The sequence below is a fragment of the Schistocerca serialis genome, chromosome 3 (genome assembly GCF_023864345.2).
Source record: "Schistocerca serialis cubense isolate TAMUIC-IGC-003099 chromosome 3, iqSchSeri2.2, whole genome shotgun sequence".
Classification (NCBI taxonomy): domain Eukaryota; kingdom Metazoa; phylum Arthropoda; class Insecta; order Orthoptera; family Acrididae; genus Schistocerca; species Schistocerca serialis.
This window is the reverse complement of record NC_064640.1, coordinates 160,993,898-161,570,613: the sequence shown is the minus strand read 5'-3', so window position 1 is coordinate 161,570,613 and position 576,716 is coordinate 160,993,898. Positions and strand designations below refer to the sequence as shown.

The 576,716-nt window shown below is 42.0% G+C and overlaps 3 protein-coding genes and 1 long non-coding RNA gene across 5 annotated transcripts; 2 read left to right on the top strand and 2 right to left on the bottom strand.

Annotated features, from left to right (window-relative positions):
- The first annotated feature begins 8,295 nt into the window (after positions 1-8,295).
- On the top strand, positions 8,296-102,054 carry LOC126469871 (CD82 antigen). Its single transcript, XM_050097188.1, has 5 exons — positions 8,296-8,528; positions 54,642-54,836; positions 71,308-71,487; positions 72,191-72,403; positions 97,839-102,054. Exons 1-5 carry the CDS (start codon positions 8,463-8,465, stop codon positions 97,989-97,991), a joined length of 807 nt encoding a protein of 268 aa, XP_049953145.1. The 5' UTR covers positions 8,296-8,462; the 3' UTR covers positions 97,992-102,054.
- A 45,882-nt stretch (positions 102,055-147,936) lies between these two features.
- LOC126469870 (uncharacterized) lies at positions 147,937-171,801 on the top strand. 2 transcript variants are annotated; one of them, XR_007586086.1, is made up of 5 exons: positions 147,937-148,450; positions 148,521-148,643; positions 163,036-163,195; positions 170,491-170,546; positions 171,463-171,801. It is a non-coding gene; the product is annotated as an uncharacterized LOC126469870 (long non-coding RNA). The 2 variants fall into 2 exon arrangements; XR_007586085.1 differs by lacking the exon at positions 170,491-170,546 and having other exon boundaries at positions 147,942-148,450.
- Positions 171,802-220,598: 48,797 nt separating this feature from the next.
- LOC126471554 (uncharacterized) lies at positions 220,599-251,982 on the bottom strand. The gene is made up of 5 exons (XM_050099781.1): positions 251,917-251,982; positions 250,867-251,407; positions 250,744-250,784; positions 250,207-250,354; positions 220,599-221,187 (listed from the first exon to the last, which is right to left on the bottom strand). Exons 1-5 carry the CDS (start codon positions 251,980-251,982, stop codon positions 220,682-220,684), a joined length of 1,302 nt encoding a protein of 433 aa, XP_049955738.1. The 3' UTR covers positions 220,599-220,681.
- An 18,154-nt stretch (positions 251,983-270,136) lies between these two features.
- LOC126470727 (protein ovarian tumor locus-like) lies at positions 270,137-528,081 on the bottom strand. Its single transcript, XM_050098731.1, has 10 exons — positions 527,987-528,081; positions 423,458-423,586; positions 342,033-342,116; positions 341,819-341,916; positions 314,585-314,739; positions 314,376-314,505; positions 313,700-313,878; positions 305,181-305,334; positions 289,951-290,081; positions 270,137-270,267 (listed from the first exon to the last, which is right to left on the bottom strand). The coding sequence occupies exons 1-10, from the start codon at positions 527,996-527,998 to the stop codon at positions 270,137-270,139; spliced, it is 1,203 nt and encodes a 400-aa protein (XP_049954688.1). The 5' UTR covers positions 527,999-528,081.
- Positions 528,082-576,716: the final 48,635 nt, after the last annotated feature.

Sequence of the window (576,716 nt, the reverse complement as noted above, 5' to 3'; positions counted from 1 at the left end):
TGCGACTAGACCGTGTACTTTTATATGTCCTTACTTTGATAAAATTTTGAATGACAGTAGTTTGTCGAGTGAATATGATGCTCTGGATGCCACTTTTATCCTCGCTTCTATTTCTTGTTTCTCATCCTTTCTTTTAGATACGCCAACCCCGAGATATTTAAATTCTTCTTCTTCTTGAAACACATTGTCATCAATCAGTATGGTTTCCTGCCTTCTTGTGTTTGTAATTTTTTTCTGCCACCATTAACTGCTATAGATATCTGGCATGATCTTTACTTTCTCTACTGTAGCTTTTTATGGTGATTTCGAATATGTAAACCGTTTTGCTCTATCACGATAGGTTTTGAAGGTATCAGCAAAAATCAATTATCAGACAAAAATGTTCACCATTGTTTTCTACCTCCAGTTTTTTGTAATTTTTATGCAATTCCATACAATATTTTTGACATCTGTGAAAATATTAAAGATAATATGTCAAAACATTTTCTATATGCCATTACTTATCTTCATCTGTTTCTTTTGTAAGAGCATAGATGTAGGATACTCGAACATTCACCTCCCAGTGCTGTACACTTGTTCCCACATCTGATGATTCTGGATACATGGGTCGTTGGCCACAGATACATCTTGGCATGCAGAATGAATGTGGGACTTTTGTGTCAGTTGGAGGTTGTGTCATCATAAGTTGCAGTACATCTGTGCTGGGTTATTGGCAGTAGGTCACCAGGGCACTGACCACTAGAGTGTATGTATATACTGTTTACCTCCTCGCCCTGATGACCCCATACCTCGCCATCACTCATCCTGGACTAGATACCTTAAAACGTATTGTCAGCAGTAAAAATGCAAGTGATAAGAAGCAGAGAGAACGCTACAAAGCTATATTGAGGTTAGATTTCCTGACAGCTAACCATGATCAGATCATTGTTGTAGGAAGATAAATCTGGTTCGGTTATAACGATTATGACTACATTGGGAACTCTAGAGGTCAGACTTAAGGGAATGTTAGCGCCACTAAGGTAATATGCATGCTGAGTAGTGGCGCAATTACGCCATTCGAAGTCGATGTATATTATATTAGAACAAATAAGCCCTCGGTCACAAATATTAAGTCAAAATTGACCAGGGTTCGACGCTACTATGAGCGTCGTCTTCAGAATTAAACTAACTGTTCTAAAACATAATAGTATATAAGACATTAATAACTAAAGTGTGTACTGACTGGAAAGAGATGCAGTACTTACAAGTCACATTCTAAAAAAAATCTAAGCCGGAAAGGCGACGTCATGAACAGTTGCAAATAAGATAAGATGGCGAGGCGCTAAGGGCTGCTCGTACCTGAGTGAACACGGGTTGCAACAAATATTTAACTGAATGCGAGCACATCCCGCCAGGAACAGGAAAAACTATGTATATCTACGTGCTGATGCCAATGTACCAGGGGAGTAATTTGTTTTTAGAGCCAACAGCAAACGGTGGCTTGCTAGACCACAGACATTCCTATGTTGTGAGAACTGTCAGTGTCAGTAAAAAGAAACAAGTGGCAAATAGATAAACATCAGTAATGCAGAAGCAGAACTGCTGTGAGGAACTATTGTTGCAACAGTGTTGAACATAGCTCTACAAGATATGATAGAAGTACCCACCAAGAAGCAAGACGTGTGGGTAGTAAATTATTGTCCACCTAATGACAGTGTAAAGAAATCAACTGACGAAGCACTCGAACCAATCGAACAAGAGCTGCTCACTAAATTAAATCATTTTTCACTGGAGGGTCTGGAAATAACTTCACCAGTTTTACCCAGCTATTTTCATATTTTCCAAGAATGGGATATATTCGAGCAATCTCCCTAGTTCAACACAGAATACATTATAGAGAAACAGCATGTTGATCAATGACCATACAGAAATCCATATACAATTTCGAATAAAAACACCTTCAGCCACCTAAACTCCCAGTTGTTATTTCAGTTGAGCAACCAGTTTCAGTGCTGGATTTGCCATCATCAGACCCCCTGACGGACGTGTAGGAGGAATTCCACCTCTGGTGCAGTCAAAATAGGGGCCAGCATTCAATGACTGGTATCCATTGATTTCTTTTTAACACAGTGATCATTTCGATTATCACTTGCTGCCAAATACGAAAAACTCGTTAAAGTTGTCTCTAAAAACGAGATTATTTGCCACCACTGTTTACTGCAAAACGTTTTGCAGATGTTTTTTAAATCCCTGTAACTGAATATCATAACGACCAAGACTGGTGATGAAAGAGCCTCTGGATCAAATCTCCTTTACAAGGACTTCTCTTACCTTTATTTAAATTCTATATTTTTCTCAAGTGGAAATTAAATTAATACTGAATTACAGTTTCCTAACGAAAATAAAACCATTTTATTTTCCATTATGGGTCATATGAAACAAATTAAACTTTTATGCAGGTATGTGAAATGGTTTATATACATCAATGATAGTGCAGATGAATTTTCTTTCTGCAGCCTAGTGTGCATAGAAATGAAGTTTCCTCACAGATTAAAATCATATTAATCAGACAGGAAGCTTCGTTAGTAATACTAGTACTTTTCATGTGCTTGTTTCTCAATGGAATGAGGAAGAAGAAATTAGTGTACATTAGTAGAAAGAGTGGAGATATAGACTGAAATTCATTCTGCGGTGTTAATGATATATATAAGATTGCATCAAATTTTAATTTGTTTCATGTAACCCATAACAGAATATAAAATGATGTTATTTTCATTAGAAAATTATGATTCAGCCTTTCTTTATGATCATTTCCACTTGACAAAAATATGGAGTTTATATATAAAAAAAGAAAAGTGCAGAAGAGATTCAAACCTGAGTTTCTTTCATCACAAATCGTCGACCCTATGCATTCAAACATCTATGAAGCATGTGTAAAATATTTTGCACTTAAGAGTGGTTGGAAATCATTTCATTTTTAAAAACAACTTTTTAAGGTCATGCATTTCTTTAAATTTTGTTGCAATGCTTTAGGGAATTGATGTCTGGGCACAGACTATCAAATCCTAGAAATATGAGTAAAGGAAAGCGAACATAGCCCGTCCATAAGGTCCTCTTCTTAGATTAACGCTCCTGTATATGCTTACACGCGGAAAATTTATACTAACTTCTGTCTGCTCAGAGTGCAAAAGCATACAGAGCGCATAACACATCTGCCAATAACTCAAACAGAACGCAGGCATTTTCACAACTCTTGAAAAGTCCGACCAGACTTTTAAGAATGGAGGACTGATTGTGACCACTATCGGCAGTGCCACGAGCTTGGTAGCATGATGACATGAGTGATGATACCAGAAAGCTCAGGATTCAATGTCGAATCCGTAGTCACGATAATGCCGATATCTATCGGTGACTTTGAGAAAGTCAACAATATTATTATGACATTTATTGAAAATAAGCAAAAAGTCTAGGAAAACGTGCTTTGAACTTTGAAGGAGGTAACACATAGTGTACTTCAGGTTCTTTATCTTGACCATTACTATTTAGTCTATATGTAAATGGCATGCCAACAGCTGTAAATGAAATGGTGATCATATACACTGACGATACATCTCTACTAGTAACCACAAAATCTGCAAAGGATCTAGAAATGAGGACATGTTTAGAGATGGGTAGCGTATAAAATTATTTTGAAGGGTGCAATCTTTTTATGAATGAAGTAAAACCACTTTCATGAGAATGCATGCAAATAGGCAGTCAAAGCAGACAATCTTGCTATCAAGCCTGGGGATTCAAAATTACAGAAGTTCAGTAAGCAGGTTTCTGTGATTGATGGTGGACAGTTTTATGGCATGGGAAACTCATATAGATAAAATAGGTCCACAATTAGCACAATTTCTAGTGAGAAAAAGTCACGAACTGTTGGCTATGACACTTTACTAAAAATATATTAATGCTCAAATTTATCCACTCATCTCATATTGTCTACTTGTGAGGGGCAGCACAGCTAATATACGCAAATGTATGTTACTTAAATTGCAAGAGAAAGTGATTAGGTGCATTGGAAACCTGTCACCAAGGCAGACCTGCAGAAATAAATTCAAAGAATTATAAACAATGACAGCAACTGTTCTGTACCCATAGACAGTAATAATGTTCTTAAAAATAAACTACATTGCTTTGATGTACAAAAATATACATAACTGAAGCACTAGATGTAAAGAGAACTACTACATGTATGCAGAGTACCAACATTCCAAGGAGTATAAAGAAATTAAAAACATTGTCTGCTTTCAAACAATAACTAAAATGTCATTTTGTCTCAGCCTGTTGTTACATGGTAAATGTGTTCTTAGATGCAAGTATAACAGTGTAGAGGAGTTCTTAGATGCGCATATACAAAATTCTTAAATAAGTGATTCTTTAGCAAATACCATGTAAACAATAAAGACATTGTGCTGGCCACTCTGTATATACACAATTGTACATATTTTTCTTGACTCTGTCTGATACTATGTTCTGTAAGTATGTGTGAACCTCGGTTCTACGCTCTAGAATATCAATTTTACTCTGGAAGTCGAAGTGGATGTAGTGGTCCCCTTTCTTGATGTCCTAGTGAAAAGAAGAGCGGTCAGCACATTGGTCTACGGTGTGTACTGGAAGAAGACACACAATGACTTACACCTAGAAGTGTACAGCTACGACCTGGCAGGGAGGAATGGGGCACAGACAGCTCACACCCTCTCTGACAATAAAAGGCAGCCAAGAACTTGAACATCTGAGGATAGAGTTCTAGAGAAAGTGGTTACAAGGAGTGGAAATTTCGCAGAGCCCATAAATCCTACGCTAACTGTACAATCGGTGGAAACGGAAAAGGAACCTAAGGAAGATGCTGCGACTGCGTTTCTTCCTTTTTGTGGTGCGTCATCTGAAAAGATAGGACGAATTCTCCAGAAACACCAAATGAAGACACTCTTCTATACACAAGCTAAAACATAGCGACTGCTTGGAACAGTCGAAGACGAGCTCGGACTACAAGAATTTTTAAGTCCATCGGATACGCTGCCAATGAGGTAAGACATATGTAGTTCAGACGGTGTGCACTATCGAAGATCATTTCTGAGAACACCAACCACAAACCAAATTGCAGCAGTCTAACAACCCGGCAGTCTAGGAACATTGCCTATTGGAACTTCACGAAATGGATCAGAACTGTACTAAGGTTTTCATACAGATGCTTACCGTCTGGGACTGTGTCATTAATAAGTCTATCGAGATCTGGGGAATCACTGATCAATCATGTTGCTGGCTACATCCTTAGTAAGGCCTGGAAACCTGAAGTTAGTCTGATTAAGAAGTCGAAGGCAGTATCACACAACAAACTGACTTTAGGGGGAGGCGGAGGAACAACAGTGGTGTGGCCAGCACGCGTGCCTAGACGTGAACCGAGAACAGAGCAACATGTTGGCAGGAGGAGTGGGGAAGGAGATGTTGTGCACTGGCAGCAGATAGAGTAGTGGGTCAGAAGGAGGGGGAGGGGGGGGGGGGGAAGAAGTAGATAAAAACACTGTGCCAGTCCCTAATCATATGTGTGGTTCTTTTGGACATGTCTGAAATAACAGACACCATTTTCAACCCGCGGCCTCTGTGAATCAAGTCACAAAGAAATTAATGGCATTAGCTGCCAGTGGACATTAATTTAAACCAATGAGCGAAGAAAGAATGGCAACACTCATATAATTACGGCGAGGACGACCAATCGATCACCTTATAAGAGTCGGTGAAATGCTGCAAGTAATGAGGATAATGGCAAGGGGCACTACATCAGTAGTGTGTGTGGATAAGTTGAGAACTTGCATCTGGCGGGAGGTGTGCTAGGGGAGCCCATGCAGTTGTGTATCCGGATGGTGCAGTGGAGATTGCATCTGCCTTATAAGCAGGCGACCCATGTTCGAATCCAAGCTGGTACAAATTTTCAAATTTACGCATTCATTTAAATCAATGTCGACTGGCAGCTAATGTCATTAATTTCTTTGTGTCTTTAGTCCCAAAACAGTCAGTTCATCAGTGCACCTGATGGCAATTCGCCAAAATATTATTCCTGTTGGACACTGACATCTGGCAGTTCACCTGTGAACTATTTGATCAAGAAGTACACTGAGAGAAGATAAAACATTAAAATGTAATTTTCGTTTGTTATGTGGTGCTATATTTTGGGAGCAAAATGTAAAACGGTTTGATTTCTTACTACATACTACAGTTTGGCACAATAAAATAACTATATTGAAAATAAAATGCGCTGAATTTGATGATAGTGTTGTGAGCAATTTGTGGAGCAGCTTCTGTTATTCCACCCAATATTCAAGAAATGGTGTGTAGAAAACTGGAACTCGCAGTTTTAGAAGTTTTTTTTAGTAATGGTTGATTTCACTAGCCATCAATTGTAGATGGCACTAAATTCTGATTAGTATAGATTACTATTCCACTTTCACAAACGCAGAGTGTATACCATACATGTGACAAAATATGGTGTCTTCATAATAGGTGCCTAAATATATTGTCTACAGTGTTTCCATAACACTAACATTTATTTAATGATTTGTTCAGTATTTTATTTTACTCCAACATGATGCACTAAGCAAAATTTACCAATGACAGCAGATACTACTTTATTTAATATATAATTTATAGTATTACACACATTATTTACAAATAATCATGCTAGTGCCCAGTGCTCTGTTGCAATATTCATTCAAAATATTCAAAAGTCCCATCATTGTCACGATCTTTAGTGAGGTCTATTACTGGTAAAGAAAAGAAAAAATCTTGAGATAATGTGTTTAAATGCACGATCTTAATTCGAATGCAAATGAAAACAAATTTGTGAGCTCTTAAATTTCAATAGAAAAGGCATACTTGCAGTTAACACACTACTTGAAAATTGTGGATGTGCATAATCTCTCCATTTTCCCTACTCACTCAGTCTGCAGGAATATACATGCTTCATACTAGCAGAGAGATTGACAGGTAGAAGAAATTACAGGAAATGTCGGCTTATATGAAGTTATTTATCTCACTGATTTCCCATGCTGAACCCCTTCTCAACCACCCACAACAATAGCTGCTCTGCAGTGGTGTGAGCACTGAGTTCAAACTTCGTGGCAGTTTACAATTATGCGCCTGACCTGTAACTGAGACCTTTGCCTTTTGCAGGAAGGGCTCATGAGTTGTGCTTGGATAGCTCACCACGAGAGGCAACTGTCGCAGGTTTGAGCCTGGCTGTGGTGTATAGTTTTAATCTGCCTGGAAGTTTGAGAATAAGAACTGGTAACCCTGTGGCGTATAGCGTCCACTAGAGTGGACAGCTGTTAATGGTCGCTTCTTCGTCAATTTTCATCAGTCCTGAGGCTGCTAATGCACACAGTCCGCTGCAGTGAGCGCTCCCTACTGGTGTTATGCCCTGCATGCATTGCAGTCTTATGACTGACTGAAAACGCCAGAGAAGTGACCATTAAAAACTGTTCACTGCAGTGAAAATGGCACAGCACAGGGTAAAATTTAATATTTTGGAAAAATGTAAGATGTAACACCTACTAATTCTGAGAAACATATTGTGTATACACCTGTTATATTTGTGGAGTGTAGCACAGTTGGAAGGGTGTAAGGGACTAGATGCCAGATCAAAGAGTGCGCACTGTCCCCAAAATCTCGTTACGTGGATTGAAGACTTTGCTTGCTGTGGCAATTGTCTGCACAATTCTTCACATTCCACTTGAATGCATGTTCATTGTTTTTTTTTTTATGTACGTTACCTGCTTCTCCGGTGATTTTTAGCTTTTGGTATAGGGGTTAAATATGTTTCTTGGATAAGTATTAATTTTTCAGCGTTTTAATTAACATGAATGGTACAGATGCTTACGTCGTTCTGCATGAAATTCCAGTGTTAGTTAACACGTCATAGCAGTTGGAGAGCATTGCCTTTATTTCATGATGCTGCTTTCTACCATCTAGCCCTAAGGGAATGTTGCAGTTGTTAATTTTACAACACAAACGTGTGGACAGGTCTACAGTAGGTTTTAGTTGTCCCCTTTAAATTTTCCTTTATCACTTTGTACTATTTAAAATATGTGATCCATCTTTATTTACTATTTTAAGATGTATATTTACATTTTATAGATGAGGGAAGATCCTCTTAGGAAGGATGCAACGTATTTAGGTGAAATATAATCAGAAATATCGTGATATTCCTTGGTAATAGACAGTTTTCGTTTAGAAGTTGGTACTACAAGAGCGACAGTTTCTACGAATGTAGTGTAGGCAATTCCTAAATAGGAACTGTGAACAGAGTTGTGCGAAACGCAGAGATCTGAAGTGGGGGCGTAGTTATCAGAATTGATGCAGAGGCCTACTGTTTAGTAGAGCAGTTAAAGGAGACATTTTTGTGACTGTGTTTTGTGTAGGCAGTCCACGCACAACATTCAGAAATGGCGTTAACGGGATGTTACGCCGTTTTGAAGTTCCTTTTGTTTATCTTTAACTTCATATTCTGGGTGAGTTTAGTTTGTTGACATTCGAAAGTAAAGTAGTATTTATATGCAGTATGTGGTAACTCTCAAATTAAGCTTTTTTTATAATCGATTTTTGGTAATATATAGTACTTGGTATCTGGCAAGTAGGAACTATGCCTATAGGAAAAATTAAAATTTGGGGAGAATTGGAAAAAGGTAGCATGACAGACACCATTTTTAGACATACGTCATCCAGGATAGGTAGGCTAATAGCGTGGGAGGCAAAATCGGAGACTGTACGTATTTTATCTCGAGGACAACATTCAATTACAAAATACGGTATGTAAATAGCGTTCTACATGGTGCTGTTAACCACGTCTCTTGGATAATTGGTTACTTGTCATGTTAATGAACATAAATGATACAAATGCTTACGACGTTTGACATGTGCGGTAGTGATATTATTAAATCATAATAATAATAATTATTAATAATAATAATAGTTTTTGGTTTATGAATCATTACTTTAATGATATTATGTACATAATGATTACACTGGTTTTTTAAACAGAAATTGCTTAAAAATTTACCACAATAAAGAAGATAAAAAAAACGTTAATTACTAGAGTAATATGTTTGTACAGGTAAGCAGTAATAACCAGCATGGGAAGCAGACTGTACTGAAGTTATACATCAGTGGCGTACAGCAGAAACACTGAGACATAATTCATGTAAACAGAAATCACAGTTTTTAAACTGATGTAGCATTAACACACATCATCAGAAACAGTTTACTGTTAAAATTATGCATTCTCTCCTAAGCTGTCAGCATCAGTCTTGGTCTTCATTTCTACCCTAGGGATAAGATGGAAGTCATTTATACTTTAAAAGACACATTTTGTGGAGTGCCTTACAGAAGTATAGTACCATTGTTTAATAGGGGATGTCTGTGGCAGTTCTGTTTGTGTATAACTGTAACAGCCGTATATTGCAATGTATTCAAAGAAATTACTGCTATTAACGTAACTTCTTCACATGTTCCTGATATTACAAAGAGGGACTTCTAGTATGCTAAGTTTCAAGTTTTGTTGTTGTATTATTAACTCTCATGTTTTAGAGTTGTCATAGTTTTTCTGAAAAGGATAAAAGGTACTCTTTCCAGTGCCACTGAAGTTTATACATGTGTGTTTTCATTATATCACTACGTTTGGCTAGCAGTGTTACAAACAGATGTTTGGTGATTGTGACTATTAGTAGTACTTCTTTAAGGTGCTCCATCAGTGACATATTTGTGATTCTTCAATTTCTCCAGGAGTGTTTTATGATGAAATAAATCTCGGGTGAACAGCCTGGTGTGAGTGCATAGGACACAATATTTCAGCAATACAGTACATCAGCGCACCTGATAATGGCAACATGGTCGAGTGCCGAAATATTGTGTCCTATGCACACTCACACCAGGCTGTTCACCCGAGATTTATTTCGTCAGTGACATATTTGTTTCACAGTAGATTATCTGGACGTTTTGGGGTGCCGATGATAACAGAGAGAGTAAATGTGTCTTGGGGTGAATGAAGGCCTCTCTGTTACTAATTTGTACTCCATTCAGCTGTTTGTTTTTTAGTTATTTTGTATAGATTTCAAAACAACAGTGGCTTCATTCTCAGCAAGAACATTAACAGGATATACTGGTCATTGTACATTGCATTGTTCACTGAGCTAAAGTTTAAGATGAAGCCATAGTTGATTCAAAATTGTTAGCAAATAAATAAAGAAAAACATTAAATACATTAGCTCAATGTATTCGTAGAGGTGGATCACATTCATCACAGCTCTTGACTGCCTGAGTATGAATACGAATTAGAAAAGAAAAAAAAACCACAATTGAATGAAGAAACATTAGTGAGAGAATAGTCTGTACCCTACACAGAAAATTTGGTAAAATCTCTTTTAGACCTCCATGAGATAACTATTTATGAAATTCAACATTATAAACACTGCTTGAAGAAGACAGATAAAAGCAGTTAAGTTATAAAAGTTTTTTCACATGTGATGAGTCAGACAAACTGCCAAGTGGACTCCAGTCATATGGTGTGTACTAATTTGAACATAGGTACTTAAAATGTATCTTCTGATGATGATAGAGGCACAAGAAATTAACACACAACTTTTTTGCATATTTTTAGCATGCACCAAGGACAAATTGACATTATTAGTGCTTGAAACTCCTATGCCCACTTGCCTACAGGTAGACATAATTTCAGTTTAGGCCTACAGATAATGCTGTGGTGCAATTATGTTATTTCTACAAAAACAATTATCTATGCAAAGTATGAGCAGATGGTAGTGTTGACTGTGTTCATTATCTATTCACACATCACGATCACCACCAAGTCATAAACAGCAACAATTGCAGTACACAGTTTCAACCAAAATATGTGAAGCTGCTTACATTCCAGAGATCCACAACATTTTAAATTACTAGTCCGCAACATTTTAGATACCTTGAACTGGGTCAACTGAGACTACCAATAGCGGATGCCTGCTTCATCTTGTGATGTAATAATGATGTGGCATGTGGTGTCATACACATGATAATGGGAAGAAAACAGAGCACGGACTTTTTTGTGTATATTTTTTGTATTGTAGGTTGTGGCTAGACTGATTTGTAACATAACCCAAGTTATAGGTCAGGTTGGAGGTTGAAAATTTGGTTGAAAGTTGGAAAAGAAAATGAGTGTGAATATGAAATCTTAGGTGTGATGACATTTTGATTAGTGCTGTAGCTCAATGACATTCAAAGGGAACGGTTTGGGTATGAATTGGTGAAATGATATTGAAGGTATCTGTTAATCCTTGAAGGATGTCATGATGCTGTAACTAATTGAAATTGGTAGACTTGTTGCTCATGGATGAATAGTCAAGTACCGAAATATCCTGCAAAAAGGCAAAGACGGTGGAACTCTTGAATAATGCCATTGAAGAAGAAATGTTTTGAATAGAGAAAAGAACCATTGCAGATATTGTGTGGACTCATAGGGGGCCCTGCTTTGAAAGTTATCACTGCTAATTGATCATATGTGATAAGTACATAAATTTGCACCATCAGTTGAGCTTCTTGTATGTTGGATCACATTCATTCAATTTGTTGGCTGTATGCAACAAAAGTCTTGGAGTAAACTGCTCATCTGCTGCCATTGTGTCTATAGATTTTGATTAAACTTGTCACACATATGGACATAGTTGCAAATATGAGAAGTCTTCCACTAATACATCATGACAAATAGTTCTTTAGTAATGCAAGATATCGCATTTCATTTGTTTAGTCAGTATGACCCATTCTGATTAATAGTATGAAACTTGAGAGGAAGGTTAAGTAGAATTGTTTAGACACATCTTGTATTTAACACATTTACATAATTGTCTTGCCTTCAAAATAGTATCCGTAAGACCTAATACACCTCACACAATAGTGGCTTAGCATTCTCTATGTACTAGAAAATATTTCCATGTTAGTTTTTGTTCTGGTGAACACAAAGAGTCACGTTGGCCAGGTCTGGTGAATAGGATAGGTGTGAAACCATCCTCATTTTGTTTCTGGCTGTGAACTGCGTGACACTCCTTGCTTTGTACTGGGTTGAGAAATGGAATGTGATGTTGAAGTGATTGTGCACCATACTCTCATTTGGGAAGAGTGGAGTTCAAATCATGGTAGGTCTGTTCATTCCAATTTAGGTTCTTTGTAGTTTTCCCTAAACTGATAAAGATGAAACTGGGGAGGGTTCATTGGAAAAGAATGCATTCCATTTTCTTCCCCATCCATATCTTACAAAGGCTTTATTTTGTCTGATTGTCTTGTTGTTGCATTTAATCCCTCATTTTTCTTTCCGAAGAAGCTGTCAGAAAGACAACTTTACATGGTTTTCATGTTTATTCTCACCTGTTTTGCTTTCTCCAGTCATAGTGGTGAAGCCCAAGGTGCAACATTTCCTCCCTGTATGCCTCCCAAAGTAGTGTGGAGGTATCTGCTACAGATTATCCTGACAGTGAACAGAAATTGATTTTAGCATGTTGTTCTGTCATGTCAATGACAGCAGAATTGCTGAACACATGAATCAGTATTTATAAAATAAGCTTTCTATCTTAATTGATGCTTCCCTGTCTGTGATAGCTGGTCTGCTGACTTGAGTGTGTAGTGAATGTACTTGTACCACATATTCACTTTGCCTATTTAACCAACAAAAACATGTAGTAGCTTCTGGTAACATAACATCTATCAGTTATAAGAATGAAAACGGTACATTCATTTCCCCATGTTGCTACGAGCCTTGTTTGCCAAATGGTACTCCTTCTATTGGGTCAGAAACACTATTATAACAAAGTACCTTAAGAGTAGACTTAGACATGGTTGGGTACAGCTTGAGAAGTACCCTGTGTTATGTTTCTAAGGAGGTTTTTAAAAGCATTTTATCTGAACACAAAACAAACTTAGTTCTGTATACTGATGGGTGTCGTTGCGAAATACCTGTGCAGCAAGCAGTAAGTCTTCATCTGACTGGGAATTAATTACATGTGGTGTTCCTCAAGGTTCCATTTTGGGTCTATTGCTTTTTCTTGTGTATATTAATGACCTCTCATCTGTCAAATTGCCAGATGCTAAGTTTGTTTTGTTTTGTTTTGTTTGCTGATGATACAAACATTGCAATAAATAGCAAATCAAGTACAGATTTAGAAATAGCTGCTAATCAAATTTTCACTGTAATTAATAAGTGGTTTAAAGCTAATTCTTTGTCATTAAACTTTGAGAAGACCCACTATATGCAGTTCAGAACCTGTAAGAGATTTCCTTCCAGTGTGAGTATAATGTATGAAGACATGCAGATCGACGAGGTTGACAGTGTTAAATTTCTGGGATTACAACTCAATAGTAAATTCGGTTGGGAAGGGCATACAACAGAATTGCTAAAGCGCCTAAACAAGTCTGTACTTGCTGTGAGAATGATGTCAGATGTAGGAGATGTAAATATAAAAAAAAACTTGCATACTTTGCTTACTTTCATTCTGTTATGTCATATGGGATCATTATTCTGGAGCAACTCGTCAAACTGAGCTCAAGTTTTTAGGGTGCAAAAGCGTGTCATAAGAATCATTTGTGGTGTAAATTCTAGAACATCTTGTAGAAATCTGTTCAAGGAACTTTGTATTCTAACCACTGCTTCTCAGTATATTTATTACTTAATGAAATTTGTTGCAAGTAATACAACTGTTGTGAATTTTAAAATTTTCCCGGCAAATTGACTGTTCAAACAAATTTCGGGCTTGCAGCCGGTCGTCGTCCAATACTGGGCACCTGCCAGTCATCTTCAGGTGAACCGTCGCAAACTGGCGAAAACGTCCTCCATTCCACACTATAAAACGTACTGTAACTATTCTGCGCATGCATCGAAAACTTGATAGTTGAACCACACTATTGTGTGTATTGAACGATGACCGGCTGCAAGCCCGAAATTTGTTTGAACAATACATCTGTTTCCAACCAATAGCTCAGTACACATTATCAATAATAGGAATAAGAAGAATCTTCATAAAGGTCTAAAATCATGTACCTTGGTCCAAAAAGGTGTCCAATATTCAGGAACACACATTTTTAATAAATTGTCAGCAACCATTAAAAACTTGGTTTCAGATAGAGCACGGTTTAAACAGAGTTTGAAAGCCTTTTTGATAGGCAACTCCTTCTACTCCATAGATGAATATCTTAACAGAGACTGTTAAGTCAGCTTAAGTAAAAATATGTTAGATTTCAGTTTTGACAACACTTCGTCACAACAGTCAAGATTAGGTATTTTGCATGTGATAAATTTATTAATAGTGGATAACAGTGTTTCATTCTGTCTGTGTGTTAATTCTGTAAATATTAAGCTTATTTTAGACTATCTCCTGACAAATGATCAAGCTAATAAGTATTATATTCAAATGTTTTATGTTTTTCAGACTTTATGTTCCACGCCCACTAGAATGATCTCATTTTTTGGGTCTATGGAACGAAAACTTAATCTAATCTAAGGCAGGTTGTTCTGTTGTATTTCCCCCTCGTTTTATCATTAGAATTTGCTTACTGATCTGCCACTTGATGTATTTATGCTGAGCTGTGTGGGATCAAGAAAGCACTAGTCAGCGATAGCTCCAGATGGTAGGAAGTTCCTTTTCTGCAGCAATTCTTAAAGTGCCTTACAAGCAATCCAACCCATGTGTCTATGTATGTTCTTAAGTAGGGTAAAAAGGTCCTATTCTTATAGCAGTTTTGCTCAGGTTGTGCATTTTCTTCAGTTAAACTTTGTATTACTGTCAAAAGAAACAAAAAAAGAACCAAGTAATCCACTTTTGACCTACTGACCTCCTTGACCCTCGTGTGTGTCTTTATAATCAGTTTGTTGTTTGTCACACTCCACTGTCCGGTCACTTCCGCCATTGCCATATTGTACAGGATTGGTGACAGCCCTGCTCCTTATGTGACTTCTGCCTTGTTATCATCTTCAGTCTGATTAATATTCTTATGCAGCTCTCCATGCTAGTCTATCCTGTTCGAGCTACTTCATTTCTGCATAACTACAGCTGCCTATATCCATTTGAATTGGTCTGCTACACCCCAGCCTTTATCTGAGTCTCAAATTTTTATCCGCTAACTTACCTCTGTTACCAAGTAAACATTTTGTTGATGTTTGAGGCTGTGTCCTATAAACAGATTGCTTAATTTTGTCAAGATGTTCCATCACTATCTTTTCTCTCCCAGATCAGTTCCTTACTTTCTCATTAGTTGTATAATCTACCCATCTATTAAACTATGCTAATCAGTGTTCTTTTGTAGCACCACATTTCAAAAGCTTCAATTCTCTTCTTGTCTGAACTTCATGCCTTCCACATTTCAGTTGTGTTAAAGGCTGCAGTTAAATTTTTATTAGATGTTAAAATATTTTTCTCTTTCAGAAATGATTTTCTTGTTACTGCTAATCTGCATTTCATATCCTCTCCCCTTCAGATGTTGTCACTTATTTTGCTGCCCAAATAACAGAACTCGTTTACTACCTAGAGTGTCATTTCCTAATCTAATTCCCTCAGCATTGCCTGGTTTAATGTGACTAATTCCTCTACCCCTTCAATTTTTTAAAAAGAAATTGATATTCATGTTGTAACTGCTTTTGAAACACTGTCCATTCTGTTAAGTCCTTTACTGTCTCGGACAGAATTACAATGTTATCAGTAAACCTCAAAGTTTTTATTTCTTCTCCCTGGACTTCTAATTTCCTTTCCAAATTTCTTCTTGCTTTCTTCACAGCTTGCTCAGATGTCAGAGCCTCTAGCAGTTCAGCTCCCAGGAAGCTATTCAAGAGAAACCATCTCTAAGGATGTATTAAACACACTAAAAAATAACATGGAACTAACTAATACAGGGTGAGGTGGCACAGTGGTTAGCACACTGGACTTCCATTTTGGAGAACAATGGTTCAAACCTTTGTTTGGCCATACTGATTTAGGTTTTCCATGACTTCTCTAAATCCAACAAACTAACTAATAAAACCCAAGGAGATGATTCAATTAATGTAGAACAGTTTGTATATTCAAGCAAGTCATTTATAGACACATTACTAAACCACTTAGAAAGTGATTTGGCCAAGAAATGATACACCTGAGAGCTGGAATAAATCAATTGTTGGTCCTAGCTCCAAAAAAAGATGTATGCAAAATTGTAATAACAACCAAGGAATAAGCTTATTGAAGTCTGCATATAAAATTTTTGCCAACATCATCAAATTGTACAAGCAGGTGTTGTGATGACTATTTTTCGTTGAAATTGCTGATAGAAAAACTGAAAATTCAATCCAGAAACACACATTGCCTTTGTTGACGTCAGAGGATACTTTTGATAAAGTCGGTAAACAAATTATTGCAGATTCTGGCAGATGATCATGTAGCTCAGCAACTTATCAATGATATAAGCAGCAGTCAAATGAAGATGAGACGTGGGAAAAAGTAAACTGTTTATTACTTCAACAGTAATAATTGTAACTGTTAATATATTTATCACACTGTGAGACAAAAAGGTCAATGCCTTCATAACAAAATGTTTACAGTTGCCTACAGAACCACAATTGTACCCAGGCTTGCACCTCTTTGTCCTAAGCAAATTGATGGCACAGATATCTCTTTCAGGGCTTCAAATATATCGAAATCACACTGGGTGGTATTGGGGCTATGTGAAGGATGCATAAGGGCTTCCCAGTGAAACTTCTGCAGCATAGTCTAAGCAACCTTGGCAACATGCGGGTATGCCCACCCACAAGTTTGTTCACAGAGATGCCTTTACACTGTTACATTGACATGTTCTCCCAGAGGGCTTGCCACTCTTTGGAGGGTTCGTGCTTGGCTGCCACAGGGCCCCAGCCTTAGCAGCATCTTTTCCCTTCTGTACTGCATGTTGATCTTCTTGCTATTCTTTTTCCCCTCCCTTGGGGAACTTGTCTGTGGTGTTATTGGGAAGGTTTTGCATTGTCTGTCGTTGACATAAGAAAGGTCTCGCCACTGTTCTCGTTCCATTTTCCCTTCACCTCTCGTTCCTCTGCTTCGGCATTTGAGGTTCCCCTTTTTCTTCTTCCACCTTGTGCGCTCCTGTAGGTCGGCCCACGCATCTGATGCATAACAGGTGACTGGGTAGCGCAAAATTCCCAGCCCCAGGTTGACAGGTAGGGTTTGCACGTACCCCCTGGTACAGGCCAGGCCAGGCCCAGGAAGGGGCGACTGCCTGAGCTGCAACCTTCCCAAATTGCCGATTGGCCCTGTCAGGTGTTCAAGATGTGTGAACAATCACCTAAGGTGGGTGTGCCCCAGGGGCAGCTATAGCAGCGGGAAGTCAAGAAAAAAAAGGAATTAGAGCTCTCTTAGTTATAGCAGCTAAAACACTTAATACAGTAATAAACTTTATTCCAAAAGAACTTGAAATAAAGTCATAATAATAAATATAATTCCAACCACCAAAATTTAACATTTAAGCAATTGAAATTAAATTAGCAACATCACCAATCCAATTAGACAATGCAGTTAACATACCAGCACTACAGGGTTATTACAAATTATTGAAGCGATTTCACAGCTCTACAATAACTTTATTATTTGAGAATTTCACAATGCTTTGCACACACATACAAAAACTCAAAAAGTTTTTTTAGGCATTCACAAATGTTCGATATGTGCCCCTTTAGTGATTCGGCAGACATCAAGCCGATAATAAAGTTCCTCCCACACTCGGCGCAGCATGTCCCCATCAATGAGTTCGAAAGCATCGTTGATGCGAGCTCGCAGTTCTGGCACGTTTCTTGGTAGAGGAGGTTTAAACACTGAACCTTTCACATAACCCCACAGAAAGAAATTGAATGGGGTTAAGTCGGGAGAGCGTGGAGGCCATGACATGAATTGCTGATCATGATCTCCACCACGACCGATCCATCGGTTTTCCATTCTCCTGTTTAAGAAATGCCGAACATCATGATGGAAGTGCGGTGGAACACCATCCTGTTGAAAGATGAAGTCGGCGCTGTCGGTCTCCAGTTGTGGCATGAGCCAATTTTCCAGCATGTCCAGATACACGTGTCCTGTAACGTTTTTTTTCGCAGAAGAAAAAGGGGCCGTAAACTTTAAACCGTGAGATTGTACAAAACACGTTAACTTTTGGTGAATTGCGAATTTGCTGCGCGAATGCGTGAGAATTCTCTACCGCCCAGATTCGCACATTGTGTCTGTTCTCTTCACCATTAAGAAAAAATGTTGCTTCATCACTGAAAACAAGTTTCGCACTGAACGCATCCTCTTCCATGAGCTGTTGCAACCGCGCTGAAAATTCAAAGCGTTTGACTTTGTCATCGGGTGTCAGGGCTTGTAGCAATTGTAAACAGCAAGGCTTCTGCTTTAGCCTTTGCCGTAAGATTTTCCAAACCATCGGCTGTGGTATGTTTAGCTCCCTGCTTGCTTTATTCGTCGACTTCCGCGGGCTACGCGTGAAACTTTCCCGCACGCGTTCAACCGTTTCTTCGCTCACTGCAGTCTGACCCGTTGATTTCCCCTTGCAGAGGCATCCAGAAGCTTTAAACTGCGCATACCATCACCGAATGGAGTTAGCAGTTGGTGGATCTGTGTTGAACTTCGTCCTGAAGTGTCGTTGCACTGTTATGGCTGACTGATGTGAGTGCATTTCAAGCACGACATACGCTTTCTCGGCTCCTGTCGCCATTTTGTCTCACTGCCGCTCTGGTGGCAGAAACCTGAAGTGCGGCTTCAGCTGAACAAAACTTTGAGTTTTTCTACGTATCTGCAGTGTATCGTGACCATATGTCAATGAATGGAGCTACAGTGAATTTGTGAAATCGCTTCAATCATTTGTAATAGCCCTGTATAAGACTTTACATTTTGATAATAAATAACTAAACAATAAGAACCGTAAAGGTCCTGCCCCCCCCCCCCCCCCAATTGGAAGGAACGCGCCATTGGAAGTGCTCGCAATTACGGGGTATTTTCTTGCGATGAGCCAATTATCTTCCCAATCAGTGTCAACGAAATGTAAGCATAATGAGGCTAACGATTCAAATACCCTTCCTGCTGCACCGCAATTACTTGTGGTCTCACGTACTGAAGATGGTCAGTCCTTCACCACGGTAAATCCGTTTATTATTCAGAAAGGTGTTGATGCAATTGGTGGCCCTGTGAAATCCTGCTCTCATTTACGGAATGGCTCTTTCCTTTTGGAGACTACTTCCGATTCTCAAGCACAATAACTGCTTGCAGCCTTGCTTCTCCATGGCTACCCTGTTTGTGTTGAGGCCCATAGAACTCTGAATTCTTCCCGTGGTGTTATATACACTAGGCTTCTTGACAGTCTAACAGAGGCCGAAATCCTATCTTACCTCTCTGATCAGGGTGTCATTCCCATCCATTGGGTGATGGAAAAGGTAGATTCCTCCTTAGTGCCCACCTGCACTATTTTTATCACCTTTCATAGGCTGCTGCTTCCATCCAAGATCAAAGCAGGCTATGAAATTATCACAGTCCAACTGTACATTCCAAATCCGATGCGCTGCTACCAGTGTCATTGTTTCAATTACACTAGACTGTCTTGTTGACACCCAGCCAAACGTGTAACATGTGGTAGGGATGCACATGAGGGTGATTGTCTGCCTCCTACTCCACGCTGCATCAATTGCAAATGTGGCCATGTTGCATCTTCTCGGGATTGTCCCATGTATCTTGATGAGTGGGCTGTCAAAGAGATCCGGGTAAAGGAAAAATTGCCTTACCCAGTCAATCACAAGTTATTGGCTAGTCACAAATGCTGCGTTCTCCCATCTGGCACCTATACAACTGTTCTTCTTACACCGCACTCCATGAAGGACATATCACGCAGACATGCCACCTCAAATTCAGCTCTGAGGTTGTAAAATCGCCCAGTGTCAAGGTAGCATCACCATCCCCCTCCAGCTGTGCAACAAGCCATCAAACTCTTGCCTCAGAAGGTGAAACCACCAGCTACACAACCAGTAAACTGGCAAGGACAGGAAGAGTACTCTGGTGAAGACTTCATCTGTACCTCCAGCCGAACGACACCTAAGTCTTCCTCTGCTAACTGGAAAGACTCGAAGAAGTCCACTAAAGGCAAACGGTCTTCTCCTTCGCTAACTCGAAGATCCCCTTTGACGGTTTTGCCACATGATACCGTAACTCGGCTGGCCTCCATGTCGCCGGTGCGCACCACCAACTGTGTTTAAGTGTTGGGCTCGACAGACAGACAGACAGACAGCATGCACAAGCCGATGCTTCTATGGATCCCATGGAGCAGGATCCCCCTGCTTCTGTGCCCTGTAGCAGCGACTCGTCACAGGCTGTCACTCGGGAGCTGCTAAGATGACACCTCTTCATTTTTTCCTCATCATGACTCTCCTCCAATGGAATGTCCGTGGCCTTCAGTCCCAGAAAGAGGATTTATGGCTGCTTTTAGCATTGCAGCACCTCCTTGTACTCTGCCTGCAGGAAACAAAAATTCATCCTCACCACTGCTTTGAACTTTCACATTTTTTCCCAGTTCAGTTTGACCTTCCCCCTGAGGTCGGCATTCCATCTCAAGGGGGCATCATGCTGCTCATATGGGATGAGGTTTACAGTCAACGCATCTTCCTGACTATCCATCTTGAAGCTGTTGCAATTTGCCTTTTCCTTCCCCACCTGACTCTTTCCCTCTGTACCATTTATGTCCCTCCATCATTCAGTGTCAACATGGCAAACTTCCTTCAGCTTACTGGGCAGCAACCTCCCCCCATTTTTGCTACTTGGTGACTTTAATGCTCATCATCCCCTTTGGGGTTCTTCAAAGATCTGTCAGGGAAGGGCCCTCTTGGCTGATCTTCTTAACCAACTTAACCTCTTCTGCCTTAACACTGGCGCCCCTACATTCCTTTCCAACTCCTCGCAAACCTATTCCCATTTGGACCTATCCTTCTGCACTGCCCAGCTTGCCCATCATCTTGAGTGGTCAGTTCTTTGATACCTACACGAGTGACCATTTCTCGTGTGCTATCAGTTTGCTGACTCCTACCCCATCGACGTGCACACCCAAATGGCAGCTTACTAAGGCTGACTGGCAGCTTTACTCCTCCCTGGCGACCTTCGAAGAAAAAGATTTCCCCAGTTGTGATTACCAGGTGGAATATGTCACAAACATTATCCTTACTGCTGCAGAATGTTCCATTCTTCGCACCTCTTTACAATGTCATGTCCCAGTCCCTTGGTGGACTGAGGCATTCCACAGTGCAATTTGTGCCCGGAGATGTGCTCTGTGTGTTTTTAACTGTCCTCCTACAATGGCAAACTGCATTCATTATAAACAGATGCGTGCAAACTGTTTCCACATTCTTCGGGATAGCAGAACAGCTAGCTGAATTTCATTCACTATTTCTTTTAACAGTTCGACCTCTTCCTCTGTTGTGTGGGCAACCTCCAACTGCTCTCTAGCACCAAGATCCATTCACCAATTTCCAGCCTGGCAGTAGTGGACGATGTCATCGTGGACCCTATTACTATCTCCAACACCTTGGGCCGCCATTTTGTGGACATTTTGAGATCTTCCCACTATCACCCTGCCTTCCTCCATTGGAAACAAGCGGAGGAGGCTCGGGCGATACAGTTCTCTTCTCAGAATCGTAAGTGCTACAGTGCCGCCTTTACTATGAGGGAGCTAGATCGTGCTCTCAGTTCATCCCGATCCTCCACCAAGGGCCAGGCGCCATCCACATTCAGATGTTGCTGATTCTTTCTCTTGTGGGCGAGCACTTTCTGCTAACATGTACAACTACATCTGGACAGAGGACACATTTCCCGGACATCGGATGAAACCACCGTCATACCCATACCCAAGGCTGGTAAGGACCAAAAACTCTTCTAGCTATCGCCCCATCTATCTCACTAGCTGCCTTTGCAAGGTGATGAACATATGATTCACACCCAGCTGGTATGGTGGCTCGAGTCTCGCAATTCACTGACAAATGCACAGTGCGGATTCTGAGTGCGGCGTTCTGCAGTTGACCATCTCATTACTTTGTCAACTCATGTCATGAGTGGTTTTCTGTGAAAATCGCAGATTGTGGCCGCGTTTTTCGAATTGGAAAGGGCCTACGACACCTACTGGAGAACTGCTATCCCCCATACTCTGTACACGTGGGGCTTCTGTGGCTGCCTACAGTTTCCTTCAAGAATTTTTAAAAGACAGTTTTCAAAGTGCATGTGGGTTCTGCCTTGTTGGACATCATTATGCAGGAAAACAGTGCACCTCAGGATTCCGTCCTGAGTGTAATCATCTTTGGTATCGCCATTAACCGTATAATGGCCTGTCTTCCTCTGAGCATCTGCGGCTCCCTTTTTGTTGATGATTTTGTGATCTATTGCAGTTCTCCATGGACCTGTCTCCCTTCTGTTCCTTGGAACTATGAAATTTCTGGGGCTCATACTCGACCACCCTCCTCTGTTTGTACCAGTCTCTTGTCTGTTCGAAACTCGACTATGGGTGCTTTGTTCATGCGTCTGCATGTCCATCCCTCTTACGCTGTCTCAACACTATCCACCATCGTGGCATCCGTTTGGCCACTGGCGCCTTTTACACTAGCCCCGTTGAGTCTGTATGCTTAAGCTGTTGAACTACCACCGTCCTACTGCCATGACTTTCTTCTCAGCAGGTATGCATGCCATTTGTCTGCCATGCGTGGCCACCCATCCTGTGCCTTCTTCTTCGACAATTTCTTTGATCACCAGTATGGGGTGCGCCCCTCTTCTGTTACATCCTAGAGTCCACTTTTGGTATTTGCTACGGCGGCTTAACTTCACACTACCTCCAACTTTCCCAGTGGATGTGAACCCTTCACCACCTTGGCTTTGTGAAGCGACCCATGTTAACGTTGGCCTTCATTCGCTTCCTAAGGATACTATTCCAGCCTTGCTCTATCGCCTTCAGTTTCACAACCCTCGCATGGAACTTCGCGATAGTACCTTTATATACACTGATGACTCTCGCACTGACCGTGGGGTCAAATGTGCCTTCGTCATTGGCACCTGGCATTGGCTTCTGGCACACTGTTCGGTGCTTACAGCAGAGCTCTTCACCCTGTATCATGCCACAGAGTACATCTGGTGACATAGACTTTTTAATTGTGTCCTCTGCTCAGACTCACTCAGCACCCTTCAAAGTCTATGTGCACTGTACACTGCTCATCCCTTAGTGCAGCAGGTCCAGGAAAACTATCACTTGCTCACTCTTGGTGGAGCCAGTGTGATGTTTATGTGGTATCTTGGTCATGTCTGTCTGTCAGGAAATGAGGCTGCTGACGCTGCTGCTAAGGCTGCAGTCTTCATAGCTCAGCCCGTGAGTTCCTATATTCCCTCCGATGATCCCTGTGTTTCTGTCTGTCAGAAGGTGGTGTCCCTTTGGCATTGCCAATGGTCCTCCCTTCACGGGAATAAGCTTGGGCTTATTAAGCCTCTCCCAGCGGCTTGGACAACCTCTTCTCGGCCCTCCCATCTTACAGGAGAGCTTCTGTAAAGTTTGGAAGGTAGGAGACGAGGTACTGGTGGAAGTAAAGCTGTGAGCACAGGGCGTGAGTCGTGCTTTGGTAGCTCAGTTGGTAGAGCACTTGCCCGTGAAAGGCAAAGGTCCCGAGTTAGAGTCTTGATCCGGCACACAGTTTTAATCTGCCAGAAAGTTTCGTATCAGCGCACACTCCGCTGCAGAGTGAAAATCTCATTCTCTTCTTTGTTGGTGTTTGCCTCACCTTCTTTCTCAGCTGCGTACTTTCCCTGATTACTTTGCTTAACATCCTGCAGCAGTAATTTGACTTGTTCTTCACAACTTGCAGGCCTTTCATGGAAGATAACATCTCTGCTAAGAGTGACTTTATTTTCTTCTTTCACCCAAATTCTGTAATGCTGATCTCCATCATACCCCACGAGATGATCCTGGACAGCTTTCTCATCCATTCTGTCTTCTTTGAACTTGGACATGGGCATAGCATGTAGAGCCTATTATACGTAAAGGTTTTATTCTCTGCTTCTTACTGAACTCCAACTCAAAAGGACCGATTCCTTCCCAGATTATTATGCAGTTAGATATCGAATGTACACTGATGCTCCAACCAATTCTGCCCACATGGCTACTGGGATATAAGCTGCTTTGAGTTCTTGAAGGTTCTTGCCATTTCAACTATAGTTCACGTCTCACTCACTTCCACCATTTTACTGTGTTGTGTAGGGTGCTGTCAGTCTGTTGAGTAACACATTCTGTATGCAGTAAGGCCTGGACTCCTGTACTATGAAGTTCTCCACCACTGTCACTTAGTAGCTCTTTGACTGTTGAAGAACATATTTCAAAGCATCCTTGCCTTCAAATTTTTGCTGTATGCTGCAGCAATACCGAATTTTGTGTAACTGTCTTTGAAAGCAACCATATAGCTCTTTTTCTAGAAAGACGCATTGGGAGTTCTACAAGGTGTCAGCTGACATTAGTTCACCTGGTTTGGTTGTCTTTTCTCTCTGACCAAATGGGAAGTGATGTGCTTTGCCACAAATGCAGGGCTCACAAAATGCGTTTTCCATGGGAATGCTTATGCCTAATTCCCTTTCTGACATACCTTCTAACATTCATTTGGCATGGTGTTTATCCTGATGTCCCCATGTCACATGATACTGGTGCAGTAATGAAGTCTCTTCAGTGGCATTTACTACAGCAGTATCTTTGAGCAAAGTTGGTTGAATGTCTGCCTTGTATAAGGTTCCAAAGAGCTCGGCGGGTTCCATGAAACACACTTTGTCATCAATTTTAAGCCAACACTCTGTTGCTGATGAATTAAATTCACTATTAAGATTCTGGTCCTGAGCAGCTAACACTGAAAAAAAGTTCCTAGACAGCTGTGGAACATACTACACATCCAGCAGCATCATATTCTGCCCACCAGTCAAAGATGACAACTCAATATTACCTTTTCCTACTTCCATAAGTGTTCTTTCCTGCTGCCTTTACATCACGTAGTCTGTCAGATTTCAGAAAATCTGTGAAACGCTCTGAAAGATTAGTCACATCCGTTGTAGTTCTATTGTCCACCCACCAGAATGCTTAATCTACTTCCCCTGAATGGCCCTCTTCACAGACAGACATCAGCAGAAAACCTACAAGTGCACAATTTCCTGCCTTGTGGTGCGATTTTTATTTATTTTTCGATTGGAAATCCACTTTCTGCAGCCCTTCCCCTAAGTGGCCCATTTGTTTACAATAATTGTCACATTTTCTTGAATCATTCTTAACAAACTTGCCTTTACCATCTGGTTTTTGTTTACTAACATTTACCATTAATGCTTCCTTCGGCATTTTGTCACTTTTTGGATTCTTCGGGAGATTCCTTTCAAACATACATAATTGCACTGTCAGTTCATCAGATGTTCTTTTTCAGCCATTGTCAGCAACATCCATCTTGATTGAAAAGTTTCGAATTCACTTGGTAAAATATGCAAGGCTCTGCAGACTGGCATAAGATCTGGTAAAACACTTTTGTTTTTAGATTTCAGCATGTTGTTTAACTTGTTCCACAAACTTCTATGTTTCCCTATGTGGGTAGAAACATTTTCATCTTGGTTCCAGCTAAAGGACAAAAAGTCTGTACAGATTTTGAACAACTGATTCTTCAATGATTTTCAAACTGCTGCTTTAAGGTATCCCATGTATCACTAACTGTTTCCTTGTCCCTCACCTTCTGATATACTTAATCACTAGTTGTTATGCAGTTTACGTAACTGTTGGCCTTTCGATACAAATCGCTGTTGCGCTGTGTTCTAGTGGTTTGGGCTTCACTGATCTCCTCTCAATGACATTGAATACACCTTCGTGGTAATCCAGCCGATCTCGTATTTTCCTTTTCTAAATTTGCCAGTCCACTTCTCCAGTCAGTGGTTTAATATTCTTTGACATATCCATTTCTGCAGAACTCAGAACTTCATATGAGTGCAGTATGTGGCCTAAAGTTACGTACTGAATACAAATCTGTTAACCTTAAAACTCGGCTGTCATTGTTTCTAAACTCAACTCAGCTGGCTGTACTCTACTCGGAACTCAGTTGACGACACTTGGGAATGTGGGTCTCATGGGAGGCATGCCAGAGATAAGTCCCTGCAGTCGCACTATCATCTGTGTCCTCGGTGGCTCAGATGGATAGAGTGTCTGCCTTGTAAGCAGGAGATCCCGGGTTTGAGTCCCACTCAGGGCACACATTTTCAACTGTCCCCGTTAAATTATATCAACGCCTGTATGCAGCTAAGGGCATTCATTTCATTGTAATTTCACTTTAACCTCAAATTCTGACTGCTGTATTTGATGGTGGATATAAAATATCATTTTGATGCTTACTTGCACTAACACACCTCAGAGGAAGGCTTTATGACAACACTTTTTCAATTGAATCACATGTTGCCTTATTTTTACAAGCTTTTATTTACTGTTTCGAGCCGTTAATTCGCTGTAGACTCTTAAACAAAACTGGACTTGTAACCTGCTACATCTACTTGTTTTAGGATGAAGGCTGTAACTATTACACTGAATTTTTTTTTTTTCATATTGCGCAAATACACACTTCTATAAACAACTCAGTTACATTTATTGTCTCTCCAGAGACACCGCAGCACTAGTGCTGCCACTCTTGTTCGGAACTTACTCAATTAGAGACATATATAACTCGTACACTTCCTCCATTAGGTCCTGATATCTTCCTATGTGCTTCCTATATTTTTGAGCCCAGAAGAAAGCCATTCATGGCTGTTGATTTGCTTAGGACGAAGGGGTGTGCACCTGGGTACAATCATTGTTCTACAGGTAACTGCAAACATTTTTTCCATGTAGGCAGTGAGTGACTGTCTTGTCTTACAGTGGGATAAATGTATTAACAGTTCTGGCCATTACTTTTGAAATAATAAACAATGTACTTACTTTTTTCCATCTGTCTTGTCTTCAATTGACTTCCCCTTATATATACAAGTTTTACACAACCAATTTAATCTGTGTCAAAAAAGAGGGCAAATTACAGGAGTGGGATAGAATACATGCAGCAGTAAAATTGATGTGGCTTTTCATCACTCTTGTTTATTATTTATATGAATAAAGTAATCAAAGAGTAGAGACTAATGCCACATGGCTTCATTCAAATCAACCTAAACACAAAGCTAGATGCTTTATGTTCTGCAGATATTTATCTCTTCTCTTGTAGCAGCATTAGAGGATGACCTATAGTGATCCATTACAGATTATATCCGAAAAATACAGTTTGGACATAAGCACTGAAAAACAAAATATGGCCTTCTGTGGAAAATACTCAGTACAAAGTAATACCTGTTTGAAAAGTAAAATTCTTGAGAGTGGACACATTCACATATTTAGGTTATAAACTGTCCTTTCTGGCTGAAACAGACTTAGACGAGGAAGCCACCAGATATACAAAAGTAATGGGTGTCGTTAATAATGTAATGAAACCTTCCCTAGTCCAGAAACACACCAGAGTGTCTTTACAAGATGTTAGCAAGACCTTTAGTGTGCTGTGGTTGCAAAGCCTGGACAATAAAGACAGCCTATGGAATGAAATTCTTGAGATGAACAGCTGTGAACACCATATGGGACCACAAAAGGAATGCAGCTGTATTGAAGGAACTTGTATTCAGAACTGCCAAAACTTTTGGAGAATATGGTACAAATGCACACAAATATGTACTTTCTGTTGGCTTCCAATACACTTGGAATGTGGGAAATGAGAAGAGTTGTTTGTTTGACCACGATTGCCTGTACGAAACACATGGTAGCATAGTATAAAGTCCTATGGTATTCCATATCTACAGCCAGCTTGGTTACTAGGGAAAGGGGATATATGTGTAAAAATGAAAAATGGAAGAATGAGTAGCTGAAAATGATTAACTAGATAGTGTTTCAAAGTGATGGATTACCTTGAAGTATACCGTATCTCTCTCTCCAAAGGCAACAAAATTACATGAACCTGGTAATTTTAGAAAGTATGTTATGGGTTTTAAAATGTAAGTTCTCACTAATATGCACATGCAGAAAATGGAGATGGTACCTTTTTATGATCCCAGTTAGTGTGACACACCTTGGAGTTGTGTAATTTCTGCAGAAAGCCACTTGATAGCTTCAACAAAATACATGCAGTGTTCTTGAAGGCTTTTTCATTGACTGCAGAATAATACTTACGTTCTAAGAAGAGCAGTTATTTTTGCTTGCCATTTAAACTAAAATAGGTTGTTCATATATGTAGCAAGAAATGCAAAGCACCCTTGATCAGACCTTGTGTAATGTCCTTAGATTTTTTCCCAATTCATGAGAGTTGAAAAATAAACATTTTCAGTTTTACTCTTATGCAAAGAATACCAGTTTCATAATTCTTTCAGTAACTCTTAGAAAACTGCTTATCCTGTAACAGGGTGCACTGTTTTAATAACTTGGCAGATTTATTTTATTTTAACTTTGTGGCCTTGATACTTTCCTGTTATCAGTTGTCAGTTAAGGTAAGACAGTCAGGTGCGCCATCTGTCGGTTAAATTTGTAAATTTTGATCTCTGTGTAACTGTATTTTAATTGCCAGTGTATTAGGTTTTCTGAGGCAGAGATTGGGGATAAGCCCAGTATTTGCCTATCTGAACATAGAAAACTCCCTAAAATGACACTCAGGATTACTGGTGTACTATACCAATATTTGTTAACCCACTGCACAGATTTGATTCTGGGTCTGGCTCACCCTGTCTCCCCCCTGCGGGTTCGGGGGTAAGAATAGGCCCGCGGTATTCCTGCCTGTCGTAAGAGGCGACTAAAAGGAGTCTCAACTGTTTCGGCCTTTAATGTGATGGTCCCCTAAGGGGTTTCACCACTCCGTTTCTAAATTTTTCCGTTAGTGCGTACCATTTGGGGAAGGACACCTTACGTGGTGCATCTAAAAATCCATCTTGCCCTAAGATCTGGCACACCTGATTTTTCATGGAGTTGGACTTACATCGAGCTTCTGGACACATCCACTGCAGTGTGTTCCGGGTGGTATACATTCCCTCCAATGTGCACTTCCATCTTTGCCCTCATGATGTAGGTGGATATTTAGACACCCGACATCCAGCACGGTAGCCAGTCCGTTGTGGTGGGGTCGTCATGTACCCTCTTGGTGGTAGCCCCCTGACTACACAGGGATCGCACTGCTGATGCCTGAGCTGCTACCTCCCCACGTATGCCGAGGAGTAGATGCCTATCCCTCTGGGGCATCGGGACTCCCAGCAAAGGCCATCCTGCCACGTGGTCTTTGCTGTGGCTGGGTGGCGCCCGTGGGGAGAGCCCCTGGTCGGAGTGGGTGGCATCAGGGCGGATGACCCGCAATGAAGCGTGGTACATCATCTCTCGCTGGTGGGCCTCCACCAGCAGTCTCCAAGCGATCGAGGTCTAACCTCAATGGCAACCAATTCAATCCAAGATCATTTCCCTCCCTGGCCACTCCATGGGAGGAACGCATGGCTAAAGACAGCAGTGGAGATTATTCACCCCGGTACCTTGTCTGTACGCGGGTCGATGGTGAATCTTTTATGCAAACTAAGCCTCAGTTTTTTGTGGAGCATTTAAAGGACAAGTTCGGGGAGGTGGAGGGCTTGTCCAAAATGCGCTCTGGGTCGGTTCTCATCAAAACAGCATCCTCTGCCCAGTCACGGAGGTTGCTCACTTGTGACAAGTTGGGGGATGTTTCTGTCACCATCACTCCCCATAAAAGTTTAAACATGGTCCAGGGTATTATATTCCACGGGGATCTTCTTCTGCAGTCCGACGATGAACTACGCGCCAACCTCGAACGACGAGGTGTTCACTTCGTCCGGCGCGTCCATCGGGGTCCAAGGGATAATCAGGTAGCCACCAGTGCCTTCATCTTGGCCTTTGAGGGTGATGTCTTACCCGAAAAGGTTTAGGTGATGGTTTACCGTTGTGATGTGAAGCCATATATCCCCCCTCCGATGCAGTGTTTTAAATGCTGGAAGTTCGGGCACATGTCATCTCGCTGTACTTCCAGCATCACGTGTCGGGATTGTGGACGTCCTTCGCATCCTGATACTCCATGTGCCCCGCCTCCTATCTGTGTTAACTGCGGAGAACACCATTCCCCCTGCTCGCCGGACTGTAGGATTTTCCAGAAAGAAAGGAAGATAATGGAATATAAGACCCTGGACCGCCTGACCTACCCCGAGGCTAGATGGAAATACGAGCGGCTCCATCCTGTGGCAATGACGTCAACCTACGCCGCTGCTGCAACGACGGTTCTTCCATCTCCTGTGTCGTCCCATACGGTTGGTTCTATGATTGGTCAGCATCCAAAAGCCCCCTTGATTGTGGGGGGCACTTCACAACCTGTTGCTCCTGCTCCATCTTCTTCAGGAGCAACACCCTCCCAACCATCGGGGACATCAGCTCCCCCTTCCCAGCCGGAGAAGCGTAAGACTTCTTCGGCTACTCTCGCCAGGAAGGGTTCCCTTGGGGACCTCCCTTCACAAGTTCCGACCAGTGGAAAAGCGGACACCCGCAAGTGGTTGAAACAACCACCAGTCCCTGGTCGTAGGGCCTCACGGTCGTCGTCTGTCCCTGAGACTGACCCAGTGAAGCCCATGAAGCCTGAACCACCGAAGGCACAACGTGACAAGCAGAAAAAGAAGAAAGTCCCCCAGACCAACGCTACTGCGGTGGCACCCATCCCACCGCTTCCTACAAGCCCTGCCTCTGAGGACGAAGTGGAGAATCTGGCGTCCGCTGAGGACCTCGATCTCGCCGGTCTGTCGGACGCAATGGATAGCATTTGCACAGGTGCTCAATCAGAGGCAGCAGGTGACCCAGCGGCGTAATCTGCCATCCCAGTCCCGTCACGCCTTTCCCAGCCATGGCCAACACCATCCTCGAGTGGAACTGCAGCGGTTTCTTCCACCATCTAGCTGAGCTCCGCCAACTTGTCAGCCTTCACCCTTTCTTCTGCATTGCTCTTCAGGAAACTTGGTTTCCAGCAATGCGAACCCCCACCCTCCGTGGCTATCGGGGTTATTATAAGAACCGAGCAGCTTATGAAAGGGTGTCTGGTGGCGTCTGCATATATGTCCTTCACACTCTGCACAGCGAGTCTGTCCCTCTCCAAACACCTTTAGAGGCTGTTGCTGTTCGGGTGTGGACGCCACAGGCTGTTACCGTCTGCAGTCTTTACCTTCCACCGGATGGTGATGTCTCGCAGCATGTCCTGGCTGCACTGGTAGCCCAATTGCCGGCACCTTTTTTGCTATTGGGCGACTTCAACGCCCATAACCCTCTGTGGGGTGTGTCAGTGGCAACAGGTCGAGGCGCCATCGTTGAGCATTTATTGGCACAGCTCGATCTCTCGCTGTTAAATGATGGTGCCTTCACACACTTCAGTGTGGCGCAGGGCACATACTCCGCCATTGACCTTTCAATCTGTAGCCCTAGCCTCTTACCGTCTGTCCAATGGAGTGTGCATGACGACCTGTGCGGTAGTGACCACTTTCCGATCTTTCTGTCACTGCCACAGCGTCACTCTCCCGGGGGCCCAGCAGATGGGCTATGAATAAGGCTGACTGGGACTTGTTCTCCTCCACTGCCGCTATTGAGCCTCTCTCTACTGATGACATTGATGCAGTGGTTCAATCGGTCACCACCGGCATCGTTACTGCTGCCGAATCTGCCATTCCCCGTTCTTCTGGGTCCCCTCGGCGGAGGGCTGTGCCTTGGTGGTCGCCTGAGATCGCTGAAGCGATTAAAGATCGCCGGCGGGCGCTCCAGTGTCACAAGCGACATCCCTCCATAGACCACCTTATCGCCTTCAAACGGCTGCGTGCGCGGGCCCGCCTCCTTATCCGCCAAGGCAAGGAGTGCTGGGAGCGGTGTGTGCCCACCATTGGCCTCCATGTCACTCCATCGCAGGTCTGGGCCAAGATTCGATGCCTCTATGGCTATCGGACCCCTGTCAGCGTCCCTGCGCTCTCACTGAATGGAGCAGTTTGTACAGACTCCGACGAAATTGCCAACAGCTTGGCAGAGCATTTTGTTCTTAGTTCCGCTTCTTCCAATTACCCACTGGCCTTCCACTCCATTAAAGAGCGGATGGAACGTCGGAGTTTTCTTTTCGCACCCACCATTCTGAATCGTACAATGCCCCATTCAGTGAGTGGGAATTTCACAGTGCCCTTGCCGCTTGCCCTGATACTGCTCCTGGGCCAGATCGCATCCACTGCCAGATGCTGAAACACCTTTCAGTGGACTGCAAGTGACGCCTCCTCGACCTTTACAACCGTCTATGGGTCGAGGGTGAGTTTCCGTCGCAATGGCAGGAAAGTATTGTTATCCCCATTCTGAAACGTGGGAAGAACCCTTTGGAGGTGGACAGCTACCGTTCGATTAGCCTCACCAACGTTCTTTGCAAGTTGCTTGAACGGATGGTGAGCCAGCGGTTGACCTGGGTACTGGAGTCACGGGGCCTTCTGGCTCCATCTCAGGGTGGCTTCCGTAAAGGCCGCTCCGCCGCCGACAATCTGGTGAGTCTGGAGTCGGCCATCCGTACTGTCTTTGCCCGCCGTCAGCACCTGGTCGCTGCCTTTTTCGACATGCGGAAGGCGTACGATAAGACATGGCGCCATCACATCCTTTCTACGCTTCATGGATGGGGTGTTCGGGGCCCTCTGCCGATCTTTATCTGCAATTTTCGGTCGTATCGTACCTTCTGCGTGCAAGTCGCGGCCTCCCATAGTTCCTCCCGAGTCCAGGAGAACGGTGTGCCACAGGGATCTGTTTTAAGTGTCAGCCTGTTTTTAATAGCCATTAACGGGCTCGCTGCGGCGGTGGGGACGTCTGTCCAAGCGTCCCTGTATGCTGACGACTTCTGCCTTTACTACAGCTCTATTGGCATTGCAGCTGCTGAACGTCAGCTATCCGTAAGGCGCAGTTTTGGGCTGTAGCGCATGGGTTTCAGTTTTCGGCTGCCAAGACGCGCGTTATGCATTTCTGCCAGCGTCGAACAGTCCATCCTGAGCCGCGGCTTTATCTTGCCGATGAACTCCTTGCTGTGGTGGAGACACACAGGTTTTTGGGTGTAGTTTTTGATGCCTGGCTGACTTGGCTGCCTCATATTCGGCAGCTTAAACAGGCATGTTGGCGGCATCTAAATGCTCTGCGGTGCCTTAGCCACACCAGGTGGGGCGCCGACCGATGTACTCTCCTACGGCTCTACCAGGCGTTAATTCAGTCCCGTCTGGATTATGGGAGCCTGTCTTATGGCTCAGCATCCCCATCTGCGCTGCGGGTACTGGACCCAATCCTACACAGCGGCATACGGCTTGCCACTGGTGCTTTCCGCACCAGCCCTGTGGACAGCATGCTAGTGGAGGCAGGTGTCCCTCCCCTGCGGTTACGGCGCCAACGTTTGCTAGCCGCTTATGCTACCCATGTTTTAAGCTTGCCCGGGCATCCAAACTATCGTCTCCTGTTTCCGCGATCGGTCGTCCATCTGCCAGAACGTTGGCCCCGGTCTGGTTGTACAATCGCAGTCCGCGTCAAAGAGCTTCTCTCCGGGCTTAGGGTTTTCACTGTCCCACCTCCTTTCCGGGCCACTTTGCATACACCCCCATGGTGTGTTCCTCGCCCTTGCCTTCGGCTCGACTTGGCACAGGGCCTGAAGGACTCAGTCCCTCCAGAGGCCTTCTGCCGCCGCTTTTATTCCATCCTGGCCACGCATCAGGGCTCTGGCATTGTTTACACTGACGGTTCGATGGTTGCTGGTCGTGTCGGGTATGCGCTCACTCTAGGGGACCATTCCGAACAACGTTCCTTGCAGGATGGCTGCAGCGTTTACACTGCTGAGCTGGTCGCCATCTTTCGTGCCCTAGAGTATATCCGCTCCTGCTCAGGTGAGTCCTTCGTTATCTGTAGCGATTCCCTGAGCGGTTTACGAGCTCTCGACCAGTGTTTCCCTCGTTCTTGTCTGGTGATGGCTATCCAAGAGTCCCTGCATACTCTTGCCCGTTGCGGCCGCTCTGTGGTCTTTGTGTGGACCCCCGGTCATGTCGGTATCCCGGGTAATGAACATGTTGAGCGCCTGGCGAAAGAGGCCGCCAGTAAGCCATCTCTAGACGTTGGCCTCCCAGAGACTGATTTGCGGGCAGTCTTCCGCCGCAAAATTTTGGCGCTATGAGACGATGAATGGCGCGAACTGACAACGCGCAATAAACTCCGTGCTGTCAAGGAGACGACGGCTGTGTGGCGGTCATCCCTGCGAGCCACTCGCAGGGACTCGGTAGTTCTTTGCCGGCTTTGCATTGGCCACTCCCGGCTGACACACAGTTATTTACTGTGCCGGGAGGACCCTCCTCTATGTCGCTGTGGGGCGGCTTTGACAGTGGCCCACATTTTGATGGCCTGCCCCCTTTTAGCTGTGGTCAGGCAGACATTTGCGCTGCCTGATACGCCCCCTGCCCTTTTAACGGACGACTCCGCTATGGCTGACTTAGTTTTACGTTTTATTCGGGAAGGGGGATTTTATCATTTAATCTGAGTGTTTCTGTTTTATTTTATTGTTTTGTGTTGATTCTGGCCTTTGGCCTATGATTTTAAACTGATTTTTTAAATGTGTTTCTTAGTGGTTGGCTTTTCCTTTTTTTATTTCTATGGTCGGCCAACCACCGTCACACTCTGTGTGATTTTAGTTCGTTTTGTCTTGTCTTTGTCTAAGTTTCTCTTGTTCTGTATCGTCTGTGATCTATTCTGTTCCTCGTTTTTATTCTCTGTGGGTGTTCTTTGTATTTGGAAAAAGGGACCGATGACCGTAGCAGTCTGGTCCCTTTAATCCCCCAAACCAACCAACCAACCAACCAACCATCACCCTGTCTAGTGTGTTGTGCATTAAGCTATGCAAGCAGGTCTGTCACTTTTTGGTTATGGAAAAAAATGTAATTTTAAGCACATATTCAACAACACTGAGCATTTAATCTATTCTGATTGATACTTTGAAAAACTCTTGTCATGTTCACAATACAAAGAGTGCTCTACAGCAATGGCCCCCTACTTAGCTTGCATTGATAATGAATTTCTCACCCAGCACAAAGTCCCAAGTGTCTGGAAAAAAAGCACTGGTGACTCCTGTGCGTAAGAAAGGTAAAAGAACGAACCTGCAAAATTACAACCAATATCCCTAACTACTGTTTGCTGCAGAATCCTTGAACATATTATCAGTTTGAATGTAATAAACTTTCTTGCACAATGTACTGAGAACTGTGGACAAAGGGTAGCAGGCAGATTCCATATATCAAGATTTCTGGAAAGCACTTGACACTGTACCCCATTGCAGGCTGTTAATGTGTAGATATGAGCATATGGAATAAGTTCATAGGTATAAGAGTGGCTCGAAGACTTAGTAAGTAATAGAACTCAGTATGTTGTCCTTGACGGCGAGTGTTAATCAGACACAAGGAAATCATCAGGAGTGCCCCAGGGAAGTGAGATAGGACCGCTGATGTTATCTATGTACATACATGATTTGACAGACAGGGAGGGCAGCAATCTGGGGTTGTTTGCTGATGATGCCGTGGTGTTGAAATTGAGAGAGTGTAGGAAGATACAAGATGACCTAGACAAAATTTCTAGTTGGTGTGATGAATGGCTGCTAGCCTGAAATGTGGAAAAATGTAAATTAATGCGGATGAGTAGGGAGATCAAACCTGTAATATTGGGATACAGTATTACTAGTGTCCTGCTTGACACAGTAAAGTCTTTCATATATCTGGGTGTTACACAAAGCGATGTGAGGTGGAATGAGCATGTGAGAACTGTGATAGGGGAGGCGAGTGGTCAACTTTGTTTATTGGGATAATTTTAGGAAAGAGTGGTTCATCTGTAAAGGGGACTGCATATAGGACACTGGTGTGACTTATTCTTGAGATCCGTAGCAGGTCAGATTAAAGGAAGACATTGAAGCAGTTCAGAGGCAGACTGCTAGATTTCTTACTGGCAGGTTCGATCAGCACACAAGTGTTATAGAGATGCTTTGGGAACTCAAATGGGAATCCCTGGAGGGAGGCGACGTTCTTTTCGAGAAACACTATTGAGAAAATTTAGAACACCGGAATTTGAAGCTGACTGCTGAAAGATTCTACTGCTGCTGACATACATTGCACGTATGGGCCACAAAGATAAGAGAAGTTACAGCTCATACAGAGCCGTATAGATAGTCATTTTTTCCCTCGCTCTGTTTGAGAGTGGAACAGGAAAGGAGATGACTACTAGTGGTACAGGGTATCCTCCGCCATGCTCTGTACAGTGGCTTGCAGAGTGTCTATGTAGATGTAGCATCTTAAAACAGTTTGCAGGGCAGGTTGATCATTAATGTATGCATCATGTTCTTACTGTTGGCAATTACTGCGTGTCCCGACTTTATGGTGGATGATCAGCTCACCAAAGACCATAATTGATACCTGCAAAGACCTGGATTTAGAAGGTACCAGTGGCTTCCCACCAGTGAAGGTGAGGATGAGGTGGTGGTGGCAGCAGCAGCAACAGCAACTCTCATCAGCACAGTCAGACGTAGTTGGCAGTGGTATTGCGTATCATAGTTATCTCAGTAGACCATGGATGGAGTCATGGGTTCCATCGTGGTACTAAGTGGCTGCAACACTTGAGGTACAACTGAGAAATAAGCTTTGGAAGTCCGGTTATACACACTTCTTGGGCTACACTGCTAATGTTATCCTTCTGTGGGGATGACTAAATGTCTTAGTTTTGTGGGTTTGTTAGCACTTAAGACTGTTTCATGATGTTGCAATGTCACCTTTTAGATGCTCTTCTCGTACTGTATCAGTAACTGAAAGTTACTCTTTAATTTGAACAGAGTTCTCTTGTGACACTTTGCACAGTCACCTTTATGATGATATCCCTTTTTTTCCCATGTTATTTTGTTATGTTGCTTGCTTAAGATTGTAAATTTGTGGTAAGATCTTATGGGACCAAACTGCTTAGGTCATCAGCCCCTAGGCTTACATACTACCTAATCTATCTTATGATGTGGGCAAAAATGCGCGCGCGCGCACGCGCGCGCGCGCACACACACACACACACACACACACACACACACACACACACACACACACACACACGAGGGGGGGGGGGGGGTCGAACCTCCGACGGGGGAGCTTCGTGGACTGTGACAAGATGCCTCAGACTGCATGGTGGCTACCATGCGTGGCGCTTGCTTGAGGGGGTCCATCCGGGGTATTGGATGGGGTATTGGAATAACTTCCATGTTTGCTGCTATTCCATCAGTGATTCTCTCTTGCTGGGATTCTGCCTGACCATTGACCCTTTCTGCTCCGCCTCTGGCATTGCCCGGGAAGTACTTAAACAATTTTTAAAATCCACATGGAATATTGTTATGGGGTAAAACAATTTAGTGATGCAAATTTAACAGCAATAGTTATACAGTGTACAACTTAGTTTTTTCTCCTCCCTCATAGCTGAACCATAAGGCTCTTGTGTTGACTCTTAATCCTGTAACATTACAAGTTCAATCCATCGAATGCATCATCTTGATATTTCTCGATGTCACCACTTACAAGCTAACAGTGTCTTTCATGAGTTTAGAAGTTTAGTAGTAGTTTAAACATAATGTAAGGAAAAGACAGATTGCTACTTACCATACAGGTGATACGTTAAATTGCAAACACACACCATTACACTTACCATTAGCTTTTGGCCATAGTCATCGTCAGAAAAACATCATTTTCACAAGCGAGCACCTCTCATGAACGTATTACCACCAACTCGCTAGGTCAGACCAAAATGCCTTGAGCTACCAGAATTGACAGTTGTGTTGATGAGGTGTGCTTGCTTATGTGAATGAATGGTGTGCGTGTTTCTTTCTCTGATGAAGGCTGTGGCCGAAAGTTTATGTCTAAGTCATTTACTTTTACCTGTCTGCAACCTAACCTGTCTTATTTACGGTGAGTAATACTCTATCCTTTCCTTTCATTGTTGATCTTCCAGTCTGGAGTTTCCATTGTTTGACTTTAAATTAAACATATCACTTATTAATCCCTAGCTATATTAACAAACCTTCACTGGGTATCTTGTGAAAGGTAACTCTGAGTGGTGTACAGGCTCTCGTTTAAAGCAAAAGCAGATTACCCAAATCACAGTCGAAACCCCCTGCAACACTGTAAGGTGTAACAACTTTTAGCCTTAAAGTTGTGATGTTGTTTATCATGATATTCATGCACGTGCTGGAGCATTTGCATTACTGTGATTCATCCTTTTTCCCTCACTACAAGTTCAGTTCATCTAGCAAGCATATGTTGTCTGGGTTCACGATATTAGTCAGGGAGATTAGTTTCTGGGTTGACAGCACTTCCAGCAGCTTTTCTGGCCAATACAGCATAGGTTGTGTCCACTTGTGTATATTCGTACAGGTGACCGTAGCTGGATAGCTGGAAAATGGAGTGTTGTCCTGCAGTGTTAAGTCATACCAATTATCATTACTCTGCTGTCCCACGATTCTATTCTGGTCATGCCCTTTGGTTTCCCATTTTTGAACCAATTTATGATTATTATTTCTGGTGGAAAAAATGTGGTAGACCCAGTGTGTGTCGCTTTCTGGAATGGTTTGGCTTTTCACAACAACATTTGAACCTTGCATGCCTGTGCATTGCCAGTGTATACCATTCCACCTGGGGAAATCGTAATTCTTTCACTCTGAAATTCCTGTAATTCTTTGAATGATGTCGGAATGTAGGCTTCTCTCTGCACTATTATCTTTTATATCTGTACCTGTTGGTAAGCCACCTGAGAGAGAAGGAACATCTATTACTTACTATCCCTCCTCTGATAGGTCTAGCTACATGGAATGAGCAATTCAACCTCAACATGCAATTGATGTGCTCGAAGTGCCTAAGGCATCCTGTGTGCACTTTGCTTATTACTGGCTGGTCCTTTTCTTATTTTTTTTTTTTAGACTTTGCTTTCTGTACTACAAATGATGATACCACTTGGGGCAGAGCATCCACAGCTCCCTGAAACAGCTTAACATACCCCCATGTGAAGTGTGGAAGTTCCTGTCGGCATATGTATTGACAGGAGATGTCATTTTCACCATCTGGTATGTTCCATGGTATTGGGTTAGGAATTTCTTTGGTTTACCCTTAGGCATGTATGCCTTTCTTTACCAAACCCCATTGACCAACCCTGTAATGTCACAACTTCCCTACACATTGTCCTAGCCATTCCTGATGCTCTACAGCCTTCGTTTTGTGCACTCCACTTTTTGCCAAACATATTGCAGCCTTTTTTTTACTGGTTGATCATTGGTTTCAAGCTTTGGGTTTATCACTTTGAAAGACAAAGCCATTTTCCTGCCATATATTACTTGATATGATGAAAGGCCAGTTGCTGTGTGAACTTTAGAGTTGCATGTGGTGGCTATGTGCTGAAAGTAAACATCAGAGTTATGATGATTACTATTCACATAACAGCTTAATGTCTTAGAAATTGTGTGAATGTGAAGTAATAGATGAAACAGTTTCATAAGATCGGGCATAAAATTAGTGCCTATGAAGTGTGAGAAGTGGGTCTATTACGGTCGATGTGTATAGATTTACTGGTGTTCTTTAAGGTCCTAAAATATGCAGTCCTGTCATTTCAAATGGTTTTGACACTTCTTGTAGCCTTTGAAATGAAATGGAAGGTCAGACCATTTTGCATGAGGTATGCAGTTCCTAATGTATTGCTCAACATCCTGCTTCCTAGTCTTGCTTCAAAACTCCTCAGCTACACATTGGTCAGTTGCTCTGCAACTGCCATGATCTGCCAAGATTAGGTAATGTACTTGTTTCAAAACTTTGTCCCAGAATACTGTGGGTACCATCACATGTGTTTAACCCTAACACTTTGTTGTTGTTCACAGTAATCTATTTTGCATGTGGTTGTGACATGAATGCCTGACAGTCAACTAACTATGCCCTTTGCCACAAAGTAATGGTTGTGCCCAATGCTTGCAGAACTGCAGTTTTCCTGCTTAAACTATAGGTGCTAGTATGCTTTTTCTGTGGTTGGTGCACCGCCTCTTAATTGAATTTGCTTAACCTTAGTGCCCAAGTCTTTAACCTACTGGAAGCAACTATTAATCCTGACAACCACTTTAACATGCTTTGATCAGTCACCATTTAAATTTTTGGTCATAAAAGTAACAAAGGAAATAAGAAATACTGTAGATAACTGCTAACATTTCTTCCTTCGTAGTGGAGTGATTTTGCTTTGCTTTATTCAGTTATTTGGATGCGTATGGTACTGGATGTTCCTCGTTATTGATATTATGGCTGCAAAAGCATCCCACCACCAGATTGCTTGTATTGCAGGACAAAATGAATTTCTTTTCAAAGTTGGAAAATATTAAAATTGGATCTGACATCAGTGCCTGTTCTGAGGTATCAAATGCTGTGGGACATTCGGTAAACCATTCACATTTTGCTCCTTTCCTTGATAAGTGGTTCAAAGGCTCGGCAATCTCAACAAAATTGTTTAGAATTTTCTATAATAATTACAAAGGCCTATAAATTACAGCAGTCATTTCATTGCCTGTGGTGGTAAGAAATCACAAACTGACGACACTGTGAATCAGTTTGTACATCTTCCTGGTAGATCATGTGCCCGAGATAGTGTACTACTGTCACTGCAAAGTGACATTTATAAATAATCAATGTTAGATGTTTTGTTACAGCTCTTCCAGTCAATGTACATTTTTCTCCCTGTCCTCCAAAAACACTGTAATGTCGTCCAGATAGATCATCCATTGTTTTGATGTAAAGCCTTTAAGCAACCCATCTGACAGTCTTTGAAAATTAGCTGGTGTGTTCTTGGGTCCAAACGGCATTCAATGGTGTTGGAAATGGCGCCAGGGTACAGTGAAAACACTCTTCAGCTGGTCCTCCAGTGTTAATGAGATCCACTCTTCACACACATTGTCGAAAAATATTTGTACTGGCCCAAATTGTCCAGAGTCTCTGTTAGGTTCGATTTGGGATAAGCATCGGTGATAGTTCTTGCATCGAGGTAGCGGTAATCACAGAAGAATCTTTGTCTAAATGCCATCCAATGATTATAAGGCCAGGACAGTGGGTGCACCCCATGGGCTGTCACCGTGTTCAGTAAACCCATCAGCCAGTTATTGGTCAATAAAGTCTTTCATCAGTGGTTGCATACCTCTCAGAAGACTGTACAGTTTCCTATACGTCGGACAATTGTTTCTCCTCGGTATCCTGTACTGCATGACTGGTGTTTCTGCTAGTGATTAAATAATTGTCTCGCCCTCCTCCATAACATCTAAATTAGCAATTAGTAAACCCTTGACAGTCTCACTCCATCTATGACAAAATTATCAAGACTAACTGGAACCTTGACATAACCATCTATTTCATTGACTCGTACTACAGTTTTGCATACAGAACAGTGTGGCTTCTCCAGTTCTTTATTTCTTTCCAGTGGCTCTACAACACACACTATTTCCTTTAGTAAGTCTGTACCTCCACTAACTCAGACCAACTTCCCATTGCCTGTTGCGTGCTGTCGTGCAAACTTATTTGTGGTGCACATCAGCAGTTTATTTGCTTCCACCTACATGTTTGATGAACCTTGCGACATTGTAATATGTGCAGTTGTTGCCCCTAATGGAAACAATGTCCTATGGAGTTCAATTGCGTACTGCAAAAGGACAGTGTTTGTGTCATATTTATCAAGAAAGTAAAGTCGTAGGATCGCACAGTACCCCTCACCGTTTGACAACACTTCCGTAGCTCCTGAAAAATCTGTTCCTACACTAAACCAGAGCAGTGTTGTCCCCAGTGACATCACATCATTGTCACTTACCCCACATAACCTATGTCATGGAGACCTGTCACTTTCTGCTTAAGAGGTTGACTGATAACCAGTGTGAGGACTTGCATCCACCAAAAACTTGTTCCCTACCATTCACTGTTCCTAGCAGGTAACATGCCATATCTGCATATATTTTTGCTGTCCTCTGTTCTACTGAGAATGCTGTTCGATGGGCAAGGCACCCTATTTCTTGTTTAATGACCACTTACTTGGAAATCGTTTATCAAGTTTTTTGGTTCAGTGATAATGCACTTTAGATCTACTTCTTCACACTCATAACATTCTGGCTGCCATTATTGCTTTCTGGTGTGGTCTGTACAATCACACCTACAACAGTTTACCTCACAGGAGAAAACATTGTCACTCTAAGTAGCAATATTGATTTCTTTCAGTTGTGTGGCAATCCTAATAGCAACAGACAACTCATTTGGTCACTCCAGCCTGACTCTTCTTGACATGGCAGCAGAAAGACCCCCACAAATACATCTGAAGCCCTATTCTTCACCTCATATGTGATGATTCTTGTCAGTCTCTGCATTCTACGTCAGTTCGTAAGTTTGTGTGTGAATTTTCCTAATCTTGTCCGAGGAGGGCTCTACTGATTTGCCAAGTTTCTGCGATAATCTCCTGAGTTTTTACCTAAAAACCCTCATGCTAATTCGTTTATGATAGTGCTGGACAAGTGTGTTAGACAGCTCAGCAAATGTTTGCCCGTTACTCAGCCTCATGGTACATGATGTACATCTTGGCATTGCCCACTAATCATAACCTAGCCATATTTAAGGAATTTTAATCTGGCCAGTTTCATAGTTTAGTTGCATCCTTCAGAAACTAATAAATATGCATTGCATTCAAAGTTGTTTTCCCTGAAAAAGGTGTTATCTAGTTAGCTGCTGTGGGATCAGTGGAAGGCTCAGGTATGTTCAACCACCTTTTTGTTCACCCTGAGTCAGATTCTCCTTGCCCAACAATGATTTTAATGCTACTACTTTCGTTAGTAATGCTTCATTCAACTCTTTCTGTTAGGCTTTAGTTCCCAGCAAAACAGCTACCTGCCTGTCCAAGACTTCAACAGTATTGTGTGAAGTTGCCACACGTGTTTCTGGCAATTTGTGTAACCTCCATCTGATGTTATACAAGAAAAATAAGGAAACTGTACCCAAAATGCTTAAACAAGAGACAAACCATATTAATCATTGTGCCCAGTTGGATTCTGTGCACTGCTGCACCACTTGGTCAAACCTTATAAACATTTTACATATAGCTGACATAGTCAGAATACACGGCAACTTGTGTCTAGAGAAATTGCAGTATAGACACCTCACTGGCTGCAAGTAAATTTCCCTACAGCTTCCACATCACTGAGCCAGGTCTGCAGGCTTCTGCAGTTTAACAAATGACACTTTGAGTGCTGTGGATGCCCCTATGAGTCATTTCCAACAAAAGACAGTCAATGAATGAAAAGCCGCTCCAATTGCTTTTCTTTTTTATAACTTTATTAAGTTCATATGGCCAGTTTGGGCATTTATATTGGGCCATTATCAAGTGTATCCCAAAGCTATGCTGTAGAGAAACGTCAGGTTCTAAAAAAAAGTCACTCACTGCAAACTGTAGCATGTGAGCTGAAAGAGGAGCCAGACAGTTGACATTCGCTGCTAATGCAGTAGATGTGTGGGTGTGATACCTGGCGTAGATTTTCCCCACTGCTGGCAACCACTTTCTGACACCAAATATAGGGGACTGGGAATGTGGCGTCTACAATCATCAGGAAAGCATTATGCAGAAATCGGTGGCGTGGATTTGTCAAATACCCGAAGATGCTGGTGAGACATCATTAGAATACACATTTATTGATCAGAGGTACACAGTTGCCTTTTTATTTGAGGTTGCCAGCAGTGCAGTGGGCAGAAGGGGAGCAACCATGCTGGGATGGACTGACACAAGCGTGTCTTGCCACAGTGAAAGATCTGCCTACTCGGAGCCTCAAGACATCACAGTTAGCTAGCCACAGCATGGACAGTGTTGCCCGTACTCTGTTCTGCCAAGGCAGCCAACAGTTCTGCTCAAGGTGGCTGTAGTTGTGGAGAGTTAAGTCATGGCCTCCATGCAAGAGACCGTCTCACAGTGCTGAAGTTAGCTTGTAGCTGTGAGGTGGAGCAGCAATTACTGCACTTCCCCAAAACAATGGTGGTTAATCAACTTATCTAGGGCCATCAGTGAGGAGGCCTGCAGAGGCCTGGAGTTGGAAGGAGCCGAAGTCTTCACATCAGTGAAGGCAAGGGTGAGGCGGCGGGAGGAGCAGCCCTCTGCAGTAAAGTCCATCAGACATAGTTGGTGGTGGCATCATAGATCATAGTCATCTCAATATAAAGCTGATTGAGTGTCAAAAGTTCTGGATCAGTACTAGTTGACTGTAATGCTGAGCTAAAACTGAGAATTAAGATGTGAGAGTAAGGGTATATGTACTTGTCAAGCTACACCGATGACATTATCCTTCTGTGGGGCTGACTGAATGTGCCCTGGTTTTCTGATCTTTTCAGCGCACTTTGTCACTTCTGCATGTCACAGCTTCGCTTTTCAGTCACATTTTTTTGTGTCAGTAACTGATTAGTTATTCTTGCATTCGATCTGGGCTTTCTTTAGAGACTTTAGGGAGTCGCCATTATGGCTGTTGTCCTGTCGCCATGTTATTTTGCTACATTGCTTGCTGGAGTGCTTGGCCTGTCCAAGGCTTTGCAATAGCTTCTGTGTTTGCTGCTACACCATCAGCGCATTCTGCCTGGCTGTTTACCTACTCTGCTCTGTCTCTGGCATTGCCAGGGAAGAACTAAAAATTAGTTTAATAGCCACCTGGAATATTATCCTGGGCTGCAACAATATGCAAAGTGTACCAGCTTTTTTATTTTTTCTATATCTACATGTCTACTCTATGGTTCACACTGAAGTGCCTGACGGGGGTTCTTCTAACCACCTTCAGATTGTTTCTCTACTATCGCACTCCCTGACTTTGCATGAGATAAAATGAACAGTTAAAGGTTCCTTATGTGCCCTCATTTATCTTATTTTACTATGATGATCAATTCTATGTGTGTATGTTGGTGACAATAAAATTTTTCACATTCAGAGGAGAAATTTTTCTGGAAAGCTCTTATCGTAACAAAAAAACTCCTTCGTTTCAATGATTTCCCTTTCAACTCGCTGACCATATCCGTGGCATTCTCTTCCCTATTTTCTGATAATACAAAACAAACTGCCCTTTGAAATTTTTCGATATCCTCAGTCAGTCTTATCTGTTAAGAATCCTATACTGCACAACAGTACTCTAGCAGAGGATGGATAAGTACCATGTAGGCAGTCTCTTTCGTAGATATGTTGCATCTTCTAAGTGTTCTGGCAATAAAACATAATCTTCGGTTTGTCTTCCGCACAACATTATTACAATGTAAGTTGTTTGTAATTACTAGGTATTTAGTGAAACTAGTGGCCTTTAAATTTGTGTAACTTATTTTGTAACCAAAATTTAACTGATCTCTTTTTGTTCTCGTACAGATGACCTCGCACTTTTCCTTAGCGAGACAGTTGCCATTTTTTACACCATACTGATGTCCTGTCTGTCATTTCGCAATTGGTTGTGATCTTCTGATGACTTTGCAGATGATGCAGTCATTTACAATCTAGTAAACAGGCGAAGAGTGGTACTCAGATTGTGTCCTAAATCATTTATATAGATTAGGAACAGCAGAGGGCCTATAACACTTCCTTGGGGAATGCCAGATATCACTTTTGTTTTACTGGATAACTTTCCATCAGTTTGTATGAACTGTGACCTTTCTCACAGGAAATGACAAATCCAGTCTTATAACTGAAGCAATAATCCATAGGCATGCAATTTGATAAGAAATCTCTTGTGAGGAATGGTGTTAAAAGCCTGCTGGTAATCTAGAAATACGAAATCAATTTGAGGTCATTACTTCATGAGAACAAAGCGATAGTTGTGTTGCACACAAGCAATATTTTCTGAATCCATGTTGACTGTGTGTGTCAATACACTTACCTTTGAAGTAATTTATGTTTGAACACAGTATATGTTCCAGAATTGTACTGCAAATTGACAGTAGTGACATGGGTCTGTAAATCAACAAATTCCTCCTATTTATTTTCTTGAGTATTGGTGTGAACTGTTCAACTTAGTCTTTCCGTAAGAATCTTTCGTCAAGTGAGCAGTTCATATGACTGCTAAGTATGGGGCTACTGTATCTGCATACTCTGAAAGGGACCTTATTTGTATACTATGTTGACTGGAAGAGTTGCCTTTATTATGTGCTTTAAGCTGCTTTGCTACACAGAGCATATCTACTTTGAAGTTACTCATGTTGTTCTCGATTTGAATACTAGAATATTTACTTAATCCTCTTTGATGTCTGACAACATCGACTGCAAATAAGAGATTCGTTTAAGCACTCTTTCCACTCTCGAATGGCGCGTGGGAAAAAGGAACACCTAAATCTTTCCGTTAGAGCTCTGATTTCTCTTATTTTATTATGATGATCATTTCTCCCTAACTAGTTGGGTGTCAACAAAATATTTTCGCATTCAGAAGAGAAAGTTGGTGATTGAAATTTTGTAAATAGAGCTCGCCGCAAAGTAAACCGCCTTTGTTTCAGTGACTGCCACCCCAACTCAAGTATCATATTAGTGACACTCTCACCCCTATTGCAGGATAACATGAAATGAGCTGCCCTTCTTTGCACTTTTTCGATGTCCTCCATCAATGCTACCTGGTGAGGATCCCACACCACGCAGCAGTATTCCAGCAGAGGACGGCCAAGTGTAATGTAGGCTGTCTCTTTAGTGGGTTTGTCACATCTTCTAAGTGTTCTGCAAACAAAGTGCAGTCTTAGTTTCACCTTCCCCACAATATTATCTATGTGGTCTTTCCAATTTAAGTTGCTCATAATTGTAATTCCTAGGTATTTAGTTGAATTGACAGCCCTTAGATTTGTGCGATTTATCGTATACCCAAAATTTATCGGCTTTCTTTTAGTACCCATGTGGATGATCTCGCACTTTCCTTTGTTTAGTGCTAATTGCCACTTTTCGCACCATACAGAAATTCTCCCTAGATAATGTTGTAATTGGAATTGATCGTCTGATGATTTTACTAGAGGGTAAATTACAGCATCATCTGCAAACAGTCTAAGGGGGCTGCTCAGATTATCACCTAGATCATTTATATAAATCGGGAACAGCAGAGGGCTTATAACACTACCTTGCGGAACGCCAGATATCACTTCTGTTCTACTCGATGATTTACTGTCATATCACTATGAACTATGACCTCTTTGAGAGGAAATTACGAATCCAGTCACACAACTGAGACGATACTCCATATGCACGCAATTTGATTAATAGTAGTTTGTGAGGAATGGTATCACAAGCCTTCTGTAAATCTAGGAATATGGAACTGATCTGAGATCCCTTGTTGACACCACTCATTACTTCATGGGAATAAAGAGCTAGCTGTGTTGCACAAGAGTGATATTTTCTGAATCCATGTTGGTTATGTATCAAGGTGATGCATAATGTTAGAATACAGTATATGCTCTGGACTCATATTCGGGAGGACAACGGTTCAATCCCGCATCCGGCCGTCCTGATTTAGTTTTTCTGTGATTTCCCTAAATCACTCCAGGCAAATGCCAGGATGGTTCCTCTGAAAGGGCACGGCCGACTTCCTTCCCCATCCTTTCCTACTCCGATGAGACCGATAACCTCACTGTCTGGTCTCCTTCCCCAAAAAACAACAACAACAACAGTATATACTCCAAAATGCTACTGCAAATTGAGGTCAGCGATATGGGTCTGTAATTCAATGGGTTACTCGTATTTCCTTTCTTGAATATTGGTGTGACCTGTGCTACTTTCCAGTCTTTAGGAACAGACCTTTCGCCAAGTGAGCAGTTGTATACAATTGCTAAGAAAGGCGCTATTGTGTCAGCATACTCTGAAAGGAACCTGATTGGTATACCATCTGGACTGAAGACTTTTCTTTCTTAAGTGGTTTGAGTTGTTTCGCAACACCTAAGGTATCTACTTTTATGTCACTCATGCTAGCAGCTGTTCTGGTTTCAAATGCTGGGATATGTACTTCATCTTTCGTGAAGGAATTATGGAAAACTGTATATAGTAATTCCGCTTTAGTGGCACCATCATTGGTAACATTTCAATCGCTGTCACGCAATGATGGTATTGACTGTTTTTTGCCACTGGTGTACTTTACATACAACCAGAATCTCTTTGGGTTTTTCTACCATATTTTGAGACAATGTTTCATTGTGGAAACTATTAAAAGCATCTCGCATTGACGTCTGCAGTAGATTTCGAGCTTCCGTGAAAGTTAGCCGGTCTTGGGGATTTTGTGTTCTGAATTTGGCGTGCTTTTTTCGTTGTGTCTGCAACAGTGTTCAAATGTGTTTTACATACAATGGTGGATCAGTCCCCTCTCTTACTAACTTCTGCGGTATGAATCTATCTATTTCTGTCGATCTTGTATCTTTGAATTTGAGCCATATCTGGTCTACACTTCCATAATTAGCTTGTAAGGAATGGAGACACTCTTAGGAAGGCATCAAGTGAATCTTTATCTGCTGTTTTAAATAGATATATTTTGCATTTATTTTTAGTGATTTTGGTAAAGGTTTTGAGCCTCGCTACAATGACCTTGTGTTCACTAATCCCTGTATCTGTCATGACGATCTCTATTAGATCAGTATTATTTGTGGCTAAGAGGTCAAGTGTGTTTTCGCAACCGTTTACAATTTGTGTGGGCTGATGAACTAATCGTTCAAATTAATTCTCAGAGAAAGCATTTTGCACAACTTCGGAAAATGTTTTCTGTCTACCACCGGCTTTGATCATGTATTTTCGCCAACAAATTGAGGGTAGATTGGAGTCTCCACCAATTATAGCTGTATTAGTGGGGTACTTATTTGTAATGAGATTCAAGTTTTCTTTGAACCGTTCAGCTATTATATCATCTGAGTCAGGGGTGTCAGTAGAAGGAGCCAATTATTATTTTGGTACAGCTGTTGAGTATAACGTCTACCCATAGTAATTTGCAGGAACTATCTATTTCAACTTCACTACAAGATAAACTACTACCAACAGACACAAACACACTACCACTTACTTCATTTAATCTATTCTTTCTGAACACTGTTTCTACCTCTGTAAAAATTTCAGCAGAATTTATCTCCGGCTTTAGCCAGCTTTCTGTTCCTATAACGATTTCAGCTTCAGTGCTTTCTGCCAGTGCTTGAAGCCTTGGTACTTTTCCAACACAGCTACGACAATTTACAACTACAATATCAACTGTTGTTTGGTCGATTCTCGTCGTTTCTCTGCCCTGTACTGGAGCCCATTTTGATCTTTCCTGAGGCTGGCTAACCTAAAAAAACTGCCCAGTCCACGCCACACAGCCAATGCTACCCATGTAGCTGCCTCCTGTGTGTAGTGGTCACCTGATCTATTTATCGGAACCCGAAACCACACCACCCTATGGCAAAAGGCGAGGGAACTGCAGCCTGCACAGTCGCAGAACCGTCAGAGCCTCTGAGTCAGACCCTCCACTCAGCTCTGTACCAAAGGTCCGCAGTCGGTCCTGTCTACAATGCTGCAGATGGTTAGCTCTGCCTTCATCTCGCTAGCAAGACTGGCAGTCTTCACCAACTCAGATAGCCTCCGGAAACCAGAGAGAATCTCTTCTGATCCATAGCGACACACGTCGTTAGTGCAGACATGAGCCACCACCTGCCATTGGCTGCACCCTGTACCCTTCATGGCATGTGGAACGACCCTTCCCACATTTTGGATGACTCCCTCGGTATGCACACGGTGTGCACATTGGCTTTCTTCCCATCCTTAGCTGCCATATCCCTAAGGGACTCCATCACCTGTCTAACATAGGAGCTCCCAATGACAAGCCATCCCACCTTCTGTGCTTGTCTCAAACTCTCAGGAAGACTGGCCACTGCCGCAACAAGCGATGCCGCCCTTGCTGGCAGTATTTTCAGCAGTGGGCAGTACCTCAAACATGTTACGGAGGTGTAAGGGTACAGCCTTGCAGCTAGCACCAACTTTTGCCTTCCGCCCAGGGATTCGTGACCCCGCCATGGTTCGCCAATCACTGTCAGGCAAGTGTCGACTGGCAGGGACGTCCGAATCCGAGGGCGCAGTGGTAACAGAGATCCCACGCAATGCTACAGGTTCCATTGGCGCCAGAGTGCTCACCTCTGGAGGGAGGGAGGGAAAGCTGATAACTTAATGTGAACTGGAATGTTTGTGGGCACCTGTGAACTCCAAATATAAAAACAAACTGGAGGGAAATAAGTTGGCTTTAAAAAGTCATATGCGTGATGTGGAAAAGAAAAATGGTGTCTTTATTGACATCTTTTCACTGTGAACAACAAAGAGAAATGAACAAAACTGGGCATGACAATTGTCTGCTGCAGGTGCAGATCTCCTAAGAGATATTATCTTTGTAAATTTTAGGGCCTACACAATTCAATAATTATTAGAAATCTGTAGCTTTCATTGGAAAAAAAAAATTATGAAATAGCCCATATACCATTTCAGCTTTAAGGTCAGACATTAATTTTGTCCCACTATATTGCTCATAACTTTTTTTAAAAAAGAGAGCTCATCCACCAATGTCATTACCTCCTCATTTTCTTCTGATCATCATCTTCGTGCAGTAAAATAAATGCTTCACATGTGAAGACTGAGAAATCCTCTTCTTCCCTCGTAATGTCAGCCATTGAAATTGTAATTAAAATGCTATCTTATAACAATAATAATATGGGAGCAATGTTGGCAAGTTATCAGAGGTAATTGTGATTCCACATGGCTGAACCCCTTGGCCCCAAGCCTTTCGTTTGGTATGGATGAGAAGGAAAATGCCAATGCATTGGCATTCAGTGTTCAGCCAAATCCAGTCACAGTCCTTAGTTGGCCTTCATTGGCTTACAGTGTACGTGACCTTACACTACCTTGACTACAGTGGATTTTATATCTTGCTCATATTAATAGTTAACAATAGGATCTGCCTGTCATGGTCTGAGAGGTCATTGACTGTTATTTTCGTAATATAATTTTGTTCAATAGACCTTTCTACAAAGATATTATCAATGACTGTTTGTGAACAATTAGCTACCCTGGTTAATAAGTGTACAGCAGGACTTAAGTTGAATGGTAGTGTTACTGACTGTAATAAATTCTTACTGGAAGAATTTTTAAGAAAATGTACTTTAAAATCACAACCAGTATTTCTTTGTTTTTTGCCAAAGAAGCTTAAACGTCATTTATAAATAGATTTAAATTACCTGCACGTGCTTGGTGTATGCTTACTGTCATGAATGATGTATTACAAACTTTTATCGCATATGCTTCCACATGTTGTTCTCTGTTCTTAAATTCATGACAATTCCTGGAGAATGTGTGATATGCCCCTTACCTGTTAATGGACATGGGCACACGTATCCTGAAGTCTCATATCTTGAAGTTGTGAAATATGCTGGTAACTGGTTCTCTAAAGGATAGTGCCAAATGTAGATCTCATAAATGTGGATTTTAAAAATGGGTCCTCCTACTTTATTCACACTATTTTGTTGTTGATGGCCAGTTCTAGTTTTACAGATCACAGTTTAAACAGGTGAAGATATGCACATATCTTCCTCCATCAATATATTCAGAAGAGAAATTATTCAAGCATTAATCAGAGTTGCAGTATTTGTTGAACTTCACAGCACAATTAGTTTCATGTTCCACAAATCATTTTGCATTATAAATTGTAATGCTGTGAAAAGTCATATTCATATCCCAATTTAATTTATTAATATGGCTACATGCTGAAAATTTGTAAGTTTTTGCACTTCACATTATTAGAAATTCTTCTGCAGGATAGGAGTAGTTGTCAAGGAGACACTTTGAGTTTATACAGTAAAAGGCATTTAACAGCACACACAGTATAACTTGCATTACAGTCACCGAAATTAATGACACTGTTCAGTAAATATTAGTTATCAAGCATTAACACTTTGAGGTTATAGATACGAAATATAGATGTCACACAGATGTCAGAGCATGACTTTTCACACAAGATGTTGTATATTGGATAGCTCAACCAATAATTTCGCTCCAACCAACATAGTTGCTTCATGTTTGCTTGTCCAAGCCGACATAGAGATGTTACTTGGTACTTCGTCGGTTGCAGATTGGCTAGGGGAGGGATCACTATTGGAGAATGGTTTGATACAGTGATCACTGATAGTCAATCTGGTGCAAATATTTTCATATGTGCATAACTACTGCACCTTTCATCCATTTGAAGCTTGCTGAATTCATACCTGGGACACCTTCTGAAATATTTGCTGTTGACATTTCCTTCTATTACCAATTTAACTATTCCTTGATGTCACAGGATGTGTCATGAACACATCGCTCCTTTTAGTCAAGCTGTGCCATAAAGCTCTCTCTTTTCTCAATTTGAACCAATACTCCATTAGTTACTCAATCTACCTATCTAATTATTTGCATTCCTTTGAGATATTTGAAACAATTCTATTCTTCTAGTCTGTACTATTTATTGTCTAACTTTCATTTTCATATAATGAAGCACTCCAAACAAATACCTGTAGAAAAGACTTCCTAAAATATTTGTGTTCATTATTAACATAGTAAGAAAAATTTCTTGAAAAAGATTGTTTTCAATCTAAATTTTGTGTCCACTCTTCTTCTGCTATTGTCAGTTATCTTGCCGTTCAAATAACAAAAAGCAGCTATTACATTTGGTACTGATGTCCATCTTAGAACTTCTTTTCAAGACGTTATCCATTTTGTTCAATTGATCTTTGATGTCCTTTGCCATTTCTGACATGATTACAATGTCATTGGTTAACCTTAGTTTTATTTATTCTCCTGGAACTGGAATTCTTTCCAAATTTTTCCTTAGTTTATTATCATGTCTTTTGACTCTTGGATATACAGTCTGGTTTCCATACAAGTTGTAAATAACATTTTACTACTTGCCTTTTATCCCTGATAACTTGAGAATTGGAGAGTGTATTCAGCATTGTCAGATCTTTTTCTAAATCTACAAATGTTATAAATGAGAGTTTACTTTTCATCAACCTATTTTCTTCGATAAGTCAGTATTTCTTCCTGTGTTCTTAAATTTTTCTAGAACTCGGAGCAATCATCCCCTAGGTTGGCTAACACCAGTTGCTCCATACTTTTGTAGCCAGTTGTGTTGGTATTTTACAGCCATGACTTATTAACTGATAATTTAGTAATTCTCCTGCCTGTCAGCACTTGCCATAGGAGTATCAAAACATAACACTTTTGTGATGGAGCCTGGATCCCACTGACTCATAGCCAGTACGTGAGACAGACTCGGGCTGAGTTGCAAAAGTGTTAAAATATACTTACATGAAATCATTGTACTTGTTAATCTGTAGAATGAAAGAGTAAATTTAAAAGCAATAGAGTAAAGACAACACATCATAATGTCCTGTTACTTCTTACAACCACTAAAGTAAAAAAGAATGCTTTCTAGCAATTTACTCTTTTCTACGTGGTTAGGGCAGCATAAACCCTTAATAGATTCATAATAGATTCATTTACTACTCATGACTGCGAATTTTTATGAATTTTTTATACCAGAAAATTACATGAGGGAATGAATGTGTGGGGATGTCTGTTAGAACGCAACCTTAGCAAAGTTTTATTGTATACAGCTTTGATGCTTTTTTTCAAAAATTGTTGTGAATGATTGAAACGAATTTCTCATGAATGTATCTCATGACATTAGACTGGGAGCAATGTAATATTTGCCTACCACTTTCATGAAATGTCCGAACTTTTTACTGCAAGAATAGTGGCAGTCATCTTAGGAATGTGATAGTTGAGAGGCAGTGGATTAGAAATAATGTGCTGAAAAATCAAAGTATCCAAGTGAATATTTTAGGGGGAAGATATCACTAATAGCAGTACCATGTGCCAGAAATTTAGTCTTTATACTCCTACTTTGCAGTACATGGCAGAGTAGGCATAAGTGCAGCATTCTGGTGCTTCCTTTACTATTCGGACATCTGCTCTTTTATTAGAATTCCTGTCACCAAGAATGGTAGGATATGTTGAATTTTTTTCATATTTAATGACGCAGATGGGATTAGATTAGACCCTTTTAAGGAAACTTCTCTTCTTTTTATGCTCTAGTCATAGAAAAATAGTGTTACCTTTTTTAAATACTATTGAGAATGATAATCTGTTCTGTTAGTGAGCCAGAAAAATTATAAACTGAGAGTTTTTGAACCTCAGTATGTAGTAAAAAATTATATATAATGTAATATATTTTAATGCAATACAATATAATGTCGTAACAGACTTTTAGCTCAGTATGTTAACTGTGGGAAAAAGGTTCAGATTTTATAGAACTGTACGGAAAGGAAGCTGAGAGTTATCATTGTGCTAATGTAAAATAGTATGTACATTGTACTTATGAATGCCATTTTGTTATTGTAAGGAGTGTAATTTGATTTTGTTTCCAGTTGGTGGGACTGACAATTTTGGTTTTTACTATTTTACTGCTCACTGACAAGACATCATACCTGAGCATAACTGAAGATGATGGAAATTATTATACAGGCTTATACATTCTACTCGCAGCTGGTGCACTAATATTTATAGTTGCATTTTTGGGCTGTTGTGGAGCATACAGGGAGTCTCCTTGTATGCTTGTATCGGTAAGTTAGATCTGTTTTTGAGTATATCTCTGTCTCCTTTTCTGTTTCGCTATAATGTGATCTGCTGGATATACTCCCATAACAGTCACAGTTGATTATGCTAATATAATGAAATTGTAAAATAAAAACTAGTTTCTTGTTGGCTGCGTATATTAAACATCGCTATGATGCTCACATTGATAATAAAACAAATCTATAACAAATATACTTGTTAACGTATGTCTCCCCTTTGATAAGAGTTTGACAGGCAATGCTCAATAACTGGTTAGTACGGAATTTCCACGGCTTCATGCTAAGTCCTACTCATGGCTTTGGCCAGAATCCATTTACTATTAAACAATTTGTGATGTGTTACGTCGTAGATTAACTTGGAAACATTTATTGGTGGACCTGACTAATCCTCTGCTCTGCTACACTATTAAGTCAGTCTAAATAAGGGTTACCAACTTTGCTTCGACCCACGAGACTGGGTTAAAGGTGTCACTCCTACCGAATGCCCTGTAGCAGTCAAACTATTTTGAGACACTCTGCTCCGTCTGCCTAGTTTGGGAAACATACACTGCAAAGTAACTCTGTAATACACACAACTGACTTTATCAACTCAATAATATACTCCAAAAACAAAACAAGATAACAGTTCAAAAGTAAAAAATGCATAAGGACAAGCAAAAAGCCACACTTAAAGTATCCACAGAAACACTATCTTCAGCTACCTAACGGCTCTATGCTCTGCAGCGCATCCTCTTCCTACTGAGCACTTGCACGCCCACTAAACTGCAAGACGTGCCTGGAAAACTGGCAGATTAAGCAGAATTTCACACTCGCACAGAGGAATGTATTAGAACTTCTTGAAAGCTTTCCGTACTGGGAGAACAACTTTATTGATCACTCACAATGAACTTGATAAGCTCAACACTCTTGAAGCATCACTTGTTCCCCAAACAGCCCACTACTTGCTTCATTCATTCCCAACAGCTTTGCACCGACTCCTCAGTTTTGTGAGTTCACAGTAGTTCCACTAAATTCTTTTTAAAATGGAGCTTACGGCCTGAACTTTTGATAAGTTTATTTTCAATAGGTGCTGCAAAACATGCCATCATGAGAAATCTCTTAAGCTAGGAAAATAGGCAGTCACTACAATTTATTCAACAGGATTACAGAAAGAGCTATCCATTGTCTCCAGGTTTTACAAAGCCCCTTTCTCCCGGATAGCAGAGACTGGCTCTGATGCACACCGTAGCCAAGTGGACAAGTCTCCAGGTGCTGTGAAAGATGGTGGGATAGAAGTTGAGAATCTGACCTTCACCGATAAATTTAATTTCCTTGGCAATTTCCCAGTAGGTCTCATTCTGATATGACTTCCCCAGAATTGTATTTTTCAAATAATACAGAGTTAAACTGCTTTAGATAGACAACTGATTAAGAGTCATCAGAGGTAACTTGGTGACAGTGTATTTACATGCATCACATCATAGTTGGTTGTTTGATGAATCAGCTGCACACCAGCTAAGGATATTATGTTCCTCCAATCTGCTAGCCTTCAATTTCCTTTACAACCAAACTGTGTGGAGTAGTGGATGTCCTGAGTTTACTTATGAGGTAAAAATAAGAACCAAAGGTTAACAAGCAAATGTATTATGATGAAGCAGTGAAGATAATTATAGCAATATATTTCCACTTTTAGCTGCAGTGTTTTCCTCAGTCATGAATAAAGTTATTGTAAAGTTACATAGCCCAACAGAGATATGGTCCTGCTGCAGCAAATGCTGTCTGCACCTACACAGGTACCCACAAATTAACACATGCAGGTGCCAGACATAATTTTACAGACTGCCAGCAATGAAACCAAAGTCAAATGGCAAGTAAAATGTATAAGTTCAGGAGCCTCTGCAAAATGGGAATATTGCAGCAAAGGAAAAAGGATTTGTTGTTGTAAGTTATCATTTGGAGATAGTGGCAGAAGTTCCAGAGTTCATTTGATCTTTCCATTTCAACAACCACAACGCATGAGTCAACTGGATGGATCTTTGGCAAAGCCAGGTAACTGATGGTTACTGCTTTACCAAAGGGAGAGTGTTGTTTACCTATCCCAGTAAAGCAGCTCCGATAGTTGAGACCTTTGCTGACTAACATTTAGTGGTGCACAGGATTCCAGTTTCTGACATTGTACAAAAATCCTCAAAGAGAGTAATCTGAGTGTCCTTCAATTATCAGGAAAGATTTTTACTGCTTCAGTAAGTTACCACAGTGTAGCCTGATGTTGAATTGGAAATCTGGTTTGGTTTCTTGGAAGTAAGAGAGTAATCATCAGCTTCCAAAGTGAGTTCAGTAGGTACCCTTATAATCTAACTCCAGTAGAACCTGCATGACAGCTGTCTTTCCTGTAGGAGCAAAGTGTAAAGTAAGTCTTAATCAGGGGGGAGGAACAATACTGGTGTCAACTTGATTCTCAGAATAATTTGTTTACACAGATACTTAAAGTAATTATTTTGCTAGTGCTTATTTTAAATTAATTAACTGGAATACCATATCGTTGTCAAATTCTTTCTTTTAAACAGTTTGTAACCAGTGTGTTATAACTAGGAATAGCACAATAAATACATCACAGTTCTATGGTTTATTGACACAACTCTGATAAAAATAATTCTGTTAACAAGTGCCAAGTTATAGATGAACACTTTATGGAAAATTATATAAATTGATGGTGGTTATACAAATGTCCAGGAAGTGTTAAGTGAAATGCAGAATTCTGGCAGAAATAAGAAGTCTGTTGACATACTAAGCCAAGGGAATGTTGAAATGAAAGTTCCAGTATAGCACTTGGATTCAAAGTCCAGAGCACAGCTGAATCAACATCGAATAGCAGGTCCACTACAGAGTAGTGCTTCAGAGTTGTAGAGTAGAAACATAGCATGATGAGAACTGGCTTGTAGGCATCAGGAGCAGTGTTAAGTAAGGTTCCATAGTTAATGGAGCCGGCGGCTGAGGTCGCTGTATATCTTCGGTGGTGAGTCGCTGTGTTCTGAAGTGTGTGCACAAGAAGGCAGCCGGGGATGTTAGCAGCGGGCCGCGCACGGAAAAGTGCGGCGAACGATGTATTTCTCGGCCGCATGCAATGGAGTGTGCCACTGCTCGGTACAAAGATGTGATAGTGGTGGATATCACACCCCTTCCCCCTTGGGGAAGCATCTGCTGCGAATGAACGGCACATTAATAGGATCCTCCTCAGAGTCCTCAGCAGCGTTGGTGAGTTGGGGCACAGGAGCATACGGACAAAAATGCCCTGGTCGGGGCAAAGGTTGTACGGTGTGGGCCTTGACAGCGGAGCTGGTGGAGCAGGAGGAACCAGTGGCATGTCTTCATCTTCATCTGGAATTACTTGTGGTCCGGGAAGGGCAGCTTCTGGGGCAGGATGACATCTGGGGTAGTCGCTCTTGTTGGGGTGAGGTGTTGATCAGCTGGCTGTGGGCAAAATGCATGTATAAGTCTGGTGTTACTGTGGCTGTATGGGTTGGGATAGGTTAGGAACTAGGTGACTGGTAATGGTGGGGGACGGAAATGACTGTTGGGGAAACTAGTCAGGGACAAAGTTGATTAGCATGTCACAGAACCTCCTGGTCTGGAAACTGCACCCCGAAAACCTTCTAGCCCCGGTGCTGCATGATTGTTTGTGGAATCCAGGCTGGTCACTGGTGAAATCCTTTCCCCCAAACCAAGGTCCCAGGGCTGAACTTGGGTGCAGGCAGCAGTGATGCTGGCTGTGGTGTTGATATGAACAAACTGAAGATGGTCCGGGCTGAAATCCATGGAGAAGCACTGCAGGGCTATTGTCTCCGATGGGTGTGGACCTTTAATTGCTCAACATAAAAAAATAAAATAAAATAAAATTAATTAATTAATTAATTAATTAATTAATTAATGATGCATTGGTCGAGTGATCCTGGAGGTGTTTCTTCATCTGAGTTTTGAAAGTGCGAACCATTCTCTTGGCTTCTCCATTTGATTGTGGATGGAAGGGGGGTGTTGGAATGTGGCAAATGCCATGCTGGGTACAGAAACCACCATACTCCTTGCTGCAAAATAGTGGACCGTTGTCAGTTTCCCCTGCGGGCCTGGGGGTTAGAATAGGCCCAAGGTATTCGTGCCTGTCGTAAGAGGCGTCAAAAAGGAGTCTCGTACCTTTCGGCCTTTATGTGGTGGTCCCCTGTAGGGATTGACCTCCATTTTTCAAAATTTTCCTGAAGAGCAAGTCAATTGGAGAAGGATGCCTTACATGGTGCATTGTGTCCATCGTGCATTGAGATCTTTAGCCCACTTCTCGTCATGGCATTGCAGTCCCGCTCATCCTTCATCTCTTGAGCGAGGACATTTTCCTGGCTGTGTTTTCCTCCACCCACTATGCAGTGTCATTTTGTGTGCCTACGAGGACCATGGAATTCTTTGCACCTCATATCCAGCACGGTAGCCAGTCTGTTGTGGTGGGGCTGCCATGTACCCTGTTGGTTGTAGCCCCTGACCACACAGGGATCACTCTGCTGATGGCTGCGCGGCTAACTCCCCACGTATGCCATTGAGTGGATGCCCATCTCCCTGGGGCATCAGGACTCCCGGAAATGGCCATTGTGTCAGGTGGCCCTTGCTGAGGCTGGGTGGTTGGAGTGGGTGGCATCAGGGCGGATGACACGCCATGAAGCGTAGTACGTCATCTCTTGCTGGTGTTCTGCCGCCAGCAGTCTCTAAGCATGCAGTGTCCAACTTCAATGCTAAGAAATATGACCCCAAATCGTTACCATCGCAGGCCACACCATGGGAGGAATGCCAGGCTAAGGATGGCAGTGCAGCTTATTCGCCCTGGTACCTTGTACGTACGAGACTTGATGGGGAACCTTTCATGTCAATGAAGCCTCAGTTTTTTGTGGAGCATTTGGAAGACAAGTTTGGGAAGGTGGAGGCCTTGTCCGAAATGCAGTCTTGATCAAAACAGCATCCTCTGCCCAGTCAAGTGCATTACTCACTTGTGACAAGTTGAGGGATGTTTCTGTAACCATCACGCTCCCATAAGAGCCTAAATATGGTCCAGGGTATTACATTCCACAGGGACCTTCTTTTGCAGTCTGACGACGAGCTGCATGCCGATTTAGAGCAGTGAGGTGTTCATTTCGTCCAGTGCATCCATCGGGGTCTGAGGGATAATCAGGTTGCCACCAGTGCTTTCATCTTGGCGTTCGAGGATGACACAATGCCTGTGAAGGTCAAGGTGATGGTCTACTACTGTGATGTAAAGCCATATATCCCTACCCCGATTCGGTGCTTTAAGTGCTGGAAGTTGGGCCACATGTTTTCCTGCTGTACTTCCAGCGTCACATGTTGAGATTGTGGACATCCATCACATCCAAACACTCAGTGTTCCCCGTCTCCCATCTGTGTCAACTGCAAGGAGAGCATCATTCACCTTGCTCGCTAGACGGCAGGATTTTACATAAAGAGAGGAAAATCGTGGAATAAAAGATATTGCACCAATTGACCTACACTGAGGAACTTTGAGTGCCTTGGCTATGACATCCTCTTACGCCGCAACGGGAACAGTTGTTGCCCCATCAGTTCCCCACATTCCTGTTGCCTCTCAGAACCAGAAGACTACTTCTGTCCCCTTGACGGTGGGGGGCACTTCCCTCCCTGTTGCTCCCGCACCACCTACTTCGGTAGCACCCCCTCATCGCCCAACCCACCCCACCCCACCCCACCCCACCCCACCCCATCCCACCCCACCCAACCAACCATCGGGGATATCAGTCCCCACTTTTGAGCCAGAGAAGCGTAAGTCTTCTTTGGCTCCTCTCACTAGGAAGGGTTCCCTTGGGTCAACCCTTTCCCAGATTTCTGCTAGTGGGAAAGATGACACCCACCAGTGGCTGAAGAGCCCAAAAGCAGCTGGTTGTAGGGCTTCACGCTCATCCTCCGTCCTGGAGACTGAATCAGTGAAGTCCTCCCAGCCAAGGAAACACAAGGAGCAGTGAGAGAAATCCAGAAAGAAGGTCCCTAAGATCAAGGGAATTGCAGTGGCACCCACACCACCGCTACCTATAAGCTCTGAGTCTGCGGACAAGGTGGAGAGTCTGGTGTCTGCTGAGGACCTAGATCTCGCTAGACCCTCGGACACATTGGATATAGTCTGCTCAGGTAAAAAGTAGATGGCAACAGGTGACCCTGAGGAGTAAACTGCCTCATTGAATGTTCCATGCCTTCCCAGTCTCACGATGATGTCATCCTCCAGTGGAATTGGGGCAGTTTTTCCACCACCTGGCTGAGCTACGGCAACTGTTAAGATTTACACCATGCTTTCTGCATGGCCCTCTGTGGCCATAAGGTATACTACATGGACCATAGCAACTATAATTGACTGTCAGGTGGAGTTTGCGTTTTTGTCCTAAACTCAGTCTGTAATGAAACTGTGCCCCTTCAAACCCCTCTTGGAGCTGTGACTGTCAGAATAAGGATGTCACAAGAAATAACTGTCTGCAATGTATATCTTCCTCCAGCTGGAGCAGTATTCCTGAATGTATTAACTGCACTGATTGATCAACTCCCTAAACCTTTTGTACTTTCGGGAGGTTTTAATGCTCATAACCCCTTGAGGGGTGGCACCGTGCTTACTGGCCAGGGCAGAGATGTCGAAACTTTACTGTCTCAGTTCAACATCTGCCTCTTAAATACTGGGGCCGCTACACATTTCAGTGTCTCTCACGGTAGCTACTCACCCATTGATTTCTGAATTTGCAGCCCAGGACTTCGTCCATCTATCCACTGGAGAGCACATGATGACCTGTGTGGTAGTGACCACTTCCCCATCTTCCTGTCACTGCCCCGGCATCAGGCTCCCAGGCGCCTGACCAGATGGGCTTTAAACAAGGCGGACTGGGAAACTTTAACCTCTGCAGTTACCGTTGAATCTCCCCCACACGGTAACATCAACGTGATGGTTGGGCAGGTGACAACAACAATTGTTTGTGGCAGAAAACACAGTCCCTTGCTCTTTAGGGTGCCCCTGACAAAAGGCAGTCTCTTGGTGGTTGCCAAAAGTAGCTGAAGCAATTAAGGAGCATCGGTGATCTCTAAAGCGGCATAAGTGACACCCTTCCCTGGAGCAACTCGTAGCCTTTAAATGGCTCCATGCCTGCATTCGCCAACTTATGAAACAATGGAAGCAGGACTGTTGGGACAGATGTATGTCCGCCATTGGGTGCCAGATGTCACCTTTTCAAGTCTGGGCAGAGGTCAAACATGTGTTCGGGTACCAGACCCCCAACAGGTGATCCTGGTGTTAACATAAATCGCGTGTTATCAAGCAATGCAAACGTGATTCCTGAGCACTTTGCTGAGCACTATGCTTGACCCTCTGCATCGGAGAATTACCTCCCAGCCGTTTGCACTCTCAAATGGCGACTGCAAGGGACAGCCCTTCCATTTATTACACACCACAGTGAACCCTAAAATTCCCCATTTACAGAATGAGAGCTCCTCAGTGCCCTTGCGCATTGCTCCGACACAGTTCCTGGGCCAGATCGGATCCACAGTCTACAAGCCACATCTCCTAGTCACCTTCAACGGGATCTGTTATGATGGCATCTTTCCATCACAATGGCAGGAGAGCACCATCATTCCGGTGCTCAAACCTGGTAAAAACCCACTTGATGTGGATAGCTATTGGCCAATCAGCCTCACCAACATTCTTTGTAAGCTGCTGGAACGTGTGGTGTGTCAGCGGTTGGGTTGGGTCATGTCCTAGAGTCACGTGGCGTACTGGCTCAATGTCAGGCAAGCTTCCGCCAGCGTTGCTCTACCACTAATAATCTTGGGTCCCTCGAGTCTGCCATCTGTACAGCCTTTCCCAGACACAAACACCTTGCTGCCATCTTCTTTGATTTATGAAAAGTGTAAGACACCACCTGGCGACATAATATCTGTGCCACATTATACGAGTGGGGTCTGAGGCCTGCTCCCGATTTTTATCCAAAATTTCCCGATGCTTTGTACTTTCTGTGTCAAAGTTAGTGCCTCCCATAGTCCCTCCCTCCCCCCCCCCCCCCCCCCCCCCCCATATCCAGGAGAATGGGGTCCTGTAGGGCTGTGTATTGAGTCTCTCTCAATTTTTTTTTTTTAGTGGCCATTAATGGTCTAGCAGCAGCTGTTGCGCCATCCGTCTCACCTTCTGCGTAAGCAGACTACTTCTGCATTTTGAACTGCTCCACCAGTACTGGTGTTGCTGAGCAGCGCCTACAGGGAGCCGTCCCCAAGGTGCAGTCAAGGGCTCTATCCCACGGTTTCCGGTTTTTGGCTGCAAAGTCATGTGTTATGCACTTCTGTCGGTGTCGTACCATTGGCTTCTCTGCATCTGACCTGTGATCAGTACTACGCCGCAGGGTTTTGTGGCTTTGGGAGACGAAATGGCATAACCTTAGTACGCACAACAAACTGTGTGCCAGTAAGGAGACTACGAATGTGTTTCAGTCCTCCATGCGGGCCTCTTGCAGGGACTCTGTGGTTCTCTACCAGCTCCGCATTGGCCATGCTTGGGTGACACATGGCTACCTCCTGCGCCATGGTGATCCACCTCAGTTTCGGTGCCGCACCTGGCTGACAGTGTCCCATATCTTGGTGAACTGTCCTCCTTTGGCTGCCCTGCAACGGACTCTTCAGTTACCAGACTCATTGCCATTAATTTTAGCTGACAATGCCTCATCAGCTAATTTAGTTTTACCTTTTATACGTGATGGTGTGTTTTATCATTCTAGATAAGTTTTCACACATGTCCTTTGTGATTTTATGTTCTGCACTCTAATACTTTTTGGGTGGATGTTTTACTGTGTCGCAGAGTGGCTGGCTTTTCCCTATTTATTCTCGTGGTCGGCCAGCCATGGTCATCTGCTCTATTGTTTTTACCCATTCTACCTGTTTCTTGCTTCTCTCTGTGGTTTTCTTTTCCTGTTGTGACCATAGTAGTGTTGGTTGTCCTAGTGTCATTCTTCTGGTTCTTCATTTCTCCTGTTATTGTGCTGTATGTCTCCTTTCTTTTCTTCTTTTCCTGTTGTGAAATTGTTACCGGGAACAAGGGACTGATGACCTCACAGTTTGGTCGCCCCTCCCCCCCCCCCCTCCCCTCTAACCATCCATCCAACCAATCATTGTCAGTTAAAAGTACTTCTGGCTGACCTTCAATTACAATTATTTTCCCCCCAAGGCTGTGATGGTGGTTGATATGGCATTGCATTGGACAATGTTGAGAAATCAGGAGTAAGCATTGACCACTATCAAGAACATGGTGTTAAACACGGGCCCTGCAAAATCAGTGTGTACCCACTCCCAAGGGCGAGCACATGGTGACGAAGAAGCAAATGAGTGTCTTGGGGCTGCCTGCTGGTTTTGGCAGGATGGACATGTTTAGGTGAGTCGTTCAATCTCCTGGTTCATGCCCAGCCAGTAAGTGAAACTGCGAGCCAAGAGTTCAGTGACCTTGGTACGATAGTTGCAGGATGTGCTTACGTAAAGAATAAGGAATGGTTACTCGTGGGTGTTAGTCATTGGAAACGAGTAGAATGTAGAATTACTCCATCGATCAGCATGAGCTGATGGTGGGCCTTAAAAAGCTGATGGAAGCCTTGGGAGGTTGTTGTTAGGACCATCCATGAAGTGTGTGTGTCCGGGCTTGTTGGAGTACCTCATCAGTACTGGTTGTGTCTGCATCCCGGGAGCTGGTTATGAGAAAAGAATCTATGGCGGCATCTGCTTGTTCGATGTGAAAACACTGAATTTCTTCTTTGCCCAACTCTGGTTTGGGTCTCCATGGAAGGTGGGAGAAGGCATGAGTGTTGGCATGCTCAGTTGTGCTGTAGAAGTGAATCTCATACTGGTAGTGCGCCGAAAGTGAAGCCCAGCACTGGAGGTGGTTAGCAGTCCTGTCTGGAATCTTTATTGCTTGATTGAATAAGATCAGTGGCTTATGATCTGTGTTCAGGTAAAACTCGGTGCCATAAACAAACACATGGAATTTCTTTAATGGAAAGATGATAGCCAGTGCTTCTTTTTCTATTTGTGGCTATCTGTGTTGGGTGTCAGTCAATGCTTTCGATCCATAGGCTACAGGTTGCTCAGAGCCATCCACCTCCCTGTGTGCCAGGACTGCTCAGACACCTGTATCAGATGTGTCCGCTGCAATAACTGCTTTGTTGGATCAGAACATTCGAGCCATAGAGACGTCAACAACTAGGATTTCAACCTGTGGAAGGTGCGCTCGCAAGTTGGTGTGCTGGTGTCCACTGGAAAGGCACCCACTTTTTTCGTAACTGGGACAAGGGGGTGGTTTCTGTTGTTGCTGTGGGTTAGAACTTTCAGTAATGCAATATCTTCCCCAGAAAGGAATGAAGTTGCTTAAGCGTTGTTGGTCCAGCAAGTTTGAGTGTAGCTTTGACACGTTTATCCAGAGGATGAATGCCTGAGCTGGAAATGAGATGATTGAGGTACTCAGTCTCAGGCTGGAAAAAAACCTTTTTCTCTTCTGCATTTTAGGCCAGCCTCCCTTAAGACACTGGATAAAGATTTCAGAATATGAAGGTTCTCCCTGTTACAATGATGTTGTCTAAATAGTTAATACATCCATTCACTTTGAATAATAATTGTTGCAAATACCACTGAAAAATGGCGGGGGTACATGCTATAACAAACATTAGGCATTTCAAATGATAAAGCCTGTGCAGGATGTTAAGTGTTAAAAAACTGTGGAGATTCTGCATCAAGGGGAAGTTGGAGATACAAATCTGATGGGGTCTATTTTAGAGTAGTGGGTCCCACCTTTTAATTTTGACGATAATTCTTCTGGCTTCGAATAGGATATGTCTTAATCTCTGATTGGGTGTTGACAGTTACTTTAAAATTGCTGCACAGGTGGATCTTTTCCGATGGCTTTTGCAATATGACTAGTGGGGTAGCCCACTGACTAGAAGGAATAGGTTCTAGAACTGAAATTGCAATTAGATGGTCAAATTCTTCCTTTACTTGGTCTCTGACAGCAAACAAAATGGTGCGAGCTCGAAATTACTGAGGCCATGCATTACGTTTCAGTGTGTCGGGTGCCTCAAAATTGTTTACAGTGTCAAGTTCTGGGGTGAACAGGTTCTCATAATCCTGTCAGTGTCTTTAAGTCAGAGTATAGAACATCTTCGGCTAACAAATTCACATAATCATCTACTGAAATTCAAATTTCTGTAGAGAATCAGGTCCAAACAAGTTCTCAGCAGAATCACTGTTAACGACTAAGAAGGTAATGTGGCTGGTGAAATTATGATATGTCACTGGCAGTTTAACTTGATGACCACATACTGATGTGATTATCATAAGCCATTAGATGTCTCTTTGTTTCTTGCAAGTTTTAAATATGTACCGTAATTCAGAATGCTCATGGCTGTGCCGATGTCTACTTGTGATTGCACTGGTTTCTTTGTAATTAGCACTTCTACAAAAAGTGTATTGGAGGTCTGTAGTGGTTACTAGATAAAAATCCATCTGTTGGGTAGGAGGCTCTCTTGCCTGATAGGACTTATTACTTAAGGAAGCTAACTGGCCATTGACAGAACAGTTTTGACAGTTGGTTCATTTGTCAGGACAGTCTTCACATTGATGTTTTTTAAAATGATCCGGACATAACAACCACCATTTCGGCACCCAAGACTAGTTTGATCGGCTCGAGCAGGCTGGAGGACATGGTTGGTTAATGGTACAGTGTTCTGCCTGTACAGTTGCTACATCCAAATTGCCGTTAGTGTGGCATTGGCTGCTGGCTCAGATGTGTTTGCCTTAATGGCTGCTATGTTGATTCATGACTCCTGTTTCTTATCTGCTGCTCAGGTCACTTCAAAGCTTTGTGCTAAGTTTGAAACTTTGTCTAATGACAAGTCTTAGAGTTGGAGTGCCTCATGCTGGAAATCTGTCTGGAGTACCCCGGATGATCATGTCTCTGATCTTTCCTTCTGCATAATTCTGAGAGCCATTCGCTGAGTCTGGCTGTTTCTTGCATTGTTAAATTGCTACCGGGGACATAATAACAAAGGTAAGAAGCTCGTAATATTTAGCCAGCAATGACTGAATGTTTGAAAAGGTGAGCTCTGAAGAGTTAAATAAAGGGGCCAATTTGCACAGTAGATGGTAAATCTCGGATTTTGACCACAACAAAAACAAAGATTTCACGAGTCTGGCATTACCTGGAATGTGTGGGGAATGCTCCAGTATCTCGATTTGTAGGTTTCCCAGTCCTCTAAAGCCTTAGCAAAGGAAGGAAAAGCCGACACTTGCTGTGTTGCTTGCATCTGTAGTAAGCTTTGAAAAAGTGGTTGGAGAGTGTTCAGTTGCAGCATCTGGTTCTTGTCCTGCTGATGAATAAGTTGCATGAGTAGAGCTTACAGTGTAGATGGTTGATGGCTTGGCGGCATTTTCTTGTGTTATAACTAGAAATAAAAGAAAAAATAGGTCACCATTCTATGGTTTATTGACAAAACACTGATACAAATAATTCTGTTCCCAAGCGCCAAGTTGAAGATGAACACTTCATGGAAAATTATATAAATTGATGGTGGTTATACCAATATCTAGTAATTGCAAGTGTTGAAGTCCAAATTCCAGTACAGCCGAATCAACATCTAGCAGCAGGTCCACCGCAGCATGGAGTAGAAACATAGCGTGATGAGAACTGGCTTGTAGGGTCAGGAGCAGCATTAAATGAGGCTCCATAGTTAACAGAGCTGGTTAACGGAGCTGTATATTCTGCGCAGCCAATCGCTGAGTGTTACGGGTGGCCAATCACTGTTCTGAAGTGTGTGCGTGCAAAGGTGACCTGTGATGTTGGCAGTGGGCGGTGCGCGGAGAAGTTCAGCCAGTGATGCATTTCTTGGCCGCGCGTAATGGAGCGTGCTGTTGCTCGGTGCTGAGATTTAATAGTGGTGGATACTACACAGATACTTCAAAGTAATCCCCCTCAGATACAATACACTTGTGCCAATCCTTGGAGCACTTCTCATAAGCACTTTTTGGTACAGCCTGAGTACATCCAGAGATACAGTTTTTATTTCCTCAGTCTTTGAAAATCGTCTTCCTTTCATAGGTCTCCACAGTTTTGGGAACAGGAAAAAGTCACAGGGGGCCAAATCCGTTGAAAATGGTGGTTGGGGCATGATTTCATGTGTTTTTGGCCAAAAAATCTCACAGGCAAGGATGAATGAGCAGGTGCATTGTCAGGACGCAAAAGCCATGAATTGTTTTCCCACAATTCCGGACTTTTTTTCGTATTTCATATCTCAAATGGCGCATAACGTCAAGGTATTACGCCTTATAGCCCGTACAACCTTGAGGCAAAAATTCATTATGTACTATGCCACAATGATTGAAAAAAAAAAAAAAAAAACAGTGAGTAAAATGTAGTAACCACAACCAACTGCGGGAACGCCTTGGGCTGCGGATCGGAGCCGCCAGGCGGGGAAGCCGCTGGCGGTGGAGCACGCACCACCGGGTAAACACGAGGACGAGTTGGCCGACAGACCAACGACAACCAACAACCGACCACGACCGACTATGACTGACACAACAAGGAAGAGATAAACAACGGAGGTTTGTTGAAACCACAACACCGAACACCAACAGTAAATCCACTCGGAACCAGAGCCAGGCAAAAGTCAACAACGAGCAACAACGAGCAACGACAAGAACGCAGTACCGCCGAGATAGAAACTCAACCCAGAGCGAGTACCAGACTGACTGGACTAGGGCAGAGCAGGTCCCTATATACGAAACCGGAGGGAGTGGCTAATGGCCGCTGTCTGCGTGTGGCGGCGCCCTCGCCGCGCGGAGTAGCCGCCTTTGGGTTGACCACGTCCATTTGTTCTGGCGCGTGTTCGACTTCCGTGGCATGAGGTACTAGACAAAACTTTGACATTTGATCGAACTTATTGTGCTTTTTTTGGTCTTGGCTCTTCGGGATGCTTCCATTGGGATGACTGAGCTTTGGTTTCGACATCGTAACCGTAAACCCATGTTTCGTCACCAGTTATGACCCTTTTGAGCAAATCAGGATAATCATTGACACCACTCAAGAGCTCCTGAGTGGTGCTCATGTAACGGTTCTTTTGATCAAAATTGAGAAGTTTTGGAACAAACTTCACTGACACGTCCCATGCCCAGAACATCCGAAAAAATTGTAATACTCGAGCAGACAGATATTCCAACATCCTCAACAACTTCTCTTACTGTAATTCGATGATCTTCCAAAACAATTTTCTTCACAGTTTCAATGTTACCATTTGTTGTTGATGTGCTGGGGCATCCAGAGTGAGGCTCATCATTTTCATCTTCTCAGCCACTTTGTAACAACTTCTACTATTTCTAAATTTTCTTTTTTTTACTTAGAGCAGACTGGCCGTATGCCACTGTCAACATTTCGAGTGTTTTAGAACACTTGATTCCATTTTTCACACACAATTTGATGCAAATTCTTTGCTCCATTTTTTATAATACCGGGGTGGTCTAAAAATTTCTCAGAACGGAATAGGAAAAAAGTACTTACATCACTGAAACTTCTTTTATTTTTCAATGTAATCTCCTTTTAGATTAATGCACTTAGTCCAATGTTGTTCCAGCACCTTGATCCCATCTTGAAAATGAGTTTCCTCCAAGCCTGCAAAATAGTTGTCAACTCCAGCTATCAATTCTTCATTTGAAGTGAATCTTCGTCCACCAAGAAAATTTTTCAGTTTTGGGAAGAGATGGAAGTGTGACAGAGTCATATCAGGTGAATAAGGTGGGTGTGGCAACAATTCATACCATAGTTTGTGTAATTTTGCCATGACGACGGCACATGGGCGGGCACGCATTGACTTGATGGAAGATGACTTTCTTCCTTGCTAAACCTGGACTTTTTCTGCATATCTTTTGTTACAATTTGTCCCAGGAGGTGAGCATACTGTTTTAAAGTAATTGTTTGCCCAATGGGGAGATAATCTACAAACAGAATCACATTTGCATCCCAGAACATTGATGCCATGACCTTTTCCGCTGAAGGAATTCTCTTTGCTTTCTTTGGTGGCAGAGAATCAGCATGTTTCCACTGCTTTGACTGGCGTGTTGTCTCTTGGGGTATAGTAGTGCACCCAAGTTTCATCTGTGGTCACAAACCGGCGCAAACAATCTTGTTCATTTCTCCTAAAACGGGCCAAACATTGTTCAGATATGTCCATTCTCATGCATTTTTATCCAGCTTAGTCGTGACACCCATCTTACAGATAATTTTTTCGTTACTAATTCTTCAGTTAAAATGTGATATACCCTTTTAGATGACATCTGGCAAGTGTGAGCAATTTCACGCACTTTCAATTGGTGATCCTCCAAGACCATTTTGTGCACTTCTGCAATGATTTGTGGAGTAGTGGCACATCTTGGCCGACCACTGCATGGACCATCTAAGCTCTCTTGACCAAATTTAAATTCATCTGTCCACTTGTCAACAGTTTAACATGGAGGAGCAGAGTCTCCCAGCGTATTCTGGAAATCGGCACAAATGTCCTTTGCTTTCATACCTTTCTCTACGAAGTACTTAAATCACTGCTCGAATCTAGATATCCCCCCCCCCCCCCCCCCCCAAATCTTAGCAAATCACCATGCGGGAACAACAGAGCTATGTCACCACCGTGTTAACAGGCAACAGTTCAATGAATATGACGTGAACAACTTGTTGTGCTAGCACTGACCTCTGGTGGTGATTCCGAGAATTTTTCAAACCACCATCATAATAAAAAATTGCCGAGCACACTAAAACACATTTAAATTATCTATCTGTCAAGAACAAACTAAGTGTGCTGCATGCTTGAAACTGTGAACATGTGTTTGGTACATGTGTAACAACAAAAAGATCGATAATCGAATGTACATTGCTTGCAATTTGAAAAGTCACATTACTTTTTGAACAGCCCTCATACATCTGGTTTGTCATAGTCTGTCAGTATGTTTGTATTTTTCTTTCTTCTTCAATAATTTATTTTTACTGTACTGTGTGTGTGTGTGTGTGTGTGTGTGTGTGTGTGTGTGTGTGTGTGTGTGTCATTATTAAGCACTCATCAGTTATTATGCAGAGTTATCTTTCTGTTTTCAAACAGGTAGGTAGTCAAGTTGTGACACTCTTGTAAAGTTTTGTACTTGTTTGTGATTAAATTACTGTTTTTCACCATGGGAACAGGTACTTGCAAAATTATTACAGTTTTATTATACTTAGTCTCTCACCAAAATTCCCATTTTGTGATTTCAGTTTGTGTGTGTTGTGATGTTACATGCCAATATTCTTAATTACTTTACACTCCAGCATATTTTCTAATGACATACTTCTGTATTAGAAAGGATGGTTTAAGATCTTGTGAAGATGATAGTATGCATTCTTTTTCAGTTCTTCTGTTTCCTTCTCATAATATTGGTTGCGGAAATTGCTGCTGGAGCGTGGGCTTATAGCAATAGTGACCGCTTAAAGGAACTAGTCAGTCAGAGTGTTACTGCAACCGTACAAGCTGATTATGGAACATCAGGAGCTGATTCACGTACAGCTACATTTGATGCTATACAGTCTGGAGTAAGTTCTTTAAAGTAGTTTCTTTTTTACATTGTGTTCCAACAATTTTTTGCCTGTTTTCTGCAAAAGTGTGTGTGTGTGTGTGTGTGTGTGTGTGTGTGTGTGTGTGTGCGCGCAGGTAATTACATATGCACATTTCTTCGTTCAGATTGTATTTCTGTATTTTAAGATCACTTGGGACAAAGTGAGCAGACTTCAATCAAATCAAAATTTCTAGTAATCAGTTTCAAAACTGAAAATATGATAGCTGTCTGTGTGGATGGAATTTCTCGATTTGCTGCACATGTTGGTACATTGTCAATGAAATTAGCAATTTTTCAAAAAGGTTCTGTCATTAATTTATCAATGTTTTAATTTGGTTCAGGAAGTAATTGTCAGCTATTTACTTACTGCTGTCTTTGTGAAAAAAAGTATAATACCCATTTCAGAACACAGTGTTAATAGATCCCAAACTGGGGAACATACTTACTTTCTTTCCTTTGGAGCTCTTACATATGCATTTTCAAAACTTTGATGGTGTTCACATTTCTCAGTTCAGTGAAAAACAAATTTGAATATATACGTTCAAATTTTTTTAAACTGTGTATTTGACATCTGTTTCATAGGACAAGCAGGATATTTATAGATTGGAGCCTAATGTATATATGCTACACATGTGAATTTTTCATACTTCAAATAATGATTGTGATATTTCTGTCCACAGTTGAAATGCTGCGGGGCATCTGGTCCAGGTGATTGGGCTAATAGTAAATTCAATATGCGTGACAAAAATATAGTGGAAGTGACAATTAAGAAGGCTGTAAATGTTTACAACATTCCTGCTAGCTGCTGCATTGATGGAATTACGAAAAAGGAATGTGAAGAAGGGCGCACAGTGATATTAACTGCTGCTATAAACAGACAAATTTATTCTGAGGTAATATACAATGTACATCAGAGAAAAATCACCACGTAGCTTCTGCGTAGTATTGAACGTATTTTTGTATGATTCATATTGAACGTTTTTGCCTTCAGAGCAATTTTACTTTGCTGGTACAGTTGTACATATACAGTAACAAGTAATGAAAAGAGTCAAAGTAACCATTGACAATACAGTAATACATTGAGCAACACACACACACACACACACACACACACACACACACACACACACACACACACTTGACCACAGCCTCTGGCAGCTATGTGTGTATCTGTTGTCTATTTTTGGCAAAGGCCTTGTTGGCCAAAACCTGATCATGTGACAGCCGTTTTGTTGTGCCTATCTGCGACTCTATATGGTGATTAGCAGCTATCCTTCCCATAATATTGCTACATTCCATCCTGGATTTTCCATTGTGTGTCTATATATATTTTGACCTGGGTAAGGCATTGAGTGGGTGGAGCATGTTCGAACAAAAAGAAAGATGAGGAACGGATAAAGAGAAGTAACAGTAAGGGTTATGGAACAGAGGAGCAACAAGAGAACAGAATGAGGATCTGGCACCAGCAAAATGGTCCTGGTTGCAGGTAGGGGAAATTGAATGTGTGGTATACATTGAGGGGACGATGAGTGGAGGGAGTGGAGTTGAAGGTGGGTATTGGATAGAAGCTAGCAGAGCTTGAGGCCAGTGAGATTAAGGGTTCAAAGAATCTGTTGTAGAGACAGATCACATGTATGCAGCTTACAGAAGTTGATGTAGAGGGAGAGGATTGATCCAGAGATTGTGCAGCAGCCATTTAAGCAGGACATATTTTGCTCAGTGGCATGCACTGATGGAGGCTCGTCATTTGGTTGGATACCTGTTTTTTTTCCAAATAACACTGTAGAGGAGTTGACCTTGCTTCTTATAGGCTAGAGGTAGGTTGTGCCTGTCATGATACTAAGGGCCAAGTGTGTAAAGCAAATCTTTAGAGTAACACAGAAAATGACCTCAGATCAAGCTTAGCTCAGGCCAAGCTTAGCTCAGGCCAAGCTTAGCTCAGGCCAAGCTTAGCTCAGGCCAAGCTTAGCTCAGGCCAAGCTTAGCTCAGGCCAAGCTTAGCTCAGGCCAAGCTTAGCTCAGGCCAAGCTTAGCTCAGGCCAAGCTTAGCTCAGGCCAAGCGTAGCTCAGGCCAAGCGTAGCTCAGGCCAAGCGTAGCTCAGGCCAAGCTTAGCTCAGGCCAAGCTTAGCTCAGGCCAAGCTTAGCTCAGGCCAAGCGTAGCTCAGGCCAAGCGTAGCTCAGGCCAAGCGTAGCTCAGGCCAAGCGTAGCTCAGGCCAAGCGTAGCTCAGGCCAAGCGTAGCTCAGGCCAAGCGTAGCTCAGGCCAAGCGTAGCTCAGGCCAAGCGTAGCTCAGGCCAAGCGTAGCTCAGGCCAAGCGTAGCTCAGGCCAAGCGTAGCTCAGGCCAAGCTTAGCTCAGGCCAAGCTTAGCTCAGGCCAAGCTTAGCTCAGGCCAAGCTTAGCTCAGGCCAAGCTTAGCTCAGGCCAAGCTTAGCTCAGGCCAAGCTTAGCTCAGGCCAAGCTTAGCTCAGGCCAAGCTTAGCTCAGGCCAAGCTTAGCTCAGGCCAAGCTTAGCTCAGGCCAAGCTTAGCTCAGGCCAAGCTTAGCTCAGGCCAAGCTTAGCTCAGGCCAAGCTTAGCTCAGGCCAAGCTTAGCTCAGGCCAAGCTTAGCTCAGGCCAAGCTTAGCTCAGGCCAAGCTTAGCTCAGGCCAAGCTTAGCTCAGGCCAAGCTTAGCTCAGAAATCTGCATTGTATAAATGTTAATCCCAGATTATATTATGGTTAAGGGACTTACCAGCTATGTACGTAATCAATGTAGATTATAATTTCTCCCAATAATTTATGGAAGCATCTCACAATTTCCTTGATTACTTTTGAGGCATTTTATACACCCTCAGCAGCAAAGTACGAAAGGAAAATGCGAAATATTTGCCATGGACAATTACAGATGCACTAAGGATGCATCTGCCTTTTCATCAACTTTGACGGAAGCACCACTCTGTCCAACATAACAGACGGAGTGCATGTTGGCACTAAGGATGCATCTACCTTTTTCATCAACTGATGGAATGCAACGACACCCTGATCAGAGAGGTATGTTTGGATTTCTGCATCGGTCAGACCAGCTAGCAGCCTCAATTGCTGGCCCCGTGAAATCCTACTCACATTTATGCAATGGTACTTTGCGCCTGGAGACAACTTCTGATTCTCGAGCACAACTGCTTGCTGCTTCGCTCCTCCATGGCTATCCTGTTCATGTTGAGGTCTATCAAATGCTGAATTCTTCCTGTGGTGTTATTTATACTAGGCTGCTAGATGGTCTGGCCGATGCAGAAATCCAAACGTACTTCTCTGATCAGGGTGTTGTTGCAGTCCATCAGTTGATGAAAAAGGTAGAGGCATCCTTAGTGCCCACATGCACTCTGTTTCTTATGTCGGACAGAGTGGTGCTTCCGTCAAAGATCAAAGCATGCTATGAAGTTATCACAGTCAAACCATACAGTCTGAACTCTGTGCTGCTACACTTGAATGTCCTGTCGACAGCCACCAAAATGTGTAACCTGTGGTAGGGATGATCATGTGGGCAATTGTCCGCCTCCTCCTCCCTGCTGTATCAATTGCAATGGTGATCGTGCTGCCTCCTCCCAAGATTTTCCATGTAGCTTGATGAGTGGGCTGTCCCGGATATCCAGATGAAGGAAAAAGTGCCTTCCTTAACTGGTGGCTCACAAATTGTTGGCTAGTTGGAAACTTGGTGTTCTACCATCCGGCACTAACAGCACTATTCTTGCTACGTCTAATTCCATGAAGGACATGGCCATGCAGACATGCAACATCAAATTCACCACTGCAGTTGTAAAATGACCCAGTGTCATCGTAGTGCCGCTGTCTCTTACTCTACCTGTGCAACAGGCCATCAAACATTTGCCTCACAGGGCAGTCACTTGCTACATAACCAGCATGCCGGAAAGGACAGAAGGAATACTCCCGTGAAGACTTCTTGCATCCTTCCAGCCAACAAACATCTGAGTCTTCCTTTGGCAACCAGAAAGCCTCCAAGAAATAAAACAAAGGCAAATGATCTTTTCCTTCGCTGAGTCGGAGCTCCTCTTAAACGGTGTCTCCATATGATATACCCTCAACCTAGCCGACCTTCGTGTTACCAGTGCATGCAGTGAACCCTTTTTCTGCCTTGGACTCTGCAGACTCACAGAAGGAGAATGCTGAAGCCTCTGTTGATCTTGTGGAGCAGGATCCTCCAGCCTCTGCGCCCTGTAATAGTGAGTCTTCGAAGACTGGCTCTCGGCAGCCGCTGAGGTGACACCCCTTCATTTTTCCCATCCTCCACTTTCCTTGTCATGATTGTCCTCCAATGGAACATTCATGGCCTTCAATCCGACAAAGAGGACTCACAGCTGCTCTTGGAAGCACAGCATCTGCTTGTTATCTGCCTTCATAAAACAAAATTGCGTCCTCGTGACCCCTTTGGGCTCTCCCATTTCTTCCTGGTCCACCCCCCTGCGGGTCCGGGGGTTAGAATAAGCCCGAGGTCTTCCTGCCTGTCGTAAGAGGCAACTAAAAGGAGTCCATCCCCCTCAAGGGGGGTAGTTAGCACCTGCGTCTGGAGACGGACGGTCCCACGATCTATCTTTGTGGTCCTTTTGGTTTTTTACTTCTCGTTTCTTCCTTCTTTGGTTGGTTCCTTTCTTTGTTCTTCTCCATCTCACTGTCTTCCTTACTCTTTCCCTTGCCTTCTTTCCCTTGCCTTCTTCTCCTTGCCTTCTTCTCCTTGCCTTCTCTGGTCTCCGCTTCAGCGTTTGAGTCAGTCTGTCCTCTCTCTCTTCCTTTTCCTCTTCTTCCTTCCTCCCTGTGCACGTCTGAAGGCTGACCCACGCGTTCACACGCGTAGCCGGTGACGGGGTAACGTGTAATTCCCCGCCCTGGGTAGACAAGTAAGGCACGCACGTACCCCCTGGTAAAGGCCAGGCCCAGGGAGGGGTGATTGCCTGAGCTGATACCTTCTGACCATGCCGATTGGTCCCTCCGTCTGTTTCTCGGGAGGTGTGACCTGAGGTGTAAACATTCACCTAAGGCGGGAGTGCCCTCTGAGAGGGTCCCCATAAGGAAGGAGCGCGCCATCGGAGATGCTGGCAATCATGGGGGATTCCTCCGCAATGGATTTCTCTTCTTCTCTCTCGACTTCTGCCCACAAACGGAAACATGACCAGCCCCCAGTGACAAAAGTACTACCGCCTACCCCACAGTTCCTCGTCATTTCTCGATCTGAGGACGGAAAGGATTTTTCCTCGGTCAACCCTTTCATTATCCAGAAGGGCGTAGATGCCATAGCCGGTACTGTTAAGTCTTGTACGAGGTTGCGTAATGGTACCTTGTTACTCGAAACTGAGAACGCCTTTCAGGCACAGAAACTGCTTCGAGCCACACTCCTGTACATGTTCCCTGTCCGGGTGGAGGCTCACCGAACTTTGAATTCATCTCGTGGTGTGGTCTATACTAGATCCCTCGATGGATTGACTGACGAGGAGATTCAGTCTTTCCTCGCTGAGCAGGGCGTGACGGCTGTCCATAGGGTCATGAAAAAGGTCAACAATGACCTTGTACTGACCCGGACACTTTTCTTGACCTTTGATAGTGTTAAGCTGCCATCGCGCATCAAAGCGGGCTACGAGGTTATTTCTGTTCGCCCCTATGTCCCGACACCTACGCACTGCTACCAGTGTCAGCGTTTCAATCACACTCGACAGTCTTGTTCCAATGCGGCTAAATGTCACTTGTGGCAGGGATGCCCATGAGGGTGACTGTCCACCTCCGTCTCCTCATTGTGTGAACTGTCAGGGGGACCATGCAGCATCCTCCCGTGACTGTCCCGTCTATAAGGAAGAACACTGTATCCAAGAAATTCGGGTCAAAGAGAAAGTGTCCACCTCGGCTGCTCGCAAGCTATTGGCTAGTAGGAAGCCCACGCCGCTCCCAGCGGGGAAATACAGTACTGTCCTCGCCTTTCCTTGGACTACCAGGGAGGTGGCAACCCAGACATGCGATCTGACCTTCAGCACCACGGTCGTCTGTTCGGCCAGTGCTAAGATCGCGCGGTCGACGTCTCCTCTTCCTCCCATCACCCCACAGACACCAGCCCCTTCATCAGCTTCTGCTAAGACGAAGACCCAGAAGTCGGATGCACGGGCCTTCAAGAAGGAACCGTCCCGTGCAGACTTCCTACGTACCTCGACCTCCCAGCCATCGACCGGTACTTCAACCAAACGACCTTCCAAGAAGGCTCATAGGAAGCACAGTTCTCCTTCTCCGCCACGGCGCATTTCTTCTCCTGCACCACCCAGCGGTTGCCGCCCCAGGCCGTCATCCATTTCGCCTGGCCGCACCGCTGGTAGCCGAACATCTGGCCGTTCACCGGCGGAGGAAGCTCCCCCTCCCGGCCATCTTACCAAGATGGCCGATGAACCTATAGAACCGATGGACGATGACTGTCCGCCTACTGATAGCGGCGGCAGTGCTCGCTCGAAGCCAGGCCCTCAGCGGCCTTTGAGGTGACCCCTTCTTTCATCTTCCTTTTCTTCTTACGATGGCACTTATTCACTGGAATATTCGCAGCATTCGCTCCAACCGAGAGGACTTGAAGTTGCTGTTCCGCTTGCACCATCCGCTCGTCATAGCCCTCCAGGAAACTAAGCTACGCCCATGCGATCAAATTGCCTTGGCACACTACACCTCTGTGCGTTTTGACCTACCCTCTGTGGTAGGTATCCCGGCTCATGGAGGGGTTATGTTGCTGGTCCGGGATGATATTTACTACGATCCCATCACGTTGCACACCGCCCTGCAGGCAGTTGCCATCCGAATTACTCTCCCCACTTTTACATTTTCCATTTGTACCGTTTACACTCCATCGTCGTCTGCCGTTACCAGGGCAGACATGATGCAAATTATTGCTCAGCTACCTGCACCATTTTTGTTCACTGGAGACTTCAATGCCCACCATCCCCTTTGGGGCTCTCCAGCATCCTGCCCAAGGGGCTCCTTGTTAGCAGACCTTTTCAACCAGCTCCATCTTGTCTGCCTCAATACTGGCGACCCTACTTTTCTTTCGGTCACATCTCACACCCTACTCCCATTTAGACCTCTCTATATGTACTACCCAACTTGCACGCTGGTTTGAGTGGTATGCACTTTCTGATACATATTCGAGCGACCACTTCCCGTGTGTTATCCATCTCCTGCAGCATACCCCCTCTCTGTGCTCATCTAGTTTGACCATCTCCAAAGCAGACTGGGGGCTCTTCTCTTCCAGGGCGACCTTTCAGGATCAAACCTTCACAAGCTGCGATCGTCAGGTCGCACACCTCACGGAAGTCATTCTCACTGCTGCTGAATATTCCATCCCTCACCCTACTTCTTCTCCACGTCGCGTACTGGTCCCCTGGTGGACCACAGCATGTAGAGATGCTTTACGTGCTCGTCGACGTGCTTTACGCACCTTTAAACGCCACCCTACAGTGGCGAATTGTATCAATTATAAACTATTACGTGCACAGTGTCGTCGTATTATTAAAGAAAGCAAGAAAGCCAGCTGGGCTGCTTTCACAAGCACCTTCAACAGTTTTACTCCTTCTTCTGTTGTCTGGGGTAGCCTGCGCCGGCTATCTGGCACTAAGGTCCACTCACCAGTTTCTGGCTTGACGGTCGCGAATGACGTCCTTGTGGCCCCTGAGGATGTCTCCAATGCCTTCGGCCGCTTTTTCGCAGAGGTTTCGAGCTCCGCTCATTACCACCCTGCCTTCCTCCCCCGCAAACAGGCAGAGGAGGCTAGGCCACCTAACTTCTGCTCCTCGAATCGTGAAAGTTATAATGCCCCATTCACCATGCGGGAACTCGAAAACGCACTTGGCCGGTCACGGTCCTCCGCTCCAGGGCCTGATTCTATTCATATTCAGATGCTGAAGAACCTTTCTCCTGCGGGTAAAGGTTTTCTTCTTCATACTTACAATCGCATCTGGATTGAGGGACATGTTCCCGCATGCTGGCGCGAGTCTATTGTTGTCCCGATCCCTAAGCCGGGGAAGGACAAGCACTTGCCTTCCAGTTATCGACCCATCTCGCGTACCAGCTGTGTCTGTAAAGTGATGGAGCGAATGGTTAACTCTCATTTGGTTTGGCTGCTCGAGTCTAGACGCCTACTTACCAATGTACAATGTGGATTTCGTAGGCGCCGCTCTGCTGTTGACCATCTGGTTACCTTGTCGACCTTCATTATGAATAACTTGTTGCGGAAGCGCTCGACCGCGGCTGTGTTCTTTGATTTGGAGAAGGCGTACGACACCTGTTGGAGGGCGGGCGTTCTCCGCACCATGCATACATGGGGCCTTCGCGGTCGCCCTCCCTCTTTTTATTCGTTCCTTTTTAATGGATCGACAGTTCGGTGCAGGTGTGGGTTCTGTCCTATCAGACACCTTTCGCCAGGAGAATGGGGTGCCACAGGGCTCAGTTTTGAGCGTCGCTCTCTTTGCCATAGCGATCAATCCAAAAATGGATTGCCTCCCAGCTGATGTATCAGGCTCCCTTTTCGTGGACGATTTTACCATCTATTGCAGCGCACAGTGTACATGTTTCCTGGACCGCTGTCTTCAGCGTTCTCTTGACCATCTTTACTCCTGGAGTGTCGCCAATGGCTTCGTTTTTCTGCCGAGAAGACGGTCTGTATTAACTTCTGGCGCTACAAAGTGTTTCTCCCACCGTCCTTACGACTCGGTCCCGTTGCTCTCCCATTCGTGGAGACAACAAAATTTTTAGGTCTTACATTTGACAGGAAACTTAGCTGGTCTCCACATGTGTCATATTTGGCTGCCCGTTGTACCCGTTCTCTAAATGTCCTCTGTGTTCTCAGTGGTATGTCGTGGGGAGCGGATCGAACCGCCCTACTTCGCTTATATTGGTCGATCGTCCACTCCAAGCTGGATTATGGGAGCTTTGTATACTCCTCTGCACGCCGCCTCAACTCCATACAACATCGGGGTTTACGACTTGCGATCGGAGCATTTTATACTAGTCCCGTTGAGTCTTCATGCTGACGCTGGTGAATTGCCACTCACCTACCGGTGCGATATACTGCTTTGCCGGTATTCCTGTCGGCTACTGGCAATGCCCGACCACCCGTCTTATCGTTCCTTTTTTGACGACTCTCTCGACCGTCAATACGGGTTGTATGTCTCTGCCCTGCTACCCCCTGGAGTTCGCTTTCGTCGTCGCCTTCTTCAACACCTTAATTTTTCACTCCCTGCAACCTTTCGAGTGGGCGAGAGCCACACGCCACCTTGGCTCCTGGCTCAGGTTTGCGTTCACCTTGACCTCAGCTCGCTCCCAAAGGAGGTTACCCCCGTTTCGGTCTACCACTCCCGTTTTGTCGAACTTCGTTTGAAGTTCATTAATATGACCTTCATTTATACAGATGGCTCTAAGACCAATGAAGGGGTCGGGTGTTCTTTTATTGTCGGGGCACAAAGTTTCGAATACCGGCTCCGTGGCCATTGTTTGGTCTTCACAGCTGAGCTCTTTGCCCTCTACCAGGCTGTTCTTTACATCTGCCGCCACCGACATTCTGCTTATGTCATCTGCTCCGATTCCCTGAGCGCCATCCAGAGCCTCAGTGATCCGTACCCGGTTCACCCTTTCGTGCACCACATCCAACGCTCTCTTCAGCAGCTGTTGGACGTCGGTTCTCCGGTTAGCTTTATGTGGGTTCCTGGCCATGTCGGTATCCCTGGGAACGAAGCTGCAGATGCCGCGGCCAAGGCTGCGATCCTCCAGCCTCGGAGAGCTTCTTGTTGTGTCCCTTCGTCAGATTGTAGCAGGGTCATTTGTCGGCGCATTTTATCGCTGTGGCATGCTGAATGGGCTGCACTTACGGACAACAAGCTTCGGGCCTTGAAACCTCTTCCCGCGGCTTGGACGTCCTCCTCACGCCCTTCTCGGCGGGAGGAGGTAGTTTTGGCCCGGTTACGAATTGGACACTGCCGGTTCAGCCATCGCCATCTGCTGACGGCTGCGCTGGCGCCATTCTGCCCATGTGGGCAATTACTGACGGTCCGCCACATTTTAACATCCTGTCCGGATTTTAACACACTACGTCTTGATCTTGGCCTGCCATGTACTCTAGATGCCATTTTAGCGGGTGACCCACGAGCAGCTGCTTGCGTTCTTCATTTTATCAACTTGACAACCCTCTCTAAGGACATTTGATTATGCTGTTTTTTTAATCCTTTGCCTGTCAGTCTGTCTTTTATCGTGTTTTCTGTTTCGTTGCTGTTTTAAACTTGTGACTCGCGGTGCATTCCTAACATAGTCTGGCGCTAATGACCGTTGAAGTTGTGTGCCACAAAAAAAAAAAAAAAAAAAATATCTTCCTGGTCCACTTTGACCTCCACCCCTCCCCCCCTGCGAATGGCATTCCATCTCATGGGGAGTGATGCTGTTCATCCGGGAAAGTGATAACACTTTCTGCAGGTTAATGCTCAAGCACTTACAGTGCCAGCTGTTACGGATTTGTTTGACTGTTGGGCTGCTAAGTGCTATACCACCTACTGCACTCCCCTGACTTAAGCCCTCGTGAGTACAACTCTATTTCTAAACTGAAGGAAACACTTCACGGCATTCGCTTCAGAACGGCTACAAATTCATGGGGCAATAGATCGTGCCCCTTGAACTGTCAACACAACTGGCACTGCTAAGAGCATCCTACAACATCCATATCGCTGGCAACAGGTTATGCACAGTGCTGGTGACTACTTTGAAAGTGAAACATGTTTCTATTTTGTACGAGCGGTAAATAAATAGTTGTCACTATGGAAGTTCCAACCTTCGTATTACGGTAGAGGGTGGAGGTCAGCATCTGGGAAGGATGTTGTAGGACCAGGTGGAATAGATGGGAGAAATGAGAAGTGTGTCATGGTACCAGAGTCCAAATTGTGTAGATATTGTCAATGAACCTGAGACCAGAGAAGGGGTTGGATGGCATGAAAAGATACATCTAGTTGCCCCATAAATAGTTTGCCATATAAGGGTGCCATTTCAGTGCCCAAGGCCATGTTGAGGATTGATTCACACAGCTTCATCTCTTGGGAGTGGGGATATAGGAAGGAGACAGTGGTTTTTCAGTTAGCAGGTCATTGGGAGCGGTAGTGTTAGTAGTGTGAACATTGGCCAGTAGGATGCTGTTGTAGACATGTAGGAAGTTGTGTGGTAAACAATAAAGATGAGTGAGCAGCAAGTTGCTTGGGAGAGGAGGGAGGGGTTTTTTTTTTTTTTTTGGGGAGGGGGTTGTGTTCTGGGATAAACATGTGGGTTTGAGTTGGGAGTTTTTTTTTTTTTTTTTTTTTTGGGAGGCGAGAGGGGTGGGGGGGTTTGTTGGTATGTTTCACTTGGGGGGGGGGGGGGGGGGGGGGAGAGAATAGGAATGCTACGGCAAAGCTAGAGGGCGGAAGAAGTCAAATAGCAGAAATCTCATGTGAGGTAGCAACAGTGAATCATCAGTACAGTGGTGGAGCCTTCATCTGCAGGTGAACAGGTCAAGTGAATGTCATGCGGGTCTAGGGTCTAGTTCACAGATCTGACTCCACTTCAGTGCTTTGCATGTCCAGTTTGCTTCAACAATCAGCCTGTCATTTGGTCTAACAAGGATGACTGGACCATATTCCAGGTCTTCATCTGCATCTACGTGGATATTCTACAAATCCCACCCAAGTGCCTGGCAGAGGGTTCATTGAACAACCTTCACAATAATTCTATAATTTCACTTGTGAACAGCATGCGGAACAAACGAACACCCATATCTTTCCATGTGAGCTCTGATCTGCCTTATTTTATTATGATGATTGCTTCTCCCTGTGTAGACCAACATTAACAAAATGTTCTCACATTTGGAGGAGAAACCTGGTGATTGAAATTTCGTGCGAACATTCTGCCACAGCGAAAAACGCCTTTGTTTTAATGCTGTACATCCTAAATCCTGTATAAAGTCAGTGACACTCTGTCACCTATTTCGCGATAATACAAAACATGCTGCCGCCCCCCCCCCCCCCCACCCCCTCCTCCCTATCAGTGTACTCCGTTAATCCTATCTAGTAATGACCCCAGACTGCACACCAAAAGAGGACAGACAAGTGTAGTGTAGGCAGTCTCTTTAGTAGATCTGTTACAATTTCCAAGTGTTCCGGCAATAAAATGATCTTTGGTTTGCCTTCCCCACAACATTTTTTGCATGTTATTTCCAATTTAAGTTGATGGTGATTGTAATTCCTAGATACTTCGGTTAATTTAAGGCCTTTAGATTAGACATGATTTATTGTCTAATTGAAGTTTAACGGATTGCATTTAGCACTCACATGGATGACCTCATGCTTTTCATTATTTATTGTTGATTGCCAATTTTTGCACCATTCAGATATCTTTCCTGAATCTTAGTGTGAATATTTTTGCTCTTCTGATAGGTTTACTAGACAATAGATGATAGCATGAACTGCAAACTACCTAAGACGGTTACTCAGATTGTGTCTTAAATTGTTCCTATAGATAAGGAACAGGAGAGGGCCTATAACACTACCTTGGAGAACGCCAGAAATCACTTCCATTTTGCTCTGTCACTTTCCATGAGTTATTACGAACTGTGACCCCTCTGACAGGAAAGTGTGAATCCAGTGACATAACTGAGACGATATTCCACAAGCACTCAATTTCACTGCAAGCTGCATGTGTGGTACGGTGTCAAAAGCTTTTCGGAAATCTAAAAATCCGGAATCAATTTGAAATCCCTTGTCAGTACTACTCAACACTTCATGTGAGTAAAGAGGTAGTTGTCTTTCACAAGAACAGTGTTTTCTAAACCGTATTGACTGTGTTTCAATAGGCCATACTCTTCGAGGTAATTCATAATGTACAAACACAATATATGTTCCAAAATCCTGCTGCATATTGACAGTGATATGGGCCTGTAATTTAGTGGATTATTCCTACTACCTTTCTTGAATATTGGTGCAACCTGTGCAACTTTCCTATATTTGGCTACAGTTCTCTTGTTGAGTGAGCAGTTGTATGTGATTGTTAAGTATGGAGCTATTGCATCAACATACTCTGAAAGGAACCCAACTGGTATACTGTCTGGGCCTGAATGCTTGCTTTTATTAAGTGATTTAAGTTGCTTCACTACTCAGAGGGTATCTACTTCTAAGTTATGTTGGCAGTTGTTCTTGGTTCGAATTCTGGAATATTTGCTTAATCTTCGTTGGTGAAGGAATTTTGAGAGGCTATGTTTAGTAAATTTGCTTTCTCAACACTGTCGTCGATAGTATTCCTATTACCATTGAGCAGAGAAGGCATTGACTGTGTCTTGCCGCTAGCATACTTTACATACGACCAGTATATCTGTGGATTTTCTGCCAGGTTTCAACATAGTTTTGCTGTGGAAACCTTTATAAGCTTCTCACATTGATGTCCGCGCTAAATTTCAATCTTCTGTAAAAGGTCGCCAGTCTTGGAGACTTTGTGTTCATTTAAATTGGGCATACTTTTTCCATTGTATCTGCAACAGAGTTCTGACCCATTTTGTGTACCAAGGGGGATCAGCTCTATTGTTTGCTAGTCTGTTTGGTATAAATCTCTCAATTGCTGTCAACACTGTTTCTTTGAATTAAAACCAAATCTGGTCTTCACTTACTTTGTTAATTTGAAAGGAGTGCAGATTGTCTCTCAGGAATGCATCAAGTGAGTTTTTTCATCTGCTGTATTGAATAGGTATATTTTTCATTTATTTTTGGAGGATTTTGGGAATTACAATATTCAGTCTTGCTATGACAACCCTCTCTTCACTAATCCCTGTATCCATTTTGATGCTCATTATTAAGTTAGGATTATTTGTTGCTAAGAGATCAAATGTGTTTTCACAACCATTTACTATTTGCGCGGGATCTTAAACTAATTGCTCTAAATAATTTTCAGAGAATGTATTTAGCACTATTCTGGATTATGTCTTATGTGTACCCTGTGTTTAAAAATGTAATTTCGTGAACATATCGAGGGTAAATTAAAATCACCACCAACTATAATTGTATGAATCATGTATGTACTTGAAATTAAACTCAAGTTTTCTTTGAACCTTAGAGCAATTATATCACCTGAGTTGGGAGATCAGTAAAAGTGTCCAATTATTATTTTATTCCGGTTGCCAAAAATGATCTCTGCCCATGCTAACTGACAGAAACTGTCTACTTCAATTTCGCTACAAAATAACCTACGCCTAACAGCAATGAACATGCCACCGTAACTATGTTTAGCCTATCCTTTCGGAACGCTGTTAGGTTCTTTGCAAAAATTTCAGCTGAACTTCTCCGTCTTTAAGCAGATTTTAGTGCCTATAATAATTTGAGTATCTGTGCTTTCTGTTAGTGCTTGGAGCTCTGGTACTTTGCCAACACAGCAACAACAATTTAAAAATGTTATACCAATGGTTCTGTATCTGTTTTTCCTATGTTTGACCTGTACCCTTTGTGACTGAAGCCCTTCTTGTATTTCCCCGAGCCCCTCTAACGTAAAAACTGCCCAGTCCATGCCACAGGGCCCCTGCTACCCATGTAGCTGCCTCCTGCTTGTAGTGGACTCCTGATCCATTCAGCGGAACCTGAAACCCAACTACCCTATGGCACAACTCGAGGATCCTTTTCAAAATTGAACTTGGGACCTCTTTGTTAATAGCCCACAACACTAACCACAAGACGATATAGGTTATTTGTAGGGTCTGTTTTAAGATTGTGGATCAGTACTCTTTCTGCTGTTGCTGGGTTTGTGTGTTTTGGAATAAAGCTAGAAAAGGAAAGCGAGGTTGTGTCAGAGGAAAGGAAATCGTGGGAAGTAATCGGGCAGTGGTTGGACTGGGAATGGAGGAGTGCCACAGTTACATGAAGGCATAGTTTGAGAGAGGTTTTGTTCATTGTTTGTTTTTGGTTGGTTTTTAGTGGGAGAAAAGTGTTTTTACTGTAGGGAATTGGCGAAGGAGAGTAGATCCTTCTCAAGTACTGCATGATTGAATTTGGGCATAGGACTGAAGGTGATGGCTTTGGAATGGACTGAAGCTTTACAAGTTAAGGTACTTAGTGGTTATGTTAGCAGTCATGGTGCAGGTTTGTTTGGGTTCTGCATCTTGCAAGATGTTGACGGGTGAGTTTGAGGGAATGTGGCAAGACAGTCTGGGCCTTATAAGAGACTGATGTGAAGGTGAGGGAGTGCCTGTGAGAGTAGCATTGTCTTGTTGAATAGTGGTTTTCATCAGAGAGCAGGAGAACTAGGAAGACAATAGATTGGATGACTTCTTGAGGTGGTGTTTGAAATGCTCTTTCAGTTGTTGGACAGCCAGCAGGGACTTCTATTTGGGAGATGGAATGTAGGAAATTGGTACTGCATAGTAGGAGTAATTCAGGGAGGTAACGGAGGTAGTTCAGGGGTTCTGTACCATAGAAATTTCTCGAGTTCCTAAAGGATAGGGATTGACAGAAACTGAAGACTTGAAACACTTTGAGAGGGGGTGTTGCATTTGGCAATAACACTTTTTGTAGTTAAGCCATTGGAGATTATTCCATGGGCTGCTTAGATATGTCAGAGAATACAAGGCCTGCCAACAGCTGTGTGGCATCACGGTAGTGACCCACATAAACTACTGCATAGCAAGGCATGCTGACACTTGTTACTCAGTCCCAAAACATTGCAGGTGAATCACACCTAATCTCTGTGATTTTGTTCTTCATTAAACAGTGAAAAATTATACTTACTGATCCACCTTCTATTTGAACTTCGGTTTGTTAAAAAAAAAAATCAGTAGTGGGTTAGTTTACATGCATGCAGTTTTGTTTTTTGTGAAAAATACTGATAATACTCCACTGGTATTAGGTTCTAGCCATGTAATCTGAGAGGGGAAGAAAATATTAGCACTGAAAGATATACTGTTTTCTTATACAGCTAATTTATCTGTGAATCAGGATGCATCAATTACTTAAAACTGGCACCATACGTGTGGCAGTTATTCATAAAAACTCTGATGGTAAGTTGACATGGATTTTGAGTCTTGAAATAAGAGAAATTGTAGTTTATTTTGAGTATATCTCTAAGTGTGAGTATATGGTGTGCAGTAAGCAATGCTTATTAAGTATTTAAAATGGAAATTTGTCAGAAAGTGCACAAAAGGTTCAGATTTTTGTTTCTTAGCATTCAAGAGTGCTTCGTTTTCATTTTACACTAATCACAGAGTGCATTCCCCCCAGGGGACTAGTAACTAGTTTGTGAGTATGTGCTTGGCACACACAGGCCTCCTGCCCTTTGCGATGCCCTTGTTCTGTTCAAATTATCTTATTCTAATTAGGGTATAACAATTGCTTTGTTAACCATGTGTGGCAATTGGACTGTTAAATTACAGGAGACAGTCACATTCTGTAGATGATCAGCTGTGTAATGGCTGATCACTCTTTCTGTCTGAGTGTTTGCAATGTACCACACGATTTAGTTTAAATGATAATAAACAGATGTTAACAGCAAATGATCACAGAGGAAACAAAGTAATTTTAACATTAACTGCCTTAGAGGTGACGATTGTACAGGATGTTAATTAAACATTTAGCACTTAAATTCACAGGAATGCCTAATATTAATGCATCTGTATTCACACAAAGGTAATTATTTTAAATACCACAGCACATTTCATCAAAATTAACATAATTGACTTTTAATGAATAATCTGATAAGCATTGAAGATGTGTATCTACTGTGATGCTAAAATATTTAATGTTGATATTTTAAAAATATTTCAGATACGGTATGAAAAAGTTTGTCACTTAGCAATATGTAATGAAAAATTACATAATTTATTTCTGACTTTAATTAACAAGAGCTCAGACATCATCACATGACACTGGTTTCAATTTGCGAAGTACACATGCCAACACACTTCTCCAAAGAAAAGAAGTAGAAGTTTCACTTTACGTTGTGGTCCCTTCTTCTAGACAGCTACAGTGACACACAGCACCCATTACAAAATTTGGCTGGTTTATGATTTCTATATGAAATCTCAGTGAAAGTCAGAAAAAGATTTTGTATTCAAATAAATACCAGCTTTTATCTCTATAAAAATCTTTGGTTTAAACCACTGGAGCTATAAGGATGCTAATTTTTAAACACACAAACAAACATACGAGATAACCATTTGATTTATAAATAACCAGTATGTTATTGCTGAACTTGCAGTTCCAGTTACGTTGTAGCTCTTACACCTTTTGCTAATATGGCTTCCCTACTCAAAGTCCACTTTACGGTGTAGCACAGGTAAAATAAGACTGTTGCATGTTGCAACACAGACCAAATAGGATTGTTGCGTTTCATGTGATGATGAGCTATAACCAAGCCTCTTTAACAGTTGCTACTGAAATGTGAAATGGCTGCTTACTATCCCATTATTCATGACACAACTGGCTTTTTACTCCACAATAAGTTAGAGCAAACCTCTTAGTCCGTAACATACAATTTAGCTGCACTTTTTACAAAATAGCAGCATCATTCAGCAGTCATTCAAGGCTAATTTTACCATTGCTCAATTTTTAGCTCGCAAACACCATACACGTGCACTGTGCTCACACTACTACTGACTACTTAGGCAATTTTTGTTCGAGAACTCTCTCTTCTCAAAAAGGGTGACGTACCACTGCTCAGATTAATATGCAGGAATTCCTTTAACAATTATTACTTATTTCTAAAACCGTGACTGTTTATAATAAACAATACATAATTTTACAGTCATTTTAACACACTAATTGTTTTAACAAAATAAACAGAACATAATATATTTCATAATTAATTTATTAAATGTGTACTTAGGTTGTTTGCCATTTCCACCACTAGGTGGCAGCATGTTAATGGTGATTCATAACCCACCCGTTTTTACAACCAGATTGCGTCATTGCAACTGCAAGATGCCATGAGCATCTACATTAGGTGTGGCTCATACAGTGCCTGTTTGTGACAGCAGACTGCAACATGATTGAAATTTAGTAATTCTGCTAATAAAGATATTGTAGATATTGTTTATGTTGTAATGATACTTGTATCATTACACCTTGCAATACTCCTTCCTTTTCTGTGCTGCATGTCTGTCGTCCTACTACTCTTTCCCCTCCCATGGGGACCAGGTCTTATGTAAAATCGGTTAACCAAAACATGAAAGTATCATTTTTGTCACTCTCTCCTTTCTTGTTCTGACTTCTGCTGTTTTTCCTCTGCTTCACCATTTGAGGCCTCCCTTTTTGTCTGTCTTCCTCCCTGTGTGTGCTTGAAGGCCGGCTCGTGTTTGACATGTAAAGGGTCACTGTGTAATGCTCCCAGCACCCTACTTGACAGCAAGGGTTTGCATGTACATCTGGTAAAGGCCAGGCCCAGGGAGGGGTGATTACCTGATCTGTTACCTTCCCAGTCCAGTTGTCGATTGGTCCCTCTGTCTGGAGCTCGGGAAGTGTGACCTGAGGTGTGAACAATCACTTAACGCAGGTGGACTCCCCTCTGTGGAAGGCACTTGGAAGGAAGGAGTGCACCATCAGAGACACTGGCAATCACACGAGATTCACCTGCGATGAGTATACAATCTCCATCTAATAAACAGAAATCGAATGAGGCCAAGGACATGAAAATCTTCCAATTGCACTCCGCTGCTTTTTGGTGTCACGCACAGGAGGTAATAACTTTTTATCAGTGAAAAAATATGTCATTCAGAAAGGTGTGGACACAATTACAGTCCCACTAAAGTCCTGGACTCGCTTATGCAGTGGAGCTTAGCTTCTAGAGACAGACAGTGCTTTCAAGCCCAAAAATTGTTAAAAGCTATGCTCCTCCATGGATACCCTGTTTGAGTAGAGCTCATCAAACACTGAATGCTTCATGTGGTGTTATGTATGCTCAGCTGCTTGATGATACAACTGAGGGAGATATACAACATTATCTCTCTGATCAGGACGTAACTGCAATCTATTGGGTTATGAAGAGGGTTGATGCAGAATTCACACCTTTTTATGAACAATTGATAGTAAGAGTCTCCATTGAAGATAAAGGCGGGCTATAATGTTTCAGTGTTAGATCCTATGTACTTAACCCAATGTGTTGCTACCAACATCAGCATTGTAATCATACAAGTCCCCTAAAAACACAGCCAAGTTGTAACCTGTATCAGGGATGTTCATGTGGGAGATTGCCCACCTCATTATCCCCCTCCTTCAACTATAGTGGCAACCATACAACTTCATTATGTGAATACCGTGTGTACTTCGATGAGTGAGCTGTTCAGGGGATCGGGATCTAGGAAAAGGTGCCCCCTCAGAATTGCTTGCAAAATGTTAGCTAGCCGAAAGCCTTGCAAACCACTATCCGGCAGTTACAGTACCATTCTTGTATGTCTCAGCCCATGAAAAATATGGCCATGCAGACTTGTGACCTCTAGTTCAGTGCTACAGTTCTGAAATCACCTAGTGCTAAAGTGAGGTCCTCACCTGCGCCTGCTACAGTGCTCAACCCACCAAAAAACCTTCGCCCACAATGGTGAAGTCACGTGTGACACAACCCGAAGAATGGAAATTTAAAAAAGAATACTCTTGAAACAACTTTCTGCATTTGTCAAGTTAGGCAAATGTCTGGGTTCACATGTGACAAACGCAGAGGTAGTAGGATGTCAAACAAAGACAAAAGTTCTTCCCCGTCTCCAACTTGGAGACCCTCTACAACAGTGACACAATGCAGCGCCTCGGTCCAGTCGACCTCCATTTCGCCAGTGTGAAGTACAAACCAATTTTTCACCCTGGAATCAGCTGAACAACCCAGGGAGGCTGTTGGTACCTCGGAAGAAATAATGAAACAGGATCCTTCTGTCTCAGAACCCTGTAGCAGTACACAGCCAAAATCCGGTACTCAGCTGCCAACTAAGTAATTGCCCCTTATAAGAGAAATATCTCCTATCATCTAATATGGCTGTTCTCAAATGGAACAGTTATGGCATCAGATCACACAGGGCAGACTTGCAGCTGCAATTGCAGTGCCCATTTATTTTATGCCTCCAAGATGCGAAGTTATGCCCTTAAGACCACTTTGACCTCCTACACTTCACTCCAGTACGTTTCGAGCTTCCTTCCGAGAAAGGAACTCCAGCTCACAGGAGAGTCATGAAGCTCATTAAGAATGATATCCATAGCCAAACCATTTCATTGAACACGTCACTACACGCTGTCGCTTGCAGTATCTCTCTTCCCAGTTATGTCTCTTCTCTTTGTAATACCTACACCCGCCATCCTCTGATCTCACCAGGGCAGACATACTGCAGCATATTGCTGAACTTCCTCAACCCTTTCTGCTACTTGGCGACTTCAACACCCACCATCCCATTTGGGGCTCTCTCAGAACCTGCCCGAGAGGCTCTCTCCCGGCAGATACTCTCAACCAGGTTACTGTCATTTCATTTGGCACTGATGAACCCACATTTCTTTCAGATTCCACAAACACTTCTTCGCATCTGAATCCCTGCTTCTGTTCTACAGTTTACCCGCCATCTAGTGTGGTCCATCCTCTTGGACACATACGCGAGAGATCATTTCCCATGCATAATTGTCTTCTAACTTGTGTCCCATCTGTGCCCAAGACCACCTGGCAGCTATCTAAAGCTGACTGGAGGCTCTTCCATTCACTGGCAACTTCAATGAACAACATGTCCATAGTAGTGAAGATCAGGTAGAGTACCTTACGAATGTTATCCTTACTGCTGCAGTGTTCCAACCCCCAAACATCTTCCCTACTGCAACATGTCATAGTCCCGTGGTGGACTGAGGAATGCCATGATACAGTTCGTGCGCAATGTGCTCTCTGTGTCATTGAACACCATCCCACAAAGGAGATCTATATTTGTTATAAACAGTTTTTCACAAAGTGCCATCACATTATCAGAGGTAGCAAAAAACTAGTTGGATCTCTTTTATTAATGCATTTCGCTGTTTTACTCCCTCATACATTGTTTGGGGTAACCTACGTCAGTTTTCTGCAAACAAGGTATATCTCCTGATCCCTGGCCTGACCGAAGTGAATGATGTCATTGTGGACCCTATCGATATTTCCAATACGTTGGTCGATACTTGGGGTGAAGAGCCCTGGAGCACTGCCCATTACCATCTCTCATTTTTATGTCGGAAATGAGCAGAGGAGGCTTGGTAGATACCTTTCCTCTCTCAGAATCATGAATGATACAACATTGTATGTATTAGAAGCGAGCTCAAATGTGCTTCCACCTCATGATCCTCCATTCTAGGACTGGACAATACTCATATTCAGGTGTTGTAGCACATATCTCTTGACGGAAAGCACTTTCTCCTTCGTATGTATAATCGCATCTGGTTGGGTGGCGCGTTTCCCAGGCGTTGGTCTGAAGTCACTGAAATCCCCACACTAAGCCCTAAGCCTGGTAAGGTCAAACATCTTCCATCCAGCTACCACCCAATTTCCCTCACCAGCAGTGTCTGTAAGATGATGGAATGCATGATCACTGGTCAGCTGGTATGGTGGCTTGAGTCTTGGAATTTGCTAACAAATGCACAATGTGAATTTTGTGAGCACCACTCTGCAGTTGATCATCTTGTCATTCTGTCATCTGATATTATGAACAATTTGTTGTGGAAATAAGACTGTAGCTGCATTTTTTGATTTGGAGAAGGCTTTTGATACCTGTTGGAGTAAGTATCCTCCATGTAATGCACATGTGGGGCTTCCGAGGCCACTTGCCCCATTTTATTACGAAGTTTTTAAAAGACCGGGTCTTCGGGGTATGTATGGGTTCAGCTTTCTTGAATACTTTTATTCAGGAGAGCGGGGTGCCACAGGGCTCTGTGCTGATCGTAGACCTATTTGCCATAGCAATTAACCCTATCTTGGATTGTCTCCCACCAGGCATCTCGGGCTCTGTTTTTGTCAACGACTTTGTGATCTACTGCAGCCCTCAATGGACCTGTTTACTCAAGCGATGACTTCAGTGGTGTCTTGTCTCATGGACCATTTACAACAGCTTCCACTTTTCCATAGAAAAAGCTGTCTGAACTTCTGGCAAAATAAGGAGTTACTTCCACCATCCTTACATCTCTGTTCTATTGCTCTTATGTTTGTCGAAACCACAAAATCTGTGGCTTCACACTTGATAGGAAACTCTGTTGGTCTCCCACACATCTTATCTGGCAGCGTGCTGTACCTGTGTTTTAAACCTCATTTCATGGAGGAACGGATCAAAAAATCCTCCTCTGCGTAGAGCTGTCCTTTGTCCAATCAAAAATGGACTATGGTTGTCTTGTTTACTCATCTGCATGACCATCTGTTTTCTGCCTTCTCAACACAATTTTTTTTTTTTTTTTTCACAGCAATCAAGAGTGGGGAAAAACGGGCAGAAGAGAACTAAAACTATTGATGCCCGATTCCTGGTCGGCGCATAAAAATCGTAATCCTTTAGAACAAACGTTCCCTCCTGTAAAAGTGTACATTGCAGTTCATACCACAGAAACTGGATGTTCTCCCCCCCCCCCTCCCCACCCCCCACCACAACCCCCCGATCCTATAAAACATTACACTATCTGCAGGTATACCTTAAAGGATAGCCAGTTTCATGATGAGCTCCACAAAACAGAACAGACTGTTTCGTATTTGGTTGCATGCTGTCACATTCCATAAGTTCTCGTCACTTCGTTACACCAATATGATTCTTAAAAGCATTCTTTGAGTGTATACCTAGCTGATTGTCCAGTTTGGTACATAATGCCTAAGGAGTTTCTGATTTGATATTGATGGGTCGTACCTCTTTTATCACCGTGGCACACCATTTTTCATTTGGTGTTCATCATAAAGTTAATGGTTTGTTCTGAACATTTTTTGAATATCAGCGATTCAGTTTAGTGAAGTGTAACACACACACACACACACACACACACACACACACACACTCACACTCACACTCACACTCTACACTCACACTCTCACACACACACACACTCTCACACACACACACACTCTCACTCACACACACACTCTCACTCACACACACACACTCTCACTCACACACACACACTCTCTCTCACTCACACACACACACTCTCTCTCACTCACACACACACACTCTCTCTCACTCACACACACTCTCACACACACACACTCTCACACACACACACACTCTCACACACACACACTCTCACACACACACACTCTCACACTCTCACTCACACTCCATAGAAGGTTGATCTCGGCACCACCCGGACACTCATTTTCTGTTGCCCTCCTGGCGCACATGGTGAGTCATTAGCAGCTAATATTTTTCCTGTCATGACTGTTGATGTAACACTTCTAAATGATACTTGCTAAACATGAGACCTCACACTCAATGGGTTCCTTAAATAACATTTCACATGTTGTATACATGAAGCTTTGTCATGTAATGCAGAGGAAGGTTGAATAGTCAGAGCTATTTGACTTAAATTCTACAAATAATGTAAAACAAGTTTATATTGTTTAACAACTTGAGCAATGCAAGTAAATTGTCAGTCACTCTGGTTTGCTGTTTGTCGTGTGATAACATTTTTTTAATATCTTGAATTTTTGCTTCCAGCGATTCAGTATTCGATGAATAATTTTCTGCCAGTGGCAGTAACATTTATTTGTCCATAAAAGTTTCACATTTTGGTTTAAGCAGTGATTTCTTTAATTATTGCAGTTTTTGCAACAAGTCTCTCAAGTTCACTCTTAGTTATATGTAAAACTTTATAAAATGCTCAAGATTTGAAACTGGTTGATTGTACAGGTTCCAGGCTATATTTATTTGGCAAATCACAAACATATTCCCCAGTGTCTTTTTGGAAATTTAAAATTCTACAAAAAAGCAAGAAGTCTGCAGAAGTATCAGCACCTGTTTTTGTTGCCACATCTACACTTTCATTCCATTCAGTGAAACCAGAGTCTGAGCCACACTATTTGGGTGAAATGATCCCTTTGAGCATCTGAGTTGATTGCAGCAACGATCTTTGCTCAGATCGAAATCAGATAGATTTGCACTTTTCTAGCATATATGTGAAAAGGTATAAGTGAAAAATAAAAACAGTTTTACTTTGCATTAAATCATCCTGGTGGTTCTGCAGCTTGTTCTGAATTTCCTGCTTTGAATATTTACTGGGTTTTCAACAATAGCATCAGTTATCTTCTTCACAGCCAAACATGAAGCATACACTTAACTTTTTTAATTGCAATTTTCCAATTTTTTAAATTTGTGTATTAGTAAACATTTGATGCACTGCCAAAAAGCATGCCCCCCCCCCCCCCCCTGCTGCGCCATAAAAAAAATTGTAGCCAATTTGATTCCTTTACATGTTGTTACTATGACAATACTCAACTTATAGTTTATATAACTCGTATGGGGTTCCCTTCTTCAAAGAACTTGAACACCTGCACAAGCACCACTCATAACTGAAGTTACATCATAGGTGTGTGTGCAACAGTTTTTTTTTAAATTAACTCCACAGCAGCATCGAATTTGTTTTTGAAGCTTCAGAACTTAGAACCTTCTTGTGTGTCATCATCTAAACAGTATTGAACCATAGTTGATAGTTGCTCAGTTTTTGAACAATCTTTTTCACTCATCAATCAGTAGAGCAAAATAGTGGTCTTCTTTCACTGCATTGGAGATATATTATAGCATGATATTGCACATGGTGCTAAGATTTTTTTCCATATATTATGTTGTGTGTGTTTTTTCCCTTTTAAAGTTGTTTCCTAACACTTGGATCTTTTTCACACATAAGTTTCATTAACTCTAAAAAATATTCCCTTATTTACATTATCGTTAGATTCATTATGACCTTTTTCAACTATTCCTTGAAAAACTATGTATCAAAGTATATTGCCAGTCATTTGTATTTATTCTGTGTTTTCTTGAATTTCCAGAGCGTATGTTTCATGTAGTGGAGTAGCAACAGATGTGTTCTCACCAAACTTATTTTTCAAGTTTTTGAGAGACTCCAAGACAAATGTGGAGTTTGTGTGTGGAGCTGCTCTCACGATGATTAAAGTTGGAATTAGGTTCTGTTGCACTTTTCCAGTTAGTGGAACCACCACATACAAAACTAAGCAGTTGGCTTGTTATCACTTTAGTTGGGGACAAAAAAATCAGCAGACAAAACAGAATGTATAATCATTTGTAGTAGTATATTCTAGCCACGGATAAATGTTGTACCAACCTGAGTGGAAATTTTTCTTTGTCCCCAAACAAGCGAAAAGGAAAAGTCCTTAATACAGGTTGTTCAGATTCAACAGTCAGTTTCATAGATATATCACGAACTGAAGCAGATCGATTAGTACTGCTGGTGCTAGTGCTGAAAATAGAAAATAAATCTTCACCTTTATTTTCACCGAGATGTCATTTTCAGACTGTTTTAATTCTTTTCCTACTTCCGTTTCATCACCAACACCACCAAACACAATTTTTTCTACTTCACTTCCTGAATCATGGAAACTAACCTCTGCAGTTACAGACGGAGATGTAATGTACTCATTCATTTTAATAACTGTTTGCTGTGAACTGAAGAAATGTGAGATGCTGGGCAGTTTTGCCAAATTACTAAGTTCACTTTAAAGAAAATGTACAGTTCACTACAAAAGACCACAATGATAACAAATATTCTTTTATCGTTTAGCATCAATAGAAACAATAAAACACTTGCGAACACCCACAAGAAACTGGGGAAGAACTGTTCATTCAATAGATTGATAGACTGCTTCATTTGTTTGTTGTTCAACATGGGCAGATCAATGGATAAGTCAGTGTTAGCTTTGTAATAAAATCTATTTCAAATGTATTTGTTTGATTTTACAGTTTTAATATGAGACAATACAGAATTGTTTAACAAACTGACAGAGTGGTTTGCCATATGCCTATAACTGTAGATATTTTATTTCAATTTTATAAAATTAAATTTGACTTAGGACTTCGATTCTGAAATTGGTCCATCTTATTTGGGTGGGACATGGCCCAACCCCTGGCACCACCCCTTGTGACAGGAGTGCTCTATCTCAAACACAGCCACTCTAATTCAGTACACAGTTAGTGTATTTGTGTAACTTCCAAGCATTAGAGATAATTTAAGAATGAAATGCCACAGCTAGTATATTTTACTATTGTTTTACAGGTTTGCAGAATGGTGTTTTGTTTGAGCTGCTGTCAAACATTTTTAGAAATTGCTATGCATTCTGTGCAAATTGATTTGGGTTTATTTTGTTGCAGGGCTGTGTCGACAAACTGATTGAACTCCTTCAGCAGTATGCAAATATTTTGATGGGTGTTGGCCTGGCACTTGCCACAGTTGAAGTTCTGGGTCTTATATTCTCACTAATACTGTGCTGTGCTGTTCGTTCAGAGGACAGATACAAAGCTTAAATTTTTTCCTCTACGGCTATTTTATTTGTTAAATGAGATATAAAACGACTTCTTTCTCAATGCACACAATTAACATAAAGGACCATAATGCGCTTACATACTTCGTGGTACATTTATACAGAATATTTTTATGAAACTTATACTGTGCAAGAAGTTTGAATCTCTTAGCCTGCCTGTTTTTTGGCATGTTGTCTTATTTGTTAGATCTGAAGGTAGCATTGAATCATTTATAATTACTTCTCACTTCTGCTGTAAGATTTTTAAATCATTGTTTATAGAATTTCATAAACTTTTTATATGTGCAAATGCTCAGATTTTTTGTTATTTGCTTGAATAAGTCATGACAATCTAATTTATTTGTATGTTGTGATGGATTATTGTCATAGATTAATAGGCAAGTTCACCTTATACAAGTTTAAAGTTGATAGCTGGGTTGGGAATGTTCTTTTTGTTCCCAGAACAGTAGTATTTAGCTGTTACATGTTGTCTGTCAACTTCTTCTCTCCCTCACACGCACACACAGTATTTCTTATATGGGTTTAGTTTTCAACATTCATAAATATTTGAAGTCTTTATTTTTTTAAGGGTAGGCATAATTTTGTCTTTGGTTAATGTCTGAACCTGTTTCCTCCTAGCAGCTTGATATTTGTGGCCTGCAGTCTTCTTCCTGCAAAGATCTGTGGATTAGTAAAGTTTCATAACATATTTGCACTAGAAAAGAAAAAAATCTCTGTCAGTCATTAATGTACAGTAACTTGCATTTTAATTTCACACTGTTTTTAACAACTAATGCATTGTAGCATAGTTGATATGAGTCTATTTTTAATATTTTTGAAATGACTTATTGGTTGAAGCAAAATGTCTTAAAATTGTGGCACTTACAGGAAGAGGTCTCACTGCTTGTAACACTAGATAAAGTTGAGTTGTGTGGTTAGAATCAAAATCTGTTGTAGTGATGTACTATATTTAAGAATTTAAAGTATCTTGTAGTAAATGTGTAACTGTAGAAATTTTAAGTTTTAAACTTCTTCAGACTTTAAAATGTGGCACAAAACTTAAAAGCACTCAAGCAAGGAATTTGCTAGCAGTCAATGTCACAGGTTATCTGTAATTCAGTTTTCCACCCTATTCTCTGAGTTAGTAGGGAGGGATTAAAAAAAAAGGTAGCATAATGTGCTGATGTTAGTCATTTAATTTATACGTATCAGTTTAAATTGTTCAGTAGCAAGTCATTGAGAGACAAAAAAAATTGTAGATAAAGTGGAAGCCATTGTGAAAAATACAGCACAATTTTGTAATGGTAAAGTCTTGCCATAATTTGTTAGTACAACATTTTGTGTGTGATGAGTTGCAAATATAATTTTAAAGTTCATTGACATACAAAGCACGGGAAACTATATTTCTGTGTACGATGAGTGCTTGTTGGATGTTCAGCAACTTTCAACTTTGGAAAAAAAGGCTGTTTTAATAAAAGTTATTTTGTCTTTTATCATTTCATGTCTCTCTCTCTCTCTCTCTCTCTCTCTCTCTCTCTCTCTCTCTCTCTCTCTCTCTCTCTTACTCACTGTATGTTTCATTTGACATAAAATACTCAAAAGCTTTATTATATTTTTTTTCAAACAGTACTCAAAAATCTTCAGTTTATGAGAGTTACTGAAGTATGTGGGTGACAGTAATGTATACAGCTATGAATATGACTGCTTAAATATTATGACCAAATAAATTTGGTAAAAGTTTTATTCTCATAAGATGATTGTCATGATTATTTTATATTTTAAATTTTTTTTTTATTTCTTGGACGTATCCAGTATAAGTGCCATAAAGCACTCTAATACTTATCTGCATAAGTAACATAGTTTGTACAGTTTTGTAATTTATGGTCATTAGTTTAATCTTTATAATTTTCAAAGACTTGTGCACCACTGCAGTTTAACAGTTCTTTGTACTTGTGGAGTACCAAACAATGAAATTGCAGTTAGGGCTTGTCATGAGAAATTTTGCTATAATACTAATGCATTTTCATTAATATAAGTCATGACTTGTAATAGTGAATAAGTCATGACTTCCCTTAAAATTTTCAATGAGAACACTTAAAAGTGTAATGCCATATCTGTAATTCTTCATTCTTAGGGAGCTATTTTTTGTCACTCCTATTTCCAAAGAAAATTAATTTTGCGCAGTTTGGACTACTATGTTACGGCAAGTTACAAATTTGGCTTGGGACCAGTTTTTTCCAATATATTCTATTTTTATATGGTGGTGCTCTCATGTGCTGAACTTACAGGTACCTACTTTGAATACCCTTAAAATCAAAATTCTAGAAGTACTTAACTGTCAAACTGTGAAGGGTTTTTTGCTCTAGATACTCATAAGGTTATGCATGATATGCTCTCTTATGTTGACAATGGTAATCTCTTGACATTTATAAAATAAAGACTGTATCTAAAGCCAATTTGTTAAAATGAAGAGTAGCTTTGGATTCAATCATGATTGTATTTTTCCAACTGTAATTTTGTTTGTTACATCCTCACTCGATTAGTTCAATTATATTTGTTTAATTACAAATGTGAATGATATTTTTGTAAAAAATTTTCATAATTTATTGCTCCCTTGATTCACAAAGATGTGCCAAATATTTTCACTCGAATAGAAAACATCTTTTTAAAAAAAAAGAATTAAGTTGTACTCCATATTAAAGGAAACGGATGGAATACTGGAATGCTAATGGTTGTTACTTAAGTGAACATAAAGATTGGGAAGTAATCATTACATAAATGTTGAGTCTTATTTGTATTGCTAGTCAGTAATGCCCCTCTAATGTGTTCAGAAAACATCTTTCTATATGCAAATTAAGAATTTTACGTTTATACTTCTTAAAAGTATTCCAACCAAAATGCTTTTGCCAAACACTTTTTATGTTACGCAGAGATATGGGCGAAAATGCAATATCTAGTGCCCTGAAAATCCAGGAACATTGGAAGACTTTTGTTAGAGAAACTTCTAAGGAATGTACAGCATTATTAACGTATAAATGAGAAAATAGACAATAATGACATTAGAAATCCAGTCTACTGGCATAATTTCAATCATTGTGCAGCACACAAATCAGTGAAGGTTGTAATTTATTCTGTGTGTTTTAGTATATAAGAGAACAATCTGAATATAAATTCACTGTTATAACACACGTTTACAAATTTATCAGTTGTTGTAAGATTACAAATTAAAAACTTACGCTCAGAAAGTTTACTTTTAATTTGGAAATACTGAGTGACAGCTCTGCCTTGCCTGTGTGTTTGTATCACTGGTCATATTTCTTTGCAGTGTTGTTAAATACATGTATGTGCAGAGTATATGCCAATGAAAAACTATCTTAGACTGAAGTTAATAAATAAATTTATGCATTGTTAATATAGATTTTTTAGTATTACCATTTAGAATGAGATTGATTCATTCTTGTCTTTTGAAACCAGGGTTTAAGCTTTAATGGCACAGTTTTTGTTTTTTTCCTCATTTCGTGGTAACTGAAATGGAAGTATGTAAAACATAATGGTGGAATGATATACAGCTTACACAGATAATCTCCTCACAAGTTACCATTAAGCCAAATATTAGTGTTTTTTATGCTATTATGTATTGTAAGTTACTGTCGATGACATTTCATGTAACTATCTAGTCATAAAGCTGTCACATGCCGAAACTGTTGCTTGATCAACAGTTACTTTCATATTGACTTTGTAGCTTCTTGAACTACTTTAGATAAAGGAGTATGCTAAAAGTAACTGAAAGAAGGAATAACATCATATATTATCAGCATATTGTTAATTGTTTAGAGACACAAATGCAACACTGAGCATGATGTGAAGAGTAATTTTCTTTATTTGTATATTAAAACTCTCACGAATTCGCTTAAGCCCTGGTTTAACGTTAATGTCGCCATGTTGTAACAGTTACCAAATAACGTAGTAAAGATCAATTAGTAGTTAAGTGTAATTATTTAAAGAATGTATTAAAATGCTAATTCCTGTCATCCTTCTGACTTTTTTTAATAAAACATTTTAACTTACGTTGCTTATCATGTAACATCCTAAGCCCAAATGTAGGTCTTAAGCCGCCAGAAGGTGCAGTTATTAAGAACCCCCTTACAACATTTATACTAAGGAAACTGCAAAATTGTTACAGAGTTTATAGGAAGTTGGGTTGGATTGTTCTGTCAGCAGGCAGTATGACCAGAAGTCATGTTCTGTAGTTGTGGGCAAGATTTCTTTACCTTAAACTGTAAGATTCTAAATAGTAAAAGAAATAGGTTTGCGTGTCTGAAAATGGCGAAGAAGGAAAAGAGTGATACATCATTTAAAAGTGGAATTTTAAAATGGTGAATATTTCCCTTACCTGCACTGGAACAGTACGATTTGTCTTACTATCGAGCCATTCAGTGGTGAATTTTCTATGTCTGTTGGTTTTTCTTTAAGTAAACTAATTTGTTAGGAGATGCAGTGACAGTTGAATCTGCACAGAATGCTTTTCAGACCACATGTTTTCTTAGACAACCCAACATATACACACTTACAAACCTGGGACTAGTTAACTGAGTATCTCAAAGAGTGCTAAATTTTTCAGCTACATTATATATTTGCACAGTTTATAAAATCTTAATGATATAACAGATATAAAGAAACAGCTTTAGATTCTGACAAGTTTTAATAACTTATTAAAAGAAATTTTTCTTCTCAAGAGGCTACAAAAAAAAAAGGTTACAGAAATTGCAGAGCTTCTCTTGAGTAGAACCATATGAAAGTGCAACCCTTAGATGCAAACTTTGAGAGTGTACAATATGGTATATTTTTAAAGATGACAGGTTTTAGATATAGGTGCTTTTTTTTTAAAAAAAAAAAAAAATTCTGACGAAAGAGTATGAAACCTAATTTCTCAGTGAGAAGGTGGAATCCTGTGACCGTATGCCAAAAGATAAAAGCATGATTAAGAAAATAATTTGAAAGTCTTTTTGCACCAACTGCATGACTTACATGTTGCAAAAGAAAGTAATACTCTTTTAAAAAGACCACCGCAACTGCCGAAGAGGTGTTTTGGCAGTGTGAAAATAGGAGGATCTGAAGTAAAAGTAGTTTGATCACCCACACTCTTCACCAGATCGAGCTCAAACTTCCATTTACTCCAACATCTAAAGAAATTTCAGGTCTGAAAACTTTCTTCAGTGGACTGAAGATGTTATGTCGGATATAGTTCATAGAACTAAAATAATTATTTGTTGGAAAAAAATGTCGGCTGTTACCCTAAAACGATATTTCTCTACCAAGCTGAGAGCTTTTGATCTTGGCTTGATACTGTCCCGAGATATTTATGCTCAAACTTTATTTATTTTATTTTCATGCTGGACATGTTGTCGTAATCATTTATCAACATACTGACTGTTTATGTAATTTTCTTTTACATTAATCGCAAACACTCCTCTTTATGTACAGAGAATTTTTTAATATACATGGTGTTTGACTTTTATAGATGCAAATTGAAGGGGAAAGTAGAGGACAGTTAAACAAGCAAATAATCCTAGTAAACACAAGTCCAGAAACCAGTGGTTTCCCAAAACGATGTATGCACAAGTGCAGTCGTGTCAATGTTGGAGCACTGTTAATGTCTAAGGCTACAGTTACGCTGCAGCTTATGGTGAAAGGATGCATATATGGTATGTGCACGATGGCACTGGCATAATTTTGTGTGGCTGTTAAGAAATACCTTGTACAAATCTTTGACAACAACCATATGAGCTATTGCTTGCCAATACTGTGGTCTCCCAGAACCCCCCAACTTGCACCCAATGGATTTACTTTAATTTTATTTATTTTGCTATTATAAAAACTTTTGTGTATTCAATCCCTGTCAAAATTGTCAGTGGACACTGGGAACACATTGTGTGTAGTTCTCAATTCAGCCTAAAAATGTGTGGAATTTTTTAATGTGTGCAGGCGTTGTTAAGGAGACGTACTGAAGCCTGCCTTCGCATGAATAGTGGTCATGTGGCACTTGTAATGTTTTTTCCTTAAGCGCATTTCTGCCAATTGGATCCTTGTGAAATCTGGTAAAAGGTGTTCATGTACTCAGTCATAATACATCGCACTGTGAAAACTGTTGTTTTAAAGGCCTATTTGTTTGTTTCATTGACCTCTACTTGCACCTTTCTTTTGTACCTATCAGACACTGTGTGTATATGGGAGAGATATATGGTTAGCCTTGAGCCCTGAAATGAGATCCTCTCCCCTTAATATTCTCCCAACATCACCCAATTTTATCACCCTCATAACTTCTGCAACATTCTAGTCAAACCATATGACATTCCCAAACCATTATGCTTACCACGCTAGGTTGCTACCACCGCAATCATCCCTGTTGTACAACCACCTCCATGCACCCACCCAATGCCACCTGCTCCTGTAATAACACAGGAAGATTTGCCCTCTGTTTTAACTGATGATCAAACAGATGTGGTACAACTTAAGTTTTTGTAACATGGCAGACTTGTTCCCTATAATTTTAGGAAGATGTTTTCAATGAGTTATCAGGCTCCTCCATGTTTTTGTAGCTGATCAGCCAGTCACATTTCCCTGTGTCACTGTTTGTTTTCCTCATGTGTTGACTGCCAGTTTTAGGATATCTGATTGGTTTTATGCATCTTAAAGTATGAGAGATAGTTGCATTGTGGAGATATCCATGAGTGAGTGTCAGACTTACCCTTAATTGTTTTATAATACTTTAGACATTTTAAGCACATTCATTCATGCTAATTTTTTGTATGGGTGCTGATGAGTTCACCATTGAGTGCCTATAGACCACGCATGCACACTCATAGTATCACAGGCAGAGCAGAAAATGAACCAACATGTTGTATCTGAACAAACTTGTCCATTGTGTGGCATTTTATGTTAAAATAACCTCTGTATTGTCAGAGTGCATGAATGGAAATAGAACACTGTGCCATGTGGATCTCCAGTACCCAGTAGCTGAACATACTTTACAGTATGACTCTAGGGACTGGTGAGCCTGCCTCGAATTTATCTCCATTAAAAAACTCCGCTCTCATTTTTCATCAATATTTTTATACATGTATATTTTTTCCTCTTTTTCACTTAACTATTTTCTTCTTTGCTTTTACTTTTTCATTTTCATTCTCCTGCTTCTTCTCTTTTTCATTTTCTCCTCTCTTAGTTTTTAATTGCTGTATTTTTTCTTCCTGTCATCAATCTTTACTTCACAATATCCCACTGAACTGAAGCTAGCACAGTGCTTACCAATGTGCTATGTGATGTCCCACCCTTCATCTCTGTCTGGCCTTGTCATCACTACAGGTGATTCACTTTCATTCTGGTATCAGTGACATGCCCTCCTTTTTAATCTTCCTCAACCTATCTGTCTCTCCTACCAGAGAAAGAAACTATTAGTTCCAGAAACTAAGATAGTGTACTGTACTTTCATTTCTAGATGTATCGGCAGTAGTGACTGAAGGGTTGTTGTTGTTTTTGTTGTTGTTGTTGTTGTTGTTATTATTAAAAAAAAGAGCAGTTTCAAACACCAACAATGAAACTAATTTTCTTTTTCTCCTCCTCCAATTGGACATTCTGCAGTGGTTTGATGCAGGTAACATCAGATGTGGTTGGGCAATTACTTTGAAACTCAGCAAAGTCGGATTTCTAGCAAGTCTGTATAGAAAATTCCTGTGACAATGATATCAGTAAAAAACTAAACTCTTGTCTGAATACGCCTTGGAAGGGGTCACTGGATGCAGATATGGAGGGGCATGTGGTCAGCACACCACTCTCCCAGCCGTATGTCAGTTTACGAGACCGGAGCCTCTACTTCACAGTTGAGTAGCTTCTCAGTTTGCCTCACAAGGGCTGAGTGCACTTTGCTAGCCAACAGTGCTCGGCAGACCAGATGGTCACCCATCCAGGTGCTAGCCCAGCCCAACAGCGCTTAACTTTAGGGATCGTATGGGAACTGGTGTTACCACTGCAGCAAGGCCATTGGCAGTAAAAAAAGAATGGGCCATAAAATTTCTTTACAGAAATGATACAGAAGGTGTTAAGTGTTACCTTTTGGCTTCTCTCTTTCATGTTGAAAAACTACCATGCGATTTTCACTCGTCCAAAGTCTAACATTATGGAGATAAACTGTGCAAAAAAAAAAAAAAAAAAAAAGGTGGATTAATTTGAAAAAATTAATCATTCAGAATAGTTGTTCTCTAGAACTGCAGTGCAGAATTTGTACCTTTTGTGTGGTCATCAGGATAAGATGCTTGAAGGAACTGCAGTTTGTATGGCATCTGATTCAGATGGTTTTTCCATATCTGGCCATACCATAAGTTAATGGATTTTAAGTTCACTGCTTGCTTGTGTTGTGGATTCCCTAGGGCTCCTTGTGTGAGTTGCACATATACATTCAACATTTTCTGTTGTGAGTGGACAAACTATGCTTTTCCATTTGAAGGTGCAGCCACCTATGAATTTTTTATGCTACTCATAAATTTGCTTGTAAAAAGGGGGCTCTTTGTGGGATTCTCAACAAAATGTATGTTGCATGTTAACAATGGACTCAAATTTTACTAATTGCTGCACATAAAACATTCATTCCTATGGTATCATAGTTTTCCTACAAACAAACAGCAACACAGCTTTGAGTTGAAGTTATACATAAACCGTTCAAAACTTTCAACTTTGTAACAGGACACTGGAGTTGCAGGTGTGTCTTTTGTGGTTTATCAGATGTAAATTTTTGAAATCTGTTGCACCTTTTTAAATAACCTCATATCTCACCTCTGGAAGGCAAATTGATGAGCTTGGTTAGTACTTTCAGACGGATTGGCGTAATGATTATTTGGAATTTTTTCCCTCCTCTGTAACAGGGTAAATATGTAGGCGATGGTAGAATATTCTTAGATTCCACTATTGATGCTGGGGCTTGAAGCTTTGAAAGTAGCATTTTGCAGGTTAGTTGGTGTCAGTCTTCAGGGGCCTACCAGTTCACGTCTTTAAGGTTTTCCATGATGTCCTCCATTGAGACATGTGTCCATTATGCTGCCCTTCTTTGTATTCATTCAATGTACCCAGTTAATCCTCTCTAGTATGGATCCCACACTCTTTAGAAATATTATGGGATGGGTTGCAGCACTGTTTTGTGACCAATCTCATTTGTAACCCAACTTTATTTTCACATTATCCTACCAGTTAACAAAAGTTGATGGATTTTAGTTGTGACTTATTAATATACAGGGTTTCTCAAAAGTTTTGATACAAATTGAATGTGTTATAGCATCCAAACTAAATAAGATACTTGCACCATGTCTTAGCAGACACAGGGCATAATCTTGTTGGAAAAGACTGTCCTGGCAGTCAGCCAGTTGTGGTAACATAAACAGGTGGGAACATTGTGTTTGTTTACCTTACCACACACGTGGAATGTTGCTTTGTCAGAAAATGTTAGGTTATTTAGAAAATTCCCATCCTCCCTAAATGGTGAAAAACGTCTGCAGCAAAATGTATACATTGTGACTCGTCGTCTGGTTGCAATGTTGCAATTGGTACAGATTCATTTGTAAAGGTTTCCGACAGACCCAGTGCACGGCTGCCTCAGGGGTTCACAGCTCCTATGATGTCCTCCAGACTGACTTCTGTGGTGAATGTTGAAAAGCCAACCATATCGACTGTGTGTCAGCTTCACTTGTTCCAGGTCATCCAGCATGGATACATCACATTGATGTTTCTTGTCTACACAAAATTCCTGTACCACCTGCGCATCGACATCTGTACTGTTGTCTGGGAGTTCGTTTGAACCTGCATGTCCAATTTGGTCTGAACAAACCATTCCACACCCTGAGACCTTTCTTGAACCATTGCCATTACACTTCACTCAACAACAATCTGGAATGCACATAAAGAAAACTTTGTGAGTACGTCTGTCACACAAGCCAATTGTGATGTGAATATCTTGATTAGTTTGGATACTGTAATACATTGAAGTTGTAATATATCTTTTGAAACAATCTGTATTGTAGTCATACAACACTGTGTTTTTGCATTTTGTGATATGTGCAACTGTGTATTTCCATACAATTGAAGCAAGTTTCCAGTATTTGAATTACTGTAAAATCGTATCTAGATCTGACTGAATATTTGTGCAGCTTTCTTGAGACTGTACTTCAGTATACCTAACTACATCATCTCTTAAAAGTGTGATGTTATGTTACTATTAATATTGTCTGCCAGGTGATTGTTATACCTCAACACCCTGAGTCCCACTACACTTCCCTAAGCTACTGTGTACAAGTTACTTCTACATTTATCAATGATAAAGTTATCCATGTCTCCTTCTAATAGTTTTGGTTACAGTCAAACTGTTTCATTCCATACTGCCTCAAAAGTAAGTTATTAATTTGGTTTAACACAGGTTTGAATTCTGTTAAGTTTATATACCGGTGTGGTTATATAGTGTAGAAAGTTGTGACTGGTAGGATGTTTTTTTTGTGTATCTATAAGTATAAACACAACAGCAACAGGCCAATAATACATACAAACAGATACACCGATGAGTTAGAACGTTGTGACCACCTACTTAATAATGTGTCGGTCCATCTTCGGAATGCAATACTGTGTCGATTCTGCGTGGCATATTTTCGACAAGTCCATGGTAGGTTTTCAGAAGTACGTAGTACAAGATGTCTATGCGCAGATTGTGTAATCCCTGCAAATTACAAGTCAGTTCATGGGCTTGGAGTTGGCACCGGGTAGCACCTTGGATATGTTTCGTTGGGTTCAGATCGTGTATGTGTAATGTCAAAGACCTCAATCTGGTTTCACTATCATGCTTCTCAAATCACTGCAGCACGATTCTGGTCTCATGACAAGGACAATTATATTGCTGGAAGACTCCATAGCTGTGGGAACATAAGAGCATAAAGGGCTATAATAATGTGTTTTTTAGAGTTTTCTGTGCATTGAAGTCTTTTAGTAAACTTCGTGCTTTAGTTTTCAGCCAACATTTCTTATTGTTTCTCCTGAAATATTTCAGAAAATTTTCATTCGGTGTTTTAACTTCGTTGAGTGTTCCAGTGGCCGCTTGAATTTTTGCTTTTAGCTAATAATTTTGTGAAGTTTTGTTGGTATTGGTATTAGATGGGGTGTAGTAGTATTAAGACAAGTAGTTGCTTTCTTAGTAGACAGAGAATTTCGAGACTGCTATTGTCAGTTCTATAAATAGTTATACTGGTGTAACTGAACGTAGGTAGGGTAGATGTATAGTTTTTTTTTTCAGTAACTGTAAAATTTATCATGAGTGAGATGTGTGGGCTGTGTCATAGGTTTGTGAGTAGTGGCTTATGGTGTTGGATTTGTTCAAAGTATTTTCATTGGGGGGGGGGGGGGGGGTGCAGTTCAGTGGGGAAGCCAGTGGTCATTCTAGTGATATCTTCTCCTGGGAATGCAGAATCTGTAGTAGAAATAAGTTGATAGAGGAGCAGGAGCATAAGATCTGTGCCCTTCAGGTGCAGTTACGATGCACAAAGGAGGAATTAGATGGGTGGAGGAGGGTGAGTGGTGGTGGGGAATGGGAACTGGCAGTTGGCAAGAAGGCAGCTAGGAGGAGGAGGTATGCAGACAGTTACACTTGGCATATATGCAATAGATTTGACCAACTGTCAGAGGTGAGTGTAGAGGAGCCTCTTGTATCTGTAGATATAGGGAATGTGCAGCAGTCCTCAGCAGTTTGGAGGCCTAGGTCAGTTGCAAAGTCTAACAGAAAGGAGGTGGTTCTGCTGCTAGGTAGCTCGCACAGTAGAGGTGTGTGCCAGTAGTTGCAGGAAGTGTTGGGGAGTGAGTACCAGGTCACCAGCATTGTGAAGCCTAGTGCAGGGTTGGCTCAGGTGACTGGCAGCTTAGGGGAGTTATGTAGGAATTTTACAAAGGAGGATCAAGTAGTGATAGTGGCTGGAGCAGGGAACAGTCTTGATAGGGACAGGGAATATGATGTAGGCAGTGACCTGGTACCGAGCGAGGTGGCGCAGTGGTTAAACACTGGACTCGCATTCAGGAGGGCGACGGTTCAATCCCACGTCCGGCCATCCTGATTTAGGTTTACCGTGATTTCCCTAAATCGCTCCAGGCAAATGCCGGGACGGTTACTTTCAAAGGGCACAGCCGACTTCCTTCCCCGTCCTTCCCTAATCCGATGAGACCGATGACCTTGCTGTCTGGTCTCCTTCCCCAAAAAACAACAACAGCAGCAGTGACCTGGTAAAGATAGCTACTCAAACTGGTAGTACTAATGCGCATTTCGTGCAACTGTTTCAGCGTCATGATCGGCCTTGTCTTAATGCGGCTGTTAGGCATGTTAACATGGGGCTGGAGAAGGTACTGATGGCAGAGGGCATGGGTCACATTTGAGTGGTGCCAGTTGAGTCTATCAGTAGATCAGGTTTCACTAGGCATGGCCTGCACCTCAATAGGTATGGGAAGGGGAGGCTGGCAAAGCTTATAGGTGACAGTGTAGTGGGTGGTGGTGGGATCACTCATGGAAAAGTTCCTGTAGTAATTTGTGTCAGAGCTGCACCTTTTTTTAGATTGAAATCAGCTGATAGGTATACCTGATTAAAGGGAGTCCCTCTGAGTAAAGGCTTACATTCAGAGGAAGTCATGTTTCCAAGTAGAGAAGGAATTAGCATATTTCATCAAAATATAAGAGGTATTAGAGATAAAGTTGGTGAACTGCTTATAGATGTTGACTCTGAAATTATTGGAATATCGGAGCACCACTTAAGTAATTTGACAATTCAGAGGCTTCCTTTACCAGGGTACAGATTAGCTGGCTGTTTTTCAAGGAGTTCCTTGTGGGGTGGGGAGGGGCTATGTACATAAAAAAACAGTATTCCATTTGAGTCCATAGATGTATCACGGCACTGCACTGAACAGATATTTGAACGTTGTGCAGGGGCAGTTGGATTTGGTGAAACTAAACTTCTAATTGTTGTTGTTTATAGGTCCCCTAACTCTGACTTCAGAGCATTTCTGCTCAGGCTATAGAGGGTTCTTGATTCACTTTGTAGGAGTTACCAGAAATTATTTATATGTGGTGACTTCAATATAAATTTTGTATATGATGGTGCAATAAAAAGGATGTCGGTAGATCTCCTAAGTTCATATGATCTAATGCAGACTGTTTTTTTCCAATTAGGGTGCAGGGGTACAGTAGTACAGCCATAGACAATATTTTTATTCATTATTCATTACTAGATGGGAATTACATTAGTAAAAGGGTGAGTGGCCTTTCAGACCATGATGCACAAATTTTAATACTAAAAGGCTTTTGTACTCAAATAAATGTCACATGTAATTACAAACTATGTAGAAAAGTTAATCCAACAGCAATAGAGAGCTTTTTAAATCTTGTCAAGGAACAAGAGTGGCAGGATGTTTATAGTGTCGATAACATATATGATAAATACTTTCCTTAACACATTTCTTATGCTCTTTGAGAGTTGCTTTCCATTAGAACATTCTAAATGGGGTAGTAAGAATAAAAGGCAGCCTGTGTGGTTGACTAGTGGGATAAGCATATTGCGTAGAACAAAGTGGGAATTATATCAAAATGTTAATAGTAGGCACAATCGAGCTACAATAGCCCATACATACAGTATTGTAAGGTGCTTAAAATGTTATTAGGAAGGCAAAGAGCACGTGATATGCAAATAGAATAGCTAATTCACTGAATAAAATTAAAACCATAGGGTCAGTTGTGAAGGAAGTGTCTGGTCAGCAGCAAAAGGTCGACCATATAATGTCGGTTCGTAGTAAAAATATTTCTGTTACTGATAAATCAGATGTATGTACAGTATTAAATAATCATTTTCTGAGCATTTCTGGTGAATTAAATAAAAATTTTGTTTCTACAGGGAATCATATAACTCTCTTGACAAATGCCTTTCTAAGATTGATGTCTGAAATACTCCTCTGTGATGCAGACAAGGGGGAGATTCAGTCAATAATTAAATCACTGAAGGCTAAGGGCTCTCATGGATATGGTGGAGTGCCTAGAGGAATATTAAAGTACTCTGCTGCACATGTTAGCCCTGTATTTAGCCATATTCGTAATTTTTCCTTTAAGAATGGTCAGTTTCCTGAATGATTAAAGTACTTAGTAGTGAAGCCGCTTTAGAAAAAGGAAGAAAGGGATAATGTAGACAATTTTAGGCCTATTTCTATGCCATCAGTCTTTGCTAAAGTTACTGAAAAGGCTGTGTATGTAAATATAATTGATCATTTTATATCACACGATTTGCTATTAAATGTACAGTTCGGCTTTAGAAGTCGTTTAACAACTCACAATTCTATTTTCTCTTTTCTCTGTGAGGTACTGGATGGGTTACACAACAGGTTTCAAACACAAGGCATATTTTTTGATTTAACTAAGGCAATTGATTGTGTTGATCACAAAATATTGCTCTAGAAGTTGGACCATTATGGAATACAGGGAGTAGCTCACAATTGGTTCACCTCTTACTTTAGCAAAAGACAGCAAAAGGTCATTATTCACAATGTTGTGAATGGCTGTGATGTGGGGTCTCAGCGGGATACAGCCAAGTGGGGGATGGGGATCAGTTTTGGGGACACCCCTGTTCCTTATTTGGATAAAAGATATGCCCTCTAGTATTACTGGTAACTCTAAAATATTTCTGTTTGGTGATGACACTTGCTTGGTAGTAAAGGATGTTGTGTGCAACATTGGCTCAGTTTCAAACAGTGCAGTTAATCACCTAAGTCGATGGCTTGTAGAAAATAAACTAATGCTAAATCACAGTAAGACTCACTTTTCACAGTTCCCAACACACAATTCAATAAAACGGAATGGGCATATGATTGGTGAAACTGAACAGTTCAAATTTCTAGGTGTTCAGATAGATAGTAAACTGTCGTGGAAAACCCACGTTCAGGATCTTGTTCAAAGACTTAATGCTGCCATTTTTACTATTTGAACAATATCTGAAGTGAGTGGTCGTTCGAAATGAAAATTAGTCTACTTTGCTTATTTTCATTCACTTATGTTGTATGGTATTTTAACTCTTCCCATTCTAAAAGGATATTTTTTGCTCAGAAACGGCTGGTCGGGCAATAACTGGTGTAGGTTCACGAACCTCTTGTCAACCCCTGTTCACGAGCCTGGGTACTTTGACATTGGCCTCTCAATATATACATATTCCGTACATTCATTTCTTCCAGAATGAGATTTTCACTCTGCAGGGGGGAGTGCGCTGATATGAAACTTCCTGGCAGATTAAAACTGTGTGCCGGACCGAGACTCGAACTCTGATCTACCCAAACACAACTCATGCCTCATCCTCAGAGCTCTACTTCCACCAGTACCTCGTCTCTTACTTTCCAAACTTCACAGAAGCTCTCCTGCGAACCTTGCAGAACTAGCACTCCTGGAAGAAAGGATATTGCGGAGACATGGCTTAGCCACAGCCTGGGGGATGTTTCCAGAATGAGATTTTCACTCTGCAATGGAGTGTGCGCTGATATGAAACTTCCTGGCAGACTAGGGAGAGCTTCTGTGAAGTTTGGAAAGTAGGAGACGAGGTACTGGTGGAAGTAGAGCTGTGAGGACGGGACACGAGTCGTGCTTGGGTAGCTCAGATGGTAGAGCACTTGCCCGCGAAAGGCAAAGGTCCCGAGTTATAGTCTCGGTCCGGCACACAGTTTTAATCTGCCAGAAAGTTTCCCGTCATTTCTTGTTAACAATATTAGCTTATTCCCAAGAATAAGCCAGCTTTCACTCAGTTGATACTCGGCAGGAATCAAACCTGGATTTGGATCAGACTTCCTTAACTCTTGCGCAGAAAGGTGTGCAGTATACTGCTGCATACATTTTCAGTAATCTACCACTCAAATTCAAACATCTTAGCAGTAATCCACATGCTTTCAAATTAAAACTGAAGAGTTTCTTCATGGCTCACTCCTTCTATTCCATCGAGGAGTTCCTTGAAAAATTAAGCTGATTCTTGTTGTATTGTTGATTGCATTTACTTAAACTTATGGATTGACTCTTTTCAGGTTCATAAACACTTTATTTTTTATCTGTTATTACTTTCATGTTGTAATTTCATGTACTTACATGTTCCATGAATTTGGAGAGTTGCTCCTCAATTTGGTCCTAAGGAACTTGACTTGTAAGTAAATAGTCAACAGCTGTAATTATGTCTTTCATTACTACCATGGGTCCCATAAAAGTGCAAGTGAATGTTCCTATAGTATAATACTGCCCTTGGTAGACTGCACCCTTGGCGTGGTACATGTTTTGAGCAACCGTACACCTGGATGGCAGTGTATCTGGACATGGTCATTGATCTTGTGTAACAAGAAACATGATTCGTCTGACCATGTGACACATTTCCATGGAACAGTCTCAATGATTCGTGCACACTGCAATTACAGTTGTCAATACCAATCAGTCAACATGGGTACATGCACACATCATCCAGTGTGGAGGCCCCACATTCAGCAATGTGCGCTGATTATGTGCTCCCAAACACGTGTGCCTGGACCGGCATTGTGCTGTGTCATTAGCTCTGCCACAGATACTCACCTATCCTGCTTTACGGAAATCCAACACCGTGTTGCCAACTCAAGGTTTTACCATCCTTCGACCACGTTTCCAAAAGTGCCGATGACAGTAGCACTCAAACTAATGAGTCAGAGAATGTGGGTGGGGAGTGGAGTCAGGTTTTCTTGTGACTGATGATCAATTTGGCAGAAACAACTTTTATTTATTTCAATTTTTTTTTCCTCAACTCAAATTTATTGACAAGTAGTCTCCAATCTGATGCCATTGTGGAACACTCGACATTCTTAGAGTGAGCCTGGTGCCAGATGTGAGAACATGAACCACCCCAAACAGTGTGGCATCATAATGATGAGGGCGCAAACCCCGCAACTGCTGAGCCTGTAAGACAAATGGAAAGCATAACTGCCCTTGTTCTGAAACAAAGGTCTGAATAATTAATGTGGTCTCACTCCAGCTAATGTTACAACTGGCTTACAGTCACACTAAATAAACATTCAATCAAGGAATGTTCCCTCGAACAGGCTCATCGCTTTTCGTAACGTGAGCAGGCGCTTGGCGCACTTTGTACACATATAGTCGAAAGTTGTCATTATGCTACCAAGGGAAACGTGTATGACCTAAATCACACTTTAACTTTAGTTTATGTAAACAACAATACAATAAACTTATATTACATCACTAATTTACTATTCGATTACACAAATAAGAAACTTTCATATCATTCTGCTACCGTAGCTGACATATCAACCTGTTTCAACACTTTTAAGAACCTACTGAACAAAAACACTCCTTCATTGCAATATAAAAGAGCAAAGACTTTTTATATTGAAGAAGTATAAGTTACCACAAAGTTCCTTTCAGCTACACAGTTAATCCTCTTGCACATTTTCGGGAAATGCTTTACACTTCTCACATGTGTGCACTGTTTTTACATATCCTTTGCAAACAAAGCTATGGTATGAGTTACACCTTATGGTAGTAGATGTGTTTCTTACTTGTCCACATGTCACAAACCGACTTCTTTTCTTGGTGGTAGGCTCCTCAGTTCTTTCAACACATTGATCTTTGTATTTCTTGAGGAAAGTTGCAATGTCGGCAGGAAGTGAAGGAATATTAGCTCTTTCCCCTAGTTGAGGCTTCATAAGATAGAGTGCTAAATGTTTCAAGAAAATTCTTCTCTTCTTTATTGGATTTGCCTCATTTGTGTGAAAAGTTATTTGAGCATTGATTCCTGCTATATCCATCAGAGCATAAAATACAACCAATGACCATCTTCTTATCACCCTTGCGACGGAATACGCACCTCCCGATTGATTGACTGTGTCAACTCCTCCCTTTGCTATATTGTAATCCAAAACTATCTCTCGTTTCCCTGTAACTTTGTCAACGTTTCCAAATTGGGAATAGTTGAAAACAATGTAACTGCCTTGTTTTGTTTTGGCACATACGAAACTAGCATCATATCATTCTGAAAACCAAATAAACAGGAGTGGAAAGCCCTACATTTTCTAGGTAAAAATTCTTGTGGGATCTGGATTTTTGTTTCTTCTTCTCAACATGCCGATGCATGTTAGTAGCTTTTTCAAAAGGATGTTGGCTAAGGAATCGCTAGTGTACCAATTATCCATTGTAATGTTTCTTCCCGAGCCTTCAATGTGAGTAACTAGCCTTCCTACAATAGCACAGGGAGTATTAGAAACATGGTATTGTCCTTTCGGTTGTTTTCCACAATATACCTCATTATTACTAGTGAAGAATGTTTTAGCATCTGCTAAAACAAAATCTTTATCCTGTACTTCGCTGGTTTGTTCGCGATATACTGAACAAAAGAATAGCGACCCCAGAAAGCTTGCAACTTTTCGTCTACTGTCACAAATTGTCCTACACTACAAGTGTTCTTGCAGTTCACCACAAAGACATCCAAAATTTGCTTTATTGCAGCAAGTTTATCAGTTACTCTTCTTTCTTGCCTTGTACTCTTGTCGTCAAAACAGACACATTGTAAAAGGAACATAAATCTTCTGTAGCTGATCACAGGTCTTGTAATCTCCATACCAGTACCATCTGCTGTCCACAGTTCAATGACACTTGTGTGATTTGTTTTCTTAGTCTCGATGAGATACAGCAATCCCAACAATGCCATCATTTCACACCTTATAGCAGCAAGCTATTCAGATGATGAAGTAGAAGCATTTTATGAAGAAATAAAAAATGCACATAACAAAGGACAAGACTGCCGCTTTAAACTGGTAATTGGTGACTTATTTAAATACCAAGGATGGTATCAAAAAACAGGCTTACCATAGACTGGTAAGGGCAAAAACAAACATTAATATTCCATAGGAACAAAGAAAACTAGTAACACCAAGAAAATAAATTATAGGTATGGATAGATTAAACGAAAGAAGAAAGGATTTTCAATATGCCCTTCGAGTGAGATTAGAAGAGTCAACAGAAGAAAGTCATACAATATTACTCATGTATTGAATGAATACCCTCTTATGCTAATTGGCACAAGCCATATCTTAATCTAGGTTTTCAGTTTAGACTGGAGAGTGGGCCCCTTCACAACTAGATAGACACTAGCATGAAATTTTCACTCTACAGTGGAGTGTGCACCGATACGAAACTTCCTGGCAGATTAAAACTGTGTGCTGGACCGAGACTTGACCTCGGGATCTTTGCCTTTCGTGACCAAGTGCTCTACCACCTGTGCTACCCAAGCATGACTCTCAGCCCATCCTTACAGCCTTATTTCCAGCAATAACTCATCTCCTGCCTTCCAATCTTCACAGAAGCTCTCCTGCAAAACCTGCAGAACTAGCACTCCTGGAAGAAAGGATACTGCAGAGAGATGGCTTAGCCACAGTCTGGGCGATGTTTCCAGAATGCGCCCATGAAAGGCAAATGTCCTGAGTTTGATCTCGGTCCTGCACACAGTTTTAACCTGCCTGGAAGTTATTTAGACACTGGTCTGATAAACTCCTGGAAAAGGACACACAAATGGTGCCATAGCCTTGCTAGTAAATAGAACAGCTCTCACTGTAGGATTTTGCTGTTGAGAACTCAGGATACCCACTGAGCAAAGCAGGCAGCCTTGATAACGAATGCAGGTACACTGTTCCTTACAAGTAACACAAGGGAACCACTTAAATATCTGTCTGTGCATACAATAAACAGAGCCAAGATTAGATTTCAGCTGGATTCCACAAAATCAACAGTATCAAAACAGCATAACTAGTACAAAACACCAAACAGGTAAACTATTAGTGACTGATCCTCCACTTGGTTTGTGCTCAAAGGGGGGGGGGGGGGGGACCGGAATGTAACAGTTCCAAATAAACAACCACATGTCACTGTGGAAACACTCACGAGTAAGCCAAAACTAGCTTCCTAAGAGGTGATACGTGATTGACAGGGCATATGCACACTCGCAGCATAACTGCTCAGAGAACAGTTTGTCCATGCATTCAGCAGGAAATAAACTCAAACCTACTGGCAACAGAACATGACCGATGCTAGCCAGTACTTTCACAATTCGTACATCAGTTGCCAAACCATCTGGCAGCGGAGAGAAACAACTCAAAAATACTTCCACTTCCAGGAACTTACTGCACAGTGAATTCACTGCTAGTCAGTAAACTCAGTATTCGATTCCTGTAATCACTGATACACTACTGGCTATTAAAATTGCTACTCCAAGAAGAAATGCAGATGATAAACGGGTATTCATTGGACAAATACATTATACTAGAACTGACATGTGATTACATTTTCATGCAGTTTGGGTGCATAGATCCTGAGAAATCAGTACCCAGAACAACCACCTCTGGCGCATACAGGTACAGCTGCCCATGCAGCTTCAACACGATACCACAGTTCATCAAGAGTAGTGACTGGCGTATTGTGACGAGCCAGTTGCTCGGCCACCATTGACGAGGCGTTTTCAATTGGAGAGAGATCTGGAGAATGTGCTGGCCAGGGCAAAAGTCGAACATTTTCTGTATCCAGAAAGGCCCATACAGGACCTGCAACATGCGATCCTGCATTATCCTGCTGAAATGTAGGGTTTCGCAGGGATCGAATGAAGGGTAGAGCCACGGGTCGTAACACATCTGAAATATAATGTCACTGTTCAAAGTGCCGTCAATGCAAACAAGAGGTGACCGAGACGTGTAACCAATGGCATCCTATACCATCACGCCGGGTGATACGCGCAGTATGGCGATGACGAATATACGCTTCCAGTGTGCGTTCACCGCGATGTCGCCAAACACGGATGCGACCATGATGATGCTGTAAACAGAACCTGGATTCATCTGAAAAAATGACGTTTTGCCATTCGTGCACCCAGGTTCGTCGTTGAGTACAACTTCGCAGACGCTCCTGTCTGCGATGCAGCGTCAAGGGTAACCGCAGCCATGGTCTCCGAGCTGATAGTCCATGCTGCTGCAAATGTCGAACTGTTAGTGCATATGGTTGTTGTCTTGCAAACGTCCCCATCTGTTGACTCAGGGATCGAGACGTGGCTGCACGATCCGTTACAGCCATGCGGATAAGATGCCCGTCATCTCGACTGCTAGTGATACGAGGCCGTTGGCATCCAGAACGGCGTTCCGTATTACCCTCCTGAACCCACCGATTCCATATTCTGCTAACAATCATTGGATCTCGACCAACGCGACCAGCAATGTAGTGATAAGATAAACGGCAAACGCGATAGGCTACAATCAGACCTTTATCAAAGTCGGAAACCTGATGTTACGCATTTCTCCTCCTTACACGAGGCATCACAACAACGTCTCACCATGCAACGCCGGTCAACTGCTGTTTATGTATAAGAAATCGGTTGGAATCTTTTCTCATGTCAGCGCGTTGTAGGTGTCACCACCGGCGCCAACCTTGTGTCAATACTCTGAAACGCTAATCATTTGCATGTCACAGCATCTTCTTCCTGTCGGTTAAATTTCGCGACTGTAGCACGTCATCTTCGTGGTGTGGCAATTTTAATGGCCAGTAGTGTATGATGAGTGTCGCACAGACCAGTTCCGGAAGTGTCGATGTACTCAGTGTTATATTAGCAGAATTAAATATATTGGGCGATATGAATGTTAAAATGGGTGATATGAATGCTAAAATCAATGAACACCAAGCAATATTGGGTGATGTGAATGTTAAAATCAATGAACAGTAAGCGATATTAAATAGTAAATTTTCTGACGTAGATAAAAGGTTAACTGAACAACAAGCAAATTTAGAAACTAGATTATCTAACATAGATGCTAAGATAGTGCAGCAGCAAGCTGCTATTGAAGCCAATTTTAGGGAACAACTACAAATCTTTGAAAATAAATTTGCCGAACAGCAGGGTAATATAGCTAACAAAATTGAGGATGTAGAATCTAGACTAAGTAAACTGGAAAATGAGGAAGTAAAAATTATCGACCCTGTAAATAAAATACAGGAAAGTGTCGGTAATTTATCAGAGCAATTTGGAATAGTATCAGAAAGGGTTAATTCATTGGCAGAAACTAATAGTAATATTGCAGATCGTTTAAGTGAAATAAAGATTAACTCAGCTAAGAAGATAGATAATTACCTATTAGGTCAAAGCAAAAAGTTCGAAGAAGATCTCTCTGAGTGGATAGAGCTTAAGACTGTACAGATTGACAATAAGGTGCGATCCACACTTGGGACCGCACAGAAAGTAGTTGAAGAACAGGCCCAGAAGAGTAACGAATTAATAAATACTTTTTTTTAATGAATTTAAACAAACTAAAAATAAAACTTTTGAAGATTTTGTCCAGAGACGTAACTCATAAGGTAGTTTTGCTGAACATCCGAGCAACAATATGGTAGTGACTCTAAACCAGAAAATGAATATATATAGCCAGTCAAAATCTAACTGCGAGAGGAAATGTCCACGAATACAACGTAGCGTATATACCAGTGAACCGTGGGAAATAAAGACACAATGAATATAGAGAATGATCCCCGTGTCCAATGTACTCGTATTTCTTCATTATAGGTTGAACACAGTATTTTCAAGAGTAGACAATTCACAGTTTTCTCTAGTGAAAAGAGTAACATTAACCCAAAGGTATTTATCAGTTCTTTTAAGAGAATATTTCCGCGTAGTTGGACCGAGTTTGAAAAGATCCCATTCATAGTATCTAAAATTATAGGAGAAGCTGCATTGTGGGCCGCTGAAATAAGCGAAACCTGCAATACATGCTCCGAGTTTGAGAAACAATTCTTAGCAAAATATTGGTCATTAAGTCGACAAGGGCGTTTACCTAATGATGTTTATCAGCCTGAGTTTTACAATCCAAAGAAAGTGACCTTAAGATAATATTTTGAGGGTTATTTTAACAAGATAAGATGTTGGACTGAACCAATTTCGAGTCGTGAAGTCATTAGAATATTAAAAGTCAGATTACCGCTCAATATAAGAGAGAAACTTATTCACGTACCTGATAGTGATGTAGAGCAATTTCTATCCTTGATAGATTCAATTGATATGTTAATGGAGGATGCGAGACAATGGCAAAACAACAGCAATAATTATTATTCTAGGAATAATGGAGGTAACTGTCAATGGAGTCAGAATAAGCAGAATAACAATCACTCTCCAGAATTCAACCGCAATAACAATAATCCTCAAAACGGTGGTGGACAGATAGATCGCGTGCCAAAGAATAACCAGAATTGGAAGGTGAATTACAATTATTTTAAAAGGTCGTTCACAGAAAATAATAATCAAATGGCAGGACCAAGTGGTTTTCAAAGGGTGAATTTGGTATCAACGAATAGGAAAAGGAAGTTTGGGGGGTGGCAATAGCCAAACCATCAATGTTGTTACGATGGCTGAAGAAACAACTGTGCTCCCATCGAACCGTCAAATAAGTCCAGTAGGGGGACATGTGAAATGAATAACGTAGGTTGGACAAATACCAATACTACAGGCACGTCCTTTGAATCTAATAGACCTATACTATTAACGAATGGGAGAAGTGTGGTGATAGACAGTGCATATCCCCAAAAGGTAAATGAAATACATTCGGTACAAGTGCATGAACCACCCAGGAAACTGAATGACGGACTGTCAAATCAGAACCAGTCATTTTAAGCCTTCCTCAGATGACTGGTAATGAGGAGGGAGGCAAGCTTCGCGAGTCTGTAAACATCCTTAGGCATAACAATGAATCAGATATAAGAGAAGATTTAATGAATGAACCAAGGGCTGAATTAAATAAGAAAGGGTATACTTTACAAGCTATTGTGGTAGCAAAAATCAACAAAATACCGGTAAATGTACTAACTGATATGGGGTCAACGGTCAGTGTAATGACAATTAATTGCCTAAATGTGGTTAGTTGACAGCAGAAAATACCCACTTTGCCAGTATCATGATGCACAGTAACAGGGGCATTTAGCGCTAAGGGGCAAAGGATAACAAAGCAGTTGTGGGTAGCAGTAGAGCTACAAGGAGTCGAAATGGAATGTACTTTCTTGATAGTATTCAGAATTTCTACACCGTGCATGTGGGGGATGGATTTTTTGTATGATTATAGTGCAATCCTTGATATTAAAGAAGGTGTTTGTACTTTGATTGTTAAAGACAAACCATTGAAGGTAACATTAATGAAGAAAGGAGGTATGTAATGAAATATTGTCAGCATTTAATTGTTAATTGTTTTCTGGTAAATGCTCTACATTGTCTGAATAATGACCATGTTAAGCCAATTGATGCTGAGGCTGATATGTCGAGCATGGACGAGAAAGTCCGGGAATCGGAATATTTATCTACACAACAATTGTATTTACCAGTATTCAATAAAAAACCAGGTGTGATTAAAATCTTCGAGTATAATATCGAAACTTACCTGCATACCACATTTTGTAAAACTACGTATTCAATTCCATGATCAAAAAGGGAAGTGGTAACTAAGGAAATAAAAAAGATGTTGGACTGGGGAATTATCGAGACCTCGATGTCCTGATATTCTAACCCACTATTAGCAGTAACTAAGCCTAATGGTGATATACAATTAGTCTTATATGCTCGAGATATCCAAAAAATTATTAAGCCCATTAGGACTCGACCAGAAAATGCAGAGGAACTCGTCCAGAAATTTCAGGGGTGAAGTTCCTGACCTCCCTGGACCTCAGATGCTCGTATTCGCGAATGGTGACGAATGGCTTGGTAATTTACCATATATACGTAATAAGGAAAGGGATCACAATGAGGTTATACGTAAAGCTTATTTGCAGTTAAAACATAAGGCTAATACACGAAAAATCCAATTTGATAAGAAATTAGGTGTCGTAATTAGTTATAAAGTTGGTGAGTCTGTATTGTTAAAAAATCATCCAAAATCATCAAAGAAAAAGAAACTAAACCGAAAATGTTGTAGTCTATGTAATGGACCATACCGAGTTGTGAAAATACCACATGCTGGAAGTTACCTCCTAGAAGACGAACAACAGAAGAAAATAATAGGAGTCTATCCTCACATAGAATTAAAAAAGTATTTTAGTTAAGCCAGAATTCATATTTTTATACGACAGGATCCATTGTGAAGCAAGAGATGATTAACAATGTATCATCTTTCTATCTAGATTTAGTAAATAAGTGGTTAGTAATAATAATTATTTTGATAATTAAGTTAAATTGAGTCATCCAAGAAGATGATAGATTTTACAAAGGATCAACTAATTACTATGAGTTTTATTAAGCTGTTGCAAGAGCCATCAAGAATTGTTGGGTTTTGCTTAATTAATTAAGTATGTATTTATTATTGATTAATTATAAATGTTTGTTTATAATATTTTTGTTAATAAGCCTCCACATGTGATCTTATAAAAGAGGCATCACACTCATGTACACGCAAGCACACTAAAAAATATAATCAGAATCAGTTCAGGTAGAAAATTGATGTAAAAGAAAGATCACTTATTTTGGGGGAGAGCATGTGAAAACTGTAAAGAAGGGAGACAAAGAGACCGATGAGGGAAAAAGGGAGTGAGAAGCGTTTGAATGACAGGACATTAACAATAAAGTGATGATAGTGTTGAACAGTCTATGTGTTAATAAACTAATAAGACTAGTATCAAAGGTCAAATATTATTCAGACTAATAAATAATATTGTTAGATAAAAACAAAAACAAAGTTTTGGTAGGAACCAGTAAATGGATAGTGTCCTGTGAGTACACAAGAGGGAGAAGTGTGAACTAAGTGCTACAGATTCGCGACAGTGGTGATGCAAACCATCAGGCTGCAGATTGTAGTGAGTCCTTAGAACAGTCTACCAGGGGCGACACCACTTCACAACAAAGGTCAACAATCAACCGCAAATAATCGGATCGTAATCGCTTCTTGGTACGATCTCATGCTGTGGGAGCTTCGCCAGGGGTTCAGAGAAGAGAAAATGGGCTTCGAACTGGGCCATGTTTCGCTGCTCACATGGTCCAGTGCTGACACAGCGTCAGTGCGACGATGAGTCGACAACACAGTGCAATATGATGTGAATTATATAAGTGATGAACCTTAAGTTCATGTTATTGTATTGATCAATGTAATAATTCAATTTTGTATATGTAGGTGTATGAGTGGTATAATATTTCAATTTTGTACATGTATGTGTGTGAATGTGTGTGTGAAAATTAAAAACAGGGCCCTGACCTAGATAGGGACTTCGAAATGAGAAATAAAATACCCACTTCATCGTCCAGGGGGCATATGTAACACCCCAAAAAACCCGAAACCCCAAATAAGAATGTCATGATAATTTAAAGTAGGGAACAGTGTTATCCTGACAGGTACGACAACTTTGACAATAATATAACTCCTTAAAGTTTTAATGAACACCAATTTCAATAATTACTGAGTATGTCATGATATAAAGCTAGAAAGAAAGTAAGGTTATTTTTTATTAGCTCCTTTACAGGTGAACCACTATTTCCTAAAATTCTACCCATAAACCGAAGTCGACCATTCGAATTCTCTACCACAGTTTTTACATGCTCGTTCCACCTCATATCGCTTTGCAACGTTACGCCCAGATATTTAAACGACTTGACTGTGTCAAGTTGGACACTGGTAATACTAAATCCGAACGTTTCAGGTTTGTTCTGCCTATTCATTCGCATTAACTTACATTTTTCCACATTTAGAGCTAGTTGCTATTCATTACACCAACTGGAAATTTTGTCTATGTTGTCTTGTATCCTCCTACAGTCACTCAACTTTGACATCTTACCGTACACCGTGGCATCAATCAGCAAACAAACGCAGAATGCTGCCCACCCTGTCCGTCAAATCATTTATGTATATAGAAAACAACAGTGATCCTATCACACTTCACCTGGAGCACTCCTGACGATACCATTGTCTCTGATGAACACTCGCCGTCGAGGACAACATATTGGACTCTATTATTTAAGAAGTCTTCTAGCCACTTATAGATCTGTGAACGTATTCCATATGCTCGCACCTTTGTTAACAGCCTGCAATAGAGCACAACGTCAAATGCTTACCGGAAATCTAAAAATATGGAATCTAGCTGTCGCTCTTCATCCATAGTCCTCAGTATATCATGTGAGAAAAGGGCAAGCTGAGTTTCGCACGAGCAATGCTTTCTAAAACCATGCTGATTCGCGGACATAAGCTGCTTAGCCCCAAGAAGATTTATTATATTCGAGCTGAGAATGTGTTCAACGCTTCTGCAGCGAACAGAAGTTATGGATATTGTTCTGTAATTTTGCGGGTCCGTTATTTTACCTTTCTTATATATTGGAGGCACCTGCGCTTTTAACCAGTCACCTGGGACTTTGTGCCAGGCGAGATATTCACGATAGATGCAAGCTAGGTAAAGGGCCAATTCCGTACAGTACTCTTTGTAAAATCGAACTGGGATTCCATCTGGACCTCTACTAATCTTCGCTTGTCATCGTTTGAACGTAGAATGCCACAGCCTCTGCTTCCTCAGCATCTTCCGAATGTCGTTATTAAACTACGGTTCTTTCTTAACCTCTATCCACTAACTATGCACGTAACTCTCCAGACCACGACTTACAGTCTGCTTAAACTTAGTCCATAGTTCCTCTACATCCATCTTATTGGTACTAAGTGATGCCAGTTCACTGTCTAAGTAAGATGGTAATAACTTCTTATCTGCTCTATCTAGCGGAAACACTCTCCTAGCCTTTTTGACCGGTTTATTAACTTCCGCAATCATCGTATAATGACATCATGATCGCTAATTCCGGTTTGTATACTGACATTGCCAATAATGTCAGGCCTGTTTGTAGCTACAAAGTCCACGATATTTCCTTTGTGTGGGCTGCCGATCTACCTGCTCAAAACAATTTTCAGAAAATGAGTTCAAAAGGGTTTCGCATTACTGTCTGTACCCCTGCAATGAATCCATAGACATTCTAATCCAAATTTGGCGGGTTAAAATCGCCGCCAACTAGTATTCCATGATCTGAGTATTTACGTGTTATTGACCATCGACTTTCCTTGAACGACTCTAGAACTGTCACAGCGGAATTGAGTGCCTGGTAAAAACACCCAACAATTAAGTTAGTTTCCCCTACACCTGTTATACGTGACCCGACAACTTCACTGTCACTCTCAACTTCGACGTCAATAGAGACAGTATTTTTGTCAACTGCAATGAAAAGTCCCCCTCTTATGGCCTCTAAGCTGTCTTTCCGACAAACATTCCACGACTCTCTAAATATCTCAGGGCTTTTCAATTCGGGTTTCAGCCAGCTCTCAGTCCCAAGAATAATTTGAACCGGAGAACTTTCCTGGAGGGCAGTAAATTTGGGAACTTTATTACGAATACTTCGACAGTTTACTGATAAAATTGTGACAGTGGAAGTGTCTTTATTCTGAACACCGTTTGACTTCCCTTGCTGTGAATCGACTGGCAAGTGTTCATCAGAGCGCCTCAAACTACCACCTAGCCTAAAAAACCCTCATGTGCACTCGACAAGTACTGTGCTACCCGAGTAGCTGCTTCCTTTGTGTAGTGCACTACTGACCTATCAAGAGGAGTCCTACAAATCCCCACAAGATAAAGTAGGTTCAGAAATTTGCAGCCAATACCGTCAGAGAGTGGACGAAGCCTTTGGCTGACACCCTCCTCTCGGCTCCAAACCAAAGGACCCAGATCAACTCTGGGAACGATGCTGCAAATTGCGAGCCCTGCTTGCACCCTGAGGGCGAGGCCGGCAGTCTTCACTACGTCCGTCAGTCGCCTGTACGAACTGAGAATCGCCTCAGAACCCATGCGACAGGCATCGTAGGCGCCGACGTGAGAGCCTCAACTTGCAGACGACTGCACCTCGCGCACTCGATAGCCATCGGCAAGGCCACCCCCACATCTCAGATGAGGCTCCCCATCAGACATACTGAGTGCACATTGCCTTTCTTTCCAGCTGTGAACGTTGTCTGCCAAAGAGGCTACATAACGCACCTAACATTGGAGCTCTCAATAACCAGTAAACCCGTTCCTCCGTGTACCTGCTCGGACCCTGCTGAAGGAGCGGACACCTGTCCATTGATAGTGTGAATGGGCGGGTCCAGGCTGCCAGTATCCACATTGGCCCTCCGGCTCGAGCGACGACAACGCGTTACCACCCGCCACTCCCTTGCTGCTGTGAGGGCAGATCCACCGTGTCGTGTGCACTAGGAGGTGCCTTGGTAGCAGAGACCATGGGCAAAACAAGTGACACCTGAGGTGTCCCATGCGACACGCCAGATTCTCCGCCCCCGCTACACCTTGAGGCAGCAGCCTGAAGGTGATTGGCTGTAGCCAGTAGCACATTTAGCTGTTCACGAACTGTGGCCAGCTGCTCCTTCGTCCGTACACAACATGCACACATCCTACCTATCCTAACAAGACTAACTGAAAACTATAAAATCAGACGATCGTAGATATGTGACTTGCTACCCTCCTGATGTGTCACCATTGGATGCTGATGCATTAAAGAGTTACATAGCTTGCTGTTCAGTTAGTCACGTTGGGAATTACTGTCAGTTTTCCACAATATGTTTCGTTTGCTAGGCATTTAATTTTTCATTAATTTTATTCATCATTTCATCTGAATGTAGAAATTTGAAGTAAATTTGCCAAGAACTTTAACGTAAATCGTTCAGATATATACACTGGTGTTCAAAATTAAAGCAACAAACTGCTATTTCCCCATTCTGTGTCTCATGAACGATATAATCGTACAAACTCTCGACAGATGTGTATATGATCATGTTCTGCATGGAAGATGGCATTTGGGCTATGGGCAACCACACCAACAATGACGTCAGGGCACCTATCAAACAGGTTAGTGCTTGCCGATTAGTTCCATGTCCACAGTTGCTATGTACACAGTCACAGACAGTGATCATGACACAGAGAACACGCCTACCAGACTCTCTGCAATGGAGGGCCTAGGAAGAATGGAAGCAGGATAGTCACAAGCTGGTGTGGCCCACTGGCTTAATGTGAATCTTTCTGTTGTTTCTCAGGTGTGGCGCCAGTTTATAGAGACCGAGAAAGTATCTTGAAGACCAGGTCAGGACTAACCACGTGTAGTGCAGAAAGAGAGGACTGTTGCTTGGATGTAAAGGCAGCATGGTACCCCCTTAGTACTGCATAACAACTGGCATCTGACCTTGCAGCATTCACTGGAAACATTGTATCGAGGCAAGAAGTGTACAGAAGGCTTCAGCAGAGTGCCCTTCATTGTCAGAGACCTGCTGTATGTGTATCTCTGAGGCGTCCTCACAAAAGGAAACTTCTACTAGAGTGGAGCTGTCAACATGTCACGTGGATGGTCGAACAATGGGCCAATGTTCTTCTCATAGATGAGTGCCGATTTCGTTCGGAGAGTGATTCTCGATGAATTCGCGTCTGGAGGGAACATGGAACACGATTTCGGGATCCAAACATTATGGAAAGAAACCACTATCTTGGAGGATGCCTAACGGTGTTGGCTGGGATTGTGCTGACCACTCGAAAATCTCTTCTTGAAATTGTATGGCTGAGCTGGCAAGGTTTAACTGCTGTCACGTATCGTGAAGAGATCTTGGGACATCATGTGTGTTTGTAGCGAGGTGCTGTGGGTCCAGACTTTGTATCGATAGACTACAATGCTCGAACTCATAGAGCACAGGTGGTTGATGTTTTCTTGGGATGAAAGATATTGTACAGATGGCGTGTCCTGCTCGCACTTCCGATTTGAATCCGATAGGGCATATGTGGGATGCACTAGGGACGCGGATTACGAACACCAACCATTCTCCAAGTCTTGCTAGCAACTATGCAGGAAGAATGGGCGTTACTGAGTCAATATGAGACTGATCACATCATTCACCACATGCCCCGACGTTGTCAGACCTGTAATGCTGCCATAGGTGTTCACACCGTATACTGAGCACATTAACCAGTTGTCAGAATGTTTGTGCAAATCCGTTAAGCTGGAAAAAACGAAGAACATTTTTGTTTACCGTTGTGCATGCTGCAGTTGTTTATGTTATGTATTATTCACACTGTTTCTACTTTAATATCGACTATTTTATGATAAAATAAGTGCATCCTTGAAAAATTTCCGTTTGTTGCTTTAATCTTGGACACACACACACACACACACACACACACACACACACACACACACACACACACACATGCACAAATTACCTACATTACATGTTCATTTGGGCACCATACAGAAATTTGAAGTAAATCAGACATTACTTTTAGAGATTTTTTGTAACAACTGTTGCCATGTACGTATTGCATACATATATATGTTTCAAGTAACATAACAAAATCTTATGTAAACAGTGATCTTCTTCTTGTATTGAAGGTAAAGTGTGCAAAACTTCATCAAGATCGAATAAAACTGAAAATTTGTATGACCTGGAAACAAAGAAACAAAACAAATAAACAGACAATGACATGCTTCAAAATCAGGATTGATAGACTTAAAAGACTGAAGGATTACTATGAAATTAAATTAATGATTTTCAATTCACACTTTAATTATGCCAACCACGTTGAAGAACAGCATATGTTCTGCAACTGCACTTCACTTTCAACAGTGCCATCTTTAAAATCCAATGAAGATAACACACAATACCGACATTAATGACTGAATAGTGCCGCGCTACTTCTTTAATGACACATCCATTCGTTTCATTCATTTACATAACATTTATGACTTCCAATATAAGAATGTTCAAAGAAAAGATATCTCTTCCACCAGCTGCAGGTCACAAACTGCACACTTCGACACTACGAATAAAGCATTTTACCAACGTCAAAACAGTATTTTACAAATCTTTTACACACTCTTTTACACACGCTTTTACGCACAGGGATCATGAGAATAAAATTAGAGTTATTGCTGCATGCAAAGAGGCATTCAAAAAATCATTCTTCCTGTACTCCATACATGAATGGAACAGGAGGAAACCCTAAAACCGGTACAATGGGCTGTACCCTCTGCCATGCATCTCATGATGGTTTGCTAAGTATAGATGCAGATGTAGATGTAGACTTCCAACACTAAAAGGGAAGCACAATAAATCGAAGTCTACTACCCACTGAAACCATGTCTCAGCCTATGTGATCATTCCATTTCGTATATAAATGAGCCCCTCACTTTCAGACAAAAGCTTAAAACCTTTTTAGTAAGTAAAAGTTGTTATACTGTAAAAGAATATTTAACATAGATGTAGATTATTAGCAACATATGACATTATCACCAAAATATTATGTAATTATAAATATGTGTATAACTAGTTATAAAAACTACACAAAATATGAGAAACCTGTTTAATTGTAAATGTAAATGTGTGCTCATGTGTTGTAATCTGACGACATCCATACAATATTTATTGTTCCACGGATGAATAAATAAATAAATAAACAAATAAATAAATCCCTACACAGTGCTACACCCAGGTATTTGTATGAGTTGTCCAATTCCAACAGTGACTCATTGATATTGTAGTCATAGGATATTACGTTTTTCCGTTTTGTGAAGTACACAATTTTACATTTCTGAACATTTAAATCAAGTTTCCAATCTTTGCAACACTTTGAAATCTTATGAAGATCTAAATGAATATTTATACAACTTCTTTCAGATGGTACTTCATTATAAATAACTGCATCATCTGCAAAAAGCTTGATGTTACTATTAATATTGTCTGCAAGGTCATTAAGGGGTGTTAGAATGGAAAAAATATTTTTCACCCTTTCGGATTTTTATCTCATTATAAAATTTACAATTTTCCGAATAAATATAATTATAAACTCACATGGGAAGTATTTTATTTTATTTTCTTAAATATAGTCTACACCGGTTGAAAATAGTAAAATTTTTACGTGCATTATTTCAAGATCTAATAAAATCGGTAATTTTTTATACAGAAGGCTGTGGATTCCTGTGTTACAAAGGTTGACAGTATTGGTCATGTCCAGAAGAGGATGGGCATCAGGTTGAGGAAGCTGAAATAAAGTTTGAGAGATAAGAAACTTTCTGATGGTAAAACCATAAGAGGCAGGCTGACAGAAAGAATAATTGATGAACTACAGCAGATTTATGGGATGGCCATTAGAAATAATACTGAGGATTAGTTGAAAATGAAGCAGGCAGTATGGGCTTCCTTCTTCCACAGACTGTCAACTGATGAAAAACCAGTACACCACCTTTACCCTCCTGGACATGATTCATGGTGCCATTACTGCAATGCCCAGGCCGGCCGGAGTGGCCGTGCAGTTCTAGGCACTACAGTCTGGAACTGCGGGACTGCTACGGTCGCAGGTTCGAATCCTGCCTCGGGCATGGATGTGTGTGATGTTCTTAGGTTAGTTAGGTTTAAGTAGTTCTACGTTCTAGGGGACTTATGACCTCAGAAGTTGAGTCCCATAGTGCTCAGAGCCATTTGAACCATTTTTTGGCAATGCCCAGTACTCAAACAATTCATACAGCCATAAACATTCCATCCCAGCAGCAGTCATGGGTATCATAAAACCTATTTACAGAGGCCTAGCAAATCGTGAATTACTGAAGAAGTGTCTGCATAGTCAGACACAAGATCCCAATGAGTCATTCAATATCTTATATGGACTCGCTTACCAAAAAATGTTTTTGTTGGAATGAAGACACTAAAGTGGGGGGATCAGTGATGCTGTTATTTTTTTAATGATGGCAACATTGGTAGGGTGAAAGTGCTACAGCATATGGGAACTAATCCTGGAGCAAACTGCATCAGTGAACTTGAATGGATGATCAAGGTTTCTCATTCATAAAGCAAATTTGGCCACTAAGGAGTCCAGAAAGAAGAAAAAACTTGGAAAAAGATCAAGAAGACGATATACAGTATGGTGCCGGGTGCTTCTGAGTGACTAAAAATATAAAATTAAGCATATATTTATTGAGTTACAGTCTTATGAAACTTTAGAAGCCATTCGTGAAAATTTACATTTTCTGTTGTATTTTTCCCTAAATCTGAGTCTACTGAACTAAAAGAAGAACATAATGTTATGCGTAATTAAAATTATTTACGATAATGCACAAAAAAGTACACAAAATTTTAACTGTGTAATTAAAAAATTGTATTTCCGAAAGCGGTGGCTGAAATACAATTATTGTAGTTCAGTAGACTCAGAACACACGATTAAAAGTTTCATGTCAATGGCTTCAGTGGTTACTGAAATACAGGGAAGCCAAGTCACTAAATTTAACATTGTCGGGACAGGGCGTTCCAACTTCCTTCATATACAACATGATCAGCAAGGGTCCAGACACATTTCCTTATGGTACACCCAAAGTCACTTCTACATCTAATGATGAGTCTACAAGATAATATGCTGTGTCCTCCTACCAAAAAATCCAGTCACAAATTTTACTTAACGCCCCATATGATCCGACTTTTTACAATAAGTGTAGATGTGATACTGAGTAAAATCTAGCATCAGCGCTCCTTATATCAGCCATGTATGCTGATTATGAGCTGCCTCCACAAAGGTTATGTTCGACTATCAGTCGGAGACAAGGCAGTTCTTTGGTTCTGCTAATAACAGTGAAATTTAGGTTCTCTTCCTACACTCCCATCCCTCTGCAGATCACAACCAAATGAAGCTATTGACAAAGGATGACAGATGACATGGTGGTCAGTCAGCCCTGATAGGCCTGTCTGGGCCAGAACACAGAGTTTTGTTTTGCTTTGTTTGTAGAACCAGCCAGTTATATACTGCCTCATAGGCCATTCTAGTTTCGCCCATGTGTTAGTTCAGAATTTCACTCCACTGACGTACTGAGTATCACTCCATAATATTGGACTTCTATTCAAAGGAACCTATTGCGATATCCTGCTACCTGGATTTTGGTTCCCGGCACAACTGAAAGAAGCTTTGAATGGCATAATCGAATCATTATTGTTACTCATTCCGGACTGTAGATTCTCTCTCAGTGTACATATTGTTTTATCTGTTCTTTTGGATCTTAAAAAAACCATGGGATTGCTCGTGTCCTTGGATCAGCCGATGGCACAGGAGCAGCAACAATTCACACTATATCGAGTTGGTGTGGGAGGAGCCTTCAGCAGTACAAGCATATTACAGCACTCGACTAGCACGATATCTAACTCAACGTAACTGTGCCTACAATGACTTTGTGGCCTCCTTGCTACTCTGATACTGAGTGTGAGCTAGTACTGGTATTACACCCACAAGTATGAGTGTAGAACACATATAGCCATTCCAGCTGATCACAAGCATTGACCTAGCTCATGACGAATCTACCAACATAAAGTGTGAAGTTAATGACAACTTTAATTTTTCTGCTGTCGTGAATCACAGTTCTTTAATTAAAACTATTATTTTGTATTTAACTGATGAACTACTTACCTTTGTGACTGTTTCAAACAACAGTTCTTTATTGTTATGCTTATTTGTTCATTTGAAGCTGTTTTATTGCCAAGAGTTGTTTTTTACACTCTTTCTTTTCAGTCTAACTGAGTTTAATTACCTTGATAACGCAGTCACATAAATTTGGGTTAGAGCAATCATTCTTCAGGTGTTCATTGCATATGATTTGTTATTAATTTCTAACATGCCTTAGTGCATTGAGGAGCGTCACTTTTTTCAGTTTATCGTTTTATACTTCTGTTACTTAAGTCTATGTAATTTAATATGTTGTTAAAGTTGATGCTCGGAAAAATTTAGTGAAGTAGATGATTTGGTCCCTGCCACACATTAATATATTTTCAGTTTTACAATGTTTCATTCGTTTCTAAATACAGTCCTGGAAATTGAAATAAGAACACCGTGAATTCATTGTCCCAGGAAGGGGAAACTTTATTGACACATTCCTGGGGTCAGATACATCACATGATCACACTGACAGAACCACAGGCACATAGACACAGGCAACAGAGCATGCACAATGTCGGCACTAGTACAGTGTATATCCACCTTTCGCAGCAATGCAGGCTGCTATTCTCCCATGGAGACGATCGTAGAGATGCTGAATGTAGTCCTGTGGAACGGCTTGCCATGCCATTTCCACCTGGCGCCTCAGTTGGACCAGCGTTCGTGCTGGACGTGCAGACCGCGTGAGACGACGCTTCATCCAGTCCCAAACATGCTCAATGGGGGACAGATCTGGAGATCTTGCTAGCCAGGGTAGTTGACTTACACCTTCTAGAGCACGTTGGATGGCACGGGATACATGCGGACGTGCATTGTCCTGTTGGAACAGCAAGTTCCCTTGCCAGTCTAGGAATGGTAGAACGATGGGTCCGATGACGGTTTGGATGTACCGTGCACTATTCAGTGTCCCCTCGACGATCACCAGTGGTGTACGGCCAGTGTAGGAGATCGCTCCCCACACCATACTGCCGGGTGTTGGCCCTGTGTGCCTCGGTCGTATGCAGTCCTGATTGTGGCGCTCACCTGCACGGCGCCAAACACGCATACGACCATCATTGGCACCAAGGCAGAAGCGACTCTCATCGCTGAAGACGACACGTCTCCATTCGTCCCTCCATTCACGCCTGTCACGACACCACTGGAGGCGGGCTGCACGATGTTGGGGCGTGAGCGGAAGACGGCCTAACGGTGTGCGGGACCGTAGCCCAGCTTCATGGAGACGGCTGCGAATGGTCCTCGCCGATACCCCAGGAGCAACAGTGTCCCTAATTTGCTGGGAAGTGGCGGTGCGGTCCCCTACGGCACTGCGTAGGATCCTACGGTCTTGGCGTGCATCCGTGGTTCGCTGCGGTCCGGTCCCAGGTCGACGGGCACGTGCACCTTCCGCCGACCACTGGCGACAACATCGATGTACTGTGGAGACCTCACGCCCCACGTGTTGAGCAATTCGGCGGTACGTCCACCCGGCCTCCCGCATGCCCGCTATACGCCCTCGCTCAAAGTCCGTCAACTGCACATACGGTTCACGTCCACGCTGTCGCGGCATGCTACCAGTGTTAAAGACTGCGATGGAGCTCCGTATGCCACGGCAAACTGGCTGACACTGACGGCGGCGGTGCACAAATGCTGCGCAGCTAGCGCCATTCGACGGCCAACAACGCGGTTCCTGGTGTGTCCGCTGTGCCGTGCGTGTGATCATTGCTTGTACAGCCCTCTCGCAGTGTCCGGAGCAAGTATGGAGGGTCTGACACACCGGTGTCAATGTGTTCTTTTTTCCATTTCCAGGAGTGTAGTTACAACATTACTTAGAAGATGTAATCGGTGGTGCTTCCCCAGTTAAAACCATGTTTTGTGCTTCAAAATTATGTTCCGTGATTTCGATCTGACTTATGATCAGATTGGCATCCATATGGTGCCAGCCTGGTGATTATCCAGTCGCCTTAAGGACGTTGGATACCACAATCTCACAGGGAGATCTTACAAGTCATGCAGCCCCTATACTATTATGAATAACCCCAGTCTGTTACCTCTTTTAATAAAACCTCATTTATTGATCCTAAAAAACCGATCTGTAAATAAGAGTTGATTATTTTCATATTGTGTTCTGATCCTTTTCATACAAGAGTTTCAGTTTCTTGCAGTCCTTAAAACAATTTCTGAAATCAGCTGTGGCTATGCTTGTAAGGTTGCCACCATCAGCATGGTGATGTAACAATTGTATTCGCATTTCAAGATTTGCATTGTTAAATGAAAATAATATATTCTTATCCTTAGATTTAGGGCCTCACTGAGGTTATCGAATTAATCTATACTGAATGTTTTCAGGAAGAGGGGAGGATATGTGAAGCTCAATCATACCTGGGGCAATGGGATGCGTGGCCCCCTCCTAGTTCGTAGGGAAAGGAAAAAAAATAGTGAAGTCAGGTGTCTTTCTTTGAAGAAAATGATTAGAAAGTCGATATTATACAGGGTTTAATCAGGGTGGACCTAGAACTTTTTGTAGCTTTTCGTCCATCCACTTTTCACAGACATGACAACAATAGACTGGTTCATGCAGCAATAGCTAAATCGCGTCAGCAAAGCCGCCCTGCCAGTCAAATCACGCCCCAGGGTCACTTGACTTGTGAGACTGAGGGCTTTAGGAACAGCAGCTGCGAAAGTCTCTCTCTTCTGTTCCAAGCTTCTGCCATAGTAGGCGCTAAATGGCTTTGTCTTTATTACCTTTGCATTTCCCTTTCCCTTCTTCTCTGAGATAGTTCTGGGGCTACTGGAGCTACCTTCTCTCATCCCTCTGGCAGTTCTCACCATTAACCATTAACCCCCCCCCCTCCAAACTCGACACCCTTCTCTCTCTCTCTCTCTCTCTCTCTCTCTCTCCTTCTCTCTGACCAAATAAACTGATACGCTTTGTTTTCCTGAACATAAGTTCCACATATTAATTACAAGCACACACTGCTTTTCAATACTGACTACACCCAAAAATTCGTGTACATCAATGTTTATGTAAGTGATATCTTGACAAATAATGTTACCGTCATGCAGTCAGCTGCAAGATCAGTTAACAGATATGGAAGGATAGTGCAGCAACAATAAAATTAAACTCAGTCTGCAAAAATGCACTGTTTTCTATTGCAACGAGAAACGTTCCATGAATGGAACATGTCTCTAGCTAAATGCCCATCAAACAGGAGGACAGCCACGTAGCTTGGCTTAACTTTTGACATGAATCTTACTTTCTAACAGTGTGTCCAAGAGGATCATCAAATATCTACGGGCATGGCAAAAGCACAGCTATTATGTTTCCAAAGCCGAGTGTTACAGGTAAACACTAAAGTATGTTCTGCAAAGCGATAGTTCCACCCACGATCCTATATGGAAGCTCACTATCGGGATTAACCAATAACTACACATTACATCAGATCCAGATTGTGTAAAATAAATGCGTCTAGTGTATAGAACTAACACCCATGTTCACCAGGAATGATGACCTACATCGACAGCTGAAGGTACTGGACCAAATCAAGGCGAGATTATGGCAGACCATGAGAAAATAGACAGTATCCGTCATTTAACACACTATGTCAGGCACTACGATCCTACATCCAAGGCACCACTTCAATGTGCTGAGATCATTAATTGACTGAATTTTAAAAGCTTCCAATATTTTAAATTTTATCCTCACATAGATACATAAAGGTAGCTTACTATGTTAAGCTTAGGCAGAGCTAAAATACTGTCCCTCAAGCACCCTGTCAAGCGTTTAATTAAAAAAGTAAATCCTTAATCTTCAACTACACATTTAAGAAATAGAACCCCAACAGAGAGATGGGAACTTACCACGACACGTTAAAAAAAACCGTGAGATTTGTGGGAATTTTTTTGGATGCACAGGCATCTATGCAGACATATTATTTGGTGTGGACTGGCCTATCCACACTAGACGTAAATGGAACAACGTTAAATGGTGGTCTGTTCACATTTGACAGAATGTCACCACAATGTTACTTTGCTTAGACCAGTGTGGAACAGTGAAGTAAGTTTTAAAGATAGCATTCATATGCAAAAAGTCAGAATGTAGTATCAAAATTAATAAACTAGGAATTATAAAATTTAATTGCTGAGAAGTGAAACAACAGATAAAGTGTAAAAAACATTTCCAAACACTCACATTTATTTTCTCGCCGAAAAATTACACACAAATTCACCTGAGGAAATATTTATAAGATAATAAACAAAGCTTGTTTATATTACCCATTGTGTTTTCTTTCTTCTAAGTCTCAAATATATTTATTAAGGCCAGTTCACACTGTCTGTCATGGCACCATCACGCCATGCCACCACCACGTCAAGGTGTATTCACACTGTCCGTCACATCATGGCACATCAAGTCAATTCATGTCACATGATCTCAACTCGCTTTGCTCACCTTGGCTGCTATTTTTGCGGGAATTACGATTTTAGCGAGATGATTTTCAACTGTTTTTACATGCATTGTGCCCATACACAATGCGATAGTGTATATGCAGGGATGCTGTAGTCCACATTTGTACGAAAATGACATTTATTGGTCTCAAATGGTTTGCTGCTTGCAGGGATAACTTGTATATAAGAGGAGGGAGACAGATGTACAAAAAACCACAAATCTAATGTGTGGGCTGGAAAAATGTCTTTATGTGGTACAGGGGGAAATTTCACAGACTGTACAAGGAGCTTGAGGAACAGGAATCTGCATTTTATATTTAGGAAAGTAGAAGCATAAATTTTTTCATACGTTAAGTCAAAACACACCAATAATTACTAAAAGGAACACTGTGATACGGCTGCTATCACATCACATGAAAATTTGGTTTAATGTTAACTGTAGTTGTTAGTCCAGTCCAATTTTTTGTGAATTAGTCATATCTCCCTCAATACCATTCCCATCAAGATGTACAGGTTTTCTTCACATGTTGCATTTAACGTTTAATAGTTCAATTGCCTTATTTGTAAGGGGATTGGCTAGTGAAACCACATATATATTGACCACTGATGCTTGCAAAACCGTTTCACACACAGCTCAGAGAGCTGCTTAACAATAAATAGGCCTGCCACGAATACATGCTTAAACAAATAACTTGCAGTGTCTTAAGGTTTCAGTACATTTCTTTATGTAACACTAAAAATGCCTGACAACATTCAAATAAATTCCACCTACTTATCAATCTGATTTTATCCACAGTACTTTTTTCACTTCAAATTGCAGCCATGTTGCAATTTATTTCACTGTAAAATATTAAATGCACACTAGCACCCACAAAAATCCACTTTATAAATGTAGTAGAGGGCAAGTAATGTTAGTACACTGATGTTGTACACTTCAGACTGCTGTCTCACTGGTTCAGTTAACCTGTCGTCATTTGCAATATATTTTAACAAAAGAAATAAGGAAACAACACAATTTGTAGCAAGTAACGAACAAAGAACAACTGGTGTGGGCCACAAAAACCACGACAAAATGAAATGAGAGCTTTTCCCATGGCTGTGTATTAGGAGGAAATGAGCTCGAGAGTTACATGATCAGCAATGGCTGGATAACGTCAACCATCAAAACTTTCCTCCAGAGATGCTATGATGCAACGAGATGGGATGACCATTGTGGATGCTGCCATTTGAAATGCATTGCAGAATATTTTGATGGGACAGGATGGGAGGTGACCTGACGGCCAGTGTGAATGCTTTTCGTCAATTATACACAAATATTACGATAGATATGTGTTGCATACACGAAGCTTTGTAGATTCCTATATGCAAACTTTTTTTACATATGCAACATAATATACAATATACATATAATCCACTAAACGGGAACTAATATGTCAAAAAAGCTCAATTTTTCTGTTTCATTAGAGCTGACTTTTTCGACATTTAAAAAATATAATTCAATAAAAATTGCTTCATTAACGCCAATTCACACTGGAAATCATGTAACATCACAGCACCATCATGTCAGAGTGTATTCACACTCTCCATCACATCATGTCACGTCAGTTTGGTTAGCCTCATACCATACTGAAGGATGAAAGTTGGGTTACGAGACACCAGCCATGATACAAAATATCGAATTATAGCACCAGAACTGAGGAACTAACAATGATAAAGATTATACAGGATCAAAGTGAACATCATAACGTATGTTCTTGACCAGTTTTGTGTGGTATAGTGCTGAGAAGTGAAACAACATTTTAAAAGTTAGACATTTAATTGATAGCGAAAGTATATACAGTACATACAAGCACATCAAACAATATTTATAAGGGAATAAATAGAGACTGTTTACAGTTGCTGTTAGTAGGTATACATCCTTAGTCTTAAGAAATTTTTAAATTTAGATAAATAGGAGAGTGCAAAATTAATAGCATCTGTTGTATTACAGTTATACTTATCAACGTGTTTATGCAACTATAAGCACTGTCAATAATAATAATAACACTAATAATAGTAATAGTAATAACATGCATAGCTTGTCTGAAAAAAGAAAGAATTGTTTTTGTGAGATTATGTTGTTCTTTACACAATTAAGTACAGTTTATGGCCAGAACGAAATAATGTTTCAGCTTTCACTACTCTCTGATCCGCATTTTTGTGTAAGTGGAAGTTTACATGCTTTTTTATTTTTTCAGACAAATGAACAAGATTCCTAATTCATGAATTACACAAGTCAAAAAAAGCTTTGCATCACCCCGATTCGCAGAACGCCTGAAGATAGATGATGATTGTGAATACTGTATCACAGACACAGTCCCTTTGACTGTTCAGCGATATCACTAAGCCCGCCCAAAGATGTAAACAACAATGCATGAGCAGCGCCTATTAAGGCCGGTTCCCACTAGAGCGCAGCAGCGCGTCGTGCAGCAACGGCAGTGGCAAGCGTTTTCCGCTTTGTTGCGGCGGCTCGCGGAATTGGCGTTCATCATCTGGAAGCGGCAGACGCTAGTGGTAGCCAATGACGGACAGCCACTGAGGTACGCGGCGGGACCCACTGAAACGCCCGGTGCGTTTGATTAACTATATCTTACGCCTACTTGAAGGAAAGACGAAGTTGGGTGAAGACATACCAATTTTTTCATTTTCTGTACAATGTACTCTTTCACATATTTCATTATTCATGTTTTCTCATTTCACCATAAACAGATTTCATGACCACCGTTCATGATTGTTCACTATCTCCTAACACATTGAAACAATGTACGACAAAAGAGATTATTCAGATAGTTAAGCAAGACAAAAATTTAAAATGTGATAGTATTCTGATAATAATCATCTGTTGAAATGCTATTCTACTGTTTTATCTATTAATGTAAGCAGTGAATTTACTCTTCCATGTACTCCTCCACAAAACATTTAAACCAAAACTGAAATCAGCTGAACACCATATCTTTCAACCACTGTCTGACAATATTGCATTCACTTGCAACTTTCTATAACTATCACTGGCTAGCCACACACACATACAGATATAAGGAGAACAGAAATAAACAAACATTAGTTTTCAGCATATAATTCTTTAGGTTGCCAACATGTACACAATCAAACCATACAGGAAGGGACATGAGGTGAACACACTGTAGCCGGCTGCTGTGGCCGTGCGGTTCTGGCACTGCAGTCCGGAACCACGGGACAGCTACGGTCGCAGGTTCGAATCCTGCCTTGGGTATGGATGTGTGTGATGTCCTTAGGTTAGTTAGGTTTAAGTAGTTCTAAGTTCTAGGGGACTTATGACCTAAGATGTTGAGTCCCGTAGTGCTCAGAGCTATTTGAACCATTTTTTGAACACACTGTAGTTACGACTTCAAATCAGTGTTTTCGGTAAAATGTCTACATCTAGTGACAGAAGAAAAAAGAGCGAACATGAAAATGTGCTTATGTTCCATAATCTAAGTTTTAGTTCAACCTCCAGCATGTGACCAGGTGAGGGGAAACGCAGATGTCCACCAAAAACTCGATTCACTGTAAGTAATCAGTTATTCACGTAAAAAAAGATGTGAACTGTTTTATGATCTGCAAGTATCACATATCAAAACAATACTGAATCATTCTAGATTCCACCGAGATGCCTTAAAGTAAAGGCGAAACGGGTTTTGAACCAATAAAGTACACTGGATAAAGAAAAAAACGTTTGTTACTTACCAAAGGAAATAATCAATAGCTGTATATACTTAGCAAATTACATCTTATGATATACCAGCAAATTAGTCCCGGTTTAACTTCTCATTCCACATGCTATTAAATGCCGTTTAAAAAAATTCATCCATCCCTTCTGAAAAACTGTAGTTACAATCATATCTCGGTACATAAACAGATTTTGGATAGTTATCATACGACGAAATACATGACTTTTTACGAGTTATCCTCTGAAAAAAAAAAACGTTTCGATTTCCTGAACCGTTTACGAAATTTGCAGTTGATACAACCACATGGTTTACGACGATCAGGACGAAGTATCGGTGGCGTCGCGAGCGACCCGCGCGCGGTCACCGCACAGCCCTTCCGCCGACATATCATTCAATATCTCGAGAACGGTGATAGCTATAGTTCTGCTCTCAGCTTTAAAAACAATTTCGATATGTTGACTAAATTTCATACTCAATAATGTATTACCTAAAACGAACTGTACGCAAAGTCCACGCAATGCGTTTTTACCTCTGCACACTCATTAAAATTTCGTGTAAAGGTTTACGTAAATGCGATACAGCAAGTAACCACGAAGAATAACGGTCCTTTACCTAGAGAAGATATCAGGCTGTAACATGCCCAAGAATCAAATTTTTCTACCGAATAGTTTCCTTGGAATCGAATGATATGTATTTCATAGCTGCCGCCGCGTCCGCGCCAGCGATTCGGCGAAAGTTCGTGTGGCCCGGGATTCCGTACCTGACGTCACGCTCAGCGCGTTCTGTGATTGGCGGCGCGCACCTGGAGCGCGGCACGCGGCAGCGGAAGCGGTTCGACATGGGCAAACCGCGACGCAGAGCCCACCGCGCCCTGCCGCGGACTGCGTTTCCATAGCAACCACGCCGCTGACGCGCGGTTTTGACGCGCGGTTTTGACGCGCGGCAGTCCTAGTGGGAACCGGCCCTTAGACGGACGTGGTCCGACTACCGATCAGTTCCAGTCATTCCATCAGGAAGGAGGTACAGGGCTCGCGTTGTCTGTAGTTCAACCATGCCTAGACGGTCAATACCGCGGTTCGATCGCGTCCGCATTGTTACTGTGTGCCATTAAGGGCTCTCAACAAGGGAAGTGTCCAGGAGTCTCGGAGTGAACCAAAGCGATGTTGTTTGGACGTGGAGGAGATACAGAGAGACAGGAACTGTCGATGACATGCCTCGCTCAGGCCGCCCAAGGGCTATTACTGCAGTGGATGACCGTTACCTACGGATTATGGCTCAGAGGAACCCTGAAAACAACGCCATTATGTTGAATAATGGTTTTCGTGCAGCCACAGGAGGTCGTGTTATGACTCAAACTGGGCGTAATATGCTGTATGATGCGTAACTTCACTCCCGACATCCCCTGGGGAGGTCCATCTTTTCAACCACAACACCATACAATGCGGTGCAGATGGGCCCAACAGCATGCTAAATGGACCGCTCAGGATTGGCATCACATTCTCTTCACCGATGAGTGTCACATACACTCCTGGAAATTGAAATAAGAACATCGTGAATTCATTGTCCCAGGAAGGGGAAACTTTATTGACACATTCCTGGGGTCAGATACATCACATGATCACACTGACAGAACCACAGGCACATAGACACAGGCAACAGAGCATGCACAATGTCGGCACTAGTACAGTGTATATCCACCTTTCGCAGCAATGCAGGCTGCTATTCTCCCATGGAGACGATCGTAGAGATGCTGGATGTAGTCCTATGGAGCGGCTTGCCATGCCATTTCCACCTGGCGCCTCAGTTGGACCAGCGTTCGTGGTGGACGTGCAGACCGCGTGAGACGACGCTTCATCCAGTCCCAAACATGCTCAATGGGGGACAGATCCGGAGATCTTGCTGGCCAGGGTAGTTGACTTGCACCTTCTAGAGCACGTTGGGTGGCACGGGATACATGCGGACGTGCATTGTCCTGTTGGAACAGCAAGTTCCCTTGCCGGTCTAGGAATGGTAGAACGATGGGTTCGATGACGGTTTGGATGTACCGTGCACTATTCAGTGTCCCCTCGACGATCACCAGTGGTGTACGGCCAGTGTAGGAGATCGCTCCCCACACCATGATGCCGGGTGTTGGCCCTGTGTGCCTCGGTCGTATGCAGTCCTGATTGTGGCGCTCACCTGCACGGCGCCAAACACGCATACGACCATCATTGGCACCAAGGCAGAAGCGACTCTCATCGCTGAAGACGACACGTCTCCATTCGTCCCTCCATTCACGCCTGTCGCGACACCACTGGAGGCGGGCTGCACGATGTTGGGGCGTGAGCGGAAGACGGCCTAACGGTGTGCGGGACCGTAGCCCAGCTTCATGGAGACGGTTGCGAATGGTCCTCGCCGAAACCCCAGGAGCAACAGTGTCCCTAATTTGCTGGGAAGTGGCGGTGCGGTCCCCTACGGCACTGCGTAGGATCCTACGGTCTTGGCGTGCATCCGTGGTTCGCTGCGATCCGGTCCCAGGTCGACGGGCACGTGCACCTTCCGCCGACCACTGGCGACAACATCGATGTACTGTGGAGACCTCACGCCCCACGTGTTGAGCAATTCGGCGGTACGTCCACCCGGCCTCCCGCATGCCCACTATACGCCCTCGCTCAAAGTCCGTCAACTGCACATACGGTTCACGTCCACGCTGTCACGGCATGCTACCAGTGTTAAAGACTGCGATGGAGCTCCGTATGCCACGGCAAACTGGCTGACACTGACGGCGGCGGTGCACAAATGCTGCGCAGCTAGCGCCATTCGACGGCCAACACCGCGGTTCCTGGTGTGTCCGCTGTGCCGTGCGTGTGATCATTGCTTGTACAGCCCTCTCGCAGTGTCCGGAGCAAGTATGGTGGGTCTGACACACCGGTGTCAATGTGTTCTTTTTTCCATTTCCAGGAGTGTATGCCATCAACCAGACAATCGTTGGAGACGTGTTTGGGGGCAACCCAGTCAGGTTGAACGCCTTAGACACACTAACCAGCGAGTGCAGCAAGATGGAAGTTCCCCGATGTTATGGGGTGGCATTATGTGGGTCCAACGTACACCGCTGGTGGTCATGGAAGGCGCCATCACAGCTGTACGATACGTGAACGCCATCCTCTGTCCGATAGTACAACCATATCAGCAGCACATTGGTGAGGCATTCGTCTTCATGGACGAAAATTCACGCCCCCATCGTGCACATCTTGTAAATGGCTTCCTTCAGGATAACGACATCGCTCGACTAGAGTGGCCAGCGTATTCTCCAGACATGAACCCTATCGAACAAGCCTGGGATAGACTGAAAAGGGCTGTTTATGGACGACGTGACTCGCCAACCATTCTAAGGGATCTAGGCCGAATTGCCACTGAGGAATGGGACAATCTGGACCAACACTGCCTTAATGAACTTGTGGATAGTATGCCACAAGGAATACAGGCATTCATCAATGCAAGAGGACGTGCCACCGGGTGTTAGATATAACTGTGTGTACAGCAATCTGCACCACCACCTTTGAAGGTTTCGTTGTATGGTGGTACAACATACAATGTGCGGTTTTCATGAGCAATAAAAAGGACGGAAATGATGTTTATGTTGAGCTCTATTCCAATTTTCTGTATAGGTTCCGAAACTCTCGGAACGGAGGTGATGCATAACTTTTTTTGATGTGTGTAGTTAACAAATTAACTTCCAAGCTGAAAATGAGGCATTGTTATGTTGCACCCACACAACAACTTACGCTTATTATACACTTCTTTGTTAAATGTTCGCTTATAGTCCCGCTTATTTGATTTTGTCACTTTCTCAGATAATGGATCTTGTCTGGGAGGCCCTACTTCCTTTATGGCTAACTTTTCTTGGTAATTTTCTTTAAAACCTATTCCTGCACAGTAAACAACAAACTTCAAACACAAACTGCCGTCTAATAAAATTATTAAATTCGAGTATCACTATCGCCCAACAAGGTAGAACATGAATGAGGCCCAAAAGCACACTGTTTTCGTCCTCTGATATTTGAGTGACTATCATAGAAACTAGTGAGACATCTTTCCGTGAATGTTCAGATGTACATACAGTGTGGGCCTATAGTACAGATAAACCTGACTCACGATAAGATCAACAGATGTCATAAACATGGATATATGGTACAGTCTCACAATCGACGATAATGTACTTCATCGTTCTCAAGGCGTCAAATATATTACTGTATGATAAGATGCAAAACTTAATGTCCTATATCACATTCAGAATTCCAGAAAACAGGTTTTTCTATCGGTATAACTATAACATATACTAATGTCCGATCTAATGTCACTATGTAGTGAGTGAATTGGCTTGTCTGAGGAATATGCTACCACCTAGTGGAATTTATGTCAATCGAATGTGAATAAGTCTACTGCAGTGTGCTACCACCTGGTGGCATTGACTTAAAATTGAAATTGAGTGCGCTCCATGACCCATGCACATTGTTCATCAAATCCGTATGTATTTGGGCCGTAAGGCAATTACATCACGCTAGCTGCACATGTGCAGAAGCTCCTTAAAACGTGCACAAATGAAGACGAGCTTGCGACTCTGATGCCAACTTTCACCTAGTGTATAGGAGCAATGTAGCGCAGCGTCGTAGGTTCAGTGCCGTGTATTTCGGATTACTGCATCTACATACGTTTAACAGGATTCAAAGAAAAATAACCAATAAATCCGCAAGGTGTCAAAAATTAGGGTGTTCACATGCTCTTGTGCTCTTACACAACAGCCGCCACTGCCTGTTTGACTTATTCATTTTGTTTTCTTATGTAACTAAGAACATCTTTGTATTTTTCCCCTTCATTAGGGGTGACTTTTTTACTTAAAATGCTAGGCCTCTTTAATGAAAATTGCTTAATCAACTTATGTTATTAGTTACATTCTAAGGCAGAATGACCCATCATGGAGGAATTACACGGGAATCGGTAAATGTCATGTATATGTACAGACAAACAAATGATTACAATTTCAGGAAAAATTGAATGATTTATTCAATAGGAAGAGCTTCACAAACTGAACAAGTCAATAGCTCACTGGTCCGCCACTGGTCCTTTTGAAGCAGTTCTTCAGCTTGATATTGATTGAAAGAGTTGTTGGATATCCTCCTGAGACATAATGTGCCAAATTCTGTCGAATAGGTGCGTTATATCGTCAAACGCCATGGCTGTCCAAGATGTCTCCAGAACTGGTTATCAGGGCTCATTTCGAAGTGGGGCTTATCACTGAAGACAATTCTACTGCAGTTAATGAAATTCCACACTGAAGTGGTGTCTGGAGACTATCGGACAGCAGTGGGATACCAACCTGAATGTCGTCTGCCACACGGCTCGACAACCAGGACTACTGGTCTGGGATACCATTTCTTCTCATAGCTGGGTCTCTTTGGTTGTCATCTGCGGCACCCTTACAGCACAGCGGTAGGTCGACGATATTCTACCCCACTTTTTGTTGCCCTTCATGGTAATCCATCATAGGCTTATATTTCAGCAAGATAATGCCCACCAGGACAAGACTAGAGTTTCTACTGCTTGTTTTCATGCTTGTCAGACACTACCAATGTTTTCCAGCAAGGTCGCCGAGTCTCTCCGCAACTGAGAATGTCTGGAGCATTATATGCAGGTCCCTCCAACCAGTTCGGCATTTTGACTCGCCATTTGGACAGATATTGGCACAATATCCCTCAGGAGGACATCCAAAAACTCTGTCACTGAGTGCCAAGTCGAAGACCTGCTTGCATAAGGACCAGAGATGGACTAATAAGTTGCCGACTTGTTCAATTTGTGAAGCTCTTTCTCTTGAATAAGTCATTCAATTTGTCTGAAATTGTAATCATGTTTCTGCCTGTACATGTAAGTTGCATCTACCGATTTCCATCTCATTCGGATAATTTCTCCGTGGTATATCAATTTTTCTTTCCTTTTGTTTTTTTTTCTTAGAGTGTATATACATCGTGGCCATTAGGTCTGTTCTGTTATTGTAAAACCTAAATAATTTTTCGATTTCAGATATCTGACCCCACTTGTAGAAGAACACTCAATGGAAAAAATACGCAAGTCGCTATGGAACACTTTAGCAGTTGACGATAGCGTTCTTCTTCACCAACGTCATAGTCAAGCCTTTAATCCCGAGAAACCGTGATTTTGACTTTCCATTCTGTTCCGGCCCGCTTATGGCCTTTGTGAATGCCACCATTCGCAATACAATTATGAATTGTGGAATCAGGTTTGACGAACCGTTCCGTCATGTGAATCGACCTCTCTGTGGGCCATAATCGAGGATGGCCACTCATCGATTCTCATTCCAACTATCGTACTAACAATTATCACATAAGTGTTTATTTATTATTTATGCGATGCTTTAGATTTACCATCCTATGTGCAATACGTATAAAAGCCGTTCAGTAAATTGATATTGAATTTGCGATTGTGTTGAGAATTCCCTGCAATTCCGAACGGAGACATTAAGAGAAAAGAACACTTGCTGCTTTACGAAGTATATTTTATGCGTTCAGTCGAGTTGGGGTGCAGAAAACACACTGAAGGAACGAAGGTTCTGTCAGGAGGACGTGTTGCAACAATATACGACAGCTATATTACAACGATGAAATATTCTAACTATGTTAAATTTAGGTATCCAGTTCTGTTTGGGAGTTTTCTTTTATTCGCTATAACCGCATTTAATTACCGGTGAGCATATTTCTTGGGACAGTCACCGACTAATAGCATTAAGAGATGTTAATTATACTACCTATTCCAGACATTCATTGCTTGGAGATATGGAAGAAAGCCGTATTGTGATGCGGAAAGAAGATGAAGCCGGCAAGAAAGCTATCAGAGATTTCATAAGAGAGAAACGATCTACATGATTAAAAGATGGGAGGTGAGTTACATAATTGGATTTGCATTTGATATGCATGAATTATTTGTTTCAGGTACTGCATATGTTCGTTGAATTAAGTATTACAATTAATACATAAGCATCTCAATGAATTACACGTGAAATATCGCTCTTATACACCTAGTCAAATATTGATGAAGGCACTGTTTACAGATTAAGGATTTCAGTGACAAAGTGCAGTGTAGTACATTGCAATAATTTTATTCACCTCTGAACATTTTTGCAAGTAATAAAGATGATGCGCATACTATCATACAAAAACCTGTAGCTGCCCCTAAATGTCAGAAGATACCTGAACCCAGATTCCATTAAATAACTTCAACAGGTGTATGTGTCTTCTTCGTGTATCACCCCCGTGTGTGACACATAATTGTCTTATGTCACATACTATGGTACTGCTACAGTTTAAAAACGTTTCGAATTTAGTTATGTAAATAATGAGCCACCGAGCGAGGTGGCGCAGTGGTTGGCACACTGGACTCGCATTCGGGAGGACGGTTCAATCCCGTGTCCGGCCATCCTGATTTAGGTTTTCCGTGATTTCCCTAAATCGCTCCAGGCAAATGCCGGGATGGTTCCTTTGAAAGGGCACGGCTGACTTCCTTCCCCGCCCTTCCCTAATCCGATGAGACCGATGACCTCGCTGTTTGGTCTCTTCCCCCAAACAATCCAATCCAAATCCAATAATGAGCCGTCTTTTAGATACTCTGTTGACAGAGATAAAGCTAATATCTCTATAGACCCAAACTGTTAAGAATGTAAAAAATCGTTAGAGAGAGAGAGAGAGGGGGGGGCGGGGAGGGGGGGGGGTCATATGAAATATAAGATTTAAGATACTTTGGTGGTTTTTTGTTATTGTCATGGATTTTATTTTAATTTTTCAGTATTGTTTTAGAATGGTGACATTCTTACGGTATATTTAGTTTGTCCCTGCCCAAGACCATCTACTTTCTGCACCATTAGTTTCATTTTATTGCTGAAGTGAATATTTTATGGCTGTATTTAGTGACTTTGTTTGCCATATTGTATACACTGGGACTAAGAGTGTCTGCTACCTTGATAGCATCATGGGTCAAAGCAGACAGGCGGAATCAGACACTTCCATATTGCCCACAGCTTCTTAAAGGGCAGGTGGATCACATGACAGTTTGGTGCTCAGTTTGTTGTACAAGTATCCTAATGCAGTGTTTAGTCAATGTGAAAATGCAGAAGTTTGGCTGTTATAGTATCATTGCTGGAAACATACTGAAATCTGATATCATCAGTTTTTGTTCGTATATGTTGTTAACTTGCTTCAAATTAACTGGTACTGCTATCATGTTGCATCACAACTTGTCTAGGTTTTGCATCAAGTGCCATTAATGTTGTATTCTGTGTGTACAATAGTGTATTATGTGCCATAGTACATAAGTAAATGACTTCATTTATGTAAGAAAGAAACAGGGATTGTCAAAGGATTGAGTCTTCTGGAGTACTCTTTGTCCATTGAAGTAAATTTCATATTGAGTAATTTGCTGTCAGTTTACTACTGACAATGTGTGCAGTTGGGTAAAGTGCACCTTCTCTTACTCCCTAAACAGTGGTGCTTTCCAATAATGCTGTGTGGAAGATCATGTCAGAAGCTTTGCAGAGGTCCAGAGGTGTTACCCATGTCATTGATTAATTTTGAGAGCAGTCATCGACCTTTGTAATGATATTTTCAACTTCATTGACTGTAAAAACTCTTATTCTGAACTGTATGCTAAGCAGATTATTACTTTCAAAAAATGACTCAGCTTTTTGTCTATACGGTATTCGGATCTAGTGAACAATGTGAGCCACTGGAGTATTCTTTTGAGTGTGACATCATATGTTATATAATTGGCATCAGTGATGTTCCTGTTTTATCCTTTAGCTGTAGTGTGGTTGTGTTCTCTAACAATATGTTGTTTAGTTATTGATGATAGATAAGCTTGTGCTGTGTACGGACCCTATATAGTTCTGATTTAGATGGGAGGTGTATTGAAGATAGTGCTACTGCCATTTTGTTTCTCATCTTTATGGTGGTTGTGACTGTTGGTCTGTAGTGAGCCAGAGATCTAGGGTAACTTGGAAGATAAGAGACTTTCTTTTTAACATTACATGTTACATAGATACAATTAAGTCTTTACTGAAAATCTCTCATTTTGTGCTGTGGTGTGATATTGTCAAGTTTGTAATATGCATCAAAGTGTTAATAACATCCCCATCCAAAAATTGCTGTTCCTGTAGAGGACCCAGTGGGGGAGGAGAGAGACAATATACCAATAATGTTATTATTTCTTAATATTGAAGCATTATACCGGGTGATCAAAAAGTCAGTATAAATCTGAAAACTGAATAAATCATGGAATAATGTAGATAGAGAGGTACAAATTGTCTCACATGCTTGGAATGACATGGGGTTTTATTAGAACCAAAAAAATACAAACGTTCAAAAAATGTTCGACAGATGCTACTTCATCTGATCAGAATAGCAATGATTAGCATAACAAAGTAAGACAAAGCAAAGATGATGTTCTTTACAGGAAATGCGCAATATGTCCACCATCATTCCTCAACAATAGCTATAGTCGAGGAATAATGTTGTGAACAGCACTGTAAAGCATGTCGTGAGGCATTGGCGTCGGATGTTGTCTTTCAGCATCCCTAGAGATGTCGGTCGATCATGATACACTTGCGACTTCCGGTAACCCCAAAGCCAATAATCGCACGAACTGAGGTCTGGGGACCTACGAGGCCAAGCATGACGAAAGTGGCGGCTGAGCACATGATTGTCACCAAACGACGCGCGCAAGAGATCTTTCACGCATCTAGCAATATGGGGTGGAGCGCCACCCTGCATAAACATCGTATGTTCCAGCAGGTGTTTATCAGCCAGGCTAGGGATGTTGCGATTCTGTAACATATCGGCGTACCTCTCACCCGTCACAGTGGCAGTTTTGCTGTCCAGCACCATCTGTCGGACATTTTGCGAACTTACTTTTTATTTTTATTTTTTTGTTCTAATAAAATCCCATGTCATTCCAAGCATGTGTGTCAAGTTTTACCTCTCTGTCTACATTATTCCGTGGTTTATTAAGTTTTCAAATTTATACTGACCTTTTTGATCACCCTCTAGCTGCAGCCTCAAAATGTTCTTCTGTGCGAACTTTCCTTTCAAGTGATTCATACATTAAATTTGAACTATCCTTGACATAAATAGAACTTCCAACCTGTTTTACACTTGACCTGCAATCAACTGTCACCACATAATACAGGGCGTTTCATATGAGACAGTGCACTGTCTCTGGAATTCCGTGGGAAGCATCTGCATCTACATGGATACTCTTCAAATAACATTTAAGTGCCTGGCAGAGGGTTCATCGAACCACCTTCTCAGTTCTCTATTATTCCAATCTTGTATAGCACTCAGAAAGAATGGACACCTATATCTTTTGGTACGAGCTCTGATTTCCCTTATTTTATGGTGGTGATTGTTCCTCCTCCCTATGTAGGTCTCTGTTAACAAAATATTTTCACATTAGGAGGAGAAAGTTGGTGATAGAGTATTTCGTGAGAAGATTCCATTGCAAAGAAAAATGCCTTTCTTTTAATGATGTCAAGCCCAAATTCTGTATCATTTCTGTTACACACTCTCCCATATTTCACAATAATACAAAATGTGCTGCCTTTCTTTGAACTTTTTCGATGTCCTCCGTCAGTTCTATCTGATAAGGACCCCACACCGCGCAGCAGTATTCTAAAAGAGGACGGACAAGCGTTGTGTAGGCAGTCTCCTTAGTAGGTCTGTTATATTTTCTAAGTGTCCTGCCAATAAAACGCAGTCTTTGGTTAGCCTTTCCCACAACATTTTCTGTGTTCCTTCCAATTTAAGTTGTTCGTAATTGTAATACCTAGGTATATAGTTGAATTTACAGCTTTTAGATTAGACTGATTTATCGTGTAACCGGGTTTAACGAGTTCCTTTTAGCACTCGTGTGGATGACCTCACACTTTTCGTTATTTAGGGTCAACTGCCACTTTTCGCACCATTCAGATATCTTTTGTAAATCGTTTTGCAGTTTGTTTTGATCTTCTGATGACTTTATTAGTCGATAAATGACAGCATCACCTGCAAACAACCTAAGACAGCTGCTCAGATTGCTCTCATATCGTTCGCAACTCCCATGCAGAATGGCTCAGCTCACAGCATGGCTCCAATGGGCTGTTGCTTAGACAGTGGGACTGGCGGCATATTACATTCAACTGAGAAAAAATGGAAGTGTTAGGAGCAGCCTTGGAAACTGGAACCGAAACCTTACAAAGTAACAGTAATGCATCAACTTACTGTTTGGTTACTGTTAGACATCAGTAATGCAACTGATCATTGTAGTCTGTGCATGTTGATGGAGAAGTTGATCCTGAAATGATCTTTATTTCTGATGAAGCATGTATGGATTTATTGATTTAAGCTGGCATTGATAGTCCACATAAGTTAGGTGACGAGGATCTGCATTGTGTGAAAAAATAAGTTTTGGGTGCAGTTAGTGCAGTCATTTTCTACCAAACCCTTAACTTCTGAGATGTAAATTAATATTAATAATAATAATACTGTAACTTTTTTTGACAGAACTAACAGCGAACAGAAAGGTATATGGTTATTTCATGTTGACAATCCAAGAGCAAGAAATAAAATGTCTGTGACAGTATTGTGAAGTGTTGCTAATGATAGGATAGTTTACACACCAGTCTGAAATGCTGAATGGCACAAAATTGTTTCCAAGGCCACCTCTAATTCATCCAGTTTATGAGTATCACCAATAACCAACCTTCCAAACAATCTGAATGGGCTATTAGATTTCTAGTAATGTCAGAGACAGCACTTGCAGCATATGTGAAAGAACAGTTCCCTTTATGGTTCACTTAATTCTGATTAACCAGCCTTACATTTAGAGATTGTCTTTTAATATGTAAGTGAGTTATGACGGAGTGACTTATCTGACTTTCCACATTTTTCTATACACATGGCATTTGACGAACTGCACTTAGTGGGTCCCTGTACTTCATTTTTCGATGATAAATCAACTTTTTGCAATGCGGTAGTGTTACTGATTTTGTACATAATTTTTCTGTAATATAATTACACAAATCTGATATTATTTCTCCTCTTTGTTGATGGAGACCCTGTCTTGTATGGCTTATTGTGTTCATCTTATTTAAATCTGTAAGTGTTATATTCATATGTTTACCAAGTATTTTGGTTGTTGTTGTTGTGGTCTTCAGTCCGAGGACTGGTTGGTGCAGCTGTCCATATACCCTATCCTCTGCAACTCCCATCATCTCTGAATAACTACTTCATCTCTTAGTCTCCCTCTACAATTTTTACCCCTCGCACTTCCCTTTAATACTAAATCTGTGATCTCTTGATGTCTCAGAATGTGTCCTATCAACCAATCCCTCCTTGTATTCAGATTGTGCCACAAAATTCTTTTCTCCACAATTCTGTTCAGTGTCTCCTCATTAGTTACCTCATCTACCCATCTAATCTTCAGCATTTTCTGTAGCACCACATTTCAAAAGCTTCTATTCTCTTCTTGTCTAAGCTGTTCACTGTTAATGTTTCACTTCCATATGTGGCCACACTCCACATACATACTTTCAGGAAAGACTTCCTAACACACAAATCTATATTTGATGTTAACAAATTTTTCTTCTCCAAAAATGATTTTTGTGCCACTGTCAATCTAGATTTTATACTCGTACTGTGGCCATCATCAGTTATTTTGCTGCCCAAATAGCAAAGCTCTATTACTTTCAGTGTCTCATTTCGTACTCTAATTACCTCAGCATCACCTGATGTAATTTGACTACTACATTGCATTATCCATGCTTTGCTTTTGTAGATGTTCATCTGATATCTCCCCCCCCCCCCCCCCCCCCCCCCCTTCGAGGACCATTTATTCCATCTAAATGCTCATCCAAGTCCTTTGTTATTTCTGACACAATTACTGCGTCATTGGCAAACCTTATAGCTTTTATTTCTTCTCCCTGAACTTTAATCCCTACTCCAAAATTGTCTTTGGTTTCCTTTACTGCTTGCTCAGTAGACAGATTGAATAACACTGGGGATAGGTTATTCTGGTTTCTGTAAAAGTTGTGAATAGCCTTTTGCTCCCTGTACTTTACCTTTGCTATCTTAAGAATTTCAAAGAGTATGCCAGTCAGCAATGTCAAAAGCTTTCTCCAAGTCTACAAGTGTTATGAACATAGGTTTGCCTTTTCTTAACCTATCTCCTAAGAGAAGTCATAGGGTCACTATTACCTCATGCGTTCCTACATTTCTTCGGAATCCAAATTGATCTTTCCTGAGGTTGGCCTCTACCTGTTTTTCCATTCTTCTGTAAAGAATTGGTGTACATATTTTGCAACCATGATTTATTAAACCGATAGTTCGGTAATATTCACACCTGTCAGCACCTGCTTTCTTTGAAATTGGATTTCTCATATTCTTATTGAAGTCTGAGGTTATTTCTCCTGTCTCATACATCTTACGCACCAGATGGAAGAGATTAGCCATGGCTGGCTCTTCCATGGCTATCAGTAGTTCTGATGGAATGTTGTCTGCTCAAGGGGTCTTGTTTTGACTTTGGTCTTTCAATGCTCTGAGTGATTTTTCTAACAGTATAATGTCTCCCATCTCCTCTTCACCTAAATCCTCTTCCACTTCTATTATATTCCCTTCAAGTTCATCCCCTTTGTATACACCCTCTATACACTATTTCCATCTTTCAGTCTTCCCTTCTTTGCTTTGTACTGGTTTTCCATCTGAGCTTTTGATATTCATACAGCTGCTTCGCTTTTCTCCAAAAGTCTTCAATTTTCCTGTAGGTGGTATCTATTTTTCCACTTATGAAGTATGCTTCTAAATCCTTACATTTGTCCTATAGCAATTCCTGTTTAGGCATTTTGCATTTCCTCTCAATCTCATTTTTAGATGTTTCTATTCCCTTTTGCCTAGTTCCTTTGTTGAAATTTTATATTTTCTCCTTTCATCAGTTACATTCAGTGTATCTTGTGTTATCAAAGGGTTTCTACCAGGCTTTGTCTTTTTATCTATTTGATCCCCTGCTCCCTTCACTATTTCATCTCTTATAGCTACCCATTCGTCTTCTACTGTGTTCCTTTTCTCTGTTCTTGTCAACTATTGCGTAACAGTTCCTCTGAAACACTCAACTTCCTCCGGTTCTTGTAACTTATCCAGGTCTCCTTAATTTCCTACCTTTTCCCAGTTTCTTTTGTCTTGATCTACAAACATGATCAATACATTGTGGTCAGAGCTAACATCTGCACCTGAGAGTAGCTTAAAATTTAAAATCTGGTTCCTAAATCTCCGTGTTACCATTATAAAATAACTTTCCGCTGTATGCAGGTCTCTTCTATGTATACAACCTTCTTTCGTGATTCGTAAGCCAAGTGTTCACAAGGATTAATTTATGCTTTGTGTCCCCCTGTGGGTCTGGGGCTTAGAATAGGCCCAAAGTATTCCTGCCTGTCATAAGAGGCGACTAAAAGGAGTGTCTCACTTTTCGGTCCTGTGAGTTCAGGTCCCATTCTATGGTTTGACCTACCACTTTCAAAATTCGACAGAAGTAGGGGCCATATGGGGAAGGATGCCTTACATAGTGCACGAGTACCCTTACATTTGACCTTCTGAATCTCTTGTCATGGCTTTGCCTCTCCACCTGCGGTTCAACTATTTGGGCGAGGACACTTTCTGGGGTATGTCATCTTCTTCTGTTGTCTCCTGTCTTCATTTGCCCCCATGACAATATTGGATTTCTCTGCACCCAATATCCAGCACGGCAGCCAGTCCGTTATGGTGGGGCCGTCATGTACCCATTTGGTGGTAGCCCCCTGACAACACAGGGATCGCACTGCTGATGCCTGAGATGTAAACTCCCCATGCATGCGAAGGAGTAGATGCCTGTCTTCCTGGGGCATCAGGACTCCCAGCAATAGCCATCGTGCCAGTTGGCCTTTGCTGTGGCTGGATGGCGCCCGTGGGGAGAGCCCCTGATCAGAGTGAGTGGCATCAGGGCGGATGACCCTCAATGAAGCGGACTAAGTCATCTCTTGCTGGTGACTGTATGGCACCAGCAGTCTCTAAGAAGGGCAAGATAGAATACAATGCCGACAGGTGTGACCCTAAATCGTTTCCCTCCCTTGCTACACCACAGGAGAAAAGTAGAGCTACAGAGCGGAGAGAGCCATATTTGCCTCAGTTTTTAGTCTTTAGCAGAACCAATGGGGACTCTTTTCTACCTACAAAGCCTCCATTTTTCATTGAACACCTTGAGGATAAATTTGGAGAAGTGACAGCGCTGTCCAAGATGTGAAACAGCGAGGTCTTGATTCAGACAGCATTCCCAGCCCAATCCCGAGCGTTACTCACCTGTGACAAGCTAGGTGATATTCCTGTTTTCGTCACACCTCATAAAAGCCTCAACATCGTCCAGGGGATTATTTTCCATTGTGGCCTCCTCTTGCAGTCCGACTACGTGCTCTGCGCTAATTTATAACTGCAGGGTGTTCATTTCATCCTGCGCATGTATAGGGGACCCAAAGAAAACAGGGTTTCTACCAGTGGCTTCATCTTGGCCTTTGAGGGTTATTCATTGCCTGAAAAGGTCAAGGTGATTTTTTACTGCTGTGATGTTGAACCTTACGTCCTTCCCCGTATGTGGTGCTTTAAGTGCTGGAAGTTTGAGCACGTCTTCCCCCTGCACTTCCAGCACCACATGTCTAGACTGTGGACATCCACTGCATCCAGATACTCCATGTGCGCCACGTCCCACTTGCATCAACTGTGGAGAGCACCACTGCCTCTGCTCGCCAGACTGCCCAGCAGTCCAAAAGGAGCGGAAAATCGTGGAGTAAAAAACCCTGGACCGGTTGACTTACACAGAGGCTAAATGTAAATTCGAAAGATTACACCCCATTTGGTTGACATCAAAATACACTGCAGGTACATCACCATCCCAAGTGCCAGTGGTTCCTCACTCTGTACCACGAACAGTGGGCCCCATTGGTGATAGGGGGCAAATCTTCCTCTGTTGCTCCCAAAGGACCTACTTTGGGAGCAAGGTCACCCCAAACGCTGGGGACATTCGTCCCCTCCCCCTGCTGGAGAAGCAACAGCCTCCTCTGGCTCCTCTCATGCGGAAGGGGTCCCTTGGGGCCCTCTCTCCCAAGGTCTCTACTAACACCATGGCGGATACTCGCCAATGGCTCAAGGAGCCAAAAGCTGCTGGATGAAGAGCTTCATGGTCTTCCTCCATGCCTGAAGCTGCTTCAGAGAAATCTTCCCAGTAAGCCACCTAAAGAGAAGTGAGAGAGCAAGCAAACTAAGAAGAAGTCTGCTAAGAAACAGGACTCTCTGGTGGCCCCAACACCACCACTCCCTATCAATTCTGCATCTGAGGATGCAGTGGAGATCTTAGTGTCCCCTGTGGACCTGGCTCTCACTGATGCCTCATCCACCATAGAAATGGCTGCAAATATTCAGTTGGAAGCAGCAGGTGACCCTGAGATATAGCCTGCTTCCTTGCGTGCTTCATGCCTTCCCAGCCTCACGGTAACATCATCCTCCAGTGGAATTTTGGCGGTTTTTTCCACCACCTGGCTGAGCTATGGCAACTATTAAGATCTACACCTGCTTTCTTCATTGCCCTCCAGGAAACCTGGTTCCCGGCAATGTGGACCCCTGCCCTCCGTGGCTATAAGGGATATTACAGGAACCATAGCAACTATAATAGAGTGTCAGATGGAGTTTGCGTCTATGTCCTTAACTCAGTATGCAGCGAATGTGTGCCCCTTCAAAGCCCTTTTGAAGCTGTGGCTGTCAGGATAAGGATGACGCAGGCAATAACTGGCTGCAATGTATATCTTTCTCCAGATGGTGTAGTACCCCTGAACGCATTGGCTGGACTGATTAATCAACTCCCTAAACCTTTCCTACTTTTGGGAGATTTTAATGCTCATAACCCCTTGTGGGGTGGCACAGTTCTTACTGGCAGAGGCAGAGATGTCGAAAATTTACTGTCACAACTCGAACTCTGCCTCTTAAATACTGGGGCCACCACACATTTCAGTGTGGCACATGCACATATTCGGCCATTGATCTCTTGGTTTGCAGCCCTGTTCTTCTCCCATCTATCCACTGGAGAGCATATGACGACCTGGGTGGTAGTGACCACGTCCCCATCTTCCTGTCACTGCCCTGGCGTCAGGCCCACGGATGCCTGCCCAGATGGGCTTTAAACAAGGCAGACCAGGAAGCCTACACCTCTGCTGTCACCATTGAATCTCCCCCACATGGTAACGTTGATGTGTTGGTTGAGCAGGTAACTACAACAATCGTTTCTGTGGCGGAAAATGTGATCCCTTGTTCTTTAGGGTGCCCCTGGTGAAAGAAAGTCCCTTGGTGGGCACCGGAAGTTGCTGAGGCAATTAAGGAGCGTCAGCGAGCACTGCAGCAGCATAAGCGGCACACTCCCCTGGAGCACCTCATAGCCTTTAAATGGCTCCGTTCCGCGTTCATCAGCTTATCAAAATGCAGAAACAGGAGTGGTGGGAGAGGTACGTGTCGACCATTGGGTGCCATACGCCACCTTCCCAAGTCTGGGCAAAGGTCAAACGAGATTTTGGGTACCAGACCCCAACAGGTGTTACCATAAATGGCGTGTTATCTACCAACGCAAATGCGATTGCTGAGCACTATGCTTGCGCCTCTGCATCAGAGAATTACCTCCCAGCCTTTCACCCTATCAAACGGCAGATGGAAAGGAAAGTCCTCTCGTTCACTACACACCACAGTGAACCCTAAACGCCCCATTTACAGAGTGGGAGCCCCTCAGTGCCCTTGCACATTGGCCTGACACAGCTCCTGGGCCCGATCATATCCACATTCAGATGATTAAAGATCTCTCATCTGACTACAAGTGATATCTCCTCGTGATCTTCAACCGGATCTGGTGCGATGGCATCTTTCCATCGCACTGGTGGGACAGCACATTCATACCAGTGCTCAAACCTGGCAAAAACCCATTTGGTGTGGATAGCTATCAGGCCATCAGCCTCACCAATGTTCTGTGTAAGCTGCTGGAACGTATGGTGTGTCGGCGGTTGGGCTGGGTCCTGGAGTCACATGGCCTACTGGCTCCGTGACAGGGCAGCTTTTGCCTGGGTCGCTCTTCCACTGATAATCTTGTGTCCCTCAAGTCTGCCATCCGAACAGCCTTTTCGCGATGCCAACACCTTGTTGCCGCATTTTTGATTTACGAAAAGTGTATGACACGACCTGGCAACATCATATCCTTGCCACATTATACGAGTGGGGTATCTGAGGCCCACTCCCAATTTTTATCCAGAATTTCCTGTCGCTTCGTACTTTCCATGTCCAAGTTGGTGCCTCCCATAGTTCACCTCCCCCCCTCCCCATATGCAGGAGAATGGGGTCCCGCAGGACTCTGTATTGAGTGTATCTCTATTTTTAGTGGCCATTAATGGTCTAGCAGCAGCTGTAGGGCCATCCGTCTCACCATCTCTGTATGCAGACGACTTCTGCATTTCGTACTGCTCCACCAGTACTAGTGTTGCTGAGCAGCGCCTACAGGGAGCCATCCGCAGGGCGCAGTCATGGGCTCTAGCCCACGGCTTTTAGTTTTCGGCCGCAAAGTCGTGTGTTATGCACTTCTGTCGTCGTCGTACTATTCATCCAGAACCAGAACTTTACCTTACTGATGATTCCCTCACTGTATTGGAGATGTATTGATTTTTGGGACTAGTTTTCGGTGCCTGATTGGCTACGCTTCCTCACCTTCATCAGCTTAAGCAGAATTGCTGCCAGCACCTCAATGCCCTTCGTTGCCTGAGCAACACCAACTGTGGTGCAGATCGTTCTACACTACTGCAGCTATACAGAGCCCTTGTTCAATCCCGTCTTGACTGTGGGTGTCTGGTTTATGGTTCGGTGGTGCCCTCAGCATTGTGTTTACTCGATCCAGTGCACCACTGAGGCATTCAACTAGTTACAGAAGCTTTCAGGATGAGTCCGGTGACCAGTGTCCTTGCAGAGGTTGGAGTCCCTCCATTGCAGGACATGCGTGCACAGTTGCTGCCCAGTTACGTTGCACATGTTTGTAGTTCTCCTGGGCATCCGAATTACTGTCTCCTTTTCCCACCCACACTGTTCATCTCCTGCATCGGCGGCCCAGGTCAGGGCTTGCAATTGCAGTTCGCGTCCGATCTCTTCTATCTGAACTGGTGTCCTATCCTTTACTACCTTACTCGAGGTCCAATCACGTACACCTCCATGATGAACACTTAGGCCACGTCTTCGCCTGGACCTTTCACATGGCTATCCGCTGTCACGTCTTCTCAATTCTTGATATGTACCGAGGCCATGAACTGGTTTACACCGATGGCTGATGGTCACATCGGCATCGCATATGTCCATGGAGGACATATTGAACAGAATTCCTTGCCCGATGGCTGCAGTGTTTTCACTGGTGAGCTGGTGGCTATATCTCGTGCTCTTGAGCACATCCATTCATGCCCTGAGGATTCGTTTCTTCTGTGTACCATTTCCTTGAGCAGCCTACAAGCTATTGACCAGTGCTACCCTTGTAATCCTTTGGTAACGATCATCCAGGAGTCCATCTATGCCCTGGAACGGTCCAGTCATTCAGTGGTGTTTGTGTGGAGCCCGGGACATGTCGGAATCCCAGGCAATGAACTTGCTGACAGGTTGGCCAAACAGGCTACATGGAAACTGCTTATGGAGTTCGGCATTCCAATAACTGACCTGCATTCGTTTTTACGTTGCCAGGTTTTTCGGCTTTGGGAGACGGAATGGCATAGTCTCAGTATGCACAACAAACTGCGTGCCATTAAGGAGACTATGAATGTGTGGCAATCCTCCTTGCGGGCCTCTCGCAGGGACTCTGTGGCTCTCCGCTGGCTCTGGATTGGCCATGCTTGGGTGACCCACGGCTACCTCCTGTGCTGTGAAGACCCGCCTCAGTGTCGATACGGCGCCCGGTTGACAGTGGCCTATATTCTGCTGCACTGTCGCACTTTGACTGCCCTGCGACGAAATCTTTGGCTACCGGACTCGTTGCCGCTAATTTTATCTGACAACACCTCATCGGCTCATTTAGTTTTACGTTTTATTCGTGGGGTTGGGTTTTACCGTTTGATCTAAATTTTAGCGCATGTCCTTTGTCCCTCTGTCCCTTCTACCCTAGTGGAGGTATTAATGTGTTGCAGAGTGGCTGGCTTCTCATTTTTATTCTCATGATCAGCCAGCCATGGTAATTTGTTTTGTCATTTTAATCTCTTCTACATGTTTCGTGAGTTTCTGTGGTTTTCTTCTCCCCTTTTTCCCATTTAAGTGTTTGTTGCACTTCCGTTGTTCTTGTGGGTTTTCCTTTCTCTCCGTTTTGTGTTGTCAGTCTTGCTTGTTTTATTCTCACCCTTGCGGCATTGTGTTATTCGGAACAAGGGACTGATGACCTAGCAGTTTGGTCCCTTCCCCCCACTTTTAAACCAACCAACCAACCTTATGCTTTATGCCAAATTCTATTGAGCATCTTCCTCTTTCATTCCTCTCCCCTAGTGTATACTCGCCTACAGTTTTTTGTTCTCTTCCTATTCCTATCTTCAAATTCCAGTCCCCTGCCACTATTGAATTTACATCTCCCTTAAATATCTGAATAATTTCTTTTGTCTCATCATCCATTTTTTGATCTCATCATCAGTGGAGCTAGTTGACATATAAGCATGTACTACTGCTGTGGGTGTTGGCTATGTGCCTATCTTGGCTACAGTAATGCATACAGTATGCTGTTCATAGTAGCTTACCTTTATTGCCATTTTCTTACTCATTCTGAAGCCTACTCCTGCATTACCCTTATTTGATTTTGTATTGATGACCCTGTATTCACCTGACCAGAGGACCTGTTCCTCCTATCACCAAATTTCACTAATTCTCACTATATGTAACTAAGTCTATCCATTTCCATTTTTAAATGTTCTAACATACCAGCACAATTAATGGATCTAACCTGCCATGTCCTGGTCCATAGAACACCAATTGTGTTTCTCCCGATGATGATATCCTCCCGAGTAGTCACTGCCCAGAGATCAGAATTGGGGTACTGTTTTACCTCCAGAATATTTTATCTGAGAAAATGCCATCATCTAAGCATGCAGTAGAGCTGCATGCCCCCTGGAAAAATTACAGCTGTAGTTTCCCTTTGCTTTCAGCCATTTGCAGTACCAGCAAAGCAATGCCAATTGGTTTATGTTACAGGGCCAGATCAGTCAATCATGCAACTACTGGAAGGGCTGCTGCCCCCCTTCAGGAACCACATGTTTGTCTGGCCTCTCAAGACACACTCCTTCATTCTGGTTGCACCTGTGGTATGGCTATTTGTATTGCTGAAGCATGCAAGTTGCCCTGCAAAAGGAAGGTCCGTGGTCCGTGTGTCTGGGGGGATTTTGATTAAGTTGGTGTTAAATTTTGCTTTGTCATGTGCAGTGCATGGCAGAGTGTATTTCCCTTTATAGCACATATTAGTGTTTCTTGCTATTCTGTTTGTGTATGGAATGTGGGAAGAATGATTGCTTAAATGTCTCTGTGTATGCTATAATTAGTCTAATCGTGTCTTCTCAGTTTTTTCAGGAGCAATACTTGTGAGGTAGTAGTAGATTCCTCAATTAATGTGTGTTAGGAACATGAAAGATGATTGCATTCTTATGATGCAATGTGTTCTCAAGATTTTTCACAGCCACTTATTCTTGGTGCAGTAAAGATTGTTAGTGTAGTGTCCATTTGTATGAGGTGGATGAACACACTATAACTCATCAAACATTATAAAATGATTTTAAAAATGTAATTTTTTACAATTTATACAGTATTAAGCAAACAAAATTTTGTTCCCTTGAGTCTCTCTGCACTCTCTCTGTCCCACTAGTATTGGGTTACAATATTCGCTAGCAGTCAGAGTAGCAGTAGCGTCGTACTAGGTTCACTTTCTCTCAGTACACTGTCTTCTATAAGCTCTGCATGCTCTCAGAGTAATCTCTGACTGCAATGGCTTAAAAAGAAGCGTGGTCCAATCACAGTTGCAGCAGTGAGGTGCTGAGAATTTGGTGTCCTCTGGTCACGTGTGTGTGTTTTAAAAATCTCTTATTTCTGGCAATGTGAGCTGCATGTGATGCGCTATGTGCGGTTGACAAAGACACTGTCAACACCACATCTACTCCCTCATTGCCAAAGAAAAGGAGTGGGGCACCGTCACTCACGATGAGTGCAGGTGCTGATGGGCTGAAGTTTGTGCTGTGGTGCTGCTGATGGATTTGGCTGTGGCAGATGGTGTCAGTCACCCACATCCTAACATTTGTCTTGCGAACCCCCGGGAATATCTGTGAAAAAGCTGGAGGGGGACATCCACCCAAAGGTATAGGTGGGTGCAGCTTTGGTGCTGCCTTGGATGCTGAAGGCTCTATGGCTGATGAAGGCCCGATGTCTGTGTCTGACGTCACTGTGAAGAGATATGGATCCTGCATAGTAGTAGCAGCTTTGTAGGCAGGCAGGGGCCCGACCTCCATAGCAGAGTCATCAGACAGCCCATGCACCCAAACGTCAAGCCCCAGCATGAACTGCTTGGGGGCAGGAATATGACAGTCTGGGTTACAGGTAGCATCTCTGAAACATTAATATCTACAGCTTAGTCACAGAAATGTAGATGATTTTGGTACTGTTGGTGAGTGCCTGTCTTGCCATAAATGGTGTAATGAGCTTGGCTGATGCTGGAGTGATGATGCAGGATTCATAGCTGTGAGGCTCGTTAAAGACACAATAGAAAACTTTGTCCTTAGAGCAGAACTTTGTTATGAAGTTGGCGTCTGTAGCAGGCTGTCAAGGGTGATAGGCTGTGATAGGGGCTAAGAAGTGAGCTATTTCCCTTGAGCAAGAAGCACCAAATTTGGATATCTGAACCTTAAAAGTTCAAATGAAATGTTGGGCTCCACTGTTTGAGGAGAGATAGGTGCCATTCAGGTATGATGAATCCCATTTTGTTGAAGTTCCAACAAACAAAACTGAGGACTATTTTCCAAAACAATTGTTTATGATTTAATGGAATAAAACTGTATGAGAACTTGGTGCAGAAATTGGAGCCCAGAACAGTAATAAAACCACAGCAGGACACCCAGTCTCTGCCAATCAGAGCCATCACCACAACTCTGCAGTCACCAGTTCGTGAACCAATGACCACCATCTGTTGGCCCAACCTGGCCGACCAGGTGACACTCCGCCAGCTGCCCGCCCCTGCTCTCCAGTTGTCAATCCATGTGTCAACTCCAGCCAATGCCATTGCCATGCCACTGGGATGCCATGATCTGCTGTAAAGACTGAAGACATTGCTGGTGGCCACGTTCTTCACCATAGCCATATGAAGCCTCTTGCAGCATGTGCATCTGTCACTGAGTCAGTGCATGGGGGTCGATGCTTGACTGAGCAAGCAGCTTGCCTCTGCACAACAGGCCGTAACTACACCTACCACTCAGCATGGAATATTACGTGAAGAAGGAAATGCACTGCAGTGACTGTGCTAGTTGGGGGGGGTATTAAATGCTTGTTTGCATTTGTGGAGGAGTCAGGTTGAATGATTAAATAAAGGACCATGCGTGTCTACCACAGGTCTGTTTCTGCTTCCCAACATCTCCCAAACCATGCGTGTATGCCCAAAAAACCTTTGCATTGTAATTCAGAATGACACAAGCACTATCCACTGACACCGGAGAAGCGACTTTCAAGTACACTGTCCCAATATGGGAATATACCTGATTAATGTAAGAGTACAGGTTGCAGACACATGGTTGACGACGTACAGAAGTTTGGTTCATATTTGGATAGCCAAATGGTAAGGCGACCACTCACAATGAGTGGGAAATCCGCGTTCGAGTCCTAGTGTGGCACAAATTTTCATTGTCATCATTTCATTATACAGCTGATAGTTATCCGTATTCACAACTGCAAATACATTTAATGTATGGCTGTAGTCACTGCAGTGCCTGTTCCTTTGGGCATGCATGCCTGTCCAAAGGAAAATTGCGTCATGATTCAGAATAGCACAGGCACTGCAGTATCATAAATACAATTCATTCTTATGTGAATGGCATGTATACATATAAACTTAAAATCTTCTCACTGTCTACCAAGTAGTATCCACCCATTGGCTGGCTTCAATTTGATACAGAGGCACATAGTCAACACCTACTCTGTACCATGAAAAAGGCTGCTTATGTGCAATCCTTTGTAAAGTTTAGCCTTGACGATCATGAGTCAACTACTTTTTAATATTTTTGGTTACAACATTAAATGGAGCACCTGTGTGTGTCTACTATCAATAACGAATTTATAATGTTGACTTTCCCATAAAATAAGTAATAAAAGTAAATATGACTTGGAGGGGACATTAGCTCATTAAGAAATTTTGCACTGTCATAATGTTTGGAAATGTTACTTTGTGGGAAGTGTTTCCTTTGGATAAAGCTCACTGTTCATGTACCTCAAATAAAAGGTGCTGTTTAGTTGGGTTCCTTTTCTTGGATATACCTTCATAAATTAGATTTCCTTTAAACAACAACAGTATGTTCAAGTAAACACATGGTTAGGGTATTAAGGCCTACAGTGAATGTTGTGAAGTCAAATTTGCACAAATGCATCATTTCACTGCCATATGTAATTCTAATGGCTGCCTCTTTTGTCTGGAATGCAGTAAATTCTACTGTAGATTTTCTCTGGAATACAGTTTTGCAATTTAAAGGAGTCTGGTGGCCAGTATAACAAGTCTTCGTGGAGATTTCCACAATGTATAGAATTTCATAGCTCAGAAGACTTAACACTGAATTTAGATTAGCACTCTCATATTCAGTAAATAAACTGTGATGTGAACACACGTTTCATAACTTATTTTTCAAGCATTTTTCAGTTGTTTAACATGGATGGAGATTTTTGGGTTGGGTTGTTCCGAGAATTATAAAAACTCATTGGCACAGTCATTCTGCTGTTCATTATTATCATTTGCCCAACTAAAATGCGTATGGAACTTTGTAATGTGTATACTGTTCTTTGATGATGAAATGGAGATTATAAAAATTATTACAAAATTACCATAAAAACAATCCATACAACATCAAAGGTTTCCTTTATACTAAGTAAACTCTTACAACTTACAGCACCCACCAGTTATTCTGTGCTTCACTTTGTAATGCCCCATTTACTCATTTCATTTTGCTTTGTGATCTTACTTTACCATCCTATTCAAAATAATGATGAGCTTTCTACATAAGCTGTTGTACATGATAATCTTGCAGTTGGTAGATCACATTCATAGGTAGAGCTGTATCTACATTTATATAATTTTTGCAAACACCCTGTGTTGTAGGTTACCCATTTAAAAAGTACTCCTTAATAAGAAAATGTCAAATTTACTTTTGGGAATTTGTCAGCTTGTCAAATGCAGGAACAGGAAGGATGGCCGTATTATACTTGCAGGGATCTAAAAGAGAGAAATGAACTGCAGCTGGTCAAAGGAGTCAAATCTCTTCCTTGTAGTTTCATTGTCAAATATCTTGCTGTAGAGAACTGTAATTCAAATGTGGATACCTGTTTATGTTTACATTTATTTTTAGCAAAAGGACTGACTCAAAAATCATGAAATGCTTAAAGTTCTTTAAGAGTTCAGTCACACCAGCCCCTCAGGTTTAATATTGCCCCTTATTTCCTGAACCGATGATTTAAATGGCAGCAAAGACACAAGGGGTGCACCTGCAGCAGCAGTGGGCAGGCACTGGAAAGAACACACACACACACACACACACACACACACCACACACACCACTTTTCATTGTCTTTGCTAAAGAATTTACAACTCTATAGCTAGTATTCCTGCTGTCTTGTTCTTCTTCACTATCTCGTTGATGTATTTATGTAGTTCTGTAATGTAATGTATTGCTGTTATCAAATGTTATTTTCACTACTAGTTTTTTTGTCTTAAGTACCCCTATATGGTAACATTTTTTCTGTATAAAGTCTTTTCATCTGTTTTTGCGGATGACAGATTTTGCCTTGTTTCTTTCTTACACGGTTTCTTAATTTCCTTCCCTAGTGAGCTCTGTGTTGCTTCACTTATGTACGCCACACATCATAAACATTTTCAGTGCCTGACATGTATTTGTAGTTGAGAATATGGACAACCATCAACTATATAATGGAATGCCAACGATGACAATTTGTGCCAGACTGGGACTCAAACCTGGGTTTCCGCTTACCACAAGTAGTCACCTTACCAGTAGGCTCTCCGAGCACGTTCACAGCCAGGCTCGAACTTCTATATGTTGTTTACTGTGTGTCAACCACCCGTATACGTTGTCTACTATGTGTCAACAACCCGCACTCGTACATCCGTTCTGTATATTCACGTACAGGGGAAACATTTTAGTGGAAAGTTGCTTGCCCAGTGTCAGCAGATTAATACGGTATTGCAGTGTCTGTGCTGTTCAGAAGTACAATCCAATATTCCTTTGGTCATTATTGTATTTATCTGCCGAAACTGGTTACATGACGTTAAATTAAAATGTCTCTCCTGTATGGGAATATACATAATGGATGTACACAACTGGCCATTAAAATTGCTACACCACGAAGATGAAGTACTACAGACGCGAAATTTAACCAACAGGAAGAAGATGCTGTGATATGCAAATGATTAGCTTTTCAGAGCATTCACACAAGATTGGTGCTGACATGAGGAAAGTTTTCAACCGATTTCCCATACATAAACAGCAGTTGACCAGCGTTGCCTGGTGAAACGTTGTTGTGATGCCTCGTATAAGGAGGAGAAATGCGTACCATCACGTTTCCGACTTTGATAAAGGTCGGATCGTAGCCTATCGCAATTGCGGTTTATCGTATCGCGACATTGCTGCTCGCGTTGGTCAAGATCCAATGACTGTTAGCAGAATATGGAATCGGTGGGTTCAGGAGGGTAATACGGATCGCCGTGCTGGATGCCAACGGCCTCGTATCACTAGCATTCGAGATGACAGGCATCCTATCCGCATGGCTGTAACGGATCGTGCAGCCATGTCTCGATCCCTGAGTCAACAGATGGGGACGTTTGCAAGACAACAACCATATGCACTAACAGTTCGATGACGTTTGCAGCAGCATGGACTATCAGCTCGGAGACCATGGCTGCGGTTACCCTGGACGCTGCATCACAGACAGGATCGCCTGTGATGGTGTACTCAACAACAAACCGAGGTGCAAGAATGGCAAAACGTAATTTTTTCAGACGAATCCAGGTTCTGTTTACAGCATCATGATGGTCACATCTGTGTTTGGCGACATAGCGGTGAACACACATTGGAAGCGTGTATTCGTCATCGCCATACTGGTGTATCACCCGGCATGATGGTATGGGGTGCCATTGGTTACATGTCTCGGTCACCTCTTGTTCGCATTGACGGCACTTTGAACAGTGGACGTTACATTTCAGATGTGTTACGACCCGTGGCTCTACCCTTCATTCGATCCCTGCGAAACCCTACATTTCAGGAGGATAATGCACGACCGCATGTTGCAGGTCCTGTACGGGCCTTTCTGGATACAGAAAATGTTAGACTGCTGGCCTGGCCAGCACATTCTCCAGATCTCTCACCAACTGAAAACGTCTGGTCAATGGTCGCCGAGCAACTGGCTCGTCACAATACGCCAGTCACTACTCTTGATGAACTGTGGTATCGTGTTGAAGCTGCATGGGCAGCTGTACCTGTACGTGCCATCCGGGCTCTGTTTGACTCAATGCCCAGGCGTATCAAGGCCGTTATTACGGCCAGAGGTGGTTGTTCTGGGTACTGATTTCTCAGGATCTATGCACCCAAATTGCGTGAAAATGTAATCACATGTCAGTTCTAGTATAATATATTTGTCCAATGAATATCCGTTTATCATCTGCATTTCTTCTTGGTGTAGCAATTTTAATGGCCAGTTGTGTGTAAGTACAAGTCGTAGACACTCGGTTGACAACATGTGGAAGTTCGGGTCTGTCCATGAAATGGGCTCAGATAGCCTAATGCTAATGTGACCACACATGATAAGTGGAAAATCCTGATTAGCATCCTAGTCTGGCATAAATTTTCATTTTCATCATTCCATTCATTTATTTTATAATGGCTGTGGTTGTCAAAGGAACATTGCATCATACCTCTGAACAACACAGGCATTGTAATATTGTATTTTCATTGTCAGTCAAAACTGGTTTCAGTACTTTGATAACTGAGTGGGGTGCAAACACCTTCCCACATCACTTCCATCTTAATGCCATTGTTAAAATGAATGTAGGTTGCCAAAACAAATATATATCAGAAATATGGCCGTAGGGTGTGCTTACTGCTGTTGATTATCTATGCAACACTTGTATTCCTTGTTTTTGTATGTTTTATTTACTTCTGAACTATTTTCTTCTTCTGCAATGTTGGCTTCAAATGAAATTGTCCATTGTTGTGGCAAAGTGTTATTTCAGCATATTGTAAGTAGATTTCTAAGTAGTAGCTTGTGATGTCCCTCTTTTGCTGTTAGTTTGGAAAAAAGGGAAAGGGGCAATGCAAATGTCAAAGAACTGGATTCATTAAAGAAATTGACTAAACAAAATTGAAGGATTAAATAAAATTCTGGATTGTGACATTGTTTCAGAGCAATCAGAGAGTGAAGGTGATTTAGAAGTAACAGAAGGCGATGATGATGGACAGGTACATGATGAAAATGAAAATTCTTTTGCTTCTAGTGACAATGAACATACTAGTGCTACTAATCAAATAGGAAATAGTGACTGTAAAGAAAATAAGCCCTCTAATTTTTATTATTTGGGGATGAATGGTGAAAAGTGGCAGTTATTTCCATACCATGCCTATTGACGTAATGGTGTTTCTGTAATTTTGCCATTGTGGCTTCCTTATTTTGTTCTGATTCTTTCCCATCTGAACATGAATATACATGAATGTCTCTCTCTCTCTCTCTCTCTCTCTCTCTCTCTCTCTCTCTCTCTCGCCCCCCCCCCCTCCCCATTCCCCTCTCTGCTTCTCTCTGCCTGTCTCCCTCCCCCCCCCCCCCCCCTCCCCCCACACCACTCATCCCTTTCAACCCTTCCCACCAGAATGTTAGTCTGAATGATATTGATCCACAATGTGTTAGGTAGTAATATTCTGCAACTGGGCTTAACTGTCCATTATATAATTATACAGCTTCCGTATCTTAGGCCATATGATATTGTAGTGTAATTGGTTATCATAACAGAGTGCTGATTAGTTTGATGTAGGTATGTATCTGTAAAAGAAAATGTCAAACCTTTTTTTGTTCAGTCATCTAGTTTAAATTTCTTGCTATGTTTACTTCTTGATATAGTTTGTAAGTGTTTCATTGTAAGTGCAATGATATTTCCAAACTTTGCACTTTCTTTAGTCATGATTTTTGCCTTGATTCCTTCCAGTAATTTTCTGTGAGGAGCTGTTTCAAATTATTTTGTCTTTCATTTATCCTTCACACTCTCACATCATCAAAAATTGACTACTAAAAATACTTCTGTTACTAAATGTAATTATAATTTCATGTACCAGCAGACTTTTTTTGTGGTTTTCCACTTTAATAGTTGTTTTTTTTTTCCCCCAGCCCACAATGCAGCTGCTGAACCATCTGATCAAAAATGTGAACTAATGGGGCAAGAGAAATGTGTTAAAGCTTTTGAAAATGTGTTTGTGACCAGTTTTCACAGGACATTTGTTGCTGGTTTTTTAAAACTGGAAATAAAAGGCTGAAATGTTTGACTGAATCTGCTGAAATGGAGTAAGCGTGTTCCTAAAAGGCTACAGTAGTGGCAAGATTCAGCTGAGCCACATTTATTTTACAGAAAACAAAAGTCATAGTGCCTAATAAGCAATGTTTGATTAAATGTAGTGGAAATTTTTGTGATGATAATTGTGTGTTGCAATATAATGAAGAACAAAAATACTTTGTGTTGGTATTTACTTTCATAATTGTTACAGATCCTTCTGTTCCTTTCTTAGTATACTGTAATTTCTTTTTAAGTGAGTAAGGCACAAGCGATAGAAGAAAACAGATGGAGTCTAATCAGTGAGATTAAGAGGTGGTAGTGGTACTGCAGGAAGCATTAAAATTAACTAGGAGATAAAACGTGAAGAGAAGCAGTGGAATATATAAAAAAAGATTTGGATGAAGAATAACGAGCCATCACAAGTAGCTATGCATTGATTATTTTAATTTAGTGTATATCAGTTTTCTGAATCTTCAAAAATTAAATTTTACTTTCCTGGAAAGATTATCAGTTGCAAAATTGCTTAAGTATGTAGATAAACAAAGTTGCCACTTCTTTGGATGAGGATGGAGGACAATAAGTTTGCATTTTATATTGGCAGCAGTTTCAGTTTAAGTTGCAGCCATCGTTGTTTTCATTATTAAGCTTCAAGAACAGGACCTTATCTCTTGCCTAAGCTCCAGTGTTTAAAGAAAGGTAAGTATGTAGCTGATATACAAAAATAACTACAGGTATGAATATAGTTTCCACCCATGACAAGAAACATGAAAAAGTTTACACTCTAACTGAGCAATTATAGCAACGTGTTTATTTTAGGTTAAGATGGAGGAAAAACCAATAAAAACATCTAGTGGCCCATGAAGGAGTGTTTAATTCGTTAATTACCACATAGAAATATTAAAAATAATTGTGTTCTTCCATTACACTTTTTTGGATTATCACTAAAATCTAAACTATTATCACCATTTCTAAGTCATGTTGGTTTGTATAACCAGTGCCTCAATGTTTTTCATGAATATTGTCTTATTATCTATTAATAAAATTGGCAAAACATCATCAGCAGAGTGTATGAGAAAACTTCAAGAAAAATAGCAGGAACATGCCAAGAAGTACAACACCCATAAGAAAACAGAAAGAGAATGGGATAGAGGACATGGAAGTGAACGTAAAGGCATCCTCTTATGAACAAAAAGAGCTTTAATTGAACATAGCAAGAAGGAAGCTGAAAGGAAAAGTTCAGGCATCATGTAAAATTTGTACCGATGGAAGATGAGCTTGAGAACTGTGCTTCCCAGACAGCATTACATAACTGTCTACAGCACCTTGGCAAAGCTGTTTCTTAAGTAAGAAAAGGTGCTTCTTTCCAGCCCCTGAAAAAATCAGCAATTATGGAAAAAGCTTGTATAGAAAAGCCTGTCTGCATAGGTAGCAAAGTAGTTTTTTCTGTTGACAAGAGGAGGTCATTACGTAAACCTACAGATGATAATCTGCTTAAAATACAAAACTTTTTCACAAGTGATGAAATAAGCAGTCGAATGCCTGGTGTACAGAATGTCAAGTTTATTGTATCCCAAGCAACTGGGAGAACATGACAGTAAAGGAAGCTCTGTTTTATGCAAAAAAATCCAGATATTGAAATCAAGATTTCTAAATTTTATGAATTGCGACCTAAAAATATTGTTTTAACCTCGTAAATGCCTCACAGTGTATACCACTCTAACTTCAACTACCTCTTTGAGGCCATTTATCAAAAAATAAGTATTTTCTGTGCTAGTCACTTTGACCTTGTGAGTCTTGTTTGCTGTGATCTAGAAAGAGAAGTATATGTAAGAAGTGCATCATGAATTTGCACACATTAATTAATGGAGAGCTTGATGTCTATGAAATAGTTTCTTGGAAACAGTGAATTGGGCAAGAGTCTCACTCTAAACAGATTATTGCTAATGAAACTGCTGATGAACCTATCACTGAGCTTCAGTTAAAACTCAAGAAACTGAAATAGCAATTTGTCAAAAGTGATGCTTGGTGGCTGGGTCAGGATATGTGGCTTTCCGGAGATCTTCATAAGAAAAGCAGTGGATTTAAGAAGTTGAAGCACTGTATATTCTGGAATCGTGGGGTACAGTGAGCATGCCCTATGGTCAGCATATGAGCCGGCAGTCAATCTGAGGCACCATAGTGGCCACCAGTTTCGCAACGGAGTCAGAGAAATCAGGAGAGGGAGCACCTTTGATGAGGCACTTGGTATGTCAGGATACTTTCTGGAGCAAACTGCCTTTTCTACTGAGGGAATGCTTTGAGCTGGCACTTAGGCTGCAAGAGGAAGTACTGAACTACTAGCTGCAGAAATTTGTGTGTGAGAAATTTTTCAATTATCAATAAATTAACCCCAGTACCACCTCTACTGATGGTGGCTTGCTAAATCCTCCCACTTCCTTTGAAGAGATGACTAAGATTTTAAGAAAGCAGCTTCCATGGAGAGATGGGTTGCTGAATCAGGGGACTTACAAAACTACAGGCTGCAAATGCTCAAATCTTCCAGGTTGGACAACTGGATTTATAATAGTTAATACAAAAATTTTATCTAACAAAGGGGACCACATGGCAATCAGATTTTTATAATTTTTTTTATATTTATGGTATTTGAAGCTCAGAACACAAATATACCTCTCCCAAACAGTTTGACGCTACTGTCAAAAATTCTAAAGGGAGTAGACTATTTAATACCCTAAAATAAGGTGGCAATCTTTTGACAAGCAGTGTGGCTTGGTGGTAGTGCTAGCTTGCTGTGTGGTGGCCTCAGTTCGAGTCCTGGCGGAATCAAATTTTCTAACAAAGGTGCATGTTCTATGGGCATTTAAATGAAGAGCAAAATACAAAAAGACATTGGAAAGATTAATATGTGATGTTTTTTTAATGATACAATATCAAGTCTTTTATACAGGATCAGTAATTAAGGATTTTTGTTTGTAATGAAAACCGGACTTTTGTGTGCAATACATAGTTAGAAATAAGACAGCCTCCATTTTAATGAACATGACTAATAGGTGTGTTAAGCAGCACATATTTGACGAATTTTATATTTAATTGATGTAAGTATTCTAAATGAATGGAAAAAAGTAAAAACCGGATTGAGACTTGATCTAGCAGTCTTGTAAACCTTATATATTTTAGACTTCATGGAAATGCTCATAGAACATGCATTCTCTTTTCTTTTTTTTTTTTTTTTTAATTGATTCCACCTAGAATTGAACCCAGGTGCCCCACGCAGCAAGCAAGCACTCTGCCACAGAACCACACTGCATCTTGACAAATTTCTACTTTGTTTTAGCATATAATAGTAGTTGGAAAACTTAAACGTTGTTTTTCTCAGGAGTTTTTGAGCGCTGCATCGAACTGATTTGGGGAGGGTATATTTGAGTTCTGAACTTAATGTACCATAAGTATAAAAAATTGCAAAAATCCAATTGCCATGTGGTCCCCTTGTAAGATTGACGTGATTAGCCTGAATTGTTGTTGCTGAGATCCTAGGGGGTGGATCTCCGGGGAATGGCATGGCCATATGGTAAGGTGGCACTCCCCTCAGTGTCTCTGTAGCTGAAAAGGCAGGTACAAGCACTAGACTACAGCACTTGCATCACTAATATAAGCCTAGAGTCTTGGGGGAGGGGGGGGGGGAGGGGTGTCCTACACAATAGGAGCACCTTAAAGGCTAGGGGAAGGTTTGTAAAATCCTCTAATCAAAAGCTAATGAGTCAGATGAAACTTAAACTATGGTCTGTGTGACTCTAGTCAATGCCAGTCTGAGCCAACCATACATGAAATTAGAGGAGGATAAAATGTGCTTCAGTATACTTACAACTTTTTAGAAGTCAAAGACCTGCCTTTTCTACATGAGGCAGGGGTAAGTCCTACAGCACTTGTGTTTGTCCATGGACACCTGCAGATTGGGGCCACTAGTGACATACTTGGAACAAGTGGGTGGGGAAAGAAAGGTAAGGAGAGACAGCTAGCTTGCAGGGACTCTGCAGTATGATCATTGCACTGGGTGCATATGTTTCACCCTTTGCTGTCAATTATTTAAACTTCAATTATAGGCATTACAACTAATACATTGGTGTGCAAAATTTAAGATTGAAAGTAACTATCACATGATGTGTCACTTCCAAGTAATATAGTTCTACCTAACTTGGACCCTGTGTAGAGCTGTTCGATGGCAGTGCTGAAGGCAACTAGAAGAAAAACATGAGATGAATAGAAATGACACTTTCATTCAAAGAAAATAATTACAGTAAAGTCACTGTGATTTATGATGGTCCCCTGCTCAATACAAATGATGGGACATGACTCTCAATAAGATAAGTGATCACCACGGCAACATTACATCCCTCCACAACATAATCCCTGAACCACCAAAACAATCATGGTACACTGACTGGTTATGGTGACACTGTAGTCTTTCTCTATGGGCATCTTTTCAGGGGTGCATTTGGCCCTGAATACATTTTTATGGGTAGAACTGCACTATCACAGTGAATTGTGCTGTTGGAGGGGATCTTGAAATGAGAGGACATTTGGCAAAAGTACTGGCCTGCCCAGCCCCTCCAACTTAAATCACATCAAGCACATGTGGGAAATGCTGGGAGATGTACTGCAGCACATCCACATGCGTCAATGACCATTCAGCAGTTGTCACGTGTGCTGGGGGAGGAAAGGAACGTGCTACCACAAGAAGTCTTTATTAACCTAGTGGCCAGCATGCAGTAGAGCATGCATTGTCATCCATAGTGATCGCACACCCTATCAAGAACCATGTCCCACCATTTGTAATGTTCAGGGTACCATCATAAGTCCCAGTGACTTCAGTGTACTTATTCTCTTTGAATAAAAGTATCATTTCTTTCAGTTAACTTCTATGCTTTACTGAAACAGTACTGTGTATGGTCCAAGTTTCATTGAACTATGTTACTTGGCACTGACACATCATGTGAAAGCTACTTTTGTCCTTTTGCACACCAGTGCATATACCTGGTGCACATACACCAAAACTTATAGTCATGTGCCACTTTGTAACATTCCTGAGAACATTAGAAGAACCTTGACACCTTAACTTTCACTACAGAGACATTTAATTTGGCATTGCAATAGTGCAGAAAGTAAAATGATAAAAACAGAATACACCTATGGGTTAGTTAAAGTTCAACAGTAGGGGGGGTAGGTATATCAATGACTATAGTAATGCCCTTTATTATGAAGTCCTAACTTAATTTATGGAATAAATGAAGTTAGTTGTATTGGCTGCATTTCAGTGAGTTAATGAAACTGTGTAGTCTAGTGACAGTAGTAGGGAACTACACAGCAAAATGAATCAATATTAACACAGTTATTTATTTTGCGTAGCCAGAAGTTGTTAAGAGTGTACTTATTCAATATGAAAAGCCTTACGTCAGTAACATAAGTGTGTGAACTTATTCACTGGTCTCACATAGACTGTAGCTGATAATTTAAAATACAAAATTTAGAGAGCAACACAATAGATGATACACAAATAACACAGAATAAATGTAATGAAGATTGCCCTATGTCAGTAAGTAAATCATAACACACAAAATCCTATATCTCAAACAATCGAAAATCCAGGATGGAATGTAACAATATTATGAAAAGAGAAGTTGCTACTCACCATGTAGTGGAGACGCTGAGTCGCAGATAGGCACAACAAAAATAATTTGTTGTGCTTATCTGCGACTCAGCATCTCCGCTATATAGTGAGTAGCAACTTTCTTTTTCATAAAATGCTATATCTGTTAGTTAATGCAAATACAAACTTGCTCTCCTTTTTTCTTTCAAAGTTTGAGTTGAATACACCTTAACGGTTACAAAACTGTATTGTTTTGGATAAATCAGCAATTGCAAGGCAGACTTACATTGTATAAGAAGTTGTTACACAACACTTTTAAGTCTGACCATAATCTGCATCCCAGTATTTGCAATCAAGATGGGGAATAATACTGAAATACTCTGACTAGGACATTCTCAAAGAACAATCATGTTCCATACTAACTGAAGGTGGGTAGGTAGTGTTAACAGTTTTTACAAAAAAATTTACAAAATACAGTCTTTACTTCTTCAGCAAGAAAACTTTTAAATACAAATACATTTATAAGCAGTGTGCCATATGAACCAGGAGCAAGAACAAAATTAAACTTGATGCCTTATAAGATGGGGTATAGTACCTGTAGATCTGTATAACGTGAAAACCAAAATACAGTGCCGACTTGAGAGCATGTTTAATATCCTTGCTTGTATGCGAAGCCCACTATTGACTTTACCAGAAGTACGTTTAATTGTTGTGACAACAGGTCCCCTCGGCCGCATATGATAGTGATGTTGGGAAGGTGTAGCTTATGACATCACACCTGCTAACAGTGATGGCTGCTAGTGACATAGCTGGAACAAGTGGGTGGGAAAGAAAGGTAAGGAGAGACGGCTAGCTTGCAGGGACTCTGCAGTATGGCATGATCATTGCACTGGGTGCATATGTTTGGATGAGATGGGGAGGGGGCAAGGAAGAGGTTTCAGTGAGGCCAGGCTCTGCTATGCAAGATACTGCATCTGTTGTGTGTGTGTGTTTCCCCCCCCCCCCCCCCCCCCCCCTCCAGTACAGGGTTCAAGGTGCGCTCATACAAGCTCTATACTCTAACATGCTGTTCAAACATCATCTTAACACAATAGGAAATTTTCCTAACTTATCCTGCCTCAGTGAATAAAAACTAATTCACTTGAACAGTGATAGAACTGAAGATACAATATACATGGGTTTGTGAATATAGGAGATAGAGGTACATCAAGGGAAAGAGTTTTTAGGACAGAGTTGGGGAAGAGTGACCACCTGTTCAGATCACAGCAATTTTTTGGGTATCGAGAAGCACTTCACGCGTCTTCCAAGTTTCCATGCTTCACTGAGAGTGAAGATCAGGAGCCCAGAGAGGGTACTTGAATTCGCAGAATGGAATTCAGTCTCTTGACCACAGTGAATAAGGCCGTTATGGAGGGTAATGCGTGTCGATGTGGTGCTGGAAGCATGAGCTGCTTAAGTTTTTTAATGGTTTGGGCTTGTGGATCAACAGGAGATAACGACTGGTAGTGTCAAATGACTGCAGTATGGCTTCAGCCTATCAAAGTGCATAGCTGCAGTACAGGACAGCTGGATTTCTTGGTAAGACTGTCACCCTGTCGGTAAGTTGGCACTTTTATTGCCTCTCTCTATCTGATTAACTGTTGGCTAAACATTATTCTGCTGCACCTCTCTCCAGACAGTTTTAACTCTCTGGGCTAGACTTGTGACTTCGCCTGAACCAATACCCACTGGCAACTCATCTAGTTCAAAAGAACTCCTTATTTAGCCATATACGACTTCCTAAGGCGTGTGCACAGTTTGCTTGTGGGTCTTACTGTTACAACCGGATAAAATGTATGGTAAATATCTGCACCAATCATGCATTATGTGAACGTAATAACATCATTGTCATATAAAGACATTCAAATTTGCCATTTGCTTTAGGGTGAAATGGGGTGGTTCTCCACTTCGTAATTCTTAAAAATTTGCAAACTTGCATAACTAAAGTGAACATAAACTTTATCCTTTGTTCGGTAAGAATTGCTTCATGACTTCTGAAAGACAAAACTAAATTAATGACAAATGCTTCAGCTACCATTTCAGTTGTTATATCAGCAATCGGCACCAATAAGATTAGATGATGTGGCAAGTGATCAATATTGGTAATATATACTTGTTCTGTTGGTATGCTTATGGAAAGGGCCCTAAAATGTCTAAAGTTGCTTTCTCAGAAGGTCACAAAGTCTCAAGCAAAGTTTTCAGCTGAATTCAAGGTGTAGTCTGTTGCACTTTGTGTGCATGGAATGCAAGCATGAATTAGTTCTCAGTGTCATCTTGGTGGCCTTTCCACCATTATCATTTCACTACTTGCGTATCAGCAGATCTCTTCCCACACAGACTTTAAAGCTGTCGTGACACTGTGTGATGATATGACGCTGGAGCACTTTCAGTACCACTAATTTCCTTGTAGAGTTTTACAGTATAAGATGCAATCTTTGGACATGAAGTGCAGGAGAATAGCAAATTGCTCACACTCTGTCGTATTCCTGCAACTCTGCAATAAGTACCTCATCTCCTTAAAATACACAAACTTTTCCATTCAGTGTGTCAGCACTCTGATGCATTTTTCTTGGCTTGTGACCTACCTTGTAATCATATTCACTCAGCTTTAGAAGCCCATTATGTCAGTCAACTACTTGCATCTTTTAAATTTAAAAGCCACAACAGGGCAACATGATTGGTAATTAGCTGACTCACTGTGTCACATACACTGTTCAGTGGCCACTAGCAGCTTCAGAAATAGGCGGCCAGGGTGAGCATGATTGTTATGTCAACTGTCTGTAGAAGGAGCAGCCATTGGCAGCAGAATCTCCCACACGAATTAATTGGTGATCTATAAGTCAAGAAGATGGTCACTTTTACTCTGTAAAAAATTGTTTGGACAATATCTGAAAATTTCATCTTAACCCCTGTTTGTGAGTTAATTAAAACTTACTGATTATGTTTTTTTATTATTATTTTTAATTTGTATTCTTGATCTTTGCTTATTGTCTTGATGGAAACAAATGCAATAATGAATTAAATGTTTTGGCTCATTCCACATCCATGCATTACCATGCACAAATGGATCTATGGAATATGTATTGCAATAATTAAATAAATAAATAAACACTGCATGCAGCAGGTAGTTTGCCTGCATAAGTGGGAGCCATTGACAAGCTGCAAGTCTCCAATCATGAATGAGAAGTCACGAATAGGCCCCCAGTTGAAGAGCACCAGGTGCACAGCACTGTATTCTGCACAAATACAGTGCTGTGGTGAGCGGTGTGTAAGTTCACAGGAGAAGATGCACGAACCCCGGAACTCTTAGTGGATATGAAGACCACAGGCTGTCACAGGTCCCTCCTCGTAGCTGGATGCCGGCAGACTGAGATTCCTTTAGCTGAAAATGAGGACTATTTATACAATCCTGGCCAAAGCTTGTTTTGCTACGGCACTGGTTTCTTCCATTCAAGTCATAATAAAATGTAACTTCTTATTTAACTGTCTTGATCACAAAATTTTTAAACAAAATGTTATGTACATAATATAATGGAAGGAAACATTCCACGTGGGAAAAATTATATATAAAAACAAAGATGAGGTGACTTACCGAACAAAAGCGCTGGCAGGTCGATAGACACACAAACAAACACAAACATACACACAAAATTCAAGCTTTCGCAACAAACTGTTGCCTCATCAGGAAAGAGGGAAGGAGAGGGGAAGACGAAAGGAAGTGGGTTTTAAGGGAGAGGGTAAGGAGTCATTCCAATCCCGGGAGCGGAAAGACTTACCTTAGGGGGAAAAATTGGACAGGTATACACTTGCACACACGCACATATCCAACCACACATACAGACACAAGCAGACGTATTTTGGTCTTTAAATATGTCTGCTTGTGTCTGTATGTGTGGTTGGATATGTGCGTGTGTGCGAGTGTATACCTGTCCTATTTTTCCCCCTAAGGTAAGTCTTTCCGCTCCCGGGATTGGAATGACTCCTTACCCTCTCCCTTAAAACCCACTTCCTTTCGTCTTCCCCTCTCCTTCCCTCTTTCCTGATGAGGCAACAGTTTGTTGCGAAAGCTTGAATTTTGTGTGTATGTTTGTGTTTGTTTGTGTGTCTATCGACCTGCCAGCGCTTTTGTTCGGTAAGTCACCTCATCTTTGTTTTTATATATGTACATAATATGATAGTTCTCCAAAATGTCATTTTATGGCATATTCTATTCATAACAGAACCTCAGCCTGGACACAGGGTAATCAGGTGACATATGCCACACTCACTCTGTCTGTCTGCTACATCGGTACTTATATGTTTCAGTTCGTTCCGCTTGGGGACAATGTGATGTAACTGCCTCAGTGTCAGTACACAGTACTTGTCACATTAGCATGCAGTACCATGTAACCTGCTGTTTGCTTGACCTGCTTCTCTGACCTGTTGTGTCAGCCAAGGGTGACACTTTAATTTTCACAGATGTGCTGAGTATATCATTTTGTGATGCAACAATATCATCACCACTATCAATGCTCAACCTCAGGTCCTTTAGCCCTGTCTCAAAGCTATTTCTAAGCTCTTCTATCTACTCATGGTTTTCCTGATTTTTGCACTATATTGCAAACAGTTTACATTTATTCTCTTCAGTCTTTACCTGTATCTCTGACTTAATGGCTTACATGTATAACTTGATGTCAGTTGGTTGGTTTGTGGGATTGAAGGGACCAGACTGCTAGAGCCATCGGTCCTGATGTCAGTGGAATTATTTCTGACTTGAGATGACCAGTGCTATTGTTGATTGCTGACATTTTTTAATTGAACTATGTTCTGAAAACTGCATTGCTCATAATATCTGCCTTTCTGTTTTTTCCTTTGTACTGCTGCTTGACTGACTGAAGTTTGTGACCCTGAACCTCCTCCCCTCCTCGTGTAGGGTTGATCTAAATCAAATGTTTCTCTCTCAATATACACTGCTTAGTGACATGACTTTTTGCCTGTGAACACCAGTTTCAATTACTTTTATGACACACTAATATCTAGACAAAAATTGTGACTGTTATGTGCCAGGTGAAATGATAAATACTTTTTTAATTTTTTATAGAAGATTTACATGCAGTGCGATTTGTAAATTGTTCTTTGTGTTCCTTTATTTTTTCACATTTCCCAGTTAATGAATTTTGCTTTTGTCAAAAATTAGTTTTTGTTTCTTTTCTCTGTTTCGAATTTATTCAAGAACATGACATATGATTAGTATTTAAATCCCAGTTTAACAAAATTGCAGACCAAGCACACACATTCTGACAAATCTTCCCATCGATGGCTAAATATAATACTGTAAAGTGCCATTAACTATATACAATTATGGTAGTGCATAATTTTATGATGGGAGAAGTGTGTACACTTTCAAAATACTTAATTAGTCATTTAGTTTTTGTTGGGTTGAAGTCTAGGTACATTTACCATCTTAGCAATGAAATACCATCCTTTTTGTAATGTATAACTAGTACTGTCATAGTATCAAATATAGTGTAGGTTGATGTAAACTGAGTATTAAAACTGCACAAATCATCTCTGTCTTGCTGGCACTAGAAGTATTGTGTACATTGCATTATTCTTAAATACAGGGTGATTACAATTAAAGTTAAACTTTCAAAATGCTGTAGAAATAACACCACTGGTCAGAATAATGTCAAATTGCAACGGAATATTGTCAGAGAAGAGGGAAACAAACAGCAGAAGAAAAAAAGTAGTATGAAAATTGATCAGTAGATGTGTCAGATTACATAAATGAAAACACCTACACTCACGACCCATTGAAGGTGGTATAAACACACTGGTTACACGGCTTTTCCTCCTTTTGCATCTGCGACGTTTGCCATGACTGTCTCAATGCAGGATTGTGTTCTGTATGTAAAGCTGTATTACAAGAATGATGACTGTCTGCACATCGCTTTGCAGAACTTCCAGACACTGAAGGGTTTGAAAAAAGGCATTGGTCTGATGGCTGCCGTGGGTCTGGAGAAAATGATTTGGAAATTCAAAAAGATGGGTTCTTTTGGTGTGCATCCTGGTAGAGGGAGGAAACAAATTGATCCAACATCAGTGGAAGCAGTGGCCACAGCAATGCAGGAGGAAACAAGTGGTTGTGTGCAAATGTGTAGTGCACAGAGAATTGCCTGAACATTGGACATACCCTTGAGCACAGTGTGTAAAATTCTATGATCCTTCTTTCTATCCATTCAAAATTACCCTGGTGCACAAGTTGCTTCCTGTTTGACTTGCCAGCAAGAGAGACCTTTGCTTTAGAATTTCTTGCTCTCATGGAAGTGGACAATGATAGGCCATGGAAGATTTTGTGGACAGACAAAGCCCACTTCCATCTGACAATACACAGAATTGTTGGATATGGGCAACAGAAAATTGACATGCAAATCAACCAGTACCACTTCATTCTGAGAAGGTCACTTTGTGGTGTGAGTTTATGGCTTAATGTATCATAGGGCCATATTTTATTGAAGGGACAGGTGCTTCCGGTCCTGTTACCTGTACCATCACTGATAATTGCTATGAGTGTCTTTTGTGCAATCGCATCATTCCAGCTCTCCACCCATGTGGATGGGATCATTTTTATGCAAGATGGTGGACCTCTGCATATTGCAAATCCAGTTAAGCAGCTGCTGAAGCGCCATTTCGGAAATGCTAGAATTATCAGCCGCCATTTCCCTACAGCCTGGCCATACTGATCACCTGATCTTAATCCGTGTGACTTCTGGCCGTGGGACTATCTGAAATATTTTGTGTTCAGCGTTCAGTGCAAACCTAGCTGCATTGAAGGCACGCATTGAGCAACACATTCTGAACGTGACCCCGGAAACACTTTGATCAGTTGTGGAACATGCTGTTTCTCAATTTCAACTTGTTGCAGAAAATGGTAGACAGCATAGTGAACATGTTTTGCATCATCACTTGGAAATTAATAATCTGATTTGATCTTGATTGATACTTTTTATGCGGTTTTTGGCCTCAGGACAATTAAAAACCGATGTGATTGATGCTTTTTATGTGGTTTTTGCCCTCAGGACAATTAAAAACTGATGTGAGTAATTCTTTTTATGTGGTTTTTGGTCTCAGGACAATTAAAAACCAATTTTTCCCACCCGATATGATATGATCTTGCTGTGGTGGATGGCTTACGTAACTAACAGTATGACACCTGTACATCCATGCACACAGAGTAGTACAGTTAGTTTAACATCAAACGTACTCCTTAGGCATTGTTGTATGATTGATTTTTCATTTGTAGACAACCACTATTAAATAACGATTCTTACAGCACCATCTGTTGCTACATTTTGTAACTATTTATTTTTCTTCTGCCATACGTTTCCCCCCCTTCTCCAATAATATTCCATTGCAATTTGACATCATTCTGACCAGTGGTGTTATTTCTACAGCCGTTTGGAAGTTTTTGTATGTTTACAGATTTGCAGTGGAGAATTAAATGTCTATGAATTTTTAAGTGTGGCAGCACACGCCATTTAAATGAAGAAGGAATCTGAGGTAATACTTTTTGTTGTACATTAACTTTTTCACACAAAAAATTGTGATATTTTTTGTGTAAACAATGACTTTTGAAATCTCCAAATTGCAAACAAATATTCCAGTTACCTTCATTTACAAAAATTCCAATACTAAAGTACTATTAATTTAAAGATAGAGATTTTTTAAATTCACATTAAAGGTGGCAAATGTTTGAAATGTTCACATTTTGAATTATAAGCCATTATATTTTACGTTGTTTTGTGGAAATTTCTGCAATATAAATTTGCATATTTTATTTAAAACTGGTATTACATAAACAAACTTCTATTATCCTGGATTTGAAAATATAAATTGACTGGACTGAAAAATATGAACTGAAGTTTTTATCTGTATGAGTTTGTAACTTGTGTATGAAATGAGATGATGTTAAATTATTTTAAGTGATCTTAAGAAACATAATCACAAATGTAGGTCAGCATATTGTTCAACTGAAAACTGCATTTCCTACTCATATATGAATCTGGTATCAAATAATGAATAAAGTAAATTCTTCCACATGACAGTCACATCTAAAACATTTGTAGATTCAGATGATCTTTTTACAGTGTTCACTGGAATATTCTCATTGAAATTCTGAAGGTAGGAGGGATAAAACATAAGGAGCCAAAGATTATGTATAACTTGTACAGAAATTAGGTTGCTGTTATAAGAGTTGCAGGACTTGAAAGGGAAGCAAGGGACCACACAGTACACAAAACTTGTCCAATCTGGACTCTGGCATGTAGGGGGAAGGCTGGCTATGGGCTCAAGTTTGTTAAACCTCTTTTGTCATGGTTTCTGATAGTAAATCTGGTGTAGGTTCTCCAAGGTTGCATCACTTGTGTGTTAAATAGTGTACAATGGCTTACATTAGCAAAGTTCTTAAAGTCAGTGATACCGGGGCACCAGTGCACTCTGTAGCACCTTGCTTATGCTCCAGTATGTTGTTTATTGAAGGTTGGTATGTGCCATCTCAGCAGGGCAGAGTTGTACGCCCACCCCGGCAGCTTGTGGTGGTGTGTCACTTCAGTTTCACAGGCAGTTGTTACATAAAATATTCATGGGTAGTAAGTATCAATATTCCATTTTAGTAGGTGGCATCACCACCTATATTGATTTGCAGTACATGCAGGAGGCGTACATGGAACTCCTGTCAGAAAGATATTCAATCAATATTTAGTGATTTTGAAGTTGAAAATCAATATCATCAATGGCTTTGTAGGTCAAACACACGAAATCACTTCTGGAAGTTCAGAGTTTTAGTATGGAACTAATTTCATCTTTGTCTGATTGTGAAATTATGGTAGCTGGGAATAAGTATTGTCTTCATTGTAGCTTGAATAAGATTTCATCATAATCATAATTTTATTTGCAATGCTGCTAAGGGTCAACTATTTCAAGCATGCTTTAGAGATTTGTTTATCTTTCTATTAGTGGGTGAATCACGATGATGCACATAGTAGCAGGGCTCTTGCTCATATATGGACCTCCACTAATCACCTATGCCATGATGATAGATGAGCCAATCCAAGCCAGCTGAAGGGGTGGCAATCAGGTGTCATAGCAGGGTGCACAAAATTATGTTTAGTCAAGTAAATTGACCACACTGTTAGCTCCTGTGAATTAAACAGTGAAATGAAATTGCTTGTGGAACCGAACAAAATTTTTTCAAAGAGCCACAATTAGTGGACATTATTATGCAAAAGGCTTACAAGAAAGTCTTGAAAGGACACTGAATATTCTAGGAAACAAGCCATGACTAATTTGTTTGGTATATGACACTGCTACAGAGGTATTAATTTTGTGCCTATGTGTCAAAAATTAATCTAAATGTGTGATCAGTTCCTCATTAAATCTTCACATTTTACTGTTCCCTTTCCATTATTTTTGAAGAAGGACATTATGAAGTAACAGTAATGAGATCAAAATCATGTTGTACCTAGTGGATGGTAGTATTGAAAATGGGTGACAAGTTGAGTTGAAGGCTCCAGCACAGTTTGTTTTACTCATAGCAGCACATGTGTGAGCTTAGGGCATGGCCGAACAAAGACCCACACTGTTGATTGTGCTGGTATTAGCTACATTCTGCATGATATATACACTCTTCATAATGGCCGTCATGTGATGGAGAAGAGGAGAACCAACAGAATAAAAATTTGCACTTTGTATGATGTATCTGTGTGGTGCCCCTCTCAAAATTTATTGGTATTTTCAGTGTATAACTAGATTGCTGTGTCCTAATGGCAGAGCATTATGGCATTCTCTAAGTAAACCATGTGTGCATAGTGTGAATGTATCTGTCTTTTAATATTACTTGTGGTACAGTACTACATCTCACAGCAAAGAGTTTTCTTTTATTGCAAAGACATGGGTTACTGAGTGTGGAAAATATGATCAAGACTAATTTTTTGCAAAACAACCTGTTAAAGGAGTGTAAAATGGTTGGGAATTATGTTACACACTACAGAATTGGTTTCCCAAACAATTTGAACAAATGCAATTACTTTACATAGTATTAGTTGCTTTAGTGATTTTACTTCAATTCATTCAAGTCTTCCTAACTGACATTGCTATTTAAGATGTGGCTGTCAGCTTATTCCCACTTATTCAGTTAATGAAACATACCAGTTCAACAATGTAATCTTGTTTTTTGTGTTGTTATAGTGTGTCCAGTAGGTCATTGTTTAGCCGTGGAATAGAATGACTGAGAATGAATAGTTACCTCTGCGGTGGTAAAGTGCCAAGCTTGCTATATGTCAGTGAAACCAATGTGACAACTCGGCATCCTATCTTCCTGGATGGGTCTTATTCAGCCAGTTCATTATGATAAATCTGTTGAGTAGCACTGAGAATTGCATGAAAAGATAAAATTGGTAGACTTTCTACCAGGAAGTAATTCATATCCTTTGAGTGTACAAAGACATTTAAGTGAGGCTCATACAGAGCGTAAGAGTTGTTGTGAAATTAATTACTGGTGAGCATATGAGAGGCACTCCGTAATATTTGAGCAGCCAATCTGTTTTGCTTATATTTATCAACTCTATATAATATTTGTCTGTTGCATAATTGTATTGTGTTCAAGTCTGTCATTTAGACCAAATGTCAAAAATTCAGTAAAACTTGTAAAAACCTATCTTCCTTAGTACAGAGCTTTGCTACATACAATTTAGGTCATTCATAGCTTAACAGATTCTACCCATTTGTCTCAATAGCTAACGTTCTCATAGGACTAATAGTATCTTCACAATTTTCCTCAACTACTTACCATGGCTGTAACAGATTCTACTGTTCAGTAGATCATCACTTTACTCATTTTCTCCTTTAAAACAACACAGTTCTTTTTCCACTGCTCTAGTTGCCAATACTTAATGCTACAACTTATTGTACAGCATAGCACATTTACATGTGATAAAGTGTCATAAGCATCTTCTTCTATCATTTTGAGGTGCAACTTGTATCTCTGCTGCAATTAAATCTGTATAACATGTGTTTATATACACAGTTCAAATAACAAAGCAGACTGGTACTTCAGACTTCCTCATACCTGTACATAAATTATTCCTCACATTTTTATACTCTGCTATAAATCTGGCAATGTATTTTCTTAAAAGTTTACAGAACAAACTTAGATCTTAGACCATAGGCATGTAAATTTCTTAAGATGTAGTGACGCCATGTGGGCAGTGGCTTGATCTTCTTTTTCTTTACTTTTTTTGTAGTAATACTTTTGCTTGGAGCAGGGATAGGTGGTACATCTGGCATCAGCACAGCTGGGCCATGGTACAGCTTAAGCTGATCAAAATGCACTATCACAGTATGATCAGACAACTAAATATCCATGTTTAAGGGGGATGTCATCTGTAAAACATGTAAGGAATGTCATACTGAGGAGTAAACTTTTTAGTTCTTCCCTTTCTTACAACTAGATTTTGGAGCAGCACAAGATCACTGGGTTTATACTGCAGAAGCATAACCCCTTTGTTACTACATGCTGTAACTATCTTTGAGTAGTTTTGGCATTGTTCTGCTTAACTTGTTTCCAAATTGACTTAAGATGGTGGACAAATCCTTTTACTTTGCTCATATTTACTCCAGGTGGGAGTTTATCAAGTTCAAACAGGAAGTTCATGGGCCTTCCCTGGACTACCTCATATGGCATATACCCAGTTGATTCACGCATTTGGCTGTTATGCACTGAAGCAACATAATTGACATACTTATCCTAATCTGTTTGACTTATGGATGCATTTTAGATGGCTGTTAGCCTATGGATGAAAGGGTGTTGTGTGTCATTTCTTGATTCTTAACAGTTTACATACTTGTACAAATACAGCACACATGAAGTTGGAACCTTAATGGTTGGTTAATGCAGCATAGGGCTTTCAAATGGGAGAACCAAGCGATTGACAAAGATACAAGTGAGTGTTTCAGTGATCATATCCGTAAGTGGTACTAGAATTAAGAACCAAGAAAAGTGATCAAGAAGAGAAAAGATGTTCTTATTATTTTGGGCACTTTGTGGAGAGGGGCTGAGAATGTCTAACACGATGGTTTGAAATGGTTTTGTAGCTTCTGGGAGGATCTGTAAAGGGATTTTGTTCCCTGGAGGTGGCTCTCTCTCTGTGCACAAGGTAAACAATTATGAATATATTTCTGTACATCTGTTTGTCTGCCTTTCCACCAAAAGTGAAAGGCTATCCTGGCATTTGTGGCACGTCACCCATTATGGCAGTCCTGCAAACTGTCATGACATTGTGCCATAATATGCTACTGTAATTCTCTATGTATTACCACTCTGTTACCCAAGGGGGTCTTGCAATACAGAATAAAGTTTTCAGTGACAAACTCTAGGTGAGATGTGTCCTGGTGATATTCTACATCTCTCTCTTGTGCTTCATTTAACTCCTCTATTGAAATATCATCTGTCTGAACAATTCTGACTTTGCTGCTTAACGAGTCCTATTTTATGGAGATGGCCAGGCTTGTGATGTACTGTGTAATCATACTCTACCAGCTTGAATGCCCATAAAGTAAAGTGACTACTGGGGTCCTTTAAACTTAACATCCATACAAGTGCAGCGTGGTCAGTGATCACAATGAACTTGCATCCATATGTAACCTGAAACATTTACAGTTTTTGGGTTAGTTTCAGCACCACATGCTGGGAAGGAAGGATGAGAAACATGAAACCAGCACCTTTGATACAACTTAGCTACTGGCCAGTGCTGGGAAACTGTGTGCAAGGCTCACCGCAAATAAAATTGTAAAATCTAAGTTAAAATGTTTTGTGGGGAGAGAGAGAGAGAGAGAGAGAGATGAAAAGGCAGCACATATCTATTGTTATATGCAGACTCTTCAGCTGCCCTCAACAATACTTTCTGCCAATATGCAAACATGTAGTGTGTCATAAAACATGATTAAGTGGCTAGCATTCTGAATAAATGTTTTCCTCCTATACAGTCCTGTTGCAAAATCACCCACAGTTGTTGGCAAAACCTAGTTGTGAAAATTGGACTAATGACCAGCAAAAAATGAGTTTTATACTTCTGTAGTGACCTATTTTTTATTGACCCTAGCTTTATTTAAAGAACACCATTGCAAGACATTATCCTCAGACTCGTATGGCCTTAAGGCATCAATTATAGGTGTAGACACTGGGTATACTGTAACGCAATCAAGCCCATGACACATTAAGAATACTACAATACCAGTGCATATTGTTTGAAAAGGAAAAGTTCGTATAAAAACCATCTCTGTAAAAATTAATTATTTTATGCTTAAATATTTATATACCATATATTTAGAACTGCTGAAGTTTTAACATAGAATTTTGTAATTTCAATTACACTAAAGTCTCTGAGAAAAATGTAAACTTTTTTCTTTGTATCATATCTCTGTTCTTCTTCATTGTGTACAGACTTGGCAGGAAGTTGTGATGAATGGTGGGCAAGTCTCTGGGTGTGGGTGCAGAAAACAGACGTGTCATTACAATGTCTGAAAAGTTTCAGACTGCAAATATTTAAAAGTTCAGATACCACACTTTACTTCATTTGGAAATTTGAGAAGTACCAGATTTTCATAATCCTTACATTAGTTAATTTTCTACATACTGGCCCAGCCTGTGGCCATTATCATGCCTTGAAGAAGGATATGAAGCTAACATCAAGACACTCAACTAGGTAAATACTTTATATCTTAGTATGTGATATGCCTTTTAATGTATCATTGAGGAGGCATATCACAAGTAATTTCATCACCCAGGATATTTAGTAGGAGCAGCAGTAGTTTTTTTATATAGTACGAATAAATATTAATCCGATGTATTACTGTATCACAAGTAGATGTGGCACCCAGGGTATTTAGTAGTAGCATTAGCAGTTTTTGTTATAAATTTTTATATGGTATGAAAAAATATTAATCTGATGTATTTCCCAGATAACCTAAAAGTGAAAGAGAAAATTTACAAGGAATTCAAAAGTCAACAGAGTGGAGCTGAAATAGAAAAGATAAAAAGATAAGTGGACAACAGAGCTGGAGAACAAAGAGGACATAACCGGACACATAACAGCAGAAGTACATAATTTCAGCTTTCTTCTTTAGTTATCTCATTAGAGGAAGGATAGTGATAGAAAAATGATTACTTGCTACTCTAATTCTGCTCAGGACTTGTTTGAGGAAGATGATTGATGTTTAGGACTTCAGTGCCAGAGTATGGAAAATTCAGTAGGTTTAGGAAACAAACCATTGTTAGAATAATTTGTGAGAGAAATAACAACACCTATAAATGTTTTAACTAAAAACAGTGATGCTCTAGGCAAGTGGATTACTGAAAGCAGTGATGCCTTGAAAAATGAGTTAACACATGAATTAATGCAAAACACTGATGAAGCCTTAAAACTGAATTAACACAAAACACTGACACTTTGAAATTTGGGTTAGGAAACAGAATTTCTGAAAGTTGTGATGCTGTTAAATTGGAGCTAGGAAATCAGATTCTGGCTTTCCGAGAAGAACTAAGAAATCAAATTATTGCCATCACAAATAAATTAAGTGACGAAACTGAAACCACAAATTCTAAAATCACAGAAATAAGTGACACAGTCACAAACGCAGTATCCAGTTTGCAGAGTGTTGACCAAAAAGTGACTGATTTGTAAGGAAATTTATGAGGTGAAATTTTATAACTAAAATGTAATTGAAGTGATAAAGTTGTTTCTGTTAACAAATCTTGTGGAATAAAATTTTGTACTGTTGAAAAGATCATTTCAGAAAGGTACAGTGAATATAATAATAGTGTGTCATTTTCAGAGAATTATTTGCTTGATGTTCAGAAACAATATTATGTAGTTTAAATGATTGTGTGACTACAAATAACAGTTATAACACAGGTTGTAATGTTTTGTCCAATATAGTAATGAAGAGTCTTCATGGAGATGGCAGCTTGAATCCTTTTTCTTTCTTGTCACATAGTAAATACAATTTCATTCCAAATGTGACTGACAGTCTTAAAATGAAATTTGTGAAAGAACGTGCAAATGACGAGGCACTGTCATGGCCAAATCTGACTTATACAAAAGATTTATCATATCAGGATTTTCAGAAGAGTTTCCTTTATAAGTTTGGGTCAGAGTCAAAACAAGCACAGAGTACACAGAGGGGTATGAAGGAATTTTGTGAAAATCAATTAAAGAAACATGTTCATCTGAACTCACCTTTTGATGAACTAACACAAATTGATGTACTGAGAAGGTTACCTGAGAATATCATATAGGGGGGTTCATGTACGGGCCTGATGAACCAGCTGAACAGTTTCGCATATGTGTAGATAAGGTGGACAGAGTTCTTGAAAGAAATAATAAAATGTTTTGGTTGAAATCATTTCAGATGTGATCAGGGTTACAGTGTAAACTGGGGAGAAAATAATTGCCATTGGTGAAGGTAGTAATCACAGAAATCAAGAAATGGGACCACCGAGAGCATTTGATAACAGAGGGAGACAATGTAACAAGGAATATGAGTGGAACAATAGAAACTGGAAATCATAATCAATATCCATCTCAACATCAGTCAGGGTACTAAAATTGTTGGGCGTCCACAATGTAGGAGCAAAAAAGAATAATTTCAATACATGGACCAATAATGGTAATATATTTCCAATACAAGATGGTTACTACTACGGGAGGGAGGGAGGGAGGGGAGGTTAATACAAAAGAATACCAAGTTAATAAAATAAGAGTAGATCAAAAGTTTTTGGACCATTTTTGACAAGTTTTGGTTGAGGAACAGAATACAAGGGAAAGAAAAATCTAAATTTTAAGTTGCAGCAGAGTGATGCAGAAAATTTTTGTGATGTTAATGTGAGAAAATTTTTAAATGAGATCATTGATGATAACTTAAATATTTATGACATATTTTCTGAAAGTGAAGAAGTAGTGGAACATGAACAGATTGAGAAACATATGGTAGATGAAGATGTGACAAGTATTTGTCATGTAAATGGTATTATTGATGAGGAAAGTATTATGAATAATGAAAATGAAAATGGGGATTATTTTGTTGGATTAAAAGATGATTTTATGGGTGATGTTGAAGATGGTTCCACATTATTAATTAAATTGACAGAGGTAAGTAGAATGTGAATGAAGTGTCTGAATCTATTATATGTACAAATGCTAATGATGCCCATAACTTAGTCACTGAAAGTGTTCAGTACAAATCTGTGTGTGGGTTGCCTAATTAGTCTTCAGTTATAGATCCTGTGGTTAGTAATAAAAGTTATCTGTACAGTGTGGATAAATATTGGGGAAGAGCTATATATTAATTCACATTGAAAAAATAATAGCAGTCTTGGGCAATAGAGTTTTCTCTGATTGGTGGGAAGAAAACTGCAATGAAATTTATGAATAATGTAAAAGAAAGGTAGGGGCGAGTGACAATTTAACTATGTTTTTTGGTAACTTGTGTAATGACCACTATATTATGTTTCTGATGTAAATATTGATTGAATGAAGAATGCGATTGACTTAACTTGAAACAGGAGCAGGAGAATTCAAAATAGCAAGGATATGAAATATAGTGAAGTTGAAAAGGATTTATTAGAAGAAGACAGTGATATAAAGACAGGTAATGAATTAGGAAATCCTTATGGTTAAGAGGAAATATAAAATTGGGAAGAGAAAGCAAGGTAGCAGAATTTCTGGACTATCAGAAGCTTTAAGTAATGAAATTAGACAAAATAAGGACTATATTGAATAGTCAGTAATAGGAGTTGAGTTGGGATTAGAGGGACTACTACAGACACAGCAAGGTGGTAAGAAATCAAACTTTACTGACATTTGAAATTGAGGGTATAGAATTTGAACATAGTTGTTTGATAATTTCAGAACAAAGCAAAGGCTTTATTTTGTGAACAGACTGGTTACACAAAGTTATGGGGAAAGCATTACATTGACAGACAAAAAGAAAATATAATCCAAACAAAATTTATGAAGGACTTAGAGGAAGGTACTTTATGGGACAGTGGGTAGATAATCAAATTGTCCTTACTTTTGTTATGTCATTATGAAAAGACATGTAAATTGTCTTTCCATATTTTACACCTACCTTCACCATTTACAAGAGCCTGTGGTGCAAGGTACCCTCCGCCATGCAGCATATGGTGGCTTGCAGAGTATCGAGGTAGATGTATCCAGAATGAGATTTTCACTCTGCAGCGGAGTGTGCGCTGATATGAAACTTCCTGGCAGATTAAAACTGTGTGCCGGAAGGTTTGGAAGGTAGGAGACGAGGTACTGGCAGAAGTAAAGCTGTGAGGGCGGGGCGTGAGGCGTGCTTGGGTAGCTCAGTTGGTAGAGCACTTGCCCGCGAAAGGCAAAGGTCCCGAGTTTGAGTCTCGGTCCAGCACACAGTTTTAATCTGCCAGGAAGTTTCAAGGTAGATGCAGATAGAAAACTATCTTTGCTGTCTGCCAGAAAGTGATGGAGAACATACTAACCATAATTTCCAGTTCGCAAGTCCACATAATTCTTTGTGCTCACTGAAAGAAATCATTCCTACTTGCTATTTACGCAGTGGGATAAGGAAATATGACTATAATTAAAAGTTTTGAGTTTTAAGTGATTGATATATTCTTTAAAAGTTTATGTGCACAAAATATAATATCACTAATAATAATAATAATAATAATAAAAGAATAGGCCTCCAGTATGTTCTGCCAGTCGTAAAAGGTGACGAAAAGAACAAACCACTAATAGGGCTAACCCCTCTTTTAGTGTGATTAGTTGGTTCAAGACAGAACTAATGAAGCCTCAGACAAGCGCTGTCATGGTCGGGGACGACGTCATTAATGGTAATGACACTACTAGCCACACAGAAAATGATTTAAATCCAAATAGAGGTGTTTTGCAGGATATGCTTCCTGCAACCACTCTAGAAGGAAAACAAAGACAGAGGATGAGATGGTCAGATGAAGTTAACCAACACCTCATGTTCTGTTATTACCAAGCAACAAACTTAGGAAACAACACAACTGGATACAGATCACAAGTAAACACAACATTTATTACCAGATACCCAGAATTAAAATTTTTAACAGAACAACGACTAGCTGATCAGATCTGTGTAATAATCAAAAATAACAGGATACCCCAGTCAGCATTAGAAAACATCAAACAACAAGTACAACAAATACTGGAACAAAATAATGTGCAATCAGAAGAAGAAGAAGAAGAAGAAGAAAATACAGAAATGGACTCAAACATCCCAGAGCAAACAAACAAAGAACAACATGCATATATTAAACAATCAGAGGAAAACGAAATCTTAAGACAGCCACCAGAACAAGCACAAACAGAACACGAAGTGACACACATGTTAGATATAGAAGAAAAATGCCAGCTGACATATATAGAATACAAAGGCACAAATACAGACATTAGACCATTCTTGCATAGACCACCAAATAACCCACAAGTCGAAACAACAACAACAACAACTATCAACACAATCATACACAACAAAATAAATGAAAATACAACTATGGAAGAGTTACAACTACTGGTTTATATAGGAGCACTCAGTACACTAAATATACACACTAGGCAGAGATCAGAACCAACCAACCAACACACAGAAGAAACCCACAAAACCAGCATGGCAACACAGGATACAGATCAGAATAGAAAAACTGAGAAAAGACATCGGACAGCTAACACAATTTATAAGAAATGAAATATCAGACAAAAAACGAAAAAGGTTAGGTAAAATCCCACAACAAGAAGTGATAGAGCAATTAGACGAAAAGAAGCAGAAATTACAAGCATTGGCCAAACGACTTACAAGATACAAAAAAAGGGAAAATAGAAGGAAACAAAACCAAACATTCAACACAAACCAAAAGAAATTTTACCAGACAATAGATAACACACACACATTAAAATAGACAATCCACCAAACATAACAGACATGGAACACTTCTGGAGCAACATATGGTCAAACCCGGTACAACATAACAGACATGCACGGTGGATACAAAGAGAAATAGACACATACAAGATGATACCACAAATGCCTGAAGTGATAATTTTGCAACATGAAGTCACCCGAGCAATTAATTCTATGCACAATTGGAAAGCCCCTGGAAAAGATAAAATAGCAAATTTCTGGCTAAAGAAGTTCACCTCAACACATTCACATCTAACTAAATTATTTAACATATATCTAAAAACAAAGTCGATGTGACTTACCAAACGAAAGTGCTGGCAGGTCGGTAGACACACAAACAAACACAAACATACACACAAAATTCAAGCTTTCGCAACAAATGGTTGCTTCATCAGGAAAGAGGGAAGGAGAGGGAAAGACGAAAGGATGTGGGTTTTAAGGGAGAGGGTAAGGAGTCATTCCAATCCCGGGAGCGGAAAGACTTACCTTAGGGGGAAAAAAGGCCGCGCGCGCGCGCGCGCACGCGCACGCGCACACACACACACACACACACACACACAAGCTTTCGCAACAAATGGTTGCTTCATCAGGAAAGAGGGAAGGGAAAAATGTCTGCTTGTGTCTGTGTGTCTGTGGTCTGTGTATGTACGGATGGATATGTGTGTGTGTGTACGCGAGTGTGTACCTGTCCTTTTTTCCTCCTAAGGTAAGTCTTTCCGCTCCCGGGATTGGAATGACTCCTTACCCTCTCCCTTAAAACCCACATCCTTTCGTCTTTCCCCCTCCTTCCCTCTTTCCTGATGAAGCAACCGTTTGTTGTGAAAGCTTGAATTTTGTGTGTATGTTTGTGTTTGTTTGTGTGTCTATCGACCTGCCAGCACTTTTGTTTGGTAAGTCACATCAACTTTGTTTTTAAATATATTTTTCCCACGTGGAATGTTTCCCTCTATTATATTCATAAATTATTTAACAGTTACACTGCAGACCCATACACAGTCCCTGATACACTTACGCAAGGAATAACTTATCTGAAACCTAAAGATCAAGCAGACACAGCAAACCCAGCAAAATATCGCCCCATAACATGCCTACCAACAATATACAAAATATTAAAAATTGGAAAACCACACTTAATATCCAAACAAATTCAAATAATATCACATCACAGCCAATACAGATTAAGCGTGGAATATACCAAGGAGACTCATTAAGTCCCTTCTGGTTCTACCTTGCTCTGAACCCACTATCCAACATGCTAAATAATACAAATTACGGATATAATATTACTGGAACATACCAACACAAAATCACACATTTGCTACACATGGATGATCTAAAACTACTGGCAGCAACAAATAAACAAAAAAACTCAACCAATTACTAAAGATAACAGAAGTATTCAGCAGTGATAGAAATATGGCTTTTGGAACAGACAAATGTAAGAAAAATAGCATCGTCAAGGGAAAACACACTAAACAAGAAGATTACATATTGGATAACCACAGCAACTGCATAGAAGCGATGGAAAAACAGATGCCTATGAATATCTAGGATACAGACAAAAAATAGGAATAGATAATACAAATATTAAAGAAGAACTAAAAGAAAAATATAGACAAAGACTAACAAACATACTGAAAACAAAATCGACAGCAAGAAACAAGACAAAAGCTATAAATACTTATGCTATACCAATATTGACCTACTCATTTGGAGTACTGAAATGGAGTAACACAGACCTAGAAGCACTCAATACACTTACACGATCACAATGCCACAAATATAGAATACATCACATACATTCAGCAATTGAAAGATTCACATTAAGCAGAAAGGAAGGAGGAAGGGGATTTACCGACATTAAAAACCTACATTATGGACAGGTAGACAATTTAAGAAAATTCTTTATAGAACGAGCAGAAACTAGCAAAATTCATAGAGCAATCACTCATATAAATACATCAGCTACACCATTGCAATTTCATAACTGCTTCTACAACCCTTTAGATCACATAACATCAACAGATACGAAGAAAGTAAATTGGAAAGAGAAAACATTACATGGCAAGCACCCGTATCATCTAACACAGCCACACATCGATCAAGACGCATCCAACACATGGCTAAGAAAAGGCAATATATACAGTGAGACAGAAGGATTCATGATCACAATACAGGATCAAACAATAAACACCAGATATTACAGCAAGCATATTATTAAAGATCCCAATACCACAACAGATAAAGGCAGACTTTGCAAACAACAAATAGAAACAGTAGATCACATCACAAGCGGATGTACAATACTAGCAAATACAGAATACACCAGAAGACATGACAATGTAGCAAAAATAATACATCAACAGCTTGCCTTACAACATAAACTTATAAAACAACATGTTCCTACATACAAGTATGCACCACAAAATGTACTGGAGAATGATGAATACAAATTATACTGGAACAGAACCATTATAACAGATAAAACACCACCACATAACAAACCTGACATCATACTCACCAATAAAAGGAAGAAATTAACACAACTAATCGAAATATCCATACCCAATACAACAAATGTACAGAAGAAAACAGGAGAAAAAATTGAAAAATACATCCAACTGGCTGAGGAAGTCAAGGACATGTGGCATCAGGATAAAGTTGACATTATACCAATTATACTATCAATTACAGGAGTCATACCACACAATATCCACCAGTACATCAATGCAATACAGCTACGTCCAAACTTATATAGACAACTACAGAAATCTGTAATTATTGATACTTGTTCAATTACCCGAAAGTTCCTAAATGCAATGTAACATACACTGTACAATTAAAAGGAAGTCACGCTTGATCAAGGTCACTTTCCATTTTTAACCAGACATAATGTCTGAGAAAGGAAAGAAATAATAATAATAATATCCCTATCGGAAACAGCACTATTAACAGATCAGAGGCAGCCTCTACAGGAAGTTTCAAGTAAAATGGTCTATTACCCTGAATTTTATTCACCAAAAGTTAATTTCTCACCTTAACAGAGGAGAATAATCTCACCACTTGCTGTACCGTTTTATCAACATCATAGACAGACCACAAGCAGTTACTTCTGTGAAATCTAAGGAATTCAGGATGGTGTACAGTCCTCACAATTTCATTTGCTAATTTTACTGAAAACGCTTTCAAGTCTGCCTGGCTCTAATGTCATCTGACGCATTACGCATGCAGGCATTTGACTGATGCAAAGAGATTGATATCTTGGTGTGAGGTGTCTCTTTTCAACTGCCTCTCTGGCTGCATTTATATATGGCCACAGCAGATCACCAAGCCCTAGGCGCGGGTTACAGCATCTAAAAGGCCCCTTTCTTGGATACATATTAATTAATGGCTCTGTTGTTTAATAATTCACAATCTTCTTAATTTTTATATAAATAGTTAAGTTTGCTTTAGTTGCTGAAAAAGTTTTAGTTCAGCTGAATCTAAACTTAGCTGGTTAGAATTTTCAGAATGTAATGACAGAAGAACTTGACCTCTGAACTATCTCTTTAAGGTTTCTTGTATTTATTGTTATTATTTGCAAATAGTCTTGAAACTTGGTAAAGCTGTACTACTGTATGAATGTAATTGATTGCTGTAAGTAGAACTTTCTGTTACAAATGATACTCAATCTATCATGAATAAGGTCGTTTTTGTTCCGAATTTGGTTTTTAGTAAATAACTTGAAAAGTAATAGAGGTAGCGTATTGGCATCACATATACACTCCTGGAAATTGAAATAAGAACACCGTGAATTCATTGTCCCAGGAAGGGGAAACTTTATTGTCACATTCCTGGGGTCAGATACATCACATGATCACACTGACAGAACCACAGGCACATAGACACAGGCAACAGAGCATGCACAATGTCGGCACTAGTACAGTGTATATCCACCTTTCCCAGCAATGCAGGCTGCTATTCTCCCATGGAGACGATCGTAGAGATGCTGGATGTAGTCCTGTGGAACGGCTTGCCATCCCATTTCCACCTGGCGCCTCAGTTGGACCAGCGTTCATGCTGGACGTGCAGACCGCGTGAGACGACGCTTCATCCAGTCCCAAACATGCTCAATGGGGGACAGATCCGGAGATCTTGCTGGCCAGGGTAGTTGACTTACACCTTCTAGAGCACGTTGGGTGGCACGGGATACATGCGGACGTGCATTGTCCTGTTGGAACAGCAAGTTCCCTTGCCGGTCTAGGAATGGTAGAACGATGGGTTCGATGACGGTTTGGATGTACCGTGCACTATTCAGTGTCCCCTCGACGATCACCAGTGGTGTACGGCCAGTGTAGGAGATCGCTCCCCACACCATGATGCCGGGTGTTGGCCCTGTGTGCCTCGGTCGTATGCAGTCCTGATTGTGGCGCTCACCTGCACGGCTCCAAACACGCATACGACCATCATTGGCACCAAGGCAGAAGCGACTCTCATTGCTGAAGACGACACGTCTCCATTCGTCCCTCCATTCACGCCTGTCGCGACACCACTGGAGGCGGGCTGCACGATGTTGGGGCGTGAGCGGAAGACGGCCTAACGGTGTGCGGGACCGTAGCCCAGCTTCATGGAGACGGTTGCGAATGGTCCTCGCCGATACCCCAGGAGCAACAGTGTCCCTAATTTGCTGGGAAGTGGCGGTGCGGTCCCCTACGGCACTGCGTAGGATCCTACGGTCTTGGCGTGCATCCGTGCGTCGCTGCGGTCCGGTCCCAGGTCGACGGGCACGTGCACCTTCCGCCGACCACTGGCGACAACATCGATGTACTGTGGAGAAGTCCGTCAACTGCACATACGGTTCACGTCCACGCTGTCGCGGCATGCTACCAGTGTTAAAGACTGCGATGGAGCTCCGTATGCCACGGCAAACTGGCTGACACTGACGGCGGCGGTGCACAAATGCTGCGCAGCTAGCGCCATTCGACGGCCAACACCGCGGTCCCTGGTGTGTCCGCTGTGCCGTGCGTGTGATCATTGCTTGTACAGCCCTCTCGCAGTGTCCGGAGCAAGTATGGTGGGTCTGACACACCGGTGTCAATGTGTTCTTTTTTCCATTTCCAGGAGTGTATAATGTGTTTACATGTACAACATGTATTTGGAAAGTAAGGTCCAATTAGGTGTGAAATGGAGACCACTGTGAAAATCCAATGGAACTTTGCACAGATGTGTTGGATAGTGTCTTTAGTGTGCCTATCAATCACTTAACATTATTATTTTCAGTTCAGAGTGCAAAGTGATCACATAGTAATGCCTAAGACAACAGTGTACGCCGCCAAGTATGTGGATGTGGTGAGAGATTTCACATGAAGCTATGCAGCCCACATAACATAAATGTCATGCATTTCTTTCTTCAAGACAATTATCAGCCACATTCTGCAGGGGCAATGAAGATGCTCCTGCAGCATTTTCGATGGGAAGTGTTTGATCACCCACAATACAGCCCTTAATTGGCTCCCTCTGATGTTCATCTCTGCTCACATGAACTACTGGATATCAAGACAACATTTTGTCACAAACAATGAAAGGCAGACTAGCATAGAGAATTGGCAGAAAGCACAGTTGGCTACTTTCTGTGATGAGGGTACTGGAAAGTTTGTACAATGTCACAACAAATGTCTAAGAGCAGCAACTATTTATGGAGGTAGCTGGAAAGTGTGGCTAACTGTTGCAAATAAAAAACTTTTAATTTTCACTTTGGTTTTCATTTTATAACCGATCGGACCTTACGTTCCTAACAGCCTTCATAGCTGAGGTTACATACGAATTTTCATCTGTCTTAGTATAATATTTAGCACCTTCAATTTTCCATGAAAACATATTCATTTGATCAGTCTGAGACTTTACAGTGTTAAAATTAATATACATAAACATACGCTGACTGGGTTTGGAAAAGTTATTTTAATTTTTAATTTCACTCTTAGATTATGGTGCAATCCTTTGTATGTTAAGAACAGGCATGTTATGAGACATGATGCTGGTAGTAGTGAACTGGTGAAAGCTCCAGCACACTCGCTTGCCTCTGTACCTCTTACAATGATACAGTGCTTGTTTCACCTCAGCCTGTGAAAACATGAAAGAGGGAAGTCATACAGTAGAGGATAATTCAATACCGGAAATTGAAGAAGGTGGATTAATGAAAACAATTAAGCAAAAGGTATCGTAAACTGTGGGGCTGAATGGTGACCAGAAAATAAACTAAAAGGTTTGTAATGGGAATATGGTTATGCGTTCATTGATATATGAGGAAGTGTAAAGAAATTGGAATGTGTATTAAAATTGAAACCTCATAAGGCACATTTTTAAAAGAAAATAATGTACCAATTGCAAAGAGATCAGCCATTGAAAAGGAGTTGCAAATGATTCGAAATGTATGGCATAATCGAGAGAAGTAGCAGTGATTATAATAATCCTTTGGTTGTTGTAGCAAAACACCATGGAGTTGTTAGACTTGCTTTAGACTCCAGGCATCTAAACAAATTTCTGTATAAAGAAAAAAAAAATCACTCTGAGAATACAAATGAGTTATTACAAAAGTTTTTGTGTATTAAACTCATGAAAAGCTTAGATTTAACTTCCTGATTTCATCAGGTTCCACTTGCGCCAGAATATCAGAAATATACCACATTTTTGTACAATGGTAAATGTTAATTGTATCACATTGTACCCTTTGGTTTGAATGTTTCTGTAGCTAAATTCATCAGAGCTTTGGATAATGTTTTAGGTCAGGAATTGTCTTCTAAATTAACTATAGATCTTGTCGACAATTTGTTTTGCAGAGTTGGGATGAAAATTATTGTTACTAAAAAAAGTGTCTCACAAATCAAGATCAGGAGGGATGACATTAAAAATAGAAAAATCTAAATTTGCAGTCAATGAACTGAAATTTTTTTGGCAATGCATTACTGAGTAAGGTACATTGTCAGATTTTGACAAGATTAGCGCCCACATTCCAGTACAAAAAAATAAGAAGCAATTGAGATCCTTTTTCAGAATGTGTGAATATTATAAGAAGCATCTTATTAGTCAGAGTATGAATACACCATGTGTGTGTAATTTACTGAAAAAGAATCCCATTGTGTCTAGGACAAAGAACTTCAAGAAACTTTTGATACTAAAAAAATTCTCTGTGTAACTGCAACACTCTATGTAGACCAGACTTATGCTTCCTATTTTGTATATCATGTGATGCTAGTAATTATGGACTTGGTGCAACTTTTTTCAAATAAAAACTGTGAACAGGTAAGAAAAACAACAGACAATTCCATTTGTGAGTAGGACGCTCCGAAAACACGAAAGAACCTACACTGTAACCAAGAAACAACAGTTAATTGTACACAAGGCATTTACTAAAGTCAGAAACTACTTGTCATGACATAAGGCTAGTTAAAGCAGTGCAAGATATGTCACAGTAGGTGAATATGATGGACATGCCCTTAGTACAATCTGACAATGAAATTATCTGAGATTCAAGTTACAGATGCACAATCTTGGTTGTCAATTTGAGGGGATGAAAGTAATAATGAGGAGAAGAAAGACAGATGTCAGAATTATGTACCTGAAAGGGATTAAAGATGAGATGGTAATTAAGACCATCTGTAATGACATTTGCAGAAATCAAAATCATGATGCTAACTGAAAACTTGTGAAAAGTTTCTTGGGTAAAAAGATTCTGAGAAATATTACAAAATATACAAGGGAATTCTACTCAGAAGAAGAAATTTAGACTCAGACCATTGGAGATTGTATTGGTTAGAACAATACACTGACAAACTTTTCACATACACTAATGAAAGTTAATAGAATAGAATAGAATAGAATATTTTTATTAGCCTTTCAGTATGTATGGACATTATGGTGCTCAAAAATGCTTAAACAAACTGCAGGAGAATGTATACTTTTGCAGTATGGAAAATGGGTAAGAAAACAAATCTCAACTTGTGACAGATGCCAAGGAATGAAGTAACAAGACTTATCAGGATCATATGCAAAACATACTTCCAGAAAATCTATGAGCGTAGTCTCTGTCAATTTGTATGGTTCACTATCATGAACAAGAGGGGGGCTACTGTTTTGTATTTGTTATGGTAGAGATACCATATATTATTAGATAATATTATATTATTAGAAAAGCAACAAGTAAAGAATTGATTTTTTAAAAATAGACTAGGACTATTTTACACATCTAGGTTCATCTGAAGCAGTGGTGTCTGATAATGGATCACACTTTGTCTTAAAATCATGAAAGGCATTCACTGAGGGGTCAGAAATTTTAATATCTGCTTATTGCCCATCTAGTAACCCTATAGGAGATATTTGAGAGGAATCAGTAGGTTGTGCAAAAACATTAAACGGTACCATTTTTACCACTAGAACAGTTTCTGCAATAAGTGATAGTCCAGCAATAAAATTTGTGTACTTTGCTTATTTTCATTTGCTCATGACATGCAGTTTTATATTCTGAGGTAACTCTCACCATTAAAAATGGGCAGTTCAAGCAGCATGTGGTGTAAGTTTGCAAACTTCTTGTTGACGCTTGTTCAGGAAGTCTGGGAATTCTAACACTGTCCTCTCAATATACATTTTCTTTAATGTCATCTGTTCTTAACACTATGAGCTTATGCCAAAGAACTATCAGCTTTCACTCACACAATACTATGGAGAAATCCAATAATCCAAATTGAAAATGTCTCAAACCTCAACCCTTTTACAGAAAGGCATGCAGTGTTCTGTTGCATATATTTTCAGGAAGCTACCTCAGGAATCAACAAATCTTAGCAGTAATCTCGCACTTTTAAGTCTAAACTGAAGAATTTGCTGATGGCTTACTACTCCTATTCTGTCAGAGAGTTCCTGGAAAAAATGTACCCAAATTCCTGTATTATATTGATTATGCTTACAAAGCCCACTGCACAAAAAATTAATCACCTCTAGAGAAATCATTACAAGCATCATTTAATGCCATGTAATTCCACCTGGACTTTATAACCACATGGATTTGGTTAGGACATTAGTGCAAACTAATCATCCTAACAAGGAGAGACCCCTACTCGTCATTGCCGAATTTGTCCAAATTCATGGTACATGTAGGGTGTGGTGAGACAAGAAAGTGCGACAAGTGGAAACTCCATATGGCCAAGCATTTAGGAAATAAAAGGAATTTTGATACGGATCTATCACCATGTGTACTTTCTCAATTCCCCCGTGACAGTGCGTTTAGGAAGCGGTGTTTGGCTCAGCGGTAAGAAATCGGATTCGCAATGAAACAGTCGCAGGTTTGACTCAACCAGGGGACAAATATTTTTGTGCTGCTTTGCAATGTGTACACTATTGACATCACAATTAACAACATCACCTAGGTTATTTTATTAATTCATGTAAGGGCAAAAAGTATAGGCATAGGATGAAATGCGGGACTGCAAACACTTAAAAAGGGGTTGTTGTCAACACATACATGGGAACATTGTGTATATAAATAGACATTCCCATATATGCATAAACTACAATCCCTTTTTAAATGTTTGCAGTCCCACATTTCATCCTATGCCTATACCTTTTGTTCTTGTATACATTAATAAAATAACCTATATGATGTTGCGGTTAATTGTGATGTCAGTAGTGTACGCATTGCCAAAGAGCACAAAAGTATTTGGCACTGGGTGGAGTCGAACCTACGACCTTTTCAATGCGAATCTGATCTCTTATCGCTGAGCCGAACACCGCTTCTTAAACGCACTGTTACAGGGGTAATCGATAAAGTACACATGGTGATAGATCTGTATAAAAATTACTTTTATTTCCTAAATGTTTGGCCATCTAGAGTTTCCACTGGGGGCGCTTTCGTGTCTCACCACACCCTACATGTACCATGAATCTGGACAAATTCGGCAATGATGAGTAGGGGTCTCTCCTTGTTAGGATGATTAGTTTGCAGTAATGTCGCAACATTTTCATTGATGAGATTCCTACACTCTTAATTTTATTTGTCATAACATTAACAAAACTACTAAAGTTTTCACTTGCCGTGTGTTTTTCATGGGCAGAAAAGCACACACAACTTACGAAGTGCACCTTTAACTGCTAGGATAATCTAGCACCTATATAATGACAGCTAGTCCAATCAAAATGTTCTCTTTATGCCACCTACAACATTCTTGAATAGCAGCCATTGATTCAATAAACTCTCATACTTTAGGAAATCATCAGTCACCATTTTTTCAATATTTCTGCCATCAGACCATCTGTGACACCGGAAGCTGTGAAGATGGGGTAAGAAGATGGATCATACTAGGGTAAGTTGCTATGAAGATGCACAACAAGATCTGGCAGAACAGAGCAATAATGAATACCACAAAGGTCTGGCTTGTTGAAACTCTCATGTTTTCTGTCTTCTTTTATAGAAGCAAAATATTGAGCTTTAAGACCAGAGACAAGCAGTGTATTGATGCATTTAAGCTTTGGTGCTGATGCAGGATGCTGCGCATAAAATGGACTGAAAGATGACCAAATAAGCCCACTGTTGAGCAATTCACTATCTCCATACGTCTTTCTTCTCATGCACACCAAAAAGTTCTCCAGTTCTTTGGCTATAATGTGAGAAGAGTTGGAGAAAACCATGAGAAAATAATCATGGAATGTTAAGAGACCAAGGAGAAGATCAGCAAGCAGGTAATTGGACCAAATCAAGGTCTCTGGTCTATGTCTTCAGCAGGCTCTAGGAGAAGTTGATAACCATCCAGTATAGAGATGCTTGGTTCATTGGGTCATGACACTCAGCAATGAGCACAATGATCTGTGATGACTGACACCAGAAAAACTGAGAAGCAGATCACAATCATTTTTGTCAAAGTAGATGAAGCTACAGAGGTATTGACTATGACTATAGTTTCTCTACCAATAGAAATACTGGGATTCTAATAGAGATATTTGAGTTTTAATCACCCTTCTCTTGTAATATTTTATTGTATGTAGTATATTTTTTGATTCCCCCACTTTCATTTGTGGTTTTCATTCATTCATGAGATACAAAAAGCTCAACATCTGTTGGTCATTTTTTTCACCCTATTCAATATGCATTTACATCACATAGTGCACAAAATACCAAGTAAACTACATTCGTGCATCACTGCTCATTAACAACTCATTGACAGCTATGGAAAAATGGTTCACTGCCAGCAACACACTCGCACAGAACCAGCCAGGTGAGTTTCGCGAGTGCATATCATAGGCACATTCATGCTCAAATGTTGTGTATATTTGCAGCACTGATGATGAAATTAATTAAATGAAGGCTGTTTTACAACAATTACTCAAGGACTGGCACCCACTATTAGATAGCATACATTAGTGGTAGTGCCAATGTTGATGGCTTTCTGCTTTCACTGTCAAGTACTGATCAGTGGCCACATAGTAAAAATGAACACCCCCCTCCAGCAAATGGAAATAAATATGATACAATATGCTACTTTACATTAGAGCTTAACAGTTGTGAACCATTATTTGAATTTTGAAAGAGTAAGGTTTCATCTACACCTACATGACTACTCTGCAGTACACACTTAAGTGCTTCACAGAGGGTGTTTTGTCATGCAGTTGTTTTGTTACATCAGTACCTATTTCAGGTTAAGAAGATGTGCATACATAGTGATATAGGAAATGGGAGGGCAACATTTTCGTTTTTTTGAGACAGGATTTTCACCATGGGTATCTTTCGTAATGGGACAGTGTACACATGCAGTAGTTTCATCTTTCAGTCAATCGGCAGCTTCATTTCATTTTATTACAGCTTATTAATAATGCCTGGAGTTTGTTGACATGTAATTTTTCTTTCCTTATGAGCTATGCATTGTTCACAAGTACTAAAATCTTGATTTTTCCAGCTAAAGATGTGTAAATTTTAATTTTTAATTTTTTGCCCTATGGTATCATTCTGTATATAACTTTTCAAGAGTGGTATCATTTTAAAGATTTTACTTCATTTTTTTACATGTTTGTGTTTATTGTCGATTTATGATACAACAATTCATACTTTTAATGTTGGCAAGAATGAACAATGCACATGCCCCTAGGAAAAATGCAACAGTGTTCCTCAAGAATGAATTTGTTCATGTGAAAAGCAAATTGATGGTACATCTCCTTACTTTCAATGTCACTTGTGAACTTGTAACATGGCACAAAAATATTGATATTTTTAACAATATTGTACCAAATTTAATGTCCTTTGGTGAAATATTGATATTTATAATTCAACTTTTTAGATTCATTTTTGAAATTAAAGAAAAATATCAAGGCGAACACTCACATTGTTTCAGAAAATGTTGAAAAATTTTCTAACTGCAAGCATGTGTTGTCCAGCAACAGGCATTCCCTCATTTTTGAGAATCTATGCTGTCATACAATGCAACAGCTCTAAGATGATTATACAACAATTTTCTTTCATATTCACAGTATGAGATTTCTTACGGAAAACATAGTGATTTTAAATGAATTATCATTTCTGTAGTTTCAGTTCCAACATCCTATGAAGTTTTTCCTTAGCCTAGTTCATTTTATAATTCACTTTAAATATGTTTTATATTATTTTCTGCCATTTTATTGATACTTTCAGATCATTTTAGCAATATTTTCCAGGTATTTTAGGTCATAACAATCCAGGCCAAGTGGCTGGGTGTCCTTTTTCATATTTGTAAACTAAGTGAATTATCACAAGGGAAGCTGCCCCTGCTCCCCCCCACCCCCCCACCCCCCTCACTCCCCCCTTCCCCCCCTGTGGACACCCCTGGGTACCATGCACGAGGTTGAGCATGTGACTCAATCGCTGCACCATTTGTAAGGGCTTAACAACACATCTATGTGTGCACCCTGGGGTAACTAATATTTTGTCTGGTGAGCTTATATAGTTGGCAGGTTGCCATGTGCTTAGATTTCATGTATATTTTATGTTTTTTATTGTTAACTTTATGTACTGACTTATTCCATAACCTTGGAGATTTGCTCTTCAGTTTGGCCTTAGTGAACTAGATGTGTAAAATAAATAAAATAAAAATAATCAAGAGGAACCATAATGGTTATTCAGACGGAGGGGCAGGGGCAAAGATACATCAAACAATCAAAGAAAGCCGGAAGATGTAATTGCCAAATTATTGATATCTATTAATCATTCAACTCTAGCTACAAAAATATGGAATTCATTTTGTAAGGAAGGATACAAGTTCATTAGGTGTCATACAGTGAAATGGTGGTCTTATCACATCACTATGCACTGTTGCACAGACAATAGCAAAGTATAGAGATACTGAAGAATTTGCGCTTTGTTGTCAAGAGATAAATGCATGAAGCCTTCAATGACTGTTGTAACAGAATACTGTCAAATGATCTCCAACCAACCTAAAGAAATTCTTGTCATATGTAAAATCTGTTAGTGGCACCAAAGTTAGTGTCCAGTCCCTAGCAAATGAGATACGACTGAAATTGAGGGTACCAAAACAAAAGTTGAAATGCTTAACTCTGATTTCAAATGTCCCTTTACAAAGGACAACCCAGGAGAATTGCCCCAATTTAATCCTCATATCACTGAAAACATGAAAAGTCAGTATTAGTATCAGTGGTGTTGAGAAACAGCTGAAATTTTTAAAACTGAACAAAGTTCCAGGACCTGATGGGACCCCTATCAGATTCTATACTGAATTTGTGGCTGACTTAGACTCTCTTTTAACTATAATTTATCAGAGATGCTGCAAACAAAAGACTGTGTCCAGTGGTTGGAAGAAACCACAGATCATATCTGTCTACAAGAAGGGTAGTAGAAGTGATCCACAAACTACCATCCAATATCACTGACATCGATTTGTTGCAGAATCTTAGAACATATTCTGAGCCCAAACATAATAAGGTATCTTCAATAGAACGATACTCTCCATGCCAGCCACCATGTATTCTGGAAACATCAGTCTTCAGAAACTCAATTTGCACCTTTCTCAGATGACATACTGAAAGCTTAGGATCAAGACAGACAGGAGCATGCAGTATTATTGATTTCTGAAAAGTGCATTACTTAGTACCACACCTACACTTATCTTAAAAAGGTTGATTATATGAGGTATCAAGCAAAATTTGTGACTGGATTGAGGACTTTTTGGTTGGGGGATGCAGCATATTATCTTGAATGATGAGTTGTCGTCAGCTGTAGAAATAAATTCAGGTAACTATGAGTGCCCCCAAGGAAGTGTGTTGGGACCCTTGCTGTTCATGTAGTATATTAATGATCTTGATAAAGTAGGTTGTAGACTTCAGTCTATTGGCAGAATACTGGGGAAGTGCAATCAGTCTTTATGACCCTAGGAATATACTACAACCCCTATGTATCACTTACATAGGGTCTGTGAAGACCAGAGTAGCATAATTACAGCATGCACAGAGGCATTCAAACAATCATTCTTCTCACACTCTGCACATGAATAGAACAGGTCAAAATGATAATAACTGGTTCAATGGGATATACATTCTGCCGTGTCCTTTGTGGAGGTTTGCAGAGTATGGATGTAGATATTTTACAATACAATACCTAGTGTAAGATCTGAACCTACATCCCAAATTCACCAGAAAACCATGAAGAACACAGGTCTGCTAACACTGAGATGTATAACTATCCCTTCTCTAAGCAGAAGTTACACTGCAGCCACTGAATCACCAGTCCCAAGAAATGCTCATGGTCACTTTTAACAAAATCTGGGCATGGGGACAGTTCACAGATCTTAGAATGAATTATATTGATTCCTCTCTTGAAACCCAGGAAGGATAGCACATAAAGAAGTAGTTATCACAGTGTCACTTTTATCAGCTCTAAATGAAAAATCTTTTGAATCCCTTCCTTTGTGGTTTTAGATGGTACCATTCTCCTCTAGGTAATACTACTCCATCATTATACGGGGTGGCGCACAAAATGTGTTACCATTTTGTTTTTGAATATAAACTTTATTGTCAATACAATCTGAAAGGAACATATACTACAATGAAGAGCCGTCCATGGAGATTTGTTCTAACTCAGCACATGCTCAATATGTCCACCATTTTGTTTCCCAACTTCCTTCAAATGAACACTGAAGTTAGTGATTACCCTACGGCACATGTCTTCCATAATTTCACTGCAAGCTTGAAGAATAAGTCTCCATTAAATCACGTGGACGTTTCGGGAAAATTTTTTCCTTTAGGTTCCCCCAAAGAAAAGAGTCACATGGATTGAGGTGTGGACTATTGAGGGGCCAATTTTGTCTGTCATTGAAGCGAAATGGAAACCTGAGTGAAATGCTCGTGTAAAAACTCCAACACAGTGTTTGCAGTATGTGGCCTAGCTCCATCTTGCATGAACCACTGTGTGTTGAAGGGCAAGGCAGTAGCAAGAAGCTGTGGAATGAAGCTGTTGCGAAGCATGCTCAAACAACATTCGCTGTTACACAGTTTCTTCAAAGAAAAAGGGTCCAATAAGTCCATGACTGGAAATTGCTGCCCACGCTGTAATCCTCGTTCATGAAGCACTTATAGGTTTTCAGTGGCACAAAAGCATACATTTTGTTTGTTCACCACACCGTCTAAATGAAAATACACCTTGTCTGAAAACCAAACATTGTTGAGAGTTTCTTCCCTATCCTCCGCCCACTGAGCAAACTGTAGTCTCTACTGCTTGTGTTCTTCAATGAGCTTCTGTGCTCAGGTCATCTTGTATGGGTACATATGGAGGTCAATTTTAAGAATGTGTTGAATGGAGCGTCTGGATATTCCCAGTTGCACTGCTGCCTTTCTACATGATTTCCCGGGACTTCTCTGTACAGCAACTCATACCACTTCAATATTCTCCGGCGAACAAACAGGCTTAGGCCGAGGTCGCTTCGCTTCCAATACTATTCCTTCCTGTACAAATTTATTGTACAACCTGTGGATGGTCTTATTGCAAGGGACCCATCGTGTGTTAAACTGTTGTCGAAAATGCCTCCGAGTCACAACAAGGCTTTTCGTTTCACGAAAAAGTAGCACAACTGCCGATCATTGCTGTGTCGTCAGTCTTCCATTGTCAGCCATTGCTGCTTACTAGTCTCCTAGTGGCAGTATCGTGAATTACACGTCATTTTGTAACTCATTTGTTTTTCCAAGCTCTGCTGGTAGTGCTGTATAGATCCCAGCGGGATATCTAATGTGGGTGGTAAATTGTGAAAGAAACAGTTGGTAACACATTTCATGCGCCACCCTGTATGAAAGTCTTCCATTCACTAGTTGTACAATTTGACTCAAAGAAGATACAGGGGTTAGACAAAATAACGTGAACACCTGTACTTACTTGTGAATGGTTTATTAATAAGGGGTTGGACCCCCATTTGCCCATAATAAAGCTGCGATTCTTCTTGGAATACTGGCATATAATGATTGTATAGTCTTCAGTGGAATGTTTTGCCACTCTTTGATTAGAACCTCTTCCAACTTCTGTAGTGACGGGGGAGGTGGAAATCTGCTCCAGAGTCTGTGCTCCAATAACGCCCACAAGTGTTCGATAATGTTCAAGTCCAGGGACTGTGCTGGCTAGGGAAGATGCTGCAGCTCAGTTGCATGCTCCTCATACCACAATTGTACAGTCATGGCTGTGTGAAAGGGTGCATTATCGTCCTGAAATATGGCACCATTGTTGGTGAACAACATTTGAATCATGGGGAGCACATGATCAACTAAAATGTTCACATAATCATTGGCTGTAACATGGCCTTTGAGAGTAATGATGGGACCAGCAGTGTACCATGATACAGCTGCCCATACCATCACATTTCCACCTCCATGCTTAGCCACTGGAATCAAGCAATCAGGATTGTAGACTTCTTTTGGTGTTCTCCAGATGTAAACCCTGCCCGATGTTGGAAATAATGAAGACGTTGACTCGTTGGACCATATGACGTGTTTCCACTGATCAGCCATTCAGGATTTATGCTGCTGACTCCACATTTTACGCTTCTTTCTATTGGTTGTTGTCACTAGTGATTTAAGTGTAGCAGCTCCTCCACTAATATTAACTTTATGGAGTTCTCAGTGGACAGTGTTGCTAGATACAGGGTCTCAAAGATGGCTATTGAGCTCTGCAGTTACTTTAGCCACTGTAGTTTTGTGTTGTTTTGACACAATTTGTGTTGGCATATCACGATCTCTGTCATTTAGTTTCAATTTGCGCCCACTATTACGTTTACACAATGATGTCTTTCCACGTTTTGTGTAGGCTGTCATTACCGTTGAAACAGTTGCTCTTGAAATGTTTAATAAGTTGCCTGTCTTGGTTACTGATGCTCCAGCTACTCAGGCCCCCATAATCTGCCCTCTTTGGAACTCTGTTAGGTCTTTCATTGCATGTCGACCTCAGACTCTGAATGCAAATATGAAGTGTACACTACTCATAAACAATCTGCACTGATGCCTAGTCTGTACTGAACACACACAGTGCTGCGTGACACATGCCTTACCTGTGTTGTTGACCATCAAACATGACCATCCCATTACTACCACTGTTTACATTATTTTGCCTATCCCCTGTATGCTTTTATTTTGATTTTAAGTATTTGGGGATTTTCAGTTTCCTGCCTGATGCTTACTGGCAACCTGTTATACATCATAATAGGAAACACTATTTTGAGCCCTGAATACAGATGAATACCCTATATAGAAATTACTTTTACTTGTATTATTATGTTTGTGATTTGTACAATTAATTCTAAAATTACTGATTATTAATTATAAATACCATTATAGAGTATAGGTATTGGTATGCAAGTGTAAGATTACATAGGTCCCTAAAGAGGCTTCTGCAGCAAGTTTGGTTATCCAGTTTACACAATATTCTTACTGCATACTGCAAAATAGTTTTTTGACCTTCGCTGAAGTGCCCCAGATGAATATGTGACATGAAAGTTTTGAGCAGAAGTATGCAAAGTGCAGCCCGCCTGGCTAGCCGTGCGGTCTAACACACTTATTCCTGAGCAGGAAGGCATCCTGGTCCCCGGCACGAATCTGCCCGGAATATTAGTGTCAAAGTCTGGTGTGCCAGCCAGCCAGCCTGTGGATGGTTTGTAAGTCGGTTTTCCATCTGCCTCGGCGAACGTGGGCTGGTTCCTCTTATTCCGCCTCAGTTACACTATGTTAGTGATTGCTGCGCACATACTATCTCCACATACGCATACACCATAATTACTCTACCACGCAAACATTGGGGTTACACTCGTCTGGAACGAGACACAATAACCCTAGGTTTGGTGTGGGGCGGCAGTGTGGTGAGTGGGCTGCTGTGGGGTTGTGTACCACTGAGGGCTACAGCGGGGACGAAGCCTCTCTGTTTCTAGGTCCCAAGTTCAGTACATACATACATACATGGAAAGTGTGCTATTAATACCATCTTAGGTCAAAACGATGAGAGGGATTTTTAAGTGCGATACAGGCAGTGTTGGTCTTTTTGATTAACTTATCCACATGGAGCCTCATCCAGAGCGCACATTGGTCTATATTTCTGGTACTTAATTTTTAATTATTTGTAATTGCACAATATGAGTCTCTCTAAGTTTAAGGGTTAAGGTGTCTGCAGTTAATAAGTAGTAAGACTCTTTCTGGCTGTGTCTGGTTTGAGCTCTTTGCCAGTAAACTTGTGTCATCACAGGTTTCGAAGAATCCTCCCAGGTCTTTGGTAAATTATTTATGTAGGTTGAGAACAGGTGCTGATCAAGCACTGTACTTAGTTTTGAAAAATTCTTGGGTATTCAGGTGGATAATGTCATCCAAAATAGTGTGATATTTCAGCAACCTCACTTTCTGCTATCTTCAAGTGTTCACTCACCAGGAATGCCTGAAGATGGCTGAAATATCACACCATTTGAATGATGCCACCGTGCCAATAACTTTTAAAAATAATCATATGCCAGGAAAGCCTAAAATCACACTAATATTTAAGGTTTCCCCACTGAAAATTTAGTGTTCCATCTGTCACATCATTTCTTGATGTACCATAATTTTTTTAACGGCGGGTACGTAAGTCTATGGATTTTTATTCATACCATCTGTATCATTACGGTTGTAGAAGGGTCCCCCATTGATTATACTTATATAAAATGATTATATTTATGTAATTATTTCACAGATATATAAATTGTTATAGACAAATTATTTAATAGTTGTAAACTGCACAAAAACAAAGATTCTCCACAGATCCACAAAATATTACATTCAGTGCGAAAAATTTGTCCTATTATCCCAAATAGTTTATATACACTAAATAAGAAATATTGGTAATATAATGTTGTAAAATGGTCATTTGAGTCAAGTCGTTCTGCATGGCCATGATGAATGAAGACATGAACTTGGCCAGGTCCATAAACTTCCGATTTGTAATGTGCAGTATTTAAATACAAACATGATTTTAGCTACATATCAAATTAAACAATGTAGTACCAGGCTGTAAATGAACTGTAAATGTATAACCTGTAAGTCTGAAATGAATATATGTTAAACAGTTTGTAGGTGTATTTGAATGATGGTCTAGAACTTACAAGTTAATGTGAGTACAGTAGTAGTCACATAACCAAGTTTTTAAATAGGCAACCAGAATGAGGCTTGTGATCTTTTGATGTCTATAGCTGGTTGGGCAAGTGTCTCGGTAAGCTGAGAACCCAGAGAGCCACTTGTGCTCAGGCATTAGTAAGATTTGATGTGTATCAGCTTGGGACTTAGCCATTTTTTCCAGTGTAACAGTTTTGGACTTTGAGAATATTTGAGCTGTGTGTGCTAGTATAGTTATCAGAGACTGTTAATTACTCACTGCCAGTGATTTTCATTTGTTTTTCGTATATAATACTATCCTCTGTATAGCCACCACTCAAAGTAACTTGTTTTTAATCCAAATACACTGATAGTGGACTTTAATCCTGTGGATGGGCTAGATTAATATCCTGAGAGATCATTTCTTATTTCCTTTATTTAAATATTTCATAGTCATTTATGTGCTTACATATATTTATGTGTAAAGACCATATGGCATCTCACACAGTTGCAAAGTAGAGAGAAAGGTGCTTTCAAATGTCTGTGTATTGGTCACACTCCAGTAACACAAAGGTTGTTTCGCCAACACAAGGACCTACCTACGTGTGCTGGTCATAGACTATTGCTCTCTGTAAAACATATTTTAACTGATTCTGTTCTATATACTGACACGGGGACTTCCCTTTTTATAATTAGGAGATTACTCACCATTTTAAATAAGGACAGAGAAATGTTGTGCATGTTTTGAACTATTTTACATTTGTACAATTCACACCTGAGAGTCACTGAATGAATGAATGATTCTCTATCTTGTACAATCAACCAATCACATTTTCTTCTTCTTCCTCCCCCTCCTTGAATTGTTCTGTGCTCACAAGACTCACTATATTTTAGGTTCTCTGCCATCCACAAATTTGTGACTCCATTAAGCCATAACTTTCATGGGCCAGAACCTGAATACAAACAATAAATTCTTCCTATAACCTGAATTGTTCAAATGCGAATGGATACAAAAGTGACAGCGAGTCATACACACTCTGGGCAAGCAGCAGTGTCTTCTGGACACCAGGGCACCATAATGGCTGAAGTGATTTGATAAGACAAAATACAGCAGGTGGTATGACATGATGTGTCTTGCCACAGACAAATTTTAGATAGGGAAAAAAATAAGAACCATTTGGGCAGACCAGCAGTAGCACTAAATAGGTGGCAAACAAATGAAAAATGGGGCCCTATGCAATGTGTGGATGACAGTAATATGCTGGGTGGGAAAAAAAAGAAGTGAAGTGGTACCAACCTCCAAAACGAGAAAAAAAGTCCAATAAACATGGGCAGTCACATTACTGGCAACGATTGTGTGACCATTTTGTTCACACAGGAGTGGTTTTGTGAGCACGAGGATGAATTTTCACCTCTCATCTGGCCACAACAGACACCAGATATCAATATTATTCGGCCTTTGTGGTTTACTTTGGAGAGAAGGGTACACAATTGATATCCACCTCCATTATTGTTATCTGAATTCCCATTATTTTGCAGAAAGGATGCTATAAGAGTCCCTCGAGAATGAGACAAAAGCAGTATTTATCCTTTCTGAGACGAGTCGAAGCTGTTTTGAATCCCAACAAGTTTCCTACAAGATATTAGGCATGATGATGTGGTGTTGTGTTTTTGGTGGTTCCAAATTTTTGGCCAATCCCTGGAATTACAATACCAGAAGAAAAATGACATTCATTATCCCACACTAAAGCTGACTTTGGCACAAAAAAGGGGTACACAGTGCTGCTACCAAAATTTTGGATTACTTACCCAATGATATATCTCTAGCAGACAGAAAAGTTACATTTGAAAACAAATTGAAGAAGTTTCTCCTTGACAACTCTTTTTCTATAGAAGAATTTCTATTTCTGAAATGTGGTTGGTATGGAATTGCTAATTCACAAATGTATTTTAAAAAGTTGTAAAAGTTCAGCATATAGCAATATTTACATATGAATGTGTAATGCCAATGTGAAAACGACTGTTTTGACACCATTACATGTACTCATACAAATGATTCATTGAACATGTAACTAACTTATACTCTCAGGTATTATGGAAATGCTCTGTGAACTCAAATCTGACACTGTGGAGGGAAGATTTTTTTCACAAAACACTATTGACAAAGTTTAGAGAACCAGCATTTTGCATGCACAAGCAAGAGAGAGAGAGAGAGAGAGAGAGAGAGAGAGAGAGAGAGAGATATAAATCAGTCCTAAACTTACACAGTAGTTTTAGTGAAACCATTTTATGAACAGCAGCAACCTACAGTGTTGTCAATTTGTGCAGATCGCCAGACCTACAAATATAAGTGGTACCAAGTTTGTCTTTATTTTAACAAATTACTCCTCAGTAAGTAATGTACCTGCTTAGCAGACAGGGTATTTAAAAAAAAATCAAAGTCATTACATATAAAAACTTTTACTCATTCTGCACACTCTACTAAGGAAGACAGAAATTAGTCTGATGTGAGAAATGTACAAATATTCACAAACAACTTTATTAATTTAATTTTATCCAGAATTCACCCTTTGCGGAAGTGTGTGTACTGAATACGCAGGATGTAAAACAAACAACAACTTGTGTTGATATGCTACTGTGAAACATAGTTCTGCACATTGAACACCAATGTAATGTCACGGAGTGCTGCATAGTCTCTAGAATGCACTTCCCCATGACAACTTCCCACTCTACAATGGAACTGGTGTAAGAGTCAAATTACACTTATTGATTAACCCACAGGAACGAAAATGCATTGTGTAACATAGCAACACATGAATATTTTGAACTTAAGGTGTTGGTGACTGTACCTACTGAGTGTTAACCCTTTGACTGCTTTGACTGCTTCAGGTGTGCTCTCTGCATTCCGTCCTGAGGTGACCTTTGTTATGCCAGTACTGCTCACCAAATGGTGGTGCCTATACCAAGAGATGGTGCACCAACTGATGTAAATACTGATCTTATATTTTGAAAAGTATTAGGTGAAAAAATATGATTTTTGCACATCTTACAATCCAGTATCTTTGCTCAGTAAAAGACTGAATTTCTTTTCATTATGTGCCACAGTTACCACACTGCATAAAATTAAGAAAAATATTGTGCAAAATTTTAAAGATTTGGCAGAGGTAAAAAACACACTGTATTAACTTTGTGTATGGTTGATTTTAGCTAATATACTATGGTGAATGAAATGTAGGCAAGATAAAGAAATTTTATTTAAAACTGAGAGCAGAATGAGGTATCATTTCGTTCTCAAGTTATTGGGTCTTATATCCGGAGGACAACTGCACGAAATGTGCCCATAATAATTCAAGATACCGAAATGCATAATTTTTTTTTTTTTTTTTTTTTGCAAATGATAGTATGCAATGAGGCATGTATGTTGTATGATAAACACTTGAAACTTTGTTATTCACAGAGAGATGAAAGTAACTTGGCCACAGCAATGAGAGGTCAGTAGCTCAGGATGCAGACAGACATTCATAGCACTGTAGCAAAACCAAAGTGATGTGCTTATACGTGTCCACATGGAAATTGTGTAACAGTATGCATACAGATGCCCACAGCAGTAAAAGGATTAATTAACATGTCAAATGCTATTCAGGGTTTTGTCCCTGATTACCATTTTTTTCCCTTCCTTGTCTACAACATATGGTTGGCATCATATGGGTATGCTATGGTGTAGTTATGGCAGGGAAAAAGCTACAGAATGTAGATGTAAAATATCATGATGAATAAACTAAAATAAAAAATTAACACAAATACTCTGTTTCTCTTTTTAGCTACAAGACGGCTTGTGTGCGAGTGTTATCTAGCAACAAAAAGATAGTTAGAAAGCAATAATGAACCTGAGTTTCCTGAAAACCTGTAACAAAACCTGCAAACCCAGTCCATTATCCGACAAATGATTGTTGAATCTTTCATTAACTGCATTATTAACAATTTTCAGGCAAGCATAGTGCATGATCGTTAATTATATGGTTTCCTGTAATGATACAAATGGTGAACATTTTCACTTTTCTGCATTATTTGCTTTCATCTTGTGTCTGTAGCATTGTGGAAAATAAACTTGCATATTTTCTGCAAGCATGAAATGATTTGACTTTACTCTCAATACATTGGGGAGTTCATTTGACATCTACTAAATTAAGAACTGACAATATGCAATGTCAAAGAAATTTATTAATGAAATCAAAACAGAATAAATATTTAGATGTATATAACTGAAAAATTCTGTTTGAAACATATGAAACATTAATAATTAACAAGTGTTGTAATTTTTATTGTGCTTTTAACATTCTGTATCATGTAACAATAAAGCATGATTTTTTTAAATTGTGTTTAGATTTATGACAATGTTTTTATAATAATGGGCTGTTACTTGAAACTTTCAGAGATTTGATCTCCAAATTTTACTAGCATAGATACAATTTCATTCTTGATTCATAAATATGCAGTATCATATACAAAAATTCTATCGATGTTACTACATCTTGTCTATGAAAGAACAGTTTAAGTTATACTGTGAAGGAGATGTATGTACATGGCACTTAATTTTATAAATCTTATTTTGTGCATAATGATCAAAGTGACATTGATCTGATAACTTGAACAGAACAATTTAAATCTGTTAGTTTACATAATTTTTCACCATTACATATTCATTGTCATCACAGCTATCAACCATCACAGACATACAGGAAATCTTCAATACACTTTACAGACATAACAGAATTTGGAATCTCACCTTATGAATATTGTGCACACTGATGAAATGAAACTGGCATATTCCATTTAGGAGAAGCACTTTGAGGTACAATTCCAGGAGATTGACACAGTGTTCCTGGCTGGAGAATATATGGGCCTGTTGCAATATTGTAATATGCATATCCAGGATAGAAGCTACTTTCAGCAGGAACTGGCTGTGTCAAATTGCTGGTCTGAGCTAGTGATGAGGTGTCATTTTTTGAATCAGTTTCCTGAGTAATAGCTAATGGTATATTAGTAGCTACTGGATAATGAAAGTAAGGCACTGATATAGGAACAACTTGTGTCTCTCCATCAACTGGGTACACTGGCATGTACTGTGTATTATACATTGTCAGACATGGCTGGTTCATACCAGTTCCTACTGTGTGAGCAGGAGATCCCATGTTGCTACTAAAATTGGAGTTTTCACACCCATGGTCCATTATAATAGCAGATCCTTGTGGATCATCTGTGAATTTCTGTTGTCCTGTTTGCTGTAAATGACCTGAAAAAGAATTTCACCATTTAATACAAGAAAATCCTATTCAGAAAATTGTTAAATCAGTATGACAGATGGAGTGCCTTCAGGAAGTGCAGCTATCATTAGACCAATAAAAATTCATTCAAATAAATTAGTACTTCTAGGTTGCAGCACAACATGTGAATTCTTCAGCAGAGAGGAAAAAGGAGGGGTGGGGTGGGGGTGGGGGGTGGAGGTTGTCACATACAGTAAAGTTGAAAAGGGGGCCCCCCATGAGTCATGATGTAGAGGGAGAGGGTCATCAATTGCAAGATGGCGCAGCTATTCTTGAATATTACCACCATGCTCAACAAAGGGTTTTTATGCTCACGCAGCTGTTGCTTCAGCCACCACCACCACCACCACCACCACCACCACCACGGCTACAATGAAGTAGTCTGCTTTCAGGTCATGGGTGGGATTCAAAATGAGAAGCATTTGAGATCTGAAAAGGTTTTTATGGAAAAACTGGCATGTAATACAGCACGTGAAGAATTCTTGGAACAAGTGGAAAGGGTAAAGTTCTTTCTTCAGCCAAGAACAGCAGAAGAATTAAGAGTGTTTCTTGGCTTGATCAGGTAATACCGGATATTTATTGCTAAATTTAGCAAAATTGCGAAGCCATCCCATGAGCTATTAAAGGAAAGAATAACATATGAATGAGGTGAAGGACAAAACACACTGTTTGATGAACTGAAGAAATTTGTTAACCCACCATTGCTTCAGTATCCAGACTTTGTGAAGCCATCCACAGTGATGACTGATGCATGCAATGCAACTCTGGGGGCTGTTTTGTCAGAAGGCAAGAAAATTGGTGAAGACTTGGCCATTACATACACATCCAGGTCACCGAATAAGGTGGAACTGAACAATAGTACCACAGAGGAAGAATTGTTGGCTCTATTATATGTAGTGAAACAGTTCTGGTCATACATATACGGATGAAGGTTTACAGTGCTAACAGACCATAAACTGTTAATACGTACCTTTAGTGTTAAGAATCCAAGTCCGAGACTCCTGAAGTCTAGACTTGAAGACTATGATTTCGAGGCTATGTACAAACTAGGCAGGTTGAACAGTAATGCAGATGCTCTGGGCACAATAAGGCCTGGAGAACAGGAACAAAGAGACAAGAGACAAGTAGTTCATAAAAATACTAATGTAGGGACAGAGCAACTAGCAACTGAGGAAGATAACCTCAAGAGTTTGCAACAAGCACAAATAGCCCCAGAGGAATAGAAATAGAAAATGAAGAGGAAATAGTCCAGAAGAGAAGCAGACTATATTAAGAGAGATGCATGATAACCCATTTCGAGGTCACCGAGATATGTGTAGAACTTTTGAGAGAATAAAGTCTCATAAGCAGTGCCATGGAATAAAGCTTGATATTTATGACTATATACAGGAGTTTCCATCGTGCTAGAGACATAAGTATACACAAGCAAAAACAAGAACACACTCAGAGATCACAGACACAGCTGATACAGTGGGTTATAACATCAAGTACAGGTAAGAGATACGTTAACTTGTCAGGATGATATAAGTAAATTTATTTTAGCAGTTCTGATTAGAAAGGCAAGATACAGTAGCTGAAGTGCTTGTGGAACAGATAACACTAAGGTATGGAATTCCACTAGTCCTGGTAATGAACCAAGGTTTGAATTTCTTGAGTGATGTTTTCAGAAGAGAGAGTAGAGTGTTACAGTTTAAGCAGATAAAGACTACAGATTATCACCTAGAAGCCAACGGTGCACTAGAACGTTATCATCATAACCTGTCAAATATCTAAGTCATTTTGAACAGGGGATCAAACTTAGTGGGACAAGTGGGTGCAATATACAATTTGTGTGTTTAATACCACACCACATAATAGCAGAGGATCCACACCGTTCGAACTATTGTATGGAACAAAAAGAAATGTACCAGGAATACTGCAGCAGGAATCAATGCATGCAAGTTACAATTATCAATCATATGTGAATACACTGAGGGCAAGAATGCAGGAAGCACACAAAACATTGAGAGAATTGACAGTAAAGAGTAAGAGAACAAGTAATGAATAATAGAATGAAAAACAGAACCTGAAAGAATTTAAGATCAGTGAAAAAGTATTGCTCTTCAATTAATTGGTAAGACAAGACAGATCTAGAAAGCTAAATTCACAGTGGTGGAGGGCCACATGAAGTAGTAAGGGTTAATACTCCAAATGTAATAATAAAGGTTAAAAGGAAGGTACATGCAAACAGATTGGAACAATACTTTTAGTTTCAGGCATAGCACATGCAGGAGGAATGTTACTTCTACTACTGCAGCTACCACCACCACCACCACCACCACCACCACCACTGGTAGTAATTGCCTGAAGTTCCAACTAAGAGCAAATGACCATGGGTTTTGAAATAACTAACACAGGTAAGTCTTCAGGACTGTATTACATAATTTAGGGGAAGCCGAAATGTACAGTACTACTTGAAGAATTGTAACATGTGTAAATTCAATACCATAACAGATCAATTTCAGATGACTGAAAGGTGTGGAAAATTGGCAATGCAGAGATGTAGTGACACAATTACCGTATTTACTCGAATCTAAGCCACACTTTTTTCCGGTTTTTGTAATCCAAAAAAACCACGTGCGGCTTAGAATCGAGCGCAAAGTAAGCGGAAGTTCTGAAAAATGTTGGTAGGTGCCGCCACAACTAGCTTCTGCCGTCTAATATATGTAGCACTACACACATGTGCTTTGCACGCACAAAGATAAATACTGGTGCCAAAACCTATGCGTCAGCAAATAAATTAAAAGAATAGGTAGAAGACTGTAAACATTATGCCATGTATTCTTTCGTGTTTGCTGCTATCATTTAAATCCTGTCTGCCTAATAAACTACGAAACTAGAGTGAGACAACACCAAACGCGGAAGAATATACATATAAGTCATGTTTATATTTGTATTATTCTTATGCTGAATAGTGATACAGTCAGAAATGAAGCATGAATCCATGACTACTCTAATTTCTGTGCAGAATGTAATGTACTAAAGAGGTGTCTGCACAGATTTTCAAACGGAGAAAATTTTTCGCTAAACTCTCGTTTGGAATAAATTCTATCGTACGCAGTCTATTATTTGGTTCTTGTTGATCATTATCAAAGCAGTGTAAGTAACAACAAATAGCAGTCTCTTGCCGTTGTTTCGGTTATGAGACAATTCCTCTTTTTTTTTTTCTTTTATTGTAAGCCGCAGTAGCACGCACAAAAGCAAGCCATGCCACGAGCGGCAACACTCATTATCAGAATGCGACAAACAATGCATGCCACAGTACAATAATGCATTTTCAGCTCAGAGTGGAGTAAACACCTATAACAAAGAGAATGGCACTTATCAGATCAAAGCAAAATAAGCAATTGATTCAAACCAAACAAAGCACTTGAAAAAGGAAGGGTACCCATATAAATACGGACGGAGCGCCTGACACATAGCAATGGCTACTTGGCAAAGCTTAACTGTTAAGCTTACGACTCGAACCACACTACTGTAGCTGTATCTTCATCCATTGTGTCTCATGTTACCATGGACCAACTTTGTTTCTATTTGGAGGGGTGGTCTAAAACTTTTCTCTCCTCTTGAATTTCGAGTCTCAAATTTCAGGTGCGGCTTAGATTCGGGAAAAAAATTTTTCCTTGATTTCGAGTCTCATTTTTCAGGTGCGGCTTAGATTCGAGTGCGGCTTAGATTCGAGTAAATACGGTAATGAACTGAATGTGGGATTAACTGAGTGTCACCTGTTAGATGAACAACTAACAGAACAGAGGCAGAAAGTCACAGGGCAACAGAAATCAGTCCAGCAATTAACAAGGCACAAGAGCAGAAGAAAGAGAGGTCTCTCTAACTTTGTTAGACAGGTAAGTAAAATAATAGTTTGAACATTAGATGAAGCTTATGGTATGTATTATAAATAACACATATAGGCCGTGGGAAGGAACTCTTAAGCACTCCAAAGTTGACTAAAGAATAAGTGGCAGTAGTAAGAGCAACACTGCCTGGAGTCAATAGAATAGTAAATGCAATAAAGGAAAATGAACACACCTTAAAATCAAGTCTGAAAAGACCTGAAATATCCACTAAGTCATATGTTAAGGAAGCAGACATTAAATTTAACAGGGTAACAACATTTGTAACAATATGTTAACAGGTGTTGCAACTGCCAGATGAATTTGGGACAAAGGAAGCAAAATATGAACAAATAAATGCAATTGTCAATGCACAGGAGAGCATATTGCAGCCACACAAGTCCAATTCAGATTGTAAAATTTCTCAGTTTAATAAGAGAAGAGTAAAAAGACAAAGTTTTATGCTCCTCTAGCTGGATCATCAGAATACCTCTTATCAAAGTTAATTGATGTAGGTGTACTCACAGCTGGACATACATCAGATTATGTAGTAATTGTTCTTTTAGTTGATAATGATATGTTTAATTTGCATAAAATGTTTCCTTCTTCAATCAAGAGGAAAGTACAAATTTATCCAGCCTGAAGCAGATTGGTTGGTTTTGGGGAAGGAGACCAGACAGCGTGGTCATCGGTCTCATCGGATTAGGGAAGGATTGGGAAGGAAGTCGGCCGTGCCCTTTCAGAGGAACCATCCCGGCATTTGCCTGGAGTGATTTAAGGAAATCACGGAAAACCTAAATCAGGATGGCCGGACGCGGGATTGAACCGTCGGCCTCCCGAATGCGAGTCCAGTGTCTAACCACAGCCTGAAGCAGAGTTTTTGTTAACTGACAAAGCAACAAGACAGTACACAAGTCTGTCGCCTGAACAACTAAATTGTTTTGAATTAAGTAAGAACAAGCAACTGTACAGAAATACGTTTGCACTACAATAAACATTTTTACAGTAAATGCAAAGCGTATAGTACAGGGATGTTCATACAGGTAGACCAAATTTATGCATAAATACTACTAATAATGCTCTTGTCAGCCTATATCAAGCAACAAAATCCTGACAATAGCATATTTTAATTGGAATGTGTACAGTTTGCAACATAGCACAGACACGACTTTCAACGTTTGGCGGTGGGTTACCATCATTTGGCGGTGGGTTACCATCATTTGGCGGTGGGTTATCAATTGAGTGGTGCTGAAATCTTTACCTAGCCTTGCCAATCATTACACTGCGGCATTCTGCAACCTGTGACATAGCATTTACTATGCATCAGAAGATGCAACTCAATATTTGCGAAACCGGTTGGGGTGGTTTATAAGTGACCTAAACAAATACAGCCACAGCAGACCACTGGCCATTTCATTCAGTTTCATTTGAATAGTTTTAACATCAGTATTTAAAAAAAACTGCCCACTGTAGGAAGTGTCAAGCAATCGTGGTTAACTACTTTAGCCATGTTTGCCCCAATTTTCAAATTATCTGTTGTGTGACAAATAATAAAAAGACAAACATTTCCTTGTTAAATTTATAATTATCTTTAGATCATGTTGTCGCACAGCTTGATGATTGCGAGTGGCAGGGAAAAGGTTCGATGACCTGGAAATAATGGACAATGAACAGCAAGAGGAGATGAAACATTTCAGACATTTCTATCATTACTTACATAACATAATACTTATTATATTGGTTATAGTAACATGCTGCAGACAATGTACACTGATCAGCCAGAATATTATGACCACCTATCTAATAGCCAGTATGTTCACCTTCGGCATGGATAACAGCGATATGGAAGCACTGAGGCCTCGGTAGGTTGTCACCACATCTGCAAGCACAAGTCACCTAATTCCTGTAAATTCCAGGGAGGGGGGAGGGCGGTGTGATGAGCTCTGATGCCATATTAAGTCACATCCCAAATGTGTTCAATCAGGCTCAGATCTGGTGAGTTGGGGGAGGGGTAAGGGTGTGGGCAGCACATCAATTGGAACTCCCTACCATGTTCCTCGAACCACTCCATCACACTCTCAGCCTTATGACATGGCACACTATCTTCCTGAAAATGCCACTGCCATCGGGAAACATGATCTTTGTAAAGAGGTGGATGTTGTCTGCAAGCAGTGTATGATACTCCTTAGCCATCATGGTGTCTTGCATGAGCTCCACTGGACTCATGGATGCCCAATGTCAGTGTTTCCCTGGGCATAATGGAGGCACCACAAGCTTGCCTCTGTCCTGCAGTACAGGTGTCAAGAAGCTGTTCCATTGGAAGACTACAGATTCGTGCCCTCCCATCAGCATGATGAACAAGGTATTGGGATCCATTAGACCAGGCTGTTCCAGCTCGTGGGCTCCGCTGTGAGCCGCGGAGCGCTCCCTGCTCCAGGGAGCCGCGTCGCTCGCTGTGACCAGTCAAGTGGGCCGGCACGTGCCACGGCTGGCTGAGGCAGGCGGCAAGGCAAGGGTTTTGATGTGCCAGCTGCGTCTTACAAGATCGAAAACCTCACACTCTTAGCTGCTAAGACGTGGTGACGTGCTACACCAGGAAATACGATATTCAGGAAATAAATAAGAAACAAATGTTTTACAAGAAATTGCATACTAAATTTATAGGGCCTCTGTAGTTTGAAATTTTCTTTTCATTGCAAGATCGGAAATATCAGGCGTCAAAGTGTTCGCAGCATTAATGCGGAGGATGGCCTTCATTGTTGCATCCTGAAGAAGCGATCGTTCCTTACTTTATAACTGTTTTCATTGCTCAGAAAAGCTGCTCACATCAAAACGTAAATCCAAACATGCACATGATCTGAGCGGCATTGTTGTGAAGTTTGGGAAATGTTTTTTCTGTAATGAACAGTACCATCGTGGCAAATACAACGAGATGTGGTACCTCTCTTTCAACAAAGTTGAATTTTGCAAATCAATAATCTCCAATTGAAGCGACGATGACAAGTCATCGGTGGAAACTGAAAAAGGAGTGCTGAATACCTTAAGTTCCATTTCCAAACTAGTGAGGTCTCGGAATCGTGTTTCAAACGACGTGATGAGCTGCTCTAACTTTGCTTGGTAATCGCCAAAAGTAGTACCGTCAGGTAGTTTTAAAGAAGCAAGATGATTGAAGAACGTTAGATGTCCATTACTCATCTGTCTCTCAAATAAATGTAACTTTTCCATGAACACTTTGATCTGGTCGTGCATGTCAACGATTAGCTGCCCTTTGCCCTGCAATGACAGATTTAAATTATTCAGATGCATAGTTATGTCAGCTAGGAACGCCAGGTCTGATATCCATTTTCTATCTTTCAGACGACGCATTTCTTCCCCTTTCATTTCGAGAAAATGGGTATTTCCTCACTAATGGCAAAGAAAACATCAAGAACTTTTCCCCGACTCAGCCAACGAACTGTACTGTGGTAAGATATATCCCCATACTCCGCTTCCACATCTTTCAGGAATCCTTTGACGACGCTCAAAATTCACACAGTTCACGACATCTTTCATTACGCCACCTAGCTCTACTGTTTCAGCACACAGTGCCTCTTGGTGCATTACAGAACACGAACTATGTTGCATGTTTTGATACCCTCCGTATTACGAATCAGTTTTTAAACATACGTCTACTGGTATGTCGTTCTTAAGCCTGGCTACCAGTTCTCTGCATGCAACGCCTTCTACCTGACTGTATTTAATTCTGTATATTGTACCTCTTCGCAGAATTAAATACTTTATGACATACAAAACACTGCGGTCGACCATCCCTCTCAATGAATAAAAGGTATCCTCCAATAGAGGTACAGAGCTCCCGCGGCTAGTCATAGCTGGCATTGAGCACGGATTATTACGGCTGCATGCGGCCAGGGGGCAGCGAGTTCGCTTTCCCCCTCCACGCGGGCTCCGAGCTGCCGCAGTGAGCGCTCCGGAGTGCTCCGGCTCCCTGGAGCTCGGTTGGAACAGCCTGCATTAGACCATGCAACACACTGCCACCTCTCCAACGTCCAGTGCCAATGGTCATATGCCCATTTCAGTCGTAGTTGCCAATGTCGTGGTGTTAACACTGGCACATGCATGGGTCACCAGATGCAGAGGACCATTGTCAGCAGTGTTCAGTCACACTTGTACTCTGCCCAGCATTAAAGTCTGATGTTAGCTCTTCCGCAGTTTGCCACCTGTCCTGTTTTACCAGTCTGCCCAGCCTATGACATATGGCATCTGTAAAGAGGTGTGGCTGCCCAACCCCATGATATCATGTGGTTTCCCTTTGGTTTCGCACATGTTGAAGACACTAACCACCGCATTCATCAAACATCCAACAAGTCATACAGTTTCCGAAATGCTTGTGCCAAGCCTCCAGGTCATCACAGTCTGCTCTTGGTCAAACTCTGATCGATAGCATGTGTCCCCATTCTACACACAGACAGCACAATTGATTGATTGAGGAGGAGGGGAGGGGGGGTGTCATCAATCGTGTGATTCAAAAGCTACTTGCATAAGATAGAGGGTCCATTAAAAGGGGGCAGATCCCATCAAAGGGGTTGAACTATAAAGCAAGGAAATTAAATCACACACAGTAGAAGGCATAGAAGAATAGGTCAAATCTAAAAAATTGGAAAAACAGAGGGTTGAAAGAGTGGTATTTGCACGGGGGAGGGGTCGTGGCTCCCAGACCTAGACCTAGACAACAAGAAGAGAGCCCCTATCACCCTGCCTCTGCTCCAGGAGCAAAGCAAAACCTTATTACTGAAAATAAAAACCACTTTCACATAGGAAACTAAGGATCAGTTCAACCATCCCTGAATCGTCTGCTAACATTAAAGTCAAGGAATCTGGAAGGCTATACTTAGTATCAATGGCCAAAAGAGGGTGACATTCCACCAATATGTGGGATACCATCAGTCTGGCTGCACAAGCACATTGTGGTGATGGCTCATGACACAAGAGAAAATAATAGGTGACCCTAGTATGATTGATGCGTAGACGGCATAAGACAATGGACTACTACTGACAGGAGTGGAAGGAATACCTCCAAACTGCAATAGTCTCCTTGATTGTGCAGAGTTTGTTACTGAGAGTAGTAGTGCACTAAATGTAAATCAACTTTTGGGCAAAGAGAGATTTCATGTAGATCCACATATCTACACCTGGAATCATGAAAGGAAATTGGTGGGGGTGGGAGAGGGGGTGGTAAGTATCTGCTCCTCTAGCCAAATGGTCAGCCAGTTCATTCCCTGGGATGCCCACATCATAGGACTCAGAGGAAGGCAACAGAGCAGGTGACATGCCCAAGGGCAGACATAAGATCTTGGATAGTAGAGACCAAAGGGTGACGAGAGTAGCATTGGTCTAAAGATACAAACCGAGTTTGTACATACTAAAACACTGTGGAGGGAGGCATGAAAAACCAAATGGAGGGCCCTGTTAAAGGCTAGAAGTTCTGCTGTGTAAACTCTACACGATCCCAACAGTAACTGTTGTTTAATGCCAGTAGATCCCACCTTATCAAACATTTTAAAACCATCAGTGTAGAAGACGATAGCACCATGGAACTCCTCTAGGACTGAATGTAAAAGACACCGGAACATCACAGGGGCGACAGAGACCTTAGGATTCTGAAATAAGTTGGTCCTAATCAGTAGTAAAGGCACCATTCAAGGCAGGGTGTGGGAGGAAATAAATGGAGAACTTACCAGTAAGTCAAGATGGAGATCCTGACAGAGGTAAGTGAATCATATTTTAAGCAGCAATCCCACCTGAGGGTGGATATCAGGTGGGAGACGCCCCTCATTTACAAAGATGACAAGATAAATGGGACGGTCAGGGAATCGTCGAATGGCAATTGCATAAAAAACCAGGTGTTGGCTCCATAGTATTTATAGAGGGGGAATCCCCACTTCTGTGGGGAGACTGTCAACAGGACTAGTGCTAAAGGCACCCATAGCCAGACACACCCCATAACGATGAACAGCGTTAGGTACTTTCAGAGTAAAAGAAGTCACCGAGCCATAAACCTGACAACCACAGTCTAGTCTGGACAAAACCAGAGTGTGGTAAAGATGGAGAAGAGTAACACAGTCTGCTTTCTGGCCCATACATCTTGGGGTGCAGAGAGCATTAAGCTTCCACATGTATGTGGTCTTCAGGTGGAGAATATGGGGCAGCCACGTCACCTTATTATCAAAAATAATGCCCAAAAAACAGGATTGTGCTCAAACATCTAGGTGCTGGTTGCTTAAATAAAGTTCTGAATCGGGCTGTACTGTGGGTTGACAGCAAAAATGCATAACCTGAATTTTGAAGGGAGAAAACTGGAGACCACAGGAGAGGGTCCATGCAGAGGCCCATCAGATGGTGCCTTCGAGCTGGTGTTCAGAAGATGCTACCAAGAGGGAGCTGCACAAGATGCAACAACCGTTTACATACAACGCCTGAGTAACCAAATGACCAATAGAAGGTACAAGCCCATTGATGGTAATAAAGAAGAGTGTGACACTTAACACAGGACCTTGTGGGATACTGTTTCTCCTGGATCTGAGAGGTTCTGAGTGAAGTACCAACTCGAATCTGAGGAGCCAAGGGGATAAAAACTAGCAGATAAAAATTGGGAGGGGGCTGTGAAAGCCCCAGTCATGGATGGTAAATAAAATGTGATGGCATCAAGCTGTGTTGTATACCTTCTGTCGGTTTGAGAAGACTGCGACAAGGTGCTGATAGTTAGTAAAAGCCTGTTGGACTGCTGTATCCAATCTCAGTAAACAATCAGTTCGAGATCGTCCTCTTTGGAAATCACACTGATATGGGGACAAAAGGCCCCATGATTCGAGTACTCAACATAGTCTGAAGCTACTCATTCTCTCGAGCAGTTTAGAAAGTATGTTGGTCAGGCTAATCTGGCAGTAGCTGTTGAGAGACCTTAGGTTCTTCCCAGGCTTAATGATGAAGATAACTATGCAGTCTCGTCATTGTGAGGGGGAGGCACCCACGAGCCAAATGCAGTTGAAGACCCTGAGTAGATGTTGCCTCTGGGCTGGGTAATGTCCAAGTGTTGGATGATGTGGTTGTGTATGGAATCCACATCTGGGGCCGTGTCATGTGATGAGATAAGAGCCTGCAAGATTTCCCATTCAGTGAAGAGTTCATCATAGGATTCAGCTTGTTGGGGGTGGGTGTGTGGGTTGGTTTGGGGGTAAACGTGTGGCTGGGTGGGTGGGGGGAACCATGGGGGTATGAGGGGGGGGGGGACCGTGGGGGTATGTAGGGGGGTGGGTGGGGGGAACCATGGGGGTATGAGGGGGGGGGGACCGTGGGGGTATGTGGGGGGGGTGGGTGGGGGAAAACCTTTGGGTGGGTGGGGGAAAACGTTTGGGTGGGTGGGTGTTTGGGGGAAGGGAAACATTTGGGTGGGTGGGTGGGTGGAAACATTTGGGGGGGATACGTCCATTTGACAATGGCCAGCTTTTTGGAGCGTTATACACTTCATGCATCAAGCATCCGCCCTGATACCACCCACTCCAATCAGGGGCTCTCCCTATGGGCACCACTGAGCCACAGCAGCGGCCGTCTGGCACAGCAGCCATTGTCGGGAGGTCCGATGCTCAAGGATGACAAGGAATTACCCTTTGGCATACATGCGGAGGGAACAGCTCAGGTATCTGTAGTGTGATCCCTGTGTTGGCAAGAGGTTCAGCGAGATGGGGGCATAGCAGTGCCACCACATGGACTGCTGCATGTTTTGGTCACCGAGTGGGCCGAGGGAGGAAGGGGGCTACCGCAGGAAAGTAATAGGGGTAGGAAGGGGGATGGGGGGAAGAGGAATCTACATCATAGGCACTAGGGAGGGAGTTATTCACCAAATAGCTCACACTAAGGACAGAAAATTTAGAAGTGGTTGTCAAACCTGAACAGGGGACCAAAAATGCTAAAAGTACAAAAGAACAGGCAACAAGAACAAAACTGCAATGAAAACAGGGAGCATGGTGGATAGTCAGGTCAACATAAATAAAAAAACCCCAAGAGAGGGGAAGGAGGAGTCAGTGAGGAAGGAGTCAGGATGGGGGAGGGAGCGGTACGGTGAAGGAAATGCAGCCCGCAATGGAACAATGGGCTACAATAACTTGGGGCCCCTCGTGTGCCACACACAAACTCGTAAAAGAATCACAAGCCCCCTGGGGGGACAGACAGCACGCTTACTGATACTATACACAATGTGCGTGTGACCAGCAGTCATTCCTCACCAGATAATACAGCTATCATTTGGTAGGGTTTATATCTATAGGAGGTTGGTAGCCATAATGTTCTGGTTGGTTAGTTGGTTGGTTGAGGGATGAAAGGGACCAAACTGCAGAGGTCATCGGTCCCTTTTTCCAAAATACTAAAAAGACCCACAGAGAATAAAATATGTCCAACAGAATAGGAGACAGACGACACAGAACAAAAGAAACGTAGACAAGGACCAGACAAAACAAAATAAAACCACATGGAGTGCGACAGTGGTTGGCCGACCATAGGAACAAAAAAAGGAAGAGCCAACCACCGAAAACACATTAAAAACTGAGTTTAAAACCAGAGGCCAAAGGCCAGAAGCAACACAAAACAATCAAATAAAACAGAAACACTCAGATTAAATGATAAAAACCCCCTGCCCGAATAAAACGTAAAACGAAGTCAGCCATAGCAGAGTCATCTGTTAAAAGGGCAGGGAGCGAGTCAGGCAGTGGAAACGACTGCCTGAGCACAACTAAAAGTGGACAGTCTAATAAAATGTGGACCACTGTCAAAATGGAGCCGTAGCGACATAAAGGTGGGCCCTCACGTCGCAATGGGTGGCCGTGCGTCATCCATGTGTGCCCAATGCGCAGCCGGCACAGGACAACAGACTCCTTACGAGAAATCCGCAAGGAGGACCGCCACACATCGGTCGTCTCCTTAACAGCCCGCAGCTTATTCGGGGATGTCAGGCCACGCCACTCATCAGCCCACACCCCAAGCACCTTACGGCGCAACACCAGCTGCAGGTCGCGAGCTGTGAGGCCGATCTCCAAAGCCGGGGCGTCGAGCGCCCCTTTGGCCAGCCTGTCAACACGTTCGTTCCCCGGGATGCCAACATGACCTGGCGTCCAAACCAAGACCACCGAACGACCAGAACGGGCAATGGCGGAAACAGACGCCTGAATAGAGGACACCAGAGGAGAAGAGGGATAGCAGCGGTCGATGGCCTGAAGGCTGCTCAGGGAGTCACTGCAGATGACGATGGACCTACCTGAGCAGAAACGCATATGCTCAAGAGCGCGCAAGATGGCCACCAGCTCTGCAGTAAAAATACTGCAGCCAGCCGGCAAGGAGCGTTGCTCAACATGGGCAGAGTGAGCAAAGGCGTAGGCAGTGCGACCATCAACCAGGGAACCATCAGTGTAGACAGGCTCACAGCCCGGAAATGATTCGAGGAGCGCAAGAAAACGGCGACGGAGGGCCACAGGCGGAACCGATTCCTTGGGTCCCTGTGCCAAGTCCAGACGGACGGACGGCCAGGACAAACACCAGGGAGGCGTAGGTGCACGGACCCGGAAGGGAGGCGGAAGAGGGAATGAACCCAATTCCGACAGCAGGGACTGAACGCGGACAGCGACGGAAAGCCCAGACCTAGGTCGCCGTTCGGGCAGATGGAGGACCATGGCAGGGAAAAGCAGGCGACAATTGGGATGGCCTGGCGAGCAATGCACATGGACAGCATAGTCGGCGAGCAGTCGATGGCGGCGAATCCGCAGCGGGGGAACCCCGGCCTCCACCAGTAGACTATCCACGGGGCTCGTACGAAAAGTGCCAGTTGCAAGCCGGACCCCACAGTGGTGTATGGGGTCTAACAACTTCAACACTGAGGGTGATGCAGACCCATAGGCCAGGCTCCCATAATCAAGCTGAGACTGCACAAGGGCTCTGTACAATCGCAGCAGCGTGCACCGATCCGCACCCCAAGACGTGAGGCTAAGGCAGCGGAGGGCGTTGAGGTGCCGCCAGCATTTTTGCTTCAGCTGAGTAATATGAGGAACCCATGTGAGCCGGGCATCAAACACGAGTTCCCAAGAAGCGGCAAGTGTCCACCACTTCAAGCAGGTGGCCGTCGAGGTAAAGTTCAGGATGAGGGTGGACCGTCCGAAGCCTGCAGAAGTGCATAACTCGAGTCTTGGCTGCAGAGAACTCAAAACCGTGAGTCAGAGTCCATGATGCTGCCTTCCGAACGGCTACCTGCAGCCTGCGTTCGGCGACTCCCGTAGTCGTCGAGCTAAATGAGATGCAGAAGTCGTCGGCATACAAAGAAGGAGACACCGACGACCCCACGGCTGCAGCCAGACCATTAATGGCCACTAGAAATAAGGACACACTCAACACCGAGCCCTGCGGGACCCCATTTTCCTGTGTATAAGAAGAACTAGAGGCGGCACCGACTTGCACCCGGAAAGAGCGGTGCAATAGAAAGGTTTGAAGAAAAGCCGGGAGCCGACCACGAAGACCCCACTCATACAACGTGGCGAGGATGTGATGCCTCCATGTGGTGTCATACGCCTTCCGCAGATCGAAAAATACAGCAACGAGATGCTGACGTCGGGCAAAGGCCGTACGAATAGCAGATTCCAGCCGCACCAAATTGTCCGTGGCAGACCGGCTCCGACGGAAGCCACCCTGGGATGGAGCGAGGAGACCGCGCGACTCAAGGACCCAACACAAACGCCGCCCCACCATACGTTCGAGCAATTTGCACAAAACGTTGGTGAGGGTAATGGGACGATGGCTGTCCACCGCCAGTGGGTCCGCACCGGGCTTCAAGATGGGGACAATAACACCCTCTCGCCATTGCGACGGGAACACGCCTTCGCTCCAAATGCGGTTAAATACCGCGAGAATGTGACTCTGGCAGTCCCGGGAGAGATGCTTCAGCATCTGCGTGTGGATGCAGTCCGGTCCTGGTGCTGTATCAGGGCAATCGGCGAGGGCAGCGAGGAATTCCCTCTCGCTGAAAGGAGCATTGTATTTTTCAGAACAACGCGTGTGAAATGAGAACTGCGTCCGCTTGGCTCGCTCCTTTAGAGAGCGAAAGGTGGGGGGATAAGATGCAGTCGCAGAGCTCTGAGCAAAGTGCGCGGCAAGCCGTTCAGCAATGGCGGCAGCGTCCGTGCAGACAGCGCCGTCCAAGGAGAGCCCAGGGACACCCATAGGGGTCTGGTATCCATAAATCCGCCGGATCCGGGACCACACGAGTAAGGGGAGACATGGGAGCCCAAGGATGAGACATACCTCTCCCAGCACTCCTGCTTACGCTGTGCAGTAAGACGACGGGCGAAGGCTTAGTTAGTTAGTGTTTTTTTTTTAACGTCCCGTCGACAACGAGGTCATTAGAGACGGAGCACAAGCTCGGGTTAGGGAAGGATGGGGAAGAAAATCGGCCGTGCCCTTTCAAAGGAACCATCCCGGCATTTGCCTGAAGCGATTTAGGGAAATCACGGAAAACCTAAATCAGGATGGCTGGAGACGGGATTGAACCGACGTCCTCCCGAATGCGAGTCCAGTGTGACGGGCGAAGGCACGGAGCCTCTTAAAGGCGATGAGGGTCTCCAGAGACGGGTGCCGCCTATGACGCTGAAGAGCCCGCCTACGGTCGCGAATAGCCTCAGCAATCTCCAGCGACCACCAGGGGACAGCCTTCCGCCGAGGGAGGCCAGAAGAACGGGGGATGGAAGCCTCGGCCGCTGAAATGATGGACGTGGTTAAAACACGGACCACCTCGTCAATGTCACCCTGTAGGGGAGACTCAATGGTTGCCGCAGAAGTAAAACTCGGCCAGTCAGCCCTGAGGAGAGCCCAGCGGGGCAGGCGCCCAGAAGAATGACACTGGGGCAGTGACAAATAGATGGGAAAATGGTCACTACCACACAGGTCAGGATGCACTCTCCAGTGGAGGGATGGGACAAGTCCAGGGCTGCAAATAGAGAGATCGATGGCCGAGAACGAGCCATGGGCAACACTGAAATGCGTGGGAGCACCGGTATTCAAGAGGCTAAGGTCGAGCTGAGCCAACACATGCTCCACGGCCCGACCGCGGTCATCGGAGACAGTCCCACCCCATAGAGGGTTGTGGGCATTGAAATCGCCCAGAAGCAGCAAAGGTGGCGGGAGTTGAGCCAGCAGTGCCGCCAAGACATGTCGGGGGAGCTCCCCATCCGAAGGAATGTAAACAGAGCAAACAGTAATAGCCGGCGAGAGCTCAACCCTGACAGCGACTGCCTCTAAAGGCGTCTGAAGGGGTACTGGCGAGCTACAAACAGAGTGGTGAACAAAAAGACAAACCCCACCCGACGCTCGTTGACAGGCAGTGCGGTTCTTATAGTATCCCCGATAACCGCGAAGGGCTGGGGTCCGCAGTGCCGGAAACCAAGTTTCCTGCAGAGCAATGCAGAGAACAGGGGAATCACTCAGAATCATCCGGAGCTCAGGCAGGTGGCGGAAATAACCACCGCAGTTCCACTGGAGAATGGAAGCAGGAAGGGACTGGGAGGGCGTGAATGTGACTAAGAGGCAGACAGCGCCTCAGAGCCAACTGCCGCCACCGGGGGAGAGGCAGCTGAGTCCATAGGAGAGGCCCCCAAGGGTTCCGTGAGAGCGAGATCCGCGGCAGAGGCGAGGATCTCCACCTCATCCCCGGAGCCAGGACTATGTACAGCAGGCGGTGCTGAAACCGCCGGAACGTCCTTCTTCTTGGACACATGCCGTTCCTTCTTCTCACGTCGGCCCTTAAGGTGAGAGGGCTGGGAGAGCTTCTCTGAAGGAGCGTCGGAGGCTGACGACGACACAGAAGCCCTACGACCAGCAGGTGGCGGAACCTTCAGCCACTGGCTGACATCCGGCTGGGAAGGAGAAGAAACGGAGGAAGGGAGAACCCCGAGGGACCCCTTCCGCGAGAGAGGAAGCGGCGGAGCCAACGCCGGCGGAGAAGGAGGGGGAGGGATCGAGCCTCCCGGTTGTGGAGGAGATGTCACTCCCGAAGTAAGCATGGGGGGAGCGACAGAAGAGGGTTTGCCCCCAACTACTAAGGGGGCAACAGAGGAAGGCTTGCCCCCAGGCACGAGGGGGGCAGACAGAGATACATGGCCCCGAGGGCCCACTGAAGGCGGCACAGATGAAGCGACAACCGTCGCTCGCGTGGGCGACGATAACGTGGCTGCAGCATAAGATGTTCGAAGGGAAGCAGGATACAACCTTTCATATTTCTGTTTAGCCTCTCGATAAGTAAGCTGGTCCAGGGTCTTAAATTCCATTATCTTCCGCTCCTTATGAAGAACGGGGCAATCCGGCGAGCATGGAGAGTGGTGCTCCCCACAGTTGACACATACAGGCGGAGGCGCACATGGAGAATCAGGATGAGAGGGGCGTCCGCAATCTCGACATGTAGCGCTGGATGGGCAACGGGAGGACATATGCCCAAACTTCCAGCACTGGAAGCACCGCATCGGGGGAGGCACGTATGGCTTGACGTCGCAACGGTAAACCATCACCTTGACCTTCTCGGGCAAGACATCACCCTCGAAGGCCAAGATAAAGGCACCGGTGGCCACCCTGTTTGTCTTGGGTCCTCGATGGACACGACGGACAAAATGCACACCACGTCGTTCCAAGTCGGCTCTCAGCTCGTCATCGGATTGCAACAAGAGGTCACAATGGTAAATAATCCCCTGGACCATATTTAAGCTACTGTGGGGAGTGACGGTAACAGGGACGTCACCCAGCTTATCACACAAGAGCAACGATCGTGACTGGGCTGGGGAGGACGTCTTGAGGAGGATGGACCCATTCCTCATTTTTGACAACCCTGCCACTTCCTCAAACTTATCCTCCAGGTACTCCACAAAAAACATAGGCTTCGTCGGAAGAAAGGAGTCACCATCAGTCCTGCTGCAGACAAGGTATTGCGGTACGTAAGGCTCCCGCTTGGCACTAGATCGGCGTCCCTCCCATGGCGCAGCCAACGAGGGGAACGTCTGAGGCTCATATTGCGCAGCATCGAAGTCAACTCTACCTCGCTTAGAGACGCTGGTGGCCGTGCGACCACCAGCTTGGTGTGATTTATTGCACTTCATTGCGCCACATCCGCCCAGATGCCACCTACTCCGAACGAGGGCTCTCCCCAAGGGCGCCACCCAGCCAAAGCAACGGGTACCTGGTCGATATCCCGTTGCCCGGAGTCCCCGTGCCCCAGACAAGATGGGCACATACTCCTTGGCATGCATGGGGAGGAAACAGCTCTGGCATCTGTAGTGCGATCCCTGCGTGGTCAGGGGGCTACCACCAAGAGGGTACATGACGACCCCACCACAACGGACTGGCTACCGTGCTGGATTTTAGGTGTTTAAAGGGTCCACAGTTGTCGTAGGCGCTAAGAAGAAGAGTGCGCACAAGGCAAGAAGGAGACAACCCAGAAGATGTTGGGCGTAGTCCCCCCCACACGACAATAGGTAACATGCAAGATGGTGGAGCATGATGGACCAATAGAAAAACACCACGTAAGGTGTCCTTCCCCAAATGGCACGCACTGACGACGGAAATTTGGAAGAAAAAAGGAGGTCAAACCCAAGAGGGGACCATCACAGAAGGCCGAAACGTTTGAGACTCCTTTTAGTCGCCTCTTACGACAGGCAGGAATACCGCGGGCCTATTCTTACCCCCGAACCCGCAGGGGGATAATGTTCTGGCCGATCAGTGTAAAATGCTGCAGAGATTGTTTCGGAATGTTATGGTAGAGAATTATTTTGACAATAACGACTGTTGTGGGAAAATTTGTGTTATATTTACCAGAGTAAAGTAATGCCCAGACAATATGTCATCTCAACACACTCTGAACATAGGGACAGATGAGAGAGTTATTTTTGCAAGTTGATATTCTGGCTGCTATTAGTTTATTTATCAACTGTCATTTTTTATTTGTAATTCACTGTTGCTACTTGAGTTTAAGTCCAATAGAGCCATGACAGCAGCGGTGGCAGCCATAAGCATTTGCATTGTGTATGGGAATAATGCCACTGGACAGAGAACAGCAAGAAAATGGTTTTCTCATTTTAAGGAGGATTGTTTATACGTTAATGACTCTCCATTTTCAGGAAGACTTTTGGGTTGAAGATCATTAGAACACATTAAGACACAGTGATCCATATCAGTGTACTCAAGAACTGGCAAATGTTATAGACTGATCATTCCACCACTGTGTAACATTTGCATGCAATGGGGAAGGTTCAAAAATCCGATGTATGGGTACCGCATGCTCTAAGCCAAAATCACAAAAATTAATGGGTGACTACATGTGCACTTCTAGTTGTTATCAACTGGCTTGTGAACAACACTGGCCATTCCTTTCTAAAATCATTACTGATGATGAGAAATGGTCTCTTTAAGATAGCATAATGAAAGGAAAGGAATGGTTGAGATCAAACAGCAGAAATTCCCCATACAAAGACCTGTGTGCATCCAAAAGAGAGAATATTATGCATCTGTTGGGACAGTGGCAGTGTGGTGTACTACAAATTGCTTCCCGGAGGTGTAACCATCACTGCTGACAATTATTGCCAACAACTGAAACAGCTTGCAGATATAATCCAAGAACAATGACCAGGAAGACTGCATGAAGTGATGCTACTCCACAATAATGCCCACCTGCATTCTGCCAGACTGACAATAAATACTATACAGGAGTGGGTTGGGAAGTCATTCTGCACCCACCTTAGTCACCTGATCTTGCACCCACAAATTTTCACCTTTTCCATTCTCTACTGAACAAGCTTCAAGGAACTTGTTTTCTGTATGAAAATAGGCTCCGAACATGGTGCAACAAGTTCTTCACTTCAAAATCATGTGATTTCTATTGACTCAAAATCAAAAAGTTATCCGAGTATTGGCAGTAATGGAAAGAAGCAGACAGCTTCAGTGGACATAGAAGTGAGAAGTGATAGCAGATGGAGGCAGCTGGTATTAACCTAATGTTGCTGGGTCAGAATTAAATAGCTGCTAGGCTCTGTTGATCATAGGATCAGACATGGGTTTGAGTAAGCAGACAGAACAGTGATAGACAATCACGGTCTCTGTGCAAGGATTTGATTTTAAGCATGGAGGTACCTCATCCTGTAATTTGTACTAAACATTTGGTATAAACTTCAATGTTAATTAATCATTTCTAGCATTTATTTTACTTGTCATCCACCTATTTCCTTAACTTTTATCAGGGCATTCACATCAGACAATCAAGTCTCCCTCTTAATTTGACAACTGAATGAATTCTCTGTAGCACAAAGACCAGTTGCTCAATCCCTGTCAAAACTGATGCTTGGGACATGACAATGCCAGTGTGATTGAATTTAGATGTAGGGCCATAGGTTACACTTTTGAACAGAATGTGTATCTCAGGAATGGAGGAGGACTTTGATGAGGGATCTGATACTGAACTGGAGCTGCAATTTTGTGTGTTCGGATATAATTATAAGAGTGACTGAAATTGGAGATGTGAGCTAAGTTATGCAGACATTTTGGTAAAATGAAATATTTTGAGGATTACACTTTGAGCTGAACAGTCACAGTTATCTGAAGTTACAATCCTCAGAATAAATTTATTGCTTAAGTAAATGTGAAGACAAACAGTAATCTTTTTTCAAAAGTAAAATATTTGAGTATAGGGCTATGGTCCATTGTGGGATTGGAGTTACAAGATAGAGTTGATCATAAAAATTGAGCAAATGAATAACAAAAGCAAAATGTTCTATAAATAAATATAATGCTTTGGCACATGAGGAAGGACTTATATAAACAAATGTACATAGGCAAGGAATGAGTATTAGCTCATAGTGGTAACTGTTGTAATGAAGAGCAAGAGGAGGGAATCAAACTTTAAACACCCTGTAGATATTGGTGTACTGAGAAAATAATAATTATAATGGTTGAATAATATGACCCCAATGTTGAATAATATGACATCCTATTTTTGCCTCTCTTCCTCCTCATTTCTCAAAAGCCTTGTCCTCAATTAACCTGGAGTCTGTGTGCTTTGTCTTCACCCCTCCCCCCCTTCAATTTCCCAACCATCTTCTTTCTTGTCCTGGAGAATTGCCTGTGGTTCCAAAAGCTAGGGGTTTTGTTTGTACTGAGAGATGCACTTCATAAAGGCATGAAGGCAAGTACTGACCAGCCCATCTGGAAGAGTAGTTTGTTCAGTATTGTCAACAGACCAATCATGTATGTTCCAAAAAATGTAAGGGTAAATACAATAGTAAATGAAATAAGATAAAAATTAATTTAAATATGACTTGAGAGAGAGGAAATTTCTTACACAATATCTTCTCCAACACAGCACATCCACCAACTGATAACTTATGGACAACAAAATTCAGTCTTAAGCATAGAAGACCAAAGGAATGATATAAACATTTAATGTGTTGTCAGTGATTAGTCATTAGGGATGCAGCACGTATTTAGATTTGGTAAAGCAGTTTTTTTTTTAAAGAAACAATATTTGCTTTAAATGATATGGGGAAGCCACAAGAAATCTAAAGCTGGATGGACAGGCACAGATCTAAACCCCTGTGCCACCTTGCTCAATAAGACAACAAAAATTAAACAGTAAACAATCTATGGAAGCACAATCATGGAATTAAGTAAAAACTGAGTGGCAAGGAGGAGGGGAAGGGAGTGTGGGGGAACAGGAAAATTTTAGTGCAGCACTGATTTCTAAGTCAGTGGAGAAATTCCACTAACACTATTGTACAGGGAGGACAGAAAGGCTGCTGTAGCTCCTTTAAAATAATATGCTAGAATTCTCTCGCAGAGCAAGCAAAAACCTACCCACTTTAAAGAATCAGAAAAGGTTCGGGAAACAACGATCAGTTTTTCACATGTGATATTTCTGGAATAACAGTGACAGGTAAACAGATTTTGTCTTCCTAGGCTTCCCAAAAGTACACGACACTGTCACAACTGTTGACCAATAAAAATATGATTATACAGAGTATCTTCACATATACAGGATGAATCACCTAAAACTTGCACCGCAAATACTGCAGAAATAGGATGTGCCACTGATGTGCGGTTTTCACAGACTGGCTAACAATATGAGCCCCTTACTACCAGTCCAATCAATGGATTGTAATAACACACAGAAATTGTATTTCCTTGCAAACATATACTTTTTAAATGGAACAATGCCTATTGACATTAACAGACCAGAAGTAGGGTAAATTAGAATGTCAGTGGTGTTTGTTGCAGGATTCTAGTGCAAGTTGTTTACAAGATATCATATTCTGAAACCTTCCCATACTGTCACTTGTACAATACTTGTGGTCACACACATTGAAGATCAACGTAAGTGCATACACATGTTATGTGGATTCTGGCCAGTAACAAGACAATTGATCATCAGAGGTTGTGTTCAAAATGACCACTGGCAGTGGCAATAAACACTTCCAGTCTGGTATGGAATGACTGCTGCACACGTGCTAGCATTTTAGTGGAGATGTCTGAGCAGTTTGCAGTAATACATCATTTTTTATTATCAAGTGTAGATGGTGAGTCCTTGAGTCAGTTTCTTTCAACTGTCCCCACAGAGAAAAATCTATAGGCATCAAATCCAGGGAATGGGTCAGCCAAGGGACAGGTCCTCTGCGTTTAATCCAACGATTTGGAAATAAAACATGGAGACACACTGTAGTACTTTGTGAACTACCGGCTGAACAGCCATCATGTTGGTACCACAAGGTTCCTTCTAGCCTGCAGAGGAGCGTCTTCAAGCATGCGTGGTAGATGGCATGTAAGGAGGTTGAGATACTTGCGCACGTTCAGTGCTCCATCTATGAAAAATGGGCCTATTAGCTGATAGTTCACTATCCCACACCACACGTTTACACTCCATAGACACTGACATTCCAGCTTACAAAGCCAATGGGGATTGTCAACAGGCCAATAATGCATATTTCAATGGTTTACCTGGCCATGTTTGGTAAATGTGGCTCAACTCACTACACAAGATATATTACACATCTGGGGTAGCCTGTCTTAATGTCCATGTACAAAAGTTAACACAGTTCTCATACTAGTTTCCATGCCGCTCTTGGTGGAGACAGATGTGATTGGAATGGAACCTATGTTGGCAGAGAATGTGTAGGACACATGCCTGACTCTTGTCACTGTCTCATGTGGTTGTGCACGCAGAAGCTAACATGGGAATCACCTGTAACAGCAGCAAGAATATCAATTTCCCTCTCTTCCATAGTTACTCGTTTCCTTCTGTAACTTTACGTAGATGTTACGCTACCATTTTCATGTAACTGCTTGAAGAGGTTGAAGATGGTTGATGTTTATTGGGATATCTTGTGGCCAACACTGTACAAGAATGAATTGCATTCTTCCTACACTCTCCATACACCATGAGCATGTCAGATTTTTCTGCATTGGTAAATACTATCACCCACCCAGTCCCTACCGCTGGGACTGTCAGATGCTGACTGACTAGCAAGTCACAATTTGGTCAAGGAACACATAAGCACACGGTAAGCAAACATAACAGCATCATACCTAGTAACTATGCAGGCTGAATGGCACAAACAAGTGTTGGTGTGGAAACGTTTCAAAATACGATAACCTGCGATTGACTTACACTAGAGTCTGACAATGAACAATACTGACATTCTAATTTACTCTACTTTTAGTTTGTTAATGTAAATAGGTAACATTACAATTGAAGAAATGTGTGTTTGCATTAAGAATACACTTCTAAGCATTATTACAATCTGTTTACTGAATAAGATGAGCCCCTAACTACCAACCCATTCTGCGAAAACTGTATATCAATAGCACTTTTCATTTCCACAATATTTGTGGTACAAGTTTTAGCCGATTCACCCCTTGTGTGATGGGCTCTAAGAGGTCTGACAAATAAAATCCAGTATCTCATACTACATGTTTAACAGAAAGGAAGTTACATCAGCTACAGTCTAAGAACGTGTACATTGATGGGCCAAAAAATTATGACCACTGCCCATCACAGTGTTGGATGGAGCCTTGTGTTGTTGCAGGTATGTTATTCAGTAACAGAAGTATGTAAGCCGAGCAGACACAGATGGGAGATCACCTTGGCAGTGATACGAGCTGAAAATTGGGAAAGCCATTGAGATAAGTGACTTTGACAAAGGGCAGATTGTTGTTATGCACAGCCTGTGAATGAGTATATCTAAAATGGTGGAGCTGGATGAATGTTCATGTACTACTGTCATTAGCATCTATGGAAAGAGGTAGGAGAATAGTGAAACCACCTCTGGGCATTAAATGGTCAGACGTATATGAATCCTCACACAATGTGGGGGTCAGAGGCCTGTCTGCTCTTTAAAGTAGGATATACGGTGATTTGTGGCATTTCTGCTGAAAGGGCACAATGCTGGTGAACATACAAGTTTTCCAGAGCACACCATTTATCCTATACTGTTGAACATGGAGCTCCACAGCAGATCAGTCCCTGTGTGTTCACATGCTGACCCAACGACATCATCAATTACAATTGCAGTGGGCATTGGACCATCAGCATTCGACCATTAATCAATGGAAACATGTTGGCTTTTTGGATGAATAACATTTCTGCTACATTAGGTTGAGGGTCATCTCCACAAACGCCGTCATCGAGGTGAATGGCAGCTCGAAATGTGCAACACACCACGGATGTAGGCTGGTGGGAGCAGTATTATGCTATGGGAGACATTCTCCTGCACCTGAAGGGTAATTGAAGACACACTGTGTGGTGTATTTTTCCCTCTTCTCCTGCTGATGTATATTTTGTAGAGTTTTTGGTGGGTCTTATACCAGCACTAGTGGAAAGTCGTGCCCTATGCCGATATAACTGAGCAATATTTTGCTGACCCTAATACACTGCCAGATGAAAGTAGTATACCTCTATCCTCTCTTCTCAGAGTAGTTGTTTGGTGGTCTGGATCCTTCCATGCCACCTCCCTGTTGATCCAACTGCGGTGAAGATTCCTGAAATGTTTCCGCAAGTTCTCTCTACTGCACTACTAAATAAATAGACACACTTCTCACAAACAAGGGTAAATTTTGCCCACCATTTTCCCTATTTCTTTTAACACAACAAACAATTGCTACATTAATACCACTCTCGAGTACATTCAAAAAAGTCCGTACATGCATACTTTAGGACCTGAGATAGGAAACCAGATAAACAACTACTACTGTTCAATTGTTCATTACGCCCTTGTTGGTGTGTGTTTACTCCATGGCTCTCGGATTTAGGCAGTTGCTGGGATGTTTACAAATACCCCGAAACACAACAACTGACTGCTGTGAACCATCTAAATCCTTTGATGCTTGATGTCTTCCCAGATGCACTGTCATCTTTCAGCAGTATAACTGTACAACTCTCTGAGCCAGGACGATACTACAGTGGTTTGAAGAGCATTATAGTGAACTCGCATTGATGTGTCTGACCAAATTCACCTAAAGTAAATCCTATGGAGTCCATCTGGGTTGCTATTGGGTGGCATCACTGCTCACGCAAAGTCAGTGACCCTATATTTACCTGAATTACATGTGCTGTGCCGAAACATTTAATGCTAAACCCTACCAACAAACTGTCAGATCCCTGATACGCAGAATCAGTCATGTATTTCATTCCGAAGATGGACAAACAAGGTATTAAATAGATGGTCATTATGTTTTGGCTCATCAGTGTAATTTAATCCGGCTATTTTGTTCTGGTCTGTATGATTCGAAATGCTTACAAATTTCATTTATTAGTATTTAACTATCAAGATAACTTCATGAAAGCTGATGACTGTCTCAAAATTAAGGGTAGTAAGTGTTTAAAAAAGTTTTAAAATAGTTTAAGCCATTTGGTCACAAGACGTAATAGTTACATATGTAAGATTCAGATATAGTGACCACAACATTAGTATGATTACTCTAACGTCAAATATTTTCTGGTTAACTGTTGTATTTTATAGTAGTAATAACTGACTTACTCTCAACATTCAACAAATCAACAAAGGCACAGTGGTTACAACAATGGGCTTGTCATTAGCACTTAACTGTTTGAATTATCCATCATTTCTGTTCAGTTGGAAATGATAGACTAAATTCTCTACCATTTGTGATCAGTCTGAATTGTGACATCATAGTGATTATCAATTCTTCCACCTCAACATCAGCAAATGACGTAAACACCACAACAGATGAAGGAACATGAGTCCGAACATCATGTCAGTAATGCCTCTGAAAGTGAGTGTTATGATGACAGTGATGACTGTCCAAAGCCTGTTTTGAAATAGTGTACAGACTTCTATTTCTAAAAACGGGAACATAGAATGGCAGTCGCAGCCACCAGCACAACACAGCCACCCACCTGCTTTGAATGTCATCAACAGTATCCCACGAGTTACCAGGTATGCAAGCAGTAGGACAAGTTAAGTAAAATGTTCATCTGAAGTAGTATTCTGTACAGTGCTTCAGAATGATTTAACAGGGTTGCACAATATGAGGGGGGAATGAGTTTATGGTCAACAATGGACAAACCTTGATGATTCTGTTTTTCATGCATAGTTAAGGCTTATTTCTTGCAGGTGTATGCCGCTAATATGGGCAATGTACAAAAAGTCTGTGGGGTAAGGATACTGGCTGGAACATATTTCAAGTAACCATTTCCCTTGAAACATTATGTAAAATATCGCACGTTTTGTGGTTTGATAAGAAATCTACACGAGAGGAAACACGATGTACTGATAAACTTGCCACAGCTTCTTGTATTTGGGAGAATTTGTTAGAAGTCCTTCCTAAACTGTATAATTCTGGAGATGTCACAATCAATGAGCTGTTAGTACCATTCAGAGGATGCTATTGATTCAAGCAGTACATCCCAAACAAATTGTCAAAACATGGGATCAAAATATGGACTGTGTATGACAGCAAATCTTCATATGCACTGAAAACCCAAATTTCTAGAAGAAAGGAGAGGAAAAGATAGGGGAGCAGCAGCACGAGGGAAAAAGTAATAAGGGAATGAGAGTAGTTGCTGATCTTGCCTCTGATTTGCAAGATCAGAATGTAACATTTGACGACTATTCTATGTCATACCATTTGGGACAGCTGCTCCTGAAAAGGATAGTTACTATGTTAGGAACAATACAGAAAAGTGAGAGCTTCCTCAAAAATATGACCCACAAGGAGGCTCATAGCCCTTCATTTTACTTCACAAATGTCACTATGGCAGTCAGTTATATTCCCAAGAGAAATAAGAATGTTGTACTTATGAGCACTATCCACCATGATGGGGAAATCCGTGACGGGTGTGATGTGAAGCTGAAAGTGATTTAGATTATAATCAACCTATCACAAAGACACTATCAGCTAACAGGTAAATATACATGCAAATGGAAAACCAGCAGAGGGCTCATGATGGTTTTCTACAATATTATTGATGTTTGTAATTAGTATGTGTTGTGGGTTTTGATTGTTCACAAATTGGAAAGCACAGGGTGTATATGCTGGAGAAATGGGGGGAGGGGGGGGGGGGGAAGAAGTAATTTACTGGATTTCCCTGTTAAAAACACACTTTTTCATTTTAAGTGAAGTATACTTTCCCTTGGAGCTGAAAAACTTCTCAATTCTTTAAATGTTACAGATTTTATACATGGATGAAGAATTTCCCAGCACTTTGGGACACAAAACCCAGCAAAAAACAATGCATTTTAGAAAGATCTTTTATGTGCAGCTACATGTATACTGCATAGATTTGTATTATTAAAGTATAAATACGAATTCCACAAAATATAGTATGGTAGCTCCCAAAGCACTAAAATTAAGATTGTGCAGAACAATGTGCTTTTGTCAGCCAATTGTGGTTCGTGCCACATGATGTCAGCCAATAACAGCAGATATTCAGAGCATAGGATATGTGATGTAGCCAGCCAATACCAAAATCATGATTAACAATGTGTGGAAAAACTGCAGCATTTTATTATGTCTGGTGATACTGAACTAAACAGTACATTTGTATAGTAAAAGAGAACTGAACAGCAGCATTAACTGTTAATGTTGGTAGTATACAGCTCCTTCTGACCATTTGCCAGCAATACTGTTGTCTTTAGGGGAAAGCATTGTCACTGAATGATCATAAGGTTATACAGAATGGCTTAGTATTTGCAATTTGAGCATTAAAAGACAATTCTCTCTAAATATGGATGTATGCAAGGTAAAGCCCATAAAAAAGAGAAAGAACTCTGGTACTGCATTACATGATCAGTGGTTACTTTAGGAGGTTGTCACCTTGTTCAACAGTGTTACATAGTTATGTAAAATAAACATAACATGAGAAATTAGTAGTAAGAGTTCAGTGGTAGTGCAATGCATCTGTAAAGAAAGCGAATCTCCTACAAGATTTCTGTGTGACCAAATCTGAGAGAAATGCTCCAGCATTTGGAGTCTTATAAATTAGGTGGATATTAGACTGGGAACAAATTTAGATAGCTGCTGTTAGAATTTTACCAAGTCAGTAAACCTCATACAGAACTGTAACAAAAAACTCAGGGAACTGAAATTTTAAACTTTAGAAGAAAAGTGACTATTTCCTTGCAAAAGGCAATTGATAAATCTAGAGAAGCAGTTTTGGAAGAAGACTGTGAAACCATTTTCTAGCTTCCAGCAGTGTCCTTGTACGAAAGAGCCACAAGAATATTGTAAGCAAGATTGAAGAGTGTAAATCTGCATAAAATATAAATTTTCCCCTTGCAAATCTTATAGGACACAAAATCACAAATATAAATAGAATATACCTTCTGCCATGCACACTACAGTGGCTTGGGTAGATTAAGCAAATGATACCAGAGGAATTAAATCTGCAGTACATTGATGTAATACTTAGAGACAAATTGCCTTCATGATTTTTATAAGCCATACTTCCATAACGAAACTTCATCAAAGGTACAGCAAAACCATTGTAACAGTTTCTTCATACGAAGACAGATAGCAAAACTAAATACAATTATTGTGAATTACCTGTGTATGGTTGTGTGGAGTGACAAGGAACTGTGCTGCTTACTTCATTTTCTGGGGATGTAGGTGTTGCTGCTGCTGATGCTGCTGATAAACTTCCAGCATATGGGTCAATATGAACTGGCAATGGTAAGCAGCTCTGTCGAAACCACTGAAACGAGCAGTCACTACTACATTTGCACAGTTTTAGTTAAGGTTCATGTTGGTTATAATATTAGAAATTTAAAAACAGCTATATATTCTATTTTATTTGATATTGCACTGAAATAAAGTGCAAGTCATTTACACTTTATTCTACTTTTCAAAACTGGCTTACTTAGACAAAACCACAGTTATTCTGAATAACAATTATATTAATTCAGTAGTTATATAGCACCAAAGCTTCAACCTTTTATTGGTTTCAGATAGTTTTCCTCAGCTAAAATTTCATTTTAGTATATGTGTAATTTGAAGAGGGGGCAGCTGAAATTTTTCTTGCTCACGATTTTTTTTTTAAAATCTTTGTTAAGAACTGACTGATTATATTACTGCAATACTTACATCACACCCAAGGTTGTAGTAGAATCTCAGAGTCTGGATATCTGATAAAAGAAAAGAATTTTGTAGGTTTCTTTATTCTGTGGTCAACGTACACAACATTTTCCATGCATAATAATTACTTACCATGAAGAGGTAAATCACTACCATCAGGCAAAACAGACTTCTGAGCTACCATATTCAATGCCTGAACTACATTTCCTGTCAATCCCTTTGCTGCAGGACCCGAAACAGTTGTGCGAACACAATCTTCAGTTCCTTCCGATACACGTGGTGGTAAGTGACTGACAAATTGAACACTAGGGCTTAAAACATAGACAGGGTTTGCCTTGAGGCAGGAACTGCCAGGACAACAACTGCATGCAATATGGTTAGGAGAAACTACGGTCTGAGACACTGTTTCGCTTGCTGACACATTCACTTCATTAGTAAGAATGACTGGAGGCTTTGTTGGTGTTGTTGAATCTGGTTCTGGTGGAGGAGATTCTGCAGTATTTAAGCACCTTTCTTGAGCAATAGTGCATTCTTGATGGTATCCGCCAGCTGATGTAGCTGGTACTAGTATCTGTGCACTAGGAACATGCTGAGTTGAACAAAAATCTTGTGTTCTTGGTGACTCTTGACCCACAACAGGAAGTTGTGGAAGGTTTCCATTAGCTTGAAAATTCTGAAAGAAAATGAATATAGAAGATAAGGGTAAACAGTAGCTTACAGCAATTATTTTAATACAGTTATGTAGAAATTATTTTAGACAAGCAATTTCAAACACATTTATGTATTCATAATAGCACAAACATCAATGACAGGTAATAATAAATTAGTGACAAGCAATATTCAGTTTGAAATAACAGTGTATCATGTTTGCCTTTTACAAATTCAAAATCTTATCATGCAGGTTTCATACACTACAGAATTTACATTACAGGCACTTCTGGACTACTTCTAAAATATATTTCATATTTCTCAGCCAACCCAGAGCTACCATTTTATGGACAAAAACAATTATTCATAATATCAAGGTAGTTTGGTAGAGAACATTGTAAGCAGTGATTTCCCATAATTCTCATAGTGGTTTACAATTTGTTTTGTGAATATTACATTACATTACATTACATTAAATAGGTAAGGGCTTTTTGCCTTTCAAAAATTCAAATTTTGATAGTCAAAACTACTTACTATACTATGTGAAGGATTGCAGTTAGCAACTTGATAATTGCTATAATTTATTTGACACTGGGACATCAGTGGTTGATCGCCATTGCATCTGAAACAAACCTTAACATTACTGAGGATAAATTTTCATATATGTATAACAAAAAATTATTTGCAGATATTTCCATTCTAGTTTTAGTACTGTGTAAGTTAGCTACTGAAGCTTTTTGTAAACTAGTTGTGTTCATCAGTCCAGTGCTTGCATGAAACCACCTCAAACTAAAGCACCCACTGCAGTATCCAAAACAATCTGTGACTTAATCACTGGTTTCATGTTCATCTACTTGTTGTTGTAATGGAGAGTGAGCTTCTTGTCCCCAAGTTTGACAAGGTTGCTTATGTATAACACTGATTACGCATTGCTGTGCCAGGCTTTAATGTTACATACATATCACTGGCAAAAAAAAGTTTTATTACACTTATACTGTTGCCCAGATACCCGTGGAAATAATTACAAACACTAAACTTCCAAATCACTAACACCTTAAATTAATAACTGTGCTACAAAAAAGGTATTTAAATTTATGTTAGGAGATTGTTGCAACATTGCATACTAACTCCTCATAGATTGTCATATGGACAATCATTTAACCCTTTTTGTGCCAAATACGAGGGTGGGTTAGAAAGTAAGGCCTTCTGTGTCACAAATTTAATGATGAACATGTAACGGCAGAATTAGTACAGATCACAGCCCGAATGTCCTCTACACGACACTACCATTCTACACCTTCATCATACATTTGTACACATTTGTGCCATTGTTGAACAAATTATACAAATGCATGGTGAATATGTTTGCTATTATATGTTCATTAGCAAATTTTATGATGATGCAGGAGACAATAATGTTAGATCCACCACTGTACTATCAAATTATTTCAAAAAAATCACTCCTTGAACTGGAGCCACTCAAGATCTTAAAAATAAGAAAGAAAGACACACACACACACACACACACACACACACACACACACACACACACACACACACACACACACACACACGGAAGCAGGTGACCTGAATGCTATAACTGGCAGAAAACATACTAAAAAAACTAATAAAACCATAAAGCTAATCTCCCCAATGAACAATGGTCGAAGTTAAGACCAATAAGGTAACCATCAGTGCAATATTTCGGCACAACTAACGACTCTGGCAAAGTACAGCACAGTTGGGAAAATCTCAAGCTCAGGTCAAGCTTCAGAATGTCACACCAACTAGAAACATTTGTATCTACTGCTCCCATACCATGTCTTCCAACTAGAATTTATTCCCTTTATCTCAAATACAATTCTGTCTAATTACCTGTTTTAGTTCATTTGATAAGCATTTAAATTCTAATTAATTTTCTTATTTCATCCAAACATTCAAATCTTGTTTTCAAATTGATTAAAAGTTTGTAACTTTCTCTTCCTGTATTCTAGGGTTAGTGAAGTGACCGAAATGTTCCTCTGCATCCCACTTTGTAAATCACCACTGTCTTTAACAGTCAAATGAAATACTTTTTTCCTTGTGTTCAGCTCACAGCCACCTAATACCTTCCAAAGGACAACATTTTCAACACAGTGGGTAGCATACTCTGGACTCTCATTCAGGAGGAAAATGGTTCAAACCCGCATCCTGCCATTCAGATCTAGGTTTACTGTGATTTCCCTAAATTGTTCCAGGCAGTTGTTGGGATAGTCCTTTGGAAGGGCATGACCGAATTCCTTCCCCATCCTCAACATAATCCGAGCTTGGGCTCCATCTCTAATGACCTCTATGTCGATGGGATGTTACGCCTAATATTCCCTCTTATCATTTTCAACTTTGACAATTAGCTTTAATTAAAAACACCATCATAAATTCTTATACAACCAAGGGACTGCTTAAAATTTTTGACACGTTTTTTATGCACAAAATATTTCACTTTGTTGGAATGGATTAATGGGTTTAAGGGGTGAAACCACTAGGTCCATCCATCCTGGAAGCATCGAATCAAAATAATTCCTCTCAGAGAAATGAAATGGACAGCTGTAACATCCATTATTTGGGGTGCTGGCTGTTCGGAAAGTCACTGCAAATTAGGAAAAACCTCTTTGAGAGGACACAAACATATGAAGAACTCTCATAATAGCTGCCAATTCTGCAATGAACATATTAAATGTCTGTGGTATGGAGTGTTGCTAGTGATGATTCATCAGTATAAATAATTTCCAGACTCTAATTCAATGGGCACCGCAAAAACAGTTGCCAAAGACTAAATGTCTCTGTTACATATTTTAACCTACAAGACAGATCTAGATGAAGTTGTGGAAATGGATCCTCCAAGAGGGTGTTCATGAGAGAGGGTTTAGAGGGGTCACATGTACTTCAGATAGGATGTACTGTAGATGGGCTGATGTCAGAACCCCAGACTAAGGGAATTTTTGTGATGGCAATGCCCTTTTACCTGGAAAGAGAATATAGTGATTTGCATGGTCTTTGAGGCTACATACATGGGCAGCATCATCATTAAGTAATAGTTGGAGCTGATTAATCCGTAAAGGAGTTATCCCTACCTCTATCAGGCTACATACAGGGACGATCCAGAAATACACTGGAAACTTGATAATCTGATCCCACAGTGAGGTACTCGATCTTAAAGGTGTGGCACCAATGGAGCTGCTGATCCATATACCAGGCTATACAACACTCAAAATGGAATAGTATGAGAACTTTATGAAGTATCAAAAGGGTGGACTGATTGGTGCTCCAAGATATGGTTGCTGAGGCAGCATAGATCATTAAGTTTTGGCTGCCACTTCTGTTTCAGCTGGGCTGGCATATTGAGGTAGCCATGTTATCTTAGCATCAAAAACTAATCATAGGGTGTAGTATGTTTATACTTCCTGAAGCAATTCATTATGCAAATAAAGATCCAGGTCTGCAAGGACATTTCAGTGATGGCAGAAGTGCATTCCACCTGTTTTGGAACTAGTATATTGCGAGCTCTGGTAAAAGCCCAAGATTGGTGTTTCCTTATGACATCTTACTATATTTGGCATCCTGTGAAGCATTTGAAGAACTGTAATAAATGCAAAAGTCTTAAGCCTACAGGGAAGCAGACACTGTAAGAAAGGGTTACATTGAGAATGGGGCCTAATGATTCTCATTTTTTCTATGTGTGGGAAAGATTGTAACACACACTTATTTGAACACAGAAGACCCCACAAAAGAAAAAATTCTGGATAGAAACTAGGAAGGTGCACATGTCGAGCAGTAAGAATATGATGCTACCACACACTGTCATAGGCTTTTCACAGGTTTGGTGTGGGATATAGATCTTCGTGGGAAGTGAAGGTTGTTCTGATAGCAGATTCCAGGCAAATTATGTGCTTGTTGGTAGATTAGCCTTTACAAAATCACACTAAACTTTGAATAAGAGTATCTTTGTCTAAAGCAATCATGAGTCAAAAGGTTGGTTTGAAAAACACAGTACTTCACTAGGAATGGTCCTGCAGAAGGTGGTATATCATTGCCTTTCTCCAACCTTTGAACTGACTTACAGCCATTTATAGGGGATCCTACAGTTTTAAGTGGATTGCAAACCAAGGTGCAATCAGCCTGGTCATGTTAGTCAAAATTTTAGGATACATCAGAGTGGGACATGTAAGCAAACTAGATACCAAGAATGATTACTGCTTAACCAGCTCTGTGTGTGTGTGTGTGTGTGTGTGTGTGTGTGTGTGTGTGTGTGTGTGTGTGTGTGTGTGTGAGAGAGAGAGTGTGTGTGTGTGTGTGTGAGAGAGAGAGTGTGTGTGTGTGTGTGAGAGAGAGAGTGTGTGTGTGTGTGTGAGAGAGAGAGAGTGTGTGTGTGAGAGAGAGAGAGTGTGTGTGTGAGAGAGAGAGAGTGTGTGTGTGAGAGAGAGAGAGTGTGTGTGTGAGAGAGAGAGAGTGTGTGTGTGAGAGAGAGAGAGTGTGTGTGAGAGAGAGAGTGTGTGAGAGAGAGAGTGTGTGAGAGATAGAGTGTGTGAGAGATAGAGTGTGTGAGAGATAGAGTGTGTGAGAGATAGAGTGTGTGAGAGATAGAGTGTGTGAGAGATAGAGTGTGTGAGAGATAGAGTGTGTGAGAGATAGAGTGTGTGAGAGATAGAGTGTGTGAGAGATAGAGTGTGTGAGAGATAGAGTGTGTGAGAGATAGAGTGTGTGAGAGATAGAGTGTGTGAGAGATAGAGTGTGTGAGAGATAGAGTGTGTGAGAGATAGAGTGTGTGAGAGATAGAGTGTGTGAGAGATAGAGTGTGTGAGAGATAGAGTGTGTGAGAGATAGAGTGTGTGAGAGATAGAGTGTGTGAGAGATAGAGTGTGTGAGAGATAGAGTGTGTGAGAGATAGAGTGTGTGAGAGATAGAGTGTGTGAGAGATAGAGTGTGTGAGAGATAGAGTGTGTGAACGAGTACTTTGTGTAAGGAATTTGAACCCACCTTATTGCAGAGTAATAGACCTAGATGGGTGTAGTACTCATTTGTTCAGTTTGACACCGATGAAATTCCAAATAGGAGGGAAAATCTTCCAGACTTGTGAAGTACTACTTCTACTTGGGAATAGCTACGACATACTTGGACTGGATTTTCAGAGTAAGCGTCATGCCAAAATTTAACTGGAATGGAGCATAGTACAGCTGTACAACACATCATTCCGTTTTGGTTTCACTGTTAGAAAAACTGGAATGCTAAACTGCATGCATCATTCCCTAGATTAACTCGCAGGATAAAATACCAAAAGGTACAGGAAAGTTAGTCTGCATAGATGTAAGAGCAGATTTGCCTGTCAATACTTTGTGTACAGCTGGCAGAATATGAGTTCGACAGGGCACAGTGTTTCATATGCCATAGTTTACCACATGTGCGGCAGGCTGACAAAAGCCAGGTAGTGCCTACCAGTGTGGATAATTTTGGATGCATGGAAGTGAAGCTGTCACAATGTGCACTGATAGCCAACCTACAGGTGCAGGGGGAAGAAGAGTTGGATAGAGGTTTCTGTATAAAATGCTGTCTGCTGGGACGGTCTGCTGATTTAATTATAGCAAAGAAAAAGTGTCACATTTGCAAGGAAGTGATAGGGTATAGATTGATATATTGTTAGTGGAATACACAGTTGTTTAACCTTCTCAGACCACTGCCAGCTATGCCAACAATGCATTGTAGGATTCCCACTGGAAATGAACCATCAGTGTATGGAAAACCATACCCAATTCCACACCAACAACAACTGGTGATGGAGGAATTTACTAATAATAGAAAAGAGAACCAGCGTGTATGGGGTGCCAGTGGTAACTCTACCAAAAACAGCTCAGATGAAATTATGACATATAGATTCCGTTATGACTATCAACATAAAATAAATGTATGGTCACAGGTGCATACCCAATGCCAAACATCACAGAAACTTTAAATAACATTAGGCAGTTTATCATCAAGGAGTTGAGAAGTGGGAACCATCAATTGGTGGTAGCATTGGAGGGTCAACCGAAGTATGCATTTACAGTTCCATCTGATCATTACCAATACAGCAAAATCACAGTCAGACTGAAGAATGTTTGGCCTGTTAGCTGGGGTGCTACGAATCCTGAAACCAAAGCAATGTATGGTATACTTGATGACATTACACTATTTTCCAAGGACATCCAAGAGCAAGTGGGACATCTTTAGTCAATTACAAGTGGCACAATTGACACTTAGTTTAAAAAGTGTCATTTTGTGTTCAATGAAGTTTGCTATTTAAGCCATGTTATTAGTCGGGCTGGTGTGCAAACATACCCCTGGCTCATACAAGCTGTGCCTGAATTTGCGACATCTAATATTGTTATGCTACAATTTCCTACACCTGCTACGGAAAGAGAGAGATGGAGCAGAGAACCTGATAGCCTATGCTTCCAGGCAACTAAATAAGGCAGGAAATAACTACTCAACCACAGCCAAGGAGCTGCTTAGTCCGATTTATGGTACCAAGTACTTCTGTTGTCACTTATATGCCAAGAGTATCAAAGTTATCAAATGGCCGATGGACCCTGAAAATCCAACTAGCCATTTGATTCGATGGACTTTACAGTTCAGTGAATTTTATTTTGAAATGGGAAAATGCATGGTAATGCCAACAGACTGAGTTGTAGGATAAGCGCAGTGGAATGTGCTGGCATTTCTACATATGAGCGGCGAAAGGAACAGGCTGCTGACAGACTGTCAGCAGTTTGTAACACATGCTCAGTTCTGTGCTGAAGATGGAGTTTTGTAGAAACAAAGTATGGACGATGTATAGTTGTTGCCTGTGAGTTTACACGGTGAAGTCTTGAGACAATCCTACAATTCTACCTAAGCAGGTTGACAAACTACTGATTGATACACCACAGAACATTATTGATGGAAAACACTCAAATAGGACTTAGAGCAACATGTGAAAAACTAACCCGTGTGCAAAGAGCTGAGCTTAATCATGATCAATTTCATTGTAGACATTATCAGAGAGCAACAAACCATTCCATATGATTGGTATGGATATTCTTGGGTTCTTGACACATACACCAGCAGGTAATTGATGTGTTTTGACTATAATTGATCACTGATGGCGATATGGATTTGTGATTGCTGTGCCACATCAGCGAACAGGTATGGTAGCTCAGATAATAGTTAACCACTGGATCTTTAAGTTTGGGCCATTGGAGACATGATAAACAATCAAAGAACAAACTTTATGTACAAGCTGATGAAACTTTTATATTGACTTTTACAGATTCTAAAGTAGTTGTTGAGTGCACTGAATCTGCAAGCAAATGAGAGGATGTAGTGAGTGCACAGTACCATAGGGACAATGTTATGTGCATAGGCACCATACTGACTGGAATGTTCTACAACCATATGTGGTAGCAGACTAACTCAAACGTGCCAAAGTATGGAATTATCACTGAATGTGGCAATTCATGGAGAGAAAATCACTTCACACCAAACTGAGTAAACCACACCATAGTGAAGATTTGTCAGCTGTATGTAATTTCAGTAAAAGACTTTGAGGGATTTGGCACTAGGTCATTATAAAATAAGACCTAGAGCAGCAAGAATGTGCACAAAAGAGGCAACAAAGCTGTCCAATTACCGTGACAGGCAGTAGGTAGTGGTGATCAACCCTTCCGTTCTGAAAGGAAAGCTAAATAAATTCATCACATAATACAAGGGGCTTTATCAGGTGATCAAAGATACGTATTTGGTCAATATAAAGTTACAGCTCCCTACTCTTATCACTTTGGTGTATTGCACATGTATTGAAAGCAGTATACTGGAAGTTATTGGAGGGTCCAAAATTGGGCTTTCCTTATGGCATTCTGTAGTTGGCATTACATGACACATTTGAAGACCTGTGATAAATGCAAAACTCTTAAACCTACAGGAAAGGTGGCGCTATAAGAAAATAGTTACACTCAGAATGGAGCCTTGTTAGAAGCTATGGGATGGCAGGGACCCTTAAGGTACGTCCTTTGGGTAGTGGTGTACTCTTCACCCAGCAATTTGATGCGATATGGGCTAACCATGAATGGACATTAAGGACAGACTTCGCTGCCTCGGCAGTGAAATATGAAAAACACCAACTGGATGACGTTTTTGAGGAGTTGCAGCTCTTTATTTAGAACAAGTCAGTGTTAAATGACACACTCTAAGATTTGAACTATTACACACCCGACATCACTGGCAACACAAGAGGATGGCTTCTTGCCAAGGTATTACCATAAGGGTAATTCTGATATCATCCAGGATGGAACCAGTTATAGATTCGGGTACAAATATTGATTACGTACATACAGTGGGTGTCACAGTTCGAGTGCTGTCATCCACTCTTACTTGGTAGTATAGAGTGCTCTGAAGTAGTTTGTATTATTGAGGGCGCATGACTAAGTCCAGCACACTACTTTCTATCCTTGAACTGCTACAGTGTAAGGCCAAGCAAGTAATATTATGCCCCATAAAGCTGATACAATCGATATGAGGGTTTTGAGAGCTCAATCTGTTTTGCACAGAAAAACCGAGGTGTAAGTGTCCTTGGGATGTGATGTGTAAAATAAAATACTTCCACAGGGGTTAGGCTCAAACTGACTCCTCTCACTGGCATACCCGGTAATCATCATCTGTTCCTGCAACAACCTTGGCACTTAATACCAGAACGCCCAGCTTTGAAGTGTCCACTGGAATGCCCAGTGGAGGTGAAGTGACCACTAAAGTTTTTACAAAATGTAATGATATTTCGTATCTATTGTCTTTAATGTTGCTTTTATTATTTTTTCATGTATAATAATTAAGTGGGCAAATTTTTATTTGAACACGATAAATTTTATTTTTATGTTATGCCATACAAAAATACGTGAAACTGCATTAATGGTACATAATATTAGTTACATTTTCAGTGTCCACTTTTACATCACCCAACAATAGGTATTAAATTTTATCATCATAGAATTGCTTAGCTATTCATTAATTATCCTTTTACCTTGTAATAAATATGTGTTTTACTATACACAGCTATATGGAGAACTCCACTGGGTGTTCTAGTGTTAAGAAACAAGCAACGGTTAGAGTTACAAGGATGAGGTCGAGGTCTAATAATCAATGGCATCAGTCATGATTAGTCCCACTTTTTTGTTACCTGCCACCATTAACAGAACCATATCCTCTAATATCACGTATTCACAATGCTATCTACCCAAATTCCTTTCAAAATTCTTCCTGGAGAAAACCTGAGCCACATGAATGCTACCCTGTATTCGACATTTCTTGGTTCCTTGAACCAAAAGCTAGCCACCCAGGATGGTTGGATTCTGATAGGCCAACTATTTGGGCATGTAAAGCAGTACCATAAGGAGCATCAACACCGACTCATCACATTGGAAACCTCCACCTCAGTTGGACTCTAATGTGGTTGATAATAGACACCATCTACTGCTACCTCAAGTATAGTCTCTCACAGATCCCATCCCTGCTGACCTTTCACCTTCAAACTACCAATTGTGTCGGCACTGATGATGAAGCAGCTCAGCTGTTGAAAAGCTGCAAGTGAACTCCTGTAAATAGCATTAGCAAAAGACTAAATAGGCTGTGTCTAAAATTAACTGCATACAATTTTACTAGTTCCTGGATCAACCACAGTGAAGAATTTGGAGGGCTGAATTCTTGTAAGTGAAGAAGAATTTAATGCAGTGAACCAGAGCAAGGAACCATTGCTACACTCTTATTATTTGCCATACCATACCAATACAGCATTACGCCACACCATCGGCCTATGAGCCGCAACATGACTGTCCAGTCAATGACCAATGAAGTTACCGTACCTGGGACTCTTCAATGGCGTTGCAGCAAGTGGCATATGGGACACCTGTGATGACCACTCAGAAAGCCCACCCCAGTGTGTGCATAAAAATACTGGCTGGCCATGCAGGCTGAACATCAAACTAGCAGATCATTGAGTTGTCATCCACTGTAGTGTGGGTTTCACACACCTGTCATTCTTACTGGGACACCTGCCTGGAGGTACAGCCATAACACTGACGAGCTGAGGGTCAAACAGATGTACTCCCAGCCACCAAGCCACTGGACGGACACTAACACTAGAGGGTACTAGTCAGACACCGAGACTGGGGGTTGCACTCTGGATATTTACTCTTCCGTCACTCACCACAGCTGAGCAGGTGTTTTTGTGAACCCAAAAATTTAGTCTGTTGATAGAATCTGTTATAAATTCCTTAACAACCTAGACAGATGGATTATAAAAAAGGAGATGTGTGTCATCTGCAGACAATATAGGTACAGTGTTAGGCAGATTCCGAGGTAGGTCATTGATAAATAGCAGAAAAAGTAAAGGCCCTAGGACTGAAACTTGAGTGACATCACAATCAGTTTCATTGAACAGAACTCTAATGTAGTCTTTGTTTGAGAATTCAACCACCTGCCTCCTGTTACTGAGGTATGACTGAAACCACATATTGCAAGTGCCTGTGTACAGTGCAACTGAAGTAATCTGTGATGAAAAATTAGAAGCAATGCTTGTTAAAAGTTGCACTTACCTCCTTTCCATCTGATATTTTAGTCCCATTGTGCATTAGATGATCTGGACCTTCTTTAAAACCTCTAGTTCCAAGAGTGCCTCTAACATCACAAGTAACTGTACCTATGCTCTTAGTGTTTTTTTATATCATTATTATTTGCCATTTTCTTAGCTTTATTTATAACTTGCCCAAGTGTATCTGTATTTTTTATAAAATATATGAAAACTGGGATCATCTGTTGCTTTGCTTTTTGCATATAGTTTCCTTTTTGTAGCACTGGAGGTGATTATTCCCTTTATAATCCACAGCTTATCAACTGACTTATTTATGTTAGCAGTTACTTGTTTTTTTAAGGGGTAAGGCAATATTAAAATAATGGGCCACTGTGTGAATAAATATTTTTGCTTTCATGTTAGTATCATCCTCACTGAACACATCCTTCCAGGATCCATGACACATGATAAACAATTTTAAATTTTTGGGTTCTTTAATTAAAGGCTTGTACGTAATTTTTGGCTTGTCAGTGGTGATACAGCATTGCAGCTCCAATTTTATTGAGACCCCTTGGTGGTCAGAAAAGTTACTTGATATACTTTGAACACTTAATAATAGAGTGAAAGAATTATTAATAAAAGCTGCAACAATAGTTTTACAAAAGGTAACAGTTATTTTAGTAGGCTTACTCTCAGTATTTTGCTTATCAAAAAAAGTCACGCGGTTGCTCAAGGAAGAAACCCACCATCTTAAGCATTGTGGACAGTCTCTAAACCGGAAAAACAGTTCCTATGTTTATGTATGGGTCATAGTTCTAGTGTCAGTAGCACATACAAACTTCTGAAAACATATTCCTCTCAGATTAATACCAAGTCAGAAATGATTCCATAAGGAAAGACCTAGGTGTGCTACCAAATAATGGGGAAATAATATACAACCATATTAAGTGACCTGGAGGGGAGGTGGGGAGGGGGGGGGGGAGGGAGACGATGATGACGACGACGACACAGACACATCCTCTGAATGCTACAGTCAAGGATTCCAAAGCAAATATAACACTACAACACTCAATAAAAAAGAGCTGTGGGAATATTGAGGACAATGGGTTGAAACTGTAATAGGCTGCTTTAGTGCAAACCTGACAAATAAGAAAAATGCGGATGATAATGAAGATATATTTGAATTGCTTTGGATAGCCAGATAGTTTATTCCTGAGTTACCATTACAAGCAACAGTGTACAATTTTATTTACATTGTAACCTTCAAAAATCACTTCCCTTTGCTTTAATGATTTAAAACATGCATTTATCTTAGCAATTCTTCACATGGTTTTATCACTTGCACCAATGACCAAAGCCAATCTTCAGACTAATTAATCAGAATCATAATTTTTCTTTCTGTTGTCTCATGGGTCCTTTTGTTCATTCATATTAACAGTAATATTAGGAGTTTTTCTGTAACTAAGAAGCATAAAACTTCATCCAGTATAAACTGTTTATTATTTGGTTCAGAAAATATCTTCAGCAGTATACACTCAATTCAATATTTTTGATACCCGATATTAAGCTTCAAACGTGTTTACGTTAATTTGGCGTTTTATTTTACGACTGTTTTACCAATGCACAGCTCAACTTCCCCCTCATCTACTATTTACTGTGGAAGTAAAAACAGTTAAATTCAATTAAATACAAAAGTAGCTAGCACACTGTCTAGACCAATCGGAGCAAGTTATTTGTTTATATGCACAATGTATGACGACTTGTCGTCCTCGTCATCATCATCGTCATCAGACTGAAGACTTGTTTGCTGCGGCTCTCTGTGCATTTTTTTTTTTTAAGATAAGTGGTGAAAAGTGATTTGCAATAATCAAATTATAAAAGTTATGCAAGAAGAAAACAATGTGGTGTTGCATAAAGTAAGGGATTTGGAAACACAAGTAGGCCACTTTGAACAAGCTGTAGTGGAAAATTCGAGTTATGATGCATGTGAATGTTGTATCATCAGTAACCAGTACCATGTAGGGAGCATTATTCTGCTACAAAAAATTGGCAATAGTGGTTATGTAGGTTACTGCGAGAGGCAGCCACAAGCGACTGTTTTCTCCAACAACAAGCTGCCTGAGGGACTCGTCCCCTCGTATTGGCACTGCCACTGCCATACCCCACACCAATAGAAGGCCACTGCAAGGAGCCTTTTCTCCCCCGAGTTCAGATACCAGTGTTTAAGTCTCCAGAGTCTTCAGTCATTGGTCTACGTCTGAAGTCTGCTTATCTGATATAGAGTAAAAGTGTAACAGGCTCGGGCCTCTCTTTGTTATCAGACAGTGATTAAGTTCAAACAGGACTTCTTGTTTCAAATTGTTAACAAAACAACCTTATCCTCTTCAAAATACTCTCCATTACAACTAATACCTCTAACCTACCGCTACTTTCATGTTCGAAACTTTTTTGCAGTCATCTTTAGAAATAGCTGTCATTCCTCCCCCAAACAGAATAAATCACAGACTAGTTTCAGTGCCTTAATAACATTATACATGTGGCAAATACAAACATAGGTAAAGATGTTATATTCTGCACTATACTTGGGTGAATTGAATGTCATCTCTCCTAGCAGACATGTTGTCTATGGATGACAAGTCCAAACTGTGTGTTGGACTAGGAAATTAACACACCTTTTGTGAATAGTGCACTACATATCGATTTATCAAGTCTCATGGACCTTCTCGCAGCTTCAGGTGGTCACTGGCTTCCCCTCATACCTGCCAAACTTTTCACAGCCTCTCTCACAAAGATATATTTGTGGTATAATCCAATTTATTTTATCGGCCACTTCTTGTCGCCAGGGTTGAGGGGAAAAGTTCTGCTGAAAACATCTAGGAAATAGTTTAGAAATGTTTTGAATTTTTCCCCCCCATTTCTATTAAAATACTAAATAGAAGAAGTTAACTATGCTGTGAAAAATGGTTCAAATGGCTCTGAGCACTATGGGACTTAACATCGATGGTCATCAGTCCCCTAGAACTTAGAACTACTTAAACCTAACTAACCTAAGGACAGCACACAACACCCAGCCATCACGAGGCAGAGAAAATCCCTGACCCCGCCGGGAATCGAACCCGGGAACCCGGGCGTGGGAAGCGAGAACGCTACCGCACGACCACGAGATGCGGGCAACTATGCTGTGATATTACGTCATTACTTAATATGAACCTATGGGTTACTAAACAAGATTTCTGAAGGTGTACAACAAGAACCACAAGGCAACGTGAAAGGTCAGTAACTCTACACACAATTGTGTGCACGCTGCTTGCATAGGCAGGTATAAAGAGTCAGATACCAACGTTTAAGGATATTTTAACATTATAGATGTAATTATTTATGTACTTTTGTACTGAATGCAAGACGGTATGGGTTTAAGTGTAGACTTTAAACAAGTATACCCATGACAGGAGGAAACACAGGGGGAGAAAATAAGAAAGACTTAACAACTTATTTACTTAATATTTAAACTATTTACTGAAATTAATGGTTTTAGCTAATTGCCATAAAGTATTTATTACACCAGTTAACATCAATTACATGAATTATGAATGAAAACACAGAACACTAGTATAATATTGCACAATATTTTGGTTTTTGGCTGATATGCCATGATCAGATATGAAGATAAATATGTGGTGCAGTCAAATTTTTGTAGGATCAAAGATTTTAGACTAGTGTAGCTATAGTGAATCTGGATTTCCAAAGGTGAAAATAGCTAAAGTTTGATTTACGAATAAATAAAGACATTACTTCAGTGAAAATGTGATGTAAGATTATTGAACTAAGATAAAATATATGACACATTAACTGATGAACTATACAACAAATTATGACAATTGTTCTTGGAAGAAAATAAACTGAATGATAAACTTTTGTGGCACGTTCCAAGGGAGTGGTAGAACAAGGTAAGATTATCTTTAACTGGTCCTAAATTACAAATACATAACATACACTAGTGACAGTAAGTAGGTAAGAGAAGCAGCTGTGATAGTACAATTTCTCTTGCCTTCTAACTGAAAAAGGAGTAAGTGGAGCATATGAGTAAGAGGGGAAATTTACATCTACATCTACTACTACATGACTACTCTGCAATTCACATTTAAGTGCTTGGCAGAGGGTTCGTCGAACCACAATCTCTACCATTCCACTCCCGAACAGTGCACTGGAAAAACGAACACCTAAACCTTTCTGTTCGAGCTCTGATTTCTCTTATTTTATTTTGATGATCATTCCTACCTATGTAGGTTGGGCTCAACAAAATATTTTCGCATTCGGAAGAGAAAGTTGGTGACTGAAATTTCGTAAATAGATCTCGCCGCGACGAAAAACGTCTTTGCTGTAATGATTTCCATCCCAATTGACGTATCATATCTGCCACACTCTCTCCCCTACTATGTGATAATACAAAACAAGCTGCCCTTTTTTGCACCCTTTCGATGTCCTCCGTCAATCCCACCTGGTAAGGATCCCACACCGCGCAGCAATATTCTAACAGAGGACAAACAAGTGTAGTGTAAGCTGTCTCTATAGCGGACTTGTTGCATCTTCTAAGTGTCCTGCCAATGAAATGCAACCTTTGGCTCGCCTTCCCCACAATACGAGGTGCATTCAAGTTCTAAGGCCTCCGATTTTTTTTCTAATTGACTACTCACCCGAAATCGATGAAACTGGTGTTACTTCTCGATGTAATCGCCCTGCAGACGTTCACATTTTTCACAACACTGACGCCATGATTCCATGGCAGCGGCGAAGGCTTCTTTAGGAGTCTGTTTTAACCACTAGAAAATCGCTGAGGCAATAGCAGCACGGCTGGTGAATGTGCGGCCACGGAGAGTGTCTTTCATTGTTGGAAAAAGCCAAAAGTCACTAGGAGCCAGGTTAGGTGAGTAGGGAGCATGAGGAATCACTTCAAAGTTGTTATCACGAAGAAACTGTTGTGTAACGTTAGCTCGATGTGCGGGTGCGTTGTCTTGGTGAAACAGCACACGCGCAGCCCTTCCCGAACGTTTTTGTTGCAGTGCAGGAAGGAATTTGCTCTTCAAAACATTTTCGTAGGATGCACCTTTTACTGTAGTGCCCTTTGGAACGCAATGGGTAAGGATTACGCCCACGCTGTCCCAGAACATGGACACCATCATTTTTTCAGCATTGGCGGTTACCCGAAATTTTTTTGGTGGCAGTGAATCTGTGTGCTTCCATTGAGCTGACTGGCGCTTTGTTTCTGGATTGAAAAATGGCATCCACGTCTCATCCATTGTCACAATCGACGAAAAGAAAGTCCCATTCATGCTGTCGTTGCACATCAACATTGCTTGGCAACATGCCACACAGGCAGCCGTGTGGTTGTCCGTCAGCATTCGTGGCACCCACCTGGATGACACTTTTCGCATTTTCAGGTCGTCATGCAGGACTGTGTGCACAGAACCCAAAGAAATGCCAACTCTGGAGGCGATCTGTTCAACAGTCATTCGGCGATCCCCCAAAACAATTCTCTCCACTTTCTCGATCATGTCGTCAGACTGGCTTGTGCGAGCCCGAGGTTGTTTCGGTTTGTTGTCACACGATGTTCTGCCTTCATTAAACTGTCGCACCCACAAACGCACTTTCGACACATCCATAACTCCATCACCACATGTCTACCTCAACTGTCTAATTTCAATTGGTTTCACACATCACAAATTCAGAAAACCAACGATTGCACGCTGTTCAAGTAAGGAAAACGTCGTCATTTTAAGTATTTAAAACAGTTCTCATTCTCGCCGCTGGAGGTAAAATTCCATCTGCCGTACGGTGCTGCCATCTCTGGGATGTATTGACAATGAACGCGGCTTCATTTTAAAACAATGCGCATGTTTCTATCTCTTTCCAGTCCGGAGAAAAAAAATCGGAGGCCTTAGAACTTGAATGCACCTCGTATTATCTATGTGGTCTTTCCAACTGAAGTTGTTCGTAATTTTAACACCCAGGTACTTAGTTGAACTGACAGCCTTGAGAATTGTACTATTTATCGAGTAATCGAATTCCAACGGATTTCTTTTGGAACTCATGTGGATCACCTCACACTTTTCGTTATTTAGCATCAACTGCCACCTGCGATACCATACAGCAATCTTTTCTAAATCGCTTTGCAACTGATACTGGTCTTCGGATGACCTTACTAGATGGTAAATTACAGCATCATCTGCGAACAACCTAAGAGAACTGCTCAGATTGTCACCCAGGTCATTTATATAGATCAGGAACACCAGAGGTCCCAGGACGCTTCCCTGGGGAACACCTGGGGAACACCTGATATCACTTCAGTTTTACTCGATGATTTGCCGTGTATTACTACGAACTGCGACCTTCCTGACAGGAAATCACGAATCCAGTCGCACAACTGAGACGATACCCCATAGGCCCGCAGCTTGATTAGAAGTCGCTTGTGAGGAGCGGTGTCAAAAGCCCTCCGGAAATCCAGAAATACGGAATCAACTTGAGATCCCCTGTCGATAGCGGCCATTACTTCGTGCGAATAAAGAGCTAGCTGCGTTGCACAAGAACGATGTTTTCTGAAACCATGCTGATTACGTATCAATAGATCGTTCCCTTCGAGGTGATTCATAATGTTTGAATACAGTATATGCTCAGAAACCCTACTGCAAACCGACATCAATGATATAGGTCTGTAGTTAGGTGGATTACTCCTACTACCCTTCTTAAACGCTGGTGCGACCTGCGCAATTTTCCAATCTGTAGGTACAGATCTATTGGTGAGCGAGCGGTTGTATATGAGTGCTGAGTAGGGAGCTATTGTATTAGCGTAATCTGAAAGGAACCTAATCGGTATACAATCTGGACCTGAAGACCTGCCCGTATCAAGCGATTTGAGTTGCTTTGCAACCCCTAAGGTATCTACTTCTAACAAACTCATGCTAGCAGCTGTTCGTGTTTCAAATTCTGGAATATTCCATTCATCTTCCCTGGTGAAGGAATTTCGGAAAACTGCGTTCAATAACTCCGCTTTAGGGGCACAGTCGTCGGTAACAGTAACATCGGTACTGCGCAGCAAAGGTATTGACTGCGTCTTGCCGCTTGTGTACTTTACATACGACCAGAATTTCTTCGGATTTTCTACCAAATTTCGAGACAATGTTTCGTTGTGGAACCTATTAAAGGCATCTCGCATTGAAGTCCGTGCCAAATTTTGCGCGTCTGTAAATTTTAGCCAAATTTTGCGCGTCTGTAAATTTTAGCCAAATTTTGCGCGTCTGTAAATTTTAGCCAATCTTCAGGATTTCGCGTTCTTCTGAACTTCGTATGCTTTTTCCGTTACCTCTGCAACAGCGTTCGGAAGTGTTTTGTGTACCACGGGGGATCAGTTCCATCTCTTACCAATTTATGAGGTATGAATCTCTCAATTGCTGTTGCTACTATATCTTTGAATTTGAGCCACATCTCATCTACATTTGCATAGTCAGTACAACATGGCCCAGATGGTATTATACAGACAGCAGCAACAAGTAAGGGAACTGCACCTGATCATTTAGCACTAAGCTTGACAAATGGTCATATTGCACCCCAGCATGAACACTGACAGCTCAAAAACACAAAACATGTGCATGTTGGAGCACTTCATACGTAATTTTCATTAACTAAATAAAATCACCGTTTTTCGACTTTCCTCACATTTGTTGCTAGGGTGTGATATGTTTATTAATTTGTACCATGTCAAGGTAGTCCATCTTTTTTTCCTTTGCAGGTGTGATGTGCTAATTCATATTGCATCTTTTAACAATGGCCTCCTTTAAGCAGATGGAATGCAAAAGAAGGAACAATTTTCATCTCTGATACCAGAGATAATCTGTACATGCACTAATTTTAAATCTTTGACCCTACAAAAATTTCACTGTTCCACAAATTTATTTTTGTACCCAATGACAACGTAACAAGCAAGAACTGTTTTGTGAAATAAATAAAAAATATAGTAGGATATTACACCAGTGACGAGCCCTTTCATTCATACTGTGTAAAATATTCTACAAAGAACCAAAGGAACCAAAGGAACATTTGATCAGTGCAATTATGTAAACAGATGGTTAGCAGGATTTTAATAAAACATGGATCTCACCTCTTTTCATTGTGTAGAGGCAGCTTCTGCGTCATAAGAGTGGAACTAACATTTGAACTTTGGATACGACACAAGTCTTCTTTCACTTTTCGAGGCTTACCGGCTCGAGTTTTTTTAAGTTTTGTTCCTGTAACACGATTATTTTCGTCACAAACAATATCTGAGTGTCCATAACACAAATTATGCAGGGTGAACCCTAACTCCATTGACAAAATTTCAGAGTTCGTTCAGAGAGATTTTTTCAAGTATTTTGGTATAAGAGACATTTTGTCTCAAGTGGCCCATTATGAAGTAATCCTGTAATTATGATTTATTTGATTTGTTAGCCTAATTGCCTTTGTTCCTATAAAAATATTGTGACAACAGTGGAGGGAAAGCCTGTAATATACAATCGCCAAATCTGCAACAGAGCAGAGTAACACAATCACCCTCAGATGAAACACATTTATCACAGCCCATTTAATCTGTTTTGTAAGTGTACAGAACTGTAAATTACAAATGCAGACCTGTTCCCTTACCAGTGTTGTTCAAAACGTCTTCCATCATGATCATGATCATGGCATATTATTACTGTGGCTGTGATAGGATGAAGTCCAAGGTACATATCACCTGGAGTTTTGTAATCTGGGCTCTTCACATGGCCCCAGAAGAACCAGTCCATTGCTGTCATGTCTGCTGATTGAACAGGTCATGGAACAGGGCCACCAAAAACAGTCCACTGTTGCCAAAAGAAATGCAATTACTCTAATGAGCCACCAGAGACCAAGGGTTCCTTAGAGCAAAACACTCAGCAAAAATCCAAGAAGAACCTCTGAAATGTTACCAGTGGTGTCTGGATTCAATCTGTAGTAATAGTATCTGTAAAACATTAATACATATTAATTATTCTAACCAACAACTTTAACTTACGAAGTTTAATGAGACCTTTGCTGCTGCTGAACAGTTTCATAAATTAAAATGTGATCTTACACTGTAACGCAGGGAGATACCATAAAGCAAAATGTGTGGCAACACGGAGAGATACCTGACTGAGTATTAACTTGTCTCTGGAATTTATCTTTAAGACATTCCATTACGTTGTAAAATTTTGGTTTTTCAATGTGATTAACCTTTTCAAATAATGCATATATTTTCTTTCTTTGTTATAGTGAAAGCGTAGCTATTGTACAATAGCTTGTCTACAATTACAGTAGTCATACTCCACATACAAACGGACAAATGTTAATAGACTCATGAGAGTAAGTTAATAAATATACCACTCCCAAAAGTAACAAATTATGAACTGACTCTTGTGGTAACCAAGTGGAATAACTGTCATATTCAATATAAAAGTTGAGCAGTTTGAACATTGCTATCTCCATATGCAAACCAGCTCACTGACCTCAGACTGATAATACCTTAGAATTTGAGGTGGAAGGGAAACTACAGTGCAGTTGTAGAGATAAAGACTTTACAGAAACCTGAACTTCTAGACTACTGTTTTAAGACTTAACCACGTGCACTAGTATTTAGTATACAAGAGAAATAATTTTTTATATTCTTAACTATCTGCATGTTACCTATTCAGTGCCATTTGGTAATTAGAAATGAAGAGTCCTCCACATTCAGATCCAAAAATTGAACACAATCAGCAGAAGAGAGATAAAAATGAATCATAGAAAGGATGGACAAACTAAATGTTAAGAGTAACTCCACGTTGCTCGTGCTGTTGTGTTCTAGTTCAAAAGGACTATAAAGTAGGACAGTTCTGGTCCTGTCCTGTGGAAAGCCATTCTTATACCCTCCCTAATTGGTGTGGAAAAATTGGAACAAACATAAATCTGATATGGTAGGCTAATATTTCAAGCTATATTTGCTCCCCTAAATAAGAGTCCAGTGTCTTACCAACTGTGCTACATTGCTTGGCAGTGGGGTTACAGATAACACCAAACAATGGATGAGATGCTGTTTATAATATTTAAGGCAAACATTTAAAAACTTAAGACAAATTCTCAAAACAATTTTCGTGGGGGGAGAAAACAGATGTCACCCTATTGACAAGTGTGACAATACTAGGCACAGCTTTCTTGTAAATGCGACCAGCAGATAATATGCACCAACTTGGTCATAAATATATTTTAAGTTGTTGTATGCTAAAGAATACACCTACGGTTGTAGGCAAATGTTACTTCACACACTGAGTGCAGAACGGGCCAAACAGAATAAGAAGAATGTCCGTCCTCTTTCATGACCTAGAACACAACATGTATTGTATTTTAATTGGCTACCTTGTTTTTACTAAATAGATGAGTTCACTGTTAGTGCACCTCTATTTGACCTATCACGACAACTGTGTATTTTTCAAAGATATTTAACAGCTTCAATCCAAAAAATTGTGGTAAATTGTCATAAAATGGGGCCTTAACTAGATTTTGCCTGATGTAATCGCAGACAAATGTAAAGTTATGATTTAGGTGACAAATGAAGTCAGAACAGTATCCAATCAATGTGAAATTCAAGCTGGGTGCTTTTGAGACAACATCAGAAACTGTCGAGAACAGATAACCACACGGTGCCATTACACTGCAGCAGCAGCAGCCACCCCCAGTGTCAAGTAATCAGCAACTGACAACTGGGGGTGCTGGCCACACGCCAACAGCAAAAGCAATGCTCTGGCTTCATATGTCTTCAGCGGATCAGCAGGACTCTTAATGTTATGTATTAGTGGCTTGTGTTTGCAACATTGGTTTTTAGGCTTATGATGTGTTTATCAAGAGTATAAAAATGAATAATTCTGATGGTATTTGTCATAACAGTCACCTGTGGTGGTGAGTCTTCATTTAGTGAAATTAGTGTTTATCCAGTGACAAGGGAATCGTCCAATCCAATACTTCGAAACTTACCCTGAAATTTTTCATGGAGGAAGAATACACCAACAGGAATGCACTGTCAATGGTTTAGCTGCTAAAACACGCTGCAAGTATTTTTTTAAAAGAACTGTTAAGGTAACCCATTTCTGCTACATGAAGAACCACTTTGAACAGTGATTTGTACCGCCCTTCTTGCCCAGTATGTGAATACACAAATGCAGCAGTGACCAAGAGGATATGAACAGTTTGCAGTTCATATGGACAGCTGAACTGTTACAGAGATTTAATTGCTACACAAGTGACTAGGAGAAGAAAGAAAATCAAGGCAGTGTATGATGTTAAATTATGATGACTTCTACCAATTGAGAGTTTTCTGTGCTGACATTAAATGTTTTATAACAATTCCTGTAGCACATTTCTTATAATTTTTGAATAATGTATGTTTTGCTGACAATGAAACAGTTCCTTGTTTATTCTCTGCAGTCAGCACAAAAATGTGAAGTGTATTGTATGACAAAAAGAAACATTCATTACACCAGGCACACCTCATATAATAAAAATTAATGGAATCAGGCACTTCACAGTAATTAATAGTTTTATTTACACAGAAGTGGGATGGAGTTAGAAATGGTAATGGCCATCATTCTGCATATTGTGCTGCATACCATGCATACTTGATCAAAGTCATAAAATGTGGTAATGCAAACTGACAATGCAGAAATTACTGAAGTTATCACACTATTAGTTACAGGTGGAATCCGAATTATATGAATTTTGTCATTTCCCTAATGACAGGCGTTATGTCCAGACCAAGAGACCAACATAAGCAATGCATATTTTCTGCAAATGGCAAGCCAATGTTTTGGACTTAACAATAAACATTATTCTCTCCCATTTTTCCAGATTTTGTTCTGTCAATTGCAAGACTTTTGCAAGTAAACAGTCTTTTTTTTTTTAAATTTCTGATCCTAGTTTGGGTTGATGTTCTTGAATACAGAGATAAAGCTATGGGAACAATAATCCACTGACATTTATCGTTAGTATTGTTGTATACAAATGTGTCATAGGACTCAAACTGCATAAGCGACTTCACATAGTCAGCTGCAAGGTGGAAAATCCTGAATATTTGAAAGGAAACCGAAATCTTGGAAAGCTCACACCCATGACCGTTAGGCTCTCTTAATAAGCAAATCATGTTAAAGCACTAGGTTCTGTTGAACAATTACAACTTCCTGAAATAACATTGTAGTGCCACCCTATTTTTCTCACATCTCTTCTCAGGTTTCTTGCATCTTGCTTATTGGAGCTATCATTTTCGCAGGTTTTAAAGTTTTCCTAACCCTGTTTACAACCATAAAAACCAATAAATGCTAATTAACAATCACATACACAAGTTATAATATATATGTCATTATTTAAACACAGAGCGATTTAAAAAGTACAAAGACCATTTTTAGACTTACAGAACACATGTAAATGATTTATAAGGTCTAAGCAAGAGACACAAACAGGAAAAGACAATTGTCTGATGCATCTCAGTTACAGGGCTAACCTAGAGAACAGAAACTTTTCAAGCAAAAACCCCTTTAGCTTACTTTTAAATAATTGCTTATTGCCTCATATGAACTTAATATTAGCTGGAAATGAATTGAAGATTTTTTTGCTAATATACAAAATCTGATCAAAAGTATCTAGACACCTGGCTGAAGATGACTTACAAGATCATGGCACCCTAAATCAGTAATGCATGATTCATCACTCCAGCAGCTTCTCGGCCATGAAATCCAAGTTTTCTCATCTCCTGCCTAACTGTCATAGTACTTGCAGTGGATCCTGATGCAGTTTGGAGTTCCTGTGTGATGGTCTGGATAGGTGTCTGCCTATTACACGTTACAACCCTCTCCAACTGTCGGCGGCCTCTGTCAGCCAACAGACAAGGTCAGCCTGTATGCTTTTGTGTTGTATGTGTCCTTTCACATTTCCACTTCACTATCACACCGGAATCAGTGGACCTAGGGATGTTTAGGAGTGTGGAAATATTGCATACAGACATACGACACAAGTGACACCCAATCACCTGACCATGTTCGAAGTCTGCGAGTTCCCCAGAGTGCCCCATTCTGCTCTCTCACAATGTCTAATGACTCTTGAGGTCGCTGATATGGAGTGCCTGGCAGTAGGCAGCAGCACAATGCACCTAATATGAAAAACGTATGTTTTTGGGGGTGTCCGGATACTTTCGTACACCTAGTATACATAGTCCACTCACAAAGTGACCACCTCTCAAAAGCCTGAATAACCACCTTTTGCAGCACGGACCACTGACAGGCATGCAGGAATACATCATTGAGGCTCTGGAAGGTACTAACAGGGATGTGGTGCCACAACGATTCCAGTACCATGGCCACATATGCTAAGTTTCTCAGTTGAGGCGGTCCCACACATTCTTGATTGGGTTTCAATCTGGGGAGTTTGGTGGCCAGGGGAGCACGGTAGACTCATCCTAGTGCCCTTTGAACCATGCATGTATCTGCTAGTGGTTTGACACATTGCACTATCCACATGGTAGAATTTATCATGCTGAGAAGGAAATGAACTAAATGTAGGGGTGGACATGGTCCTTAGGAGTAGGTGCGTACTCTTGTTGATCTACTGTGCCCTCCAGAATGATGGTATCAGCCAGGAAATGCCACAAACACATTCCCCAGACCATAACATTTCCTCCTCCCACCTGGAACCTTCCAACAATTGTTGCAGGGACATACACGCCAATGCCCATAAGTCTGATGGAGCATAAACTGTGATTCATCTGACAAGTCCACCTGTTACCATTTAATCGATGTCCAGTTTTGGTATTGGTGTACAAATTACAGCCTTTGTCATTGACAAACAGCAGTCAGCATGGATGCATAAACAAGGCGCCTGCTGAGTAGGCCCATATGCAGCTGAACGGTCATCGAGGAGAGAGTGTTGGTAGCACCTTGGTTCATCTGGGTGGTCAGTCGCTCAACTTTTGCATGTCTATTTGCACCCCCTATGTCTCCACAGCTGTTGTTCACCCCATCATCTACGGCCCATGGTTCACCAAAGTTGCCTCAGCACTGGTTTTGGATAGGCCATTTTATCATGCATTCTATGCTTTAACCATGGTGGCACATCAGCCATTCACAAACTTGGCCATTTCACGAGTGCTCGCAACCTGAGCCTGAGTGCTAATGATCATACCATTTTGGACATCAAATATATCACTCTGTTTGCACATTACGATGACCATATTGTTTTCCACATCCCCGACATGCTTTATACGCCCTCCACTACTAATGCTGCCAGTTAGTGATTATTGCACATTGATGTCTAACACAGGCAGTGTTCACAATGTGTCTGGACAATGTATTTAACATATTTTTGCACCAAAGAACAATTCTTCAGGTCAAAATTTCCTTCTTGTGTTGTGATGTTGGTAAGCCTTATCTGTTTCACAATGACTAGGTTTGTGGAGCATAGATGTCATGGCTGGAGAGAGATTGTGAGGCAGTGGTTAATATCCCTACATACTTAAAAAGATTACAATGTGAGGTTCTTGGAAGCACTCCATACACAACTCTGACAACCTTTTACTGAATGGAAAAGATACTTTTCAAAAGCAGCAAACTGCCCCCAGATGATGGTTCTGTAACCCATCAGCAAACGTAAGTAGCCAAAATATGCAGATTTGGAGACACTGATTTTGGAGATTATCCAGATGGTAAATGATGCTGAGTTAACCCTTTTCAAGGTTTGGAGGATGTGGTGTTCCCAGTTAAGAATGATACATGGGTGCCTAAGAATTTCAAACAGTATGCCCTCTGTATCTGCTGGCTCTGACATGCAATATTAAACTTCTGTGGGCTTTTGTGATCAGAGTGAAACAATGTAATTGTTTTTGCCGAGGTCCATTGCTAGCAAATTTACGTGACCCAGTTCAGAACACGTGAAAATAACTGGTTGGCATTAAACATTGAGTCAGTGGATGTTTTACTGTCTGTCACAATGGTTGCGTTATCTGCAGAAATGGTGAACTTGCTTGCTTTGTTGGAGGACAGAGGTAATTTGTTTACATGAGGGGGGGGACCCAAAAGTAATGGGAATTGGCTTCAGTGGGCACAGAGAGTGGGGAAACCCACTGATCGACAAGGTGTCTGTTACGGTCATGCCACGCGAGTCAGTGTGCTAAGTTGTGTCACTGAGTACATGGGTTCACCCGTGACAGTTTTTGTAGTAAGACAGCTTTTTTGGGTTCAGTGAAAACGTGATAGCAACTTGTTGAAATTTTGTTTCCTCTTGGAGAAATCGGTTGCGGAAACTATTGTAATGTTTAAGACTGCTTATGGGGATGCTGCATTAAGTAAAACCAGAGTCTGAGAGGTTTTCATGTTTTAAAAATGGACAAATTTCAATTTAAGATGAAGCCCATTCAGGATGACCCTCAACGTCTACAAGTGACGAAAATATCAACAAAATCAATGCCCTCATTCGTGAAGATCGTAGATGAACCATTTATCAACTCTGCGAGAAGTGTGGAATATCATGGAGTTCAATTTAGAGGATTTTATCATAAGATTTGCACGAGTAGGATTGCAGCCAAATTTATCCCTTGCCTTCTCACATTCGAGCAAAGGGAGCGGTGACTTCAGCCATGTTTTGAGCTTCAAAATCAGCTCAAAGACGACCCTGAATTTTTTTTTCCAAGGTGATTACTGGTGATGAATCGTGGTGCTATGGATACAACCCTGAAACAAAGCAGCAATCAAGCCTGCGGAAGACAAGTGGCTCTCATTGTCCCAGAAAAGCTCACCAAGTGAATTCAAACAAGACGATGCTCATTTGTTTCTTCGATTGCAGAGGTGTTGTGCACGTGGAGTTCATTCCCTGGGTCAAACTGTCAACCAGGAGTTCTAGTTGGATGTTTTGGAAAGACTGAGGGAGAATATCTGGAAGGAAAGGGCAGACCTTTGGCACACAGGCCATAATGGCAACTTGCTGGCCCGCATCGCCCAAAAACTGGCGCGACACTGATTGTCCAACAGCCCCACCCCTCCTACTCACCGGATCTTGCTCCCTGTGATTCCTTTTTGTTCCCCAGATTAAAAAGGGATATGATAGGAAAGTGCTTTGCCACTGTGGTGGAGATAAAACAACTATCACTGGAAGGCATAAAGAACATCCCGATAAGTGAATTTAAAATCAGTTTTGAACAATGGAAGGATTGTTTGAAGAAGTGTGTTGAGGTCAATGGAGAATAATTTGAATGTGATCAAAATTTGGTGTAAAAATATTAAGAAGGGAAGACATTATGATTTCTCTTTCCCTCTGCCTCTGTGAGCAACACATTTCAACAAATTAAATAGATCACATCACCACACCCTTTCAGAACACTAATACTTTCGGAATAATAACCACAACCACTTCTTCATTTGTGTAGCCTGTTGTGTTAATTACACCAACTGTGACATGGTCACGTATACAAACAGTGATCCAACACTGTCAAATGTTTACTTCAGTCATTGATCACAATTCTGAGGATGGTCATTACGGACTGAAACCAGTCATCGTGTGAAGAATTAATATTGTGATCAAAGACTGAAATAAAAAACATTTGTTGTATAATTAGTTTATTGAGGCTCAGTGTGTAAGCAACCACTGAAATGCTTTTTCTCGTCACGACGAGCCAATTAAAATATTGTTATTTGTGAGTGCTAGTCTCCAGTGGAAATGTGATGTCCATGTGTACATAATATAATGACTCTTATTACATCCATATTCAAGTAATGATAAGAAAACGTAGGTACTTCAGATCTTTGACGCTTTTTACAAGGATGACTAAGGGGGTCATACCTGTGGAAATTACGCCTTTTCCACTTTTTGTAACAAATCTTAGAGATACGTCAGCTTAACAGGCTGCAAGTTGATAACCTTGTTTTACTTTCCTGCCTTGTTTCTAGATCACATAGTTTTATAATATTCCTTACTTACTTATTCACTACCCTCACGATGAATCATCTGTCCCTTCTAATGATCTGAAAACTTTGTGGAGGCAGAAGATATTACCCCAGTGGCTAATGGCTCATCAGTTATTGAACTGCGCATTGCTTTTGACAAAAGAATACACAAAACAAAAAAACTATACAGATATATGTACTGAAAACTATTATGTACTAATGAAACATGCTGAAGTGAGCATATAGCAGGACTGCCTTTCCACTCCCCACCTCGCCATCCCAAAGTGCTCATGTGTTGCGAGATACTGTGCCACAACCACAATGCCGCGTGACACGCTGCAGGCATGTGTTGTGTCGCATCCCAATTTGCATGGTTCTAGTCAAACCTGTGAAGTTACAAAAATGCACGTAGCGCTGTGCCATGCCACATGCACTATATACACCTCAATTTGAGCTTAGCGGAACAAGCAACTCTGAATTTACAGTACGAGAAAACAGTGTAAAAATTACATTTGACAAAGTCTTATTAGGAAAAAATTGTGACTTCATTTAAACTGTGCTAACAGTCTGCTGACAACTATGGGTAGTGGGATCAGCCTGAGTTATGTGAAGAAAAGACAGCTTGTGCAGTTAATATGAGGATTAAAGGGGCTGAAGGAATAAAACAAAGAAGGAGCAACACTGTTAGAGAAATATTGTGATTTATTCTCTGACACTCCATGGAAGGTTCAGAATTTTGAATGTATTTTGAACATAAAGCCATAGATACACAAACCTTATCCACTTCAGTAGCAATTTTTGTTATGGCTTCAGATTTTGTGCTATGAAAGCAGTTAATAAATTAACTGCATGTGATGCAATTTAATACACAGCCTCTGGAAACGTTGTAGCAGAGTATCCAGCATTTCCATCTGGGAAAGATAGGGGCTGGTTATGCAAACAATGAAGGAAAGTGCTGCAAAGAGAAAGAAACACGTAACAAGAAGATAAAAGATTTATTTTTATATTGGGGACATAGTATTAGCTATATAACTAAAGTCAAGCAGCTTGGATAAAGACATGAATATTTTTTTCAAACTTTGTCATGGCTCTTTTGAAATAGTGGAATACCTCAACCCAACGGCTGTAGATTAATTTATCCTCAGTCAAAGATATTGTTATGTCAGAGAAACATTTATCATTTGACAGCGTATAAAAGCTGAGTAGTTGTTGAAATACTTGAGCATTGATGGAGTGGGTATGGATAATGATTAACAATTGTCTTATTTACATGCAGCTTGATTTTTTAAAAAATTTCATTGCATTTGGAAATGTTTACTGAAGAAATCTGGAGGACAGGTGCATTTATTGTTTTCATAATTTTAAGGGCGACTTATTTTTTAATAGTCTAGAGGTATAAAAGGTCTCCTGACAAAAGTGTAGTGAGATTAGAATATGAGGTTGATGAGGTATTTGGGGGGGGGGGGGGGGGGGGGGTAGCGGATGTAAAATTCTTTTGTTGCCATGAAAAATTGGCAATGTTTACCATTTGGATAGGAGAGGTAGCATGCTTGCTCATCTGCATATTTTGGCTATTTTAATGAACATGGAGTGTTTATTTGCAATAACTTGTGTTAAATTTTAACTAATTGTTCCATGTATTGTTATCATGTGAATTGGAAGTGGATAAACAATGAGGTGAAAAAAGTCATGGGATACCACCCAATATCATGCTGGAACTCCTTTTGCCCAGTGTAGTGCAGCAACTGTGTGGCATGGACTCAACAAGTCATTGCAAGGCCTTGCAGAAATAGTGAACCATGGTGCTCTATAGCTGTACATAGGTGTGAAATGTTGCCAGTACAGGACATTGTGCAAGAACTGACCTTGTGATTATGTCTCATAAACGTTCGATGGGATTCATTTCGGACGATTTGGGTGGCCAATTCATCAGCTCACACTCTCCAGATTATTCGTCAAACCAATCGCGAATAATATTAGCCTGGTGACATGGCGCGTAGTCATCCATAAAAATTCCATTGTTGTTTGAGAATGTAAAGTCCATGAATGACTGCAAATGGTCTCCAGGTAACTGGACATAACCATTTCCAGTCAATGATCTATTCAGTTGGAGCAGAGGAACCAGCCCATTTCATGCAAACACAGTCCACACCATTATGGAGCCACCACTAGCTTGCACAGTGCCTTGTTCACAATTTGCATCCACGGCTTGGTGGGGTCTGTGCTGCAGTTAAACCCTAACATCAGCTCTTACCAACCAAAATCAGGACTCTGCTGACCAGGCCACTGTTCTCCAGTTGTCTGGGGTCCAACTGATATGGTCACGAGCCCAAGAAGAACTCTGCAGGCGATCTCTTGCTGTTAGCAAAGGCACTCAGGTAGGTCTATTGTACGATTCTATAGCCAATTAACACCAAATTTCACCACACTGTCCTATTCGATACATCTGTCCTAATTATCACATTGATTTCTATGGTTATTTCACGTAGTGTTGCTTGTCTGTTAGCACTGACAACTCCACGCAAGCACCACTGCTCTCTGTTGTTAAGTGAAGGCCACTGGCCACTGCGTTTTCTGTGGTGAGAGGTAATGCCTGAAATTTCGTATTCTCGGCACATTCTTTATACTGTGGATCCCCAAATATTGAATCCCCTATCGTATGTCTCACGCATCAAACTCCAACTACCATTCTGCATTTGAAGTCTGTTAACTCTTGTCATGCAGCCATAATCACATCGGAAATCTTTTCACAAGAATCATCCGAGTACAAATGACAGCTGTGCCAATGTGTTCACGATACTACCACCATCTGCAGATATGCATATCATTATCCCATTACTCGTCACCTCAGTATATTACACCACATGCATAATCCTGATATAAGACAATAATGATAATGATGAAGACGAAGACGGTATTTAGTTTGTGGTGTGCTCAATTGCAGGGTTATCAGTACCCATACAAATTCCCGATCGTTTCAGTGTCCAGTCCTCCTGCGTAGTTGAATGATGATGAAATGAAGAGGACAACATGAACATCCAGGCCCTGGGCAGAGAAAATCCCCGACCCCGCTGGGAGTGGATCCCGGGACCCCGTGATCCAGAGGCAGCAATGCTAGCCACTAGAGCACATGCTAAGGCACTGAATTGAGCATTCAGTCTTTAATTGGATGCACAGATCTCCAAACATCTTTTACAACCTGTAGTGTTTCTTTTTCTTTTTCTTAACCTATTGCAGCTTGTTTCAAAATGACTGAAGCCTACGTGGGCTAATTTGTGCATACAAAAACAAAAGCATCTAATGTCACTAAGGAGGTTCAGTCTTAGTGCTGGAGATGAGCAATTTAGCTCCGATGTTTGCCATTTCTTAGCTTTGTGAATGTATTCAGACTTTATGTTACTTGGTTTGCAGCATTCAAGTCTGCCTGGTTGCCATGCACTGCACTGCACTGCACCTCACCTCACCTCACAAGGTCACACACAGTGCAAATGGCCTTAAATGTTGCCTGCTGCATGCTTTTGTATTTATTTCCAAGATTTCCTCATGTGATCAGGAAATAAAGAGTTTTTGTTGAACAATAATGGTTCAGAGCTACATGAAGAAATTTCCAATTTTGAACCCTGTGATGGTGAGCTAATTAGTTTCATTACATTTTTTCTCTTAGTGTACGTATTGTTTATTGTATAACAGAAAGCTAATTTTTACAATATACATTATAGATGAAGAAGACATTTCTGATGAAGTTTCAGTAAGCCCTCAACATTAAACCACTGATGTCACTGCTGTATCAGAGATCCCCCTGTTTGAACTCAACAGTCTGCCTCTTTCAACTAGGTGGTGGACAGATGGATGACACTACCACTTCACAGATTCCAGTTATTGAAGAATCATGCGGGTTTCAAATTCAGATTGATCAGAACTATTGTGTGTTTTATTGTTTCACCTGCTTTTTTGATGAATTGCTGAAGATGGCAAAACAAGAAACCAACTTCTATGATAGAACAACAATTGCAAGCTAACTGAAAAAGCTAAACTGAAGCCTCCGTCAATTCAAGCACTGTGAAACCTGACAAACTGTGAAAGTGGTTTCTCATGTGCACATCATTAGAAAACTGAAATTGACTGACTACTAGTCTACCAATTCTGCGTTACAGATCTCCTTTGCCACAAAGTGTCTACCGAGAGATTGTTACATTGAGTAAGTAATGCAACTTATTTCAAAATATCAAGACGGGTATGATCCCGTTCACAAGGTAAGACCCACCTTTGATGGATTCACGACAAAAAGTGAAAGAGTGTCAAATCATGACAAAATTTCACTATAGCCGAAGGTGTTCACCCTTTTTGTGCAGATCTAGTTTTGAGACCTAAATGAAAAATGAGACTAACAAATATGGAACATTTTTTAAAATTTTATATCTGGCAGTAAGACAGATGCTAATAACATCTGGCATATAGTAAACAGATTGAGTGAAAGTTTCCATGGTAAAGGCCATACTCTAAACATGTCTCATTTTACTCTAGCCCTGATCTAAGGCAGAGGGGTACAGTACGAGAGAGAGAGAGAGAGAAACCAACAACAACCCACAAAATATCTAGTTGCCCAGATGCTGGAGAAATGAACTAGTGAAATGTAGACACACTAGAGATGTACCGGTATTTATTTTGATGATGAGATATAAAGTGAGAGCATCCAGCATCAATGTTAGAACAAAATTAAGACTGACAGGAGATTAAGCATGACTGTAGCTTGGATTATAATAAGAAACAAGACTGGTGTGCACCTTAGCAACAAGCTGTGAAACTACTACCTTTTTGAGAGGAAGCGAAGTGGCGGAAGGCAGGTTTTTTTCACATTTTAATGATGATTATCGTAAATTCATGTGTTTTACATACACTGTCTACATCTACTGCCAAATATTTTCAAATTCATTACTGGAGAACAAAGGGGGCCTGACAATATAGTTCACCTATAAACAGACTCAGTGGAAGACTTTTCCTAATGGTATTTCTGCAACAGGAACGTCAAAAACTGCCTCAGAGGAGATGGAAAGTTTGTGTAAAATGGAGCTAGGTGAGCTCTGGGAAAGTGTCAAGGATGGATACCTGGCACTATTGTGAAGAATGTGATGTACAGCTTTGTTTTCCAAAATGCGTCAAAATTTTTCGAACTAAACCATATGTAACTAAGTAATTTTCAATTAAAAAAAAACATATTCTGAAAGAGTTTTAGTTTTAGTATCAACAACTTCTAATCCTATCCCCACATAGGGAATAAAGGTTAATTTTTTTTGTTGTGAAGCAAAAATATTTTTATTTCAATAGTATAAAAAAAATGTTACTAATTTAGTCTATGTTTCTTAGCAGTATTTGACAGAAAAAGGCCCACTTTCAAATGCAATAAACTGAAATTCTGTGTGGTAAAACCACCTACATAAAGTTCAGAAAAATTATGCTCAGTAGCAGTACCACAGCTGCACAGTCCTCAAAGTCTTAACAAGAGAATAGATTACAGTGTTTTGACAGCAAACTCACTCAGGAACTGAAGAATAGATGAAGTTAGTGGGGCATTAGTGCTTTGTGAAAACTGATGGCATTTGATTGGAGTCTTCATTCCTCTGTTTATCTGTTGACTACATTCCTACTACAACTTGCTACTATAAATGTATATTTGCTGATAGCGATCTTTATGCCTCACTCCAATTGAGTCATAGATCATCAATATATCAGACATCATGTTACTATCAAATGTGGTCCCTTTATCAGATTCTCACGTTCCATCTATTGATATCCTCTTGGAAAATGTGATCTAGATTGCAACTGTGGTTAGTTATCTGTTAGAGACATGTAGGTTACTCAATGTAGGAACCACCGAGTTCATTGTACCTACACTAGCCATCTTTTCAGTTTAAATAGGCTTTCCACTCATGTTCGAGATATTATTGACAAAACAACTTAAAGTGTGAAAATTAAACTACTATAAAGTGTTGTTAATCTTTATTTCTACATACGAACTGGCATTAAAACATTAGTGTAAGTAGCTTACTGTATTAGTACTTGGAAAAAATGCATCACACAGTGCTGTCTCTAAATACTCTTTTTTATTATTATTATTTCTTTCCTTTCTCAGACATTATGCCTGGTTAAAAATGGAAAGTGACGTGGACCTTGATCAAGCGTGACTTCCTTTTAACTGTACGGTATATGTTACATTGCATTTAGGAACTTTCGGGTAATCGAACAAGTATCAATAATTACAGATTTCTGTAGTTGTATATATACATTTGGATGTAGCTGTATTGCTTTGATGTACCGGTGGATATTGTGTGGTATCACTCCTATAGTTGATAGTATAATCGGTATAATTTCAGCTTTATCCTGATACCACATGTCCTTGACTTCCTCAGCCAGTTGGATGTATTTTTCAATTTTTTCTCCCGTTTTCTTCTGTATATTTGTTGTATTGGGTATGGATATTTCGATTAGTTGTGTTAATTTCTTCCTTTTATTGGTGAGTATGATGTCAGGTTTGTTATGTGGTGGTGTTTTATCAGTTATAATGGTTCTGTTCCAGTATAATTTGTATTCATCATTCCCTAGTACATTTTGTGGTGCATACTTTTATGTGGGAACATGTTGTTTTATTAGTTTACGTTGTATGGCAAGTTGTTGATGTATTATTTTTGCTACATTGTCATGTCTTCTGGTGTATTCTGTATTTGCTAGTATTGTACATCCGCTTGTGATGTGATCTACTGTTTCTATTAGTTGTTTGCAAAGTCTGCCTTTATCTGTTGTGGTATTGGGATCTTTAATAATATGCTTGCTGTAATATCTGGTGTTTATTGTTTGATCCTGTATTGTGATCATGAATCCTTCTGTCTCACTGTATATATTGCCTTTTCTTAGCCATGTGTTGGATGCGTCTTGATCGATGTGTGGCTGTGTTAGATGATACGGGTGCTTGCCACGTAGTGTTTTCTCTTTCCAATTTACTTTCTTCGTATCTGTTGATGTTATGTGATCTAAAGGGTTGTAGAAGTGGTTATGAAATTGCAGTGGTGTAGCTGATGTATTTATACGAGTGATTGCTCTATGTATTTTGCTAGTTTCTGCTCGTTCTAGAAAGAATTTTCTTAAATTGTCTACCTGTCCATAACGTAGGTTATTTATGTCAATAAACCCCCTTCCTCCTTCCTTTCTGCTTAATGTGAATCTTTCTGTTCCTGAATGCATGTGATTTATTCTATATTTGTGGCATTGTGATCGTGTAAGTGTATTGAGTGCTTCTAGGTCTGTGTTACTCCATTTCAGTACTCCAAATGAGTAGGTCAATATTGGTATAGCATAAGTATTTATAACTTTTGTCTTGTTTCTTGCTGTCAATTTTGTCTATATTTTTCCTTTTAGTTCTACTTTAATATATGTATTATCTATTCCTATTTTTTGTCTGTATCCTAGATATTTATAGGCATCTGTTTTATCCATCGCTTCTATGCAGTCGCTGTGGTTATCCAATATGTAATCTTCGTGTTTTCCCTTGACTATGCTATTTTTCTTACATTTGCTTGTTCCAAAAGCCATATTTATTATCATTGCGGAATACTTCTGTTATTTTTAGTAATTGGTTGAGTTGATTTGTTGCTGCCAGTAGTTTTAGATCATCCATGTATAGCAAATGTGTGATTTTGTGTGGGTATGTTCCAGTAATATTGCATCCATAATTTGTATTATTTAGCGTGTTGCATAGTGGGTTCAGAGCAAGGCAGAACCAGAAAGGACTTAATGAGTCACCTTGGTATATTCCACGTTTTATCTGTATTGGCTGTGATGTAATATTATTTGAATTTGTTTGGATATTAAGTGTGGTTTACCAATTTTTCATTACTATGTTTAGGAACTGTATTAATTTAGGATCTACTTCGTATATTTCCAATATCTGTAGTAACCATGAGTGGGGTACACTATCAAACGCTTTTTGGTAATAAATGTATGCGTAGTGCAGCAACCTATGTTTAGTTTTAGCTTGATATGTCACCTCTGACTCTATTATCAGTTGCTCTTTACATCCTCATGCTCCTTTGCAGCAGCCTTTTTGTTCTTCATTTATAATTTTGTTCTGTGTTGTATGTGTCATTAATTTCTGTGTAATGACTGAAGTTAATATTTTGTATATTGTTGGTAGGCATGTTATGGGGCGATATTTAGCTGTGTCTGCTTGATCTTTAGGTTTCAGATAGGTTATTCCATGTGTAAGTGTATCAGGGAATGTGTATGGGTCTGCAATGTAACTGTTAAATAATGTAGTTAGATGTGAATGTGTTGAGGTGAATTTCTTTAGCCAGAAATCTGCTATTTTATCTTTTCCAGGGGCTTTCCAATTGTGAGTAGAATTAATTGCTCGGGTGACTTCATGTTGCAAAATTACCACTTCAGGCATTTGCGGTTTCATCTTGTATGTGTCTGTTTCTGCTTGTATCCACCGTGCATGTATGTTATGTTGTACCGGGTTTGACCATATGTTGCTCCAGAAGTGTTCCATGTCTGTTATGTTTGGTGGATTGTCTATTTTAATGTGTGTGTTATCTATTGTCTGGTAAAATTTCTTTTGGTTTGTGTTGAATGTTTGGTTTTGTTTCCATCTATTTTCACTTTTTTTGTATCTTCTAAGTCGTTTGGCCAATGCTTGTAATTTCTGCTTCTTTCCATCTAATTGCTCTATCACTCCTTGTTGTGAGATTTTACCTAACCTTTTTCGTTTTTTGTCCGATATTTCATTTCTTATAAATTGTGTTAGCTGTCTGATGTCTTTTCTCAGTTTTTCTATTTTGATCTGTATCCTGTGTTGCCATGCTGGTTTTGTGGGTTTCTTCTGCGTGTTGGTTGGTTGGTTCTGATCTCTGCCTAGCGTGTATATTTAGTGTACTGAGTGCTCCTATATAAACCAGTAGCTTTAACTCTTTGATAGTTGTATTTTCATTTATTTTGTTGGTGTATGATTGTGTTGATAGTAGTTGTTGTTTCGACTTGTGGGTTATTTGGTGGTCTATGTAAGAATGGTCTAATGTCTGTATTTGTCTCTTTTATTCTATATATGTCGGCTGGAATTTTTCTTCTATATGTAACATGTGTCACTTCGTGTTCTGTTTGTGCTTGTTCTGGTGGCTGTCTTAAGATTTCGTTTTCCTCTGATTGTTTAATTTATGCATGTTGCTCTTTGTTTGTTTGCTCTGGGATGTTTGAGTCTATTACCGGATTATTTTTCTTCTTCTTCTGATTGCGCATTATTTTGTTCCAGTATTTGTTGTAATTGTTGTTTGATGTTTTCTAATTCTGACTGGGGTATCCTGTTATTTTTGATTATTACACAGATCTGATCAGCTAGTAGTTGTTCTGTTAAAAATTTTAATTCTGGGTATCTGGTAATAAATGTTGTGTATACTTGTGATCTGTATCCAGTTGTGTTGGTTCCTAAGTTTGTTGCTTGGTAATAACAGAACATGAGGTGTCCATCATCATCAAAGCCTGTTTCTGTCCCTGACCACCCTCCAGGCAATGGCATAACAACAAAGCAGAAGAAAACACAATGTACCTCCAAAATAGAATACAATGTCCTATAAAATTAAACAGTTAGTTTCAAATATTTATGAGAGAATACAAATCATAGGCCAAAACATCAAGATAACATATGGAGCTGAATAGTTCAGTCATACATCAATCAGTTTCCTAATCTACATAAACAAAACAGAATGGAGGAGTGAAAAGGGAGCCACTACTGCCGTCAATTCTGGAAGCGTAAATGATTGTTATGTATATACTCCAAAACAGCTTAACAGAGAATGAAATATTTTGTCAGTTAGTTTCCTAATCTACTTAACAATTGGGGAGCGGGCAGGTGAAGGGAAGAAGGTCTGAAAGGGCAACCAGTATTTTAGTTAATAATGGGAGTGAACATGATTACTCCATACGCACAATGGTAAAGTAATGTGGCTCAAACTGTGGCATGTGATAAGCAACAAAATCAAGAGAACATAATGAGTTTACAAGGTTCAAATGTACTTCAGGTAAACAGAGCAAGACTTAAGAAGCACATTTACAATTCAAGTGGACTAAAACTTATAATGCATAATAAGACCTTACTGAAGTAAACAAAAATATGTAAGCACAAAAGTGCGTATAAAGGCATTTTCACTTCCAGTATCGACTGCAACACTGGCTGGCCTTATCGCCCCCCTTGTTACGTAGATTATAAATGCAATTGATGGATGACTAATGTATGAAGCTCTTTACATTATCTTTAGTGTTGACTTATAATTTGTATTCTTTCAGAAGTGTTTGAAACTAACTGTATAATTTTATTGGATCTTTTATTCTATGTTGGTGATCTTCTGCATTTTCTTCCGTTTTGTCATTGCAAAGCTACCTAGAGGATGGCTGTGACAAACCAGTTATTATAAATAAGTATTACAAGGCATCATCATGTCGCATTTTTCCAAGTGTCTACAGTGTGTCCCTGGAGGAATGGTCAGTAGATAGGGATATGAGAGTGACAATCATTTGATTCATAAAAGTGTATTAAAAATTGGTTCTAAAATGAATAATGTAACTGTAAGAACTATAAGGACAGTTGTTCAGCAGAAGAGGTGTTTCTCAGTAGCACAGATAAACAAGACACACAGCTCTTAACGTATGCATTTTGGAGCCCATTTTTACTAGACTTTTTCTTGCTTTGAATGATCATTCCTGTCATATTCCTGCCATTCTTCCTATGAGACCATGTACATGCTGTTAACTGTAAATAAATAAATAAATAAATAAATAATAATAATTAAAAACATTAATGTATCACTAGCCACAGCACAGTTACTTTGTAGTTTAGAGACAGACTTTTACGTATTACTTTTTGCAGGTTAAACTTCAATCTCTCTTTTGCTAATTTACATCAACTACATGTTCAATAACAGGGTTATGAAGTATACATACCAAAATCGTAAGCAGCATTTAATGCTAATTTCTGCAAAACATTTCTTACACGAATTCGGCGAGTTGGTTGAGGCAATGGAGGCCTTTCATTTTTTGGCAAGGGTTCCAGTTGACTGTATTCAACTGTACACCTGAAATTAGAAAAATTCCAATTTCAACATGGTTAAATGCAGCAAAACATTCACATACTCTTAAGTGTCTTGCAGATCAGTTTATGTTGAAATGCATAATATGTGACTAACAAGGGAACATTCCCAGGTGTAAATAAACCATCCTGATGAAACTAGGCAGGTATGCAGACACGTCAAAGAAACACTACGTATTTTTTGTTTTAGCACAATTTCACTTTTAAGGAAGAAAACATGGTACAATACATGATATTTACATGATTGCCCACAAGAATTTGAGAATCATGTTGGATTTTTTATATTGTGTTGTCCATCATGTGTATTAGTTGAAGATATTCTCTTCACTTTGTGTGTGTGGTGTTAAAAGGGTGTTAGAATATTTTAAGCATTCATTTACAGATGATCATTATTGTAATGAGTTATCTACTATTGTAAATTATCAAAATAATTGTGTGTGAGAGAGTGAGATGTGGCGGGGGGGTGCAGATGGGGGGGAGAGAGAGGTGGGGGGGAGAGAGAGGTGGGGGGGGGAGAGAGGTGGGGGGGGAGAGAGAGAGGTGGGGGGGAGAGAGAGAGAGGTGGGGGGGGGGAGAGAGGTGGGGGGGAGAGAGAGAGAGGTGGGGGGAGAGAGAGGTGGGGGGGGGGGGGAGAGAGAGGTGGGGGGGGGGGAGAGAGGTGGGGTGGGGGGAGAGAGAGGTGGGGGGGAGAGAGAGGTGGGGGGGAGAGAGAGGTGGGGGGGGAGAGAGGTGGGGGGGGAGAGGTGTGGGGGGGAGAGGTGTGGGGGGGAGAGGTGTGGGGGGGAGAGGTGTGGGGGGGAGAGGTGTGGGGGGGAGAGGTGTGGGGGGGGGGAGAGGTGTGGGGGGGGGGGGGAGAGGTGTGGGGGGGGGGGGAGAGGTGGGGGGGGAGAGGTGTGGGGGGGGGGGAGAGGTGGGGGGGGGGGAGAGGTGGGGGGGGGGGGGGAGAGGTGTGGGGGGGAGAGATGTGGGGGGGGGGGGGAGAGGTGTGGGGGGGGGAGAGATGTGGGGGGGGGGGAGAGATGTGGGGGGGGGAGAGGTGTGGGGGGGGGGAGTGGTGTGGGGGGGGGAGAGGTGTGGGGGGGGGAGAGGTGTGGGGGGGGGAGAGGTGTGGGGGGGGGAGAGGTGTGGGGGGAGTGGTGTGGGGGGGGAGAGATGTGGGGGGAGAGGTGTGGGGGGGAGAGGTGTGGGGGGGAGAGGTGTGGGGGGGAGAGGTGTGGGGGGAGAGGTGTGGGGGGGAGAGGTGTGGGGGGGAGAGGTGTGGGGGGGAGAGGTGTGGGGGGGAGAGGTGTGGGGGGGAGAGGTGTGGGGGGGAGAGGTGTGGGGGGGAGAGGTGTGGGGGGGAGAGGTGTGGGGGGGAGAGGTGTGGGGGGGAGAGGTGTGGGGGGGGGAGAGGTGTGGGGGGGAGAGGTGTGGGGGGGAGAGGTGTGGGGGGGGAGAGGTGTGGGGGGGGAGAGGTGTGGGGGGGGAGAGGTGTGGGGGGGGAGAGGTGTGGGGGGGGGAGAGGTGTGGGGGGGGGAGAGGTGTGGGGGGGGGGAGAGGTGTGGGGGGGGGAGAGGTGTGGGGGGGGGAGAGGTGTGGGGGGGAGGTGTGGGGGGGAGGTGTGGGGGAGAGGTGTGGGGGGAGAGGTGTGGGGGGGAGAGGTGTGGGGGGGAGAGGTGTGGGGGGAGAGGTGTGGGGGGGAGAGGTGTGGGGGGGGAGAGGTGTGGGGGGGAGAGGTGTGGGGGGGAGAGGTGTGGGGGGGGAGAGGTGTGGGGGGGGAGAGGTGTGGGGGGGGCGAGGTGTGTGGGGGGGGCGAGGTGTGTGGGGGGGGGCGAGGTGTGTGGGGGGGGGCGAGGTGTGTGGGGGGGGGCGAGGTGTGGGGGGGGCGAGGTGTGGGGGGGGGCGAGGTGTGGGGGGGGGCGAGGTGTGGGGGGGGGAGAGGTGTGGGGGGGGGAGAGGTGTGGGGGGGGGGAGAGGTGTGGGGGGGGGAGAGGTGTGGGGGGGGAGAGGTGTGGGGGGGGGGAGAGGTGTGGGGGGGGGAGAGGTGTGGGGGGGGAGAGGTGTGGGGGGGGGGGAGAGGTGTGGGGGGGGGCGAGGTGTGGGGGGGGGGCGAGGTGTGGGGGGGGGGCGAGGTGTGGGGGGGGGGGGGCGAGGTGTGGGGGGGGGGCGAGGTGGTGGGGGGGGGAGAGGTGTGGGGGGGGGAGAGGTGTGGGGGGGGGGGAGGTGTGGGGGGGGAGAGGTGTGGGGGGGGAGAGGTGTGGGGGGGAGAGGTGTGGGGGGGAGAGGTGTGGGGGGGAGAGGTGTGGGGGGGAGAGGTGTGGGGGGGAGAGGTGTGGGGGGGAGAGGTGTGGGGGGGAGAGGTGTGGGGGGGAGAGGTGTGGGGGGGGAGAGGTGTGGGGGGGAGAGGTGTGGGGGGAGAGGTGTGGGGGGGGAGAGGTGGGGGGGGAGAGGTGTGGGGGGGAGAGGTGTGGGGGGGAGAGGTGTGGGGGGGAGAGGTGTGGGGGGGAGAGGTGTGGGGGGGAGAGGTGTGGGGGGGGAGAGGTGTGGGGGGGGAGGTGTGGGGGGGAGAGGTGTGGGGGGAGAGGTGTGGGGGGGAGAGGTGTGGGGGGAGAGGTGTGGGGGGGAGAGGTGTGGGGGGAGAGGTGTGGGGGGAGAGGTGTGGGGGGGAGAGGTGTGGGGGGAGAGGTGTGGGGGGGAGAGGTGTGGGGGGGAGAGGTGTGGGGGGGAGAGGTGTGGGGGGGAGAGGTGTGGGGGGGAGAGGTGTGGGGGGGAGAGGTGTGGGGGGGAGAGGTGTGGGGGGGAGAGGTGGGGGGGGAGAGGTGGGGGGAGGGAGAGAGAGAAGTGATGAAGGTTGGAAACACTAATATGCCAAGAATTTTTTAAAATTGATATTCAGTTCCAGTACTTACTGAACTTATTACAAATGACTGATGTTCAGGTCATCAGAGACTAAACACAAGCTCAGATGCAGAAGGAAGACCAACCGTTTACTAAACCAATCTGGCATTTGCCTACTGAACTGATTTAAGGTCAAAACACGACATCTGAAACAGGATGGCTGGACAAGGATTTGAATCACATGCCTTCACAATAAGATTTCAATACATAAAACTTTGCTTAGTATCACACACTAAGTAAGGACGCATATATATATATATATATATATATATATATATATATATATATATATATATATATATATATATATATATATATATATATATATATATATATATATATATATATATATATATATATATATATATATATATATACGGCCAAACCTGAATGCTCACTAATACTGCTTCATTATGGAGAGTAAAGTAAAACTAAACAATAGTTAAACAGGCAGTTTCACATTTAGGTATTTTAACACTGACCAAAAGTACATAAGGCAGCCATGCAGTGTCATCTTCGGTCAATGCACCCACCAGTCTTCTACTTCCCTTCCATGCTCCTCTACTCCTTTGCTCCCCCCCATCGATTTCCCTGCCTCACAGCCACTAGATGCTTCAGCTGTTGGCAGTCTAATTCCTGCATCCACTGCCAGACAGCAATCTCTCTCCCCCCCCCACCAGTATCCTGCTACCACGTCCCCACCCTCTCCAGATTACTGCTCCCATTCTTCATGACAGTTGCATTCCAATCCTAACTGCTGGAGGTAGCAGTCATGTGTGCGTGAGGTGTGCTTACTTGTGTGAATTAATCTGTGTGTATTTCCTTTTCTGACAAAGGCTTTAGCCAAAAGCTCTTTTTGTTGTGCCTGTCTGCAACTCAAAATGCCATCTATACTGTGAGTAGCAACATATCTTTTCATTACATTGTTGATATTCCAATCTAGCATTTCATTTGTTCAAATTTTTGTTACTTATTCTCAACTCTTCATCCTCTCACTAATGCATTATCTTGTGCCGGAACAATGAAGTATAACATGCAAGGCAACATGACATTGAGGCACAATCTCTTCTCTGGAGGCATCCTTAAATGCACTTGTAAGCTCATTTCCCAAAATTGGTTTGTTTAAAGGAGAAGGCAAAGGGACCAAACTGTGAGGTCATCGGTCCGTTGTATCCAGTAAAATAATGACACAAGAGAAAGAAGAAAAGAAAGGAGGTGTGCAGCACAATAACAGGAGAAATGAAGAACCACAAGAATGACAGGAGGACAACCAACACTGCTATGGACAAAACAGGAAAAGAAAAATACAGATAGAAGCAAGAAACAGGTAGAAGGGATAAAAACAAGAGAGCAGATGATCGTGGCTGGCCGACCATGAGAATAAAAAGGGAAAGCCAACCACTCTGTGACACATTAAAACATCCAGCCTAAACACATTAGAGTGGAGAACACAAAGGGACAATGGAAATGCGTGAAAACTTCTACAGAATCATAAAACCCACCATCACGTATAAAACATAAAACTAAATTAGCCAATGAGGCACTGTCAGCTAAAATTAATGGCAACAAGTCCGGTAACTGAAGAGTCCATAGCAGGGCAGCCAAAGAAGGACAGCTCACCAAGATATGGGCCATAGTCAGCCAGGCACCGCACTGACACTGAGGTGGGTCATTACAGCGCAGCAGGTAGCCATGTGTAATCTAAGCGTAGGAAAAGCGGAGCAGAGAGAAAACCACAGAGTCCCTGCGAGAGGCCAATGTGGAGGTCTTTCACACATTCGCAGTCTTCTCAATGGTACACAGTTTGTTGTGCATACTGAGGTTATGCCATTCTGTCTCCCAAAGCCACAAAACCTTGCGGCATAGTACTGAACACAGGTCAGCTGCAGAGAAGCCCATCTCCATAAGCAGTTTCCGCGTAGCCTGTTTGGCCAGACTGTCAGCAAGTTCGTTGCCTGGGGTCCAGACAAACACCACTGAATGACTGCACCATTTCAGGGTATAGATGGACACCTGGATAGTCGCTACCAAAGGATGACAAGGGTAGCACTGGTTGATAGCTTGTAGGCTGCTCAAGGAGTCAGTACACAGAAGAAACAACTCCCGAGGGAATAAAGGAATGAATGTGCTCAAGAGCACAGGATATAGCCATAAGCTTGGTAGTGAAAACACTGCAGCCATTGGGCAAGGAATGCTGTTCAATATGTCCTCCATGGACATATGCGAAGCAGACGTGACCATTAGCCGTCGAGCCGTCTGTGTAAACCACTTCATGGCTTTGGTACATGTCAAGAATTGAGAGGAAGTGGCAGTGGAGAGTTGCGGGGTTAAGTGAGTCCTTAGCGCCATGTGAAAGGTCCAGGCGAAGCCACGGCTCAGGTGTACACCATTGAAGTTTACGTGGATGGACCTCAAGTATAGGTGGTAAAAGCAAGGACTCCAGTTGAGAAAGTAGCCCTGACCTAGGCTGCTGATGCAGGAGATGAACTGCCGTGGGTGGGAAAAGGAGACTGTAATTCAGATGCGCAGGAGAACTACAAACGTGAGCAGAGTAACTGGCCAGCAGTTGTGCATGCCTAACCTGCAACGGAGGGGCTCTGGCTTCTACCAGGACACTTTTTATTTTATTTTATTTTTTTTTTTGTTTTGGTTTTAGGGCGCAAAACTGCTATGGTCATTAGCGCCCGGTCCGTGACTTAGGAAACAGTAAAAAGCCGAAATTGAAAACCAGCAGCAATGGGAACGAAAGTCATAAAATTGGAGAAACTAAAAGCAGAAGGAAGGCTTAAAAATCCACTACAGAAAGGGGTTGGTTGTCCCCAAAAAAAGCTTCAAATGACTGACGTCATTTCACTGGCACTAATAAACTTGAGAACGCGGTCGGCTGAGCGCGTGTCATCTGCTAAAATCGACGATATATCAGGCGAAAGCTGTAGACGGGAGCGTAACGGATTAAAATAGGGGCACTCAATTAAAAGGTGTCTTACCGTCCACAGCTGAGAGCAGTGCGGACAGAGTGGGGGAGGATCGCCGCTTAAAAGATGTCGATGGCTAAAAAGACAGTGCCCTATCCGGAGTCTAGTTAAAATTACCTCCTCCCAACGACGAGTTCGGGAAGAAGAGGTCCAAGCACAAGGAAGAGCTTTCATGTCCCGCAATTTATTATGGGTAAGTGTCGACCAGTGCGTGTGCCATAAATGAACAACACGTCAACATAGAACGCTCCGTAGATCGGCGAAGGGAATTGATTGAATAGCTGGCCGAGGAAGGGAGACTGCAGCCTTGGCTGCAATATCGGCCGCCTCATTTCCACAGATACCAACGTGTCCCGGGAGCCAGAGGAACGCCACCGAGATGCCCCTCAGGTGGAGCAAGCACAGACAGTCCTGAATCCGGTGGACCAGAGGGTGCACAGGAGAAAGAGCTTGGAGACTGAGGAGAGAGCTGAGAGAATCTGAGCAGATAACGTACTGTATCCGCTGATGGCGGCGGATGTAGTGGACAGCCTGGAGAACAGCGTAAAGCTCCGCAGTATAAACCGAACACTGGTCGGGAAGCCGAAAGTGATTTGGGGTGTCGCCAACAATATAGGCACTCCCTACACCTAAAGATGTTTTCGAGCTGTCGGTGTAAATAAATGTGGCGTCCGTCATTTGTGCACATAGAGCAGCAAATGCCCGACGATAAACAAGTGAAGGGGTACCATCCTTGGGAAATCGACAAAGGTCACGGAGCAGGCAGATCCGGGGACGGAGCCAAGGCGGTGCTGTACCCCAAGTTGTCAAGAAGGTTTTAGGAAAGCGGAAGGAAAGAGAATGGAGCAGTTGACGGAAGCGGACTCCCGGTGGTAGTAGGGAGGAGGGGCGGCCTGCATACCCTACATCAAATGAGGCATCGAAAAAAATGTCATGGGCTGGATTAGCAGGCATGGAAGACAGATGGCTAGCATAACGACTCAGAAGGACTGCTCGCCGATTGGACAGCGGAGGTTCAGCAGTCTCAGCATAAAGGCTTTCCACAGGGCTGGTGTAAAAAGCTCCGGACACTAAACGTAATCCACGGTGGCGGATAGAGTCAAGACGCCGAAGAATAGACGGCCGAGCAGAGGAGTAGAGTATGCTTCCGTAGTCCAATTTCGAGCGCACTAAGGTGCAATAGAGGCGGAGAAGGACCACTCGGTCCGCTCCCCAGGAGGTACCATTCAGGACACGGAGGGTGTTGAGGGATCGCAGACAGCGAGCCGAAAGATAGGAAACATGGGAGGACCAGCACAGTTTTCTGTCAAACATTAGACCCAAGAATTTAGCGACGTCTGAAAACAGAAGGTTGACAGGACCTAGATGTAAGGAGGGAGGAAGAAACTCCTTACGTCGCCAAAAATTAACACAAAAGGTCTTACTGTGAGAAAAACGGAATCCGGTTTCGATGCTCCAAGAGTGGAGGCGATCGAGACATCCTTGAAGACGTCGTTCAAGAAGGCTGGTCCATTGAGAGCTGTAGTAGATCGCAAAATCGTCCACAAAGAGGGAGGCCGAGACATCATCAGGAAGGAGACAATCCATAATTGGATTGATGGCAATGGCAAACAGTATAACACTCAGCACGGAGCCCTGGGGTACCCCGTTTTCTTGGGAGAAAGTACGGGAGAGAGTAGTGTTCACCCGCACCCTAAATGTGTGCTCTGCCATAAATTCGCGAAGAAAAAGGGGCAGCCGACCTCGAAAGCCCCAAGAGAACAGTGTGCGGAAGATGCCTGTCCTCCAACAGGTATCGTATGCTCTCTCCAGATCAAAAAATATTGCTACTGTTTGGCGTTTCTGGAGAAAATTGTTAATGATATAAGTGGAGAGAGCAACAAGATGGTCAACTGCAGAACGATGCTTTCGGAATCTGCATTGGGCAGGTGTTAAAAGACTGCGGGATTCCAGCCACCACGCCAAACGGTAATTCACCATACGCTTCATAACCTTACAGACACTACTCGTGAGAGAAATGGGGCGATAGCTAGAGGGGAGATGTTTGTCCTTTCCAGGTTTCGGAACAGGAACGACAATAGCTTCCCGCCATCATCTGGGAAAAGTACTGTCGGTCCAAATTCGATTATAAAGGCGAAGGAGGTAACGCAGACTATGGTATGATAAATGCAGCAACATTTGTTTGTGGATACCATCCAGTCCTGGGGCAGAAGAGCGAGAAGAAGAGAGCGCATGTTGCTGGAAAAGGCTGTTCAGGTAGCAGACTTAAGGGGGACAAGATTATTTGTGGCACAGCGACCCTGGCGGAAGCTTCCCTGACATGGAGCCAACAGGCCACATGACTCTAGGACCTGACCCAACCTAACTGCCGACACACAATATGTTCCAGCAGCTTACAAAGATGGTTGATGAGGCTGATGGGCCAATAGGTATCCAGATCAAGTGGGTTTTTACCGGGTTTGAGCACCGGAATGGTGGTGCTCTCCCACCATTGTGACGGAAAGACATTATTGTGCCAGATCCGGTTGAAGATGACTAGGAGATCTCCCTTGTAGTACAATGAGAGATGTTTAATCATCTGACTGTGGACCCGATCTGTGTCAGGGCAATGTGCAACGGCACTGAGGAGCTCCCACTCTGTAAATGGAGCATTATAGGATTCACTGTATCGTGTAGTAGTAAATGGCAAAAGGCGACGGGAGGGGGAGGGAGGGGAGGGGGGGTAGTTCTCTGACGCAGAGGCTTGAGCTTAGTGCTCGGCCAAGTGCGATTGCGTCAGAAGATAGCACGCCATTTATGTTGACACCAGGAACACCTGTTGGGGTCTGGTACCCAAAAACATTTGATCTTTGCCCAGACTTGGGAAGGTGACATATGGCACCCAATGGTGGACACACATCTGTCCGAACACTCCTGCTTCCGTTGTTTGATAAGCTGGTGAATACGGGCAAGAGCTGTTTAAAGGCTATGTGGTGTTTCAAGGAAGGGTGCAGTTTATGTCACTGTAGAGATCACCAACGCTCCTTAATTGTTTCAGCGACTTCCAGCGACCACCAAGGGACTGCCTTTCACCGGGCGCACCCTAAAGTGCGAGGAATCGCATTTTCTGCCGCAGAAAGGATTGTTGTAGTCACCCGCTCAACCATCGCATCAATGTTCCCATGTGGGCGAGATTCAACACTGACAGCAGAGGTGAAAGTTTCCCAGTCCACACTGTTTAAAGCCCATTTGGGCAGGCATCCATGGGCCTGATCCCAGGGCAGTGACAGGAAGATGGGGAAGTGGTCAGTATCACATACGTTGTCATGTGCTCTTCAGTGGATAGGTGGGGGAAGTCCTGGGCTGCAAATTGATAAACCAATGGCCAAGTAACTACCACGAGCCACAATGAAATGTGTGGTGGCCCCAGTATTTAAGAGGCATAGATCAAACGGAGATACAAAGTTTCGAAACTTCTGCCTCGGCCAGAAAGCATGGTGACGCCCCTCAAGGGGTTATGGATGGATGTTTAACTCCCTTAACCTTCCCAACTTTTGGGAGATTTTATCAATTTGTGCAGCAAATACATTCAGGGGTACTGCACCATCCAGTGGAAGATATACATTGTAGACAGTTATTTCCTGCGTATTCCTTTTTCTGACAGCCATAGCTTCAAGAGGGGTTTGAAAGGGCACAAGTACTCTACAGACTGAGTTTAGGTCACAAATGCAAACTCCACCTGACACTTGATTACAGTCACTATGGTTCCTGTAATATCCCTTATAGCCACGGAGGGCAGGGGCCCGGGGCCCGCATTGCTGGGGAGGTGGTTTCCTGGAGGACAATGCAGAAGGCAAGTGTAAAGCTTAACAGCTGCTGTAGCTCAACCAGACAGTGGAAAAAACCGCCACAGTTCCACTGGAGGACGAAGACACTGTGAGACTGGGAAGGTATGGAACATTCAATGAGGCAGTTTACACCTTAGAGTCCCCTGCTGCCACCGATGTTTTGCCTGAGCAGTCTATATCCACTGTGTCTGAGGGTCCGGCGAGATCTAGGTCCTCAGCAGACGCTACCATCTCCACCTCATCCGCAGACACAGAGTTTGTAGGTAGCGGTGGTGTCAGTGCCACTGCAATTCCCTTGGTCTTTGGGATCTTCTTTTTCGATTCCTCTCACTGCTCCTTGGTTCCTCTGTCTGAGAGGCCTTCACCACTGATTCAGTCTCCGGGACTGAGGGTGAGTGTGAAGCCCTATTACCAGCTGCTTTTGGGCTCTTCAGCCACTGGCGGGTGTCATCTTTCCCACTAGCAGAAACCTGGTAAGGGAGTGACCCATTCATACTGAGAGAAGCCGAAGAAGATTTACACTTCTCCAGTGCAGAAGTGGGGACTGATATATCCGATGGTTGGGGCGGGGGGGGGGGGGGGGGGGGGGGGCGTGTTGCTCCTGAAGTAGGTGGTACAGAAGCAACAGCGAGGGAAGTGCCGCCCCCCCCCCCCCCACCCCCCACCACCATCAAGGGGGCAGGTGTAGTCTTCCAGCTCTGTGAGGTGACTGGGGTTAGCAGAGCTGATGGAGGCTAGAACCATTGTAGCGGTGGCATCAGACGATGTCATACATACGTACAGGATGTAGGCATTCAAATTTCCTCTTAGCCCTAGTGTAGGTCAGTCGGTCCAGGGTCTTGTACTTCATGATTTTCTTTTCTTTCTAGAGAATTATGCAGTCAGGCAAGCAAGCAAGGCGAATGGTGCTCTCCACAGTTGACACAGATGGGAGGTGGGGCACATGGAGTATTGGGATATGATGGGTGTCCGCAATCTCGATATGTGACGCTGGAAGTAGAGCGGGAAGACATATGGCCGAACTTCCAGCATTTAAAGCACCACATTGGGGGAGGGATATAATGTTTTACATCACAGTGGTAGACCATCACCTTGACCTTCTCGGATAATGTATCACCCTCAAAGGTCAAGATGAAGGCACCTGTGGCAACATGATTATCCCTCTGACCCTGGTGGACACACCGAATGAAATGTACACCTCGCCACTCGAAATTGGCACGCAGCTCATTGTCAGACTGCTCAAGAAGGTCCCTGTGAAATATGATACCCAGATAACCTGGACAATGTTTAAGCTCTTATGGGGCGTGATGATTACAGAAACATTCCCCAGCTTGTCACAAGCGAGTAACGCCTGTGACTGGGCAGAGGATGCTGTTTTGATTAAGACTGACCCAGATCTCATTTTGGACAAGCCCTCCACCTTTCCAAACTTGGCCCCTAAATGCTCAACAAAAAACTGAGGTTTCATCATCATGAAAGCTTCCCCATCAGCTCTTGAGCATACAAGGTACCAGGTTGAATAAGAGCCACTGCCATACTTAGCCTAATGTTCCTCCCATGGTGTGGCCAGGTAGGAGAACGATTTGGGGTCGTACTTCTGTAGGTTGAACTGAGCCCGTGAACGCTAGTGTCTGACCACCAGCAAGGGATGATGTGCTATGCTTCATCGCATGTCATCCACCCTGATGCCACCCGCTTCAACCAGGGGACCTCCCCACAGGCACCACCCAGCCACAGCAAAGGCCACCTGGTAGGATGGCCATTGCCCAGAGTCCTGATTCCCTTTCTTCCCACTGCATTTGTGTGCAGAGAAGACAGTTCAAATGCCTATTTGTGTGCTATAATTTGTCAAATTCTGTGTTTATAATCCTTACAGTAATGGTAGATAAAGGGCTGTAATATGAGCCATTTTCAGAAAGTAAGTTTACTGTGACCATAACACAATGTGGTAGTTTGTTTTTTGAGGGTTGGAAACAATGTGTGGTAGAGGGGATCTCCTGTCCAGGGCAATCATCACAGGAACACAGTAGTATGTAAACTTACATTATTGTGTCCAGTTGCGGAAAGATGCTGGTAAGGAATCCCACTAGGTGCGTGCTATGTGCTGTAATCTGCTTCCTACTCATGGAAGTAATAAAAACCTACCAAAACTTCTACACCAATCAAAACGGTTTATGATGAAGAAGTTATGAACAGGGTGCATGTTTAAGTTGTGTAGGGAGTTTGGTCTAAGCAGAACAAATGTTCATGATGAACAGAGGAGGGGAGACCTTCCATTTTGACTGATTTATAGGTGCAAAAACTATCTGCAAAAACCACTGACTGACAGTGGATGAAATTTCTGCAATAGTTTCACAACTCTCTGGAACTTACACGGGACACTCACAGAAACATTGGGATACCAGAAACTGTGTGCAAGATGGTTCCCAAAAGCTGATAAACCAGCACAGGAAAAATTGAGTAAATAGCACCAGTGAGTTTCTTAAGGGACTTGAACTGGAAGAAGATTTTAGGAGCTCTGTAAGGACTGGAGATGAAACATGGCTGGCTCATTACACACCTGAGACAAAAAGACAGTCCCTAAAGTGGTGTCACACCAATTCCCCACCTATCAAAAAATTAAAATCTAGAACTTCAGCCAAAAAACCATGGCCTCTGTTTAGAAGAAACACTATTCACGAATATCTGTGGCACTAATTTTGGTGCCACCAACAGCGAGTACTTGGACAGAATTTCTTTGCATTTTGTGAAATCTCTTTCCAATAACAATCTGCTACAGTAGTCATTTAAAGCTTCACACAGAGCCATTTTGACAGCCAAATGTGTTATAATTAGCATTTATCTATCTGTAGATATATGTTTTATTTTCACTTATTGTGCAGTATTCACCATTTCTTTAACAGTCTCCTTACAGTGACTGTATATCATAGCAAGTCCCTCCAATCAAGATCTTTAATATGTACACCATTCTCAGTGCTTTGTCAATTACCATCCTAAACTTTATCCACAGTTCCCCAACATGCTCCTACCCACAGTTAAACTCTTCAAATTCCTTCCTGAGATACTGTTTAGTGCCCTACATCATAAATCACCAGCATCCATGAGATACTTTTTTTTTTACTTTTTCATGTCTGAAGATAAAGATTTTTGCAGCACAAAATCAGGCTTTGCTGGTTCCCTACTATAATTAATTGGGGGGTACACTTACTGGAACAGTGTTATCAGATGCTTCATGTCCTGATATTCACTACAATCACATCTCTCATCATTCTCATCTATAAGGCCCCAGTTGCTCAAGTTTGCCCTCACTTGTGCTGTGCCCACTCTGATGCGATTCAGGTTCCTCCAAATCTTCCATCTCAAGCTCTTGCCACTCAGTATCTTCTGTACTGTGGAGTAGTCTTTTCGAAGTTCAGTGAGTTATTGGTTCAGTCTTTCATACCCACTGGAAGCATCAAACAAGGCATGACACTCATTAAAGGTATACTTAATCTTCTCAATGTGGTTGTGAGCAGCCTTCGTGAGTTGGGATCTCTAATCCAGGCACTTAATATAATTTATAAAGCTAGTTATTAGTCAACATGTCTCATATATGCTTACACTGGCCTTTTTTCCCTGTGAACAAATCTGGATCACACTGGGCAAGCATACTCTGTCATGGAAGAGCACAGTGCCAGACAGTGCTTTGCAGAACCTTTGATCTTGCTCCCCATTTGCCACTCGATATTTTTTTTCAGCATGTTATTTCTTGCTACTTTCTGGTGTGTCTTCTTACAGAGATGTTTGTAAGTCAATGACCAGTCCAGTATCACACTCTCATATGTAAGTTTACCTGTGTGTAACAGAGCGATGTCATTCCAAGTTACGTTTAGCATTTGATTTGCTTGTTTTGGGTGAAGATTGAAGGTGCTGACTTGTGTCCAATGGATTTGGTTCGATGGAATTTTTTGCGATAATATTCTGACATGATGCTTACGTTTTGTTCTACCTCCTCAAAACTTTCCCCAAGTTGCGATGAGCAGGTAGTCACAGGAAATAGGTCATTTAATTTGGTGTTGGTTGGTCATTGGTATACATGCTGAGTAAGAGGGGAGCCAGGACACTATCCTGGAGGTGAGCCAATTTTTCTGCTGCTGCCATTGGCTCTTTCTGACCCCCCCCTTCCCAGCCCAATCTGTAAGTGGTTGTACCCCATTCTTCAATGGCTGCCCCAACAGGCTATTAAAGTTTCAATGCCATTTCTTTACCACATACTTATGTGAAGGTGATATCTTTTTCAATATTATTAATACACTACCAAAACTTCAGGAAAGAAGAAGCAGCAATCTTTTTTGTTGAGAAGGGAGGGATGGCAGTATTCGTGTAAAGATTTAATAATAAGCAGCAGAAGCCAAATTCTTTTTCTCTCTTTCCCAGAAATCCCTTTTGTTTACCATGATGTCCTGTTTTGATGTATACAGTTAAATCATGTTTTATAAAAAGGTATGTTTTTGTACTATATTTTCCACTCATTTCACATATCTACATATTCACTTCGTCATTTTGAGCTCTGCAGGTGTAAAACTGTCTTTGGACCACAAAAACTATCATTAATATTCCATATACAGGAATACATTGCTCTTACCTTAACTACAATTTACCTGAAACATAATTTACATAGAGTAACCACTTTTGCAGTCTTTGATGAAAATTTTGTTGTAAAGGGTTTTTACTGGCTACCACGAAACATTCATTGGATTAAGGAAGTTGTCACCTAAAGCACATGTACTACTCCTGTTAACTGCAATGTTGTTCTCAAGAAAGGAGTTTTAATAAAAAAACTATGTGGTTGTAAATAGTATTTTATTACTAAACACCTGAAACAAAATTAAGTTATTGTAGGATGATAGAGTAAAATGCCATTTAATATTGCATCAACGACATCTTAGGTTTTGCACTGCATCTCTTCTGCATTGTTTAGTTGGCAAGCTGTTTTAGGCAAGAGAATGATGATAAATTCATTTTGCACAAACCCCCCCCCCCCCCCCCCCCCCGCTCCATTCATATGTTCCATATGATCCTGGTTACACCAGCTTCCTTATGCACCTGTATCCACTGAACTGTGTGTTGAACCAAACTATTGTACCCAGTGATGACCATCGAAGTTAACTGTGGTACCTACAATAACCCACAATTATTGCAGAATGTCCACGACGTACTTTGAAAACAGGATATTAGCACATATTTCAACAGCTGTGGCTACAGTAGCAATTGTTTACACATTCTTGCAAAATGTTATTTTTTTGAAGATATTCTAAGCAATTATAAATTACATGAGTATCTTCTTGTATGCAGGTCTAGTATCTCAACTTACCCGTTTACCTACCTTACATTTGTTTGGGGTATTATGCCGGCATTCACACTTACATTTTTGCAAGATCTTCCACATACACAACAACTGGTCCCTCATCTGGTTCCATATGTTGTATGTAAGCATAAAATAGTTTTTCTGGGTTAAGTTTCACCAAGCACCTGACGCCTTCACCAAGTTCATTTCCTTGAAGAATTCCATATTTTTTGTCTAACAGAAAAAGAAAAACCAACATAAAAACAGCTAAGTCCCACATTCAGTGACATAATCATGTTCAAAAATACAAGGACTGAATGGACTCATTCGAACACCAAATTTCATTTACTTTTAATTTTAAAAAAAACTGCTAAGCGAGAGGGGAAAGAAACAAGAGGCTACATACAAATGTAAAATCTGCTGTTGAAAACTGAGAGCTACAAAAAATAATTATTCAACTTGCAAATAAAGCAAAAGTGTCTTATTTATGGGAGTTGAGTGGCACAAGCTTACTCCATTGTACTGATAATAGCTATATGACAAAAACTGATCTCGCAGTAAGACTACAATGCATAATACATGTTGTTTTTTCCAGGATGTTGGGAGGGACATAGTAGGGCTGCTAAGTGCAGTTGGGAAGTTTAAGTGGGGGAAAGGGGGGGGGGGGTTAGGGAATGCAGCAGGAAAGCGGAGACGTAGAGAAAAGGAAAAAGACTGGTGGGTGCGTCGGTGCAGGATGGGAGCAGCAAAGGGGATAGCTGGGTGATGGAGAGGAACTAGAGAAGGTCAAGATCATGTGAGTAAGGGAACATAAGACATATTGCAGGTAAAATCCTCATCGACACAATTCAGGAAAGTTTGTACTGGTAGGAAGGATCCAGATTGCACTGGCTGTGAAGAAGTTTAAGTGAAGCACATTGTGTTGGCCAGCACGTTCAGCAACTGGCTGGTCCCACTAACTCTTGGCCATAGTTTGTCGGCAGGTCATTCATGCGGACAGACACCTTATTGGTTGTCATGCCTATGTAGAAAGCAGTGCAGTGATTGCAGCTTAGTTTGTAGTTCACACAATTGCTTTCAGAAGTAGCCCTGCCTTTGACTGGATAAGAGATGCCTATGACCAGACTGGTGGTGGTGGTGGTGGTGGGAGGAGGAGGATGTATGAGACAAGTTTTGCAGCTATGTCTATTTAAGGGACATGAGCTATGAGGCAAAGGGTTGGAAGCAAAGTTAGAGTAGTGATGGACAAGCATAATGCGTAGGTTCAGTGGTCAGCAGAATACCACTCTGGGAGGGGAGGGAAGGGTGATGGGTGGGATATTCCTCATTTCAGGGTACAGAGGTAGCTGAAACCCTGGCAGAGAATGTGATTTGGTTGCTCCAGTCCTCAGTGGTTCTGAGTTACAAGGGGAGTGCTCCTCTGGCTGGACAGTGGGTGTGTGGGAGGTGGTACATAACTAGAGAGACAAATCATTGGAGATCTGATTCTGTACAAGGCTGGGTAGGTAATTTTTGTTTGTGAAGGCCTCAGTGAGACCCTAGTATATTTGGAGAAGGACTGCTCTTCACTACAGGTGATACAACCACAGGTGGCTAGGCCGTATGGATGGGATTTCTTGGTATGGAATGGGTGGCAGCTGTCCAAGTGGACACTTTGCTGGGGGTTGGTAGGTTTGATATGGACGGAGGTATAGCCATCCTTGAGGCTGAAGTCAACATAGGGATAGATAGCTTGTTGGGTTGAGGACAACCATGTGAAGTGAACTGGGGAAAAGGTGTGCAAGTTCTTGAGGAAAATGGATAGTGTGTCATTACCCTCAGTCCAGATCACAAAGATATCAACAATAAACCAGAGACAGATGAGGGGTTTGCGATTCTGGGTGGTTAGGAAGGATTCCTCTAGATGGCCCATGGAAAGATTGGCGCCATACGGGTGCCAATTGCTGTATCATGGATTTGTTTGTAAGTGATGCCTTTACGGAGAAGTAACTGTGGGTGAGTATATAGCTAGTCATGGTGACTGGGAAGGAGGCTGCAGGTTTGGAGTTATCTGGACATAGTAAAATGTAGTGTTTGATAGTGGCAACACCATGGGCATTTTGGGTATATTAGTGTAGGAGGAGGTGGCATCAGTAGCGACAAGCTGGCACCATGTGGTAGAAGAAGAGGAACTGAGGGGAGAGTGTGGAGGAAATGATTGGTGCCTCATGGGTAAGTTACGAGTAAGAGGCTGAAGGTGTTGATCCACTACAGCAGAGATTCTATCAGTGGAGGCACAGTTGGGTTTATTAACTTCAGAAAGCACATAGAAGGTAGGACTGCAGGGGGGGGGGGGGGGGGGACTCCAGGGAGAGGTTCTGGGATAGGCCTAATGATTTGAGGAATTGTCACTGTGGCAGGGTTTGCAGGTGGAAGAATCTGATAGCTGGTGGAGTCCCTTCACAAGACAATCCTTGTGGTTCAAAACCACAATGGTGAAGTCTTTGTCAGCAAGAATGATTATAAGGCCAATATCAGTTTTTAGGTGGTGGATTGTGGTTCTTTAAATGAATGTATAGCTAGTTTCCATGTTGTCCCCCAAATCATAATGGATCCCTACTCCCACCACTTGTACCAATACAGAAAAGTTTCCTTATCTGTATCCCAAATTCAGCCCCCACATACTGTTCCTGCAGTATTGCCTAGCACATGGAGCATCCCCCATATAGCCTTAACATCAAATTACCCACCTCTGGTTGCAAATCCTTCTTCCACAATGACCTTTATCTGTTCAAATTGTCAGTCTATAACCCTCACCAACAGAGTCCTGTAAAACTATATAAATCAGGCCCAAACCACCTTCCAATACCTCCTCCCCATTCATAGAATTCAACTGTTCTGCAGTCACAAATGCCTACATCTCATCTCCCATGCTGATACTCTTGCCTTCTAAGAACTAGAGCAGCATGAACAATGCCACCTCAAAAAACTCTCAAACCTATCCACCTCTTACCCCCATCTTGGACTACCACTAACCACCACCTCAGACAAGAGCCTCCATACCTCCCTCACATCCCCTCAAAGTCAACAAACCATGCTTTGCAGACCTACATTTACCACGCCTTCAAAATCTCCTTCCCACAACCACACAGAATGCAGAACCTAAATAGAACAGAACCACAGTAATAAACATTTCCTGCAAAGTCTTCATCCCACCCAATTATCAGTCCTCTCCAAACACCGTATCTTTTGCCTCACTCCCAAATACAATCATGCTGGACCTGTTAAAGACACACTCTCCTCCTACTGGTACCCACTGGCGATTCAGCTCTGATGACGAGGTGAAAGAAGAGGTTCATAACTTCCTGAACAGCATGGCAGCGAGCTGGTATGGCATGGGCATACAAAAACTGCCACAGCATCTACAAAAATGCATCAACAGAAATGGTGATTATGTCAAAAAATAGCTAAATGTTCAAGCTGTAAACTGATGTAAACCATTGTAGAAATAAAAAGGTCTATGTACTTATAAAAAATAGGAGACCTTACTTTTGGGATTACCCGTTTACTTAATGCTAATAAATCCACAGAGATAAATTAACAACTTGAAAACTAAATAGTATTGTAAATTTGTAAAGAAATGGGAATGAAGATCTATATGTAACATTAAATACAATAATCCTAAATTATTTATACAAAACTGAATTACTGCATCACATAGTTCATTTAGGGCTTGTAGGGAAGGAAGAAGAAAAGACAACAGGATAAGGAAAGAGCGGTTGAAGGGGGTGGGGCATAGGGGGGGGGGGGGGGGCAGCATATTGGGGCAGAAACAAACCATCACAATTCATACAAATAACCAAAGTATGTAAAGCGAACAATATAATCCTAAGTAAGTTTACTTTGTTGATCTAACAGTGTTTGCTAGATTACTAATTAATTCAGTGGTGTATAAATATACTGTCAGTGTAGTGCCACCATTTACATACTAAACATGCTTCTCCCCATCCCTGATGTCTGTCCTTAACCACCACGCTACTTGGATGTGTATTTCATTGAGCACTTAGGATGATTTTGTTGCTTTATGGATTTTGGTTTTTTGTATGAATTGCAATTGGTTTGTCACCGCCCCAGTATGCTCCTCCTTCCTCCCTCTCCCCCTTTCCTGTTATTCTTTCTTCCCCTTCCCTTCCAGCCTAAAATGAACCATGTGATGCATTAACACACTTTTTCATATACAATTTTGAAGTATTTAATTTAATTTTACATACGGACCTTTGTTCCCATTTTCTTACAAATTTCCAGTACTATTTTGTTATCAAGTTGCTCATTTATTTCTGTGGATGCTAGTAATGATACTGTACCCATATAACCATGCCACCTGGCTGCATATTTTGGTAGCTAGGTTATGTAATGGCTACTCTCCAACAATTGAGTACTGATGGTGAGGATGTATGCTTGTGATGCCACACTTTGTAAGAAGGAAATTTTATTTAGTGCATTTTTTAAATTTCTGTAACACCTTCAATATCTTTACTCTTAATGACTTTTTTAAAGTTATACTTGTGCTTGTGACTATTTCATTTGGTAGACATTCCAAAGATGGGCTGCACCTGAAACACACCAATATAAACATTTTCATACAAGTGACACATTTACAGCAGGACTACCTGGGTGATGAAAACATAGCTGCAGGCTGGAGGGCAGCAGCACACAGTAGCCATTGCTGAGCTGGCTGGAACTCATGGCTCGGCCTGGACTGTGGAGGTGGCGGCATGTGGTAAAGGCTGAAGCTCAAGCAGTTGGACAGTGGTCATTGCTTCACGGCAGGAGATAGCAAATGTAGCTGTATAATGACTGGCACTGATTAAATGTCATAGTAGAAACCAGCTCTGCAGATGACAACTAGTTAGGTCTGAGGGTTTAAATATTGTGGTCCAGTGCAGAGTTTGCAGAAAAGCCATGCTTCTGTGTCACCTGGAAACCTTTGGAGTGGAGGTCGACAACCGGTGTCTGATTGTTGTTATACAGCAGCCAGTGAAATTGTCAAAGATTCCCAAGTGTTGTTCCTCTCCCAGGTGTTGGCTGCTGAATTTCAGCATCAGTGGGTGCACTGTCTGGCTAATTGTAGCTGACACCTCGTTTTGTTTCTGGGCTGCTTTTCATGCTGCTAGATTTTTAGGCTCCTGCATTTCCTCCCTCCTTACATTAATCCAGCCCCCGTTCACTGCTCAAGAGTGTGGTTGAAACAGAGACACTTTTTTCCCACCATCATTTCTACACTTTACGTTCTACTGCACAAGATCAGAGTGTAACACTTTTTCAGAACTTTTCCCCTTTGTTGTCCTTCCTGCCTTTTCATATTACAGTATGTACAGTATCTCATTCTTGTGATGCTTAAGCACATATATCTAGGTCCACTTATGTTTTTCCCCATTTTCACAATTTAACTTCACTTACTGTGGTTGAGTCATTTCTTCACTGGTCCTGAAATATCTACTATGAACCCACAAGTTGAAGAAAGGTGGGTTTTGGGTGATTCTACATCTGAGGTGGCAGTACACAATACTTATTATATTATTAGAATTATGCAGGAAGCTGGTGTGCTAATTACTATGGTGGTAATATGATGGCAGTGTTTGGTTTGATATTTCTTGATACGATTGAGCACAAGTTCCATAGTCATGTGACCATTTTGCACTGCTATCATCTGGTCCAAGTAAAAAAGAAGGGTTAGGTCTAGTGTGCCGTTTAAGTGGCTTTAGTTGGACAGGATCCCAAAGTATAGGTGCAGCAGGTAGATTAATGAGTAATAGGTGTTTAGGGTGTGGTTCTGGTGATAGTGGCACGTAACCAGAAGACACATTCCAAGATGTCACATTGTGTACCATTTACAAGCACACTCTGCCCTTCCAGTTCTGTGCACTGCCAAAGTGATCTGGTTAGTAATAGGTGCACAAATGATAACTGCTGGTTTTGGTACTGACAATATCTAGTGTAATGCTATCTTTTGAAAGAATCTGGTTTCACTTTTAATAACCTCCCTGAGGCACTCTGTCACACATTTAACAATGTGTACTTGCACGGCAGCAGGTATTTGTTTTGTGGGGGCAGACAGTGACTCATCCAGTTTGGCACTGCAGTGAATCCATGGTGGAGAGCAGAACTTCCTCAAATTCCTCATATTAAATAATTCAACCGTCAAAGAAAACACCCTGAATAAAAACTCTTGAACCTAAAACTTAAATGCCAAAGTCTGGTGTGCATGCACATGTAGCATTGCTGTTTTTCTTCTAAACTAAAGAAAACCTGCTATGGGTCAACTAGCATTGCAAACAAATTTCACCTGAAAATTGTTTTCACTTACTAGCTAAACAAGAATATTTTTCTTGAGCCTTTCTCATAAAACCAACCAACATTAGTTCGTAAGGCCACCTCGTGGCCTCAAGGCATGTGTACACACCTGAATAACTGCTGACACTTGCTTAGTTCTATGTCTCTCTATCTTCAACCACTTCCATTCTTTCTCCACAAGGGACTGCCAGTAATTTAGACAGTGCTTATGGTTCACGCTGAAATGGTCAAATTCTTCCCCCATGCACAACTGCGCATCGGGTCGGAAGTTGTAGCTTGACATTAACTAGAGAAGTCATCTTTACTAACTGACAATGTCCCTGGTGAAGCAAAATAAATTAGGTAGCATCACCAACTGCTCGAAATGGTACTTAGGAAGGCACCCAAAACAGAGAGGAGGAATTGCTTATCTTTCTAGGGCCCTTGTATTCATCTTTTTTAATCAGATGACATTTTTTTTACCTTGCAACAAAATCTCTAACAAATGATACATCATCACACAGAGTAGGCTGGCCTAATTCAAAAGGGGAGAGCATTTTTGGCTCCAGACAAACTTTTACAGAGTAAGTGGACATTTTTGTGAATTTTCAAGTAGCACACAGCCACAACAAATTGTAGAAAGATGTCTCAATTATTGTGGCTACTATTTATATAATAAATTAACATTTTCCCCACTGTATTTGAAACGTTTTCAGTTTTACTATTCGCTTGTGGCTGTAGTGCACTGGTTCATACCTTCGTTATGCACAACAGTCAGCATAATTGAAGTTGGTGCCTTGGTCAGTTGTTGCAGGCCCTGGTGTCCTGAATTTCAATAACCACTGATTAACCATAACCTGCATCACTGTTTCTGCCTGTTTTAGTGTAGGGGTCATGGTCATTGTCATTGTCACTCTCTCTCTGAGAGAGAGAGAGAGAGAGAGAGAGAGAGAGAGAGAGAGAGAGAGAGAGAGAGAGAGAGAGAACGGTTGTTGGTAGCCAATGTGACAACACTGTAGCGGCAAGTGACAGATGTCAACTATCAAGTAATTTTAATCACAATATAGTTGATCATGAAGTGTTTAAAGGGACTAAACTACTGGGTCATCAGTCCTTACATTTTATGAGAGAAACATGTAAAATGGTAAAAAGTGAAAAGTGGGGACTTGGCTGCTCCAGCTAAATAAGCAAGTCAAAGATTTTGAAAAAAGTCTTGACAGTAGTTGTAACGGAGTATAGTTGAGCAATGGTTCTCGTGCAAGATATCTGATGTCATCATGAAATTGCCACTTATTCCATATGCATAACTGACTGACATTTTCAGGTGCAACAAGCATATAATGACTATTGTGGAGCTTTCACAATGACATATGATGTCTTGTCCGAGAACCCTTTCTACAACAAATTATATATTTCTACAAACGAAACTTGGAGGACATCATTTTTAATTCTCTATTATAGATTACATACTAGCACAAGTCTGTAGTATCCACTGAAGCAATTTGTGGATGAGGTGGGAGCTGTGACAGGGAGGACAGTGGGGGGAGAGGGGAGGGGGGGGGGGGGGGGGGGGAGGGTTGTAGTACAGGTAGGGCACAATCTTTATTTGTTAATAGATACAATGAAAAGAAGGAGAAACGAATGAACTGACAAAAATTAAGATGAACACAGAAGACTAGGAAGTATTAAATCTTATTGGGACTTAACTGCAAAGGTCATCAGTCCCTAAGCTTACACACTACTTAACCTAAATTATCCTAAGGACAAACACACCAATACCTGAGGGAGGACTCGAACCTCCGCCGGGAAGAGTTTACATGAACCCTAAAAGAGTAGTGATGATTGGTGAGGGTAGAGGTAACATTGTTTTAGATGAAGTGGGATACAATTAAGAAGATATTCCTGAAAATGGCAAGCAGAAATGAGTAGCAATGACGTGGAGGTTTATAAGAAGAAAACAATAAAATGTCATTCTGAGATCAAGGAAACAGTGACAAAGAAAGAGGACAGTTTGAATACCTATTTGAGAACCACAGATACTGGAATTATGAGATAGGCACTTTGCAGTCATTGGTGCCTGGAAACATGTTCAGAGATTTTAGGAGCTGCACTGGGAAAAGAAGAGGTGGAAGAGAACTTGAAAGGTAGGTTAGAATATTGTAGTTTCCAGTTATAAGTTTTTAAAAACAGACACTGAGAACAGTTACCAACAAATTAATGCTTTTATTTAGTAATTAATTTGCTTAGCTCTACTGCAAGGAAACACAATTTCCAACACTAACATTACCTCTTTTCATATCACTCCAGGCATCAAATTCTACATTTCTGTATATATTTGGATCTAATGCCTTAGCAACCTTGTACGGAAATGGAACTAGTCCACATGCAATTAAATATTTCATGTTGCTAAGCAATTCATCATTTTCGATAGTCTCCGGTTTTGGTGAATTTGTAAACACATTAAGACTGGAAAAAGAAAAGTGCATGTAATAATTGTGCCATGAAATTTATTGAGGAAGACAGATCACAGTAAAATTACATCAAGGATATCATTAAAGTAGACCTGGAAACTTCTTGTACCTCTGCTGACTAACCACACTTATGTTGTGATTGAGCAGTATTACACTTAAAATTCAAAATTACACTTAAATTCAAAGAATGCACCAATACTTCCATACGTTACTTTCTCATAGTGTAAATTGGTAAAATGAAAGGGAACAATGAAGGAGAATGAAGTTAGTGAAGTAGTAGAGTGAAAATAAGAATAAAAATTCTATTTAACAGTGCTCAATTCTAAGGCTATGCAAAAAATGAAAGAAAAAATTCTCTCCTTAATGATTTGTTAATTCCTCTGGGTAATTTTGGTTATGGTTTACCCATTTCACAACTTTCAGATTCAGTTGAATAAATATAGTAGTTAAATTCTGAAAGTAAGGTTACACTAACAGATGGTACTAACTCACCTCTCTGTGTCCTCAAAATCCACAAAATTTTTTTTCTTTGCAGTCACTGACTTCCGTAACATTATTTCTACAGCAGTGCTTACATCATTCATCAAAAAAACATTGGAATAGAGTATTGTATAAACAATTGCTGGAAAGAGAACAAAGCTATAAGCCCTGCTTTTTATGAAAGATTATTTATTTATGTTTTAATTTGTTGAAATACTTACACTGGCAAAATCCAGCATTATTAATATAGGAATTCAGGTACACAGAATCATAATGTGTTTCTGATGAATAACATAAAACAATTTGTTCCTGATAACCATGTTTTGTAAGAGGTATTGGTGGTTTTCCAATTTGCTGGAATATGTGCACATCACGCCTACAACAGAAAATGCAAATGCATATGCAAAAACATACAACATATTTAGAAATACTGTATTTAAGATTTTTATTTCAAACACAATCACAGTCTATGACCAGTGTTACCAGTTTTAGGCTACATTGTCTATGTTTAGATGCTACTTGCGATTTAAGTACAGTAAAAATGGAGTATATGTGGGTCATACCTAGTTATCATGTCGGCAATTAATGAAACACTGTCACTCTGTATTTTATTACAACGTGGTATAGGTTTTGGACTGACGTAAACTGTTTTATGGATTGCTCCAGTTGTTAATTGTCCTTTCTTGTAATTTTTATAATCTGACATATTATTGCCGAACTTGACAGTTGTTACAGTTGGCAAAAGATGCTGTATGGTCACAGTTGCTATGTTATCATCCCAGGCTCTATATATAACCTTTGTAATCTATGTGTCTGCGGGTAGTTATGTGTGTCCATCAATCTGTTCACCCAAGGGGCCATCAAAGCTCTGTACTGTGTATGTCGATTTCTCTCTCTTCAAATATGTTCACTGTTAAACCTTTAGGCATTTTGTGTAAAATTTTCATCGCTAACTCCATTCATTCTGCATTATAGTTATTGTTCATTAAGTGGTTGATGAATATAGACTGATTATTTTTGCTATTTCCTGTGTGCTCTCGATACCTTATACTGTCTTGCAGCACCTGTCCTGGAAAAAAATCATCTGGGACTAGACCAGATCTATAGTGGTGAACACAGGATTAAGGATGAGAATCAAAGCAGACAACTTACGGGAATCCAACCCCTGGCTTTTGCTGATGCTACGACTTAACTGCAAATGACATGCAAGAGGCTTCTACCCAACTCCAAGCACTGCATTTAACAGCAAAGAAGACATGTTTATTGAACAACATCGGGAAGACCAAATTCATTATCACAGTTAAAGATATCCCTAGAATGATGTGTCAGCACTACCAAGCACACCAACATAGCCAAAGCTGTGAAGTACCTTGTAGAATGGAGGTCAGTGACATGGTAGCTCTCTAATAAAGGAAAATCTAACTAGATAGGGCATACTAAGCTTGAAGAAAAATGTCCACCTCAAAACCTCAATCAATCAATATCAAACTAAGACACTGTAACATAATAGTCAGATGATCAGTCATCTAAGCAGCACAGCACCTATCCCTAACCACGAAGACATCAATATGAAGCCTGTCATAACAGTAAAGGAAGTTCCTGTGAAAGAGTGAGAAATTATGTAGGAATGTCTTCGATATAGCTGTCTCCAGTATGGTAACTTTATCGAGAGTACAATTATATTGTATGCACCTACTATGGAAGAAATTTATATGGTTTCTAGATTTGACTGTCCAGATAAGGTGGAAGTTGAGATCACTTACTATTACTTCTTTCCTGCACAGCTTGTAAGAGCAACACTACATCTGCTGCTATGGTGTGCTTGCTCCTTCCTCAGTTCAATAAGTGGAATCATTGTCGATTTCCTCAAAGGGTCAGGATATTGGCCATCATTCCATATATTATTTAAAGAATTAAAATTAAAGGTTAATGTGTCACAGCATGCCACAATGCGTGGCCTTCATCTCAACTGGAAACTGGAGGGTGGGTGGGATGGTTGGTTTGGGAAGGGGACCAAACAGCAAGATCTTCGGTCCCATGATCTAAGGCGGCAGAAGTCAAGGGAGGAACAACACGAAGAGCACAATTCAGTTAAGGGGGAAGGGAAAGCAAGCTGGCAAACTGGTAAATAGAACAACAGGGCAGCAGGAAAAGGAAAGAACACGAGAGTGGGTGGGAGGAAACTGGGAGAACAGTGGTGCCCCAGAGACTACTACCCACATTGGAGCACCAGCATTGCCACCAACCCATCCCAATCCCCACACCATACCATGATCATGACAGTGAGGACAACACCAGGGGAAGAAGACAAAAGAGAAGGAGAAACAAAACTGCATGACAGACCGAACAAAGTGGAGGGAAAAGGCAGGCAGAATCTGGCCAGTATACAGGCACAGTCAAGGCCTCCTTAACCAATGCTTACGCTAACTGATGGACTCCAATTCCAGAATAAAATCAAGGACTTATTTCTGAGAGTACAAACCACTTTCGCAAAGAAAACCGAGAACAGACTTAACAATTCAAGGGTTGACTGCTACCACCTGAGGCAAGGAAGGTGGGGCAAAATATGGATCACCATGAGGAGAGCCCTGCAACTAAATAGGGGGGTGGGGGGAGGCAGCTCATTGCAGAGGAAAAAAACATGGGTCACCTTAGGTGGCCAATACAAAGACAGCAGAGGATTGCTGAGTCCCGCAGGATGAGGCAGGGGGAAGAACGCCACATGGTGGGAGTCTTCTTGATTGCATGAAGTTTAATGGATGGGGGGGGGGGGGGGTAGCCTCCTAAGAGTCAGCCCACAATCCAGCAAAAAAGGGATTTGATATAATGCCACTACTCTGACCCCAAAGGGGTCACAGAGAACTGGTCACAGATTAGCTGGCCACCACCCCAGCCAGATGATCAGCAAGTTCATTAGAGGAATACCTACACGGCCAGGAATCCAAAGGAAATCAACCGAACAAGCAGAATCACCATGATCAGCATGAAGGTCGTGGATTGGAAAGACCAAAGGATGACAGCAATAGCCTGAAAGCCCCTCGTTGTGTCCATACATAACAAGACTCAGGTGAATGAAGAATGTTTAATGAATGAGATGACCCATTAGACGACCATCAATTCCACAATAATCATCCCATACATGGCAGGCATGAGATGCTGTTCTGTGACAACACAAGACATGAAGGCATATCCCACAGACATCCTGGAACTCCTACAAGGGCATTCATAACAGACAACAAAACACCAGTGGAGTGATGGAGGCTTTCAGAGCCTGGAAGAGATCCATATGAATCCAGACCCAAGGAACTAACCAAAGGGGTGTGGTCAGGAGAGAACATGGCGAAGAGGACAAGGGGAGGAGATGGAAGTCAGAGCAGAGAGAAGCAAGGTAGAATCCAATTGGTAAACCCATTCGAGGGCAGGCAGGGGAGGGGGGGGGGGGCAGCAACGGAAGAGCAGATAGTAATCACATAGGAAACCAGGAGCTGGGACTGGTGAATCTAAAGGGTTCCGGATTGCAGGGTGCACCAGACGATTATCGACATCACTAATGTAAAAAACACCAGTGGCTACAAAGATACCACAATTTTAAACTGGGTCCAAGAGGAGCAGCGTGGAAGGGGCAGCTGATCCATAAACTCGACAACCATAGTCCAGACGAGACAAAACTAGTGCCCAGTAAAGGCAGAGAAGGGTTGAACATTATGAAAACAGCCAACCTTCAGGTGACAGATATGGGACAACCAAGTAAACTTGTTGAAAAGAATATCTAAGAAACGAACTAGGGGAACACGCTCAGGTGTTGGGCATCGAGGTAGAGCTCTGGATCAGTATGGGCCATAGTACGGTGACAGAAATGCACCACTCTCGACTTAAGGGAAGAGAATGGAAAACTGTGTGAGTGTGTCCACGTGGAAGTGTGCCTGATGGCATCCCGGAACTGTCATCTCGTAGAGGCCACTGAGTGGGAGCTTACCCCAGTACAGAAATCATCCACACACAGAGCAGTGGTTACCAACAGCCCTTCAGAGGCCACAACTCATTAATAGCTATGAGAAAAAAAAGGGCACTTCATACAGAGCCATGTGGAATGCCATTCTCCTGGGTCTGCAGAGAGCTGAGAACAGTGCCAACCTGGACTCCGAATGACTGGAGGGGAAGGGAACTCATGAATAAAAATCTGAAGGGGGAGGGGCGAGGGGGTGGGGGTGGGGTGGGGACACCCGAAGACACCACCCACTGAATGTGAGGAGGATCTGATGGCACCAAGCCGTGTTGTATGCTTTACAATCATCAAAGGAAGCTGCAACAAAATGGCAACACAGAGAAAAGGCCTGCTGAACTGCAGTTTCCAATCAAAGCAGATGATACATTGGACACTGTCTCTTCCGAAAGCTGTACCGGTAAGGAGATAAAAGATCCTGAGATTCAAAGACCCAGTTGTGCTGACAAGCCACCATCGTTCTAGTAACCTGCAGGGGACATTGGTCAGGCTGATTGGCCAGTGATTATCAAGGCACAATGAATCCTTGCTGAGCTTATGGGCAGTAACCACAATACTGCCCCTTCATTGAGAGGGGATAATGCTTTGGAGCCAGATATGATTAAACACCTGAAGGACATATTGTCATTGTGGAGGATAGATGTATTAAAGCAATTGGATATGGATGGAATCAGGGCTAGGAGCTGAATCATGGAAGGAGGAGAGGGCCAGAAGAAGCTCCCATTCAGTAGAAGCTTCACTGTCTGATTCCACCTGTAAGGGACGAAAAACATGTGGGAAGCTTCAGCCTGCTGTTTCCAGAGGAGGAAGGCAGCTGGATAGGAGGTTGACACCGATCCAGTCACAAAATTGGTCGTGAGATGTTCCACGAGAACTGATGGATCTGTACAAAGTCCACCTGAAAGGGCGGGGAAGACAGCCACCGTCCACCTTTGAGGGTGTGGAGTGTAGCCCACACCCATGACAAAGGGAGAAAAGAACCTAGAGAAGACGCAAAGCAGTCCCAACACACCCATTTGGTTTGTTTGATTAAAGTGTGGATTATCTTATCAGATAGATCATGCACTACTTCATCAGTACAACATGACAAAGAAGGTATAATCATGACCTGGGACATATATAGAGGCTGACTAGCACGATGGAAAGCCCAGCGGGCTAATGTGGTCATCAGGAGGTGGGAAGGGAATGAGAGAATCAAAAGAAATTTGTCATGATCACAGAGGTCATCATGTGGTAATGAGTGTAAGGAAGGAAGAAGGGAAGGGAAGGGAAGGAGAGGAGAGGGGAGGGGAGAGAGCAGGATATGAATGGCAGAGAAAGTGCCACATGCAGAACTGAAATGAAGAGGGGGAACCATCATTAAGGAGGGATAGGTTGTGGTTCACAAGAAATTGGTGATGGGAATTAAAAACTTTGAGGAGCAGGAAGGGAGTCACTGAAGGAGGATAGTGAGGACAGCAGATGTAGTTGGCCTGTTAGGATGGAGACAGAGAATGCAAACCATGACCACTGAGTCCAAGTGGACCTGGATGGCAACTGCTTTCAATGTGGTATAAAGTGGGATCCATGTAGTAACAATATCCACATGAACCAATGTGCAAACGCCATTATAAGCCCTCAAAGCACCGGCCCAGTTCCGATAAAGCATGTAACCCATGAAGGGTCGGTGAGTATCAGTAAAATGAGACACAAGCTGCCGAGTAAAAGGCAATAGGTGACTGCAACTCTAGGAGGTGACAGTAATAGCAATCACAGTTCCATTGAAGAAGCACGAAGCATGTACCACATGGAAAGAGAACAGGCTGGAGCCAATCACACCACAGGGTCACCATCCATCACCAACAAGGGTGGGTGACGTCCATAAATAAGAAGTCAGACTCTGGTTGCAATGGAGGAGATGGTGCCTCTGGGACCATGGGGGAGGGGCTTATCCTGGACACTGGACTCGCATTCGGGAGGACGACTGTTCAATCCCGTCTCCGGCCATCCTGATTTAGGTTTTCCATGATTTCCCTAAATCGTTTCAGGCGAATGCCGAGGTGGTTCCTTTGAAAGGGCATGGCCGATTTCCTTCCCAATCCTTCCCTAACCCGAGCTTGCCCTCCGTCTCTAATGACCTCGTTGTCGACGGGACGTTAAACACTAACCACCACCACCACCACCACCACCACCACCACCACCACCACCACCACCACCACCACCACCACCACCACCACCACCGCTTATCCTGGGACTTGTGTGTCTTCTTTTCTTTCATAGCTCAAGGAGGACAGAGAAGGCTTTTGCTAGATCTGGAACCGACACGGCAGGTGACATTGGGGGCCTCAGATTGTGTGTCCCTTGGCTGTGACACCAGGCAGAGGGGTCCCAGGAGTGAGCCCCACCACCGGTGGATGCCAAAGAAGGGGGAGCGACACCCTGGAGGGGTGGGCGTGGGAACTGCAGGGAGGAGGGGGAGAGGAGAGCAGAGGGGGGGGGGGGGGGGGGGGGCAGTACTGGGGTAAGGAAGAGGGAGGACAGGGAAAGGATGTAACAAAGGTAAAAGTCAGTCATCGACACAGGATGAAGTCTGTCATATTTCTGATGGGCCTCAGTGTAAGATAAACGATCAAGGGACTTATACTCTTGTATCTTCTTTCCTTTCTTATAAGGCAGAGAAGGAACAAGAGAATCAATGGGAAGTGGCCACTATCACAGAGGTCATCATGTGGCAACTAGTGTAAGGGGGGGGGGGGGGGGGGGGGAAAGACCAACCACTCAAATGAGTAGGGGAATCATCAAAAAGAAGGCATAGGTCGTAGTCCGCAAGAAATTGGTCAATGACTAGCCCCCCAACTAGACAAAGAAGCACTGCCCCACAAAGGTTATGGACATTAAAATCCCTAAGCAGGCGGAAGGGAGAGGGGGGTGGCTGAAGGAGAATAGTTAGGGCAGCCGGTGTAGGTGGCCCATCGAGAGGGAGGGATTGGAAACCATGACTTCAGAGCCAAAGTGAACATGGACACCGACTGCTTCCAATGTCGTATGAAGTTGCTTCCAAATACTAACAATGTCAGAATGGACCAATGTGCAAAGACCGGTTCTGACAAAAAGCACAAAACCCAAAAAAGGTCAGTGAGTGAGGACCAGGAAGAGATTCCTGGAGAACAACACAAGCTGCTGAGTAAAAGGCAATAATGGATTGCAACTCTGGGAGGTGACCGTAGTACACATTACAGTTCCACTGAATAAGCATGGAGCAGGTATCCAAATCGGAGGCAAATGGGCCGGAGCCAATCATGTTGCAGGGGTGAAACACTTTCCCAACTACCTGGTATGTACTAGCACTGACAGGAACACATTTATCACCACAATTCTGTTGTTTGTTGAGAAGAATATCGAGGAAGAGTTCAGCAAATGGAGTATCTCAGTAAGATGAGTGAAGTGGACACCCACTCAATGAGGGGAGCCCATGTGTTCAGACACTGGTGTGTGTTGTCCTGATTGTCACTCTCCACTCTCACCAGATTGCCCGGCTATAAGACGGAGAGAAAGATACAGGAATACACCAATGACGATATGGTGACATCCCTAAATAAGAAGTTAGAATCAGGTTGTGTGGAGGGAGAGAGCACCTGCAGTGGCACAGGGGGAAGGTTTGTTTTCTTCTTTTCTTTAATAGGTCGGGGGGGGGGGGGGAGAGGGGGGGCAGGACACAGAGGAAGAACTGGCTTCTGCAAGATCTGGAACTGAAAGAGAGCAGGTGACTTTTGGGCACACAGACTACGTGTCCTATGGTTGAGATGCACTAGCAGGCCTCTGGCCTGAGGGATGTGGGGGAGGGATACCAAGAGGAAGCCCCATCACTGGTGGGGGCCGAAGAAGGGGGACACCTCTCTGGTCGGGGAGGGGAGGGGGGGAGGAGGACTGAGGTAAGGAAGAGGGAGGAGGGAGAAAGGACGTAACAGTGGCAAAGGTAGAAGCCATCGAGACAGGTTAAAGTCTCTCGTATTTCTGATGACCTTCAGTGTGAGAAACAATCAAGGGATTTCTATTCGTGTATCTTTCTCTCCTTCTTATAGCCGGGCAATCTTGTGAGAGTGGAGAGTGGAGAGTGACAGTCAGGACAACACACACCAGTGTCTGAACACATGGGCTCCGCTCATTGAGTGGGTGTCCACTTCACTCATCTTACTGAGAGACTCCATTTGCTGAACTCTTCCTCGATATTCTTCTCAACAAACAACAGAATTGTGGTGACAAATGTGTTCCTGTCAGTGCTAGTACATACCAGGTAGTTGGGAAAGTGTTTCACCCCAAGCTGGCGAGCTTCACTCTCCTCCTAGGGTGTAGCCAGTGAAGGGAAGGCCGCAGGGTCATAAGCAGCAGCATTAAATAATCCATTAGCAGCTAGGGATATGGCCATAGAAGAACAGCCACTTTTATGGAGCTTGATACATTTCATACACAAAGTAACCACCCTGATACAACCTACTCTGATCAGGGGCTCTCCCCATGGGTGCCACCCAGCCACAGCAAGGGCTGACTGACAGGACAGCCATTTCCCCGAGTTCCAATGCTCCAGAATGACAAGCAACCACTCCTGGGCATACATTGAGAGGAAACAGCTCAGGTATCTTAAGTGTGATCCCTACGTTGTCAGGGGGCTCAGCCCGATGGCTATATAACAGCCCTACCACACAGACTGGCTACACGTGTTGGTAATCCAGCAGGGCAGAGGTGGGCTATGACAAGGAAGGAAGAGGGGGCAGGAAGGTGGAAGGGAGCGGGAAGAGGTACACACACCACAGATGCTAGGGAGCAAGTTTGTCCCCAAACAGCTAGGGAGCAAGTTCGTCTCCAAACAGCTCACACTATGGAAAGAAAATTTAGAAGTGGGGTCCAAGCTCAAAAAGGGGGACTAAAAACACCAAAAAAAGGGCAATGGGAACAAAACTGTAAGGAATACAGGAAACAAGGTGGATAGCCAGGATGAAATAAATAAGAACACAAAGGAGATGGAGGGGGGCATTCGGGAAGGAGTGAGGACAGGGAGGGAGGAGCACGGGGAAGGGAATGCAACCCAGGAAGGAAGAATGGGCTGAAATAACTCTGGGTCCCATGTGTGCCACGCACGAACTCACAAAATAACTGAGCTGTGTGTGTGTGTGTGTGTGTGTGTGTGTGTGTGTGTGTGTGTGTGTGTGTGTGTGTGTGTGTGTGTGTGTAGCATCTTTTTAAGGATAGACAGGACATAAATAAAGTTTTAAGTGAGGTCAGGATTGAAACAAACCTTTAGTTTGAGAAAGAAACTAAATGGCTTAAGTTTGGCGTATTGTTTCAGCACAAACAGCCGTTTATTAAAGATCTTCAGCAATCGGCAAAAATTTTATTCCCACCAAATTTTATGTTAGTCAATGTGAAATGCCAGTTACCTCTATTGCATCACAATATTCAAGGACTAAGAAGCAAAATTAATGCAACTGATTATATGCATTGATGAATTAGAATCATCAAACCTAATTGACAGTCCCATTCTGAACATTACATGACCATTGGTACAGATACAGGGGTCGGACAAGAATACGGAAACACCAAAAAAAACACAACACATTACGATGCCTATTACAGTGTAGGAAACCCACTGGCATCCGAAACAGCTTCCACTTGTCTTGGAATGGATAAATACAGGTCTTGTAGGGTTTCCAAGGGGATCTTACACCATTTTCCTGCAAAATAGAGCAATATCAGGTAATAATGATTTGTTTTGTTTTAGGGCACAAAAACAACTAGGGTCATATGCACCCATGATGGAACTGTAGAACATGAGGACAAAAAAAGGAGTTAAAAACGACTACACATGAAGCCCAATCAACGGAAGGAAAGACTGTTAAAGACACGGACTGAGTATTTTATGGACCTTTCTCCATAGAGAGACAGAGGTCCTGGACTAAAGATTAAATGTCCTTCACCGTATTACGACGATGGGTAAAAAGTAAAACACAGTCAATACCCGATGTGTCATTTGCTAAAATGGCCGATCACTCAGACGGCAAACATAAGCGGTTTTTAAAAAAAGAGACATTCTGTCAGGAAATGGCAAAACATCAAAGGTTGAGGGCAATGAGAACAATCTAGTGGGGGAGCACCACTTAACAAATGGTAGTGGGGGAGCACCACTTAACAAATGGTGATGACTCAAAAGAAGTGCCCAATACACAACCTATCTAAAATGCTCTCCTCATGGTGAGATCGCCAGGAGAAGGTCATCCAAGCCACTGGGAAAGGTTAATTCTCCTGAGCTTGTTCTCATGGAGGGAGGGCCAGTGGTGATGTCAAAGTGACACCACATGCTGACAGACGGCAACACACAATCAGCACACGGAATGGAAGAACTAGCAGGCTGAGGTACAAGGACTGCAACCTTGGCAGCAGCGGCAGCAGCCCCGTTTTCCATCAGACCAATTTGACCGACCAGGATGCACATAAACATCACAGTGACTCGATCAGGAGTGAGCAAGTGACAGCTTTCCTGGACTCGTTGCACTAATGGATGGACAGTGTACAGCACACACAGGCCCTGAAGGGCACAGAGTCAAAGCAGATGACACAATCATAAAGCCTGTGTCGCAGGAGGTACTGCATGACCTGATGCAGGATACTGAGCAGTGTTCTGGAAGTTGATACCGAAAACTGAAAACTGTTGGTGCTAATGACTAAGGCACACCTGACACCATGGTCAGTCAGAGCCATCAGTGTACAAAAAGGTACTATCACAAAGTTCTGTGCGAAGGTTGTGAAACTTACAGTGACACAGCGAGGCTGGAGTAGTGTCCTTCGGAAGTGAAAGAAGGCCAAGGTGATCACAGGCTGCCACACGAAGCCAAGGTGGTGAAGGGTTCACACCTACCAGGAAAATTGCTTTGAGTATGAAGTTAAGCTGCCAGAGCAAGAGCCAAAAGCGAACTCGAGGAGTTAACAGAACAGTGACTCACCCCATACTGATGACCCAACGAAGGAGGTGGCACAGGGTGGGTGACCAGGCATGGCAGATTAACAGCATGAGTATCTGCTGAGGAGTAGGTAATGGTGTTACGACAGCAGTAGTATGGCAGCTTCTGCATACAGACTCTCAACCGGGCTAGTGTAAAAGGTGCCAGTGGCCAAACAGAGGCCACGATGGTGGATAGAATTGAGATGGCGTAAGAGGGACAGATGGGTAGATGCAAAAATGGAATGCCCATACTCTAGTTTCAAACAGACAAGGGACCAGTACAAACAGAAGATGGCGGTCCAATCCGCTCCCCAGGAAGTGCTGCTGAGGACAGATAGGACACTGCAGGACCGTGTACAGCGGGTGGCCAGCTAAGGTATGTGGGAGGACCAAGAAAGCTTCCTATCAAGTGTGAGCTCCAGGAATTTTGTAGTTTCAATGGACATAGGGCAACTGACCCAAAATGTAAAGATGGTGGAATAAATAAACTGAGCCACAAGAAATTCATAAAAACTGTTTTATCAGTGGAAAAGTGAAACCATTGTTGATGCTCCGTAAGTAAAGACAATCAAGACATCACTGAAGATGCCACTCCTGGAGACAAGTGGGTGGAGTACTGCAACAGATCACACAATCGTCAACGAAATGGGAGCCAGAGATGCCCAGCAGGAGACAGACCATAATAGAGCTAATGGAGATACCAAAGATTATGATGCACAGGACGAAACATTGAGGCACACAGTTTTCCTGGATAAAGGTGTCCAACAAGGGAGAACTCACACGTACCTTGAAAACTCTTGTCTTTTAAAAATTCCTGAAAGAAACTGGGCAGGCGGCCAAGGTAGCTCCACGTGTAGAGAGTACGGAGGATACCAGTCCTCCAGCAGGTGTCATAGCCACAGTCTGGTACATCCACACCAAACTATTCAAGACATGGGTTGACAAAGTGATGAGATGATCAATTGCACAAGAGCATGCTCAAAATCCAAACTGTACAGTGGCTAGTAAATTTTGAGACTCAAGCCACCACACCAGCTGGGCACGAATTGCCTTGCAGACACAGCTGATGAGAGAAATGGGGTGATAACTAGAAGGCCCGTGTGTCCTCACCAGGCTTCAGTATGGATGTAACAGTGGCTTCATGCCAGCATCTGCGGAATGTGCACTCTGCCCATATGCGATTGTACGAATGAAGGAGAAAATGCCTCCCTGCAAGAGAAAAGTTCTGCAGCATCTGAATGTGAACATTGTCTGGCCCTGGGGCAGAGGATCGGGATGCTGAGAAGAGAAAGGGTATTGCCTGAGCCACCTCCACTCATTTCCCATGGAGGAAGGTATGGTGGTGGGTGGAGCTCAAAATCTCCACAAAATAGTGGCCCAAGGTGTTGGAGATAGCAGTATGGTCCACTGTGAAATCATCTGCTATGGTCAGGCAAGAAACCAGGGAATGGACCTTGGTCTCAGAGAGCCGATGGAGTTTACCCCCGTATGACGGAAGAGCGAGCGAGTGTTCATAGGACAAGTAAATGAAATCCAGCTAGCTTTTTTGCTATCTCAAAGAACATGACTACACTATGCATGCAACTTTTCATAACGAATGCAGTTTGCCACCATAGGAAGACAGTTAAAAATGCATAGAACACGTCTCTGCATGCAAATTGCATCACAGCATGCCTCAGTCTACCAAGGGACCCAGATACGGTGTGTAAAGAGGAACGTTTTTAAGATATTCTACCTGGTCATCACAACTGGGGAAATGTTGTTCGTGGAAGGTCACCAGCAAGGATCTTTGTAAACACAGACATGCACACCTCAGAAAACTTTAATACTGGATACAGAGACCACAATGCACAGCTACTTGCCGTATGCGGAAGTATTGACTTGTCTAGGAATGGAAGTGTTATCTGCAAGAGAAAATTCAGCATGCAAAATATTGAGCACTTCAAACATATGCTAAGTACCCACTCGTGGAATAAAAATCTACAACAATTACAACACAGATGAAAAGCTGGATAATTTCATGGAAATTTACAGGCATTGTTTTGAAATTGCATTTCCAAAAAAGAAAATAATTTGTAAAGGCCCCAGGAAACCCAAAACTTGGATTACTTCAGGGATCAAAGTATCATGTAGAAGAAAAAGAGAACTTTTTGCACTATCAAAAAAAGATAGCAGTCCTGAATTTGTTCACTATTTCAAAAAATACAGGTTAAATCTGAATTGTGTGACAAGGAAAGCAAAATTAAGGGACAATGACAAACTTATTATGGAATCATCAAACAAAGCTAAGAATGTGGAACAAAGTACAGACTTAGGGGAAAGGTGGAAACACACAAAAATATTGTATTGTCACAGGCAGGCAACAAGATCACAGATTCAAAATTAATTGCAAACCACTTCAATACTTACTACACCAATATTGCTGGTGAGCTAGTGAAGGAACAAATGGGAAAAACATCAAACAAAATATTACAGGAAATTTCTGGAAATAGTGTGACAAATACATCCCTGTTCCTTCGAACAATAAGTAGGAAAGAACTGTTAAACACCATGGAGCGGAGCAGAGCGGAGTGGAGGGAGGGAGGGAGGGAGGGAGGGAGGGGACACGAAATGGATAGCAACCCATGTAAGCATCAGAGGGAATGTACCACTCAAGATGATGGGCAAGCTGGGCAGTGCAGAAGGAGAGGTCCAAATGGGAATACGTGCGCGTCTGAAAGGAATGTGGGTGCTCCCATGTTAAGGCCGATGAGGTTTAGTTGCTTGAGGTCAGCCAAGAGAGCACCTCGCTGACAGGTACTGAGAAAACCCTAAAGGGAATGATGCGCATTAAAATCACCGAGCAGCAGAAAGGGGCGAGGGAGTTGCCTATTAGGCTTGAGGAAATCTGCCCTGGTAACACCAAATGACAGGGGGATGTAAATGGTACAAAGCGAAAAGTTCAAGTAAGGAAGCAAAACGTGTACTGCAACAGCTTGAAGCCAGGTAGTTGGGGAGATGGGTTGACTATGATCATCATCCCTGATGAGCAACACGAATCCCACTCGAGATGGAATGCCATCATTAGGGGGAAGGTCGAAGAGGACCTGGAAGAAATGGAGAGCTCAAAAGCAGTCATGAGGGCACAATTTTGTTTCCTGGAAGCAGAGAACAAGTGCACGCTGCAATTCCAAAAGCAACCGTAATTCATCCTCGTTGGACTGAAGGCCGCAAACATTCCATTGGAGGAGAGTCATGATGAGGAAATGGGAGGAGGGAAAAAATGAAGAGGGTGTCACCTCGACAGCTGCCTAGTGCTGGCCTTCGAAGGCTCACAGCTACAGGGTGCAGAGGCTGAAGGATCCTGCTCCACGAGATCTACAGAGGTATCGGCATTCCCCTTCTCTGTCTGCGGAGTCCAGGGCAGAAAAACAGTTGGCGGTGCACACCGGCAACACAGAGGTCAGCCAAGCGAGGGTATCACATGGCAACACAGTCTAATAGGATCTCTGAATCAATGAAGGAGAAGACCATATGCCTTTGTTTGATTTCTTTGAGCCTTTGCAGTTGGCATGTGGTGATTCAGATGTTTGTTGGCTGGAGGAATGGAAGAAGTCTTCGCGGGAGTATTCCTTCCGTCCTTTCCAGCCTCCCTATTGTGTAGCAGGTGACTTCACCCTATAAAGCCAAAGTTTGGTGGCTTGTTGCACAGCTGGAGGAGACAGTGTTGCTACCATTACATTGGGAGATTTTAGAACTGTGGTGCTGACTTTGAGGTCACATGTCTGTGTGGCCATGTCCTTCGCGAAGCAAAATGTAACAACAACAGTACTGTAGGTGCCGCATGGTAGAACTCAGGTTTTCTGACTAGCCAACAATTTGAGAGTGACTGGTAAGGCACTTTTTCCTATACCCACATCTCCTGGATGGCCCGCTCATTGAGATACACAGGACAATCTTGGGAGGAGGCAGCATGGTCACCACTGCAATTGATACAGCATGGAAGAGGAGGCAGACAGTCACCCTTGTTTGCATCCCTATCACAGGTTACACATTTGGCTCAGTGTCAACAGGACATTTGAGTGTGGTTGTAACAATGACACAGGTAGAAGCACTTGGGTTCAGAATGTACGGTCCGACTGTGATAACTTCATATATCCTGCTTTCACCATGGCCAGAAGAACCACTCTATCAAAAGTGAGAAAGAGAGTGTGTGTGGGCAATAAGGTAGCCTCTACCTTTTTCATCACCTGATGGTCTGCAGTGACACCCTGATCAGAGATGTATGTTTGGATTTCTGCCTCAGTCAGACCATCGAGCAGCCTAGTGTAAACAACACCACGAGAATTCAGTGTTCGATAGGCCTCAACATGAACGGGATAACTGTGGAGGAGCAAAGCTGCAAGCAGTTGTTGTGCTTGAGAATTAGAAGTTGTCTCCAAAAGCTAAGTGCCACAGCGTAAACAAGAGCAGGATTTCACATGGCCGGCAATTGCATCAACACCTTTCTGCACAACAAATGGATTTACCGTAGCAAAAGACTGACAATCTTCAGTACGTGAAACCACAAGGAACTGTGGTGAAACTGGGAAAGTCTTTGAATTGTTAACCTCATTCTCTTTATGTTTGATAGATGTTGACTCTGAAGAAGATTGGTTCATTGCAAGAAAATCCCCATGGTTGCCAGCATCTCAGATGGTGTGCTCCTTCCAACTGCCCCCTCCTGAACACCTACCAGAGGGACCAATCGGCAATTTAGAAAGCTAGCAGCTCAAGCAATCGCGTCTCCCTGTGCATTGCCTGTACCACAGGATACGTGCAAACCATACCTGTCAACCTGCGGCTGGGAATCATGCGTTCTCCATTCACCTGTTATGCATCAGAGCCTGTTATGCCTTCAGGAGCGAGCGTACAGGGAGGAAAAAGAAAGACCTCAAACACCAAAGCGGAGGAAGGATAGTGGAAGGGGAACAACGAAAAAGAAGAGAAAAAAGAAAAAGAAGAAAAAGAAAAGAAAAAAGAAAAAGAAGAAAAAGAAGAAAAAGAAAAGAAAAAAGAAAAAGAAAGAAAAAATGGTGGAGAGAATGTTCTGATGTCTGGGATGTTCTTGGAGATATGGTCTTCATTTTCAGTAGCTGACATGTTCCCGAAGAGAGGGAAAAAAGAATAGCAAGAGAATATACATGCAGCATGGAATGGAAAAGCTGCTGCAAAGCTGGGGCCCTGTGGTAGCCAAACATTAATCCACCAAAGAGTGCTAAGCCCCCTGTGGAGGTGACAATGGAGGTGGAAAGTGATCATGCCACATTCTCTCCAAAGTAGACCACAAAGGCTCAATAATACTGAGATCCGATGATTATGGTGTACAGAAGAGGTGTCATAGATGATCACTGTGCTCACAAAACCAGTCCTTGACGATGTGAGTTGTGTGAATGGGCCTTGTCATCTCTGAACACACCATTTCCATTGGGAACAAATATTTTACTATGGAAAGGTCCTGGTTGACCAAAATGGTTATATAATCCTTGGCAGTAATATGAGCTTGCTGAGTAACCATGGGGGTCATGGAATACCATGATGTGGCTTCTCAGATCATCAAAGCCCTGTCATATTTCACTCTTGGTACATAAACTCCGTCAAAAATTGGCAGCAGTGTGAAATAAGACTCATCCGACCAAATGACTTTCTTCCATTGCTCTGTAGTCCAAATTTTGTTGCTGGCAGGATTTACAAATTTAACATTCATTTTTGCAGTGAGTTCTACAGCTGTCATCCTCTTAGTTTTGATCAGAATTGTGTCACAATCACTCAACACACACTTTCATCCACATTGTCTCAGTAGACAATATTTTTCCGCTTTCCTCGTATACAGCATAAATCTTCAATTTGGTGCCTTTTGCAACACCAAACACTTTGGCTACCTTGGTTACAGAAGTAGCTACCATATGAGCACCAACAATTTGCCCACATTCAAATTCACTTAGCTCTGATACAATGCAATCACAACTACACAGAACACTGTTCTGACCACGACTGGCACTTGCTATGTACTGACGACACTGTGCAGATGCTGTTCATGGTGAAATACAACAGTGCAACCAGCACGCTTGGCTAGTACCTGTATTTATGTTCAAGTATGCATTTCTCAGGACGTTTCCATATTTTTGTCCAATCCCTGTAAGTCAAGTGTTATAGTACTTAGGTAAGAATCTCACTGTTGTAGAGCAGAGGTGGAAAGGAGGAGTTGTCACATTAATCAGGAACTGTTATAAATTTAAGAACACAAACATTCACAAGTTTTGCCTAGAGCAGCACAGAAGTAGAATTTTGTAATAAATCATTCACAACAGTTAGTGTATCTTGAGCACTTGCAGTTAATTTTAATCTGTTCATAAATCACCTTCAAAGGTCTATTGGCCCATTTAACAGTGGAAAAAAAAGGTGTTGCTGGTGATTTTGAAGTAGATTTCCTTAAAAACTCTTCCAGTAAGAATTTATGACCATCAGCAACACTATCATTCAACTTTATACCTACTGTGAACTCCCCAACTATGGTAGCCAATTGCTCACAAACTGCAACTGACAATGTTTAATACAAAAGGCTAATGAAGAAAATTATTGACTATCCAGTCACATTAATGTGACCACTTGTCAAATGCTTGAATAACCACCTTTTGCTGTGCAGACTACTGAGAGACATGCAGGAAGAGAGCCAGTGGGGGTTCTGGAAGGTACTGACAGGGATATGGAGCTATACTGACTCCAGTGCTGTGACCAGCTGCACGAGGTTTCTCAGTTGAGAACCCATGATGCGAACAGCCTGGCTGTGGTGGTCGCTCACATTCTTGGGAGCTGTTTGACATTTTCCACTCACTGATCATCTGTCTGATGGACAGATCCGAAAAGGCCACCTGTCGCCACTCGGTATATGTCCAGTTCAGATGCTGGCATGCAAACTCCAGCCTCATAGCTAATAAACACCAATCAGCATGGGGGCAGGAACCAGTCGTCTGTTGTGAAGGCCCATACACAGCAACGTTCCCTGAACGGTCATTGAGGAGACACTGCTGGTAGCCCCCTCGATTCTTATGGGCAGTCAGTTGCTCAACAGTTGCACATCTGTTCAACCGAACGTATCTTCGCAGCAGTCATTCACCAATGTTGTATACGGCCCATGGTGCAACACAGTTGCCTTGGTGCTAGTTTTCGATAGTACTATTTTGCCATGCACGGCATACTTTAACCGTGCCAGCAAGTGAATGGTTTACAAACTTTGCTGTTTTGGAAATGCTTCCACCCTTAGCCTGAAAGCCAAATAATCATGGATGTCACATGAATCTGTTTGCTTCTGCATTATGACAATGACTGCACTGTTTTCCATGTCCACCCCCTCCCCCTCCCCATTCCCTGACACTTTACCCCTTGCCTGACACACCTTATTTACTTTCCACTGCTAGTGTTGTCACCTGCCATCTGAGATGGCATGCTGCTGTCTAATAGAGACAGTTATCCCATTAGCCATGTATTACAAAATCAGTAGTCAATGGCTTCTCAGACATGAAATTTCTTTTGTTAAATTACTAAACAGGATATAAAATCTACTAAATCTGAGTTCAAGACAGCAGTGAATAAGCGAAAACTTGATTATTCTACGATACTATTCAATGACATGAACCAGAATGGTCATGTACATGAATGCAAACCGCAGCACTTTATCAATAAAAAGTACTTTTATTGTTTGAATACTGTTTTCCACCAAAGCTAACCCAGATTACACCAAAGTCTGCAAAAGATCCCTGAATTATTCAAGGAATAAAGGTATCTTGTAAGTCAAAAAGAAATGGTATTTGTAAGTCAAACTACTCTGATGGTTATGCCATAGCTCATTACAAGACATAATGCAAAATATGGGTTATGGTGAAGGAGGAGACTGGTGTGAGATATTCCATGGTAGCATCTACTTAACCTGACAACCCAATTTTTTCAGTAACAGTTATGAAATATTTGTTAAACGGTTTTGCAGTGCTGAATGCAGCTATTACCAATGCATCATTTACACTTAATGCTATCTGTTGCTCTTAATGTATGGTCCCACCAGTCATTATAAACATCTTCAGTAAAATGAATATGACCCTCACTACAGCAGCAGAAGTAATGCCCACCATAAAATCTTAAAAAAAAATCTAGTGGTTATGAAACAGTATCAACAAAATTACTTTAAGAGTGTACTTTTGAGTTTATTAATACTGCATGTACTGAATTATAAGACGAAGTTTTCTCCCAAATTCATCCTTCAGAAAATACAAGGTCATATTACATTTGCAGGTTAAACTTTAGGTGCTAAGGTTAACGTTTTCATATTATGTAATATGATTACTATAGGGGATGACTTAGATTTATAGATGAAGCTTTGACAATTGAGGTCACATGCATATTTATTTTTAAGAATTTGGAAGGGTTGTTTAGTATCACAAAATTGCTGCCACTAGCATTTGTACTCTTATCACTGGTGCAATCACAAGCAATGTCTAATCTGACTACAGTTTGTGTTAATGTACTATTAATTAAGGCATTAAATTTTTTCTTTCACAAGAGTTTGGTACTTGTTGTTAGGGCTTTTCTGTAATCTATTAACTTCATGTGAGGTGAGCCAAAATTGCACACTAAGTTAGTACAACATTTTTTGAATGTCTGTAAGCCAAATATGAACTTCATGTATATTTGGTTCAAATGGCTCTGAGCACTATGGGACTTAACATCTGTGGTCATCAGTCCCCTAGAACTTAGCACTACTTAAACCTAACTAACCTAAGGACATCACACACATCCATGCCCGAGGCAGGATTCAAACCTGCGACCGTAGCGGTTGTGCGGTTACAGACTGTAGCGCCTAGAACCACTTGGCCACTCCAGCCGGCTCCTGCGTATTTGTTCTGATTTTTGTCGACTGCGCTTCAAAATCACTAACTGGCCAATTGTGTGACTATCAATAAAATAAATACACAACAGTTGAGGCAGAAACTTCACAATATCTTTCAACAGATAGAAGAAGTCGACAGTGTTAAAATTCTTGGAATTAAAGCTTGGTAATGAATTCAGCTGGGAGGAGCATACCACAGAACTGCTAAAGTGCCTGCACAAATCTCTTATTTGTAGTGTGAAGATAGTCAGATATAGGTGATAAAAATAAAACAGACTAGCATACTTCACATATTTTCATTCCATAATGAAAAGTGGGATAATTTTTTAGGGTAACTCAAGAAGCCAAGCTAAAGTTAAAGTTTTCAGAGTCCCAAAAAGTGTAATATGAACATCCTGCAGACACTCATTTAGGGAACTAAGGATACTAACTACTACTCCTCAACATATTAATTCCTTAGGAAATTTGTCATTAAAATATCTCTTGAAACCAACAGGTCAATCCATAGGATCAGTATTGGAAATAAGAATAAACTTTCATGGAGATTTAAAGCCAGTTTGATCCAGAAATGTGTCCCTTATTCAGGAACACACATTATCAATAACTTGCCAGCACCCACAGAGAGCTTAACTAGCAAAGTTCAATTTAAGAGAAGCCCAAAGGATTTATTGGTGGCCTCCTACTCTATTGATGCATTTTTTGGCATTATTAGTAACATACACACATCAGTTGGTTCTGCTAAGACATTTTAATATTATGTACAATCTGACTTCTGTACAAATTCAGTGCAGTAATGCAATCATTGTAAATAAATGTTCTAAACTGACTTTTCTATTTCATATTCAAGACTCCACCAGCCTACAAAATCATCATAGGGCTTAATGTTTTGAACATTTGCATTTTTCATCACAAGCTATTTATTACCTTTTAAATGGAAATATGTTTAAGATTTTTTGACTTGCTCTACATCCATGAGCACCATTTTCTTTTTTAAAAAAGTATTTAATGTGCATCCCTGTATTCTGACATGTTCTATATCTCAGAGGATTTTTTCACTGTGGATCAATTGGATGGTTAAGTACATCTAATCTAAGTCTAGCCTCAGAGCCGTAACAGGAAATGCAGATAGTTGTGTGTCCATTTCCCACACAGAATGGTAGGCTTCTTCACTGTTAGAACTGAAGTTAGCTCTTTGCCTTTCCCTAGTCTCTTGATATGCCTGGAAATATGGAAATGGACTCGTGGACTATGTTCTGTCATGAAAGTACTGCACTGTGTTCTGGGCAATCTCCACTGGTGTTACTTTCAGGACGCCATTGTCCTGTATGGCAACCAATGGACATGACATCCTTTTCCCTGAGATCATCTTTACCGATTCCCCTACTTCAATGGAGGATGTCTACTAGTTAATGGACTTCAGAACCTCACATCAAGGCCCCTTCTTGTCCTCATTAACTTTCTGTCAGGCTTTTGCCCTCACTTTTGAAAGGCTTGAAGAGCTCTTGCTTGGATCTCTGTGCCATTGTTTACCTGCCCCTTATTGCAGGCCAGCACTGTTTGTTCCACCAAGAGTCAGGCTGCCGCATATGAGGGCTGAAGATTTTGATATGGATGCATCAATGGCAGAGCTGATCATATCTGTAATGTGACACACTGTGTTCTAATAAACCTAAATGACTGTACAGCACCCAGTTTGCCTTGTTGATCATTCATTTAGGCAATTTTATTTCTGGTTCTGTTCTTTGTATACACTGAGGTGACAGAAGTCATGGGATACCTCCTAATATTGCGTCAGACCTCCTTTTGCCCAGTGTAGTGCAGCAACTCAATGTCGCTTGGATTCAACAATTTATTCGATGTACCCTGCAGAAATATTGAGCCATACTGGTCCTAAAACTATCCATAACTGTGAAAGTGTTGCCAGTGTAGTGAACCGACTTCACTATGTCCCATAAATGTTCAATGGGATTCATGTCGGGTAATCTGGGTGGCCAAATCATTTGCTCAAATTGTCCAGAATGTTCTGGAAACCAATTGCGAGCAATTGTGGTCAAGTGACATGGCATATTGTCATCCATAAAATTTCCATCATTGTTTGAGAATGAAGTCCATGAATGGCTGCAAATGGTCTCCGAGTAACTGAACATAGCCATTTCCAGTCAGTAATCTGTTCAAATGGACCAGAGGATCCAGTCCATTCCAGAAAACACAGTCCACACCATTATGGAGCCACCACTAGCTTGCACAGTGCCTTGTGGACAACTTGGGCCCGCATGGCTTCTTGGGGGTCTGTGCCACGCTCGATCTCTAACATCAGCTCTTGTCAATCAAAATCAGGACTCGTCTGATCAGGCCACTGTTTTTCAGTTGCCTGAGGTACAACCGATATGGTCACGAGTCTAGGAGAGCCACTGCAGGCGATGTCTTACTGTTAGCAAAGGTACTCGCGTCAGTTGTCTGCTGCTCATTAACGTGAATTTTCACTTAAGTGTAGTAATGGATATGTTCGTCGTATGTCCCACATTAGGCCATTGGCCACTGCGTTGTTTGTGAAGAGAGGCATTGCCCAAAATTTGGTATTCTCGACACACACTTCACATTGTGAATCTCAGACTATTGAATTCCAGAATGATTTCTGAAATGGAATGTCCCATACGTCTTGCTCCAACTACAATTCTGCACACAAAGTCTGTTAATTCACACATCAATCACCTGCATGCAAATGCCGGCTTCAACAATGCACTGCCCTTTTATACCTTGTGTACACAATACTACTGCCATCTGTATATGTGCATATTACTATTAAATAATTTTTGTCACCTCAGTATAATGTGGACAGAAACTGGTAAATGGTTGTTGTAGTGGAGGTCAGCTACCCTTCCCTCTTAGCAGATTCTGTGAGAGCATAAGAGAAAACATCAAAGGCAGAGAATGACCCTGGGCTGTGCTACAATGTGTCATTTTTCCCAATCTTCAGGAGGCATCAGAGATTTGTAAGTGGAGTTACAGGCCCAGAGCTATCGCCCAAAAGAAATCATGTTTGGGGATGGTGGTAGACTGACTTCAAGAGCACCTCACTATGTATGGATTCCTGTGGCCGGAGATCAATGGAACAAACTGTTACCTTGAACAACATGACATGTACTTTGATAGCAACTAATGATGCTTTAGTACCTATTCTATAGCACTGACTTCTTCCCCTGTACTTTAGCTTTTTGGGAAGAAACAGAATGCTTGACAAAGTGTACCAACTGTTGTTTGTGAGATTGTAGCTTTTGGGACACTGTCATTATGTTGTCAGCCTTCAAAGTCTGTGGAACTGATTCTTTGGCAGTTGTCCACTTACTGGTGCTGTAACTCGACATGTGCAGCAGCATAAGAAATTGTTGGTAGTCGTATTTACTGTTTGTGCAAATAAGGTAACGAACTATGAAAGCAGCAGAGGCTTAAGTTATTTCTTTCCTTCAGCATATGGCACATGTTTTTAAATTTGATACTGTACTTCTTTTTTTCGATGTAGACTGGATCCACTCTCTGCTCCAAACAATGTTTGTTAGACGATATAGCACATATTGGTGGAGAGACATATTCTACACATTGCTCATGAGCTGCTTGGCTGTTAAAAATCACTATAGGTTTTTCCTCGAGGCTTCCATTTACTCCCTTCATCATGTTCTGCACATCTAACACCTTTATCTTATCTGCCCATTCTTTTTGTATTTCAATGACACTCACTAATTAGGTCACCTGGTTCCACTCCACGGTTGGAATTTTGAGTTTTATGTAGTTCAGTTACAATGGGAGAGTCAGCAAGCTTCTTAGATTTATGTAACTTTGTTACTTTCCCAGAAGTGACAGTTTTGTTCAGCAACTTATTTTAGATTCTCCCAATTGGTTCTGGGCTACTTTTAATAGTTACTCTCTACACCTTTTTGTAAGTAAAATGGGGATATCTTATCAAACGTGTCTTCTGCACTTTTAATTATCATGAAAACATTTTGAAACGCCTGTGTTCTGTTACTACTAAGTGTTTCTTATTTCTGTAGATGAGTGCTCAGGAGGGTTAATCTCCAGAATTCTCTTGTAGGGTTGAGTAAGTACTCACTATTGATGAAGCCAATCCACTAGGAAACTTTTAGAATTTATAGCCTCCATTGGCATTCCACAAGCAGCTAGGGTAAGAGGAGTCCACCCACACTTACCTGGGTAAGTTTTGTACAAGTGAGGCGAGCTAGGTGCTTCAGAAGCTATCCAGTAACAGCTGTTTCACCTCAACAGCCAGCACACAGCCTCTGTCACTGTGACACCCCAGGGTGGTTGCTGAAGCATGCACAGACCTTCATGTTACAGAACAGCATTTACCAGTCACTGCTTAGGAATCCCATGCCAACCAAACCTGCCAGCCCAACCAACAAAGACCATGCTTTCCGAGATGCTTGCCATTTGGCGTGATCTTGGGAACCACTTCATGAATGTGACTACTTCAGAAACTAACAAAGCATACAGAACATTAGTATTATTAAAAATGTTAATATGATGCTGATTTAGGTTCAAAATTCAAATGGCTCTGAGCACTATGGGACTCAACTGCTGTGGTCATCAGTCCCCTAGAGCTTAGAACTACTTAAACGCAACTAACCGAAGGACATCACACACATCCATGCCCGAGGTAAAATTTGAACCTGTGACCGTAGCGGTCACGCGGTTCCAGACTGAAGCGCCTGGAACCGCATGGTCACACCGGCCGGCTGCTGATTTAGGGGTCAGGAGTATTTATGCTGTTGGTGGAATGCAGCAGCTGAAAGCAAATCTGTGTGCCATATAAATAATTTCACTGCCACTCTCCTAATTTGCATACATATCATTCAACTGGCAGGATGTTAGATTAAGGCCACAAGACCACTCTGACAGATTACAGTTCTACCAATGGATTCCAAGATAGAACACTGAAGAGCTGCAGTTCATAACTAACTTCTTATTTACAGATGAGATGTGATTCACAGAGCGTGTGATGATTAATTACTACAATAACCACATGTATGTAGAAGCAAATTCTTGAGTGGTTGTGGAAGCAAGCATTGGATTTAGTATCACTATGTGGGGAAGAACTGTGGGCAAGACTCATAGGGCCATACATCTTACCGAACAAACTAGCAGGTGCTGTTTATCACATATTTCTGTAATAATAATAATAATAATAATAATAATAATAACTTTCAAAATCATTTGAGATAAAAACTGGGGTTAGACAAGGTGATGGATTATCACCTCTGTTATTTAACTTAGTTCTGGATAGAGTCATGGCAGAATGGGAAAAAGAACTCAAAAAAGAAAAGTACTGGAAACCAATATCACTGGGAACCAAAAAAGATGACCTACAAATCCCCTACTTAGCCTACGCAGACGATCTTGCAATAATGGCAGATTCTAGTGAAATGGCAGTCAAACAGATAGAAACCTTAAAAGAGTGTGCAGGAAAAGTTGGCCTACAAATATCTTTTGAGAAAACGGTGTTTACAACAACAAATCTAGAAATTTCTAAGTTACAAACCAAATATGGAGAAATTAAGAGGGTACCATACTTTAAATATTTAGGAGAGATAATTTCTGAAAAATACTCACAACAAGAAAGAATATTAAAAGCTCGTAGGGGTCTAGGGCTGGTCCAAAACATTTACAATAAAAAATGTCTATCTATAAATACAAAAATTAAACATTATAAGTCGGTAATTAAACCAATAATGCTATATGCCAGCAAAACCTTGACACTTAAAAGGAAAACAGATATGGAAAACCTGAAGAAAGAGGAAAGGAAAATCATTAGGAAAATTCTGGGACCAAGATGGACCAAAGAGGGGTATAGATTACAGAAAAATTCTAAAATTGAAGAATATTCTAACATAGAGATAGACATGAGGAAGAGGCGTCTAAAATTCTATGGCCACATAATGAGACTTCCCGATCACAGACTTACAAAAAAAAATAGTAAGATACGTAGCATCCCTTGTTAATGGAGGAGAACGGATCAAAAATGTAAAGAAAGATCTGGAATTAGCCAACATTACTACTGAAGACATGAACAAAAGAAACAATTTCAAACTTAAAGTTGACAAATGGGAGGTCAAACCAGAGACAAAAGCGCCGAGAACTGGAACAAAATGGAGCGAAGAAAGAAAAGCTGAATTCTCGCAAAGAATGAAGACCTGGTGGGCAAACAAGAAGAATAAGAAGCCCCAGAAGTGAACCATCTTTACTTAGCGTCTTCCATGTTGGGAGCTTTACGACTAATAATAATAATAATAATAATAATAATAATAATAATAATAATAATAATAAACATATACCGTACAGTTAAAAGGAAGTCGCGCTTGATCAAGGTCTGCGTCACTTTCCATTTTTGACCAGACATAACATCTGAGAAACGAAAAAAATAATAATAATCACCCATGCTACTGGAGAACATCACCCATGCAGAAAGAAAACACACATAGTTCATGCACAAAGGGGAATCACCACATTCTCTATGCCACTTATGACAGTACCTAACACCTTGTTTAATGGATGTTGTATTAGTCAAGGTAGTCCAGTAGCATGACATCCTCTTGCTGGTATGATCTTAATCCCTTGGATTTCGAAGACATTTAAAATCATTGGTGTGAATGACTATCAGCAAGGTGCACACATTAGAGGAGCATCTGCCCTACACATATGACCAAATCCAAGGGCATGCAGGTGTATTTGGACACCTTCATATTTCTATGGTGGTGTGGGGGGGGGGGGGGGGGCGCTGAATAATATAAAATAAGTGGAAACCACACTGAACACATGCTGTAGCATTGACAGACATGGCTATCACAGGACAGAATGGCCCACATTTTGTTTTTTGTCATTGTGTTTACAAGGACTTTTATAGTTTTTAGTGGTACTGTTTCCCATAAGAATATGCAATATTCTTTCCAGAATATGTTTTATATTTTAAACATCAAGCATTTTAGACAAAGAAATGACACAATAAAATTGTTTAATTGAGTTCAGAGTAAATCTAAGTGTCCTAAATAAATTAATTTCCTCAAGCAATATTATTATCCAGAACACCTTATTGTGAGAATTAATCAATGTATTCTTCGACCTTGTTTTCTGTAAATTATGATAGAGACTGTTGTACATACAAAGGATGGTATACCTCACATCTTAGCAGTGCTTTTAGTTGCAAACCTTCAGTGTGGCAAATGCTAATAACTTGCTTCTATGTTTTAAGCTTTAGAATAACACTCAAAGAATAGTGCAGCACACTGTAAAGCAGTCTCACTAATGTCACTACTAAAGTCCTAGAATCCTTCATTAAGAATAGAAATATTACTTCAGAGTTGGAGAAACTTGTTTCCAGTTCCTACATTAAATAGCACACAACAATAACAAAAGCTGAAATGCTTTTGAATGTTTCAGTCACATTACTGGACCTACAATGAAGTTTCTGTATTGTTGAGCTTTCATGTGGAGCCTTTGGAGTAGTTACGAACTGTAATTTATGGGGGGAAAAAAACATGCCTAGTAATAAAGAATGGAATTTTCTGTCATACCGGTAAAATTCTGCAATTGCCTGCAGTTCCAAAGTACCACCAGCTTCATTCACATTTCGAATTTTTTTCACATAGTCATCAAACGAACCGTCTACAAACTGTAAAAAGAAAAAGAAGAGAAGTGTGAATGTCAACACCAGAGAGAAAGAGAAAGAAAGAGAGAGAGAGAGAGAGAGAGAGAGAGAGAGAGAGAGAGAATTTTCCATCAACATACCTTACTGAATTTCATCCTTTGTCTTAACATATAATCCGTACAATGTTTACGGACTATTTTATGAGCAGCCTGTGTGAAGAAAATCTGAAAAATAAAGGAATATGTAAACCGTTTTATTTAAGAAAGCGTAAGTATAAGTAAAACTATCTTATTTGAAGAAAGCAAAAGTGAACTTTTATAGGCTGATCAATTGCTTAAGCAATTACATTGCTTAATATTACAAAGGAAGACCACTTTCTTTTCTAAATTCTAGGAAAGGCTTAGTTCTTAGTTGATTCAATTTACAAAGAATGGACGAGAATTCACTGGGGTAGCGTTGGTGGTGGTGGTGGTGGTGGTGGTATAAGCAGCAGCTCACATCCCCTTTTTTGTTTAGGTTGTGGTTATTAGTAACCTTCCTAAAATAATGGAACACAAATGTGATTGCAAATCATCAAAATTCTGAAACTGAAACCACAAACTCTTCATTTAAAGCCCATTAACTTCTAAACTAGTCACATCCAAACACACATTTGGACAAAACCCAAAACTGAATATGTACTTATTGTGAAAGATTATCTGTTTTATGGTGTTCCACAGCCTGATAAGTTCCCTTAATAAATATGAAAGTATGCATTTAGTGAGTGGAACAAAATCTTCCTTCATAAGCAGTTTTCTTGAGAATGTTAATTGATACACTTAAGACATCTTAGAAAATTTTTCTAATGATAATATTGGGTCCAAACCTGAGGCAAAAGCTGATCATCTCAACTCACCCCTACACTAACACCACTATTCCGTGCTGGGAAACTAACATTTAAGAAGGCATTATGCTATTAACAACATGGATTGAGGCGTCTTTGTAGGTGCATGCCCCTGTTACAACATGGGCACATGAACAATTCCATTAACAGCAAGAGAGATGGACACATGCTACTCTTGTCAATAAGCTGCAGGTGCAGTGCAGTGCAGATGCAGATGCAGATACAGATTAAGTTCACCTGTATGGCTGACCAGTTGGCAGTGGGTTTGTTTATTAAAGCCAGGTAGGTGAGTTGGTGATCTGCGTAAATGCGGCTGAAGTATAAACATGCCCTCTAAAGGGTAGACTGACAACCTAACATTACTGACAAGGTTTACTGTAAGGAACATATATCCCTTACTGGAGTTTAACATTTACAATGAACAGGTTAAGAATGTGCAAGCATGTGTATTTTATTTACCTCACAGCATTTGCAATCATAATGATGAATTCTAAATATGAGAAAACTTTACATTAAGGAGAAAGTATAATTCATCAAACCAACATGGTTATAAAGTCCTTCACTGTATATTATGAAAGTATATTTTTGCTTTGTTTGGAGAGTTAGTTAGACTGAAGCATTTGAAAGGGTCTGAAATGTCTGCACATTTTGTTGTTGCTCTGATGAAATCGATTCCCTGGCTAAGCTGGACGCACTGGGAGTTGCAATTTGTGAGGTATATAGGGAAGCAGTTTCTGCAGTATACCGATTTGCAACATACAAGGACTAGCTGGCAGATAATGACGAAACAGACATTAGATGTAAAGTTTGCAGTTCAATTTTTAAATCAGAAAGTACTTTACAGATATACATTTCTGCTAGAGACTGAAGACTTGGTGCTAAGGTTAGAATGTTTTTCAGAAATATATCCTCCAAAGAAAGGAAGGTGATCACCATTGATGAAAATGATTCCCTGAGTGCAGCAGGGTAAGGGCATCGTCATTTATAGGGTCTACGTCATCAGTTACCCTGAGCTTGAGTTTTAGACATCCCTATGAACATGTAGCACTGTTTTTCATAGCAGCTTTTCTAAAACCTTGAACTGTTGTCATTGAACATATAAGGTCCGATTCCTTTGCTTTCCTCCCTCTGCTACATCGGACCACTTACACGGAAGGAAAATACAGAGATGCTATACCAGTGGTGACGAGATTAGCACTGACACTTCGAATTATTGCTACTGGGGACAATTACTCCACCTTGAAAATCCAGTTCAAGGTATCTACTGCATAAAGCTATCCTCGCCCCAGAATTTTGTGAAGCTCTGGCGAAATCCCTGGAAGGCTACACTAAGGTAGGTTGATGACTGATTAAAGCTTCTTTCTCTGGAAAATGAAACGCTTATCTCATTTTTGTTTAGTTTTTAACTTTGCCTTATGCAAAATACAATGACTCTTTATTACAAAGACCTGTCTCAGCACCTCTGTGGGACAAATTTATTTTCATAAAATATCATATAAAGTTGATGGTCATTTATCTATTTTAGCCCTAAAAACTATAACATATTCGTTTCATTTAGATTGTTTTGATTGCCCACATGAAAATTACACTGCTAGAGAGAATGTATTTTTACAGGACAGTTTTTTGTGGCCCCTCATCATTTTGACAAAATGTCATCTGGAAAGTAGTCATGAAGAAAATTTCTTATTTTTAAGTACTTTTTTGTGGGTAGTGGTTGTATACGGCATTGTACTTACATTTGCTGTCCTGTTGTGCATCTCTAATGGATCTCTCTTCCTACTGAAATTGTGTACAAAATTTCCCGCACTTTTTCATATTTAACTCTCATCTTTTATTTCCTCAGAATTGTAGACGTGCCCATATGGGCACGCACGCGTGCATGCAGTGGCGGGTCTTATTTTGTTTTGTCGTAAGTGTTTAATTACATTATTTTCTTTTTACCGTCAACTTGCTAATTCTAGAGAAGGTTAATTTGATGTAACATAAGATTTTTAAGTGAAGTTTCTTCCACTGTTTAGGGAATTTGGCAGGCAAACATGTGGTTCTACTGTACTCTGACAACTGTGGAAGCAGCTATTTCAATTATAAACACTATTTCCATGTTCTTTTATTCGCTCATGCTGATGCAAACTATTTGTGAACTGAAGCGGCTTATAAATGAACCATTACAGCTTTCGCACATCAGAGCCTCACAATCACTCTTCTACAACATGTATATGTCTGAGGTATGAATGAAAGCTTTTTATTTTAAGTTTTTAGGACAGCTACAATTCACGATCAATTTTAATAGACCAGTTTCACTCAATTTAACAATAGTTTTGTCAGAAACTGTGGAATTTACTAATTTGGACAGCAAATTCCACAGATTATGCTTTTGTTAAATTGAGTGAAATCGGTAACAATAATATTGCAACTCGTGGCTGTCCTATAAACTTGATTTCAACAGTAACTGTTTCCCCTATGAGCAATGGCTGCTCTGTCTTTCTTTTGTCCAAATTTAATTTTGTTGTTTCCAGGTTGTTGTTACTTGTGAGGAACTATACACAGTCACTTCATTTCACTCTGTCTTTACAAACTGTGGAATTTACCAGCCAGAAAAAATGAAATGCATGATAATACTTTTCAAATTCCGTGTGTTTATCATTAGAGCACTCAGCCAAAGTGCTCATAAAATGACAAATTGAAAGATTGTTTTTGACAATAATTTAAATAGTGAGCCTTAGTGAAAGAAAGCACAAAATGGACAGAACCACGGGAGGGTCACAAATGCTGTACGTGTCTCCATCTTAGATGGGGACACTCCTGTGCCTGCAACTGCACCTCCACCTCTACATGTGCACGGTGATCTGTGTGCACAACCTAGAGGCATGTGTGACTTCACACAGGTGTGTGCACCTCCTTCCTTCTTTGTGCAACAGCTGCATGCACCTAGTCTACATGGAAAATTGCACAGGTGTAAACACCTTTAGGGAATCAGAGCAGACAAAATTATTCCGTCAGCTGCACCTCTATCTGTTTCAGTACCTGTAAGATAACAGAGCTCTACACTGCAGAATGTACATTTGTCAGTACATCTAATCCTAAACATACTGCTGGGTATACTTCTCAGTAGATGACAGTATGGACCTGCTTAGATACGTCACTGTAAATGACCAATTTTGAGGCTAATCTAAAAAATTGAGAAGAATTTGTTTAAAGTCGGGCATATAAGATTTCTTGTACTTTATTAAAATTAAAAACAGCCTTGGCCACACAACTAACTAGGGACAGTAAGAGAGAGAACCCTGTCTGAATAGGTTAGTTGAGGAAAACCATACAATACAGCCATTGCCCAGCCATCACACTACAGAGTAATGTCTTTAGTGCCCATGCGAAAACAGATAGACGAGTGTCATTAAAATGCACAAAACAGGAAGACAAAACAGCACTTAAAACACAGGTAACAAAAGCTAAAAAATTATGCGCTTACCTGTACAGAAACACAGAACGAAGTATTGCGTCAGTGGTACAACATTAACGATACAGGAAGAAAGTGGTATAAGGGGCTAAAACAATATAGCAGATGGACAACAAAGGAGAAGCTAGACACATTGCAGTGCACTTAAACCTCCAGCCTAAAAGTTTAGGACAGAGTCCATACACATGTCAAAACTTTAAAACCTTAGTCACACTCATCTCATTATCAGCTAACATAAAGGGCACATCCCCACCAATTATATAAAATGCACTCCATTAAAATATGGTGGATAGACATGTGCACGCCACAAGCATCACAAAACAGGGGATCCTCTCGTCATAGTAAACAGCAATGTGTGAGATGGCAGCGTCCAATTCTAAGTTGAGAGAGGGTCACTTCATCGCACCTGAGCAACTGGCAGGAGGAACACCACCGCCGTGTTGTTGACTTTACTGACCACAGCTTATTGGCTGTTAGCACCAGCCATTCCTCATCCCACAACTGCATGCACTTCCTGTGTAGTGCAGAAATGACAGCCTGCAAGGGAATAGGACACTCAGCTGCATTTTGTCCTCTGCAGGCCTCCTTGACAGCCTGATCAGCCTGTTCGTTTCCCTATATCTCTACATGACCTGGCACCCAGCAGAATGACTCCCGCTTACCCTGCCCTGCCAATGGAGCAAGTACAGTTGGTCACATATCAGCCAGACTAGTTCCTCAGCTGGATACAGGTTCTGTAACGATTGTAAGGCACTCATAGAATCGAAGCAAATGAGAAAGCATTTGCCCGGAATACAACGCATTTGGTCCAGAGCCTTCAGGATTGTGTGGAGCTCCACTGAGAAAACAGTATACTTGTCAGGAAGGCGAAACCTTGTGACATGGCCGGGGAACACGACAGAGCAGCCAAAGGAATTCCCTTGTTTGGAGCCATCAGTGTACACTACTGTTAAACTGTGATGCATATCTAAAATGTTAAAAAACAGATATTGAAATGTAAAATCTGACATACAATCTATCTTAAAATTTGTCAAGTCTGAAATAAGTCTGGGCCTTCAGAGACGCCAAGGTGGAAATTATTCCCACTGCAATTTAAAACATGAAAACCAGACATACCAATCTCTAGAAGGCAATCCTGTGTACAAATACCATAGGGCCTCATTGCCTGTTACTTGTTCCGAAAAAGTCTTTCCAGTGGAGGCTGAGCAACTGGTATAGTAGGCAAGTGTGTATGGTGTGGACAGTGTTTTATATGCCTGGCACACCGTAAGCAGCCGTTGCCTGATGTGAAGTGGCGGTTCACCAACCTCTGCACAGAGGCTTGGTATGGGGCTTGTTCTGAATGCCCCAGTGGCCAACTGAATCCCTTCATGGTACACCACGTCAAACATCTTTAAATAAGAGGGTCTCACCAACCCATACACCGTGCAGCAATAATTGAGCTGAGATCACACGAAAGCCACAGTACATGGGGAGCAGACAGGACTTGTCTGCTCCATTTTTATGGGGCAAAGACATTTTAGAATACTTAAAGCCGTAAGTGACCTTTTCTTTCCATGTCCTTAAGATGTGGTAACCGCGTAAGCTTAGCGTGAAATATGAGGCCCAGAAACTTCACTGTATCTTTAAAATTAGGACAGTGTCTCTCATCCTGAACTCAGGAAAGTTTAAAATGGAACGAGAATGGTTAAAAAGAACACACACAGACTTCTCGGTGGAAAACTTAAAACTGCTCGTTTGCGCCCATTCATCCAAATGTCGAAGAGTTGGTTGCAACTGATGTTTTGTCATTGCGAGGCTTTAAGGAGAGCAAAACACAGAGAAGTCATCCACAAACAAAGAACACTGGACGGACTTTTCACTATGGATGTAATGCTATTAATGACTATGACAAAGACAGTCATACTTAAGAAGCTACCTTGAGAGACACCATTCTCCAGCTCAGAGTTATCAGACAGGACTTCACTGACATGGTATATAAAATATCGTGGTGAGAGGAAGGACTGAATAAAAATGGAAAGACAACCATGAAAACCCCATTTGTAAAGCTTCTCCAGGATCAAATGCCTCCAAATAGTACCGTAGGCCTAGCCCACCCGGCTAGCCGTGCGGTCTAACGCACTGCTTCCCAAGCTGGAAGGCGTGCGGGTACCCGGCACAAATCTGCATCGCAGATTAGTGTTGAGGTCTGGTGTACCGGCCAGCCTGTGGATGGTTTTTAAGGTGGTTTTTGATCTGCCTCAGTGAATGTGGGCTGGTTCCCTCATTCCACCTCAGTTACATTATGTCGGCGATTGCTGTGCAAACACTGTCCATGTACGCGTACACCATAATTAGTCTACCATGCAAACACTGAGGTTACACTCATCTGGAATGAGAGGTTCCCAGAGGGGAGGGGGAGGGCCACTGGAGGCTGAACTGCACAATAAACCTGGGTTCGATGTAAGGCAGTGGTAGGCTGAGTGGACTGCAGTAGCCTGTTGTGTACCACTCAGGGCTGCAGCAGGAACAAAGCCTCTCCATCGTTTCTAGGTCCCCAGTTAAATAAATACATAAATATGTACATACATACATAAATAAAATGGTTGAAAGCAAGGGGAAACTACAGCCGTAATTTTTCCCGAGGGCATGCAGCTTTACTGTATGATTAAATGATGGCGTCCTCTTGAGTATAATATTCCGGAGGTAAAATAGTTCCCCCATTCGGATCTCCGGGCGGGGATTACTCAAGAGGACGTCGTTATCAGGAGAAAGAAAACTGGCGTTCCACGGGTTGGAGTGTGGAATGTCAGATCCCTTAATCAGTCAGGTAGGTTAGAAAATTTAAAAAGGGAAATGGATAGGTTAAAGTTAGATATAGCGGGAATTAGTGAAGTTCGGTGGCATGAGGAACAAGACTTTTGGTCAGGTGAATACAGGTTTATAAATACAAAATCAAATAGGGGTAATGCAGGAGTAGGTTTAATAATGAGGGAAAAAAAAAAAAAATAGGAGTGCAGGTAAGCTACTACAAACAGTGTAGTGAACGCATTATTGTGGCCAAGATAGATACAAAGCCCACACCTACCACAGTAGTACAAGTTTATATGCCAACAGGCCCTGCAGATGACAAAGAGTTTGATGAAATGTATGATGAGGTAAAAGAAATTATTCAGATAGTGAAGGAAGATGAAAATATAATAGTCATGGGTGACTGGAATTCGACAGCAGGAAAAGGAAGAGAAGGAAACATAGTAGGTGAATATGGAATGGGGGTAAGAAATGAAAGATGAAGCCGCCTGGTAGAATTTTGCACAGAACATAACTTAATCATGGCTAACACTTGGTTCAAGAATCATAAAAGAAGGTTGAATACATGGAAGGGGCCTGGAGATACTGGAAGGTATCAGATAGATTATATAATGGTAAGACAGAGATTCAGGAACCAGATTTTAAATTGTAAGAGATTTCCAGGGGCAGATGTGGACTCTGACCACAATCTATTGGTTATGAATTAAGATTAAAACTGAAGAAATTGCAAAAAGGTGGGAATTTAAGGAGATGGGACATGGATAAACTGAAAGAACCAGAGGTTGTAGAAGAGAGTTTCAGGGAGAGCATAAGGGAACAATTGACAGGAATGGGCGAAAGAAATACAGTAGAAGAAGAATGGGTAGCTTTGAGAGATGAAATAGTGAAGGTAGCAGAGGATCAAGTAGGTAAAAAGATAAGGGCTAATAGAAATCCTTGGGTAACAGAAGAGATATTGAATTTAATTGATGAAAGGAGAAAATATATAAAATACAGTAAATGACGCAGGCAAAAAGGAATACGAATGTCTCAAAAATGAGATCGACAGGAAGCGCAAAATAGCTAAGCAGGGATGGCTAGAGGTCAAATGTAAGGATTTAGAGGCGCATATCGCTTGGGGGAAGATAGATTCTGCCTACAGGAAAAGTAGAGACCTTTGGAGAAATGAGAACCACTAGCATGAATATCAAGAGCTCAGATGGAAACCCAGTTCTAAGCAAAGAAGGGAAAGCAGAAAGGTGGAAGGAGTATACAGAGGGTCTATACAGGGGCGATGTTCTTGGGGACAGTATTATGGAAATGGAAGGAGGTGGTAGATGAAGATGAAATGGGAGATATGGTACTGCGTGAAGAGTTTGACAGAGCACTGAAAGACCCAAGTCGAAACAAGGCCCCGGGAGTAGACAACATTCCATTAGAACTACTGACAGCCTTGGGAGAGCCAGTCCTGACAAAATTCTACCATCTGGTGAGCAAGATGTATGAAGCAGGCGAAATACCCTCAGACTTCAAGAAGAATATAATAATTCCAATCCCAAAGAAAGCAGGTGTTGACAGATGTGAAAATTACCGAACAATCAGTTTAATAAGCCACAGCTGCAAAATACTAGCACAAATTCTTTACAGACAAATGGAAAAACTGGTAGAAGCCGACCTCGGGGAAGATCAGTTTGGATTCTGTAGAAATGTTGGGACATGTGAGGCAATACTGACGTTACGACTTATCTTAGAAGAAAGATTAAGGAAAGGCAAACCTACGTTTCTAGCATTTGTAGACTTAGAGAAAGCTTTTGACAATGTTGATTGGAATACTCTCTTTTAAATTCTGAAGGTGGCAGGGGTAAAACACAGCGAGCGAAAGGCTATTTACAATTTGTACAGAAACCAGATGGCAGTTATAAGAGTCAAGGGACATGAAAGGGAAGCAGTGGTTCGGAAGGGAGTGAGACGGAGTTGTAGCCTCTTCCTGATGCTATTCAGTCTGCATACTGAGCAAACAGTAAATGAAACAAAAGAAAAATTCGCAGTAGGTATTAAAATCCATGGAGAGGAAATAAAAACTTTGAGGTTCGCTGATGACATTGTAATTCAGTAAGAGACAGCAAAGGACTTGGAAGAGCAGTTGAACAGGATGGACAGTGTCTTGAAAGGAGGGTATAAGATGAACATCAACAAAAGCAAAACGCGGATAATGGAATGCAGTCAGATTAAGTTGGGTGATGCTGAGGGAATTAGATTAGGAAATGAGACACTTAAAGCAGTAAAGGAGTTTTGCTATTTGGGAAGCAAAATAACTGATGATCATGGAAGTAGAGAGGATATAAAATGTAGACTGGCAATGGCAAGGAAAGCGTTCCTGAAGAAGAGAAATTTGTTAACATCGAGTATTGACTTAAGTGTCAGGAAGTCGTTTCTGAAGGTATTTGTATGGAGTTTAGCCATGTATCGAAGTGAAACATGGACGATAAATAGTTTAGACAAGAAGAGAATAGAAGCTTTTGAAATGTGGTGCTACAGAAGAATGAGGAGGTACTGAATAGAATTGGGGAGAAGAGGAGTTTGTGGCACAATTTGACCAGAAGAAGGGATCAGTTGGTAGGACATGTTCTGAGGCATCAAGGGACCACCAATTTAGTAGTGGAGGGCAGCGTGGAGGGTAAAAATCATGGAGGGAGACCAAGAGATGAATACACTAAGCAGATTCAGAAGGATGTAGGCTGCAGTAGGTACTGGGAGATGAAGAAGCTTGCACAGGATAAAGTAGCATGGAGAGCTGCATCAAACCAGTCTCAGGACTGAAGATAACAACAACAACATAAATAAATAAATACCATAGGCCTTCTCGATGTCAAAAAATATACCTAGAAGATGATGCCGATAGAGGAAAGCCAATTGTATAGCTGCCTCCATGAGGCCAAGGTTATCAAAGGTGGAGTGATGCCTCCTGAACCCACACTGAAAGTGACTAAGGAGTTGCTTGGAGTCTAAGATCCAGACAAGTTGGCAGTTTATCATCGGCTCCAAGGTCTTCCCCATGCAACGAATAAGGGCATCACTATGGTAACTACTTGGGCATGTATGATCTTCCCCAGGTTTTAAAAGAGGAATTAAAATTGTCTCTTGCCACGAGTTGGGGAAGTGAACTGATGCCCAAATGGCATTAAAAAGTGCAAGGATAATACCTTTGTTTCAGCTTGTGAGGTGCCACTACATACTGTAATGGATCCCTCAGTCACCAGGGGATGTGTCACGAACCACCACCAATGCAGAATCCAGCTCCAACATGGAAAATGGCCAGTTGTAACCTTCATAGCAGGTGGACCGGAAATCCAATTTACACCTCTCAGCAACCACTCTATAGTGTTGGAAACCTGGATCCTGACTGGCTGTTGCTGTAACTGTGGCAAATCATGCCGCCATGGTCTGGCTAATGTCTCACAGATTGGTTTGGAGAGTGCCGTTTCTCATTAAAGAAGCCATGGGGCACCTGCCTCCTCTCCCAGAAATTCCCCTGATCATCTCCCACACAACAGAACTTTTGATAGAATGATTAATGGTGTTCAGGAACTGTTGCCACGACCTCCTCTTGCTCTCTCACATAATTCGGCAAAACTTTGCTCTCGCCACCAGAAAGTCTGCAATATTCTCTGTAGTTGGCCGACCCTTGAACCTACACAAAGCCACACACCTGGCCCTGATTGCAGAGCAGCATTCGGCACTCCAACAACGGACAGGTTGCCTCTTCTGTTGTCCCACAGACTGTGGGATCGATGCTGCAGCAGTGTGGAGGATCATTTTGGTAATATGATCCGCCCATGCCTTGACATTCGCACAATGTTCGAACTGGGCCTACTGGCTATATAAAGTGTTCAGTCAACTGTACCGAGCACCCATCGCAGCGGTTTCCTTTCGGGCTCCACCCTATCTGGCAGGTGAGTCCTGAATGGGCAGTGATAACTTCTGTGCAAGTCATCGACCACTTCTCAGTGAGCAATGTGAGCAAGAGCTGGAGAGCAAAGTGAGAGATCAATGGCAGAACGACCCAGTTGCTGTGCAGAAGTGAGTGCTCTGTCCTGTATTTAGTAATTATGCACATGATGGCACAAGAAGTCTTAATTGTTCTGCCCCTGGGGAAGGTAGTTGCAGAGCCCCAAAGCACATTCTGTGCATTAAAATCACCACAGAGGATGAAGGGGCAGGGTAGCTGTGTAGTAAGGTCAATTAGGGCCTCTTCATCAAGCGCACCATGTAAGGGCAAGTAAAGGGAACATATTGTAAATGGATGATGCATGTGCACTGATACAGCAACTGCTTGTGAAGTCTTAAGTGAGAGAGGGGATGAGTGTTAGTACTGACAAAAACACCTACACCACCTCTAACTCTCTCTTCACTCGGGTCATGCTTTTTGTGGAGAACATAGCCTCATAGCTCAGGGGTGTACGATTGATGGAAATTAGTCTCCTGAAGAGACAGATACAGTGGTCTACCCTGAGATAAGAGATGGAGTTCCTCCACATGCGTCCTGAACCCCTGCAGGTTCCACTGTAGGATGGTAGCCATTTCATTGACATGGTTTTAATTTACCCGTCTCTGCACTGCGGAGGTGAAGCACTTTTAGAGCGAGAGGGAGTGAAGGAGCTGCCTGAATCCAAAGCATCTAATTCCATGATGTCCACCTCATTAGTCAGATATGAAAGAATGATGTCTGATGGTGGTTGGGACAGCTTTTGACCTGAACGTCATGAACCTTTCCCTGAACCCTGTCCCTTCGAGGATGAGGGGGACCGAGCCCATTGAGAGGCGCTCTGCGGCTTGTGTGTCGTCTTGACAATCACTACGGAACTACTGCTGGTCTTTCTGTAATGGCTGCTTGGATTGCTTTATCCTTACTTGTTTTGCCTTGGTGTGATTGATGGATTAATTAATTAATTAATTAATTAATTAATTAATTAATTAATTAATTAATTAATTAATTAATTAAGAGAGTGTGGGACCAAACGTGGAGGTCAACAGTTCCAAGATTCCAAAGTGGCTTACATAAGAAAGAGGGTCTGCTAAAAGTGGACAGATTCAGTCAGAGGAGTCAAATTATAGAAGAATTAACATTAAACACACACAGTAAAAGCATAAAAGGTGAGACCAAATGTAAAAACTGGAAAAAAAAGGGGGGGGGGGGGGGGGTAGTCATGGGGTCACAGACCCTGAAGACTGCAAAAGGAGTCGCAACCACAACCAACCTGCACCTGCTCCAAGACTGAAGGAGAACCTTATATCTGGAAATAAAAACCACTTTTATGGATGAAACCGAGGACCAGGTCAACCATCCATGGATTGTCCACTAATATTAAATTCAAGGAAGCAGGAAGACTATACTTACCACGAAGGGTCGAAAGAAGGGGACATGCCACCAATATGTGAGATATCGTCAGTCTGACGCCACAACCACATTGTGGGTGTGGGTTGTTATGTAGTGGGAAACAACGGGTGAGCAGGGTATGGCCAATGCATAAACGGCATAAAACAGTGGACTCCTTCCAAGAGGGGCTGAAAGAAGTGCCTCAAACTGCAGTAGACTCCTTGATTGTGCAGAGTTTATTAGCATGAGCAGTAGCCCTCCAGATGGCATTCCACTGTTGGGCAAAGAGATATTTGACATAGATCTGCATACCTGCAGCTGCAATCATGAAAGGAAATTGGGGGGGGGGGGGGGGGGTAAGTATCTGCTTCTCTAGCCAAAGGGTCAGCCAATTAATTACCTGGGAATCCCACATGACTCGGGATCCAGAGAAAGACAACTGAACAGGTGGCAAACTCAAGGGCAGAGAGAAGGTCATGGATGGCAGAAACCAAGAGGTGACAAGAGTATCATCGATCGATAGCTGGCAGGCAGCTCATGGAGTCTGAACAAATTAAAACACTATGGAGGGAGGCCTGAGAAACAAAAAGGAGGGCCCTGTGAATGGCTAGAAGCTCTGCTGTAAATACACTACATGATCCTGGCAACAAATGGTGCTCGAAGCTGGTAGGAGATGTGAAAGCATACCCCACCTTATCAGTAGTCTTAGAACCATCAATGTAAAAGATGGTGGCACCCAGGAACTCTGCAAGGACGGCAAATACAAGATGCCAGTAAACCATAGGAGCAACAGAGACCTTAGGACCCTGGAAGAGACCGGACCTAATCTGTAGTCTACACACAGTCCAGGAGGGGGGAGGGGAGAGGGGGGGTATGGGAGGAAAGACACGAGGCACAGTCCAGCGAGTGCAGATGGAGAGCCTGGCAGAGGGTTGAGAGACGCATGCCAACTGGCAATCCCACCCATGGGCGGGTGTTAGGAGGAAGACATCCCTCATTGGCAAAGAGCACAGGGTACACAGGATGGTCAGAGAATTGGAGACTGTGTAAGACACAAGGAGTTAACTCTGTTGTATGTGTAGAGTGGAATCCCTGCTTCTGGGAGGAGACCATCAACAGGACTAGTGCGAAAGGCACCAGTAGCCAGACACACCCCACAGTGATGGACAGCGTCAAGGAGTTTCAAAGTGGAAGGAGCTGCTGAGCCCTAAATCTGGCTACCATAATCGAGTCTGTACAAAACCAGAGCACAGTAAAGATGGAGAAAAGTGGAATGGTCTGCACCCAAGATGTGTGGGCCAGGAGGTGTGGCATCCATGTCAGCTTGTAATCAAAAATAAGGTCCAAGGAACGGGGCTGTGCTACAACATCGAGGAGCTGGTTGCCTAAATAAAGTTCTGGATCAGGGTGTACTGTGGGTCGATGACAAAAATGCATAACCCGGGTTTTGGAGGAGGAAAACTGGAAGCCATGGGCGGCAGCCCACACAGAGGCCCATCGGATGGCACCTTGGAGCTGGCACTCAGCAGATGCCACCGAGTGGGAACTGCACCCGATGCAAAAATCGTCAACGTACAATGCTGAGGTAACCAGAGGCCCAACAGAGGTCACAAGCTCATTTATGGCAATGAGGAAGAGTGTGACACTTAGCACAGAACCCTATAGGATACCATTTTCCTGAATCTGAGCGGTGCTGAGTGAAGTGCCAACTCAAACCCGGAAGAGCCGGCAAGATAAAACCTCGCGAATAAAAATCAGAAGGGGACCATAGAAGCCCCAACCATGGAGGTTAACTAAAATGTGATGGCACCAAGCCATGTCATATGCCTTATGTAGGTCAAAGAAAACTGCGACAAGGTGCCAGTGGTGAGTAAAAGCCTGTCGGATGGCTGGTTCCAATTGGAGTAAATGGTCAGTTGGAGCTTGCCCTGCCCACAAGCCACACTGATACAGTGACTAAAGGCCCAGAGATTCGAGTACCGAATATAATCTGGAGTTGACCATCCTTTCGAGCAGTTTACAAAGCACATTAGTAAGGCTAATGGGGTGGTAACTATATCACCATTGTGACAGAAAAGCACCCATGAGCCAGATGTGACTGAAGACCCTCAGGAGCTGTTGCCTCTGGGGAATGTCCAAGCGTTGAATCATCTGATTATGAATGGAATCTGGCCCTGTTGCCATCTTGTGAAGAGCTAAGAGCCTGCACCAATGCCCCTTCAGCAAAAGGTGCATTATACGGCTCAATGTGGTGCGGGATGAAATGGAGGGGGGGTCTGTTCAACAATGCGTTTCTGATGGAGAAAGGTAGGAGAGTAGGAAGTGGACGACATACCATCACAAAGTGTGTCGCAAGGTGTTCCGCGAGGACCAGTGGATCAGTGCACAGAGCTCCTTTAAGGCTCAGACCCTGGACACTGGACTGTTACTGGCAGCCCAGAATGCTACAGAGCTTTGACCAAACCTGTGATAAGGAGTTATATGTCCCAAGAGAGGAAACTTAAGGTAACGAGCCTTAGCTCAGAGATGCTTAAAAGTGAGGAGGTTGGTCGGGGGGAGGGGGGGGGGTCTAAAATCGCTGCAGCGGTCCTGGACAGCAACTGCAACATCCTCGGTCCACCACGGTACCAGCCGATGATGAGGGAGCCCTGTGGATAGGGGGGACAGAGCAGTGCCAGCATCATGAAGAGTGGAAGAGATGCCTTGCGCAACTATATCAATGGAATTCGAGAGGGTGGTGTCAATATCGACAGCAGACATGTATACAGGCCAACTGGCCCTGTGGAATGCCCAGCGTGGGGGCCTGTCTCCCTGGTGGCAGCAAGGAAATGATAGTGTCACTGGAAAGTGGGTACCGACACAAAGGTCATCATGGGATGATGAATGTAGGGAAGCCATGAGGGCAGGGGAGGAGATAGTGAGATTGATAGCAGAGAAGGTGCCGTGAGCAGCAATGAAGTGGGTAGGGGAACCATCGTTGAGGGGAGACAAATCGAAGTCCATGATAAGTTGGTTGATTAGGATACCCCGACCTGTTTAAGTGGCACTTCCCCACAGTGGATGGTGGGCACTGAAATCATCAAGGAGGAGAAACGGGGGCAGGAGTTGCTGGATTAAGATAAACAGTGCAACATAAGCAAGTTGCTGACCTGGACAGAAGTAGACACTGCAGTGGGTGATTGCCAGTCGTGTGCACTCTAACCCTATCACTTCGAAGGTGGTACATAGGGGGATCCAGTCACTAAGGACATCGGAGAGAACCAAAGTGCAGACCCCCACCAGATGCTATACAACGGACAGCATGGTTCCGACAGAACGCCCGATAACCATGGAAAGTTGGAGAGTGGTCATGACGGAAATGCGTTTCTTGGAGAACAAGACAGAACACAGAATAAGAGGAGACAAGATGTTGCATCTCCGGTAGGTGACTATAGTATCCGCTGCAGTTCCACTGGATGATCGTGTGGCGCGAGTCCAAGGTAGGCATGAAGGAGCCGAGGAGGTCAGGTCACTTTGTCAGTAGTTGTCACCAACAAGTTTGGGGTGACATCGATAAATAAGATATCAGACTCGGGTTTTGAGAGAGGAGTTGGCACCTCTGGGGCACCAGGGGTTCCTCTTCCTCCTCCTCCTCCTCCTCCTCCTCCTCCTCCTCCTCCTCCGGTGGTGTGCCTCTTGGCCGAGTGGTGGTGAGTTTTCTGGTCCGAGAGCTGCTAGGGTGAGTGGGAGTGGAAGGCAGAGGCAGAGGAAAGAAAGTAACAGGGGCAAAAGTTGAAGATAGTGACACCAGATGGAGTCTCTCATACTTTTTGTGAGCCTCAGCGTAAGACAGGTGATTGGGTGGCAGAAGCAGCTTTGATCAACAGGGAGCCCAACTGCATCTTGTTAATAGACTCCACTTCACCACACTAGTCCTTGATATTTTCCATGAAAAATAATGGCTTTGTGGCGGTGAAAGTGTCCTCATCCGCCCTAGAACAGACAGGTAACGGGGAATAGCCAGCTTGACCTAAATCAGAACACCTAGAAAGGGGAAGGAGGTGGCAACGGGGAAGGAGCGGGGATGGGGAGGGAGGGGGCAGGGAGAAGGAAATTCCGCTAGGGAATGAAGAATGAGCTGCAATAGCTAGGGGCCCTGTGAGCGCCATGCACGAACTCTCAAAAGAACCGTGAGCCCCCTTGGGGTGCCTTGACATGTACTTATGCAAGTACAGGTGGTGGTGGTGGTGGTGATGGTGGTGGTGTTGGTGGATGGTTGTACACTGGACAATGTCTGCATCAAGGTGTCGACGTTAGGAACAGGTTTCTGCACCATGGAAGCATAGGAAGTGGTAAAGATGGGAAGTTTCATCACTTTATATTCCTTTTCAGCTTCAGCATAGGGGATCTGCTTGGTGACTTAGTTTCTGAATTTTTTGTTCCTCTGCAAGAGCAAGGCAGTCTTGGCTCCAGACTCTGTGGCTCCCAGAGCAGTTAACACTGACTGCTGGAGATGAACAGTCAATCCCAGCTTCATGGGCTGCCTTCCCACACTTCCCACAGGTCACTTTACCCCCGCAACTCAGTGTTGTGTGATCAAAACGCTGGCATTTTGTAGCACCGCATAGGGTTAGGTACATTAGGCCTAACCCTAAGTTGGAGGAAACCTGCCATGATGTGATCAGGCAACATTGGACAATTAAAGGTAACAATGAAGGTGACAATCTTCTCAATTTCTCCATTATTCCTATGCATCCTTTGCTCTACATCCTCTATCCCCTGTAATGCCCATTCTTGTTTATGGATATTGACATAGCCGAACTTAATGTCATGGCATGTGGCCACACCCTTGCTAGAGTTAAGGGAATTATGCAGTTCAACAGTTATACCACATACTCGCCCAATTTTTCGGTCTTCATAAGTAGTTCCACCTGCTTTGCCCTGTTAGTATCAAGCAGTAGGTAACCATTCCACAGCCACTTAGTAGACTCCAGGCTTCCAGCAAGTCCTTCCAAGGCTTTATGGATATAGAAAAGGGATACTTTTTCAAATGTACCCTCCTTCCTGTTAATGAAAAAAAGGACACATTTTGATTTATGACTCCTTGAGCCATGTTACTATAATTCAACTGATGCAGGTTACCGGGAGGACTGGATGTGAACACACCCAGGCACACACCCCTCCCACCGGGAGGAAAAGATGATAATTTCGAGGGTTCCATTTCAGTCCCACAAGCAGCTAGGGAAACAAGGGTCCACTCAGACAGAGCCCCACATGCCTGAATAAGCCTTATAAAACTGAGGTGTGGCAGGTTCCCCAGAGGTTGCCCACTAATGACTGTTCCACTTCAACAACCGTACATCTCATCAGCGCGCACCCCACCTCGAGACTGAGGGGATTCTCATAGAGGTTTTTACTATCCTCGCAATCCGGTCATTGAAGCATGCCCAGATCTTATGGTAACTGGAGACTGGCAGCGCTTACCAGTCCACAGCTTAGGAACCACAGTGTCACCAAGCCTGTACTCGGCAAACGAATGCTGAGCCTCTGAGGGCAGTCACTTTCAAAATGCTGTTAATGTGTAATATGGACCAATGTTGGAAATCGCAAGGTATTATGGAAATGGGAGATGCATTGTTGACAGTTGATTTTAAGTGATCAATGGCTCAACTGCAGCAGACGACATGTTTTGTGGCCCTGAATTTCAAGTAGTGTCCTAATATAGCCACAATCTCAGGATGTGCAATGTATTGGAGAAAACAACGATCAACAATCTGCGGCAGAACTAAAATCACAAGTGCTTTGTTTGCTAACCTCTAGTAGTAAACACATAATAGAAAAATTTCATTATGGGGTAAAAGCAAACTAATTTCTCTGTCACTGGTTACTTGAAACTATCATCATACTGGCTACACAGACTGTTGCATTACCAACCAATGAGCAATCCTGTTTGGCAGTTGGTTTGCAATTATAGGTGACAAGCAGATTCCAAACAAAAACAGAATGGTAGGAAGAAAATAACAGCAAATAAAGTCAATATGAAAGTATTAGAAATAAGAAAACTACATTTAAACCAATTAACTGATAAATGTAACAATTGCAGTCTTTTGGTTAAATTGAGAAATGTAAAAAAATTTCATTGCATTTGACGAGTTTTGAACCCACGACGCTCCACATGTGAACCCCCATATGCTAACTGTTTTGCCAAGTCATTATACTGCAAAAAGTTGTTATATTTGGAAAGGATCTAGTAGTCTGGCAAAGGATAATGGTTTGGGTGCGACACTGAGTGCACGCACTGACTGGAGAAACCAGCTACAACATGTTAAGTGTCAACTGTCGAGTAATTTTAATTGGGCTACAGCAAACAAAAGCTAGTGTCAATGCTGTTTTCTGTTACGTGTTTCTGTGTTCCGCACATCGATCCGCTATATATGAGTGGTTGCTTTTCCCTTATTTTACGTACTGCTCCATACGGGAATTTCCAATATTGTTATGAAATAGCTACCAATTATTTTGAAAGATATGAATGAACTACAGTTTAGGCAGCCTGAGATGTGGCCAAGGTAGCTGAGACAGTGTGGTGGCGGCGGAGGAGGAGGAGGAGGAGGAGGAGGAGGAGGAGGAGGCATTTGGCCTTGCCACATCCAGCATTGTAAAATATTAAAATTGAACTCAAAATGACAAATACTTTTCAAATCATCAAATTTTGGTCACTTCTACATTGGGAATGTTGGGTAACAGTGTGGAGTACTCAAGCTGATATGTTAATGTGTAGAGAATTCATAGTAAGCAAAATTTGCACATAAATTCAGTTATTTGTTTATATCCATACCCAATTGTATATAAACTCAGTGAAGTGATTACTGGCAGTTTTCGTACAACACATCATTTGTACAAATTGATTCACTGATCCATTTGTTGATAATTTTATAAGCTATTCTCATCAAAACAAGAAGTAAGGTTGAAACTATAATGAGCTTATCTCATCGCCACAATTTCTCTGTTTTATCTAGTTTCTGCATAGCATGTCCATAACATATGTTCTGTATTTTTCAGAGAAATATTATTATTCACCTTCTCTTTTCAGCCATCTGGACTCTGGATATTGCCACAGGTCTGGCCACAGAGCAGCCCTTGCTCCACCAGCCTGAGGTTTTCATCTAAAATAAAATCCACACTGGTCAGCCACATCCTGCATGCCTCCTCCACCACCACCACCACCACCACCACCACCACCACACTGTCTCGGCTACCTTGGCCACATCTGAGGCTGCCTAAACTGTCCTGCCACTCAACTTGTCATGCCAACAAATACTTACCACCACCTCTTGCCTAGTGAGCCACACTCTTGTAATGTCACAAGCAGGCTCATGGCTCATCTCAGATTAGACTCACAGAGTAGCTACAAATCAAAAAGTTCTTTTGTTGTGGTAATTTTGATGTGTTGCAAAGCCTGATATATGGTTACCAACTCTACAGTGCATACACTACATGCACTCACCAGAGAAGACTTTAGTGTCCCTTTGTATATATGAAAGCACAACCAAATGTCGCTGTCCATCTGTGTAGATGCACTTGAAATTGGGGTAGCCATGGAGTACTGAATGGAACAGGTAGCTGAGAATTGTGGGGCCTGTATTTTTCTTAGGATCATGGAAGTTATCCACCTGAATCACAGGACTGGGTACACATCACTGGAAGTGCTGAGAGGGAACTATGCATACAGACAAAAGAGAAGTTTGAGATTCTTACACAGATTATATAATCATGCCCCACCTGGTCTACCCATTCTTGGATGTTTCTTGAACAGGCTGAACAGTTGGCTGAAGCAGAGTCGAGTAACATAGATGGGTATGCATCTGACACATTAGGACTGCACAGTTTGCCAGAAGTTGCTAGTGTCCAACTGCCAGAGGTGGGATACGAGCTTCCACCAGGAGGCTGTCCCTGGGGCTTGTATGGAAGTCTCCAGTTGCTAATCTCACACCACTGTAGAGGACAGACTAACAAGCTCAGTACTGATGGTGTTGCTGATCTGCAACATGTCAATAGTCCAAGTACAATAATATCAAAGCTTTGTAGAATCTTAGAAAAACTGTGTGATTAGCTCTCCAGGTGGCGTTACTGAGAAATCAGAGGGTATTAAGTTTCCTAATGCAATTTGCTTTTGGCTGGCATACATGTGGTAATAAGGTTAACTTATTGTCATGTAAAAGGCCTAAAAATTTGGAATTTTCAACCCCATCAAGTAACTGGTTATTTTGGTCAAGTTCTAGGTAAGGACACACAGTTCTGAGTTGACAAAAGTGCACGACAGAAGTTTTCTCTAGAGAAAATCTATATCCATGACTCAGGGCTCAAGTTTTTCTGCTTGCTATGTGTCTTCCCAAAGACGGCTCTCTGCACTGCACAATGATTTAGAACTATAATACAGACAAAGGTTGATCATATATAGTGAGATTTAGGGGTCCAATGGCAGTGACTATACGATCAATTGCAATGGCAAAAAGGATTATGCTCTAAGCCAATTTCTGAGAGCCTATTTTACTATAAATTTTGGCTTCTATGGGTCAAACCTATCTGGACCTGGAACAGTCTGAGGGATACAAGATTCTGTATAAAAATGGGTAAGTAACTCTGGAAACCTCCACCTGTGCAGTATAAGCAGGATGTGATAGCATCCTGCCTTCTGCAGGTCAAAGAACACAGAGATCAAGTGTTGACAATGTGTGAAAGCATGGAAGACTGCAAATTCCAGATGTATCAATTGGTTTGTGGAGGACCAGAATGCCTGAAAGCCACTCTGAAATTGCGATAAGCGGCTTCTGGCTTCCATGCACATCCACAGTTTTTGGTTGGTCATTCTTTCAAATAATTTACACAGCTCATTCATTAAAGAGTCTGATTAATAATTAGTCAAAATTGGAGGATGTTTCCCCAATTTCAGGACAGGAACAACAATACTCTCCCACTATTTGGAGGGAAATTCCCTTGCCCATCAAATACGATTAAAAACACATGGATATGTTTTATGCTGGCATAGTTAAGGTATTTAAGCATCTGATTGTGAATTTTATCATGTCTAGGGGCTGTGCCTCAACACACTGCTAAAGCACTGTGGCACTCCCATTCCCTAAATGGAACACTGCACAATTCGAGGCTAAGCACAGAGGAGGACAAGTAGTTTTGCTCTGCCAGGTATTTATGAGTCAAGAAATAATGGTTGTAGTTACTGAATGCAGACACGTTGGCAAAGTGAGCTGCAAAACATTCAACAATGCCTGAGAGACCTGTACAGATGTTGCCATTTGAAGGATATACCAGGACTTCTGGGGACGGTTGGTGGCTACAGAGACAGTAGAGTTTTATGGGCTCCCACAGATTACACACACTATTTGCAATGCTCCTGCTTCCTCTTTTTTAATAAAAAGGTTTACATCCACTCTAAGTCTCTCTTGTATGCTTTAAATCTTCCCTGGAAGAATCCCAAGTGTGTTGAAGTGCCACTCTACACTGTCTTAGCTGCAGCCATTTCTTCTGACCACAGCGGTACAAATTTCCGGTGGGGAGATTGCTTCCACAGTGTGGATAATCATGTCAAAAGTATCTTGTACCTTTTCTTCAATGGGGCTGCTAATTTTAATATCTATGGCACACTATGTCACATAAGCCATACTGAAATGTGCTGCAGCTCCAGTGGTAAGTAGGCCTACTTCCAGTCCCGAAATTAATTTCCTTATTACTTTACCCCTGCTAGACGTGTTTATGCTGCCCCCACAGAGGACTGTCAGTGTTCAAATCTCTCTGAAGAAGCATGGAGGCAGATGGTCCACTAGCTACAACAGTTTGTGATACATTATCTGTTCGTCAGTAGATATATATTAAATACTGTTATCTTAACTGTCAGGTGGACACTGATTGCCAAAGCTTCTAATGCAGTCTTTAGAGGCACCTGGTCACTGAAAGTGTAAGCGCGTATGAGCGTCCACATTTCCCCACATGCATTTTTGGCATTCATGTGAATTTAATGGTAGAATTCATAATTTTTATTAATAGGGAGTTTAGTTTCTGAGAAACATGGCTCCTGAGTTACCACACTGACTGCAGAATGATTATCCTTTAGTTTGTGGAGTTCTGCCAGGTGGTAATTGTAGGCATTGAAGCTCCACTGCAAAAACATCAGATTTGGATCTCTGAAAGCAGTGAAGGGGAAACAGGATTACGAATTCCTTTGCTGTTGATTATTGCTCCATCTGGATGTATTGTTTTGCATCTGTGCTCGAAGGCTCAACTTCAGGGGAAATGGGGGATAGATTGACTGGAACAGCAGAATCTGGTTTCAATTTCTGTTGGGAGGAGGGGGGGGGGGGGTTATTCTCATTGCATCCATTGTGAATCTGAAGAGATTCTCTCTGGTTTCCGGTGGCTATCTGAGTTGGTGAAGACTGCCAGTCTTGCTAGTGAGATGAAAGCAAAGCTCACCATCTGCAGCATCGTCAACAGGACCTATTGCGGACCTTTGGTGCAGAGCCAAGTCGAAGGTCTGAATCACAGGCTCAAACGGCTCTGCGACTGTGCAGGCTGCAAATCCCTCGACTTGTGCCATAGAGTGGTGGGGTTTCGGGTTCCACTAAATAGATCAGCTGTCCACTGCACACAGGAGGTGGCTAAACGGGTAGCAGGGGCTGTGTGGTATGGACTGGGCAGCTTTTTAGGTTAGACAGTCTTGGGAAAGATCAAAAAGGGCTCCAGTCTCAAAGGGTACAGAGCAAAGAAACGATGAGAATGGACGAAGCAACAGTCGGTATTGTAGTTGTAAATTGTCATAGCTCTGTTGGAAAAGTACCAGAGCTTCAAGCACTTAAGCTGAAATCATTATAAGAACAGAAAGCTGGCTAAAGCCAGAGATAAATTCTGCAGAAATTTTTACAGAGGCACAAACCATGTTCGGAAAGAATAGATTAAATAAAGTAGGTGGTGGTGTGTTTGTGTCTGTTGGTAGTAGTTTATCTTGTAGTGAAGTTGAAATAGATAGTTCCTGCAAATTACTATGGGTAGAGGTTATACTCAACAGCTGTATCAAAATAATAATTGGCTCCTTCTACTGACACCCCTGACTCAGACGATATAATAGCTGAACGGTTCAAAGGAAACTTTAATCTCATTACAAATGAGTACCCCACTAATACAGCTATAATTGGTGGAGACTTCAATTTACGCTCGATTTGTTGGCAAAAATACATGATCAAAGCTGGTGGTAGACAAAAAACATCTTCCGAAATTATAAAAAATGCTTTGTCTGTGTATTACTTTGAACAATTAGTTCATGAGCCCACACAAATTGTAAATGGTTGCGAAAACACACTTGACCTCTTAGCCACAAATAATCCTGATCTAATAGAGGGCGTCATGACAGATACTGGGATTAGCAAACACAAGGTCATTGTAGCAAGGCTCAAAACCATATCAACCAAAACCACTGAAAATAAACACAAAATATATCTATTTAAAACCGCAGATAAAAATTCTGCTTGATGCCTTCCTAAGAGAGAGTCTCCATTCCTTCCAAGCTAATTATGTAAGTGTAGACCAGATATGACTCAAATTCAAAGATATAGTATCAACAGCAATAGATAGATTCATACTGCACAAGTTAATAAGAGAGGGGACTGATCCACCATGGTATGCGAAACACATCGGAACACTGTTGCAGAAGCAACGAAAAAAACATGCCAAATTCAGAAGAACACAAAATCCCCAAGACTGGCTAAGTTTCACGGAAGCTCAAAATTTAGTGCGGACGTCAATGCGAGATGCTTTTAATAGTTTCCACAATGAAATATTGTCTCAAAATATGGTAGAAAACCCAAAGAGATTCTGGTTGTATGTGAAGTACACCAGTGGCAAAAAACAGTCAATACTATCATTGCATGATAGCAATGGAAATGTTACCGATGATGGTGCCACTAAAGCGGAGTTACTAAATACAGTTTTCCATAACACCTTCACGAAGTAAATATTCCAGAATTCGGAACCAAAACAGCTGTTAGCATGAGTGACATAAAAGTAGGTATCTTACGTGTTGAGAAACAACTCAAATCACTTAAGAAAGGTAAGTCTTCTGGTCCAGATGGTATACCAATCAGGTTCCTTTCAGAGTATGCAGACACAATAGCGCCTTTCTTAGCCATCATATACAACCACTCACTTGACAAAAGGTCTGTTCCTGAAGACTGGAAAGTAACAAGGTCACACCAATATTCAAGAAAGGAAATAGGAGTAACCCATTGAATTACAGATCCATATCACTGACCTGAATTTGCAGTAGGATTTTGGAGCTTATACTGTGTTCAAACATCATGCATCACCTTGATACATAACCAACATGGATTCAGAAAATATCATTCTTGTGCAACACAGCTAGCTCTTTATTCCCATGAAGTAATGAGTGGTGTCGACAAGGGATCTCAGATCAGTTCCATATTCCTAGATTTCCAGAAGGCTTGTGATACCATTCCTCACCAACGACTATTAATCAAATTGCGTGCATATGGAGTATCGTCTCAGTTGTGCGACTGGATTCGTAATTTCCTCTCAAAGAGGTCATAGTTCATAGTGATAAGACAGTAAATCATCGAGTAGAACAGAAGTGATATCTGGCGTTCCGCAAGGTAGTGTCATAGGCCCTCTGCTGTTCCTGATTTATATAAATGATCTAGGTGGTAATCCGAGCAGCCCCCTTAGACTGTTTGCAAATGACGCTGTAATTTACCATCTAGTAAAATCATCAGACGATCAATTCCAATTACAACATTATCTAGAGAGAATTTCTGTATGGTGCGAAAAGTGGCAATTAGCATTAAACAAAGGAAAGTGCAATGTCATCCACATGGGTACTAAAAAATCCGATAAATTTTGGGTATACGATAAATCGCACAAATCTAAGGGCTGTCAATTCGACTAAATACCTAGGAATTACAATTACGAGCAACTTAAATTGGAAAGACCACATAGATAATATTGTGGGGAAGGTGAAACAAAGACTGCGCTTTGTTGGCAGAACACTTAGAAGATGCGACAAACCCACTAAAGATAGAGCCTAAATTACACCTGTCCGTCCTCTGCTGGAATATTGCTGCGTGGTATGGGATCCTTACCAGGTAGGATTGACGGACATCGAAAAAGTGCAAAGAAGGGCAGCTCGTTTTGTGTTATTGTGCAATAGGGGTGAGAGTGTCACTGAAATGACATGCGAGTTGGAGTGGCAGTCACTGAAACAAAGGCGGTTTTCTTTGCGGCGAGATCTATTTACGAAATTTCAATCACCAACTTTCTCTTCTAAATGCGTAAATATTTTGTTGACACCCACCTATGTAGGGAGAAATGATCATCATAATAAAATAAGAGAAATCAGAGCTCAAACGGAAAGGTTTAGGTATTCCTTTTCCCCCCACGCACCATTCGAGAGAGGCATGGTAGAGAAGTAGTATGAAAATGGTTCGATGAACCCTCTGCCAGGCACTTAAGTGTGAATTGCAGAGTAACCATGTAGATGTAGATGTTTTGTTTTAGGGTGCAAAAACAACTAGAGTCAAACGCACCTATGTCAGAACCATAGAACATGAAGATGAAAAATGAGTTAAAAGCAACAACATGTTAAGCGTAATCAATGGAAGGAATGACAACTAAAAACAGGGACTTCAAGAAAGGTCCATAAAATACACCACAGAGACAACAGAAGTCCTGAACCAAAGATTAAATGTCCTTCGCCATATTGGAACGATGGATAAAAAGTAAAACGCGGTCAACAGCCCTCGCATCGTTCACTAAAACTGCCGATACCTCAGACGGCAAACGTAAATGAGAACATAAGTAGTTAAAACAAAGGACATTCTGTTAGGAAATGGTGAACCATCAAAGACTGACCACAATGAGCACAAAGTGGTGGGGGATTACCACTTAAATGGTGATGGCTAAGAATACAGTGCCCAATATGCAACCTAGCTAAAATAATTATCTTGCAGCGAGAGGGCTGGGAGGTCAACCAATCCTCTGGGAGAAGTTTAATTGTCCTGAGCTTGTTCCCACGAAGGGAGGGCCAGTGGTGATACCAAAGTGACACCCTATGCTGACAGACAGCAACACAGATATCACTAGAGTGAATGGAAGAACTAGTGGGCCAAGGTATGAGGACTGCAACCTGGGCAGCAGCATCAGCAGCCTCGTTTCCCATCAGACTGATGTGACAGGGACCCGCATAAACATAACAGTGGCTGCATCGAGAGTGAGCAAGTGAAAGTTTCCCTGGACTCATTGCACTAAGGGATGGATGGTGTAGAGCATACAGAGGTTCTGAAGGGCACAGAGTGTCTGAGCAGATTACACAATTGAAAAGCCTGTGTCACCATATGTACTGCTTGGCCTGATACAGGGTGAAGAGTTCTACAACAAATACTGAGCAGTGTTCCAGAAGCAGATACCGAAAATCATTTTTGCCAATGATGAAAGCACACCAGACACTGTGGTCAGTCCAAGCACCATCAGTTCACACAAAGGTACACTTGCAAAGTTCCGTGCAAAGGTCAAGAAACTTACAGCGACAGAGTGAGTCTGGAGTAGAGTCCTTAGGAAGCGAATGAAGTCCAAGGTGAACACGGGCTGGCACATGAAGCCAAAGAGGTCACTGCATCCATGGTATTTTTGATGAAACCCTGGGTCTTCCTAAGTGACACTCACCTATGGGAGCTCAGCGTTCGTTTGCTGAATATTAGCTGGTGACAGGTGAGCTCCACGAGTCCTATAGCTGTAAGCTCAGAGTGTGCTTTAGTGACCACCATGCGATTGGAACACTGTCACAGGGAATGGGAATCTTGGCTTAACCAACTGGATCAAGAGGATGGTAAAAACTTCAATCTCAAAGTGTGCTGCAGACTGATTAGATGAACAGCTGTTGAGGCAGAATATCTGGCGAACCTCTGCTGCACCTCAATTGCATAAGCCTTACCCATTCATGTGGGGCCCTGTCTATCTGGACGCTTACTACTCTAAATGCTCATGTGACTTTCACAAATCTTAAATCATTTTCTCTGCTCCTAATAGTTTGGGTGGTCTATTGGACAGCATTACCATCCAGACCCCACAGAGATCTCATGTGAATAGTCCACCTGAGGCATCCAAATATCAGTGTAAGCAGTACTTGTACAGACTACATCCCCAGTATATAATGTGTGTTGTTAGAAATGCTTAAGGTTCATCTGAAAAACTGCCATCTTTCTGCATCCATAAATTTCCAGAGGGACTTGCAGGGCAACTTAAATCAATCAAAAGGCTGCACAATGGTACATTCCTGAATGAGACACAGAGTTATCCAAGTAAACAAGTTGGGAAATATTGTCATAAGTGAGCTGCACAATGTGCTAAATTGTTTAAATGGGTTATAACATGCCAGGGCATTATGGATACAGATACCAAATAACTAACAGGAAATGAAAACAAATGGGACACTGAAGTTCAGAATTTCATGAAAAGGATGATGGTGAATTCCACAAACAGCGTCTTTTATACTGACATTCAGTCCACCGAAGTGGCCCGAGTACAATACGATACACTTTCTCCATCTTGAATTTAGACCCTATGTACCAAATCCAATTCACAACTTTGTGTTTCAATGCTTTTGTCATTCCATCATGGGTTGCAATGGTCTGACTGTGTGAGGACAATGTAGCTCCGCTGACCACAAACCCGGTATTCGTCGCATTGTTCCACCCACGTGTGGAAATTTCTCCTAAGCCCATTCAATTTGGAGGAAAGAATGTCTTGTCTCTGTGGAAGAGAAGAAAATACAAGAGATAAGTGATATGAAGATGATGTTTAAGGCCTTGCAGCCAACCACTTTCATGCAGTCATCTGCGTAAGTGTTGAAACAACCTTTATGGAAACTAGTGTTGGCACCCGTATGATGACAGCGGAGCACATCTGCACATCAAGTCTAACAACCAATCATTCCTACACCCGAAATAAAGGTCGCAGCACAGGCTATTGCTCAAAAGAATAACAGATCCTTACAACAGATGGAAGAAGAGAACCAAAAACATTTCTATTAAAATGGGCTAACCTCCACTTCCAAAATCCAAGCCGAGGACAAAGAGCAACAGGCCAAAACAATCAGGTCTAAAGCCACCAGACCATGCAACCACAGTCCTGTGATGGATCAGACAATGACAATACTATCAACTGTCTAGATGCCAATGTCTGCCAGAGGGAACCAGCAAGTCTGAAGTATACCACCCCCCCCCCCTCCCACCCCCCTCATACACCAATACCCTTTCACTGCAATCTTTCAACCACAGAAGGAAATGATACAGGAAAACCTCACCATTTAGTTGGCTTCAATACTTCAGAGGAACTTTAATGAGTTCAGGACACATGAAGGAACAACACATATTAGCTCAGGATAGCTTTATGCGTATCACCCTTCAAGACATTTTAAATTCTGACACCCCAGAGCAATGTGGCTACATTCTCCACAAAAAGGATGGTGTTAGTGGAGAGAGCACTTAAGGAGGAGTTGCTATGCTCGTAAAAAAGGCTACCACTCCTCACTTTTCTCCCTCACAATCACCTTACAAGCAGTTGCTGTTCCACTCTACCTGCCCCCACTTGAAGTGCTAAGATAAAGCAGCTCTCCATTAACTTCCTATTCAGCTCCACCAACACTTTCCTCCTCCGATGTGATTTCAACACACACCTGTCCCAGGACTAGAGCAAATGAGAGTCTTCCCATGTCCTCATTGCATATTTGTTTAACATGGGGGTTCACCACTGCAACAGGGCCATTCACAGCTGTCTATCTTATCCATCTTTTGATATGCTCTCTGGCTCTCGCACACAGTACTCAATGGAAAGTGGTTGATAAATTGCATCCAAGTGATCACTTCCCAATCTAGATTCATCTGCCTGACAAAATGGTGGGAAAAAAAAGAGAAGCCACCACAATGGGTGCTCAATAAGGCAGACTCAACACTTTACAGCCAATTTGTTGTGTTTGAACACTGTAACAGCATACGGAATGGGTGGATCATATTACAAAACTGCTCCACCACACCATTGACAAATGCCACTCTGCAATCAGGACCAGGTGAGCAGCTCTGGGTAAGGTTTCAAGTGCCAGCCAACTGCAGAGAACCTCACAGACTTTTGGATAGTGAGGGCAAAATGTCACTGAATTATTACACACACTGGAAAGAGGTAGTGGTAACAGTTCATTACCACCTTATACTGTTCCACTAAAATTACAGTAATATGGAAGACCATCAGAAGGATTTCTGGGAGGGTAGTGCCCAGTGGCTGCTGTAATGGGGAACTGAAGTCTCGAGACCAAGCCGTAGGACATTGCCCAGACTATGGAAACCTATTTTGCCCCAGTTACTGCCACTACCAGTCAGGATTCAGCCTTTCAACGCTACAGAGTGACTGCTGAGAGGGACAGTTGGGACATCAGTTCCACCAGTGGTGAATACAACTGCCCTTCACCACGTGGGAACCACATTCTGGAATATTTGAAGATTGTGACATATCAACTGGTTATGATAGGGTATATTATAGTACGTTACAGCATCTCCTCACTCTTTTTAACCTGTAGCAAGAGGCAGTTTTAACTCCTCTTTTAAAATGTGGGACAAACTGCACATACCCAAGTAGCTATCATAGTGGTGCCCTCTCTAGCTGTTAGGGAAAGACCTTTGAGCAGATGGTCAGTCAATGCCTTTTCTTAGAATCCAGGCAGCTCTCTGGCTGCTTCATGTGTGGGTTCAGGAGATATCCCTCTGCCATTCATAACCTGGCCCTCCTGAAAGCAACTATACAACAGGCTTTCCTGCACAGGTATCACTTAGTAGGTATGTTTTTTGACATCAGGAAGGTCTACGATACTACTTTAAGACATTATCTCAGGCAGCTCCATGAATGTATTTTTTGAGGTTGTTTTGCTTTTTCTTTCTTTCTTTCTTTCTTTCTTTCCTTTTTAGGGCATAAAGACAACTGGGGTTATAGGTGCCCACATCATAACCTTAGACTGCCAATGAGGAAAAGGAGTTAAAAGCAACTACACCTGAAGGTCAACCAAGAGAAGGAAAGAACTAAAAACAAGAACTTCCTTTGGAAAAAAGTCCATAAAATAAGCCATAGACAGAGCAAAGATCCCGAATCAAAGATTAAATGTCCTTTGCCATATTGCTATGACAGATGAAAAGTAAAACGCGCTCAATAGGCGAGGTGGTGTTAGCTAAAACGACCAATAACTTAGCTGGCAAACATACACTAGAATGTAAGTGGTTAAAAAAAAGAGGTGTTTAGTCAGGAAATGGCAAACCATAAAAAGTTGACAATGAGCACGTAGCAATAGGGGATGGCTAGAAAGTCTCCTTGCAGCAGAAGGACTGAGAGGAGGTCAGCTAAGCCGCTGAGAGAGGTTTAATTCCATGGAGTTTGTTCATGAGAAGAAAAGACCAGTGGTAATGCCAAAGTGACACCACCTGCCAACAGACAGCAACACTGACAAGGAAACCTCCCCATCGCACCGCCCTCAGATTTAGTTATAAGTTGGCACAGTGGATAGGCCTTGAAAAACTGAACACAGATCAATCGAGAAAACAGGAAGAAGTTGTGTGGAATTATGAAAAAATAAGCAAAATATACAAACTCAGTAGTCCATGGGCAACATATGCAACATCAAGGATGATGTAAGCACAGGAGTGCCGTGGTCCCGTGGTTAGCGTGAGCAGCTGCGGAACGAGAGGTCCTTGTTCAAGTCTTCCCTCAAGTGAAAACTTTAATTTTTTATTTTCAGACAATTATCAGAGTTCAGGCACTCACACATAATCAACTTCGCTCTCCAAAATTCCAGGACATGTTCAGATTTCCTTGGACATTTGCAGGATTTGACGGTCTACACATGGAAAAATTTGAAAATGTTAAAAACATATGTTTTGACAGAGCACAGAGAAACCTGTGCGACTGTGAAATTGTTGCATTCATTTGTTGCAGTTTATGTGACACACTCTTATGTTTTCATCACTATTTTGGAAGTGATTATCACAGCCACAAGAAAACCTAAATCAGGCAAGGTAGAAGAATCTTTTTACCCATTCGCCAAGTGTGCAAGTTAGGTGGGTCGACAACATATTCCTGTCATGTGACGCACATGCCATCACCAGTGTCGTATAGAATATATCAGACGTGTTTTCCTGTGGAGGAATCGGTTGACCTATGACCTTGCAATCAAATGTTTTCGGTTCCCATTGGAGAGGCACGTTCTTTCGTCTACTAATCGCACGGTTTTGCGGTGCGGTCGCAACACACAGACACTAAACTTATTACAGTGAACAGAGACGTCAATGAACGAACGGACAGATCATAACTTTGCTAAAATAAAGTACGTAAATGTTTCGCTCGAGGGAAGACTTGAACGAAGGACTTCTCGCTCCGCAGCTGCTCACACTAACCACAAGACCACGGCGAGCCTATGCTCACTTCCTCCTTGATGTTGCCTATGTTGCCCATGGACTACTCAGTTTGTATATTTTGCTTATTTTTTCATAGTTCCACACAACTTCTTCCTGTTTTCTCGATTGATCTGTGTTCAGTTTTTCAAGGCCTATCCACTGTGCCAAATTATAACTAAATCTGAGAGGGGTGCGATGGGGAGGTTCCCTTGTGAGATCATCCAAAGGAATGAAAGAGCTAGCAGGCCATAGGAGGAGGACTGCAGCCTTGGTAGCAGCATCAGTCACCTCATTTCCCATCAGACCAGGAACCCACACAAACATCAGAATGGCTCTCTCAACAGCAAGCAACTGTGAGCTTCCTTGGACTCTTTGTACTAACAGATGGACTGTGTACAGCACACAGAGGTTCTGAAGGGCACCAAGAGTATCTGAGCATATGATACAATTAAAAAGCCTGTGTCACTGGATGTACTGGGTGGCCTGATAGAGGGCGAAGAGTTCTGCTGTAAATATTAAGCAGTGTTCTGGAAACCGATACTGAAAATTGTCAGTGCTAATGACAAAGGTACACCCAACACCACAGTCGGTCTTAGAGCCATCAGTGCACATAAAGGTGCTATTGCTACACTGCATGCAAAGGTCGAGAAACTAACAGCAATAGATCAGATTTGTAGTAGTTACCTTTGGAAGCAAATGAAGTCTAATATTAACACAGGCCGCCGCATGAAGCTAAAGTGGTGTAAGGTTCACACCCACTGGGAATGTGGCAGGTAGCATGAAGTTAAGCTGTCAGAGCAGTAGCCGAAAGTGAAGTCCGACAGGCAACAGAGAAGGGCACACACCATAATGGAAGCGAAGGCAGTCATCGAAAAAGAGGGCATAGGGTTGGTGGCCGAGAATGGTACACAAACTGCATGCATATCCACCAAGGAGAATACAATGCCGGTATGACAGTGGTAGTTCGGTAGCTTCTGCACAAAGACTCAACCAGGCTAGTGTAAAAGGCACCAGTGGCCAAATGTATTCCACTATAGTGGATGGAATTATGACGTCATAAGGTGGATTGACATGTAGATGAATAAACGAAACACACATTGTCTGGTTTCGAATGGACATGGAATGGGTATAAATGGAGGAGGGTGGTCCGATCCACTCCGCAGGAAGTATTGCCAAGAACGCATTGGACATTCTTGGACTGGGTACAGCATGTAGCCATGGACACGTGGGAGGACCATAAAAGGTTTCAATCAAGCATGAGCACCAGGCATTTCATAGTTTCAGCATACGGAAGAGCAACAAGCCCAAGATGTAAAGGTGGTGTAAGAAACCCATTGCACTTCCAGAAATTGGTACAAACAGTTTAGTCAGTGGAAAAGTGAAAGCCACTGTTAATGCTCCACTAGTAAAGATGATCGATACATTGCAGAAGATACTGTTCAAGGAGAAAAGTCCATGGAGAACTGCAACAGACCGCAAAGTCGTTTATGGAAAGGGAGCCGGAGATGCACAGTGGGAGAGAGGCCATAATAAGGTTAATAGGTATAGCAAAGAGGGCAGTGTTCAAAATGGAGCCTTGTTTTTTACAAAAATCCTGAATGAAGCACAGCAAGCAGCCTCTGAAGATTGTGACTAAGCAAGCTGGTATCTTTTTAGTTCCTCTCTTATTTTACCATCTGCGTCCTTAAATTCATTTTATTTCCACTTTTGCCTGATTAACGTTAACATTCATGTGTATAATCCACATTTTCATAAAAGAAAGGTTGTCCCTCAGTCTTAAGAAATACAGCGCCAGATCTAATTTTTTCGCATGTACTTAATTTCCTAATTTATTTTGACTATTCATAGTTAATATCTTTGTTATAGGGTGAAATCAATAATTGTTTCGCGACTTAGATTCTGTTGTTGACTTATAAACAAATATAAATTCTGTAATAATTATAAACATTTGGAAGAAGAACTATTAGTATTCCTTAAGCATTGATTTGGCTCCATTCGGAAACGTATTAGCAAAGCCAGCCATTATTGAATTCCAAACTAATTACCAGTTTGTCAAAAGTATTGTTTGCATAACTATATCTGTTAATTTCATTATTTAAACAAATAATTTGGCCTAAACTTTGTGGTAGAAGGAACTGTTAAAAAGCAGCATTTTTTTCAACAGATTCAGTTAACTGAATGAGTTATATTTTAATGGTAATTTCTATAAGTTAAACATCGAACAATGTATGGTTTCAGTTCCCATTATTGTGAGGACATATAAAGGCCCATTTTTTGGGTCACAAGATAGTCAGTCCACAGCCGATTTTCAGACAGGAAGTCTGTATCAATCAGAGTAATGCGTCAACTGAACATTGTAATTAGTGTAACATAAATAGGCCGTGTGTTAAAAAAAAATGACAGTGTCTATTCAATTTATTTGAGAAATAGCGAACTGTGTGGTTAGGTAATTACTGCTCGTAGATGTTCAACAGCAAATTATTGTAGCAGTATGCTGATGCTTGCCTGCAAACTATTAATGAGGCTTATCAAAAGTTAACTAATAGTGAACTGGCCATATATCGGTACAATATTGGGGGATTGTGACCAGTGAAAGTAAAGACCTGTGAAATGTAACTTTGCAACTGTCGACTACAGCATTTATAGTAGTCAGTGTTTAACTTCCGCCCCCTATTTTTCAGCCAGTATAAAAATGCAGTACATAGACACCGAAGACTATCAACGAAGAAACAAAGCAGGTGAACGTCACAAGCTCCATGTGTATAGATTACAGAGGATACCAGTCCTCCAGCAGGTGTCACAGTCACTTTCCACATCAAAAAACATTGCCACAAGCTGGTATTTCTGCAGAAAATACCATTCACGACATGCGTTGACAAAATGATGAGATTGTCAATTGGAGAACAGCACATTCGAAATCCACATTGTGCAATGGTTAATAGATTGTAAGATTCGAGTCACCATACCAACTGGTTACGTCGCGTATGTTCCATAACTTGTGAACACAGCTGATGAGAGAAATGGGGTGGTAGCTAGAAGGAAGGTGTTTGTCCTTACCAGGCTCAAGTATAGGCATGACAGTGGCTTCACACTAGTGTCTGGGAAATGTGCTATCTGCCCAAATGCAGTTGTATGTATGAAGTAGAAATTGCTTGCTGCAAGAGAAAGGTGCTGCAACATCTGAATGTAAACATCATCCAGCCCTGGGGTAGAAGATCGGGATGAAGCGAGACCATGATCTAGCTCCCTCATAGTAAATGCAGCGTTGTCACATTCATGATTCCAATAAGAGAAAGGTATTGCTCGAGCCTCCTCCACTCATTTCCAGGGAAGGACAGCAGGGTGATAGTAGATGGAGCTTGAAATCTCTTCAAAATAGCAGCCGAAGGTGTTTGAGATAGCAATAGGGTCCACTATGAAATCATCTGCTATGTTCAAACCAGAAACCAGTGAATGGACCTAGGTCTCAGAGAGCCGATGGAGGATGCCCCCATATGATGGAAGGATGAGTGAAACTGTTAAAAGAACAAGGAAATTAAATCCAGCTAGCTTTCTTTGCTACCTTAAAGAATGCAATGATATTGCGCATGCAGCTGTTCATGAGGAATACAGTTTGCTATCGTAGGAGGACAGTTAAAAATGTGGAGAACACGTCTCGGCACACAAATTGCGTCGCAGAAAGCCTCATTCCTTCAAGGGGCCAGGACATGGCATGGTAAAGAGGAAGTGCAAGGAATGGAACATTCTGCAACAGTAAGGATAACATTTGTAAGATATTCTACCTGGTCACCACAACTGGGTAAATGTTGTTCTTGAAGGTAGCCAGGGAGGAGTAAAACCTCCAGCTGGCCTTAGAAGCTGCTAATTAGGTTTACATACAGGTGGTGTAAGAGTCAGGAAATGGAACAGCGCACAGGAGATGGTCGCTCAAGTATATGTCAGAGACCACTCAAGACGAAGGCAAGTTGGCCGGTGCAGAACGAGAGGTCCCAGGAATAGGCATTTGTGGAGTCTGAAAGGAACGTGGGTGTTCCAGTGTTCAGATAGATGTTGAGTTGATTGAGAATCCTCATTGTTGGATCCAATGCCTCGAACGTTCCATTGGAGAAGAGTCATAATGGGGAATGAGGAGGAGGGAACAAATGAAAGGTAGTCACCTCAGCAGATGCTGAGTGCCAGCCTTCAAAGACTCACTGCTACAGCGTACAGAGGCTGGAGAATCCTGTTCCACGAAATCTAGAGGCATCGGCATTCTCCATGGGTCAGCTTGCAGATTCCAGGGCAGGAAAATGGTAGGCGGTGTGCACCGGCGAAATGGAGATCGATTGGGTGAGGGTCCTTTGAAGAAGATTTCCAAGTCAGGAAACGAGAAGACCGTTTGTCTGCCAACTGTAAACGCTCCAAGAAATCGAATAAAGGCAAAGTCTTAGAGAGTTGTTGCCTAGAGGGACATAGGAAGTCTACACAGGATTATTCCTGTTTGTCTTTTCTGGCTTGTCAGTTGTGTAGCAGGTGATTTCGCCACCAGGGATGAAGATTTGGTTGATTGTTGTGCAGCTGTAGGAGAACGAGATGGGGATGCTACTCTGACACTAGACGATTTTACAACTGCAGTGCTGAACTGGAAATCACAAGTCTGCATAGCCATGTCCTTCATGGAGTGAGATGTAGCACGGACGGTAATAAAAGTGCCAGTTGATAAAATGCAGGGTTTTCAATCAGCCAACAACTTGTCAGCAACAGGGTACGGTACGTTTTCCTTCACCCAGATCTCAGACAGCTCACTCATCCAGATACATGGGGCAGTCACGGGATGAGGCTGCATGGTCATCAATGCAATTAATACAAGGACAAGGAGACAGGCTATCGCCCTCATGAGCATCCCTACCACAAGTAAACACATTTGGCCATGTTTTGCCAGGACATGCGAGTGTGGTCGTAACGTTGAAACAGGTAGCAATAAATCGGGTTTGGAATGTACAGTCGAACCGTGATGACTTTATACATAGCCTGTTTTGATCTTCAATGGAAGCATTGCTCTATCAAATGTGAGAAAAAGAGTAGGCACTAATGTTGCATCAATCTTTTTCATTACCCAATGGACTGCAGTAACATCATGAGCAGAGAGGTAAGTTCATATTTCTCCCTTAGTCAGACTATCAAGCAGCTGCATGTAATTAACATTATGTGAAGAATTCAGCATTCAAAGGGCCTCAACACAAACAGGATAGCCATGGAGGAGCAAAGCTGAAAGCAGGTGTTGGGCTTGAAAATCACAATTGGTCTCCAGAAGCAAATTCCCATTGTGTAAGCGAGAACAGGATTTCATAGGGCCTGCAATTGCATCAACACCTTTCTGAATAATAAATGAATTAACCGTAGTAAAGGACTGACCTCCTTCGGTATGTGATACCCTGAAGAACCAAAGTGCAACTGGTAAAGTATTTGAATCTTTAGCCTCATTCCATCTCCGTTTAGTAGATGTAGGCTTAGGTGGTGATTAGCTCACTGTGGAAAAAATCGCACACGATTGCCAGCGACTGATGGCACGTTCCTTCCAACTGGGGGCCTCCCTCAGAGGGGGGCGGGCGTTCACCTGCCTTAGGCGATTGTCCACACCTCCCAAACTCCTGATAGAGGGATCAATTAGCAACTGGGAGGTATGGACCAATTAGAAACTAGGAAGATAACAGTTCAAGCAATCACCCCTCCATGGGCCGGCTTTTTCCGGGGGTTACGTGCGAACTCTACCTTTGGATCCACAGCTGGAAATTATGCATTATCCAGTCACCTGCTACATGACAAACACATGGGCCAGCCTTCAGGATTGCACAGAGAGGTAAATGAAAGAATTAGAAGTCTCAAATGCAGAATTGGAGGAAGGGGAGAAGATGAAGAAAGAAAGAAAGAAAGAGAGAGAGAGAGAAAGAAAGAAAGGAAGAAAGAAAGAAAAACAGATGAGGGACTGTTCTGATGCTGGTCTATTGAAACTGCAACACGCATTCCTGAAAAATCTAAGACATGTTCCCCAAAGGAGGGGAGAAAGAGTAGCAGGATGATAGACATGAAGCACGGTTAGGGGTCCCTGGTAGCCAAGCACAAACTTACCAAAGAATGGTGAGCCCCTGGGGCATCTTTCCATCTTGGTACAGCCATTCCACCAAACAAACAATTTTATACATTCTCTCCGATCACCTTGAGCAGGAGAACAGTGTACCTCAAGGTAGTGTTTTAAATGCCTTTAGCATAGTTATTAACAGTACCAGGTTGGTTGTCAAACTTCCTATCCAGTGTTCTTTGTTGACAACTACTGTCTTTCATTCCTCCACAAACTTATGACGATGACGACTCATCATCAGTTGCAACTGCATATTTGATGGTTGGAGGGTTTTAATTTCTCCACTGAGAAGTCGGTGGGCATTAGTTTTAATCATTCACTTCCATTTTAAATTTTCCCAAGCTGCAGATGGGGGACACTGCTCTTAATTTTAAAGACACTGAGGTTTTTGGGACTCACATTTGATTCTAAACTTACAAGTACATGGTTGCCATACATTAGGGATCTGAAAATCCAGTCCCTAAAAGCACTCAGTATTCTCGAATGTCTTAATTGCAACACATGGGGAACAGACTGAACTTGTCTGCTCCAGTTTTACAGGGCCTTCGTGTGAGCTTGGCTTGTTATGGGTGCATTGTGTGCGAGTCTGCATGACCCTAATATCTAAAAATGTTGGTCATGGTGCTTCATGAAGGAATTTGGCTGGCCACTAGGTCTTTAAGACTCAGCTCTGTACCGAACCTTTGTGATGAGGCTACTGAGCCTTCACTTCACATTAGCTGAAGATTCCTCATGGTGCAACAAGCATATAAAACATTGTCAATGCCACACACACTTTAATAACAAACTATTGCTCAGTCACCAATGGAGAGCCTTTTTAATAATTGACAACGAGCAATGATTTGTAACATTTGGTGTATTTAGGTAAGATGAATTTGTTGCATGGCTGAATGCTAGGGGGCCCTGGGCATAGGGCATGCCGCAGCCAGTCTGGCTAGTTGACCGTTTCTAACCAGCCAGGTACAGTGCCAAGCAGCTTTACTGGAAAAGGGAAAATCACAGTATGGGATTCTGGAAAATGCATCAATTGCTTAAGAGGCCGGCTGTGCTCTCAGCTATGGCGGACTTTGAGAGAAACAAAGATGGATTCTTACAGCTCTCTGACAATCTATAATAATTTACAATCAATTATTGATGCAAATCTGATTCCATTTGCTATCTCAGAAAAATGAGGCGCATAATGAATCTCTGAATTAAAAACTTTTGAACACCTCATGGGATTGCAACAAATAAATCTCAGATGACTGCACTGTAGCTGTCATCTCTGAAAATTACGTGTCTGTATCTATTTCATTTCTTGATTTACTATGTCTTTTATATCTTTTTAATTACATAAATGTTTGTCTGAACATGGTATCCATCACAATTAAACAGCGAATGAATACAGCATGAATACCTCATATTTTGTCATACTTGTGTATTTATTTAATGAACCGTTTATTTAAATGTCTATTATAAGTACAATTAGAAAGAAAACTGGGCTAATTTAAAAGTGGTCAATCTCATGTCTTAGCAGACATCACAATTGAAAAGAGAACCGAAAGAGGATTCTGTCAAAAAGACGTAAATAATTGTTTAAATAATATTTAAGGACAATCTGTTGTCATTTATTGTAAATGATGCAAGTGTAACCGTATGTTTTGACATTTCTTTATTTAAATACTGTTGTACTATATTAGTACAGCCCAGGACATATTCAACTTTAATCAAATCATGTCTGTAGAGCTTAAGGATAATGTATTTTTGGTGGGGATGGCCTTCAGCCAATGGAGAAGCAGACAGTAGTGGAAAACAACAGGAGTCAAGTAGATACTGGGACTTTGTGGGTGAAGAGCTCAAGGGAGCAATTCTGGACACTAACACAAGTTCTAGAAGGAGGCAGACCTGCCATAGATAACAAGCGCTATTCAGTTGCGGAGGAGAACAATTCTTAGTGATAAACAGCTGATCCCATACTTCAACTTCTTGAGGGACTTAATTTGGAGAGGTTTTAATGTGCTCCAGAGTAGAACTAACTTTTGCTGCTTGATTTATGGAACTGACAGTGAGGGACAATAAGCTGCAGTTGGTGAAGCTAACTATTTGACCACAGCTGACCTCATGCCAGCCACTCAAACTGGATGAAGTAACCTTGACCCACCTTTGAATGGGGGCAAGTTACCGTAACAGATGGCTTCTTACTCCGGCAAGAGGATACCCCAATCTGTGATGCCTATGGTGTGTAAAGCACTGCATTTTATTTTGAGATAAGAGAATAGAAGCAAATATCTGGGGGGGGACTGTCCTCTATTTTAGCTGATGGATGAGTCTGGTGAAGGTTTTAAGGCTTTGTGAAGTGTCTGGGCTCTGCGCTAAGCTTTCCAGCCGGAGATTATAGTGTGCTGCAGGATGGCTGGCTCATCCTTTTTGTTTCAGTGATCAGCCAGCCACAGGAATCTGCTGATTTCTTTTACTTCTTTCCCTTGGTTTTTCCTTTTTCTGTATATTTTCAATCTGACAATATACATGATGTGTGTGTCACAAATTCTTGGGGCACTGACACAGTGACCCACTGCAGACTGTTGAAGGTCCAAGCATACATATTAGGTTCCCAAATATGTGAGTGGCATCCTCAACAGCAAGTGTTCATCAGAGACAAGGGTATCTATCATGAGGAGCGCCCAAGGAAGTTGGTTGGTTTAAAAGAGGGAAGGGAAGGGACCAAACTGTGAGGTCATCGGTCCCTTGTTCCCAGTAAAATAATTCCACATGGGAAAGAAAAAAAGAAAGGAGGGGTACAAATACAATAACAGGAGAAAGGAAGAACTAGATGAACAACACAAGGACAGCGAACACTACCGTGGACAAAATGGGAAAAGAAAACCACAGAGAGTTGCAATAAACAGGTAGAAGGGGTAAAAAAGAGAGCACATGACCATGGCTGGCCGACCATGAGAATAAAAACGAGAAGCCAGCCACTCTGCCACACATTAAAACATTAACCCTAAAAGCATTAGAGTGGAGAATGCAAAGGGACAAAGGACATGAGCCAGAACTTATATAGAATGATAAAACAAACCATCACATATAAACCGTAAAACTAAATTAGCTAATGAGATGTTGTCAGCTAAAATTAAGGGCAATGAGTCTCGTAACTGAAGAGCCTGTCGCAGGGCAGAGAAAGAAGGACAGCTCACCAAGATATGGGCCACTGTCAGCTGGGCACCACGCCGAAACTGAGGGGTGTCATCACGGCGCAGGAGGTAGCCGAGTGTCACCCAAGTGTAGCCAATGTGGAGCCAGCAGAGAACAACTGAGTCCTTGCGAGAGGCTCGCATGGAGGATTGCCACACACCTTTAGTCTCCTTGATAACCCGAAGTTTGTTGGGTGAAGGCAAGGTGCACCAAGCATCACCCCAAGTACTAAGGACCTTCTGCCGCAATACTGACTGGACATCATATTCCAAAAGGCAAATCTCCAGGGCCGGTTCACTGATAGCCTGTCAACACATTCATTACCCGGGATGCCAACATGACCCGGAATCCACACAAAAACCACGGAGTGGCCGCAACGGGCAAGAGTATGAATGGACTCCCAGATAACCATCACCAGACGAGAGCGAGGAAAACACTGGTCGATAGCAGTTCTGGGGGTTAGGATAGGCCAAAGGTATTCCTGCCAGTCATAAGAGGTGACTAATAGGAGTCTCATGTGTTTCGGCCTTTATGTGATGGTCCCAGTAGGGTTTGATCTCCATACTTCAAAATTTTTCAAAAGAGCGAGCCAACTTGGGAAGGGCACCTTACATGGTGCATCATGTCAATCATGCATTGAGATCTTTAGCCCACTTACTTGTCGTTGCATTGCAGTTCCGCTCATTCTCCATCTCTTTAGCAAGGACACCTTCCTGGGTGCGTTTTCCTCTATCCACTATGCAGTGTTGTTTTCTATGCCGATGATGACCATGGACTTCTTTGCACCCAGTATCCAGCACGGTAGCCAGTACATTGTGGTGGGGCTGCCATGTACCCTATTGGTTGTAGCCCCCTGACAACACAGAGATCGCTCTCCTGATGCCTGTGCCGTTAACACCCGATGTATGCCAAGGAGTAGGTCCCTATTTCCCTGGGGCATTGTGACTCCCGGCAATGGCCATTCTGCCAGGTGGTCCTTCCTGCAGCTGGGTGGCAGCCTTGGGGAGGGCCCTTGGTCGGAGTGGGTGGCATCAGTGCGGATGACACGCAATGAAGCGTGGTACGTCATCTCTTGCTGATGGTCCGTTGCCAGCAGTCTTTAAGCTGTTGAGGTCTTCTTTTAATGCTAAGAAATAAAACCCTAAATCGTTCCCCTCCCTGGTCACGCTATGGGAGGAACACTGGGCTAAGGATGGTGGCGAATCTTAGATCCCTGGTTCCTGGTATGTATGAGAACTGATGGGGAATCCTTGGTGCCCATGAAGCTTCAGTTCTTGTAGAGCATTTAGAGGACAAGTTTGAGGAGGTGGAGGGCTTGTCCAAAATGAAATCTGGGTTAGTCTTGATAAAAATAGCATCCTCTGCCTAGTCACAGGCATTACTTGGTTGTGACAAGCTGGGGGATGTTTCTGTAACCATCACACCTCATAAGAGCTTAAATATGGTCCAGGGTGCTGCACGTCAACTTTGAACGATGAGCTGTCCATTTCGTCCGGCATGTCCACCGGTGCCTTCATTTCAACCTTCGAGGTTGACACAGTACCTGAGAAGGTGAAGGTGATGGTCTGCCGCTGTGATGTCAAGCGATATATTCCTCCCCCAATGTGGTGCTTTGAGTGTTGTAAGTTCTTCCGTATGTCTTCCCACTGTACTTCCAGCCTTATATATTGAGATTGTGGTCGTTCATAATGGAGTAAAAGACCCTGGAGAGACTGTCCTACACTGAGGCTAAAAGGAAATTTGAAAGGCTCCATCCCGTGCGCATGACATCATCTTACACCGCCGCTGCTATCAATACTGTTACAGCCCTGCTGCCACAGACTTATTGCCTGAGCAGTCTATGTCTATTGTGTCTGAGGGTCCGCCGAGATCTAGGTCCTCAGTGGACGCCAGAATCTCCACCTTATCCCCAGATGCAGAGCTTTGTAGTTAGCAGTGGTGTGGGTCCCACCACAATTTCCTTGTTCCAGGGGGCTTTGGTTTTGATTACGCACATCTGTTGTACCAATTCCAGCTAGCTCTCAGAGCCATAAGACTACACCTGCCCCCTTGATGGTGGGGGGCACTTCCCTCCCTGTTGCTCCCACACCACCTACCTCGGGAGCAGCACCCCCCAACCATTGTCAGAGAAGCGTAAGTCTTCTTCGGCTTCTCTTGCTAGGAAGGGGTCCCTTGGGTCACTCCCTTCCCAAGTTCCTACCAGTGGCAAAGTAGAAACCTGCCAGTGGCTGAAGCAGCCACAGGGAGCTGGTCGTAGGGCTTCGCGGTCCTCCTCCATCACAGAGACTGCCTCAAAGAAGCCCTCACAGCTAGAGCAACCCAAGGAATGGTGTGCGTAGTGAAACTAAAGACCCCCAGGAACAAGGAAATTGTGGTGGGATCCACACCACCGCTAGCTACAAGCTCTGCGTCTGAGGATGAGGTGGAGAGTCTGGCATCCGCTGAGGACCTAGATCTCGATGGACCCTCAGACACAATAGATAGACTGCTCAGGCAATAACAGTGTGTATACGACCCGGGAGATCCGGGAAAACCCCGGGAATTTTTTAGAATTCTGGTAATTTTTCGTTGTTTTAGTTTTCAGTTAAATTTTTGTGGTTTTGACTGGTATGAATGGATACTCTAACAAAGGATATTACTGTATCCCGCAACTGCAGAATAATACTGCAACAATGAAACGTGAACGTGGAGAGAGAAAAACGAAAATAAAACATAAATCGCAAAGGAAATGTGTCACATAAAACAACAAAACACTGTGCTCACACAAGCTGTTTGCCAGCAGCAAAAAGTGTCACAGGCTTTAGGAAGACTATGCAATGCTTCATAACAACAAATTGCCTCTGACGAGCATGACATCACAACTGTTTGGATTCGTTTTAGCAGTTACGAGCGGTCTCATGCGTATGCGCAGTTGAGTGACGTATGAGTAGTACCTTCTCCCGTTTCTGGCTACAGAAATGGGGCTGTTGGCTGTGTAAACAGTCTCAGCAAGCAGATAGAAGCATCGGGGAAAAATTTTACTGCCGTGCCCAAGCTGCCAGATTCACGCATGCGCAGCTGGCCCGGATGTATGAGGGAGGGGGGTGGGGATGCCAAATTCGTATTCTTGAGGAGAGAACACCTTGTTTCACAAAGCGCCAAGCATCCAGCGCACATTGGTCTATCGATTACTGATATGTTTTGATGTGCATTCCTGTTGGTTTCTCAACACCCTCTGTAAGTTGATTTCTGAATGAATCTTAAGCCGTGCGGTCTGAGGCCACTTTTCACGGTTTGCGCGGCTCCTTCCGTCGGAGGTCCGAATCCTCCCTCGGGCATGGATGTATTTGTTGTCCTTAGCGTAGGTTAATTTAAGTTAGATTACGTAGTGTGTAAGCCTAGGGACCAATGACATCAGCAGTTTGGTCTCATAGTTAAATAAACAAATAAAAAAAAGTCATTAGTTGATTTTTGAATGGGTGCATAGTGTTCGTGATGTCTCTGTTGCGGGAATCCTCATCGCATTTAGAAATAAACTTTCCTGCAGGCAAAAGAGGACTGGGCTATACAAGCTGAGCGGAGTAAAGCCGAACAAGTGAATGCTGTCTGATTATGTTGTTGATTGGGTTTGTGTGTGAGCAGCATTGTTATAATTACTAGGGAAATCCATAGATTCAGAGGACCAGTGTTTAGTCCCCCTTAACCATCCCAACAGCCAACAGTCAGATGACCAGAGTGGAAATAAACAACTAACAGGAATAACAGTTAAGAAAGATTACGTATTATCTTCTCGGTGTATCCAGGAAAATGAAATTTTGTCAAATTTTTTGGCCAGGTCGCTACACTAATAAGGGCCAATTGTACAGTCCCCGTCCAGCAGCCGCTCGGTTTGTACGAACATAACAATGCCTTACTGGAGAATAATTGGGGATAACTAAACCAGTGATTCTGGCAGGATTAGTGAAGTTAACCGGTGAATAAGTTTTGACAAAGGCAGGAATAGTTCGAGAATTAGTCATGACAAGATTGTTTGTTGGAACGAGGAAGGAGAATAAACAGGGACATCACACAAATTAGGGAAGAATGTGACAATTCAAAATTTATATAAAAATCTCGTACTACTTATTTTTGATCTCGTGCTTCAGACACTGGAGTGCATGAATGAAATGTGAAGCTGTTTTCTAACATAAAGCTTTTTGCTTGTAATAAGCCTAATAGGTATTTTATGTTGGTCTTCGTGAATTATATTGTCGTGTTACAAAAAATGACCATTTGTGCCAAAACAGTCTCGTTTATTTGGTGTGTGTGTGTGTGTGTGTGTGTGTGTGTGTGTGTGTGTGTGTGTGTGTGTGTTTACAATTTCTGCAGTGTTAGAAAGACCTATTTTGTTTTATCTAGCAGACATTGACAAAATAGGCAGAATCAGATCGAGAAACCACACCAGTCTTGAGCACTATTTGTATTAACAGCTTACGCAGTATTAGTCAACGATATTTCGATTTTTCATGTAGCAAAACGTTTGACGAACTTTGATAAGGTAATAGCCCTTTCGCAGAAAGGAAAGCACGCCATGTAAAACTGTAGCAAAAACAATGCTAGGAGCTAAGGATTGAAGAAATGTGTACTATATTGTGTGTCTCTTGTCCTTACTGGTCTCACGTACCCTATGTTCAATTTTATGTCACCTGAAACAGAAATTTATTAGCTAACAGACAACAAAGAGTGCAAATTTTCTGAAGAGTTCTTGTTCTCCCGATTACAAGGGAGCAGGAGAGGCACCACAGGACATTTTAATTTCCATTGTAGTGAAAAAGTTTGATGGCATCCAGTACAAAATATACACGTTTCAATTCCACAGAGTGAAATAGTGACATTTGATAGATGAATGCTGTGCGAAGAGGGGTGGCACTGTGCTCTGGCACACTTAAGACCCAATAACATGTCTTACATTTCCTCGAACATACATGTTTTATTTATCCGACTCCTCCGGTTCGGAAACATTTCAGATCCGGTGCGGATGCTCAGAGCAGTCAGAGTTATGGTGGGGAAGTGTGTAGTCTCCATGTGATTCGTGTTTACATTTAGTGATTATGCTGTTTCTGTTCACTGCTCTTACGTCCAATGCAAATAAAAGAGATTTCTGTGGCCGGGAGCTATCAAGTGAATTAAAATACATTCACATAATTATGGAAGGCTAATATACGTTTTTAGTTTCAGATTTCATTTTATTTCCACTTTTCTGACAGCCATGCATTAATCGCCTTGTAGAACAATGAAGTTATTTTTGTCGGTTTACTAAAGAAATTTGGTTTTCATTAATCTTTTATGCTGAGGCAGTCAATGTGTTTGAAACGAAGTGTTTAGCTCCACACAATTTGCTAATTTCAACTGCTCGCTGCATTTCAAGTGCACGTTTTCATCTTCAAGTACATACGGCATTATGCCATAATAAAGAATCAAAAATGAGTTAATACAGTACTGGTACTCAAAGAAAATTTACATCCCAAAACCCACACTGAAAAGCTTAACGTCAGGTCGAGGCCTGCTTCATTGGGAATCTGGACATATGAATGTGCTCTTCAAGCATCCACTTTAAATGTGCCATTTTAGTATGGTTCACGAAAATCCGATGCTCTTGCAGTATCCTCTGACGTCTCTTGATTTTATGACATAATGTAAGATCTTTTAGTGTTTTACACATATGAACATACAGGCTTCCTGCGTCATAGCAGCTGCCAAAGCACGGTGATGCGTGTTATCTGGCGCTCTCTGATGACTACTGAAACGAACAGATTTATGACAGGTCGCAGGAAAATATTGCGAATGGTGGTTTGAAAAGCATTACTTTCAAAGTAAATTTCCTTTTACACAACTTGAACTACGTGCGAGAATGCACGATGAATTTCTTAAATGACAGAGTGTTTGATGACAAGCCATTTAGAAGTATTTCGAGCCCAGAAGATCAGACATTCATGTGATGTAGTGCTACGGGAAGCTCTCTCTCCTCTGCGGTAGCTAATTTATTTGTGTAAAACTTTGAGGACAAGTCACTGGACTCTGCTAAAAAAATTACTGGCACATTTGTGTGATATGTCTTAAGGCATATCACGTGCAAAAAATATAAACATTATATATGAAAGCTTAGCTTCTCTTGCAGCTTATTAACCTTAGAGACCAATATTATATGTGAAAGCTTTGTTTTTCTTGTAGCAACACTGTATATTAATTTAAAACATTAATTTTCCTTGTTCGTGTATCCGCGCTACTTAACAGTGATGTTGCTATTGGCTGACCACATCACGTGTCCTATGCTCTGAATATCCACTGTCATCAGCTGGCAGGATCATGTGACATGGGCTATGACTGGCTTACAAAAGCACATCGCAATCTAGATTTCAATGGTCCTAAAAGTAATATGTGGGTTTTTGGTTGAATTTGAATTTATACTTTCGTAATACAAAAATATGCAGTGTACATGTTGCTGCTCATTTAAAATCTTTCCAAAAGGAGTCTTCTTCCATGAGTTTAGTTTTCTAAAGTGCCAGGAAATTCTACGCCCGTGTGTAAAAACATAACCATTCAAAGGATTGATAAGTTTTACAGTTCCGAAGAAAATATACTGTCACTTAATAACACGGAAAAAGTGTGTTTTCATCCGGGACAAAGTGTATTTTTAACCCGGAAAACGAGAATTTTTTTTCCTTGTCCGCTTATACTCCCTGAATAAGTCTGTGGCAGCAGGTGACCGTGAGGCATAAACCGCCTCATTGAATGTTCAGTGACTTCCCAGCCTCATGATCATATAATCCTCCAGTGGAATTGTGGCAGTTTTTTCCAACACCTTGCTGAGCTCCGACAGCTTATCAGCCTTCACCCTTTCTTCTGCATTGCTCTCCAGGAAACTTGGTTTCCTGCAATGCGAACCCCCACCCTCCGTGGCTATCGGGGTTATTATAAGAATCGGGCAGCTTATGCGAGGATATCTGGTGGAGTCTGCATTTACGTCCTTAACTCTCTTTACAGCGAGTGTGTACCTCTTCAAACACCTTTAGAGGCTGCCGCTGTTTGTGTGTGGACGCCTCAGGCTGTCACTGTCTGCAGTCTCTATCTTCCACTGGATGGTGATATCCTACAGCATGTATTGGCTGCACTGATAGCCCAACTGCCACCACCTTTTCTGTTACTGGGCGGCTTCAACGCCCATAACCCTTTGTGAGGTGGATTGGTGGCAACAGGCCAAGGCACTGTTGTTGAGCAAATGTTGGCACAGCTCGATCTTGCCATCTTAAATAATGGTGCCTCCTCACATTTCAGTGTGGCACATGGCATGTACTCAGCCATCGACCTTTCGGTCTGCAGCCCTGGTCTTCTACCATCTGTCCAATGGACATCATGACTTGTGCGGTAGTGACCAGTTTCCAATCTTTAGTCATTGCCACAGCATCAGTCTTTTAGGTGGCTTCCCAGGTGGGCTTGGAATAAGGCTGATCGTGACTCGTTCGCCTCCATTGCCACTATTGAGCTTCTTTCTCATGATGCCATTGATGTGGTGGTTAACACGATCACCACTGCCATTGTTTCTGCAGCGGAATCAACAATTCCCTGTTCTTCTGGGTCTCCTCAGCAGAGGACTGTACCTTGGTGGTCACCGGACATTGCCAAGGCAATTAGAGATCGCAGGCAGGCCCTCCAACGTCATAAGCGGCACCCGTCACTGGAACACCTCATTACCTTTAAGCGGCTTCGTGCTTGAGCCCAACACCTTATTCACCGATGGAAGCAGGAGTGCTGGGAACAGTATGTCTCCACCTTTGGCATCCGTACCTCTCCATCACAGGTTTTGACCAAGCTTAGGCAACTCTATGGGTATCAGGTCCTCGTCAGTGTACTTGGGCTTTCCCCGAATGGAGCAGTCTGTACTGAATCAGACAAGATTGCAGAACTCTTAGCCGAGCATTATGCTCAGAGTCCCACTTCTATGAATTATCCACTGGCCTTCCGCTCCCTGAAAGAGAGGTTGGAGCATCTGAGCCTTTCATTCCATACATGCCACCCCGAATCGTACAACGGTCCATTCAGTGAGTGGGAATTCCAAAGTGCCTTAGCTGCTTGCCCTGATCCGGCTCCTGGTCGGGATCGCATCCACTATCAGATGCTCAAACACCTCTCTCCCAAGCTTGTCAAGCCTAAAGTGCCTACGATTGGTCATCATTACAAGTTTTTCTCAAGAGAGGTCCATTTCTCATTCTCTCTATTGCAGCAGTTGCTAAAAACTCGGATTTAGTATTTTCAACGAAAAACAGTAGACAAAAAACAGTGGCTTCATTGTTGTAAAAGATTCTGCATTGGTTCTGGAGCATACCATGGACTGGGCGAACACGGCCAAAGATTGAATTGCCATGGAACGCATGGCAGCGGCACCTCCCAGTGATGTATTGGCTACGGCACTATGTTTCGGGTGTGAAATTAAATAGCAGGTGCGTGCAGTCACAGCACACAGTGGATAGATCATTCAGCACGTAAGGCATGCAGAAACCATTACCAGGAGAATTTTCTTCCACCCTGCCTGTTTAATGGTGACACTTGTTGGACAGTGATTAGGGAAGTAAGATAACATGACATTTTGTCAACATGTATTTCCAGTTCTGTTTCAGAATAATCTTCCTCAATTAATAGTTACCTCATCCTCCCAGCTTTTGTGTTCAGTTTCTTCAGATTTTGTCTTTTTCGCATCACAGATTTGGATTTCTGTAGTGTTTTTTCATGGCAATGCAATTTTTTTTAACAAATTTTCTCATAGTGGCAGCAAGAAGTCAAGAAAACAAGGTCGCAAGGCCTCAGCACACAAAATTATCTAGATCACTTTGATTTCTAGAATTTTCTTTTTTCTAAAAACATTGGGAAATTCCTGACCTAAATGGAGCGGGCATCTGAACAATTCACAGATAAGTTCGGCATTGAACATGATTACCCTGTTTAGTGAGTGTCCATCCCACGTTTGCCACATGTTCTCTTGGCTTTACAACCTACTCTGGTGCGACAATACCTTTGAGAATTTATAGCACCACACTGGATTGGTTACACAGTGTTTTTCCTTCAACCGAGTAAATTCAGCTTTATGTGCTACAGGCAAATAGAAAAACTGATTGTTAGGTTGAAGGCAGCTATCTCCTGCAGTTCACCATTCATTCCCCCTCTACTTATGGCATGTATCGGTTAGAAAAATGCACTGATGACTGATATCAGTGGAAATTTATTTGCAAGAAGATAAATAAATTATGTTTCCTGGACTGGTTGCTACATTCTTTATAATTTTTTGAAGAAAGATGTTTCAGTCAAGAGGAAGATATCAAAGACTTCAGAACTGTGTCTCAGCTTCAAACTACAACATCAAAATGACAGACATAAGCAACTCTTCTAAATCTAATATGTCAACTACGGTTACACTCGTTATACATATAAAATAAAAATAAATAAAATATTTTTGAAAATAGCTAAAAACCAACTAATGGGACACCCATGGAAAGTTGGGAGGGGACAATCCAATATTAAAGAAATAAACTGATATGACACAAAAGAGGATTTTTACCATTAAGTAACCAATATAACTAAACTGAACTCCATGATACCGACCACAGAACAACCATTCTGTAAACTTATAAAAAATAAATAAATAATTTAAATAAATGCTGGAATTTATGTACTCACTCCCGAGTTCGAGTCTCGGTCTGGCACACAGTTTTAATCTGGCAGGAAGATTCATGTCAGCGCACACTCCGCTATAGAGTGAAAATTTCATTCTTTAACTCCAAATAAATCTAACTAAATAAAATATACCTTGCCTAATCTTCCCTGAACAAGCATGCCTATATGCCCTCCAGCCACCCTAAACAGCAGAAAGCCACCTACCACCAACCGGTACCTATTTTTCTACACCAAACACCTTGCAAACTACAATTAAATCAAAAAATAAACATTCCTTTCAAAATTAACAGTAGCAAATAGAAAATGCACTGAAGGATGAAACTGTCTGCTCTTCTCCTTCCAACTGTTCCAGTAACTCCTCTCCACCCTTCCAACCAACCAGCACAAAACTAAACAATGTCCAAATCCCAAACTAAAATTACAAAGCCATACTAGTTGGCCCCATCTCCCTTTTCCAAAGTCCAGTACCAAATGCTTCAGTTAACTCACCAAGAGCATTTCATTGTGAAGTGTTCTATAAATTTTGTAGTTGCACCAATACTTTCCAATGTTTTGTAGATGTGGAAGGGGAATACTTACTTGAGAGCCCTCCATTTTATCATAGCAAAGACACCCTGACAATTTGGCCCCATTACAATGATATATGTCCGATTTCCTTAATATATTTCAAGCAGACTTTTAGTTGTACAGACGTTGATGGTCTAACAGCCCATATGTACTGCTGAGAGATTTGTGAGGATCTATGTTCTTATGAACTCTTAGGAATTCATTTAAATCACACATGAAGAGCCCATTTGCCTGGGTAAGCCTTCTAGAGCTAATGTGAGTATATTCAACAGAGTGCCTGCTACAAACTGTTTTGCCTGAACAGCTATCAATCTACATTTTTAAAATATGGAGTCTGTACCATCTTCACAATCCAGGCAGTTAGGTCAGGCCCCCCAGCTCTGTGAAATAAACAATGTTAGAAAAAGTTAAAAGTTTACAGTAACAAAGAGTAGGAGGTGCTGATCAGCTTACATTTCAGAAATCCAGGCTTGCTATGCCTATACTCCCCAGCTATCAATGGCTAATTCCCTGAGTGACTTGCAACAAGTAAGAGGAAATTACTTCTACGGCTTGGGGCCCACATTTCCGAACACACCCTAACAAAACAACTGTAATGTATCCAGATGGGAGGGGAGGGCGACTTATCTCTTGACCAACTACCTGTAAAATACAGAAGATACATCAGGTTGCTACTCCATCATGTCACAATACAAAATATTTTAAACTGAAGCAATGTGTATCAAAATTTGTACGTCACAAGCACCACACACAGGTAAGTCCTCTCTTCAAAGAAGAAATCCCTGTGTAATATGGCAGAGCCTATTTGGAAACGAGTAAGTAGCACTTCAGCATACCTCTGCAGCTGGGAGGAACTGTGCTCAATAGTTTGTTTCACAATCTCAGCTGCTTATTCCTCAAATCTAGCCACTGCCCTCTTACTGGTGCAAGGCTTCCTTCTTTAAGTCCTTGAAGGGCAGGTGTCATTGTAACCTACCACATATGTAGACACTTTGAAATGGTGGTGGTTATTGTGGCTAAAAACATTTTTTTCTCAGTTTACCACTCAGGGGTGGTAGTTGTTTCAATTAATCAATGTTAAGTTCATTAGATGGCCAGAGAACCACAGTGCGGTACTTCTGCCATGTATTTACGATGCGAGCCGATATTTCAAGCACTGCTGGTGGTGTCAGTGGAAGCAGCGTGCATTTCTCTCTTCAGCTCTTCTTTAAATCGCTATTTTTGGTATTAATGTTTAAATTTGGGTGTTGACCTTCCATAAATCTACATGTAATATTACTTTTTATTCAAATAGAATTTTCTGTACTTCACAGATGGATTTCTGTGTGAGAGTGGCACTAACCCTCGCCCCCCCTCCTCCATCCAGTATGTCATGGGGGAGGTGGCGCAGAGCAAGCATGTTAATACTATTTGATGAAATTTCTTCCAGTGACAACAGTGTGGACAGTGATGATTATGACCCAGCATTTACTTCTGTTGAGAGGTGTAAAAAAATTTAATGCTGCTTCATCCTCTGTATACAAAAATACTTTTATCATCTCAGATTAAGGCACATCAACTATACGTAGACAAAAGTATTCGCCACGAAAGCAGTAAACATCAGCCTATTCACTCATCATCCAGATGATGTGCAGTTTGCAGTTCAAGAAAAACCCTTGTTTTGAACTGTGTGGATGTGTCCAGCATGCAAAGTGCCTTTCTGCATGAGAGCAGGCAAGACCTGAAGAGATACCATGAAAATTAAAAAGAAGTTATAGCAAACCTGAACCACCAACTATCAAACTTTTATACTACAATGGGGTGATGGTTAGCTGCAGTCCCCCATTTAATGCCAATATTTAGTTGTTGAGGTGAAGTTTTACGACCCTACTGTAAAAAACATCACAATAACAAAACTAAAGTGTTATATGTGGATCAAATTTGAAATATGTAAATTATTGTTCACGCTCCTCTAGGATAAATTTTTAAGGCATTTACCTGCACCTCTAAGAGTTAAATGAATGACTGATTGATGGGGGTTATGGGACTAAACAGCACAAACATCAGTCCCACAATTCAAAAATTACTTTTGTAAGATAGAAGTGTCCCATAAAAGTGGGTAGATCCAGTCAGAGGTGTCACAGTACAAAGCAAGGAAGCTAAAAGCACACACAGTAGGACGCATAAAAGGGTAAGCCAAATCTAAAAACTGGAAAAACAGAGGGATAAAAGAGCAGTCTTTGTAAGGGGGAGTGGTCATGGGTCCCAGACCCAGCAATTGCAAAGAGAGGCCCAAACAACAACCACCCTGCCCCAGCTCCAGAGGGAGAGCAAAAACTTATAACTAAAAATATAAAACCACTTTCACAAAGGAAACTGAGGACCAGTTCAAAAATACCTTAATCATTTTAATACTGAAGACATGGAATGTGGAATGTTATACTTAGTATGAAGGGCCAAAACAAGGGGATATTCCACAAATATCTGGGATACCGTCAGTTTGTTTCTTCAGCCACATCGTGGAGGTGGCTTATAGTGCAAGAGAAAACAATGGGTGAGCTTAATATGATTGATGTGTAGACGGCAGGAGAACAGTGGACTCCTACCGAGAGGAGTGGAAGGAAGAGCACCAAAGTGCAGTAGTCTCCTCGATTGTACAGAGTTTATTACTAAGAGCAGTAGAGCAACAAATGTCGCTCCACATTTGGGCAAAGAGAGATTTGGTGTATAGATGTATGTCCACATATCTGCACCTGGACTCTTGAAAGGGAACTGGGGATGGGGTAAGTATCAGAGTCTCGAGCCAAATGGTCAGTCAGTTCATTCCCTGGGGTACCCAATGACTCAGGACCCACAGAAAGACAACCGAGCAGGCAGAACAGCCAGGGGCAGAGAGGAGGTCACGGACAGTAGAGACTAAAGGGTGACAAGAGTAACATCAGTCTATATAGCCTGCAAGTTGCTCATTGAGTCAGTAGATACTAAAACACTGTGGAGGGAGGCCTGAATAACAAAATATAGGGCCCTGTTAATGGCCAACAACTCTGCTGTGAACACACTACACTATTCCAGCAGTAAATGGTGTTCCAAGCCAGTAGGAGATGTAAAAGCATATCCCATCTTCATTTTAGAATCAACTGTGTAGAAGAAGGTACCATCCTCTAACTCTTCAAGAATGGAACACACAAGATGCTGGAAAATCATAGGGGCAGCAAAGACCGTAGGACCCAGGAGTAGGTTGATCATAATCTGTGGTCTACGCACCATCTAAGAGGGGGTGTGGAAGGAACTATACAGGTCACATTCCAACCAGCAATCCCACACATGGGTAGTTGGTTGGTTGGTTTAAAGAGAGGGGGGGGGGGGGGGGGGGAGAGGAGGGAAGGGACCAAACTGTGAGGTCATCGGACCCTTGTTCCTGGTAAAAAATTACACAACAGAAAGAAGAAAAGAAAGGAGATGTACAGCACAAGAGAAAGAGAAAGGAAGAACCAGAAGAACAACATGAGGACAACCAACACTACTATGTACAAAAACAGGAACAGAAAACCACAGAGAGAAGCAAGAAACAGGTAGAAGGGGTAAAAACAAAAGAGCAGATGACTGTGGCTGGCCGATCATGAGAATAAAAAGGAAAAGCTGGCCACTCTGTACCACATTAAAACATCCACCCTAAAAGCATTAGAGTGGAGAACACAAAGGGACAAACGACATGCGTGAAAACTTTTACAGAATGATAAAACCCACCGTGGCATATAAAACATAAAACTAAATTAGCCGATGAGGCGTTGTCAGCTAAAATTAATGGCAAAGAGTCTGGTAACTGAAGAGTTCGTTGCAGGGCAGCCAAAGAAGGACAGCTCACCAAGATATGGCTCACTGTCAGCCAGGCGCCGCACCAATACTGAGATGGGTCATCACGGCGCAGGAAGTAGCCATGTGTCACCCAAGCGTGACCAATGCGGAGCTGGCAGAGAACCACAGAGTCCCTGCAAGAGGCCCACATGGAGGACTGCCACACATTTGTAGCCTCCTTAATGGCATGCAGTTTGTTCTGCATGCTGAGATTATGCCATTTCGCCTCTGAAAGCCGCAAAACCTTGCGGCATAGTACTGAACGCAAGTCAGTTGCAGAGAAGCCTATCTCCATAAGTGGTTTCCGCGTAGCCTGTTTGGCCAGCCTGTCGGCAAAATTGTTGCCTGGGATTCCAAAGTGACCTGGGGTCCAGACAAACAACACTGAACGACTTGACCGTTCAAGGGCATAGATGGACTCCTGGATGGTTGCTACCAAAGGATGACAAGGGTAGCACTGGTCAGTAACTTGTAGGCTGCTCAAGGAGTCAGTACACAGAAGGAACAACTCCACAGGGCATGAACAGATGGGCTCCAGAGCACGAGATATAGCCACCAACTAAGCAGTGAGAACACTGCATCAGGCAAGGAATGCTGTTCAATATGTCCTCCATGGACACACACAAAGCCGACGTGAGCATCAGCCGTCAAGCTATCTGTGTAAACCACTTAGTGGCATCGGTACTTGTCAAGAATAGAGAGGAACTGGCAGCAGAGACCTGCGGGGTTAACCGAGTCCTTAGGGCCAAGTGCAAGGTCTAGGTGAAGCTGCAGCCTAGGTCTACACCATGGAGGTGTAGATGAATGGACCTCAAGTATAGGTGGTAAAGGCACAGACCCCAGTTCCGAAGGGATTGGACACTAACTGCAATTGGAAGCCCTAACCTGGGTCGCAGATGTGGCACATGAGTTGCCGTGGGTGGGAAAAGTAGACTGTGATTCGAAGAGGCAGGAGAACTGCGAATGTGTACTACGTAACTGGCCAGCAGTTGTGTGTGCCTAACCTGCAATGGAGGGACGCCAGCTTCCACAAGGACGATGGACACCGGACTCGTCCTAACAGCTCCTGTCGATAGGCAAACGCCACAGTGGTGCACTGTGTCAAGTAGATGCAATGCTGCAGGCGCCGCCGAACCATAAACCAGACTCCTATAGTCAAGGCGGGATTGAACAAGGGCTCTGTAGAGCTGCAGCAGCGTAGAGCTAACTGCACCCCAGTTGGTGTTACTCAGGCAGTGGAGGGTATTGAGGTGCTGCCAGCACTTCTGCTTAAGCACACAAATGTGAGGAAGCCAAAACAATCTGGCATTTAAAACCAGTCCTAAGAATCGATATGTCTCCACTCCAGTGAGTGGATCGTCATTAAGGTGAATTTAAAACCAGTCCTAAGAATCGATATGTCTCCACTCCAGTGAGTGGATCGTCATTAAGGTGAAGTTCTGGTTCTGGATGAATGTTACAACACCGACAGGCGTGCATAACACACGACTTTGCGGCCGAAAACTGGAAACTGTGGACTATAGCCCATGACTGTGCCTTGTGGATGGCTCCCTGTAGGCACCGCTCAGCAACACCAGTACTGGTCAGGCAGTATGAAATGCAGAAGTCATCTACATACAGACAAGGTGAGACAGATGGCCCTACAGCTGCTGCTAGACCATTAATGGCCACTAAAATAGAGACACTCAAACGAGAACCCATGCTCCCGGATATAGGGGGAGAGGGGGTGGGGCAGAACTATGGGAGGCACCAACTTGAGCATGGAAAGTTGGAAGTGAAAGGAAATTCTGGATTTAAAAAAAAATCGAGAGTAAGCCTTTGAGACCCCTCTCGTATAATGTGGCAAGGATATGATGTCACCAGGTCGTGTCAAACTTTTCGTAAATCATAAGAGACGGCAACCAGGTGTTGGTATACAGCGTCCCTGTCGGAAGCTGGCCTGACATGGAGCCAGTAGGCTATGTGACTCCAGAACCCGACCCAACAACCGACACACTATACATTCCACCAGCTTACAAAGAACGTTGGTGAGGCTGATGGGCCAATAGCTATCCACATCAAGTGGGTTTTTACCAGGTTTGAGCACTGGAATGATGGTGTTCTCCCACCATTGCAATGGAAATAAGCCATCGCACCAGATTCAATTGAAGATGACGTGGAGATATCACTTGTAGTCAGGTGAGAGATGTTTAATCATCTGACTGTGGATACGATCTGGCCCACGAGTTGTGTCGGGGTAACGTGCAAGGGCTCCCACCCTGTAAATGGGGCGTTCTAGGATTCACTGTGGCATGTAGTGAATGAGAGGACTTTCCCTTCCAGCTGCCATTTGAGAGTGTGAAAGGCGGGGGGGGGGGGGGGGGGGTAATTTTCCGATGCACAGGCTCGAGCATAGGCTTTGCGTTGGTAGATATCACACCACCTACGTTAACACCGGGAACACCTGTTGAGGCCTGGTACCCGAAAACATGTTTGATCTTGGCCCAGACTTGGGAAGGTGACATATGGCACCCAATGGTTGAGACATCTCTCCCAACACTCCTGCTTCCGTCGTTTGATAAGTAGACAAACGTGGGCATGGAGCCGTTTAAAGGCTATGATGTGCTACAGGGAAGGGTGCCGCTTATGCCGCTCTAAAGCTCACCGACGCTCCTCAATTGCTTCAGTGACTTCCGGTCACCACCAAGGTACTGTCTTTCGCCGGGGGCTACCTAAAGAGTGAGGGATATTGTTTACTGTCACAGAAAGGATTGCTGTAGTCACCTGCTCAACCATCACATTGATGTTCCCCTGTGGGGGAGATTCAACGGTGAAAGTTTTCCAGTCCGCCTTGTTTAAAGCCCATCTGGGCAGTTGTCCATGAGCCTGACACTGGGGCAGTGACAGAAAGATGAGGAAATGGTCACCACCACACAGGTCGTCATGTGCTTTCCAGTGTATAGATGGAAGAGGTCCTACGCTGCAGACTGATAAATCAATGGCCGAGAAACTACCATGAACCACAATGAAATGTGTGGCAGCCCCAGTATTTGAGAGGCAGAGACTGAACTAAGACAGTAAAGTTTCGACATCTCTGCCTCAGCCAGTAAGCACAGTGCCACTCCATAAGGGGTTATGGGCATTAAAATCTCCTGGAAGTAGGAAAGGTTTAGGGAGTTGATCGATCTGTGCAGCAAATACATTCAGGCATACTGCACCATCCAGAGGAAGGTATACATTGTAGGTAGTTATTTCCTACATCATTCCTATTCTGACAGCCACAGCTTCAAGAGGGGTTTGAAGGGGCACAGGTACTCTGCAGACTGAGTTTAGGACAAATGCAAACTCCACCTGACACCCGATTATAGTCACAACAGTTCCTGTAGTATCCCTTATAGCTGCGGAGAGCAGGGGTGCGCATTGGTGGGAACCAGGTTTCCTGGAGGGCAACACAGAAAGCAGGTGTAAAGCTTAACAGTTGCCGTAGCTCAGCCAGGCGGTGGAAAAAAAAAAAATTGCCGCAATTCCACTGGAGGATGATGTGATTGTGAGACTGGGAAGGCATGGAACATTCAATGAGGCAGTTTATGCCTCAGGGTCACCTGCTGCCACCAACTTTTTGCCTGAGCAGTCTATATCCATGTTGTCTGAGGGTCCGGTGGGATCTAGGTCCTCCGCAGACACCAGAATCTCCCCTGATTTGCAGACGCAGAGCTTGGAGGTAGCAGTGGTATTGGTGCCACTGCAATTCCCTTGGTCTTGGGGACCTTCTTTTCTGGTTTCTCCTGCTGTTCCTTTGGTTTCCCTGGCTGGGAGGACTTCACTGATTCAGTCTTCGGGACTGAGGATGAGCATGAAGCACTATGGCCACCTACTTTTGGTCTCTTCAGCCACTGGCGAGTGTCATCTTTCCCACTAGCAGAAACCTGGGAAGGGATTGTAAGCTTAGAAGTGAGGACGGACGTCCCTGTTGGTTTGGGTGGGGTGGGGGGGGGGGGGGGGTTGTTGAAGTAGGTGGTGCAGGAGTAACAGGGAGGGACAGCACCAAGCCGGGTCTTATGCCGTATGTATGTCAAAGAAAGCTCTTCAGGAGAAACCACCTTAATGTAGCACTGTCTGTGCGGGCATGGAGGTTGTCGTACTCTGGATCTGGAGGGCTAAGCCGGCTGTAGCGTAGCTGCCAGCAGGGTCACCCGTGCCAGACAGGCTGAAGGGGAGGAGCCAGACCAACTGTGTCCCAAAACGACTTATCGAAAACCTGTCTCCTATCCTTTTCCTATCCCTAGCCCATCTTTTTTCATTTCCTTTCCATTTCCCCCACTTAATCAATGGTGGTGGTTAAACCACATATAGGGGTGGGGAGGAAGTGCCAAGCCCATATACCAAATGTAGGGTAAATCGTCAGTGCCTGGGCGATAAGGTGGCAGCCTCACCAAGGCAATTGGAAGCAGTGTGCCAATCACCCGCACCCTTCTTAAGTTACCCCATTACTGAAACCGAGATGAGAATACAAAACCGGATGGATAAACTAATGACAACGTTTGGTATGAAAAATAATATTGCCTTTTAAAATATACAAACCTTGAGTGAGAGTAGCAAGCTGAAACAAGTGACCAGGGAAACTAATAACTATAATCTTGATATCCTGGGATTGAGTGAAGTGAGGTGGCCAGAGTTTGGTGAAATACAGACATTGGATGGAATTAAGTTTTTATACTCAGGATGTGTAGAGGAAGAGGAACACTGGGATGGAGTTGGGCTATTGTTGACCGAGGCAGCAAAGAAGAGCCTTCTAGTATGGAGACCTATGTCTAGTAGGATCATGGCCACCAGATTTAAGACTAAGATCTGAAAGTGACCCTCATCCAAGGTTATGCCCCCACAGAGACATCAGATATTGAGAAGGAGGAAGAGTTCTATTATCTGCTACAAGAGACTGTAAGGAAAGTGAGCAAGAAAGATATCCTCATTGTTATGGGAGACAAAGGCCAAGGAGGGAGATGACAATGATGCACTGGAATAGATAATGAGGGAACATAGCTTGGGTAAAATGTATGATAATGGGGAAAGATTTAGTGACTTCTGCTCAAACCATGACCTTGGAATAGGAGGGGGGGACCTTGTTTCCTCATCGGAGATATCATAATAATAAGATAACATGGGTATCATCCCTAGAGCGTATTACAGAAAATCAAATTGACCACATCACAGTATCCAGGAAGTTCAGGAAGAGCCTGGAAGATGTACGGAATAGAAGAGGACAAGATGCAAAAAGCAACCACCATCTTGTTACTTCCAGTTTCCGAATGCAGATTGTGGCTTTCAGAAAGAAATTCGAGCCAATAAATAGAAGATTCGACATAGGTAAACTGAAAGATCCACAGATAGCTGAGGGGTTCCACCTGGAACTCCTGAATAGATTCCACACGGTGGAACTGGAGATGACAAAGCATAAGGACATGGAGAAAAAGTGGATAGAAGTTAAGAATACTTTTGTGCAAGTAAGTGAGAGACAACTTGGCTTTAAAAATCGTCTGTTGAGAAAAAAATGGCTCTAAGCACTACAGGACTTAACATCCGAGGTCATCAGTCCCCTAGAACTTAGTACTACTTAAACCTAACTAACCTAAGGACATCTCACATCTATGCCTGAGGCAAGATTCGAACTTGTGACTGTAGCAGCAGTGCGGTTCTGGACTGAAGCGCCTAGAACCGCTTGGCCACAGCGGCTGTCTGTTGAGAGATTGGGTGTCCGAACATACCTGGAGGAAGATCACCCATAGAAAGGAGGCCACGGGAAGAGTAAACCAAAGCAGGACCAGACAACAAAAAGCACAGGCACGAACTGATTATAGAGCAGCAGATAAGGAAGTGAAAAGGCGTGTGAGAAGAGACCACAGATGATGGATAGATGAACAGGCTGATGGAGCAGAACAGGCAGTGTGGAGGGAGGATGTGAAAGAACTATATGGTATCACTAAGATGCTCTCAATGAAAAGCTTCCAGAGGAACTGAGCAGTAAGGAATAAGAAAGGTGAGATACTAACTACACATGAAGAACTAACACGTAGGTAAAAGGAGCATTTTTAGCAAAGTTCTAAATAGAGATCTTGGCAGTGAGGTAGAACAACAAAAAGAAACTTAATACAATGATCCTAGTTCCAGCATTGGTGTAAATGCACCTACAAAAGCAGAAATTCATATAGCGCTGACACAGATCAAGAATGGGAAGGCACCAGGACCAGATAATATAACATCTGAGATGCTGAAAACAGAGTTGTACACTATTGTGAGTTATTGTACATCCTCTTAGAGGAGATATGGAGAGAAGAGAAACTGCCAACAGACTGGAAACAAGGTATTATCGTGAAAATACCCAAAAAAGGAGATGTTGCTAACTTCAACAACTGGTGGGGCATTACCCTATTGTCAATACCAAGTAAGGTACTTTCGAGGAAGCACAACTGAGGAGAGAGCACGTAGGTTTTATAAAACATCGAAGCTGTGTGGACCTAATCAATACTTTCAGAATTATTGTGGAACAAACCGTAGAGTGGCAAAACACTTTCTACCTTACCTTTATTGACTTTGGAAACTTGCAAAATATGGCATTCCAACAAAGATTATTAACACCATCAAGGAAATGTATGAAGACTACGAATGCCAAGAACTACATAATGGAGAACTAACAGAGCCTTTAAAAGTAAGATTACAACAAGGGTGTATTCTTTCACCAACACTATTTCTTTTGGTGTTGGACCATGTAATGAAGAGTGTGATGAGGGGACAGAAGACAGGTGTGCAATGGGGGATGCAGGATAGGCTCAAAGATCTAGATTTCCCAGACAACCTCTGCTTAATGGCACAATGATATCGAGACATCAAAGAGAAACTGGCCAGGTTACAGAGAGAGACAGAAGCTGCAGGCCTCAAGATCAATGTTCGCAAAACCAAAGAAATTTGGATAAATTCAACCATCATGACTAAGCTGGGCATTAATGAAGAGGACGTAGAACATGTCAAATCTTTCCTCTATCTCAGAATTATAGTCATGACTACAGGAGGCACCAAGGTCGATGTCCGTAGTCGCATTCGCAAAGCAAATGGTGTGTTTGTACAACTGTACCCCATTTGGAGATGTAGGAACGTCTCAAACAAGACCAAACTCTGGCTTTTCAATAGCAATGTGAAGGCTGTTCTGTTGTATGACTGCGAAGCTTGGAAAATGACTAACCACGCACAAAAAAAAAAAAGAAAAAACGGCTCCAAGTTTTATCAACTGCTGTCTCCGGTGTATTTTAAATGTGAGATGGCCAGATATAATGGCAAATGAAGATCATTGGATAGAGACAAATCAGCAACCACTCAATATGCAAATCAAGGAAAGAAAATGGAACTGGAATGAGCATACATTTAGGAAACCAGATGGTGCTGCTGAAAGGGTGGCATGGGACTGGAACTCTCAAGGAGTTTGAAAACATGGTCACCCCAAATAGACCTGGAAAAGGCCAATCGAGAGAGAAGCTGCAGAGGGAACGACAGGAACTAAGTGAAGTGATGTCAAAGAAGACTGTGAAAAGGTGTTGGCGTATAGCAAATGCCTGTCAGATTGCTGTTTCCAATCAGAGTAAATGGTCAGTTTTAGATCATCCTTCCTGATCAGGCTATTCAATCAGTAACTGTCGAGACACTGGGTTCTTGCCAAGCTTAAGGATGTGGATAACATGCTGTCTTGCCACTGCAAGAGGAAGGCACCCTTGACCCAAATGCGATTTAAGACCCTGAGTAGATGTTCCCTCTGAGTAATGTCAAAGTTCTGGATCATCTGGTTGTGGATGGAATCCGGGCCTGGGGCCATGTGATGTGAAGAGGCAAGAGGCTGCACGAATTCCCATTCGGTGAAGAGTTCATTATAGGCTTCAGCTCGGTGGGTCTTTAAACAGAGGGGGTTTCTTCAACGACAGGAAGAGGAAGTCAATGCTATCGCAAAGTGTGTCGCGACATGTTCTGCAAGGACCAATGAATCAGTACAAAGAGCACCCCGCAGCGTAAGACCCTGGACTGTTGATTGTCATTGGCAGCCTAGAGGGCTATGGAACTTTGACAAAACCTGGGATGAAGAGGTGTACATTCCCAGGGAGGAAATTTACCATTCCTAGCAGGGGAAACTGCAGAGAAGAGGGAGGGGGAGACGAGAATGGGATGGGGGTGGGACCAGGGTAAGGAAGAGGTGGGAGGAGAAAGGATGTAACAGAGGCAAAAGTAGAAGAAATCTACACTGGGTGGAGTCCGTCACATTTTTTGCGAGCCTCAGCATAAGTTAGCCAATTGAAGAACTTTTACTCTTTGATCTTCTTTTCTATTTTGTAAACTGAGCAGTCTGGCTATCATGGAGAGTAGTGATCATGACGATTTAAACACCCAAGTGGCAGAACACAGGGGCTTCCCTCATGGAGTGGGTGTCCACAGTCACCACACAGACGGTCCCCTGTACAGTGGAAAGATCTACATCTACGTGATTACCCTGCTATTCACAACAAAATGCCTGAAAGAGGGTTCAATGAACCACCTTCAAGCTGTGTCTCTACCATTCCACTCTCGAAGAGTGTGCAGGAAAAACGAGCACTTAAATTTTTCTGTGTGGGCCCCGATTTCTCTTATTTTATCGTGATGATCATTTCTCCCTATGTAAGTGGGTACCAACAGAATGTATTTGCAATCTGAGGAGAAAACTGGCAATTGAAATGTCATGAGAAGATCCCACCGAATGAAAAACGTCTGTTTTAATGATTGCCACTCCAATTCGGGTATCATGTCTGTGGCACTATCTCCCATATTCCGGGTAATACAAAAAAGCTGCCTTTCTTTTAACTTTTTCAATGTCATCCGTCAGTCCTGCCTGATGCTGATCCCACACCGCACAGCAGTTCTCCAGAATAACACAGACAAGTGTGGTGTAAGCAGTCTCTTTAGTAGACCTGTTGTGCCTTTTAAGTGTTCTGCCAATGAATTGCAGTCATTGGTTTGCTCTACCCAAAACGATATCTATGTGGTCATTCCAGTTTAGATTATTTGTAATTGTAATCCCTAAGTATTTAGTTTAATTTACAGCCTTCAGATTTGTATGACTTACTGCATAATCTAAATTTAATGGATTTCTTTTAGAACTCATGTGAATAACTTCAAACTTTTCTTTATGCAGGGTCAATTGCCACTTTTCGCACCATACAGATATCTTATCTAAATCATTTTGCGATTCATTTAGGTCATCGGATAACTTTACAAGGTGGTACATGAAAGCATCTTCTTCAAACAATCTAAGAGGGTTACTCAGATTGTCTCTTATGTCGTTAATATAGATCATTAACAATATAGAGCCTATAACACTTCCTTGGGGGGAACATTGAATACTACTTCTGTTTTATTCTATGACTTTCCATCTATTACTAAAAATTGTGACCTTTCAGACAGGAAGTCACAAATACAGTCACACAACTGAGGTGATATTCCATAGGCACGTAGTTTGGTTAGAAGACACTGGTGAGAAATAGTGTCAAAAGCCTTCTGGAAATCTAAAAATACGGAATCAATTTGACATCCCCTGTCGATAGCACTCATTACTTCATGTGTATGAAGAGCTAGTTGTGTTTCACAAGAATGATACTTTCTGAATTCGTGCGGACTATGTGCCAATCAATTGTTATCTTTGAGGTACTTCATAATGTTCGAACACTGCATATGTTCCAAAACCCTACTGCAAATCAATGTTAGTGATATGGGTGTGTAATTCAGAAGATTACACCCATTTCACTTTTTGGGTATCGGTGTGACTTGAGCAATTTTCCAGTCATCAGGTATGGATCTTTCTATGAGCAAGCGGTTGTATGTAATTGCTAATTATGGAGTTATTGTATCAGCATACTCTGAAAGGAACCTGACTGGTATACAATCTGGACCAGATGCCTTGCCTTTATTAAGCGATTTAAGCTGCTTCGCTAGATCGAGGACATCCACTTCTACGTTTCTCCTCATTTTGGCAGTTGTTCTCGATTGGAATTCAGGAATATTTACTTCGTCTTCATTGGTGAAGGAGTTTTGGAAAACTGTGTTTAATAACTCTGCTTTAATGGCACTGTCATCAGTGACTTCACCGTTGCTTGCGCGCAGTGAAGGTATTTATTACATCTTACCACTGGTGTGCTTTATGTACGACCAGAATCTCTCTGGGTTTTCTGCCAGATTCCGTGACAGAGTTTTGTTGTGGAAATTATTGTAAGTATCTCGCATTGAAGTACACACTATATTTCGAACTTCTGTAAAACTTTGCCAATCTTGGGGATTTTGAGTTCTTTTAAATTTGGCATGCTTTTTTGTTACTTCTGCAACAGTCATCTGACCCGCTTTGTGTACCATGGGGGATCAGTACCATCACTTATTAATTTATGTGATATATATCTCTCAACTGCCATCGACACTCTTTGAAATCATTCCACATCTTTTCTACACTTACATGATCAGATTGGAAGGAGTGGAGACTGTGTCTTAAAAAGGTATTAAGAGCATTTTTATCAGCTTTTTTAAATAGCTTTTTTGATGGTTATGAGTACTACAGTATTCAGCCTAGCAGCAACTGCCTAGTGGTAGCTAATCCCTGTAACTGTCATGATGCTCCCCACTTTGTCCAGGATTATTTGTTGGTAAGAGGTCAAGTACACTTTAGCAACCATTTATGCTTCAGGTGGGCTCATGAACTAATTGTTCAAAATAATTTTCTGAGGAACCACTCAGTACAATTTCAGACGACATTTTATGCCTGCTGCCGGCTTTAAATATATAATTTTTCCAGCATATCGCGGGTAGATTGAAGTCACCACCGACTATAATTGTATGAGTGAGGTACCTATTTGAAATGAGACTCAAATTTCTTTTGAACTGTTTAGCAACTATATCTTCTGAGTTGGAGGTCAGTAAAACAATCCAATTAATAGTTTAGTCAGATTGTCAAGTATAACCTCTACCAATACTACACAAGGTAAACTACTACTGACAGCAATAAATACTCCACCACCAACTGTATTTAATCTATCCTTTCTGAAGACTGTTTGGTCATTTGAAAAAATTTCAACTGAACTTATTTCCAGCTTTAGCCAGCTTTCTGTACCATTAACTATTTAAGCTTCAGTGCTTTCTATTAGGGCTTGTATCTGTGGCTCTTACCCAACACAAATACAATAATTTACAACTACAATACCGATTGTTTCTACAACTAACTTTCTGTGTTTTACCTGCTCCCTTTTAGACAGACGCCTGCCTATTCTGTCGTTTCCTGAGACCATCTACCCTAAAAACTGCCCAGTCTCTTCCGAGAGAATCTCCTCTGATCCAGTGTGACGCACGTCACTGGTACCAACATCAGCCACCAGTTGGTTGCACCCTGTACTCTTTATGGCACCCAGAAGCACCCTTTCCACATCCAGAATGACTCCCTCCCAGTATGCACAAAGAGTGCACACTGGCTTCCTTCACCTCCTTGGCAGTCATGTTCTTACAGGGCCGCATTACATGCCTAACATTGGAGCTTCCAAGTACCAGCAAACCCACCCTATGTGAATGCCCAGATCTTGTAGGACAAAGCTTCCTCTGGAACAGGGTGGATGACTCAAACACACAATAAATTACAAAAATAAACTAGTAGCTACACAGATAACTGAAACAAGTTGCTCCTGTTTGGAGCTCGTAAAAACATGCAACAAACAAACAGTGTACTCGCCTTATTGGCAGCAGGAACTCAAGGTGCTCTGTCACTGACATTCTAACCGACACTGATATATGCCCAAAACCAGCACCAACAGCACCTCATTGGTGGCAGGATGTACGGCTTTACATCACATCAGTAACAGATGACTGTTACCTTCTCTGGGAGGCTACCTATTGTAACTGCAACTGGAATGGTCGCGGGGTTGAAGTGACGGAAGGCGTGGTGCGACCCGCGGAGCGACCCGCAAACAACAATACAACAGGATAGGATGTACATGACCAACGAAGGACAGAACGAACAACAACAAGATCGAAACAATGGAGTCACAAGGAACCTAACAACCACGTCCACTCATACGCAGGACAAGAAAATACGTAAGCTGTCTAACGTGAGGCGATGTGTCCAGAGACGTACGCAAGATTAGACTGGCTGGCTGAGCGAGAGGCAGGCGCTTAAGTACTCTATCGGGAGTGCCGCTATTGGCCACTTTACCACGTGTTCCACTGTGGCACCCTCACACTAAATGCGGACCAGGAGGTGCGTGCCGCCACAGCTTACGGCGCAATGGTACAGACACCTCTAGGGGTCTTCGACGTGCATGACGTCTGGTGGGGATTCAAATCCCACAGCATGTGGCACCAGACTATCTCCGTTCAAAGACGGAATAAAGGCGCTGGTATTGGTGAGGTTATCTTTACGACCCATCTGCACACATCACGTATGTCACGTCACTCCGGATTACCCTGGAGTTCATCGGTTCGCAGGATGAGATCCCAATGAAAAATCACTTCCTGGACCATATTCAGTGATTGGTGAGGGGTAATAGACACTGGGACAGCACCAAGATGATCACAAGTACGAAGATGTGCAGATTGGGCAGCAGCAGCTTTGATCAACAGAGAGCCGAACCACATCTTACTGAAAGACACCACTTCGCCAAACTTCTCCTTGATATTTCTGCAAGAAACAGCAGCTTTGTGGTGAAGAATGTGTCCCCGTCTATACTAGTACAGACCAGATAGTGAGGAAAGTGTTTATCCCAAGATGGCGAGCATGGACCTCCTTCCAGGGTGTAGCCACAGAAGGGAAGGCTGCAGGGTCATACGAAGTAGCATTCAATTATCTTTTACCACATGCAAAGACGGCCAGATTCTTGCAGCTTGATACACTTCCTGTGCCAAGCATCTGCCCTGATACCATGCACTCCGATCAGGGGCTCTCCCTATGGATGCCACCCAGCCACAGCAAGGAAAGCCATGCACGGCACCATTGCTGGGAGTTCTGATGCTCCAGGATGAGAAGCAACCACTCTGGCATATATGGGGAGGGAACAGCTCAGGTATCAGTAATGTGATCCTTGTGTTGTCAGGGGGCTCAACCATATGGGTGCATAACAGCTACACATGTACACATGTTGGTGACCTAGCCTGGTGGAGGGGAGCAAGAGCAGGGAAGGAAGATGGGAAGAATAGGGGGGGAACCCCAACCTCAATGTAGATGCTAGGGAGGAAGCTCTTCCCCTAACGAGATAAAACCCCAAGGATGGACCAGAAACAGCAAAAAAGGACGAAAGAGAACAGGCAAGAAGCACAAAACTACAAGGAATACAGGGAATCGGATGGATAGCCAGGTCAACATAAATAAGGAAACAGAGAGAGTCGAAGGAGAGGGCAGTGGGGAAGGAGTGAGGATGAGGAGGGAGGGGCACAATGAAGGAAATGCAGCCTGGGAAGGAAGAATGAGCTGCAACAGCTCGGGTCTCCAAGAGCGCCGTACACTAATTCATGAAAGAACAGTGAGTCCCCGAGTCACTTGGGGGGCCTCTACGAGTTAAGATACCTGAGGGACCCAACAATGTGGAACTGCAGATATCGCACGTCTCCACAGCTGCTGTATCACGTTTGTTGCCTTTAATTCCCACATATCCTGTTACCCAGCAGAACACCACCAATTTCCACGGAAGTTTTAGCTGAAGTGGGGTCTCCTGAATGGACTGGATGAAATTCTCTGCCAAGTCCATGCATGAGATGGCTAACAGTACACTTAAACATTCTATGCATATGACACATTTCATGGCTAACTCCTCCAGTGTAATGCCCCATATCGCTCCATCACAGACAGAGCACTAATTTTGCAAGTGGATTTACAGGACACTAACAGGGGAACCCCAGGTGTCAACCTTTTAGTATTGTTCAGATCCGTCAATGAAGACTGGCATTAGCTGCAGCAGCAATTTTCAATATTAATATAGTATATAATGTAATACATTTTAATATTAATAAATTAACTGATATCAAAATCCAATCTGGAATAGTCTCTCCTGTACTCGTTGAATTTTTAACAATTCTGAGCTTCGTTAGCAAAGATATCACTTGAAGACTCACATCCTGGAGACATAATTTTTGTACCCAAAGTGCCCCTAAGTCTGCTTTCATACACATCCAAAGTGACTTTATTGTTTGCAAGTTATTTACAAATGCCATTTTCATAGGTAGCTGTAGAATACTAGTGACTGCTGATCAGACAAGAACCTCTATGCCTGAAGCACCTACACAATCTGCCACAAGATAGTTAATGGTAACTCAGCATCTTCTGAAGATTGATAGCTACAGAGTGAGCCTCATTCCCAAATAGCAGCCAAACAAAAGCGCACCATCTGCATCCATCCAGTACTTCCACACCCTCCAGTACCAGAAGGAAACTGGTTACACAGACAGGATAAAAATCTCACGAAAGATAAGAAGAATTTAAAAAAATGTGCGAAGGTAGGATCCAGGCTAGACCACTGATCAACGGCATCCATGGGCCCCTTGGGTCTGAGCAGGCAATGAGACACCCCTCCAATCTATCAAGTGGCCAACGAGGCTAATGTGCTCTAAGACACAGAGAGGAGCAGTGCTTAATTTCTAAACTTTTAGGTGCCGGAACATGCCCCCTTCTACCACTCCTCCAGACTGAAGCGCCTAGAACCGCTCGGCCAAGTCGGCCGGCTTGAATGATTGGGCACGCAGAGAACCGCTTCTCAGTGGTATCATGAGAGATCTTTTGCACTTAACTCAGAAAGTCAGTTTCATCTCTTTCTTTCTTTCTTTCTGCATCTACTGATTATTTCTCTGTAATCAAACTAAAACATGAAGTGTGCTTGAAAATGCCAGTGAAACTTATTAAGCATTGTAATTTGGGAAGTAATTCTGAATCTATACGGAATGTAAGCTTAACTGCTGTTGTGACACTGCACGATGCTAAAACATTGGATTCAACTATTGTCAGTACTGTCTACCAAATCGCTCAATGAACATTACCTTTTGTTCTGCTCACGATTGTAAACACAGAACACAGGCTATTATGACCCCACAGAAATTAGTTTAAATAAGATTACTTCTATAACAAAACTGTAATATGCCTGACCATAAAACACGCACCAATGGGTATTGTTTCTAAACGAAAGAATAGTTGTGGAAAATGCCATGTAATTTAAATATTTCAATATCTTGCTTCCTGCAGTGAGCATTACCGAAGAAACGCTTTTTCTGTCTATAGCACAGATTCACACAAAAATAATTTACTCAAATATATACAGAAATTAATTGCTGGAAAACAATTATGAAAATTCAAGGATCGTAGGATTTTGTTGTTAGCAACAGCAATTAAAGAGAGATCTGATAAAAAATGACTAATTTTATTCAGAACTAACCATTAAACTGGGAAATTCTGTGACTATATACATTACGTTACAATAGCCAGAAAGTGAGAAACTCTTCATAGAGATGACAGATTTGTTCTTTGCTATAAGCCCATACTGTCTTAACTAAGAAAAACATATTTCATGAGTAGCCGCTGCAAACTGAATATTTATTTTTTAAACCACAAACAATCAAAAGGGACCTGTTATCATAAATGTTAACACATTTGCTGCAATCTGACTGAAAAAAGGTTTTACACGTAGAATACATCTTGTATGAAAGGCAATCGACACATTTGGCATTGGAGAGAACTATTACAAAAATAAACATGCACTTAAATGAAAATCAGTTTCACAGCAGAGTCAACCATTTCAATCAAGGTCGCACTCATAATAATCATCCATCTTCGGAGAACATTTTACAAAAATATGAAAGCTTCTTGACTTCCATTATAGCTCTGTTAAAATTACTTTTTCATTTCCAATAACATACTGTGTATATAAAAAAATTTGTTTGTACATTACACCATTATTTAAACAATTTTATTCCAGTGGGCTGGACGAAGATGTTACACTGTTTCAAGCACTAGTTCAGAACATTAAGTATCCCGCATCTTACAAGGGAACCTCCCCATCACACCCCCCTCAGATTTAGTTATAAGTTGGCACAGTGGATAGCCCTTGAGAAACTAAACACAGATCAATCGAGAAAACAGGAAGAAGTTGTGTGGAACTATGAAAAAATAAGCAAAATATATAAACTGAGTAGTCTATGTGCAAGATATACAACATCAAGGAGAGTGTGAACTCAGGAGCGCCGTGGTCCCGTGGTTAGCGTGAGCAGCTGTGGAATGAGAGGTCCTTGGTTCAATTCTTCCCTCAGGTGAAAAGTTTACTTTCTTTATTTTTGCAAAGTTACGATCTGTCCGTTCGTTCATTGACGTCTCTGTTCACTGTAATAAGTTTAGTGTCTGTGTTTTGCGACCACACCGCAAAACTGTGCGATTAGTAGACGAAAGGACGTGCCTCTCCAATGGGAACCGAAAACATTTGATCACAAGTTCATAGGTCAACCGATTCCTCCACAGGAAAACACGTCCGATATATTCTATACAACACTGGTGACGGCATGTGCGTCACATGACAGGAATATGTTGTCAACCCACCTAACTTGTACACTTGGCGAATGGGTAAAAACATTCTTCTACCTTGCCAGATTTAGGTTTTCTTGTGGATATGATAATCACTCCCAAAAAAGTGATGAAAACATAAGCGTTTGTCACATAAACTGAAAAAAAGTTAAACTTTTCACCCAAGGGAAGGCTTGAACCCAGGACCTCTCTGTCCGCAGCTGTTCACGCTAACCACATGACCACGGCACTCCTGAGCTTGCTATTTCCTTGTTGTTGGTTATCTTGCGCATGGACTACTCAGTTTGTATATTTTTTCATATTTCCACACAACTTCTTCCTGTTTTCTCGATTGATCTGTGTTTAGTTTTACAAGCCCTATCCACTGTGCCAACTTATAACTAAATCTGAGGGGGGTGCGATGGGGAGGTTCCCTTGTTAGCAGATTTTTGGTTCAATTTGCCATTCAACAATTAAAATGCTAATGACCAATAAACTGAATTGGTTGGATTGAGTATCGACCTGTTAACTCATTTATGATAAAATTACAAATGATTCCAAATCAAGAATGCCACATTAATAATAAATCATATTCAGCACTAATTTTGAGATTACAATTTTGTAATCCGATGTATGAATTGAATTTCCCTTCAGTTATAAAATAATGAGTCCTGTCAACATACAGTATATATCTGTGACCTCAGGGTATACAACTTTGTTTAAATACTTCACTTTAAATTTTATTACACTTTCAACATAGCATATTAACTTAAAATGATTGGATTGGATTGTTTGGGGAAAGAGACCAAACAGCGAGGTCATCGGTCTCATCGGATTAAGGAAGGATGGGGAAGGAAGTCAGCCATCCCCTTTCAAAGGCACCATCCCAGCATTTGCCTGGTGCAATTTAGGGAAATCATGGAAAACCTAAATCAGGATGGCCAGATGCGGGATTGAACTGTCGTCCTCCCAAATGCAAGTCCAGTGTGCTAACCACTGCGCCACCTCGCTCGGTACTTAAAATGACAAACATCTGTTATTCTAACGGAACCACACGACTGCTACGGTCACAGGTTCGAATTCTGCCTCAGGCATGGATGTCTGTGATGTCCTTAGGTTAGTTAGGTCTCAGTAGTTCTAAAGTCCTAGGGGACTGATGACCTCAGAAGTCAAGTCCCATAGTGCTCAGAGCCATTTTGTTATTCTGACAAAAGTCAGTGGCATATGACCAGTCAGTTTATACAGAATATACGTTTTATATTTATTGTTAAAAAGTACCTTTTTAGGACATATTGAATTTTAACTGAGCTCACAGTTTTAACTAAGTTCATACTCTGTGGCTCAAACAAAGGAAGAAAAAGTAAGCAGTGTGAAATCAATCACAAACAGTTTGAGATGGATTAAGAAAAACATTTCCATAATACAGTATTGTCTTCATTATACACTATCATTTCGTGCTTTTGACTGAGTAGCAAGTGCAGAATGATATCCCTTCACCAGCCAAGACTTTACATGATGCCCAGGTTCATATCTAGCTACAGGTGGTCCCAGAAGTCTGATGCGTAATAAACTACAAACAGTGCTGATGTAGAATGAAGATCTCAGTGGTGTCAGAATTAAGTTCATTGCAGAAAAGTCACGTTCACACTCCACATTCGACACTGCAATCCTGTTTATTACTGATAAGAATTTTTTTAACACTGGTGGCTGTACAAGAATAGTTGGAGTTTCTCCGCTTAGTACTGGTTTCAGACCCTGATTGTACTCCTTGAAGTCTTATTATTTCACAAGGGCTATTAATTTTAAATCTTTCACACATTCCAAAAATTCTCATTTTCTCCTTAAGTGATAAATATGTTTTTAGGCCAGAATTGGGGTGAATGACCTTCCTGTCATTCATAACAACATTGTAGCTTTCAGATGCATTGACTGTTGATATGAATACACTAAACAGATTCAGAAGGATGTAGGTTGTAGTAGGTAGTGGGAGATGAAGAAGCTTGCACAGGATGAAGTAGCACGGAGAGCTGCATCAAACCAGTCTCAGGACTGAAGACAACAACAACAACAACAACAACAACAACAACAACAACAACAACAGCCTGGATGACAAATTATTTCCCAAGTTGTGAAAAAGTGTTTATCAGTAATCTTGGAAATATTTGTTCTTTCAGAAAATTTGACACATCGAAAGTTCATACGAGGGCCGTTCAGAAAGTAACCTCCGGTTGATTTAAAAAAATACACCAAGTTAAATAAAAATATTTTAATATATACATCTTACAACTACATCTTTGCACTATTTTTCTACATAGTCTCCATAGCGATTGAGGCACTTATCGTATCTCTTCACAAGCTTTGAAAATCCTTCTGCATAAAAATCACCCGCTTGTGCCTGGAGCCAGCCTGTGACTGCATCTTTGAGCTCTTCGTCGTCATCAAACCGCTGTGACCCGAGCCATTTCTTCAAATGCATGAAGAGGTGATAATCACTTGGCGCCAGGTCTGGGCTGTAAGGTGGATGGTTGATAACGTCCCACTTGAAGGACTCAAGAAGGGCCGTTGTTCTGCGAGCAGAGTGAGGACGGGCGTTATCGTGCAAAAAAACGATACCGGAAGTCAGCATACCACGGTGTTTGTTCTGTATAACCCATCGTAACTTTTTTATTGTTTCACAGTACACGTCTTGATTAATGGTCGTACCACGTTCCATGAATTCAACCAACAACACCCCTTTGGCATCCCAAAACACCGCTGCCATCAGTTTTCTGGCAGAAAAATCTTGCGAGGCTTTTCTTGGTTTGGTAGGCGAATTTGAATGTGCCCACATCTTTGATTGTTCTTTTGTCTCAGGGTTCACGTACTTAATCCAGGTTTCGTCACCGGTCACGATTCTGTTTAACAATGGTTCTCCTTCGTCCTCATAACGTGACAGAAAGTCTAATGCAGAGGCCATTCTTTGAGTTTTGTTGTGGTCGGTAAGAATTTTGGGCACCCATCGTGCACAGAACTTACGGTAACCCAATCTTGCTGTCACTATCTCGTACAAGAGAGTCTTAGAAATCTGTGGAAAACCAGTAGACAACTCCGACATTGAGAAACGTCGATTTTCACGAACTTTTGCATCAACTGTCTGAACGAGTTCGTCAGTCACCAATGATGGTCTACCACTCCTCTCTTCATCATGAACGTTTTCTCGTCCACTTTTAAATAAACGTACCCATTCACGGACAACTCCTTCACTCATAACTCTTGGTCCGTACACGGCACAAAGCTCACGATGAATAGCTGCTGCAGAATATCCTTTGGCTGTAAAAAACCTTATGACAGCACGCACTTCACATTTGGCGGGGTTTTCTATTGCAGCACACATTTCAAACTGCCACAAAAACTAAACTAGCGCAGGTACGACGTTCACTCGACCACGGCTTGATGCCGACTGACCTGTTGAGTGCGTGAACGCACAGATGGCGTCGCTACTCCCCCCACAACCCGCACTGTGACCAATCGGAGGTTACTTTCTGAACCGCCCTCGTATTTTCCAGTGCAATGTTAGCTACATTTGCATGTTGTCCCATTGCATCAACCCGACTTTCAAACACTTTTATTGGAAGTCTAATGTCATCGTAAGCTTGAACAAGGTTTACACTTGATATTTGAAGCTGTAGGAATAGATCGGCCAACTCTTCTAAGGCATCATACATTACAGCTAGGTTGGAGACAAAAGATGTAGATGACAATGTATTACGAAGCCCTTTGTAAGTAGACCGTTTTGAGTCCCATTTCGTGTCCTCTGATGCTTCTAAAAAATGACTGTACAGAGCCAAAAATCTTTCCATACAGCTTTTACTGCCAATAAACTGGAGGCCACCCAATGAGAGTCGAGCACACAACAGATTTTTAAAATTTCTTGCTCCAAACCTTTAGCAACAACCGCCAGCTCCCTGCTGCTTTTCGTAGAGCAGCTGAAGATATTTCTAACTTTACCCATGAATATTTTAAAGTGATTCATTCTCGCCACTTCTTCTATCGTGTCGCGCACGACGAGTTCTAAATGATGATTCAAACAATGCCAGATGAATAAGTTTGGAAACATTTCCATCACCTGCTTTGCGAGGCCAGACTTTTTTCCTAACATGACATAAGTTCCATCGCAAGTCAAAGTTATTAAATGGTCTTTCAAAAAGTCATAGCCTAGACCTAGTGATTCTAACTGCTTTAAATGTTCTTTTAAGATACCAGATAGTGTTGTGTCATTTAGCTCAAAAAGCGTCAAAAAATTGTCATGGGGTTTTCCATTCCTTTTAACAAGGTTCTAAAGTATACAATCAAAGCGTTTTTGTTTGAAAGAGAAGTGGCTTCATCCAAAAGAAGTGAAAATTTGGAGTCACTCTTTATTAAATTATTTATTAGATCTGGTCAGAAATATCAAGCGCTATATTAGAGCAAAGAACATCTGAATGTAGTATCCGGGCCATATCCAAACCATTTTTAATTTGGAGATCAATTTCTGTCTCAAACTCATAAAATCATCTATTTAACTTTGCTTGCTTATAAGCTGTGCGAAATACACTCTCAGTAACAACTTCTTGTTCCTTTACCATGGAAGCAACCGAGTTCTGAATATGATGTTTTTCTGCGTTAGTCTGGATTTTGTTCACTAAACCATGAGCTTGAGACTTTCGGTGATCAAATAGTTTTTTCTGAAGAGGCGTTAGTTGATCTTTTTTATTTGTCCCATATGAGCTTACAGTTCCTAAAACCCATTGCTCACTCAGTTTTAAATCTTTCCTTTTTTCAGCATCTAGTGTAGATACACTTCTACAAACTTGGTAACCTAGCTTTTTTTTAATAATTAACCACAGGTTTTTAGCTTTATAATCTGTACATTGTTCGATAGACCAACAATCTGGCTTTTCGTCATCATTACAATTATCATTACTGTCTATAGATGTTTTGTCCGTATCCATATCAGCCAACTTACAGATATTTTCATTTAGCGATGACGTCTTAGGAGAAAGATCATCTGCCTTGTTGTTTGCATCTTCTTCTCCAGCTGCAGTTGCTCACTAACTTTTTGTCTTTTAGGTTTAAAGACGTCACTAATTTTTGTGGAGGTATACATAACCATTAAACTCTCATGTCCACTCACAGTCACAATATGTAAATAAACACTATGAACAAACCAAAACAATGCTGTTGGTTCTGAGCAGAACAACAACTGAACTGCAAGCGACTGACGTACATTGAGTGAGTGAGTAATATTGTTGAATGAGAATTCCGAAAGTGCCTGTTGGATTGTTTGTTTGCCTCTCTGTGAGGCAGCGATGGCTAAAAAGGTAAATTGATACAAATTGAAAAAGACATAGACATGACCTGTCTGAATCATGGACTACGAAGACTGAATTCACAGACAGACATGCAGATACGCAATTATAACTAGAGAACCACTTATGCGATTTACAGGTTTCTTTGTTTAACTCACAGATATAGGCATTTACTATCTATCAGTATATATTTAGCTACGTTAGGTAGCACAAGAAATAAGCTGTGGCTATAATTGTAAGTCAAGTCGCAAGAAAGTGGGCTGCCGTCATGCTCTCTTGCAGTATGCTGCTTAAACTATTAGAGCAAAATCATTTGCTTTAGTAATGAATTGTAGACTTCAAAAAGAACCACAAAAAGTTGGCGAGAGGATGTGTTTGTCTTTCACAGTTGAGTCACAGTCACACTTTTTCTACTTTGTAGGTGCTGAAACAGGCGACTTCAGAAGACAAAAGAAATCATCATTTTCGTTCAACCGTAATCTTTCATTTAGGCACATCTTTTTGAGCTCTACAATCTGGTACTACATAACTTGATGTAGTTCTTATGGACTACGTAACGTATTTCAAGAGAGCACGCTGGTGGAAAACATTTTTACTTCATATAACTGATGAAATTTAAACGGCTGAACAGACTTTCAGAAATATAGCTAAGAGCCATCCAGATTAAACCAGCTTTCAAATAAAAGTACAGCTTTAAAATCTGAACTTTCGTTTGAGAACTATGTTGGGGCAGACAGACAGAGTTACCGGTCAAACATATACACCTCCATTCTGCATTCGGAGTTCAAATTTGCCCCCTGTGGGAGCGTCAACCATGTTCTAACAACAGTGCGGGCAGATAAAGTGCCGTGGACAAAAGGGACATATCAGCTCAAAAGGCTACCAACTTTTAGTCATTCATGCTCCATACCCACATTTGATTAGCAGCTATGACATAAATTACGACACGGAATAAAATGATTTCGGGAGGTTCACATTCAAACACGGCTTACGTTATTTATTTCTCATTCACACACATAACATGAGATGTTGCCTTGCCACTACACAAATCTGTTCAGCAGGGAACGTAGCAGGCAAAACCATAGAGATGTCAGGGTACACCACATCTCACTTCAGAAATGTGTCAAACACACCCAGGAACAGGCGACAGAAAACCACAGGTTCTATTGAGTATTTTGGTCCAAAGGAGAAGTCAAGGCTGATCCAAGGATGAATGTGTATTGCATAGCTGAGCAGCAGTTTTTAGCACCTGATCTGCAGGGGAGGTACACTAGTCTCCTGAAGTAGGCTGTTCACAGGGCTGGTCCGAAAGGCTCCTGTCACAAGTCTGACTGCACAATGGTGTATCGGGTCCAGCATCTGCAATGCTGAAGACAATGCGGTGCCACATGCCAGGCTCCCATAATCAAGATGCGATCAGACTTTTGTAGAAATGCAAAAAGTATAGAGTGGCCTTCATACCACTGTGCAGGTACGATTAATAGAAGGACAACTATCTATGAAAACAGTAACTTCTTTACTCAAAAGACAGTGAGAAGTAATCTGTTAGTGAATTCCATTTAATTTTCATTCTAAGTAGAAAGGTGTTCAGTTGTGAAAGACTTAATATATGCATAGTAACTAAATTTGCTATGGACCATATAGATATTTCATGTCAGATAGGAATTTGTTTGAAAAGTAATATTAAACCTATGTCCAATTTAAGATTCTACAGTGAATATTAATAGAAACGTTATTGAGACCATTTATTTTTACTAAGTCCTCAAGGCAATAGTATGTTTTGTTATCTGTTATATTTACGTAAATAGTTTGTTCTAATCTGTTAGCTCCAACCTTAACGTGAACATACTGCATTCAGGTGCCAGAGTTCATTGCACTCGTGTGGCAAAGTATAGGTTGTGTTTGTCCGTTAAAGTTAATCATACCTATTTTCTTGAACAAGAATGTCAATCATTCTCTTGCCTAATTAGGCTGGCAACTGTTTTCCTTTATCCTTTGAACAGTGTGGATAGGTTAAACATTGTTCAACACTGTTTAAATATTTACGTACTTCTGATTTTCATTTCCGATAAGCCACCTCCATTAGGTATATCATGGTCAACACAACTAAAATCCTTTCAGAGGGTAACACTGCTCTGCTTATTCATACTATAATTACTGGAATAAAAATTTCATGATACAGGGTGTTTCAAAAATGACCGGTATATTTGAAACGGCAATAAAAACTAAACGAGCAGAAATAGAAATACACCGTTTGTTGCAATATGCTTGGGACAATAGTACATTTTCAGGTGGACAAACTTTTGAAATTACAGTAGTTACAATTTTCAACAACAGATGGCGCTGCAAGTGATGTGAAAGATATAGAAGACAACGCAGTCTGTGGGTGCGCCATTCTGTACGCCGTCTTTCTGCTGTAAGCGTGTGCTGTTCACAACGTGCAAGTGTGCTGTGGACAACATGGTTTATTCCTTAGAACAGAGGATTTTTCTGGTGTTGGAATTCCACCGCCTAGAACACAGTTTTGTTGCAACAAGACGAAGTTTTCAACGGAGGTTTAATGTAACCGAAGGACCGAAAAGCGATACAATGAAGGATCTGTTTGAAAAATTTCAACGGACTGGGAACATGACGGATGAACGTGCTGGAAAGGTAGGGCAACCGCATACGGCAACCACAGAGGGCAACGCGCAGCTAGTGCAGCAGGTGATCCAACAGCGGCCTCGGGTTTCCGTTTGCCGTGTTGCAGCTGCGGTCCAAATGACACCAACGTCCACGTATCGTCTCATGCGCCAGAGTTTACACCTCTATCCACACAAAATTCAAACGCGGCAACCCCTCAGCGCCACTACCATTGCTGCACGAGAGACATTCGCTAACGATATGGTGCACAGGATTGATGACGGCGATATGCATGTGGGCAGCATTTGGTTTACTGACGAAGCTTATTTTTACCTGGACGGCTTCGTCAATAAACAGAACTGGCGCATATGGGGAACCAAAAAGCCCCATGTTGCAGTCCCATCATCCCTGCATCCTCAAAAAGTACTGGTCTGGGCCGCCATTTCTTCCAAAGGAATCATTGACCCATTTTTCAGATCCGAAACGAATACTGCATCTCGCTATCTGGACATTCTTCGTGAATTTGTGGCGGTACAAACTGCCTTAGATGACACTGCGAACACCTCGTGCTTTATGCAAGATGGTGCCCGGCCACATCGCACGGCCGACGTCTTTAATTTCTTGAATGAATATTTCGATGATCGTGTGATTGCTTTGGGCTATCCGAAACATACAGGAGGCGGCGTGGATTGGCCTCCCTATTCGCCAGACATGAACCCCTGTGACTTCTTTCTGTGGGGACACTTGAAAGACCAGGTGTACCGCCAGAATCCAGAAACAATTGAACAGCTGAAGCAGTACATCTCATCTGCATGTGAAGCCATTCCACCAGACACGTTGTCAAAGGTTTCGGGTAATTTCATTCAGAGACTACGCCATATTATTGCTACGCATGGTGGATATACGGAAAATATCGTACTATAGAGTTTCCCAGACCGCAGCGCCATCTGTTGTTGACAATTGTAACTACTGAAATTTCGAAAGTTTGTCTGCCTGAAAATGTACTGTTGTCCCAAGCATATTGCAACAAACGGTGTATTTCTATCGCTGCTCGTTTAGTTTTTATTGCCGTTTCAAATATACCGGTCATTTTTGAAACACCCTGTACGAACTTCCTCCAGCTTTGAGGTTATGGTATAGCAGTAGCGGACAGTAGTGTTATAAACTACCAAGTCAATCCCAAAAAGGGGACTATATAATTAATAATGAAAGTTGTAGAAGTCCAGAGGGTATGGGAGCTAGTGTCCAAAACTCAGACCAGATTCAAGCACAAAAGCACAATCTCCACCAAGAAGACCATCTAGCAGAAAGGTAGAGAGGGGAAAAGAAAGAACAGGAGAAATAGACTTGCAACACGGAAAGGAAGGTAGTACTACAAGAGCTGGGACCCTGTCTTGGCCAAGCATGTACTCACGAAAGTGATGTGAGCCCCCCTGGAGCAGAACTACTTTCCTTGCTCCCCTTTTTAACTCACAGGCATTTGGCCTTTACTGCCCAAAGGACTGTAATATTCTTTGCAGTTGCTTGGCATCTGAACCATCACAGACCTGACCATCATGCTTGGGGTGCAGAGTGATATACAATACACCAGGGAACAGGTAATCTTTGTAGGAGGTCACAAAACTTTTCAATGGTCACACGCTCCACAGCCAGCCAGTTGACTGTACTTATATTACCCACCACCACCACCACCACCACCACCACCACCACCACCACCTACCTGTTCTGAAACTGCTCTAAATAAACAAGATCCATCTCTTGCTGTGTGCTTGCGATAAAATCCATGTGACTCCAGCCACTGGTCCATTGGATCAGAATTCTTTGCACAGAACTTACGACGTGCCATGATCTGCAATAAAATAGACTGGATGTTATTTCCTATAGGGTGAGTTGAGGAAATATATTTCTAATCCCATCCCTCTCCCCTTCCCCTGCCCCCTGATACACTAAGCTATCAAGCAATGGAAAATGGCATTCTATCAATACTCTCAAAAAGAAACTGACAAATCTTCTGTCCTTAAACTCTCTCTAACAACACACACAAACCACTGCAGGATGTCAGTGCTCTGTATTCTTCTGGAAAACAGATGCAGTGGCATATCAGCTCTTAAAATAATTTGGCCCCCAACAAGGACACTGGTGTTGCCCTGTCAGTCCATTTTCCACAACACTGGCATGGTTGTTCCAGGGACCAGTCTAACAGTTAGAGCGAATCATTCCTGATTAAAAACCAACTTACCTGTTTACAGGAAACTATCCCACTGTTCTCTGATTCATGTCTAGTGCATGACACACTACATTCTCCGAGCCACACAACACCTTTGTTCAGCAGAAATACATTTGATGAAACATTGAGAATAAATTCTAAAAGGTGGCTACACACATTCTGATGGAAGATTTGTGATACAAGTGTCTGGCATAGCCAGTGCAAGTGGGACACCATTGGACACTTGAGGTAAGAAAGATTCTGGTCCGCATTGTAAAACATGGCTGATCCTGCCCACACCGCAGTTTATTATATACCGCCTCCTGAAATCCTCTTCACAGCTGAGAAATTATGCTAGGAAGCCCTTTCCATAGGAGCAGGATTTCCTGAGGATAAGTTAATAACAAGGTAATTCTTCCCTAGAACAATTCCCTGCACAGTGGCAGTATTTCAGTTGTTGTTGTGGTCTTCAGTCCAGAGACTGGTTTGATGCAGCTCTGCACGCTACTCTATCCTGTGCAAGCTTCTTCACCTCCCAGGACCTACAGCAACCTACATCCTTCTGAATTTGCTTAGTGTATTCATCTCTGCCTCCCTCTATGATTTTTACCTTCCACGCTGCCCTCCAGTACTAAATTGGTGATCCCCTGATGCCTCAGAATATGCCCTACCAACCGATCCCTCCTTCTAGTCAAGTTGTGCCATAAATCTCTCTTCTCTCCAATTCTATTGCATCCCTCCTCATTAGTTATGTGATCTACCCATCTAATCTTCAGCAGTCTTCTGTAGCACCACACTTCCAAAGCTTCTATTCTCTTCTTGCCTAAACTATTTATCGCTCATGTTTCACTTCCATACATGACTACACTCCATACAAATACTTTCAGAAACGACTTCCTGACACTTAAATCAATACTCGATGTTAACAAATTTCTTTTCTTCAGAAACGCTTTCCTTGCCATTGCCAGTCTACATTTTATATCCTCTCTACTTCGACCATCATCAGTTATTTTGCTTCCCAAATACCAAAACTCCTTTACTACTTTAAGTGTCTCATTTCCTAATCTAATTCTCACAGCATCACCCAGTTTAATTCGACTACATTCCATTATCCTCATTTTGCTTTTGTTGATGTTCATCTTATATCCTCCTTTGAAGACACTGTCCATTCTGTTCAGCTGCTCTTCCAGGTCCTTTGCTGTCTCTGACAGAATTACAATGTCACCGGCATACATCAAAGTTTTTATTTCTTCTCCACGGATTTTAATACCTACTGTGAATTTTTCTTTTGTTTCCTTTACCGGTTGCTCAATATACAGATTGAATAACATCGGGTAGAGGCTACAACCCTGTCTCACTCCCTAACGACTGCTTCACTTTCGTGCCCCTTCACTCTTATAACTGACACCTGGTTTCTGTACAAATTTTAAATAGCCTTTCGCTCCCTGTATTTTACCCCTGCCACCTTCAGAATTTGAAAGAGTATTTCAGTCAACATTGTCACATATGATCTTCATCTACCTCCTCTTCCATTTCCATAATATTGTCCTCAAAAACATCGCCCTTGTATAGACCCTCTATATACTCCTTCCACCTTTCTGCTTTCCCTTCTTTGCTTAGAACTGGGTTTCCATCTGAGCTCTTGATATTCATGCAAGTGGTTCTCATTCCTCCAAAGGTGTCTACATTTCCTGTAGGCAGAATCTGTCTTACCCCTAGCGATATGCGCCTCTAAATCCTTACATTTGACCTCTAGCCATCCCTGCTTAGCCATTTTGCGCTTCCTGTCGATCTCATTTTTGAGACGTTTGTATTCCTTTTTGCCTGCGTCATTTACTGCATTTTTATATTTTCTCCTTTCATCAATTAAATTCAATATCTCTTCTGTTAACCAAGGATTTCTATTAGCCCTCATCTTTTTACCTACTTGATCCTCTGCTACCTTCACCATTTCGTCTCTCAAAGCTACCCATTCTTCTTCTACTGTATTTCTTTCCCCCATTCCTGTCAATTGTTCCCTTATGCTCTCCCTGAAACTCTCTTCTACAACCTCTGGTTCTTTCAGTTTATCCATGTCCCATCTCCTTAAATTCCCACCTTTTTGCAATTTCTTCAGTTTTAATCTACAATTCATAACCAATAGATTGTGGTCAGAGTCCACATCTGCCCCTGGAAATCTCTTACAATTTAAAATCTGGTTCTTGAATCTCTGTCTTACCATTATATAATCTATCTGATACCTTCCAGTATCTCCAGGCCCCTTCCATGTATTCAGCCTTCTTTTATGATTCTTGAACCAAGTGTTAGCCATGATTAAGTTATGTTCTGTGCAAAATTCTACCAGGCGGCTTCCTCTTTCATTTCTTACCCCCATTCCATATTCACCTACTATGTTTCCTTCTCTTCCTTTTCCTGCTATCGAATTCCAGTCACCCATGACTATTATATTTTCATCTCCCTTCACTATCTGAATAATTTCTTTTACCTCATCATACATTTCGTCAATCTCTTTGTCATCTGCAGGGCCTGTTGGCATATAAACTTGTACTACTGTGGTAGGTGTGGGCTTTGTATCTATCTTGGCCACAATAATGCGTTCACTACACTGTTTGTAGTAGCTTACCTGCACTCCTATTTTTTTTTTTTTTTTTTTTTTTAAACCTACTCCTGCATTACCCCTATTTGATTTTGTATTTATAAACCTGTATTCACCTGACCAAAAGTCTTGTTCCTCCTGCCACCGAACTTCACTAATTCCCACTATATCTAACTTTAACCTATCCATTTCCCTTTTTAAATTTTCTAACCTACCTGACTGATTAAGGGATCTGTCATTCCACACTCCGACCCGTAGAACGCCAGTTTTCTTTCTCCTGATAACAACGTCCTCTTGAGTAATCCCCGCCCGGAGATCCGAATGAGGGACTGTTTTACCTCCGGAATATTCTACCCCAAGAGGATGCCATCATCATTTAACCATACAGTAAAGCTGCATGCCCTCGGGAAAAATTATGGCTGTAGTTTCCCCTTGCATTCAGCTGTCCGCAGTACCAGCACAGCAAGGCCATTTTGGTTAGTGTTACAAGGCCAGATCAGTCAATCATCCAGACTGTTACCCCTGCAACTACTGAAAAGGCTGCTGCCCCTCTTCAGGAACCACACGTTTGCCTGGCCTCTCAACAGATACCCTTCTGTTGTAATTGCACCTACGGTATGCCTATCTGTATTGCTGAGGCACGCAAGCCTCCCCACCAACGGCAAGGTCCATGGTTCATGGATAAAAAGCTGATCAGAAGGCTCAGGAAGCTTATTTCATCAAAATACAATGGGAATAAGTGGAACAACCATAGCGTTTAAGGCCAATCTCTGCTGGCACATTTGGCAAAAAGTCTATAACACAGACAACTTTAACAACAAATATGTTTGTGAAGAACTCCTTCAAAGACTGACAGTTACTTTCCACTAAAACACTGAAAGCAAACATGCAGCATTAAATAAACAATCAGTTTAGGTAACTAATGGCATTATAATATCATGCAGGAGAAAACAGGAGCCGTATCTCAACATGAAAGAGTGTCACACCAGTTACAGAATTTTGCTGCAGACAATACTCCAAACTGCTGAAGAATGTCATCAGACATGCTAAATGAATTCAATATACCATGGAAAGAGAGATCTCTTTGTTTTAATTTTTTGCTATTGTCAGTTATAAATTAAGTATCAGGGCAGAAGGTGGGCACTCAACATACTGCTTTTGTGAGGAAGAATTAACTGAACTATGAGAGTTCAGAACAATATTACATGACCACTTCATTTCAATAGTTAGAAAGCTGAACCAAAATTTTATTGGCGCAAGGTGTATACCCAAGTTCCAAGCCAATTATGCCATATGGAGCTACAAGGAAAGAAGTGAGAGAAATTTGCATGAAGATTTTACATACATAAATCCTTGTTCCACAGATAACGAATACAACATTTCATGATGATGTGGAATGTGTCACTTTAACATAAGTTTTCTTTACACAATTAATTTTTTTTTTTTTTTTTTTACAGCTACTACTTCATATCTAAGAATTCATCTATTGAGTAGGAGGAGTTGTCATTCAGAAATTATTTCAATTTGTTTTTAAATGTTGGTTGGCTATCTGTCAGACTTTTAATACTATATGGCAAATGACCGAAGATTTTTGTGGCAGCATAATTCACTCTTTTCTGCGCCAAATTGAATCCAGAATAGTGAAGATCATCCTTTCTTCTAGTGTTGTAGCTATGCACTTTGCTGTTATTTTTGAATTGGGATGGGTTCTCAATCACAAATTTCGTAAGTGAATATATGTATTGTGAAGGTACTGTGAATATCCAGAGTTCCTTAATAAATGTCTGCAAGGTGACCTTGGACCGGCTCCAACTATTATTCTGATTACACACTTTCGTGTAATGAATATTTTCTCTCTTAATGGCGAATTGCCCCAAAATATGACGACATATGAAAACAGTGAATGAAAATAGGCAAAGTAGGCTAATTTACTGATTTGTTTATCACCAAAATTTACAAAAACCATACGAGCGTAAGAATCTAAACTTAACTGTTTCAGCAGATTATTGACATGCTTCTTCCAATTCAATTTCTCATCAATGCACACACCCAGTATTCTGCCTTAACAACAAACCTCTGTTCATAGTCTATATTTATCAATGGTGTTATGCCATTTACTGTACAGAATTGTATAAACTGGGTTTTCTCAAAATTTAGCGAGGAAACATTTGCAGAGAAACACTTAAGAATTTTCTGAAAGACATTATTTACAATTTCCTCAGCTGATTCTTGCTTGTTGGGTACTTTTATCATTATCAAAAAGAACTTGCTTTGCATCTTCATGAATAGAGAGTACACACACACACACACACACACACACACACACACACACACACACACACACACACACCAGGTTCCAAGAGTTCCGAAACCTGAACAGAAAATTGGAACAGAGATCAACATAAACATCATTTCCACCCTTTTTACTGCACATGAAAACCACACACTGCATGTTGTACCACCATACAGAAAGACCTTCAGAGGTAATGGTCCAGATTGCTGTACACACCAGTACCTCTAATACCCAGTAGCATGTCCTCTTGCAATCATGCATGCCTGTGTTCATTGTTGCATACTATCCACAAGTTCATTAAGCCACTGTTGGTCCAGATTGTCCTACTCCTGAACAGCGATTCAGTGTAGATCCCTCAGCATGGTTGGTGGGTCACGTCGTCCATCAACAGCCCTTTCAATCTATCCCAGGCATGTTCGATAGGGTTCATGTCTGGAGAACATGCTGGCCACTCTGGTTGAACGATATTGTTATCCTGAAGGAAGTCATTCACAAGATGTGCATGAAGTGGATGCGAATTGTCATCCATGAAGACGAATGCCTCACCAATAAGCTGCCGATATGTTTGCAGTATTGGTCGGAGGATGGCATTCATGTATCATACAGCCATTATGTCACCTTCCATGACCACCAGCAGTGTACGTAGGCCCCACATAATGCCACCCCAAAACAGCAGAGAACCTCCACCTTGCTGCACTCACTGGACAGTGTGTCTAAGGCGTTCGGCCTGACCGGGTTGCCTCCAGACACGTCTCCGATGATTGTCAGGTTAAAGGCACATGCGACACTCATCACTGAAGATAATGTGATGCCAATCCTGAGTGGTCCATTCAGCACATTGTTGGGCCCATCTGTACTGCGCTGCATGGTGTCACAGTTGCAAAGATGGACCTCACCATGGTCGTCGGGAGTGAAGTTGCGCATCATGCAGCCTATTGCGCACAATTTGAGTCATAACACGACGTCCTGTGACTGCACGAAAAGCTTTATTCAACATGGTGGCGTTGCTGTCAGGGTTCCTCCGACCCATGATCCATACATAGCGGTCATCCACTGCAGTAGTAGCCTTTGGGCGGCCTGAGCGAGGTGTGTCATCGACAGTTCCTGTCTCTCTCTGTATCTCCTCCATGTCCGGACAACATCGTTTTGGTTCACTCTGAGACGCCTGGACACTTCTGTTGTTGAGAGACCTTCCTGGCACAAAGTAACAATGTGGATGCGATCGAACCACGGTATTGACCATCTAGGCATGGTCAAACTACAGACAACACGAGCCATGTACCTCCTTCCTAGTGGAATGACGAACTGATCGGCTGTCGGACCCCATCCGTCTTATAGGCGCAGCTGATGCATGGTGGTTTACATCTTTGCGCATGTTTAATGACATCTCTGAACAGTCAAAGGGACTGTGTCTGTGATACAATATCCACAGTCAACGTCTATCTTCTGGAGGTTTAGGAATCGGGATGATGCAAAACTTTTTTTTTTTTTATGTGTATATTAAGAACAATAAGGGACTGAAGACTGAACCCTGTGGGACACTATTCTTGATACCTCCCCAGTTAGAAGACTCTGCTGATTTTTACAGACTATCTGTACTGTTAACTTCAACCTTCTGCATTCTTCCAGTTAAGTACGAATTAAACCATTTGTGCAGTGTCCCACTCATATCACAATACTTAAGCTTATCTAGAAGAATTTCATGATTCACACAATCAAAAGCCTTTGAGATATCAAAATATTCTAATGGGCTATGTTTGGTTATTCAATGCATTTAATATTTTATCAGTTAAAGCATATATAGCATTTTCTGTTGAAAAGCCTTCCTGAAAACCAAATTCACGTTTTGTTAGTATTTCATTTTTACAAATATGTGATGCTAATCTTGGATACATTACTTTTTCAAGAATTTTGGATAAAGCTGTTGGAAGTGAGACTGGTCAGTAGTTGTTAACATCAGACCTATTCTCTTTCTCATGCAATGATTTAACAATAGCATATTTCAGTCTATCTGGAAAAATACCCTGTTTCAGTGAGCTACTACATATGTGGCCGAGAATCCTGCTTATCTATTGGGAGCAAGCTTTTAGTACTCTGTTGGAAATGACATTAATTCCATGTGAGCATTTACTTTTGAGTAAATTTATTATTTTCCTAATTTCATTAGGAGAGGTGGGTTGAATTTCAGTTTTATCAAATTCAATAGGTAATGCCTCTTCCATTTACTGCCTTGCTTTTCTAATGAATAGCTGGATCATATTTTCTCTACAACACTTACATTATTATTAAAAATGTTTTCTTATTCTGACTTATTGTTGAACTTTTCATTGTGTTTGATAGAAATACAGTCTTTCTGTGCTCTCAGTTGCCCTGTTTCCCTTTTAACAACATTCCAAATTGTTTTAATTTTATTATCAGATGTGCTAATCTCGGACCTAATGCACATACTTTTAGTCTTTGTAATAACTTTTCGTAATACAGTGCAGAAGTTTTTATAATGTTTTACTGTTTCTGGGTCAGTACTACTACTAGCTCCAAGATACGTTTCCCTCTTCTGTTTACAAGATATTTTTATCCCTTTAGTAAGCCATGGCTTTTTACATGGTTTTGTAGAATTATATTTCACTGTATTCTTAGGGAAACAGTTTTCAAATATACTCACAAAGGTATCATGAAATAGGTTAAATTTTAAATTAGCATCATGTTCCCTGTACACCTCATCCCAGTCAAACTGTTGAAAGCTCTCCCTAAAATTTTTTGAATTGTTAAAATGTTAATTGAATGCACTATTTTTGGAGGATTGTTTTGCATTACTGTATGGAGCTATATCATATACTGTAACTGGCTGTGCATCATTATCAGATAGACCATTCTTAACTGGAAAAGTTTATTTGATTAAATTTATCTTGGTCTATTAAAAAATTATCCATCAGTGTGCTGCTTTCCTGCACAACTCAAGTAGGAAAATCAGTAACTGATGTCAAATTGAAAGAACCATGTAATACTTCAAGGTCAAGCTTTCTATTTTACTCTTTTAGAAAATCTACATTGAAATCCCCACAAACAATAATTTGCTTTCCTTTGATAGATAGCACAACAAAGAATCCAAGTTTTTTTCAAAAATAGTTCAAAATTTCCCAATGGGGACCTATATACAGCTATAATATAAAAGTGCCATTATTTAGTTTAAGCTCACCACTCATGCTTCTATATGTTGCTCTATGCAAAATTTTTTAGTTTCCAAATTGTTCTCACTCTGGCAGATTTTAACATATATGGCAACTGCTCCTCTCTCCATAGTGTCTCTACTTACATGTGCTGAAAGCTTATATCCACCTACATTTACAATTTTCATACCTGTGACTATACGATGTTCAGACAGGCATAGTACATCTATTCCACCCTCAGTTTCTAAATCTTCTGAACAAACAAGAAGCTCATCTACTTTGTTTTTTAATCCCCTGATATTCTTATGCAATATACTAACATTATTTTTCAATGTGCTTTTATGTAAATCTTGTGATATTTTAACATCTCTAATACCTGCCTGTCTGAACTTCTCATTAAGGTCAATCTAAATGAAGCTGTCCAATAAAAATTAAGTTGGTTGGTTGGTTGGTTGCTTGACCATTTTTATATATTTTAATTGTTTTATATGTGATTGTCCTATAATTGAGAAGTTCAAAACAGTTTTTTAAAAAATTTTACCTTTCACCTTTACTGAATGGCAGTCATTTTCGTTTGTTGGCGTGCGATGTTGTTTCACTTTAGAGACATTAGCAAAAATATGAATATCTCTGCACTGGGTTAAGTTACAACATTGCAATTGACATGATTGTTTTTAGAAAAGTGTTATCTAAAATATTGTCTCTTACACAAAATACCCTAAATTCAAAAATAACCAGTCAAAATGACCTCCAAAGTTTGGTATCCAAATTTTCAAAAATCCACTTTTTAGGCCCAAAAATAACAAACAAGGAGTGATTTATGAGGGTCTATTTTTTCCTATAGTTAGATATCATACACTACTAGCCTCATAAAGAGCAAGAACACTTACAAATGTTTCCTTAATTTTTTATGAATTTTTGAAATCTAAAAATTTTCAGTTATTGTAAAGTTTGGGGTTAGTTATCTTAGGTGGGACTGAATATAAAAATATGATTTTTGCATAGTTTGTACACCTATGTGATGGCAACGTACTGTAAAAATTTCAACACTGATATCTGACTATGAACGAAGATAGGAATTTTTGAAAATGAGGAGACAATTCACATTACTCTACAGCTGATCTTATGGCTGTTGCCTATTCATGTGTGATATTAGCAGGATATAATCAATTATTATTGAAGTAAGGTACTGAATTTCATACAAAAAGTGGAAACATCACTGAAATTAACAATTATATTATGCTGACATACTTAAAATAAATATTTTCAATTAACATCCTTTGATATGCAACTGTTCCTAAACCCGGTGGTGAATGTTAAGAACACTTATTTCTTCAGACAGCTTCTGTGACACAGAATACGAGCTCCCAGTTGCTGTGGTAAGTTCAAGCACTGAAAGTTTCCTTAAAACATTTTTCCACTGGTATCCAAGCTTAGTCACTAGTAGATTTCTTGAATGATGTTGGACCAGAAGGGTGGTAAAAATGCACAAAAACATCATTATTTTCCAATCTTATTCTTTCAATCTCTGCAAGCCACAACTGTCCATCATACACACATGCCACTATGTCATTCAACATTAAAGACATATGTAATTACACTGACACAATAATCCTCATAAATTTTGGTTTCTGATGTTGCATAGCATCGAACTAAGTTTTCTGCAATGCCAAGGAACTTGTGGAAATGTCTTGTTCCCTTTATTGCTATACAGTTTTCAAATCTGGTTTGAAGTGTTGTTATCATATGCAAAACCACTTCTTTCTTGATCAAAAAATAGGTGATGCCTTTAATATTATCCTCCCAAAAGACATACATGTCCTGTACTGTGAGAATTTGGTCTGTGGTTGGTCTTTGTGGGCTGGCTTTACTTCACATTTTGTTATACCTCCTACTCCATCACATGCATTTTTACCGTGGCAAGACACAAAAAAGGAACCATTCAGCATCCAACACAAAGTCTACTTTGTGGTTTCACAGATTTTAAAAATTCTTTTTGTTCTTCTACTGACTACCACTTCCATCTGAAAAGTATATCAGCTTCTCTACCTTGAGAAAATTTTCTTTTATGTAATTTATTACATACTTTTGAAACACATGTACAGCCAAAGTGTTATTGTATTGTATTGTATTGTATTGTATTGTATTGTATTGTATATTTATTGGCCCTGTGAATCACACACTGTACAGGGGTACATAATGATATAGGACAAGTCAAATAATTTGGAATAAAGTTTAACAGAAAAACTGTTGTATGGTTTTCAGTATATAGCAATATAACTAACACACGGGAATAACATTTCACAAATACACAAATAAATTTTACACGCACACATTTCATACTTTCGGCCTTGATTATACAAACACACACATGTATGTGATAGACCACATACAATACACAGATAAATCTACATGTACACATTTCTTATTTTGGACTTAATTGTGTAAACTATTTAAATTTTTCACATATTTACATTGTAGATAAATATTCATCAACACTATAGTAGCAATTCTGTAGCAAGTAGTCACTCACTGCAGTTTTGAATTTGTGCATGCCAGTTATTGCCTTAATTTTTTTAGGTAGTCTGTTATACAGTTTTTTTTCCTGCTTGCAAGGGTCCTTTTTGTTTTAATGTTGTATGTGAAAACTGCATATGTAAATCTTTATTATTCCTTGTGTTGTATGAATGGATATTTTGGTTTTTTGGAGCACTCTTGCTATTTTCATCTACGATTTTCCTTACAAACAGTGTTTCGAGGATATATAGGCATGGTAATGGAAGAATATGAAGCTTTTTAAATGAGGGTTTGCATGAAGATCAAGGTGCTGAGCATTCCATGGCTCTTATAAATCTTTTTTGTGCAATAAAACAGCTTTTCCTGGGTGGTGAATTTCCCCAGCAAATTAAACCATATCTTAGTAGTGATTCTGCTTGGGCATAGTACACATTTTTTATGGCTTGCATTGATGCGCATCCAGCAAGAATTTTTATGCTATAACAAATGGTATTTAATTTACTACATAGGAGTTGTGTGTGTTTCTGCCATCTTAGGTCATCTTGGATCCAAACTCCCAAAAATTTTGCGCTATTTACAATTTCACGTCTTTTGCCTAACAGTTCTATGGTTGCAGTTAAAGGCTGTTTATTTTGCACTGTGTGTAGATGCATAGTGTTTGTTTTATGTGTGTTTATTATTAAGTTGTTCATTGCGAACCATTCTGATACATGTGAAGTGCTCTTTTTTTCCATTTCATTTTGGAGCTCTTCTGGGGTCTTTCCTTTGATAAGTATATTTGTATCATCAGCATATTTAATGTACTTATAGTTAGGGCTGGATGGTTCCAGGTCATTTACAAACAGCAAGAACAAGATGGTCCCAGTACAGAACCCTGCGGCACACTGTATTTAACACACTGTTTTCTGATTGATAGGAAGTTAAATTTTTTCCTTCTTTGTACAAGACTTCAACTATTTGGCGTCTGATTTGTAGATATGACTTTACCCACTCATACGCTGGGCCTCTGACACCAACATTTTCTAGCTTTCTAAGCAATATACCATGGTTAATGATGTCAAATGCTTTTGAAAGATCCAGGAATATTGCTGCTGTGTGTTCTTTTTTATCTAATGCATTTAAAGCTTCATTTAAGAAATCGATAATAGTTGTCTCAGCGGATTTACATTTTCGGAAACCATGCTGTGTAGACGAGAAAAGTTTATTTTTTTCAATGAAATCTGTGAGTCTTTTATAAAAGATTTTTTCAATTATTTTAGAAAAAACAGATAGTAGAGAGACTGGCCAATAATTTGTTACATCTGTTTTTTCACCCTTTTTGTACAATGGCTTCACTTTAGCTATTTTTAACCTCTCTGAGAAGATTCCCTGAGAAAGTGAACTATTGCACATGTCTGCCATGGGCCTAACTACTAAGGGTGCACATTTTTTTAATGATATGGTCCGGGTGGGTTTTTTTTTTTTCCTCCGGGTGCACAACTACAGTGGTCATTAGCGCCCAGACTAAATTACGAATGTAATGCGAAGCACAATGTTAAAACAGCAACTAAAAAGGACAACACTATAAAAGGCACATTAACAGGTAAGGGATTAAAAGAAGACAGCATGATCAAATATCCTTAGACAGGTTTGTCAAGCAGATAAAACTAAGTACGCGAGCAGCTGCTCCTGGGTCATCCGCTAAAATTTTATCCAGAGTACACGGCAGGCCAAGATCAATGCGCAGTGTATTAAAATTCGGAGAGGACGTTAAAATGTGGCATACAGCCAGCATTTGCCCACATGGGCAGAAATGTACCGGCGCAGCAGTCAGCAGATGGCGGTGGCTGAACCGGCAGTGTCCAATCCGTAACCGGGCCAAAACAACCTCCTCCCGCAAAGAAGGGCATGAAGAGGTCGTCCAGGACGTGGAAAGGTTTCAAGGCCTGAAGCTTGTTTTCAGTAAGAGCAGACCAATCGGCATGCGACAGCGATAAAATGCGCTGACAAATGACCCTGCTAAAGTCAGATGAAGGCACACAACAGGAAGCTGTCCAAGGCTGGAGGACCGCAGCCTTGGCCGCGGCATCTGCAGCTTCATTCCCAGGGATACCGACATGGCCAGGAACCCACATAAAGGTAACTGGAGAAGCGTCGCCCTCCAGCTGCTGAAGAGAGCATTGGATCCGGTGCACGAGAGGGTGAACTGGATACGGATCACTGAGGCTCTGGATGGCGCTCAGGGAATCAAAGCAGATGACATAAGCAGAAGTCGGTGGCGGTGGATAGAGGGCAAATAGCTCAGCTGTGAAGACTGAACAATGGCCATGGAACCGGTATTTGGAACTGTGTGCCCCGACAATAAAAGAACATCCGACACTGTCATTGGTCTTAGAGCCATCTGTATATATGAAGGTCATATTAATGAACTTCGAACGAAGTTCGACAAAACGGGAGTGGTAGACCGAACGGGGGGTAACCGCCTTTGGGAGCGAGCTGAGGTCAAGGTGAACGCGAACCTGAACCTGGAGCCAAAGTGGCATTTGCCTCTCGCCCACTTTAAAGGTTGCAGGGTGTAAAAAATCAAGGTGCTGAAGGAGGCGACAAAAGCCAACTCCAGGGGGTAGCAGGGCAGATACATACAACCCGTATTGACGGTCGAGAGAGTCATCAAAAAAGGAACGATAAGACGGGTGGTTGGGCATTGATAACAGCCAACAAGCATACCGACAAAGTAGTATATCGCGCCGGTAGGTTAGTCGCAATTCACCGGCTTCAGCATGAAGACTCTCGATGGGACTAGTATAGAACGCTCCGATTGCAAGACGAAACCCCCAATGTTGTATAGAGTTGAGGCGGCGTAAGATGGACGGCCGTGCAGAGGAGTATACAAAGCTCCAATAATCCAGCTTTGAGCGGACTATCAACCGATATAGGCGAAGTAGGACGGTTCGATCTGCTCCCCACGACGTACCGCTGAGAACACGGAAGACATTTAGGGAATAGGTACAATGGGCAGCCAAACATGACATGTGGAGACCAGCTAAGTTTTCTGTCAAATGTAAGCCCTAAAAATTTTGTTGTCTCCACGAATGGGAGAGCAACAGGACCGAGTCGTACGAACGGTGGGAGAAACTCTTTGTAGCACCAGAAGTTAATACAGACCGTCTTCTCGGCAGAAAAACGGAAGACATTGGCAACACTCCAGGAGTAAAGACGGTCAAGACAATGATGAAGACAGCGCTCCAGGAAACATGTATGCTGCATGCTGCAGTAGATGGTAAAATCGTCCACAAAAAGGGAGCCTGATACATCAGCTGTGAGGCAATTCATTATTGGATTGATCGCTATGGCGAAGAGAGCGACGCTCAAAACTGAGCCCTGTGGCACCCCATTCTCCTGGTGAAAGGCGTCTGACAGGACAGAACCCACACGTACCGTGAACTTTCAATCCATTAAAAATGCACGAATAAAAAAAGGGAGGCGACCGCGAAGGCCCCATGTATGCATGGTGTGGGGAATGCCCGCCCTTCAACAGGTGTCTTACGCCTTCTCCAAATCAAAGATAACATCCACTGTCTGGCGCTTCCGCAAGAAGTTATTCATAATGAAGGTCAACAAGGTAACCAGATGGTCAACAGTAGAGCGGTGCCTATGAAATCCACACTGTACATTGGTAAGTAGGCATCTAGATTTGAGCAGCCAAACCAAACGAGAGTTAACCATTCGTTCCATCACCTTCCAGACATAGCTGGTAAGGGAAATGGGTCGATAACTGGAAGGCAAGTGCTTGCCCTTCCCTGGCTTAGGAATCGGGAGGGAGGAAGGCAGGGTGGTAATGAGCGGAGCTCGAAACCTCTGCGAAAAATCGGCCAAACGCATTGGAGACATCCTCAGGGGCCACAAGGACGCCATTCGCGACCGTCAAGCCAGAAACTGGTGAGTGGACCTTAGTGCCAGATAGCAGGCTACCCCAGACAACCGAAGAGGGAGTAAAACTGTTGAAGGAGCTTGTGAAAGCAGCCCAGCTGGCTTTCTTGCTTTCTTTAATAACACGACACTGTGCACATAATCGTTTATAATTAATACAATTCGCCATCGTAGGGTGGCGTTTAAAGGTGCGTAAAGCACGTAGACGAGTACGTGAAGCGTAAAGAGGGGCGGGGCGGGGGGGTCTGGAATGTTCTCTGTACCAGAGGAAAATTTCGATTTTAGCTCCCCTATAGTTTTTAGCATTTCCTGTTCATCTGTTGGGTATAGGAAGAGATACTTGTTACTAGGGACAGTTTTAATCTGATTTGCAGTGACAGCATATTGAAAGTTTTGCTTCACCAGAAACTCAGCTGCCTCAGAGAAATATGAGTTAAAATTATTTGCTATCTGCTGGGAATCAGATATTACAGAAGTGTTTGCGTTCAGTTTGATATTATGGTATTCTCTCTGTTTCATGCCTTACAGTGTCCCATATGGCTTTCACTTTATTTTGTGCATTTTCTATGAAGGAACTATTTGCCCTTCTTTTTGCTTCTTTTATGACTTTAGTTAAAATCTTTTTGCAATTCTTAAAATAGGAATCAAATTCTGGGGATGTGGTGTGCTGTCTAGATATTTCATGAAGTAATCACGTTTTCTTCACAGATATTTGTATCCCTGTTGTGACCCCATTTTATTTTCAGATCCTTTTTTGTGACTGTCTTTTTATGGAGTGGAAAGCAACGTTCAAAATAATATTTAAAACTATTTAGGATTTTGTTGAACTTATCATTTGTATTTTTACATTCATAGATGTCTTGCCAAGTTTCTTTACACAGATTGTTAAGGAAATGTTGTATATTCTGGTCATTATACTTCCTAGTTAGACATTTAGCTGAACTAAGCGGTTTTCCTAATCTTATACTAATTTCTTGGGTTGTGGCGCCCCCAAAGCCTGTATTGTGGGTTTGTGTTTTATGTTTCAAGGGCACATTTGTAAATATTTGATCAAAGATTGTGGCTGAGGTTTCTGTGATGTGTGTTGGCATTTCTATAGTAGCCTTTAAATTGAAAGTTGCTAAGAGGTTCAGTAAAGCAGTTTTTTGATTGGACTCACATGCAAAGTCAATGTTGAAATCCCCACATACAATTAGTTTTCTATTTTGTGTAGTCTTGTGTAGGATATTTTCAAGGTTCTTTAACATGATGTTAATATTGCCAGTTGGCGCCCTGTATAGACAAATTATAGCAATTTTTTCGTCTGCGATTTCAATTCCATTTACCTCAATATCTTTCTCTATGGATAATTTTTCTACATACGGCATACATTTAAAATTTATGCTATTTTTAACATAAATGCAACTACCACTATGTTTATACAATTTCCGACAAAAATAACTACCCAATACAAAATTTGGAAAGCATAGCATATGAAGTTTCTCTTTGTCAAGCCAATGTTCAGTAAAACATAATACAGAGGTGTTTTTCCTGTCACTTTCCAACAAACTTTGAAATTCATTTAGGTGGTGGTGGTGGTGGTGGTGGTGGTGGTGGTTAGTGTTTAACGTCCCGTCGACAACGAGGTCATTAGAGACGGAGCTCATGCTCGGGTTAGGGAAGGAAATCGGCCGTGCCCTTTCAAAGGAACCATCCCGGCATTTGCCTGAAGCGATTTAGGGAAATCACGGAAAACCTAAATCAGGATGGCTGGAGACGGGATTGAACCGTCGTCCTTCCGAATGCGAGTCCAGTGTGCTAACCACTGCGCCACCTCGCTCGGTGAAATTCGTTTACTTTGTTGGATAGTGATTGTACATTTTGATGAAATACCGTCAGGTTTGGAGTTAAACACGAGTTCTGAAACTTACTATCCTTAGTACTTATATTTATATTGGAATTTCTGCCTGGAACATAATTTTTATTTTCAATTTTCACTTTTGAATTTTCACCCCCTCCACACGGTATCAGTTTTCCTTGTTCTTAATGGTTTTACAGATGTCTGTAACCATTTTACTGAAATTCATTGCGCCTAGTCCGTTTAAATGCACGCCATACTTTCCCGAGCATTTGTCACTTAAAAATTTGTTGGGGTCAACGAATATTGTGCCGAGTTCGTCACACTCTTCCCTGACAGCACTGTTTATGTTGCTTATATAATAACTGCTTACTGACCTTCTGTGCAGAATTCCACTTATAACCAGTATTGAGTTTGTGTACAATGCTTTGGCTGAAAAAAAATGATGTTTCTCGTCTCACTTACAATTTCTTCCTGACTGCTGCTTCTTATTGAATTCGTCCCACTTAGTCATTTAGAAAGCAAATTGAAGAACAGAAAACTTAATCTTTCTCATTTTTAAAGTAGAGAATAAATGAATGCACTGTTGCTTGGTCATTGATCCAGTTGTACCCTTGTGTTGCATCCTGAATTACAAATGTAAAATTTTCTGCAAAATCAGTTAGCACTATGCATTCAGTTTCACGAAGTTGTGCTTTTTTGTCCTTAAAAAACTTACTTTGGATTTTAGAAACATAGGGGTGACTTCAGAGTTTTTGTAAGTTATCAATTAAAGATTTGAAGTACTCTTCCTGAGATTTAACCACTGTTGTTATTTCTGTACTGTCAGTTGTGACCCACTGTTTGAAGTTAATACTTTCTGGCATTTCCTTACCATTTTCGTGAAACAACATTACCAGGTCATTTATTACACGAACTCATCATGCAGTCGGTGTCAAAGACCATTAAATCTAGTAATCCTTTGTAGTTAAGATCACTAAGTTTTGCACCCACAATCATCAGTTTGACATTTTGATGATATAAACAAACACATATGGAGTGTGTCCCTGACGATCCAGCCAAAATACACCACTTAGGGCGGAGGTCACAAAATCTTGACCTTCCAATCTTGCATTCAGGATGAGAATTTTTGAAAGCTACATAAAGTTCATTTAAATTTGACAGCACTAGTCGTTCTGCTTTGTTACTTTAACTCCATTTATAACATTCTACTGTTTTCATCATCTTCAAAACACTGCTGGATCTTTTTAATTGTTTCTTCATACCTACTCCTTTCTTCTTTCCTAAAACTGGAAGAAGAATGCCTTGCTCTTTCAGTAATTTTTGGGTTAGTTCAACCAAACAATGAGAAATGCTGAATCCATAAACTATTTCTTTTCTTGACTGTGAGTGAGGGAGCAAACGTAAAATTTTAACTTTTTACTCTTTAAATGTCACTGAACATTTGACTTCTCTATTAAGCTCAAATACGTCTACAGACGTTAAAGTAACCTCTGGCGTGCCACAGGGGAGTGTTATGGGACCATTGCTTTTCACAATATATATAAATGACCTAGTAGATAGTGTCGGAAGTTCCATGCGGCTTTTCGCGGATGATGCTGTAGTATACAGAGAAGTTGCTGCATTAGAAAATTGTAGCGAAATACAGGAAGATCTGCAGCGGATAGGCACTTGGTGCAGGGAGTGGCAACTGACCCTTAACATAAACAAATGTAATGTATTGCGAATACATAGAAAGAAGGATCCTTTATTGTATGATTATATGATAGCGGAACAAACACTGGTAGCAGTTACTTCTGTAAAATATCTGGGAGTATGCGTGCGGAACGATTTGAAGTGGAATGATCATATAAAACTAATTGTTGGTAAGGCGGGTACCAGGTTGAGATTCATTGGGAGAGTGCTTAGAAAATGTAGTCCATCAACAAAGGAGGTGGCTTACAAAACACTCGTTCGACCTTTACTTGAGTATTGCTCATCAGTGTGGGATCCGTACCAGGTCGGGTTGACGGAGGAGATAGAGAAGATCCAAAGAAGAGCGGCGCGTTTCGTCACTGGGTTATTTGGTAACCGTGATAGCGTTACGGAGATGTTTAATAAACTCAAGTGGCAGACTCTGCAAGAGAGGCGCTCTGCATCGCGGTGTAGCTTGCTCGCCAGGTTTCGAGAGGGTGCGTTTCTGGATGAGGTATCGAATATATTGCTTCCCCCTACTTATACTTCCCGAGGAGATCACGAATGTAAAATTAGAGAGATTAGAGCGCGCACGGAGGCTTTCAGACAGTCGTTCTTCCCGCGAACCATACGCGACTGGAACAGGAAAGGGAGGTAATGACAGTGGCACGTAAAGTGCCCTCCGCCACACACCGTTGGGTGGCTTGCGGAGTATCAATGTAGATGTAGATGTAGATGTAGATTCAGTGGGAGATGATGCTGGTTGTAGGTTTTCTTCTTCCTTAGAAATAATGTTGGTATCTGAATTATTAAAGAATGATTCCACATCCATTCTAATTTTGTCGGAAATTTGTTGTACCTTATTTTCAATAGCTGCTTTTCTTTTTCTGCTACGTCTAACTTAGAACAAGCAAAATCCAATATGCTACTAGCTTCCTCATTAGGAATATAAATGGCATTAACAAGGTTACATGATTCTGGTTCTGGATTCACAACAAATATTTTTGAGTAACACTTTGGGCAAAGAAAGTTTCCAGGAATCACATTAAGTTTCACTTGGGAAGCTGTTCCACTCTCACATAACAAGGACAAATGTTCAAGTTTTATTTTATTCAAATCTTTAGTAATAGGCTTTTTATGAACTTTAAGTGGGTCACAGCACTTTCTTCCAAAATTTTGGTTCTACTTCAGAATTATTTCTTCTCATGATACTCACACACTGAAGTTACAGAAGAACTTACTCGAAATTTAAACAAAGTTCGTCTAACTTCATCGAAGCCACTGAAATTTTTCAAGATTTTTGAAACTGAAACATAAACCGTTTTGTGACACACTTCACTTGCTATCTGTCCAACAGAGCACTGTTCATCCATGTTATTGCATTCCAGTTAATTTCTCAAAATTAATCACAAATTACACACAGAACAAAGCACATAACACATTCTACACGCTCTAAGTATGTACATCCACTCTAATAGAGGTTTCAGAACAGACTGACTACAACAATGCCACACCCAGCAATAATGTCATTCTACAATGCCACACCCAGCAATAATGTCATTCTACAATGCCACACCCAGCAATAATGTCATTCTCACACACACACACACACACACACACACACACACACACACACACACACACACACACACACACACACACACACAAAAAAAAAAAAAAAAAAAAAAAAAAAAAAAAAAAAAAAAAAAAAAAAAAAAAAAAAAAAAAACCACACACACTACAAAGAACGAAACTCATCTAGCTTGAAGGGGGAAACCAGATGGCGCTATGGTTGGCCCGCTAGATGGCGTTCCCATAGGTCAAACGGATATCAACTGCGGTTTTTTAAATAAGAACCCCCATTTTTTATTACATATTCGTGTAGTACGTAAAGAAATATGAATGTTTTAGTTGGACCACTTTTTTTGCTTTGTGATAGATGGCGCTGTAAAAGTCACAAATGTATAAGTATGGGTCATCACGTAACCTTCCACCAGTGCGGACGGTATTTGCTTCGTGATACATTACCTGTGTTAAAATGGACTGTTTAACAATTGCAGAAAAGGTCTATATCGTGTTGGTGTACGGCTATTGTGATCAAAATGCCCAACGGGCTTGTGCTATGTATGCTGCTTGGTATCCTGGACAACCTCATCCAAGTGTCCAGACCGTTCGCCAGATAGTTTCGTTATTTAAGGAAACAGGAAGTGTTCAGCCACATGTGAAACGTCAACCACGACCTGCAACAAATGATGATGCCCAAGTAGGCGTTTTGGCTGCTGTCACTGCTAATCCGCACATCAGTAGCAGACAAACTGCATGACAATCGGGAATCTCAAAAACGGTGGTGTTGAGAATGCTACATCAACATCGATTGCACCATTACCATATTTCTATGCACCAGGAATTGCATGACGACTGAACGTCGTGTACAGTTCTGCCACTGGGCACAAGAGAAATTATGGGACGATGACAGATTTTTTGCACGCGTTCTATTTAGCGACAAAGCATCATTCACCAATAGCGGTAACGTAAACTGGCATAATATGCACTACTGGGCAAAGGAAAATCCACGATGGCTGAGACAAGTGGAACGTCAGTGACCTTGGCGGATTAATGTATGGTGGGGCAATATGGAAGGAAGGACAATTGGCCCCCACTTTATCAATGGCAATCTAAACGGTGCAATGTATGCTGCTTTCTTATGTAGTGTTCTACCGATGTTACTACAAGATGTTTCACTGCACGACAGAATGGCGATGTACTTCCAACATGATGGATGTCCAGCACATAGCTCGCGTGCGGTTGAAATGGTATTGAATAGCATATTTCATGACAGGTGGATTGGTCGTCTAAGCACCATACCATGGCCTGCACGTTCACTGGATCCGATATCCCTGGATTTCTTTCTGTGGGGAAAGTTGAAGGATATTTGCTATCGTGATCCACCGACAACGCCTGACAAAATGCATCAGCGCATTGTCAATGCATGTGGGAACATTACGGAAGGCGAACTACTCTCTGTTGAGAGGAATGGTGGTGGTGGTTAGTGTTTAACGTCCCGTCGACAACGAGGTCATTAGAGATGGAGCGCAAGCTCGGGGTAGGGAAGGATTGGGAAGGAAATCGGCCGTGCCCTTTCAAAGGAACCATCCCGGCATTTGCCTGAAACGATTTAGGGAAATCACGGAAAACCTAAATCAGGATGGCCGGAGACGGGATTGAACTGTCGTCCTCCCGAATGCGAGTCCAGTGTGCTAACCACTGCGCCACCTCGCTCGGTGTTGAGAGGAATGTCATTACACGTATTGCCATATGCATTGAGGTTGATGGACATCATTTTGAGTATTTATTGCATTAATGTGGTATTTACAGGTAATAGTACTGTAACAGCCTGCGTTCTCAGAAATGATAAGTTCATAAAGGTACATGTATCACATTGGAACAACCGAAATAAAATGTTCAAACGTACCTATATTCTGCATTTTAATTTAAAAAACCTACCTGTTACCAACTTGTAGTCTAAAATTGTGAGCCATATGTTTGTGACTATTACAGCACCATCTATCACAAAGTGAAAAAAGTGGTCCGACTAAAACATTCATATTTCTTTACGTACTACATGAACATGAAATAAAAAATAGGGGTTCCTATTTAAAAAACGCAGTTGATATACATTTGACGTATGGCAGAGCCATATAGCGGGCCAACTATAGCACCGTCTGGTTTCCCCTCTTCAAGCTAGACAAGTTTCGTTATTTGTAGTTTTTTCGTTTGACACTTATTTCATGAGATATTTGGCCCGGTCATGATCAATGGACCACCCTGTGGTGTGTGTTTCATATATATAATCTCACACACACCAACAGTGAGTTGAATTTTATTATAATGAAACAATAAACCATTTAAATAGGCAACAGCCGTAAGATCAGTTGTACAGTAATGTGAATTATCTCCTCATGTTCAAGAATTCATATCTTTGTTCACAGTCAGAGATATATATGTTGTAATTTTTACAGTACATTGCTATCATATAGGTGTACAAACTGTACAAAAATCATTTTTATTCAGTCCCACCTGAGCATAACTAAACCCCAAACTTTACAAAAAACGAGAATTTTCAAATTTCAAAAATTCATAAAAAATTAAGGAAACATTTGTAAGTGTTCTTGCTCTATATGAGGCTAGTAGTGTACGATATCTAACTATAGGAAAAAATACACCCACATAAATCACTCCTAGTTTGTTATTTTTGGGCCTAAAAAGTGGATTTTTTAAAATTAGGAGGTCATTTTGACTTTTGTGTAATAGACGATGTTGTAGACGACACTTTTCTAAAAACAATCATGTCAATTGCAATTCTGTAACTTAACCCACTGCAGAGATATTCAAATTTTCACTAATGTCTCCAGACTGAAAAATCGTCGCGCACCTACAAATAAAACTGGCCACCATCCAGTAAAGGTGCAAGATAAATTATTTTAAAAAACTGTTTTGAACTTCTCAAATATAGGGCAATCACACATATAAAAAAATTAAGATATTTAAAAATGGTCAAGCAACCATCAATGGACCACTTCATATGCATTGACCCATTATGCTTAATTTCTATCAATGTTATTGGACATTGATCTTAGTCTAAAAAAAGTACTCCCCAAGTTTCAGCCCCCCCCCAACTTAAAAATTTTGCTATTATCCCAGTCAGTTTACCCTTCCCTTTCCTACTGAGATGCAGGCCATGTCTTGTGAAGTCCCACCTACCAATACCAGCAACAGGAACCAAACCTATGCCTGACAAAGTAGCTGCCCGAAGTAGCTGATCTAGATCCATATTGACCCTCCTGACAGAGCTGTTCAATTGGAGCCAATCATAGCGCATGAAAACAAGAACCAAGCCAATTTCTGTGCAATTTGTTGCAGATGCTATTTTTACCAGGTCACACTCAATATTGTAGCCCTGATCCCTATCAATATTGTTTCCCACTCAACCCACTACCACAACATGATCCTGCTTTGTAAAACCCTTGCACAATGATCCTACATCCTCTGCCACTTGGCTAAGACATGCACTGGTGATACGAAGACAGTGGAGCAGAATGGAAAGATTGCTGCCGCCAGAGTTGGATATAGTTTTATCAGTAGTAGTTGTTGAGGTGAAGATTGAAATCAAAGCTCAGTTTCTGAAAGTATCTAAACAGCATAATTCCAGCATATTTCATGTGGGCAGAACATTTTTATTTGCAAATATAACTTCCATCCCCAAATATTGTAATATGATCTGTGTAAAATATCAGCTATCTACATTGTATCATTATTTTCAATGCAGTAGTACCTTAGTAAAATTAGTGAACTACTCATATACATTCATTCATCAATTAGATATTAGATCCATCAAATCCAGTTGCCAATCTGCATGCTTAATCATCATCATGTGAGCACAGCTATAGATATGATATGTTACTTCCGTAGAACAGATCTGGAGAAAAAGAGTTGCCACATTCAGGACAAAATATGATAGATTTAAGAAAGTATAAATAAATTTTGGTCAGAGCATATACATACATAAGCATGGAAAATAGAAGTAAAATTTCAGTCAGTGTACACAAGGCATTTGCAGGGAATTTTACGATATTAATCAAAACACCTTTAAGTCCTTTTGTCGAATTTAACAAAGAGTAAAAAATATCACACTTGCACTGAGATGTTTGTTCTTTTAAACAATTTTACCAGGAAGTGTTTAATTATTTTACAGATTTTCTTAAAAAGAAAAAACTGTTCCTGTAAGAACTTATTAGAACCAGTATATCATAACTTACTGTCCCCTGTAAACTTTGCAACTTCTCAAAAACAACAATTGATGATATTGTTATAGCCAAGTGTAACAAAATAATATTACAGGACCAGTAGTCAACCCTCCCCCCCCACCCCCCCCTCCCCACTCATAAGACGTCATACAATTACTTACAGCAAGTAGTAATATTGACCAGGAAACAAAATTTACTAAATCGGAATCCAAGATAGCAGTTAATAGCCAAGATCTGAGTACTGTAATTTGTCAAACTTCTCAACGAAATGAAATGTTTAAAAATGCTGATGATATGAATAATAAAATGCAATACATTTATTAATAATTTTCTCCATCTATTTGAAAACTTTTCACCCTCAAAGTAGTTAAGATTAGGTGAAAGTTGAATAGAAAACATGGGTTAATCCATTGGATACAAGGAAGTGGGACAGGATCACTGTTGTTCATATACGTAAATGATTTGGCAGACCGGTGGGCAGCAATCTGCAAGTGTCTGCTGATCATGCTGTGGCGCCCAGTAAGATGTCGACGTTGAATGATTGTAAAAAGATACAAGACAACTTAGATGAAATTTCAAGCAATGAGGAAAAAATGTAAGTTAATGCAGATGATTAGGAAGTACAAGCCTGTAATGTTCAGATACGGTATTACTAGTGTTCTGCTCGACACGGTCAAGTTGTTCAAATATCTAGGCATAATATTCATCATTTGGATTTGCAGCTCCTTGTGTTTACAGTGTTTGCAGTTAATATTGTGGGATGTAAGGTACGCCAGTTATGCAAAACACCATTTTTTTTCCCAAGTTCCCAAACATTTTTCAGCACCACTGTGCCATCAGTGGGTTTCCATTTTATTTAATCTGTAATGTGAACAGTTTTACTAAATGATTGCAAACTTATGTGGATATTTAGTTCAAACAATAATGCGTTTCTTTTTGTTAATACCTTTACACTTTGATTTTTCAGGACCACTTGTGTATTATTTATTACAGGTAGCTTGTCATCTGCAATCAAACGATGTTGATGAGAAATTTGGTTGGGAGTTAACCTATCAACTAAACTTTATTTAGTTTGTCACGATATTTCATGCTTATATTTGTTTTTACTTAAGTTTTCAGGTGGCAAGCTATTTTATTCTCAGCATCATGGTGAGGTGTTGTGAAGCACACGTCAATATAACATGTATTTTCACAAATAAGGTCGTAAAAGCACTTTGCACTTCACCAAAACACAGTGCAATTGTGGTTGTTGTGTGTCCCAGCCCAGTCAGTGTTCATTTGTTCACCAGTGACTTTGGCACCAAATTTGAATTTTGTTAACATTTTATCTGTTTGTGTGTGTGTGTGTGTGGGGGGGGGGGGGGGGGGGGGCACTATTTTCATTTTATTACTGTTTACATATTTTTTGATTTAACTTGTCTACCATATGGGTATCAACCATTTTCTACTGCTATTTGTTTTATTGTGTTTAGTTCTTGTGTGTAGTTCTGTTTGTTCATGGGTGTTTCTGTTTTTCTCTGTTGTGCATGAATCTGAAGTTAGTTTGCTAATGTGTCAATGGGTTGGTTGGTTGGTTGGTTGAAGTGACCAAACAGCAAGGTCATCAGTCCCTTGTTTCAAATGTGGTCCATTCAAAACAGTTTGACATCTCAGAAAAGTCAGAACGATAAAAGGGAAAAGGCTAAAAAAACGTAAAAGTGCAGTTGTGTCGTCAATGGTAAAAAACAAGATGAGGGAAGTCGGCAAGAGAGCAACCCCAAGGCTATGCTAGAGGCAGGAAATATCCCACCTATGAAGCAGTAGAGGCAAGACCACCTGCTATTTAAAAGTGTTTCAACAGCTAGAATGTAGAAGTGCATAAGGGAAAAGGAGACTAACCAATTCTAAAAAGTGAAAAAAAACAGAATACAAGGGAAAGAAAAGAGGATTTTTGGCCAGGGAGGGGAGTCGGGGAATCTCCCGACACAGCTTACAGTGGGAGACACCCCAACCATCACCACCCTGCCCCAACAGAGTGAGATTAAAAAAACCTTACAACTGAGAATAAAAAAATCACTTTCACGGAGGAAACTGAGAACCAGTTCGACCATCCGGGAATCATCAGCCAATATTAAAAGGTAAAGGGAGGGGAAGTCTGTATTTTGTACGCAGAGCCAAAAGAAGGGGGCATTCCACCAAAATGTGGGCTACTGACTGGATGGCTCCCGAACCACTAAGTAGGGGTGGCTCATTACGCAAAAGAAAAACCATCGGTCAGTCTGGTATGGCCGATGCGGAGACGACACGGTGGTAGAGTCCTTTCAGGAGAGGCGGAAGGAAGAACGCCACGAGACAGGTGTCACCTTAATCGCACAAAGTTTATTAGACAGGGAGTTGGCCTCCCAAGAGTTGGCCCATGATTGTGCGAAGTGGGATTTGACGTGAAGCCGTAAATCCGCTGCACGAGGGGTTACAGAGAAAGCGGGTAAGTGACTGCTCCCCCAGCCAAACGATCAGCAAGCTCATTACCTGGGATACCCACATGGCCAGGGGACCCAAAGGAAGTCTACGGAACAAGCAGCACGGTGAAGATCAACGAGACGGACCTGGATGGCCCGAGACCAAGGGATGGCGGGAAAAAACACCGGTCACTAGCCAGAAGGCCACTCTGAGTCCATACATAACAGAATGCAGTTGTGTTGGGATTGTTTAATAAATGTAAGGGGACTAGGAAAACTGCCATCAGTTCCGCAGTAAAACACCCCACATGTAGACGGCAGGAGATGATTTTCCATGCCAACAGAGGACTTGAAGGCATATCCCACATGATCAGCAGATTTAGAGCCATCAGTGCAAAAAAACAACAGCATCCGAAACTCCCGAAACTCCCACAAAATTTGGCAGAAGAAACAACAGAACACCATCGGAGGAATGGAATCTTTCGGACCTCGACAGATCCATCCGAATTCGGGGCTGAGGAACTAACCAGTGTGGGGGGGGGGGGGGGGGGTTGGGGACTGGTTAACAGAAAGGGGGGGGGGGGGGGGGAGGAACCCAGCTTCAACCAGTAGACTATCAACAAGGCTAGTAGGGAAGGCACCAGTGGCCAAACGGATACCACGATGGCGGACCGGATCCAGCAGGTGCAGTGTGGAAGGAGCAGCCAAGCCATAAACTTAACAACCATAGTCCAAGCAAGACAGCACTAAGGCCCGATAAAGGCAGAGAAGAATGGAGCGGTCCACACCCCAAGAGGTGTGGGCAAGGAAGCGAAGGACATTGAGTTTATGGAAACATCCTACCTTCAGAAGTCTGATATGAGCCAGTCAAGTGAGCTTGTTGTCAATAAGAAGATACAGGAAACAAAACTGTGGGACCACAAGTAATCGTTGTGCATCGAGATAGAGCTCCGGATCGGGGCGGATCGTAGTACGGTGACAGAAGTGGACCACCTGCAATTTTAAAGGAGAGAATTGAAACCCGTGTGAGACGGTCCATGCAGAGGCACACAAAACCCGAACGAATAGGAACTGGTGGATAAATACTGGGAGTGGGCCCCGAAGGCCCACTGATAAAGTGTAAGTAAGATGCGATATCGCCAAGCCGTGTCATAGGCCTTGTGAAGGTCGAAAAATACCGCAACCAAATGGCGGCGCTGGGAAAAAGCCTGCCGAACTGCAGATTCCAAGCAAAGTAAATGATCAATCGCAGACCATCCGTCTCTGAAGCCACACTGGTAAGGGGACAACAGATCCCAAGATTCGAGGACCCAATTGAGCTGACGGGCTACCATCCGTTCAAGTAACTTGCAAACAACATTTGTCAGACTAATTGGCTGATAGCTTTCGACAAACAGGGGATTCTTACCAGGCTTAAGGACAGGAACCACGATGCTATCCCTCCACTGAGAAGGGAAGTCACCCTGGAGCCAAATACGTTTAAACACCCAGAGAAGATGTTGCCGTTAGTGAGATGTTGGAGCAGTTGGTTATGAATGGAGTCTGGGCCAGGGGCCATATCATGAGAAGAAGAAAGTGCTGAAAGAAGTTCCCATTCAGTAAAAGGTTCGTTTTAAGATTCTGAGTGACAAGGGGTAAAACATAAGGTGGAAGCTTTCGCTCGCCGTTTCTGGTGAAGAAAAGCAGCCGGATAGGAGGTTGATGCTGATGCTGTTGCAAAATGGGTCGCAAGATGTTCCGCGAGAATCAACGGATCCGTGCAAAGGCCATCCGGGAGATGAAGGCCTGGGAGGGTGGACTGCCGATGGCAACCTTGGAGAGAGCGAAGTGTACCCCATACCCGTGACATAGGGGCAGTAGAACCGAGGGAAGAAACAAAGCGTTCTAAACACATCCGTTTGCTCTGTTTGATTAAGTAATGGGCTTTAGTGCAAAGGCATTTAAAGGTAAGAAGACTGGCAGCGGATGGGTGCCTCTTAAGGTGTTGCAAAGCTCGACAACAATCACAGACGGCAAAGGCAATGGCCGTACTCCACCATGGGACTTGCCGGTGGCGAAATGGTCCAGATGAGCATGGTACAGCAAGGCCAGCAGCGCTAACATCGCGTCAGACGCATCACGTAGGACGTCATCAATACAACCCGACAAAGAGGGAGGAAACATGACCTGTGCAGTGTACGAGGCCAATTGGCGCGTTGGAAAGACCAACAAGGTAACCTGGCCATCAGGGAGCAGGAAGGGTGCAAGAGAATCAACGGGAAATGGTCACTATCACGAAGGCCGTCATGTGGCGACCAGTGTAATGGAAAGGAGGTGGGAGGGAGAAGAAAGAGAAAGATCAATGGCAGAAAAGGTACCATGACCAGCACTGAAATGAGTAGGGGAGCCATCATTAAGAAGGCACAAGTCGTGGTCTGCAAGAAACTGGTCTGTGAGAGAACCCTGACTAGATGGAAATGCACTGCCCCACAAGGGATGATGAGCATTAAAATCCCCGAGAAGGAGGAAGGGAGGAGGAAGTTGCTGAAGAAGGGCAGTTAAGGCAGCAGGTGTAAGAGTCCTATCAGGAGGGAGATAAAGATTGCAAACTGTGACCTCAGAGTCCAGGTGGACCGTAACAGCAACCGCTTCCCATGTAGTTTGGAGAGAAATCCACATGCTAGCAACGTCTGTACGGACCAATGTACAAACGCCGCTAGAGGCCCGCAGGGGGCCGACCAGATTTCGACAGAAAACACGGAACCCACAGAGGGTCAGTGAGTGATCATCACTAAAATGAGATTCCTGTAGAACCACACAAGCTGCAGAGTAAGACAAAGCAAGGGATTTCAACTCCAGAAGGTGACGGTAATATCCATTACAATTCCATTGGATAACCACAGAACAATGATTCAAATGGGGGTTGAACATGCTAAAGCCAGTCATGCCGCCAGGTCACCACCTGTCGCCGACAAGGAGGGGGATGACCTCCATGAACAACAGGCCAGAATCAGGTTGCGAAGCCGGGGATGGGACCTCTGGTGACACCAGAGGCTCCTTGTCCCGGCACTTATGTTTCTTCTTCACTTCTGTTTGAGATCGAGGAGGGCTGTGCGGCATAAAGCAGCCAGCTGCAGCAAGATCAGGAACAGAAAGAGATCAGGCGACCTGGGGGCCTACAGACCATGGTTCTCATGTGGCAGCAGATCTTTGGCCTGGAAGGGGTATCCCGGTAGGGGCACACCTGACCAGCAGACACCGAAGAAGTGGGACACTTCTCTGGTTCGGGAGGGGGAGCGGTACCCGGAGGAGAGGGTGTGGGAGCCGCAGGGGAAGGGGGAGGGGGGGGGGGAGGAGAGGGATTCGGCACTGGGGTAAGGAAGGGGTGAAGATGTAACTAAAGCGTAACTAGACGTCATGGGCACAGGGTGAAGACGTGCAGACTTCTTACGAGCCTCAGTGTAGGCTAAACAATCAAGCGACTTGTACTCCTGTACATTATTTTCCTTCTCATATACTGAGCAACCTGGTGAACGTGGAGAATGAGTGCCACGACAAGTAACACACACAGGAGGGGGAACACAAGAACTCCCCTCACGGAGTGGACGTCCACAGTCACCACAGAGAGGGGCCTGCGAACAGCGGGAAGACCTGTGTCCAAAACACAAGCACTTAAAACACCTCATAGGAGGTGGGATGTACGGCTTCAAGTCACATCGATAAACCATGATCTTTACTTTCTCAGGGAGGGTATACCCTTCAAAGGCCAGGATAAAGGCACCAGTATCAATGTGATTGTCCTTCCAACCCTTCTGAAGATGCCAAACAAAGTGAACACCACGCCGTCCGAGATTGTCCTGAAGTTCCTCATCAGTTTGAAGGATGAGGTCCCTGGGAAAAATCACACCTTGAACCATATTTAGAGACTGGTGGGGGGTAATGGACACAGGAATTGTGCCAAGATGGTTACAGGCACAAAGGTCTGCAGATTGGGCAGCTGAAGCAGTTTTGATCAACAACGAACCCGACTGCATCTTGCCCAGAGAGTCCACTTCGCCAAACTTGTCTTCAATGTGTTCCACAAAAAATAAAGGTTTGGTATTGGTGAGAGAATCCACATCAGTCATGGTGCAAACCAAATAGCGGGGGAAAGGTTCCGCCACTAGCTGACAGGCCTGACCCTCCTCCCAGGTGGTAGCCATGGAAGGGAAGGCCGAAGAGGCAGGAGAAGCAGCACTAAAAGAATCAGTACCATGGGGAGAGACAGCCGTAGAAGAACGGCCACAGTTCTGGACCCGTATGCGTTTCATTTGCATAGGGTCCGCCCTGATACCATCCACTCCGATGAGGGGCTCTCCCCACATGCGCCACCCAGCCACAGCAAGGGCTGTCTGGCACGGTGACCATTGCCAGGAGTTCCGATGCTCCAGGATGACAAGCACCCACTCCTAGGCTTACATGAGGTGGTCACAGCTCAGGTATCAGAAGTGTGATCCCTGCGTGTTCAGGGGGCTCAACCAAAAGGGTACATAGCGACCCCACCACATGGGCTGACTACAGTGCTGGCTATGCATCGGATAACGACGTGAAAGAAAAGGTGGAATGAACTAGGGGAGCACACGTTGGAGACACTAGGTAAGGTGCTCTTCCCCAAATGGCTCACACTACGGAACAGAAATTTAGTAATGGAGGTCAAACCCCAGAGGGGGACCAGGGAATGCCAAAAGTATGAGGTGATTACACAACAAAACCAAATTGCAGAACCAACATAACCTGGAGGATAAGGGGCCAACATAAACAAGGGCACCAAGAGAGGGAGAGGAAAGGGCGAAGGGCAAGGGGCAAGGGGCAAGGGGCAAGGGGCAAGGGGCAAGGGGCAAGGGGCAAGGGGCAAGGGGCAAGGGGCAAGGGGCAAGGGGCAAGGGGCAAGGGGCAAGGGGCAAGGGGCAAGGGGCAAGGGGCAAGGGGCAAGGGGCAAGGGGCAAGGGGCAAGGAGAGGAAGGGCAAGGAAATGCAGCCCTGGAAAGAAGGAAGGCTGCAATAGCTCAGGGCCCCATGCTCGCCACACACGTTCTCACGAAAGAACCGTGAGCCTCCGGGGGGATGTGTCAATGGGTGGTTCGATAGGTTGTGAATGGTGGTGCTTGTGGTTTCCTGAATATCGTGAAGTTGTGTGTGTCATTTGTTTTATGTGTGGTGAGATCTAGAAAATGTAGTGTGTTGTTAGTTTCTGTTTCTAATGTGAAGTTAATTTTTGGGTGTAAGTTGTTTATTTCATTGTGTAGCTGTTCTATGTGGTTCATCAACCAGGCATATTATGTCATTGATGTAACAGTACAGTATATAATTTTGTAGTTTTTTTATTGTTTGTCTGAAGATCATGATCTCCAGGTTGTTCATAAATATGTTAGCTAGGAGGCCACTAATTGGTGAACCCATTGGTAGTCCTTCATGTTGAGAATAAAATTCTCTGTTGAACACAAAATAATTTTGTGATGTTATTGTCTTGAATATGATTGTTATTTCATTGATGTGTGTGTGTGGTGTGTTTCCTTGTTGTTTTAATCTTTGTGTGATGATGTTTATTGTTTCATTTATCGGATGACAAGTGTAAATTGATGTGATGTCAAATGATATGATTGTTGCTTTGTCTGGTATGTGTATGTTCTTGATTCTTTTGATCAATTTCTTTGATTTTTCCAGGTTCCTATCATCAAAAGTGTACAATTTTTTTAGTAGTGTGTGTGTGTGTGTGTGTGTGTGTGTGTGTGTGTGTGTGTGTGTGTGTGTGTGTGTGTGTGTTTTGGGCTAAGGTAAGGGATAGGCTGGAGTATTTTGGAAGTTGATGATGGGCCTTAATGGGATATTATCCTTGTGAACCTTTGGTAGGGAATTGAGGGTGGGGGCCTTTGGATTTGTACGTGTCATCCTTTTTACCTGGCCTTTTGAGAATGTATTTTTGATGTTTTTCAGTGTCTATTGAATGTTTTTCTGGTACCTTGCTGTTGGGTCACTGGTCAGTTGGTCAGTTTGTGATGTTGTTGTCTTTGATAAAATCTAGTGTTTTTCTGTGTGTTCTTTTTCATACATAATTACAGTAATTTTCCCCTTTGTCTGCCTCTTGTTACTACAGCATTGTTCTGTTTTAATTTTTGTTTTAGATTGTTGGCTGTGATTTCATCTGATGTTCTATGATTAGAAATAATTATGGATTTGTGTGTTCTGATTATCTGTGTTATTTCTGCAGTTGCTAATTCTCTTGTCAAGTTTGCATTCAAATTTCGTGTGCTCATTCTTTCTTGTTCCTTTATAAATGTGTTCCGATTCTGTTATGAGGTTTCTATTGTTGTGTGTGATATGTTTGTGTAAATGTTGTGTTTGGTCCGTTTTTCTAGTAGACTCTTCTCTTGTTTGGTAAGATTTATGTCAGTAGGTTAATGATTATGTCATGAAATTTATATTGTTCATTGTGGTTGCTTTCAGTGGGGTTGTTTGTGCTTTTAATTATTCTGTTGAGTTTTCTGTGTTGTTTCTCCTGTTTTTCTTGCATTACTTTCTGTGTGTATGCTTTTTCTCTCTCTGTTATTTCCTCAAAGTGAACTGGTATTGTAAGTTGTTGGTCAATTCTAAATGTGTTTGGGTAAAGTTCAGTGTTGGGTGATTGATTTTTAGCATATAATTCTCTACTTTCTTGCTTTAGCCACATTATGTCCACTTTCTTGGTGCAGATGACATGCTATTCACAGAGTTTTAGATATAGTCTGGAATTACATTATGAGCTAGGCAGTTTTTATTAAACTGTATATTGAGGGTTGTCTGCTGAAGCTTCATTAAGATGTGCCTGTATTTGTTGTAGAGCTTGCTGGGAACGCCTGGCTGGGCAACGAGAGCATTTGGATTTGCAGCTCCTTGTGTTTTACTGTGTTTGCAGTTAAAATTGTAGGACGTAAGGTCTGTCAGTTACGCAAGACGAATATAGGTGCAAAATATTGTGACAAACTAAATTACGTTTGGATGACAGGTTAACTCCCAACAAAATTTCTCATCAACATTGTTTGGTTGCAGATGACAAGCTACCTGTAATAAATAATACACGAGTGGCCTGAAAAATCATGCACACCAAGTGCAAAGGTATTAACAAAAAGAAACTAATTCTTGTTTGAACTAAATATCCACATAATTTTGTAGTCATTTAGTAAAAATGTTCATATTACAGATTAAATAAAACGGAAACCCATTGATAATGGCACAGTGGTGCTGAAACATATGAGAACTCTGAAAAAACTGTTTTTTCATAAATGGTGGACCTTACAATCCTACAATCTGGGCATAACATTGCAAAGTGATAGGAAATAGGACAAGCATGTGAGAACTGTGGTAGGAAGGTGAATGGTCAACTTTGGTTTATTGGAAGAATTTGAGGAAAAAGTGGTTAATCTGTAAAAGAGACTGCATAGCAGACACTGGTGCAACCTAGTCTTGAGTACTGCTTGAGTGTTTTGTGATCCCTATCAGGTCGGATTGAAGGAAGACATTGAAGCATTTAGAGGTGGGCTACTAGATTTGTTACAGTATGTTTGAACAACACATAAGTGTTATGGAGATGCTTCATGAACTCAAATGGGAATCCCTGGAGGGAAGGCGACATTTCAAGAAACACTATTAAGAAAATTTAGAGAATCAGCGTTTGAAGCTGACTGCCAAATGATTCTACTACTGCCAACATACATTGTGCATAAGGACCATGAAGATAAGATATTAGGGCTTATATGGAGCCATATAGACATTCGCTTTCGCTCGCTCTATTTGTGAGTGGAACAGGAAAGGAAATACTACACCGTACAGTGGCTTGCGTAGTGTCTATATACATGTAGATGTAGAAGTAAATATTTCTTGCAGGACAAAAGGAAACTGCATCTACCCATCTGAATTAGGTCTGATGATCTTGTAGCTTATCACAAAGCACACTGGAGAAAACTGAAGACAGTAATCCAGGCATTGAAACAAATGCCACTGTAGGAAGAGGATAGCCCATCAGGCAACAAAATAAACACACTGTGGAAAACAGTGAAGGAAGAGGAGACTGGTTCTTGAAACTTTGTTAGTAAGTTTTTTGTGGGATATTGGCGCCCGTCTTCAAGTGTCTGATAGGTCAAATTTTAAACAATTCAGTGACACACTCTTGTGGGTAAAAAACCACCTGCATTTCATGTCCTTTGTCAGACTTGGTGTGGGTTCCACACACTTTAGCAATATTCTAAAATGGGACACAAGTGATATGTATGCAGTCTTCATTGCAGATCCCACTGTATTTTCCCATTATCTTGCGAACAAAGCAAAGTCTGCAATCTCCTTTACTACGACCGAGCTTACATTACCATTCCATTTGATATCCCCCACAAATTATTACATCCAGAAATTTTTACAAGTTGTCTGATTCAAAATTTTACTCATTTATTTTTAGTCATAGCATAGTTAGTGTTTAATGAAGTGTACACTTTAGAGTTCTGGATGTTTAAACAAGTTGCCAATCTTTGCACCTTACTAAAATCTGTCTCGATAACAGTGCAGCCTAGTTTTAATAATACTTTATTCACTTCATTATAGATAACTGCATTATCTGCAAAAACTTTGACACTACTGGTAATATCTGCCAGGTCATTAATATACAACATCAGCAGCAAGGGCCCCAATACACTCCCCTGAGCATGCCTGAATTAACTTCTTCATTGTTGATGACAACATTATTTTGTGTTTGTGCTGCTTCCAACTTCTACAAAACTGCAGGCCTACAAGAACAACTCTTAGCATAAACTACATACTTTTTCCAAGGGTACTGACAAACAAACTCTGGATGAACGTATACAGGAAACAATATAAATGTAAAATTCTGCACTTTGTTGACACAAATTCTTGAAGAAACATTTCCAAAGTGATCACTTCAGCAGCAGCGAATAAATTGATAACAGTACCAAAAAGTCCTCCGAGACTTAAAATATCTTACATGGACATAGACAAGAAAGTAATCAGTAGTGCAAACTCCAACTGACCAATGGGTCAGGGTAACAGAAAAGAAGAAAGAAGATATTTGAGGAATTGACAATGATCCCAAATAAATAACTAAACAGAAAAAAGAAGAGATCAAGATAATAAATGCAACTGTGAACCTGTTTGCCAAAAATGTTGTCCCGGCAACTGTATTTTTTTTTGTTTTAGGGCACAACAACAACTAGGATCATATGTGCCCATGTCAAACCTGTTACACGCGAAGAGAGAGAGAGAGAGAGAGAGAGAGAGAGAGAGAGAGAGAGAGAGAGAGAGAGAGAGAGAGAGAGAGAGAGAGAGAGAGAGAGAGAGAGGAGTTAAAAAACAATACGCCATAGAGAAACAGAGGTCCAGAACTAAAAAATTAAACAGCTTCTGTCATATTGCTATGATGGATAAAAAGTAGGATGTGGTCGACAGCCCATGCATTGTTCACTAAACCGGTTGATAATTCAGACAGCAAACACAAATGGGAACGTAAGCAGTTCTTTCTTTCTTTTTAAGGGGGGGGGTGGGGGGGGGGGCGCATTCCATCACGAAATTGCAGACAGTTAAAAGTTGGGCCAGTGTGCACAAAGTGGTGGGGGAGCACCACATAACTAATGGCAATGACTATAAAGGTAGTGCCCAATATGTAACCTAGTTAAAACGACCACCTTGTGACGAGAGACCAAGAGGAGGTTGTCCAAGCAGCTGAGAGAGCCTTAATAATCCAAAGCTTGTTCCCATGAAGGGAGGACCAATGGTGATGCCAAAGTGACACCACCTGCTGACAGATGGTAACACAGAGATAATTGGAGGGAATGTAAGAACTAGTGGGCTGAAATACAAGGACAACAGCCTTCTCAGCAGCCTCGTTTCCTGTCAGACTAACATGACCAGGTACCCCACATAAACATCATATTAGCTCCAGCAACAGTGAGCAAGTGACAGCTTTCTAGACCTGTTGCACTAAGGGGATGGATGGAGTGCAGCACACAGATACTTTGAAGGGCGCTGAGACTGAACAGATAACCCAATTGAAAAGCCTGTGTTGCAAGATGTACTGCATGACCTGATACAGGGTGAAGAGTTCTGCTGTAAATACTGAGCAGTGTTTCAAGAAGCCGATACCGAAAAACATCGGTGTCAATGATGAAGGCACACCCAACACCATGGTCACTCCGAGAGCCATCATGTACACAAAGGTACTATCGCGAAATTCCACACTAAGGCAATGAAACTGAAGGCAATAGAGCGAGGCTGAGTAGTGTCCTTAGGAAGCAAATGAGGGCTGAGGTGAACATGGGCCACTGTACAAAGCCAATGTGGTGAAGGGTTCACACCTACTGGGAAAGTTGCATGGAGCGTGAAGTTAAGCTGCCTGAACAAGAGCCAAAATGAACTTCAGGAGAAAACAGGGAAGAGGGATGTGCTCCATACTGGTGATCAAAGGAATTGTCAAAGAAGGAGGCATAGGATGGGTGGCCACGTGTGGCAGACAAATGGCGTACATATGTTTAATGAGCAGAAAAATTCTGGGATACAAAACCACACTGGATAGAATGTTGGAAATAACAAATATGAGAGAGACGCATGCTAACACAGAAGATGGGAATTAACAGCACAGCAGGGACCCCTCTCTGTCTTCCACATTGAAACCCTGACAACCCTCTCTGGATCTGTCTATCACCAACTGCATTTTCCACCATCTTTCATACACTTACAAACCACCTAAGTCTTGTTCTCTTTGTAACGGCAAAATTCCAGATAATCTTTGACACCAGTGCATTTGCTGTTTTGAATATGTATCTGTACAACAGCAGCATTTCTCTCTCTAAAAGATTATATCGATTTAGGCTCTGTACATATCCTCACTAGGATTTAATCATATCTGTCCTTCAATATCTTGTCTAAGAGATCTCAATGACCAGCTTTAAGTCCCTGCTGGCTAAACCTATCTTAGTCACATTACTCAATGTGTGTAATCATCTTATGATAAAAGTTCTTTTCCTAACCCGATACACCTGGGCATAAAAGTAAGACTGTGTATTAAAACAGACCACAAAAAAGGAAAACTGACATTGATCCAAATGTTATTTGAACACCACGCAGCATTTCACGAGGCATCTTCCCATCCTTACTCTGACCTTTGAATTGAATAACTCTACCCCTTAAATCATCTGATCAATATGAAGGAAGTATTGTGTTGTCAGCAGAGAAGCAGTAACAGCAGAATTGTTTGGTCCAGAGTGCTCAGAGACTTTGAACACTGACTAGTCCATTGGATGTCATCTGAGAAACAAATCCAGCATATATTCCAAGCCTTCTAAAGTGTACACGTGAAGAAAACCACGACCTGGGAGACCTCATGTATTGACCGACACGGAACGTCTAGCATTGCAGAGGGAGGTTGTAAATAAACATGAAATTTGAGGAGAAATTACTTGTGAGTTTCCAAAAAGTTACCAAAGATACTACTAGCACAATTAATGTGCATAGAGAGTTAAAAAGAATGAGGTAAAATGGTCAAGTACGTCCTCATATGCTACATTTTCTGTAGTAAATGCTAAACGATGCTCGAGACCAAATCACACTATACCCTGTGGCAAACAATGGAAGGGTTCGGCTTTGGTGGATAGACAGGATGGGTGATATACAATATGTACAAAGGTAAAGAAGGAACAATAAGATTGGAAGAATAAGAACAAAATGCTCAGTCTAAAAAGGATGTAACATAAGGATGCAGACTTTCGCCCCCATCGCTCAATCTGTACATTACAAGAGTGGGATTAAAATTTGGGGTAAAACATTATCATGATAATATTTGATGGTGACATTGCCATTCTCAGTGAAAGTAGGAGAGAATTACACGATTTGTTGAATGGAATGAACAGCCTAATCAGTACAAAATATGGGATGAGAGTAAACCAGAAAAAGAAAAGTAATGAGAAGTAGCAGAAATAAGAACACTGAGAAACTCATCAAAACTGGTGATCACGAAGTAGACGATGTTAAGGACTTCTGCTAACTTGAAAGCAAAATAACCTAGAATGGACAAAGCAAGGAGGACATAAAAAGTAGACTGCTACAGACAAAGAAGGAATTCCTGGACAAGTTAAGTGTACTGGCATCAAACATACACTTTAATTTGAGGAAGGAATTTCTGATTATATATGTTTCAAGAACAGCGTTGTATGGTAGCAAATGTCAGACAGTGGGAAAATTGGAACAGAAGAGAATATGAATGTTTGAGATGTGGTGCCACAGAAGAACGTTGAAAATAGGGTTGACTGATAAGGTAAGGAATTAAGAGATTCACCACAGAATTGGGAAGAAAGGAAAATATGGGAAACACTGACAAGAAGAAGGGATTAGTGTGGTTGACATGTGTCAAGGCATCAGGGAATAACCTCCACAGTACTACAGGAACAGGAAACTGTAGAGGGTAAAACCTGAGGGGAAGACAAATATTAAAATACATACAGTAAATAATAGAGGACCTAAGGAACAAGAGCTACTCTGAAATGAAGAGGCTGGTGCAGGAGAGCAATTCATACCATGCCTCATTAAAACAGTCACAAGACTTATTTGAAGTGAGGGCAGGGACGAAGGGAGGGGGGGGGGGGGGGAGGAGGAGTATAAGGGACCTACAGTTTAACTCTGATGCAAAACCATGATGCAACTTAGCACATTTCACATTAACAAAGCAATGTCACAAGTGAAAGAAGCAATTAAAGTTTGCTCTCCAGAAGGTGTCAGATCGGCTTTCTTTGGCTACTTTCAGTCCCTTGTAGTTTATAGACTAGTATGTTTGAATAAAACTAACAGTCAAATGAAATTTTTACTTTATAGAAAAGGGCTATTCAAATCTTGACAATGCGCTCCAATGGTGCACTGCAAACACCTATTTGAAGTTTTGTCTGCTCACAGTATTCTCATTACACATATACACATGCTTGTAGTTTATCAGAGCCAAACTTTGACATGTACAAACTAACAGTGATTACCGCAATTACAACACACTTGACTGTTGCTCCCTCCACATAGAGTGAGCAAGAACAACAACGACGAGATGCCAACAACTTGCACTCCAAGGCCAAGTGATCTACACTGATCTCTTACTTTACAATGTACTGAAGCTGATAAGGAAACAGCATTTAGAGCAGAGTTAAAAACGTTGTTTGAGAAATGTTTATCATCTAGGGATCATCTCATAATGATAAAGGATTTGACATCATTAACACAATAAAAACAAATCGCTTTAATATACACATACAGAATATTTACGTATGTCCTTGCATGGATGGGAGAGGAGGTGAATATGTTAGCATAAAGAAATACTATGCCCTCATTTATTGTTGAGTATTTTGCATTTCTGTCAGCAGGTGTGCTAGATTTGCTGTTTGGAGCTTTGCAATAGAATGTTTCTGCTATTGTTGTTGTTCCCCCCCCCCCCTCCCCCCCATGTAGGTAACAACCCACCTCGGCAAAAGGGACGAGTTACAAGAATAGTTGAGAAGCAAGTAGTGTTGGTAGGTATTAGCAAGTGTGTTTTTCAGAAGTGTAATATAATGAAGCTTTCATGTTCTGGTAATGTTATAGTTTCTATTTCTTGTGTATGATGTAAACTCCTTGTGGACTTTGATGGCTGCTTCCTTATCATATAGCAAATGAGGTGGCACATTGTTAAGGCACTGGACTAACTAGGGAGGACCAAGGTTTGAACTCTTGTCTGGTTATCCTAACTAGGATTTTCCTTGGTTTCCCCAAGTTGCTGAGCTGAATGCTCAGATAGTTCCACAATTGGCTAGGAACTGTATTTTTAGTCTCAACTATGAACTTAGCCGACCCATAAGCAGATCACACTAAAAACTGGAAATTAACAGAAACTACTGAACTGTACGGAAATATGGCTTACATGAAAACTAATGCGAAAAGGGATTGCAGTGATAAACCATTGCCACTCACAAAAAAAGACACCATTATCCAAATAGCATGGCATTTGTGTTGTATATTTCGATTGTGAAAAGCAAAAACCACCTACAACTAACAGTGCTACAGGGATTAGACATTTTGAAAACTGATACATAGGGGAAAAAAAAAGGCACAATGGCAATACTCAGCTAACAACAAGATTTTTCTTCAAATCTTACTTCATAATATTTTCCAATAAACGTTCACACATTTATCAGCAATAGGAAGGACAGCATGCATAATGATTTCATGTTTGCTGCCCTTCACTTTCACGTGTGTCATGCAACTCTAAGGGGAATCTCCAAGTTTTCAACACTAAGGACAATAAATTAGAGACCAACAGTTAGAATCCAATACTCAAAGAAATTACACCTATATACCTACACTAAACATATTAGCAATGTTCCAAAATATAGAATTTTGTTACCATAAGATATTTATTAAAATAAAATATAGTTGCAAACACGAACATATTCTAAATGTTGCTCTTCGTATTCTAGTGAGTTGTGAAAATTTGTACGTGATATGCCAGAATGCGAGGAAAAAAAAAAAGGGAAAAAAGGGGGGGGGGGGGGGGGGAGCGATTCTAAGCGACTTTACTCAAGTAAAATATTAAGTAACGTGGTATTTCTCTTATCAGCAAGTAAGATTTATTATTCCTTGGAATGAAGCAATTGAAATTCACAGATACATTAACCCTGACAATCTTACTATCGGAAAAAAACCATGTACACTGAGTCATTTTCTAGAACATCTCGCCCCCCCCCCCCCCCCCCCTGACGTCGATAGGGAGCTTTAAAAGCACGTCTCAACCGTAACTTGGTAAACAACACTAACTGCTGCGGTTGATGAAACAGCTTTACACGGGCGAAATAATTAGCGCCAAACTTCCTTACACTTCTGAGAAGGAAAATTTTCCCATTGCTTTGTTGATACATACACTTACTGTATACTATTGCAGTCCCTATTATTAGTTCATTCATAAGGCTTCTACGATAAATTACTCTCAAAGTTCAAAATCAACCACTTTATCTGACAGAATGCATACAGTTAGGTGTAATAGCAGTCATTAATTACAAGTTGGTGACTGTAACTATGTGAAATAAGAAAAGTTCGTATGTTTCTATATAATGCATATTGGAAAGACACGTGTGTGGTATAATATTAATAGCCGAAGAAATAATGTCTCGTGCACTATCAGCATTTGTTTGAACCGAATTAGCAGAAAAAACACGACTATAACATCATGAATACTGCGTTTCGGTCGATTGGAACAAATCTGATGTCTATGCATGCGAAACGTAGCAGAGTAACAAATTTAATTCGTACTTACCCACAATAGAGACAACGACCTACAAATGCGAGGCCCTAGCACACGAAACAATGGATCGCACGTAAATGTTGACTGCTCTTATTTACCACACCGCCCCACTTGTTTCAAATGGGGAAGTTTATCCCGGGTGTGTTTGACCAATCCCGCGCCGGGACTACAAAGATTCTGCATATCACATGTGGAAATTCAACAATAATCAAATGGTTCCGAGACGGAAATAGTGTGTTGCCAATGCCACTGAAAATTCTATATGTAGTGCCCTATATATCACTTAGTCTTATGTTCGAACAACACAAAAGTAAACAAATGCTACAGTAGAGTTTCGGTCTCGGACTTATGCTATGACTGCTTATTTCATACTGTTCCTTCATTCATTATGAAAATTTGCAAGTTTCAGACATGTCACTTGTCAACAGACCTCACATACGCTACAGGCTACACTAAATAAAGTTTGAGTTTGTGCACAAGAGACCTTGCCCTAGTGGTAGTCGCTGTTTCTCTCCTTCCTTGTTGCTAGTTTCTTTTATCTACCTCTGCACTCTGCAAACCACTGTGAAGTGCATGGCAGAGGGCACTTAGTCGGGTAACACATCATGTATTTTTTTATTATTGTTATTGATCCATGGATTTTTGCCCGTTACAATTACGTACTCAACATGGAAAGAATTAGTGCTTAAATGCCACTATGCGTGCTGTACGGGAGAGACATGTAGGGTAATGAAGAATATCTCTGGACTTTTCACTGCTTCCTGAAACTCTGGAAGTATGCTTTTGCGGGATAATTATCACTTTTCCTCAAGAATCTGATGATTCCAATTTTTCAACATTTTCGTGACACTCTCCCATGCGGCAAAGAAAACTATGATCATTTGTGTTACCCTACTTTATATTCGTTCATTATCTCCTGTTAATCCAAGTTAATGTAGGTATCACACACATGAACAATAATCTAATATAGACGCACAGGTTACCGTATTTGTAAGCAATCTTCTTTATAGACTCATTGCGTTTTCCCATTATCCTCTCAATGAATCAAAGTCTGTCACGTGCTTTACCTATGATTGAACCTATTCAATTTCATGTGCAAAAAATTTTTATACCCAGGTATTTATATGAGCTGGCTGTGAGTACGGTACTGATGTAGTCATAGAATATTACTTTCCTGAGTTTTGTGAAGTGTACAGTTTTAGATTTTGGAACATTTAAAACAAGTTTCCAGTTGTTGCACCACTTCTAAATCTTATCAAGTTCTGACTGGATATTTGTACATCTTTTTTTTTCAGATTACTCTTCACTGTTGACAACTGCATCAACTGCTAAAAGTTGAGATTACTAATAATATTGTCTGCCACGTTCCACTACTTCTGTCGATGTCTCTAGCCAAGATAACATGCTCCATGTTCCCTATCAAAAAATCCTTCATCGATCCAAAAATTTTGTTGCTACCCCATAAAATCGTACTTTTATTTGTGGGAGTGGTGTAATTGACTAATCAATATGCAGTTTTTCTTTAACTTTCCGGTGCTCTTTGAGCTTTCTGTTCTTGTTAGCTTGCTAATGTGTTCACAGAGTGATTTTTGGCTGTACGTAATGCAGGGTTGCGCATGATAAGTCACCCGATTGACTTTTGATCCTACAAGTATACTATAGGGGCAATAGCTTTCAAATTGTGCGCTCAATTTCGTACAGTTCATGGAAATTACGCCAGATGTCGTTGCGAGTTCATTGCTTCCGCTGTGAGACCGTAATCTCAGTTTGCCGCGATGGCGGACAAAGGAAGGTTGATCATCGCAGAAAAGACAAAGATTGTGTTTCTGTTCACGGCGACGAACAGCGTTACATTGACACAGAGAAGGTTTCATGCTCATTTCAACACCCAGTGGCTCTCCCAGCCCACAGACAATACGCAGATTACATAATAATTTGAAGGTACTGGATGTAATTTGGAGTGTCAGCGACCACATGCACATACTGTACGTTCGCCGCAAAATGTTGATCCAGTTCAAGTGGCGCTGACGTGTAGTCCGAGTAAATCAGCCAGAAGAGCCAGTGCCGAGTTCGGAATTTCACGCCGATCTGTACAATGAATTATTCAATCTGACCTTCACTTATATCCATACAAGATGACTGTGTCACATAAGCTTTTTGCGAGAGATAAGGAGCGGCGACTGCAGTTTGCAAGTTGGTCAATTGAGCAAGACCAAGAGGAAATGCTGCATAACACACAGTTTTCTGATGAAGCTTATTTTTACATGAACAGTGTTGTGAACAAACAGAATGTTCGATTCTGGGCATGTGAACCTCTGCGAATAATACACATGAAAGACACCTACAGCGAGAAAGTCTGTGTGTGGGTCGCGATGTCAAGCCGTGGAATAATTGGGCTGTTCTTCTTCATAGCTACAGTAGCTGGTGAACACTATTTACACATGCTGTAAAACCAGTTCTTTTCTCAACACATGGCCTCATGTCTTCCATTGCAGACAGAATGGTTCATGCAGGATGGAGCATGCCCCCATATTGCCAAAGTTGTGCTTGATTTTCTACAAGAAAGACTTGGGCTCAGGGTACTGTCAAACAGATTTCCAGAACGTTATGCAGACATTAACTCATGTGACATTTTCCTTGGGAGGGTTCCTTTAAGAGAAGGTGTACCAGAAAAAAACCGAAAATGCAGTGCAACTGAGGGCCATCATTGTGGAGCTATGCCGCACCATTCCAGAATATTCGTGTCAGAGAGTCATCACAAATGCACGTGTGCTACTTGAAGAAGTTGTAAGCCAAAACAGCAGTCATGTTGAACATGTGATTCATTAGGTCGTACTTCCAAACTGTATTCTTTACTTCTACATCAATAAATTACAAATCTTGTCAAAAACAAATATGTTATTCATGAAACAAATCAAGTGACTTATCATGTGCCACCCTGTATTATCATAACTACAATTTCTGCATGTGTTTTATATGTAGACTGCAGTGTTCCTACATGCTTGGTGACCCCAAAGAAGAAATTGTGTTAATGTGGACAGGTTATTTGCATGGATACTTTCTATTATGGCCGACATGAATAACCTACTGCATGCCATCGACAGTGCCATCCATGACATTAAAGACGATATTGAGCTTCTGCGATGCCCATCTCCTGTACGTCAACCACCGGATTCCACACCAAACGCTGGACTGACTTGGAACAACCCGCCAACATTTGCACCAGTTATGACATCAGCAGCTACAGTAATGCAACCGCAGAACAATGTTTCACATAGTCATGCTGCAGTGTTAAGTGACATTAAACTCAATGTGAACATGCTACCAGTTACAGTCCCTACACCTACGTCAGTACCCCATATGAGCACGACAGTCATTCCACCCATTTGCTCCCACAGACATCCTGCACCATGTTTACAATTGCAGGCTCCACTGTTTGTTCCTGACCAATCAGATATATGATTTACAATAATGGAAAACACAACAACAAATCTGCAAAGATATCAAACAGTTCATTTTAGTGATCAGTAACCTCAGTCAACAAATGACTTTTTTGACATCGGATGTTATCTTGTGCTCCCATTCCAGCATGCCTACAACACTCTCCTAATGGTGCTGACTGCACATTACACAAAACTAATGGATTAGATGCTCATGCATATCCCTTACCATGAGAGGTGTGATGAATACACCATATGGATTCTCGACACATCTGCACAGAATGATTCACGCCAGAATCATCTTGGGCGGTTTGCTACTACACATCTGGCAACAACAATTCCTACCAAAATGGTGGCTAACCTTAATTGCTCATGAAGGGTGGCCATTATGTAAGTTTCTCCAAGATGCTGACAGAGCGCAAACTACGCTTGAATTGTGTACCATGGTGGCTGCCACAACAATCATCGTTCCTATCGAAGACAGCTAATCCATGCCGAACCCGTCCAATGAATCGATGCTTCATTGCGATGCTGCATCGAGCTTATCTGAGGATCTACCTCCAAACTCTAGCTAGTTTCACAGACATTTTGGTTATAAGGCTATGAAGTACTTCAAACCATGCTCATACCGGAACACCAAATATGATCTGGTTTAGGCGCAACAGATCGTGACATCCATCCACAGCGTCTACCACAGATGACCACTTGGTGATCTACAATACACAAGCCATGTAAGACTACTCATTGCGTTGTCAGCTGCAGTACGATACTGATGTTGTCACTTCCAGCATGACTACACTCTAACTGCATCACAGAGACTATTCGTCACTGACTGTTCTTCAGGTTTAGTGTTTTTAATCAACACAGGATTAAACATCAGCACACTGCCGACCATGTACTCTCCTGACGCCAAGCAAGCTGTAAGGTCCGTTTAATGGCAGTCAATGGATCCATCATATGCACATATGGTCCCAAGACTTGAGTGTCTAACATCAGACTCACCAATCACTGCAAGTGGACATTTGTGTTAAGTGAAGTTGCTCAACCAATTTTGGCCACAGATTTCCTCACACAAGCTGCTTTGACTGTGAATTTATAGAAGGCTTGCCTGATACATTCTATTGATAGTCACACTATTCCCAGTGTAAAAGGTCGTTCGACAACACACACTGCTGACAGGGTAGACAACTTAAATACTTCTGTACTCGACAACGAAAGGGGCCAGTGGGTATCCAAGATCCATCACATTGAAAATGATTATGCAACAACCAAGCATGAAACTATCAGTCTACATACAGAAAACAGTGTGTTAGACGACACTCTGAAGATCACAGAATGTAAAATACAAGCAGCCCACAAAACACTGGAGACGCTCAAGACATCTTCATAGCGCGACCTTGTCTCAGAAACAGAAAAGGCCATAAAGCCACAGGGCGTGGTCACACACACAATGATGCACCATAGCACCATATTCATACCACCCCCAGTCTGCCTGTTTCATTATGTGACCATCAAATCGCGCCAGAGCGACTACATGAGAATGTTATTTCGACTATATGCTTCAGAACAGAGTCACACGCTATTCAAACAATCGTTGGTCCTTACCACTCCATGCTTAAAGGTATCCTTGCGGCAATTATCATGTAGTGAATGCCTGAACAATCCTGGATGGTGACCCAGTACTAAACATCCAGTATTTACCCAGTGATCTGGCAGGTGTGACCAGTTTTAGTGTGTTAGATTTTCCGTGTAGGGTTGCTGGTCCCCCATCGAGTACCTAGCCAAACGGTGGATAGGAGGGCGTTCTCCAGATATGGAGGGTACCAGGGAAATAAAATACTTGGGGCGGACCTAAACCAGCACGTGTGAGAGCCAATTGCTTGGAAGAAAGGCAGAGGAGCACCCAACCATCAACTGCTGCCTTGCAGTCACTAGAGGGATCTACAAAGGCTAAGGATGTTCCCCTGAAAATGGAACCAGCTATCTGGAGAGCTGTAAGGGGCAACCCCTCAAATGGGTGGGCAGAAGATTAAGAATCTTCCCCTGTAAAAATCACTTGTTGCGAATGCTAACAAAGGAATAAGCCAAACAGATATTTTGATGACGACCCCAGCCAACAGAAAAGGGATAAGAGATATGTACATAGGAACATGGAATGTATGGAGCCTATATCAAGCTGGAGCCCTATGGCAGCTGCTAATGCAAGTAAACAACTACGGTATAAAACTATTGGCTCTCCATGAAATTAGGAGGATGGGAAGTGACATAATGGACTCAGAAAATTTCACTATCATCTATAGTGGCAGAACGACGAATAACTTTGGTACAGGTTTTTTGGTCGCTGAAGTACTGAAATATTTCCTCAGCATGGCTAAACTTTACCGACACCATCTCCCAGGAACCACCACAATATGAACACCTCTCACAAATCCACTGGATGCACTGGCAGGCCATAACACAACAGGCAAGAGCCCTCTCTGGTGGGCACTGTAGATGGAAACTTTTTCCAAGGACTTCCAAGAATGCCTGGCCGATGCTGTTGTGCTCACTCACCCTGTGCCAGAGCGCACTTTGCTTTGTTTGTTGATGCCAGTGAACACTCTCTAGACACGGCACTACACCAAAAAGTAAATGGACAGTGACAAACTCTGAGTTTCCTTTCTCAAAACCTTCAATACAACCAAACACATTGGAGCGCTTATGACAGGGAGCTTTTTGTGATCTACTTGAGATTTCGGCATTTCTGTCTCCTTGTCAAGGCCCTACCTGTTTCCATCTACACTAACCACAAACCCATCATGTCAACATTCCAAAAGATCAGTGGCAAGTGCTCTCCATGCAAATTTAGACACATCAAATACATCTGCTAATTTGCAATGGACGCCCATCACATATATAGCACTGATAACATTGTAGCTCACTACTTTTCTTGTATCAGCGGTCTAATACCTGTTTTGAACAACGGTGGCCTCGCCACTGCTCAGTCTCTGGATCAACAACTTCAAATGTTATTGACTGCCCCCTCCATCGGCTTATGCCTCCAACTGTAGAATGCACCTGGTGGCACAGCAAGAATATGCCATTAGTATCTAGAAATAAAGCTAGACCTTACATCACGCCTCAGTTTTGACTGATGGCTTCCGACAGTATCTGCTACCTGGCACACCCTAGGCCACAGTCAAACAATCGACTGATCGGTTCGTGTAGCCTTCAGTCAGGGAAGATGCACATGCCTGGGCTTGTGTGTGCATTCAGTGCCAATGCAATGAGATCAGACATGAAGATACGAGACATTTTCCGGCGTCAATAATGAGGTCTGGGCACGTCCACATTGTTCTAGCTGGCCCTCTTCCCCCCATCTGAAGTCTACAGACATATAATCTGGTGGTGGGCAGATGCACACAACAGGCAAAGGCTGTCCCAGTCAAGGACATATCTGCTGATTTAACAACCATGATGTTCATCGAGACCGGTTGGCACATTTTGGTTGCCCTCCCCACATCACTACAGACCAAGGGCGAAAGTTTGTGTCCAACCTTTTGAATGAACTGTCAAAATTGTGCAGTTTGCATCGCTATCATACTACGAGCTATCACCCGGCAAGCAACAGTATGGTTGAGACATGGGACCACACGTTAAAGGCTACCTTCATGTGTGCATATCCACACATTGACTCAGGCATTCCCCATTCGTTCTCCTAGGACTATGAACAGCCTCCAACATGGACCTCAGTTACTCGTCAACAGAGATGGTATATGGCGAACCACTGCACTTTCCAGCAGACTTCCTCATCCCCTCATCACTGCAAGGTGATTCACAGCTTGCCATATGGTACAACAACTGCAAGATCACGTAGCACAGATATATTGCTCTTCTGTGTCGTGCCATGGATCACCTGGTTTTTGCTTCACTAGCAGAGTGCTCTCACGTCAGTGTTGGGGAAACAAGGACATCAACACACATTATGGGTTGCCTAAATCAGGGGCAAGCATATATTCGAGGGTAAACCTATTATTCTCTTTCGATTGAAAGGTCCTTAACCTATTCTGCTGCTAAGAGGATTATTACCCCGTGGACATAATCCATGCTTTTGATTGACAGGTTCAAAGAAGTGTGTGAATTCCTAAGGAACCAAATTGCTGAAGTCATCAGTCCCTTGACTTACACACTACTTAAACTATCTTACACTAAGGACAACACACACATCCATGCCCAAGGGAGGGCTCGAACCTCCGGCGGGAGGGGCCGCCCCTTCCCTCTCCCCCTCCTCCCCATCCCTCTTGGAAGTCCTCTTACTGATACAGGCACACTTTCAATAACAATTCGATTGACTAATTAATTAAATCATTCAATTAATTAACACAATCCCCTGGGAAACCCTCCATCCCTCCCTCTCCCATCCCCCACCTGGAAATTGGCGTGACAAAGACTCAGTTGAGTGGCCATTTGGCGGAAAATCGATTGCAGTGTATAGAATATTGTTTAAAAATTTGGACAAAGTGTGGAATATTATTTATTTAGACAATTCATGGAATACAAGACTGTGTATGAGAATAGTTTATTTATTTATTTAAAGAATTTAGTGGGAAATCGATTGCAGTATATCGAATATTGTTTAAACAATTTAGACAATGTGTGGAATACTGTTTATTTAAACAGTTTATGGGATATGAGACTGTGTATGGAATAAAGTTTATTTATTTATGTAAAGAATTTGCCAGGGAATCCATTGCACTGTATGGAATATTGTTTAAACAGTTTAGACAATATTTGAAATATTGTGTATTTAAACAAATTACAGGATGAAAGGTGATATATATGGAATGTTTCAACAATTGCGATGCTTTTTTATTCTGATCGCATAAGTAAACACGTATTTATAGAACCGCTTAAACATATCTGAGAACCTTTCTTGATTCTCACCACGTGCGGAGGCTGCCCAGAGTAAGGCTGCACTGGAGGTCCCCGTGAAGTGACATGTCCATCAGCAGCTACACCATGCAGCAGACTTTGGCTGTCAGTGGCTCCACAGCTAGGTGAAGTACCTCACTGATCCCTAAACAAAAGCTTCAGATGGCGGCAATTCTTTGATATTGACAGCTGGGATGCTCTTGTTTCATCCCCGCCTGCCACCTCAAGTGGTTTGTATGCATAAACCTACCTGTCAGATATGAGCACAAGCGAGAGATGGCTTGCATCCAAAGCGAATACCTGATTGGGAACCAAATAAGAAATACTGCTGAAGTTAACAATTAATTAATTCCTGATCACATGATTGTGATGTAGGAGATATAAGGCGGACATGGTAGCTACATTGCAAACACAAATTGATGATGTCACAAAACTAGTAGCAGGCTGACTCAAAATACACTTTAAAAAAAGATCGCTGTATACAAAGAGAGAGAGAGAGCTGCAGTTTGCTTTGAAGGTGACATAGGAACTAGCATGAGATATTTCATTCTGCTGTGGGCTCTAAGCTTCCCCGGCCTCTCTGGCGCACTTTCATCTGTTGCATTTCACAAACTGTTTCAGGATTTATTAAATCTGGTGCGGAATACCAATCTTGAAGATTTGATATTTTGCACCAGATTTAATAACCCCTGAAGCAGTTCATGAAATCTTGAAGATTATGTCCAGTGTGTAATAACCCTCTTAGGAGAATAATAGGTTAAGGACCTGTCAATCAAAAGATAACAACAAGTTTAACCCTGAATGTGTACTTGCTCCTGACGTAGGCAACCCGCAATGTGTGCTGATGTCCTTGTTGCCCCACTACTCACATCACATGTTGTATGTGTTTCGTCTGTCCACTGCCACAGCCTCCCTACTCTGGACCTTTCCCAATTCTATGGTGAGGGGAACACACGAAGGATATCCTCCAAAATGGCAAGTGCTCTAAGGTCTCTATCAAGCAGTTAAGACTGCCTGGATTTTGCCAGCAACTTCTGTCAGCGCCATGCTGACACCAGGGGAACCACTACCTCACACTCCTCCTCTGCTGTCTTTTACCGACCTTCCAACCTCCTCTCCCCAGAATCAGCTGTGTCAGCTAGTATAGTTATGTATCCATCATGCTGAGTCATCCACACATGAGCTGGCCACATGGTAAAGCTGAAATGCGCGTTTATCTCTGGTGCTCCATACTTTGGGAGGGGGGGGGGGGGAGGGGGTTCTGTGTGGGAGTGAAATAATTGACTAATCGATATGTGACAAGTGGAATGTTTGTTTAACTTTCAAATGCTTATTGATCTTTCTGTTCTTGTTAGCTTGGTAATCTGTTCACGTCGTGCTTTTTGGTTATGCGTAATTCTATCATACCTATAATTTGTGTATGTGTTTTATATGTGGACCATAGTGTTCTTACATAATAATAATCGTTGGTTTGATACCGATTCAAATGCTTTCTGGCAGTCAAAAAATCCACTTGTTTGCTTTAATCCACTGCTTACAGTATAGCATGTGAGAAAAGTGTGCCAGCCGGAGTGGCCGAGTGGTTCTATGCGCTTCAGGCTGGAACCGCGCGACCGCTAAGGTCGCAAGTTCGAATCCTGGCTCGGGCATGGATGTGTGTGATGTCCTTAGGTTAGTTAGGTTTAAGTAGTTCTTAGTTCTAGGGGACTGATGACCTCAGATGTTAAGTCCCATAGTGCTCAGAGCCAATTGAACTTTTTTTTTTTTGTTGAGAAATGTGTAAGTAGGGTTTCGCATGATCACTGTTTTGGAATCCATGCAGGAAGGCATGAAGGAGACCATTATCTTCAAGATACTTCACTATGTTGGAGCTCAGAATATGTTCCAAGATCGTACAAATGATTAATGGCAATAAGATTGGATGGTTGTTGTATGGATAACTTCTGCTACCCATTTTATAGACGAATGTGACCTGAGCTTTTCCCAATCACTGGGCATAGTTATTTTTTCAAGATATCTACAGTGTATTACAGTTAATATAGGTGCTAACTCACCTTCAAGTTCTGTATAGGATTGGACAGGGACACCATCCGTCCCCAGCAGCTTGTTTAATTTTAGCGATTTTATTTGCTTATAAATGCCACTGCTATCTATATCACTCATATTTACAGTGGTGCAAGAATGTGAAGACTTGGATTCTTCTACAACTGGCTCGCTGGGGGCAAACTGATTGTGTTTGGCAACTGTCAAACTCTTGCTGTTCCTTGGAGGCATGCTAGCTGCTGCTCCCGCCTGACTTGCATCTGTCAACGATTCTAGCGTCCACAGCCTTCCTCTGGTAGAGGGGCCATGGTGTTACTCTATACCACAACCGCCATCCTATACAGAGCTGTTGTAACTTCCTTGGGCGCTCATAGATGTCCACGAGTGCATACTAGTAAAACATGTCATCGAGCTGTGGCGTGTCACCACCAGACAAACAACGCCTGCTGCCAGCTGATCCTGCCACCTTGCATGGCGTCACTTCTGCTACTTTAGCTGTCATGATCTCACTGACTGTCTCAAGACTGCTGAGATGAACAATTCAATGCATTCCAATCCTGGATGCCACGTCCGCAACCTTGCTGCTGCTGCATAGAAGATGATTCAATTGTAAAACGAAAACTAGCAAATGTCTAAACCGCTAGTGATGTCTCATTAGCGCCAGGGCGCCTAACAGGCCGTCAGCACCATGTTCCTTGCGTCATCACCTTGCATCTGTAAGGGTCACAGCTCATCGACCCTTACAAGTTATCTACGAGGCATGCTGCACTGAGTTTTCTAATGTAAATGATGTCATATGGAATTGTTACATTGTTGTAGATTGTAGGCAAGTGATAACACACTTCGTTCTGATGTTCTTTTGGCATCAAGCAGCTTGTGGCATGCAACATCACATGAGCAGCTGTTAACGAATATTTACAGAAACTGACAAATTAAATTTGTCAAGACAATTATATAATCTTTACTTACAATATCAATTATGTTTAGTGCATCAAACTGTTTGGGGACTGAAGCATAAAATTAGTGAACTACCTATTTGTGTTGATCAACTATATTTGTATAACATTGTTTGCATAATCAGTCACTTTGATCATTAGGTGACAACTGGTTGACATGTATCGAGTGTTACGAGATTGAGTTAAGCATCTTAAATCTGTAGAGTAGATGTGGATTACGGAAAAGGTGTTGTTACTACATTTATTAGAAATCATCATTAATTAAAGAACAAAAGTACATAAATTTTACTTAGAGAATCATGTAGAAACATGTACAATAAAAGTAGGATTCTCTAACAATTCTTTTATAAATGTTGCTGCATTCTAAAGATGTGCAGGAAATTCTAACCTGCCCATGAACCATCTCAAGTCTTTATTGATATACTTAATAGCATGAAACAGAGGAATACTCATTACTGGTGATACCATGCAGATTTTTTATCTTATTTTGGTAAATAGTCACTGCAGTCACTAAAACTGCTATTCAATGCAATTTCTATAGTAGATGTTTAAATGTTTGTAGCTAAATGCTGTAATGAAGGTACTGACATTACAGACAAGTCTAATCAGCAAAATCATATCGTAAGAAAATAAACTTTATAAGATTTGCCGAGGAAATGATTACAAGTTGGGATGTGAGTGAAAAGAAATTGATGAAGTAGAAAGAGACATGTTCAGAACAAACGGACTGCGGTTTATTTCCAGATATTTAATTCTAAAGGATGCAGATTCAAGACTGCAGCGCTGGGGTGGCAACCTACAGCGAAACTGAGGGCACAGCACCCAAAAGAGGAGCAGGAGAACACATCTGGTTGGGGCGAGAGTTGGCTAAAGAGAGATGTCGGCAATACCAGCGCACCTTCGCCAGTTCGCCCTGCGTCTCCCACATCACTATTCACAGTTTCACAGCCCCCTGATTGGCTGCTGAAGGGTACTTTACAAGCACGCCCTCATTAGCAGATCTGTAGTGGAGTGTTACCTCATCAGCAGTACTCGCTATTCATGTGGACTGAGTGCAGGTGGGCGGCAATATCCAGTGACATCTGGAGTTGTATCGGCCCAAACCCAACCACAACCCTACAGTGAGACACAATTCCGCTGCATCGGAAACAAAAGTTTGAAAAATAAACTTTTATAACCACTAATAAAAATTTTCCCATCAGTCTGGCAGTCCTCCATGAACATTCAGTCCCCCTTCTGCAGGAGCAGGATGTTGTTGTTGTTGTGGTCTTTAGTACGAAACTGGTTTGATGCAGCTCTCCATGCTACTCTGTCCTTTGCAAGCCTCCTCATCAGGATATAACTCTCAAAATTACTTGACATAGGTACAATGGTTAAGAATGTTGATTTAGGCAAATGCTCCTCTGAATAGGTTGCACCGACATTTAAATGGGGCTGTTGCCTAAGGAGGCTGACTTAAAATAGATGTTAATGTTACATAAATTCTATGATGTGCTTTTGAATTAACAAAATTATTACAATAAGTTATAACGCAGATGAGCACATTTAATTAATAATAAAACAAACAAATGTGGCCTGCTGAGGTGGTGTGCTGATGTGCGGATATAGTGGCGTGGAGATGACGTCTGTCGCACGATGGTGTACAAAGCCGTCAGGGGTAGCGCAAGGGCTGCTGAGTTGCATCATCCTGGCAGTGGCTAGGCTGGCGCGTTGGCGACTCCTGAGTGGAGTGATAGAATACCGTGATCGGAACTGACAGTGCTGATGCTGTCGAGGATGGTTGGCTTGTGTGGCAGACTGGTCTCGCAGGTTACGGGAGACTGTAGCACTTCATGAAGGGCCGGCCGGTGTGTCCGAGCGGTTCTAGCCGCTTCAGTCTGGAACCGCGCGACCGCTACGGTCGCAGGTTCGAATCCTGCCTCGGGCATGAATGTTTGTGATGTCTTAGGTTAGTCAGGTTTAAGTAGTTCTAAGTTCTAGGGGACTGATGACCTCAGATGTTAAGTCCCATAGTGCTCAGAGCCATTTGAACCATTTTGAACTTCATGAAGGGGGCATCTCAATGGAGGTTCATGGTGGTGTATCAGTACAAAGATGGGGTGTTAACCCCATTGTATGTATTGTATTGTATGTTAACTAGGGGCCTAGAAACGACGGAGAGACTCTGTCCCCGCCGCAGCCGCAGTGGTCCACAACTCCACAACGACTACTGCAGTCCACGTCACCCCTCCTCTGCCCAACACCGAACCCAGGGTTATTGTGCGGTTAGGCCACCGGTGGACCCCCCCCCCCCCCCAGGGAATGTCTCGCACCATACGAGTGTAACCCCGGTGTTTGCATGGTAAAGTAATGGTGGTGTACGCATACGTGGAGAACTTGTTTACGCAGCAATCGCCTACATTGTGTAGCTGAAGCGGAATAAGGGGAACCAGCCTGCATTCGCCGAGGCAGATGGAAAACCGCCTAAAAGCCATCCACAGACTGGCCGGCTCACCGGACCTCGACACAAATCCGCTGGGCGGATACGTGCCGGGGACCAGGCGCTCCTTCCTGCCCGGAAAGCCGTGCGTTACACCGTACGGCCAACCGGGCGGGCGTGTTAACCCCATACAATTGGTACAGTTCATTAGATTTCCTATAGACTCTAGCAGGCACGGCTCATAATTAGAGGACCTGAGGCGGAGCCACAGCAAAATGTACATTAAAATAAATTCTCAATACCATATTGGAAATCTGTGGTAATGTCTTATGGGACCAAACTGCTGAGGTCATCAGTCCCTAAGCTTACACACTACTTAATATAACTTAAACTAACTTACGCTAAGGACAACACGCACACCCATGCCTGAGGGAGGACTCGAACCTCCTACGGGGGAAGGCGCGCGAGCCGTGACAAGGCGCCCCCGTGCGGCAATACCATATTACACAATTCAAATTATAAGAATGCATTTAGCATATTTCCCACGCAGATTTAAGTAATGCCAGTGAGTATATTTGGAACTCTTGATATGTGGTGTCACGCGATTTTTTCAAACAGTTAGTAGCTGGTCTTAAAGCTGCGGCTTGAAATCCGGCTTAGCTGTACGCAGCAGAGATGTGGAGCACAGGCGCCGACTCCATGGGGCCTGAGGGAGCCCGAGCCCTGTCAAAAGTTCGTTTGCGTGGTGGAGCCCCCGCCCCCCCCCCCCCCCCCCCAATAATTTAAGAAAATTATTAGTTATATTATGCTTTGTAAAATCACAAAATTATGTCGGAATTTTTCATTTTCCTTGTTTGACGATAGTTACCTTTTAAAATACATTCAGTAATGAGTTAAAACAAATAATTATTACGGTAGTAAGCAGGTTAACTGAAAACGAGTGGCGTGAATCATGACAGCGTTACGGTGCTGCGGGCATACTTAGAATTTGTCCCGGTGCGTGAAGCTTCGTGTAAAGTCTGGCGCAGGCGGGCCAGCGCTGCGGCCATGACGACATCAAAAGGACTGCAGCAGAAGCGCCTGGAACCCTCCGCGTCGCGTCGCCTTTACGCTTCGAGACATTACGACGCCGCGGTTGTGTAAAGCCCACCCTGCTGTCGCAGTCATTCAGTGTGGATAGTTTCGTTCAGTGCATGCTGCAGACGTGATTAGAGTTCCAACTTTAGTGTCTAGTGGACTACTTTATATGACTACATTTTATTCGTTTACTTTAGTCTCTTAGTGTATTGTGAATTAAGTTTGCAATGGATAAATTTGTTACCAAAAAGGCGCGCTTGGAAGTTGATGATACTGCAAGTCAGTCTCCAACAATTATAATGTCGTCAATTGCTTCGTCGTCTTCAGCTGAGAACCATTCACAGCCGAAACCTGGACAATCCGGTAAGGGAAGGTCATTTCAGAAGTTTTGGTTGATCAAATATACACGGCTAGAATATGAAGCATCTACCGTAAAAGTTTTTTGCAAAATCTGCAAAGAGACAGATGCTAAAAATCTATTATAATTTTCTTCAAAAAAAGAAGATGCTTTTACTTCCGTAGGGTTTTCTAACTGGAAAAAGGCTTTGGAAAAATTCCGTCTTCATGAAAATACGTTTACGCATAACGAAGGTGTTCTGAAACTAAATTATATCACTAACCGAGGTGTGGCCTCCAAATTGAATGGACAGTTAGATAGTGATATGAAGAAAGGCCGTTTAGCTCTTGAGACTATTTTTATTACCGTGCAATTTCTGTGCCGACAAGGACTAGCAATTAGAGGGCATTAAGATGTAAATTCAATTTTTTTCTATTGTTGGAATGACATACCTGAGTTTAAAGATTGGTTAGGGCGTTCGGGGTGTAAGTGGACGTCCTACGATATTCAAAACGAGATCATTAATCTACTAGGAAAGTCTGTGTTGAGAAAGGTATTGGCTTCAATCAACAAGACTGAACATTTTTCTGTTCTGGTTGATGAAACAAGTGATTCTTCGATTCACAAACCAGTGTCATTTTGTATTCGTACTGTCGATGATTCCTTAATCATCAACGAAGACTTTATTGGCTTATACGAGACCCCCAACACTGAATCACAAACTCTGTTTAGTATTTTAAAAGACGTTTTTGCTCGTCTTCATTTGTCAATGGATAACTTAAGAGAAGAGTGCTATGATGGTGCCTCGAATATGAGAGGTAAGTTCAAAGGACTAAAAAAGTTAGTTTTGGATATACAACCAAAAGCAAATTATGTGCACTGCACTGCTCACAGTTTAAACTGGGCAGTTGTAGACAGTCTCCGCCATCTTACATCTGTGAGGGATATTATGGCTTTAGCCAAGGACTTAATAAACACCATAAGGGAATCCAACAAAAGGATGGGACTTGTCAGAAGCATACACTGTGAGAGCGCAAACTACCAATCTGGTCTACAACCCCTTGACCGACTCAATGGACTATGCGAGCTTCCAGTATGTTGAGATACTGAAAAACTTTGAACAACTTCTAGAGTTTTTTGAAACATTTTCTGCAGAGGACAAAACAGAGACAGGTTACAAATGTGCAGGCTTACTTGAGTCAATGTTAAAATTCAAGACTTATTTCTTTTCACGTCTTTACTGCCATGCAATGATGTCAATGAAAAAATTCAATGCCCTCGTCTAAGTGTTGCTGATCTGGAAAAAATATATGAGGGCCTGATTTGTATATTGAATGGAAGGCGTGATAGTTTTGGACACTTTTGGGAATTGTGTTTAAAAGAAAAACCTTCACAAGTTGATGATCGTTCGCTTCCTCGGAATCAAAGTATACCAAAGAAGCATAAAAAGAACGAAGTCAGCTCACCGCACACTTTCAAAACCCCGAAAGCAATATCACAAAGCTATTTACATTGAACTTTTTGAAATGTCATATGGGATTATTTTTTGGGGTAATTCATCAAGCCAAGCTAAAGTTTTCCGGGCACAAAAACGTGCAGTAAGAGTTACATGTGGTGTGAACTCAAGAACATCCTGCAGAAGCCTGTTTAGGGAACTAGGGATTCTAACTACTGCTTCCCAATATATTTATTCCTTAATGAAATTTGTCATTAAACATATATCACTTTTTCAAACCAACAGCTCAATTCATGGAATCAATACTAGAAATAAGAATAATCTTCACAAGGATTTAAAGTCTCTTAGTCTTGTAGAAAAAGGTGTGCATTATTCAGGAACACACATTTTCGACCGAGCGAGGTGGCGCAGTGGTTAGACACTGGACTCGCATTCGGGAGGACGACGGTTCAATCCCGCGTCCGGCCATCCTGATTTAGGTTTTCCGTGATTTCCCTAAATCACTCCAGGCAAATGTCGGGATGGTTCCTCTGAAAGGGCATGGCCGACTTCCTTCCCCATCCTTCCCTAATTCGATGAGACCGATGACCACGCTGTCTGGTCTCCTTCCCCAAAAAAACAACAACAACACACATTTTCAATAACTTGCCAGCAGCCATAAAAAGCTTAACAACCAATGAATTCAGTTTAAGAGAAGCCTAAAGGATTTATTGGTGGCCAACTCCTTCTACTCCATTGATGAATTTCTTAGTAAAACCAACTGATTTGTATATAAGTACAACATAATAAGTATTACAGTAGTTGCATTACATGTTTATTACCTTATAAATAAATAAAACACTTTTTATTTTAAATTCAGTGCATTAGTATTTGTAAAATGACTCTTAGTGTTCATTAAAAATTACGATCATTCCACTTGGGACCTGTAGAATGGTACATTAGCTTATTTGTTTTAGTTATAAATATTTGTCATGTATTGTTGTTTTTCTGACATGTTCCACATTCTGGAGGACCTCCTCACTACGGATCAATTGGAATGAAAGTAAATCTAATCTAATCTAAAAAACGGTGCAATCTTGCATCACTGAGCCGTTTGCTTCAACTGGACTTACACAGGTCATTGCAGTTGAACAAGAGTGCTTGCTTTTAGTAAACAGAGGTGAAACAAATTTGGAAAAATCAACTGAGTTTTTAAAAAATGACGTAGACATTGAGAGACTGCGCTTTCACTTGAATATGTTAGCCGATATCGATAGTAAAAAAACAGCTGGTTTTAAAAAACATGCGTGACGTAAGAAAGTACATTACACAAGAGCTGCAGTTGGAGAAATGTTATATGAAGTAGTAAAGTGCATTAAGCTTCTCCAAGTAGTTCCAATCACGACAGCAACAGCAGAACGGTCATTTAGCGCCCTTGGATGTCTGAAGTCATATCTCCGATCAGCAATGGGACAGAAGCGATTGAACAACTAGGCTGTTCTTCATGCCCACCGAGATGTTTTGGATGAATTGGATATCCGACCAGCCATTAACGACTTCATATTCAGTAATCCATTTACACCTTTCTAAAGACACTCTAGCCCTAATAATGGCATTTAGAGTAATATTAAAAATCTTTATAAAATAGAGAATTAAATACATATATAATGCTAAACTTTCAGTTTCGAAATATTAGTGCTAGTTTAGTACTGTATTACTATATTACTAAAGTACTGTATTACTTATTTTCAAGAACTTAAATATTTTAGGGTGCAAGACCCAATTAAAACTCGATATTTACATACTTTTTGACTGAAAGTATTAGGCATATTCTGTTAACTTTATTACCAGTAACTGTATTAATCAAAGTGCAATTACTGTGCGACAGCAATATTTTATGTTTTATTCTTTTAATGGTAATTTGGGATTTATTTAAAGATAATTTCAGTCTTTTCAGAGCTATATATTCACTGCTCTGTAATAATCTATAAGCACGACTATTACTGTAAATTAAGTAAGCTTTTTACGAAAATACCGTGCGTGTTTGTGTTTTGTTTCTTTTTTCAAAGCCAAAAAGTGTCAGGCTTGTCGCGTTTCCCAGAGTGTCGAGTTATCGAGTCCAGTTTTCGGAGTTCTAATGTTGGTCATAAGTCAGAAAATGCTTAAGAGAACTTTAATACTCACTATTTTTCATCTAAAATTTTGAAAATTTCCCGGGGCAGTACCCTCAGTATGCCCCCCTCCCCCAATATTTTTTATAAATCGGTGCCCCTTGTGTGGGGGCATGGTTTCCTCGGAGTACAGCTCTTATGGATGTCCCAAAGGCTCTGGTGTTTCAGCCTAAGGGTGTCCTACCAGCCGGCACTCAATTCTCACGTTCCACTGCTTACATCAAAAGGGAATGAATAGAGTTGCTCTAACTTCGCTATCGACTCCTCTTTCTCTGTTTATCTGTATTATGCTTTGATGCGTCTTTAATCGACGTTTAGTATTATTGTTCTGATAGCGTTTAAAGTGGCCTGCACACGTTCAATATTTATTGACAATTCTAGTTTGTCAATCCTTCAATATATTGAAGCGACCTCGCACTATCAACAACCCTGACAAAAACTGTCAGTTGACAACGTAATTTTACAAGGTTAAGATGTCGAACGCCCAAAAGAAAGCGTGTGTGCAGTTATATTAGCTGTAGCTTGCAAGCAACTGAAAACAATGAAAAAGATGAAATGAGTCCGAGAATGGTTGAAGAAAAAAAGGAGCTATTGGTCACTTGTTAATTTACTGACTGAAGTCAGAACAATGGAGCCAAAAGATTTCATAAATTATTTATTATTTTCCAATGAGCACTGCATCGTAATTCAAGTTATTAGTGTTGATAAGAGATAAAATAGAGAAACAAAATACGTAAATGAGAGAGGCAACAGCAGTCGACAAGAGGTTAGGAGTAACTTACAGATTTATGGTGACAGGCAGTTCATTCTAATTCTCGAAGCTCAATGTTGTAATATCAGCTAGCACAATGAGTAAAATTCCGTGCAAACCTGTGAAGTAATTATATCTGCCCGACAAGGATCTGTTTAGGCAATTAGCGTAAAATATTTTTTTCATGCTCTGTGATAATTTGGCGAAACGGACGTGTATTTAGCAGACCTCTTACTAATCATTGCAGATATATGACGAATTTTTCAAATTGGAGCGTTTTCCCAAATTGCTATGTAATACACCAATATGTACTATATTTTCAAATTAATGAAGTAAGCAGTGTCATAGAGAATCCTCCGTTAACCATCCTAAGTGGTAAACACAATTATTACCCTTGCACAGGCCTATTAAAATTCTTTTTATATTAAAAGGCGCCTTAAAAACTGAATTTGAGGTATGATATACACAACGTCGTATTGAAAAATAAATAGTTCACACTAACGTCTCGTGGCTGGTTACTAAGCTCTGTCAGCATCTGAATAGAGATTATTGTCAAACCGTCAATACTTTATCACGCTGGTTAGTATGTATTGACAATACTGAGAATATTTTGAGGTCTATCAATATTGCTCGTCAATATAACTAATATTGATGTCAATGCGCGTTCTCAGATGGTCAATATATTGACAATACTATTGAACGTGTGAGGGGAGTTTAGTCAGTTTTTTTGGTTCTGCCATTGGCCAATGTATCTACTGCTGCAATAAGTTTGCAAAGGTTTCGCCAGAGTGCACGAGAGTACAGTAACATAAATATCACCACCTAGCGAGAGTTTCACGAATAATTAGTGGAAAAAGTGCGCGAAATGTACCCCTTGCGCGAAATATGTCCTGTTGCTTTAGTTTCCTTGTTTGCTGACTGCAGGTAATGTGCGTTATCAGCAAGTTTCTTTTTGTGAGTGTATTATGCAGGAGTTAGTTTTACTTTCTTGCAAATAACAGCAGGATACCACGAGTTCAAAAACAACATAATATGAATTCAGCTTGCAATTCATCAGGTAAAATTTTGGTACATTAGAATGAAACTGAAGAGACCCGATGTTAACATGAATGAAGAACAAAGACAGTGTAAATCTAGGCAAAGATACACAAACAATTTTAACGGAGCACTGTACCATGCATTTGAGTGTTTGTGTGCGCTATATCGCATACAATGCGTCAGACGCGGATGTAGCGGGACGGGTGGGGGGGAGGGGGGCACACGGGGTATCTGTCCCGGGAGGCAATTTCAGGGTGGCGCCAGATTCATATTCTTGAAGAAAAAAAACCTTGTTTCACCAAGTGCCTAGTTAGTCCATCGATTATTCATATGATTTTGAAATGCTTCCCTGTTGGTTTTTGAATATTTTTGAACACCCTCTAAACTGATTTCCGAACGAATCATAAATTGATTTTTGAAAGTATGCATAGTGTATGTGATGTCTCTGCCAGGGGAATCCCCATCGCATCAAGAAATAAAAAAACTTTCCCGCCGACAAAAGGGGATGAGCTATAAGGGCTGAGCCAAATAAACCCAAACAGGTGAATACCAGTCGCTGTTTGTTTATGTGGTTGATTTGGTGTGCGAATGATAAGCGTTGTTATAATTATTAGCGAAATCCATAGATTCAGACTACCAGAGTGGAAAGAAACGACTATAAGGAATAACAGGTAAGAAAGATTACATATTATCTTCCGGTGCATCCAAGGAAATGAAATGTTGACAAAATTTTTTTGCCACATCGCTACACTACTAACGGCCAGTTAAACAGTCCCTGGTTACGCGGAAAACGCGTTGTACGCACACGTAACAACGCCTAACTGGAGAATAAATGCGGGATAACTGAACCGGTGATTCTGGCAGAGTTAGTGAAGTTAACTGGAGAATAGTGATGACGAGGTTGTTTGTTAGAACGAGGAAGGGGAAGAAAAGGGGACATCATTACGGTAGATAAACAGTTCTTGATGAACAGTTTTTGATGCTGCTCAGCACCAGTCATAATAATTTTTATATTAACACACCACCATTTGACTGTATTATTGTTTATTTAATTACGACTCAGGTTTTAGCCTTTTATGCCGTTTTCAAGTGACTGAATGTATCTCATTAAAACATATTGCAGGACATTTATGGCCAATTTTGAGCTTGATGTCCTGCAATATGTTTTAATGACATAAACTCAGTCACTTGAAAATGGCATAAAGGGCGGAAACCGGGGTCATAATTAAATAAACAGCAATACAGTGAAATGGCGGTGTGTTCATCTAAAAATTATATGGAAGAATATGACGATTCCAAATTTATATAAAAATTTCGTACTACTGCTACTTTTCGATCTCATGCTTGAGAAACTGGAGCATATGAATGACATGTGAAACTCTTTCCCAACACAACACTTTTTGCTTGTAGTAAGCCTAATAGGCATTTGATATTGGTACTTCGTGAATTATACTTTGTTGTGTTATTTATGTAAACGAGGTAGAGGAAAAGGACCATTTGTGTCAAAACAGTGTAGCTTATTTGGCGTGTGCTACAATTGCTGCAATATTAGAAAGGCCTATTTCATTTTATCTAGCAGTGACAAAATGGACGTAATCAAATCGAGAAACCACACCAGTCTTGGGTACTATTCGTATTAACAGGTTTTCCAGTATTAGACAACGGCATTTTGATTTTTCATGTAGGAATACGTTTGACGAACTTTGATGAGGTAATACATTCTTTCGCAGAAAGAAAAGCATGCCGTGTAAAGCTGTAGCAAGATTAGAGAGAGAACATTTATGGGATATAAGGATTGAAGAAATGGGTGCTGTCTTGCTTGTCTCTTGTCTTTACTGATTTTGTGTTTTCTATATTTAATTTTATGTCACACAAAAGAGAAAGTCATTAGCTAATAGGGAATAAAGAGTGCAAATTTTCTGAAAACTTCTTATTTCCCCGGTCACAAAGAATCCCACCCAGTACTAATTGTGTGTGTGTGAGCGCGTGTGTGTCAAACCGGCCGAGTATAGGTTTGATGGCTTCCATTACAAAATATACACATCTGAATTCCAAAGAGCAAAATACAGTGACGAGCGACTGAAGAATGCTGAGTGAAGAGGTGTGGCACTGCACTTTGGCACACTTAAGACCAAATAACGTGTCTTACATTTCCTCGAACATACAGGGTGTTACAAAAAGGTACGGCCAAACTTTCAGGAAACATTCCTCACACACAAAGCAAAATAAAATGTTATGTGGACATGCGTCCGGAAACGCTTACTTCCCATGTTAGAGCTCATTTTATTACTTCTCTTCAAATCACGTTAATCATGGAATGGAAACACACAGCAACAGAACGTACCAGCGTGACTTCAAACACTTTGTTACAGGCAATGTTCAAAATGTCCTCCGTTAGCGAGGATACATGCATCCACCCTCCGTCGCATGGAATCCCTGATGCGCTGATGCAGCCCTCGAGAAGGGCGTATTGTATCACAGCCGTCCACAGTACGAGCACGAAGAGTCTCTACATTTGGTACCGGGGTTGCGTAGACATGAGCTTTCAAATGCCCCCATAAATGAAAGCCCAGAGGTTGAGGTCAGGAGAGCGTGGAGGCCATGGAATTGACCCGCCTCTACCAATCCATCGGTCACCGAATCTGTTGTTGAGAAGCGTACGAATACTTCGACTGAAATGTGCAGGAGCTCCATCGTGCATGAACCACATGTTGTGAAGTACTTGTAAAGGCACATGTTCTAGCAGCACAGGTAGAGTATCCCGTATGAAATCATGATAACGTGCTCCATTGAGCGTAGGTGGAAGAACATGGGGTCCAATCAAGACATCACCAACAATGCCTGCCCAAACGTTCACAGAAAATCTGTGTTGATGACGTGATTGCACAATTGCGTGCGGATTCTCGTCAGCCCACACATGTTGATTGTGAAAATTTACAATTTGATCACGTTGGAATGAAGGCTGATCCGTAAAAAGAACATTTGCACTGAAATAAGGATTGACACATTGTTGGATGAACCATTCGCAGAAGTGTACCCGTGGAGGCCAATCAGCTGCTGATAGTGCCTGCACAAGCTGTACATGGTACGGAAACAACTGGTTCTCCCGTAGCACTCTCCATACAGTGACGTGGTCAACGTTACCTTGTACAGCAGCAACTTCTCTGACGCTGACATTAGGGTTATCGTCAACTGCACGAAGAATTGCCTCGGCCATTGCAGGTGTCCTCGTCGTTCTAGGTCTTCCCCAGTCGCGGGTCATAGTCTGGAATGTTCCATGGTCCCTAAGACGCCGATCAGTTGCTTCGAACGTCTTCCTGTCGGGACACCTTCGTTCTCATTCGGGAGGACGACGGTTCAATCCCGAGTCCGGCCATCCTGATTTAGGTTTTCCGTGATTTCCCTAAATCACTCTAGGCAAATGCCGGGATGGTTCCTCTGAAAGGGCACGGCCGACTTCCTTCCCCATCCTTCCCTAATCCGATGAGACCGATGACCACGCTGTCTGGTCTCCTTCCCCAAAACCAACCAACACCTTCGTTCTGGAAATCTGTCTCGATACAAACGTACCGCGCCACGGCTATCGCCCCGTGCTAATCCATACATCAAATGGGCATCTGCCAACTCCGCATTTTTAAACATTGCACTGACTGCAAAACCACGTTCGTGATGAACACTAACCTGTTGATGCTACGTACTGATGTGCTTGATGCTAGTACTGTAGAGCAATGAGTCGCATGTCAACACAAGCACCGAAGTCAACATTACCTTCCTTCAATTGGGCCAACTGGCGGTGAATCGAGGAAGTACAGTACATACTGACGAAACTAAAATGAGCTCTAACATGGAAATTAAGCGTTTCAGGACACATGTCCACACAACATCTTTTCTTTATTTGTGTGTGAGGAATGTTTCCTGAAAGTTTGGCCGTACCTTTTTGTAACACCTTGTGTATGCTTTATTCGTCAACCTCTTCAGTAAGATGTGCGCTACAAAATGAACTTTTTTTTTAAATTTTTGACGTCCTATCTCAAACACTCGAGTGGAAAGGAGGCGGAGGGTGCCACTATCAAGTTTCCGCCCGGGTTCGGAAACACCGTAGATCCGGGGCTGCAATGCGTAGTTTTGTAATACACAAGTATAAATGTGACAAATATGGTGTATAAATTTGCATGGCGGTTGCTCGGGTTGCTCCCCTCCCAAGCAACACGAGATGAGTCCCGCTCAGGCAGCGGAGGTGAGCGGATCAGTGCACGCTAAGCGCTCGCCATGTTAATTACGCTGTCGCTCCTCAGTATGCCTGGACAACGTGGAAGGGGAAGCAAAGCCGCCACCCTGCTGCAGTTGCTGGGCCTCGCGCTCTGCGCATCAGAAGATGCGGGACGCAGGAAGAAGAAGACGACGGAAAGGAAGGAGCAGTGCTTCCGCTGCCAGAAACTTGGCCACGTTACCAAGTACTGCCGAAACCCAGAAGCGTGTCTCCGGAGTGCGCAAGCACACGATTCACGCCACTGTACGAAGAAGGACGCCACACGCTGCTGCAGCAATTGTGGCGGTGCTCACGCAGCGAATTACCGAGGTTGGAGGTATATCAAGAACTGGAGTCGCGGTGAGAAGACAAGACGGAGACCCAAGACCACCAAGAAGGCGGATACCCAAGGAGTTCTACTAGCCCTTGTCCTTTTACCTAGTTGATCCTCTGCTGCCTTCACTACTTCATCCCTCAAAGCTACCCATTCTTCTTCTACTGTATTTCTTTCCCCAATTCCTGTCAATTGTTCCCTTATGCTCTCGCTGAAACTCTGTACAAACTCTGGTTTAGTCAGTTTATCCAGGTCCCATCTCCTTAAATTCCCACCATTTTGCAGTTTCTTCAGTTTTAATCTACAGTTCATAAGCAATAAATTGTGGTCAGAGTCCACATCTGTCCCACGGAAATGTCTTACAATTTAAAACCTGGTTCCTATGCCTCTGTCTTACCATTATATAATCTATCTGAAACCTGTCAGTATCTCCAGGCTTCTTCCATGTATACAGCCTTCTTTTATGATTCTTGAACCAAGTGTTAGCTATGATTAAGTTGTGCTCTGTGCAAAATTCTACCAGGTGGCTTCCTCTTTCATTTCTTAGCCCCAATCCATATTCACCTACTACGTTTCCTTCTCTCCCTTTTCCTGCTACCGAATTCCAGTCACCCATGACTAATAAATTTTCGTCTCCCTTCACTATCTGAATAATTTCTTTGATTTCATCATACATTTCTTCAATTTCTTCGTCATCTGCAGAGCTAGTCGGCATACAAACTTGCCGGCCGAAGTGGCCGTGCGGTCAAAGGCGCTGCAGTCTGGAACCGCAAGACCGCTACGGTTGCAGGTTCGAATTCTGCCTCGGGCGTGGATGTTTGTGATGTCCTTAGGTTAGTTAGGTTTAACTAGTTCTAAGTTCTAGGGGACTAATGACCTCAGCAGTTGAGTCCCATAGTGCTCAGAGCCATTTGAACCATACAAACTTGTACTGCTGTAGTGGGCGTGGGCTTCGTGTCTATCTTGGCCACAATAATGCGTTCACTATGCTGTTTGTAGTAGCTTACCCGCACTCCTATTTTTTTTATTCATTGCCGGCCGCGGTGGCCGTGCGGTTCTAGGCGCTACAGTCCGGAACCGCGGGACTGCTACGGTCGCAGGTTCGAATCCTGCCGCGGGCATGGATGTTTGTGATGTCCTTAGGTTAGTTAGGTTTAAGTAGTTCTAAGTTCTAGGGGACTGATGACCTAAGATGTTAAGTCCCATAGTGCTCAGAGCCATTTTTTTTATTCATTAGTAAACCTACTCCTGCATTACCCCTATTTGATTTTGTATTTATAATCCTGTATTCGCCTGACCAAAAGTCTTGTTCCTCCTGCCACCGAACTTCACTAATTCCCACTATATCTAACTTTAACCTATCCATTTCCCGTTTTAAATTTTCTAACCTACCTGCCCGATTAAGGGATCTGACATTCCACGCTCCGATCCGTAGAACGCCAGTTTTCTTTCTCCTGATAACGACGTCCTCCTGAGTAGTCCCCGCCCGGAGATCCGAATGGGGGACTATTTTACCTCCGGAATATTTTACCCAAGAGGACGCCATCATCATTTAACCATACAGTAAAGCAGCATGCCCACGGGAAAAATTACAGCTGTAGTTTCCCCTTGCTTTCAGCCGTTCGCAGTACCAGCACAGCAAGGCCGTTTTGGTTTGTGTTACAAGGCCAGATCAGTCAATCATCCAGATTGTTACCCCTGCAACTACTGAAAAGGCTGCTGTCCCTCTTCAGGAACCACGCGTTTGTCTGGCCTCTCAACAGATGCCCCTCCGTTGTGGTTGCACCAAGGGTCGGCTATCTGTATCACTGAGGCACACAAGCCTCCCCACCAACGGCAAGATCCATGGTTCATGGGGGGGATGACCGAGTAAGCAAGCACAAAATACGAGATGGGGCGAGCACACCCTAACTGAATAGGCTGCCCGCACTGGTTCTAGTTAACCGAGCATAGAAGCCGTGACCGAATGCGTAGCACGTAACTTCAAACACATTACACGGGTGAGACTGCAGCCAGTACGCAGTACGAGCTTCTCATTTGTGGTCTCTCTCTCTGTAATCATGCAGCGCGAGGAAGCCAGTGCAGTAAGACGCAAGATTGAAACCAATGTTTACACATTGAAGAAACGGGAAGGTCTAAAAAGCCAAGTATGGAGTACATTTCTGTTGGTTGTAGAGGAAAACAGTGCGTCTACTGGATACGTATCGTGCATAAACTGCTCCACATTATTGTGTTTGCAGTCGGGAACCACTCATTTAAAGAAACACAGTTGCAAGAAACCTCACAAAGATACAGCTCCTTCAGGGATACCGGCAGTAATAAAAAATAGTATTACAGCAAAGTGTGCTGAAATGTGTGCTAAAGATATGAGACCTTTTAATGCTGTCTCCGGTGAAGGTTTCAGAGAACTAGGCCAAGAATTAGTACATCTAGGTTCGCATTATAGAGAAGTTAACGTGGCAGATGCCATGCCATATCCCTCTACTATAAGCAGACATGTCAAAGTTCAAGCTGATGCAATACGAAACAACATAATGCCTTTTGTTATTGCGAAAGTTATTAATAAATTAATAAAACATGTGCTGCGACAGCTGATATGTGGACTGATACGCATAATCAGGTGCACTATATGACACTTACACATTACATTAACACAGATTGGTCTCTTGTGAACAATGTTTTATTTACAATGATGAAGACATCTTATATCTTAAAGTGGTGGAGCAGACATGAAACAGATCTGCCAGGACTGGCTGCAGTTGCAAGACGTATTTTATGTATCCCAGCAACAAGCGCACCTAGTGGAAGATGCTTTAGTAAAGCCGGCATGTTACTAACAAATCGCCGCAGCCAATTAAATCTGGGACGCGTTAGTGATTTACTGCTGATCAACAACAACAATAATTTTGTTTCTGTTGCAAATAAGCGAAAAGTATGACAAGTTACGTCTGTAATTGTTTAATGTTCTTTGTATCCTTTCTTATGAAGATGGCTGTCTTCTAGATTACAGGGACAGCACTTATTTAATGGTTCCTATTAATCAAAGGAAAAATATATTTTCTGTTTGGAAATGAGACTCGTCTTCTATCCGCGATTGCATTGAAATATCATTTTACTTTCAAAGTGCTTTATGAATTTACCTATGTCACTTACCCGTTCTTGGAAACGTTACTTTTGTGTTATAAGAGAGAGGGACAGAGACAAATACATTGTGTGTGTGTGTGTGTGTGTGTGTGTGTGAGAGAGAGAGAGAGAGAGAGAGAGAGAGAGAGAGAGAGAGAGAGAGGCGTTGCATTTGTACAGTACAGAGCAGCGAGCCGGGGCGTGGCGAGGTGAGACGTCAGCGGGGACCGGTCATGCTCGGTTATCCGCGTGTTCGGAATCCGGACAACGGACATGGGGCGAATACGTGACCGAGCCGAGTCGTGTGGGGCCGGATACGAACGACTCGGTTCCCCCGTCAACAGTCCAGCCGTGGCCGGCCAAACATTGAGCGTTGCAGCACTCTGTTGCTGACCTCAAAGCAGCAATGGAGGAATAGAGGGCGGCACTCCAAGCCGACCTGGCGGAGGTTCAGCAACTGGTGCACAGTCTCCGTGATGCACTGGCCAGCCAGCCCCGACCAGCACAGAAGAAGGACGCCGAGGCCGGCCGCTGTGGCCGAACGGTTCTAGGCGCTTCAGTCTGGAGCCACGTGACCGCTACGGTCGCAGGTTCGAATCCTGCCTCGGGCATGGTTGTGTGTGATGTCCTTAGGTTAGTTAGGTTTAAGTAGTTCTAAGTTCTAGGGGACTGATGACCACAGATGTTAAGTCCCATAGTGCTCAGAGCCATTTGAACCATTTTTGAAGGACGCCAACACGCAGACTGCCGCCTCCGTAGAGCCTGTAGCAATACAGGAAGCTACGGGGGTGGTAACACAAGACGCCGCCGTAGACACAGCCGTCGTGGCTACGACCGAGGCAACCCCGGTCATTACAGAGGAGGCTCCCTGCTCCCTCTCCAAGACGCAGCTGCAGAAGTTAGTGTCCATTCATTTGGACACTCTCAGGTCTTTCAACGCCTCCCCTCCTCTCACTCCTGCTGAGCGGAAAGGTCTCGTCGCCTCGATAGAACAAGCCGAGAACCCGAGCAAAGAACAAGGGGCGAGGACCGCTGAAGTCGCCGAAGCCCGCCAGCTGGGAGGGCGTGCCAGATCCCGAAGTGTCACAAGCAGACACATCCAAGAAGAAGAAGGACAAGAAGAAGCATTCAGACGCCAAGAGGACCCAGAAGGCTCCTCTCCTTACCGCGCCAGACACCCATCATCATCGTCACATCATCAACCACTCGCCCTGTTAGTCGTTGACTGGCAGTCCTAGGCGTCAACAGGGCCAGTCAAGTAAAGGCCCCTAGCTGACGCATAGCCATTATCCATTCAACCTATCTCCTGTCTGTGACCGGCAATCACCAGTCTACCAAACCACGCACAACCATCCCACTTATTCCTAAACATCCCAGCATGCTTTCAATCCATCCAAGTGGAGTAAATATCTAATGAGAACAGACTCCTCCTTACCTTCCTCAAGAAGAGGAATTCAAGTGCGAAGAGAGAGAGCTCGGGTTGCTCATGTCAGCCAAGCTCACGCTAACTCATAAACACCGCGGTTTAAGTGCATAAAACATTAAACGTCTGCAGTTTAGAAATTAAAATACCAAAAACATAAGCATGCAGCGAGGCTGACATACACTGCATTAATGATCTCACCAAAACGCCTCTTTTAGTACGATATGTTGTGGCAAACTGTCTGGAAATGTGACGTTCGGGATAAATAAGCTACCTATAGATTTTATCTTGGAGTTAGCATTTGATGTTATTTACTAGTTGATTATGAAACGGAAAGTAGATACAGAGTGTATAGGTTTGGGTAGTGGATGATCTTGCCTCTTCCCCCTCCTGAAGTCTTGGTTGTGGTGACAGCTTGATCTGTAGCGTAGCCTGAGGTTAGTTCCGATCGATGAATGTCACAGCCTTCCCCAGCATGGACACCGCGAGCCACGCTTGGACTCTACAGTTTGTGATATGAAATCATGATGTCAGAATTGTTGAACAACACATTATGAACAGTTTAGTCACCCGTAATAAACAAACGACACTAAGGTAATCTTTAACACATTGTTTACTTTTTCCTCGATAAAAATACTATTGATAAATAGCCGGCCGGTCTGGCCGAGCGGTTCTAGGCGCTCCAGTCTGGAACGGCGCGACCGCTCCGGTCGCAGGTTCGAATCCTGCCTCGGGCATGGATGTGTGTGATGTCTTTAGGTTAGTTAGGTTTAAGTAGTTCTAAGTTATAGGGGACTGATGACCTCAGATGTTAAGTCCCATAGTCCTCAGAGCCATTTGAACCATTTTTGCAGCCAGCTCTCTTCCATAAAATGTTGCGTTGCAATCATCCACGAATACACTAAGGCGACAGAGGTCGTGGGATACCCCCTAATATCGTGCCAACCCTCCTTTTGCCCGGCGTACTGCGGCAGCTCGACGTCGTATGGACTCAAAGTCGTTGGAAGTCCCCTGCAGAAATACTGACCTATGCTGCCTCGGTAGTCGTCCATAATTGCGAAAATGTTGCTGGCGCAGGATTTTTGTGTACAAACTGGCCTCTAGATTATGTCCCATAAATGTTCCATGGGATTCATGTCGTGTGATCTGACTGGCCAAATCATTCGATCGAACTTTCCAGAATATTCTTCAAACAAATCGCGAACAAATATGGTCTGGTGACATGGCGCATTATCTTCCACAAAAATTCCATCGCTGAACTGCTACAAATGGTCTTTGAGTAGCCAAACATAATCGGTTCAATTGGACCAGAGGACCCAGTCTACTCCGTGTGAACACAGCATACCTCATTATGGAGCCACCAGCAGCTTACACAGTGCCTTGTTGACAATTTGGGTCCATGGCTTTGTGGGGGTCTGCACACACTGGAATCCTACCATCAGCTCTGAAATCGAGACTTACCGGGCAAGGCCACAGTTTTCCAGTCGTCTAGAATCCAACCGATATGATCACGAGCCCAGGAGAGGCGCTGCAGGTGATACGCTGTTAGCAATGTAGCCCGCGTCCGTCGTCTGCTGCCGTAGCTCATTAACACGAAATCTCGCCACACTGTCCTAACGGATACGTTCGTCTACGTCCCACATTGGGCAGTCGGCCACTGCATTGTCCATGATGAGAGGTAACGCCTGAAATTTGGTATTCTCAGCACGTTCTTGATACTGTGGATCTCGGAATATTGAATTCCCTAGCTTTTTCCGAAATCAGATGTCCCATGACCAGCTCAAACTACCATTTCGCATTCAAAGTATGTTAATTCCAGTCGTACTGCCATAAACACGTCGGAAACGTTTTCACATAAATCACATGAGCAAAAATGACAGCTCCACCAACATACAGCCCTTTTATACACTGAATTGCCAAAGAAACTGGTACATCTACCTAACATCGTGCAGTGCCTCCGAGAGCACGCAGAAGTGCCGCAACACAACGTGGCATGGACTCGACTAATGTCTGAAGTAGTGCTGGAGGGAACGGACAGTATGAATCCTGCCGGGCTGTCCATAAATCCGTAAGATTACGAGGGGTGGAGATCTCTTCTGAACAGCACGTTGCAAGGCATCCCAGATATGCTCAATAATGTTCATGTCTGTGGAGTTTGGTGGCCAGTGGAAGTGTTTAAACTCAGAAGAGTGTTGCTGGAGCCACTCTGTAGCAATTCTGGATGTGTGGGGTGTCGCATCGTCCTGTTGGAATGGCCCAAGTCTGTCGGAATACAGAATGGACATAAATAGATGCGGGTGATTAGACAGGATGCTTACATACGTCTCACCTGTCAGAGTCGTACCTAGACGTATCAGGGGTCCCATATCACTACAACTGAAGACGCCCCACACTATTACAGAGCTTCTATCAGCTTGATATGCAGGGTCCATGGATTTGTGAAGTTATCTCCATATCCGAATACTTCCATCCGCTCGATGCAATTTGAAGCTAGAGTCGTCCGACCAGGCAACGTGTTTCCAGTCATCAACAGTGGAATGCCGGTGTTGACGGGACCAGACGAGGTGTAAAGCTTTGTGCCATGCAGTTATCAAGGATTCACTAGTGGACCTTCGGCTCCAAAAGCCAATATCGACGATGTTCCGTTGATTGGTTCGCACACTGACACTTGTTAATGGTCCAGCTCTGAAATATGCAGCAATTTGTGGAAGGTATGCATTTCTGTCACGTTAAACGATTCTCTTCAGTCGTCGTTGGTCCCTTTCTTGCAGGATCTTTTTCCAGCCGCAGCGATGTCATGGATCCGATGTTTTACCGGATTCCTGATATTCACGGTACACTCGTGAAATGGTCGTACGGGAAAATCCCCACTTCATCGCTACTTCGGAGACGCTATGCCCCATCGCTCGTGCGGCGATTATAACACCACGTGCAAATTCACTTAAATCCCGATAACCTTCCACTGTAGCAACGGTAACCGATCTAACAACTGCGCCAGATACTTGTTGTCTTATAGAGGCGTTTCCAGCCACAGTGCCATATTCTGCGTGTATACATATCTCTGTATTTGAATACGCATGCTTATACCAGTTTCTTTGGCGTTTCAGTGTACATTGTGTATGCAATACTACCGCCATCTGCATATGTACAGTCATGCTCAAAAGTATCCGAACGACCACAATTGCATTTCGCCTGATTCGCATGGAACCGGCATAACGCGGCTGTCTAGCAGGTCCTCTAATCGCCCCTTGGCACAGTTGTTTGACTATTGAAAATTGTTCCAACATGTCACCACTAGAAAACACTGCTCTGTCTCGCAATAGCTCATGATGTAAAGTAATACGACGATACTGCAAATATCAGGGAACACGTTATCACAGATAAGAGTGTCGTTCAGGCTTGTAAGCTCACATTTATTACAGTAAATGACATACCTGAAATGTTACCATTCTCATTATTACGTCAGATAGGTAATGCACGTGATAAGTTCGTCGTATTCAAGATTTCCTCTGCAAAGTAACATACCGTACATATTATTTAACACAAAATGACATTAAAATTTTAAGTTATTCACGAGCTGCTAGTTGAGAATATGTATGAACTTCAAATGACACGACGAACCGTCTCGTTCTGCATATGGATTCAAACCTAGGTCATGTAAACTAAACAAAGACTTCGTGACTGACGCAAACTAACAGTCATTCCTGATTAGGCATATGGAGAGTGATATATCTCGATTTTAGACCTTATCAGTTAGCAAATATCAACTTTAAATGACACAACACAAACATTTTTGCGGACGCGAATTCCTCCCCTGCATCTCTTGTCCCTGTTGACGAACTACGAGAGATGTTAAATATTGCTTCTTCACAAGTAACTTACTTGAAATGCCGTGAGGTAAAGCTTTGTGTTGGACAGGGATTCGAACCCAGAACCTAATCGGATTGCTATCGAAACACAACCAACTGTGCCATATCGGATTTCCCTGCCAATAGCTAGATGTTTTAACTGAAATGACGAGAAGAAACATTAATTCTTTCCTTCCCATAACTCCAACCCGGCACCTATCGCTGTTATATTCTAGAGAAAACTAACGTTAAATATGGGTTTGTTGCACCAGCAGCGATATGTGAGCATGTTTGAACTAGAAATAATATGACGAAGAGTTCAGTGCTATCTGAGAATAGAGCCCCACACGTAACGTTGTTGACTACACACAAAGAGACGTCAGCTACCGAATTTTTCTCCACCAGCAGCTCGGAATAACATCTTGAACTTACAGCGATCTCGCAAATAGTTCTGTGTCCCACTGGGAGTCAAAAACGTCAGATATCGTTAGTGTTGACAACGAATGAAAAAACATTAAAAATCAAAATTATTATCCACCAGATTAGATTAGATGAGATTAGATTAGATTAACCAACAGATAGGTGTTCTCATGCTAGAGCTTGATAATACATAATGAAATCTTTAGTGCCGGACCAGGATTCGAACCCATTCACACGTAATACGTGGAGCTGTTGAGGAATCTGCAGTTTTGAACAAACAACAAATTGTAGCCGAGCTGTATTGCCACTAAGGGATCAAATTCCGCGTTAAGGGGGGTCTGAGTCGCATTCCCAGTTCAGAACCAATTTTATCGACATACAGAAGCTCAGATAAAAGATGGAATAAGTGTCCTGTGACCCTACATAGCGTTTGTTTCGTCACTAGAAATAAATAACTAGTATGAGAAAGGTTACAGGTGATAGAGTTTCTACATGTCGCCACTCCAGACTTTATTGTGGTTCAACCTAACGTCTACTTGGCAGAGAAGGAATATCATTTTTAATGTGAATTTCAGACCACACTGCCATTATATCTTCTTCACTTGGCGTAGTCAGAAGAGAATGGAATCTTTCTCTCCCTATCTAAAATCATTGACAGAAGTGGGAATCGAACTCAGACCATAGGTATAAAAACCTACCATCAGTCCAACAGACCACCAAACGCTCTTTTCTGTGACTCAGTTCTCTATTGTTACGCCGGTGCGCCACACTGGATGAGAATTCTGACACACAGGCTCCCTGTAGTAAATTGCAGCATGTTCAGTAAATTCATTTACTTGGTTGACCGAATCACCATGAACTAGCTGCCTCGGCTACCCAGTGCATACATTCGACTCTATTTTGTAATCACCGAAATAAAATCACGTAACTGCCCCCTACACAAAGCAGCCAACAGTGTAGGATGCAGAAATTTAAATAGGAAGTGTTCCTTTCCACTTGAGCTACTCTATTGCGCTATCTGTTTGTAAAAAACGTCATGCAGCGCAAAAGAAAAGCTGTAACTGTTTCTCTCAGAAGTCTAGACCCAGCCATTTGCATTGTCTCGCAGCGCTGTGGTATGCAGAAGTTCTGGAGGAATTGTTGTTCAGCTCTGGAGCAGTTGTAGCTATGTGTCAGCTAGTAGCGTAATGGTAAGTGTTGTGCACAATGGATGAGATGTCGCGAGTTAGAATACATTTACTACTAATTTTTTTTTCTTAAGCGTAATTCTTCTGTCTGCTGAAGTTACCAATCTAATGGAACTTTGAACATAATTCCCTTCACTTCTCAACCCAAAATAGTCGCATGTGGATAAAGGGCTAACTTCTGTGACATTTTGTTCTTTTCAGGTTTAATAGACAGCCAGGCAGCAGATGCATCTCGAAGCTTTTGTATTATGTATTGGGAGAGCGCATCGTGCCCAAATACGTCAGAAAAGTATTTTCTACATTAGCTGTCATGTGGTAGTGGCATTTTATTCTTCTTCAAACATTGTTTGGCAGCTTTAACTCAGAACAAGTTTTCTACATGCATGTAATCAATAAACTGCATGTGCATCGTCAGACTGTTATAGATAACATCAGAGAATTCCCATATATCGTTGATGATTAATTTCACTCTCATGTTTACTATTGTTTCAACAACACTAAAGGAAACCTTACGAAAACTGTGCACTGTATTATAAGAAATGAAATAAAACTACCCATGATAACCTTACGACGAAAGTCTGTTTTAATAAAACTGAGTATCTGTACACAAGCATGCCTCTATCGACACGAATTAGTAAAATACTACTCACTTAGATTTCGATTGGGTCTGTGTTTACTTGGTATGCTGTGTCATACTCGAGAGGTATGCAAAAGTGGCATTAAATAAATGTAGTTATGTATTTCTAGAAACCCAAAATTTGCTTGTCAGCAGCGGAAAGAGGCGTTACCTGTTGTGCAGCATTGTAAGTTTTTCACCATTGCACTATGAGCCGAAAGTATTTTCTTGCGATTTCCTTATTGATGTTTGATCTGACTGCTTGTAGCTCTTTCACAGAAGGGGTAAAAACTATAAAGTCAGTGAGACTGGAACTGCGAACCATAACAGACGCGTTTTCACAGGTCAGCACGTTACCACAGACCTGGCAAACAGGTATGTGTATGAGGTTCCTCTTACGAGCCCAATAGTGGCTAGAACTCATAAACCGCTATTTAAAGGACGAGATTAGTTGCGATTTCCACCTGCAACGACTTTCCTGGGCTGAAAACCGTAAGTTTACAATCTTTTGTTACACCTCAAGCGATAATAACTGAGATTATTCAATGGAAATGACAGGTAAAATCAAGTGAACTTTGAGGCTTAATTCCGTGCACACAAGGAAGTAACTCGTCGATCACAGAGTTGCCAAACATACGTTGCCTTGTTGCCAAATCTCAGTTACAGTACCAGCAGGAAGAAGACGAACCGATGTGATCCTACAGCGGGCTGGGAAGTCACAGCTGCTGCGGCCTGGAATACATAATGTGAGTGATTCGCATTTCTGTAACTAGGTTTAGGGACTGGAGCGTAGTTACTAAAAATACTCAGAATTGACTGCAAACTAAGCATCAACAAACAAACAAATAAAAAAAAAAAATAATGTGTGTGTGTGTGTGTGTGTGTGTGTGTGTGTGTGTGTGAGAGAGAGAGAGAGAGAGAGAGAGAGAGGGGGGGGGGGAGAGAAATAAAAGAGAATGAGAGAGAGAGAGAGAGTGTGTGTGTGTGTAAACAATTGTTGTAGAGAAATTGAATCATGGTATGTAAAGAAATGTTTCATTTAAAATGACACGTTCCACATCATTACGAAATGTCGTATTCATGATCTATGGAACAAGAATTAATCTTATCTAATCTTATCAGATCATATTGATGACTAGCCATGAAGAGTCATGAATTACCGAAATGTTTGCCAATACCAGTAACCAAATCTAAACTTGAAAATAAAAGACGACAATTTTTGTAATAAACCGGGACCCCTATCAAGACCCTTTCGTCCCTGTTAGCTAACCACGAAAGATGTCTGATATACCTCCATTGGGAAGTAACAAAGTTTGCATGCATTTAAAGATGAAGTGCAAGATGTGAAGTTCTGTGACGGAGATACGAAACCAACACTTAATCGGATTGTTAACAAAGAAATATCAAATGTATCTGTTTTTCTTACGAGCTGCTAGGTGTTTGAATCTAAAATAAGGATAGAAAGTTTTGTGCCTAAGTGACAATCGAACTGCACACCTACGGTGCATCCACCAATATAGCTTAAGTATCAGTTGCTTACTCACCAACAGTAAGATGTTTGCGTGTTTGACCAGAAATAACGACACCTATTGCGATTGTTGGCAACACATGGACAGACATTAAAAATGCACGTTAATTTTCACTAGCAGGTGGGTGCGCACTTGATAGGGCTTGAAATGAAATTATGAATATTTTTGTACTGGATCCTTTGGAGGAGACCTAGAGAAGATTGCAGTCTTGGGAAAAGGAACGAAATGATTGAACTATACTGTTCTGAGAGATTTAGATCCTCGAAAGAGGAGATACGAATTCGAATCACAGTCCAGCACCAAATTTTTCAACGTCTGTAGTTCAATCAAGTATAAGTAAAATAAGAGACCTGTTCCTTTAAATGGCTATCGGTTCATGAAATAAAATAAAATTTTCCAATGTAAGTGAGTTTACTGGCGACTGTATTTCTGTTTGCTAAGACTTCCGCTATGTCATTTCCCAACGTATACCGGCTCTGCCCAGTTGGTAATGAAGGAACGTGATGTTTAATGCGGATTATGGGTTATAACGAGTTGTCTTGTGACAGCCAGATCGAGAGCACCAGCAGCAGCGAGTACTGTTTGTATAAAGCGTTTATTTTGCATTTTGTTTACGACCTTCCACTAAGGAAGGGATTCTATTTGTGTTTATCTGCTCTGCATAGTAACTAACAGTTCTTGATAAAACTTTACGTAGTTTTCGTGTTAGATTTCTTAGTGTTTTCTTGATCGTTTAGAACAGAAAGCGCCCTAAAACCGTCTTTTGTTTGTTTCGCGGCCGTTAGCCACTAGTCACTTGAATCAGCAGTTGTCTTGTGACAGCCAGAGCGAGAGCACCAGCAGCAGCGAGTACTGTTTGTATAAAGCGTTTATTTTGCATTTTGTTTACGACCTTCCACTAAGGAAGGGATTCTATTTGTGTTTATCTGCTCTGCATAGTAACTAACAGTTCTTGATAAAACTTTACGTAGTTTTCGTGTTAGATTTCTTAGTGTTTTCTTGATCGTTTAGAACAGAAAGCGCCCTAAAACCGTCTTTTGTTTGTTTCGCGGCCGTTAGCCACTAGTCACTTGAATCAGCAGTTGTCTTGTGACAGCCAGAGCGAGAGCACCAGCAGCAGCGAGTACTGTTTGTATAAAGCGTTTTTGTACTTATTTGCTGCGCTTAGCTTTTAAATAGTTTTTCTGGGAAAACCTAGCGTAGTTTTCGCGTCTCGTATTTCAGTGAGTGTTTCTTGATTATCAGAGTAGCTCATCAGAAGATTATCTTGGGAATTTGTCACCGTATAGAGTAGGGTAAACATAGTCATGTGTAGGGACTGTGGTTGTTGTGAGCGGACGCAAGGAGAATTGGCCACTCTTCGGGGGCAGGTGGAGGCTTTGTCTGTTAGGCTCATCGAGCTCGAGGCGCAGGCGTCGGCTCGTAGTGGCGTTGGGGCAACTGTGGTGAGACCTATGCCTACTTCGGTGGCCTTGGAATCACATGGAACCCCTGATGTCGCTGCGTCTTCCGGCAGTGAGCATCTTACCGGTCAGCCATCACTCCAGGGTGAATGGCGGACAGTGGTGGGCTCGCGCGTGCCTGGCCGAAAGGCGAAGGTGGGATCTGGCCGCGTGGCAGCTGCCTTACCCCTTTCCAACAGGTACGGGGTGCTTCCTAGTGGTGATGACATCGTTTCCGAGCCACCACAGGATGCCTCGCCTGTTGGGCCAGTGGCCGATTCTCCGGCAAGGTCCCGACAGTCACAGAGGGCGGGCCTATTAGTTATAGGGAGCTCCAACGTTAGGCGGGTTATGGAGCCCCTCAGGAAAATAGCGGGTAGGTCGGGGAAGAATGCCAGTGTGCACTCGGTGTGCTTGCCGGGGGGTCTCGTCCGTAATGTGGAGGAGGCCCTTCCGGCAGCTATTGAACGCACTGGGTGTGACCGGCTGCAGATAGTAGCACATGTCGGAACGAATGACGCCTGCCGCTTGGGTTCTGAGGCCATCCTTGGTTCCTTCCGGCGGCTGGCTGATTTGGTGAAGACAACCAGCATCGCACGCGGAGTGCAAGCTGAGCTTAATATCTGCAGCATAGTGCCCAGAGTCGATCGCGGTCCTCTGGTTTGGAGCCGTGTGGAGGGTCTAAACCAGAGGCTCAGACGACTCTGCGACTATAATGGTTGCAAATTCATCGACCTCCGTTATTGGGTGGAGAACTGTAGGGCCCCCCTAGACAGGTCAGGCGTGCACTACACACCGGAAGCAGCTACTAGGGTAGCAGAGTACGTGTGGCGTGCACACGGGGGTTTTTTTAGGTTAGAGGGACCCCCCCTTGGGCGAAACGATAAAATACCTGACGGCTTACCAGAGAGGACATTATCATCGTTGATAAAGAACGTCCGTCCTCAGAGACCAAAAACAGGAAAAGTTAACGTAATATTGGTAAACTGCAGGAGTATCCAGGGCAAGGTTCCTGAATTAGTATCTCTTATTGAAGGAAACAGTGCGCATATAGTATTAGGAACGGAAAATTGGTTAAAACCGGAAGTGAACAGTAACGAAATCCTAGACACAGAATGGAATATATACCGCAAGGATAGGATAAACGCCAATGGTGGAGGAGTATTTATAGCAGTAAAGAATTCAATAATATCCAGTGAAGTTATTAGCGAATGCGAATGTGAAATAATCTGGGTTAAGTTAAGTATCAAAGGTGGGTCAGATATGATAGTCGGATGCTTCTATAGACCACCTGCATCAGCAACCGTAGTAGTTGAGCGCCTCAGAGAGAACCTGCAGAACGTCGTGAAGAAGTTTCGTGATCATACTATTGTAATAGGGGGAGACTTCAATCTACCAGGTATAGAATGGGATAGTCACACAATCAGAACTGGAGCCAGGGACAGAGACTCTTGTGACATTATCCTGACTGCCTTGTCCGAGAATTACTTCGAGCAGATAGTTAGAGAACCAACTCGTGAAGCTAACGTTTTAGACCTCATAGCAACAAATAGACCGGAACTTTTCGACTCCATGAATGTAGAAGAGGGTATCAGTGATCATAAGTCAGTGGTTGCATCAATGACTACAAGTGTAATAAGAAATGCCAAGAAAGGAAGGAAAATATATTTGCTTAACAAGAGTGATAGGGCACAAATCGCAGAATATCTGAGTGACCACCATCAAACGTTCATTTCTGAGGAAGAGGATGTGGAACAAAAATGGAAAAAATTCAGAAACATCGTCCAGTACGCCTTAGATAAGTTCGTACCGACTAAGGTCCAAAGCGAGGGGAAAGATCCACCGTGGTATAACAATCATGTACGAAAGGTACTACGGAAACAAAGAAAGCTTCATCATAGGTTTAAGAGTAGTCGAATCATAGCTGATAAGGAAAAGCTGAACGAAGCGAAAAAGAGCGTAAAGAGAGCAATGAGAGAAGCATTCAACGAATTCGAACATAAAACATTGGCAAACAATCTAAACAAGAACCCTAAAAAGTTTTGGTCATATGTAAAATCGGTAAGCGGATCTAAATCCCCTATTCAGTCACTCGTTGACCACGATGGCACCGAAACAGAGGACGACCGAAGAAAGGCAGAAATACTGAATTCAGTGTTCCGAAACTGTTTCACTGCGGAAAATCGTAACACGGTCCCTGACTTCAGCCGTCGCACGGACGCCAAAATGGAAAATATTGAAATAAACGATATCGGAATTGAAAAACAACTGCTATCACTTAGTAGCGGAAAAGCATCCGGACCAGACGAGATACCCTTAAGATTCTACAGTGATTATGCTAAAGAACTTGCCCCCTTTCTATCAGCAATTTATCGTAGATCGCTGGAAGAACGTAAAGTACCTAGCGACTGGAAGAAAGCGCAGGTCGTTCCCATTTTCAAGAAGGGTCATATATCAGATGCGAATAATTATAGGCCTATTTCGCTTACGTCAATCTGTTGTAGAATAATGGAACATGTTTTGTGTTCTCGTATTATGACGTTCTTAGATAATACAAATCTCCTTCATCATAACCAACATGGATTCCGCAAACAGAGATCATGTGAAACTCAGCTCGCCCTATTTGCCCAAGAAATTCACAGTGCCGTAGACACTGGCGAGCAGATTGATGCCGTATTCCTGGACTTCAGGAAGGCATTTGATACGGTTCCGCACTTACGTTTAGTGAAAAAAATACGAGCTTACGGAATATCGGACCAGGTTTGTGATTGGATTCAGGATTTCCTAGAAGAAAGAACACAACATGTCATTCTTAACGGTTCAAAATCTGCAGATGTAGAGGTAATTTCGGGAGTACCGCAGGGAAGCGTGATAGGACCTTTATTGTTTACAATATACATAAATGACTTAGTTGACAACATCGGTAGCTCCGTGAGGCTATTTGCAGATGACACGGTTGTCTACAAGAAAGTAGCAACATCAGAAGACTCGTACGTACTCCAGGAGGACCTGCAGAGGATTAATGCATGGTGCGACAGCTGGCAGCTTTCCCTAAACGTAGAAAAATGTAATATAATGCGCATACATAGGGGCAGAAATCCATTCCAGTACGATTATGCCATAGGTGGTAAATCATTGGAAGCGGTAACGACCGTAAAATACTTAGGAGTTACTATCCGGAGCGATCTGAAGTGGAATGATCACATAAAACAAATAGTGGGAAAAGCAGGCGCCAGGTTGAGATTCATAGGAAGAATTCTAAGAAAATGTGACTCATCGACGAAAGAAGTAGCTTACAAAACGCTTGTTCGTCCGATTCTTGAGTATTGCTCATCAGTATGGGACCCTTACCAGGTTGGATTAATAGAAGAGATAGACATGATCCAGCGAAAAGCAGCGCGATTCGTCATGGGGACATTTAGTCAGCGCGAGAGCGTTACGGAGATGCTGAACAAGCTCCAGTGGCGGACACTTCAAGAAAGGCGTTACGCAATACGGAGAGGTTTATTATCGAAATTACGAGAGAGCACATTCCGGGAAGAGATGGGCAACATATTACTACCGCCCACATATATCTCGCGTAATGATCACAATGAAAAGATCCGAGAAATTAGAGCAAATACGGAGACTTACAAGCAGTCGTTCTTCCCACGCACAATTCGTGAATGGAACAGGGAAGGGGGGATCAGATAGTGGTACAATAAGTACCCTCCGCCACACACCGTAAGGTGGCTCGCGGAGTATAGATGTAGATGTGTAGATGTAACGTCTTTCTCTTGAGATTACCAGAGGTAAAATAAATCTGTTTCTGCCTCTTAAAAGTAAACTCCTGAATCCACGCAGTGCACCTGCGATAATTCGTTCCACCAGACCATTGTGGCCACATTTCCCAGCCTCAAGAGTGTGCTGAAACGGATGATGCGCTTAGCTTACGAAATTAGTCACGGTGGCAAAAATGCGAGTCTATTAAATGGTTAAGTAGAAGTAAGCTTCTGATGCGGAGATTATGTTATTCTCATGTCAGCAGCATTTAAAGACTCTTCTAGGCATCATAGGCTCGAAGTAAAGCCATTTTGAGTTTTCACAAATTGAGCAAATTTCTTAATTCTAGAAAATCCACTGTGAAGTGTGAAGTGACAGGATAATTCGATTATTACCGCCATTATTACTATCATTTTATTCATACCGCTGCTGGAACACGCGTGCTTGAAGATCATTTAATGCCTTTTGGTCAATATAGCAGTTTCCCAGGAACGGGTTCTTTCCCTGTCTACAGAATCCTTTTCATGTTAATATCAAACATCAGCAATTCCTCGTAGATTACATTAAAACTAAAGTAATTAATGAAGACGTTAGTTGATAACAAAAACGCGCTGCCTTTCTTCACTTTCTTGCACCTAGAAATGGCTGTCGAGTACTGCGAAACCAAAAGGCAAGAGATCTTCCTGCCTTCCGATATACGTCGCTGTCAGTTCTTCCATACGATTTGATCGACATGACCTGTTTCAAGTTGTGTATGACAGACAATGTTTTAGAAAATCAGTTGTTTTCCTTTGAAATAAACAGGAAGATTTTCATTCTAAGCTATCCAAGTACAAAATTTTCGCAGTATTAGTTCAAATTTAATATTCGCTTCTATAATGCAGGACAGTATTTCACAGTTACAAAACTCGCATCCGACTCATTGTCCTTACACTTAGTCGCTGACCATAAGTTCTAGCTCAGAGTGACACCAGTTTAAGTAACCTAATGTAGCGAAGACTGTTTGCCAGCGCTCTTTCTCAGCCGAAAACACGCAATTCTCTCATTTGGCTCCATAAGAACACTGTAACAGTAATTTCTGAGTGTATGCAATGCATACGGATTGTAGAATTTAGTGGTGCTCTCTCTTTCACTTCTGTATACAATATGCCTGACCTAAACGGGCCCTTTATCATTACAGGTGCTGGGCAGTGCAACATCATACTGACAACAGTAATGTGCTTATACTGACAACCTTACTGTCCTTTTTACCTGATTTTGTAATCATTTAAATAAAACAACATGACCTTCCAGTGGGAGACAATTCGTCCCTCTTTTCCTTCTGTGAAATTTGTCAGTAAGCTTTTTGTCTTCCAACCAGCGAAATGCGGCAGAATACGGCCGGTAAACGATTCACAAACCCAGATTTAGTGCCGTTAAGACGATTTCTCCAAACATAGTCGTAACTGAAGGAATTTAGTTTATTCTTAAATCGTCTTAAGCAGCAACGTTCACAGACATCTCAAATGGGAAAAAGGTCATTATCCAGGTGCGATGGTTGTAAAACAAACTTCCCACAGTTTGTGTCAGGTTGATCTTTTCGTCTGATAACACTGCGTAAGTATTTTGTCTAATAGGTGTCACAAGTAGTGTTCCTGGTTGAAAACCTAAACTGGTGTCACTCTGAGCTAGAGTTTATGGTCAGCGAATAAGTGTAAGGTCAATGAGTCGGATACGAGTTTTGCAACTGTGAAATACTTTCCTACATTATAGAAGCAAATATTAAATTTGAACTAATATTCCGAAAATTTTGTGCTTGGATATCTTAGAATGAAAATCTTTCTATTTATTTCAAAGGAAAACAATTGATTTTCTAAAACATTGTCTGTCATACACAACTTGAAACAGGTCATATCAACCAAATCATATGGAAGAACTGGCAGCGACGTATATCGGAAGGCAGTAAGATCTCTTGTCTTTTGTTTTGGCAGTATTCGACAGCCATTTCTATGCGCAAGTAAATGAAGAAAGGCAGCGCGTTTTTGTTACCAAGTAGCGTCTTCATTAATTACTTTAGTTTTAATGTAATCTACGAGTAACTGCTGATGTTTGATATTAACATGAAAAGGATTCCGTAGCCGGCCGCGGTGGTCTAGCGGTTCTAGGCGCTCAGTCCGGAACCGCGCGACTGCTACGGTCGCAGGTTCGAATCCTGCCTTGGGCATGGATGTGTGTGATGTCCTTAGGTTAGTTAGGTTTACGTAGTTCCAAGTTCTAGGGGACTGATGACCACAGATGTTAAGTCCCATAGTGCTCAGAGCCATTTGAACCATTTGAAGGATTCCGTAGACAGGGAAAGAACCTGTTCTTGGGAAACTACTTCTACTGTGATCAAAAGGCATTAAATGATCTTCAAGCACGTGTGTTCCAGCAGCGGTATGAATAAAATGATAGTAACAATGACGGTAATAATCGAATTATCCGGTGACTTTACACTTCACAGTGGATTTTCTAGAACTAAGAAATTTGCTCAATTTATGAAAACTCAAAATGGCTTTACTTCGAGCCTATGATGCCTAGAAGAGTCTTTAAATGCTGCTGACATGAGAATAACATAATCTCCGCATCAGAAGCTTACTTCTACTTAACCATTTAATAGACTCGCATTTTTTCCACCGTGACTAATTTCGTAAGCTAATCACATCATCCGTTTCAGCACACTCTTGAGGCTGGGAAATGTGGCCACAATGGTCTGGTGGAACGAATTATCACAGGTGCACTGCGTGGGTTCAGAAGTTTACTTTTAAGAGGCAGAAACAGATTTATTTTACCTCTGGTAACCTCAAGAGAAAGACGTTATAACCCATAATCCGCATTAAACATCACGTTCCTTCATTACCAACTGGGCAGAGCCGGTATACGTTGGGAAATGACATAGCGGAAGTCTTAGCAAACAGAAATACAGTCGCCAGTAAACTCATTTACATTAGACAATTTTATTTTATTTCATGGACCGATAGCCATTTAAAGGAACAGGTCTCTTATTTTACTTGTACTTGATTGAACTGCAGACGTTGAAAAATTTGGTGCTGGACTGTGATTCGAATTCGTATCTCCTCTTTCGAGGATATGAATCTCTCAGAACAGTATAGTTCAATCATTTCGTTCCTTTTCCCAAGACTGCAATCTTCTCTAGGTCTCCTCCAAAGGATCCAGTACAAAAATATTCATAATTTCATTTCAAGCCCTATCAATTGCACACCCACCTGCTAGTGAAAATCAACGTGCATTTTTAATGTCTGTTCATGTGTTGCCAACAATCGCAATAGTTGTCGTTATTTCTGGTCAAACACGCAAACATCTTACTGTTGGTGAGTCAGCAACTGATACTTAAGCTATATTGGTGGATGCACCGTAGGTGTGCAGTTCGATTGTCACTTAGGCACAAAATGGTTCAAATGGCTCTGAGCACTATGGGACTTAACTGCTGTGGTCATCAGTCCCCTAGAACTTAGAACTACTTAAACCTAACTAACCTAAGGACATCACACACATCCATGCCCGAGGCAGGATTCGAACCTGCGACCGCAGCAGTCGCGCGGTTCCGGACTGCGCGCCTAGAACCGCGAGACCACCGCGGCCGGCACTTAGGCACAAAACTTTGTATCCTTATTTTAGATTCAAACACCTAGCAGCTCGTAAGAAAAACAGATACATTTGATATTTCTTAGTTAACAATCCGATTAAGTGTTGGTTTCGTATCTCCGTCACAGAACTTCACATCTTGCACTTCATCTTTAAATGCATGCAAACTTTGTTACTTCCCAATGGAGGTATATCAGACATCTTTCGTGGTTAGCTAACAGGGACGAAAGGGTCTTGATAGGGGTCCCGGTTTATTACAAAAATTGTCGTCTTTTATTTTCAAGTTTAGATTTGGTTACTGGTATTGGCAAACATTTCGGTAATTCATGACTCTTCATGGCTAGTCATCAATATGATCTGATAAGATTAGATAAGATTAACTCTTGTTCCATAGATCATGAATACGACATTTCGTAATGATGTGGAACGTGTCATTTTAAATGAAACAATTTCTTTACATACAATGATTCAATTTCTCTACAACAATTGTCTACACACACACACACACACACTCTCTCTGTCTCTCATTCTTTTTTATTTCTCTCTCTCTCTCCCCCCCCCCCCCCCTCTCTCTCTCTCTCTCTCTCTCTCTCTCTCTCTCTCTCTCTCTCACACACACACACACACACACACACACACACAAACTCACACACTTTTTTTTTTAATTTGTTTATTGTCCTCGACTATTGGCGAGGCACGAAAGCGCCTGTGAATGAGTTTTTTAGTTTTGAGTACACTTGCGAAAGAAATATAAAAACAACTATGAGAGTTACTGTTTTATGATTCTTAGTTTGCAGTCAATTCTGAGTATTTTTAGTAACTACGCTCCAGTCCCTAAACCTAGTTACAGAAATGCGAATCAGTCACATTATGTATTCCAGGCCGCAGCAGCTGTGACTTGGAGACACCAGCTATGGTCACTTCCCAGCCCGCTGTAGGATCACATCGGTTCGTCTTCTTCCTGCTGGTACTGTAACTGAGATTTGGCAACAAGGCAACGTATGTTTGGCAACTCTGTGATCGACGAGTTACTTCCTTGTGTGCACGGAATTAAGCCTCAAAGTTCACTTGATTTTACCTGTCATTTCCATTGAATAATCTCAGTTATTATCGCTTGAGGTGTAACAAAAGATTGTAAACTTACGGTTTTCAGCCCAGGAAAGTCGTTGCAGGTGGAAATCGCAACTAATCTCGTCCTTTAAATAGCGGTTTATGAGTTCTAGCCACTATTGGGCTCGTAAGAGGAACCTCATACACATACCTGTTTGCCAGGTCTGTGGTAACGTGCTGACCTGTGAAAACGCGTCTGTTATGGTTCGCAGTTCCAGTCTCACTGACTTTATAGTTTTTACCCCTTCTGTGAAAGAGCTACAAGCAGTCAGATCAAACATCAATAAGGAAATCGCAAGAAAATACTTTCGGCTCATAGTGCAATGGTGAAAAACTTACAATGCTGCACAACAGGTAACGCCTCTTTCCGCTGCTGACAAGCAAATTTTGGGTTTCTAGAAATACATAACTACATTTATTTAATGCCACTTTTGCATACCTCTCGAGTATGACACAGCATACCAAGTAAACACAGACCCAATCGAAATCTAAGTGAGTAGTATTTTATTAATTCGTGTCGATAGAGGCATGCTTGTGTACAGATACTCAGTTTTATTAAAACAGACTTTCGTCGTAAGGTTATCATGGGTAGTTTTATTTCATTTCTTATAATACAGTGCACAGTTTTCGTAAGGTTTCCTTTAGTGTTGTTGAAACAATAGTAAACATGAGAGTGAAATTAATCATCAACGATATATGGGAATTCTCTGATGTTATCTATAACAGTCTGACGATGCACATGCAGTTTATTGATTACATGCATGTAGAAAACTTGTTCTGAGTTAAAGCTGCCAAACAATGTTTGAAGAAGAATAAAATGCCACTACCACATGACAGCTAATGTAGAAAATACTTTTCTGACGTATTTGGGCACGATGCGCTCTCCCAATACATAATACAAAAGCTTCGAGATGCATCTGCTGCCTGGCTGTCTATTAAACCTGAAAAGAACAAAATGTCACAGAAGTTAGCCCTTTATCCACATGCGACTATTTTGGGTTGAGAAGTGAAGGGAATTATGTTCAAAGTTCCATTAGATTGGTAACTTCAGCAGACAGAAGAATTACGCTTAAGAAAAAAAAATTAGTAGTAAATGTATTCTAACTCGCGACATCTCATCCATTGTGCACAACACTTACCATTACGCTACTAGCTGACACATAGCTACAACTGCTCCAGAGCTGAACAACAATTCCTCCAGAACTTCTGCATACCACAGCGCTGCGAGATAATGCAAATGGCTGGGTCTAGACTTCTGAGAGAAACAGTTACAGCTTTTCTTTTGCGCTGCATGACGTTTTTTACAAACAGATAGCTCAATAGAGTAGCTCAAGTGGAAAGGAACACTTCCTATTTAAATTTCTGCATCCTACACTGTTGGCTGCTTTGTGTAGGGGGCAGTTACGTGATTTTATTTCGGTGATTACAAAATAGAGTCGAATGTATGCACTGGGTAGCCGAGGCAGCTAGTTCATGGTGATTCGGTCAACCAAGTAAATGAATTTACTGAACATGCTGCAATTTACTACAGGGAGCCTGTGTGTCAGAATTCTCATCCAGTGTGGCGCACCGGCGTAACAATAGAGAACTGAGTCACAGAAAAGAGTGTTTGGTGGTCTGTTGGACTGATGGTAGGTTTTTATACCTATGGTCTGAGTTCGATTCCCACTTCTGTCAATGATTTTAGATAGGGAGAGAAAGATTCCATTCTCTTCTGACTACACCAAGTGAAGAAGATATAATGGCAGTGTGGTCTGAAATTCACATTGAAAATGATATTCCTTCTCTGCCAAGTAGACGTTAGGTTGAACCACAATAAAGTCTGGAGTGGCGACATGTAGGAACTCTATCACCTGTAGCCTTTCTTATACTAGTTATTTATTTCTAGTGACGAAACAAACGCTATGTAGGGTCACAGGACACTTATTCCATCTTTTATCTGAGCTTCTGTATGTCGATAAAATTGGTTCTGAACTGGGAATGCGACTCAGACCGCCCTTAACGCGGAATTTGACCCCTTAGTGGCAATACAGCTCGGCTACAATTTGTTGTGTGTTCGAAACTGCAGATTCCTCAACAGCTCCACATATTACGTGTGAATGGGTTCGAATCCTGGTCCGGCACTAAAGATTTCATTATGTATTATCAAGCTCTAGCATGAGAACACCTATCTGTTGGTTAATCTAATCTAATCTCATCTAATCTAATCTGGTGGATAATAATTTTGATTTTTAATGTTTTTTCATTCGTTGTCAACACTAACGATATCTGACGTTTTTGACTCCCAGTGGGACACAGAACTATTTGCGAGATCGCTGTAAGTTCAAGATGTTATTCCGAGCTGCTGGTGGAGAAAAATTCGGTAGCTGACGTCTCTTTGTGTGTAGTCAACAACGTTACGTGTGGGACTCTATTCCCAGATAGCACTGAACTCTTCGTCATATTATTTCTAGTTCAAACATGCTCACATATCGCTGCTGGTGCAACAAACCCATATTTAACGTTAGTTTTCTCTAGAATATAACAGCGATAGGTGCCGGGTTGGAGTTCTGGGAAGGAAAGAATTAATGTTTCTTCTCGTCATTTCAGTTAAAACATCTAGCTATTGGCAGGGAAATCCGATATGGCACAGTTGGTTGTGTTTCGATAGCAATCCGATTAGGTTCTGGGTTCGAATCCCTGTCCAACACAAAGCTTTACCTCAAGGAATTTCAAGTAAGTTACTTGTGAAGAAGCAATATTTAACATCTCTCGTAGTTCGTCAACAGGGACAAGAGATGCAGGGGAGGAATTCGCGTCCGCAAAAATGTTTGTGTTGTGTAATTTAAAGTTGATATTTGCTAACTGATACTGTCTAAAATCGAGATATATCACTCTCCGTATGCCTAATCAGGAATGACTGTTAGTTTGCGTCAGTCACGAAATATTTGTTTAGTTTACATGACCTAGGTTTGAATCCATATGCAGAACGAGACGGTTCGTCGTGTCATTTGAAGTTCATACATATTCTCAACTAGCAGCTCGTGAATAACTTAAAATTTTAATGTCATTTTGTGTTAAATAATATGTACGGTATGTTACTTTGCAGAGGAAATCTTGAACACGACGAACTTATCACGTGCATTACCTATCTGACGTAATAATGAGAATGGTAACGTTTCAGGTATGTCATTTACTGTAATAAATGTGACCTTACAAGCCTGAACGACACTCTTATCTGTGATAACGCGTTCCCTGATATTTGCAGTATCGTCGTATTACTTTACATCATGAGTTATTGCGAGACAGAGCAGTGTTTTCTAGTGGTGACATGTTGGAACAATTTTCAATAGTCAAACAACTGTGCCAAGGGGCGATTAGAGGACCTGCTAGACAGCTGCGTTATGCCGGTTCCATGCGAACCAGGCGAAATGCAATTCAGGTCATTAGGATTCTTTTGAGTATGACTGTACATATCCCTGTCTCATGACTTTTGCCACCTCAGTGTAATTTTTCCAATGTCGGGGGAAGACGACAGCTTCGACAGGGTTGGCAGCTCAGCGCGAAGCGTCGGCGTCGGTTCTGACGACGGCGCGTCGGAAGCAAGGGCAGAGGCCTGGATCCTCGAAGGGAGGCTGGAACGTAGCGACCGTTGTCTGATCGGCATGATACTGACCGAAGTGTGGCGGCGGCCGTGGCAGCTCAGGCAGTCTGGCAAGGGGGCCGTGTGCGCTGTAACACAGCGGTGGTACGCCCCACACACGTTTCACACTGGTATGTTAGGGCATCCAAACACCAAAAGTGTCAGGAAAAACGCCTTGTGGTCTAAACGAGCCTAGTGTAGCCAGGCTACAGTCTAATAATGTGCAGCCAGCTGTCTTCCATACAATGTTGCACTGCACCCTTCCACGAATACAGGCTTCAGTAAACCCGACGTAACAGTGCATACGCATTCCACGGCTGACACCAGTGTACGGGATTTGCCGAGATCATGATGGTGAGTACGAGCCTCCAGGAGAGAAAGGAAATTGATCAGTTAGAACGAGGGATGTTCAAAACAAACTGAATGGAGCTTATTTCCAGATATTTACCTCCAAAGGGTACAGATTCGAGGTTGCGCCGTGAGGGAGGCCACCTACAGCCAGACTGAGGGTATGGCACCCGAAAGAGGAGCAGGAGGACACGTCTGGTTGGGTCGAGAGCTGCCTACCGAGAGCGTCTAGCCAACGCCAGCGAGCCTTCTCCAGCCCGCCCTGCGCCCCCCTCCCCCCCCCCCCCCCCTTCTCTTCCCCTCGTGAACGTCACAGCGCCGCGCCCTGGTTGGCTGCTGAAGGGTACTTCGCAAGAGTGCCTCATCAGCAACGTTTTAGTGAAGCATTATCTCGTCAACAGTACTCTGCATTCACACAGAGCGAACGTGGTTTGGTGGCGATATCCAGGTTATCCAGTGACAAATGGTGTTGACCGGCCCAAGCCTAGCCACACGCCTACAGTGAAACGCGTTCTACTGCACTGGAAACGAAAAACGGAAAATATAAAAATTTATGTGACTACCAACAAACTTTTCCCGTCAGTCTGACATTCCTCCATACAATAAACTATCAGACCATAATAGGAACTTCGTTACATTAAGTTTTAGCACTGATCAGGATTAAAATGTATTAAATCCGGTTACCAGAGGGTAGTTAACAAGCCGAAAGGAAAATCAAGGAAATGATTGACAGATATACGCAATGGAGATATGCGTATTCCAGAGCTACATCCAGAAAATGTTCAGGGTAGAACCAAGCAGCGATTGTTAATCCTAAAAGAGAATCCCATGATCATGTCACTGTCATAGGAAGAAGGATAAATGTCCTACAAATGAGTCATTTAACCACATTTTCGTCAGTCACATCCAGCGCAATTTGCTATGGTTGAGGTAGTGTAGGCTGAATTGGATAGGTTAGAGCAATTAGGGATCATTATACCCATTTCTTTCAGCCATTGACGACCGCTATGATGGTGATGAAGGAAGACAAGTGGAGCAATAAGTGCCTGTTGGAACTATGAATCTACCATAAAAACTGCGTCAAACAGATCTGTTCCACATGTCATCTCCATAAGACTTGTTAACCAAGTCAACTGAAAATTAATTTAGTAAATGCGTAACTGTAATTGCTCATGGATGCTGACACACAGTGCAGGCTAGTCGCAGACACATCATTTGGGATCTACAGGCACAATTGTTTGTCACTTGGATTCGCTTGCGACTCCTGCTATTTTCCAAAGGTAATCCAGTACATCCTGGAATGTGCCAATTATTTTAATCATATTACCATAACAGATACCAGATAGTAAAAACATTTTGATAATTTAAATATCTTCCCAATGGGAACCAAGTAAAACCAGCTCATGAACAAAAATATGCGAACTTCCTGCTTTTCAGAAAAAAAAATTATGTGAAATTTACTCCTTGTCTGGGCCAATTTATGCCACGGAAGCGTCTTATAGTCTCCAGTAATGGCTCCAAGCATAGAATTGGTGATGTACTATTCCATAAGAATCCTAACAGCACTGAATAGCCAATTGATTTTGCCTCAGAAATCTTATTAGGTGATCAGCTTAACTATTAACAACTATAGAAAGAGCCATTAGCAATAGTACATTGGGGCAGAAAATTTCAAGTATACCTCTTCAGTATAAAATTCCATTTAATTATGAGTCACAAGCCTGTGATATGACAATTCGGCACCTAGGCCAAACTTCCAGACAAGACAGCGTAATAGTCTTTTGGGCCCTATTCTTGAGTAATTATCGATATGATATCAATTATAACCAATATCCCAACATGCTAACGCTATTACCATCGTCGACTTGGTAATGGGCCTGACAATACGAAGCGCATCCTAGAAGAGTTCCTCATTACTGCCTGTGAAGTAGCCCATACTACATGGCAAGATCTGCTGCTATGCAAGGATTTGTTGTGAGATAAGTAAAGGTGGCCAATAGCACTTGCCAAAATGGATTGAGCTCAGGTTTTGCAAGCACTTCTTGTTGTATCACAGACTCAGAACGCATGAAGTTGTTTTCCTGTTGTCGTCATTCCTTTCCCACTCTAGTCACATATCGTCAAGTTATGACACTACTGCACTGGGGGATGATACATATGAAGGAAATGCTACTGCATTATCTTTACTGGCCAGACTTAGAAGCACAAAATCACCTTGGCCTAACCCCAAACACTCTTGGGTACAGGTGCACGTAGACTTTGTAGGCTCATTCAGTGTAATTGTTAGTGATAGACACACTCTTGACTTTTCCGGGTACGGTTCAGATGTCGACAACATACATTCTGTTACTCCAGCTTCCGTCCAATTATTTGGCAATCATGAGAGCTCCCCTTACCACAGTCTCTGACAATGGTTTGCGGTTTGTCACCTCTGAATTCAGGAATTTTTGAAAATGCAACACTCAGCCAGGGGCATAATCAGGCTGGAGCAATCGGGACAGTGCCACAGAGAGAATGGGGCATCCGGCGTCCAAAAGAAAGGAAGATGAGGAAAATTTAAAATACACTACTGGCCATTAAAGTTGCTACACCAAGAAGAAACGCAGATGATAAATGGACAAATATATTATACTAGAACTGACATGTGATTACATTTTCAAGCAATTCGGGTGCATACATCCTGAGAAATCAGTACCGAGAACAACCACCTCAGGCCGTAATAACGGCCTTGATACGCCTGGGCATTGAGTCCAACACAGCTTGGATGGCGTGTACAGGTATGCAGCTTCAACACGATACCACAGTTCATCAAGAGTAGTGACTGGCGTATTGTGACGAGCCAGTTGCTCGGCGACCATCGACCAGACGTTTTCAATTGGTGAGAGATCTGGAGAATGTGCTGGCCAGGGCAGCAGTCGACCGTTATCTGTATCCAGAAAGGCCCGTACAGGACCTGCAACATGCGGTCGTGCATTATCCTGTTGAAATGTAGGGTTTCTCAAGAATCGAATGAAGGGTAGAGCCACGGGTCGTAACACATCTGAAATGTAACGTCCACTGTTCAAAGTGCCGTCAATGCGAACAAGAGGTGACCGAGACGTGTAACCAATGGCACCCCACACCATCACGCTGGGTGATACGCCAGTATGGCGATGACGAATACACTGTGCGTTCACCGCAATGTCGCCAAACACGGATGCTACCATCATCATGCTGTAAACGCAACCTGGATTCATCCGAAGGAATGACATTTTGCCATTCGTGCATCCAGCTTCGTCGTTGAGTACACCATCGCAGGCGCTCCTGTCTGTGATGCAGCATCAAGGTTAACCGCAGCCATGGTCTCCGAGCTGATAGTCCATACTGCTGCGAACGTCGTCGAACTGTTGGTGCAGATGGTTGTTGTCTTGCAAACGTCCCCATCTGTTGACTCAGGGATCGAGACGTGGCTGCACGATCCGTTACAGCCATGCGGATAAGATGCCTGTCATCTCGACTGCTAGTGATACGAGGCCATTAGTATCCAGCACGGCGTTCCGTATTACCCTCCTGAACCCACCGATTCCATATTCTGCTAACAGTCATTGGATCTCGACAAACGCGAGCAACAATGTCGCGATACGATAAACCGCAATCGCGATAGGCTATAAATCCGACCTTTATCTCCTCCTTACACGAGACATCACAACAACGTTTCCTCAGGCAACGCCGGTCAACTGCTGTTTTTGTATGAGAAATCGGTTGCAAATTTTCCTCATGTTAGCACGTTGTAGGTGTCGCCACCGGCGCCAACCTTGTGTGAATGCTCTGAAAAGCTAATCATTTGCGTATCACAGCATCTTCTTCCTGTCGGTTAAATTTCGCGTCTGTAGCACGTCATCTTCGTGGTGTAGCAATTTTAATGGCCAGTAGTGTAGGAAGTACAACTGAAAAAAAATTGAAAATATGACATACATGTTTGCATGTTCAATAGTACCCATAGCATGTTGATGAATAATAGCTGTGTTCTGATGCTAGTCCTTTGAATGTGAGGTAAGACGAATTGGCAGCCCGTTCATATTGTACCAACAGCTCACGTACAGCTGAGAGGTAAACGTGGGGCTCTTGGCTTCCACCTATGCATCATCGCGTTGTAGAAGGAAAAAGACCTTAAACTAAAAATAAAGTGGATGTCATATTCATACATATTTGAGTCCACATACTGTCAAATTTCAGATGGCAAAGAAGGATCTCAGAGTCCTTTTAACGATAAGGGAAAAAGAGACCGGAAAAATTTATCTGAAAGGATTCAAAAGCATGAAAATTTTCACAGTATCATGCAAATTACTGCGCTAGCTACGAGCAATGCAAGAGATATCAAACAGTTGATGAAACGTGGCAAGAAGTCTCAAAAAAGAACGTAAGTTTTGGGGTAATGTTGTAAGAAGAGTAATTAATTTGTCGTTATCATTAACACGCCACATTCCCTTTGGTGATAAAAGCAGCAACTTGAGTCTCGAACAAGAATAATTTTGAAATGCGTCAGTCTATTACTGACTGAATAGTCTCATTTTATTTCATTTCTTTAAGTCATTTTCGCGTCTGTGACATTCCGGTGCAGTTTAAATATGTGAGTGCTGATTATGAGCGTCCTCAGTGACTGCAATGGTCAAGCCATCATTTCCCATTTTAACATTCTCTCCACACTGGATAGCTTTTACAAGTGAATTTTCTGTAGCTGCATGTCTAGGACGTTTAATGAGCTCAGGAAGGGACAGGCGCTGGTCTGTGAGTCCAGGAGTGTTCACCAGGGGAGGTCGGTCCTGTTCTAAGGGGGTCAATTGGCCACGTGCGAGTCATGTAGTCCGCCAGCTATTTTGTTTAGGTCAGGCTGCGGACGCAGTCGCCTTCTCAGAATACAGTGGTCAGCACATCATGAGAGTCCATCGACTCCACCTTAAAACGCCGGCGTAATGAGCCGTGGCGAAAACATGCCCTGTACAGAATACTGCCCTTTTTTACGAAGCCAAAGCTATTCCGCCAGAGCTCCGGTCTATAAAATTTGTTTGCTGTGGCCAGGATTCTTTATAGGAAGCAAGAAAGTAGAACATCACTCAGAGATAAAGATCTCTGTCTCTTTCATGAAAAAAAAAAATTGACTTCGTTTTAGAATTTTTTTTCTCCCTTCGTAGGAGCGAAATGCCGCCACCGGATGTTATCCCTACACAAGGTGAGCGGCCTCTCGTGTCGTAGAAAGTACGGGAAGAAACTGTATTGATTCCTCCTATGAAATTACGAGAGAGGCCTTTTTCTGTGAATTACATACGCGGGAAAACTGCGGAATGGCTGAAGTTACTGCATCTGTGAAGAGTGGGAACAATGTGCTTAACTTTTAGTACCTGTGCTCGCTGTAACACAAGCCATTGCATGGCTGATAAACTTCTTCCTAGGAGGGGAGTTATGGCAGTAGCATTTCTGCTGGCCAGAATTTAATTTGGCCTTGGAGAAAGATAGTTTTATATGAACTTCGTGGAGAGCAGAGAGGAGACCACTTTGCCAAGGGCGCTCGGATTCAAGATTTTGGAGAGGGCCCTTTTGAGTGAGCTCTGGGAGAGAGACACGGTTTGAGCTCTGCGAACAGGGAAGACACAGTCCTGACGAAAGGCTCCGGTTCGACAGCTCTGCGAGAACACTCGGTGTTCAGGGGCCATGCACACTACTCCATTCTGCAGCTTAAGTCATGGTGAGAATCTGCAGAATGGTTCAAATGGCTCTGAGCACTATGGGACTTAACAGCTGTGGTCATCAGTCCCCTAGAACTTAGAACTACTTAAACCTAACTAACCTAAGGACATCACACACATCCATGCCCGAAGCAGGATTCGAACCTGCGACCGTAGCAGTCGCGCGGTTCCGGACTGCGCGCCTAGAACCGCGAGACCACCGCGGCCGGCTGAGAATCTGCAGCGAGGGCGATTAAGAATCAGAGTTGTCAGCTGTTCGGTAGGTGTGTGATTGTGACTAGTTACACTCGGGAATATCGATGCTTTTCATTAGGTTTCCAAGGCTCATTAACGACTCAGTTAGTTATAGTAATTAAATGTGACTGACTATGTCTCTTGGCTAGGTCGGAGCAATCACGGTGCGGACACTGCGGTCCTTTTCTTTTATTAGTGTTGTTTAAGATGACGATTATTACCTTTTTCTCTTGCCCGAGGTCGTTGTCAAGTGAATCAATTATTGATTTAAATTGATCTTTATCCGTAAACGTTAATTGTTTTATTTGCTATGTATGTTGTTCTCTCGATTTCATTTTGTACGAAAATTTCCGTTATTTATTTGTCACAGAGGATTTGTAAAAATCGGAGTAGAATTGGACCAATATTTGATTTCAGTAGATACATGAACACCTTTCTGTTTAGGTTATTAATGCTTTTTGAAAGAACCAGCTCCTCAGACTCATTTTTAAGGGCCACCCTTTTCATCACGTTTTGCATTGCACAACAGTACTGATTAACACATGTGAGTTCGAGGGGAGCGATATGTCTCTCAGAAGGTCCAACGATGCAGATAGTTGGGGCTGCCAGATGTCATGTCCAGCTCGGTTGGCGGCCTCCAGTTCTCCTTCTGTAATTGAATTACTTGCCAATTATGTCAGAACTGAAAGAATTTCTGTATCAGTCACATGGTGCTCTGAAGATCCCATAACTCACGCAGGAAGAGTCGCAGACAAATATTTTAAGACATTCAGAGCTCACTGTTCTTTTCAGTCATGTACGAAACAATGCAAAACATTAGTAAAATCTATAAATTATGTAAGTCTTTCGCTACGTTAAAGTTCTCATAGATGACTCTGTAAAGTCCTCAGTAGTTAAGATATGCCAATTATTCACTAGATTTACCCACGTCGAAGATCAGTCTCTGTATTACGAGCTGAACATCAACTATCTGGAGCTATGGGTGAAATACTAAATCTGAGCAAATGTCGCAGCCAAAGCTATAACGCAGAATTGGTCATGAGTGATGTATACAGTGATCCACGAAAAGATATCAGGAAATTTGTCTCTCACGTTTATTTAAACTTAGTCACAAAGATGCTGTAAAGGTCAATCAAGAAACAGCCCCAATTCTCGGAACAGTGGAGAAAGTCAACAAATTTTTTGCTCACAGTATTGCAGCGTTGCTATCTAAGCTTAAGTGAAACCTGTGAAAATTTGTAAGAGACTGGCGTGGAGCGTTGCGCTAACTACCACTGGTCAGTAAGCGCAGTCTGGTGACAAGTAGGTTACAGCAACATGTACGCAAAAGAATTGCGAGACAGGCTAGCAGTGCTCCGCGAAATCCGCTCCGTGCAGCGGTAACAGCTGGAGTGGGCAGGACAGGGTCACCACACGTGGGCTAGAACCGTGTCATGAGCTAGGTGAACGGGTGCCATGCAATGCGGGATTCACTAGGCATGGCCTGCACCTCAGTAGGTATGGGGAGGGGAGACTGACAAAGATTATAGGTGACAGTGCAGTGGGAACACTCATAGAAAAATTCCTGTAGTAGTTGGTGTGTTCTATATGTAATATACACAAATAAAAACTTCAATATCCATGTACATGTCTTAAGATGAAAAGGAAAGTACCATGTCCAATCAGTAAGGAGACAGGCTTATAAAAGTTCCATTACAAACAGTGCGACACAAGTCTGCAATAGTTCTCCACATAAGATAAACATTATTTCATCATTCCCACATTTTAGTAAAACCGCAGCGTCATTCATACTTGATCACTGTTACTACCCAGTAGCAGAATCTTTGCAACATGTGAATTACAAACGTATAAAGATATTTTGCTCCTTTTTCTTTTGCAAGTAGCGCAAACTGTCCTGTAGATTAAGCCGATCGAACAAACTCACTCCTCAAAAGAAGGTGAACTTATATTTACATAAGATCAAATATTATAGTATATACTTATATTAAACTAATAGTAAAGCATCAGAACTTATTAAAAACGCGAATGTTAGGAAAAAAAAGAGACGCGAACCATCGCCGTAACATGCATCCAATTCATTGGTCTATAACGCTACTCACTACGCTAAACCGACGACAAATGTTCGACAGCAAATTCTAGTATGTTGTCACTTGCTCAAAGTTTTAAACGTAGCTATGTCACTAATTGAAATTTAATTATAGCAAATTGTACCAAGAACAATGCGTTTTTGGTGGATCCTCAGTGTGTCATTGCCTTCAAATGGCATACTCTCATAATATGCAAGTTGCAATAAGTCTTTTGTCACGAATATGATGTGTCTCATTATTTTATTGCAACGAATCACACAATTAACAATGGGTTTTCGAGTGATTTTCAATTTGATGGTGCTCAGAAACGGCACATATACGTACAGGCTTGAAATAAATGCCAATATGGCGCCTCACAGCTCCGTGCTGATGGGAGATGGCGTGCTTGTGACGTAGGAGGCGTTCTGCCATCTCATTGGTCAACGTTCAAACGCAAGTTCAGCGTGTCTGATATGCTACATAGTACATACTGCTCTGCACGTTGGGAAAGACTGCCCAACGTGCTACGCCTCGCTATGACGTCAGAAACTCGGCACGTTCAGCGCTCTGCGTTCAGATGCTCGGTCCATGTACACCACAGAAGGCGCGAGCCGCGCATGAGCAACGCCGACTCAAAGGAAGGCCTCGGCGCTTGTTCGTGACGTCACGTCAGCTAGGCACGGCGAACGCCAGGTCTGTTGCAGGCATACTCATAATGGTGGTGTCTCCCTCTCTGACCCAGGAAAATGTGAAACTATTGGCGGTAGTTGACCAACACACATTCTTCTGAGAGCTTTCTGCACTCAATTGATTGTGCAATTCATTACACTTCTTAACAAATAGTGTACTTCTGAACTTAAATTTCCACCTGTTTTAAGGATTGACATACAAAAACAACTTCATGATCCAGCAGCAACAGAAGTCGTGGTTCTTTACCTTATTTGTAAATCTGAGGAAGTTACGTTTGTACTGGGTTGCTTTTACAAGAAACTGTGAATATATTGGTGCTCTTCTTTAGGTATCTTGGTTGACTATGGGATGCGGAGCACTGAATGTTAATGAAATATCTTGCGATTGTACACGTTGAGGGAGAGTGTGGGGGACAGAAGAAGAGGCAAAAGAGAGATACTTGTTTTATCAAAAAAAAATTTTTTTATCTTATAAAGTTTCTCCTTTCAGTTGCAAGAGGGGAATATTTATCTTTTCTATGTTTAAAAAAGTTGAAGCTCAGCAGTATTTTCGATGTATGAAGCTATTTTGTTTCCTGTTTAGAACTCCTTTCGTTGAAAACGACTGTAATCTAATGATTGGCAACAGTTGGACATTTACACATGTAAATTAGTTCACATTTCCAGTGACGATGTCAAACGAAAATAAATAAATAAAAGAAACGAGTTAATTGTAAGGGGGTTTGGGTAAGTTTCGATGGCAAAATGGATCAAGTAAATATAGTTAATTGAATGTAAAATTTCCGAAGCTTGCAATGGGGCAAAGCATCTTCTCATACTGATCTTCGTTTGTTTCAAAAATGGCTCTGAGCACTATGGGACTCAACTGCTGAGGTCATTAGTCCCCTAGAACTTAGAACTAGTTAAACCTAACTAACCTAAGGACATCACACACATACATGCCCGAGGCAGGATTCGAACCTGCGACCGTAGCGGTCTCGCGGTTCCAGACTGCAGCGCCAGAACCGCGCGGCTCGTTTGTTTCGACAGGATCCAGTAATACAGAACTATGATCTTCACTTGTAGCTTTACGATGATAAGAAAATCTTTCATCTAAATAAAACTGCAGAATCCGAAACAATACCAAACATTTTGTCCAAAAATAAGAGATTTATAGTGATAAGCACGCCCAGGCGTTTCTGCCTGCAACAGACCTGGCGTTCGCCGTGCCTAGCTGACGTGACGTCACCTACAAGCGGCGAGGCCTGCCTTTGAGTCGGTGTTGGCCTGAGTCGCCTGTGCGCAGGCGTTGGACAGCAGAAGGCAGACGAAGCAAGAGGAACGAAGAAACGCGCCGATGACGTCAGGGCCTTGGCTTGCTGCCCGGCCAGACGTCGGCGCTGCAGGGTGCCCACGCACCTACTGGCCCGCTGGCCGGAGGCCAGCCGTCTGCTGATCACTGCCAGCCCACCGCGCCGGAATGAGGCGTCTCTGCCTCACATTGGCCATGGAGAAACGTGTAATTTAAAAGTAATAAAGTGTTTTTCTCGACCACCTTTCTGTCACTGGGTCCCACCTCTACAGCCCGCAACACAGTGGTGTCAGAGGTCGCAGTAACATTATGTTATCGCTGGAGGATTTAAAAACTTGTTCTGTGAGTACATCCTAGATATCGTTAAAGCTACTAAATCCATTATGTTGGACTGGAAGTTACGACGTTATCTATGTACTTTGCCATAACCTGACATAGGTCATTGGTCATCCGTTTCTTGGTACGCGAGCGGCTGTGCACAGGAGTTAAACAGCGCCAGGGTCAAGCTGAAGTTTTCAGGTTCAAATGGCTCTCAGCACTATGGGACTTAACTTCTGAGGTCATCAGCCCCTAGAACTTAGAAATACTTAAACCTAACTAACCTAAGGACATCACACACATCCATGCCCCAGGCAGGATTCGAACCTGCGACCGTAGCGGTCGTGCGGTTCCAGACTGTAGCGCCTAGAACCGCGCGGCCACCCCAAAGTTTTTCAGGTCTCTGTGGTTGGAGACACTACAGAATGACTCGGATGTTAGGCGTAGGCGTAGGAGGTGTATACGAAGACGATAGGGGAAATGACACTCTAAGTTGTCTTACTGGTCTGCTTTTTATTGTTTCTCCACGTGTTAGCAAGGAACACGCAAAAGAGCACAGACGCTAGTTTATAACTTCACTAAGTGTAAAATATAAATGAAGTTAACAACGAATTACCAGAAAAAATGACCACTCCAGCCTGTATCTCGGTTAAGATTCGGGTATGTATAGTACTTGAAACGTCCCCTTTGAACAATTATACATGACTGTGCTTAAACTGACACACAATATTTTTAGCGCAACGCAATCTGACTTTCAAAAATCCCTACAAATGAATGGCCCTGACTAACATTAACCTATACCTTTCACAAATCACTTACCACACAAAAATCTTCGTTACTCGAACTACTGCAATACAGCGAGCGCCACTATTGCCAGCTAAATAGAAGATTCAAACTACGGAAGGCACTAACTACTGATAGGCATAGTTAGCAAATGAAAGATTTTAATAGAGAACAAACAATATATTTACCTTAATAGTCATAATATATATAGCAGTTCATGACATCCAGTCTTACAAATTTCAAAACTCCGCCATTTCTCTCCCCACATCCACCACTGCTGGCGGCTCACATCCAACTGCGCAACGCTACGCGCTGTTAACATCCAGCTGCCCAACACTACAATGGCAGATATTCCAACAACAATGGAAACCAGCCACAGACTGCACACAGCACATACAGAGCGCTACGCGGCTTTACCAATATAAAAACTTAAACAGCCTACTTACATAGCCCCCATGCTCCCCACAAAAAAATTTACAAATTGTTTTGGGCAGTGGCCAATACTGATTTGAATTTTTTTTTCATAATTACAGTAACAAAGAAATCAAATGCACACACTTATTGATACAATGTTGGTCAAAATCTAAAATTCTCTCACAGTCCATAAAGACAGTCCTGATCATTCATCACAGTATAATAGCAGTGTTTTTCTCAATGTCTGAGCAGTAAAAGAAAATGCACATGGAAGTAGTGGATTTCCATGCAGTCTTGAAGAAGTAGCGTTGTCCTTCCAACGGAAAGACAGTGCTGACTCTTGACATGCAGACAGGTAATGCGCCAAAACAGAGCAAACCCACAGCAGAGTCATTCGAAGTTTTGAAGAATGCTGGTAAGTAGGTCATCACAGAGCAGACCCACTGTAGTCCTGGTAGAGATTATGGTACTGGTGGGCCACCAGACATGCAGACCCACTGTAGTCCTTGTACAGATGGCCAGCAACCATCTGTTGCGACTGTGCAAGTGCACAATCACCATCGTAGAGTCTTGCGGACAATATAGCAAGTCTATAAACCACCACTTGTGCACTCACAAAGTTTTTTTGGAATTGCCCTTAGAACCAGCAATGCTGTTAACCAGTCCCTTGCTGAATTATTAACACACGTGCAAACACTAACAGTCCCTACTTCTCACATATTGTCCATATACTATGACCAACAGAAACGTGTGCAGTGAAATGTGACTTACAAGTTACTTAGTTTGATGAAATGGTGTCAATTACAATTTTATAACATAAGAATACAATAACAAAGGTACAAAATACATCATTAAAGAACATAACAATATAGATAACAATTGTAGTAACACAGGCTTTACAAAAGAATAGAAATAAACATATACATCAGTGTTACAGGAATTATGACATAAGTAAATACATAAAATAATGAGAATAGTTTTCGAACCATTAATTTCAGACATGAGCATTGAAACAGAACAGAATAAATAATGTCTAAACATCTTTACAAAGAAAATAACATATTATTTGAAAAATTCTACAACATAAATCTTATTAGCTAAACACTTAAAGACAGGAAAAAGACAAATACACAAGGGAACACAAACACATAGAGGGATAACAAGGAAAGGACAGGGTTTGTTTTACTGCAGTATTTTGCAAACAAAACTTTCTTTACTTCTCGGAGATCTCCCTTTGATCTTGATTATTTCCAAAAAGTCCCATCTATACCTGCTTTCTGTACTTTTTTCGTATAACTTCTCAATGCATTTCTTCCAATGCATCGCAACTCATTCTCTGATATAGTATACCCCCTCTTAAGCTAACTTAAATCTACTGAGCTCAGATGCTAAACTAAGGGACGAGGCAATGCAGCAGCATAAAACAATAAATACAAACAGCAATGACAAAAAAAATCAAATTGGCGAAGCAAGCAGAACTAAAATAAATTAGCAGAGCAATTGCAATATTACAACTAATATAAGGCAATGTGCAGCAAACAATAAAAATAAATCACTAGTAAAACTGGCTTAACAGAGTAATACAGAGTCAAATTTAGTAACACTATGCCTGGCAAACAGCAGCAGCAAATGAAATAACTTATACCTAAATATGACAAAGCTCAAGCAGAAAAAATATTACACTAGAAACAACAATGCAGACAAGGGAAATGTATATTCACATCTTAATGTCTATGTAATTAAAGTGGTGCACCACAAGACGTTATTCTACCAAAAAAATTACCAAGTAGTTGAAAAGAAAATTCCGTATGCAATTCCTGTGAAGGGAAATGTCCTTTTATGCTCCTTCGTTTTTTTTGAATAGATCATAAAATTATTTACTGCATCTGTAGGCATAAAATATTTATATTAGTACATCTATCAAATTTTATTTTAACCAATGCTGCTGCAGCTAGAAACTTGATATTAAACAAAATGAGCGAACTCTCAACTAGAAAGACAATAGATGTAAAATGTCTCTCATCATTTCATTAGGCATTTTAGTAAATATCATAAATTAACAGCTCCACAGTGTAATCATATATTTTCAAGTTTGAGCGTGTCGTATTTGTGATGCTTTCTACAAAGAAATGTCAATAGTGAGGATAATGGCCTCCTTTTTTCTCCACCTGTGCCTCTGAAAGGCACACACTAATGGCTTTTTTCCGGGCGACTGTCGCGCAGCTGCCCACGTAATGTGTTGTGCCCACGACGCATTACGTGAAGGTCACTTAACTTTCTCACTGAAATATTTACAACACCAGTTTGCACTACAGTGGCAGTCTCATATACAAAATTTTACGGGTCGAGAATTTGCGTTGCAAATGTGTAGAAACAAAATCTTATGAATATAACAGTGTTCAAAAAGTTTTCGTCGGCATTGTGATACATTCACGCATTTACACACATTTCATAACTTTTAAAGTACGATTCTTGGTTTCCAACATCCTTTTCCACAGATCAGAGTCCCTAACCACTACCCATTATTCCTTACCTTATTATACATATACATATTCGTCGACGCTTCTTCAATATTTCATCATAAGAAATATGTAGCGTAATCAAATTCCTCATATACGGTAGCATCATCTTATTGATCATAAACATATCTCAACAGCATAATACACATCGTCGTCGTAATAATATCATAACATCTCAGTCAATTCTCAAAATCGTCGTAGCTTCCTCCAATAATTTCAAAACCTAAAAAAAATTCTCTGCTCATTTCAATAGTGTCATCTACCTCAAACGTACTTTAAAAATCATGATCCCATACCAAATACATCATTCGAAGCTCTCATAGTATCACAATGGTTCTGAAAAATATGAAGGGTTCACACAGTACAGACAAAATACAATTTCATAAGTGTGAAGTTATCCAGCTGTGTAACTGCGTAAACATGTGTCACTGATGCAGTAAAAAAAATGTTTATCTCTCAGTTAAATGATCAGATAGCTGTGTAATTTGTGTGTTAGAAGAATATGGTACCGATGTGTAAAGTTGTATAAGCAACTACCATATTAGCTAGGCCTCCTTGTGCTTGCCAAACATATGGTACACAAAGTAAATGTGTACCCCCCTGAAGATTAATGTAATTATACCCTCAGGTGTTACAGATTACAGCAATGGAATGAAATGTATCATGGAAAACCTTTGTATCATTGTACTTCAAATATCTTTAAAAATAAATGATTTAAGTACAAAATTAATCACTCAAATACGTGTCCTGAAGCGCTAAATGTGCGTCTTGCTGTAAGATAATCTCTGTTATTGTCCTCCGAAAGCTAAGTTCTGCAGATCATGATAAACAAAAGTGAAATGCTTTGCGTATAGATATCTTAGTTATTACGCTTATTGCCATGATAAAGAAAGTACTGTGCTGTAGCGTATTGTTGTGCTACGGAAAAGGCTGTCTCATTGTAGCTATACCACAAAAGTTACTACTAAAACATGTTTTACTTTCCAGAAGAATTCAGAAAAACTGTGAAGATATAAAACAGATACACCGCAAAAGCAACATTGTAAATTGTCACTCATTAGTAGCGTCGTCATAAAATCTTGTAGCTGTCACATAAACTAACCACTGTGTCATGTGGTATCTCACAGAAAGTACTTTAAAACCAGAATATATTTTCAAGTAAATCAAAATGTTGCATTAAAATCTCATTAGCAGTACTGGTAAATGTTCTAAGTATGTGAGCCTTATAGTCGTTACGTAATCATGCAACTAACAGCCAAGAATGTACACACACAATAACACTGTGTCGTCTGTTCACAATAACAATGTATTCGTAATTTCTATTTAAATAATTTCTCTTGGTTCTTGACTGGATATTTAACTTCAAACATTGTTGCATCTTAACAGATTCTAAGTCTGACAAAGCATACTAGTAATGTAAAGTGAAAAATTTTGTAGCAAAAATTAAGTTATAAAAACAGATTATCTCTCAATAAACAGTTTTACATGTGAAAAGTGGTGCAATTCTTTACCCTTCCTAGTACGCAGAGTTTCAACTTGAACGCAATTATCATGCGGTATACGTCGGTAAGGAATACTAAAATTTTTCTCAAGGTTAGCGTCTATGTTATTTTTCACCGAGCCAGCCGGCGCACGTGGCTGCTTGCGGTGTGGGTCATTGTCTGTCTCTTTGTTGGCGCGCATCGTTAGGATTAGGAGACCTAACTTCTACAAATTCACCTTGTCGAGAGTGCCCTGCTCTGTTTGAATCCCGCCAGTTCTGATGCAATTCAGGTCTGTCGTTACGATTATATCGTCTGTCGGCATGTAGGTAGATTCCATAATTTCTTTCTTGTTGGTCACGTGGTGGAGAATTTCTCCCTGAATCCTAACTGCGCGATTAACTGTTGCGTCTGAAGTTATTCTGTCTCCCTTGATAATGATTGTTTTGGTTCCCATATTGTCTGTTTCTATGTTTACCTCTGTCATATTCGTTACTACGGAAATGTGATCTTTCTCTGTAACTACTATTCTGCCAACGGTTGGCATACGGGTGGTGTCTGTTTTGGTCACGATTTACGTTGTAAGAATAGCCTTGTCGCGTCCAGTTATTATTTCTTTCATCGCGGAATTGCGACGGACGTGACCGATAATTGTTGTGTGCCTGTTTTCGCGTTCCGCAATTGTCAGTGTCAATTTCTAATTCTTGTAAAAGTCCCTGAAAAGCTTCAATGTCGTCTTTGCAACGTCCTGCCAAAATAATGTGTCGTAAATGTTCAGGTAATTTGATTATGCAAATGCGGATGAGTTCTGAGGGGCTGTATGGGTTTGACAGATACTGATTCTTGTGCAACATGTCTTCAAAATATTTCACAAGACTGAAAAATTCAGATTGTTCGAAATGTTTCATCATTATGATGCTATGTTTTACTCAGTCTTGTGTAGCTTGAGACCAATATGCCGAGAGGAAGGCATAGTAAAATTCTCCTTCACTGTGACAATCGTGAATGACCGATCGCATTCTTACAGCTGGTTCATTCTCTAAGTAGCCACACATAAATTCTAATCTGTGCTCTAATTACCAGTTGGGAGGAAAACAATGAGAGAATTGATGGAGCCATGCTTATGGATGAATGCCGTTGCCAGAATTCTTAAATGTTTTGAATTTACGTGTAGTAATGAACAGCTTATAGTGAAAATCATCATGTCGGCGAGTCGCATGTCGGTCATTGTTACGTCATTTCGGCGATTCCATCTCAAAATTCGGTGTACCTTGCCAATTTCTTTCATAATTTCCGAAGTGCCCTGAGATATTATTTTGTGGCTGATCCGTATTTCTATGTCCTTCTTCCCGTATTGCAGCACGAGTGGCCTCTGAAATACGTAATTCTTGTATTACCTGTGTCAGCGGATCTTGTACTTCCCAGATTTCTCTTTGGTGTTGCGTATTAATTTGATTCTGATTTTGTTTGAATTTCCTAATTTGTTTGCACTCTTCTGTGTCATTAAAGACTACCGGTTTTGTGTCATTCAGATTATCATCTACCTTCGTAGATAAATTATTTAGCAGATCCGAAAGGTCAACTAATTTCTCTGATAATGAACTAATTTCCTCCATGTGTCTTTCTACTGTGTCCTTTAAGTTTTCCTGAGTTTTGCAAGTTGCGTAACCGAATCGGTAGATGCAACTGAGTCAATTTTAGCTTGCAAGGTCTCATGATTTTCATGAACAATAGTTTGCAGTTCTTTTATGGCTGCTCCGTGATTCTGTAATGCATTTTCATGACGCGAAAAAATAGGTTGGAAATGCTCACAAATTTGGTTTTTACGTCATTACAGACTTTTTGACATTTCGATTCTATTTTATGTAACTCAGTAGTTAAATTTTCACGTGTTTCTTCAAGCGTGGTGTGAAGATTATGTTCCATTGCGTCTAACTGTTGCTGTGTTTGTCTCTGGCGTTGTTCCATTGTGTCTAACTTTTGAAGATTTTGTTCCATTGTGTCTAACTTTTGAAGATTGTGTTCCATTGTGTCTAACTTTTGAAGCTTTTGCTGTGTTTGTCCCATTTGTTGTATTAATTGTAATAACAATGCACTGGTGTCTTAAACAGGTTCCTCAGTTCCTTTCAGCAGTGAATTTGCACCGGCAACATTCACATTTTGACAAGCAGAAAATGTGTCTTGACTTATTTGAGAAAACGGTGAGGACCCAAAACCTGAATCTTCAGTATTTGCGAGATTGTGTCCTGTCCTTTCGGATTCCTGAGGCAAGCTGTTGCCGACCGATCGATCGATCGATATTGCTTCCCTGTTCTCTAATTGTTTCACTGCCTACACCATTATTTGCAGCCCGCTCCATTTCCCTATGCACAATTACCAAATTACTACTTTGAACATTAGTTAATTCATTACACGGTGGCGCTAACACACTGCTTATGTCTTCACGGCCATTTCTCAGTTTACTCTGGATCCTAGTATAACGTTTTTCACACGCCATTATTGTCACAATATTTCACACGACAACACAGAAAAGCACAATTTGAAGAGCAAAATAAGAGAACACATTAAAATAGCACTGAAAATAATATCTAGTTAATTGCAAGTGCAGCTGCGAAATACTTGGTGCAAATCTACATGCATGCCACAACAAAAAGCAACTACAAAGGAGATTCTCTCTACAATTATGTGCTAGCAATAAACAATAGCTACACTAATTACACAAACTACAAGAAAAAAAATCAGAAGATTCCAGTGAGGTATCCTGGCAGGGTCGCCATATGAAACGTCCCCTTTGAACAATTATACATGACTGTGCTTAAACTGACACACAATATTTTTAGCGCAACGCAATCTGACTTTCAAAAATCCCTACAAATGAATGGCCCTGACTAACATTAACCTATACCTTTCACAAATCACTTACCACACAAAAATCTTTGTTACTCGAACTACTGCAATACAGCACGCGCCACTATTGCCAGCTAAATAAAAGATTCAAACTACGGAAGGCACTAACTACTGATAGGCATAGTTAGCAAATGAAAGATTTTAATAGAGAACAAACAATATATTTACCTTAATAGTCATAATATATATAGCAGTTCATGACATCCAGTCTTACAAATTTCAAAACTCCGCCTTTTCTCTCCCCACATCCACCACTGCTGGCGGCTCACCTCCAACTGCGCAACGCTACGTGCTGTTAACATCCAGCTGCCCAACACTACAATGGCAGATATTCCAACAACAATGCAAACCAGCCACAGACTGCACACAGCACATACAGAGCGCTACGTGGCGTTACCATTATAAAAACTTAAACAGCCTACTTACATACTGTAGACCACGAACCATGGAGATATCAGATTTTATTGTTCTAATCGAACCCTTAGGATCAGGCACTCGTCACAATATAAATGATAGACAGACATACAGGACCGTTTCTAACATTAGGCAAAACTAGGCGGCTGCCTAGGACGGCAAAGGGCGGAAAAAATTAATTTCAAATCAAACAGTGAAAAAATTGAGCAAATGAAGAGAAAAAATGAAATAAAGGGAAAACTAAAATACCTAATTGCTTTCAAAAGTATAGAGAACAATTACTTAATAAGTCTTTACTTACCCTGACAAAGGTAAACACATTCTCCCTGCTTATTTCAAAACTATGGCAGCTACTGCTGAGGACGAAACTTGGTTTCACTGGCATATTCAGGTGAATTCTAGCTCAAAATGTTCAGCACATTCTTTCTATTTCAGTTATTGTGGTAAATTTCAAAAACTGAGGACAAAAAATAAGAAATTGGGGACATATGTTGTCCGCAATCAGTTTTAAAAGAATTGAGGACTTTCCCCAGAAGATCAGGACGTCTTGTCATCTTAGTTTAATGATTAAAATTATAACAGGAGATATGCATTGTGTTGACACTGGATGTTGCTGGTGGTGGAGCGGACGGTGATATTCAGGAGACCGATGATAGTGAAAACGAGGGGACGGTATATTTCAATTCCCGCCTAGGGCGGCAGAGTGCCTAACAACAGCCATGCAAACATAGATAAGTGTAGTTGAATTTACGATGTCAACCTATAACCCTTGCCCAGAGGTATGTACAGGAAAGCTTTGCAAATTCTTCTCAGTGCACATACACCACTGGTTATTAAAATTGCTACACCAAGGAGAAATGCAGATTATAAACGGGTATTCATTGGACAAATATATTATACTAGATCTGATATGTAATAATTACATTTTAACGCAATTTGGGTGCATAGATCCTGAGAAATCAGTACCCAGAACAACCACCTATGGCTGTAATAACGGCTTTGATACCCCTGGGCATTGAGTGAAACAGAGCTTGGATGGCGTGTACAGGTACAGCTGACCATGCAGCTTCAACACGATTCCACCGTTCATCAAGGGTAGTGAGTGGCGTATTGTGAAGAGCCACTTGCTCGGCCATCATTGACCAGACGTTTTCAATTGGTGAGAGATCTGGAGAATGTGCTGGCCAGGGCAGCAGTCGAACATTTTCTGTATCCAGAAAGGCCCGTACAGAACCTGCAACATGCGGTCGTGCATTAACCTACTGAAATGTAGGGTTTCGCAGGGATCGAATGAAGGGTAGAGCCACGGGTCGTATCACATCTGAAATGTAACGTCCACTGTTCAAAGTTGCCGGCACGGTAGCTCAGCATGTTTGGTCAGAGGGTTAGCTGCCCTCTGTAATAAAAAAACTGAGTTAATCGATCAACAACGAACTTAAAAGGATGTCTTACGACGTCCGCCCTGACCAGATGCAACGAACAAAAGCGAACAAAATGTCATTAAAAAAAAAGTACTGTAAATGCGAACAAGAGTGGTCCAGACGTGTAACCAATGGCACCCCATACAATCAAGCCGAGTGATACTCCAGTATGGCGATGACGAATACATGCTTCCAATGTGCGTTCATGGCGATGTCGCCAAACACGAATGCGACCATCATGATGCTGTAAACAGAACCTGGATTCATCCGAAAAAATTACGTTTTGCCATTCGTGCACCCAGGTTCGTCGTTGAGTACACCATCGCAGGCGCTCCTGTCTGTGATGCAGCGTCAAGGGTAACCGCAGCCATGGTCTCCGAGCTGATAGTCCATGCTGCTTCAAACGTCGTCGAACTGTTCGTGCAGATGGTTGTTGTCTTGCAAACGTCCCCATCTGTTGACTCAGGGGTCGAGACGTGGCTGCACGATCAGCTACAGCCATGCAGATAAGATGCCTCTCATCTCGACTGCTAGTGATACGAGGCCGTTGGGATCCAGCACGGCGTTCCGTATTACCCCCCTGAACCCACCGATTCCATATTCTGCTAACACTCATTGGATCCCGACCAACGCGAGCAGCAATGTTGCGATACGATAAACCGCAATCGCGATAGGCTACAATCCGACCTTAATCAAAGTCGAAAACGTCATGGTACGCATTTCTCCTCCTTACACGAGGCATCACAACAACGTTTCACCATGCAACGCCGGTCAATTGCTGTTTGTGTACGAGAAATCGGCTGGAAACTTTCCACGTCGTAGGTGTCGCCAGCGGCGCCAACCTTATGTGAATGCCCTGAAAAGCTAATCATTTGCATATCACAGCATCTTCTTCCTGTCGGTTAAATTTCGCGTCTGTAGCACGTCATCTTCGTGGTATAGCAATTTTAATGGCCAGTAGTGTAGTTAACTGAGTTTTACTGCTCACTTACATAACATCTGCTGTAGGCTCTTCCATCCGAGGCAGCTCTCGAACTTTTCCAAACTCTGCCTCGCTTGGTGTTTGAGAGTCTCAATGTGGATGAGCCCTTAATGGACTGAGGAAAGCGGCTTGCACTGTGCGTCTCTACATGAGTTACAAGACTTTCAACTAATAGTCATTTTTCTGGTAGCCTTTCTTGATTTAGTCGTTAAACCTTAAAGAAAAATTTGTTACAATTCTTAAGGCTTTGACAAACATAATTCAAGTGAGAAATGTAAAGTACGAAGTGTACTAATAATTCTTAAAAAGAACGTTGAATTCTGTAAATTTTTACCCTTGAACCTGTACGTAATTCAGTGCAAAGAACTACAAAAAATCAGTATAGCATACAAGAGTCTGCTTCCATCGCTGAGCGGTCAGCGCTGTTGACCGCCATGCTGGGGACCCAGATTCGATTTCCGGTACTGTAGGGGTTTTTCCTTGATAGGAGGACTGGTACGGGGTGCATTTAGCCTCGTGAAGCAATTAGTAGCGGTTCAAGGTCAAGAAACCGACAACGACAGGGAGGGCGGTGTGCTGGTCATATCTACATCTACACGCTTACTTTGCAATTCACAATTAAGTGCCTGGAAGAGGGTTCATGGAACCACCTTCAAGCTATTTCTCTAACATTCAATTTTGGAACAGCGTGCGGGAAAAACGAACACTTAACTTTTTTCAAGAGAGCTCTTATTTCTCATATTTTATTATGTTAAATCATTCTTCCCTATGTAGGTAGGCGCCAACAAAATATTTTCACACTCTGACGACAAAGTTGGTGATTGAAATTTTCATGAGAAAATCTTGTCCCAACGAAAAGCCCCTTTTTTTTTAATGACTGCAACTTCAATTCGCGTATCGTCTCCGCGGCACTCTCTCCCCAGTTTCGCGACACTACAAATCGAGGTGCCTTTCTTGGACCTTTTTCTGTGACCTCCTGCAATCCTATCTGATGCGGATTCCACAGCGCACTGTAGTGCTCCATAAGTGGGTGAATATGCGTAGTGTAAGCAGTCTGCTTAGTAGACCTGTTGCATTTGCTAAGTGTTCTCCCATAAATCGCAGTCTTTGATTTTCTTTACCCACAGTTATCTGTTTGATCGTTCTATTTTAATTTATTCGTAATTGTAGTCCCTAAGTGTGCACTTGAATTCACAGCCTTTAGATTTGTGTGTTTTATCCTGTGACCGAGAATTATGGGATTTCTTTTAGTGCTTATGTGTATGACTTCACACTTTTCATTATTTAGAATCAGTTGCTATTTCTTTGCACCACACAGAAGTAGTGGGACAAATAGGGCACCACCCCACTCTCCATAGTTGCCAAATTTATTCAAGATGGCGGTGATGACGTCATCCAAGATGACGGCATGTAGACTTGGCAACAGTGCATGATGTCATCCAAGATGGCGGCTTTTGGCGGGAGAATAGTCCAATTGTGCTATGTCCACTAACCTAACCTCAAGAAAAAATGGCGGGAAGTTTGAATTTTGGCGGGAAAATAGGCCAATTGTGCTACATCCACTAACCTAAGCCTCCAGAAGAAAAAATGGCGGCAAGTTTGAATTCCAACATGATAATGCATGCAAAACCGTACTTCTCTTTATTATTATTATTCATTATTACTGATTATAATTTATTAACACTCATTATGATTCATTATCATTTATTATTATTTATTATCATTTATTATTATTGACGTGCCTCCACTAGAAAATTCTCTCCAAATTCAAATTCCAATGCGATAATGGCTGCAAAAGCTTACTTTTGTTTATTATTCATTATTCATGAACCATGGACCTCGCCGTTGGTGGGGAGGCTTGGGTGCCTCAGCGATACAGATGGCCGTACCGTAGGTGCAGCCACAGCGGAGGTGTATCTGTTGAGAGGCCAGACAAACGTGTGGTTCCTGAAGAGGGGCAGCAGCCTTTTCAGTAGTTGCAGGGGCAACAGTTTGGATGATTGACTGATCTGGCCTTGTAACATTAACCAAAACGGCTTTGCTGTGCTGGTACTGCGAACGGCTGAAAGCAAGGGGAAACTACAGCCGTAATTTTTCCCGAGGACATGCAGCTTTACTGTATGGTTAAATGATGATGGCATCCTCTTGGGTAAAATATTCCGGAGGTAAAATAGTCCCCCATTCGGATCTCTGAGCAGGGACTACTCAAGAGGATGTCGTTATCAGGAGACAGAAAACTGGCGTTCTACGGATCGGAGCGTGGAATGTCAGATCCCTTAATCGAGCAGGTAGGTTAGAAAATTTAAAAAGGGAAATGGATACGTTAAAGTTAGATATAGTGGGAATTAGTGAAGTTCGGTGGCAGGAGGAACAAGACTTTTGGTCAGGTGATTACAGGGTTATAAATACAAAATCAAATAGGGATAATGCAGCAGTAGGTTTAATAATGAATAAAAAAATAGGAGTGCGGGTAAGCTACTACAAACAGCGTAGTGAACGCATTATTGTGGCCAAGATAGACACAAAGCCAATGCCTACTACAGTAGTACAAGTTTATATGCCAACTAGCTCTGCAGATGAGGAAGAAATAGATGAAATGTATGACGAGATAAAAGAAATTACTCAGGTAGTGAAGAGAGACGAAAACTTAATAGTCACGGGTGACTGGAATTCGTCAGTAGGAAAAGGGAGAGAAGAAAACATAGTAGGTGAATATGGATTGGGTCTAAGAAATGAAAGAGAAAGCCGCCTTGCAGAATTTTCCACAGAGCATAACGTAATCATAGCTAACACTTGTTTCAAGAATCATAAACGAAGGTTGTATACCTGGAAGAATCCTGGAGATACTAAAAGGTATCAGATAGATTATATAATGGTAAGACAGAGATTTAAGAACCAGGTTTTAAATTGTAAGACAGTTCCAGGGGCAGATGTGGATTCTGATCACAATCTATTGGTTATGAACTTCAGATTGAAACTGAAGAAACTGCAAAAAGGCGGGAATTTACGGAGATGGGACCTGGATAAACTGAAAGAACCAGAGGTTGTAGAGAGTTTGAGGGAGAGCATAAGGGAACAATTGACAGGAATGGGGGAAAGAAATACAGTAGAAGAAGAATGGGTAGCTCTGAGGGATGAAGTAGTGAAGGCAGCAGACGATCAAGTAGGTAAAAAGACGAGGGCTAATAGAAATCCTTGGGTAACAGAAGAAATATTGAATTTAATTGATGAAAGGAGAAAATATAAAAATGCAGTAAATGAAGCAGGCAAAAAGGAATACATACGTCTCAAAAATGAGATCGACAGGAAGTGCAAAATGGCTAAGCAGTGATGGCTAGAGGACAAATATAAAGATGTAGAGGCTTGTCTCACTAGGGGTAAGATAGATACTGCCTACAGGAAAAATAAAGAGACCTTTGGAGAGAAGAGAACCACTTGTATGAATATCAAGACCTCAGATGGCAACCCAGTTCCAAGCAAAGATGGGAAGGCAGAAAGGTGGAAGGAGTATATAGAGGGTTTATACAAGGGCGATGTACTTGAGGACAATATTATGGAAATGGAAGAGGATGTAGATGAAGTCGAAATGGGAGATAAGATACTGCGTGAAGAGTTTGACAGAGCACTGAAAGACCTGAGTCGAAACAAGGCCCCGGAAATAGACAACATTCCATTAGAACTACTGATGGCCTCGGGAGAGCCAGTCATGACAAAACTCTACCATCTGGTGAGCAAGATGTATGAGACAGGCGAAATACCCTCAGACTTCAAGAAGAATATAATAATTCCAATCCCAAAGAAAGCAGGTGTTGACAGATGTGAAAATTACCGAACTATCAGTTTAATAAGTCACAGCTGCAAAATACTAACGCGAATTCTTTACAGACGAATGGAAAAACTGGTAGAAGCAGACCTCGGGGAAGATCAGTTTGGATTCCGTAGAAATGTTGGAACACGTGAGGCAATACTAACCTTACGACTTATCTTAGAAGAAAGATTAAGAAAAGGCAAACCTACGTTTCTAGCATTTGTAGACTTAGAGAAAGCTTTTGACAATGTTAACTGGAATACTTTCTTTCAAATTCTGAAGGTGGCAGGGGTAAAATACAGGGAGCGAAAGGCTATTTACAATTTGTACAGAAACCAGACGGCAGTTATAAGAGTCGAGGGGCATGAAAGGGAAGCAGTGGTTGGGAAAGGAGTGAGACAGGGTTGTAGCCTGTCCCCAATGTTATTCAATCTGTATATTGAGCAAGCAGTAAAGGAAACAAAAGAAAAATTCGGAGTAGGTATTAAAATTCATGGAGGAGAAGTAAAAACTTTGAGGTTCGCCGATGACATTGTAATTCTGTCAGAGACAGCAAAGAACTTGGAAGAGCAGTTGAACGGAATGGACAGTGTCTTGAAAGGAGGATATAAGATGAACATCAACAAAAGCAAAACAAGGATAATGGAATGTAGTCAAATTAAATTGGGTGATACTAAGGGAATTAGATTAGGAAATGAGACACTTAAAGTAGTAAAGGAATTTTGCTACTTAGGGAGTAAAATAACTGATGATGGTCGAAGTAGAGAGGATATAAAATGTAGACTGCCAATGGCAAGGAAATCGTTTCTGAAGAAGAGATATTTGTTAACATCGAGTATAGATTTAAGTGTCAGGAAGTCGTTTCTGAAAATATTTGTATGGAGTGTAGCCATGTATGGAAGTGAAACATGGACGATGACTAGTTTGGACAAGAAGAGAATAGAAGCTTTCGAAATGTGGTGCTACAGAAGAATGCTGAATATAAGGTGGGTAGATCACGTAACTAATGAGGAGGTATTGAATAGGATTGGGGAGAAGAGAAGTTTATGGCACAACTTGACTAGAAGAAGGGATCGGTTGGTAGGACATGTTTTGAGGCATCAAGGGATCACAAATTTAGCATTGGAGGGCAGCGTGGAGGGTAAAAATCGTAGAGGGAGACCAAGAGATGAATACACTAAGCAGATTCAGAAGGATGTAGGTTGCAGTAGGTACTGGGAGATGAAGAAGCTTGCACAGGATAGAGTAGCATGGAGAGCTGCATCAAACCAGTCTCAGGACTGAAGACCACAACAACAACAATCATTAATTATCATTTATTAACATTCATTATCATTCATTGTCATTTATTATCATTCATTATCATTTATTATCATTTATTATTATTGACCTGCCTCCACTAGAAAATTGCCTCCAAATTCAAATTCCTACACGATAATGGCTGCAAAACCTTACTTTTGTTTGTTATTATTCATTATCATTTATTAACATTCTTTATCAATCATTGTCATTTATTCTCATTTATTATCATTTATTATCATTCATTATCAGTTATTATTACAGGCCTACCTCCACTACAAAATTGCGCCAAATTCAAATTCCAACACGATATTCTCTCGAAAACTGTACTTCTATGTATTATTATCATTTATTATTTTTTCAAGATGACCGATTTTCTCGGTGAGAAAACCATTCTCCTTACGTCCATAACAAAAATCTATCACAAGTTCAAATCCTCAACACCATAATTTATCATATGTACGAGCTTTCTCTGTCACTTATCTTTTTCCACTGGTAGCCTATCATAATCGCGTCAAATAATAAACTGCACTTATAGTAACGTAATTGACGTCCTTTGATTTTGCAGGGGGGAACGGACTGAAGACTTTATTTCAAGCAGTATGGTTATCACTTGTTCTCCAACACAGTCAGCACACATATCTTTGATATCGCAGTGCAGTCACCACGACGTCCGCTCTCCAACTGAATTAGTTCAAATCCTCACCACCCCCTGGCCAGTGCGCGGAGCAAAGACCTTGTAAAAAATAACTAGACTCACTGATGGCGCTGCAGTCGCGGGATAATTTGAACCTTCGGCTGGACGCCATTATAGTGGTTGTAGTCTGATGTGTTGTGCAGTATTGTTGTTTATGAAGACCCAGATTCAACGTTGTATATTTGTTGGGGCGTACATACAGTATTTGTTACTCGTAATTCTACTGTCTGAAGGTTCCAATCAAAAGAAGTACAGCGGTGAAGAGTTGTGCAGCGATTAATTGTACAAATAAATTCGAGAAAGGAACGAATATTACATTTCACAGATATGTGAATATTTTAAGTTTTTTTGTATGTCAGCACACTTGCTTAATAAATGTTTTTGTAACATGGGATTAGCATAATGTCTGTGCATCTATTTGCAGGTTTCGTTTCTCAAAACCACAGCTGTTACAAAAATGGTTACATGCTGTTAGGAGGCAAGATTTCCGACCGACAGAATACCACTTTATATGTTCTGATCATTTTGAAGAAAGTTGGCTGATCGGTAGTGTTTTCATGGTCTAGATTAGGTTGAAACTTGATAATTTGGTCGTGAGTTGCCAAAGCACTATGCCATATAAAACGCACTTCTGCTCATAAAATCTAAAGCAAGGTAGAGTCAGAAAGTATCTATTAATATAGTGGGCAAATCTTCGAGTATTTTGATGCATTTGCGTACATCTATCGTAAATGAACTACGAAAAATGCTAGGGGTCCAGTACATAACTTTTAGCTACGGCAGATTCCATGTAGTACGTAAGATAAATTCATAAACAGTGACTAGTTGCTGTTTGTTCATAAATTAAAAAGTATATTGTAGTAAAGTATTTAAATGAGGCATTATGTTTGTGACCTAACTCAAGAGAAGGCATTTTATAACCAAAAGCGATGTACAAACATTCGAACTCCGCGCGTCGATTTACCACTCTAATGGCCGCCTCCCAGCTATTCAATTTGTCTTCTCTTCACAGTCGACCACTCGTGCGGTTGTGGGGGCCTGGCGCGGAGATACTGCCTACCCCTGTCACGTGAGGCGGCCGGTCACTAGCGCGGGGGGCGAGCCCAGCGATTGATCCCACGTCGTAAACATGTTTTCGCTGGACACGCTGGAACTTGTCGAGTTTGACGTCACAGCGGCCCCTTGTCCGCTCACCATGTGTATTCGTCGCCTCCACACGTTTCCCGCCAAAATTGTCTCCCTCAGAGCTGAATCGCGCACCGGTCAGCCGTTTGCCTGCAACACTTTCGGCGCCACGTTCAAACCTGTCGATGCCGACCGCTCACTGTCCACCACGTGTCCATGTTCGAGCGAGAACGCAGTGCTACACTTTTGGCGGCAAAGTTTGCTCGACAGTGGAATCCGCCATGACTATATAACAGCATGTTTGGACCGCACTAGAACGCCCGCTAATTGACTCGCTATCGCGCGCGCGTAATAACTGTACAATCGCTACTCCGCCGCCCCGCTTACGTCTCACACACCCTCCATACACGCGACGGACATAGCCTTCTGTAAATACCTGGAAAATGACTCTTTCAGACATTACGGTCATGCAGGTGTGCTCCGACTGACTTCTCCATGCTCACACAGCGAAACTCCAGAGCGCAGCTGACGTACGCGCGGCCGGCTGAGCCCACTCCATCGGCAGCTCCCTGGCCGTCTGATGTCAACAACACCCCCACGGCCAGCGCTCCAGCTAGGCAGCGAGCGGCGCCTCAGGGCCCCGCCACACACAGTCAGCCGCGCCCACGAGCACTTAACGCTGGACACGATGGAAGCTGTCGACCGTGTGCCAGACAAAGGATACGTTTGGCGCCAGAGTTTCACCGACAGTGGAATCCACCATGACCGTATGACAGCGCGTTTGCTCGTCGTGAGAACGCTCACTAATTCACTCTCACCACCCCACTATATTAAATAATTCAATTTGCAATTTCATATACGTATGCAAACGTGTTCAACTCCCTAATTTCAAGCGGCCGCGGTGGCCGTGCGGTTCTGACGCTGCAGTCCGGAACCGCGAGGCTGCTACGGTCGCAGGTTCGAATCCTGCCTCGGGCATGGGTGTGTGTGATGTCCTTAGGTTAGTTAGGTTTAAGTAGTTCTAAGTTCTAGGGGACTTATGACCTAAGATGTTGAGTCCCATAGTGCTCAGAGCCATTTGAACCATTTGAACCCTAATTTCAACTACTTTTCGAGGACCAGACCGCCACCTCCTCCTCCTCCTAGGAACCAGCGCCAAGTTTCAAATCTGCCAGTAAACAAAGCTCACTTGCGCTTCTGCCACCAACCTAAGAAAATTGTTTCAAACTAAGCCAGCAGCACTCAACCTCTCCCTACACGTTTCTGGTAAAACGGACTCACCCTGCAGTAAGTCCATGGATGGAGGAACGAATTTACTTTATTTAGGAATGGAGTATATCTATCACACTGACATGTCCCACATCATACAGACCTGCAAAATACTCCTACATAACTCATTTATAATGTTTCTAGACACACGCTTGCTAATTGTAAACAGTTAAAAATAACTCATAGCACAGCCTACAGACATGCGAACCGCTCGTAAATAATGCAAAACATTTACCTCCAAATAGCAAAACAACTGCTAATTTTCGGAAATAATTTCAGTGCATAGGTTGATGGAAGGAGGAGCGAGTGTACTTTATTTATTTGCGACATATCATTTTGAAACTTTTACTTCTCATAGGTTTCGATATGTAACGCTCACATAAGGCAGTTTCTGAACTCCAGTAGTGCACTACACTTGGCAACACAACCACACCCACCAAGATATTCATTCCAATCCAGACCTGTAACTCCTCTACAGACAAATTTGTCCAGTTATTTGTCTACTCACTCACATTCTGACCAGATTGCCGTTATTGCGCAAAAACAGCTCAGACTGCGCTGTGCTGCTCGGGGAAGTAAGGAAGGGCTGCACTCTATTTATTTGGAGCCCCTTTTATTTAGTTGTGGAGTATATGTGTCACAAAACACTCGCACTGATCCGACTGTGGTCTTCTGACACAGGCCACAAACACGTAAACAACTCCTAATTTCACCACACAATAGCAAACAGCTCTTAAATAATGCAGTACACAATATCAGCAGACGAGCTCTGTTCTCTTAAACTCTCCAAATAAAGCACCGCACAGTGTACAGACATGCTCGCAAAATAGTGCAACAGACGCGCCCAAACACCCTCAGCTGCCAAACCGACCAAAAGTCTCTGCTCGGCATCCCCCAAACATGACCTCAACACAGCCGCCTTCGCACCTAACATCGGAAAAATTGATATCGCCTATGCGCCTTAGATTACGCTCCAAAACAGGTCGCGCGCGCATGCGGTCGGCGGGGAAGGGAGTTCCGGAGTCTCCAGCCAAGTTCAGCTTCCGAGCGCTCGTGACGGCCGACACATGTGAAAGCTGCATTGTCCTTCTTATGTATACCGCCGGCGTCTCAGGTCTGGACCTGCCTTCACGTCTATTGTCAGAATAGCTCATGGCTCGTTGACACACACGATTAACGCGGCCGGGAAAACATTTACTACTCGCATGCAACCGAGGTGGGGACGGAAAACCAACCACTCTGATCTGTGCTGCAGGCGCGTGTAATCATTGAGAACACTTTATTTATTTTTTCGAACAACTTATTTAACCATACAGTGTATCTATCACGCTATGACAAAACACCCACACAGATGTGACCTGGGCCATGTCGCACTGCCCGCAGACACGCTCCCAATCATAATTTCAGTACACACTATAGCAAACTGCTACTAAATAATACGCTCAGTACTCGTAAACTATCCTAATAACGCATAGCAGAGCCTGCAGATACGCTCGCAAAATAACTCAGCAGACGTGCGCAGGTACCCCCACTCTGCACCCTGCCCACAGCATCGTGAAGTCACCCATCCGTCTGATTTCAGACCTTGCACAGCCCCTGCTCGGCTTCCGCCAAGCGTGAGTTGGCACGGTCAACGCGCTCGTCAGCGGTCAAAGCACACACATACGTGCGTCCAGGACCGCGATCCCGAGACGCTACCACCGAACGCGGGTGAAAGTCAACTTTATATCAACGTAGCATAATTCCAAAGCGCAGCCTCCATACGCTAGATACGAGTACATCATAGCAGCACATGTCTTTACCTCCTATGGCCCTGTAGCACACTGCGCATTGCTCCTCACACGATATTACACGGCCCTTTAATTAAACATAACTACACATCCCTGCTATCGCCTCGTCGCGTGGCCAGCGATCTAAAACCTTCTCAATATTATTCTTACTTTACAACATTAAAAAAAAAATCTAATTTACACCTCCCACCGCACCTAACCTCACACCCGTCCCACAATCAACATACGCAAACGTCCTCAACCCTATCTTGACACTCATATATCACCCTACAAACCATGTCCATCTATCAATTTACCATTCTCATCCCCTCTTTTCGAATTACAAACGTAGCCTCTATCTAAACACCAATCAACTCATCTTTCTCGCACTTACAACAGTAAAATTAATTTTACAGACACCCAGAAATACCAAACGCAATTAAAGAGTCAAACTTTTATACAGAGCATCAAGCACATGCGACAATATTAAAAGCCTGGTCCATGGTTACCACCTCCTCCTTGAATTAAATATTAGTACCATTGCCGTAACATTCTGCCAGCGCTCGATTTGTACCTATTTTTTCCGCTCTTAACTGTTGTCACTAGCGGTCGAATATCACTATCTATAGATTACATAAATTTCCGTATAAAAAAATCTCGCCCCGCCGTTTAGAGACTCCTATATCTGAACACATAGCATCATTCAACTATCACTTGCTCTTAACTAATAACTCATTCATCAGGTCTGGGTGCAAGGTCACCCCTTTCTTTCTTTCTTTCTTTCAGCAGCTGACATCTATTTTTTTACAGTGGTAGCTAAATTGCGCCATCAACTTTACATCACCATTCAAGAAACGTATCTTCAAATACGCAAACACACTTACTCAATTACACAGCGGTTCCTGAAGTGGCCGTGCGGTTAAAGGCGCTGCAGTTTGGAATTGCAAGACCGCTACGGTCGCAGGTTCGAATCCTGCCTCGGGCATGGATGTTTGTGATGTCCTTAGGTTAGTTAGGTTTCACTAGTTCTAAGTTCTAGGGGACTAATGACCTCAGCAGGTGAGTCCCATAGTGCTCAGAGCCATTTTTTTAACACAGCGGTTCCGCTGAGGACAAGACCTTCAGTATTACAGTTCTTAATCCAATAACCACCCAAACAAGTACTAAATGCTCAAACTAATGCCATAGCGCCTTACAAAGCGAGTGTCCAACGCCGCCACCGGCATGTCAAAGCCACATAGCTGTCCATCTAAACAGCCGTCCACTCAGCCCAGGACCAGAAACCTGAAGTGGGCTCTCCATATACCTGCTCACCAGCTATTGTCTAACGACATACAGTGCACAAATGGATTCCTGAATAGCGCAGATCTCTATCTCCCCCTTGCATCTCCAACAGGACTTGTAAACAGTGTCTCCCCCAGCCAGCGAACCCGACGTCATTCACTTTCTGCTGACAATTTCCACTCGCAAATCTTAAACATCCTCACATATAAAACCACATTCACTTAATAATAAAAAAAGCATTCTCCCTTTCTAAGCATAGATGAGTATGCATTTATCTTCACTCATCTGATCTCTGCAATTTAAGTCGGAGAAAGACATATCTATTACCTTCTGCAACCTACCTATAAACAGAACGATCTCAGTTACTAGAACAGGACCTTGTTTTGACCATTCGCCGGAAATGCGCGTAATGTTGTACGCCTCAAACTAGGTACAAGTACAACAGATCCTCAACACCCTATCATCTTTATCCTCTACCATCAAACAGTGAAAAAGTCACGAAGGCACCAATGTGATCCACCTCCAGCGCGGACAAACGGAATTCACAATACTCACCCGAATATCTCAGAGTGCGACCATCCAAGAATTCCTAACAGCTCGCCAAGTCCGACACCTCAAACTACAGATGCCTATATGAACAAGATCATATTAAATATACACACGCTGCAGAGACCCCTTTGAAGTTTGATCACCCATACTCTAAGCGAATGAGAAGCTGCCTCTCGGCCTTGTTCAAACAGTGTTTTGTAACACGCTTTTGCACACTGCCGAGTATTTCGCCTTTCTGCCGCGACTTCGAAGTCACTGTCTGATTCTAAACAGACATTAACACGGACTGATGCACAGCCTCTCACAGTAAACTATACCATGCACCTTATAAATCATAGTCTTACACTCGATAGCATAACGTTGTAGCGACTTCCCTCGAAAGTGATTGACCACCTCTACATTTAAACTCATATGTCGCAGTGACCGAATAGTTTATAACTCTGTGTTCCATTTTTACAGTAAGTCCAACAATGGCCAATCATGTGACAGCTTGTTTTCTTAATTTCAGTATCATAGTTAAACCATACTTCCTCTACTTTGCAAGTATCATTGCGAACATTCATAGATGACTGCTCAGCACGTCCATTCAGACTTAATTCTCGAACACATAAAGACGATCAAATTATACCAGACAGCGCTATACATATTTCTAAGACCTCGCGCATAGTACTCGATCAATCTCTTTGCGTATAGCGTTCACAGAGCTATCTAGTCCTCTTAACTTAAAAGATCATCCTCACCTCGGCATTGACCAACCTACCCCGCAACATCGCTACCCAATTATTCCTCAACCGAGCAGACGAATACAGCTATACTCCACCTCTCTTGACTGAATAGAGTTTTCCTAGTCCTGACCCATCCAAGTGCACCACATTTCTCGAAATGTAACCACGTCTTGGAGCTTAGCACAACATATCGATCTATAGTAACAGATCTCAAAGTGCCTTAATTTAATAGGATACAGTTAAGAAGAACAGTAACGGAGCGATATTTATACACAACGTAGTTCGATAGATTTTTAAGTAAATCATCCAGTCTATCATGTGTAAAGTATTGTTCTAGAGTCCATGATCGGTGCATCGAAGGTTCCGGTAAGAGAGAGAGAGAGAGAGAGAGAGAGAGAGAGAGAGAGAGAGAGAGAACATAAACACACATACTCACACACTCCTAAGACTATAACGTTCAGCACTTAAAACGGCCGATAACCTTAGATCGCTTACTTTTCCGTCCTGTCAGACATCATGATTCTCCCCGGTCACCCTACGCTGAGCTATCTCTACCACAACTTTTCCTTTCTATGATACGAGCCCAATATAGCCCTGCGGACACGTCTAGTGCCCAATGATCACACCAGATCACGAGTCAGAAATAATACTATTACTCCATCAGGTCTATATAAAAATGATAGTTATTAGCAGCCGGTACATCCTACAAGCAAACAGATACGCATAACAGCAGCGTCCAACATGTGAAAATTACAAATCATCCCGTCACCAACTCTGTAAACACCCGTCTGTCGGGTAAGTGTGTACACAATGATTACAGCCCCTCACAAATATCCATTGCTAACTTAGTTATGACGCTGAAGTCTCGATTTTACAACAAGCATGCGACAGGGTGGGGATCTCGTAAATCAAAGTGCGTTTAGAGGAATGTGTCAACTTTCATCACACATGAGATGGAAGTCCTCTGATGACCGACGGGTTCACCGTTAACGATCGCAAGTAGACAGTGCTTTAAACCACATACCGAACACGTAGCCGCATACGAGTAGAACGCTGGCTATATCACGTGACTAAAGCATCCAAATAGAATACTGGGGAAAAAATCTACCTTCAGCAACTTGTCCTTTTCTAGAATAAATGAGTCAACGTTTGAATCGTACCTAGTTGCAGCTCTGTCTCAATCGATCATCCCGTACACCCTCTGTTATCATTTAACACAGATGTAAGTTTAGACGTGAATGATTCTCTGTCCTCCTGAAAAGCATCAAATACAGTATTCAACTCGCGTGTATCACTGATACCTCAGTAGACATACACTATAATACGAACTCAACGAGAAAAAATTGACTGCCTTCCTTATTCAGCTCGCTTCGATGTCATGGTTTTCCTGCATTCCTCTTGTTGCCGCACACTTGACTCCATGTGCAAGTGCCCCCCTTCGAACCAGAAGATAAGCAAGTACGTTCTCATTTTCACCGCATTTCGGTGTATATTAGGTTAGTTTATATCTATGCGCTAATCAGTTTTCGTATTTCTTTCGATTTTATGTCAGATCCATCCCTGCGACCGCACCATAAGTGATCGTTCTGTGTTCTAAACTTGCCTCTAAATGTAACCTCCACATTCGGAGAGCGCTTGCTCTTAGAGATACAGAAAACGATTGGGGTAGAGATAGCTCAGCGTTGGGTGACCGGGGAGAATGATGTATGTCTTACAGGACGGAAAAGTAAGCGATCTAAGGTTATTGGCCGTTTTTAAGTGCTGAACGTTATAGTCTTAGGAGTGTGTGAGTATGTGTGTTTATGTTCTCTCTCTCCCTCTCTTTCTCTCCCCCCCCCTCCCCCTCTCTCTCTCTCTCTCTTTCTCTCTCTTACCGGAACCTTCGATGCACCGATCATGGACTCTAGAACAATACTTTACACATGATAGATTGGATGATTTACTTAAAAATCTATCGAACTACGTTGTGTATAAATATCGCTCCGTTACTGTTCTTCTTAACTGTATCCTATTAAATTAAGGCACTTTGAGATCTGTTACTATAGATCGATATGGTGTGCTAAGCTCCAAGACGTGGTTACATTTCGAGAAATGTGGTGCACTTGGATGGGTTAGGACTAGGACAGCTCTATTCAGTCAAGATAGGTGGAGTGTAGCTGTATTCGTCTGCTCGGTTGAGGAATAATTGGGTAGCGATGTTGCGGGGTAGGTTGGTCAATGCCGAGGTGAGGATGATCTTTTAAGTTAAGAGGACTAGATAGCTCTGTGAACGCTATACGCATAGAGATTGAACGAGTACTATGCGCGAGGTCTTAGAAATATGTATAGCGCTGTCTGGTATAATTTGATCGTCTTTATGTGTTCGAGAATTAAGTCTGAATGGACGTGCTGAGCAGTCATCTATGAATGTTCGCAATGATACTTGCAAAGTAGAGGAAGTATGGTTTAACTATGACACTGAAACTAAGAAAACAAGCTGTCACATGATTGGCCAGTGTTGGACTTACTGTAAAATTTTTCGCGGTATCAGCTGTGATCGATAATATTACAGTAGATCGGTGGTGTCTCATCCATCGCATCTGTGCATTGGGTATCACACAATGATTGACTGACATTGCTTGCTTGAATTGGTGGACAAATTTTGGTTGATGGACCGCAACTTCCGGGATTGCTAGCACTGAAAACGGTGATCCCGTACTTGTGTGCAAAAGTGACCAATCAATAGAAATGGAACGCAGAGTTATAAACTATTCGGTCACTGCGACATATGAGTTTAAATGTAGAGGTGGTCAATCACTTTCGAGGGAAGTCGCTACAACGTTATGCTATCGACTGTAAGACTATGATTTACAAGGTGCAAGGTATAGTTTACTGTGAGAGGCTGTGCATCAGTCCGTGTTAATGTCTGTTTAGAATCAGACACTGACTTCGAAGTCGCGGCAGAAAGGCGAAATGCTCGGCAGTGTGCAAAAGCGTGTTAGAAAACACTGATTGAACAAGGCCGAGAGGAAGCTTCTCATCGCTTAGAGTACGGGTGTTCAAACTTTAAAGGGGTCTCTGCAGCGTGTGTATATTTAATATGATCTTGTTCATATAGGCATCTGTAGTTTGAGGTGTCGGACTTGGCGAGCTGTTAGGAATTCTTGGATGGTAGCACTCTGAGTTATTCGGGGGAGTATTGTGAATTCCGTTTGTCCGCGCTGGAGGTGGATCACATTGGCGCCTTCGTGACTTTTTCACTGTTTGATGGTAGAGGATAAAGATGATAGGGTGTTGAGGATCTGTTGTACTTGTACCTAGTTTGAGGCGTACAACATTACGCGCATTTCCGGCGAATGGTCAAAACAAGGTCCTGTCCTAGTAACTGAGATCGTTCTGTTTATAGGTAGGTTGCAGGAGGTAATACGAGGGCAGTTCAATAAGTAATGTAACACATTTTTTTTCTGAAACAGGGGATGTTTTATTCAGCATTGAAATACACCAGGTTATTCCCCAATCTTTTAGCTACACAACACTATTTTTCAACGTTATCTCCATTCAATGCTACGGCCTTACGCCACCTTGAAATGAGGGCCTGTATGCCTGCACGGTACCATTCCACTGGTCGATGTCGGAGCCAACGTCGTACTGCATCAATAACTACTTCATCATCCGCGTAGTGTCTCCCACGGATTGCGTCCTTCATTGGGCCAAACATATGGAAATCCGACGGTGCGAGATCGGGGCTGTAGGGTGCATGAGGAAGAACAGTCCACTGAAGTTTTGTGAGCTCCTCTCGGGTGCGAAGACTTGTGTGAGGTCTTGCGTTGTCATGAAGAAGGAGAAGTTCGTTCAGATTTTTGTGCCTACGAACACGCTGAAGTCGTTTCTTCAATTTCTGAAGAGTAGCACAATACACTTCAGAGTTGATCGTTTGACCATGGGGAAGGACATCGAACAGAATAACCCCTTCAGCGTCCCAGAAGACTGTAACCATGACTTTACCGGCTGAGGATATGGCTTTAAACTTTTTCTTGGTAGGGGAGTGGGTGTGGCGCCACTCCATTGATTGCCGTTTTGTTTCAGGTTCGAAGTGATGAACCCATGTTTCATCGCCTGTAACAATCTTTGACAAGAAATTGTCAGCATCAGCCACATGACGAGCAAGCAATTCCGCACAGATGGTTCTCCTTTGCTCTTTATGGTGTTCGGTTAGACAACGAGGGACCCAGCGGGAACAAACCTTTGAATATCCCAACTGGTGAACAATTGTGACAGCACTACCAACAGAGATGTCAAGTTGAGCACTGAGTTGTTTGATGGTGATCCGTCGATCATCTCGAACGAGTGTGTTCGCACGCTCCGCCATTGCAGGAGTCACAGCTGTGCACGGCCGGCCCGCACGCGAGAGATCAGACAGTCTTGCTTGACCTTGCGGCGATGATGACACACACTTTGCCCAACGACTCACCGTGCTTTTGTCCACTGCCAGATCACCGTAGACATTCTGCAAGCGCCTATGAATATCTGAGATGCCATGGTTTTCCGCCAAAAGAAACTCGATCACTGCCCGTTGTTTGCAACGCACATCCGTTACAGACGCCATTTTAACAGCTCCGTACAGCGCTGACACTTGTCGGAAGTCAATGAAACTATACGAGACGAAGCGGGAATGTTTGAAAATATTGCACAAGAAATTTCCGGTTTTTTCAACCAAAATTGGCCGAGAAAAAAAATGTGTTGCATTACTTATTGAACTGCCCTCGTAGATATGTCTTTCTCCGACTTAAATTGCAGAGATCAGATGGGTGAAGATAAATGCATACTCATCTATGCTTAGAAAGGGAGAATGCTTTTTTATTATTAAGTGAATGTGGTTTTATATGTGAGGATGTTTAAGATTTGTGAGTGGAAATTGTCAGCGGAAGGTGAATGACGTCGGGTTCGCTGGCTGGGGGAGACACTGTTTACATGTCCTGTTGGAGATGCAAGGGGGAGATAGAGATCTGCGCTATTCAGGAATCCATTTGTGCACTGTATGTCGTTAGCTGGTGAGCAGGTGTATGGAGAGCCCACTTCAGGTTTCTGGTCCTGGGCTGAGTGGACGGCTGTTTAGATGGACAGCTATGTGGCTTTGACATGCCGGCGGCGGCGTTGGACACTCGCTTTGTAAGGCGCTATGGCTTTAGTTTGAGCATTTAGTACTTGTTTGGGTGGTTATTGGATTAAGAACTGTAATATTGAAGGTCATGTCCTCAGCGGAACCGCTGTGTAATTGAATAAGTGTGTTTACGTATTTGAAGATACGTTTCGTGAATGGTGATGTTAAGTTGATGGCGCAATATAGCTACCACTGTAAAAAAAAAATAGATGTCTGCTGCTGAAAGAAAGAAAGAAAGAAAGAAAGGGGTGACCTTGCCCCCAGACCTGGTGAATGAGTTATTAGTTAAGAGCAAGTGATAGTTGAATGATGCTATGTGTTCGGATATAGGAGTCTCTAAACGGCGGGGCGAGATTTTTTTTTACGTGGAAATTTATGTAATCTATAGATAGTGATATTCGACCGCTAGTGACAACAGTTAAGAGCGGAAAAAATAGGTACAAATCGAGCGCTGGCAGAATGTTACGGCAATGGTACTAATACTTAATTCAAGGTGGAGGTGGTAAACATGGACCAGGCTTTTAATATTGTCGTATGTGCTTGATGCTCTGTATAAAAGTTTGACTCTTTAATTGCGTTTGGTATTTCTGGGTGAGTGTAAAATTAATTTTACTGTTGAGAGTGCGAGAAAGATGAGTTGATTGGTGTTTAGATAGAGGCTACGTTTGTAATTCGAAAAGAGGGGATGAGAATGGTAAATTGATAGATGGACATGGTTTGTGGGGTGATATATGTGTGGTGTCACCGCCAGACGCCACACTTGCTAGGTGGTAGCTTAAATCGGCCGCGGTCCATTTAGTACATGTTGGACCCGCGTGTCGCCACTGTGTGATCGCAGACCGAGCGCCACCACAAGGCAGGTCTCGAGATACGGAAGAGCACTCGCCCCAGTTGTACGGACGACATTGCTAGCGACTACACTGACGAAGCCTTTCTCTCATTTGCCGAGAGACAGTTAGAATAGCCTTCAGCTAAGTCAATGGCTACGACCTAGCAAGGCGCCATTAACCATTTTAAGATAGAGTCTCACTTGTATCATCAAGGAATGCTGTATTCACATGAAGGATTAAAAGTTAAGTATTAAAGCAGCTACGTACTTTTCTTGCTACCATTCATTACGTATCCTGTTTCAGACCTCTATCTAGCCTACGTGAGATTACGCGTGCCTTTCGGCTACTTCAGTGTGGCGTAGCTGTCTTGTTACGCCACAACAGTTGGCGACGAGTCAACAGGAAGGGTCTTGTTCTTTCTAATTGCTTACATTTACTTGTGTCATGGCTTCGCCACAATCTCCAGGTGTACTGTCCGAATTTTATCGCTTGCAGAATCAGCAGACGCAGGCATTATTGGATACCCTGGGACAGCTCGTCCAGGGTCAACGTGCACTGCAAAACGATGCGGCAGCTGCCGCTTCACTGCTACCGCAGCCACAACATGCAGTTGCACCGCCGTTTCGCAAGTTTGACCCAACCCAAGAGACATGGACTGAGTGGTCACGCCAGTTTGGATTTCGTCTCGCCGCCTACAGAATTCAAGGTAATGAGAGGCATCCTCACTTATTATCCTGTGTCGGTGTGGCCACCTACCGTGTGATAGTGAAATTGTTTCCCCAACGCGACGTAGCAACTCTGTCCTACGAAGAAATTTTGTCGGCATTGGACGCCTATTTCAAGGAAACAGTTAATGTAGTTGCAAAAAGGTATACGTTCTTTCGTACAAAATGTACGGCCGGTCAGACTAATAGGGAGTGGGTTGCAACATTGCAAGACCTTACAAGGGATTGTGCTTTTGAGTGTGAATGTGGACTCCCTTATTCAGATACAATGGTACGTGATGCAATAGCACAGAACGTTTCTGATGTTCGCATACGGGAGCAAATTTTGAAACTAGTCAATCCCTCCCTTCAAGAAGTGATAGACATATTGGATAGACAAGACACGCTTGACTTTGCTCAGGACTCATTTGCAACTTCGCCAGCCGTGTGTAACATTAACCGGCGCGCTGCGCGGCCCGGTAAACTGCCCTCGTGCACGTCCACGCAGCTGCCGCCACGCTCTAACCCAGGTGTGCCGCGCCAGCACACAAATGCAGTGAAATCATGCCCGCGGTGCGCTACTAGACATTCGCGTGACAATTGCCCGTCACGCCAAGCTATTTGCTTTTTATGTAATAAGAAAGGACATGTTCAAAGTGGTTGCCAGAAAAAGCTCAGATCAGACACTCTTAATCGTTCCAGGCCCTTTGCTTCGCGCCGGAATCGAACCAAGGACACTCAGGCTCGTGAGCCTTCGCCCATGGACATTCATGTAGTTAATTCCACTTCGTCCAGTGCCACTTTCTCTAACAGTGACTGTGTTCGTCCCACAAATACTGTGCGTCGACGTCGCCGGAAATCACGTCAATTAGCAAGTGATTCTGTACCAATGTCTGTTCAAATTGCACAAAACAGTCGCTCTTGTCATCAGCAGGACAATGAACTTTTTGTAGATTTGGACTTTAATGGCAAGGTCATACCATTCCTGCTCGATACCGGAGCTGCAGTTTCATTGCTCAATCACGACACGTACAAACAACTGGGCAAACCTCCGTTGCGTGCCGCAACTGTTAAGCTCACTGCATATTCAGGACAGCAGATCCCTGTGTTAGGACAGTGCACTCTTCTTGCAACATACAAGGGACAAACAAAACTTGTGTCATTTTACGTTCTTCGTTCTTCTACTGCAGTGAACTTGTTTGGTTTAGATTTATTTCGATTGTTTAACATGTCTATAGTAAATCAGGTCCTACCAGTGAATCAGACTGTGCCTTCAGATAGTGTTTCTCGTCTGTGTGAAGAATTTGCAGACATTTTTGCACCGGGCCTTGGTTGCGCTAAAAACTATGAAGCACATTTGGAACTGAAAGTCCACGCGCAACCGAAATTTTTCAGAGTGCGCAATGTTCCCCACGCATTGCGTGATGAGGTCGCAAGAACATTAAACGATTTAGAATCACAAGGTGTAATTGAACGTGTGCAAGCTTCTCTCTGGGCCTCACCCTTAGTCATTTTGCCAAAACCTTCCGGAAAACTGAGACTTTGTGTGGACTTCAAGGCAACAGTGAATCCACAACTCGTGATTGCAACTTTTCCCTTACCCCGCCCGGAAGATCTTTTTGATAAACTGTGCCCAGATAAATACTTTTCGAAGTTGGACCTAGCAGATGCATACTTGCAAATCCCAGGGGACGCCGAATCCCAGCGCGTCTTGGTGGTTAACACGCATCTTGGTTTGTACCGATTCAAAAGACTGCCATTCGGGTGTGCATCCGCCCCTGCATTGTTTCAGCAATATTTACAAACTGTTTGTGCGTCGGTCCCTACTGCTGCGAACTATCTGGACGATATTGTGATCTCCGGAAAGACAGCAGACGAGCATTTAGCACACCTACGAACATTATTTCAGGTATTGCGACAAAATGGTCTTCGCTTGCGGAAGGACAAATGTGTGTTTTTTGCTCGTGACTTACCATACCTGGGACATGTCATCAATGCCCAAGGCATACATCCGAGTCCAGAGCACCTCCGTGCCATACAAGATTTGCCTTCGCCACAGAATGTGAAGCAGCTACGGAGTGTGTTGGGTAAAATTAACTATTATCATCGCTTTCTGCGCAATGCCTCTTCCATTTCAGCTCCGCTTCATAGCTTACGCCGTAAGGGTGTTCCGTTCGTCTGGACGACGGAATGCGAACGCGCCTTCCGCCAGTTGAAATCGGCGTTGCTTTCTAATACTTGCCTTACGCCATTCGATCCCCAGAAACCCCTTTTGTTGATGGTAGATGCATCGGATTTCGGGATCGGTGCTGTGCTTGCGCACAAAGATGGGTCGCATGATCGCCCTCTTGCCTTTGCGTCCAAATTGCTCTCGTCTGCGCAAAGAAATTATTCCCAGATAGAGAAAGAAGCTTTGGCTCTCGTGTTTGGTGTTACTAAGTTCCATGATTTCTTGTATGGTCGTCACTTTACCATCATCACAGACCACAAACCTTTGACGTCGCTTTTTCATCCGACCAAGCCTGTACCTCCGCGTACAGCGTAGACATTTATTCGCTGGTCTATTTTCCTCTCGCAGTACCGCTACGATATCTTGTATCGGTCCACTGCTAAGCACGGAAACGCCGATGCGTTGTCCCGTTTGCCTGTTGCTGAGGATAACGCATTCGATTCTTCCGAACTTGCTTGCATGTTCATTGATGCGGAAACCGATGAAGTGGTCGAATCGTTTCCGATTGATTTTCGTCGTGTCGCTACAGTCACAGCTGCTGACCCTGTCCTTGCTACCGTTTTGCGTTTTGTTGCTATGCAATGGCCTTTGTCAAAGTCTCGGATCGGGGATCCGTTGGTTCGCCGATTTTTTGCTCACAAGGAGAGACTTTTTGTTCGACGTGGTGTTTTGTTGTTGCGTTCTGATAATTATCAGTCCAGAGTCGTGATCCCACGATCGTTACAGTCCTGTGTTTTACGGCTTCTTCACCAAGGACATTGGGGTATAGTGCGAACGAAACAACTTGCTCGTCAGCACTGTACTTGGTTCGGAATCGATGCTGCGATTACGAATATGTGTTCTTCTTGCATGGCGTGTGCCGAACAACAATCCGCACCGCCGCGGAAAGTCTTTGCATGGCCAAAAGCCACTTCCCCTTGGCAACGCTTGCACATCGATTTTGCTGGTCCATTCTGGAATGCTCGATGGTTGGTTCTGGTAGATGCCTTCAGTAATTTTCCTTTTGTTGTCCGGATGTCTTCCACGACGTCCTCTGCCACCATCCAAGCGTTGTCTGCTATCTTTTGCATTGAAGGTCTTCCGCAGACTATTGTTTCCGACAATGGCCCACAATTCATGTCCGCAGAATTTCAGTCATTCTGCCAGGCCAATGGTATTCAACATCTGACATCCGCGCCGTTTTCGCCTCAGTCAAACGGTGCCGCTGAACGATTGGTCCGGACTTTCAAGTCACAGATGTTGAAGTTGAAAGAGTCGCATTCTCGGGAGGATGCGTTGTTGCTCTTTTTGTCATCGTATCGCTCTCAGCCCCGAGATGGTCGCTCGCCGGCTGAGTTGTTCTACGGTCGTCCTCATCGAACCGTGATGTCTTTGCTGCACCCGCCGCATCAGGTTCCTATGCAGCGGCAGACTTCTGCTTTTGCTCCAGGCGACGTTGTATTCTATCGCAACTATCGAGGTTCACGGCGTTGGCTCGCAGGGCGCATTCTTCGCTGCCTCGGCCGCGCGATGTATTTGGTTTTGGGGGCCTCTGGTGAGGTGCGTCGGCATCTCAATCAGCTGCGCCTCTGTCGTCGCACGGGTTCTGCCGCTCCCCGTCTGCTTTCAGCGACGGTGCCGTCCGGTCAGCGCCCTGGGGACCCATCTACTGGCTCGCCTCATCCCCAAGTGTTACCGACGATGCCTTCCATGTTGCCCCATGGCGACGCGCCGCCGCAGCCGCCGCAGCCGCAGCAGCCGCCGCCGCCGCCGCCGCCTGTTCTCCCGCCGGCGCCGCCCGCATTCGACGCATCGCTGCAGCCGCCAAGCACCTCCCTGGGTCACGCGCCGCCGATCGCTTCCCGTGACCAGCTGTCCTCCGCCATGGAACTCTTGCCCGCTCCGGACCACATGACGTCTTCGCGCGTCGGATACCCCGACGCAATGGAGGTCGACCCTTCGGCCCCTCCTGTCTCTTTACGGGCGCGTACACCGCATGTTGACGTGCACCCTGGACTAGGTTTTCAGGCGTTTCCTAGCTCCCCTCGGACCGAAAGGCCGGGTGCGGGTGGCACAGCCTCGCCTGTTGTTAGGCTCCCCACCTCATCGCATACGTCAACATGGGGTCCTCCCCACGGCGGGCGGAAGCCTTATAACACGACCGTTCGCCGATTTGCGAGGGAGGAATGTGGTGTCACCGCCAGACACCACACTTGCTAGGTGGTAGCTTAAATCGGCCGCGGTCCATTTAGTACATGTCGTACCCGCGTGTCGCCACTGTGTGATCGCAGACCGAGCGCCACCACAAGGCAGGTCTCGAGATACGGAAGAGCACTCGGCCCAGTTGTACGGACGACATTGCTAGCGACTACACTGACGAAGCCTTTCTCTCATTTGCCGAGAGACAGTTAGAATAGCCTTCAGCTAAGTCAATGGCTACGACCTAGCAAGGCGCCATTAACCATTTTAAGATAGAGTCTCACTTGTATCATCAAGGAATGCTGTATTCACATGAAGGATTAAAAGTTAAGTATTAAAGCAGCTACGTACTTTTCTTGCTACCATTCATTACGTATCCTGTTTCAGACCTCTATCTAGCCTACGTGAGATTACGCGTGCCTTTCGGCTACTTCAGTGTGGCGTTGCTGTCTTGTTACGCCACAACAATATGAGTGTCAAGATAGGGTTGAGGACGTTTGCGTATGTTGATTGTGGGACGGGTGTGAGGTTAGGTGCGGTGGGAGGTGTAAATTAGATTTCTTTTTTAATGTTGTAAAGTAAGAATAGTATTGAGAAGGTTTTAGATGGCTGGTCACGCGACGAGGCGAGAGCAGGGATGTGTAGTTATGTTTAATTAAAGGGCCGTGTAATATCGTGTGAGGAGCATTGCGCAGTGTGCTACAGGGCCATAGGAGGTAAAGACATGTGCTGCTATGATGTACTCGTATCTAGCGTATGGAGGCTGCGCTTTGGAATTATGCTACGTTGATATAAAGTTGACTTTCACCCGCGTTCGGTGGTAGCGTCTCGGGATCGCGGTCCTGGACGCACGTATGTGTGTGCTTTGACCGCGCCGGCGGAAGTGGCCGTGCGGTTAACGGCGCTGCAGTCTGGAACCGCAAGACTGCTACGGTCGCAGGTTCGAATCCTGCCTCGGGCATGGATGTTAGTGATGTCCTTAGGTTAGTTAGGTTTAACTAGTTCTAAGTTCTAGGGGACTAATGACCTCAGCAGTTGAGTCCCATAGTGCTCAGAGCCATTTGAAGCATTTGCTTTGACCGCTGACCAGCGCGTTGACTGCGCCAACTCACGCTTGCGGAAACCGAGCAGGGGCTGTGCGAGGTCTGAAATCAGATGGATGGGTGACTTCACGATCCTGTGGGTAGGGTTCAGAGTGGGGGTACCTGCGCACGTCTGCTGAGTTATTTTGCGAGCGTATCTGCAGGCTCTGCTATGCGTTATTAGGATAGTTTACGAGTACTGAGCGTATTATTTAGTAGCAGTTTGCTATAGTGTGTACTGAAATTATGATTGGGTGCGTGTCTGCGGGCAGTGTGACATGGCCCGGGGCACATCTGGGTGGGTGTTTTGTGATAGCGTGATAGATACATTGTATGGTTAAATAAGCTGTTCGAAAAAATAAATACAGTGTTCTCAATGATTACACGCGCCTGCAGCACAGATCAGAGTGATTGGTTTTCCGTCCCCACCTCGGTTGCATGCGAGTAGTAAATGTTTTCCCGGCCGCGTTAATCGTGTGTGTCAACGAGCCATGAGCTATTCTGACAAGGGACGTGAAGGCAGGTCCAGACCTGAGACGCCGGCGGTATACATGAGAAGGACAATGCAGCTTTCACATGTGTCGGCTGTCACGAGCGCTCGAAGCTGAACTTGGCTGGAGACTCCGGAACTCCCTTCCCCGCCGACCGCATGCGCGCGCGACCAGCCTTGGAGCATAATCTAAGGCGCATAGGCGATATCAATTTCTCCGGTGTTAGGTGCGAAGGCGGCTGTGTTGAGGTCATGTTTGGGGGATGCCGAGCAGAGACTTTTGATCGGTTTGGCAGCTGAGGGTGATTGGGCGCGTCTGTTGCACTATTTTGCGAGCATGTCTGTGCACTGTGCGGTGCTTCATTTGGAGAGTTTAATAGAACAGAGCTCGTCTGCTGATATTGTGTACTGCATTATTTAAGAGCTGTTTGCTATTGTGTGGTGAAATTAGGAGTTGTTTACGTGTTTGTGGCCTGTGTCAGATGACCACAGTCGGATCAGTGCGAGTGTTTTGTGACACATATACTCCATAACTAAATAAAAGGGGCTCCAAATAAATAGAGTGCAGCCCTTCCTTACTTCCCTGAGCAGCACAGCGCAGTCTGAGCTGTTTTTGCGCAATAACGGCAATCTGGTCAGAATGTGAGGAATAGTCAAATAACTGGACAAATTTATCCGTAGAGGAGTTACAGGTCTGGATTGGAATGAATATCTTGATGGGTGTGGTTGTGTTGCCAAGTGTAGTGCACTACTGGAGTTCAGAAACTGCCTTATGTGAGCGTTACATATCGAAACCTATGAGAAGTAAAAGTTTCAAAATGATATGTCGCAAATAAATAAAGTACACTCGCTCCTCCTTCCATCAGCCTATGCACTGAAATTATTTCCGAAAATTAGCAGTTGTTTTGCTATTTGGAGGTAAATGTTTTGCATTATTTACGAGCGGTTCGCATGTCTGTAGGCTGTGCTATGAGTTATTTTTAACTGTTTACAATTAGCAAGCGTGTGTCTAGAAACATTATAAATGAGTTATGTAGGAGTGTTTTGCAGGTCTGTATGATGTGGGACATGTCAGTGTGATAGATATACTCCATTCCTAAATAAAGTAAATTCGTTCCTCCATCCGTGGACTTACTGCAGGGTGAGTCCGTTTTACCAGAAACGTGTAGGGAGAGGTTGAGTGCTGGTGGCTCGGTTTGAAACAATTTTCTTAGGTTGGTGGCGGAAGCACAAGTGATCTTTGTTTACTGGCAGATTTGAAACTTGGCGCTGGTTCCTAGGAGGAGGAGGTGGCTGTCTGGTCCTCGAAAAGTAGTTGAAATTAGAGAGTTGAACACGTTTGCATACGTATATGAAATTGTAAATTGAATTATTTAATACAGCGGGGTGGCGAGGGTGAATTAGTGAACTTCTCGCGACGAGCAAACGCACTGTTATACGGTCATGGTGGATTCCACTGTCGGTGAAACTCTGGCGTCATACTTATCCTTTGTCCGGCACGCGGTCGACAGGTTCCATCGTGTCCGGCGTTAAGTGCTCGCTGTCGCGGAAAGATGTTTACGAAGTCGGACTCTGAGGCTAGCACGGCTGACCGTTTGTGGCGGGACCCTGAGGCGCCGCTCGCCGCCTACCTGGCCAACACCGACTCAAAGGAAGGCCTCGGCGCTTGTTGGTGACGTCACGTCAGCTAGGCACGGCGAACGCCAGGTCTGTTGCAAGGAGAAACGCCAGGGCGTTCTTATCACTATAAATCGCTTATTTTTGGACAAACTGTTTGGTATTGTTTCGATTCTCCAGTTTTATTTAGATGAAAGATTTTCTTACTACTTAAAGCTACAAATGAAGATCATAGTTCTGTATTACTGAATCCTGTCGAAACAAACGTAGATCAAAATGAGAAGATGCTATGCCCCTTGCAAGCTTCGGAAATTTTACATTCAAGAAACTATATTTACTTAATCCATTTTGTTATCGATACTTACCCCAACCCCTTACAATGAACTCGTTTCTTTTATTTATTTATTTATTTTCGTTTGACATCGTCACTGGAAATGTGAACTAATTTACATGTGTAAATGTCCAACTGTTGCCAGTTATTAGATTACAGTCATTTTCAACGAAAGGAATTCTAAACAGGAAACAAAATAGCTTCATACATCGAAAATACTGCTGAGCTTAAACTTTTTTAAACATGCACATTAGAAAAGATAAATATTCCCCTCTTGCAACTGAAAGGAGACACTTTATAAGATAAAAAAATTTTATTTGATAAAACAAGTATCTTTCTTTTGCCTCTTCTTCTCTCCCTCACCCACTCCCCCAACGTGTGAAAACGCAAGATATTTCATTAACATTCAGTGCTCCTCACCCCATAGTAAACCAAGATACCTAAAGAAGAGCAACAATATGTTCACAGGTTCTTGTAAGAGCAACCCAATACAATCGTAACTTCCTCAGAGTTACAAATAAGGTAAAGAAGCAAGAATTCTGTTGCTGCTGGACCATGAAGTTGCTTTTGTATGTCAATCCTTAAAACAGGTGGAATTTTAAGTTCAGGAGTACACTATTTGTTAAGAAGTGTAATGAATTGCACAATTAATTGATTGCAGAAATCTCTCAGAACAATGTGTGTTGGTGAACTACCGCCAATAGTTTCACATTTTCCTGTGTCAGAGAGGGAGAGACCACCATTATGAGTATGCCTGCAACAGACCTGGTGTTCGCCGTGCCTAGCTGACGTGACGTCACGAACAAGCGCCGAGGCCTTCCTTTGAGTCGGTGTTGACCTGGCGCGCTGGCCGTGGTCGCTTGACGTCAGCCGGCCAGGGAGCTGCCGATGGAACAGGCTCAGCCGGCCGCGCGTACGTCATCTACGCTCTGGAGTTTCGCTGTGTGAGCATGGAGAAGTCAGTTGGAACACACCTGCATGACCGTAATGTCTGAAAGAGTCATTTTCCAGGTATTTACAGAAGGCTACGTCCGTCGCGTGTATGGAGGGTGTGTGACGTAAGCGAGGCGGCGGCGCAGCAATTGTGCCGTTATTACGCGCGCGAGACCGAGTCAATTAGCGGGCGTTCTAGTGCGGTCCAAACGTGCTATTATATAGTCATGGTGGATTCCACTGTCGAGCAAACTTTGCCACCAAAAGTGCAGCACTGCGTCCTCGCTCGCACAGGGGCACGTGGTGGACGGTGAGCGGTCGCCATCGACAGGTTTGAATGTGGCGCCAAAAGTGTGGCTGCGAACGGTCGACCGCTGTGTTATTCATCTCCGAGGCAGACAATTTTGGCGGGAAACGTGTGGAGGCGATGAATCCACATGGTGAGCGGACAAGGGGCAGGTGTGACATCAAACTCGACAAGTTCCAGCGTGTCTAGTGAAACATGTTTACGACGTGGGAGTGTTCGCTGGGCTCGCCCCCTGCGCTAGTGGCCGGCCGCCTCACGTGACAGGCAGTGTCTCCGCGCGCTGGGCAGGGGGTGGTGAGGATTTGAACTAATTCAGTTGGAGCACGGACGTCGTGGTGAGTGCACTGCGATGTCAAAGATGTGTGTGCTGACTGTGTTGGAGAACAAGTGATGACCGTACTGCTTGAAATAAAGTCTTCAGTCCCTTCCCCCCTGCAAAATCAAAGGACGTGACTTATGTTACTATAAGTGCAGTTTATTATTTGACGCGATTATGATAGGCTACCAGTGGAAAAAGATAAGTGAGGGAGAAAGTTCGTACGTGTGATCAATTATGATGCTTGGATTTGAACTTGTGGTAGATTTTTGTTATGGATGTAAGGAAAATGGCTTTCTCACCGAGAAAATCGGTCATCTTGAATAAATTATAAATGATAATAATGGATAGAAGTACAGTTTTCGAAATATTATTGTGTTGAAATTTGAATTTGGGGCAATTTTCTAGTGGAGGTAGGCCTATAATAGTAAATGATAATAAATGATAATGAAATCATAATAAATGACAATGAATGATAATGAATGTTAATAAATAATAATGAATAATAATAACCAAAGTAAGGTTTTGAACCATTATCGTGTTGGAATTTGAATTTGGAGGAAATTTTCTAGTGGAGGCCGGTCAATAATAATAAATGCTAATAATAATAAATGATAATAAACAGTAATGAATGTTAATGAATGATAATCAATAGTAATAAAAAGACAAGTACGATCTTTGCATGCATTATCCTGTTGGAATTCAAATTTCCCGCCATTTTTTCTTCTGGAGGCTTATGTTAGTGGACATAGCACAATTGGCCTATTCTCCCGCCAAAATCCGCCATCTTGGATGACGTCATGCACTGTTGCCAAGTCTACATGCCGCCATCTTGAATAAATTTGGCAACAATGCAGCGTGTATTGGTGCGAAGGTTGCCGTACTACTTACAGATATGTTGTCTAAATTGTTTTACAGTTTGTTTTGATCATCTGATGACTTTATAAGAAGGTAAATGACAGCATCATCTGCAAACAATCTCAGATGGCTGCTCAGATTTTCTCCTAAATCGTTTATGTAGAGCAGGAACAGCAGTGGGCCTACAACAGTTGCTTGGGGAACGCCATATATTATTACTGTTTTTCTCGGTGACTTTCCGTCATTTATTACGAACTGTAACCTTTCTGACAGGAAATCACGAATTCTGTCGTACGCAATCCGATTAGAAGTCACTTGCGAGGAACGTCGTCCAAAGGCTTCTGGAAAACAAAAAAATGTAGAATGAATTTGATATTCTCTGTCTATAGCACTCATTACTTCGTCAGAAAAACTGGGAAAGTTGTTTTATAAGAACGTTATTTTCTGAATCTATTTTGGCTGTTTATCAGTAAATCGTTTTCTTCGAGATAACTCATAATCTTCGAATACAGTGTATGTCGCAAACTCCTACTGCAAATCGACCTTAGCGATATGAGGCTGTAATTCAGCGAATTACTCCTATCTCCTTTCTTGGGTATTGGTGTGACTTGAGCAGCTTCCCAGTCCGTCATAGGTACGGATCTTTTGAAGAGCGGAAGCTTGTATATGATTGCTAAGTATGGAAATATTGTATCAGTATACTCTGAAAGGAACCTGCCTGGTATACAGTCTGGACCGCATGACTCGCTTTTATTAAGTGATTTTAGCTGCTTCGCTACACACAGGATATCTGTTTCTAAGTTACTCATGTAGACAGTTGTCCCTGATTCGAATTCTAGAATATTTGCTTCGTCTTCTTTGGTAAAGGAATTCGGTTTAGTCGATCCGATGACGCCATTTGCTTTGCAAATGATGACCCGGCGGTCAGGCGGACCCAACTGACCCTCTGTGGCCAGAACGTGTAGCTTTTCTTTACTCTAGCAGATAAGGCGTAACAGTATAAGAGTATGAGATGTTTTTATGTCAAGAGTGGCAAAACGTTGTCCCCATAAGCATGATTTCGTAATTTTGTGGACATTATTATCTGCTCATAATTTTCCCCTGTAACTTCTGCAATGCACGTTTAGTACCTGGTTAGTGTTATAAACATAAACAAGCTATCAGTATAATTACAGTAACACCTGTTCTTAAATTTCCAGAGATTTTACATTTTCCCGCCATTTACATTATTTTCTGTTGATCCCGTCGTAAGCCCTTTTGTCTACTCGCTCTTACTGATCAAAGCATTTCTCAGTAATTCGCAGCATACATCAACTAAATCGTTTTGGATTCTATAAGAAATATAGATGGCATTTTGAAGGGTACTTTCAAAATGTTTCCACAATATTTCATTATCTGACTGCACTGGTATAAATCAACAAAAAACGCATTAGAATTTGTTTTTCCAATTAAAGGCAAGTCATGTAATACACAAAACATTACGAGATATATGACTAATTTCAATTTAGCTCAAATTAGTTTGCAGTAATTTCGCAAGATTCTCATTGACAAGTTGTTCTACACTGTTCGTTTTGCTTGCACTTTCGTCAGCGTCTCAAAATCTGTGTACTGGCTCCAAATATGCGTCCTTGCCTGTAGCTCAGTTCTGTGAAAAACAGCATGTCGGTAGTGCATTCGATGTCCGAAATACAGGGTGATAATTATTGAATTACACGAGAAAAAAACGTAAATTAGTTACAAATTGCGGCGTGCACACATTTTATTCAACATGTAAACGTCACTACAGATATTCGGATTTAGGTTAAGACATGTTCGATGTGCCTGCAATCATTGGCGACGATGTGGCACAGACGAATAGAGAAATTCTGCATGACCCGCTGAAGTGTCGGAACATCGATACTTTCGATGACCTCCTGAATGGCTGTTTTCAGCTCAGCAATGGTTTTGAGGTTATTGCTGTACACCTTTTCTTTAATGTAGCCCCACAAAAAGGGGTCGCATGTATTCAGATCCGGAGAATATGACAGCCAATCCAGTCCCATGCCAGTGGCATCTGGGTACCCGATAGCCAGAATGTGGTCCCAAAACTGCTCCTCCAGGACATGAAACACTCTCGTGGCCCCATGGGGTCGAGCTCCGTCTTACATGAACCACATCTTGTCGAAATCAGGGTCACTTTCGATAATGGGGACGAAATCATCTTCCAAAACCTTCACGTACTGTTCGGTAGTCACTGTGCCATCAAGGAATATCGCGCTGATTATTCCGTGACTAGCCATTGCACACCACACAGTCACCCATTGAGGGTGAAGAAACTTCTCGATCGCAAAATGCGGATTCTGAGTCCCTAATTGCGCCAATTTTGTTTGGTTACTGACGAACTCGTCTAAATGAAAGTGGGCTTCGTCACTAAACCAAACCATACTAATTCCCATCATGCCCCGCGGCCAACCGTGTAGTTTTAAAGTCCTAACGCAAACCGTTCAGAAGTTATGGCGATTTTATTTCATATAGTTCAATAATTGTCATCCTGTAGATTGGCAGTAGTTCTGATGACGATGACTTCCTGCTTGTACCGATAACTACCGATCAGCGCCCTCACCGCACAAACGAATAACCCTTCAACAAATGAAAAGAAATATAATACAACTTGCTCTCTATGCTAGCGCCTTACAGTTTTTAACCTTTACCTGAATTTTGAAAGAGTATGCTGTTGGCTAGTGTGTTTTGTCATGGAACTGTTTTATCCCACAAATAGCCGTTTGAGGTTTCCCTAGGGAGGCTACATTTCCGAGACCTAATTCTCACCATGGAAATCCTCCATGGCATCACATACACATGTAGTAGTTCCTTGACTCAATCGATCGGCAGCTTCGTTTCGTTTTATTATAGCATATTAGGAATGCCTGAAGTTTGGTAACATGTACTCTTTCTTTCCACTTGAGCTACACATTGTTCACAAGATCTAACATCCTGAATACTATGGCTATAGAAATGTAAATTTTATTTTGCCTGTTTCGTCATACAGGTACACGATATAATTCTTGAGTTTTTACTTCATCTTTTAAATGTTCGTGTTTGGCCTCTACATACACTCAACAGCAGAAAAAAAGGCCACTGCAGACAAAACGACAGAAAAATGGGACCATTTTACAATAGTAGCATAGAAACCGGGCCAGGACATGACATCAGACAGAGCAAGTTGGTCATTAATCCAAGCAATGCCAGATATCCGACTCTCACTATGTATTCACATTTCCCCCTGTGTTAAGGACTGCTTGCTTTACGATACAGATTATCGACCTGACTGGATGTTCGAATCACAGCGACAGCACATGGATACCAACAAATATTCGGCACAGTGGCTACAAAACATTTAAGAATGTGCTTTCAAGTGTTCGCTATCTACCATTCAAATTAACGCAGAATGAAAGGTCAGTTTTAACATCAAGTATTTTATTTTCTAAGACCGCTCTTATTCGTGTTTTGAAACTTGAAGTTATAACTTCGCACGTATTGGAATGAAGATCAAAGCCACAAAATTACCTTCCACAGGCATATGAACTCATGTGTTCAAAGAGCCTGCCCTCTTGTCTGTTTCAAAAATGTTCAAATGTGTGTGAATGCCAAACTGCTGAGGGACCAAACTGCTGAGGTCATCGGTCCCTACACTTACACACTACTTAAACTAACGTAAAGCTAAGGACAACACACACACCCATGCCCGAGGGAGGACTCGAACCTCCGGCGGGAGGGGCCGCATGATTAGTGACATGGAGCCTCTAACCGCGCGGTTCTTGTCTGTTTCTTGTACTGTAATGCTTAGAAGAGTGGAGTGGTAAGATACGAGTTTCTCTTTTTTTTTATCATTCGTACTAACTCACTAGTAAGAAAAAGACGGCAAAATGTCGGACAATGTTTACCCATATTATGAAATCGTGTGTGAGAGTCACGAAATAACAGGCCTTACTAGATATGGGCTTGGCTGCAATTAAAAATTTTTCTTCGAATGGATAAAGTCGTCAAAGATACTGTGTCTTATGTCACAGAAAGTAATCTTTGGAGATCGTTTCTTAACATACAGAATGGAACATGAAACCATTATTAGTTCAGCGTTAGAACTGCTATAAATCCGTGCAGCTACACCTTATAGTCATCATCCCTAAGTGTCTGAAGCAGTGATTATTTTTCTTAATAAATTAACAGCGGAATATTTCGACCAAGAGCGAAAGAGTAAGCATTTAACGAGTACTTGTGCACCTACATACAGCCATCAAGCTCTCATGAATGGGCAGTATTATCAAATTAGTAACACTATGTTATGGATCGCATGCTTGTCTGAAAACACTGTTGTTGTTGTTGTTGTTGTGGTCTTCAGTCCTGAGGCTGGTTTGATGCAGCTCTCCATGCTACCCTGTCCTGTGCAAGTTTCTTCATCTCTCAGTACCTACTGCAACCTACATCCTTCTGAATCTGCTTAATGTATTCATCTCTTGGTCTCCCTCTACGATTTTTACCCTCCACGCTGCCCTCCAATACTAAATTTGTGATTCCTTGATGCCTCAGAACATGTCCTACCAACCAGACCCTTCTTCTCGTCAAGTTGTGCCACAAACTTCTCTTCTCCCCAATTCTACTCAATACCTCCTCATTAGTTATGTGATCTACCCATCTAATCTTCAGCATTCTTCTGTAGCACCACATTTAGAAAGCTTCTATTCTCTTCTTGTCCAAACTATTTATCGTCCACGTTTCACTTCCATACAGGGCTACAATCCACACAAATACTTTCAGAAACGACTTCCCGACACTTAAACCTATACTCGATGTTAACAAATTTCTCTTCCTCAGAAATGCTTTCCTTGCCATTGGCAGTCTACATTTTATATCCTATATACTTCGACCATCATCAGTTATTTTGCTCCCCAAATAGCAAAACTCATTCACTACTTTAAGCGTCTCATTTCCTAATCTAATTCCTGCAGAATCACCCGATTTAATTCGACTACATTTCATTATTCTCGTTTTGCTTTTGTTGATGTTCGTATTACATCCTCCGTTCAAGACCCTGTCCATTCCGTTCAGCTGCTCTTCCAAGTTCTTTGCTGTCTCTGACAGAATTACAATGTCATCGGCGAACCTCAAAGTTTTTATTTCTTCTCCATGGATTTTAATTCCTACTCCAAATTTTTCTTTTGTTTCCTTTACTGCTTGCTCAATATACGGATTGAATAACACCGGGAGAGGCTACAACCCTGTCTCACTCCCTTCCCTACCACTGTTTCCCTTTCATGCCCCTCGACTCTTATAACTGCCATATGGTTTCTGTATAATTGTAAATAGCCTTTCGATCCCTGTGTTTTACCCCTGCCACCTTCAAAATTTCAAAGAGAGTATTCCAGTCAACATTGTCAAAAGCTTTCTCTAAATCTACAAATGCTAGAAACGTAGGTTTGCCTATCCTTAATCTATTTTCTAAGATAAGTTGTAGGGTCAGTATTGCCTCACGTGCTCCAGCATTTCTACGGAATCCAAACTGATCTTCCCCGAGGTCGGATTCTACCAGTTTTTCCATTAGTCTGTAAAAAATTCGTGTCAGTATTTTGCATCCGTGGCTTATTAAACTGATAGTTCGGTAATTTTCACATCTGTCAACACCTGCTTTCTTTGGGATTGGAATTATTATATTCTTCTTTAAGTCTGAGGGTATTTCGCCTGTCTCAGACATCTTGCTCACCAGATGGTAGAGTTTTGTTAGGCCTGGCTCTCCCAAGGCTGTCAGTAGTTCTAATGGAATGTTGTCTACTCCCGGGGCATTGTTTCGACTTAGGTCTTTCAGTGCTCTGTCAAACTCTTCACGTAGTATCATATCACCTATTTCATCTTCATCTACATTCTCTTCCATTTCCATAATATTGTCCTCAAAAACATCGCCCTTGTATAGACCCTCTATATACTCCTTCCATCTTTCTGCTTTCCCAACTTTGCTTAGAATTGGGTTTCCATCTGAGCTCCTGATATTCATGCAAGTGGTTCTCTTTTCTCCAAAGGTGTCTTTAATTTTCCTGTAGGCAGTATCTATCTTACCCCTAGAGATATACGCCTCTACATCCTTACATTTGTCCTCTAGCCATCCCTGCTTAGCCATTTTGTACTTCCTGTCGATCTCATTTTTGAGACGTTTGTATTCCTTTTTGCCTGCTTCATTTACTGCATTTTTATATTTTCTCCTTTTATCAATTAAATTCAATATCTCTTCTGTTACCCAAGGATTTCTATTAGCCCTTGTATTTTTACCTACTTGATCCTTTGCTACCTTCACTATTTCGTCTCTCAAGGCTACCGATTCTTCTTCTACTATATTTCTTTCCCCCATTCTTGTCAATCGTTGCCTAATGCTCTCCGTGAAGGTCTCTACAACCTCTGGATCTTTCAGTTTATCCAGGTCCCATCTCCTCAATTTCCCACTTTTTTGCAATTTCTTCAGTTTTAATCCACAGTGCATAACCAATAGATTGTGGTCAGAGTCCACATCTGCCCCTGGAAATGTCTTACAATTTATAACCTGGTTCCTAAATCTCTGTCTTACCATTATATAATCCATCTGACACCTTCCAGTATCTCCAGGCTTCTTCCATGTATACAACCTTCTTTTATTATTTGAACCAAGTGTTAGCTATGATTAAGTTATGTTCTGTGCAAAATTCTACAAGGCGGCTTCCTCTTTAGTTTCTTAGCCCCAATCCATATGCACCTACTACGTTCCCTTCTCTCCCTTTTCCTACTATCGAATTCCAGTCACCCATGACTATTAAATTTTCGTCTTCCTTCACTATCTGAATAATTTCTTTTATCTCATCATACATTTCATCAATATCTTCGTCATCTGCGAAGCTAGTTGGCATATAAACTTGTACCACTGCGGTAGGCGTGGGCTTCGTATCCATCTTGGTCACAATAATGCGTTCACTGTGCTGTTTGTAGTAGCCTACCCGCATTCCTATTTTCTTATTCATAATTAAATCTACTCCCGCATCACCTCTATTTCATTTTGTATTTATAACCCTGTATTCACCTGACCAGAAATCTTGTCCCTCCTGCCACCGAACTTCACTAATTCCTACTATATCTAACTTTAACCTATCCATTTCCCTTTTTGAATTTTCTTACCTACCTGCCCGATTAAGGGATCTGGCATTCCACGCTCCGATCTGTAGAACACCAGTTTTCTTTCTCCTGATAACAACGTCCTCCTGTGTAGTCCCCGCCTGGAGATCCGAATGGGGGACTATTTTAACTCCGGAATATTTTACCCAAGAGGACGCCATCATCATTTAACCATACAGTAAAGCTGCATTCCCTCGGGAAAAATTACAGCTGTAGTTTCCCCTTGCTTTCAGCCGTTCCCAGTACCAGCACAGCAAGGCCGTTTTGATTAGTGTTACAAGGCCAGATCAGTCAATCATCCAGACTGTTACCCCTGCAACTACTGAAAAGGCTGCTGCCCCTCTTCAGGAACCACACGTTTGTCTGGCCTCTCAACAGATACCCTTCCGTTGTGGCTGCACCTACGGTACGGCTATCTGTATCGCTGAGGCACGCAAGCCTCCACACCAACGGCAAGGTCCATGGTTCATGGGGGGGTTACAATAGAATAGCCCCCACTAAAAGAAGAAAAACGAGAAGGGGAAGACAAGGTAGAAGAAGTTAGCGTGTTGAGCTCCAGCCGTGTGATGGACCATCATCGCACAGGACACAGAGCAATGGAAGTAGTCGGAGGAGGCGTCTGAACAAAAGCGGAACACCGATTGTTAGAAACAAATATAACAGATAAACATAGACAAACAAACGAATACACCACTGGATGCCATTGCTCATGCCCTGGGTTCAGCAGCCATTGACCGCTGGTTAAATGTAATATGCTCGTGGTGCTAACTGTGGGTGGATATGTGTAACTGAGATGTTGTGAAAGGGGTTTATGACTTACGTCAGACAGCACATTAATCCGATGTTGATTTACCTTTCTTATGATGCTGATGATGTCGAAGACGTTGAAAGCAGTTTTCTTTGACCACCTGGTCCGTATTCTAAAGTGAGCCTAGCTGCAGATGCAAGCAGTCAGCAAACACCTGCTGCATGCAGGTCAAGTGACTTATCGTTCACGCATGACACACATCTGGTACATATATGATTTTTTGTGTGTCACACATTCACACGACAGCTATTAAGCGGTAGTGGCATGTTTTGTCAAAGCTATACAAATTCACCTTAGGGATGATTATTGGGAATGGAAGTTGCCTGTGTACTGGGAAGTGTGGATCAAATATCAACCCCTGTGATGGAGGGAACCTCGGACTGTCAAGAATCTACTCCTGAACTCGATTTCTGGACCCCAAAAATTCATTATATTCAGGACAAACCAACAACAGCCTGCCATACAGGGTGTCCTTAAAAATGCTCCACTTTCGAAACACCGTAAAATGAGAACCGTTGCTCATAATGACGTCAAATCAAATTTTTAACAGCGTATTATTGAGGCTGGGGGAAAACTCATGGACCAAAAAAATTGTAACGATAATTTGACCAATAGATGGCGCTGTAAGCGTCAGAATATGAACACCAATAGACACGCGGCACACATCCGAGACGCCCAACATAACGGTCTCCATGAAGGATCACGTACTGCTGGGAAAGCACTTTTACGGGAACGGTGGCTGTGAGCCAGTAGCCCGTCAGAAGTTCCGGGCACTCAAGGATATGACAACGCGCGTTGGTCCGATGTCTGCTGATAGTCTGGATAAAATGATTACAAAATTCCAAAAGGCGGGTTCTTTTGAAGTGCAATGTGGCAGCGGGAGGAAAGCGATTGATCCGACGTCTGTCGAAGATGTGGCCACAGCACTGTAGGAGGGGTCGAGCGGTGGTGTGCAAACATGCAGTGCACCAAGAACTGCCGGAACGTTTGAACATGCCTGCGCTCACGGTGCATAGAATCCTATGAAACATCCTGCACTGCTATCCATACAAAATCATCCATGGTCAGAAGTTGCTTTCTGCTGACCTGAAAGCAAGACTAACGTCCGCTCTGGAATTTCTTGCTCACATGGAAGTAGACAATGAATGGCCATGGAACATTCTGTGAACAGACGAAACCCATTTCCTTCTGCAAGGACATGTCAATGCACAGAATTGCATAACATGGACAACGGAAAATCCGAACGCATGTCAACCGGTACCAC

Excerpts from the sequence above, each read along its gene's own strand:
- LOC126469871 (XM_050097188.1), top strand. The coding sequence starts at position 8,463 with ATGGCGTTAACGGGATGTTACGCCGTTTTGAAGTTCCTTTTGTTTATC. Across the intron at positions 8,529-54,641 it reads TCTTTAACTTCATATTCTGG|TTGGTGGGACTGACAATTTT; the intron begins GTGAGTTTAGTT and ends TTTTGTTTCCAG. Across the intron at positions 71,488-72,190 it reads TTGATGCTATACAGTCTGGA|TTGAAATGCTGCGGGGCATC; the intron begins GTAAGTTCTTTA and ends TTCTGTCCACAG.
- LOC126471554 (XM_050099781.1), bottom strand. The coding sequence starts at position 251,982 with ATGTCCCAGTGTCAAATAAATTATAGCAATTATCAAGTTGCTAACTGC. Across the intron at positions 250,355-250,743 it reads ACTACAACCTTGGGTGTGAT|TGGTTTCGACAGAGCTGCTT; the intron begins GTAAGTATTGCA and ends TGCTCGTTTCAG. Across the intron at positions 221,188-250,206 it reads CTCCACACAACCATACACAG|GTCATTTACAGCAAACAGGA; the intron begins GTAATTCACAAT and ends ATTCTTTTTCAG.
- LOC126470727 (XM_050098731.1), bottom strand. Across the intron at positions 314,740-341,818 it reads GCAATTGCAGAATTTTACCG|GCGTGATGTGCACATATTCC; the intron begins GTATGACAGAAA and ends TTTCTGTTGTAG. Across the intron at positions 314,506-314,584 it reads TAATGCTGGATTTTGCCAGT|CAATTGTTTATACAATACTC; the intron begins GTAAGTATTTCA and ends TTCTCTTTCCAG.